This window comes from Haemaphysalis longicornis, unplaced genomic scaffold, assembly GCF_048455015.1.
Source record: "Haemaphysalis longicornis isolate Haplotype H1 unplaced genomic scaffold, Haemaphysalis longicornis Haplotype H1 scaffold_1, whole genome shotgun sequence".
Lineage (NCBI taxonomy): Eukaryota > Metazoa > Arthropoda > Arachnida > Ixodida > Ixodidae > Haemaphysalis > Haemaphysalis longicornis.
In genome coordinates this window covers 184,884,797-185,461,512 of record NW_027526203.1, presented here as the reverse complement: position 1 = coordinate 185,461,512, position 576,716 = coordinate 184,884,797, and the positions used below count along the sequence as shown (strand labels likewise).

The 576,716-nt window shown below is 48.6% G+C and overlaps 1 protein-coding gene and 1 long non-coding RNA gene across 2 annotated transcripts in view; both read left to right on the top strand.

Moving 5' to 3' along the window:
* The first annotated feature begins 128,449 nt into the window (after nt 1-128,449).
* On the top strand, nt 128,450-460,868 carry LOC144140048 (uncharacterized). The gene is made up of 4 exons (XM_077672255.1): nt 128,450-128,582; nt 433,671-433,751; nt 449,135-449,317; nt 458,900-460,868. The coding sequence occupies exons 2-4, from the start codon at nt 433,703-433,705 to the stop codon at nt 459,148-459,150; spliced, it is 483 nt and encodes a 160-aa protein (XP_077528381.1). The 5' UTR covers nt 128,450-128,582; nt 433,671-433,702; the 3' UTR covers nt 459,151-460,868.
* A 113,182-nt stretch (nt 460,869-574,050) lies between these two features.
* Nucleotides 574,051-576,716, top strand: part of LOC144140041 (uncharacterized) — a 4,408-nt gene continuing 1,742 nt past the window's right edge. The window contains exons 1-3 of the long non-coding RNA XR_013316312.1: nt 574,051-574,212; nt 575,827-575,894; nt 576,512-576,716. The exon at nt 576,512-576,716 is cut by the window's right edge and continues 1,742 nt beyond it. This is a non-coding gene — a long non-coding RNA (uncharacterized LOC144140041). The remainder of the gene's footprint in view (nt 574,213-575,826; nt 575,895-576,511) is intronic.

Sequence of the window (576,716 nt, the reverse complement as noted above, 5' to 3'; positions counted from 1 at the left end):
GACGGCAGCAGCATATCCCCACTGTCAACCCGGAATACGTCAGGCACAAGTAAATTCTATTGTCGCCTCGTTTAGACCTGATGCTGGCACAGTGAGATGTTGGTTTCGTTTTGCAGCGCGGGCAATGAATGCGGCTTTGTTTCAAATATATACGTCGTAGAAAAATATGTTTCGGGGATGTGATTACCCAATCCCTGACAATACGGGAAGTGATTACTCAATACCTGAGAAGCCACCCGAAAATTTTAGGTATATTCCAAGGCTCTGCGTCGTGAAAGATGTGCCCAGTCATTGCAAGAACCAAGAAAGGTTAATGAAACCACGGAAAAACAAATAGTCTGCAAGTCCAAAAGAAACAGAATAGCTCGTACGGGAATGAAAAAAAAAAAAACAGTGCAGCTTCGAAAATTCTAAAGACAGTCGTCTAAACTTCAGCCAGGTAGGTTTGATTGATTGTACGGTTTAAAGCGCCGGCGCAACGCAGGCGATGAGGTGCGCCGTAGTTGCTCCGGATTAATTTTGACCACCTGGTGATCTTTAATTGGGCCGAAATCTCGTACACAAGGGCGTTTTTGCTTTCCGCCTCCATCACAAAGGCGGCCGTCGCGGCCGGGAAAAGCCAGGTAGGACTCACAAGATCAACTATAGATGCGAAGTGCACTGCTATTTCGTGAGACATGGGGAGGGGGACACTTAAATATGGTTGTGAACGAATGCGGAGAGAAATCAAAGAATGCACGTTTTAGTAATCACACACACAATTTACGCGTTGAAAATTGCTTTTAGACTGGAACGAACAGCTGATCACTCGGCGAAAGCATTTTTTGACGTATACAGGGTAGAAATTTTACAACTGATAAAAGGTGCCGTTGGAAGAGTGGGGTATCTGATGAGGCCCTCTGATTTCAGTTTGTGTGGATTCTGCACGTTCCCTATGTCATATGACGATGGTTTGAAGAAACTTTAGTCGCGGAGGCGGATTCTCTAGAAGCCCGTCTGCGCGCTGCTCGCGGAGGATATATGCTGCAGATGAATGTTTGCAGGCGCTCGCCTCACGACAAGACGACCCAGCATTAAATTTTTTGTCGTGTATGGATCCCGGAGTATAATTTTGGATTATCCATCGTACTTTGTTCGTAGAATGTTCGTGAAATTTATGCCCCACCAGCTTGTCAAGGGTAGGGACCAATATCTGCGGTATGGTACTGGCAAGCGCAGCTGGCGTGCTGCCAGGTACGAGTGTTCCACTGAAAATGTAAGCGCACAAAACTCATTCACATCGTAGTGTGTAGCCGTAGCATGACCATCTGAGGATACGCTGCTTACGGAGGCACTATAAGAAATTTCAGGGCGGTGGAACTACAGTCAGCTCATTGGATATGCCGTTTTCACGACGCCGGCCTGTGAAACACACCTGGTGCATATGCAGACCGAATGTACCACACTAAGGTGGCGTGAGAAACCTTTACACACTCGTAAACAGGCCACGCTTGCGAACAGAGTGACGTCTCCACATTAATATGTATTTACAATGCCTACAAATGGTAAATCTCAGTCGTGAAGGAGGCGCCACCAGGGGGCTACGCTGAACGGGTGAGCTCCGTATGGGCTGTGCCTTTTCACACTTTCTGTGGCGTAAATTCAACGATTATCCTGCAAATAACCACCGTATCGGGCGTCCAAAGGCCCTAGCTGCCGACGGACATCGTTTCCTTGGATTACTGGACCACCGCCTAGCTCATATCAGCCGGTTTGTTCAGCGAAGCGGGGCCACCCTGCTAACCCTACTTTGGAACCACGGTGCACCGGGGAGGAGCGGCGACGGCGGCCTGAGCCCAGCCGCCTCGCCCCCGCTCGGCACCCACCCAGTCTACCGGCACCTCAACCCCCGAGAGCCGGAGAAGCACAATGGAGAGAATCGAAGTGGACGGTGAGTCCATCTCGCCTGATGAAATCACCGAGGAAGCCGGGTGGCTCACGAGCCATCGCCGACGTGGAGCTCGTGCTCTCGCGCAGCTCGGCATAACCCCGGCACACTCCCCCGGGCAAAAAGGCGATGGCTGCACGCCAACCAGCGGACACTCACGTGCCAAGAAAGCAGCAAGCCGGCAACCACGCCTTCCGCGTCAGCCGGCCTTGCCGAAAGAAGACATCAAAGTCGTGCTGCGTCCGCGTGAGGGGCTCGACATCACGAAAGTTAGCCAGGCCTGTTTGCGCGATGGCGTGCTCCGTGCGACCGGCCTCAGCTGCAACGAGGCGGCGGAAGATCTCCTCAGGATCAACCCCGCAAAAAACATCATCGTGGCCAGCACCCCCAGCATGGAGCGTGCAAGTAAATACACCGCTGTCAAGGAGCTCCACTTCGGAAAAAATTCCTACAAGGTCACCGCTTACGCGGCGCCTCCCGAAGACACCGTCAAGGGGATCATACACAATATACCAGAGTACGACAGTGCTGACGACATCACAAGAAGTCTTGTCTACAAGAACAATCCAACGATTCTGCAGGCCCGGAGAATGGGCCGTACTAATTCTGCCATTATCATCTTTGAAGGCACAACGGTGCCGCATTATATATACTACCGCGGCGCCGAATATCGCTGCTTCATCCACAAGAAGCGACACGAACTGTGTGACGGGTGCGGCAGGCTCTGTCATCGCGCGGACGTCTGCCCAGCACCCGACAAAAAGATCTGCAAGATCTGCGGCACCGACTCACCGCTTGAGAAACATCAATGCGAACCCAAGTGTACTCTCTGCGGACGGGATCATCCAACCGGCGACAAGAAGTGACAAAATAACAACCGTCGACGACAACAAAACGGCGGGCGCAACGGAACTTCGACGTCGTCCATACTCCATAAGGACGGGCCGAGCGAAGCGACAACCGGCCAGCGTGGTAGATCGGGGTCCTTTCCACGGCTTCCGCAGCATGAACGACCTAGCAGACGGGACGTGAGTCGCGGGCCAGGCACCAGGGACAACTCGGCAAGCAGTCAACACCTGCGACACCGGAGCCCCAGTATCGCTGGCCGCCAGAATCACAGACGCAAGTCGAGATCCCTGTCTCGAAACGGAAGACAGCCGAGCGGAGGCAACCAAACAAACAAGGTGAGCTGGGCAAACACGGTCTCTCACGGCAAAGCCTCCCAAAAGCGCAGCGCCCCTACCGCAGGCGTTCCTGGTTCTGAACATTCAGATCAACAGTCCGAGATTACAAAAATTAAGCAGATGTTAGAGCTCGTCATCTCGGAAAATTCAGCCCTCAAGGCGGAAATAGCTCTACTCAAGGGAACCAGTGCGGAATCAACGACATCCTATTCCCCACGCAACCTAGGCCAGGCGGGTACTAATTCAGGACAACCCAACCAGGTCATTACGTCAGCTAAGCAGTCGCCTGAAATTATTTCAGAACACAGCTCTGCAGACGCGATGGACGACTCACCAACGGGCTCTCCACCGCCGAAACGCAAGGCCAAAGAATCGACCCCCACTAGTTCTAGCCAGCCCGCACACTCGGACTCTAAAACATACGTCGATGAGGACATGCTCGGCCAATTTGGAGAAGACCTCAGTAAGGCCATAACCGAGAATATCAGCATAAAATTCAAGGCCATGCTGGCGGAATTGGCCGAAAATATCGGCTCCCTAATTTCTCCACTTAGAGCTAGGGTTAGAGCCTTAGAAAGCACCACCACGTGGATGGGCAGGGATGGAGGAACGGGCCCCATGAAATCAACAAAACCCTACTCCCGTCCAACCTCAGCGGAAAGCTCCAAAAATCCTCAGGACCATGTCTAATCGCTCACAGAAGAAAACCCGAAAGCCAAGTACGCTTGTCGTATGGCAAGGGAACTGTCGAGGATTTAGGAGGAAACGCGCTCACCTTGAACAATTTATTAGGACCAAGGATTCAAGCGAAATGCCTGACGTCGTTTGTCTTCAAGAGACCGGTGTTTTTGCAAAGCTTAGCAATTACAAATCTTTCGCAGACGTAGAAGAAGACGCCGCTGGTGTTAACTCGAAGCAAAAACCCATGGTAGCCACTCTCGTGAGGCGAAACATTCCGGCGATTCGTCACGATGCCGGGGTGGGTGCGTCGTCTGCGGCTCACATCCTTGTTGAATTAATTCCAGACAGCAAACACAGAACACAGACCATATTTATACTTAACATATACAGCTCTCCTCGAAACGCCCACAAATTCGGTCAACTTTTTCGTAAAACCCTCGAACTGGCCAGGGGAAACACCCTAATAGTCGTCGGAGATTTCAACGCTCACCACACCGAGTGGAGATATAAACGGGACACGATTAAGGGGCGAAACCTCTGGCTCGATGCGCATAGAGAGGGTCTCACCTTAATCACTGACCCCACACGGCCCACCCGCATAGGAAACAGCGTGAGTGGCGATACTACTCCCGACCTCGCCTTCACGAAAAACACACGCAAAGATGCCACTTGGTTCAACAGTCAAGAAAACCTTGGCAGTGACCACTACATCGTCGTGATTGGGGTCGAATCTATGGTCACTAAATACCCGTACGGTAAGAAACTCCACCTTATTGATTGGGACGCCTTCCGCAAAATACGGGCCGCCGAACGTACCTCATCTGACGTTGCGGGCAGCCCTGCCATCGAGGAGATATCTGACATTCGGGAATGGACAGAACAACTCTGCAGGGATGCCAAACAGGCTACTAAAGAAATACCGGCAGATGCAGGTCTTTATCAAGCCGATGCAAAGCTCCTTCACATGTGGGAGGCCCAGCGCAGTTTGCACCAGAGACTTCGGAAACAAAAGCTAAATCGCAACCTGAGGCGGCGCCTCGCTACTCTCAATCGCGACATTGAAGATTACACAAGTCAACTAACACGTCAAAATTGGCACAGCACGTGTGATCGAATGGAATATGAAATTGGACTCTCAAAGACCTGGAATATTCTACGCTGTCTCATCGACCCTGACAATAGTAAAACCACACAGAAAAAGAACCTCAACATACTTCTACACAACTTTAAGGGTTCCGACACCGAGCTGATCAAGACAATTAAGGATAGATACTTCGGAGACTCCGCACGTGAGGTCCTCCCTCGCTACACGGGACAGGAAAATGACCTCCTTGATCGACCCATCACTGTCAGCGAAGTACGAGGGGCCATCGTAACCCTGCGAACCCGCTCGTCGCCAGGTCCAGATGGCATCACAAATAAAATGCTCCGAAATCTGGACGATGAATCAATTGAAGCCCTCACCCGCTATATGAACGTGTGCTGGGAGCGGGGCCAAATACCCGACATGTGGAAAACGGCAAGGGTGATTATGATTCCGAAACCAGGCAAGAAACTCCAGCTCGAAAACCTCAGACCGATTTCGCTCACATCTTGTGTAGGGAAATTAATGGAGCACGTCATACTCAACAGGCTCAACAGCTACATGGAGGACAACGGTCTTTTTCCGCACACGATGATCGGCTTTCGACCAAAACTCTCTGCGCAAGACGTGATGCTTCGCCTCAAATACGACGTCATAGACGGGGTGCGCTGCTCACCACTTGACACTAGAGCAATTTTGGGTCTTGACCTCACAAAGGCCTTTGACAACGTTAAACACTCGGCTATCCTCACGAACCTGAGCAAACTCGGTGTCGGGACAAGAGTCTACGAGTACATCAGCAACTTTCTTTCAGACCGCACAGCTACCCTCGCTGTAGGGAGAATGGAATCCGATGCGATAAAGCTAGGGAACAGGGGGACGCCCCAAGGCTCTGTCCTGTCCCCTTTTCTCTTCAACGTCGCCATGATTGGTCTTCCTGAAATTTTAAACCGAATTTACAGCCTTCAACATAGCCTTTACGCAGACGATGTTACGCTCTGGGTCTCCGGAGGCAGCGACGGCCACATTCAGGACACGCTACAACAGGCAATTGAAGCAGTCGAAGATTACGTCGGCCCTCGCGGTCTCAGCTGCTCTCCGCAAAAATCGGAGCTTTTACTATATCGACCAACCAGTCGAGGGCGGCGCACAGATAAGACCCCTCCGGAAGTCCATCTGTTCGCTGGTGGTGGAACCCAACGCATCCCCATAGTCACAAGCATACGGGTTCTTGGCCTTCGCATACAGGCGAACGGACACAATTCCGAAACCATCCTCGCTCTCAAAAAGAAGGTCTCTCAAATCACCCGACTCATCTCCCGTATTGCAAACCGCCATCACGGCATGAAGGAACTCAATCTAGTAAGATTAGTTGAAACTTTTGTTGTAAGCAGGATAACGTATGTCACTCCGTTCTTAGACCTTAAAAAGGACGACGAACACAAAATCGGCGCTCTCATTAGGCGAGCTTACAAGCAAGCTATCGGGATACCGCTTACCGCATCGACCGAACGCTTCGAGGCACTTGGGCTACACAATACGCTAAGCGAACTCATCGAAGCTCAACGCTTAGCGCAACGAGAACGACTTACGTACAGCGCGACTGGACGGCACATCCTCGACTCTATTGGCATCACTTACCCGAGTACTGCCCCAACCAAGGTCCCACTTCAACCAGCCATAAGAGAAGGCATATCCATACCACCCATTCCAAAAAACATGGATCCCGTGCACAATCTGGAACGAAGACACGCGCGGGCCAAAGCCCTCCACAAACAGTACGAAAAATCAGAGAACGTGGCATACGTGGACGCAGCCAATTACGAAGGCCGCGACGCCATGGCATTAGTGGTAGTCGATCGGCAGGGAAATTCCATAGCTTCCGGCTCGATTCGCGCGAAGGAACCGGAAGTGGGAGAAGAGGCGGCCATAGCACTGGCAATGACGGCCTCCGCAAATATCAAATATGTCATCAGTGATTCTAAATCTGCCATTATAAATTTTTCGAGAGGGCGGATCTCCCCAGAAGCGTCTGCAATTCTCACATCTGGCTTCCGTCGCGATGCGCGGACCGGCAAAATCTACCTGATATGGGCACCTGCCCACTCCGGCCTGACCGGGAACGAGTGCGCGCACGATGCTGCTCGAGGATTCACCGACCGAGCTGACATCGACCCTAACACCCCATTCGCCCATTCGCTCCGATGGTCGGGTAGGGATCGGCTCGTGTCCTACAGGGACATTAAAAATCACTATCGTCTGGAACAGGCCCGTTTCCCCCCCCGCTCACCCGTCACTCAACAAGAGGCAATCCGTCGTATGGCGGCTACTTCAAACAAACTCATATCCAAACCCGGTTATGTATAGCTACTGCTATCCAGGGCAACATTCGGATAAATGCCATAAATGTAAAGAAAGGGCAGATCTAGCACATATGCTATGGGCCTGCCCGCAGGCGGCTATACCCGCGCGCAGAATCACTCGGGCGGAGCAATGGGAGACCGTGTTGCTCAGCCACGACCCAGCGGATCAAGTCTGGGCCGTCCAGCTGGCCGAAGGCGCTGCTAGAGCCCAAGGGCTCTTGGCCGACGTCTAGGATCACCAGCCTCTCCCAATAAAGTTATTTCTCTCTCTCTCTCTCTCTCTCTCTCAGTCGTGAAGGTGCGCAAAAGCAGCGGCGACAGTGGGCAGAGGGCCGGAGCCCCCCGCGGCTGCTGTCGAAACGGGCAGGTAGGGGGATTTCAGTGGCGCCCCAACAGGCAGCCTTCGAGGTGTATAATAAATCTTGTTCATTGCCTCATCGTTTCGTGTGGTGTTGGTTCCCACAGTACAATACAAGTTTACCTTTTAGATGCGAAGCAGCTTACGGTGGCGCTTGTTACGGTGCCGTTGTGCGGCGTCCGGACCCCCACTGCGCATACCTGGCCAGGCACCGCTGATGATGACTGTGGCAGGATGCCCCTAGGGATTGGCTAACCAAAGAATCCATCACGAGATAGCTTCCCGTTCAACCACCGTCGTCATCTTCCCGTAGGGCAACCTCCTCCCGCGACGCCACAATGAGTGCCACGGGCAACGCCGCCGGTAACGCCACCTGCAACGCAAGCGTCAACGCCAGTGTCAGCGCCCCGGAGAAGAGGGCTCAAGCCGCTGCCACGAAACGGCAGCAGCGACACGCCGGTCCCGAACTTCGGTCTCGCGATCGGAAACGTCAACGCCGCCAAGAAACTGCTACTGATGCAACGAGGGCTCGCGCAGCTGAAGCCGCTCGTCAACGCCGGCAAGCAGATCCTGAGCTCCGGGCTCGGGAAGCTGAAGGGCGCCGTAAACACCGCCAAGAAGCTCGGGCTCGCGAAGCCGAAAGGAAACGTCAACGCCGCCAATAAGCTGCTACACCCCTCCCCCCCCCCCCCCCCCCTGCAATAAAATTTCACCATCTTCCCGTAGGGGAACCCTGATTAGTATGCGAAGCAGCCATGGGGTAAACGCAATTTCCCATTTCGTAGTTCTGGTAAGTGAAAAGTTTGGTAGTTACCATGGAAACCAAACGGCAAATATAGCGGTAGCTACGAACCTTAACTTAACGGAAACGATGAACTGAAAACTAATGGGAACTTGACTCGACCCCATGGAAGATGATGAAATTGGAAGATATGGTGAAATTTTTTTTAACTGTGGCGGTAGAAGATTCAACAAGCAGCCTCTAAAAGGTCGCGAAATGAGCTGCAGGCGGGCATATGTGCAGTGCTGTTTTTGTCGGATCAGCCTTGATGCCGAGTTGGCCTCCGCCGAGCAGCCGTTATTTCTTGCCTTTTATTTTTCTTAGTGGGGCCAGGTTTCAGTCTCGTCCACCTTGAGCTAGAACAGCCAACAAGAAAAGCTCAAAGGTGCTTGAAGGCACTCATTCGTAGGAATTTAAGTCAAGAAAGACGCTGCATGGGGAACGAGGAGCATTGTATTGTCCTGTGGCCGGCGGCAATAACGTACGATACAAGAGGCAGTGTAAATGCTTTGTCATCAAGTAATTTTTAGGATTTTTAGTAGGCGTCATTGGTGTCAAAATGGTGTCGAAGACCCGACCGAATAAAAAAGAATGAAAAATAGGTTGCCCGCGTTTGTGGTATCCTCAAGTGATGTATTCCGTCCTGCTGTACAAGGGCACTTGCGGGGAAGTTGTACTTTCTTTTCAATTTCTTAAAGTATGTTTTTGTAATGAATATTTGTGTTCACTCACTAAAACACAATTGTGTAAGGATCTACTTGGCAATGGGCTGGACGTCCTTGAAAGGGTGAAAAAAAAACGGCTATAAAAGCAGTGATGAAAACTTTTTTCTTTAAGCTGCGTTGCAACACTCTACCAATTGCAAACTAGTTGGAGGAGGATGACATGTTTGTGCCATGGACCACGAACTGTAGGCTATGTAAAGTACCTGAAACCATTGATCATGTACTCATAGATTGCTGGGATCCTATGTTTCATTGGGATATCCTGCAGTGAACACTTAAAAAGTAATTACCAGTCAAGCCCCATGGAATTCGGTTTCTGCCAGTGCAGAATGATGGGGGCCGCTGTACATTTTTTTTGGTGAGGTGATTGTACAGTGGCGTTGCGACTAAGGCCACTGTGCAACGCCACCCCGTTGCAAAGGGGAAGCCGCTAAGCATCATCATCATCATCATCATGGTTCTAGGTCTCCATAGTATATGGAAAACAAGGATTGCTGTGAATCATGCTGATGGAAATGCGCGACTTACCCGCGAGAACTTCATTGAAAGTGCTGTGTATCTACGGGATGTGTATCGCACTCAGGCGGACCGTCTGAGTGGTTGCTAGTTCTCGATGACTTAGTTGCTTCGAAAAAAAATTGATATATACGCGTCGGTGGCAAACTCACTGACGCCTTATCGTAGTGTTTATGCTGAGTACGTGCTTTGTGACTAAGCAGGCAATAAAGAAAAAAATTGGGCCCATCTCCCCGCGAGGGGGACTCGAGTAAATGCGTCACATAGGGGGTGGGTGTATTGCGTTAACGTTTAGTGTTAGGGGAGTTGGTGGTAGTGAATGCGTTGTATCAGCAGCTTCTTGACGTAGTTTGAATGAGTCAAGGATATAAGGCGCGTTCGTAGCCTCCCATTCTGTGTCGGCTTTGTGGCGCAGTGGGTAGAACACCATGTACATTGCGTTCCGCCCGCAGGGTCGAGGGATCGAAACCATGCGCTGGATAGTATTTTTTTTATATAGTGTAGGGGGAGAGGTGCGGACTACGACTACGGACGTCAACGCGGGTGACATCGTGAGTTACTGAAATGCTCTGCATTTAAAAACGTTTGTGGCCCAATGGGATTGACACCCGCGGCGTCGTAACGCGAGGGACGCAGGTTCGATCCCGACCAGGGGAAGCGGTTTTCTTTACGAAGCGTCTGTTTGGGTGCGGGACGCCGCACAAGCTACGACGACAAGCCGAGCGCTAAAGTGCTTCACACTTAATTTCACATAGGGTCCAAACTGCCGTAATGTTAGCCCTCGGTGCCTTTGAAACATTTTCGACGAGCGTCCGCCCGATCAATAGGGAACAATGGCACGCACAGAAACCAAAGGATATCATTAAAGCGAAGAAGCGAAGCTTTCTTTCCTTGTCCTTCTAGTCTTCAGGGGTTGCTGCTGCTGCAATATACTGCTGCTGCTTTCGGGCAATGCGCAGCGCTGAGTTTTACCTTCCACCAGATGGTGGAACGTAGAATGGTGCGGTACGCGGCCTCCGTGTGACGCGCCCGCGGGCCGGAGAAAGGACGTTGGGCTAGGAGCGAAGGGGGCGCACGGGCCAGCTAAACCAGATAACACTGCCCTCCAGGAAGCCACTGGCAGCGGTGGAGATGCGTGTATGACGTTGGTGGCATCTAAACAGCGTGCTGGTCAGCAGGAGGGCGTTCGCAGTGCATACTGGGAATGTAAACGTGATGGTCGGGGTGGACCAACTGGTTACGACCCTTCCACGCGACGCTTTTGACAACAAGGAAATTTTCATCCACCGTACAAATATGCAGGTATGATGTCAGTGTGAAAGTACAAGTTTAAAGCTTCGCTTTATGTCGATTGCCACCTATGGATGTGGTCCGGCAATTTTTAAAGACGGTAGTCTTTCTTGGGCTACTTAAAGCCAGAAATTTTTCTCTGTCTGTCTGTCTGTCTGTCTGTCTGTCTGTCCGTCCGTCCGTCCATCCGCCTGTCTGTCTGTCTGTCTGTCTGTCTGTCTGTCTGTCTGTCTGTCTGTCTGTCTGTCTGTCTGTCTGTCTGTCTGTCTGTCTGTCTGTATGTCTGTCTGTCTGTGACTCGATTCAGCCACCCGGCCAAAGTAAAACAAGGCTTGCGCAATAGTCTTATTTAGTCACAGCTAAATCTACCCGTCTGTGTCCGGTGTAATGTTCATACTTGTCAACATTGTTGAAGAACAACATATTACGTAAATATAAGACAACAAATTAATACAGAAGTGATATTTGCAGTGTCTGTTTATAAAAAGTCATACATGCTTGATTTTTGCGAAATTCAACACTTCAACTGAAGAAAAAGAAATTCACTCTGCCGTCGCCTGCTGTCGCCCGCGCCACTATAGCTTCTGGCGCCACTTTAAGAAATCAACCGGCAACAGTTACGAAAGGTTTCACGAGATAGGTTCCACGTTCTGCTTGGAACGCACGTGGAGTAGGGCAACGTGGTTCTATAAACGCTGAAGTAGGGCGCCTTGATTCACGCCCGTCTCGGCCGTACGGCAGCGTTGGCATCGAGACACCCGGCCTGGAGCAGCGGAACGCGGTAAATTCAAAATGGGTTAAGCAAACCTTTGGCGTCTTTACCTTGGGAGGAGCGCGACGCAACAGGAACAACATGAGAGTGAGAGCGGGAAAGCGAATTAAGGGAGGCATGCACTTGGCAAAAGTCGATAGAGACTATCGTCTTTTGTCGACATTTGCAACGGAAGGAGCAGATACGCGGCCAATTTTTTTTTATAAAGAATTTGGATTTGCTGAACTATTAGATTGAAAATCCAGCGTCGTCGGTGTCGTAACTAAGAGATGGCAGACAAAAGCTTGAGAACACCTAAGCGCTTCTTAAAGGGGCCCTAAATAAGGTGCCGATGACTCCCATTCTTGTCGCTGCAATCCCTGTAGTACTGTCCAAGGAACCTTCTACTGCTGAAGTTGTTCGAACGCGTCAAGTATTAGCCGAGTTATCGTTCACTAAACTGGGGCAATTACAAGGCCCGGGGCTTTGGCTCTTCCTTGCCTTTCAGAACACTCCGGATGCTAGAGACGTATCAGATCGGATCAAGACTACCTGAACACATGTGTGACGGGCCTTGTTGCTCTAAGATACTTGGCGGTATATGTCCTACTTTTTTCGCAGTCTACGCGCATGTTAAGCGTGAATCTGAGTTGCCGTTCATATTCTTTCTCGTGTCCACACTGCCTGCGGTCTTAGGTTCAAAACAGTGGAACCAGAAATTGGGGGCACGATAGGGTGGCCAACACAACATGCTCGCGGGCCACCAGTTTTAAAGCGAAGCTTTAGTGTTCTTACCTAATCACAGTGATACATACGAGACAGGAGAATAAGCACAGGACGAGCGCGGTTATTCTCCTGTCTGTCTCGTCTGTCGCTCTGTAATTAGATATGAACACGTACCAACTCGCCCAACTTGCAACTATTCTTTAGTGTCCTCGCTGATGCCGTTGTACGCCAATATGCCTTGCAGGAAGGCCAACTTTCTGTGACGATGATGTTGAATGATCGTTGGTGAAGTGAAAGCAAAAAGAAACGCTTCCCGTAGACGGAATAGAACCTGGGTCCTCCGCGTCATAACGCTTACGTCTATCCGATTGCTCCATTTTGGCACGGTCGAAGCGAACGCCAAGCAGCAGGTATTGGTTCGCTCCGTACACCCCTAATCCAAACGTTATGCCTACGGAGTGCACAGCCGAGAGTTGCTGTGGGTATTCTAGAAACGTTGTGCGTACCTCGCAGCACATACTCGCACTGTGGGATTGGCCAACCAAAGAATCCATCACAAGAAAGCTTCGCGTTCAACTGTCGTCGTCGTTAGACGTAGGAGGAGGAGGAAGTAACTTTATTGTGTCCAGAGGAAAGGCCTAGTTATGGCCGGTGTGCTTCAGACGACGGCCAGGATGCCTTGGCTCCTAGCGGCGTCTTCGGCTTTCTGGACGGCCCAACGCTGGATGACAGGGTCCTCGCTAAGCACCACGGTCTCCCACTGCTCTTTGGTGTGGATAATAAATGTTCCCTCTGTATTGCTGAAGTCTTTTCTTTGTATAGCAGGGCATTCCCAAAGCATGTGTGCCAAACTTGCAAGCTGATGGAAGTGCTTACATTTACCGTCACGAATTTCTGGGTGGAAGTGCCTGTAGAGGCCTGGGTTGGGATATGTATTGGTCTGAAGACGCCTCCATGCAACTTCTTGTTTTTTGGTCAGCGAGGGGTTGGCTGCAGGGTACTTCCGTATTTCGCCTCTATATTGGTCGAGCACGTCCCGGTAGGTGCACAGGCGATCCTTGGTGTTGTCGGCAGGGTGTAGGGCGGATTGCAGGGGCTCTCGGTAGGTGAATGCTCGAGCAGCCTCGTTGGCCCGTTCGTTGCCCTCCAGGCCCGCGTGTGCGGGCGTCCATATTAAAGTGGTTCGGGTGTCTACGTTCTTGTCCTGCTGGGCAAGGACTCGCAGTGCCGCACTGGAGATTCGCCCCTTTGTGAAGTTGCGGATTGCAGGTTGAGAGTCGCTGACAATTTTCCTCGCTCGGGTTGTGGCTAGGGCTAACGCTATGGCTAGTTCTTCACCTTCTTCGGGGTGTCGTGTTCGGATGGAGCAGGCGGTGAGAACCTTTCCTTCCTGGTCGGTGACAACTGAGACCATAGCCCTTCGCTGTTCGTAAGAGGCAGTGTCCGTGTAGACGACTTGAGGTTCTCCTTGAAGCTGTCTCCCTAGCGCTAGGGCTCGCATATCTCTTCGCTTTTCGTTGTAGACTGGATGCATGTTCTTGGGGAGGAGAGGAATGTAGATGCCTTTGCGTAGTCCGGCTGGAACAGTGTGTTTTTCTCCGAAAGATCTCTCGTACGGGATGCGTAGGCGGTCGAGGATTTGCCTGCCGGTGGCCGTCTTGGTCAGACGCTCGAGGTGTGCAATGCGATGCGCCTCGATGAGCTCTCCGAGGGTGTTGTGTACACCAGTGCCTCAAATTTTTCATTAGAGGCACATATCGGGATTTCCAGAGCCTGCTTATGCACCCTCTTGATCAGACTGTTGGTTTTATTGCGCTCTGCCTGTTTGGACGGAGGGGTGCATGATTTTTTGTAGAAGGTTTTTAACAACGACTTGCGACGGCTTGATTTTTCTGCATGCGGTGCTGTTGCGGCGAACCGTTCCCAAAGTAGGACATCACGTAGAAAACTTTATAGCACTGCAGCAGTTACGTCGTCGCAGCTTTATTTATCAGCGCGGATTATGATCTTTAGCGCAATTTTTCATGACACTATCATCCCCTTTCACGTATGCACAACTTCGTTTTCTCCGTGAGGTCTGTTCTAACGAGCGGCGACAAGCTGTAACTGCCTTCGGTACGTCTGTTCGTGAGCTCACGTCACGCACCGTTCCTGAGCGGGAAGCCTTTGGCCTATACTGAAAGCGCTTCGTGCATTTCGGCGTTACCTATTCCTTGTAAACGTCCCTCTGAATAAACAAATGCAGCTAAGCCCAGTCGAAGTGGGGGAAATCGGCATTGGTCCGCACAAATATTCGCCGCGCCAGAGACTCACCCGCATGGATGGCGAGGCTACCACATCGCCTCAACTACACGCCGGACTGGCTGGTTGGCTGCAAATTTCGATGGGACGCATCAAGATCGGCACCGTGGTTCCCCAGCGGCTGCTGTGCAACAGCTAGTGCAGCGTCGCAGCCACTGAGTTGCGTCACAAGCGCTGTTGAAAGGAAGGGTGGGGTCGGGGGTAAACGAGGAAAGAGCAAAATATACTTGGTACTTGTTTAAAAGGCCCATGCCTAGCGCTGCAGTAATAGTTGGGAGACTGTCGTAAACGCGTACTCCGGCGATTACGCGCGTTAAATCCAGACCTATCGAATCCTGTTTTAGGTCCCCTTTGTATGCGAAAGCAGGAATGTCCAGTTAAACGCATGAGATGGCTTGATTCCGCATCGCGTTGTCTTAGGGCTTTGTAAATTTGGGGCTTGAAACGCTTTTCTTCGCGATCCTCCTTAGTGTTTTCGAATGGATTTCATATTTCTCCTACGCGTTGCGCTGCCGCTCGTTCCTGTGGCCATGCAAAGGGAGAGTGGCCGACTGATGAATTTCGCTGCTTGTCCGCCCATTTGGCTTCGTTCTTTAGCTTCCTTCGTCTACGGTGTACTGACGTGGACTGTATGGATCTCTCGCTACTGCCCAGTTTCAGCTGGCGTTATGGCATGCCTCGGCTGTGGAACGCTTCCCAAGCATCCGTTTTGCTGTCCCAGACGCCGACGCCGGCTTTTTCGCTCAATGTGCCATTTAAAGGCCAAACCACATGCACGCGTAAAACCGGCGTACTCGCGCAACGACGTACGCCTGCGGCGACATCTTTGCGCCGACCGACGACGTCGGAGAGGGCGAGTAACCACATATCGGCGCAACGCGCGCGTAAACCAATGCGCCGCGCAGTGTGGCTCGACTACTCCGGACTCAGCTTTGTGGCGACCAGTTCAACAACATATTAACTCAAATAAAACAAATAATGCCTATTCTCACAAAAATACGTATGTTTAATACAGAAGCAACTAAAACAGTTCTTGGGACATTAAAAAACGTTAAGGATTAGTATGCATACTTGGCAGGCACAAAACCCTCCGCTATATATGGCGTAAACTGCCTTGCTCCCATAGTTGCTCGTTGCTTCGCGTTTTTTTATCCGGTTGTTTGGTCCCCGTATTTTACAAATTACTTCGTTTTATCGCATAATTAATAGTGAAGTTAGCTTATTTATCAATTCCCTGTCTTGTTATGCGACCTGACCGCCGATAACATCACCGCCAGAGGTGTACGTCAACACCGTGCGCCCGAAAGTTTGCGTCGATATCTGGCGGGGTCTGACTTCGGCGTAACAAGCGCGTACCAATGCATTCGGCGTACGCCGGAGTACGCCGGTTCCTTACGCGCTTACGCCGGTTTACGTCGTTGCGCGAATACGCCGGTTTTACGCGTGCATGTGGTTGGGCCTTAATGGTTTCGCATTACAACGGCAGACGGCGCAAATGAAATCTGAACAACGTAAATGAGTTTGCAAAGAATTGGATTAATTTTCTTCGCAGTAGAAATCGAATGCATGAGCTCCGAAGTGCGAAACGCGGTAGCACCCCCTACGCCATTGCTGCTCCATAGCTCGGAGTGACTGAAGGAGGACCTTTTTCGACTTTGAAACGTGTGTTAGAAAGATGTACTTAAGCCTGTATACATATTTAGAGCTTCCTAATTAAAGAGGTAGCAACTAGGCGAGCAGAAAAGTGGGTTCCTGCTATGTGTCCTCCTTGCATGGCGATGCCAACCCGACTATGTGTCAGCCTGACGTCAGTCCTAATGTCACCCTTTCAGGTCTCAAATCTTCGACCGGAGCCCGCTGATTTACGTACAATGAGTTCGACGTTATTCTCAGCACGTCGCTGGCGCAACGCTAAGGTTAGCGAGCGCTATAGGCCTGCGTTTAGTGGTAACAAGGGTGATCGGTTAAGGCTCGAGGTCATAATGCCAAAGCGAAGAAGAGAATACAAAGAAAAAATGATGGCTGCGATTATTAGAGGACGTGTCATTTCAGGGATAGATTGCGCAAGGCTGTCAGTAATAATAAAGGAGAAAACAAAATAATACTGAAAAATAAAAGGATCATGACAAGTGTGGGTTGTTGAATTACGAAAATTGCGCTAAATGGACAAACAGAGGAAGGAAGATAAACAATGCGCATCTGTCTTCCATTGTCTGCGCATTGTCTGTCTTCCTTCCGCTGCTTTGTCCATTTAGCGCAATTTTCGTAAATTATAATGCACGAACTAGCCCAACAGCACATTTTACTGTGGGTTGTGGGGTGGGGATTTCAGCCATAGCGAAAATAAGCCAAGAAGGAACCAATCTCAGACAATGTAGATAGACGCTAGTAGCCGCTCATCCTGCGCAATTTCTGTCCTTCGTTCCTCCTGCGCTTATTTCCCCCAGAATCACTGAGTCCGTGAGAGGAAACGTTCTTTCATCGCGCACCTCGCTGTGGTTCGCACTGATGCCGCTACTTCACCGATCAGGGTAGCTGTCACCCGATCTCCCTACACGTTCGTGTCCACTACATCATTAACAAGTGCTTAGGTGCCATCTCTATTTATTCTTTGCGGAATTGATCTAGGCTAGGAGATGCGGATAATAGTTCACACTAACCAAAGAGTGCTTTTAAGAATAAAGTTTATTTGCTTCGTTCTTGCCCTTCTTGCAAAGCTGCCGTGTTTTTTTTTCTTTCAGTGTATTAAGATTCCTCCCTACTCTGTCATACAAGATTATTATCAGCTTGTCTCCGACCTTAAAGGGACACTGAAGTGATATGTAAACATTGCGGGATTACTTGCGCAAATTGTAGTCCGGAGTCCCCAGGCCATGTTACGACCACTCTGGGCGCGTTTACGCGATTTTATTTAGTAGAAAAATTAATTCGAAAATGCTGTCCTCCTCTCTTTACGCTCGCCCATTTTCTGCGGCGTTTTCGTGTGACGTCGAGAGGAGCCGAGCTCGCAATTGGCTGCGCTACTGCACGGCTCCCCGGCCTTAAGACAGAGTCAGTCGGCCCAGCGTTTCGTCCGCCGGCCGCCGACGGGTCGTCGCAATTCGTTCGCTCAGTTGAAACGAAGCCAGGACACGTTTGTGAATGGAAGAATGGGCCTTTCTTTACTTGGTTAGTTTGTACACTGCATCTAGCTCCAAGTCAAGGTCGCTTCACACAAGCGCTGCACAAGCGCACATGCGACGCTTCGCTGACTGGTACGTCAGTAGGAAAATATAGGGCCTCTTGAAGGCGGGAGAAGAGCCTGAGCGAAGTCAATATAGGTACTAAGGAAATAAAATCAACTGATATTTTTACCGTACAGCGTAAAACTAGGGTGCGGGAAGCACTTTTTTGCGCTGGGCGAACAAGCACAGCGGTCAGCAGCACGACTACGCATCTGCGAACGCTTTTCCGTCTACGAAATGCAATTGCTAGACGTGAGCTATTGTGAAACTCGGGGGACGGTTACTGCACGAGCGCAATACAACAAATAGTCACCTAAGTTGCTTGAAACGCGAAAACTAAATAAAAGTGTAAACTTGTTGTACAATATATACCTTATATTAGCAAGGTCGGAGGATCCGGTCCCGTGGTCGAGTGGCCTGGGGCGCTAGGTATGTCCCCGCAAGTGTTTTGCAAGTCATGAGTTTGAGTCCCCGTGGGTACGTGCTTTTTTTTTTTGTAAGTTAACTTTTTTGTTTTCTGCCGATGTTTTCTACATTGAGTTCACCTTTTTTTGGGCCGCAACGTTCATGGCTCCACGAACTAGTTCACAGAACGCGCGCAGGATGGCACTGGCGCGCTAGCGAGTTCTCGTTGGCGTGCTGTTGCCATAAGCACCGACTGCTTGCGGGCAGTGGGCACAGGCCAGAATGAACAGACCCTTGGCCTGGTGCGAACACGCTTTTTACGGTAGAGGCATGAGTGAGGCAAGCTCCAAATATGGGAGAAAAGCGCATGACATTTGGGCGTCTGCGGGTACGCGGAGCGGCGGAGGGCGTCCATGCACTGCGTAGGCCTCGGCTAGTGAATGCTACGATTCCAAGCCGTCCTGGGAGGCTTATCTTTATGCATTTTTACAGCTGACAACATGGCAGAAGCGCGGTACGATGATTACTGAGTTATTGAGAATGCCCATCCAACAACGCCATTGGTTGTGTTTTACAGAACCGAAACCGAAACCGAAACTTGTTTGGTTGCTCACCTTGGGCATCGTCCAATCACGCTGCCCGCTCCTCCCAACGTCACAGCTTTAGTTGGTGCGGCCGCCGCAAACTGCGCATGGTAGTTTTTCTTCTTTCGCGCTTTGTAAAATAATTACCGATTTGTCAACCGGATAAACGATGAACAGTGTGCTAATTTGAGCCAGTCTACGCAGTGCAAGCAAAAACGGGAGCTTGACAAATTCACTTCAGTGTCCCTTTAATAAAAGCTTGGAAATGTACCCACGCCTCTTGTCGTACTCCGGCGAGCAACCCAGAAAATCGTACAGGACGTGCACCAACGCATGTATTATCCGCTCGCAGGCCGCTGGTAAATCGTGGATCAGCTTATTCTATTGGTATGACCCTGGCGTGCGGCCGTCCTAGACGAGTCTCGTGACCAGGGGTTGCTGTAGATGTAACGTGAATGTAGCCGTGCTTCCCTAGCTTCCCCGTACTTTGTAGAGCGGCGGTTTACGTGTTCGATTGCCAATTTGAATTTGACTGGGGAAAAAAATCATAGCATATTTTAGAGTGCCGTCTGCCCCTGTGCATCATCTAGACATAATCCCGATAATTACACCTTGCTTATTTTCGCTGAAGCCGAGAGATAGTAAGTTCTGCAGCAGGGTCATGTGGGAGCGTCTTCTAGTGAGTAAGGGTCTGTACAAACACGTCCACAAGTGGCCGTGTGACTTCCTATAATCCAAACTGACTAGCAGAGGACACCGAATTAGGGGGAAGCTGCTTTTCGCTTAATAGACTTGCCATAACGAAATGATTGCTGAATTCCTTTCCTGTGCTCTAAGATTATTTTCAGCTGCCCAAACGCATTGGCTACGCCAGGATTTGATACTATAATAGCATTCATTTCAGCACTGGATTCATTGGTTCCGCGCTGGGTACATTGGAGCCGGGGGAAGACTACATGCGTTGACGCGATGTCCATCCATTGTAAAGCGACATCCTTGTAACAGCGGAGCTGATAAAGTTTGAGCTCTGTCCGTGCGGATCATTAACAGAAAACTATCATTATTGGCGAAGTTGAGAGGAGAAAAATGCTAGGCCAGGAAAAGTGAATGGCGAGGAGGCAAGGAGCCGACGAGCAGATGTTGGGAGTGCGCGCCTCAAGAAAAAAAATCTGGTTAGGGAGGTCCCGCGAATCGCACACGGGACCCTTTTACGCTGTGAAACCGGAAACCTAACCACTGGGTCACCCCGAAGGACTGAGGGGTACGAGCTTAGCAGCGGCGGGGAACAATAACATGTGCAGCCAATTGGAAAGAACAAAAGGTTAAGCAGCAGAGAAAAGCTTAACTCCTGCTACATGCTCTGATTAAGCATTATTAAGGACCCTCGTTAAAAGCTAGAGTTCCATGGAATCAGCGAAGAACCAGACCTACCGGGCGGCAGGTTTTTCAGTGCGAAGGGGATCTCAAGGCTCTCAGGACCAGCAGCTCTCGCATCGGGACAAATGCCGTTATCGTTCATTTATTCATTTTTCCTCCGGCCACGGGGCTCATTATTCGGGATCTCAATATCAGGCCCATACAATTCTTTCGCACAAGGGTAGCTGGTGAGGAGGCGCTGAACAGGGCTCCTATTCTCGTCATGGCATGGCATAACACTGCAGGAAAAAATTGATTTAGCTCATTTCACAAGTTTCCGGCATACTCACCACCTTATCGACCTGTATTACTGTCTCATTTGATGGTTACTCGCTTCCGCATGTTCACAGTTCCCTAACTCCTGCGACGTGTCCTAATGCACTGCACGTCTTTTTGATGTAGGCAAGCAGGTTTCCCATGAAAAGTCAACGACCACTGAATTCTAAAACCGTGTGTTGTTTGGGGTGCTTTACAAGCGAAAAGTTCATTTATTTGCACACACTTCTAGGAGCGGAAGGGCAATTGAGAAAGAGTTAAAAAATATAACATCTTGCCTGGGCCTGTGCCCGGTGATTCAATTTGTAGAACAATCATTTTAACAGCCATGAGGTCCTCAATGCTTATGGCAACAGCCAAAGGAGCACGCCAGTGTAACAGAGTCTAAACTAAAAATCTCGGCAGTATGAAATACACGTGGCGTTCGGTAAAGTGAGGGGGAATTTTCCGTAGTGTACAGCATAGATTAAATCCCAAAATTGGGTCTCTCCCTTCTTACTTAACACAACCGCCCAGTTCAGTGCATAAACAAGAGGTTCGAAATTGAAATTTCAATTTCAATTTCAATTTAAAATCTGTGCAGTTCGAAGCTGCTCGGAATGACAATAACGTAGACGTCGTTACATGACCAAATCAATCAAAACGTTTCATTAGCAGTTTTTATACAGGGGCAGAACAAGCCACATTTGCGGCAAAACAATCGTTCGCTGTAGCGTAGCTTTTTACTTTCGGGATAAGTTGATATTGCTGCATGTCCGACCCGGCCTGAAAATCCTCTGTTTACTATGACGACGAGACGCAATTTGCTAGACGTTGATGTTGACGATGTTCGTGCAAGCGCTCTTATAGATACAGTTGCCAAATCTCGGTCATGAGCTCAAATCTTTGCCGCCGGCTGCACAAGGTTCTGACGCCTGCCCCGTCCCCTCTCGTAAGAGTCGGCGGCGGTCGTACCCCCACTGTGGAAGGAATGTGCACCGCACGGGTTGGTGTGTGGGAACATTAATTGCTTGTAGTGTTCGTGTTCACAGTCTTGGACGCACGCTCCGATGAGATTATTCTTGGATTTGACTTTCTCACTGACAATGCTGCCCCCATTGATTGTGCCACCGGTGTCCTTCGTATTGACTTGCCGACCGCACCTGTTGCCGACCCCAAGCCCCCAAACCGACTCTGCTCCACCGAATGTGTTCGCTTGCTCCCTAAAATAATGGGACTGCGCCGCTTTGTCACCATGCCCATCAGTTCCGGACGGAGACTACATCGTATCACCTATTACTGACGTCCTCCTACGGCACCACATGGCTCTTCCTTCCACTGTTGTCACGCTCGCCAACAACCAAATAACCCTGCGCTTCCTCAACTTTGTTTCTTCGTCCCAAGCGCTCCTCGAGCGAATGTCGCTGGCCACACTTTTCCCCATGACGGATGCCAGTTTTCTGCCGTGTCCACTGACGCCTGCACGGATGCACACCAACTTCACCGAGCGTCGTCGCCTTCTTCATTCAGCATATTGGCCGCCTCAGCACAGAAGCGCGTGCCCGTAGAGAGGTGTTGGCCACAGGTTCGATCCATAGTCAAAGTAGCCCGGGAGCCAAGAGGAACAGCCCGGGCCAATATGTATCGTTTTTTTTCGGCGATTGCCCCAACTCTTCGCTAGAAGAAATGACAACACCGTGAGGTCGTTGACATTCTGAAAATCGCTGAGGCCAGCACACGCGTAGTACTTGGAGCTTTCGCTGGGTCGTGTGACGGGAGCAATGGTTGCTTATTTTTGCGAGATAGCACAGGTACGGAACTTAACGCGCTTCGCGCAAAAAAAACGAGAAGAGACAGATGCTGCTGTCCTCTTACCCATCGCTGCAAATCTGGAGCTCTCCTAAAACGAAGCCCTGTGACCCGGACGTGTCGCACGTGTGTATGGAGCTGATAGGGCCCGTTGCTCACACAACGTGGTGCGTTGGTTAAGCGAAGCTTATATGGCCAGGGTTCAATGTATGCATTTTATGTCCGCAAGCGAACACTCCCGAGGCTACACGGGCCTTTGAAGCGTGAGGGGGTCTATCGTGCGAGATGAAGACGAACACCCCGGTGTGTGCGCCATTAGCACGCGGTCACCACCGAAGTCGCACGTCGTTGTAAGCATGAGTTGCACCTCAAGCGTATTCACCTCTGCACTAGGATGGGCATCTTGAGCAGATTAGTTAAAAAAAGCCACAATATTTAATACCTAACACGACTTAGACCTCAAGCCGATACGTCTAATCACTTAGATATGCATTTTGAGTGCATTAGTTATCAATATGCGCCATTTTACAAATCACTAAAAAAAAGGCGCATGTGTCTTTATTAGGGATGACCGCCGTCAACGTTCAACAGGAATAAACTTTTCTTGTACTTTGCGCCTAAATTCTGTGTTACTTCTATGTCGTGATCTAAATAACTTCACTGGTAATCCACCTTCACACGGTGGAATGGCCCATACCCATACGTAATGTAACTTGAGGGCAGAGGAACTTTATTAACCTTTTGGCACATGCCAACCGTTAAGCTCTCGAGCACGGCTACTAGGTGGAGCGTATTACCTGAAGACATTGTAAATATTCAGCTATTATGGGCCAGTCATTGCGCTTTTTCTGACGACGCATGCGATCTGCGAGAAGGCAACTCATCCTATACATGAAGCAAGTTTAGGAAAACAAGAATTAACACGCAATATGCCGATGACTTTACAGCAAGTATCAATGAATCATTTTGTTTCGTTGTCTCTAACACTGCGGCGCTAACACGCCGTAAATGACTGCTGTTCTCTCAGGCACCAAGTGCATTTTACTTTGTCTTATTTTCTGCTACATGTGCACCACAGGTACACAAAGAAATGGTTCAGTTTGACGAAATTGACCAAAAAACCATTTGTGCTTCGAAATGCAAAAAATTAGCTTCAAATCTGGTTCATTTCTTACCAATCGTTTCATTCAACTAGTGTTTAACGTTTTATAATAAACGTCTGTACGGTCCCTGCAGTGCGCACTCAAGGCAAGGATTAAGGCTCCCGAGCCGTGGTTCGGTGCGCGCGCATCGAGAGAGGAAAATACTGCCCACGCGTTGCGTCATCCGGGTGCTAGGTCACCTTTCCCTTCTCCAGACAAAACCGTTTACACGGCTCGTCCGAATGTCATGACCAATTAAGAATGGTCGGCTTGTTAGCGAGGAAGTTGTGTTGTGTGATGCACTAACAAATATGGCATGAAAATCTTTTTGGCTGATAATAGGTCGGCTACTCAGTTTGTCTTTGCGGGATAACTGCCGTTACCTCACGCCCATTCCGCGCCGAGAAGCCCAGAGCCGGTTTGTCTTGAGACAAACCGGCTCTTTTCAACAACAGCGGCAGAGGACTCCGTCTGTGAGTACAAGCCTACGCACGGATGTTCTTGCATTTATGGCTGCAAACCCTCAAGCTAGCGTGCGAGACGGGGCCGCCCAGGCACCAATTTCCAAGTCGACAGTCTGGAGGATTCTGAAGGACTCGGACTTTCACCCGTACCACGTTAGCCTGCACCAATGCTCGGAAGACAGGGACTTTCAGAATCCTCTGGATTTTTCAAATTGGATCCTCACAAAATCTGAAGAGTCACCAGACTTTCTTAGCAACGTAATGTGGACAGATGAAGCCAATTTTCGCAGAAACGGTCAGATAAATCTGCAAAATTCACACTATTGGAGCGACTCCAATCCACACTGGGTAAAGCGCACTCGGCACCAGTACCAGTGGGCATTTAATGTGTGGTGCGGAATTTACGCCGGTACTATAATAGGCCCAACCTTCTTCGACCAGACGTTGACTGGACAGCGGCACGTGAACGAAATCCTGGAAGGAATGGTTGATCGCTGCCTCAGCGAAGTCCCGCTGTCAGGTCTTCCACTGATGTGGTATCAGCAAGACGGGGCCAGCACACAGCAGCAGTCCAGCACGAAACTGGCTTGATGCGACTTTCCAAGCACAATGGATTGGACGGCACGGGCCTGTAAATTGGCCGGCTAGGTCACCCGATCTTTCTCCACTGGATTTCTTTCTTTGGTGCTATGTGAAAGATCGTGTTTACACGAACGAGGCGAAGACATCTAATGAGCTCAAGGCCAAGATAACGGATGTCTGCAGCACAATTCCTCCGTCCATCACCAAGAAAGCCACTGAAGATGTGATTAAGCGGGCTCAGTACTGCGTAGCTGCAGAAGGAGACCTGTTCGAACACGCCCTCTAGGAGGTAGCGAACGACAACCAGTGCAAACGAATGCACCAGTTATTAAGAAACACTAAAATCTGATGTATTGCTTTGTTTTGTGCAGGCTTCCCTATGGCCAAATCGGTACGTTTTTAAGTGGTATGCATTAAATTTATTCAACACAGTGTTTTCGCCTTTTCTCTAGAGTGTGCGTGGGTGGATTCCCTGTCTGTTTATTTTGTTTTATTTTTGTCGTAAAAGTGTTTTACAGCACGCATACCCGAAAAATAAGGCCCTCATTGTAATTTGGCTTTGGGATGAAGCATGTTACTGCCACGAAATATTAGCGCGCGTGCACTCTTTGTATGTGGTGGGAGCAGAGCCTGGATAAATATTGTATGTCTATTTCATTGCTTTTCGCGTTTCCACTTTGGTTACAGCAGCGCGTCGACTGCTTTAGCGAGGGCCTTTTAAATGGAGAGCATTTCTTAGCCTCGCCTCTTCCTGCGTCGGACGGCGTCCACAGCTCCGCGTCCGCAGCAGGTGCGCCTCTCCTCCTTCCCTCCTCTCTCTCAACAGCAGCTGGCGCGCGCATGCGTCGTAGTCAGCCCGTTCGCTCCGTCGCGGTCTTGGCGTAACAGGTGCGTGATAGCAGTGCGGTGGGACGTGGAAGGGCGCGCGCTGCTTGCGCATGCGCGCTCTCCCCCCGTACTGCTCTCCCTCTACTGCGCGCGCTGAAAATATAAAGTGGCTAGCGGTCGCTCGTGCTTCAGTCACTGCGTTGCTCCTTCCTTCCTTGGTTGACGCTAGCTCCCACGTTTACTCGTGTCTGCTACTCCAGCATCACGGAAGAAGCGATGGAAGCAACACTGCCTTCAACCAGTACTGAGGCCCCAATGCTCTTCATTTATTCGTGTTCCCCTCGCGGGAAGGCGCGGGAATTTTTTTTTATCAAGAGAATCTCGGCCGTAAGAAAGAGAAGAGCAGTGCATAATTGATAGGAATGAACCGATCCTAAGCCGCCAAAACTTGGTCTTGCCACACCTTCCATGCCCCTATCAAGGGGATGCGCTGTCCTTTCGTGTATGTGACAGGCAAAGCAGTTGCTTTCAATTAGCTAGTTCGAGGGCGCTACTTTACGATGCAGGTGGGAGCGCCGTCACGTGGTATTTTTCATATTTCGCGGGGTTTCTTTATCAGTCAGAATAAATGAGTACGCAATTAGTTCGTCGCTGAAAATAACGCAGTTAGATTCCCCTCGTCCGTACCCACAAGTGCCTCATTGACACCTTCATGATTAGAACAGTATTTGTCGAGTTAGATAATTAATAAAATTAATTATCTAAATCTCATTAACGAACAAATTACTGCCCACTAGTACACTGCGCTAAAAACATTATGCACTAGGTTTCCTTCGAGTAAGGCAATTGCTCTTTTTTTAAATCTTCGTGCATGATAGCTGGGACACCCTGTATATATATACATATATGGCGAATCAGAATAGGAAATGAAGGGGTCGTTGTAATAAGACAGAAAATAAGGGTTGGCAGTCAAGAAAACCTCGGAAAGCAAAGGGGAGGATGTGGTAGGTCATTGAAACAGATAAAAAATTTGGAAAGAAAGAAGAGAAAAAATGCCCCCCCAGGTGGGAACCGAACCCACGACCTCCAGAATACCGGTCTGGTGCGATAACCACTACGCTACCGGCGGGGCGATTTTACCCTCCAGTTTCTGGGGTATTTATATCAATGTAATTTTTTCCTGTGCTTGGGGGTGGTAGCCAGCGCCACTCCTACTTCTCGGGGTGAAGGGGACCTTCTTTTTAACCCCTGGGTCGTGACTCCAGTGTCTACGACATGTCGAGAGTGGTCGACTAGCGTTGAACCCTCTTAAGCTCCATATCGCAACAAGACTGCCATAACAGAGGCCCTCGCTATGCATGTAGCGAATCAGAGTAGGAAATGAGGGGCTTGTTGTAATAAGACAGAAAATAAGGGTTGGCAGTCAAGAAAACCTCGGAAAGCAAAGGGGAGGATGTGGTAGGTAATTGAAACAGATAAAGAATTTGGAAAGAAAGAAAGTGGAGAAAAAATGCCCGCCAGGTGGGAACCGAACCCACGACCTCCAGAATACCGGTCTGGTGCGATAACCACTACGCTACTCTGATTCGCTACATGCATAGCGAGGGCCTCTGTTATGGCAGTCTTGGTGCCATAGGGAGCTTAAGAGGGTTCAACGCTGGTCGACCACTCTCGACATGTTGTAGACACTCGAGTCACGGCCGGGGGGTTAAAAAGAAGGTCCCCTTCACCCCGAGAAGTCGGAGTGGCGCTGGCTACCACCCCCAAGCACAGGAAAAAATTACATTGACATAAATACCCCACAAACTGGAGGGGAAAATCGCCCCGCCGGTACCATAGTGGTTATCGCACGAGACCGGTATTCTCGAGGTCGTGCGTTCGGTTCCCACCTGACGGGCATTTTTTCTCAACTTTTTGCTACAACCGTCGGGGCACAAACGCGTTCCAGCGCTCCAGGCTCGCAGCGCCCTGCTGTTGCTGCGGGGAACCACAGTCCTGCGCATTGGCAACCGGAAGCAGTAAGCCTACGGTCAACACGCCCTCATCCTTGCAGTATACCACAATGCAACACCTAGCTTCCACGGGCGTCCATGGACGGCGCTGCATGTATTGGCGGCCGCGCGCTCGCAATGTCGCATTTCAATAATTGAGCACTGTACTTATTTTTTAGGTTGAAAGAACTGAAGGTGCCTTTCTTGCGCCTACAAAAAAGAAATTCTGTCATGTCCTTTCAGAGCGAGTATTTCAGGGCGTTATACCGCATATTTACGGCTTGTTTACTACTTGAACTTTCATTTTTTACAGGGCCAGGTGTTTGACATGGAGGATGTACGTTGTGAGCTACCAGAAGAATTGGCTGCCTCCTCTTTCTATCTATCCTGCACGACCTGTAAGTGGAGTTCATTACGGCTGTGAAATGCATGAGAGAGAGAGAACAACATCTTTATTGGCCGGCCAAAAATCTCATTTTTGGAAGGCTGAGAGAACATGAAAACATAGAAAACCATTGTGGCATCCTTGTGGTACCTTAGTGATATTAAGACATAAGAACATTGCAGAGATGGGACAAAAAATAAGGAACCGATGAGGGTGAGAAACTTCCTGATGCCTTTCTTTTTTTTTGTCGCATCAGGGCTGCGTCCTTGCTCCATGAATTAATTAATAACGACTTTGTCACCCTTCTTCACTGTGGTAGTTTCGTGGTGGCCACAGACAGTGTGTGGGGATTTTTCTTCTACCACCTATTACAGATGAACTAGATCTTTAGACTTCTCAAAAGTCATATTATGGATTACATTACATGAGCGAAACAATTCCATGCACACAGAAATAGAATTTAGGTGAATTCCCTTCAATGCCCTAGATGAAACTTGTGCCTAGCAGTGAAAAGGGTGTATTGCGTGCCTCTTTGCCACTTTGTTTCTTGTAGTGTAATGAGTCTCACTGGCCATCGTACCCCCCTCCCCCCCCCCCCCCCGAGCAGCTATTTACCCTAGCAAATATATAATGGTGGCACGCGTGCAATTATGGGTGCAAGTGTGCCATCCACCACGGTTTTCTAGGGTTGTTTTTTTATTTCTGTTCCTGTGTCTGCTACGGCGCGTTAGGTTACCCCAGCACACACCTCATGTCAGCAACAACCTTGTGTTTCAGCAGCACATGAGGTTGTTGTATTAAGGTTGTATACCTTTTTATCTCTATCTGCCATCATGATTTCAGAAGGCACCATTTCTGTGCGTTGTGGGGCTGCTGAAAGTGCTCCCTCTATGCGTGCCGTTACTTTTGGATGGCTGAACATGCGGGGCCTTCGACTGCGGATAGGAGCGATGGTTCTTCGATTCCAATTCGAATATGAGCTGAGCTCGAATTTGCACTCTGAGAGTTTCTCATCTGAAGAAGGGGTGAGAGTTCAACAGCATCATTCTGATGTCAAAATGATGGGTCATCCTCCCGGAAGTGTGCACGGCAAACTGAAAATATCTGGAAAGGCGATTTCTCACCCACGCTCTTTCCTTTCGACGCGTTACGTTCCAGACGCTATCATAGTCAGATAAATCACTATATTAGTTTCTTCATATTCCGGAAACCAATCCGACACTAGGGGTGCGTCATGGCCAGAAACCCCCAACAGTGAAAGGGTTAATACCGCTGACATAATTATGGAAGAGCCCCCCACACCCCAGTCACAGATCTCTGGATGAATTGTGCATGTGCACCTTCTTAACGCCCAAAGGATGAATTTATATCTGTATCTAGCAATAATTATGGAATTCACAGGGAGGGGGTGTACACTTCCTTCTGCTTTATTTACCCATGTCCTGGTCGACCCATCGACACAAGGAAATGATGATGGTTTTAAGTTTAATGGCGCAAGGCCGACATGGGCAAAGAGCGCCAAATACAAAGTTATTTGATAAGGAGGGAAATCGGATAAAGTCAGTTAAATACTATTAGCACGTCTGGTGTAAAGGGCCAGGGTGAAGAACGTGAGTGGTTAAAAGATAAATACGGTGGCTGGTGTATAGGACCAGGGGTAAAACTATGGGTGATAAGAGATGAGTTGTAAGAAATGAACTTCAGATAGGAACCTTAAGGTTCGCTGAACAGAGAACATGGCATCATCTCCTAAGAAGTATGACGGGTGTGGTGTAATATGTCGTGTGTGTAGTTGTGGGAAGTGTTTTCGTCGTGTAATGTCGAGTGCCTTACATTGTATGAGGATGTGGATCACGGATAGGGCCTCTCCGCACCTGCTGCACAGAGGTCTTGGAGACCCCGTGAGAAGGTGCGAGTGCGTTGCATGAGTGTGCCCTATCCGTAATCTAGCCAAGGCGACTTCAGTGTATCTATTACGTGTGTCGGTGGTGTATGGTCCCAAGTGTGGTTTTATTACGTGTAACTTGTTGTCTGTTTGTTCACTCCAGTGTGTTTGCCATGTTTTGCGAAGTTGTTGTCTGATGTGTGGTTTCACGTCGGTGTAGGGTAATGTGGTTATGTCTACTGTATTCGTGAGTGTAGCAGCAGCAGCCATTCGGTCCGCTGCTTCATTCCCGGCTATACCACAGTGGCCAGGGACCCAGCAAAGAACCAGTTCAAATTTGCGTACATACACCGACATAATACCATAATACCCTTGACTATTAGATTTACAACGTGATTTTTTGAAGACTTTGATGACGACAACGCCCGCACGACACTGAGGGAGTCTGTATATATAATGGATTGTGGGATGTGACTTTGAAGGATATGATTAACAACAAGAAGTACACCATAAGCCTCTGCCGTAAAGATACTGGTATTACTGTTAAGAGTTCTAGTGACATTAAGGCCGGGCCCATGCGCCGCGCAGGACACAGAGGTGGCAGTTTTAGAGGCGTCCGTATAAAATTCAGAAAATTGATACTTCTGCTGCAAATACAAGAAGTGCTGCAGAATTGCACATGTTGGAGCTCGGTTTTTATCTACATGTGTGAAGGATGTGTCGCATGATACAGGGCGGAGATGCCATGGTGCTATAAAATCTGTTTGAGAACTTTGTATGGTGTCTAAAAAGGAGACAGAAAGCTCTGACGCTTCCTCTCTAACTCTGTAAGAGAAGGGCGCAGAGAACGATGGTCGGTTTAGGAGTAGTGCAGTCTGAGACGTACCATAAAAAGCCGATTTAAAAGGATGGTGTGGCATAGATGAAATTTTAAAAGCAAAAAGAAGATCTGTGTATGCTCGCTGACGTTGTAGGTTCCACTTATTACACTCCACATAGAGGCTTTCGACCGGGCTAGTCCGGAAGGCGCCACATGCCAACCGGAGCCCCAGATGAAGCACTGGGTCCAGCATTTTGAGGGATGTCTTACTTGCTGACCCATAAACAACGCTTCCATAGTCTAATCGTGAACCTATCAGGCTGGTGAAAACACGTAAAAGAAGTTGTTTGTCAGCCCCATATGAAGAGTGGTAGAGAACCTTGAGTATATTCATGGCCTTTAAGCATTTATGTTTAAGTTGTTTTATGTGTGGAATGAACGAGAGCTTTTCGTCAAGGACTACACCTAAAAACTTGTGTTCATTTCTGACTGGAATTGAGACATCATTGAGTTTGATGTCTGGATCCGGCCGAATGCCGCGCCTTTTCGAAAACAAAACACAAGTACACTTCACTGGATTAAATTTAAAACCGTTGCTATCTGCCCAGCCAGCTAGCTTGTTAACACCAAGCTGGACTTGGCGCTCGCAGATAGACAGGTTACAAGACTTAAAGGATAATTGCACGTCGTCTACATAAATTGAGCAGGAAATGGTTGGTGGCAGAGCCTTCCGAAGAGAGTTCATTTTTACAATAAACAACGTGCAACTCAAAACTCCACCTTGCGGAACACCGTTTTCCTGCACATGAACTCTAGAGAGTGCAGTTCCAACTCGCACGCGAAACGTTCTTTCAGAGAGGTAACTGGCAAGCGTGTTCCACATGTTACCCAAAATACCAAAGGACTTCAAATCGCTGAGGATGCCGTACCGCCAAGCAGTGTCGTACGCCTTTTCAAGATCAAAGAATACTGTCATACAGTACTGCTTATGGAGGTAAGCATCTTTAATATATGCCTCTAACGCAACGAGTTGATCGTTCGTAGATCGCCCCGCCCTAAAGCCTGCCTGACAGCTCGAGAAGACCGTTGTACTCTAAGAAGTACACGAGTCTCCTGTTTATCATCTTCTCGAGGAGCTTACACAGGCAGCTTGTCAGGGAAATGGGGCGATAACTGGCGGGAGAGGAAGGGTCCTTCCCTTCCTTTAGGAAAGCCACTACTATGACCTCCCTCCAAGAGCGTGGGAAGTGCCCCGAAAGAAATATTTTATTGTAGAGGTGAAGAAGTGTTTCAAGTGTGTCTGCATGTAAGTGTTGTATCATTGTGTATGAAATCCTGCCTGCACCTGGAGCTGAAGGTTTACAAGTACCGAGTGCGACCTTCAGCTCATGAAGTGAAAAGGGGGTGTTATAGGATGAGTTCGACTTATTACTGTCTCGCAAGGACTTCTTCTCACATGATGCTTTGTGTTTAATGAAAGTGTTGGTGTAGTGTGCTGAACTGGACACGTGTTCGAAGTGTTGTGCAAGTGTGTTAGCCTGGTCTTCCAGTGTGTCCTCTGTTGTACTAACCAGGGGCAGGCTGTGTGTCTGTTGTCCTTTTAGTTTTCGTATTCGTGTCCAGCCTTTGTGTGTGTCAGTGTATGAGTTGATGGAAGTGAGGAAGGTGCGCCAACTCTCCCTTTTCGCCTCACGACGCACTCGCTTCCCAAAAGCCTTTGCCCGTTTAAAAGAAATGAGGTTATGTGACGTGGGGTACCGGCGAAGGACACCCCACGCCTTGTTCTGGGCCTCTCGCGCCCGCCTGCAGTCCTCGTTCCACCAGGGCCTCCTTGGGGTGCGGGACCCACTGGAGGCCTGGGGAATGGACTTTTCGGCAGCGTCGAGGATGTGCGCCGTGACGAGTTGGGCGGCTTTCTCCACGTGTAGGTGTTTTATGGATGTGTGGTGTAGTTGAGATGTTTGTGTGAATGTGCTCCAGTTTGCTTTTGATTCATTAAACCTTTTATGGGAAGATGGACTGCTCGGGCCTATACCTATATACGTTAATGAAGTGGGGAAATGGTCACTACCATATGGGTCCGTGCCCACACCCCACTCAAGACATGGAAAGAGAACTGCGGAACCAATACCCAAGTCAAGATGCGAGTATGTATTGTGTCCTAAGTTATGGTATGTAGGCTGTTTTTTGTCGAAAAGGCATGCTCCGGAGGATGTAAGAAACTTCTCTATCAGGCGACCTCAGGCATCCGTTCTAGAGGAGCCCCAAAGAGAGTTGTGCGCTTTAAGGTCGCCTGTTATGATGTATGGTTCGGGCAGCTGGTCGACCAGCGCCTCGAAGTCAGAGCTCAGAAGTGCAAAATCAGGAGAGATGTAAATGGAGCATACCGTTATTAACCTATTAAATATTATCGCACGGATTGCTGCAGCCTCAAGGACAGTGTTCAGAGTGACAGGGTGGCAGGCTAAGGATTTCCGGGCGACAATTGCCACACCTCCTGAAGAGTGTGTGCAGCCAACCCTGTCCTTTCTGAATACCATGTACCTATTTAAGAAATTTGTTTGTTTAGAATTGAGGTGGGTTTCCTGGAGACACATGATACTTGGCTGACTGGCATGCAGAATCTCATACACATCGTCAAGATTTTTAAGGAGGCCTCTGCAGTTCCATTGGATGATGTTTTCTGTTCCCATTATTTAAGTTTAAGAATAACTGGAGTGTGTGTGTGTGTGTGTGTTTGTTCATGTGTCGTCTTTCGGGGCTGTTATTCTAGGATTTTTAGGCTTTTCTGTCTGCTTGGACATTGGAGGCCGCTCCTTGCGCTGCGTAGCAGGCAGGAACGGCGTGACATCCATCTCCTCGTCGGATGCCAGAAGGGTGCCCGGCGGACCAGGCCCCCCGGACTTGGCCCCCTTTCGCGAGCCCTTCGTTTGAGCCGCCACCGCCGAGGGCGTTTGGGGCACCAGAGGTGGCACGGGAGGGGCGGTGGCGGCGGGAGCCGATGCGGGGGCCCCGGTGTCCATCCGGTCGGCAACCTCCAACGCACTGGAGGACGGGGAGGCAGAGGCGGGAGCGGCACCGGTCCCCACAGAAGAGGTTGTCACCACAACCGCCGCTGCCTCAGCAAGCGGCGTGGCAACGGATTGGGCTGCCTGAGGCACCCCAGGGGGGGGCGGAGGAGGGACCAGGTCAGACTCGCTGAACTGGGTCCCTGTGGACACCAGACGCCGCTCCGCCCCCTGGCGAGCCGCGTCGGCATACCTCCCCAGGGGGAAAGAGGCGAACCTCTTTCGCGCCTCTGGGAAGGTGATGTTTTCAGTGACCTTGATGTTAATGATTTACTTTTCTAATTGGAACTTTTCACATTTTCTGGAGTAGGCCGCATGTTGGCCGTGGCAGTTTACGCAAAGAAGTTGTTGAACGTTACAGTTGTCGGACGGGTGGTCGTGCTGGGCGCATTTTGCGCAGGTCAGTCGGCCGCGACAGGAGTTTGTGCCGTGCCTGAACCGTTGGCACTTGAAACAGCGCCGCGGGTTCGGGATGTACGGCCGGACTGAACATCGGATGTAACCTGCGTTGATGAATTCTGGAAGGATGGACTTGTCAAAGGTTAGGATGAGGTGCTTTGTCGGTATTTGTTTATCATCTCTGCGGATGGTTATGCGCCTGACAATTTACGCCCTGACTACGAAGGCCCTCCAGCAGGTCAGCTTCAGATTCATTTAGTAGGTCATACTCGGAAATCACGCCCTGGGAGCTGTTTAGGCTGCGGTGGGGCGTGACTCGGATTGGCAGATCGGCGATGCTGGTTTGAGCAAGAAGTTTATTGGCCTGATCCTGGCTACTGACCTCGACAAGAATTTCACCGGTTCGATGTTTTTTGGCCTTATACGACCCTCCAACAATACCGTCAAGAAACTTTGAAATGAGAAATACAGACTGTGAAGCAAGAGGTTTTGATTGGTCTACAGATTCCATCACGATGAAGCGAGGATAGTTGTTTGGTTTCGGAGGACTCAAGTTAGCAAGTGGTGGAAAAGAAACTTCGGTGCGGCCCCTTTTCGGGGGCCGATCACGTCTGGGGGGGGGGGGGGGGGTTTGATTTATCCATATGGCATAGGAAAAAGCAGGGAGACGGGGGTACTTTCTTCTTTGACCTTACCCTGGTAGCCAAAGAGGTCCCGGAGCTCCCTGCCTGGTGAACAGACAGGGAGCCCATCCGCCGGAGCTTGACCTGGGCTCCGACGGCCACCGTTCGTGGTTTCTAACCCTCCACCTATAAACACATCGCCACGGTTGGATCCAGCTTATGTTTGGGGGCTCGGGGTCCGCGGTATCGCCAGTACCGTCACCAAGATTGCTCAAGGTGCCCCGTGCGGGGGACACAAGGAAATATAAAAAGTGAGGAGCCAACCTAGAGGTTGGTCAGGTCATGTTGATGTACATTTTGCTTTTTGACAGCACGCACAGACAAACAAACTAGACAATGGAAGTGCTGTCTCGTAAACGAAATGCACAATAAAACTGCTGCCTTTATAGGTTCCAAAGAACGCGTAGACACAAGGAACTACTCATGATGACGACTGATCAATACATGTCTTGGCATGTTCATGCAATTTTATGTTGCCTTCTCGGCCTCCACCCCATATTGCTTTGTTCCTACAGTGCCGCTGCAATAATCTCATCTCTCAAATATTCTTGCGCGGCTGTATGAATGCCCGTCATGAGGAGGCCATGAATATCAACAGTACTTAGTTGTGGGTTGTGTTGCCTATGTAACAGTATGTCATATTTGATGTTCGTAAGCTCATGAGTTAATTTATTTGGTCTAAATTTTGGGGCTAATTTTGCAACCTAGAAGTTGTGACTTCTCTTTCAGGATACTTGGTTCAGTTTTGTATGGGAACACTCATTCATATTTATAAGCATAACCAGCAAATGTTCGAGAGACGTGTTTGTTTACACCCCTTCATATACGATCAATGCGTATGTCATTTCAGGTTCAACTGTAGCAGTGGCTATCCCGTCCTGTGAGGGGTAAAGATGAGGAGACACCTGGTGTGGCAGGCGGCAGTAGCACGTATGGATCCAACCTGAATAAAATAGTCAGGTTTGGAAGAGTCATATGTGATTCATGGGATTTTCGTCAGCTTGCTCTTACAGAAACAACTGCAGCATGAAACAGTGACTGTGGAGCTGGCTGACATTTTCCACACGCAGCTGGCTGTTGGGCGCTGTTATTTGACAGCATGCAAAGGGCACTCAAAAGGTGGAAGCTTGTGGGACACGTAGAGGTCGGAAACATAAAGGATTCTGGGAGGACGCAGAAAGTCGGTGGCGAAATTTCAATACAGGGGACACACAAGGGACGAATGCGGTCTGTTGCTTTCGAGACATACAGGGGGCACAAAAAGGCCGTATGGTGTCTGTTGCCTTTGGGAGATAGACTGGACGCATGGAGGACGGAAAAATACAGGACACTTGGAGGACGCAGAAAGTCGGTGGCGAAATTCCAACACAGAGGAAACACACAGGACGCACACAGTCTGTTTCCTTCGGGACGTATCTTTTGACTGGACATAGAAATTTTCATAAGGGTACCTCACACCCACAACGAATCGCCCCGGCAATGCTCCAAACTATGCCCAGCCACCCCCTCAACATGGCTAGCAAGTCGAGACCACCAAAACCGCACACGCGTCATACGCCCGAACGCCTGCGCTTTTGGCAATGGAATTGTAGAGGCTATCGCCGCAAGAAAGGGGCACTTTTGCAATATATAGCCACGCACTCGAATTCGCCGGACGTAATTGCTCTTCAAGAAGTCAGATGCGATCCCACCCTACCAAGCTACTCTCCGTACTCCAACTCCAAAAATTACGACTAGGCGCCTCTAGTGACGACATTTGTAGACAAAAGGATCGCAGTCATTGATCATTCTCCAAGCAGTCCCCATCACATCCCGCACGTATTACTAGAAATCATGCCGAATACCTCCAAGCAAACAAGTGTATACGTCCTCAACATATACAGTACGCCCCAGGCCAGACGAGACACATTTGACCACCTCTTAGACAGCACCCTCTCTTTAGTAAAACGGACCAACAGCCCCGTACTTATAGTGGGCAACTTCAACGCGGCACACCCTACTTGGGGCTACATGATAGAAACTCACAAGGGACGAAAACTAGCCCTGACAATAGCCAGGTGCCATCTTATGGTTCTTACAGAACCTGGCCAGCGCACTTGCCTGGGTAACAGCGTTACACGGGATACCTGTCCGGACCTCACTCTAACCCATGGCCTCAGCAACCACAGGTGGTCAAACTTTGGAGAGACACTCGGCAGTGATCACTGCATCCTCTTCACTGAGATAGCGGACTTCGGCGCCAACGCTTCCAACCGATCGGTCACAACCACCGACTGGGTCGCCTTCCGCAAGCGTCGTGCCCTGTGGAGTGGCGATAGCTCACCCGACACTGACCCTACGTCAACTACTGGAGACCCGGAGCAATCACCTCTTCCTTCCCTCCCAGAATGGATTAAACAAATTCAAAGCGATCTGGCAGACACTACTAGAACCGTACAAACAACAGCTCACATGCCAGACGTGGACAACCACCTTCTTCATATCTAGGATGCCCGCCGTAGCCTCAGCAAACGATGGCGAGGGCAAAGGCACAATCGGAAACTTCGTAAACGGATCGCCTTGCTCACGGCCGAAGCCGAACGCTACGCAGCAGAGTTGACACGGGATAACTGGCAAAATTTTTGCAACCAGCTACAAGGAACACTTGGAACAGCAAAGACATGGTCGCTGCTACGCAGTCTCCTCGACCCCAAGCAGACCAAAACAGAAACCACGAAAGCCACCCGTACATTACTCCACAGGGAAAACCTTGACAAAGATACCCTTCTCGCTACACTGAAACAGCGCTATACCAGCGTCGGTCCCCGCGCCCAGTATCGGCCTTACCCAGACACCTCTGACCGGAATGTCCTGCTCGATGCTGACATCACAGAGGCGGAAGTGAGAGCGGCCCTTCAACACCTCACAAAAAGCACTGCACCGGGAGCGGACGGCATCCAATATAAGTTACTTCGCAACCTAGACGACCGCGCCATAACCCAGTTGACGGCTTACTACAACGATGCGTGGCGCAAGGGCACTCTACCACAGGAATGGAAGCACGCGGACATCATCCTGATACCAAAACCGGGCAAACCTCTTTCATTTGGCAACCTCCGCCCTATCTCACTTACTTCGTGTCTGGGCAAGCTTCTCGAACATATAATTATTGCTAGGCTGCAACCACATCTCGAAGCCAACCACTTTTTTCACGACACAATGTTCGGTTTTCGTTCCCACCTGGCCACACAGGATGTGCTCCTCCAACTCAAGCACGACATCCTGGATCATCCCAACAGAGCTCAAACACGCGCCGTCCTGACACTCGACCTAAAAGGTGCGTTTGATAACGTCGCACACGACCTCATTCTTGACAATCGGGCATCATCAAATTGTAGAGAACGCACATAAAATTACGTCAGAGCCTTTCTGGCTGATAGGACAGCCACCATAGGGTTAAGTGAGCACCGCTCACCACCCTTTCAACTGGCTGGAAGAGGAACGCCCCAGGGCTCAGTTCTATCCCCGATACTCTTCAATGTGTCCATGGCTAAGCTGCCTCCTCTACTCAACGCAATTCCGGAGCTTCGCAACGCGCTGTACGCAGACGATGTGACAATATGGGCAACACGCGGATCGAACGGCCATATACAAGACGCCCTGCAAGAGGCAGCAGATGTAGTTCTGAGCTATGCCTCTCTGGGGGGCCTGTGTTGCGCAGCGGAGAAGTCCGGGCTTGTCTTGCCTCCCCGCATGCGACCAGTAACCAAGCCAGAAATCTCCGTTTACCTTTATCAGTAATTTGATCCCGCACGTCACCCGAGTCCGAGCCCTAGGCCTCCATCTACAATCTAACGGCCGCGCTACGCACACAGTTCCCCTCCTCAAAACCAAAATCACGCAAATCACGCACATGATCCGTCGCATCTCCAACAGACGTGCCGCCCTCAAGGAAGCAGACACCCTCCGCATAGTTGAGTCCCTACTCATCAGCCGCCTTGCCTACCACGTCCCCTTCCACAATTTGCTGCGCTCCGAACTTCAGCGCCTCAACACTGCCTTACGGACGGGAAGCACAGCTGTCCTGGAACTTCCCCCCTACATTTCTACACAACGTCTCCTTCAATTGGGTGTCCACAACAAGATAAAGGAAATTATTGAGGCACAACGAGCTGGTCAGCTTATCCGCCTTAGCACCAACCACACAGGTTGTCACGTGCTCGCCCGCCTGGGATACCCCGAGCCGTCGTCACCTCTCTCACCAAACCGTATGGCTCTTGCCCCTGTCCTTCGTGCACGTTTACAAGTTGCCCCACTCCCCAAGAACATGCAGGCGGAAAACAACCAGGGCCGACGTCGCGCCCGAGCCGAAGCGCTAGCCCGCCAGTACGGCCATGACCCACATGTGATTTCTACCGACGCAGCCAGTTACCCAGCCAATCCCAACGCTTAAGTGGCAGTGGCCTGTGCAGTTTCTGGCAATGCGCAAACAACTTGCTCTGTACGCACCGATTCCATCGGGGTGGCCGAGGAAACAGCCATAGCATTGGCTGTGTCCCACATCACCACCGCCCGACCCGCAGAAGCTGATGACGACGATAACTGGGCAATTATAACATACTCGCAAGCCGCCTGCCGGGCATATTCTTCTGAAACCCTCTCCATCCAAGCAAACAACATTCTTCGACACTCCGATCCATCCAAGCTTCCCTTCATTCGTATCGTCTGGACCCCTGGCCATGCCTCCCTTCCTAAATGAGCACGCACACGCGCTCGCCCTAGAAATGACCCACCGGGCGTCAGATGAAGCGGATAGACAAATCCAGGGTGGCTCCAAGACATCAGCTTCTATCATCCCATCCCACGAACTTCTCAACTATACACTCACACTCGCCTACTACCGCACACAAACAAAAACACTACCTCCACCCCACCACTCCCTATCCCGCGCCGGCGCCACGTCATGGCGGCCACTCCAGACACACACGTTCCCAAACTTACACCTCAAACACCTCTTCTTCCCCACCCAATACGCTAGCAACTGCCCGGCTTGCCAGAGCCCCACTCCCACCCTCTACCATTCTGTATGGGAGTGTCCGCGTCCACCCCTATGCGCATCCCCACCCTCTCCTCTTGGGAGGCTGCTCTGTTCAGCACTGCCCCGCAAGACCAGCAACGGCTGATCGAGCGGGCCCGCCGGATAGCATCCGCCATTGGAGTCCTGGACTGAGGACCCCACTCATAGAGGCTGCTCTTCGGCTAACAAATGTTCAACAAATGTTTTCACCACCTTACGGACTCGGAACAATTTGGCGCCTTTCCCTACTGCTGCTCTGAGGTCAACACGCTCATTTCGCTCAATAAATACCGAAAGGCGCTGAAAGCTGAGAAAATTATATATTTTAAAAATTTATAAATCAAAGTGTACGAGGAACGACAACTACTGTATTTATATTGATTGTGACGCTTAACGTGCCGAAGCTAAACAGGCGATGAGGCGCGCTGTAGTGTAGGGCTCCTGTTTAATTTTCACCCCCTGGGGATCCTCAACGTGCGCCGAGAACTCGAACACAGGTGTTTTCGCGTTTCGCCTCCATCAGAAAAGCGTCCTTCGCGGCCGGGAATGGAACCCGCGTCCTTGGGCTCAGCAGCACAACGCCACAGCCACTGGGGCACCGCGGCGGATTAAGTTCTTTAACTACGGTATTTCATTTGCGTGTGTGTTGGGGGAGGGGGGGGGGGGAGTGTAGCTGTATATGTGAGAAAATGAGATTCTATGTGGAAATTTTATACTTTATTGGCTTTGCCAAGAATGTACGCACTCTCGTGGCCGCCCTCTTTATTGTCATGGCGATTGATTCGCGGGTCTTTTTGGTGGGACACGTCCGTCCGAGCCCTGGTTTTTGTCTTTCATATCTTCAATTTCAACGTCGAGCCAAGCAAGCATCTCATCGTCACGTGAAAGAAAACACAGTACCTCGTTTTCCACACCGCTCTGGTTTTCCACAACAGTCGGGAAAGTCGTGCAACCAGATAACCTTTCTTTTTTTTTTTAAATATGATAGTTGAGACTTAATATTTGGAATTTCTGAGCCATGTTAACTTTAACAGCGAGTCAGCTTTAGCCCCTAGGCAACTCAAACTACGTTGGTCAAGCTTAAAATACGTCTGTTTTTAAACTGCCCTGAAGGATAGCTTCAAATCATTTAGCGTAATGAACGCCAGCAGTCATAGTTTCATTTCAGAGCCACGGCCGCTCGATGGAAACAAGGACCTTGTTTCCATCGAGCGGCCGTGTCAGAGCATACACCTAAAAGAATTGTTAAATCGAATTCTCATTGCACCAGGCTGTACAACCGTTTTCCCAAATACCGTGCGGCCGCTGAACAGCTGTTTAAGCGGTGGCGTCATCGCAGCCGTCTTAAACCACGATTACTATTTACTGGCGGCATCCCACGAGATCACGTTTTTAGAGATTGCAGAGCCATCTTTCAGGTCACTGGTAATAGTATTACTTTCCATATACGCGAGACAGAACGTTGGTTGAAGCCGCTTTCATGCGGGATGATCCCAGCAACTCCGAAGGCGCTCCAAAGCGGGAGCCGGGTGAGCCGTCACCTTAGCCGTCACCGATGTGGGGCGCCCCCGCCGAAAGTAGCGGCCGCAACTGGAAACTCCGTGGTCACGCGCTCGCCTGATAGCCATTCAGCGAGCGGTTCAATGGCTAGAAACGCAAGAACGTTTCAAAGAACCGGTGATTCTTACAGACGCGATCAACGTCCTACGACGTCTAAAACGACCAGATGAAACCTCCGAGGTCATCTTAAACATACGGCAACGAGCCAGCACGCTGCGGACCGGCGGACGTCTTGTGACCTTTTTCTGGATACCGGCTCACACGTGAATCTCAGGCAATGGCAAGGCCCACGCACGTGCGCAACAAGCCGCAAGGGACACATCAACTCGGAAAAGCTGCATCACCCGGGCTTACCCCTTCTCTTCAAAGCATGGACATTCTCCTGAGCTTCGTTCGGTCATAGTGCCATCATCTGCATCTCAGGATGAGCAGCCGGATGAGAACTGTGAAAACACAGCGGAGGAACCTTCCCCTACTTCGAGCTCGCAAGGTGGAAAGGAAGTTGCAACTGCGAGCGGCTCTAGTAGTGCAGCGTCCAGTCATACCTCAGCATTGGCCCAAGATATGGCACACGATCGTTCACAGAATTAGAACTGGATCGCCAAGGACCCCACACTTTCGCGCCACAAGATACGGCAGCCTAGATGATCCCGAGTGTTCGCGGTGCTCAGCCAATAATGACATTGCACACACCCTGTGGGAATGCCCTCGCTTTGCCGACTGTCGACGACAAGCCTTCAAAACCGTAAGACTGGCGATCCCACCGAGCCTTAATGATTGGCTTTATCCAAGCCGTTCCAATAAGAGAGAAGAATGGCGCCTGCTCGCCGCTCTGCGAAACTTCGTCGAGAACTCTGGCCTTCACCATTTCCTTCAATTTCATACCCAAATAGGGTGTACCATTGGATGTATCATACTTTTCCCCCACCTCCCATTACCTAATCCCTCTCCCCTAGGCACCAAAATTCGCTAAAGCATAACATGGCGTCTTTGTAACCCTTGCACATAAAATAAATGCGTGTTACCACCACCACCATTGCCGATGCGCGATTCGGCAGGCCGGACCTTGTTTCCGTCGAGCAGCCGTGAATAGGCCAAGCCTTTCAGTCACTGTAACAGGAATGGTGCAAAGGGAAAATGATGACATGGATGACCATTAAATTACACAGTACCACCACTGGAGGCCTACATAAGTAATTTGAGCATGCTAATTGAAAAAGTAGCGTAGCACCTGCGCCCTAATTGCGTATGTCTATTGTTTAAAGGGCGATTGGCCAAGCCTCTCAGCCATTGTAACACAGAGAAGAAATCGACGCAGTCGGAAAAATATAGGGACGGGGGTAACGAAACAAAAATCGCACGTACACTGGACACGTTTCTGCATGCCTTTCCTGCCTCTACTGCGATTGATTCTATAGTGTCTGCCTCAGCGGGAGGTGAGAAGCGCGGTCACCTACAGAAGTGCGCCTCAAAAGAAGATGCAAGGTAACACAAAGATGCCGCACTGCGATCAAAGAGGAAGGCACTCGTTGCAGCTGAAACCATCACCATACGACGACCCCGGAACCGTTACGATGCGAAGATTTAACGCCAGATATATCTCCCTTTTGTGACCCAGAAATTGCCGCAGCTGCAGACGACATAATCATACCAGACCTACCTTTAGACAGAATCATTTTATTATCGGGTTTAACGCACCGACGCTGCACAGGCGATGAGGCATGCCGTAGTGGAGGGCTCCGGATTAATTTCGACCACCTGGGGATCTATAACGTGCGCCGAAATCTCGAACGCACGGGCGTTTTCGCTTTTCGTCTCCACCAGCAAAGCGGCCGCCGCGGCCGGGAATCGAACCCGCGTCCTTGGGCAGTGTAAGGGTTGCAGGCGCCAGCGACGCTGCCAAGTCGAACGCGTGGGAAGCGGCGGTTCCATGAAGGGCGCATGAAGGGCTTTACGGCAGCCAGCCTGTCAACAGCAGGCGGCCTTTGGATCATGCCGCCTGCGTGGAGACGAATTGTCTTGAGCCTCGGCTGGGCTGTCACGTTGTTTTTAACGGCGAGTTGCAAAGCACAGTACGAGCGTGGGAAAGCGTGGGTCGGATGCTCGATGCGCTTTCCGTGGACGTGGCGGCGGTTGCTTGGGGGGCCGCCTGCGCGCGCGTTTAGCCAGAGGGACGGTTGTAAAACCAAGTGGCCGACGCGCTTCTGATAACGCGGTAGCAAGGGGCCGTCAACTGTGCTTGAAGGGCGGCCGATTTGAGGCGGTGGTTCGGTGTCTTTGTTGGCCCGCGCGCACAGTAAGGAAGTGCGAAGATGTTTCGTTGGAAATGCGACGCCGCGGGGTCCGCGCGTCCCATATGGTTTCTGCTGAGGATCGCCTGTCAATGGCGGGGAGCCTCGAGGGCGCGCTGCGTTCGTTAAGAGGAACGGATACGGGTCACTCCGGGTTTGTGGTGGCGGTCCTACTTTGGACAGGTCGTTGTTCGCGTAAAGTGCGGGCGTGGGAACGGGCAACGCAGGCCGTGTGCGTAAAAGCTTTCCCCGGGCGCTTGCACGTGTTTCCTCGGGTGTTTGAGTGTTTGTTGTATTTGACTGGTTTGCTTTGATCTCTTCCTTTTTTTCTGGTGGGAGAGAGTGACCAGCCTTTCAGGGTTACGGGGGGCGTTGCCCACCGCGGTTTAGGCCCGGATTTGCTGATACATCCAATCAGGTCGCCAGGAGATACTGATTGACCTGGGTAACTGGGGTGGAGCCTGAGTAACCCATTAAAAGCACGAGATACGAGGTCTCGGGGTCGAATCCTCAACGTTTAATGTGCTATGCACGGCCGGCGTATTGCCGGGCTAGCCAGGTTCGGTTAGGGAGGATCTCACCACTTGGGTAGTCTTAGGTCAGGGTCCGTCGCTGACGGGTGTGCCGCGTGCACAAAGGTGTAGCTGACTAAGACCCTCACTTTATTTCCTACTTCATTAACTCTGTCTTCAGTCTGTAAATATTCTGTATATGTCTTTCGCTTAAATATACTCGAAAACCCTCATCAACTATCGTCGTCGTGTCATCAGTGCCGCATTCATCAGGCACCAACGCAGATCATCATTAAAAAACAACGAACAAACATTTACTGGCGCGGTCGGCGAGGATCTGCGAGGCGCGACTACAAGGAGGGCGACGACTGAAGAGCAACAAGTAAGAGGCGCATCTGCAACTGGGGGAAGACATCGTCTACCGGAAGCCCGTGCAGACAGCGGGACGACGAGTTGTCGGCTTGCCGGAGGCCAGGAGGAGCAACGAATGCGTCGACGAAACGTCGGCGTCGGAGCGACTACTGGAGAAGCAATGCATTAGGTGTGTGATTGCGGACACTGGCTGAACGCCATGATCGTGCGGTGAGGAGCAGCAGCGAAGAGAGGCCACCGGAAAGACGGCGGCGTCTGACGCAGCGCGTCGTGGGGTGAGTCCCTTTTGCCTTCACCCGTGCGCGTCATCTCGTTGTGGTCAGTTTATTCAGACCGCGAAAAGGCTAGAGAGACCGCACGCGATTGCCTGGTCTCACGCCGGTGCGGGATTCCGATCCCGTTAGCGGAGCCTTCAGGGCAGCTCATCATTAACAACAACGAACCAACATTTACTGGCAGCACAATCCATTAGACAGAGCGTCGCACAAATTTAAATAAAACGTGCTTTCGCATCGCACACGTAAGATGTCTGAAGTGTTTCCCGAAATTTTTAAAGACAGTAGTCTTTCTTGGGCTACTTAAACGCGAAAATTTTAGATGCAAAGCATCTCTTGCTCTCGGCTCCGTCGTCCGTCGTCCGTCGTCCATCCATCCGCCGGCCCAGGAAGACACCGGCAACACTGCCGCTCCAGGAGCCCTTTAAGGGGAAGCGTGCTCGTCTCGTGCCGGCCTAGGAAGAAACTGGCAAAACTGTCGCTCCAGCACCTCATGGTCGGGGCTATGTCCCTCCCTTGTTGTGGCGCCGTCCACACCCCCACTGCGCATGCTCGGCTCATCTCGGGCCGGCCCAGGAAGACACCGGTTACACTGTCACTCCAGGAGCCATTAAAGGGTAAGACACCACCGGGCGTTCAGCAAGCCGAGCATGCGCAGTGGGGGTGTGGACGGCGCAACAACTACAAGGGAGGGACATAGCCCCGTCGCATCGAATAAAATTACACCATCTTCCCGTAGGGGAACCCTGAGTAGTATGCGAAACAGCCATGGGCTCAACGCAATTTCCCATTTCGTAGTTCCGGTATGTGAAAAGTGTGGTAGTTACCATGGAAACCAAACTGTAAATATAACGGTAGCTACGTACCTCAACCTAACTGAAACGACGAACTGAAAAGTAATGGGCACTTGAATCGACCACATGGCTGCTTTGCATACTACTCAGGGTTCCCCTGCGGGAAGATGGTGTAATTTTTTGGTCTGTCTGTCTGTCTGTCTGTCTGTCTGTCTGTCTGTCTGTCTGTCTGTCTGTCTGTCTGTCCATCGATTCAGCCACCTGGCCCAAAGTTAAAAAATTTTGAATGAGACGTTTATATAGGCAAAGCGTTTCCCAACTACTACATCTGATAGCAATGTCCATAGTTGCCCACATAGTTGAGCGAAACAAAACATTAGGCATATTTGAGGGAAGACATCAGTACATACGTGATATTTCCGTTGCTAGTTTAACTAAAAATGATGGCTGCTTGATTTTTGCGATAGCAAAAAAAAAAAAAAAAATACGGCTTGAAAAAATATTTTGGTCCAGAAATACAAAAAGCACTCACGGCGCCTACCCATGGCAGTGTTCAAACTTCAAAAGTTACAAAAAGTTCCAGTAGATAGCGCGAGCAGTGGAACTCAGCACAATTAAATTGACTTGAGCAAACCTTCACTGTGTTTCTGGTGGTACGAGCGAAACGGGGCGGGAAGAGCATTAGAGGTGAGCGGGAAAGAGGAGAGAGGCAGGGGCGGCAGAACACTATCGTCTTTCGACGACATTTGCAGCGAAGTGAGCAGATACGCGGCCACTTTTTTTGTTATTTTTTACAGCAGACGTCTCGCGACGTCTCTTTTCTCATTACGCGCAAAGACAATGGCTCGGTATAATCCATAGGATTCAAACTGGCCGGAAAACTGCACACTTCCGTCCAACACTGCACGGTAGTATAGCGATACCTATAGTGCCCACTTTGTTCGATCAATAATGATGACGCCGCACATATATTATGAAACTGCACTCTACTTCCATAACACCCATAAAGAGACTTCGAAAACGCTCGTATTGTGAATTTAACAAGCCTATAGCTGATTGGTTTTATAGTATCCCAGCGAATACAAGACTTGTACGGCGTGTGTTTTCATCACTATAGACGAAACTCCCTTGGGACGTCTGGCTGCCACGAGTTTTTTTAGGGGCGTAGCCCTTAGATGCTCGGGCTGTCAGCGTCATATGTTGTCGTCGTAATCGTCGTTTCATGTAGTCATAACACCGGGACACTCGTTTACGCCTCGCGCTGGAACGTAATGTGTACTATAAAAACACCGGGGCACTCGTTTACGCCTCGTTATAGAATGCTACTTAACGCGCAATAAAAAACACCGGGACACTCGTTTACGCCTCGCGCTGGAACTCTTCGTACCGCGTACTAAAAAAAATTGCACCATCTTGCCGTAGGGGAACCCTGAGTACTATGCGAAGCAAGCATTGGGGTCGATTAAAGTGCCTATTAATTTTCAGTTCGTCGTTTCCGTGAGGTTGAAGTACGTAGCTACCGTTATATTTACTGTTTGGTTTCGATGGTAACTACCACACTTTTCACTTACCGTAACTACGAAATAAAAAAATTGCGTTGACCCCATAGCTGTTTCGCATACTACTCAGGGTTCCCATACGGGAAGATGGTGTAATTTTATTGGGGGGGGGGGGGGGTGGGGGGGTGTTAGAGTGGAGAGGCATTAAAGAAAGAGAGAGAGAGGGAGAGAGAGAGAGACGTTGTACGTGGTATGAGTTTGCCTTTATTTAAGCATTATCATCATCATGTTCAACGTAGGTGACATCGAGCTGTGGTTGGCGTTCCGCTTTGATTATGACCGCCTTATGGTCTGTGAAATGTAAAGTCAAGGGCTGTTGTTGTGGATGAACCCTAAAGTTGCTGAAGATGAGGTCGATGCACGTTCCCCGGATGGTTGTGGGCTGCTTGTAATCACGGCCCGCCGAGACTCACCGACGCACGCCGCTGCCGACGACGATGAAACGTCGAAGGCGCGTGAAGCGTGCTCGTCTCCTGCCGGCCCAGGCAGACACCGGCAACACTGTCGCTCCAGGAGCCATAGAAGGGACCGGGCGTTCAGCAAGCCGAGCATGCGCAGTGGGTGTGTGGACGGCGCAACAAGAACGACAACGACAAGGAAGGGATATAGCCCCGACCATGAGATGCTTCGCATCTAAAACACGGGGACACTCGTTTACCCCTCGCTCTGGAACGCTTCTACCGCGTACTAGAAAAAAACACCGGGACACTCGTTTACGCCTCGCGATTGAAGCTTCGTGCTTCAAAGACAGGAGAGAAGAGAATTTATTATAAAACCACATATCAACACGCAGCGACTAGTGGTAACAGCGCTGCCCGAAAAACAGAAAAAACTTCCCTCGCACTTCCCCGAGGGGGAGAGTGTGTAAGTGCAAATGCACGGTTGTTGATTGCGCGATTACGGTGGATACCGTGATCTTGCAGTGGAGAGGAGGCGCACAACACCCGCAGTCACTGAGCGGAGAGAGGAGGAGGAGAGTAGCGCCCGCCGTTACGGCGAGGGCTACACGAGCACCCTCACGCGTCGGAATGCGGAGCGCCCGCTACGCGAGCGAGAGCTCTCCCGCCCGAAGTGGAGAGGAGGCGCCCAACACCGGCAGTCACTGAGCGGAGAGAGGAGGAGGAGAGTAGCGCGCGCCCATCTCCCCCCGTTGCTAGGGAAGACGAGGAGGAAGACGAGGAGCGCGCGCACCCGCAGCTGTTGCTATGCGGACTACGGCGGCGGACGATTCAGGCTCGCTTAAGAAGTGCATTCGCTCTTAAAACAAAATCCAATCAGTTTCCAAATACTCCGGGCAGTGAACACTTTACATGTCAAATGTCTATGGTGGTAAAACAAGCTACTCCGAAATCAATCCATAAAAAGTTCACATGCGTTCACAGAAAGAGTTCATAAACTCGTTGAAAGTCAATACGGCACAAAAGTGATGCTCAGGATGTTGTTCCTGGCCACTATGAAACGCGTGGACCAGCGTAACAGGAAGGCTTCTTCGGCTAGAACTGCCAACTCATTTTCCAAGTGACTCATAAGGATTGACCGCACACGCCACAACAATGGAAACATCGCCCGTTGCGGTCGGGCGCGAAGACACGCGGCACCACGATTTCGCCACAATACAAAAGCTCCAGCACACATCAGAAAGTTCACCAACGTGTCATTTGAACGTGTGCTCATTCTAAGTGTAACACCAAACAACCTGCTTAGCACAGTCCAAAACGTTACCGCTACACGACACTGAAACAAGGCATGTTCCAATGTTTCAGTGTGCCCGCAGTGCGGGCACCGTGAGGAACACACGATGCCGAATCTCGCCAGACGTTCACACGTTGGAAGAACTTGCCATCCACGCAACCATCCGAAATCCCTAACATCAGAAGGAAGCTCCGTCGAAGTCAGCTGATGCCAACGGACACCGTGTGATCTTGCTATCTGCTGATTATCTAATTGGTTTATTGCCAATTTTTCGCACAATTCGCTTGCTGTACTTTCTCTGAAATTTAGGCTTGGCAAGGTAGACTGGACGTTTCTCAGTGTTTTGACAACATAGGCATAAAATGGCGGTGACTGTTCAGCAGATAGACCGGCAATGCGTTCGTCATAAAACATTGAGCGGTAAGTTCCCAGAAAGTACTGCAGAAGCGCCCTCCCTGGGTACTCAGTTGAGTCCACAAGGTCGAACACTGCGCGTACGGCCAGCACGCTACACATGGTTTGCAAGCAAGGCAGACTGAAACCACCCATTGACTTGGGCAGTCTCAACAGCGCACGCGACACTGTTTCTGTCTTGCCCGCCCAAAAGAACGACCCGAACTTCGTGGCGAGCTGACGGGTGAAATGGCGCGGCGGTTTCGCTACGTGTGCTACATAAAAAAGCGCCGCGGAGACGGACGACTTAATTATGTAGCTGCGCTCTGCGAGGGAAAGTCTGAACTTTGACGCAACCTCAAGACGCTGCTCCGCTGTCTCGAGGAGGCGCTTCCACGTACTACGCACCACTTCACCCGAGGAATGAAAAACCACACCAAGTACTCGAACACCCGTAACCCATTCTACGTCGCCCGCTAGGCTAGATGCAAATGTGCCGAAGCGCACCGCCATACTTTTGCCCCTGTTCAGTCGAGCTCCAGACAGCTCACCGTACTCATAAAATAGCCGCATAAACGCTTGGTAGCTGTCCTCGCCCCGAATGAACAGGGACATATCGTCCGCATACGCAGAGACCTTGACTTGGCCTATGCCAGGCAACGGGAAGCCGCGGATGGCAGTGTTTGCATCGATACGGCGGATCAGCGGGTCTAGACAAATGACAAAGAGCAGAGGCGACAAGGGGCATCCCTGCCTTATCCCACGGGTGACGGAGAACGGACTACTTAATAGTCCGTTGACAAGGAGTCTAACCCTCACGTTCGAGTACAGCAGCTCAAGCATCGTTACAAAGTCGGCCGGAAAGCCGTATCGACGCAAAACGCTTGCTAGGTATCGAGGTTCCACTCTGTCGAAGGCTTTCGCTTGATCTAGGGAGATGAAGCAGCCAGAGGTGCTAACCTTCGTCGCATAGCTGAATAAATCACGCGTCAATGCCAGGGACGAGAAAATCGTGCGACCTGGCACGCTGCACGTTTGTGCTTGGATGATAATATCTGGTAAAACGGCACTGGTGCGTCTAGCCAAAATGGAGTGTGATCGGTCGATACGCCTGGGGCTGCGTGGGGTCCCCGCCTGGCTTCGCGATCAAGATTACGCGACCCTCACGGAACGATTCTGGCCTTACTCCATGGAGAAAAAAGCCGTTCACCATGTCCAGGAGCGCACCCTGAATGGCCGGGAAGAACCTTTTGTAAAACCCAGCAGGAATCCCGTCAGAGACTTTTACAGCAAATCTGTATGCGTCTACCCTCCAACGGTTTCATCTCCGTGGGCCAAAACGCCAAGGCGACAAGAACACACTTATACAGGGTGGTGCGACGATAATTGGAACACTTTAAAAAAATGTCCTGAGCGAACCGCCGCTCTGTTGGCGTTCAAACTTCACACGAAGGTCGCATTTTGTGGTCTATTTTGTTTGACACCGAGAACAATGACGGTACTTACCTGTTTGTTCTGAAAATAAATAAAAACGATTTTCGCCTATAGGAAAATGGCGGCTTATTTGGACGTGCGAGGTAGTGCAAGTTGATCTTGGAACGACGGCGCTACCTGCGGTAGGCAGAGCGAAACGCATGTTTCGGATTGATGGTAGGAAGGAGCCAAATGGTGCAGCAGACGGTCGGAAAATGCACCTAGGAAGGATCCAAATAAGCTAGCAGACCATCAGAAAACCCGCTTTCACGTTTTCTGATCGTCTGCTGCACCATTTGGCTCCTTCCTACCGTGAATTCCAAACGTGCGTTTCGTTCTGCATACCGAAGGTGGCGCCGTCGTTCCAAGATCAACTTGCGCTGGCTCGCACGTCCAAATCAGCCGCCATTTTCCTATAGGCGAAAATCGTTTTTATTTATTTTCAGAATAAACAGGTAAGTACCGTCGTTGTTCCCGGCGTCAAACAAAATAGACCACAAAATGCGACCTTTGTGTGAAGTTTGAAAGCGAACAGAGCGGCGGTTCGCCCAGGAAAATTTTTTAAGTGTTCCAATTATTGTCACACAACCCTGTACACTGCATGCTTCGTCCTCCCCAGGTTTCACATTAGTGGAGATGGCCCGGGAGGTTTATTACAACTTTGTAACCTTCGTCTTTTTCCTAGCCCCTTTACCTATTTCTCACATTCCTGTACACCTAACTTCCCCACCGCTTAAGATTGCGTTTTTGTACTGTTTTCTCCACATATCGATATGCATGTTACCACCACGGTAACGGAAAGTACCTTCCAGGCACTAAATAGCATTGCAGGCGGCACTCTCTACGCTTTCCAAAATTTTGCGGTTAGAACCGAAACTCAATCACTTCATGCGAGTGTCTGGTCACCTGTGATACACCTTAGCGCAAAAGGACGTTTTTAAGGCTGCGACAGATTTCGTGGATTGGAGGCAGGCGCGCGAAAAAGGCAGTAATCAGCACCTAAATCTTTACTGCACAACCTTTCTGATCCCAATAACTCATGACGAACCAAGAAAGCGCATGTCGTTTCCATCAAAATGGCCGATGCTGAATGGAAGTGCTTTCCCGAGCTGCTGGCTGGCAGGAGTTTTGGGAGGGCTAGTTCAAATTAATGATTTGTGCTTTAGCGAATGACCCACCACCTGGCACAAGCGCCTGACCAACCGGTATACAACATCAATATTTTTATCATCAACACAAAAACCGAATAATGCGCTATAATTTTATCTCTGTTCTAGAAAAAAAACACGGCTAATTCTGTCTCAGAACGTACAGCAGCAACATTCTGTCTTGGGGATTCAGCAGGATAATTGCGGTGCGGCGCGCGTGTTACCAGTGAGTCGAGCAGACTACATTCGTTCTCTTCTGAAGCTGCGTAGTGAGTATTCAGTCAGTTGCAGCATTTCTAGCCAATTGAGAGTTTGGCAGTTACGTTTTCAGCTGCTTTTTGTTTCTCGTGGTAATCAGCGCAACATCTGAACACTTCCCGTTTTAGGTCGCGGCTTACATATCCGTTCATCGTTCCGTTCATTGTCTAGGCCCCCATTTCCCATATTAGGATCATTATGGTCGGCGACCCTCATCGTTTCTCCGTTTACAACTTTCGTCTTCATCGAAAGCCACTCGCGCAGGGTCATCTGAGACAACACCCGGCGCAGTAAAGCACTCTACAGGCAGCATTGTAGAGGCACTAAGTGCTTGTTTGCATGCGAAAGTATTTTTGCGTTCCCTGGCAGGCGGGTCGGCGTCGCTTTTATTGGCATCACTTCCCTGGTGTTATAGAACGACAATCTATCTCATCAAGGACTTCGATGATGAACTTTACTTCTGACTTATCTTATGGTATACATGACTGAAGAAGACATGCTTCCAAAACTTCTGACAGATAGCTTTCCCAGGGGAATGCGATCACTATATATAATTTTCCAGCCAACCTGCCAGTTCTGCTCGTCTCCATGAACCCTAAATCACATGGTTTGGAGGGCAAGCTTTCACACTCAAACTTTTCCTCCCCTACCATCATAATGCTTACAAACAAAAGAATCTAACGGCCCTACCGAATATCCAATAAACCGGTAGCAGTGCGAATGTTCCCACAGGCAAACTTCCCCCAAAAGAAAAATGGAGCGAGGCAAATCTTATTGCACAACGCAGAGGAGCAGACATATATAAATTTAATAGGCACATTTAATTAATTTTATCGAAAGTGCACATGGGAAGGTATTCTTGCAGCAACGGGTTTTCCGGAAGTTGTTGCGGAAACGGTTTTTTAGAATAGCCGTAACTTTCGTTCTAATGCAGCTACTTCAAAACGTCTTACATCACGGCTTTCGGCCATAAATATCTCGTAAGCATGCAGAACTCCATTTTACTATATTCCGTAAATGACAGTTGCAAAATGATATTTGGTGTCGTGCTGAACGCCGACTCACTTACACACAGGAACGGTGAACTTGAGGTTCACGGGTTGAGGCTTCTGCTGGTCATTCCACTCGGCTTACTTGATTAACCTCGTTAATGCAACTCCCGTTCATTCGAAAATTCGTATAATGGGGCGTTACTACGCCCTCCTTTCAAATATTTACATTGCCCGGAGTCCCGGTAGGGTGTTTTCACCACTCTGCTCCAGAATGGACAATCGAAGGGGCTTAGTATGCAAATTCGACGAATAACGTGACCGAGCATTCAATTTAAACAAAAGAGGGCATTGCGCAGTGACATTGCGCAATGCAAAACACCATTCAGGCCGGCTGTCCCTGTGAACATGCACTTTTTTACAGTAAGATGTATACCTCTACTCCAAAACGGTTTCATCTCTGCGGGCAAAAACGATCTCCGTGGGCAAAAACGCCAAGCCGCCAAGGCGTAAGCCGCCAAGCGCATGCGTCAGGCTAATCAGGCATACAGCATAGGGTTCAGACTTCGTTTAAACAAACCACAAAACAAGCATCGAAACCTGATTATGGATGATAAGGCACCTGTGAACAATGGGACCCTCCCTCCCCCACCATGTGCTCCTGGTAAAGATTATGTTTGCCAGATTGGCAGTGGCTATTTTGCCGGGAGCTGGCAGATTAGCCTGGGAAAAAAGTTGCCGGCAGTTCCTTCCCATTGGTTGGCCCAGACCACGTGATTATTATGCCGGCACATTTCCGCGGGGGCTATATTGCCGGCTGCCGGCACATTTTCACAGTTGCTATTTTGCCGGCAGCCGGCACATTAGCCCGGGAGAAAAGTTGCCGGCAATTCCCCGGACTAGTGTATTTAGGACTAGTGTCACTAAATAGAGACGTTCTTGCCCAAGACGCCGAGCGCAAGCGTCAGGCTAGGCAGGGCCCAGCATTTGCCACCTCTTTGGACACACTTTTGCTGCTGAAATGCTGTTACACGCGTTATCTTTGATTCGCATTCGGAACAACATCAGTCGCGCGTAGCCGCAGAGCAGGGAGGACAGGCTAAGCCTACCGGAGTTGACCGACTAAAACGCATAAACAACAAAATGACGGCGCCCATGATCCGTCACAGTGTAAACAAATGACACGTGATGCGAACTGACAAATGATCATGGCGGCGGCACCGTGCCGATACTCTGAAGCGCAAGCGACAAACCCGCCGCGACAACGAGAAACACTTCATACCTTCCTCCCCCACGTGAGCCCCAACGCGCCGTCCTTCGCTCACCCACTCTCTCCCCTTGCGATGAGGAGAGAGAGAGAGAGAGAGAGAGAGAGAGAGAGAGAGAGAGAGAGAGAGAGAGAGAAATAACATTTTATTAAAGAGCTACCCCTTATGGGGCGGTGGCGGCTGCCCACGGGGCCGCAGCGACCTGGAGGCCTCCGGAGGTGACTAGAACCTGGTCCGAAACCTCTGAGCTCCGCAAGGCCTGCTCCCAGGCCTGGGTGGTGGGGAGGGGTGGGTAAAGATTCTTGGGGCACTGGCAGAGGAAATGAAAGTGCGTGTCCAGTGCACCACAGTGCGGGCAGCGGGGTGAGGGAAACGGGGAATGGGGGGGGGGGGGTGGGGGGGTGGGAGTGCCGTATACATATAGGATCGTGCGGTGAGGGAAGGTGTGTGCTTGGATGATGCGCCACATGCGGGCCTCCTCTGGTGATAGGGAGCTGTGGGGGGTGGGGGGTCCGGCGGTTTAGTCTGTGGTGGAGTGTGGGGTGGGGATGCTGTGGTTAGGAACAAAAGAAGCAGGAGCCCGGGTAACGAGTTCTCGAGCATGTGAATGTGCTGCCTTATTGCCTCCTAAGCCAGTGTGGGCCGGAGTCCACAGTAGCTCCACAGGATCCTGGGGAGGGTGTCGGAGGATGATACGGAGAGCTTGTGGAGAGATACTTCCCTTAAGGTAGTTCGATAGTGCATGCTGGGAGTCGGAGAGGATAGTGATGGGTTGGGGCTGTAGAACTATGGCGAGGGCAATGTCAACTTCCTCTCCACCGTAGGAGAGGGGGTGAGGACAGACATGGTTGTGGGGTGGGGAGGACCATACATAGAAGTGGCATAAGCCTGACTGTTCGGGTATTGAGCCGCGTCCACGTATATGGTAGTGGGGGAGGGTGGGTGGGAGATGGTGTGGCGCTTGGCACATGCCATGCGGCGGCCTGCATGGTGGAGAGGGTCCATGTTGCAAGGAAGGGGTTTGATGCGGTGTAGGTGTCGTATGTGGGGGTGTATAGGCAGTGGGGGGAGGGTGATATTGAGGGAGGCTAGGATCGAGTGGAGGAGCGGGAGAGACGGATGATTTGGGAGGAGCGCTGCGCTTCGATGAGTTCCTGTGTAGTGTTGTGGAGTCCCATAGCTGTAAGGCACGCGGTAGAGGCATGGGGAGGTAAAAGCAATGCGTGGCGGTAGTGTATAAGGCCGTTGCGTATAAGGCCGTTGAGTTGCGCGTGCTGGGTTTGTGTGAGGGGGGTGAAAGGAAGGCAGTAGGTTAACCCGCTGATTAGAAAGCTTTCGAGGAGACGTATGTGGTCGGTCTCTCCCATAAGGTGAGAGGTTTGGGCTACGTATTGTTTGATGTGAGTAAGTGCTATGTGAGGGGAGCGAGTGGAGGTGATGTGGAGCTCTAGAATATGGAGATGGGTGGTTTGGGGGATAGGTGTGTTGTGTGCAAATAAGCAGATTTTAGGTGGGAGGGCAGTTTTGTGTGGTGGAAGGACGAGTAGGGCTGACTTGGTGGGGGAGCAGTTGAGCGTTAGGGGTTGAATGCATTGCAGGGTGGTAGTGAGACCTGCATGTAAGGTTTCCTCAATGTGTGCGTCGCTGCCTGAAGGAACCCAGAGAGTTATGTCGTCTGCACAGAGAGTGCTGCGGAGGTGTGGGATATTGTGGAGGGCTGTAGCTAGGGGGATAAGAGCTATATTAAAAAAGAAGAGCTGATAGGACAGCCCCTTGGGGTGTGCCGCGGGCTGGCATAGGGAAAGGGGGGGACTGCAGGGTGCCCAGGCGTATCGTTGCCGTACGGGGGGAGAGAAAGTTCCGGATATAGGCGTAGGTGTTGGGGCCGAGGCCGATAGTGAGTTGAAGCAATATGGCGGTGTGGGAAATGTTATCAAATGCCTTGTGCAGATCTAAAGAGAGAATGGCCACCTTATCACGTGTAGGGCGGTGGTGTATAATGTCGTGGTGGACCTGTATAACAGCGTCCTGGGTTGAAAGATGCGGTCTAAATCCTAGCATATTTGGGGGAAAATGTTGTTGTATTCAATGTAGTGGGTGATTCGGGCGTGTATGACATGCTGCAATAATTTGCCGAGACAAGAGGTCAGAGAGATTGGACGGAGGTGCAGGATGCCCAGAGGTTTATAAGGTTTGGAGATAAGTGTTATATCGGAGTGGGTCCAGCTACTGGGGAGAGTATGGTTGTGCCAGTGTGTGTTGAGTACGGTAGTGAGGTGGTCAATGATGAGGTCGTCGAGATGGCGGAGTGTATTTGGGATCCCATCCGCTCCGGGAGCAGTATGGCGACGGAGTGTGAGCAACACGGCTTTCACTTCAAAAGTGATGGAGGCATCGAGTTCGTCATTGGTTGGGCCAGTGTATTCAGGCTGCTCAGGTACGTCTGTTTAAAGAGTTGTTTAAGTGTGCTAAGAAGTGCATCGGAGCCCTGATTGAGGGAGTGCATCAGTTGTTGTACCCGACCGTTGGTGTGGTGTTTTGAGTTTTCCACATTAAGGAGGTGACGTAGAATGGCCCAAGTGCGTTTAGCAGAAAGCATTCCGTTGACGGAGTTACACATCTGATTCCAGTTGGTGCGGGCGAGAGTTTGCACGTGTTGCTGCATGTCCAGTTGGAGACGAGCCAGTTTACGTCTGAGGGTACGATTGTGCTTCTGCTGCCTCCAGCGTTTTTCTATGCCGCAGTAAGCTTCCCATAGGTGTTGCATGCGGGAGTCAACATAAGGTGATGGGGTAGCGGGGTCTACAGCGTGTTCATGTTTGGTGCGGGTGGTAAGTAGTGCTCCAAGCCATTCTTCCAGGGCGTCGGGATCTGCGGAAGAAGGGGCTGGGATTTTGCGGCTGTCCTGGCGGAACGCATCCCAGTTCGTAATTTAGGGTTGTTAAGATTTAGGGGGCCGGTAGGTTAGAGAGGGAAGGGCGAGTTCAATAATGTAGTGGTCGCTGCCTAGTATATGTGGTAGTATTTTGCACTCTCCTGAGTGCATGTTATATGAAAAGGTGAGGTCTGGGTGGGTGTCTTTTTGTATGGTATTCCCTATGCGGGTAGGGGTAGAAGGGTCAGAGTATGTCGTGAGTTGTATTTGTTGCGCGAGTTCCCAGAGAAGCCGGCCTTTGCGACTGGTTATGAGGTAGCCCCAAGCAAGGGGGGGGGGGCGTTAAAATCTCATTACAATGGTGTCCTTCCCAGCAAACGTTAGTGCCTGTTTGAAAAGAGAAGCAAAGCTAGTGTGCGGGTCGTAAGGGGGGCTGTATATGTTAAGGATGTGCATTTTGGCCTGGGATGGTTTTGGCGGTAGGATAGTGACGAGGAGATGCGGGATTGGTGAGGTAAGGGTATGAGGGGTTGCTACGAGGTTGCGGTGGGTAAAGACGGTGACAGAGGGGTGCAATGGGGATTTTTGGGCACTGTAATTGAGCAGTTTAGGGAGGGTACTTACTTCTTGCAGTGCAATAAGTGATAGAGGGGAGGTGAGGGATCAAAGAAGTGCCTGTAAATTCATGCGCTTCTGTTTGAAGCCGCGGCAGTTCCACTGCCATATTACATGCTGTTTTTTTAAAGATCTGCGTCATGGTCGATATTGGCTGCTAAGGGCATGCTTTCTGGTGAGACAGGTGGGGATGTTGGAGTGAGGGTCATTAAATGCCTGGCCCATTTCAGGAGGTCCCTGTGTAAGTCCTGTACTGTCTTTTTTAAAGCGACTATTTCTTCATGTGTTTGTTGTTTGAGTGTAGTGAAAGCATTTTCAAAATCTGTGCGGAGGGACTGAATTTCGGGCGCGGGTGGGGTATTAGTAGTTTGGATAAGGACCTTGCGTTTAAGAGGCGGCTCCGCTTGTGGTGCATCAGGGAGGGAGGTTGGGGTGGTGGCTTCGGCTTTCAGAAGGGCATTTTTTTCTCGGGCGAGTCGCTCATTCTGATGTTTGGTTTGGAGTAGTTCGGAACGGAGGTTTTGTATCTCTTTAAGCATGCATTGCATTTGCATGTGCCATGAAGGAGGTATTATGAGGAAGTGTTGGTGGAGGAGGAGTAAGGAGCAGGCCTGCGGAGCTCACCTGTCCTCTGACGGCTTGACTGTAGGTGCCGGGTCCCCTTAGTGGTCGATGGGGGTCTTGGTGGGTGGCATTCCGCGGATCTTGGCCGTTGGAGACCAGTTGGGCATAAGTGGTCGACCACTTGCAAGGCTGGAATCGTCGGGGGCAGTCCGCAGAGCCCGTTGCGTGTGGGCCTTCACACACGATGCACAGGGGTTGCACGGATGGTCATCAGGGGGATTCAAAGTTCCGCAGCGGGAGCACCTTGGAGACGGTTGTGAACTGGGACAGACATCTTTTCGATGCCTAGTTTTCCAGCAAAGGGCGCACGCTTCGGTCTTGCGCCGTAGGAGTTTGCATCTATACGTGGTGGATCGGTAACGAATCCAGAAGGGGACCTTTGTACCATCAAATAGGATTTGCGCCATATTGGATGTGTTTAGGCGTTTCGCCTCTAGGATGCGAAGTTCTGGATCGAAGTTGCAGATGCTGTCCCGCACTTGCTCTGGCGTGTCTTCTTCCGGGATGTTAAAAATCACCCCGGCAATGGTGTTGTCGGGTGCCGACACATGCGCAGCCACTTCGTAGCACTGCCCCCGAATCGTGAGGGAGCTTACTGCCGCATACTTCTCCGCGCGTTCCTCGGATGGGGTACTGATGAGCATGTAGTTGGCAGTCTGTTGAATGCGGACTTGATCGACGGGGTTTAAGGGGATGCCCGCTTGGTGCATGACGGCATCCGCGAGAGAAGCGTGTGCCACTGACCTCAGGTCCAGTCCACCGCGCGGGTGCAGAACGATTTTAATGTCCGTGGCCGGTAGTGGCGAAGTGGGAGGTTGACGGGGTGGCGGTCGAGAGCCGGGTCTTTTTTGAGGCGAGGCAGGGGCCGAGTGAGGGGGTGTTCTTGGTGAGGGATTTGCAGCGTCGTGGAAGGCTCGCTGTTTGCGACGAATTTCCGCCCATCCAGGTTGTCTGAGTTCCGTGGGGTCAATTTCTTCTCCGGCCACAGTAACCTCCATGGTCAAAGGGGGTTCAAACGGCGCGCCGCGGCTTGCACGTGCACCAGCGTTCCTACGCCGGCGACGGGGCCCGGCCTGGTGTGCTAGGCCTGAGTAGGCATAGCTCGCTGTGCGGCGTGGCTGAAACTTCAAAAGGCTGGAACTGACCATTGAATGACCCGATTTTCCTGACGTTGGTGTTTGCGCGATCCGTAGAGCTTTACGGACCCTGCGGTGCAGGGCTGGCGAGCAGTGGGGCACTTTAAGCGATGAAACTGGCGTTCAAATGCAGAGCCAACGTCAAGGCGTGTTCATCGCTCGACCCCGTGGCGGGTTTTTTTTTTAATGAGGAGGATGCGAGCGTACATCGCGGCCAGCAAATGGCCGGCGTCGATAAATATTGCTACAATATTGTGGTGTACATTAGGTAAAACGCTTGTCTTCAAGAGAGCTTTCGTACTTTTAGCCATATCCTGCCTCGCCCGAGCGGGATTTGAAGAAAACTACTGCGACGTTCTCAAGTCTAAGCCGACCACTTTTGTATCCAACATGTTTGTAAAGAGTAATGGTTCGGTAGTTTTCATATGTAACTTGTTGAAGTGGAAATCACTGTTATGGACAGGCGTTTTACCCTCTGTACGTGTGGGCGAATACGCCGGCAGGACTTGTGACACACTGTCTCAAACATAACTGATCTGTTCGACAAGAAACATGTGAAAGCCCGGAGCGTATACAGTGCCAGAACGGGAGGGCGACGTTTGGACATTCGTCGATCTGCTCCACTCCGAAGTACAGATTGCTGACTACGGTGCCATTGATGGTGGTGTTGTCGCCGGCCAGTTAAGCGATGATGAGATCATCAACGTTGCCCTCGGTGTATCGGATAAGGCGTCCGATGAAGAGGACCCGTGCGATGTCGTACTCCCGGCGGGTCGTGCTACAAAATGAGCTGGGGATGCTCTCGCTTGTCTGAAAGTATTATGTTGTGGTGCTGCATGCAAGGCACTTTCTCTACACGGATTCTCCATGGATAGCCTACACGGATAGCCTAGCTGCGGCCGCCGCACCTTCCTGTGGATTTCTGCACCCCCAACCGTTGCACCTCAACCGGGTATCGTGCGGTAGACTGAAGAGTGGGGCTTATATGTTATCGGATAATAAGCTTGCACGAACAGAACAGCCTAAAGGGGGCCCATTCTGAATGCTTTTGCAACGCGTTTCAAAACTGTTTTTGAGGTGTGATGTGTCGGCTGCATATCAAGGGAATCTGATATCTTTCTTCTTTTTTTCGACGACCGGAGCGCTGCCTCGTGGAGCGAGTACTCTGCCTGTTTTAAAGCGAAACTTTAGGGTCTTTACTGGTGGTGTTTGCAACGAAAAAATGCAGCGTGAAGTGAGAGAAAAAATTCAAGCCGTTCCACTCAATGTGAAAGCCGTCGGAAGTGGAGAGCAGTGATTCGCCATAATGGGCTGTAGCGCCGTTATCCGATCGCTGCTATCACCTGGCCATGGAAATCAAATTTCCCGCCTCTGCAGTGCTTGCGCGCCCCCTGCCTGAAACTGCGCCGGCGGGAATTCTGTTCTTTTTGTGCTTGATTTCCCTCCCGCACGTGCCTGCGTTGCACTGCCACTTTTTTCGCTTACGTAAAAACCAACCCAAGGAGCGTTCCAAAGTAGATAAACGGGGGCGCTGCCGGTTAATTACGTATATTTTTCCTCAAATGTACCTACAATTTTCTTTGCGCTATACAACGGGGAGATGTATGACAAGCGCCAGCGGTTCACGAGTTTCGAACTCTTATATGACTATGTAAACCGCTTGGTTTTCGAAGCCTCTGGGTTACACCATGACGACGGAACGCCGTGTGGCTTTGCTTGGTGAAATCGACAGTTGGGCTTGTTGGTGTTGATACATCGTTAGGTAGCGCTTGAAACAGGACGAAAGCAAGAAGGCACGCACGACGGCGGTAACTCGCAACTGATTTTATTACGCATAAACACAAATATATACCCAGAATGAACATGTGCCCAGGTCAACCCCTCGAAGTGCGGTTTGATAAACACAAGATTACAATGATTACAGGATTATGCTTCGAAAAAATTCCCCCGCATTTCCCCGAGGGGGAGAATGTGAAAGTGCGAATGCACGGTTGTCGGCCCGCTTGCGGCGCTTGCGCTCGGCCCCCGCAGCCCACCGCCTCGCCGCCTTCTCTTCCATCTCTTCCATCGGGTTTGTAGTATCACGTGTACACCACGCAGTTATCAAGCCGCTATAACGCCGCTGAGTCGCCAACGCACGCCGCTGACGACGTAGTTTGAATGCGTTAAAGATATAAGGCGCGTCACTAACGCTGATATCACGACGCATCATCTTTTTGCCCAGACTTAGGGATGAAACAAAAGAACTGTTAGAACTCCCAATTTCAATAGAGGAGGTTACGAATGCAATTAAAGATCTGAACCCTGGAAAGTCACCTGGGCCTGACGGCCTCAGTGCAGCCTTTTACAAGGCCTTAAGAAATGAATTAGCGCCAATTTTGACCGATGTGTATAATGAGGCTTACGATATTAATGTTGTGCCAACGTCTTTTACCGTTTCACACACAGTTCTTATTCCTAAAACCGAGGACCCCGCAATGCTGCGTCAGTCCACATCATATAGGCCAATCAGTTTAACCAATGTTGACTATAAAATATTCATGAAGATACTAGCTAAAAGGCTCCAAACAGTAATGACAGAACTTGTGGGACCACACCAAACGTGTGGTATTAGGGGACGCACAATCTCCACGAATATCCACACAGCCCGTTGTGTGTTGGAATGCTGCGATGCAACAGGAACCAACGTAGCGATGCTTCAACTAGACTTAGAAAAAGCATTCGACAGAGTTCCCCATGAAATATTGCTGTGCATTTTAGACTATGTGAATGTTGGCTCTGTTATTCGGGAAGGTGTGGCCATGACGTACAGGTGTTGCAAGACGCGGTTAATAGTAAATAAGGTTGTGGGAGAAAGCATAGAAGTACAGCGCTCTGTGCGCCAGGGATGCCCACTTAGCCCGTTACTTTTTTGTTTATACATAGAATCACTTTGTTTAAGTATTATACGCAGCGACAGCGTACACGGATTTCGGCTGCATGGGGCAGAAGTTAAACTCTTAGCCTATGCGGACGATATTGCTGTTTTTTGTTCAGATGTCGAAAGCATCAATGCGGTAGTGGAAATTGTCAAACGATCATGTGAGGCGAATGGGAGTGCCGTAAACTGGAAAAAATGCCTGGGCTTTTGGCATGGAAATTGGCCATCAACCCCAAGCATCTTCGCTAACATGAATTGGGTCAGCACACCGGCAAAGTACTTAGGTGTGCCTTTGGAGTTTTATAAAGACAGCGATCCGTATTGGAGGAAGGAAGCCGAAGCAATGAAAGAAAGGGCAGAAAAGTGGAAAGGGTGGAGCTTATCAATATTTTCAAGAACGACTGTGTGCAACTTATTTTTTGTAAGCAGACTGTGGTATGTCCTTCAGGTTCTTCACTGTTCCCGAGCAAATGTTCAAAGACTGCATCGTGTATTCGCTGTGTTTATATGGGGGTCAAACTGGGAACGGACAAGCCGGACAAACCTGTTTCGTAGGGTCAGGGACGGAGGTTTGGGACTAGCACACTTGTTTGTACGTCAAATTGTAAACCGTTTCTTGTTTCTCCGCGATGTTAAGGACCCAACGTTAAGAACTATCTGTCAATTGCGCTTGGGTAGAGCGTTACCGGATATTATAGTCACGTCCAATGTTATACCTGGCGGCCTGCATGGTTTTATGAGAGAAGTTGTACTGTCATGCCGTTTCTTGGCTGTTCGATTTTCTTGGGAATACTTGTGTCAAGTAAATAGGAAAAAGTTGTATAAAGACGTGTGTGATGTAGTCCTCCCTGAGCCAATGTACCGGTTGATTTATAGAGTAGGTAGGGGTAAAGATGTGCTTACAAGAGTTAAGCGGATGCAGGTACCCCCTAGCGTAAAGACTTTTTTCTTCAAACTGCATACTGGAACCCTCTCTGTTAAGACGTGGATGGCAGAAAAAGACTTGTTCGTTCCATGGGGAATTGACTGTATCATATGCAAAAAAGCTGAAACTACTGAGCATGTATTCATCGATTGTTGGGATGCTGTGTTCCTGTGGGATGTGCTCCAACGAACTCTGAAAAAGGATCTGCCTGTGGATGCCCAAGGCATACGGTACTTGCCTGTTGAAAACGAGGATGGTATGCCTTACGACTTGATCATGCTTGTTGGATTGAGCTCTATTTGGAAAGCAAGAATGGCCGCAAGGTACTCTGACATCGATGCGCGAAGCGCGAGACAGTATTTTAGAGAGGCAATGAGTGAATACGTGGAAAATCAAAAATATGTGTCGAATCCGCCCGAATGTCTTGCAGACATGGAATCGTTGGTACACCTAAGGGACTTTTAAACACATGACGTCAACCAAAGTCAGGTTGACGGCTGTCTGTGAATGAATGTCTGTGTTCTGTATGTGCCAAAGCAGGCAATAAAGAAGAAAAAAAAAAAAAGCGTCCGTGGCTTGGTCGGTAGAGCGTCGCGCTGCGGCCGCAAAGTCCGCGGATCGAAACCTGGCGCCGGATGCTGTTTCTTTATAGAGGAGCACTGCGGACGCCGACGCCGCCGCCGCCGACGCCGGCGGTGGATGGTTTGGGGTCGCTTATAAAGTGCATTCGCACTTAAAACACAAGATTACAGTGTTCACGTACAAGCCCCATCCGGCCCGCGAGTGTGTCCAGTTTGCTGTGATTAACCGGTTGCACGTAATGACCTCGGATAAAGAAGGTTGCTTTGTCATCGTTCCAGACAGTGTTTTCCTTTAAAGCGTTTGAGGGAGTTCGTAAGAATTTTCGGCCTATAGCTGTAAAAGCCTCAAAAGTAAAGGAACGCGCGATTTCCCTACTAAACGCGCACAACCTGAAGCGTCTTGCAGGCAATGTAAAGGAGGAGAAAGGTCTAACTCTGGAATTGCTCTTTTCTGCCTCAGTGCATAAGCCCGATGTACCGTTTCGAGCTATTGTGTCTGAGCGGAGCTCCTGGCAGAGGATTGTGTCGGGGTATTTGCAAAAACACCTGGACTGCCTACGGTTTCATGATCCGTTTTTGATCCACAACTCCGATAGCGAGTAGAATTTTAGATGCGGAGCATCTCATGCTCGGGGCTGTGTCCCTCCCTCCCTTATCGTCTGCCGTCCGCACTCTACTGCGCATGCGCGTCTCTTCAGCCCCGTGAGCGTTTGGGCTGACGTCAGCGCAGTCCACTATAAAAAGAAATAGTTAGGCGGCGCCAGGTTTCTATCCCACGACTCTCTGGCAGCAACGGGAGGTACGTGGCGCTCTTCCCACTGCGCTACAAACCGAGACGGGAGCATGTGCTACGAACGCGCCTTATGTCCTTCACTCATTCAAACTACGTCAAGGAGCTACTGATACAACGAAGCCACGCGAAGCAGAACGTCAACGCAAACGACGAACTGAAAACTAATAGGAGCTTCAGTCGACCCCATGGCTGCTTCGCATACTACTCAGGGTTCTCCTACGGGAAGATGGTGTAAGTTTTTTTAGTAAGAACAACCCCGGCACGTGCAAAATGTTCACCATCGATGTTGAAGATATATATTACTCTATTACTCATGATGGACTGATGAACAGAGTGAAGAGGTGCATTACCAAGAAAATGATGAAATGAAGTTTGCTAATATAATTGCGGGGTTCGGGTAAGTGGATTTCTCGAAATTCTGTCTTTTTCCTTAAAGTCTACCTTTGTAGAGTTGGATGGTGGCTTACATTTGCAGAAAACGGGGATATTTATTGGTTCCAGAGTGGCTCTTGTCCTTTGCAATATTTTTCTCAGTGCAATTGACAGACATATACAGCATAATCTGTATCGATTAGCTATCAAAATTTTCAGATATGTTGATTTTCTTGTCTTTGTGGAGAACTGCATTGTACCACGCCGAGTGGTTGATGTGTTGAATTAGTTTAAAGAATATGGTGTTGGGCTTAAATTCACGTGTGAGCTTCCGACAAAGGACTGCCTACAATTCCTTGATTTGCGCGTATATTTGGAACCGGGACATGTCTGCTGGGAATATTGCCCTAGATCAGCGAAACCACTTTTAAATTTCAATTCAGGGCACTTTAAACTGGTAAAAAGTGGAATCGCCTTTTCTGTGGTAAAGGCCAGCGGTTGTTAAGTCCTGTTTCCATAACACTGGGAACAGTTTCCAGGCGCACATTACCAGGCTTAACGCCGCCGGTTTCCCGGGGCACATACCTAATGCGCAGGACTGCCCAGAAGTTGATAAAGGTGGTGGGTGCGACAGCAGAATTCTGGAAAGATGGTCTTACGGCAGAAAGAATAAAAACCGCAGTGATCCCGTACATGCACCGTTTATAACATGGCTTGAAGAAGGTCGCCGGTCGTTACGGAGTTAAAGTGCTTTTCTCTGCCCCTAATAAGCTTGACAAGCTTTGTAAATTGGTAGAAAAGAAGTTGTCAGGACAGAAGTCTGACGGGTTTTTCAATGTTAAGCATGCTTCGCCATTTGTCCCGGGCAACACGGGAATTGTGTGCTCATTGCCATTATCATGTGATAACATTTACATTGGCCAGTCAGGCTGGTGTAATAATGTTCGACTCATGGGGCACCGGAGGTTCCAACAGAACAACCCTCATGCACACATCACTCGGCATTGCGCGACCCAGACAGATAAAAACCAAGTGCAATGTTGTCCACTGTTTGAGACCACAAGTGTGTTGTGGTGGCACAATCACCGATTGACACGAGAGTTAATTGAAGCTTTCTATATAAGAAAGAACGATGAAAAGTGTGTCGGCCACGCGTCGGTGGCATTACATAAAAAAATTAACGCATCTCCACGAAGTGAATCATGACGAGTGGGCGAAGCACTGGGAGTCGTTGTTACCGTAAATCACCTGTGGCATTGCCCACTCGCGCATGTAAATGAGTGACGATGCGTGTGTACAGTATATACAATTCCAATGCAATCCAATCCGGTACAATTGAATGTAATCCAATCCAGTCCAATCCAACACATTTCAGTCCAATCCTATCCAATCCAATCCACGGCTCTCCAGGAGCCACGCGAAACTGCTAAACCTCTCTCTCTCTCTTTCTCTCTCTCTCTCTCTCTCTCTCTCTCTCTCTCTAACCTTTTTTGAACCTTTCATTTTGTTCTTGTTAACCGTTCGTGAACCTTTTGTTCACAGATGTTTCGATTTACACGGTGTTGCGCGTCTCTCTCTCTCTCTCTCTCTCTCTCTCTCTCTCTCGCTCCCTCCCTCTCTCTCTCTCTCTCTCTCTCTCTCTATCACTCTCTCTCTCTCACTATAACCTTTTTTTCCACGTATTAGCGTTGATAGTTATGGTTTTTGCTTTTTTGCCGCGTTCAGCAACCTTTTAGGCGGTTTGACGTACACATATTCGGTTTATACTGATGTGCGCACGGACGCCAACGGACGGACATTGCGAGGTCCTAAGGTGCTTTGCACCTAAAATAATTTCTTTTCTTATCGAGTGCATTAACTTAGACGTTTTGTGGGTTGTTTGTTGTATCTGAACATAGTAATCTGGTGTTTTTCGGAGCATAATCCTGTAGCCATTGTAATATTGTGTTTATGAAACCGCACGTCGAGGCGTTGACCTGGGCACGTGTTCATTCTGAGTATAAATTTGTGTTTATACGTAATAAAATCAGTTGCGAGTTAGCGCCTTCGTGTGTGTCTTCTTGCTTTCGTCCTGTTTCAAGCGCTACTTAATGATGGCTCCACTTGGGTCTAGCGTGCGAGCTACGACGACAAGGCGAGCCCCTAAAGTGCTCTGCCCTTAAATAAAGCCGGTCCACTCAATGTGAAAGGTGTTGGAAGTGCAAAGCAGTGATTCGCCATAATGGGCTGTAGCGCTGTTATCCGCTAGAGAGAGAGAACTGACACCACCCAATGCAATTCAAATTTCCCGCCTTCGCACTGCTCGCGCGCCGCCTGCCTGAAACTGCGCCAGCCGGAGTTCTGCTCTTTTTGTGCTTGCTTTTCCTGCCACACGTTCCGGCGTTGCACTGCCACTTTTTGTAGCGTGAGCTACACTGGCTGAGGTTGAGCAATTTCGCGTGGCTCCTGGAGAGCCGTGCTGCGCATGCGCGAGGAGCAGTGACGTCACACGGCGCACAGAACGTTGCTCGCTGCTCGGCGTCTTTCACATACCCCACGCTCCCAGCGTCTTCGCCGACCTCAGTTCCGCACGTGGCGGCCCGGTCCAATTGATGATCATGCGAGGGGTGGCCGGGTGTGGAACCGATGGCTCGTGCGTCGCAGCAACACCGGCGTGCGTCTGTGGAACCAGCTTAGCTCTGGGGCGATTGGTGACGCTGCGCCGGAGCCGCTTGATAAATATACATGTGTCACATAATGCGTATATCGTATGTGTGTCATTGAAGCAGCAGTAAGCATGATAATCAAGCTATCCTAGACAACCAGGAAAGCTGAGAATACCCAGCTGAACCTTAGCTCAGGCTCCGTACAGAGCCGTCCACTTTAGTTGCGAATACGGTGCAGAGTGGCCTCGTTCCGCGCAGCGCCAGAGCACAGGCACGGCCGCTGGATGAGAGCGTGCGCCTTTCATCCAGCGGCCGTGGCACAGGTCGCGGCCGCGCATCGAAGCTGGCGCAGGCGCATAGGGGCTTGGAGGCGGAGCTTCATGTCGTCTGCTAGCGCGGGAGCGCAACGTTCTTGCTTTGGTGGGAAGCACGCTTAAAGGAGCCATGAAGCCAAAATACAAGTTGGGTTTATTAGAAAGACTACTTAGTCCCGATAACAATGATACCAATATCATCGCAATCTTCGAACAAATAACGGAGATATTAAAGAAAACGCGTGAAGCAGTCGCGACGGGCCCCCTAGCCAATTTCCCGCAACTTTTCTATGACGTCACGGAACTTTGTTTGCGCGATTGGCGGCCGCCTAACTGACCTGTCGCGACGACACATGACTGGACGTCTGTAATGGGGCCTCTAGTTCCATTCGACCGCATCACTTGAACGCTAACGTGCAGTTAACGCACTGAACATTATGTTTTATTGTTGGCCCGTATGACGTCATTCTTGCTCATAACATGTCAGTGGCGCAAAACTTGAAAATTTTTAAGTACTTCTTGCTTTTCTTTCGTTAAAAAACATATTTTGTAGGTGTAATAGAGCTGAGTGAGAAACTGAATCCAAGTTCTTTAAAATTAAACGATGTTGTATTTATCTCTTCATGGCTCCTTTAACTCTCGGCATGCTTGTAGCGTCTTAGCGCACCGTGACCGTGATGCGGGAAAGCGCGCTTCTGTCACTGCGCCGCGTTGTGTAGTTTCTGCGTACGACAACTGAGCGCTTCCTCTTTTAAGGTCCGCAATTCCAGTTAAATGCATGTGTTGTTGCAAACATTTCAGAACTGGCTGGTTTAATGCGATAAGCTGTAGAGGAGGGCTACATATAATTTCGGCCACCAGGATTTATTTAATATGCACTGGTATTAGCCGCACATTGGTATCTGTGCATTTTGCCTCCGAGAAATTTTGGTCACAGCGACTGGGTTTTGATCTCGTGACTTTCGTATCGATGTGTGTTGGCTGTCCCAGCTATTATGCACCAAGATTTAAAAAAAGAGCAATGGCGTTACTAAAAAAAACCGAGTGCATAATGTTTGCAGTACTGTGTAGAAGCGGGAAACATTTTTTTCGTTAATGAGACTTAACTAATTAATTGTAATTAATTATCTAACTCAAGAATTACTGTCTTAATCACTGAAGTGTCAAAGAGGCACTTGTAGGTACCCACGAGGGGCATCTAACTGCACTATTTTCAGCGAAGAACTAATTGCGTACTCATTTATTCTGACTGATAATGAAAACCCGCGAAATATAAAAATACCACGTGACGGCGTCTCCGCGCGCATTGTAAAGCAGCGTCCCCAAATAAACTGATTAAAAGCAACTGTTTCGCCTGTCACCCGCCCGAAGAGACAGCGCATCACTTTGATAATGGCATGCATGGAAGGAGCACCAACAGCAAGATTCGTAGGGTGCGTGTGCAGATAAGGCACAAACCCGGTCGCGATTTCTTCTTTCTTTCGTTTGTTGATTTCATTCTGGCTAACTCAGAGTCAGCCTGTTTGAGGGCATTGCTTTACGATGCGCGCGGATGCGCCGTCACGTGGCATTTTTTTATATTTCGCGGGTTTTCTTTATTAGCTAGAATAAATATTTACGCAATTATTTCGTCGCTGAAAATACCGCAGTTAGATGCCCCTCGTGGGTGCCTACAAGCGCCTCATTGACACTTTAGGGATTAGGACAGTACTTCTTGAGTTAGATAATTAATTACAATTAATTATTTAAGTCTCATTAATGAAAAAAATGCTGCCCTTATCTACACAGTAGTGCAAACATTATGCACTAGGTTTTCTTCGAGTTACGCCATTACTCATTTTTTAAATCCTGGTGCATGATAGCAGGGACACCCTGTAAATGAATATCGCGCATCGTCGAGATGGTTCAAGCAGTCTCGCAGCCAGCGGGTCACGCATCCGGCACAATCGTTCTACTCTCCGGTTGAGTCCTGCACTGGTTCCACTCTTGTCTGCTACATTATAATGGATATGCCATTGCCTGCGCTGCCAACCTGGCTGGTTATTGGGAGACAGCGGGTGCTCCCTTTGTTGCCACCTGCTACGTATTCTCCTTTCTGGTACGACACGCACTTCCTCGCAATGGGCCTACATGAGTAATGAAGCTGGGGTCAGCAGTTCCATGCTACACAATTGTGGAACAGCTTCTCCGTTCTTGAGGTCCAAAACTTCTGCATTCTTTTCTTTGCCATCCTCACACACACTGCCTGTAGCCAAACGCCACGAACTGAAAAATCACGAATATGCTCAATAAGCTTTCAACGTGCTTAATATTGCAAACAATGCCTCGCATATAAACATGCACTTGCATTGTTGACCGAATGGATCTTTTCCTATTTGCGATATTGGTTGTCGATTTCCATGAGTTCCATGATCACATTCGAAGTCGCATCAAGCAATCTACGAGCGTCTTCGAACCATACTTAGCATGGCACTCCTATCAAAAATAATTTAGGGAAGACTTGAATGGCGAAACTGTTGCAGGTGAGCATTGCCGGATACCGGTTTAAATATCATTCATTATTTGCATAGTTCCGACGCCAGTAATCGATGTCAAATGCATCAAAGAGGTCGTCGTCTTCTTCGCGGCGAGTGGTGGATGGAAAGTCATCCTCAGCATTGTATCCTTCCACCAGCTCTTCGTCATCGACTCTAGGCAGTGGTGGCGGGACCTGCAAGTCGTCGCGGGAAGGATTCGCACACTCGTAGCCACGTCTGCAATTATCCATAATGGCTTCCAGAGAATGTGGCCGTCGCGGTGACCTCTCCCAAGCAGGGTGTCTTTTATCTTTTAGCGTTGGAGTTTTTCTTAGATGCGTGGTAGCGGTTGACGACAGCGCTGGAGCTTTTTTTTTTATTTTGCTAAAGCCGCTGCACAATCCGGGGACTAGGCAGTCTCAGCAATGCACGTGCTCACGAGCGTTCGGCACTTTTTTGCTATTCGTGGTTTTTTACAGTTTTTCTTATTTTTTTTCTGAATCCACTGCGCGTGACGGGGACGCTCGGCGGTCCCCTTGGAACGCTCGGAATTCCTTGGTATTTTTTCTGCAACGCCGAACTTACGGCCAGTAACAACAGCTCCGCTGTTAAAACAGCGGACCGGACGGCATATCAGGTCATATGGCCATCCGCTTTAGAGAGCACACGCAGAAAATAAAGCTTTGTTCCTTGACCTTCTGTACTTTTAGGGGGCGGAAAGTCCTGAGAAACCCGCCAGGAATTGGCCTAGCCCGCCAAGGTGGCTGAGTGGTTAGGGTGTTTGGATATACTGAGTCGGGAGACCAATTTTCGATCCCAGTAGAAGGCGCCGCTTTTAGAAAGAGGCGGAATGGATGAACGCGCGTTTGCTGCACGGTATCAGTGCATGGTAAACAGCCTCAGGTGGTTATCCGGAGCCCTTCTCTACAGCGTCTTCGTAGCAAGAGTCGTTTTGCGGCAACTCTCTAACCCCAGACAAACCATTCCTCAAATGCCTTCAACAACACATGCATTTAACTGGGACCGCGTACCTGAAAAGAGGAAACGCTTAATTGTCGTACGCAAAAACTACAAAGTGCGCTTTCCCGCAACGCGGTCGCGGCGCGCGAAGACACTCCAAGCATGCCGAGCAAGACTCTACAAGCATGCTTGCTTCCCAGCAAAGCAAGAACGGCGCGCTCCCGTGCTAGCAGACGACACGAAGCTCCGCCTCCAAGCCCCTATGCGCCTGCGCCGCTTAGCTTCGATGCGCGGCCGCGGCCTGTGCTCTGGCGTTCCGCTGAGCGAGGCCACACTGCACCGTGTTCGCACCTAAAGTGGACAGCCCACATCCTGGTATAGCCGAGCTAAGCCACTGCTTATTTTTTAGATGCGGAGCATCTTATGGTCTTGGCATGTCCCGCGTCGGCGTCCGCACTCACACTGCGCATGCGCAACTCTCCCCTTTACACCCAAAGCTGCGCGATACTACACTATATAAAAAAAGAAATTACACCCACAGCTGCGTGATACTACACTATATAAAAAAGAAATTACACCCACAGCTGCGCGATACTACACTATATAAAAAAAGAAATAGTCAGCGGCGCCCGGTTTCGATCCCACGACTCTCTGGCCGCAACGGGAGGTACGCGGTGCTCTTCCCACTACGTTACAAATCCGGGACAGGAACAAGTGCTACGAACGCGCCTTATGTCCTTGACTCATGCAAACTACGTCAAGAAGCTACTGATACAACGAAGGCACGCGAAGCTGAACGTCAACGGAAACGACGAACTGAAAACTTTAGAGGGGGATGCTGAATTTCCCGTGGGAAAGCTGTGGCCGGAAGCGCCACGCGCCTTGCAGCTCAACCAGCCCCGTCCGCAGCGCCTCTGATGCTGATTGTAGAAGGATACCCCTAGGGATTGGCCAACCAAAGAATCCATCACGAGATAGGTTCGCGTTCAACCACCGTCGTCATCTTCCCGTAGGGGATCCCGCCGAAGAAGAAGAAGAACGAGAAGACAAAGCTGCGAACAGGAGGGCGTGTACATTGCTCTCAGCCGGTGCACCAATGTCAACAACCTTTACCTCACCAAAGCTGACGGAGACTACCGATTCTACCACAGAGACAACATCAACAAGAACATGATGGACGAGTTTCGGCGCCTCGAGAACCACCGCCTACTCACCGTAACACAACAGTACTTGCGTGCCTTTGCCACCGGTGTGGACCCGGACGCGGAATTCCCTCTGGCGCTAGTAAATAGCGGTAACGGATTCACGACGAAGCGGTTCGACCACCCTTTGTTGATAATGTGCTGTCAATATTATTCGGGAATTTTCCATTTCACAAAGGTCAAATTTGTAACCTCTCACGCACTTTTCTCCTTAAGAGCAATAACAACACCATCAACGGTCTATACCTGGGCGCAACGGGGTGGAAGATGTGCTCAAAAGATTATGGCTGCCGACAGGGACGTTTAGGACGCGTTTGAGCTTTTAATCGAGGCAGGAACAGAAATTACGCGGGCAGCCGGTGCACAACATACGGTAAATTAAAACATCCCCCTCGCGAGGGGCACGATCAAATGCAGAGCATTTCCGCGGGGGGCGCGCCTGCAAGTCGTATGGATTACGTATTGGTTGTTGTTGTAATTGTTGTCTTCCAGCGTAGACATTGTCGATGAAGTCGCTGGTGAAACGTGAAACGTGCCGTGAACCCCCTGCCGCGGCTATGACGCAACGTGGAGCGGCTATGACGCAACGTGGCGCGGCTATGACGCAACACAATCCAACACAATCCACTTTAATCCAATCCAATCCAAATCCAAACCAATCCAATCCAAGCCAAGCCAAGCCAAGCCAATGCAAGCCAATCCAATCGAATCCAATCCAATGCCCCTCTCGAGAGAGTGTTATAGCGCCAAAATCGCGCCACCACACGAACGCGTGATGTTGACGTCACGATCACGCCACAGATGTTAGCAACCGGAGCACGCGCGAACGACATATGTGGTTTAAGCGTGAACCGACCGCGGCGAGAGAGCGCGATGCGAGCGCCCCCACCTGTTCTTGCGCGCGAACCGACTGTTGATCAGCGTGAACCCAACGCGGCGAGAGAGGGTGTTGCGCACGTCCCCACCTGTTGTGCGCCCGAACCGAACGCGGCGAGAGAGGGCGTTGCGAGCGGAGAGAAGGCGAGGAGGACGCGGGGGAGAGGGCGCACCTGTGGCCGACGGTTGAATGAGTCAAGGATATAAGGCGTGTTCGTAACCTTCTATTCTGTGCCGGCTTTGTGGTGCAGTGGGTAGAGTACCATGTAACTTGCGTTCCACCCGCAGAGTCGTCGGTTCGTAACCTGGCGCCAGTAAGTATTAGTTTTTTTATATAGTGTAGGGGGAGCGATGCGGACTACGGACGCCAACGCGGGTGACATCGTGAGTTGATGATGATGATGGTTGGAGTTTTTTTTTGGCGCAAGGCCAGCTGGGGCAAAGAGCGCCAAACAAAAGTATTTAGAAGAAAATAGTGGCTACTAAAGCCAGAATAACACTAAAATCAATTAACGACAATGGTGATGGCTGGTGTATAGGGCCAGTTTTGATTACGTATGATAGGAAATGAGGTTTAAAAAGTTTACAGCAGACAAATATTTAAAAACGCGTTGCACAGAGACCATGGCATTATCCCCCAAAAACAACGAAGGGTGTAGCGGAATGTGTTGTCTGTATAGTTCCTTGAAGTGTCTGTGTCTTGTTGTGTCGAGTGCCTTGCATGTGATTAGGATGTGGACTACGGATAGGCCCTCCCCACACCTGCTACACCCAGGTCTTGGAGAGCTAGTGAGCAGGTGTGAGTGTGTTATCCGCAACCTAGCTAAGGTAACTTCAATGTGTCTGTTATGTGAGTCAGTAGCGTATGGTCCCAAGTGAGGTTTTATTACATGTAACTTGTTATCTGTCTGTTCACTCCAGTGTGTTTGCCACGTGTTGTGAAGTTGGTGTCTGATGTGTGGCTTCATATCTGTGTACGGAAGTGTTGCTATGCCCACTGAATTCAAGAGTGTAGCAGCAGTGGCCATTTCATCTGCAGTTTCATTCCCGGCTATTCCACAATGGCCAGGAACCCAACATATTGTTATTTCGAGACTTGATGCGTATGCCACCATAAGGCCCTTAAAAACAAGATTGATTACATAATTTTTTGAGCGTTTTCTAGACAAAAGTGCACGTACAACACTAAGAGAATCTGTAAAAACTATGGACTTTGGAATTTGATGCTGGACAATGTGGTCTAAAATAAGTAAAATGCCGTGTGCTTCAGCTGTGAAAATGCTGTTGTGGGAGTTCATTCTTTTTGCCATGTTAAAGTTCGGTCCATGCGCAGCACAAGACACAGCATCAGCTGTCTTTGATGCGTCGGAGTAAAACTCTGCACACTGGTACTTATCCTGTAGGAAGAGGAAATGCTGCATAATAACTGCCCTTGGTGCCCCGTTTTTGTCGAACTGCACAAAGGACAGGTCACAAGAAACATCCCTGGCTTGCCATGGTGCAGTAAAATCAATGATCGCTGTCTTGTGGATATATGAAAATGACACTGCTAGCTCAGAAGCTTCTGCTCTCACTCTGAGAGGGAACGGCATGGGAATAGATGGGCGGTTTAAAAAGAGCTGCTGTGAGGATGCATCATGAATGGTCGAGTTAAGAGGATGATTTGTGAGAGACATGATTTTAGAGGCATACAACAAGTCAGTGTATATCCTCTGGTGATACAGGGACCATTTGTGGCACTCTGCATAGAGGCTTTCCACAGGGCTGGTGCGAAAGGCGCCACAAGCAAGGCGAAGCCCCAGATGCAGAACTGGGTCAAGCATTTTAAGTGCCGTTTTCGTTGCAGACCCATATACGACGCTGCCGTAGTCCAAGCGAGATCCAACCAGTGCAGTATACAGACGCAGGAGTAGCTGCTTGTCTGCACCGTACGATTGGTGCGAGAGAACTTTAAGGATATTCATAGTTTTTAGGCATTTTTGCTTAAGCATTTTCAGATGAGGAAGAAATGTTAATTTGTTGTCGAATATTAGGCCTAAAAACTTGTGCTCCTTTTTTACAGGAATCGACACGCCGTTTAGAGTAATGTCAGGGTCCACATGGATCCCGCGAACACGGGTGAACACAACGCAAGTACTTTTTACGGGGTTCAGCTTAAAGCCGTTTGTGTCCGCCCAGCCAGCAAGTTTGTTCACGCCGAGCTGGACTTGCCGTTCACAGATTGACATATTACATGATTTAAAAGATATTTGCACATCATCTACATAAACTGAGCAAGAAATGGTTGGTGGCAATGCCTTACGGAGGGAGTTCATCTTCACTATGAAGAGTGTGCAGCTCAAAACACCTCCTTGAGGCATGCCATTTTCCTGAACATGTACATTAGAAAGTGCACTACCAATTCTTACACGGAAAGTTCGTTCAGACATGTAGCTAGAAAGAGTGCTAAGCATGTTGCCCGAAACACCGAATGACTTAAAGTCACTCAAGATGCCATATCGCCATGCCGTGTCGTAGGCCTTTTCCATATCAAAAAAGACTGTAATGCAGAACTGTTTGTGAATGAGGGCATCTTTTATGTAAGATTCCAAGGCAACAAGCTGATCATTGGTGGAGCGCCCCGCCCTGAAGCCTGCCTGGCAGCCCTCGAGAAGACCGTTGTACTCGAGGAAGTACACGAGCCTGCGATTGATCATCTTTTCGAAGAGCTTGCACAGGCAGCTCGTCAGGGCTATTGGGCGGTAACTTGAGGGGGACGACGGGTCCTTTCCCTCCTTCAAGAAAGCCACTACAACGGCCTCTCTCCAAGAGTGTGGAATGTGCCCCGAAAGCCATATTTTATTATATAGATGTAGAAGTGCTTCAAGTGTGTCTGCGTGTAGGTGTTGTATCATTGTGTATGTAATGTTGTCTGGGCCTGGAGCTGAGGGTTTACACGTGCTTAGAGCAGCCCTCAGCTCATGTAGTGAAAACAGGGAGTTGTAAGAAGTCTGTGATTTGTTGTTGTCGCGTAGGGACTTCTTTTCACAACAGGCTTTATGTTTCAGGAAAGTGTTCGTGTAGTGTGCTGAACTGGACACGTGTTGGAAGTGTTGTGCGAGTGTGTCAGCCTGGTCTTCGAGTGTGTCCCCTGTAGTGCTGACCAGAGGCAGGCTGTGAGTTTGTTGTCCTTTGAGTTTACGTATTCTCGTCCATACTTTCCGTGTGTCTGTGTAGGAGTTGATGGATGTTATGAATGTACGCCAACTCTCTCGTTTTGCCTCACGGCGCACACGTTTTCCTAACGCCTTGGCCCGTTTGAACAAGAGGAGGTTTCCCGACGTGGGGTACCGACGGAGGATACCCCACGCCTTGTTCTGGGCCTCTCGCGCCCGCCTACAGTCCTCATTCCACCACGGCCTCCGCTGGTTGCGCGGGGCACCAGAGGCGTGGGGAATGGACTTTTCGGCGGCGTCGAGGATGTGCGCCGTGAGCAGTTGGGTAGCTTCTTCAACGTGTAGGTGTCCTATGGATGTGTGGTGTAGTTTGGATGTCTCTGTAAATGTATTCCAGTTAGCTCGCGCTTCATTGAACCTATCATGGGAAGATGAACTGCTCGGGCCTTTACCTATATACGTTAATGAAGTGGGGAAATGGTCACTGCCATATGGGTCAGGTCCCACACCCCACTCGAGAAGAGGAAAGAGAATTGCCGAACCAATAGCCAAGTCAAGACATGAGTATGTGTTGTGTCCTATGTTATGATATGTAGGCTGTTTATTGTTGAAAATGCATGCTCCAGAGGATGTAAGAAACCTCTCTATCAGGCGACCCCGGGCATCCGTACGAGAAGAGCCCCAAAGAGAATTGTGAGCATTAAGGTCGCCTGTTAGAATGTACGGTTCGGGCAGCTGGTCAACCAGCGCCTCGAAGTCAGAGCTCAAAAGTGTAACATCAGGAGGAATGTAGATGGAGCATACCGTTATCAACCTATTAAATATTATTGAGCGTATTGCTACAGCCTCAAGGACGGTATTCAAGGTGACAGGGTGGCATGCTAAGGATTTTCGGGCGATTATGGCCACACCGCCAGAAGAGTGTGTGCAGCCATCCCTGTCTTTCCTTTATACCAGGTAACTATTCAAGAAATTTGTGTGTTTGGAATTCAGATGTGTTTCCTGGACACACATTAAACTTGGCTGGTTGGCATGCAGAATCTCATGCACGTCGTCAAGATTATTCAGAAGGCCTCTGCAGTTCCATTCAACTATGTTTTCTCTTCCCATTATGATGTGATAGAGCTACTGGAGAGTGATTATGTAGGGTCTTTCGGGGCTTGCACTCTTGGGAGGGGCTTTCTGGCCTTCTCTACTGACCTGGACGTCGCAGCCCGTTCCTTCCGCTGCGATGAAAGCCGGAAGGGCTCGACATCCATGTCATCATCTGATGGCAAGGGGGTGCCCAGCGGACTGGGCCCCCTTGACGTGGTACCCTTTCGGGCGTTCTTTGCCTGCGCTGCCAGTGCCGAAGGCGTGGGGAGCACGACAGATGGCACAGGCAGTGAGGCAGGGGAGGGGGTCGCTGCGACTGCCTCCGTCTCCATTTCGTCCGGGCCCTTGCGTGTGCTTCGGGCCGGTGGAGAGGAGGAAACGGTGGGTGCAGCAGCATCCCCACCGGACGTGGATGCCACCACAGCCGCTGCTGGCTCAGCGAGCGGTGCGGAGGCGGGTTGGGCTGCAAGAGGCAACCCAGGGGGGGGCGGGGGCGGGACCAAGTCCGACTCTCGGTACTGGGTCCCCGCCGAAACAAGACGCCGCTCCGCCCCCCGGCGAGCTGCGTCGGCGTACCTCCCCAGGGGAAAAGAGGCGAACCTCTTCCGCGCCTCTGGGAAGGTGATGTTTTCAGTGATTTTGAGATTTATTATTTTCTTTTCCATCTGGAACCTTTCACACGTGCGGGAGTACGCAGCATGAGGTCCATGACAGTTGCTGCACATTAATTGTTGAGCCTGGCAGTTATCTGTATCATGATCTTGGGATGAACATTTTGCACACGTTGTTTTGCCGCGACAGGAGGTGGTGCCATGCCCGAACCGTTGGCACTTGAAACAGCGCCGCGGGTTCGGGATGTAAGGCCGGACAGAACAGTGAATGAAACCTGCTTTGATGGATTCGGGGAGAGTGGAACGGTCAAATGTCAAGATTATATGCTTTGTCATGATTTGCTTATCATCTCGCCGCATGGTGATGCGCCTCACTGCCGTCACGCCCTCGCCTTTCAGACCTTCGAGCAGATCGGCTTCCGTCTCAGTTATCAGATCTGGCTCAGAAATCACACCCTGAGAGCTATTGAGGCTACGGTGGGGTGTGACTCTGATGTCCAGATCTGCCATGCGATTCTGGGTAAGGAGGCTTGTGGCTTGCTGGTGAGTGTTCACCTCGACCAGAACTTCGCCGGTTCTCAGTTTCTTAGCTTGGAAAGACTTGCCAAGGATGCCTTCAAGGAATTTGGTGATAAGGAACACTGACTGGGAGGAGATGGGATTTGACTTGTCAAGAGATTCAACAATCAAGAAGCGCGGATAGTTATCTGGCTTTTGGGATGCAATTGTTGGCAAGGGTGGGAATGAAGCTTCGGTGCGGCCCCTTTTCGGGGGCCGATCACGTTTGGGGGGGGGGGGGGGGGGTTTGGAAAATGCCATATGATACATTGGGAAGCAGGGAGACGGGGGTACTTTCTTCTTTGACCTTACCCTGGTAGCCAAAGAGGTCCCGGAGCTCCCTGCCTGGTAAACAGACAGGGAGCCCATCCGCCGGAGCTTGACCTGGGCTCCGACGGCCACCGTTCATGGTTTCTAACCCTTCACCTATAAACACATTGCCACGGTTGGATCCAGCGTATGTTTGGGGGCTCGGGGTCCGCGGTATCGCCAGTACCGTCACCAAGATTGCTCAAGGTGCCCCGTGCGGGGGACATCGTGAGTTACTGAAATGCTCTGCATTTAAAACCAAATCACTCAACATAACGGCAACACAATGGAACCACACGGAACCGCCACGATGCTTTGCATCCTCATCAGGGTTCCCCACGGGAAGATGGTGTAATATTTTTTCTCTTGCTATCGTAAAAATTCCCTCGCACTTCCCCGAGGGGGAGAGTGTGTAAGTGCGAATGCACGGTTGTTGATTGCGCGATTACGGTGGATATCGTGATCTTGGAGTGGAGAGGAGGCGCCCAACACCCGCAGTCACTGAGCGGAGAGAGGAGGAGGAGAGTAGCGCCCGCCGTTACGGCGAGGGCTACACGAGCGCCCTCACGCGTCGGAATGCGGAGCGCCCGCTACGCGAGCGAGAGCTCTCCCGCCCGAAGTGGAGAGGAGGCGCCCAACACCCGCAGTCACTGAGTGGAGAGAGGAGGAGGAGAGTAGCGCGCGCCCATCTCCCCCCGTTGCTAGGGAAGACGAGGAGGAAGACGAGGAGCGCGCGCACCCGCAGCTGTTGCTATGCGGACTACGGCGGCGGACGATTCAGGCTCGCTTAAGAAGTGCATTCGCACTTAAAAACCAACCCAATGAGCATTCCTGACTGAATGAACGCGGGCGCTGCCGGTTAATTACGTATAATTTACCTCAAATGTACCTACAGTTTTCTGTGCGCTAAATAACGGGGAGATGTATGACAAGCGCCAGCGGTTCACGAGTTTCGAGCGCTTATGACTACATAAATCGCTTGGCTTTCCAAGCCTCTGGGTTACACCGCTACGACGGAACGCCATGTGGCTCTACTGGGGTCCAGCGAGCGAGCTATAACGACAAGGCGAGCCCCTAAATTGCTCTGCATATATAAAAAAAAACAGCAGTGGACAGTGCTCTTATTTTGGGTTGGAAGTTGCGGCGACCGTACGTGGTTGTGTACGATCGCCCGTAGGCGTCATCGTGCCTGCCCGTGCGGCACCGTTGGCGGCGGTTGGCGCCGCCAGCAGCCACTACTCCCCTCCGTGTCTTCATCATGTTTTCTAAGACGAGGTGGCTAATTTAGGGCAGCCATATTTAGCCGGTGACACGATGCCAAGATGCTAAAATTGGGCTCCACTGCCCGGTACGACTACAGTGATACAAGGGAAAAGAAAGCTATTAACGCCCACACAGCAATTTGTTAACGCGTACATTTTAATGGGCGTTTGGAATACGTAAATTGTATAGAAAAAACACAGGGGGAGTAAAACGCGAACGCAGCAGTGGATCGTCGTTCTCTTCGCGACGAACAAGGATGCAGGCGAGACGCGACGACGATGAGGATGGAACGGGCTCGTGAAAGGAACAGTTTCAGCACTACGCCGAAGAATGTCCAGACTGGGAAATTCAGAGCACACAAATATCGCTACATTGCGATCGCTTGACAGTTACTCTTACTGGTAATTTGCGCTCGTGTAATCATCAACTGTACAGATATTTTCTCATCTGCGTCTCCAGCCCGTCGAAAACACCGCCATATGTTTATCTCCTACGACATCCTTTTTTCGGAACTGCTTTCCTGCAGTGATTATGCTTCTTTTTTTTTACACGATTAAACATGTGCAACGGCAAACATTTATCGTCACTATTAATATGCCCGTTACGATGTAACTAAGGAAGCCTTGTCGCGCTAAAAACTATTCGTGATAACGCTTCCAGGATGACGAATACATTTGAATCATATTAATGTGAAGGAATAGCAGTTTTTGTTCGTATGTTTAAGGACCAAAGTTTATTACTGATGCGAGTTCCCTTTCACCGTTCGTAGCTCTCGACTTGGTTGGCACTTCGCAGAGAGAGCGCAGTACCTCGAGGCAGCAGAGGCACCCATAAATTGTCCGAAGCCGTTTTTTGTGAAATTTGATCCTTTGATATGTCCTCTAACAGCCCTGTGTAAGTCCCCTCTATCCCCTGGTATCTGCACGGTTTCAGTACTGCCGTGTGCCTCACGAGTCAAACGGTTTTTCCTATTAGGGGCTGGGGATGTTGGCGTCTCGTGTTATCGTCATCGTAATCGCCGTCTCATGTAGTGACGGTATTGAAACACCGGGACACCCGTTTACGCCTCGCGCTGAAACGCTTCCTAAGCGCACTAAAAAACCCCGAAGCACTAGTTTACGCCTCGCGCTAGAACGCTTCGTGTTTCAAAGACACGAGACTTGTGCAGCAACGCTATAAAGCTCTATCCCCAACGGTTTCATCTCAGTAGCGAAAACACCTATAGACTGCATGCTTCGCCCATCCCCAGGTTTCACGTTAGTGGAGATGGCCCGGGATTTTTTTGACAATTGTCATCCATGTTGTGGATTTTTCTGTGACCTGATTCACGACATTGATGCGATAACTGCTTGAGCAGCCTATCCTATACCCAGCCTGGTAGTAGGTTGTTGCAAATCTAGGCTGCCAATTATGCGGTTGAGTATTGTTTTTGTGAATGGAACACCGGCTCTACTTGGGCCAAGCGAGGGAGCGACGACGACAAGGCGCGGCCCTAAAGTGCTCTGCACTTAAAAAAAAACGCTTCCCGTGGCCGGAACGAAACCTGGGTCCCGCGCGTTATGAAGCCGGCGTCTATCCGATTGCTCCATTTTGACATGGTCGAAACTCAGTCCGAACTCATACGAAAACCAACCAAAGAATCCGTCACGAAAAAGTTCCGCGTTCAACCATCGTCGTCGTGAGACGGAGGGGTGCATGCTTTTTGGTCTATTTGCGCCGCCGGGAGACAGTGGCGCCCGCACGAGTTCATATTGAGGGAGGAAAGAAAAGCGAAAGGTTGAAAGGAGGAAAAGGTAAAAAAACAGCAACAAAACAAAAATATCAACAGCCCAAGCAAAAAAATTCTTGAAATAACTATTATCCGCACGATGTGCTCTGCATAAGGTACGGATTGCTTTGTTCATTTTTTTCCCAGTTAAAAAACAAAAGGGTTTAAAGTCACGAGTAGGTTGCACGTAGCAACCTCGTATAGTCGGTGCGTAGGTTGCGACACAAAACGAATTATAGGTAGTCATCATTTCATGATAGTCAGTTAGTAGCCCTGTCTGCCAGTCCCGCCCCCACCCCTCGTGGATCGAAAAGAATTTCCACCCCTTCCGAAAGAAAGCTGTGAGAAGCGCGAAAGCTATGAGTTCGTCCAACCTTCGCTGAAAGCTCCGTCTAATCGATCGTCAAACTATCAAAAACCAAATCGCAAACGAGGAACAAAGCCATGCCACGATTTTTGCGCACCAAGCAGACGAATCTACGAACGATCTAAATCTATACCGATACGTGGTTTATGAGATTAAGGTTTACTATGGAACTCCTTCTTCGTGGTCGATGTGTGTATTGTCTTACATAGTAGTAGTAGTAGTAGTACATGTTGTTAAATGAGGCGGGCACAGCCTTCCATAACTGCCGGGAACTGCTCCGCCTAATCGTCCCCAATATTATCAGAGACAAGCAATGTCAGCGCGCAACACTTAGTCCTATTACATCAGAGACACGCAACGTCACCACACCTCATCTAGTCCCGTGGACTGCGAAAATCACAGCAGGAGACGAGACACATCTTTTTGCACAATCCAGTGGTTCCTAAGAAAAATAATGTCCTCCGAAGTAGCACGGAAAACTCCTAGCTTCTGGTGATCATGGAAAAAGTTCGCCCACTCAAGGTTTATTTTGGAGCAGTTCATAATGTAGTGATCAATGTCTCCGGTCACACTACACAAGGGGCACAAAGGGGATGAAACAATGTTGATTTTATGTATCCAAGGTGGTGTACGGTCTGAGTCTGCTCTTACTCGGTGAAACAGACAGGCTTCGGCTCTCATCAGGCCTTTCGTCACGACCGGTTGACGTACTGGTCACCGCAACTGCCTAAAGTGTTCGCAAACGGTCTTTTTCTGTAGCAGTTCGAAATCGCATCGCCCTTGCACCATCCTTATAGATGATACGGTGTCCTTGGCTAGGCTGTCAGCATATTCGTTTCCCACTACACCGACATACGACGGGATCCACTGGAATTGCACTGTGAAGCTTTCATGCTTGAGCCGCTTTGGTAGAAATATGGATCGCTGACAGGTTTTTTCCACAGGCATACCCCGCTGCAACAGGCGAAGAGCTGACTTCGAATTGCTGAATATTGCGACTTTTTGCCCTTCAAATGATGACAGTCAGCGCAACGCAGCTTCTATGGCAACACACTCACTCCCTGTAGATGAAATCAAAGGCATCGCCCTGGCAGCCCCCGAAATATTCAAACAGGGTATAAAAAAAAAAGCCGCCGCGCACACCGCTCTTTTTGTGTCAACCGATCCATGAGTGCATGTGCAAAGATTCACCACACTCCCGTTCCAAACGTTCCAGCTCCAGTGATCGTGCTTCAGCAAGAGGTATACAACGCTTCGAGCTCATATGAGGAAGGGTCAATGCACAATCCACACACTCTCGTGGGACCAAGGCGGGCCCGAAATAGCCCTTTTCTCTGGCCATCTGGGGCACGGCGCTGAAAAAGTATTAGGGTTGCATGGGCACGAGGCTCTACCCTTAATCGTAGATGCGGCTGTAATTCTAATCCAGCACTGGTGTCTCCGAGGCGCAATACTTGCATATGCAAACGTTGAGACGCCTGAAGACGGAGAGGTGTTGACTGTGCCTCATGGAGGATCTTGTTGTTTTCATCTGCCTGAGGAATGCCAAGAGACAGGCTAAGCCCTCTCCTGTGTAAGAATTCCAATGCAGTAATTCTAATCCAGCACTGGTGTCTCCGAAGCGCAATACTTGCATATGCAAACGTTGAGACGTCTGAAGACAGAGAGATGTTGACTGTGCCTCATGGAGGATCTTGTTGTTTCCATCTGCCTGAGGAACGCCAAGAAACAGGCTAAGCCCTCTCCTGTGTAAGAATTCCAACCACTCGTATTGTGTCTCTAAAAGCGATATGAGAGGCAGCTGATATAGCATGCGGTTCAAAATCAAGGCTTCGTGCGTCTTGGTCATAGATGCTGGGTGATTTCCGCACGTCACACCGGCAATTCTCCGCGGTTCATTAAGTCTTGGCGCCACAGAGGAAAGCCCAGAATCGACGGACTTTCGCCAATGCCACCTGTGGTCGAGAACGATTCCTAGATATCGTGCATGAGTAGCTTGGCGGATGGGAATGCCATTCAGATCTACCCTGAACGTCTGACCGTTCAGGATAAACCTATCTTGAACGTCTGAACTTTCAGGATCGGTCTGAAGGTCTGAATGTTCAGACCTGCGCCTGACATCAGGAAATAGAACAAAGCACGACTTCTCCGCTGATAGCGTCAGCCCTGCTGTTGAAAGGAATGCTTGAACGCACGAAAGAGCATGTTGTGGTGCTATACGCAAGCGATTTGTCTGGCATTTGGTGAGCCAGATGCAAATGTCGTCCGCATATATTGACATACGATTCTTTGACCGATGATTATTCAGCGTAGCATCCATTACCTTTGAGACAAAATAACTAAGTGATACCGGCCTGCATGATGAGAGATCTGCTGTATCCTTGTTAGGTTTAAGGACTGGTACCACCCAGGCCAGCTTCCGCGGCGACCAAATGTCGCCTGTTTAATGGTTAAAAAACCATTTGAAAAATCTGGTTAAAAACCTCAGGAGACTGGGCTGGGACTCCAATGGTCAGTTAGGCTGCGTTTGGTTCGTGATGCCGTCAGGGTGAACTGCACACCGTTTCCGTAGGCTAGCGACGGCTGTTTGAAGCTCCCTCAGCGTGAATGGTGCAGCCATTGCTGAAACTGAGGAGTAAGCGCAAGCCATTGATGCACAGCTGCGTAATTGCGGTGGCACGCCTGTTACGCATGATGATGTCGAAGATGCGCACACATCCGCGAACCCCTCAGCCAGAGATGGTAAAGTCTTTCCTTTGGTTAAGGCCATTGTCAGAAAAGGCTTGACAGGGGGAGTTTTGCCAAGGAGGGAGTTCACCACTCCCCAGATACGTGGCGATGGTTACTTGAAAATCGCGAAAGAGAAGTGTCTTATCTACAACTTTGCGCCTGAGGCGTCTTTTTGGAAAGTGAACCCGAACGTGGTGGCTAGAGAAGTCGTCGCAGTTGCTAAGGAACAAGTTTTAAGTCATCGCATCAACCGAGATGGCAGCCTCTCTCTCAGTGTTCCCTCTCTGGCTGCTGCTCAGCGGCTATTGGAAACTTCCAAGATAGCTTCACTCGACGTCAAAGCTGAAATTCCCCGCTCTTACTGCCTCAACTTCGGCCGTATAACTGACGTGCCCATAGAGTACACAGAACACTGCCTACTTGAGTACCTCAAGGAAGTAGGAGTTGTATCTGCAGATTCCGACAAAAGTCTTTTGTTCCCGGAGAAGATGGCTCAGTGGAAGAGCGTCCCCTTCGAAGTGTTGTGTTACAGTTTCGACCAGACCGCCAAATGCCCACGCGTGTTTTCCTGGGCTTTACCAGCCACCCTGTCGCAGAGTACTTTGGAACAGCGATACAGTGCTACAAATGCCAGCGCCATGGACACATTGCCAAGTTTCGTCGCGGACCCTTACGTTGCAAGGTGTGCTCTGGTGCCCACAGTCACAAGGTTTGCCCATCAAGGAGAGAGCCAAGGTGTGCCAACTGCGGCGGATCGCATGCCGCAACTTTCGCAGGATGCCCCCGCAAGAAAGCTGCCACAGCAGCAAAAAGGCATATCATATTACACGGAAAATCGCCCACACCGAGGCGCAGTAAGCCGAACACAAGTAACGCTAAGGGCAATGCCTCCTTTCAACAGCAGCTGTCCATATCGCGAGGAACATATGCCGAAGTCACCGCTGACTTGTCACAACAGACACCCCGGCCTGCACCTCGTTCAAAGAATTCGGTACCGAACTCGACTACGGTGACCTCAGGCTTGGCCGCTATAGAGAATCCATCACATCAGCGACCCTTGGATACACATACCCGGTGGTCACAAGGCGTATCGGCACGACGGGAGAGGCCAACAGTTCCACAGTCTGATGAAGAAATATCTGACAAGGCCCTTATACGGATCCTCATTTTAGCACTTCATTCGATCACCCGTCTCCTTCCACAAGCTAACTCCCTACCAGAAATCCAAGCTCTGCTGTCACTACCACAGGCCCGCCCTTTCATTGCCGATCCGTGTCTCGGGTATGTCTAACACTTACCAACGGACAGCTATTTTTCAATGGAATACTAATGGACCCGCCAACAAGACAAGTGCATTTCGTCAATTTGTGTACTATTATAACTTTCCTGTTCTAGCTTTGTGTGAAACACGAGTAACTGACCAGTTTCGCTTGGCTAACTATGTGCAGTATCGTGCTAAGAGACCAAATGGACTCAGCCGTGTTATGCTTTGTGTGCGCAAAGACTTACCCTCTTCCCTCGTGTCCTCATCGGCCTCTTCATCACCGGAGTACGTTGCAGTGAAAGTGCGGTGTGCATCCTTCATTTTCACTGTCGTTAGTGTCTACCTAGAGCCACAAACCACTGTGAGTTCATCTGTGCTTAATACTTTATTTAGAAACCTGTCAGCTCCATTTGTTGTATGCCGTGATTTCAACGCCCATAGTCCATCATGGGGATCCCAGCGGATATGCAGTCGGGGCCGATTACTCTAGGAAATTATTGAGCGTAACAACTTATGTGTTTTGAATGACGGCACACCAACGTACCTTAGAGGAGTAGGTTACAGTAGTGTGCTTGATTTGACGTTATGCTCTTCAGACATTGCATCAGAGGCGTCATGGTGAGTGTCATGCTGACACTCACGGCAGCGATCATCTTCCTGTCTTAATTCAACACCAACGAATTTGCCTGGCGCAGAGGCCAAGAATGGCATGCATTACAAACTGGGGTGCTTTCCGCTTTCATAACGATTTTTCCGAAGATGCCGCGGGCAATATTGACACCTTCGTACAAGTGGTGAAATCCACTATGGCAAAGGTTCCTGTTCCAAACGCCAGTGCTGGTGTAAACGGAGAATACGCACGGCTGCGCGCAATTAGACGTCGTGCTGAGCGGCGTTTTCGCCGCTCAGGAAAGCTAGAAGATTACCGTACCGCACAGAGAACGTTAATCAAAATGCGTAAGGAACTGTAGTCTTTAGGCCAACGTAGGTGCAGGTCATTCTGTGCCAATTTATGTCCGATGACGTCAACAAGCAAAGTGTGGGATACGATTCGCGCTCTTCGATCACCTGTGGCAGCAAGAATGCCTTTTCAAGGATTAGCGCTATACAGAGGATTTTCCGAAACAGCTTTTGCAGATGAATTTTGTGCATGGATTACGAGGCCTTCAGAGGCAATGGCCTGTGATGAGTTTATCACATCTCGCAATGCCGCTAGGTCATTATTCCAGAAGTACAGGACATCATGTCACGCAGAGCTTGATGTCGCGTTCTCGCTGACTGAGCTCGAAGAACCACTGCGAATGAGTCGCCGCAATGCCGCCGCTGGACCAGACAATGTCGCCTACGCTCTCCTTTGCAATCTTGGTACCCGCATGACCATCCATCTGCTACATTTATTCAATGAATTATGGAATTCTGAGGAGATCCCCGAGTCTTGTAAGTTATCGAAGATTGTACTTCTCCTTAAGCCAGGAAAATCCCCACGAGCGATCGACTCGTTTCGACCTGTCAGCTTGGCCAGTTGCGTAGCCAAGCTATATGAGAGGCTAATCTTTATAGATTAAATTGGTTTTTAGAAACATCTGGGTCTTTTCCATCATGTATGTCAGGATTCCGGCCACGTCGGTGCACTATGGACAGTGTCCTAGACCTGGTGACGTCCATTGAACAAGAGCGCTCTCAAGGAAACATGACAATTGGTGCTTTTCTGGATATTAGTCGAGCATTCGACACCGCAAGTCATTACCACATTCTTGAAGGCCTTGTCGAAGTGGGAATTCGTGGCAAAATACTTCGTTGGATTGAGAACTTCTTGAAGAACAGAAGAGTGTACATGTGCACCAGTCAAGGAGATAGCCAACAGCATGCAGTGGAACAAGGGGTTCCTCAGGGAAGCGTGCTAAGTCCGCTGTTGTTTAATGTTGTAATGGCGAAGTTGCCAGCGTTGCTTTCCCCGCAGCTGCACGTAAGCATCTACGCTGATGACATTTGCATTTGGTGCAGCGGTGCTTGTTACTTGTCGATTCAAGCTGACCTCCAAGCTGGCATTGACAGCATTGAGAAGTTTCTACGTGCGCGAGGAATGGATGTCTCTGCAACGAAATCCGGCGTGCTTGCTTTCACGCGAAAGAAGTTGCGTGGATTACGGCTCACCATGGGTGGTCAGGAAATACCTCGAGAAAAATGTCACAAGTTTCTTGGGATATACATTGACACATCGCTCACATGGTGCCGACATATGGATTATCTGCAGGAAAGGGCATCACGTGTAGTCCACGTTTTGCGTTACCTCACAGGCACCCGATGGGGTTGTTCGTCCGATTCTATGCTTCGACTGCATGCTGCACTTGTCCGTCAGGTCGTTGCCTATCGTCAAGAGCAGCGACTGCAAGCATTGGTAACCAGAGGCCTCTGTCTCTGCCTCGGAGTGCCCAGGCCAACGTCGGGAACCATGGTTCTCGCGGAAGCAAGAGAGCCACCCGTAAATGCTTTGCGCGTGCAGGAGGTGCGCCGCCATTACCTGCGCCTGACTACGCAGCATGGCTCGCTCCCTTTGGTTTCCCGTCTTCAACAGCGTTCAGCGTCAAAGGTTCATCAGGCCATCTTTGGTGATGTCATGGCCCTGCCCGCTGTATCTCAATGGCAACACAGCACTGGGTTGCCTCCATGGACTGTTCCCTGCATTGACACCAATGCTGATATCCCCGGGATGCCCAAAAAACAATCTATATCTACAGTGGCAGCACGGCAGATGACGCTCAATTATATACATGAACGTTATGCTGATTATGTGCATATATATACCGATGGATCGTCGACAACCACCTCGTCGTCGTCAGCTTTCACAATACCGAGTCTTCACATCGATCAGGGGGTCAAGCTCTCGCACCCTGCATCGTCGACGGCTGCAGAGCTTTACGCAATATATCTTGCAGTCAAATTTATCGCTAAAATGACTTCACCGACTAAATGGGCACTTCTCACAGATTCAAAAGCGGCTCTCCAAGCCCTTAATCCAATTGCGGCTTACAGTCATCACAATATCTTGGCAAGACACATCTGTGATGTGATGGCAATTAAATTGGAAAAACTCAGAAAATAACATTTCAGTGGATTCCCGGGCACATTTGAATAAGAGGAAATTCACCAGTTGACCGACTAGCAGCAACCGCTCATTCAAATTCCACGTGTAGCGCCGTGCCTTTTACCAGAGGTGATGTTAAAAATTATTTGAAAAAAACTAAGGACACACATTACCTTGGAAACCAGGTTGACCGATAAATATCGTTCATCGCTGTTATACCAAGTGGACCCGTACATTACATACCCGTGTGCGTCTCATCTGGGTCGTTCGGTCGACACGTTAATACATCGCCTTCGCCTTGACGTGGCCTACACCAAGAAATTTCTTTACCGTATTCGATTCGCTGATGACACCTGCTGGGCTCGTGGACACCAAATTGAAGATGTACATCATGTCCTGCTTGAGTGCCCTCTATATGCGACCGAGCGGAAAAAATTAAGTGATAAGCTTAACCTGCTATCTCGGACACCCCTATCCTTGCCGAAACTGTTGGGTCCGTTGGACAATGTACGCGACCAAACGAAAGCCTTCCTTGCCTTAAGGGAATTTTTTCAAATGACGAAGATGTGTGAACACTATTAAATGCGTGCACTTTCCTCTGAAACGCTCTGAAATGGGTGTGGAAACACACAAGGGTGTTATGTATATTGGCGAAACTATCTGTGTCGCGTCGTGGTTGTCGTCTGTATATAGATGTGTATAGTTCGCTTGATTTTTTTAACTATATTCCACTGTTGTAAGAAATCATGTATATATATATATATATATATATATATATATATATATATATATATATATATATATATATATATATATATATATATATATATATATATATATATATATATATATATATATGGGTGTGCTTGTGTACTACACAGAGCAAGTAGTTACTGAGTGCGCATCTTTCAGCCGCTGCTGTCTCAATGTACTTAATCTAACCCCTTGTGGTTCCTTAGGGCAAGTATTGTACCTTTTGTATACTCCAATGCCTGGAGTAGCCAGCTCCTGTTTGGGTTGGCGTTAAACTCTCCAATGAATAATTATTTCTCTCTCTCTCTCTAGAACGTTTCCTTTTTTGCGATTTTCAGGTAACCGTCTTGGCACAATGGAAGCTCGGTTTCAATGCCGCGCCCTGTTTGCAGAGATTTTATCACAGCTTTTCGGTCGACCAAACCGGTTTATGAGGAAATGCATTAGTGTTTTGACAGAACGCCATCGGTCCAACTAAGAAAGTTTTCGCTTTAGAATTCGAAGGGTGGGGGTGGGAAGTGGGCCCTGGCCTCTTCGGACGCCTTTCTCCCCCTCCTTTGCGTAAGCCAGCAATGCCCGGAGGTGACAACTGGAGGCTGCATCCACTTAGTAAGTTCTCTTAGTGGGAATTTTTTTTTCAAGTTTGCTCTGTAGCAACACGGACGTGTGAGCGGCGCATCTCGCGGCGAATATATATAGGTACAATGCTGAGTGCGGGCACTGCAAGCATCTGTTTCGCCTTGATCTCACTGCATAATAAATGTCCAAGCACCGCCAATAAATTTATTGCATTTACAAGGAAGCGTTACACTTGAACGTATTTCTTCTGTTCCTTATACGATAACTAGTCGGTCGATCTGGCGGTGAGCGGCTATCGCGGATCTCTGGTTGGAACATTTATTGCGTCTAGCCGTGCAGGTTAGACATTGGCGTCTTTATAATACTGCATTCTATTTATTCAAAGCATGAAAATATTTGGCAGCATGAAAATCCCCCCCCCCCCCGGCACTATTTGTGTTGAACTTGTAATACCACCCTATTTCAGCGTGCAACATTTGTACTGTGCTTGATGGATAAACTACACCGCTTGATGGCATCATATCGGCGGAGATGGTCAATGTGTGCATGCCTGCGTTACAAGAAACAGCAGTAGTTGGAAAATGGAAAATGTTGATATGAGCAAGAGCAGGCTGTGGCTGCCATTTGGCTGCCAGTCGTTTCAGTGCTTTGCGCGCGTTCACAATATCCTCCGAATTTCACTTTTGCGGGAAGTGAAAGAGTCTGATGCCTGAACCTTTCCTCGCATGATTTTCGCAGCCGAGGACACAGCTGCCCACCGGCATTGGAAAGTCAACATACGAAAAAAAAAAAAAAAAAAAACCCGGCCATCTCCACTATAACTTGAAACATGGGGAGGGGCGAAGCATGCAGTGTATAAGTGTATACAAATATTGCAAGTCTCTCTCTTGCCACACGGCGTGCGCTGATTGGGTGCCGGAGAAGCGGCAGTGAGAGGAGCAATTGCGTGCTTGCTGAGGCGGTGACGCCCTCTCTTGCGTTGAACCGGATTTAGGCAATTAAATAAGAGACAGACTGGCCGTAAGTTGTCTTAACACGCCGAAGCATGCGAAGAAGTATGTTTTACAGGAGAGAACCAAGCTTTTGAAACCAATTTCGAGACGCAGGGTATGAAATGTTTCTCGCCTTCTCGGCGTGCTTGTCGCTTGCGCTCGGCTAGTGTCACTAGATCCTGCCTAGCCTTCAAAGATAATCTGCAAACATAATCTTTACAAGGAACACATGGTGGGGGAGTCCTATTGTTCATAGGCGCCTTATCATCCATAATGCGGTTTCGATGTTGAGCGGTCGGCGTCTTAGGCCTTGGCGCCTTGGCGTTTTTGCCCACGGCGATGGAACCCTTGGGGGTAGAGGGATACAGTTTTGCAGTAAAAGTCTGGTGTCTTCGAAGCACGACGCGTTCTAGCGCGAGGCGTCGGAAAACGAGTGCCCCGGTGTGTTCTTTTAGTATGCGTTGTGTCTAGCACGAGGCGTTGGAAAACGAGTGTCCCGGTGTATTAGTACCGTGACTACATGAGACGACAGGAGTCGCCGACAGCTGGAGCCCCTAAGGTGCTTCCCCCCCAAAAGTCCCCTTCTGCGCGCGTCCAAAGCAGCCTCACTGCATACGCGCCGCGCGCCAGTCCAAATGTTTTGCCAACTGTACTCGGTGACAACTTAAGAACGGCACCGGAAGTTGCCGCTGTGCCTTATCACCGTAGCCGGATGTTTTCCCGCGCGGCGCAAGTACGGCGTTACTGGGAATATTTTGAACATGGCGTGAGCCGTTCCCGTGATTTTTTGGACCTAATATGCTTATAAACGACTCCAGTGACGACAAACAAACTGCGTGAGACAAGGCAGACGATATCACGCATTCATAGCAAACCCCTTTCAAAACGCGCGCGCACTGAGGTCGCGGGTCCGGCGCTTTGGCGGAGTGATATACTACATGAGGTGGTGCCGTTCTTGAGTTGTAACCGAGTATACCCGCGCGGCCGCAGCGAGCACTTGCGCTCGCCGTGACGTCACGACCGCCGTATAACGCACCCCGGGAGATGTCCATTAACTGTGAGGCAGTATTAATTGATTGATTATGAGGTTTAACGCACAGACGCTACACAGGCGATGAGGCGCGCCGTAGTAGAGGGCTCCGGATTAATTTGGACCACTTGGGGATGTTTAACGTGCGCCGAAATCTCGAACAGTCGGGCGTTTTCACTTTTTGCCTCCATCAGAAAAGCGTCCGCCACGGTCGGGAATCGAACCCGTGACCCTGGGCCGAGCAGCACAACGTCTTAGCCATTATGCCGCGGAGGTGGGTTGTCAGGAAGTATATAGACAAACAATTGGCGCTGGAATGTAAATGATGCTGGAAATAACCTGGAAATGCCGTAACATTGAAGGGAACCTGCAGCCCATTTTTTTAGCGTTTTTTCTTCAAATCCTCAATGCTTTCAAAACGTTGTCAACAAACACACCAGTACTTAGATTAGGGGGTCACAGAGTACCTCAGCCAAAAATTACTGCTCTATGCCAATCAGATAACTTGGAAACCCGCTCAAAATATTTTTCTCTCTTTCCGGAGTCTTGGCGTTCTGTGAGCGCTCGAATTACGTCATTACATCGGTGTAGCGGCTATTGGCCGGTTTTCCTTCAGTTGCAGTAACGAACGCTTTTTGAGAGCAACTTAAAAAAAAGCCACAAAAACAAAGCAGAAATGGGAGGCGGCTAGTTCTGCTTCGACGAGAAACTCACGCAGTGCCGCTATGGGCTGTTGATAACCATAGCTTTGACAATGCTTCCATATGCGAAGAAAGCGGGAAAGCGTTTATCGGAAGTGTTGCAGCGTCACTTCAAAACTGGTTGGACCGAGGATGTTGCACATCATCGTGACGTGCTTAGGGTAAAGCGTAATGCTGGCTCAAAGGGGCTGTATTTGCTCACATCTTAATTTTTACTGCGAGGCAGTATAGGTGTAACACCCTCCAGTTTTCCTTCCGGTGAAGCCGCTCTAGTCGGCGCTGCACCGGCGTTCCTTTTCGCCGCGGCCGACCCCTCTTTGACAACTGCAATTTGCCGGTTTTTTTCACGATTAAGCACGTGCACATAAGCCGTTGCCGGTTTATGCGCGCACGTGCGGGGAGTGGGAGGAGGAAGGGTGGGCGAGCACGCGGAGCTATAGGTTTCATTCCCTCACTGACGACATGTCCGTTGTGCTGGCGGGAGTCTTACACGTGGACGTCAAACAGCCGAATGCGACCTGTAAGGTGTCAATTCACTGGTCGAGCGGATTGGGTTGTGTGTTACACAGGCCGAAAGATGGCCTACGATGCGGGATGGAAACGGACAGCTCCATGTTTATCTGCTGGGATGAACATCTAGTCCTTAATTCAGTCCAGATTCAGCTAAATGGCTAGGAAGTATGCTCAATCTCAAATTACAAATAAACGTGGTTTGTTTCGTGCACTCCGTCGACGGCATCGAGCTTCGCAGGTCATCCATGTTCACAGACTGGAAGTGCATTATTTTTTTACTATGAATCAAGGCTGTTACTCATACTCATACTTTATGGTAAAATCAAGGATTTTTGCGACTAAAACTACCTAATACAGCGGCAATTTAAATGGGAGATATTTGACGGGCCATTCATGTGATAAAGCACTTAAACGGGTGAACCCAGAGTTACACTTCGGCGTTCCTGTACCTTATAGCAAACAGTATGGAACAACCATTTCCTGTGCGACCCGAGAAAACGACTCCACGCCATTGCAATGGTCTTAGCCTTTTCTTGGATAATAACCATTTTCCTTATGTTTATTTTTTCTGAATTTCTGAATTGTGTTTTTTTTTTGTCATTTCATTTTAGGCCGCTTCCACGAGATTTCTGATGTGAGCGATTACGTCCTTGCTTCATTGCAGTTGTGCATCAGATGGACTTCCCTCTTGCACCCGCAGAACGAGCCCAACAGGGCACAGGGAGAAAGCTCGTCTTGCTCACTGGCATGCAGCGCGAGTCGGCGGTGCCGCGTATTGTGCTCTCCGGCGTAGAATACCGTAAGCGCAGAGGGGAGGCGGAATGAAGGCGCGCAGTTCAGCTGACGGAGCGAATTCTGGCCCCGGGGCTCTGTTTTTAGAAGGCTTCAGAATAAACAACGGCCTGTGGGTGTACGCGGTGGCGATCGCCGAGCGGCGCTCCTTCAAAAGACCGTGTCGCTGCACGCGCCGCTGTTTGGATCTGAATCCGCCGAGTATACGTTCCATCTGTCTGAGGGAACGAGGCGTCGCACGCGGCCGCACCGGCGTTCCTTTAAACAATACTAAGGTCTGGGGCGAGTAAGTGGATGAATGTTTATAAGGAATATGCTGTACAGACCTTGCTGTAACTTAAAGGGACCCTGCAACACTTTCGATTAGCGCTTTCACTCTTTCCTTCGCGTTTGGAACCACTTCGAAAGCTATAGTTATCGCCAGCACGAAGCGGCACTGCGTGATTTGGTCGTCGCACCACACACGCCTTCCGTTTCTGTTTTGTTTTTGTGGCTTTTTTTAAAAACTTGCTATCGAAAAGCGTTCATTGCTGCAACTGGAGGAAAACCGGCCAACAGCCGCTAGATTGGTCTTAGTAAAGTAATTCGAGCCGTTGAAAAACGTCACGACCGGGAAAGACAGAAGAATCTTTTGAGCGAGTTCACAAGTTATCTGATGGGCATAGAGCCGTAATTTTTGGCTGAGGCACTTTGCGAACCCCTAATCTAAGTACTGGATGTGTTGGGTGACTACGTTCTGCAAGCATTTAAGATTTGAAAAAAAAGTTGAAAAAAGTGTTGTGGGGTCCCTTTAAAAGCGCAATCTCGCTCTGTCCCTCCCGCGTACACATCGACAGACGAACACACACACTCACGCACACAAACACAATATCTGTATAGTATAGCTGGGTTTTCATCATTTATTTCAGCCCTATTCTAAGGCCTTGATAGATAAAACTGGTGAATTGGTGTAGAGCAATATTATTTAAAAAGTAAAAAAGTATTTCCCGTTTCCAGGCGCCGGGTGCCACCCCTGCAGAATGCGCGCCCCCACTTTTTTCCAAATACATTTCAGAATTTGCGGCAATTTCATTTCTTTCAACACTCCGAATGCCCACAACTGAGCCAATTCCCACTCCTGGAATGACCGAGAAGTTCATTCTCATTCCTCTAGTAATTAGATGGAAAAAACTAGATATTGATAGTGGCATCGAGACAAACGATACACAAAAATGACGTCATCAGACGTGCAACAAAGCGCAAAAATATGCAAAACACGTCGCAAAGTCGATGGTTGATGACACCACGTGCTCAGTGGCCCATCTCGTGAAGAAGTATATGGCGCAATCAAACTTTAAAGCCTCGCAACCGACACCAAAAATACAACCGCCTCTTTGATTAACAAAGGAGCAGTATTTCTTCTACTTACAGTATTATGCGGTCAGCATTTTTGTTTCGATGACTTCGACCGGCACTGCGCTAGGAGAACCCGTGTTGCGGTCTGCTTGCTTATATTCCTTTGCACAGGTGGGAGCGTATTATCCTGCATCGCGAAAATTCCCACCAGCGTCATTAGTTTGCTGGCGCGAAATCGGCGGCATGCCCCCACGCACCGTCCTCCCATCCCCATGCATTGCTGCGCGAACACGAAATCATTAACATTAGGCACAAATGACGTCGTACCAACGCAATAGTGTTAAGGCAGCGTCACAATACAGCGTTAACAAGTAATTTCGCTTTCTCTGCACGCGAATGGAGATTTGTTGCTTATTGGGCTCATCGCGTTTGTTGGTTTTTCGGGCATTACCTGAACATTATCGTACTACACATGACATCGTTTATCAACCAGGATCATTATTCGGACAAAAGCTAGTACACTCATCTGCGTGTGTTTACGAGGCAAACACAATGCTAATCAAAATGCAGCCGCGAGAGTTTTCGGCACAGAATGCAGTGCCTAGCTTTTCTCTCCACTTAGCGCAAACAAACTGGATAAAAGAAGCCAACTGGGATTTACGAATTTGAAGTGCGGGGCTGCTATTTTTGGAAGACGACAAAGAGATTGATTCAGCTTGTTTCGGGTTGTTCCATCGTCATAACGCACAGAGTGGCTAAACCGTGTCTTGGCACAGCTGCTGCACAAATAAATGTGCCTACGCAGTTTACACATAAGAGCACGGCCGAAAGGTATGCATAAACATCCGATTGAATATTTGCAAGGATTAAGGCTTTCCGGCCTGAATAAGCGTGTTAGCCCAACTTAAATGCGACGGTGGAGCACCGCTTTCAGTAATCCGTAACGTTTATCAGCTGGTTCAAAAGTCAAGTACACAGAAAGCGGCACACGAAATCACAGATAAGTTGGCCACAAGTGGTGGACAATGCCACACACGCAAATGAAAGCAAAGCTCGGCGTTGCACTTCTGAGAGCTGTCAAAGTTCAAGCCTTTCAAACCTGTTCTTGTGCCCAAAGGCGCTTGATGGAGGAGCCGGAACTGTTACTAAAAACCTTGTTGTCGTGCCCCATTCGCAGGATCTGTTCTGCCTTTCACTGCTTACACGTAACGTAATCATATTCAAACCGACCAGTACACTAGTAGAGCACGGAGTTCGAAAATTAGGCATCACAGACGCAGCTAGCAACGTGGGTGTCTCTAGCGCGCGCGAGCATTCACAAATTTTTTTTAGCTGCGCTAGCAGTACTAGTGTCATTCTGCATCCTGTTAGGCTCGGAGGCATTGTCAGTGACACTGTACATGAGCAGAGGTGGTGTATGGAGGTGACGGGAGAGGAGATGGAGGAGTAGAGGAAGGGAATTCAGTTCGTCAACGCAAATCTGCCAGACCACACCAACGCATATCGGCCACAACGGAAAACCGCAAAGCGTCGCATTTCCTTCTGAGCTCCGAGACAACTCGCAGGAATGCAAGTCGGTGCGTTGCTAGGGGCTCGCAGCAAGCAGCTACGCACCATTGCTCAATACGGTGCCCTTTTCGCTGTAAGAAAGGTACCACTAAAAACGTGGGCCTGGAAACACAAAATTAAATGCACCGGTCTTTCACTGGCATGCATGGGAAGAATATTTTCGGTTGGATCAAACTTTCTGCCGATTAACTCCACCGCAAAATCTTCAAACGTAGCTCTTGCTTTCGCGCTCAGACTGCACTCGTAGGGATGGCCGTCGGCCCCCGGCACGCGGCATTCAAAATATCGGCTACTGTTTCCTTCCTTTCTAGGAAAGTCCATCGAATACGTGGGTCTGTGAAGGCAAATCGAATCCACCAGTCTTTTACTTACGTGTGTCGGAAGGAATGTGGTGGTTTCAGTGGGGTGAAAATTTCCGCTGATTAATTCTCCCCAAAGTCTCCGCCCATCGCCCCTCCTTCTCCGCTCGGAGACGGCCTGTATATAAGTGGCAGCCAGTCCCTCGCACGTGGCGTGCAATTAGCAGTGCCCACTGTGGTGGCCGTCCAGCTGCAGGAAAGACGTAACATCCATTGATCGTTCACTTGTGAACATAGCAAGTAATGCGAGAGTTTCGGGAGGACTGAAATTTCGGGCGATTACCTCGACCGAGAATCCGCCAAGCGTCGTTCTTTGTTCTGGGCCGTTTTATTTTTGTTCATGATTAACGGCTGCAGATTATTGTTTTTTTGCTTGCGTGCGAAATATATTGTGCGCGGTCGTTCACTTCTGTGCAAATGTCTAAAAACAAGTGTTTTTCCGCCCACGCCAGGTAAATACCTCAGTTCTCTCTATCTCTCTCGCCCCCCCCCCCCCCCCCCCCGCAACCCTCTCGCGCTCTTCCCGCTCTTCCCTCCCGCCTCCGTACCGCTCCTCCCACGATAGACACGTTGGAGGTTTGCTCAAGCCAATTCAATTTTACCACTTCTCACTGCCTGCGCGCCATTGACCTTTCGTCGTTACTGTTGGACTTCTTGATGTGCCGCCACGACGCCTACGGTCGGGCGCGAGCGCTTTCTGTATTTGTGGGCCGAACATTTTTCCAACGCCTATTATTTAATTTGTAGTCGAAAAAATCGAAATGCTGCGCATTTTTATTTGAAAGAACTCTGCAAATACCGCTCATGTATTGATGTTTTTCCTCAACTATGCCTGATGTTTCCTTTTTGCTGAACAATGTTGACAAGTATGCAGTGCGCTTCAGATTTAGCGGTTCGGAAAAGTTTTGCCTATATAAACTCCTCGTTAAAGATTTCATTTTAATTTTTTGGCTGAGCGGTTGAATCGAGGGACAGACAGACAGACAGACAGACAGACAGACAGACAGACAGACAGACAGACAGACAGACAGACGTCGGACGGACGGACGGAGAGACAGACCGACATACAGACAGATAGACAGATGGACAGACAGACAGACAGAGAGACATACACACGGAGAGACAGACAGACGGACGGACGGACGGACGGGCAGACAGACAGACAGATGGGCAGACAGACAGACGGACGGATAGACAGACACACGGACGGACGCACACGCAGACAGTCAGACATACGGACAGACAGACAGACGGACAGATAGACAGACAGACGGACGGACGGACGGACAGACACACGGACAGACAGACAGACAGACAGACAGACAGACAGACAGACGGGCGGACAGACAGACACATGGATGCAGGGACAGACAGACACATGGATGCAGGGACAGACAGACAGACAGACGGGCAGACAGACAGACAGATGGACGGACAGACAGACAGACAGACGGGCGGACAGACAGACGGACAGACGGACAGACACACGGACAGACGGACAGACAGACACACGGACGGACGGACGGACGGACAGACAGACAGACAGACACACGGAAGGATGGACGGACAGATAGACAGACAGACAGGCAGACGGACAGACAGACAGTCAGACAGACGGACGGACAGACAGACAGACGGACAGACAGACAGACAGACGGACGGACGGACGGACGGATAGACGGACAGACAGACAGACAGACAGACAGACTGACAGACAGACAGACCGACAGACAGACAGACAGGCAGACAGACAGACAGACGGACGGACAGACAGACAGACAGACAGATAGACAGACAGACAGGCGGACGGACAGACAGACAGACAGACAGATGGACGGACGGATGGACAGACAGACAGACAGATAGACATACACACGGATGGACGGACGGACAGACCGACACACACACGGACGGAGAGACAGACGGACAGACGCACGGACAGACAGACAGACAGACAGACAGACAGACAGACAGACAGACAGACAGACAGACAGACAGATGGACAGACGGACGGACAGACAGACAGACATACAGGCAGACAGACGGACAGACCCCCGCACGGGGCACCTTGAGTAATCTTGGTGACGGTGAGTGGCGACACCGCGTACCCCGAGCCCCCCATACTTAAGCTGTCACCTACCATGGCTAAAAGTTGAAAGGTGAAGGGTTAGAAGCCGTGAACGGTGGCCGTCGAAGCCTTGGTCAAGCTCCGGTCGATGGGCTCCCTGCCTGTCTACCAGGCAGGGAGCTCCGGGACCTCTTTGACTACCAGGGTAAGGTCAAAGGAGAAAGTACCCCCGTCTCCCTGCTTTCCAATGTATCATATGGCATTTTCCAAACCCCCCCCCCCCCCCCAAACGTGATCGGCCCCCGAAAAGGGGCCGCACCGAAGTTTCCTTTCCACCACTTCCTAACTTGAGTATTCCGAAACCGAACAACTACTCTCGCTTCTTAGTGATAGAATCAGTTGACCAGTTGAACCCTCTTGCTTCGAAGTCAGTATTTCTCGTCTCCAAATTTCTTGAAGGTGTCATCGGCGAATCATATAAAGCCAAAAAACAAAGATCTGGTGAAATCCTTGTTGAAGTCAGTAGCCAGGATCAGGCTGATAAACTTCTTGCGCAAACCAGCATCGCCGATCTGGCCATCCGAGTCACGCCCCACCGCAGCCTAAACAGCTCTCAGGGCGTGGTCTCCGACTATGATCTACTAAATGAAACTGAAGCCGACTTGCTGGAGGGCCTTAGTGGCCAGGGCGTAACAGCGGTCAGGCGAATAACTATACGAAGAGATGACAAACACATACCAACAAAGCACCTCATCCTAACCTTTGACAGGTCGAGCCTTCCGGAATCCATCAATGCAGGTTTCGTGCGATGTCCAGTCCGGCCTTACATCCCGAACCCGCGGCGCTGTTTCAAGTGCCAACGGTTCGGGCACGGCACAAACTCCTGTCGCGGCCGACTTACCTCCGCGAAATGCGCCCAGCACGACCACACGTCCGAAAATTGTAACGTGCAACAGTCTCTTTCCATAAACTGCCAGGGTCCACACGCGGCCTACTCCAGGAAATGTGAAAAATTTCAACTTGAAAAGAAAATCATAAACATCAAGGTCACTGAAAACATCACCTTCTCAGAGGCGCGGAAGAGGTTCGCCTCCTTCCCTCTGGGCAGGTACGCCGACGCAGCTCGCCGGGGGGCGGAGCGGCGTCTTGTTTCGGCGGGGACCCAGTACCGAGAGTCGGACTTGGTCCCGCCCCCCCCCCCCCCCTGGGTTGTTCTTGCAGCCCAACCCGCCTCCGCACCGCTCGCTGGGCCAGCAGCGGCTGTGGTGGCATCCACGTCCGGTGGGAGTGATGCTGCATCCTCCACTTCCTCTCCACCGTCCCAAACCACATGCGAGGGCACAGAGATGGAAATGGGGGCGCCAGCGGCAGCTCCCACCCCCACCGCACCGCCTGCGCCATCAGAGGCGTTTTTGAAACCCTTGTCGGTTGCGGGCAAAGAAAAGCGCGCCCCAAAGGGTCCGCGGTCCAAGGAGCCTGATCCCTCAGGTGCTCCGAGGACATCCGAGGATGAAATGGACGTCGAACCATTCTTGTCTGCGGTGAACCGCAAGGAACGCGTCCCGACGCCAAAGCCTCCTGACAAGCCAAAAAAGGCGAGAGTCACAGCCCCGAAAGACGACACATAAACAAACATACACACTCCAGTAGCTCTCACACTAAATAATGGGAAGAGGAAACATAATTCAATGGAACTGCAGAGGCCTTCTTAAAAATCTTGACGATGTATACGAAATACTGCATGCTAATCAGCCAAGTGTAATGTGTGTTCAGGAAACACATTTGAATTCCAAGCACACAAATTTCTTGAATAGTTACATGGTCTTCAGAAAGGACAGGGATGGCTGCACACACTCTTCTGGCGGTGCGGCCATAATTGCCCGGAATTCCTTAGCCTGCCACCCTGTCACTCTGAACACTGTCCTTGAGGCTGTAGCAATTCGAACAATATTATTTAATAGGTTGATAACGGTATGCTCCATATATATTCCTCCTAATCTTGCACTTTCGAGCTCTGACGTCGAGGCGTTGGTTGACCAGCTGCCCGAACCATACATCTTAACAGGCGACCTTAATGCTCAAAACTCTCTATGGGGCTCTTCTCGTACGGATGCCCGGAGTCGCCTGGTAGAGAGGTTTCTTACATCCTCTGGAGCATGCCTTTTCAACAATAAACAGCCTACATACCATAACATAGGACACAACACATACTCATATCTTGACTTGGCTATTGGCTCTGCAGTTCTCTTTCCTCTTCTCGAGTGGGGTGTGGGCACTGACCCATATGGCAGTGACCACTTCCCCACCTCACTAACATGCATAGGTAAAGGCCCATGCAGTCCATCTTCCCATAATAGGTTCAATGAAGCACGAGCTAACTGGAATACATTTACAGAGACATCCAAACTACACCATACATCCATAGGACACCTACACGTTGAAGAAGCTACCCAACTCCTCACGGCGCACATCCTCGACGCCGCCGAAAGGTCCATTCCCAACGCCTCTGTGCCCCGCGCAACCAGAGGAGGCCGTGGTTGAATGAGGACTGTAGGCGGACGCGAGAGGCCCAGAACAAAGGCGTGGGGTATCCTTCGTCGGTACCCCACGCCGAGTAACCTCCTCTTGTTCAAACGGGCAAAGGCGGTTGGAAAACGTGTGCGCCGTGAAGCAAAACGAGAAAGTTGGCGCTCATTCGTAACATCCATAAACTCGTACACTGACACTCGCAAAGTCTGGACACAAATACGCAAACTAAAAGAACAACAGACACACGGCCTGCCCCTGGTTAGTACGACAGGGGACACACTGGAAGATCAGGCTAACACACTTGCACAACACTTCGAACACGTGTCCAGTTCAGCACACTACACAAACACTTTCATGAAACACAAAACATCTGCGGAGAAGAAGTCACTGCGTGATAGCAACAAGTCGCACACTTCTTACAATTGTCCTTTTTCAATTCATGAGATGAAGGCAGCCCTGACAACATGTAAGTCTTCAGCTCCAGGTGCAGACAAAATCACATACACCATGATACAACACCTACACTCAGACACCCTTGAAATACTTCTACATCTATACAATAACATATGGCTTTCGGGGCACATTCGTCGCTCTTGGAGGGAGGCCATAGTAGTGGCTTTCCTGAAGGAAGGGAAGGACCCTTCCTCTCCCGCTAGCTATCGGCCCATCGCCCTTACAAGCTGCCTGTGCAAGCTCCTCGAGAAGATTATAAACAGGAGACTTGTGTGCTTTCTTGAGTACAACGGTCTTCTCGAGGGCTGCCAGGCAGGCTTCAGGGCGGGGCGATCTACAAATGACCAACTTGTCGCCCTTGAATCATACATAAAGGACGCTTTCATTCACAAATAGTTTTGCGCAACGGTGTTGTTTTGACCTTGAGAAGGCCTATGACACCGCTTGGCGTTACGGGATCCTCAGGGACCTAAAGTCTTTCGGTGTTTCGGGTCGTATGCTCAACACCCTTGCTAGTTATTTGTCCGAAAGAACGTTTCGCATGAGTGTAGGTAGCGCACTCTCAAGAGTTCATGTGCAAGAAAACGGCGTTCCGCAAGGTGGAGTTCTAAGCTGCACTCTGTTCATAGTTAAGATGAACTCCCCTGGGAAGGCATTGCCACCTACAATTTCTTATTCAATGTATGTAGACGACATCCAGGTATCTTTTAAATCATGCAATATGTCCATCTGTGAGCGTCAAGTCCAGCTCGGTGTCAAAAAACTTGCCAGCTGGGCAGACAAGAACGGTTTTAAACTTAACCCAGAAAAAAGCACCTGTGTTGTCTTCTCCAGGAAGCGTGGGATCCACCCGGACCCAGACATTATCCTTAATCGCGTATCGATTCCTGTGAGGAAGGAACACAAGTTTTTAGTTGTGGTGTTGGATGAAAGGCTTACGTTCATCCCTCACATTAAACAATTGAAACATAAATGTCTAAAGGCTCTCAACATTCTTAAAATCTTGTTCCACCAGTCCTATGGAACGGACAAGCAACTCCTGTTACGTATTTTCACAAGCCTAGTGGGGTCTAGATTGGACTATGGGAGTGTTGTGTATGGGTCAGCCACTAAAACAGCACTTAAATGCTCGACCTAGTGCTTCACTTGGGGCTTCGCCTCTCTTGTGGCGCATTCCGTACGAGCCCTGTACAGAGTCTTTAAGCAGAGTGTGACAAATGGTGCTCATCACACCAGCGAACTTATGTTGACTTGTTATATGCCTCTAAAATTTCATCAATGGACAACCATCCTTTTAAACCGGTTTTTAATGATACATCCACATCAAAGCTCTTTTTAAATCGCCCATCCATTCCTGTTCCCTTCTCGTTCAGAGTGAGGGACGAGGTCACTATTCATGAGGTCTCCTTTGTAGACACATTCAAGTCATCTATCACTGATCTTGTAGCACCATGGCATCTTCGTCCTGTTGCATGTGACTTGTCTTTCTTAAAATACAATAAGAACAGGACACCAAAAAGTGGTATTTTGCAGCATTTCAGGTATGTGCAGGATAAATACAAGGCTGCAGAGTTTTTCAGCGATGCATCGAAAACGTTCACTGCAGTGTCTTGTGCTGCGCATGGGCCCAATTTTGAAGCATATAGAACAATGAATGTAAAGACAAGTATTTTTACGGCAGAAGCATATGGCAATTTAAATGCAGAGCATTTCAGTAACTCACGATGTCACCCACGTTGACGTCCGTAGTCGTAGTCCGCACCCCTCCCCTTACACTATATAAAAAAAATACTATCCGGCGCCTGGTTTCGATGCCTCGACCCTGCGGGCGGCACGCAATGTACATGGTGCTCTACCCACTGCGCCACAAAGCCGACACAGAATGGGAGGCTACGAACGCGCCTTATATCCTTGACTCATTCAAACTACGTCAAGAAGCTGCTGATACAACGCATTCACTACCATCAACTCCCCAAACACTAAACGTTAACGCAATACACCCACCCCCTATGCGACGCATTTACTCGAGTCCCCCTCGCGGGGAGATGGGCCCAATTTTTTCTTGCTGTAAGTCACATAGTTGAACATCATATTCCTAAATCCATCATCTTTACAGATTCGCTGAGTGTCGTCCGTACATTGTCATCCGGAGAGTCCTCGAAAAACCATGTAGTTAACCTTGTCTTGAAATCAATTGTGCTGGCATATTCTTCAAACCTTGAGGTGACTGTGTGTTGGGTGCCAGGCCACTCTGGCATCGGCGGAAATGAACTGGCGGATGAAATGGCCGCCAAAGCTGCACTCCGAAACACAGTAGACATAACAACACTACCTTACACAGACCTCAAGCCACACATAAGACAACACTTGCGCAGAACATGGCAAACACACTGGAATGAACAGACAGACAACAAAGTACATGTAATAAAGCCACACTTGGGACGGTACACATGTGACTCACATAACAGACACATGGAAGTCGCCTTAGGTAGGCTGCGGATAGGGCACACCCATGCAACGCACTCGTATCTGCTGACGGGATCTTCTAGACCCCAGTGCAGCAGGTGCGGAGAGGCCCTATCCGTAGTGCATATACTAATCACATGCAAGGCACTTCACACAACATGACGCAAACACTTCAGAGAACTCTACAGACAACATATTCCCCTTCATCCATCGCTGTTTCTAGGTGACGATGCCATGGTTTCCGTGAAACGTGTGTTTGAGTATTTGTCAGACGTCAAGGTTTTAAACGTCATTTCCTATCACACATAATAAAATCTGGCCCTATACACCAGCCATCACCATTATCTTTGATTTTACTATGTTCGGTTTACACGTTGTTATACCTACCCTTGTGTGGTAATCACTTCTCTTTATTAAATAACCTCTTCTTTGGCGCTCTTTGCCCTCGTTGGCCTTGCACCATTAAACACTAACCATCATCATCATCATCAGACGGACAGACAGACAGACGGACGGACAGACAGACAGACAGACAGACAGACAGACAGGCGGACGGACGGATGGACAGACAGACAGACAGACAGACAGACGGACAGGCAGACGGAAGGACGGGCAGACAGACAGGCAGACAGACAGACGGACGGGCGGACGGACAGACAGACAGACAGACAGAGAGGCGGACGGGCAGACAGACAGACAGACAAATAGACAGACGGACGGACGGACGGACGGACAGGCGGACAGACAGACAGACAGACAGACAGACAGACGGATGGACGGACAGACAGACAGACAGACAGACAGACAGACGGACGGACGAACGGACGGAGGGACGGACGGACAGACAGTCAGACGGACAGACAGACAGACAGACAGGCGGACGGATGGACGGACAGATAGACAGACAGACAGACAGACAGAACAGACAGACAGACAGAACAGACAGACAGACAGACAGACAGACAGACAGACAGACAAACAGACGGACGGACGGACGGACGGACAGACAGACATACAGTCAGACTGACAGACAGACAGACGGACGGACGGACGGACGGACGGACAGACAGACAGACAGACAGACAGACAGACAGACAGACCGAAATGTTTGCATTTAGGTAGCCCAAGAAAGACTATCGTCTTTAAAATTCAAGTATATGTGAGTGCGCGCCTGTGGGTTTACTCGTCCTTTCGTCGAAGTAATTCAGCGGCGAAATTACATGCATAGTTCGGAACGTTTGTACTGGCATATCTGCATAGAAATTTGTGTAACTGGCACCATTAAAGGAGCCACGAAGACAAAATGCAAATTGGGTTTATTAGAAAGACTGCTTAGTCCCGATAACAATGATACCAATATCATCGCCATCTTCGAACAAATAATGGAGATATTAAAGAAAACGTGGGAAGCCGTGGGGACTCCCTAGCCAATTCCCGCAACTTTTCTATGACGTCACGGAACCTTGTTTGTGCGATTGGCGGCCGCCTAACTGACCGGTCGCGAAGAAACATGACTGGACCACTGTAATGGGGCATCTAGTTCCATTTGAAAGCATCACTTGTCTGCTAACATGCAGTTAACGCACTGAAAATTATATTTTTAGTGCTGGCCCGTATGACGTCACTCGTCTCCATAAGGCGTCAATGTGGCGCAAAATTTGAAAGTTTTTCAATACTTGCATTTTTTTTTGTTGAAAAACATCTTTTGCGGCTGGAATGGAGCTGAGTGAGATACTGAATCCTAGTTCTTTCAAATTAAACGAAGTTGCATTTTCTCTTCATGGCTCCTTTAAGTGAAAGAGGCGATGGACGACAGAGCACCCTCTGAGTTAAGTAGCTTAATAAAACTTGGGAGGACTAGTTTTATCCTAACCAACAAACGTGAGGGTGTCCCCTTCACGGTGGCTCTATGATGCTACTGGAAGGGCTTAGGAAGTTGCGTCTTTACGTTATTTGCATTAGAATGCGGCTGATATATGTCCGTGCTATCTGTAGCGATAAAACTCCCCTCGGCTTGGTAGTTGTTTGGGTAGTCAAACGTCATATCGTTTGTTTTGAGATGATTTCGTCAAAGCACGAGTTACAGCCATTTCCTGTTACAGGAAACGGCTGTAAGTAAAATGTTTCGCGTATTAGATGTAGAGCATCTCATTCACTCGCCTTGTCCCTCCGGCGTCGTCGTCGTTGTCGTCGTCGGCGTTGTGCACTCCTCCCCAATTCTCCTCGCCGCGCCAGCTGCGCTCTCCGCCGCTCACCCCCTCTCCTCTCCGATAGCGATTACTCTCTCGCGAGGGGCATTGGATTGGATTCGATTGGATTGGATTGGATTGGCTTGGCTGGGCTTGGCTTGGATTGGATTGGATTAAAGTGGATTGTGTTGGATTGTGTTGCGTCATAGCCGCGGCACGTTGCGTCATAGCCGCGGCAGACGCGCTGGGGCCGGCGCATGTGCAGTACTCTCTTTTCCGCGCTTTCCTCTCCTTCGGGCGCGCTGCGCATATAACCGGTGTGCCGTTCTCCGGCGAAGGATCATCCACGCTTGGCTCAAGCACCTAGAGTCCACGCCGCTTAACAAGTACGCCAACGTCGTCATCGACTGGGACCGGCTTACGCAGTCCCCTCAACGTTATGCGCGCTATAAAACGCGGTCCCTTCGCCGCTCCGCCTATGCGTCGCATCTACACAGGAGTTCCCGCGAGGGGAGGTGGGAGTTTTTTTATAAACTAACCCCTTGCCTGCATTCCGCCTTACGCGTGGCTTGTGCAATGGCGGCGTCACTTGGGGGGCCCCGGCTACAATGGCCCCGACTGCAGGCCCCGAATACAGCCCCCGACTAAGGTCAGGGGCTGCAATCGTCTCTTGCGTTGTAAAGAAGCCTCTATAGAGGATTAAGCGATGCGTGGCCGGCGTACATCGCCACCTTATTTGTATGCAGGAGGAGGGGGGAGGGGGGTTGCTGAATGAGGAGGCCGCGCGCTCATTTTACTGCTCTCACCATTGTGGACGGCCGACACCAAACCGTTTTTGCGGCAGAACCGGCTATCCAGTAATTCGATTCAGCGATTATTCGAATTTGAAAGCCGGATAACCGGATAAGCGGAGTGATGGGTCAGCGTACCTTGTTAACAGGTCGTTGTATCCGGGTATTCGGATATCCGGATTTATGTGTTATATACGAAAGATATCTTTGCGAATTTGAGCTAGCAAGAGTTTTAACGTCGATTTTATGGCATCACTATTTGGCCGTCGCTTTTTTGAAGCCTATTTATTTTCGTTGCTGCTCCATTGCAGAACCAAGCACAAACAGCGCGGATTACATGAAGGCGGGGTGTTTTTTTTTAACTACCATCTCTCGTGGCATGGTTCTACATGTAAACAATTGATACAAGTCATACTAGCATGCTATTACTTCGGTATTTTTTTCATCATGACTAAGCTTTCGCCGTGCTATGACACCATGAGTATCAAAAAAAATTAGCAGTGCTATGCCAGGATATACGTAGCGGGAGCTAAGGTTCACACTAAACTTTTTTACACCCTTTTGGGCCGAAAAGGGTGTAAAAATCTTGTCCCATGGCGAACACCCTTAAAAGGTGTTTTGGCAAAAAAAGGGTGTATGGATGAAAAAAGGGTGATGAGCTCAACACCTTTAAAAAAGGGTGTTGAGGATGCTCAACACCCTAAAAATAGGGTGTGGAGTCTCACACGCTTTTTTTGAGGTGATGGCATGCGCAGAGGCAATGTCAAACGGCGGAGCGCGCAGCATTCAACACAAACAGCCAATACGTACAAGTTACAGTTGGAACACGGGATGCAAGCGGTACAGGGAGTGCATACTTACTTAGCAATACATGTGCTGTTCTTGCTTTTATACCCAGCAGAGGAAAGCCCCCAGATGGAGTCGGTGGGCTTGTCGCAAAAAACTGATATTTTAGCGCTAATTTTGGAAGTATGGATTTTACTACGAGAATATACAAATCAACACGTGGATTTGCAAAAACTTTTTAATTACGCGGTAGTTTTTCTGATCCGTAACTTAAAGAATTTTATTAAATATCATACAAATCTTCCCTGCCACCTCAACACCCTTCAAAAAGGGTGTTCATTATTTCAACACCCTTTTTCCCAGAAGGGTGTAAAGCTACAAATTAGGGTGTTCGAAACTAAGAAACAGGGCGTAAAGAAAAAAAGGGTGTGAGAAAAGACCGCCAACGAAGAAAAAAGGTGGAGAGACCTCCAATTTTGGAGGCATTTTGTACCTGTTTACACGGGTGGACTGAACATTCTCTACAAGCGGGCGGGGGGGGGGGGGGGGTTGTGCCTCACGATGTTTACAGCAATATGAATTGGCATAATTTATTACCAGTGAAGCTCTTTAAGCTTCAGGAGGTAGTTTCGGCAACATTAGCAAAAACATACAAAGAAAAAACTGGGGCGCCTGTAAAGGGTGCACCAACGCAGATAGGGTATTATGACAGTGAAGTCGGGTTTCGAGCTTGTTAGAGTGTGAGCACAAGGGGCGTATGCGTATCCGCACCTCTTACTGTACCATTTCAAAGGTACTAGTCTTTTTTGGATTCTAAAAGGTAAAAAAATTCGGGCAGCTTGCAATAGTGGTGCAAGACTGGAGAAACAGCAACGCTGGGGGCCGACCTACCTTGTTTCCCTCTTGGATCTCCTGGAAATGGGGAGGGGGGGGGAGGCGGGCACACTGGAACAGCCTTGTAAAATCTGGTTAAATTTGGCCTCATCCCTGAGCGGTCATCCTGGCTTAGCAAGAACATTGTAAACCTTAGCAAACATAACAAAACCTAGCAACACCGGAAGAAACTAGGTCGACCCCCGGCTCCGCTGTTCTTTTTTTGCAACTGAACACCTATTTCACACCGTTTCAACAACCTACAGAAAGCCAAGCGTGTTGCAGTTCGTAAACATCCTTTTCGCCACACGACTACAGTCTTCTTAATTTTGAAGGTTCAAATTGGTGTTTCACGTGCCAAAGCTAAACTTGGGGCATGAGGTGCACCCAATAAGGAAACGAGCGATCATTGCATAAGAGCAATTATTTTTTTGTTGCGTTTGGAAATTTCTTGCGAGTAGAGGAGTATATGAGGGGATGTCTTCTTCTTTACAGTGCTATTATGCATCCGAACATGGCCTTATTCAATGAACAGCTGAACACCTTTTCCACACCCTTTCAACACCCTAAGAAAAACCAAGGGTGTTGAAGTTGATCAACACCCTTATTTTCAAACAAAAAAGGCGTAGAGCTAGAAAAAGGGTGTTGAGACTCAAGAAAAAGGGTGTAAAGGCCTCCCAACACCCTTTTTCCACCTATGCTACGCCCTTTTTGGCTAAAAGGGTGTAAAAAAGTTTAGTGTGAGCTGGTTATTCTTAGGTTTCCTGGTTGTCTAGGATTAACTGATTATAATGCTTACTGCTGCGAAAACGATTTCCAATCCAATCCAATCCAATCCAATCAAATCCAATTCAATTCAATCCAATCCAATCCAGTCGCGGTGGTGGTGGCTCCGGCGCGCCAGCTCTGCGCCGTGACACAGCACAGCTCTTCGCGCATGCGCTGCACGGCTCTCCATGAGCCACGCGAAACTGCTCAACCTCGGCCAGTGTAGCTCACGCTGCAAAACCATTTTAGCATTTTTACATAAATAGGGGTGTCCCGCCCCCTCCCGCAGCACTTAAACAAGCAATTTAAGCGCGTCTTCACGGCGCAGGACTCCGTCACTTGGTTCATTCCTGGACGGCGGTGAAAGGTCATGGAAAGTCGAATTACATTTTTCGGAAGGCATTTAATATTAGTTCTCTGCAGGTTCATCAATTTACCAACAGTACTGCCATTGTTTGACATCGATGTTGCCCTGGTTTGCAAGTTTTTTTTTCCCGGCTCGAGAGATGGAGTTTTTGCATTGTGCATTTGTATGACAAGCCCCATTTTAACCACGATGAGAAAAATCTATTTAAACGCTTATGCCTTATCCCCATGATGCGAAAAGAATGCGGACGGCTCATTCATGAGGTAAAAGTCATGGCAAATCACATGACCACACATTAGAATAAGTAAATTAGTTCGGTGTGGCGTTTGCGTCGACAAAACTACCCACATAACTCAGTTTCTTGCTAATAATATAGCCCTAGCTGGGGAAGCCACAGGAGTCATGGCAACATTTTGAAAAATCCTATTTTTTTTAATAACTTGTGAGGTGCCACCAGGAAAAGGAATTTGAATTTGTTTATGGGGTCCCATGCCGCCGTAATTCGGGGAATGTTAGTTGACTATCAAAGGTCCCGAAGAGTCGCGTAGCCATTTTGTGGACTCACGTAATAAATTCGGTCTTCTTTTACGTTCTTCAAATGACTCACCAGTTGCCCAGCTGCTTGACAATAACGGCATGATGGTTAGCAATTTGTTACGTGTACGAGTGACGGAGTTGCAAAGACTGAACGTTTTATCATGACAAAGGCAGGAAAGAACCTGTTCAGTTGAGTTTATTTGATACCCATGGTGGTGTAATTACGTGAGAAACTGTAGGGTCTGAGATGTTTCGCCAAAAACGGGACAAAAGAGTGCCCGGGAAAAGTCCAGTCGTGGCCCCGTTGTAGTGGTGACGCAGCGGTTACCCCCAGACGGGCGACGTGACACGGTGCTCATCGCGCCGGCACAACAAAGCGGATTCCGCTGGGAATTTCGCTTTGTTGGCGGTTCTGTGAAATTCCATCTGTCATACAGCTTTGAATTGCAGATGTTTCTTTAATCATTTTCAAAACTGTTGTAGAGGCCGCCTCATATACTAATGACGATGGGAGTGGCAGAAAACCTGCTCTAAGTAGGAGTTGAAATGCTCTGCATTCAATAATGAAAGGAGCCGCCGCAGGCAATTCGCATCGTACAATCTGCGCCGATGGGTCGATGGCGGAGCTGTGTATGGCATGTTAAAAGATCTTCAGATGTCATTAGGTCGAAATGTGGCATGTGTAATGCGTTTATTTTAACATGTAACGTCTTATATATAGCGTTACACTTTGTGAGTGAGCACGGCCTTCAGAAGACGCCAGCAAGAACCTACTCGTAAGTAAAACATACCGCTTCCCGTCGCAATCTATTGTTTTATGTAATAACGTTGCTGTTACTGCCGGTGCGCACATATGAAGTAAATGCTGATTTCTTAATCCCGCATTTACATTGAAATCCAATCCTACATTGAACAAGTTGCTCGTAGCTGGGAATATAGTAGCCTTGCGGACTAAACCATTTCGCTAGACATCCATACACAGTTTTTGAAATTATATTTTGCTCACTGTGCCTCACAAAATATCAAATCACAGGAACGTTTCGATACGACTGCCTCCAAGTCTTCTCCAAGGAATACGAAGCGTTTGTACTAGATGTTTTGTAGTAAAGCTGGTACTTTTTGCTTTGGGGCAATTTGTTCGAAACGACTAATGGGTGCCTCCGCAGGAGTTGAACCTACACAAAGAATATTTCTCCAAAATCAGAATAACCACTTTTTGAACTTCAAGCTTAGGCTGTTCCTCCACAGTTGGTGCAGCTGAAGATTGTACTTGTGCAAACAGCCCGTGCGTGTAGCCTTAGCGTTGTATTCGCGGCACACACTCATATTTCCTGCCTGGATGACAGCCCGAGCAGTAAGAACTGCTTTCAAGGCTCCACTACGCTGCCGCCTTAGTAATAGAAAGAAGATTGCAATGTTTTGTGATTTGTTTGGATCCCTTGTTCAATTTTAGGCGGGAGAGGGGGGTAGCCACAGGTAGGACAGAAAACTTTACTTGCACTATCTGGTTGATTTTGATTGTAGGGTTTACGCGCCGACGCAACGCAGGCGATGAGGCGCGCCGTAGTGGAGGGCTCCGGATTAATTTTGACCACCTGGGGATCTTTAACGTGCGCCGAAATCTCGTACACACGGGAGTTTTTGCTTTTCGCCTCCATCAGAAAAGCGGCCGCCGCGGCCGGGAATCGAACCCGTGACCTCGTGCTCAGCAGCGCAACGCCTTAGCGACTGAGCCACCGCGGCGGGTTACTTGCACTATCAATCGTGGTTCACTGCTTAACCTACCAACTGTGAAGCAAGGGGAGAAGTACGAACACAACTTCAGGGTTTCACACCCGGTCTAACAGGTGCAGCTTTCCGGCTCATGGAAGTCCTTTCAACAGTGATTACTCTGTAGTTATTTAGCGGAATTAAAAATATTTCCGCGCAGCTAATATCAGGGGCGAAATTTTAATTTGTGCACAGTTTCAAATTTAGCACGTTGCGCGACCAAGCTCCAAAGCCATGGAAGCAATCCCATAGAAATACATAAGGAGTGCGTTTGGACAGTGAATTACACAAAAATATTCAGAAACCTGGAAAGTTATTTTAGAATTTTCATATCCAAGTCGACGACTTGCTTTATGCCAAATACCACTTTCGTGAAGTGGTTTGACTGAGTTCCTGAGAGGTCGGAATTTTGAGCGAGAAAGCTGGGGATGAACAGGTTTTTGAAGGAATAAATGAGTACCGTTTTTTTTCTTCTACCGAGCTCTAGATATCGGCTCCAATCTGGAAGCGTTTAACTTCTTCGAGATTACTTTTGTCTTATAACGCGACCAGATCGCCTGATCCAGATTATCGGATTAAGACCGCGGGTTCTGGCCTACGTTGTGCCCGACACAAAGTAGGATCATAATGAAATTAACATTTGGTGTATAAGTAAAGTATAAAGCATAGTAGTTACGTAATATTACGAGCCATCGCCCATCCCCTAGTCACCCCCCCCCCCCCCCCGAATTAGGAAAAATATTCGTTCTGTCTCAATTCATCATAGTCCACCTTAATCCAACCTCACTACTTCTTACTAAAAAATAAGTAATCAATAATTATTTATTATTAATTCGTTCTAATACACCCAATGCATCTTCATTCATCTTTATCTTACCGAACTTTTGGAGTACGGTGGGATAAAGATGGACAGACGGACAGAGCAACTAAGGTCACCGAGCGGCTGCAGCTCCTGGCGACCCGTCTAAAGATGAGAGCGGTTGAAAAAAAAAGCATAGGGAAAATTTTTTTATCGTTTTTTAATTAGGGTAATATGAAAAAAAAAAAACAAGCAATGCTTCTGCGGTGAAATTTGTTGTGATGCGACCAATCTAAAGTGATGGAATCGCTTTATGAAATGAATGCCTTGACCTGAAATCGTGCTCAGATATTGGGAGCGGAAGCTCTGTTGGGACTTTTGCGATGCAGCATGTAACAACTATATTATTTTCAGTGTTAACAGAAAAATGTATCAGGCACTAAAGTCTCTTAGGGGATTTGAAGGCGAAAGGCAGCGATTATTGAATACTTCTTCACTGCTCCATAGTGTTTGCGGGGCCGTCACGTCCACCAGTCGTGCTGCACGCATCCTGATAATTCTTGTTCCATCCTGCACGGTACGGGGTTAGGACTGTAGTTGCCACACTTGGCTGTGGCTCTTGAAGACCCGGTTTCACATCCCATTCGAGCCAAAATAAGTTTCTGTGTATATTTTTTACTTATTTTCATTTGACAGCAGTAACAATTTGGTTTCCTTCGTGTAGCCGTCACCAACTCGGACCCCTTTTCGCGTTTAAATAAGATATCTAAGAATTTCGCCTTAAGAAGTATGTCAACCTTTTTATAGATCTGTGCGGAACTGTCTTCTTACATTTTTTTATACTTTTCTGGAAAAGGAAACATGAAGAGAACCTGTCTTTTTCTCGCCCTTCAAAATTTCATGCAACCTTACATCTTTACACCCGTCACTCCTAACAGGGCCCTAATGAGTAAGGTTTTTTTTTTTCTCTCTCTCTCTCTCTCTCTCTCTCTCTCTCTCTCTCTGTCTGTCTGTCTGTCTGTCTGTCTGTCTCTCTCTCTCTCTCTCTGCTGCTTCATCAACCTTTGTGCAAGTGAGTTTTAAGCTCGAAATGTGGGAGGCTTCACAAATGTGGAGGTTTTGTGCAAAATGTCGGAAGGTTAAGGAATGAGTCTTCATGAATGAGGCTTCACAAAACAGGCCTCACGAAACCGGCTTCACAAATATCCTGTGAAACCAGCAGATGTAGGCTGGTAGTTCTTTCGCACTAACAAGTTGTACAGAACCGGTGTCATGCGCTCTTTAATACACACCTTTGACTTCCGGACAACACAGTTCGCACGTAGACAAATTCATGGAGTAAGACTCGCCGCACTGTACAATATAGCGCTTTCCTGCGGGCGGACTTGCGTCGGAAAGACCGGCAGGCGCTTGAATATCGGATTAAGTAATCACGCGACATTTCTGAAGAACAGAGCCTGCCCGCATCTAGGCGAGCGGTGCCGTGCCGCTCGTATTAGTGTTAATCCTACGCTCAAAGCAGCGAGGTGTTTGTTTGACCACAAATATTCGCGATGCGGGAGATAATGCAAGCATTCCGCATTTTTTCAAGGGGTCACTCGAGCATAAATCAGTCCCGCATTGCTTCGCCGGCATTCGAAATTATGCAGTTATCCGGCGGTCACGTTTTTGGGCTCGCAGCTCTGATTCGCGCACTCGTTCGCAGTTTTACGCTGTCGCAGTCTTGAGAACGCTCTAAGGACACGTTTTCTTCGGTTCCTTCCTCCAAGCTTAGGGGTTTGTCGTCGTTTTCTTGCCTAAAGAGTCCCGTCATTACACGTAACAGCGGCGCCTGCACACACACGAGCAAATGTAAAAAGCGAAACAGTTGTTCCTATATGCGCATATAGTAAACAGCAGAAACTACACGCGGAAATATCTCTTCGTGGATTGGCGGTCCTATCCTCGCCTACTGCGAACACGCGGCTGCCGATAAAACACACTTACGTAGATAAACAGAAGACTCCCAGGGCTCCTAAGCCTGTCTAATGTGTTTTTGACGCGAAAGCATCACTGTCCGATTGAGGGCCGCTGGGAGCTTTTTAGACAGGGTATGTCGCAGCCGCAGTCAGTTAAAGTTGACAAATCGGACGTCCGCTTCTGACGGTAGCGGTCATCTTCACTGGTATATCCATCTGAATGGGTATGTTGCTGCGCCTAAATTCAGCGTTAACCTATCCTAATGTTGAGCCTAATGACGCGCCAAACAAAGTAAAATCCGTTGTACGTTGATCTGCGTGTGGCGGTTATCGAAATTTTTTAAGGGGGCTATGAATACAAGATACCACTTTGTTCAATTTGAAAGAACTATCTTTTGATGACTCCTTCAGGCCCACTCCACCGACGAAAGGCGTTTGTAGCCGAAAAAACGCGACATATATTAAAAACCGTGTAAATCTCACGGTGAAGTGAAGTAATATGGGCAGGGGTGACACAATAGAGGCCAGCACTAAAAGCATAGTTATCAGAGCGTGTTCACTACGTGTTAGCAGTCAAGTGATACCATCAAGTGTAACTAGAGCCCCAATACAATCACCCGGTCATGTTTCTTGGCGGCGGCTTTGGTCGGTTGCCGGCAGTCGCACAAAAAAGATCCTGTGGTGCCATATAAACGTCTCCGGAATATGGCTGGGCAGTCGTCACTGCTTCATCTGTTCTGCTTTATTCTCCATTATTTGTTTGAGTTTTGCGATAAAATTGGCACCGTCGTTATTGAGACAAATCTGCTTTAATAATGAAACATGCAATCAGCCTAGCTGCATAGCCAATGCTTTCAGGGCTTACTTTTCTTTACCTCACAAACATCAACACGGTAAAACAGATTTGCCTCGTTCGTCATATTCATTTTTTTTTTCTTTTTCCTGTAACGCCTGGAGAAGTATTTCGAACAATCGGCAATTTAAAATCACTAGTTTGGAATTGGACAATATATGCGCACGGCATAAAAATTGCGGCAGATTTGATCTGGGAAGCTATCAATAATATAATTATTCTAATTTTCAAAACTGGCATTTTCCTCCTGGATTAAAACGCTCTAAGGTTATTCCGGTGTATGGAAAATGCGGCAAAAATTCAATTTCCGATTATCGGCCGATTTCAATTCTTTCTTCCTTCAGTAAGATTATCGAAAAATTGTTTCTTAAGAATTTAACTGAGTATCTTGGTACATTTAACCTAGTAAAACAATGTCAATTTTGGTTTCGTTCTGGAAGCAAACCTAGTTTAGCCTTGCTTTCGTTAGCTGATCACATTAAACATTCTATTGATAATGGCTACATAGTTGGCTCAGTACTGTTGGACTTCACCAAAGTTTGTGAAACCTTTCTTAACGTCTTATTTACAAAGCTTCAAAGCTACGGGGTAACTGCCCCCACCCCACGGAGCAAGAATAAAATAGGAGGAGAAACTGAGCTTCCTGGAGCAGCCTGATAACGTTGCAAGCACTTGGCGATCGTCAATTTTCCGGCATCTGGCGGCAGGCGAAGAAAGTGCGCGGTCATCGCCACGGCCGGCGCGCGTTCTGTTCGAGCTCGCCCAGTACAACCCGGCCGCGGCATCGCGTCGGCATCGCGTCGGCATTTCGCCGGGCCGCCGAAACATTCCATGTCCCAAGCGTTCGCTCTTCTGCGCTTGCGCTGGCTGAAGAGCCCGCCTTCGAGATTAATTTTCGGTCAAATTTAAACCGGCCTGTACGAAAGAATAAAAGGGGCATTTTTTTTAAAGCAAAGCTTGGTTCTTTCGCGACCGTTGGTGTCACCAGAAAACTCCCGCGAACAAATAAAAGAATTTACTGCCACCGACAGGAATCGAACCTGGACCTAGTATGCGCCTGTACTAGGAGTTACAAAAATTAAAGGAAGCTCACACCAACGCGCATGGCATCTAACTTCTAATACGCCAATGAGCTAAAGCCTGTGGCGTACAGTGTTCACGTAAAAAATCACAGCTCCTTGTCGTCCGCCCTAACGCCAAACGACACATCAAGGAACACATTCAAATACTCCTTGAAGGCCAGGTCATCACTCCAAGACCCAGCTTCAAGAACCTGGGCCTACATCTCTAGGCCAACACCAAGAGTGACGTATCCTTGCAGCGCCTCAAACACAGAATCAATCAAATCATACACATGGTAAGGCGAGTTGCAACCAAGAAGCGAGGCCTCAAGGAATCCGATACCTTTCCATTAATTCAAACTTTTGTCCTCTCGAGAATCACTTGGGCGAGTTGCAACCAAGAAGCGAGGCCTCAAGGAATCCGATACCTTTCGATTAATTCAAACTTTTGTCCTCTTGAGAATCACTTACGTCAACTCCCTGTCTTCTTCTCGGCAAGGAGAACATAACGATGCTTTATATAGTGATTAGAAAGGCGGTTGAGCAGGCCATTGGTCTTCCCATGAGTGCGTCCACAGACAGAGTGCTTAGCACGGGGCTTAACAACACAATGGAATAGCTGATAGAGGGCCATCTTTCTAACCAGAAGCTCCGAACGAGCAGAACTGCGGTGGGTCGCCGCATCCTTCACCAGATTGGCTGGGCAGCACAGAATGTTACCCGCTTGATGTACTCCCGGACTCATGGCGACAAGAACTAAATATGCTCCCTTTGTTCACAAATTTGAACCGCTCACACGACAAGCGTCGCCGATAAGCACGGGCTCAAGCGCTCAACAACACCCTCGGTGGGGACCATGCAGTTATCTCCACAGACGCCTCCCAACATCGAGGGCAGCAGTACGCCATCATCGTGGCAACCTCCAGAACCAACCTCCTTACTCAAGACCCAAGATATGACGGCAGCACAAGAGGCAGCCATCGCCTTGGCTCTTACTCAACCAGGGGTTCGGAAGGTAGTCACCGATTCCCAACAAGCGTACCGAAACTAGTAGTCGGGTCGGGTGTCCCGACCTGCACTGCGCGTGCTAAAAAACCACTCCCCAAACGGTTCCATTCAGCTCATCTGGACACCCGCTTACGCTTCCATGGAGGGCAACGAATACGCCCACCAACAAGCCTGCGCTTTTACCCCCCGTGCTATGGAGCTGCACGAGGACAGTCACCTGCTTGTCTCGTTCAGGGACATAACCCAGCATTATCGCCTTCAGAGACAGACCCTACCTTCACCTTACCCTGACCTTTTCAGAGAACAACAAACTACCCTGCGGCTCATACAATGCGGCTCCTTCCCAAACCCGACGCGTCTTCACTTAATGCGCCCGAATAGCTAGACACTGAATGTAAATTTTTCTCACAAGTAGGAACACTCTGCCACATAATCGGAGTGTGCGACTTTAGTCCTGAACACCTTCCTCTCTTTCCGTTAGCTACCCAACAAAAGATATGGGAGATGATGCTGTCTAGCCCCTCTCTGCCTACCCAGCTTCCGCTGGTGTGGACAGAGCCCAGGCGGCGCGTACTGCATATGGTCTCCAGTGAAGAAGGAACCACTATCCTGGGCCGCACTCTGGGCAGTTCAGAAATCTGAGTAAAAATATTTCCTCTTGTCTTCCTGCTCCCCCCCCCCTCCTCCTCCGTCTCTGCCACGAATCTCGTCGCCTCCGTCCGCAGCGGCAGAGACGGAGATTAGCGATCGTCTAACACCGGGATGGAGCTTCCTTTAATTTTATATAAAAAAAAAATCTCCAACCAATACAATGCAACTCCACCAATCAGCATTCATGATTTAACCTTACCAAGAATATCTCTGAAATAATAAAGGGTGTGGTTAAGTGTATTTCACTTCTCTCTGGTTTTACTATTTGTAGAGCGACGTGAGTGAATTTAAGTGACGTCGCACGGGTAATCGTTGTGGTGCCGTTTACAACTTTGCTTTCAACCACATTCACAGGGTGGATTGGCCCGAATTTTTTTTGGTGGCGTATCATTGCCTTAATACGCCACCAAACAGCCACTTCTCACGCCATTCTCATAGAGATAGTCCCAACGAAAAGAGGGAAGAAAAGCACTTTTGTGCTGAACATTTACAGCCCCCCGCGAAAAAGTGATGATAGATTCGAGGATCTATTCCAGGAAGCTATCAAGAAATCGAAGGGCAATCAGGTCATCGTACTAGGTGACTTCAATGCTCCCCATAGAGAATGGGGCTACAAACGTAACTCGAAAAAGGGAGACAATATTATTACCGCAGCGGAGATCTGCAACCTAACTCTCGTCAGTGACCCTAATCAACCAACCAGAACTGGCGGAGAAAATGCAAGGGATACATGCCTCGATTTAACTTTCGTAAAGGAGGAAGAAGACGTCGTGTGGACAAATTTTGGAGAGAATTTGGGCAGCGATCACTCGATAATTAGTATCTCAATCCGGACTGACCAATTTCGGAGGCGTCTCGGGACAGTTAGGATTACCGATTGGAAAAAGTTCAGGGAATACTTGAGTGGTGACAGCAATCCGGAGGAAGTAACTTCCATCAGGGAATGGTGTGCCAACCTGAAAGAAAAGTACAAACGTTCCACAGCATTTTTACAAACTTCAACGCAGACTCCAAATATCGACTCCCATCTGGCGCACCTATGGGAAGCAAGAAATAGCCTGACGAGAAGGTGGAAGAGGCAAAAGAGAAACCGAACGCTAAAAAGAAGGATTGCAGAAATCACTAAGAAAGCGAGAGAATATGCCGATGTCTTAGCAAGACAAAATTGGAACCATTTTTGTGAATCACTGCAAGGAACGTTGAGCACCTCAAAAACATGGGCGATCCTTAGAAGCATGCTAGACCCCCTTGCAACGAGGATGGAAAGCAACCACATGCTCAAAAGGATAGCCCATACATTTGAAGGTAGCAACGAGGACCTCATTGAAGCCTTAAAGAAAAAACTCAAGGGCAAACAGGTCCCAGAGCCCTACAATGAAGTGTACAGGGGAAAACCAAACCAACTTCTGGACCAAGACATCACCAAGGAGGAGGTTTACAGCGCCATTATGGCTGCCAAAAAGAACAGCGCCCCAGGATCCGATGGTATAACAAATGCGATGATCAGGAACCTCGGTGACAGACAAGTAGAAGAACTTACAGAATATATTAACAATAATCTGTGGATCAAGGGCGAAGTCCCTCCCGATTGGAAGCACTCAGATGTCATAACAATAGCGAAACGAGGAAAAAAGCCAGGAATCGACGCACTGAGACCTATATCTTTGACATCATGTGGGGGAAAAATATTCGAAAGAGTCGTTATGAACAGACTGTCAAACTTCATCGAGGACAACAACCTTGTACCACACACCATGTTGGGCTTCAGAAAGGGCATCTCCACGCAGGATGCATTTCTAATCCTCAAAGAAGAAGTGCTACAGAACATCCCAAGAGGAGGCGAACACCTTATCTTGGCTTTAGATTTGAAGGGAGCCTTTGATCATGTGTCCCACAGGGCCATTCTACAAGCACTTAACGAATTACATTGCGGAGTGAGGACATACAACTACGTCAAAGCCTTCTTATCAGACCGCACAGCATCCATTGGGATTGGAGACGTTCGCTCCGACGCCTTCAAAATGCCAAATAAAGGAACACCACAAGGATCTATTATCTCCCCCTTGCTTTTTAATGTTACAATGATTAACATAGCAAAGAAACTCCAAGACATCCCCGACATAGGTTCCATATTGTACGCGGACGACATAACCATCTGGGCCACTAAAGGCTCCCTGGCTCAAAAGGAACAGGCACTGCAAGAAGCCACGAACTGGGTGGAAAAATTGGCAAGGGATAACGGCCTAGAGTGCGCACCAGAAAAATCCGAAGTTATCAGAGTCCACGACGCCAGATATAGGAGCCCAGGGGAGATAAAAATCAAGCTTGGGGACCACGAAGTAGCAGAGACAGATAAATTAAGAATCCTTGGGATGATTGTTCAAAGCAATGGCAGAGCAAACTTTACAATTGCAAAAATTAAAAAATCAACGCTGCAAATTGCCAAGATAGTTAGGAGGATAACCAAAAAGAGAGCAGGGGTGAACGAAGAAGAAACCTTGCGTATCCTGCAGGCCTTCGTAGTAAGCAGAGTTGCTTACAGTCTGCCTTTTCACTCTCTAAACAGGCAGGAAAAGGAACAGGCCAACGTTATATTGCGTACTGCATACAAAGTGGCTCTCGGTCTTCCCAACTACACGGCAAATGAAAAACTCATGAATCTCGGCGTCTCTAACACTTCTGAAGAAATTTGTGAAGCTACCCTTGTTTCACAAAAGGAAAGGCTGCAAAAGACAAGAACTGGCAGGGCCATTCTGCAAAGAGTAGGCTCCAGGTTAGATATACAATCAATTATCGACAAAGAAGACCTAAGCAACGCCGCCAGAGAGAAATTGAAAGCGCTCCCCATTCCAAGAACATGGACCCCCACTTACATGAAGACAGAAGGAAAGCCAGGGTCAATTTCCTACGCAGAAAGTTGGAAAAAAACCCAAACGTTGTATATACAGACGCTGGTTTTTACGACAAGACCAATGCTTCCCTAGTCATCGTCGACCAAGAAGGAGTAATCAGGGACTGCCTCACATTAACGAACACCAGCACAGAGGAGGCCGAAACTGGCGCCCTTCTATTGGCCGTAAGGTATGGAGAATTCCAAGGAAAAAGCCTCCAAATAATTACGGACTCTAAGAAAGCCGTACAAAACATTATAAATGGCCGAATCCACAAAAGGCTCACAAAAATTTTACCTGTAAACATCACAAAGTTCCAAAATATCATTTGGACACCGGGGCATGAGGAGCTTGAGGGTAATGAGAGAGCAGACCAAGCTGCGCGAGAACTTACTAACCGCTCAGCCAGTAGTCTTAGCTTACTCACCCCTGTCCCAAATACCTTCGGTGAGCGACTCAACATTCAAAGGAAAGCCAGAGCTCTCTTTCCTCCACCAGATAAAAGCTTAACAGCTGCAGAGCATCAGTCTCTTAGACAAATACAGACGAACACCTATCGCAACATCCTCAGGCTATCGAAGATGTTCCCCGAGAAATTCACAAACGCATGTAATAAGTGCGGTGAAATATCCACCCTATTTCATGCATTCTGGGGTTGTCGTACTATATGGCCCTCGGTAAACACCAACACCAAGTTATATGAGCTATGGGAGGCAGCTCTGGCCAGCTCTGACCCTGGGGTTCAGAAGTATCTGATCTTTAGGGCCAAGACTGGGGCAGAGGAAACAGGGGCCCTGGAAGGAGGGAACCTACCCTAGATCAATCAAGACCTTTCAGTTCAAATAAACGTTTCATCTCTCAAACGTTTCATTGCCTTAATGTTGAAAATCGCTCGGAGGAAGAACAAGAGGCTTATTTAGGGGGCTGTCTGTAGCTTATAATGGCATCAGAACACTGTGAAGAGACTGTTTTAACCGCTTAGCCGTCCCCTTTACAGCGCAAAAGCCACATGGTTTAAGTCAACGTGCGAACCACTTCGAGAAATTTCGCGTCGAAGTAAAAGTATACGGCAGGCCTTAGTGTGCATCTAGGCAATATGGCGGTGCATTGGTGAAATGATTACAAATTTAAAAAAGTTAGAATTTAGTTTTAGGAGCCGAAGCTACACTTTTGCTATGAGGCGGGCCGTAGCGGAAACCAAAGGACCAATTCATCTCACCTAAAGATCTCTAATGGTATCAGCATAGTTGAAAACATTTGAGTTTATTTGAACCGCTGAAGTGAGAGTCCAGGAATACATGAGATGAGCAGACAGCCTTCTTCCTGGATGCCAGGAGTTGCTGGACGTCCACATATCTGCTGTTCAACAGGTTCTCCTACAGCTCAGGGGTGGGAAAGGAAAACCGGAGAGGAGGAAGGTTGGCGTTGTGCTCGCGCTGAGTGATATTACGAGGTATAGAGTACCGAGTTGTGAAGAGAGCTAGGATACGGCAGAGTATTAAGTAGGAAACATTATAATTATAGGCCGCTAATTATAGACCGATTTCTATTCTTTCTTCTCTTAGCAAAATAATCGAAATTTTGTTTGTCAATAGATTAAACAGCTAAATTTAAACAAATTCGGCTCATTGAAACCTTGTCAATACGCATTTCGCGGAGGAGGCTCTACTAACTTGGCACTGATTTCTTTATTAGACTATAACAAACAATCAATAAATAATTCTAAGCTCGTTGGTTCAGTTTTCTTAGGTTTTACGAAAGCCTTTGATACAATTAATCACAACATCTTATGCATTAAGCTCGAAGCGTACGGCATAACTGGTCCGTCCCTAACAATCTTGAAAAATCTGACAGCGGCACCTGGTTGAATGTATTAAAAGCAACACTGTTGTTTGCAGCATTCCCCACAAGGTGCGAATCGCTATGCGCTCGAGCTGCTGCGCCACACGGGGACGGAACGCGCGTTTATCTCGGACGTAGCGCGCGCGCGCGCGTGCGCGCGTCATAAATTGGCCGGTGCACTCAACTCGCTTCGAGCGCATCGCACGCGAGATAAGGCCATGCGTTTACAGGTTTTACATTTTTTTGCGTTTACAGGTTTGTATTTCGGGCTTGATGCTCGCGCAAGATTGCTACGCATTAAAAAAATCGCGCCAATCCACCCTGTGAATGTGGTTGAAAGCAAAGTTGTAAACGGCACCACAACGATTACCCGTGCGACGTCACTTAAATTCACTAAGGTCGCTCTACAAATAGTAAAACCAGAGATAAGTGAAATACACTTAACCACACCCTTTATTATTTTAGAGATATTCTTGGTAAGGTTAAATCATGAATTGTGATTGGTGGAGTTGCATTGTATTGGTTGGAGACTTTTTTTTTTATATAAAATTAAAGGAAGCTCCATCCCGGTGTTAGACGATCGCTCTTCTCCGTCTCTGCCGCTGCGGACGGAGGCGACGAGATTCGTGGCAGAGACGGAGGAGGAGGGGGGGGGGAGCAGGAGGACAAGAGGAAATATTTTTACTCAGATTTCTGAACTGCCCAGAGTGCGGCCCAGGATAGTGGTTCCTTCTTCACTGGAGACCATATGCAGTCCGCGCCGCCTGTGCTCTGTCCACACCAGCGGAAGCAGGGTAGGCAGAGAGGGGCTAGACAGCATCATCTCCCATATCTTTTGTTGGGTAGCTAACGGAAAGAGAGGAACGTGTTCAGGACTAAAGTCGCACACTCCGATTATGTGGCAGAGTGTTCCTACTTGTGAGAAAAATTTACATTCAGTGTCTAGCTATTCGGGCGCATTAAGTGAAGACGCGTCGGATGTGGGATGTAGCCGTATTGTATGAGCCGCAGGGTAGTTTGTTGTTCTCTGGAAAGGTCAGGGTAAGGTGAAGGTAGGGTCTGTCTCTGAAGGCGATAATGCTGGGTTATGTCCCTGAACGAGACAAGCAGGTGACTGTCCTCGTGCAGCTCCATAGCACGGGGGGTAAAAGAGCAGGCTTGTTGGTGGGCGTATTCGTTGCCCTCCATGGAAGCGTAAGCGGGTGTCCAGATGAGCTGAATGGAACCGTTTGGGGAGTGGTTTTTTAGCACGCGCAGTGCAGGTCGGGAGACCCGACCCGACTACTAATTTCGGTACGCTTGTTGGGAATCGGTGACTACCTTCCGAACCCCTGGTTGAGTAAGAGCCAAGGCGATGGCTGCCTCTTGTGCTGCCGTGATATCTTGGGTCTTGAGTGAGGCACACGCAAGGAGGTTGGTTCTGGGGGTTGCCACGATGATGGCGTACTGCTGCCCTCGATGTTGGGAGGCGTCTGTGGAGATAACTGCATGATCCCCACCGAGGGTGTTGTTGAGCGCTTGAGCCCGTGCTTATCGGCGACGCTTGTCGTGTGAGCGGTTCATATTTCTGAACAAAGGGAGCATATTTAGTTCTTGTCGCCATGAGTCCGGGAGTACATCAAGCGGGTGACATTCTGTGCTGCCCAGCCAATCTGGTGAAGAATGCGGCGACCCACCGCAGTTCTGCTCGTTCGGAGCTTCTGGTTAGAAAGATGGCCCTCTATCAGCTATTCCACTGTGTTGTGAAGCCCCGTGCTAAGCACTCTGTCTGTGGACGCACTCATGGGAAGACCAATGGCCTGCTCAACCGCCTTTCTAATCACTATATAAAGCATCGTTATGTTCTCCTTGCCGAGAAGAAGACAGGGAGTTGACGTAAGTGATTCTCAAGAGGACAAAAGTTTGAATTAATCGAAAGGTATCGGATTCCTTGAGGCCTCGCTTCTTGGTTGCAACTCGCCCAAGTGATTCTCGAGAGGACAAAAGTTTGAATTAATCGAAAGGTATCGGATTCCTTGAGGCCTCGCTTCTTGGTTGCAACTCGCCTTACCATGTGTATGATTTGATTTATGCTGTGTTTGAGGCGCTGCAAGGATACGTCACTCTTGGTGTTGGCCTAGAGATGTAGGCCCAGGTTCTTGAAGCTGGACCTTGGAGTGATGACCTGGCCATCAAGGAGTATTTGAATGTGTTCCTTGATGCGTCGTTTGGCGTTAGGGCGGACGACAAGGAGCTGTGATTTTTTACGTGAACACTGTAGGCCACAGGCTTTAGCACATTGGCGTATTAGAAGTTATACGCCATGCGCGTTGGTGTGAGCTTCCTTAAATTTTTGTAACTCCTAGCACAGGCGCAAGGCGCGCACAGGGCCGCTAGACGTGCCGCGGACCGAGCGCATAGTGCTTGGTGTGCTTGGTGCTTGGTGAGTCCACGCCCTGTCTTGCCCGTCTCCGCGTGGGCTCGTAGCTAATTCGGTAAGACAGCGGGCTCTCGCTTTGTTACTATACTAGGTCCAGGTTCGATTCGTGGTGGTGCCAGTAAATTCTTTTATTTGTTCGCGGGAGTTTTCTGGTGACACCAACGGTCGCGAAAGAACCATTGGGGGGGGGGGGGGGGGTAGAGGTAAAAAGCTTCCCTTTAAAACGGTACCATAGCGCCTGCGATGTTTACATAAGCTATCCTAGCGATCTACATATTATGCAAAGGTGAGTAGCGTAAAAATAATGCATCAATCAAGACACGCCGCAGTGTGCGGTGCACATATTTCTCCCTGTTTTACCCTAGCGTCACTAAACACAGCGCTATCGCTGTTGCATAGAACATAAGGCGAAATCAGCGATTTGACGAGCGCCGAATGAACAATGCGCAACGGAAGCCGGGAAGCGAGAGCAGCGCGGAGTCTCCGAACGTGCGGCGTTCCCCACCCTAATTTTCGCCCTCGCGAAACGTGCTCAAACGAATGGGAAGAGAAGGTACCGATTCTGCGGGAGGCATCAGGCGCCACAACACGTAAGCAGATACAACTCTTAATGCGAGGGCGCGAGGTTCATGAACCCCGAAACCGAAGTCCTAGCGGGACCCGGCTCGGTTGAGGGACCAAGCAGCAGCCCATAGTACAGATTAGAGCTGTGGCAATGCCTGCATTCCCTTCGGTGGTGTTGCTTGCTCGCGCTGTGGGGAAGTGAATAGACGGGAAGGAGAAAGGGGGAAAAGAAGGGAGCGCCCTCTGGCGTGGCGCTTGGCAAGTTCCACGGGCGACCCCCACAGGCGGCGGCGCCTACGCTCTCCGGCGCCCGTGAGCGTTTTTTTTTTTTTTTTTTCTCTCTTGGGGAGTAGGACGGGCGCGTCGGGCGGCGCGCGCTGCCGAAGTTTTCGCCGCCGCAGGACGGTCAGTTGGTCGCCGGTGCCAGCGGCGCGGCCGGCGAACTTGGTTCGGCGTCCAGGAGTTCGGGCCCGCTTTGCCACCGAGCCCGGTGAGTTGGTCGACGGAGTGCGCGCCGTCCCTAAACAGCTTCTCAACTCTTCGCGTGCTGCTGACTCGTTCGCGCGTGCATATCGTGCGATGAACGGCAGGACGGGAAAAATTATCTGTAAACAGCGAAAGCGTAATAGTGGCCGAAGAGATTAGAAATAATCTATTGTGCTCATTTATTTCGGGTGTTTTTGTTTCCTGTCACCTGCTAAGTAGTTTCACGTAGCAAAAACGACCCCCCCCCCCCCCCCCCCACACACACACGCACCCACACACGCACGCGTGCCTGCACACACACACATGTTCTATGTCCCTAATTTCCGACATCTACGTTATGTCAGCTGCAACGAAGTGATAACTTTTTCTTGATGCCATTATTCCAGGTGTCTGGGGCGGGGAATGACTAGCCAAAATTTAGTTCGCCGCCATAACTTTCCCCCCAGCCGATTTCAGAAATGGCCGTCCATTTGTTAAACAATCTCCCAGGTACGAACGCACTGATTCACTCGTAGCTTATTAACTGTGAGCGCCATGCCACGGAGGTGACTGCCATACAATACCTAAGCGACCCCCCCCCCCCCCCCCCCCCCTTTGGGCGTAACAAAAGGAAGGAAAAGAATATCGCGTGCAAGCACCACGGCAGAAAATTGCAAAACCCGCAAGCCAGTCGCGGAGGCGGAAAGACAGCCCCAAGCCATGCTTTTGCGTGCTTAAGTTCATGCCCGGTTGCTTTGTCTGCGTTCGAGCAAGCTCTGCGCCAATTGACAAATGGATTGGGTCGAAGCAAGTCTAACATGCGGGTTCCCCCGCTTCCCCCGCACGCGCACCAGGAACCACGTGCGCTCCTTTTTTCCCCCGTTTACATTCTGCGGTAGTACAGCACAGCCCACGGCCCTGCGTGTTGTCGCTTTTAACGCCTATAGCGCGGTAGAGTGCTGGCACTTGTCATATGCACCTGGGTAGAGCTAACCACGTACCGCTGCTGCAAAGTATTAACAGGCGTCGTTCAAGCTTGCCATTAACCAAACGGCCGCAAAAGCGGAAACAGGTAAAACTGGCCACAACTACGTAATTTACCTTCAGTCATTGGTATATACACTAGACGTGGCATTCACACGCTGATGTCCCGTTTTCGTGAAAGTCTCATGTTTGTGTACTGTTTTACTTTGCGTGCATTACAAGTGACTCATAATATATAATATATAACTAAAAAACGTTCTGTTCGTTCATGTCCTTTGAAGCCATATTTAGTGAGAAACGTGTCTTCTGCCTCGGTGTATTTTGCTGTCGATTTTTTTTGTTTTATTTTGCTTTTTTTTTGTCGTCGACATTGTCCGCCGGTAAAAAACATCCCTAATGGAAACGCTTCATGGATCCCTTATTCCTCGTCTTCTGTAGTATGTTTTTGTCTTTATTTTTTTAATGACCATGCTTCTGCGTGTGCGCAGTCAGGGAAAGACGAAAAGAACAGGAAACTATCAACCACGACGCACAAATAGCGCAATTCTTCCTATGTAGGCCAAATTGTAGCACAGTTTCTTCCCAATAACAAAGTTTTGTAATGTGATTTTTAAAGTAGGGCACACGCACGCTATTATTCGATTATCATAAGCCACATCCTTCGGTTTCCTGTGTTCAGGCTCGTAAATTCGTTTTCGTGTTTCATTTGTCTGTGATTGTAGACTGTGCGCAGCATATGGCGAACGGTCTGTCGCAGCGTCTTTGTTTCCGCTGAAACCACTGTAACGAAAGCGCATGGGTGTTAGTTATGTATATTTGTATATTGAAATTATTAGCGACTGTTGACAGCAACTATAAATTTAATGCACACTTTTTACTATACTGGGGTCACAAATATTCGCCCACAATAGCAAAAAACAGCACATGTAACCCTAGCATATAAAATTTACTTTTGCCAGACTTTGTTATTCGTTTAACACTTGACCCACATATGTATCTTGTGTAGATGACGCTCACAACTTTGCCTTCACATTACCCAGTGCATTTTCTCATTCTTTTCTTTCACACACCTCTGATTAGTGGAAGGACTTTGCGTATGCAGTTGTTGCACTTACCAATACCAATTAAAAATTTCTTCACTTAAGATGCCTATTGCTAGGTGACCGCGATACATATGTAGAGTTAAAACCCCATCTAACGAAGTCACCGGGAACTCGAAATATTTCGTTAAATAGAGAACTTCGTAAACTCAGGACTGCCCTTTTAGAAGCAGTTGATGCCATAAATTCGATGTTTAAAGGGACGTGCGTTCCAGCAGCTACCATGGCATCGTAATTGCGGTGGCCGCGGCGCTCGCCAGACGATAATTTAGCAATGCGCTAAACGTCTGCGGTGAAGATAATAAGCCAGCCTGGGCTTGACCAAAAGTCGTCGCGCCGCAGAAGACGCGTAAAACACAGCGCGTTTTGTTGTACCATTTCCCCCTGAGCGGAATGTTCTTGGCTATCACATCCTTGAACAACGTTAACATGTCTTCCTCCAACTTCTCGTGCGGCGTGGTCTTGGGGTTCTTTTTCTTCAACGCAATTTCAGGCGCCGTGGCACGGATGAGAGCGTGTTCTTCCTTCAAGATTGTGGAAAGTGTGCTGGCTGGTGTGCCGTGGTCTGCGGCTACAGGACTGCTGAGTTTATCTCGTAGAGCTTCGTAAGAACGAAACTAGACGCCTCTTTTTATTTCTGACGCGGCGAAATATTCTTCGTGGCGTTCTGACGAAACACATTCAAAATTTCCCCCGTTTTAATTGTGTATAGTTCTCGAAATACTTCGTTAAATCGGGAATGGCGGTGAATCTGTCTCGTTAGTTCGCGTTCATCAAAGCATTGAGGCACCTGCGGGGGAATCTGAATTTTTTCGTTAGATAGGGAAGTTCGATAGATCGGATTTCCTTGGATCGAGTTTGTCTGTATTTAACGCTAGGAGTACGCACGTTCATATAAATGGGCCAAAGGCCAATGTGATGAGAATTGCGGGTAAGATGTTGACGCCGCAGCCAAATGGGGATTGGTAAATCGGCCTTGAGCTTCTGACGGCAGCTGCCATCATCCCTGGCCAATCCACATGAGTGGGCACGTGAGAAGGGTAGGATGAGCTTACGTCGCCACCAGTGTCATGAGAATTGTGCTTGTTTGGGTGGGTGGGTTTGCGCTTCAGCCAATGGTAACACCGTAGGCACTCCAACAACCGTGGCGTTGCCGGCACAGGGATGTAGGGCTGCCGCCTTAATATTAGTGTATTCATCCTGAGTAGTGCAAATTTGTGACATTATTGTTGCAAATACCAGTTTTGCGTGCTGAGCTGCGTTGTATAGTATCTACAGCCGTTTTACATTTCGCACGGATTTTCGTCTTGAGCGCAACGAACGTAAAGAAAAAAATTAAGCGTAAACAAATAAATATAACGTTAAATGTTTAGTTAACCCAATATTAAGTGTGTAAAACATGCCCAGGTCTGTGAACATGTTGTACACACGCGACTTGAACGACCCAACAGGTCCTTTGAACCACGGAATCGAGGCTTTAAAACCCCCAAGTTGCATTTTGCACAAGGAAAAGGAAATCTTTCCATGCACTCTAAGAAATCGGTGCAGGTGGGCTCCACACCAACGCTCCAGAACGACCATTCAGCGTGCTTAAAGGAGCCATGAAGAGAAAGTACAAGTTGGGTTCATTAGAAAGACTGCTTAGTCCCGATAACAATGATGCCAATATCATGGCAATCTTCGAACAAATAACGGAGATATTAAAGAAAACGTGTGAAGCAGTCGCAACCCCCTAGCCAAATTCCCGCAACTTTTCTATGACGTCACGTAACCTTGTTTGTGCGATTGGCGGCCGCCTAACTGACCTGTCGCGACGACACATTACATGACGTCTGTAATGGTTGGTTGATTGATTGTAGGGTTTAACGCGCCGACGCAACACAGGCGATGAGGCGCGCCGTAGTGGAGGACTCCGGATTAATTTTGACCACCTGGGGATTTTTAACGTGCGCCGAAATCTCGTACACACGGGCGTTTTTGCTTTTCGCCTCCACCAGAAAAGCGGCCGCCGCGGCCGGGAATCGAACCCGCGACCTCGTGCTCAGCAGCGCAACGCCTTAGCCACTGAGCAACCGCTGCGGGTCGCGTCTGTAATGGGGCCGCTAGTTTCATTTGACCGCATCCTTTGAATGCTAACGTGCAGTTAACGCACTCAAAATTATGTTTTATTGTTGGCCCGCATGACGTCATCCTTGCTCATAACACGTCACTGTGGCGCAAAATTTGAAAATTTTAAATACTTCTGGATTTTTTTTCCCTTAAAAACATCTTTTGGGCTGTAATGGAGCTGAGAGAGACACTGAATCCTAGTTCAATCAAATTACACGAAGTTGTATTTTCTCTTCATGGCTCCTTTAAATGTGCGAATTTGGCGAATGACGACGCCCAGAATGCGATTAAAGTAAAAATTAGGATCTGCGCTGGGACAACAGCGCACACACACGCCTTGCGCAGTTGTCCCAGCGCATATCCTAGTTTTTAGTTTAATCGCATGCTGGGCGTCGTCATTCGCCAAAGTCGCACATTTAAGAACGCTGAATCGTCGTTCTGGGGTGTTGTCGTGAAGCCTACCTGATTGATTAAACGCGCCGACGCAACGCAGGCGATGAGGCGCGCCGTAGTGGAGGGCTCCGGATTAATTTTGACCACCTGGGGATCTTTAACGTGCGCCGAAATCTCGTACACACGGGCGTTTTTTGCTTTTCGCCTCCATCAGAAAAGCGACCGCCGCGGCCAGGAATCGAACCCGCGACCTCGTGCTCAGCAGCGCAACGCCTTAGCCACTGAGCCACCGCGGCTGGTGTGAAGCCTACCTGCACCGATTTCTTAGAGTGCAACCCTTCAGCCCCGCTTGCGAGTTCTTTTAATAAAAAATGGCAGCATCTCCATTCCGTGGATGATGGCGAAGGTGCGGAGTACGGAGACTCGAAATGACATCCAAGTTGCGCCTCGAGTGACATACGATTAGAGCCCCGATCATCATTCGACTTGAGCCGTGAGTTGCACATTGATTATTCCCTCAATGAAATTGCAAATCACGGTTCAAATCGAATTTCGCTTGATTCTCGCTTGATGGTGCTCACGGATGGATGCCAACGGACATTGGGAGGTCCTAAGGTACTCCGCACCATTACAGGCGAGGGAGTAAGCCGTTTGGCTCTCAGGTACTGACTCACGGTCGTAGCCCAATGGGAAAGACCACTGACACTAACTCTGTCTAGTCTACCACACACAGGCGCGAATCCTGCTGGTGCCTGTGTGATTTTTTTTGCGATTGTAACTGCTATTCGCACGGACGCGGATGGTCATTGTGCGGTCCTAAGGTGCTGCGCACATAATAGAGCCGCCGTTGGTGAAACTACAAAGACCTTCCTTCTTTTGAGGACCAGCTGTCTTTTACCTTTCAAAACCACCGATTATATTGCGGATTTACATTCCTGATTCAATTATTTGCAATATGTATTTGTGCCAATGTTTCAATTTGAGCACTCGAAGCTTTAAAAAAGGAGCACAAAGACTGTCTACGCAGTGTGTTTTTCCATTCCTGGCATCGAAGCTTTAAAACCCTGGAATTGAGTTCTCCTTAATGCTAAAAATTTTATCTACAAGTTTTTAGGCAACTCTTGCGAATTGTTTTATATAAAAAAGCCGTTTTTGGCAATAATACTGAGAACTTTCTTTCTGCGGGGCCCAGCTTTCTTTTAGCTTTCAACAAAATCGATTTCAGTGCGGATTTAAATACCTCATAAATGATGCGCAATTTGGGTTGTACCCTGTTTGAAATTGAAAACTCCAAGCGTTCGAAGGGAGTAAAATTGTGAAAACAGTTCGTTTTTCTATTCACGCGATGCATTTACCTCCGCAAATTTGTTTAGCGTGCCGCAGGATGTTTACTTAATGTTTCCCCACGTAAAAGGGGGAGCGAACTTGATCCCTGAGTATCGCTGCAATAACGAACCTCGTACCAAAACACGGTTTGCGTCTCTCGGGGCCGTGTTTACGATGCTGTTGTAATTTTTTAACAATTATTTTGGTTGCACAGGAACGGCGGATTGCAGAGAACGGCGATGCAAAGGTTCAAATCCGCTCTAGGTGATTGGGACAGAGGAAGGAGCACATGCATGTATTTCTAGGAAGAGGAGCGGCTCGTTGATGTTTTCCAGGCAGACAAAACTAATGAAAATATTGAATTAGGAGGCGCACCTTGCCGATGTGCTCGTGAACAATTGACTTCATGTCTCAATGGGTACCAACCACGCTCGTGACGGAGTGTCAGTTACAACCAATATGACCGGTGAAAACCGGGCTTGCCTGTTTTAAAATAATACAGAGCCGAAGCTAATTTCGGGACAATCATTTTTCAGCAGCAAATCCGTACCCTGGATGACACACATAAACTCAAAGAGACCTGTTTTCGTGGTGGCTGTATTTAGTTCACTGCACAAAAGCCTTGATTCACGGCTTTACTCAAGTCTCAGGACATTGCTTTTCGTTGAACACTGCAAAAGAAAGAAACCTTCGCGGCTGCCTCGGTAACTTCCACCGTGACATCAAATTAGTTTGCAATGTGGAGTTACGTTACCACAGTCTGCAAATCTCTAATGCTCTCCTAATTCTGTATTAAATATTGAGCTAAGGTTGGCGTAGCTCCTTTAGGACACGCAGACTTGGAATTCGCTAAATGCTGCTCATAGGGCTTTCTCGCTGCATGGTCATAGTAGACATCATCAGGTTACCGAGAAGAGTATATGGTGGAAGGAAAGCGATATGCCGTAGCACCCTCTAACTCAAAAAAAAAAAAAAACGCAATGCGAGTAGAAGGACCTCAGACTCTCAGCTCACGACGGCATCTTCCAAAGTCTCAACTTTGTAAATGGTTAAATGTTGTTTACACCGGTTTCGGCGTGCATTTAGAGTTGTAAATTTGCTAAGCACACTGTTTCAAAAAAAAAGGAAAGAAAGCTGGAAGCGTTCGTAGTGTGGGTGGCAGGTTTGCAAATTTAGGAGGCATAATTATTGGTGAGTGGTGATGACATCTCTAATGACGGCGCGAATAACAGAACACAGAGGAAGAGAAGTACAGAGTATGAGTGCTAGGCCCGTGTACTTCTCTTCTTTTGAAGTTTTACCCCGAGTAATAATGCATAGTTTAACTATATCCACGCATATGATTGTAGCACTGAGTGAAAACTTTTGGTGCTACTCCGGGCCCGTTTCGTTTGAAACCTTGTTTCATTACGGGCACAGTCGTTGTTTCATCGATAAAAAAGTTTGCCTTGCTTTTACGCGCATAATTTTGAGAATAGGTCATCGTACTTTTTTCTGCTCTTTTTTGACCTCATCGCTATTCTGAAATGATCGCCATGTGTCTATGTCTTTGCTCCTCTCTAACCATAGTGCCTCAAAATATTTTATGGTTTATAGAAACCAAGAAGTGACCTGTGATGGTGCAGAGCTATACAGCCGAGCGGCCGGCGGGGGAACGCGTGAAGCTTAATTTTCATACTTCTGAAAAAAAAAGAAAGATTAGACTGCATTTTCTGACGCAACTATGGGACCGGGAAGGTGTTCCAATCAATTATATTTCTTAGTAAAAGCCATGACCAAATTTGTTAGTAAGAGAGAAAACGGGAGTAGGTCTGTCAGAATAGGGGGGTTGTCTTTGTCTAGTGATTGACGGCGGACTGTAGGTAAAGGGACCTTGCTGAAAAGTATGGTGTCACCAATGAAATATAAATTTTTGCTTTGTAAGCTGCCTGCGAGATTCTAAACAGCTAATATTGAGTATTCATTTGATGAATACTTCCAGACGGATCCAACTGAACTTTACTTAAAAAACCGGGGTGCGATATCTCACCACCACTCAACGCGAATATTTAGAACAACTTGTCGGGCTTTAAAAATGGTACTATTTTAGTGAAAATGTACTTTGGCGACCCCTCAAATCTCAGACTAAAATTGCTTCACCCTTTATCAAAGAGTAGTCAGTGAAAGTACTGACCAAACATGTTCGTGTATATTAACAGTAAACTGCGTTTTAGCAGGCAGTACATTTGCATCTTGTTCAACGACTACTATCATGTTATATCATGACTACTATCATGACTATCGTGTACTATCATGACTACTATCATGTACTCTCATGACTACTAAAATGTTAGCATTTTACATGGCGGCTTGACGCAAGATGAAAGTGTGACAATAGCTTTTTTTACGTATCGTCTTTACGTATGGTCAGAATGTTGCAGTGGCTGCAGTTTGCGACAACGTAAAGGGTGCAAAATCAGAAATTGATTGATTTGATCGATAATGAGGTTTACAGGTTATGAGGAACGCGGTAGTGGAAGGCTCCGGATTAATTTTGAACACTTGGATCTTTGATGCGCGCCCAAATCTCGAACACATGGGGTGTTTGCGCTTTTTGCCTCCATGGGAAAAGCGGCCGCTGCTGCCGGTAATCGAACCCGCTTCCGGGGGCTCAGAAGCTCAACGCCTTAGCCAATGAGCCACCACGACGGGTAAAATAAAAAAACAAAGCTGCAGTTGCAAAAATGGTTTCCCGGGAGACCTAAATATCATGCTGGAAGGACAAAAAATTAACGAAGTCCCATTAATCAGGATACTAGGACTCTGGATACAGAGCAACCTAAAGGGCAACTACACTATACAGAGGCACAAGAAGACCACAAAGCAAACAACAAGAATGATAAAAAGAATAACAAGGAACAAAACAGGAATGAGAGAAGAAGATACTCTCCGTATGGTTCAACTATTGGTGATCAGCAAAGTGGCATACAGCCTACCATATCACCCGCTAAACAAACAATAGGATGATCAAGTGAACACAATATTAAGGGGAGCTTATAAAACTGCAACCGGACTCCTCTAGTGGACAGCAGTGATGCCAATTTAGCGCATTTTCCGCTAAATCTGGCGAATTTCACTTTGTTCTGACGGGGAAAAAATTAGTCTAGCGGCTAGTGGATTTTTTGGCGGGCCATTTTCATACATAGCGGATTTCTGGCGGTTACCTCACGCAGCGCACCGATTCAAAATCGCCCTGCAAGAAAGACCTTATGACTTTGCTTTCAAGCTTGGTTAAAAAAGTCGTAATTCCGACAGAGCAGATTGACGTTCTGACGTGCAGACTTGAGGACCACTTGAACCCCAAGCCATATCTGGGCTACGTGTTTGAGACGTACGTTAACAACGTGAAAGCTCAGAAGACCGACGGGTTCTCTCTCGCAGATGAAGCTGTGATACGAGAAAGCTGCATAAGGTTTATTACCACGCTAGTTGATCAAATCAGATAGCGACTTCCCTACAAAATCACAGTTCTCCAGGAAACATCACTCTTATCGATCGAAAACGCTTTGTGCGTCGTGAAGGAGCCATTGATTCCTCTGCTGGAAGCAATGGCAGTGCCCCCTGAGGCAATAGAAAAAATTTTAAACCAGTGGAGCAAAATTACCCTCCTGAATGGAGGCAAATATCATCCACGCAGTCGTTCTGGTGTGAAGTTCACTCCTGTAAGGACACCTGCGGCGAAAACCTGTTCGCCGAGCTGGCCAGATTTGCCATGTCGATGCTCGTGCTGCCGTATTCAAATGCCGAAGTAGAGAGGACGTTTAGTCAGCTTAAAATACTAAAATCCAAGCTGCGGAACAAGATGAAGCCTGAAACTAGAAACGCCATCTTCGTCGTAAGAGCGGGGCTGAAGCGACACCAGAAACGTTGTTTTGATTACGAACTTCCCGCGGCAGTTCTTAGTGCCATCGGAACATCTGCAACGTATGTGCAACCAAGTCTCCTTTCTGGTCCCTGAACAAGTACCTGAACAAGTTCCCGTAGAGATGATATCAGACGACGACAGCGGTGACGAAGACCTCAATGTGTTTTTTGTTGACCTGTGAGTTCTTTTTTTCATCAGTGTGAACATTTATAACTTTTAGCCTAATCTGTGATGAGGTTGACAAATGACGACCACCGCCGCACTGAAGCTTCAAGTGTTCTAGTTAGACTCCTTGGAAGACTCTTTTATATGTTATTTCAGCTCTCGCAGTTTTGGGGAGATTCTAAGAATGATAAAGGTATTTATCATACGAAATTGAACGGTTTTTCTAATAAAATAGGCCCTAGCGGAAAATTTAGCGGATATGTTTTAGAATCTAGCGGAATCTGGCGGATTTCTTATGGCTTTTTAGTGTATATCTGACGCCCATCAGTGGCAACACTGGTGGACAGCCACGAGAAAACTACAAAAACTGGCATAACAAACACCTTCCAGGACATTAAAGAGGTCACGCTGATCGCTCAAAAACAAAGGCTGCAGTACACTACAACGGGCCGAGCCATACTCAAAAGAGTAAGGACGCGCGCTGATAAAACCAACATTGCAAGTAAATGTGAGAGATACGCTGAAAATTAATTATATCACCAATACGAAGACACATGAACAAGACAGCCCACCAACGATGGAGAAACCCGCCGCGGTGGTTCAGTGGCTAAGGCGTTGCGCTGCTGAGCACGAGGACGCGGTTCGATTCCCGGCCGCGGCGGCCGCTTTTCTGATGGAGGCGAAAAGCAAAAACGCCCGTGTGTACGAGATTTCAGCGCACGTTAAAGATCCCCAGGTGGTCAAAATTGATCCGGAGCCCTCCACTACAGCGTGCCTCATCGCCTGCGTTGCGTCGGCGCGTTAAACCCTACAATCAATCAATCAACGATGGAGAAAAGCAATAATAGCATATCTCGAAAGAAAACTTCACGGAGACCGTAACACAGTCTACACCGACGCAGCAATGTACCAAAACAACCGCGATGCGGTAGCAACTATCATAGATTCTGACCACAATCTAATAGACTGCTTCACTATCAAGAACATGAATCCCGAGGAAGCGGAGGCCGGAGAAATAGCCCTTGCTTTCGCCCACGGGGAGAGACAGCAGAAAAGCCTGCACATAATTACGCACTCCCAGCGAACATGCTACGACTTCGTTAAAGAAAGAATACCACGAGTGGCAGCAAACATGGTGAAAAAGATCAAGGGAAGACCTCATGGAACGCACAGATTGACTCCCGGCCACGAGGGAATGGTGCATAACGAAGCGGCTAACAGCACTGCCCGTGAATTGACGAACCGGGCGGGTGACAGCACGCCGCTTGTCACCGCGCTTCTTAACGGCTATGGGGAAAGACTGGAAGCACTCAGGGTAGCCAGAACACTCTACCCGCCCCCTAACAAAAAGCTAAACGCAATGGAAGCCACCTCCTGGAGACAAATTGAAACGAATACTTATCCAAACCTCCACAGGTATAGCCTCATTTACCCAGGAAAATACCGACCACACTGTCCAACCTGGAGCAGCACTCCCACACTATACCACATCACCTGGGAGTGCAACCGCAATTGGCGTGCAGACACAACACCAGAGAAAAAACTTGAGCTATGGGCGGCAGCCCTGGCCAGCTCGAGCCTGAAAGACCAGGTCCATCTGGTCAATCTGTCTCGAGAGAACTCCAGGCTCAGGGGAGTCCTAGACCCCACCCATCAGCTACACCAAAATTCCTGTTTTCAATAAAAGTTTGTTCCTCGTTCCCGTTGGTCATTTCGAATAATGGTCATTTCGAACAGCCAGCCTGAACCCCAACAACAGTTCAAATAAACCGCTTTTCCACGCGGTCACACCCTAACTTTGGCTCGCATTTCCTTTTATGAAAGTGATTTCCCAGGGTTTCCACGGAAACCAGCATATGCCTCAAAGCTTAAGGGTAAATTTCATTGACACCAGCAATTGAAAAATTGGCCATTTTTTAAGGGTCGCATCGGCTCGACCATTTCGAGCTTCCTCTAGATGTCCAGCAGGCATGCAGGTATTTGTATGCCGTTACAGCTTAAATCTGGGCGATTTTGTTCGAAGCGTGGTCTTCTTTGGTTATTTGCATTGGCTCAATAGAATTTAAAAAGGCTCACTTAATAGCACTTTGGCAACATACATCAGTGCGACACTGCCGTACTCAGGTAACATGGTAGTCTCCAGATTACCAGCTTGCGAAATCAAACCGAGGTTGGCAGCAAGTTTTACACTAACCGCGGTTCGACGGGTAACGCTTGTTGGACCTGCCATGGAGCTGCATCAAATGAGGTAATTTTCAGCCGCGGTAACTTTAACAGCGGTCAAAGCTGCTTGTGGGACAAGTGTCTGAGTTACACAAGATGAAACCATGGCTAGGTAGATGACCCACAGAAGGACTACAGAGCTGAACTGAAGTGGTCCTTCACAGGTTACGAACAAACCGCCAATACGCTATGAATTCCGTTCGCCACGTCTTGACTGAAGGCCCACATATGACAAAAACCGAGCCTCTGGGAAAATTCGTGTAAATTCCGAAACATCCGCATTTTAGGACGTGACCTGTTATTGTGTACATTGATTTTATAGGCTCTCGTGGGGCGAAGTGTTTTAAAATTATACTTTTTCATTGCATAACCACTTACCATTTCCTTTCCTCCTTACCAATTCCTAGCATTTACATACCAAAGAGGCAGCCAGTGTTTCCTACAAATGGTCGTGTAAAACCCGTAATAACCACTATCGACAAACAGGTTGCCCCACTCTCATCACAATTACATGTACACAACAACGAATCACGCACAATATGCACGCACAACGAAGCACGCACATCGCGAACACGACACTTAATATTCATGACCTTGTTTAGCCAATAAAACACGCCATCAACAAAGAATATTGGCGCAGCTTGCACTAGTCGAGCAAGGCTGGAGAAACGGCGGAACTGGAGGTCGACCTAGCTTCTCCGGATTTCGCTAAGTTTTGCTAGGTTCTGCTAGGCTTTGCTAAGTTATGTAAGATTTTGCGATGTTCTTGCTATGGTAAGTGTTGAGGGTTGAGGCCAAGTTTGGCTGGATTTTACAAGGCCCTTCCGGTCGGTCCCCCACACTGATAGCGGATCCCAGGGGGGAAGAAGCTAAGTCGACCCCCAGCTCCGCTGTTCCTCCAGCCTTGCGCCAGTAGTGCAAGCTGCGACAATCGTTTTTTTGCGTTTTATTAGCCCAAGAAAAAACTATCACCTTTAAAATAGTATTGTAAGGGGTGCGCATACGCATATGCCTCTTTTGCTCACACTCGAGCAGGCACGAAACCCGGCTTCATTGATATAATATTTTATCTGCGGTGGTGCACCCTTTCAGGTGGTGCAGTTTTCTCTTGGTATTTTCTTTGCTAACGCTACCGGGCCAAGCTCAAGCTTATACAGCTCGGCTGCTAATAATTTTGGTTCAGGTCCTATGCACACACAATGAGTTCGTTTCTCTTGACTTCATTGCCGAAACTGATCGACGACAAAAATAGGAAAGATTTAGGTGAATGTAACCAATAGGTTTAAATATACAACGATCCAAGTCCGCGCTAAACGATAGCCTGACTGAAAACCGAAAATAGAATTTAGTCGCTGAATAATTTTTGTAAATATGCACGGCTCGATTGCGATAATTCACTGAAATGCAGTTATAATGACCATGTAAGATCAATATATTCGCTGTGTTGTGCTTGAGAGGAGAAGGGGAGGGCACCCATTACAGCAGCCCTTTTCTTCAAGAACAGCGAGACATCACTACATATGCAACCACTTCTTGCTGCCTGACTACGTAATCCCGTATCGCCAACTCATTCCACTGATCATGTCAACTATAACAACTACGTGACTGCGGTTGTTATAACTCTGGTAACCGTGCATTACAGGCGGCAATCAGGAGGGAATGGTGTGCAGGCCACCGACACACAGTCATGCAGACGAGATCGACTTTGCAAAAGAAAGAAAATACCCACGGGTTCTTCCGGGGTCTTCCGCTCTGTATAAACAAAAGGAGGCCAGCCTGAGCACACCGACATAAACTGCGAATCACAGAACGAGTTGATTAATGTTAGTATGCGCGGACAGTCTTTAATTGTGTGGCGTAGTCAGCCGCGGTAGTGCCGTTGGCCTCGTCACCGGACGACAGCGGCACGGCTCCTTTTGGCGGCGCAAGGCAACCTCCGGGTTTACCCTTTAGGGGCTCGGGCTGTCGGCGTCTCCTGTCGTCGTTATTGTCGCTTCATGTAGTCATGGTACAAAAACACCGGGACGCTCGTTTTCCAACGCCTCGCGCTAGAACGCTTCGTGCTTCAAAGTCACGAGAATTTTATACAGCAAAGCTGTAGACCTCTACCCCCAACGGTTTCATCTCCGTGGGCCAAAACTCCAAGGCGACAAGAATACACTAATACATTGCATGCTTCGCCCCTACCCAGGTTTCACGTTAGTGGAGATGGCCCGGTTTTTTTTTTTTCTACTTTTAGGCCACGCGCCGATCCCCTAATGCCACGCGAGAACCTTCTTTTTGTGTCTGCACTAACCAAGATGCGGAACTTTAGTTTGCATTCGCCACAGCCAATCAATTCGTCGATGTAAGAGATTGGCTGTTGATAAAAATAACCATTTCCAGAGTTGTCGTCTTCGTCTGCGCATGGGTTTAGCCGGGAGGCAGAAGTGTAAATCATCGTAACGGTCGCTACCGTCAAGGGATAGTCAGCGGCAACATACGTCCACTGGTGCAAACGATGATGTATCGAATGTGTCCCCGTGTGTTTCCCCGTAAACATAGAGCTGCTTCCCCGTTAAGTGGTCCCATAAAGCCCCCTAGATAAAAGGCCTGCCACGTCAAGGCCACCGAAAGGACGCCGCTAAAAGGTCACTAGTCTGAAAAGTGTTCGTCTTGGGCCTTTTTCACTGTTCTCTTTGTAAACATGAACCAACTTGCCCAAGCGTCAACCTTAGCTGATACAAGTCTTTTGCTGCAGATGCCACATTATAATTGCAGTGAACGTATAGTTATACTTTCTCTAACTGTATAATTTTCACCCCGTGATGTTCTTTTTTCCCCACCTGCCACTTCCTTGGAGAAATTGCGTCGGTGGTGAAAGTTTTGCGGATTTATTTCTATGGTTTTTCCACCAAAGAAAATCACACGTTTCCACAATTTGTACCCTTTTGCACAACATTGGGAGTTGGAACCAATCAGCACGAAAGGTCATCTGTTTCCCCCTGACACTGGCCCGAAGGACATGTTCTAGGCCACCGGAACCCCAGCCCGCGCCTTTGATTTCCAATCACGGTTCGGAAAACAGTCTCTTCCGAAGAATACCGCAGGGATTCTCCTTTGTTCCATCCAGGCACTGTCACTCCACATTATGCACCTTCGTTTCTTTTTCGCACACAAGCAAGCGGTAGAAATACGCAACGTGCGCATAAACAAAAACGGAAGAGAGTTCCCATGGTGTCGTTTTTTCTGCTTTGGAAGCATTTTCTTGTGTCACTCCTATGCATTTCACGCGCAGTGGGTGTGATGCGTTTCAGGCCTCGTGGGACATTCCCATGGCCTACTTGGAGGACTAAGATTTCTCTACATATTCAGTCCACCAATAGCTATTTTGCTTCGATACCCGGTTGCGCACAGCGAACCCTCGAGCCGAACCCCCCCAACGTGTTTCCTAAACCGGGTGCACGTAGTCTTCGTCGGAGCGGTTATCCTCCACCGTCTCATGGACTCCTGTGAAAAGGGATCCTACAAGAACACTATACTATCTCTCTCGTCGAAACCGCCGTACTGCTAATCCTCGGTAAGTTGACTTGTTCACCTACGAACTAGCCTCATGTGAGGTTAGCGGGTACCGCTGTTGCCCCACGTCCAGGATCGTCGCTTTCACGGTCACTGTTTAATGTTTGTGGTCGCAGGCTCTCAAGCAGCAGACCAAGATACAATTTCGCCAGGTTCATTGAGCCTGACACCCTCCTTCCAAGTCCGATGCATAGAACGCACGCATGAATGCATCACAACACCTTAACGAGAGCTCAACTCATTGAGCCCCCTCCCTCTCCCCGGAGAAGTGGGAATGCGGGCTACAGCTGACCCGGGTTCGGTTCACCGATCAGCTGAGCCTGCCCTCCCGGGCTAGAATAGCAGCGATACGGCCAGCAGCTTTCGGGTGTAGGAACATGCTGCCCACCTTTCTTTTCATTTCGTTTCTTTCGGTCTTAACAAAACTTATTCAAGAACAAGACTGTCCACCAAGCAATGGACACACTCAAGATGCAACCGTTGCAGGAATAAGTTTTGATCTAGCTCCGGCGTTTGCCTTTTTTGTGTTCTATGCTGACGTTGAACCTATGGAGGGCCAGCGCCCACCAAATGTGTTTATTGTGGCACGTGTGGGTCAGAGGCCCGCACATAACGGCGCCGTAATCGGTGATCACGCGAACCCTTTCGCCATATAGCCTGGCCTCGAACTTTCCCAGCGCCAAGATCGTGTACGCATCCATTTCGATTGGGGTCGCATGGGACATTTGTCGCCCAAATCACTGCGGTGCACGAGCAATCCCCAATAGACGGATCTGCCGGTCAGCCGTATGTACTTATACAGTGAATGCGGCTGGTTTTACTGTATGCGGCTGACAGCTCACAGTGAAAGACCGATTTTCTGGCACTGCTTCTCCGTGGAGTCCGCTGCGGCGCTCGCCAATTAGGTTATTGGGTGATAGCACGGACTTGGAGTACTCGGGTGCATATTGCTAAATTGATAGGGAAGTGCAAGAAACAAATGACATTGTTGGCTTTCACGTTCGTAGCGAAGTGTGGGAGGAGATGCGCAGAGAAATAGTTGCGACCAGAACTTTGGCGCCAATTCGCTATCGAGCGTTTACGGTCACCATGAGGAAATGCTACGGTTTCTACCTTAGTTTATCTAGCAGTAACAATCAAAACCAGTTTCCGCGTAAAACTCGCGCACACTAGTACACATGAACGCGGAAATAAGCACACACGCGCGCACACGCACATACGCGGCGTTCACTGCGCCAACGAGAAGCAGCTTTCCCGGTGGACTCACTTGGGTGTGAAAGCGACTCAGTAATATTACTCACCTTGCATTGTGGTGTGGACGTGGGCCCTATACACTGTGTACCTACGACACAGGAACGTAGGGAAGAAAGGGCGCGCTAAAAGGGCACGCCCACGTTAGAAAACCGGGTACGAACACGAGACACGCGCGTTCTGGTCTTGCGCCCTGAACTCTGCAAATCAAGCCATGGCCAGGAAGGAAAGTTGGGACGATGACAGGTTTATTGTCTGTGACAGGGTTTCAAAAATTCGTGTAGAGGGGATTTTAATAGCCTAGTTACAAAAAAATGTAGGCAAATGAGAGTGAGTAAAGACCCTGGTGGCTCGTTGGTTGCAGGGCACCACGATGGCCAATACAATTGTTAATACACGCCAAAATTTCGACGTCGTTGATTTCCATAAAACAGCTTGCTTTTTGAATCAGAACTCTTATTAAATTTCAGAAATTCTTATATAGTTCCGCTTTCTTTTTGTTGGACAACGGGCACTAAGCGCACCAAAAAGCCTGACAGCTTCTATAGGATTGATTTGATTGATTCTAGGGCGATGAGGCGCGCCGAAATCTCGTACACACGGGCGTTTTTGCTTTTCGCCTCTATCAGAAAAGCGGCCGCCGCGGCCGGGAATCGAACCCGCGACCTCGTGCTCAGCCAGCGCAACGCCTTCGTCTCTGAGCCATCGCGGCGGGTTCCTATAGAAGGAAGGACGGATCGTTAACCAGGTTACCGTCCGGTTGGATACCCTACGCATTGGAAGTGGGAAACTAGGGATTTAAAGAGAAAGGTGGGGTATTCGAAAAACGGGAAACAGAGCTTGAGGAGTAAGAAAAGAAAAATTTAAGGTAACAAAGCAAAACCATGTCCGATAATAAAGCCTAGACTGAACAGATAATGTAACCAAATGACGAATGAACAATGGTGTCACTACAATCGTTCAGACAAGCCTGTGTCCTTTAAAAAACAAAGTAATGCTTTTGTGGCCTTTTGGAACTGTGATGGACAACGCCTGTGGCACAAAATTGTCTGCGCAGTTAATGGCTGGTTGTCGAGTTTCCGGAGTGCGGTTGACAGGTGCAGTCTCTGAGTTGCAAACCGGGCACAGTGACACAAAAGGTGTTCTATTGTCCCGTCCGTGGCACACACGTCACAATCAGCCAAGAAAAGCCTGTAGGGTTGAGTTTCATCGTACAGCGTAGCTGTACGGGACTTGGTCCCAAGCATTGTTTTGTGTTCGTTAGCAAAATGAGCTTTGCGGCAAAGCCAACTTTCTCGCGAATGCTCTAGAGGTCTCAATACAATGTATATATCTAGAGAAAAATACCACAGTGCAGTTTGCAACTCGGACGACTCTATCACTGCGCCGAGTTTCAGTTATCATAATTAGTTATCTCACCGCGGATATGTGAACGCTGCGGAAGGCCTGCGTGACACCATTGTAAGGGCTCCTACGGGAGGAGTATTGTTACAGAAAACAGCAGGAATTTGGGTTTATCGAAATTACTTCGAAGCCAAATATATGACGTTTGACTACTGAGACGACCGCATAACCTTGGGGAGTTCAGAGCCGGTATCAGATTTGATTATCAATGGCCATTTTTATGGAAATAAACTCAAGCCGGCCGCTTCTCCTAATGCAGTCCAGCAGCATCACAAAGCCATCGTGAAACTAACCGGCCCACGTTTCTCTGCTAGGAGAAAACTGAAGTTCTTCCAAGTTCCATTACGCTATATAGTTACTTCAAAAGTATGCTATCTCGAAAACGACAAACAATCGTGTTTCCTTCCTGCACTACTCGTTTGGACTGCTAGCCAGTCAATCGTGTTTCGCGTCTTTAACTCGTGTGGCTTATTCGCTGCCCAACCACATTCACGCCGTGAATAAGGAGTAATTTTAAATGCAGAGCATTTCAGTAACTCACGATGTCACCCGCGTTGGCGTCCGTAGTCCGCATCGCTCCCCCTACACTATATATAAAAAAAATACTTACTAGCGCCAGGTTACGAACCAACGACTCTGCGGGTGGAACGCAAGGTACAGGTCCGCGCAGAAGTAAACGGAGCACGGGAGCGGTGGCCGAACTGCATCGCTGCGCCGCGTATGGGGGCCGACGGGAACCATGGAGCGCCGGTCAAAGAGTGTGTTCGCACCGCCCCCGCCGCCCTATCTGATATCTTTAATCGCCGCTCTGCTGGCGTGTCATGCTCGGCGAGACGTTCTTCAAAAGGCAGCGCTGGGCTATAAAGGGGCGTTGGTTGCATTGCCGCTCGCAGGCATCAGCGGCGACCTAATCCGCTGCTCATGAGCTGGACCAAGCTGCGCGCGCCCGGAAACGTGCCTTGTTGCGTACTGTAAAGGGCGGCATAAAAGTGTAGGCCGCTGCGGTTTGTCATAGCACGTCATTGCGATATAATTAATTGTAAGCCGGCAATAAAATTGTCATGTACAATATAGAAAGCACATTCACAGTTATTTTCATTGTTCGTGAAAAAAATCTCGCTTACGAGATTTCTTTTTAATTTTGGGTTTCTCCCAAGTTATTGCTGCCGGTCAGTCCAGTTCTGCACTGAAGAAAGGGAAATACAAAAAAGTCCATGCGGTGGAAATTCTGTATTAGAGAACACCGTAAAGAATGGGTACAACCATTGCCTGCTATTACAGCGGGCCTCATAGGGCGCATATTTTGTTGTTTCATTAACCCTTTCGCTCCGGTTGACGAGGATAGCCGCCGTAAGATTTTGTACCAAATTAACCGATTAAAAGTATGGCCGCCATCGGTTATGACGACTATACTCGTCATCGGTCATTTTTGGGCCTTGACGGCGCTTTTCTGCAAGACTTTCAAGTCATGCGGTGAAGCCATCTTTCAATTCAATACGGAGTTTAATTTAAATCTGCAACACTTTCTTAACTAATATAAGGTGCTCGTTAAAAATAAGAACGTCGGTTTTAATGCCACCACAAAATATGCGCCCTATGAGGCCCACTGTAATAGCAGGAAACGATTGTACTTTTTCTTTACGGTGTTCTGTAATACGGAATTTCCACCGCATGGACATTTGTTTATTTCCCTTTCTTCAGAGCAGACCTGGACTGACCGGCAGCAATAACTTGGGACAAACCCAAAATTAAAGAAGAAATCTCGTAAGCGAGATTTTTTTCCCTAACAACGAAAATGTCTGTGACTGTGCTTTCTATATTGTACATGGAAATTTTGTTGCCGGCTTACAATTAATTATATCGCAATGACAAGCTATGCCAAACCGCAGCGGCCTACACTTTTATGGCGCCCTTTACAGCGCGCAACAAGGCACGTTTCCGGGCGCGTGCAGCTTCGTCCAGCTCATGAGCAGCGGATTCGGTCACCGCTGATGCCTGCGAGCGGCAATGCAACCAGCGCCCCTGTATAGCCCAGCGCTGCCTCTTGAAGACCGTCTCGCCAGGCATGACACGCCAGCAGAGCGGCGATTAAACATATCAGACAGGGCGGCGGGGGCGGTGCGAACACACTCTTTGACCGGCGCTCCATGGTACCCGTCGGCGCCCATACGCGGCGCAGCGATGCAGTTCGGCCACCGCTCCCGTGCTCCGTTTACTTCTGCGCGGACCTGTACATGGCACTTTACCCACTGCACCACAAAGCCGACACAGAATGGAAGGTTACGAACACGCCTTATATCCTTGACTCATTCAAACGTCGGCCACACGTGCGCCCTCTCCCCCGCGTCTTCCTCGCCTTCTCTCCGCTCGCAACGCCCTCTCTCGCCGCGTTCGGTTCGGGCGCACAACAGGTGGGGACGTGCGCAACACCCTCTCTCGCCGCGTTGGGTCTAGGTGGTGTTGGTTGGGTTCGCGCTGATCAACAGTCGGTTCTCGCGCAAGAACAGGTGGGGGCGCTCGCATCGCGCTCTCTCGCCGCGGTCGGTTCGCGCTTAAACCACATATGTCGTTCGCGCGTGCTCCGGTCGCTAACATCTGTGGCGTGATCGTGACGTCAACATCACGCGTTCGTGTGGTGGCGCGATTTTGGCGCTATAACACTCTCTCGCGAGGGGCATTGGATTGGATTCGATTGGATTGGCTTGGCTTGGATTGGATTGGATTGGTTTGGATTTGGATTGGATTGGATTAAAGTGGATTGTGTTGGATTGTGTTGCGTCATAGCCGCGCCACGTTGCGTCATAGCCGCGGCAGGGGGTTCACGGCACGTTTCACGTTTCACCAGCGACTTCATCGACAATGTCTACGCTGGAAGACAACAATTACAACAACAACCAATACGTAATCCATACGACTTGCAGGCGCGCCCCCCGCGGAAATGCTCTGCATTTGATCGTGCCCCTCGCGAGGGGGATGTTTTAATTAACCGTATGTTGTGCACCGGCTGCCCGCGTAATTTCTGTTCCTGCCTCGATTAAAAGCTCAAACGCGTCCTAAACGTCCCTGTCGGCAGCCATAATCTTTTGAGCACATCTTCCACCCCGTTGCGCCCAGGTTTAGACCGTTGATGGTGTTGTTATTGCTCTTAAGGAGAAAAGTGCGTGAGAGGTTACAAGTTTGAACTTTGTGAAATGGAAAATTCCCGAATAATATTGACAGCACATTATCAACAAAGGGTGGTCGCACCGCTTCGTCGTGAATCCGTAACCGCTTTTTATATAGTGTAGTATCGCGCAGCTGTGGGTGTAATTTCTTTTTTTTTATATAGTGTAGGGGGAGCGATGCGGACTACGGACGCCAACGCGGGTGACATCGTGAGTTACTGAAATGCTCTGCATTTAAAATGAGCGTTTTTGTTTTAGGCTCATTCGGCAGTTTAATGCAGTCACCAAGATGAGAAATTACTCCTATTAGTCCCTACGCTCTAAGGCATGCAGTCCATGATTCAGCTTAACCGCACTACATTCAGGTGACAAATCCACGAAGCGAACAAAGCAAATTCGGCGAATGACAGCAACGTGCGTGCCATTAGATCCAAAAATGTCATCTGCGATGTGGAACTGCGCAATGCAGGACGTCATGCTTGCATTGCGTGATGACACAGCGCAGAGCGAACCTTCGGGTCAAATCGTATGTTCGACATCGTCATTCGCCGAAACTTTCTGTTGGCTCCATGGATGGGTCAGTCGAGTGCATCGTGGAGAAGCTGAACCATAAAACTGCCTACGAGAGTATGACGATTAAAGGGACTCTGCAACACTTTCGGTAAGCGCTTTCACTCTTTCCTTCGTGTCTGGAAGCACTGCGAAAGCTACAGTTATCGCCAGCACGGAGCGGCACTGCGTGACTTGCTCGTCGCACCAGATGCGCCTTCCGTTTCTGCTTTGTTTTTGTGGGTTTTTTGTGAGTTGCTATCGAAAAGCGCTCATTGCTGCAACTGAAGGAAAACCGGCCAACAGCCGCTACATGGCCTTAGTACCGTAATTCGAGCCGTCGAAGAACGTCAAGACCGGGAAAGAGAGAAAAATCTTTTCAGCGAGTGTACAAGTTACCTGATGGGCATAGAGCTGTCATTTTTGGCTGACGTACTTTGCGACCCCCCAATCTAAGTACTGGGTGTGTTGAGTGACTGCATTCTGCAAGCATTTAAGATTTCAAAAAAAGTTGAAAAAAGTGTTGCAGTGACCCTTCAATACAAAACCACGTGCGTGCATGGTCTTTTGCTTTTTTTTCGCCATGGATATACATTTCTTTGGTATCCACACGTCTCAGTTGCGTGAACTATGAAATGCAAGAAGTAGGCACATTGGGGTCAATCACGCCCTCGACGATGCTCACTGCAGCAGTCATTTTGTTTTGTGGCGCCAGGACTAGTCGGAGCGACAAGTATGCTTGGGAAGGGCGAGACCGATGTTTCATATTGCCCGGCGGTGGCAGTAACTTGTGATATTTCTCTTTCGCTACCTTGCACCCTGCGCGCATGACAACCGCAACATTTATACGCTTCGTATACTGATTCTCATCGCTTTCCATATTTTATGACCCAATACACAGCATTTACATTCTTGTTATTGATTGTAAGAGGGCAAATGCGTAATTGCTTACAAGGCTGATGGTACGGGAAAGAGAAGAGACCCTTGTGACATCGACCGCTCGGTGTCAAGAGCGCATGATCCACCCGTTTCGTTGTGAACCGGTAGCCGTTATTTGTTTTTCTGGTCCGGTGCCGGTTTGTGTTCAGCGTACTAAAGAATAACGATTGGCATTCGGGTTCAGTACCGGCAAGGATGCCTTTCCGGTTCCGATTTTTGGTTAACGTTCGGTTCAGATTAGACACTCCGGTTAAAAAGGGACAATGACACTTTGTTTTAATTGAAAGACCAGACCTTTCAAAGCTCTTACGGCTTTTCTGTAGCGAAAAAGATTATTTATTTGTTTTAGCAAAGGTTTAAAGATCCACCCGTGGATCTGTCAGAATGCGGGAACACCTCGTCCCACTCCTTCGCGAACTTGAGGGTCGGTCCGATGCTCCGGCTTCGGAAGTCCGCAACGCGGTGTTTCTCGCACGTCCTTCGTGCACATCGCGCTCTATCCGTCCCAATGGTCACATTTGCTCGCTTTAGCTGCGGCATTGGATGTTTTTCGCATCCTTTTCTTGCCTACCAGTACCGGCATTTCGTCACCATCCTTCCCATTCCTTGCTCGCTAGCCGCCCGCCCTGGCTGAAGACTCGATTCTACAACGCGTACATCCAATGACAGGAATCACTGAACCCGTCAAGACGGCGATGGACAAAACCGGCGCGTCGGAAAAGCAGGTATTGAGCCGCGCTTCGACTTGACGTCTTCCTGGCAATGTCCACGCGCTCTTTCCTCTCTCTCGTTCTGTGCTTTTCTGTCGCTCCTTTTGTTATCGGATCGACGTGAATATTTGCCGACATGCCCCATGTATTGCTCACACATATAAATAATTAAAGCCGCCATTGATCTCTTAATTGTTTACCTTACAGGCTGCATTGGCGCTATAAAGTATGTCAAACAGTGAAGAGGGCCCTCCTTCGAAGACATTCAAGCTATTTCCAGCAAAGGAAGTGCTCCCACATAGAAAAAAATTACGCCCATCTTCCCGCGAGGGAACCCTGACGTGATGCGACGCATCGGGGGGGGGGGGGGGGGGGGGTTCAATTGGCGTTTCCATTGGGTTGATTCTCTAAATCGCGTGAAACGTGTTGTGAACGCGTATGATGCATTCCATCACAAGCGGGTGTTCTCATACGCGGGAAGATGGGGCAAAGTCAAGCGCAGTCGAGCGAACGCACTTGACTGAACCGGCGCAGCGCGCTCACCGCTTTATATTCAGCACTTGAAGGAGGGGAGACGAACGGAGGAGAGGTGCGCATGCGCAGCGAGAGCAAATGCGAGAGAGAAGCGTCAGCGAAGCGCGCGCAGCTGTTATGATAATGAGACAGAGAGAGCGCGTTGCACACAGCTGTTGGCGAGAAGAATGGAGGAGAGTTTCCGCATGCGCAGGTGGTGTGCGGACGCCGCGACAACGACGATGACGCAGGAGGGACAAGCCCGAGAGCAAGAGATGCGTCGCATCTAATAAAAAGTAGAGGCTACTCACGGAATTCCCCGCCGTGGTGGCTGACGACCGGACAGGTCGCAAAGCCGATTGCACCAGTAATCTCAGAGTTTTGCCTCTGGTTATAGTACACAAATGGACACAGACGGTGAAAAGTCGCACTAGCGCTCGCGTTCACTGGCATGAGCCATCTGGCTGTACTTGTACGACAATGCAGAAGATTTGGCCGTAATCTGAACTGAAATCAATCTTAGCACAATAGAACCTGCTTCATAATGCTTAAGATTGTAAGTTCGCGCCTTCGTGAAATACACATGTGCTCAGCAGGAGCTTCGACGTACATTTATTTTACTTCTCAAAGTGTTTTCCTATATCTTTGTTTCAGAAGAGCGCATAGAGAAGCTCGACCAACCCAGTTTCACCATTAACAATTTCTGATGCCACACGTCGTAGTTCGGAAAAGTGTATGGGGCGGCGATACCCGTTTTTGCGCCTTTCCACTTTTGGTATGAATCAGCAACTTCTGTAGCCGCAAGGGGTATATTCGTATACAAGGCACTGTAATCTTCCAATAGAGGCCAACGTAATTGTTTCTACATTTAAGTGCCCCTTTAATAGAGAACCAGGGCCTTCATTGCCATTCATATTTTCTCAAATGCCCAACTGCTACACCCTGTCTCACAGAAAATTGCATCAGCATCGATGCACGCACATATGCATTGCTTGTGCGGAGCCAGTACTTCATTAATCATAATCTGAAACGCGGAACTCGTTCTTCTGGGACCGAAAGGATTGACTCTGGCACTTACAAAAGCAGCGAGGCTGGGCACGCATGTCCGAGCGGAAACGGCCGGTACCCTCGCTACTTGCCCATCAAGGTAAGACAGGCCTTCTCAACTCCAAGCCAGTTATCGCGGCCCGCTCGCTGAAAAGATATTTCATTCGGATATGCTGTCAAGTGTGTGGAAGTCGCACCACCCCCAGCAACGCCCCGCCCCGTCTTCTTTGCTCACGCAATACCACTGGGCGAGCTCCCGCCCACGCTCTCTCATAGCTTGTGAGAAGATAGGCTTGAAGGCACCGCTCCAGCGATCGACCAGCCCATTTCTCTGTGGCTGTTGCGATGTGGAAAAAACATAGGGTGCACGCTCTTCTTGAGGGGCTCTTCTGTGATCTTTCCCGTACGGTTTGTGCCCTTGTCGGAGATTCCGGGGAACCAATACGCGCAAAATACCGCAGCCAAGCGTCTCACGTAACGCTAGCTGCTAGCGCTTCCCAGACAGACTACCTCACGCAACCTTGTATTCGCGGTACCAGTGATGGCGCCTAACGGTGGTGGCGGTATGCACTCATAAACAGCCCGAGTTGACGGCTCCGAAGACAATGTCTGATCTATCAAATGACTTTTCGTTTCGCAGTGCCTGGTCTAGCAAGAAATACACACCCCATGCACAAGCTCAAATGAGCGATAGTTCCCGGGTGGTCTTTCGCTGATTTGCCAGCCTTCCGCTGTCGGTGTTTAATGCAGCACGTGCGGTGGGTGGCACAATACAATGGCCGAATTGAAACTCCACTGTTTCTAGATTCTTTCAGTCCACCAATAGCCATTTCGCCTCGATCCACGAAGGGGCCGGGTAGTTTGTTGCGCCTGCCGAACTGGCGAGCGAAACGCACGCGCGGCGTTTTCCCAGTCGGGAGCGCCCAGCCTTGGTCTGGGTGGTGCCAACCAACGTTACTAGAATAAACTAGTAACGTTGGTGCCAACGACATCCTCTTCCTCCGCGATCGCCTCGGGCGTGACCCCTCCCGTCGCCGTCGAAACGTTCGCACAGCTGATCCTGGCTTCGCTGACTCGGCGGCCGGTGCAAGGCGTGCGCGCTAGGCGAACGGCCTGCATCTGTTCCTTTCTGCCACCGCGTTCCCGATCGTCACTTTCGCAGCCAGTGTCGGTACAACAATATTTGCCTATTGTTGGCGCTCTCCGACTCCTCATCAGTACGCCTGGTAGCGTTTCAATGCCCCCCCCCCCCCCGGGTTCACCAAGGCTGACATACGACGTCATCAATAATGCCTAGATCGGAAGGGATGTCGCTTCCGGATATGACGTGCCATCAGCTACCGGACCGTCAACAACCGTCAGCAACGCCAGCAACTTCAGTGGAAGCACAGTGTAGTGACGCACTAATAAGACACCAGACTAGCGTATCCGGCGGCTAAAAATCGACGGAACCTCGTAACACTCGTTACGAAGTTAGTTTGAAGGAGCACTCTGAAACGCCTTGGGTATAGGCTCTTACGTGTCTATGAAACACCACAACCAGCTCTGCTCACCAACTATGTCTGGTGGTTCGAAGCTACACAGCGGTGTTTTCTTCCTTCGTGTTTGTGCATCTTTTCCTGTAAAAGGAAATTGTATGCCCCAGGCACCCTGGCGTTTAAAATTCCAGAAGTATTAACGACGGCTTTTTGCCTTAATTAACGAACAGCATGAGCAGACCGCGTCGCGATGTCACCCTGCATGATCGAAGTCACCCCGTAGATTTCGTATCTTACCGGACATCGTCCCAATGTCCGGTAAGATACGTGGCTTCTATACTAGAAGAAGTTAGAGAGAGTTTGGGCTCCAAAAATGAAGGGACGAAATAGCAGACGGAAAAGAAACAGCCACAGTCGACGTATCTACTGTCGCGGCGCTTGCTTAGCGCTAGTATAAGGACCGGGCAGGTGGACGGGTGGCGCCACCACTCGGCGCTCCCCTCGTCAGTGGAATGAGCCGGTGCATTAGACAGCACAGCCTCCCGTTGTTTTGTTTTTGTCGTGTTTGCTTCGGTGTTTTGAATGTTTTGGTGGTGTTGTGAGCGTATAAGTGCGGTGAAACAAAGTCTAGACAGATGTGTTGGGTTCTTAGATGCAGTAATGACTATGTAAACTTGTCGGACGCTTCTAAAGTTGGGTATCGGCTGCAATGGCATGAGCGCTTTTTGCAGCGATCTGCGCTTGGCTACACCCGTCCTGAGTACGAATAAAACTACTATTAGTAGTATTATTTTCTTCTTAAATGCACTAACGGCTACGCAAACTTATTGGATGATTGTAAGGTTGGGAATGGGCTACATTGACACGAGCACTTTTTGCAGCGCTCTGCGCCTGGCTCCGCGCGATCTGAGCAGGAATAAAATTATTAGCAATATTATTATTCATTTCTACCGCTTTAAATTATCTTCACTGGTTTCAGTGACTACGGTTTCCACGCCAGCCTTAGCGCTGGGATACCTCGATACGTGTGGTTTAAATAGAAAGGCACCTGCATACGAAATGGATTACCGTATGTAGCCGTAGAAATGTTGCGCTAGTTTAAACTTTCTGTAACCGTGAGCTTTGTGCCTTCGGTTTTGGTGAGCGACAGTGTGACAGCATGGGAGCCTGAAATCCGATGTGGAAATTCCACATTTGTGGTGGTAATTTTATCAAGAGCCAAAGTTATTCACCAACTCAACAGCCCAAGCTACAAACCACCCACCATCCCTCCTCCCCTTCCCGTTTTACCACCTGCGTAGAATAAAGGCTGGTACCGATAGTAAAAAAAATGTGGCAGCGTTAACGTCAGCCGGTGTTTTTTAATGCTGAAGTGTTCTTTACAGAGAACCTAAAAAAATCGTGTAATGCCTGGTGAAGACACCATATATGGGTGCATCAGCCCGAGTCCTCCAGCACAGACACATTTCCGACACGCTGGACAAAGTTTGGATTTGGAGAGGGGGGCACGGAAGTTCAAAATTAAACAGCAAAATCGTCTATCCCTCCGTGTAATGATTATGATGGTTGAACGCAAAGCTTTCTTCCCGCGAAATCGAATGGGAAATGGTCAAAGTCAAAGACGCTGAGATCAAAAGACCAAACTTCGTGCTGGTCAAATTCGACGCTCAACTAGTCAAAGTTTAAATCCAGAAGGCAACCAAGGAAACCCATACGATACAGATTTGCGATAAACCCTCATCGTCGTTAGACGAAGGTGTGCATGATTTTTGAAGCGTACGTGGCAGCTTGTAAACCGACCGCAGCATTCAGTTGTGAAGCTGAGTACAGGTTTCGGGCACCCTCCTGTCTTGCGTCCTTCAGCCACGCAGGAATTGTTTTTGAAAAACCATTTACTAACTAGCCAGCAACCATTGCAATTCTTGTAAAGCAATGCTTCTCCCCGACAAGCAATAATGTCCTACTATCATACGGTATTTATTCTATCAACGATTGCCGATGACTGTAGTAAGAGCATTTCTGTGAAATTAAACACGTTTTAGCCGTAGGTAATGAAGTTACGGAAGCGTCGTCCATCACAATTTCTGTTTTGAGGTAAATCTTAGAAGACACCCCCCAACTTTGTCTTTCGCTTGTGCACGACGTCGACGCTGTTTCGTCATCAACTGCCCAAGGCCAGCGCCGCAGCATTCCTAGATCGGTTGCACACACCGGCTTTGTGGGAGCATTTCCTCGATACGCCAAACTGCATGCAGGCATCAAAAATTGCATGAAGCAACGAACTTTCACTTCCAGCTTGACTTCCAACTTGGCGCATTGAGCGTCGTCTGCTATTTGTAAATACTGTGTATGGGCGTAAATCACACTTATGGCATGCCTCGTAAACGTCACATCCACGCTCAAGATTCACCGATCTGAAAAATGCACCTGGGGTTACGTACGCTTTGCAAGCCGCACCGCAGAAAAACGACAGAAAGCCATACACAGTTACGCTGCGCTGACCGCCACCGGCATTGCACTGACGAGCGGTTCGCCACGGATGGCGCTGTTTTGCTGAAGCGACGGTGGTGCCATACAACGGCCGCCCGGTCCCTATAGCAAATGCGTTTCTAGGAGGCACGCAATCAGATCGAGAACATTGTCGGGAAACCCAGAATAATCCAAGTGCGGGCGGCGCCAACGTCGCCCGAATAATGGTAAGACCTGAGAGCAGCCTTCTCTCGAAGAGATGAAAGGGATCTAGTAAACAGTTTCCGCTCTCACCGTCGGTGCTTATTCTGGTAGCTGCTATTATCTGATATGGCAAACAACGGCGACGCGCAATCTGACGACTACTGTGACGTCAAGATTCTGTGTGCAGGCCTTTCTATCGAGTCAATGTTGAACGGGCCTGCCACCCTCTTTTCATATCAAAGGAGACGGCTAGACGTGACCTGAAGCCTGCAACAACAGGCGACCGCTATTCTTCAGTACAGAGTACGATGGCCGTACGCCGCTAAGCACTGGCAGCAAGGCACAAACAGACCAGTAAAAGAACGGGCTTAGCACAGATATGTTAGCGCTGCTCAGACAGAGTAATAGGTTCGTAGGCAACGAAAGCTCTAAGGACGGTGCACCCCGCATCTCTTTCCGAGAAATCCTGTATATAACTCCTTTAAAAGAGCAGAGTTGCGCGACCATACGTCATCTTTATTTGTAAATGTGCGCGGAAAAGCCACCCGTCATGCAAGTGGGGGCCGCGCCCGTTCGCTTTACTGAGCACAGCGGGCAATACACGCAGTTTCCTGCTCTTGAACCGCTCCCGCAAAAAAAAAAAAGAAGGAAAAGAGCTCTGTATAAAGACTTCACTACTTTGTGTTCTGACTTCAGACTGCCTTCGAAAGCTACAGTGGATAACTTCCAAGTTTCTCGATAGTGTTTGCTTACTTCGTTCACAACGATACGTTTTGTTCCATTTGAAATTTCCTCCACATGTTAGAAAGCATTGCCACTGCGGCAGGTTTGCTTTCTGGTGAATGCGTATTTAGCTCCGTCAAAATGACTACGCCAGTACTGCGGTCAGACTGAAGAACGTGCGCGTATTCTCATGTGATTGCTGTAGCTTTGCGATGCTTTTGAGCGGGGCGAGCTAGAATTTCGGGCAAAAGAAATAATTCAGGCTATCATGGCAGCAATGCCACATGGTATATTCGATTACCTACACGTTATAACAAACAGAAGAGTTCTATATATCAAGTTTATGCGCTTTGCTTATCGCCAACGAAACACGGTGTTCCGCATACTGGTGTATTCGGTGTGGTTCCGTGTGGGCCAAATTACCTATTTTGTTAATTTTGCGCACCATGCGCATTTATTTTTCTTACAGCCCACTGCTTTACGCAAGTGGCGGAAGCCTTCTCCTTCGCGATATTTTCAGGCTCGGGGTGGAAGAGGCGGGATAACGATGAAGCTCCATTAACAAGCCCTGTATGAGTAAATGACGACCACGGAAAAATACTTTCCGTCGCAAGCGAGGCACAACGCTTGCGCGGCTTCACCGCCCGCTCTTACCACGGCGATCAGCCATTTTTTTCAAAGCCCTTAAAGAAAATAAATGCAGAAAGAACACAACCAGAAGGTTGCGTAGAAGATGCCCACTACGTCCAGAAACTTTTCATGCAAAATGATTAGTTCAGACAGTATGTCGAGACGCCGGCGTCGTCGTCGGCGTGACCGAGAAATATCTCACAAAGTGGCCGACGGTGCAAATACCATAAAATTAAATTGAGGGGAAAATAAAATTGCGTAAATTGTCATCAGGGATTCGAGCTCCAGGAGTACGGAATGCAAGTCGATCCAGCATCCCCGACACGACGGCCGATCCTTGGCTCTTGTTATTGAAATTAGAACTGCTCAATGCGTTGTATCCTCCGACTTAGTACGAGGCGTGTACAGAAGTAATGTGAGCATGCTAACCACAGAGGCAGCGGAGCACGTTTACGCTGTATGCTAAGCGCGCATGAGTAGGGCCGATTGGCCGAGTTTTTCAATCGTAGTAAGAGGCAGAAGAAGAAAACGACGCAAGGAAAAAGGATGATGATCGTGATTGTAGAGAACACAGTCGCACCACTGTTACATGTGCTGTTCCATGTGGTAAGGAGGAGGTATAGCGCCAAGACCGGCACCGCGTCATGACTTCCCACAAAATGAACTCTATACTTCCTCCTCGCCACACTTGTTCCTTAACTTTAATCGGTGCAGTGTGTACGGCGATGGACAGTGAGCCGTGTACCGCAATAGTAGCAGTGACGAAGAATGGAAGCGGCCGAACTCGGAGAAAATAGCCAATGCACTATATCTGTTCGGCAATTGAACAGTAATTCTTTCGCATATATACACTTCATCACTAGGTGTGCTTAGGTACCCTACACTCTACAAAACTGCCGCATCTGGGCTTCTCCACCCCACCACTCCAGAACGACCAGTCGTCGTGACCAAATGTGCAAATTTAGCGAATTACGGGGCCCAGCATGCGACTATAGCAAATTCAGTATCTGCGCTGTGACAACAGCGCAAGGCGTGCTCTTGCAAGGCGTGCTGTTTTATTCCTTATGTACATTAATGATATCAGTACCAACCCACATTCACAAGGTACATTGTTTGGGGAAGACAGCGTTCTCTACCGGCAAATTATTACCTCTGTAGGTACCGCCATTTTACAGACAGAGCTAAACAGAATTTCCCTCTGGTGCGAGCAATGGCGGATGGAAATGTACCCAAAACTAAAACGATGACATTTGCCAGAGCTAGTACAGTTAGGCCTGGATGCAATGAACCTTTGTGCAACGAATTCCTGGATCTCACAGTTGTGCAATTCCCCATTGAAACCAATGTTTTTGCGACCTCTGTAACGAAAGCGTTGTGACAGTTACCCGAAACGAATTTGCTACGCTGGTGAGCCATTTTTTTGTACTTTTCCTGAAAAATCGCCTGTAGAAACGAAATAATTTAGCGAATTTTGCCTGCACCGCAAACTACTGTGCGCAGTCGCGCGTCTTAACTGCTTTCTGTGGTGTCGGTTCATCGGTGATTTCTGCTGCCAGAAAACGAAAGACAAGCTGGCAATTTTAAATGCTGTCTCCGCCGGCGAGAAAAGATAACGTCGCCGCCCGGTACAGCATCCCAGCTAGCACCCTCTCACCAATTTTGAGTGCACGCGGAAACGCGCATCAAGTTCGCCAAAAGGCACCCTTTCAGCATTATTTTGGTCCTTTTAACGTCTTAAAACACCGAAAAGTGTCAAAAGGCAAAAGTGATACTTAAGTTACGTTCGTGAATACGGGGGTAAGTGACCGTGCTTCTTTGGAGGGCCGTGTAGTGACTAAGCTCGTGGGAAAGCAGCAGGCGGAAATCACGCAGTTTTTCACTGTGAAATAAATCCTTGAAGGGTGAGTTCATCGCAAGGGATGTCGAGCAGTTTTGTTTCATTTCTACTTATTCACGAGAGCCTTAACTCAAAACCTGCATGTAACAAAAAGCTTCATGTAGCGAAAAATTTAGAATTTTTGTCAGCTTCGTTGTACAGTTAAACCTGGATGTAACGAACCTCTATGTAGCGAATTCCTGGATTTAACGAAGTTTTTGATTTCCCCATTTTCCCCTTCATTGAAGCGCATGTGTTTGCGACCTCTATGTAACGAATGAGTGGCGACCGTTAACCTTGATGCGACAAATTCGCTACGCTGTAGATGTTTTTCGCCCTTTGTCTGAAAAATCGCTGGCGAAACGCACCAGTTTAGCGAATTTCGCCCGCACCGCAATCTCCCTTACGTTTTCACGCGTGAGTGGGGTGTCGGTTAGGTGCTTGGCCTGCTTGTCGGCGTGTAGTCGCGCGTCTCCAATGATATCTGTGGTGTCGGCTTGTCGGTGATGAGTTCTGCTGTGAGAAAAGGAAAAGTTTCGTATTGTCAAGACAAGCTCGATATTCTAAAGGCCCTCTCCGTCGGCGAGAAAGAAGAACATCGCCTCCCGGACCCGGGTACAGTCTCCCAGCTAGCGTCCCCTGAACAATTTTGAGCGCGGAAAAGAGCATCAAGTTCGCGAAAAGGTGCTCTTTCAGCTCAAGATTGGTTCTTGGAATGCGATAAGGCACCGAAAAGTACAAAAAAGCAAAAGTGATACTTATGTTACGTTTGTGAATACGGGGTCCGTGTAGTAGTAGCAAGCGCAAATCACACAGTTTTTCAGTGCGAAATATATCCTTGTACAAGGGAAACTCAGCATCACTGATGTCTAGAATATGGGTTCCTTTTCTGCTCCAATCACGCGAGATTTAACTCTAAACCTGCATGTAACGAAAACCTGGATGTAACGAAAAAATGCAAAATTTTGTCAACTTCGTTATATCCAGGTTTAAACTGTATCCAGGTTTAACTGTAACGTTCATTTCAGTTCGTAATATAAGAACAAGATGTGCGCTCAAAAATGTGCCTACATTAAAATATCTGGGGGTTCACTTATCTTCTAACCTTACATGGAATGATCCCATTGATGAAGTAATTTCGAAAGTCAGTAGAAGTCTTGGCTTCATTCGACGACATTTGTATTTAGCAAATCAGTCAACCAAACTTTTAGCTTAAACAGCCTTAGTTCGTTCGAAGATGGAATGCGCCTCTTTAATATGGAATCCAGATGAGACATACCTAATAAACAAATTGGAACGTTTACATAATAAAGCAGCATGTTTTAGCACTAAAACTACTCCACAACATCCAGCATCGCGGCTATCAAAGCATCCCTCCAGTTACCCTCTCCAGAGAGAGAGAGAGAGAGAGAGAGAGAGAGAGAGAGAGAGAGACAAACAGTTAATGTAGTAATGAGCTGGAGGATGTTCCTAGGGCCTCCACCCAGTGAGAGGCATCCTTATTCCAAGGTGCCTTGAAGCTGGCTGACCGTCCAGGCCCGTTCCACCAGTCGGCGCTGGTCCGAGAGCTCGGAGCTGCTTAGCTGGTCCACCCACTGCTCATAAGTAGGATTGGGTTTTTGGGGTTAGAGTTGGGGTCTCGAGCTAGGAATTACCAAGAGGAAAAAGCGCGTTGCCGCTCTAGAAATTACACAGAGGAAAAAACGCAAGAAACCCTCTCCAGAAAAAACGGCGACGGATAGCACTGCTCTCTCACTTCCTCAGACTGTATCACGCCCCATCGTCCTTCACGGCATCCCATATCAAACCCGCGCACTATTTTTCCCCCCACTCAATCATCCGTTCAAAGTCCACCCCATGTTTGCACGCACGAATCTTTTCGACAATGTCCGCTTTTCATGCCATTTATCAGTGGAATAATCTGCCACCACAAATTGCATCTATTAAAGATCATGATTCATTTGTCAATCATTTGAAGGGCAGTTTAAAGGTGCTTGTTTTAAGAAAGTGGGATTTTTCTGCTTTTGACAATACGACGTGCCGTTACATGCTGTGTATTGACTAGTTTTTTTATTTTATTCCTTTTTTTCGTGTTTTGCAACCCCTTTCCCATGTTCAAAAGTACGTTTTCTGTGTATTCTGAGTAAGTGCGTTGGAATTTTCTAACTATTTTTGTAACATCCGCCCCCCCCCCCCTCCCCCCTCCCTATCTAATGCCTGCAAGGGCGGTTAAGATATCTCAATTTTAAAAATTTGCGCTGTTGTCTCAGCGCAGATACTATATTTAGTCTAATGACATGCTGGGCCTTGTCATTGCGAAATTTGCACATTTAGTCACGATGAATGGTCGTTCTGGAGTGCTGTGGTGAAGTCCACCTGTGGCGATTTTTAAAACTGTACAATTTGTGGGTTTTATTTTTATTTTATTTTTCTTGTTTTTACGTTCATCTCATTTAGTTTAGCTCTGTTTTTTTCCCGTGAATCTAGTTTACCGCTTTCTTACCGCGTAATGAAATCCCCCATACGGAACATTTCCTCCCTTTCCGCCTTTCCTACCAGCGTAAAATGTTTGACTCATAGCTCCTAACAACACCAGTGATCATTCCATGTCATGGTGATCCCGTTGTTTTGCAAGGCGAGAGAGCTGGGAGAGTTGGCAACTGTTCGTAATAAAAACATACCTTCTGCATTGAATTGCACATTCTTTAAGGTTCTTCCGTCGACTCTGTGTCGTGCATAGCCGCCATCCGACTCTACAGACGGCTACAGTTTGTGAAATAAGTAGAAATATAAATAAGCAAAAGTGTGACAACACAAGAGTGCCCCGATTCGCCCTTCATATATATTGATCTGAACACTGCTATCCGCATAAAAACCAAATCACTACTCAAATTTTTGTTCGTAACCGATCCCACTTATGCTTGTTTTGAAAGTGTTTGAAAAGAAAATTCACTGTCGATTGCGAAACATTCACTATCGGTTGCGGAAACACAATTTATGCGTTTCTCAAAATAACACCCAATGACATCCAAGAATAAAATAAATTATTAACAAATATGTATAATGATAAACAAATAGAAAATATAAATTATAAACAAATAAGAATAAATTATTTATCTCACGTTATACAATTTTAGTGCAGTCGCGCCAGGGTGAACACATTATGTGCTATTAAGTTAGTGATGAGGGAAAGTTAGACTGAAGGAGCCTTCATTGTATGCTACTATTCAAGGTGACTTAATCTCTGGTATTTTCAGTGTTTGTTATTTTTGGGTGTTTGTTGGTTTTGTGATAGTGCATATGTGTATGCATGCATTCGGTATAGAAACGGTGAGTTTATACATTCGCGTGCGCATATACACGCATCCTGTGTAAACATGCGAATACATGTGTGTATGGGATGCGCGCGTATACATTAAGCCATCAGTAATATTTCTGATACTGAATTTATCAGACAAGATGCATGTCTCAGCACTGCATGTTTCAATTTAAGCGCAGTGTAAACAAAAAGCGCACTTTTTCTGCATCAGTATATAAGCAATCGACTTTTAAAGCAAAATGAAAATGAGGCGGGCAAATACCTGAAAACATTTTAAAGATCGCGATTAGTATGCTACAAAGCTTCGTGTGCCGTAACAACGCCGCCTGTATAAACATTGCCTAACGCGTCGCCCGCTTTCCAATGGGGGCGGTATGGCTGCTTAGTTCAGGCACTCCTGCGGTATGTGGCGCGCGCCGGCGGACGTCCCGCCTTACGTCACTGCTCGCGAGTCGCGAACACTGCTTTGTCGGTCGGCTTGCCTCGAAGGCGTCGGAGCGCCGACTGAAAACGCCAGACAAACTGTCAACATTTTTGCATAGTTTCCGAGAAGCGGCGCTGACTGGCGGACATGAAAGCACGTAGGAAGGCTACGGAGCGGGAAAGGGTAGGAGAGAGCAGCCGGAGAGTGGCTGTTTGGCCATTTTTCGCTCACGCGTTAGGCAAGATTATATAGGCGGCGTTGGCCGTAATATGCGTAATTAACAGCATCCGGTTTGTCTCTCTCTCTCTCCGGTCCCCACAACAAAAAAGGGAGCGGGAACTCGAAAAAATGAACCCTTTCACGTATTTATTCTACCCTCAGGTATGTATACGTTATGGAGGGAAAGGGCGAAAACACTGTACATATCTGCAAGTGCAGTGGGAATTAGCTGAACCGTAAGCATACACATTTTACAATGAATACAGTTGAAATTCTCAGGACACGTGAACCCACCCAATGAGCCGTGTATGTGAAAGCAATAAGGTGCACCTAAACGCCGCAAGGCGCCCTGCGCCGCGTAAAGCTCGGCGCGCCCGCTTCCGAAACCAGACCATTTTCCAGAGGCACTCTTTGTTTTTCACCTGGGTCTGCGCATGCCCACACGGTTCCTCTCTTTGTGTTTATTCCATTGCGCGCGCTATGGAATACGCCTCATGTTTGTGCTTGTTTTTGTCTCTCGCGGTGGTACGCATCTCACTCAATACTATAGCTTAGAAGCCGGCCTCCGATACCGACGCCGGATTTGAAGCGAAGCTTTTTTAAGTGCAATGCACTTCTTAAGCGACCCTGAACCTGCGTCCACCGGCGATGTCCGCGCACGTGGAGATGGGCGCGCGCAGCCTGGCCGCTGACATGGCACATACCCACGTGGGGGATTGGCCAGGAATCTCCTCGTCTTCCTTGGCAACGGGGGGAGATGGGCGCGCGCTGCCTGGCCGCTGACATGGCACATACCCACGTGGGGGATTGGCCAAGAATCGGGCGTGAGAAGGGCTAATGCACCTGCTTAAAGGAGTACTGACACGAAATTTCAAAGCTGAGATCCGCTCTAGCAATCAAGTACAACGACAACACAAATAGGTGTCTGTGAATAAATGCATCTTTCTTTCTTTGTAGTTGTGTGTGTGTGTGTGATCTCTCTTTCGCGAACATTACCGAACCGCGCAAATTCAACTCGTGCATTCGCACTTTCACATTCTTCCCCTCGGGGAAATGCGGGGAATTTTTTGGCTCTCCTCTCGGTTTCTCGGGGGCTGCTGCTGCTGCTTTCTGGCAGGGCGGGCCTTTGGGTTTAATCTTACACCAGATGACGCAGGCCTACGCGTACCGCGCCCGCGCGGGTTTTGGAGGGGAAGCCCAGTTCATGAGTGAACACCGATCTTTGCGCTTGGAGCTGGTGGTGCTTATTTACTAAGTGCTGACAATCGGGAGCGTCTTCGCTGGGCAAACTGCGAAAGTAAACGCGACGGTCCAGGCGGACCATATGACTACGACCCTTCTTCGCAGCATTTCCAATGACGAGGAAATCTACGTCCACCACACAAGCATGCAGGTGATGATGTCAGTGTACAGGCATAGGTGTAAAACTTTGCTTTACGTCGATTGCCACCTCTCTGTGAGATCCGTCGATTTTTTTTGTATTTTTTTTCCCTCTATGAGCCAGTAATGCTTTCGCATTATTACAGTTCAGGCATACAGTGGTGAGGTAATTCTGCGTTATTCAACGCATGCGTAAAGCGAAAGAGTCTCTCTTGCTTGTTTATTAGCTCGGCAGGTGCTTGCAGTCCTCACACTTTTTTTTTTTGGGGGGGGGGGGGGGGGGGCTAATTGTTTGGAACGCATCGCCGTGTTTGAATGAGGTGCATCCAATTCACATTATTTGCGTGATTTCGTCGGGCTGAGGTGTAATGTGGAGAACGAATACATGAATTATGTAACGTAGAGTATGGTAATACGTTTCGTGAAAAATGGTAATCCGCGACTTCTTGCAGAGAGTAGCGTGTGTAAATGCCTAAGATCGTTTTCAATTCAATTACATGGCTGCTCTATGGTAATACGAAAAATAAAAGTCGGTGCACGATTTTTACCATCTCGACCGAGTACATTATTGTCGTCTGAACAGGCTCCCAAAAAGATGAACTATATTATAACTTGGAGACGTAATATAGAAAAATAATCTTAATGACGATGGTGAAAAAGAAACACGTCTGCGGAGGTATAGCCTACAGTGCGGATGGCCTTCGCTGTTACGTTTTCGATATGAAAATACAATGAAAGGCTACACTAAGATAAGAATGCACTCCCGAAACTTCGAATTCAAGTCTCTACGTCCGGCTAGCAGTTTCAGCTGGTCGCCGGTGATCCAGTTAGTCAGTCACTACGTCACTGAGTCGGTCGGTCGGTCAGTCGGTCACTTCTCTTCTCAGGCATTGATATCTGTCCTGATGAAACAGCTAATAAGTCACCGTATTACGTGGAAGCCACCACTAACCCCGATTTTCTAAACGAGATGTGCCATTTGATGTCTTCATCATTGTGGGGACGATCTTTTCCATTCCCAGTACAACGCCGTGCAGTTTATGCATTTCAGGGTTAACGTCAAAAGTCCGTGTAAGGTTTCAGATATTGTGCTGCCAGGTTGCTTAGAGGGATGCCTCCCATTTTGTTTTGTTTTTTTGTTTTTTACTCTCCTTCTCCTTTCGCGTGAATGTCATGCAGTTGATGGGCTTCTTCGCATCAAAAAAATACCGTCTCGAAGGACAGCCGCCCTGCAGGGAAGAAAAAATGAAGGCTTGTGGCTTGTGCGCTAGTGTAGCCTTACACTCGTCGCTCAGAGAAGCCTTACTAAATCTGCGTTCTTTCCAAGATGTAAATGCCTTTCATCCTTAATTTGTGTGTGATCACGCACTCCTCTCGGCACAGAGGCTGTTCGCCATGCACCCTCTGAGACCCACTGGGGGTTCAAGTAGAGAATGAGCAAATTTCAATGTGGGTTTCAAGATGAACTCGTATTTGTGCAAGTGGTGTTTTTGCTGGTCTCATTGTCCATCTCAACACACACCACCATGCTCCGCTGCATCCCTTTCATTTAAAGCACAATTATGATAAGGGAAAATGAACCAAACGCTTTTCTGTGAGGGTGACAGAGCGCATCCAACCTATATTTTCACACACATACTGGGTGCGCTGCTCGGAATGCTCGGCGATGGGCTCTTGTTTACCAATACACGTACTCGCTCGCATTTGAGCGGACGAAAAAACGCGGCGAATAACATAGGCTTCGCAGTTGCTGCTGAAGTTTTTTGTTGTCATCTCACACGCAAACTTGACCAGCGAAACGCAATTTCCTCAAATGCAATAGTCGCCTTGCTCCTTCTATTTGAAAGCAGGCACGAATCCAGCTTGCAAGGTCAATTCAGACATTATGACGTTGATCCTCACCTTGGTACTTCTGCTTCTTCCTATTGTTATTTTTACTATAATAATGTTATAATAGTACTATAAACATATATTAAAGGGAACATGAGGACTAATACAACCTTGGTTCATTAAAAAGACTCATTCGCCTCGATAGCAATGATACTCGTTTTATCTCCAACGTCCAACAAAAAATCAAGAAGTTAAAGAAAGCATATTGAACAGTGACGCTTCCCCAGCCACTGTACGGCGATTTTTTTGTGACGTTCTATAATCTTCTTTGCGTGATTCTTGGTCGCCGAGCTAATCCACGTCCTATAAACATGACTGGGTGATTGTAGTAGAGCCCCTAGTTCCGTTTGATCGTTTCGTTTGAATGGTAACGTGCAGTTAACACACTGATAAAAAGTTTTTAGTGCTGGTCTAATCACGTTATCCTGCCCCTAATACATCATTGCAACGCGAAGTTTGAAAGTGTTAAAATATTTTTAGCTTTTTCTCTCTTCAAAAAAACGTCTGCAATGGCTTGAATGGAGCTTATTAAGCTACCAAAGGCTAGTTCTTTCAGACTGAATAAATATGTATTTGTCTTCATGATCCACTTAATATAACTACAATTGTACATTATACTTATAATATTAAAACAATGTCTTTGCCCCTTGCCGGCCAGACGACACCTTGATTTTAAATTTTTTTGAAACTTCACTCAATGATTTTAAGCATGACTCTGAGAATGAACCAGTTTATTTTTTGTAGCAAAAATAACAACAACAATGAACAGTTGAATAGACAAATTCGTTCACAATCGAATGAAATTGCGAGAAGACAATCCCTAGATTAGTGATGATTTTACTTACACAGAGCACAGAATGAAGATAATACCTAAAAAAGGGAGGCTGCTAAGAGCAGATTTTACATTAAAAGGAGTAACTATGACTCTTGTACCTTGGCTGAGAGCAGTAACGCGCCCCTTTAATCCAGCGTGAAAGGAGTACCCAGTGCGAGATTTATTACACTAATCTATGACTCTCTGGTTGGACTTCCTTTTTGCGGGGGGAATGTCGTGTTCCCCTGTAATCCAGCGACAAGGGAGGCCAGGATTTTCCGTGGGAAGACCCAAAGGCCGGGGCTTGTAACGGGGCCCTGTAATACAACGCGGAAGGAGGCCAGGGTGTTAGTGATGTGTAGCAAATGACACTCTTGAGGGTTGCCTTTGCTAATGTTGAAGAACCGAGGCGAGGACCGCGGGGAGTGGGTGATTCCTTTTAATGGCGGATGGAACTCTACAATGATGGTGATATTAGGTGGCACCTGGCAATGGCCACCTCTTCTTTCTCTATATTTTTAACATCCTCCCGGGCGCGCGATTAGCACAGGAAGATTCTGAAATGAAGCAGTTTTCAGCGGTCGTTCCACGTTATTGCCTTTGTCGCACCCAACAAGCGGAAGTTCAAGTTCGTTAAGCAGTCCATGATACCAAGCGATGTCCTGCCCGTTGTAGCCGCCCTGTGCTAGTCGTACTTTTGCTTCCATCGATGCTTGGTGCGTCGGTGATACCTGCGCTTTTTGGAGTAGGGCCAGGGCAAGTGGCTTGTCTTGACCCCCGTCTGTACTAGATGACTTGCCAGCGCTCGTGCAGGCGTCTCGTGACATGTGCGCCGGATCGCTTTTCTTTCCTTGGAAGATATCTGGTATCGGTTGGCTCTTGTTGTGCGGGCAGCGATCCTTTTACAAGGTGCTTTTCCTTTTTTCCTCATTTTCACGATCAGTCGGCAATTTTTCACACACCTCCATGAAGCCGTCTTTCTGGTACTTATACCTGATTTTTGTGGGTCCACCTTGATTCGCTTTTTACGTTTTGACACCGGGGTCTTAAGATCGCCACGTTGTGCCTTGGCCAACCCAATCCAGGTGGAAGTTGTGCTGCTGTGATGACAACATCTATCAGGTGTTTCCATCGGTGAGCCTAGGTTTTTTTTAGGTTGTCGATATTTATGATGTGCTACTTTGTTAGCCTGTAGTTTTTGTGGGCCTTCATTAGGTCGTTCCTGGCGCGCTGATCTCCCCGCCTCGGAAAGAACGCACGAACGAGACGACTGGTGAGGTGCCCCCACTGCGGTGCCCCAACTCTTATGTCTAGTTCGGTAAACTTCATCGTTGGGAGCGAAATTGTCTGAGCAGTCAACAGAAGTGGCTGCCTCTGCATCGTCAGTTGGTGCGATAATTCCTTGTAAGAGAGCAGCTGGTTGGGTGACTCTTGGTTCCTGATGAGCTTCTTTCAAAGGCATCGTCAAATCACTGTTTCTGTTTAGAAGGTGACCGTTCTGCAAAGCCGATTCGTTGATGTTTACGGTACCGTCCTCTTCCTCCGGGGCTATTTTTACAGTGTCATCGGTAGAGTGCTTTTGTAATTCCGGAAACAATCGCTCCATTCTAAATTTCGTCAACAGGATAAGATCTTCGAATTCATAGGCGGCTTCATATTCTTTTTCTAAGTCATCCAGTTCGACCAGCTCTTCAATTTCACTGTCCAGTTTCTTTAGTATTTCATATTTTTCCATCAGGCTCTTCTTGAGGCAAATTAGCTTACCGATTGATGGCGCCTCGGTGTTCATCCGTGATTTTATATCGTTGATCAGTGTGGTGGCGTCGTTCCGGATTAGGTTTCTTCGTTCGGACAGGGCCTCCATGTCGATGCTCGGCGTCGTTAATATCTGTAGGTCGTCGAGAAGAGTCATGGTAGGCAAGAAACCGAAGCCGTTGATTCCGTTGGTCCCCGCAGGCGTCCGTTCGGTAGCGTTGGTGAGGGCGCCTGGTCGTTAGTTGCTTGGTGAGCCCTCAATTGATCCGTGGGTAGTCACGTCCGCCTGCGGCCTGTGGTCAGCGGTCACCGTTCAGTCCCATCGCAGCCGTGTCACTCGCGTCATCGTTGATGGCGGTCCGCACACTCCGTTCTCCAACTGTGTAGATCTTCCCATCCTGGTCACGGCACCATTTTGTTGAAGAACCGGGGCGAGGACCGCGGGGCGTGGGTGATTCCTTTTAATGGCGGATGGAACTCTACAATGATGGTGATATTAGGTGGCACCTGGCAATGGCCACCTCTTCTTACTCTAATATTTTTAACAGCTAATGTCATGACTGCGCAGGGGTGCCCGTCCGCTGGGGAAGCTGGCGACTGCTTCAATTAGAGCCACTACGAAGTGCACCTGTCAATTCGCGGATGAGCGGACCTCGACGTCGTCCCGCCACGGAAACGCTGGTTCATATATACCAGGTCTGTTCTGATGCGCCAGTGGGTAACTTGGACAACCGTTTTCCTGTGCTCCAAGACAACAATGTGGGGGGCGGTTGCAGATGGTCCAAAAAGCGGCCCTGATTGCGTCTGTGCACCAGCTAATTCAGCAAGTGCGTCCCAACCCGCACTGCCTGGACGGCTCAGACAACTTGGCCAATCGTAACATTCTACTCAACTGATTGATCAACAGGAAGATCATAAGGTCTGTGGATCGGCGAGTGGGCAGGGGGTCGCCTTCGACGCTGCCGATGCCTCGAGGGTTCATTGCGTGACAAGTGCGGTCCCGCTCGCGAAGCGGGCGGGACCACACTTATCTATCATCGCAGACCCCAGTAGACTGGTCACCCTGGTGGGGGAGTGCCCTGGGGGAGGCTTGCTTCCTCCCCAGAAAAATAGGGCCAGGAAGGTCGATTGATGAAACCTTTGGGCGAGATCTACCTCGTAATACCATGTGGCTGGACAGTACAGAAGCCGTTTACGACGTGCCAGGTAATAACGTCCCTGCAAACAAGGTTATCCACACCTTGCCTTGGTGGCGGAACCCGTGACATCTGGGGCGGCGGTACTAGAGAGTTTTAGCATAGCGGGTACCGTCCGCTAACGCTACGGCGGCGGGTAGCGGTGCCCGACAGGGCAGGTGCAAATTCGTACCGGTAGGTTGGATTAGTTCCGCGGGCCGGCCTTCACCATGCCCGCGCCATTGCTCTGCTGAGGCACAACCTTCTCGCCCTCCCCCCGTGCGCTTGTGCTGTCGGGTACAGGTAACTCGCCGCCGTAGCGTTAGCCTCCGGTAGCCGCTTTGCTGAAACTCTCTACTGGTGATAAACTCCTGTTGTCAAGGCCGAAAGGTTACGGTGGTCTGAGCCTGAAAATAAAACTTGCGCCATATCTGGAGACTCAGTTTTAAGTGCGAATGCACTTTATAAGCGACCCCAAACCATCCACCGCCGGCGGCGGCGGCGGCGGCGTCCGCAGTGCTCCTCTATATTTAAAAAAAGAAACAGCATCCGGCGCCTGGTTTCGATCCGAGGACTTTGCGGCCGCAGCGCGACGCTCTACCGACCAAGCCACGGACGCGACGGCGATATCAGGGTTAGTGACGCGCCTTATATCTTTAACGCATTCAAACTACGTCGTCAGCGGCGTGCGTTGGCGACTCAGCGGCGTTATAGCGGCTTGATAACTGCGTGGTGTACACGTGATACTACAAACCCCTTATATCTTTAACGCATTCAAACTACGTCGTCAGCGGCGTGCGTTGGCGACTCAGCGGCGTTATAGCGGCTTGATAACTGCGTGGTGTACACGTGATACTACAAACCCGATGGAAGAGATGGAAGAGAAGGCGGCGAGGCGGTGGGCTGCGGGGGCCGAGCGCAAGCGCCGCAAGCGGGCCGACAACTGTGCATTCGCACTTTCACATTCTCCCCCTCGGAGAAATGCGGGGGAATTTTTTCGAGCGCTGCTCGAGATGACAGGGACAGGTAAGTTCACAGCCCTCCATCGTTCAAGTAGTGATTAACATAGCCACTACAATGACATCAATGCAAGCCATGTATTACAGTTGTGGACACTTAAATAGTTAGGAGTCTGTATTACAAAAGGCTTAAAATTGCGCTTTAACGTACGGAAGGTTTGCTGTGCCTTTTACAATTTATTAGAACGCCCTGGCAACGCCAAGCGCAATGCTACTTGGAATCATCTGCACTCAAGCTGAACCCCTTGTTCACCGGTCCACCAGGCAACATCAATATAAAATGCAATGAATTTATGCATGTGGGACAGGTTTTGCAACCTCAGGCATGTTCTTTCGCTCTATAAACATGTTTATTTATAGCGGTACGGTTGTGAAATATGTCACGGAAGAAAGTAATGTGCGCGAGGTATGAGAGTGCAGGACGTAAAGATAAGCCATACCGGTTTAATTAAAGGGATCCTAATTTCCGTGATGCCATACTTCGAGGTGTGTATGTTTGGCAGGGAAAGCGGGCTGCGCGATTGTGCAAGCCTTTTATCCGCGTTAATGAATCCCCGTGTGGTATGACTTATTTAGTAGCCGCCCTCTGCTACGTCCGTTATATGGCATCTCTTAACAAAAACACGGCGCATACAACTCACCTGAGATTCAACATTCTCTTTGCTTAGCGCTTTTTGGCCTAGTGGCCTTTGTGCCATTAAATACCATCACCATCAAACGAAATAGGGTCGATATGTGCCTGCCTAACCAGACGATTGATTTAAACGACGGCCACCCCTTCGACAGCATAGTGGAATTGTTGGCGCGGTTCCTTATAGATTGCAGCAATTTCCGCACGATGCTCCCCTGCCCAGTCACACGTGCGCACTGAGACGCGTGCGATTCGCGCTTCACCGGCGTTGATCAATAACGCGGAGCACGTGTCTATCTGCGTGCGCGGTGTGTGCATGCTCCCTCACGTGTCCTGGTCTACGCGTATGCATACTGCAAAGGGAATCGAAGAAGCGGCTGCTCATTGTGCAATCGTTTTAACGTTGCGAACCACGGGCAGCACACTCAAATCTCTGCTACAACGCTGTCGAAACTTCACCCCTGCAGGCACTATTCACTATAGTGTGTATCAAAAGGCCATGGTGAATCCGACACCTTTTGGTCTTAGAGGGAGCTTGGTCGGAATAGAAGAATTCGCCTTTATTTTGTCATCCATCACCTTCCAAATTGATATGTCTGCTATTAGCAATTGGGGTGAACCTTGCGCCATTGACTTTTCTTTTTTATCTCTTTTTTATCTGGCAACTTGGCTTTCTTATTTCTGAGCATCATGTTCCTCCGTAAATGATCTTTGTATGATTGGATACCTGAGGCTGCTTCGTTTTGTTTTTTATGCGAGGGGGCTTTGCACGGCTCATCAGGCATGATTTTCTGTATGTACAAGCGACTGGCGTAATCTGCGCCAACACATGCTCCTTTTCGGACGCCCCTCTCGAATTACTGCACTGCGGGCAAATGGGAGCATGATCACTACCTTTTTCGCGAAATCATCACTTCATTTTCGCGCAAAAAAATAAACAAAAGTGAAATCGCAGCGTTTCGGTAGTTGTGTTCAAAGTTGAAAATCCTTCGGACAGGCGTGTTCTAGGCTTTAGAGGCTCGGTGATGGAATTTCCGGAGAGGCACACAATTTTCGACAGTTGAAAAATGTGGCACGTCAATCTTCCGCTGCCCTGCGGTAATGGGAGCTTAATAAGATGACACGTTAGGAGTTTCACAGTACCCCACGGAATGGCGCACCTATAGAAGCGCACAGCGGTAGCCTTGGAATAACTTGAAATAACTTGGTAGCCTTGGAGTAGCTCATATTAGTCATATCGGTGTCGTGTTTCTCCTCGTGACTTTGGATCCGCACAGGGCCGCGCCAATTTGGGCCTTTCGTCCAGGCGATGCTCACGACACCTCGCGGAATCTAGGCCTGATGTAGTTGGAAAATAGAAAGCGAATAGCTGCAGTGCATCCCCTCGTATCATTTCGAATGCACGCTGAGAAGAGCCATACTTTCAAACGGTAGCCACGGAACCGCCAATCGCCAGCTTAGGCCAGGAAGGGCACGCGCGCCGCTGCCCTCTCAGCTGCTGCTCCTGCAGTGGGGCCTTAAGTTACTGGCCCTTGAAACCTGCGGGATTATGGCATCGGAAATACCGACCTCTGCCGCGGGTATCCCCCGACAACTCCGTTATACGCTGGGAAGAGTTCTACCGGCTTCACGCGGAGGCACGGTGTTTTTAAGGACCGCCAAAGTATCCCTGTGCAAATGCCTGCAATCGGCAAAGTATGCTTCTGCCATGGAGAAGAAAAAAGCGAAGGAAAGGCGTGACCACCCGCTCAGTGAAGCCAAAATACCACCTCAAAGGGACCATGAAGACAAAATACCAGCTTGGTTTATAAAAAGGCTGCTTTGTTTCAAAACAATTACGTAACGTTTAACGCAAACCTGAAACAACCTAAGTTGGATGACGAGGAGAAGGGGTGAAGCAGTGGGAGCTCGCCAGCTTCTCTTCCGCCCACACCGTACGTTGACACAGAGAAGTTCGAGCAATTTGCGGCCGCCGACATCAGCCACGAGCGAGAACCAAGACAGTGCAATTGAAGTAGTGCCTCCGTTCCGTTTGATCGTAATATTTGATCCCCTTCCATTTTAGCACCGGCGTGGAATAAAGGCTGGCACCGATAGTTAAAAAAACGTTGCAGTGTTAACGTCAGCCTGTTTTTCAATGCTTAAGGATCCTTTACCGAGTACCTGAAAAATCGTGTAATGCCTTGTGAAGAAACCAAAGACGCGCGACTAGTTGCCTCAAATAAGGGTGCATCAGCCCGAGTCCTCCTGCACAGACGCATTTCCGACACAATAGAAGCAGTTAGGATTTGGAGAAAGGTGCATGGAAGTGCGAACTTAAACATCAAAATCATCCATCCCTCCATTCACGACGGCGATGGTTGCACGCGAAGCTTTCTTCGTGCGAAATCAAATGGGAAATGGTCAAAGACAAAGACGCTACGACCAAAAGACCAAACTGCATGCTCGTAAAATTCAGAGCTCCACTAATCAAAGTTTAAATCCAGAAGGCAACCAAGAAAACCCACACGAGAAAGCTTTTTGATAAACCATCATCGTCGTTAGACGAAGGAGCGCACGATTTTTCAAGCGTCGGTGGCAGCTTGTAAAACTACCGCAGCATTCAGTTGTGAAACTGAGTACAGGTTTTCGGCACCCTCCGGTCTCTCGTCCTTCCGCCACGCAGAAATTGTTTTTCGAAAAACCATTAACCAACTAGCCAGCAACCATTGCAATTCTTGTAAACCAATGCTTTTCCACGACAAGCTATAACGTTCTACTATCATGCGGTATTTATTCTGTAAACGATTGCCGATAGTTGTAGTCAGCGTACATCTGTGAAATTAAACACTATTCTACCGTAGTTAATGAAGTTATGGAAGCGTCGTCCTTGACAATTTCTGTTTTGAGGTAAATCTTAGAATGCACCCCCCAGCTTTGTCTTTCGCTTGTGCACGACGCCATTTCGTCATTAACTGCCAAAGGCCATCGCCGCAGCATTCCTGTATCGGCTGCACACACTGGCTTTTCAGGAGCATGTGGCTGCGATTTATTCCTCGATACGCCCAAGTGCATGCAGGCATGAAAAATCTTCACGAAGCGGACGGACTCGCACTTCCAGCTTGGCGCATTGAGCGTCATCTGCTATTTGTAATTAATGAGTGGGCTAAATCACATAAATGGCATGTCTCGTAAAGGTCACCTCCACGTTCAAGATTTACTGATCTGAAAAAAAAGTCCTTGTGGTTATCTACGCTTTGCAAGCCGCACCGCAGCACAGTGACAGAAAACCATGCACTACAAAGCTGCGCTGATCGCCACCGGCATTCCATTGACGAGCGGTTCGCCACGGGGGGCGCTGTTCGCTGAAGCGACGGTGGTGTCATACAACGGCGCCCCGTTGCCTATAGGCTAGCATTCCGTGATTTTGACGTTCCCACCGCCCACACCCGGAACTGACGCATCACGCCAAAGCATAAACGATGACCACAGCAGCGACTCTCCCGTATGCGCCGGACGTTAGGCCTAACCTTACGCTTTTTAAGGCCAACTGCACTCAAATTTCACCTCGACCAAATTTACTTTGAACGTATGGTAGGTACCACCAAACCAACTGGGACATGACTGGCAGCCCCGTGAAATGCGTTGTTAATTAGTTCAAAACGTTTAAATAGCTCCGTCGCAGTCGGCGCTGCACCTGCCGGAGAATCGCGCGAACAGTCATGAAACGGAAGTGACAACGACGGCCGGCCATGCGCTTTTTCCTACGGGCAGCCAGGCAAACCGGTCGAGCTCCGCGGGGCGCGCTTCCCCTGAAGGTCAATCTCTCCTCCGGCGACTTCCAATCAACTTCCATTTCGCTACAGAATCCTCTTTTGCCGTTCCTAGCACTATCCATGACCTATTCATTGTTCGGCCCGTTCCCCGTAACATGCACCCGACGCACAATCGAGCCCGCAGGGAGAAGCGTACGCGGGCCCTTACGAAGCGATACCCAGTGCATCCGGCAACTGTTTATGTTGACGCGGCTAGCTACAGTCACCACGACGCCTACGCGGTCGCAATCATCAACGGTCCCAACGCTCTTACTACCCTCACCCTTCGCACTTCCCATGCGACTGCGGAAGAGGCGGCTATTGCTCTTGCATTAACACTACGGCCTTCCCCTGCGATCATAATCTCCGATTCGAAGACGGCCATTCGAAATTTCGCCCGGGGCCGCATTTCTACCTTGGCACTCAAAATCCTTCTTCAAAATCCCCTTGACTCCCCCCACGAGCTGGTATGGACCCCAGCCCACACGGGTGTGGGAGGGAACGAGGCAGCACACAGAGCCGCTCGATAGCTCACCTTCCGAGCGGGTCTTAGCCTTGAACCCTTCCATGGAGCCCTGTCAGCTCCAGATCGGCTCCTTTCCTTTCATGAGATTACGTCTCATTACCGCCTCTCCTGCCGTCTACTGCCCCTTGCACACCCGGCGCTCTCTCACACCGAAGAATGCCTATGGCGCTTTGTGCAAGCGTACACCTTTCCTTGCCTCTCCCGCCTGCACCGCATGCACCCCCCTTTGTACTCCTCATCCCACTGCCCCGCTTGTGGGGGGGTCCAAACCATGGATCACCTCCTCTGGCAATGCCCCCACAACCCATTCCCCCCATATCTAGACGGTGAGCACTGGGCGAGGGCGTTGGGCAGCTCGGATTCGGCGGTGCAAGATGCCATCGTCGCCCGGGCTGCCAAAGTCACCGGGGACCTTCCTCTCTCGGTCACCACCCCTCCCCCGAATTAGCCCTTGCGGCAATAAAAGTTTTGTCTCTCTCTCTCTCTCTCTCTCTCTCCCCTGGTGCTGCTGCGAGCTCGAGTGGTTGTGCACAGGATTGTTCCGGCCTGCCGGCCGCTCGCTCGCAGGCTGCAATATCACTTCAGCCTGGCACGTAAAGGCCGCTCTCTCCTCAATTTCGGTTTCAAAATCGGCGATTTTTGGTGGTTGTTTGCGCCGCGCATACGCGTATTGTATCTGAGCTGTCATATTTTGTAATCTTGCAGTCTTTTGAGGCAAACTTTACGAAAATAGGATGTTCAAAAGGTCGAAATTTTGAGTGAAGTTGCCCTCTACCTTCTTACGTCGTCAACCTTTATCCGCAGCTTGACGCACAGTGAGTTTAATGAAGTGACGCTTAATGAAGTGACGCACTTCATTAAGCTGAGAGTTAAGGCTACCAAGCAACAAGCAGAAACATAGGCCTGACAAGCGCAATTAGCCGAGGCTCTTAGTCGTAGCAACGGGGGAAAGGGAAAAAAATTAAAAGAAGCGTTATAATATCGCCTTTGCGCCAGCATATTTAGCCACACAGGGTATATGTCCTATGAAATGTGTTTGCCTACTTCCCCTATTACGTCACTTCTGATGCGGTGTAGGTCGAAATTTCTGTTTTTTAGTACTTGGTAACTTTTTTTTAAGAAAATAACTTCATTCGGGGTCAGAATGAAGTCTAGAGTGAGTTAGCAAAGGTCAGATCTCTCGAGTTAGACAAGCCTCTGCATTGTGTTGATGCTCCCTTTAAGAGGACTCCCCTGTATGTTTTGCGCACACTCGCCTTTAGCACGGCCTTTCACCGCCACTGCTACGACGATGCTGCGATCGGTCTCCGGTGGCGGTCAACGTGGATTCCGCCAAACTTCTCGGTATGCGCGCAGGTTGGCTATAGACCTTTCCTGAGCTTTTCTTTCCTGTATACGACTACGCTACTAATAGAGTATTCGAATGGAACCGAACGGAACCGAACGGAACCGAACGGAACCGAACGGAACCGAACGGAACTGAACGGATAGCAATTTATTTTAAACATAAAATTCACTACTATTTTGATTCACCGGGTGCGGCGAGAAAGGAGCGCGCCCGAGAAACTCAACGTGCTAGCGCGTGGTGACCGACCCAAAGTTGGACGTATCTGCCGAAGGCGGCGCTCGGTGTCGCTGGCTCAATTTCGCCCTATGGGCAGTGACCGGTCTCTTACCGTCAAGCGCGTTGAGGTTACACTGGTCAACTCGAATAAGCGGCATTGTCTTCTGCGACTCTGTTTTTCGCGTATACTCAATGTTTCACGAAACGGGTACTATAAACCGCAGTAAACATTATCCAGGCACAACTCCGGTCAAAAGCAAAGCGAGGTTGGACAGCGGTGTCGGGCCGTATGGTGGCGCCATCCAGGAGGACTGACAGCAAACAACGCGTTGCGCCGTTCGGTGCAGCCCTAGCCCGCATACTTACGTTCGCTTCAGTACTTGCTCTGGATACGTCATCACAGACGTCACGAGGCAGACGTCACGAGGCAGGAATATCAATGAAAGACGATAGACTTTTGCCGCTCCTGCCGCGAAACTCCCCCTCCTCCCAGACCTTCCACTCCTCCCGCTCTTCTCTTTCCCCTCGTTCATCCCATGGTGAATGCAACGGAGGTTTGTTCAATTCAATTCATGTTGCCCGCGTTGGCAGTTCTCCTGCAGCATTTTTTGAAACAAGGAGCTTTTGTTTCTGAATCTATTGCTTTTTGTTCAGCTCAGAACAGCACCAGCCAACATATTTTTCTTTAGTGTTGACTTGTAGCTGGCCTCTCTTCGACACCATTGCTAATCCTTTTTTAGGCGAATCTTTCTATGGTTCACTACTCGCACTCGATGTCTCTACATAACGCGCCTCAGGAAAGCCAATGGTTTCACAAAAAGTGGTGATGATAAGCGAAGGCACATCAATTGCCCGAAGGAATGCTTTCCCAACGCTTCCCGTGATCGGAATCGAAGCTAGGTCCTTCTTGTTATGAAGCCGATGTCTATCCGATTGCGCCATTTCGACACCGCCGGAGCAGTTTAGATTTTGGACGTTTACTTTGACTCAGGTTGCAATCGAAGCTAGGTCCTTCTTGTTATGAAGCCGATGTCTATCCGATTGCGCCATTTCGACACCGCCGGAGCGGTTTAGATTTTGGACGTTTACTTTGACTCAGGTTGCATAAGAGAAAGCATCGCATTTCAACCACTTTTCTCTCTAGACGAAAGGGGCTTTGGATCTTTTTCATTAGCTGCCCTAAAAAAACAATCAAACGTGCATTCCTATTTACAAGAAAGATGGTACACTCCGTTATGACCTTGCAGTTCGCCTCAAGTATATCTGAGGTTTCCTTTGCGTTGACATATGCGGACTTGTATAAGCCATGCCAGAAGTTAATTAGCAGCGAAGCAGACAGACAGACAGACAGACAGACAGACAGACAGACAGAGAGACAGACAGACAGACAGACAGACAGACCAAGATTTTCATGCCCCAAGAAAGGTTATCGCCATTAAAAGAACTCGGTCAACAGGATGGGGCTTCCCTCACCTGATCCTCAAAGACTGTCTGCTGCGGCCATACCCCTCTTCGTTCGTTTCTTGAGGTGGCGCCGTTCTCTCGTCATCAATGAAGGTCGATCATTTTTGCGCCTCTTCACTCGAAGCAATGACTTAATGTGTTCACTCCATCTTAAAATTCCCCAATACCATTATTTTTCTCCGTGCGTAAAATTGCACTGCTTATTTCGGGTGCCTTCATCGCCCGTTTTCTTTTGAGTAAGAAATTAGTAAAGATGCATCGCACTTTAAAAATATGTTTACTGAAACCTCCCAAATGGGGAGTTTATGCCCAGGGGGCCGGGCACAAAAAGGATAGGGCAGTAGTGTACTTCGTGTGTTTCGTACTTGAATGTGGAGTTCAGCTAGGAGCTTATACTGTCTGTTGGAGTTCCCTCTCATTAAAACTTAATAAATCGGAAGATGTTACCTCCAGCGTCGACAACCATTTTGACATAATTTCTGTTTTCGTTTAGCAAGCGATAAAAAAAAGCTGCGGCGAGGGAGGGGGCGTTGCTTAAACGATAAAGAGTGGACGCTCAATGGCGGAAGAAGACGGTAAAGTTTACGACAAATGCACCCTAACCCGAGGATACCAACCAACCAACGTAAAAGTGAAAATCTACTACCAGGGGCCGTGAAAGAGGAAGTGCAAGAAACAGAAATGGCTAGGTCGTGAGAAAAGGATAGAAACTAAAAATCCAAAGGAGTATAATTTACAATAGGAATCAAGGAAGAAAAATTTTACAATAGCTCATAAGAACAGCGAGTTTAATTTTGAAACCCGAGCTCGCTTCTTGAACTCAAGTACGCATAAACCCAATAAGTACTCGCAACAAGACGACGTCTGTGTAGACTTTTACATAGTTATCGAAACAATGGAGGGAGCGTTCACCTTCCTGAATCACTGGATCTTCTTCATTAAAACGTGATGAAAAAAAAATTAACAGTTGATGCAACTAAAACTGGTCTGTGGTTGAGATTATAACAAAAAGCTATCCTGTCTTGGTTGAAAAAAGCATTGAATGGTGGTTACAGGGCGGTACAATTATAAGTTTCAACGCTTAATTAAAAACGAAATATGAGCCTGAGTTCAAAACAGGTAAAGAGCATTAACCAAATTACTTAACAGGTAAGGTGCCATATACTATCACCCCGTTTATTCAAAGATGAAGGATGTGACTATCATCATCATCATCAGAATTAAAGATTGAAAGGTAGGACCAAAAACACGATCAGGATACAAAAACGCGCTCCCTTTGTGGTAGGATGAGAGAGAAAAGAGAAAGTGTACGTTTGCATCTTAGTGTTGTACTTACACAGGCGGGCCTCACATTGCTAAGTCGTGGCGCAGTTACTACGCATTAGCAGCCCCTCTCCAAAGACAAGAATGCCACGTGCGGTGTCTTTCTTTCTCTGCACAGACATCGGTTTCTAATATATTGATGCACTGACGTGCGCTGTTGCAAAACAGTGCATATGGCGGGTGCCGCTTCTCCGTGATGGCATGTGTCATGGGCATCCCTGGCCATTTTCGCTTCCCGCCATTCTTTTTCGCTTTTTATAGGTGGTCGTATAGAGGTAAAGGGGGATGATTGGTGGGACTCAGGGTTGTTTTAGAATGCATGCACTAGCATGATGAGTGACGGTTAATACACATTGTTTTATTTGGCTGGGTGAAAGAGAAACCCCTCCCTGTTGAGCATCTTCAATGGTGCGGGGGGCGTTCAACCACTGGGAACACTCAGCTCGTCATTTGGCACTGAGTGGTACTATAGATGGTCGCACTGAGCGGTGCTGGCAAGCTTATCCAGCCCATTCTGCAGCCGACAACATGAAAAAAGCGCGCCATACTAATTCCTGAGGTATCGAGAATTCGACTAGGGATAACGTTGAGCGCCAAGCATGTAGTTGCAGGGAACAGAAACCGAAACTGAAGTGGACAAATCTCTAAAAAAACCCCACAAGGACCAAATTCGCTACATATGCTTTTTTAAATAAAATGATAGTTGTTCCTTAAAGAAAAAAATAACATCGATAGAACCGCAGGTGCCTTTGCGCGAACGTTAAGACATCGTTCAATCACACTAGCGGCGCAGTTCAGCCGCGCCGAGACGACGACGAAGGTGCAAGCCCGAAGTGCACGCTCACGTGCGCTCGCGCTGGAGTTGTTGTTGTTGTTGTAGTCCTTTATTAGGCGAGGGAAGGCCATGCGGCCAAAATAGGGGTAGGGGAAGGAGGGGAAGGGAGGAGTAGCCCAGTTAAAAAGATCATGCGTCCATGAAGACGACACAGGGGTTCCCTTCAGACCGCGGAGGTCAGGCTAAGGTGTAGATCTACCATTAGGAGATTTTCACGACCGGAGTAGGCCCGATTCTACACTAATCTTGAGAGACCACTCTCTACGCCGAACAGCCCAAGGGCTCTGATAAAATTCGGATCTTCAAATGGAGGATCATCTTCTGAGGCATCGGGAGGCATAGCATTGGTGAGGATAGGCCGGTACAGCAAAAACGCGGAGCAGCGCCCGATTAGGTGGTCAAGGGTGGCGAATACGGTCATTCGGCAGTGGGGACAGTAAGGAGGTGGAGACCCCGTTGGGTAAATCCATTTTCTTGTGATGTGGGGTGTGAGAGCTGCGTTGGCTCTAGCTTTGTTGACGAATACTTCCGCAGAGCGAGGCATCGGAGGAGCCAGAGCCAGGTAGCCAGGAGGGGTAACGGAAAAAGACGGCACTTCCGTGCCTGGCGTGCGTGATCAAGTTGAAGGCGAGGGCAGGGGGAGGAGGGCGACGCGTTGTCAACCAGGGGACGTGTACTATCAAGGCGCTCCCGTGCTGCATCATGTGCAGCCTGGTTGCCCCCATCCGGATCTGTGTGACCCGGAACCCATGCCAAACGGGTAGTGATCCCATTACGCGACAGAATGGCGGTCATATGTCGGATTCGGTGCACTGTTGGATGATCGGTGAAGGGTTTGCGCAGCTCTTGGAGGGCTTGGTGAGAGTCTGTGAGAATGCGGATGCGTGGAGGTGGCGGGTTTGCAATGGTGAAGGTCAAATGATCCAGTGCGCTAAGCATGCTCTGGAGTTCCGCTTCCAGGGGGGACGAGTTACAAGCGTGACGTGTGAGGGAGCCGTCCAGGTCCAGTCGAGCTGGGCAGCGCCAGGCCAGACCCATATGGGAAGAGGAGAGGCTAGCATCCGTGAAAATATCGACCTCGTCCGGCAATTTCGCTGCGAGGACGCGCTGAAGGGCCCTTTCACGAGCGGTACGACGGAAGCGCGGAATTCCGGTTCGTTGGTGGGCAACTGTAACAGGCGGGCTTACCCAAGGGGGAGGGGGTGGTGAGGCCGATGGAAGTACTGGAGGTACACGTTCGTCCCACGCACAGAGTGCAGTCCCCTGTTGTGTTAGTGTCCGCCGAAACCGATGTTGTTGCACGGCTTCCGCAAGGAGCTCTTCCATTGGAGGGACAGGGGCAGCTCGTTCAAGAGCGTCAAGGCGAGTATACCTCGGAAGTCCGGTGATAGTACGAAGCATGGCCCAGTAAAGCACCGCTAAGTGCTTCTTGTGCGCCGAAGAGAGGTCATAAGCCGGGGCGCCATAAGTCAGACGACCGACGGCTACTGCCCTTGAGAGTGTGAGACACGCCGATTGGTTGGCGCCACCAAATTTGTTGGAAAAGCGAGAGATTAGGCGCAGCATCGGTTTCCAATTTTTGCGCAGCTGCGTTATCCATTGCCGAGCACTGTTGTGGCTAGCGAGGGGAACACCTAGTAGACGGATATGGCCACAGTGTGAGGCAATGGGTGTGTCGCCGATGTAGATAGTATGATGCGTGTTGGCGGGCGGTCGGTGCTGACCGTGGACTAGGAGAAATTCTGTCTTCTCTGGTGCCAGCTCAAGGCCGAGGGTTGGGAGAGTGGTTGAGAGGCTGTTTACCGCCGCCTGCAATTCTGACCCCATGTCTTCAGTGCATTTGTAGTCGGCGGCTTCAACCCACACTGTTAGATCGTCAGCGTAGATAGCAAAACGAGCCGCAGTGTCCCGTTACAGGTTTCGGGCGACGCGTGCCATAGCCAAATTAAAAAGAACGGGTCCAAGGACAGAACCCTGGGGAACACCCCTGTCTAGATAAAATGTTCTTGGGTTCCATCCTGGATGCGTGCTGTTGAGCCGAATTGGACGATTTTCAAGAAAATTTCGTATCCAGTTTTGGGCCCTTTGGCTGGGGAAGGCCATAGCGAGCTCTTCGAGGATCGCCGATTGGCTAACGTTGTCAAATGCTTTTCGCACGTCAAAAGTGAGGACGTAATCCGGATTGCCAGCCCGTGATGTGCGATTGAGAACACGTCGGAGCAGCCAAAGGCAGTCGTGCGTACTTAGGTGAGGACGGAATCCAGTTTGAGACGGGTGAAACCACGGACGCACGTATTCCAAATAATACTGAAGGCGGTTATTGATTAGGCGCTCAATAAGTTTGCAAATCGTGGGCGTGAGTGAAATTGGCCGAAGGTTAGTCAGGACAGAGGAGTCTTTGTTTGGCTTGGGTATCGGATGAACTAGCGTCAGTTTGAGGTCATTGGGAACGTCACCCGAGGCCCAGTAAGTATTAATTATATCAAGCAGTATTAAGTGCGCCGACTCATCCAAGTTACGCAGGTGCTGCCATGTCACACCATCATGACCAGGTGCAGAATGTGGTTTGCCCTGGTGAAGAGCCGCTTTAAGCTCCCCCATGGTGAATGGGGCGTCCAGATCTCTATCCACGTCTGGAACCATTATGGTCGGCAGCGGGGGGTGGGGACTGAGAGAGGCGTGAGGGAAAAACGCCGTAATAAGGCGACGCTCAACGTCCTCTGGCGTGTCTCGGAGAGTGAGCGAAGCAAACAACGTGGGTTTTTGCTTGAACTTGCCCGACAAGCTCCGAAATGTGCTCCATAGTTTAGAAAGCCCGCGTTCTTTACCACGCTTCTCACAAAGGCTAATCCAATGCTCGTTGGAAAGGGATCGTTGGTATTCCCTGATGATTTGATATTGGCGACGAATCCGGATCAGGTCTTGCTGACGTTTTCCATTGGTGAGATAACGAGTGGTGAGAGATTGCACGCGCTTCCAGAGGTTAGTGAGATGTGCGTCCAGGGCAGATGTCGAAGAGTCACAGATGATTTTCTCTTTAGCCTGCGATTTCGCACACTGTATAGCCGCAGTGAATTGCGACAGGGTAGCATTTTCAGGGATATCAACGTTGCTTCGAAAGGCTGTCCAGTTGATGTGCGAAAGGCATTGACGAGCGCGGAAGCGCTTTCCTCGAAGAGTAAGGAGGATCGGGTAATGATCGCTTCCCCAAGTGGTGGTATAGGTGCTCCACTCACGAATCACCCCAGTAGTAGAAATGGTGAGGTCAGGTGAACTGTTATTTTGCTTGGGATGAATACCCACCCTCGTGGGTAATGTAGGGTCATTGAGAAGCGAGAGGCCACAGTCGTCAATGGCCGCCTCAAGGCAGGAGCCTCGGCTGTCGGTAGAGGCATATCCCCATGTGGTACTTTTCGCATTAAAGTCGCCGCCGATGATAATGGGAGTGCGGGGGTACTGCGAAATGAGGTGGTGTAGCCAATTATAGTTGATGGATTTTTGCGAGCCGGTGACTGGACGGTAGTACACGGATGCTGCAATTATTGGTTTCCCGTCAGGTAGGCGAACCTGCACGATAACCACCTCGTGATCCTTCGAACATTGACCTGGGACGGACAGCTTGCAGCAACCTAGGTCCGATCGTACCAAAACAGCTGCTTGTTCTACCACTAGAGGCTGGGAGAGTGATGTGGTCTTGCCACGATGAGTTATTGATGGTTCTGAATAACTGGTGTATCCTCTAAGTTTGGGCATGGATCTGGTTTCTTGAAGGAGAATAAGAACTGGAAGAATTTGTGATACTCGACTGGACAGAATAGAAGCCGATTGATTGAAACTACGGCAGTTCCACTGTAAAACGCAAAGGGACCGCTTCATTGTCCAAGGGTAGCACAGAGGGTTATCTTTCTAGGCGGTTCATCGCCTTCATTTGGCGGACCGGGTAGGGTTTGGAGGTAATTCATCATGGCCGTAGTTTGTTCAGCATATTTTTCTGTGAAAGTGCGAAGCTTGTCCATGTCAGCCATTCGAGCGCGCCGTTCTTGCTGGATGTCAGCGCGAATAAATTTTAGAATCTCCATAATATCGTACGTGTTGGTCGCTTTTTGCGAGGTGGGGGTACGCTTGACACTAGTACTGCGACTTTTTCGTTGCTTGGGCGTGGAGGGAAGGGGATTGCGGAGGGCCGACTTTGCAGGTGCAATAATGGAAGTAGAGGGGGAATCAGCCTTTTTTGGGGGCGTGATTGAGGTCGAGGAAGCTGCATGGGTGGGCGTGGTATGAGACCCCAGCTTGGATGCTGCAAGTTCAGCCTTGAGCTGCGCGTTTTCCTCACGAAGCTGGTGAAGTTCAGTTCGGAGGCTGGCAAGTTCGGACAATACTGTCTGCAGAATGGGGCCGCTTGTCTCAGGATGTGGAGGTGGAGTGTCAACTGTAGCTGCAGCAGGTGACGACACTGCGCCGACGGCATTGGTACTTGGGTTGCCATGAGTACGAACACGATCAGCCCAGGACACGCCGTCTTGCACTTTTGAATTGGTGCGAGGGGAGAAGGCAGAGCGGGCCGGACACGTGGGGTCCACTGCCAGATGCCCATCCTTTTTACATGCCACGCAATAAAGTGTGCGCTCGCAAGGTTCAGCTTCGGCATGTACGCGCCCACATTTACGACACACAGGTTGATGCGGGCAGTACTTCGCCATGTGCCCGATGTTGTGGCATGCGAAGCAAACCATTCGCTTGGGCTTATAAGGAGATACTTTAACTATAGCCATATAGTATTTGACGACGTTCGGAATCGTTGGAGAGGCAAAGGTTAGAACAGCTCGATTCGTCTTGCCTATCCGTTGCGCCGCCAAGACCTCAGCTTGCTCACAGCGAATCCAATTCAAAATTGTTTCATTTGAATCTCCAGGTTCCACTGTGATGACTCCACGTGAAGTATTCGCACGGCTGGGGGAGTGTTTAACCTCGATAGGAAGAGTGACCACACGGTTGTCGTGCTGAAAGCAGAGACTTGTAGTTGCAAGGAGGCGGTTAGCGTGCTCCTGGTCATATAAGGTAACCTGTATGCAGTTTCCGGTGACGTCGTAGCGGTGCGTTGCGAGTTCGGCCATTTCGGGAGTAGGCGCAAGAGCGCCTAACAGATGTGCGAGGGCATTTTTGGGTATAGCGCGCACACTGATTTTTGTGAGTGGTCTCATCAAGAAGAGTGCTCGGGGCCTACTTACCCGATCTAGGCGAGTGATTGCAGTCTTCCGATTGGGCTTGACTCGAGTCCAGATCTTCCAGGGGCCGTCGTTGTCCCGGTTGCTGCCGTCTTGATCCATAACTTGACCATCCGGGTCATCAGGGGACTGAGTTGCAGGGGTGGAGGCTGTAGCTTGTGAGAGCGACATCGGCGGAGAAGCCTGGACCAGTTGAGCGGGGGCCAGCAGGGAACCACTGGGAGCATGAAGCGCCGACCTTGGAAGTTGTGGGAGCGTTGAAGAAGACGATGTTGCCGCCGACATTGTGCGCGAGCATGCAGGCAGGAGGAGGGAGCACGAGGTGTCCGAGCACGTGCGAGGGAGTGCCACCGCAGCCGGCCGCCTCACTGCCGGGCAAGAGGCTTAGCTGGCGGGCACAGTTCAAGTCGCCAGTAATGCGTCGCCGCGCGGTCAGATCTGCTGGAGACGAGCACGAACGGGAAGCTGGCCACTTCGCGAAGCTGTAGAGTGCACACTCAAGGCAATCTTACAGGAATCCTGAACGACCACTTGGCAAGATTAACTGGTTACGTAATTGTGCAACTGATGCATCGCAACATGAAGAGAGGTCAGGTATAGACATTTTTAGTCCACAGCTGAACTGGGCAGTCTCGCTGCGGTTAGCAGACTTCACTCCAATATTTCAAGCTGAATTCTTAGCGGTAGTACTGGCTTTAAAAGAAGTTCGTCCGAAGAACTCAGATACAGTTATAATTACTGACTCTCTATCCGTCTGTTACGCTTTGGCTTCGTCTGAAAATTCCCCCCTACCCGCCGCGGTGGCTCAGTGGCTAAGGCGTTGCGCTGCTGAGCACGAGGTCGCGGGTTCGATTCCCGGCCGCGGCGGCCGCTTTTCTGATGGAGGCGAAAAGCAAAAACGCCCGTGTGTACGAGATTTCGGCGCACGATAAAGATCCCCAGGTGGTCAAAATTAATCCGGAGCCCTCCACTACGGCGCGCCTCATCGCCTGCGTTGCGTCGGCGCGTTAAACCCCACAATCAATCAATCAAACTCCCCCCTGATCCGTCCATTCAACTACCTGGTGCCTTCCCATTTGCGGGACATCTGCCTCATTTGGGTTCCCTCGCACAAAGGTTTATGTTTAATGGAGAGGCTGATCCCTTCGTGCGATCGTCTTTGGATGGCCCTTCGGTTGATCTTTGCCCTGTTCCGGCTAGTGTAGCAGGAGCAAGGTTCCGAAGATATCAGCGCCTAGTGAGTACGCAGGAAGGGGTCATCAATAATTTTGAAGAGTATTCCCATTTAAAACATAATTGGAATCCCCATTTGTGTGAATCTCGTCAATGCGAGGTCCCGTTAACCAACTTCAGATGTAGGGTCCCCCAGCTGGACTTCTATATGCACAGGTCTGCTCTCGCCTCCTCCGCCCTATGTGCTATTTGCGGTGAACATGAGACACTAGATCACTTCTTATTACATTGCCGCGGTTTCTCAATGATCAGACAACGTCACCTTATCAGGCCATTACAACGAATTGTACTTCCTATCTCCATGCCCGTACTTCTGTCGCTAGGGCCAACATCACTGGGATATTGTCACAGAGGGGTGGCTGCAGTGGCGTAACTAGATAGTGTGGCGCCCATGGCAAATATATTTTCGCGCACCTCATGATTAGGGAGATAGTGATTATTATTATTATTATTATTATTATTATTATTATTATTATTATTATTATTATTATTATTATTATTATTATTATTATTATTATCGCAGCCATCTGGCTGTTTTAGGAAAGCGAATGGATGATTTTTTATTGATTGTTCCTAACGGTGGACTATAGCAGTCTTAGCATATGTATGCATCGTACCACACGCCAGGAGGCCACAAGGTTCGAAAGAAAAGTGGAAGAAGAAATGGACCTTGTCGGTCATCTGTTTTTGTCTCGCTTGACACGAAATAGGACCATGAAATATGTTGCCCAAAATTATTTTTTGCAAACTTCATATCTGCATACTATGCCCACATTTTTATGTTAATGCCAATGATCCATACGTTAAAAAACTCATCCCGGCAATCTCCAGCTGTTGTCTGCTGGTCGCATATCACTGCCGCTTGTGACACGAGTGCTGATGCTCATCGTCAGCAAGTTGCCAAGAAAAACGCGTTCTGTAAGTTTGAAACGCTTTATTTACATCATTTTTTATTAATAACACCAATATGAGAATACTATACACTAGGCACTCCGTAAAGTCTGTAGCAGCGCTTCCCGTGCTTTGGATAAAGCAGACTGTTCTATAATGTCAACAAAGTTCGTTTTTTTAGTTTCTACTCTTCGAACGCTCGGAAGAGAGAGTTCAGAAAGTCTGAACTGTCGCATTGTGGCCCTCAAATAGGAAAGTATCAATTTCAGCTTGCTGAAGGACCTCTCGCAGCCAGTGAGAGAAAGTGCAATGCTATATCTGAATGAAGACGCGGCGGTTGGGAAACAGAATTCATACTGTACGATAAATTGCACAAGTTCTTGAGATCTTGACACTTTCTGTGGAAACCCGCCGGAAAGCAGCAGTCGGCAATGGAAAACTTTTTTTAGAGGTTGTGCGCGTGAATGTCGGTACAGTAAAACTCGCCAAAGGTGTAGCTACTTATTTTTAGTTCATTATGTTAGGACAGCAACACAATTCATTTAGGAATTTGGTTGCTGGTAACTTCAACTTACCTCCCAAAAATAACGTAAATGGAGAACGACGACTGCACTTCATCAGTACCAAAATCTGGAACAGTTTGTCCCAGGACATAAAATCTGCTGTTAACTTTTCCCTTAAGATAAAGGAACATTTCCTTGCCCTCCTTAATGAATCTCTGACTTACAGTCAGTCCCGAAATATTAACAAAATCGTTAAACACTTCTCTGCCAATATCACTACGTTCAGCGAAAGTTTACAGCCTATTAACAATATATTGCCTTTTTTATCTGTGTATAAAAATTGCATATTTGTCTTATCCTACCCAAGTTTGAGTGTGTGACCATATGTTTTTACAATGCCCTATCTTCTTGTAGATATTCGCAATGTTTTCTCATCTTGTATTCTGTGTCCGGTTATAATGCCTTGTATCGAAACATTGGATAGCATTCGGCTTTGGGCCCAAGCTGTTTTCTCGAACTGTAATGTTGGAATTAGAAATAAAGTGAAATGAAATGAATTCTTGTCGTCGCCGTAGCCCGGCTTGCTCATGTCCAGGAGAAAGCCAAACTTGGCATCGGTGTCTTGCAGGCGACTAAACTTCTCGTCGATTGCAGAATGAAGACAGTCGAGAGTGGACTTCGTGACCCTCTCTATTCCGTGCTTAGCCGTTAACATTCCTCCTTTCGGCTTTTCACGAGCCATCTGACTTTTTTTTTTTGAACGCCTTTTAACATCGACACCCCACGCGTCACAGAGACCATGCCATTCATCAGGTGCCTCACTCACTACCGTTTCCCTTTCGTCATGAAAGTGATCTCTGAGAACTTTTATGTTTAAGGCAGCCTCATGAAAGAAGCATTTTTGAATCTTGCAGCCTTTTCTGAACAAGATTTATGCGAACCAGTATCTTCTTCCAAAAGCCGAGCAAAAAAAATCATAACTTTACATCCGCTTGTGGAATAGTACGTTTGGCTTCACTTGTCGTTTCGCTTGTTTCTTCGCCGCTATTTGCCGTTACTTGGGAAATTTCAAGTGTCTCCTTCACCCATCTGCTCCATTACCTGGAGACGACCGGCCTCACGCAGCCGCTGTAGCCCGGAGTGCAGTGCCCGAACTGATGTGCCCGGACTGACAGCTCTCTTTATCCCTTTCTTCTTCTCTCTCTCTCCCTCTGTCACTCCCCCTTTACTCCCCTTCCCCTGCACAATTGGTTGTATGCAGGTGCGCTCCCTGCCGAGCTCAAAATATCCACAGTGCTTTTCCTTTCCTTTTTCTCCCCCGCAAACCACAACCACCGCCACCGGATTCATCGCTTCGACCCTTGCACGCCGTCTGGTCGGTCTGCCACTCTGACTTGACAACAACAGGCACAGCATCTTTTAGTTTCTCCCAACTGTGCGCTGAGCTAGAAGAAAAAAACACGTAAAGCGATTCGGTGGTTCCAAAAAAGTTCATCATCATGGTGCCTTGCTTTGAAGAATGTACTCCAACCAGGCTGAGCGAGTGATTGCCGCAGTTTACGAAGATTGCCAATTTTTTTTTCGCCATTCTTGGACTGACACCACTTTTTTGTCCAGCCATTACGACAGCGTTGTCGTAGCACTGTGACCGACAGTCCTGTAGGTCCATTTTGTCTGCTTCTTGCTTGCGTAACATCACCTCAACAAAGCTCTCAGCATGTTTCTTCCTTACCTAGATAAAACCGAAGAAGGACTCCGCAACATTACCTTTTTATAAACTTCCAGATATCGCAAATAAACTTCCAGATATCGCACAGCCTGTGATGTGTGTCCACGGTGCTCCTGGTAGAGAGTCGGGTTCAACATAATGCCATAATACTTGTATTTGCTGATTCTTTGGAACAAGGACTCGCGAACTCCGGCAGCCATCATGTGGATGAATTCATTTTGGGCAAGACGTGATGGATACGATGTGTACCCGGGATGACATTCAACGTATCCGAAGTGTTGCTTCACGACGGGGTCAAAAACAGCAACTTCAAAAGACCAAAAAAATTTGCGACGCTGCTCTCGTGGCTGTTTGAAGACTCTCGATGCCCTCGCAATGCTAAGTTGTGAGTAGCAAGGAATTTTATCCAGTCGAGGACTCTGGTCAAAATTTCACGCCACTTGTGCTCTTCTTTTTCTGTCTGTGATTGAAGGACAACACCAGTTATTCCTGCGGTACCGATTAAATTTATTTACACTACGTGAAACACATTCGGTGAGTTTTTGCATTTTCGTGAAGTGTAATGCTCTTGGGTGCCTTCTACTTGTTAAATTGCTTTTCTTCCTCCAAAGGAGATACGGTAGTTGATCTGAGCGGGAAAAAAAAAACTAGGCAACAAATGCAAAATGCTGCCTGATTGGAAGAAGATAGCTTAGCCACGAGCGGCTCCCGACCATCGCCTAACTTCTTAAATCGGTGGTTTTGCATTGACCGGTTGTTTATTGGGTGTTTCAGTGTTTCAACCTAATCAGAAAAATAATCGCTATGGCTGCTATTAGGAGGCAACCGCGCAACCTCAGGAGCGCGCCTTCCACTGAGCATTCGCGGTGGGTAGAATTGTTGATGGAACACGCCCATAACGCTTTGGTGTGAAAATAAAAGAGGCTCCCTACAATCTACTGCACGTAGTTCACCTCGCCTTGTAAGAATACCTGCAACGGGTTGATCGAATTGTGAGGGTGCAAATTTTAAGAGCGCCCCCCACCCCAGCGCCCGCTTCTGGAATACAAAACGAAAACGGATGAAAGCCCATGCATACATGCAGAACGCACGCACACTGGATATTCTCACATAGGTGGCGCCACTTCGTGACAAGGAAAATACTGACTGCTTGAACAGCGACATTGTAGCAAAAGAATAGTGCTGAGGAAGACAAGGTCGGACACAGGGGGATATATACGGGGCGCTATGCCGGGCGGTGCGCGGGGCGCTCACGCCCAGTGCGTGTCCCCCGACATTGAGCCCCATGTGTGACCCCTCTTGTAGTCCTTGCTCAGCGCTCTTCTTTGGCTACAATGATGTGCCAACAATCCCAAACTGGTGCACTTTTCAACAGCGACTTTTGCGGCAGTGCCGCCCCGCTGTGGTGACGTACGGTAACCCGCGGCCCCTTTTTCCCCTCGGGCACATGTTGGGAAGACTCGGTTCGGCGCCCCCTTTCAAGTGGCGCCCGGGGCCCTTGTACCCCCCCCCCCGCCCCCCCCCCCCCCCTTTGTTACGCCACTGGGTGGCTGCAGCCATTCATGCATATGTGTCTGACACCAGGCGTCTGCCCTGTTAGCCTTTATTATTACGGATATGTTTTCTGAAATTCCGCCGCCACTTTCAATTTTTAGCCAATTCTCCCCTCTAATCTCGCGCTGTTACTGGATGTTAACGGATGGGTATCCACTTTCAAGTTGTGAGCGGGCGAATTAGCCCCGTTCTTGCTCGATTCCTGGCCAATCCCCCGTGTGCGTATGCGCCATAAGACGTGAAACAAGAACAACAATAAAAATCATTTCAAGCCCAACCGCTGTCGCGGCTGGTTGGCTCTGCGCAGGCGCGACATGAATTGGTAACGTGGACCGAACTCGCCTCTTCTGACTGCGCCATGTCGGACCCTTCGGCCTCGCCAGATTCTGCGGTCCAACTACAGCCCGGCGGTGACCATGAAGCTGCTCCGCCCGCCCACGAAGCAGCTCCGCCTGCTTACGCTGCAGCCGCGGCTGTGCACGGCACTACTTTACCCCCGTTTTGGACTCGGAATCCCCGGACATGGTTCACGCAAGTCGAAGCGCGCTTTCGTCTGCATTGCATCACTAGCCAGAAGACGAAAATAACAGCGTCGTGACCTCCTTACCAGGCAGCATCGCGGACGAGCTGGCCGACAACCTCGATGCCCCACATCCTGTAGCGCCGTACGACCACCTAAATGCAGCGATCATCAGACACAAGTCGGAGTCGCAGCGCAGCAGGCTGCAGCAGCTTCTGAACACCGAGGAGCTCGGCGACAGACGACCGTCGCAGCTGCTACATCGCATGCGGCAGCTTTTGGGCGATCATGGCCAGGACCTCAACAATCCACTTCTTCGGAGCTCTTCCTTCAACGCCTCTCACAGAACTTCGTATTGGTACTTCGGCAGCCGCGGACATGCCACTTTGCCAACTCGCGGAACTGGCTGACAGCATCGCGGACTATTCCCGGTCCCCAAGCATCACCACAGTCACCAATACACCCTCCACCTCAAGGAACGACTCCAGTCTTGGTCGACTTGAGAGCCGCATGGATGAAATCAGCGATCAGCTGTCATACCTCGCACCCCTCTTGCACCGACGCCGACGTGCATCCCGCGACCGACGGTACTCCCCCTCCCCGTCCCGTTCTCAACGTCGCTCCTCCGTAACACGCGGTGAGCCTAGCCCTTCGGGCGGTTGTTCGTATCACCGCACCTTCGGCGCTTCTGCCCGCAAGTGCAGCCAGCCTTGCTCATGGACGGGAAACTGGGAGACCGGACACTGGCGGCGGCCAGCGAACCCGGTCACGCAGTCAGCCGCCTCTTCTACGTCACCGACAAGGTTGCCGGCCACCGCTTCTTGGTCGATAAGGGAGCAGAGGCCAACGTCATACCAGCCTCTTCGCTAGACTGACGGCGCCGATAATGACCTCCCCGTTAATCGCCGTCAACAACTCGCCGATCAACACCTACGGCCAGCGGTCGCTCACAATCAATTTTGGCCTACGTCGCACCTTGCGGTGGCTTTTCACAATTGTCGACATCAAGCAGCCCATTCTCGGTTCTGATTTCCTGGCTTTCTACAAGCTGGCCGTGGAGGTGCAATATCGACGCCTCGTGGACATGACGACGAGCCTTTCGGTTCATGGTGTTCTCTCCTCTGCCACGGCGATCGGACTTTGTGCCATCTTCCGTCTACGAGAAGATAATTGCAGATTTTCCCGCCATCACAAGACCCCACACGAGAGAGTCCCCGGTGAAGCACACCATCACTCACCACATCGTCACGAAGGGATCCCCTGTCTAGCTCGAGCGCGTCGTCTCGCCGAATCGCGCTTCGCCATTGCTCGTCGAGAGTTCGAGCACATGCTGGAACTGGAAATTGTCCGTCCATCCTTAAGCAACTACGCGCCAGCCCTGCATATGGTACCCAAAAAGGACCCCGGTGACTGGAGGCCCTGCTGTGACTACCGTGCCCTTAGTGCGATCACCGTGCCAGGCCGGTACCCGCTCCCGCATTTGCAGGACTTCACCGCGAATCTGGCAGGCTGCAAGATGTTCAGCAAGGTGGACTTGGTCAAAGCCTATTACTAGATACCTGTGGAGCCAGCAGACATTCCAAATATTGCCATCCCCCATTCGCTCTCCTCGAATATGTCCGCATGCCCTTCGGCTTGCCTTTCAACGTGCCATCCACGAGGTTACCCGTGGTTCAGATTTTGTCGTCGCCTACTTTGACGACATCTTGGTCGAGAGCTCATCACCATCCGAGCGCGAAGTGCACTTGCGAGCGCTTTTCACTCGGCTTGACGAATATGCGTTTGTCATAAACCCCAAAAAGTGCGTCTTCGGCGTGCAGACCATAGAGTTCCTGGGTCACTTGGTCACTCCACAGGGCATCAGACATCTCGACACGAAGGTGAGGGCCATCCAGGACTTTTCACAGTCCACCTCAATTGAGAAGCTGAGAGAATTCTTGGGCCTGCTAAATTTCTATCGACGGTTCATTCTCGAATTTGCCGCACTAGTCCAACTCCTCACTGATCTACTGGCCACCAAGAAAGGCCCTTCGGAGCACTTCGAGTGGAGCGAGCAGGCAGCGTCCGCCTTTTCTGCTGCGAAAAAGGCCCTCTCCGACGCTGCCATGCTTATACACCCCGTTACTGACGCTCAACTTCGCCTTGTCACCGACGCCTCCAGCGTGGCTGTCGGTGCTGTGGTTGAGCAGTTGGTCTCCGGTTGTCAGCCACTTGGTTTTTACTCCCAGAGGCTGAAACCTGCCGAGACAAGGTACAGCACCTTCGGTTGCCAGGTACTGCCGGTCTACCTTGCCATCAAACATATCCGGCATTTCTTGAAAGGCAGGGACTTCTACATCCTAACAGATAACAAGCCCCTGACGTTCGCCTTCCAGCGCAACCACAGCTCGTACTCGTCGCGTGAGATCTGACACCTCTCCTTCGTCTCGGAGTTTACTGTCGATCTCCGCCATGTCAGCGGCCCGATCAACACTGGTGCTGACGCGCTGTCTCGCGTGGGAGCCCTTTCGCCTTCACCCTAGCCGATTTCCATGGAAGAGTTTGCTTCTGCACAGCAACAAGACACTGAGCTCCAGCAACGCCGCTCTGACACCTCCACGCTGACTTTCACAGATGTGCCGTTGTAATTTACCGAAGGCACAATCACATGCGAGACATCCACCGGCGTCTCCCGGCCTTATGTTCCACCGGCGTTTCGTCGAGCCGTTTCGACGCCTTGCACGGCAAGAGCCACCACGGCATCCGAGCAACTCAACACCTCGTTACAGCTCGGTGGTTCTGACCCTCCATGAATGCCGATGTCCGCTGGTGGGCACTCACCTGCCTCCAGTGCCAACGTGTCAAGGTAACAAGGCGCACAGTCACTCCTGCCTCGCCATTCCATCCACCGGACAGCCGTTTCGCGCACGTGCACATATTGACCTGGTCGGCCCCCTGCCACCGTCGCGATGCGCCACCTACTTGTTGACGTGCGTGGACCGCTTCACGCGCTGGCCATAGGCAATCCCAATCCCTGATATCAGGGCGGAAACAGTCGCCAAAGCATTTGTTCGTGGTTGGGTGTCCCGTTTCGGCTGCCCTGCTGTTGTCACCACTGATCGCGGGCGTCAATTCCAATCCGTCCTGTTCAACGCTCTCACTGCCATATTGGGAGTACGCCACAGACACACCACCTCCTACCATCCGCCTGCCAACGGGATGGTGGAACGTTTGCACCGCCTTTTCAAGGCAGCTCTTACCATCTACGAGCCAAGGGAACATTGGGCCGACCACCTTCCCCTCGTATTGCTCGGACTACGCTCGGCTTTTAAGACTGACCTGCGTCGCACATCAGCCGAGCTGGTCAATGGCTACCCTCTTCGTCTCCCGGGCGACTTCCTCATACCTCCGCCTGCCGATGGACCTTCGGACCCCAACGGTTACGTGGCAGACCTCCGTCGCTTTTTCGAGAAAATCCGGTCCGTGCTTCCTCGACAGCGCAGCGACCACTCCATCTTCGTGAGCCAGGACCTTTCTTCCTGCACTCACGTATTCGTGCGCCGCGACGGTGCCCGTCGACCCCTCCCTCGCTCTTCCGATGGCCCATACCGCGTCATCGAGCGGCACCCGAAGACTTTCACCCTCGACATCAACGGCCGCCAAGACGCAGTGTTGTACGGAACGGAGTTCCTGGAGCTAGTTCCTTTTTGGAGGAACGGAGGAACGCCACCGTTTCCTTAAGGGTGGGTGGAACTGTAACGGTAACTCGTTAGAAGGGTCATTGGCTATCAATAGAGCTGGGCGCACATCAGTGTCTCGCGATGTTGTCCTGCTCGAAGTTGTCCAGACTACGCGCGCAGTTCGCACGGCGCGGTCTGTCGCAGATCTGGCGGGAGTGGGTCAACGGGAGCACCAGGTCCTTTTGTATTGCACACAACTTGCTTGGAAAGGACAGGAATGATTGCAAAATAGAGCGCGACTTGGACAACGACACAAATGAAGAACGACGCTCGCTTGCAACTAACATTTATTGAAACATCGTGTCGTATTTATACAGGTATTTATACATGTATGCATGTATACTAGATTTATACATGTATGCCAGATTCGAATTTCGGCAGAAGTGATAGTACAGTAGCGAGGGAGTTCTTGAAAGCGTTCTATATTAAGAAAAAAGGGGACAAGTGCGTTAGCGACACATGTGTGCTTTTGCGTGCCACAGAGTTTAAATTTCGGGAAACGTCACTTCAATTGTGTCCATCATCTGCTTGGTGCTTTCCATTTAGTGTATTCCAGTGGGCATGCTCCTTGTGACACATGTATGAATACGAGAGGATGTTTGAATAAATGTTAGTTGCAAGTGAGCGCTTGTCTCGTCGTTCTTCATTTGTGTCGTTGTCCAAGTAGCGCTATATTTTTAAATCGTAATGCAGCAACTAGCCCACCAGTTGTGTTTAATAAAGGACAAGAATTTCTTCATTTTTGGACTGAATTTCGTCGCGTGCCGTATGGACAATACCTGAAAGAGGCCGTCCGAAGGCCGGCGGCCAGCGTTCAGAGTTGCTTTAGTTAATCGGTTTCAACTTGTGTTATACTTTTACTTTGATGAGTACCTGTGAGTTTGAGTGAGAGTTAAAGGGTGAATCACGTGATTATTTGTGTACAAATATTCGGGTTTCGTGGTGTAATGTAACGTTATTGTAACGACACGTTCCAATCTTCGAGGTGGAACTGGAACGCGTTCCTTTCGCAATAAAGGAACTTGTAACGGGAACTCGTTTCAAAATTTGGGAGGAACGGGGAACGAGCTTTCGTTCCTGTTTTACAGGAACGTGTACAACACTGCCAAGACGTCGTCGCCGCTGACCGGGAAAAGCCCACATACGTCGCCTCTCTCCGACCCAGCCAGACCTTCCCCGTCTCAACAAACATGCCCAAGAATTCGCACCTTCAACCGTCGAAAACTGTCACGTGGGCTTAAACAACGGCATCCGGCTATAGGGGGGGAAGCCCTGTAGCGGCACAGGTCGGCCGCGCCGAGACGACGACAACGACGAAGGCGGAAGCACGAGGCATACGCTTCCGTGCGCTCGCGCTGTGGTAGTAAAAATCAGTTCGATCCCAAATGCTGTCACGGCTGGTTGACTCTGCGCCGGTCGCGACAACACTATACAAGAAAACTGGGCGTCATTCTACGTCGCACAAGGAAACTGCGCGTCATTGTACGTTACTGTAGTCGCGATTGCTGCAGACGTCGCTTGGTATTTTTATGTTTTCCGCCCTTCGAACAAAAGTTTGACAAATTCACCTCAGTGTCCCTCTTAGCACTTCATACCTCCTATTTCTCAGCATAAGTTTATTTGCAGGCTTTGCAGACCCAGGTCTATATCTTAGGCAGGTGCATGGCAACACTGACGTCTGTCTGTCTGTCTGTCTGTCTGTCTGTCTGTCTGTCTGTCTGTCTGTCTGTCTGTCTGTCCGTCCGTCCGTCCGTCAGTCCGTCGGTTGGTCGGTCGGTGGGTCGTAAATAAATCAGTGGTGCGATATTGCTGCGGTCGTCATGCGCAGGAGGGGAGAGCAACACCTGTTCGGCCACAGTCGCGCGTTAGGAGCAAGGCAAGGCAGTTGGCGACAAGCTGAAACGGCAAATCAGCCGAAGCGAAGGGGTGAAGGCGGTAAAGTATTCTCCGTAGCGGCGGGAAATACCAGGCAAATGTTATGAACGCGAGCGTCGTTCCATTGGAGGAAACGCAGGACAGGTAACGCATGCTAACGAGAAATTCTGAATAGAGACTTCCTTTGTCTCTTCTTCGGGGTGTGGCATTCATCGTCGTTGAGTCTGCCATTAGGTCACGGGATCAGCCCTAACAGCCCCGCCTACGGGTTCATGAGAGCAGACATGAAACGAAGTGAACAGCTGAGCCTACACGTGGGAGCACCTTTTCGCGGGTTAGCGGTACTACCCTCGCCAACAATGGCGACGGGACCACCTAGAAAACAGCAGTAGCTGGGTAACGTAGGAAGGAGAGGAAGAGAACATCAGAGTGCTTTTGTAAACACCGTGAAGCGGTCCTTGAGGTATTTTGAAGAAGAGCTCAACTCTGTGATAGACCAGCATGCAATCACTACGCGCATTGGTGGAATTTTTGAAATACGCATATAAAGAAAAAATTAGCGCCCTTCCATTCTGGGAAGAAGGATGACCTGCGAAGCTAGACGCAGCCCCCGGAGTGCACGAAAGAAAGCACGTTTGTTGGTAATTTGTGATTAAGCATACTTCCTAGCCAATTAGCTCAATTAAACTTGGACGGACCCGAGCTTCAGTCGCGCGGACAAACATGTGCCAGTCTGTTTTACTCCCGCGTCGTTGGCATCTTAGTGTTTGTATCACACAGCAACCCAATCCGCTCGACCACTGAGAGGACACCGGACAAGTCGCATTGGGCAGCTTGACGTCTACGTTTAAAACTACCGCCAGCACAACGGACATGTCATCTGTAAGGACATGAAACCTATAGCATCGCGAGAACGCCCTCCGCCTCCCCCACCCCCCACTCCTCTTTACGCGTGCACGTCGGCAACCGGTTATCTGCACTGGCTTAGAAGCGAAAGAAACCGTCGGAAGTGTCGCTCTAAAGCCCATTAGGATGAACAATATTGCCCCACGTCGGCGTTCCAAGCGGGCAAGTTGCCGTTCATCCGGGAGGGATTCGAAGCTACTCGACGAGCTGGAACTACCAGACTCAATGGCGGCGGCAGCGACTGTCTATTGTTTTCGCGCTTATTCACGCTTCGGTTAGGGCCGACGCTTCTTCAATTACTACTCTTCCTCCAAGCGAAAGACATGCGTCCGTCCCAGATCGAGTTAAAGCTTGAAGGTCTCGAGCTTTATTCTAGCGGACAAACATGTGGCTGTCCGTTTCCCTCCCACCGTCGTAGGCATCTTATTGTCTGCGTAACACACGTGCGCAGACCGAAACCACTCGGTTACGGAGGACAGCTGACAGGACGCCTTGAGCCATAAGACTTCTACGTTTAAATCTCTAACAGCACAACGGGCATTATCGATAGCGGCATGGAGCCCAGCTGTACGTGCACGACCCACGTCTCCTCACTTCCTCCCCCCCCCCCACCCCAACCCTGGCACGCATAAACGGGCAACCGGTGATGGGCGCACACTTAAGTGTGAAACACCGGCGGAAAATGTGGCTAGGAAAGCCTTTCACGTTGAAGAATTATGGGCTCACGCCGGCGTTCCAACTTGGAAAATAACTCTTCAGTTCACACCTACTCGGTGAGGTGTGTTTGAGGTGGCAACAGCGACGGCGGCGGCGGCTTTTGTCATTTTTACGCCGAATCGCGCTTCTGTGTGTCCTCCACAATCATCTGATAACGGTTCTACCGCCGTTGTCAGCCCACATTGAAACTTGGTAAAGAGGCGTGGGTGGTGGCGAGGGGCATAACATTTGTGAAAGAGGGCTCGGCGGTTGCGAGGGGGAGCCCCAGAGCGGCGCCGAGTAAAGGGGATTTACCAGAATGAAAACTGGGGAAGGGGGAGGGGGGGTTAGACATATACTGCTTCGCAGTAATAATTGTTAACCGGTACGTGCAGGCGCAGAGCGCGTTTGCATGCGCCTGCAGAATTCAAGGGAAACAGCACGCTATCGTCTGTTAGTGTGGCGTTCGCGAGCAGTTGTCGCTACCTTAGTTTAAACCCGTTGCTTTGTCAGCCGCCCCTCGCGCCGGCATGCACACTCAGCCGAGGTCACGGTGCAAGATGTTCTCTTTCACGTGGGCGCTTTCAGAGCAGCAAAATAATCTGCTGCAACTATAACTCCTTTTATAATTTTGAATTACTGGAGTAACAAGGACGCTTCGAATAAAAAATTGACGTAGGAAACAAAATTCAATCGAATGATGCTCACTACTCTGGATCTAGATGCGAAACTGCCATAAAAACATGTCGTTTTTCACGATTGTCACTGGCGCGTAATGCTGTACACGAGCGGTTTTAATATTAACTTAATAATCTCTTTTGCCAGGGATTTGCTAATGGGCTTCGCGCCACCCGTGAAGCCCGTCCTAGCAGCAGCAGTCCCGCCAGAAACAGCCGCGCCACTGCGTGGTGACGGTCGCGGGGCTGCTGTTGCAAAATTGTAATTACCAAAATCAGAAATCTTAACTCACCGCCCCGAAAGGGGACCAATTACATTGCGGCGTACCACGCTCGATGCCGCGTTAAGCTCACAGCGCCCCCCCCCCCACCGGGAAGTGGTGTAGAGAAAAGTGGGGTTTCCGAAAGAATGCCTGCCCCGCTTAGGAGCAAGTTACAGCGTAACAAGCTAGCGTGCGCTATTTCTTACAGTCTCTTGCACTCAGCATTCCCAATACGCAATGCTGGTTTAGCTCATAGCGAGCGTGTGAACGCGGCTAGGGGGCCGAACGGAGCAGGCCGTACTCACCATGGCTCCGTAGTTTTAAGTGCGAATGCACTTCCTAAGCAAGCCTGAATCGTCCGCCGCCGTAGTCCGCATAGCAACAGCTGCGGGTGGGCGCGCTCCTCGTCTTCCTCCTCGTCTTCCCTAGCAACAGGGGGAGATGGGCGCGCGCTACTCTCCTCCTCCTCTCTCCGCTCAGTGACTGCGGGTGTTGGGCGCCTCCTCATGGCACATACCCACGTGAGGGATTGACCAGGAATCGGGCGTGAGAAGGGCTAATGCACCCGCTTAAAGGAGAACTGACACAAAATTTTAAAGCTGAGATAACTATGTAAAACGCTTCCTTTTTATCAGGAGATATCTCTCAGCAAGGTGTCAGCGCAGACACCTATTTGTGTCTGCGCGCGTTCCAAACCCTCGGATCCCGTCGTCTTGGTCGGCGACTTAAACGTCGACGTCCGCAAGGACGGAGAGTGGTTGGTCGACTACATGCACGCCACGCACTCCATGTCGTGCGTACCCCTCGACTCGCCCACCACCATCAACGGCGGTTTCATCGACCTGGCCTTTGCGAGAAACTGCCAAGTCCGCACCGTCCTCCAAGACCCTTTGACGGTCCATTTCACGGACAACGAAGCGATATTTCTAGCAATCAAGTACAACGACAACACAAATAGGTGTCTATGAATAAATGCATCTTTCTTTTAAGTGCGAATGCAACCGTGCATTCGCACTTACACACTCTCCCCCTCGGGGAAGAGCGAGGGAATTTTTTTTAAATGCAGAGCATTTCAGTAACTCACGATGTCACCCGCGTTGGCGTCCGTAGTCCGCATCGCTCCTCCTACACTATATAAAAAAATAATACTTACCGGCGCCAGGTTTCGAACCAACGACTCTGCGGGCGGAACGCAAGGTACATGGTACTCTACCCACTGCAGCACAAAGCCGACACACAATGGAAGGTTACGAACACGCCTTATATCCTTGACTCATTCAGCCGTCGGCCACAGGTGCGCCCTCTCCCCCGCGTCCTCCTCGCCTTCTCTCCGCTCGCAACGCCCTCTCTCGCCGCGTTCGGTTCGGGCGCACAACAGGTGGGGACGTGCGCAACACCCTCTCTCGCCGCGTTGGGTTCGCGCTGATCAACAGTCGGTTCGCGCGCAAGAACAGGTGGGGGCGCTCGCATCGCGCTCTCTCGCCGCGGTCGGTTCGCGCTTAAACCACTTACACCACATATGTCGTTCGCGCGTGCTCCGGTTGCTAACATCTGTGGCGTGATCGTGACGTCAACATCACGCGTTCGTGTGGTGGAGCGATTTTGGCGCTATAACACTCTCTCGCGGGGGGCATTGGATTGGCTTGGCTTGGATTGGCTTGGCTTGGCTTGGCTTAGATTGGATTGGTTTGGATTTGGATTGGATTGGATTAAAGTGGATTGTGTTGGATTGTGTTGCGTCATAGCCGCGCCACGTTGCGTCATAGCCGCTCCACGTTGCGTCATAGCTGCGGCAGGGGGCTCACGGCACGTTTCACGTTTCACCAGCGACTTCATCGACAATGTCTACGCTGGAAGACAACAATTACAACAACAACCCATACGTAATCCATACGACTTGCAGGGGCGCCCCCCGCGGAAATGCTCTGCATTTGATCGTGCCCCTCACGAGGGGGATGTTTTAAATGCATAGCATTTTAGTAACTCACAATGTCACGCGGCGTTGGCGTGCGCTGTCGTAGTCCGCATGCGCGTCTTGTAGTCCGCATGCGCGCCCTGTCGTAGTCCGCAGGCGCGCCTTGTCGTAGTCCGCAGCCAGGAAGAAATAACAGTTTCCGGCGGCCGGTTTCGAACCCATGACGCCGCGGGCGGAACGCAAGGTGCCCGGCGCACAACCGACCGAGCCACGAAACCGACACAGATTTCGATGCACCGAACGCGCCTTATATCCTTCACTCCTTTCTCGTTTGTTTCGAAAGCGCCACAAGTTGTCCCGCGCTTCCAAAAGATGGCGACACGGGTCCCGCGATCAAGAGATACGACTTGCCGGCGCACCCCCTCGGAAATGCTATGCATTTGATCGTGCCCCTCGCGAGGGGGATGTCTTTTTTGTAACTTCAATCCACCAAGCGGTTAGGATAGACACAGAAAAATATTTCGCAAGTTCAGATGGGACCTGTAGCTGGGCTAAAATGTCCTCAGAGTCCCCATTCCCAAAATATAGTTCTTATATATAGTGGTACCTCACATTACCTGTCACAGTTAGTATTAAGGTTACCTTAGTAGTGCCAGTGCTGACAATAAATTATATCCACTCCGCTCTCTTCCTGTCCCTTAATGTTACACCCATCTCCTAGCGTTCTTTGTAAAGACGGAAGCAACAAATACCCAAGAGCCCAACGTAAGAGAGGTGTCTTTGGGCACGACAGAGCAGCGCAAACAGAAAGGGAGTCTGTAAGCACAATATCGTGTTGAGTAGCAGAATCTACCTTTCTAAGCGACAGGACAATCGCTCAATATTCAGTATTAAAAGAGGTAGTAAGGTCAGGCAATCGGAGGGAAAAGGCCCAATATAAAAGGGAAAACAGCGCAAACTCAGACAAGACACAAGAAGAAGGAGGTGACAAACACGAGCGCTGACTTACAACTGAGGTTTATTCCTAGGCTTATTCACATATATATGCTAATAGTCAAAAGCACAAGAAAAACCGAAAATTTCACGATAGAAGGAGATACAAAAAGCCGCTCGTCACGCTTCAACGACGCCATGCGCCACAAACACTTGCTGTACTATTGAGGGACAGATAATTAATCTCTTTCTGCGAGAGGGACAAGGAAGGAACGCTGACACATTTATCTTTTCTGCGCAATATTTCTGCGGCTTCAATTATTTCTCTTGTTGTTTTATCTTTGTGTCGTGAGATGACCTCGCCCATCTCGCCCAAGCCCTAACCCTTGCAAGCTTCATTTCTAGTACAATGGGCTCTTTTAATTGTTTCCTAGTGGACCCCTGCCTTCTAGTCACTCTCTTCGCCATCGCTGTGTGCCGCGCACGTACCATTTCCTTCCACTTAAGGACGAAGCGGCTGCCTCCTGAGGTCTTGCTGCTTTTTGGTGGCTTTTGCCCATCACAAGGCCACGGTGCAAGAATTTGCAAAATTCTTCAGTCTGAGTGGAATAGGCAAGCGCGGTTCTACCGAGAGTGCCTGTATCTGCGTCTTCACGGACCGTCTGCACATCCCCGGCCTAGCAGGAAGTGGCGGGAATTCAGCGTTCTGGCGGACTCAACGGCTGAGTGTTTGTGGTTGCAGACTCTTTCGGAACTGCGTGCTTCTGCGCGCACGGCTCCAACAGCCAGGAAGGACAACGTCAGAACCTTGGGCGACGTGACTCTTCCGGACCGCATCAACCGTGTTTTGGCTAGGGGACCTAAATTCGCCGTGGAACCGGACAGGACAGCGCCCGAGCTGCTCAGCTTGGTGCGGCGAGTGTCTGGTCTGGCTCCCGATGCTGAGGCCGACAGGTGCGTGTCTGAAGGTGTGGACGTTCTCCTCAAGTGCAGAAAGAAGAAGTGTGATGTACCAGTCAGGCAGACGGAGTCGTTTTTGAGGACCAACGCGCTATCCTTGCTACCCTCAGACAAAGAAGGGGGCTTTATTGTGTTGAAGGAAAGCCTGTTTAAGGAAAAAGCTGAACAAGCTATTTTATCAGCTTTCACTTTCAAAAATAATATTTCCCTGAAAAAAGTAAGAGCAGAGGCCAAAAAAGTGTGTAAAAGGTTAAAGCTCGACGGCCTAGAAAAATCTATTGGAAAAAGCAGTCGTATGAGCCTGGACATTTTTTTCAGTGCAAAAACACATAAAGTAGATATCCCTCTAAGGGTAATTGTATCCGAGAACGGTACTTGGCAAAAGTGCATTGCGTTGTTTTTGCAGAAACATTTGAACCTCTTAAGAGTCGAAGACCCGTTCCTTGTGCGGAATTCGGACGAAGTCATTGAGTCTTTAAAGAAATGTAATGACAAAAGCTATATGGCATGCTCTTTCGATGTAAAAGATTTATATTACTCTTTGCCACATCGTGAACTGTTGCTTTGTGTTGAGGAATGCATTGACAAGTACGGTTCCGTCGCGTTTCAAAATAGTACAGGTGTGTCAGTACAAGGATTTTTAGAGTTGCTGACGGTGTACCTAAACTCAACTTTCGCAACTTGGGACGATAAGCTTTATATTCAGTCTAACGGAATCTGTATCGGATCCTGCATCGCACCAATTTTAAGTGACCTCTTTTTAGCGTACCTCGACCGCAATTTGCATGACCAATTGAAGATTCCACAAGTAAGCAAAATCTTTCGTTACGTCGACGACTTTTTAGTAGTTTTTAACACCGACGAAGCAGGTCTTGAATCGTTGATGTTCCAGGTGTTAGATCATTTCCGTCATTGTTTTAAACCTTTGGTTTTAACTTTTGAAATTCCCGTTGACAGAACTATCCGGTTTTTAGATCTTAAGCTTCATTTTTCGCACAATCACATCTGCTGGGCGTACGAACCACGAGCCAGCAAACCACTTCTACCTTTCGACTCATCCCATTCGAAACTCGTGAAAAGGTCTATCGTAACAATGTGTTTTAAAAATGCCCTTAACAAGTCCTGTTTCCACTCGATACAAGATAGCTTTAGCAAGCAGGTTGATCGGCTTCTGACAGCGAGGTACCCACAGCAGCTATTGGCCTCGATAGCTGAAACAATGATGCAGAGGTTAAAAATAGAGGGTCGAGACAGTGAAGCAGATGTAGAAACTAACAAACGTGACAAACTTACTGTTATTCCTTACATGCACGGGATAGCGCACAATTTGAAAAAGATAGGAAAAAGAGCTAGCGTAAATGTTGTGTTTTCCGCTCCCAACAAGCTTTCTTCCATGTGTTCTAGAGTAAACAAAACCAAAAGAACAGTGCAGTCTTGCTCCGTAAAGCACGACAACCGGTTTGTTGAATGTGTCAAAGGCGTCGTCTATTCCGTTCCGCTGTCTTGTGGGAAAACGTACGTAGGCCAAACTGGACGATGCTTAAATGAAAGGTTAAGGGAACACAACTATAACGTACATACGGCGATTAGTGGCCACTTAGGTGTCCACTGTCGGGATTGCTACGACTGCGCCCCAATATTTCAAAAAACGCAGGTCATCTCACGACACAAAGATAAAACAACAAGAGAAATAATTGAAGCCGCAGAAATATTGCGCAGAAAAGATAAATGTGTCAGCGTTCCTTCCTTGTCCCTCTCGCAGAAAGAGATTAATTATCTGTCCCTCAATAGTACAGCAAGTGTTTGTGGCGCATGGCGTCGTTGAAGCGTGACGAGCGGCTTTTTGTATCTCCTTCTATCGTGAAATTTTCGGTTTTTCTTGTGCTTTTGACTATTAGCATATATATGTGAATAAGCCTAGGAATAAACCTCAGTTGTAAGTCAGCGCTCGTGTTTGTCACCTCCTTCTTCTTGTGTCTTGTCTGAGTTTGCGCTGTTTTCCCTTTTATAATCATGAACCAACTCGCCCAAGCCCTAACCCTTGCAAGCCCAATATAAACGGGGAGAAAAAATATCCACTCCAGCCTTCTCATTTCGCACAGAGGCGTCGGTTGCAATGACTACATGGAAGGGGAAACCGGCAAGGTGATCCCGCAGAAGGCCTGATAAGAGACTCTGTGGGACTGATTCAGCATTTTTGAGAGAAATGTCTTCGAGGGCTACCTTTAAAGATGAGACTGAATGATTACAAACAGGAACAGACAAAAGGACCACATGTAGAGATTCTGATCTGATCTGATTGTGGGGTTTAACGCGCCGACGCAACGCAGGCGATGAGGCGCGCCGTAGTGGAGGGCTCTGGATTAATTTTGACCACCTGGGGATCTTTAACGTGCGCCGAAATCTCGTACACACGGGCGTTTTAAATGCAGAGCATTTCAGTAACTCACGATGTCACCCGCGTTGGCGTCCGTAGTCCGCATCGCTCCTCCTACACTATATAAAAAAATAATACTTACCGGCGCCAGGTTTCGAACCAACGACTCTGCGGGCGGAACGCAAGGTACATGGTACTCTACCCACTGCACCACAAAGCCGACACACAATGGAAGGTTACGAACACGCCTTATATCCTTGACTCATTCAGCCGTCGGCCACAGGTGCGCCCTCTCCCCCGCGTCCTCCTCGCCTTCTCTCCGCTCGCAACGCCCTCTCTCGCCGCGTTCGGTTCGGGCGCACAACAGGTGGGGACGTGCGCAACACCCTCTCTCGCCGCGTTGGGTTCGCGCTGATCAACAGTCGGTTCGCGCGCAAGAACAGGTGGGGGCGCTCGCATCGCGCTCTCTCGCCGCGGTCGGTTCGCGCTTAAACCACTTAAACCACATATGTCGTTCGCGCGTGCTCCGGTTGCTAACATCTGTGGCGTGATCGTGACGTCAACATCACGCGTTCGTGTGGTGGCGTGATTTTGGCGCTATAACACTCTCTCGCGGGGGGCATTGGATTGGATTCGATTGGATTGGCTTGGCTTGGCTTGGCTTGGATTGGATTGATTTGGATTGTATTGGATTAAAGTGGATTGTGTTGCGTCATAGCCGCGCCACGTTGCGTCATAGCCGCTCCACGTTGCGTCATAGCTGCGGCAGGGGGTTCACGGCACGTTTCACGTTTCACCAGCGACTTCATCGACAATGTCTACGCTGGAAGACAACAATTACAACAACAACCAATACGTAATCCATACGACTTGCAGGCGCGCCCCCCGCGGAAATGCTCTGCATTTGATCGTGCCCCTCACGAGGGGGATGTTTTTGTAACTTCAATCCACCAAGCGGTTAGGATAGACACAGAAAAATATTTGCTTTTCGCCTCCATCAGAAAAGTGGCCACCGCGGCCGGGGATCGAACCCGCGACCTCGTGCTCAGCAGCGCAACGCCTTAGCCACTGAGCCACCGCGGCGGGTATGTAAAGATTCTAATAAGGACTGTACAAATACAACGTGCGGTCGTTTAAACCGGGCCCATGGGCTGCTGAAAAACAACTAAGGCCATGTTAAGAAGGGAGTTTGCGGTCTGGATATGGGCGACACCATTACTCTAATTAATGCGTCAACAGTGAGGGAATGCATGCGGGAGACTAGTGGGAAAGTTCTGGCTTTCATGTGCAAAATGTTGATCGGCACATATCGGCGAAGACCCAGGCGTAGTCTTAGGGCTTGCTGTTCCAGCATTACAAGCGGCCGAAGTTTGTACTCAGGGTTTCCTGAAAAGGGCACACATCCATAGTCTGGGATTGGCCGGACGTAGATTCGGTAGTTCATTATTAACGGCCGTTTTATTTGCCAATGAAACTTGTTCTCTACTCGTTCGTGCTGTGAACGTGTTTTGCACATTTTGGGAGCAACCTGTGGACCTTGCGCCCATCGAACTTCGAGATATCGCCTTGTTTTAGTGAACACCACGGAGCCGCCTCGCTAAGCCTGGAGTGGTGCAGCCGTCTCGCTGCACCACCCCAAGGTACAGCATCCTCATCGCCTTCCGCCGTGCCTCCCATCTACGCAACAAGTTCCGCGACTTCGCCACCTTAAAGAAGTGTGCCGAAGTATCGACCGTCCCCACCTCCCTAGGACGACATAAAAATCGTTGCCCGCGCTCGGACTGGCTCCTTCCCAAGGCTCCCAAGTGACTCCTCTGTGCCTGACAGCAAGCCGGCCACCCCACCGACTGTGCAGCGGCGTTGATCCTGGTCGAAGTCGAAGCGCCGTGGTTCCCAGCCACCCCCTCCAGCTAAGAATGCACCCAGTGACCAGCGACCATCGTCTCAGGTGAGCTGGGCAGCAGTAGCCTCCCCTAACCATGAGCAGCCTTCCCGTCCCCCTTCTTTGCCCGTCCGTCAGACATTGTCCAACCCACCCTCTCCACCACCCCCTCCAAGCTCGGAACTTGCCTACCTTCGCACTTTGCTTGAGAGTGTGGTCGCCACTCAGCGTCAGCCTCAGGCCGACGTGAAACAGCAGCAGGCCATCCGTACTCCTACACCCCCCACCCAGGGCTCCCCGTGTAATGAGTACTTCTCAGCCTACCCTCCAGCCTCCCCATAAACGTCGATCTGGTGACACCACCACTGAAAACTACTCAACGGTGGCCGATCTTCGGGCTCTCGAGGAAAAATTCGACGCTGCAAATGCTTCCCGTTGTAAGGAGCTTACTGCTCTCGACAATCAATTTGCGGATATTAAAGCATCTGTTGCCGCCACCCAAAATATGGTTGCCACCCTGAATATGCACTTAGCTAAAGTCCTCCCCAAAGACGCACCTGTCCGTAGCAAAACCGCAGCCCCAGGCCCCACGGGTCACACTCCGTACACCCGCATTCCGGTCACCTCCTTAGTCATTGTTTCCGTTGAAAATGGCGATCCCTCTTCGGCAGTTCATCCTCCCCGGCTAACCCGTCACCCTCCATGCCAATGTAGGGTCTGACAGTGCAATTGTCGCGGTTTTTGGTCGAAGTGCGGCAATCTTCAACAGCCTCTTAATCATCTACGCCATCGATCCCTCCCAAACCCCGACGTAATTGCCCTACAAGAGACGGATGTCCCTGCAAAGTTACCTGGGTATCAAGCTCTTCACTGTCAAGTCGCAGAAACAAATACCCCTGCATGGAGAGGGGTGACTACCCTGGTGCGACGTAACATCCCGGCATGCCAAGAAAACCTCATCGCGTTGGGCACAGAGTGTCTTTTTATCAAAATCTTACCTGCCCCTAAGAAGAAGCAACAGTGCCTCCACATACTTAATATTTATAATACCGTCAAACAATCGAAAAATATCACGTTATTTCTGCAGAAGGCCTGGTCCTACACCCAGGGCCAGCCACTGCTGCTTATTGTAGGCGATTTCAGTGCCCCGCACCCTGATTGAGGGTATCTTATTGTGTCACGCAAAGGCTGTGGGGTGCGCTCTACGATCCTATCACATCAGATGCGCCGCATCACAGACCCGGCACACCCTGCGTGGCAAGGCAACAGTGTCCAGAGAGACACCACTCCTGAACTGACCATCACACACAACATTGCCAACTCAGTCTGGCACAACACTGGTAATGATTTGGGAAGTTACCACTATGTTGTTGAAACCCTCGTTCAGGACGGACCCCCTCTGCCGAGCACCCGTTCCCACAAGCTGGTTGACTGGGACGTCATCCAATCCCTTTGTGATGCAAAGTTACCTCGCCACTTTGAAAATTTGGATGACTGGACTGCCAAACTCCTCAAACAGCGCGATGGTGCCACCAAAACAATCCCTGAACAAGCTCACCTTGATGTGGTTGATTCTCGTCTTCTCCACTTATTGGGTGCAAAGGAGGGCCCTGCGCGCCGACTCCAGAGGCAGAAGCACAACCGCCCTCTCCGTCACCGCCTGGCTAAGCTCAACCAGGACATTAGCAAGCATGCGACCAAGTTCACCACCCAGCATTGGAATGCCCTTTGCAACCGCATGGATGGCCACAGGAATGTTCCAGACCCGGAATATTCTCCGCGGCCTGCTAAACCCAGAGAAAAAAAGAGAGCACACCAAGAATGAGATGGTCACCCTCCTCCACAAGTCATCGGGTTCCGAGCAGGAGCTTCTTCGACAGCTTCAGGAGCTCTATATTCCGTCCGCTGCCTCCATTCCTCCCCTGGATTACACCGGTGGCCCCAACGAGACCTTAGATCGCCCCATCACGGTTGCCCAAATGAGGGCTGCTCTCACTCGTGTCAATGTTCGGTCAGCCTTAGGTCCTGATGGCATCAACGACAAGCTTCTTCAGAACCTTACTGGAGCCGCAGAGCAGGCGCTTACAGACTACATAAACACAGTGTGGACGTCGGGCTGTCCGCCCGCCTCCTGGAAAACGGCAAAGATCTCACTTATTCCCAAACTGGGCAAGAAATTGGCTATAGCCCATCTCAGACCCACTTCCCTAACCTCTTGTCTGGGCACGTTACTCGAACACGTCATCCTGGCCAGTCTGCAAGCCTATATGGATGATCAGGGTCTGTTCCCTCACACCGTGCTGGGCTTTCGTCCTAAACTCTCTGCCCAGGACGTTATGCTGCAGCTTCAGCATCAAATTTTGGATAACCCACTTATCTCCCGGCAAGACACTAAATTCATCATTAACATCGATTTGATGAAGGCATTTAATGATGTCACTCAACAAGAATACTTACCGAGTGTAAGGTCCACTTATGAGATTAGCGGCCAGGCACCCGGGCTGCGCGTGAGAACCCGCCGCTCTGTCTGGTGGCCCAGCACTGTAGACTCTACGCTGCAGCCGTCGCCAATTCGTCACGGCGCGCACGGGAGACGGATTGTTTGGCCCACCGCATACCACAGGCATAATCCCCCATTGAGAAAGCAGACGGCGCCGCCGGATTCCGGGAACCGTCCGCGCGACTCGCGGAGGTGGTGGGATTACCGGCGTCGAAGCGCGCGCCGCGCAAGCCACCATTGTTAACGCGCCGCGGCCGGCACAGTGCACTGTCGCCGTCTTTCGCTGTCACCCCGCGGGGTCGCACGCACCTGCTCGTCTGCGAGCGTGCCGTTGACCCAAAGTTGGCGGCGCCTCATTGAATATTCCGTGGCGTGCTGAGTGACAGCTGTCTACGTGAATTTGGGCACTCCCTTACGCGTGTACGAAAGCTACAGAGCGTTCCCGAGAGAGGGTGATCTCGAGGTTTTATAAGGCCGAACTTAGCCGTTGGAAATTGTTCTTGCCTGAGCGCTGAGCTGGGCAGTTCCCGGCGGGACAAGGAGTCTCGTCCGTTAAAGCTAGGTTGGGATTTGTGAGCCCCCCTAGTCGAGGTTAAGATCGCGCCGGAGGTTTAGGGTGCAGCGCCGTACCGGGCAACTAGACGGATCTTGCGGCGAGACAGAGTCTCGGTCGTCGTTTCTCGAGCGGTTTCTGTACGCTCCGAGAATAGGAGAGTTAGACGAAGTTGAGGAGCTCGAGTGATTTGTGCGCACTCGGAGCTAGCGTCTAGCTGAAGTTCGAAGTTTTTCTTTTCATTACTCATGTACCCAGTTTTCCTACTGTAAATAGCTGTATATAAATTCTTCGTTTAACTTAATCAACCCCAACGCCTCTAGTTCATCAATTCGACCGCCGTCTCCAAGAACTTCAACACCATCGCCCTGTCAGCCTCCTGCCAAATCAACCGGAGCCCGGGCGATTGTGCTCCTGATCGACACCCGACTTCGGGGAAACGAACTACATCTTTATTCCGTCTTTACCATCTTTACTCCGCGCTTAACCAACTTCGCGTGGGACCCCGCACCTACCAGTACATTGCCAACTTTCTTACTGGTCGCACAGCACCCCTCTCGGTCCAAGGCCTTGAATCGGATCCCATGCCCTTCGGCAGTAAAGGCACACCTCAGGGGTCAGTCATTTCCCATTTTCTGTTCAGCGCGGCTATGCTCCAGCTCCCTTCCTCTTGGAACGCATCCCGGGCCTGCACCGCAGCATCTACGCGGATGACATAACCGTTTTGACAGCTGGGGGCAGCGATGGTGACATTCAAGACGCCCTTCAACAAGTTGCCGACATCATCGCCACTTACGCCTACTAACGGGGACTCAGCTGCTCATCACAAAAGTCTGAGCTCTTCCTCTATCACTCGAAGCTTCGCCATCGTAATGCCTGTGCCCCTGTCACCCCTGATATTCAGGTCACGCTACAAGGCACCCTCATTCCGCACGTGCCCTCCATTCGCATTCTAAGAATCTGAATTTAAGGAAAGGGGGCTAATGCTGGAACTATCCGCACCCTTGAAAATGCAGCCGACCAGACTGGTAGACTTATCGCCCGCATAGTCAACCGCAACCATGCCCTCAAAGAAACTAACCTCCTTCGCTTCATTACCAGTCGCATCACATACGCCACCCTCTTTCTGAAGTTTACCCAGACTGAAATTGGACGCCTCCAATGCATAATCCGCAAGGCGGTAAAGCTGGCCATGGGTCTCCCCCGTCACACCTCTACTGACAAGATTCTTCACCCCGGGACATACAATACCTTCGAGGAGCTGCTTGAAGCCCAGCGTGTTGGCCAACTCCACCGCCTGGACTCTACACCGACGGGTCGCTCCATCATAACAAAACTGCGCGTCTCCTTTTCTACGCAGCACGGAGATAACGTCAGTTTGAGCGGCTCTCTCCGATCCCGATAGAGTGTATCCCCCATCCCACGGAAAATGAATCCTGCCTGCCATCAAGAACGCCGCATTGCCCGGGCCAACGCCTTACACAAGGCCCATGCTTCGCAAACCACTATCCTGTACGTCGACGCAGCGGAATATCCTCGTGCAGCCTGCGTCGCCGTAGTCGTCAACTCCCGAGGCGACTCTGTTGCTTCGTGCTCGGTCTCCACGACTCACCCTGAAGTTGGTGAAGAAGTCGCCATTGCCATGGGCCTTACAGCTACCCCGGCCACCGCAATAATCTCCAACTCGCAGACGCTTCTTCCGAACCTTGTGACGGGTCGTGTATCCCCCATCACCGCACGCACCCTGCAGACAGCACCGAATCCGCCTGCACATTGCTTACGCCTGATATGGACACCAACCCTTTCGTTCCTTCCGGGTAACGAGCTGGCTAACGAGGTAGCCCGAGATTTCTGCTGCCGGGATGCCTCGGACGCTGCTTCTCCACATCGGGCGGGAGGGAGGGATCGCCTGTTTAGGTATCGGGACATCACGCAGCACTACCGCCTTAGTCCGACGCACTTCCCCCGCCCCGCTCCCACCTTAAAGTGCAGGCAGTATGTTCAGCGGCGTCGGCTGCAAACTAACACCTTCCCGCATCCCGCATTGTGCCACCGCCACTTCCCCACGCGATACTGCCACGAGTGCACATGGTGCGGCGCGCCTTTCGCTTCCCTCCACCACATAGTGGGCGCCTGCCCCTCCAAACCCCCCCCCTCCAGGCTACTCTGTCGCTGCCCCTTACCACTCTAGAGCAATGGGAGGCTACGCTGCTCAGCTCCGACCCACAAGTGCAAGAGTGTGTAATCCAGCTGGCCCAACTCGCCGCTAGGGCACACGGGCTCCTGGCCGTCGACTAGGGGACTGTAGTGGGCCGATGCTCCCAGCCGGTGCCTCTTCCTTAACAGCTCTGGATAAATAAAGTTTTTACCACGACCACCACAACCACCCGTCATCTTTGAGGACATCTGTTATTTGATAAGGTCGCTACAGGCTAAATCACGGAGAGACAAATTCAACCGCTTATGACGCCGTTTGGGGAACAAAACGAGCCACACGAAACGAGAAATACCAAAAGGCAATTTGCTGCTTTACAGAAGGCATCCCTGCAGAAGTCAAATTCCTAACATTGTCGCCTGGAATTACGCCGCCTAAATGCGTTGGCTGGAAGATATAAGAGAGTTCGTGTATTACCATGCCGGTAGACCAATCTGCTTTTACGGTTTTCTACTCAGAGGAGCAGGTTCCGTGCTTCCCTGTTCTTCGTCCCCACTAGGAAGAGCGTCGGCGTCTCCCTGTGTGACCTGGCGGTGTAATTTTCCCCAACCCATCAGATCGGAGCTGATGGAGTTTTGTACGATACCAATCGATTAAACGGGGAAACGAACTCTTTTATTGACATTTGTTTCGAAAGCAGGGGGTAAAACTTTTATGACGCTACATCGGTAGGAAACGACCGACTACACACTCCATCCAATTCAGTAAGTCCCTAGTTGGGGGACTGTAGGCACCAGACGGCAACACCAATTACCCGCGGAGCACCAGTTCCACTTGTCGACGCCCCTCGCACGCCCACAGCTGCTCGAAGCGCAGAGAACGAGGCGTAGGCAAGCTTCCTCGGTGGGCCCCACTCCGGGTGCGTCGCCAGGTGAGCCCCTCCATCGCCTCAACGGCCGCCCAAGGTTTGCACGGTTATTAAAGACGACAGTCTTTCTTGGGCTACTTAAACCCAGAAATTTTGGTCTGTCTGTCTGTATGTATGTATGTCTGTCTGTCTGTCCGTCTGTCTGTCTGTGACCCGATTCAGCCACCCGGCCAAGGTAAAATTGATGTTGCGCAATAGTCTTATATACTCACAGCCACATGTAAACGTCTAAGCCCGGTTAATATGTTCATATAAGTTCACATATGTTCATATATGTTCATATATGTTCATACAAGACATTACGCAAATATAAGACAGGAAATTAGTACACAAGAGATATTTACAGTGTTATTTTATTAAAAAATTCATGGATGCTTGGTTTTTCGATCGCAAATGATATTCTACATCTACTGCAGAAAACCGCCGCCTCCTGGCGACATAAGAAAAATCACGCGGCAACAGCAAGGAAAGGTTCCACTAGCTAGGTTCCACGTTCTGCTTGAAACGCACGTGGAGCACGGCCACGCGGTCCTAAAAACCTTGAAGTCGGCCGCCTCGATTCACGCGCGTCACCGCCGTACTGCAGCGCTGGCATCGAGGAACCCGGCCTGTAGCAGTAGAACGCGGTAAATTCAAATCGCCTTGAGCAAACCTTTACCGTGTTTACCTTGGAATGAGCGCGACGGTACAGGAACAGCATGAGAGGTGAGCGGAAAAGCAAAGGAGGGCATTTCCTTGGCAAATGTCTACAAAGACTATCGTCTTTTGACGACATTTGCAACGAAAGGAGCAGATACGCGGCCGTTATTTTTAATCCCATAGATGTGGGCCGGCCATGAGTCGCCTTGGCCACGTATTCTGCCGGTCGCAGGATCGGTTATGGGAGGCAGAGGCCGAATTCACAAAACAGTTAGGAGTGGGCCTAGGCAGGATCTTTGCATAAAAAATAAGCCGAGTTTCAGAGAACGGTGGTCAGTTTTTCCCATATTTCACTCGTGATGATGAATTAACTTTATGGCTGTGAGTCGAGCCTGGCGTTAATTACAAATGGCGTTAATTACATACAAGCACTGAACAGTGGGTACATACTTACAGATGGCATATAAGACAGTTCTACGTATCAAGTAGACAATACAGCACCAGTTGCACGCAAACACAAGAGCACCGGAAATAATGCACCACAAAAAACATACACTCTGGTAACGTAGAACCAGTTATTGCAACATGAAAAATAAATTCGCTTACACACATGTGTATGGGAACATTTATACACCAAAAATAACCGCCTGGAAAACGGTAATACGGCTCATCAAAACAGAACAAGATAAGAAACTGGAAAATTATTTACACAACTTGTCCTCGATTTTTGAGGTGAACTCTGACAATGATTGTATGCTGGTAATCGAGGAATCTAAACTATTCTATTCTCTTATTGACAGGGCAAAAATGAATGCTTGAGGCAATCGGTGTTAAAAGTGTATTCGGTAATGGTGTACGCATGCTTGTGTCTTAGTTCTCTGGATTCTGTAGGGAGATGTATTTTGATGCGTCGACGCGGCTGCGGTTATGAAGCAGGTTGTGTATAAATTTTAATCGTGCCAGTTTTGCTCTTGTCGCCAGCGTAGGAAGACCACAAGATTCTAAAAGGTTAGTGGGCGAGTCGGTGCGTTTATAGTTATTGTGGATAAACCTTAAGGCATTCCTTTGTACCCATTCTAACCTTGCGATATGAGTGGCAGATTGAGGAAACCAAACCGTGTTGCCGTACTCTAAAATTGAATGGACGAATGTTGTGTAAGTTAAGAGCCTAGTTTGTGTCGGTGCAAGTGGTAGACGCGTTCTTAAGAAAAACAGCTTACGCAAAGCCGCTGCTGTAAAGTTGTTTATGTGGGCTTCCCATTTCAGATCGGAAGGTAAGGTGACACCGAGATATTTCTGCGCGTAACTCTTTGTAGTGGTGTGTTGTTTAGTGTGTAAGTAAACTCAGATGGTACCTTTTTTCTGGTAACCATCATGCAGACTGTTTTTGTTAAGTTTATCGACATTTGCCATTCTTCACACCAGTGAGCAATCTTTTCCAATAAAATATTTAGTGCCTTGTGGTCATCGCTGTCTCTAATCTCCCTGTAAATAATGCAGTCGTCCGCGAAAATCTTAAGTTTGCAGTCTATATCGGCTGTGATGTCAGTCATATAAATAATAAATAAGAAATAATAATGGCCCAAGGACGGAGCCTTGGGCCATACACACACACACATGTATATATATATATATATATATATATATATATATATATATATATATATATATATATATATATATATATATATATATAAATAGGGAGTAGTAGAACTTTGAAGATGGTAGAAAACACAAGAGAAGAAAAACTTCGAACAAGGTAAAAGCACGATTGTGGCCTACGTTTCAGCAAAGAGAACTTGCTTTCCTCAGGGCTGAAACGTAGGCCACAATCGTGCTTTTACCTTGTTCGAAGTTTTTCTTCTCTTGTATATATATATATATATATATATATATATATATATATATATATATATATATATATATATATATATATATATATATATATATATCTGAAACATATATATGATTTTTAGAAGAAAGCGGAAAAAAAATGCCCGCCGGGTGGGATCCCAACCCACGGCCTCCAGAATACGCGTCTGGTGCGATGACCACTGCGCTACTGGCGGGGCTGTCTTTCCCCTCCACTTTCTCGGATATTTATGTTCAGGGATTTGTTGTCTGCGCTTAAAGGTGGCAGCCAGCGCCCCTCGGACTACTCGGGGTGAAGGGGACATTCCTTTTTATCCCCGGGCCGTGACTCGAGCGTCTACGACATGTGGAGAGTGGTCGACCTGGGTTGAACCCTCTTAAGCTACCTATGGCACCAAGCCTGCAGAACAGAGACCCTCGCTATGCATGAAGCGAATCAGAATGTGAAATGAGGGGTTTCTTTGGCGTCAAGAATGCCAAGGAAAGCAAAGGGGAGTATGCGATATATATATATATAGAGAGAGAAAGAGAGATAACATACACTCACAAATGGGTTTTCTCCAATCGGACGCCGATTCCAACTAAACAGGCGTCTTCTTTGTACGCTCATGTGCGAGTCAGGAGCGCATACAATGGAGAGAGAGAGAGAGAGAAAACTTTAATGAATACTGAAGAGGTTAGCCCCACAAACGGCGGGGCTTGCTACTTCAGATGGGGGTGAACATAGCGAGGTGAAAAAAAAAGAAGAGGGGAAGAAGTGCGCACCAACAACGAATAAGAGGGAGAAGAAAATAAAATCTTCGGAACGTAGAAAAAAAAATTACAGCACTAGGAGAAAAAATCTGAGGATCTCAAGTTTAAAGAACATCGGTTAGTCCCGTGTCAGACAAAAAAGTTAAGAGAGCCTTTGTCCCTCGCGCCGCGTCAGCGTGATTTTTCCACGGACCAAGAAAGTGACGCAGCTCTGAAGAGTGTCCTCGTAGCAGTCGCACTAGAGTTCTTTTAGCTGTTTCGCGTTGAGTTGTATGCTTCGGGCAGTAACACAAGACATGCTGTTTGTCGTCTCTCACAGAGCACACAGAGCACAACGGCGAGTCGGCCCAGCCTATCTTAAAAAGAAAACTACCAGTGAAGGCAACGTTCAGGCGTAGTCGGTGAAGGACACCCTCAGTTTTCTTTTGAGACCTCGCGGAAACTGGAAATTGCACTGAGGGTCAATGGCGTGCAGAGGCAAGGGTATCTTAAAAGGGTCCTGCCAAGCTGATAACTGCAGTTTCCATCCAAGCGCATTCACGGCCGTACTTCCGTCTTGTCTGGAATACGGGATTCCAATAGACACAAGCAGATTGTGCGCCTCTTTCGCTGCTGCGTCAGAGATGACGTTCCCCTTGATCCCATTGAAGCCATTGAAGCTAGATGCCGTGCCCGTCTCGTAGCCCTAGTGTGTGAAATGCGTTTAGCTCACGCACAAGTTGGCCGCAGCGGTGGGATGGCTTCATCAGTGCTTGCAAGGCAGGCCGCGAGTCGGTAAAAATCACCCATTGTCGATCGGGACTATTGGTGATGTGAAGGAGTGCCGCCCTAATAGCAGTTAACTCAGTGAAGGTGGACGACGTCTTGTGACTGAGTTTCTCTTTCACAGTTAGTCCCACCGACGGAATCCAAACTCCAATGGCTGACGAGTTACACTTCACGGATCCGTCTGTATATACCTGAATGTGGCCAAGATAACGCGAACTTATATGCTCCAGCGTGTAGTATCGCAAGGCTGGCTCAGGCAGAGATGATTTCTTGCCTATACCTGGTATGGTGAGGCCTATATCCCATGGTGCAGCTTTCCATGGCGGAAAGGCAGGCTTGCTTGGGCGTTCGAAGTTGGCCGGTAGGAGGCTCCGTACATGCGGGGAAGACACCTGGGCTAGAGGATGGTCAGCACACCGGGTTACGTGACGGAGGCTGGTGCGAAGGAACTCTTGGGCTTGGAGTGTCTGGGCGGACATACACCTTGCTTCGCAGAGAGTTCCATTCGTGGATGTGCACCTTGGAAGGCCCAGGCAGATGCGCAGAACTTGAGCCTGTGCACACTCTATCACTCTGAAGTTTGTCTTAGACAAACCAATCAGCGCTGGGAGGCTGTACCGCAGAAGGCCAAGGAATAGTGCCTTATAAAGTCGTAGTAGCGAAGGCACTGAGCAGCCCCATGTTTTTCCTGTCAGCATCCGGAAAATGGGCACAAATGAGTGCAGGCGTTCTCTAAGGGGGCCCAAGATAGTGAGCGATCTGATGTTACTCCGAGAAATTTATGGTCGTGAACGTATGGTATTTCTGTTTCATTTATGACCAGAGGATAGCGGGATAAATCCCGCCTCGTAAAGGCGACCGCGGCACACTTTTCGGGTGAAATTAGCAAGCCGCAGGTGCTAAGGTACTTTTGAATTGCAAGAAGAGCTTTCTGCAGTTTTGATCGTATACTTCTCCGGTTTTTGCCAGAAGCCCAGATACAGATGTCATCAGCATAGAGAGATATGTTAACACCTAGGGGTAGCACTTTCGTGATCCGGATGAGACAGATGCTAAACAGCACAGGGCTTAGGACTCCGCCTTGAGGGACGCCTTGTGTAATCTCATGCCGCCTTGTGTCGCCTTCCTTGGTGGTCATATAGACGTACCGCTTATGCAAGTAGTTACAGAGCCAAGTGTGCATCCGCCCTCGTAGCCCTACAAACGCCATTGCCCTTCGAACAGCTTCATGAGAAACGCTATCGAAAGCCGCCTTGATGTATAGGAACACAGCTACTGTGATCTTTTTCGCAGCCTTTTGCCGATGAATGTCCCTCACCAAAGCAATGACGTTGTCAACGCTGCTTCTTCCTTCTCTCAACCCTGACATCTCTGGGGGATACACTTTTCTGTCCTCAAGATCCCAGACGAGTCGCTGCAACACCATTTTCTCCATTACCTTCCCTATGCAGCTTAGTAAAGCAATAGGCCGGTAAGAGTTGATGTCGGTTGGCGGTTTTCCTGGTTTAAGGACCGGAACTAGGCGACCAAGTTTCCAGCTTGCTTCCACGCAGCCTGTCTCCCACGACTTGTTGTAGAAGGTAAGCAGTTGCGCCGGAGGGCGTTACCGCCGAGATGTCGTAAAGCTGAGTATGTAACGCCATCGGCGCCTGGCGAAGAACGCAGGTTAACGGACGCTAACGCTGAGATAAGTTCGTGCATTGTGAATAATTCTTCCATGAGCGTAGCATTCGTACTAGAGAGCCAATCGGTCAGGACTTCTGAAATCATTGCAGAGCTCCGGGGAGCTGTAACCTTGGCACAAAATTCGTCAGCTACGTCCAGTTCACTGACGCCACGCTGGAGAGCTATTGATGAGAACGGATGAGCTTGACTCGCTGTTGCTCTCAGGCTGCGGAAAACTTGCCAAATGCGAGTTAGCGGTTTGCGGGGATCAAGCTTGGAACAAAATTCTCTCCAACGTTGTCTTGCAAGCTTATTCAGGTGCTTCTGAATGCGCTTCTGGGCATGTCTTGAAGCTCGAATGTCATCAGGTGACAGCGTTTTTCTCGCACGGCGTTCTGCTTTTCTGCGAATCGCGCGAAGGCGTTCATACTCTCCGTCCACTGGTGCCCATGCCTTTAGCGCCAAGCTCCGCCGTGTTGACTGTGACTGGGCCCTGGCAATAGATTCCGCCAGCTCTTCGCTCGTAGACAATGCAGCAGCATTATCCTCCAGCATGTCTCGGAAAGTCGACCAGTTTACAGTCGACAGTGGCCGCTTGATGGTACCGCCGCGAACTCCATCAATCATGGTGTACGTTGGGATATGGTCGCTGCCGAAGCTTTCAATGTCTGGGTACCAGGATGCGACAGTCAGCAGAGAAATGGACACCATAGTCACATCCAACACGCTTGAAGCCCTGCCCCGAAAAAACGTGGGACAACCACTGTTGAGCAGTGATAGTCCTGCTTGGCTGGCCACATCGAGCAGACGGTTTCCCCTTGTTGTCGTCTTAACACTGCCCCAAGCTGGATGGTGCGCGTTGAAGTCCCCCGTAAGCAAGTGCGGCGGCGGTGTAGTGTCCAAGAGGGCTTGCAGGCGCACATACAATGGAGTTTTCTGTGGTTTATACTTGCGTTACTTTCCACCAAGATCATCCCTATTTTAAGTCAGTACTTTCCCAATCCTGAGTAAAGATTTTTTTTCAATTTTTTCCAACCAGTCCTACATCGGGTAGCCTTTTCTACCGAATGCTCTTATCCAAAGCTTCCAAGTAGTTCTCTGCCTCGCCCTACTTCTGCCCGATTCGTGGGGACACATTATCCCGCAAGTGTGGTCCACCCGTCGTATACGAATTAGCTTTTTACCCAACTTATTTGTAACCTTCTCACCTCATGTTTTAACTCCCGTCACCGTTCTTTCAAAGCCTTTCTGGACGGTTCTCAGTTTCTTCCGTATTATTATGTAAGACCACAAGCATATGCCCCATCGCTTACGAAACAAGCTCTAGCTGTATCCTTTCTTTTTGTATTGTCATGTTGCCACATGGCAGGGATGAAACTACGCTGCTCTCAGCCTGGTAGGACGCAAGGATGCGTTATGCATAGAGTTTCTTAGTAAGTGTACTAGAGAGGAAACTGCGCCTTGTAAGCCATGTCGTCGTGGGGGTTCATGGGAAGGCCCTCTTTTTGCCTTGGCCTTGGCATGACAATTGGATTCTGAAGCGGTTTGGCGGATTTGCTTTCTTCACTATGCATTAACAGGTTTACGAGCTACGAGGAAGCCGAAATCCTCCCTGTTCTGTGGTAGCCGTGTTCGGTGAAACAGCAGGCAGTGCGTGATCGCACCTGGCGTTGCTCATGCCGCAGTCGAAGGACGCATGACTGAGCGGGTAATATGCCGCCGCGAAATTTGTAGCCGACGAAAAGAAGAAACAAAACGTACTTCGACGAAGACAAAATACGACCACGGGGATACGACAGATACGGGCGCTTGTATGCGTCCTATCTTGTCATCGGGCACGACTGTTTAACGCCACGTTTTCTTTTTTCGTTTTAAACTATTTGGCGGTCGGTGCACCGGTTCACCACGAACGCAACGTTTTAATAGGCATGCTCAAAAAACTTTCCAAACACTTCAAGCAATTTATTATTTGCAATAATGGTAAAATTAATAAAAATAATGTCTCTAATAAGATCCCCCCCCCCCCCCAGATATTTACCACGTTTGTAACTACAACCCTGGCCTGCGGAATAGCAGGCACAACCGTTCTGGCAAAAAATACGCTTTACTTCCTTTTTCCTTAGTTTTGAAACAGCCTGTTTTTATTTTATTTTTGCATAATTGCACACTATTCTTCGTGTTTTTGTGGCAAGTTGTTGAAATTTGCGGTCACTAAAACGTTTCAATCCAAGCCAATGATGAAACTAAGGAGAGTGCGATGTATAATGGCGGTCCATGACGACACAGACGGCCTTGATGTGAACCGCATAGACGCTAGCGCCAGTTTCCTCTCTAGTGTATATTGTAAGAAACTCTATGGCGTTATATACATTTAAAACTCAGTGTTGCCACGTTACAATACGAGAAAGGTCAGTCATATTGTTAGCCACCATGTTGAAGGCCTGAGTGGAGCTGAGCCTACTTATCGAAATAGATTTTGACATCGCCGCTGAAGAACATTTTCAATATAGATATTCACATTTTCTAATATGCTATATCAATTCTGCTATATTTTCTGCAGGCGACTGCGTTGTGTACGCTGAAATTCATAGCCATGGCACGACAGTAAGGCCGCCCTGAACAAATCCCTTGACCCTGTCGCACTCTGCGCGCAAGAGCGGCTCATGCCCGGAAACCTGCGCAAGTGCAAATTACTCTCATTTGTCTGCAAGCGTGCCAACATTTACCATTCCTACTGAATTAACTCAGTTTGAATAAATTAGTTAGCAACTCATAAATACCTCAGTGTCCGTATGATACTCTCGTTATTGTGGGTACTGCACTACAACACCATTTGCTCGAAGGCGTCATGGACACTGGACTACGTTTGGCGGAATCTGAAGTGCGCGCCTATCAAAAAAAAAAAAAAAACTCGCCTACCTCAGCTTTGGCCACCCACCGCTCGAATATGCCTATTCAATTTGGCCTCCCTTGCAAGCTTTTTTGACCACTGACTTAGAGAATTTCACCTCTCGCTTTATGACCGGGTCATACACTTATGAAACTATAACACGGCAGATTTAAAACTGTTATTTTCCCCCTCGACACTTCACCTGAATAGCACAGTCAGGTCACCCGATTATTCCTCCATCCGCAACCACCCAGTGGCATGTATGACGGGCCGAACAACAACATTCAATAGCTCGCTATTTCCCCGATGCAATATCCCTTTGGAATTCGGCACCTGGCGATACAGCATATGGCCCAGTCTGCACATCATTTCGTCTAAAGCTCACCCACCGCTTTTCATAACATGCATAGCTTCAGTTTATGTAATGCCTTCGGGCGCGCCTGCATGGAACAAATAAATGAAGTGTACGCCGCAGAACGAGCGACCCTTTTCACCAACGGAATGCACCTCACTAAAAGAGTTGACGAACAAAGTTCAAAATATGGTCTGCGCTATGGCATTACGTAAAGCGGGCATGACATTTTTCAGTGCGCTATACCACAGGGCAGAAGCAAATTTCCAGAGAAGTCATAGGCTCCATTCCGTAATTCGACGAAGTTTATCGGTTAGTCGCGGGAATCGGACATTTAGGTCATCGTGGCTAAACATGTGTGCAGGAGGCCAGTACAATTTGCGCCTTTCAATTATCTATATCTTATTTTAAAAAAATCAGTTTCAGCACACAGCATTTTCATCCCCAATATCTGCGTCCAAGTGAGCAGACTACGAATAATAAGGCCTGCCATACGATTTGCTTAAACAAATTTGTAAGCTTCGGGACAACCAAATTAAAAATGCCACGCTTCCATTCTCTAATCGTACTGCTCAAACAGGGTTTTTTACTTAAAGGGATAGACAACCGATTTTTATCGCGTATGTGTTCTCTAGCTCAATGAGAGCGACCATTTTATATTGCCCGGTAACCACAAGCAATTTTTAAACAAATTGGCGGAAATAATTCTAATTTGGCAGAAAACTTCCTGAAATCGGAAGGGTGACGGTTCGTGGTGTCGAAACTTGACACTACAATATGTGTCCCTGTCACGTGACCTGCAAACCTGGCAGCTACTGCAACTGCTGAAACGTTTATTTACGCATTGAAAAACTTTTAACACAAGTATTTAAACAAGGTTAAATTGTATATGTATTTCTAAATATTATTTTGAAAATTTTAAATACACGCCGCCCGCCGTCGCCGGGTTGCTCTCAGTGTGGCTAACTGAGCCTTCATGCCCAGAATCAACGACAGCGTTCAGTAAACAGACCCAGTGAAGGAGCTTTGACGATTCTTCCTGCATCAGGGGCGTTTGTTCTGCCAAAATATTTGATGTCAGTTTCCAAATACGCCAACGGAAGCTTTAAAAAAAATAAAAACGTCGCGTCCGGGGAGAATCGAATTTCCCACGCCCACAACGTGAAGCCAGATTCTACCTATCGTCTATCCCAACAGATGGCGCATTCGTCTAAAATAGACCGTCGCATTAAAAAAACATATAACGGAACAGAAAAACCTGCGATTCAAACTTTTTTATCTGGGGAGAAGTTTTTAAATATCGTTTTTCATTTCGCATACAGACAAAAGTATGTTGTCGAGCTACTCTATGTCTTGATTGCCAGCATTATTTTTGGGAGGGACACATACGGCTCGTAGATCTAAAAATTTCGATTTAAGAAGTTCTAGCGCGTTATCAGCAAAACCGTTTCTCGTCAAGGTGCTTTAAGTGATGCCCTTTCATTTGGGATAGATAATATGTACTCGACAAAAATCGGTTGTCTGTCCCTTTAACGCGTGCGCTGGGCTTCCTCATTGGCATACTTCTCCCCTTTGACAGCAACTATTGACAACTCAGTTTCGTTGGGTGAGGCAGACGGATAAAAGTTGGTAAAAGTGTTTGCTGAAACACTGTTTCACAGTACCCACCAACCATTAATTGTGGTTTCTTCGTGTTTACTGTAACTATTCCTACCATCATTTTTTCCCTATACAGACTATTATTTCTATTTTGTGAGCCGAGAGCGAGACAGGGAGAGACAAGAGACATCACTGACGGTGACCACAGATGCCACTACCCCTCGGTCGCGAGTCGTAGACTATGCCAGTACTTACACATTCTGTATGATAATGACGTTCATACGCAGCATAAACTGGGATTAATGTATTTCCACTCCACTATGATTCTTGTCATGTCATTTCTGATATTTTCGCTTGCAGAGGGACGTACTTGGGATCCCAGGGATGCTCCTCTCCTATGATTCTGAGCATATCTTTGTACGGCAAAGTTTCTGACCTAATGTTTTTCTATCTTCTATGCTTTACTGCTCTAGGCCAAATTATCCCATTATCACTGTGTGCGTTGTCCTAACTTTGCTTATTGCTTATTCAATATCGCTGACATCGTCTCGCCAGTTTAGCTATTGCCAGTCAATACTATGTATTGAAAGTTAGAAAGGAGGCGATAAGAAGGCAGGAGGATGACGTCGTGTCCGATACGTCGATGGGGACCGAAGAAAGAGCAGCAGACAGCTCTCTCTGACAAGCGTCTGGAGGGCGCTGAAAGCAATATCCACACATTGAAAGAGAACATGGAGAAAGGGCTTTTACCGCCGACTTTTACCGCCGATAAAGAAGAATAGACAAAGCCTTCCTTGCTGTGAATGCTGTGGCGTACATAGAAGCAGCAAAGCAGAAGAAGACCGCACGAAACGATCTCCTGAGAGAGAGAGAGAGAGAGAGAAAGAGAGAGAGATAGAGAGAGACTTCATTGGTCATCTTTGCTGAGCGTAACCACCCAAAAGAGAGGTTCCGTTTGGGTGCTTCGTCTGACGCCGGGGCCAGGAGCCTGTGGGCCTTGGCGGCGTGTCCTCTGTTATCTGGGTGACCGCAACTTGAACTTCGGGGATAGAGCTGAGCAGCGCGGCCTCCCACTGCTCGTAATTACTGATGTGAAATCCGTGGTTGGTGAGCTGTGGTTTGCGATGACAGGTCCAAACTAGATGTGTGAGTGAAGCGGCTGATAGTCCGCACCATTCGAATGTGTCCTGGTATCTTTCTGGGCATACTGTCGAGGGCATAGGGCGGGGTAGGCGGAAAGTGCATGTCCGCAGCCTGCGCCACACTACTGATCATCCTGTTGCAAGCGATCTACGAGCTGCCGGAAGTTTCAGATGAGTAAGCCTATAGTGTCGGGCAATTTCCTATGTCCAGAGCTACCCCCTCCCCACAGCTCAGACGGGACCTCTTCAGACTTGCGGTCAGGCTGGTTGCAGTATCCTAGGGCTGCCTCGTGTGCCACCTCGTTCCCCGGGAGGGACGAGTGTACTGGTGTCCAAAGCAGACGGACCTGTCTTGCTGCTATCTCAGAGCGGGTCGTCGGAGTACATGCGCTGCTGTCGCAGAAACTGTCCCTCGTGCATAGTTGCGAAGGGCGGTCTTCGAATTCGATAAGATGATGCTGGCCCGTGTACCCGTGAAGCGAGTGCGATTGGCACTTCTTCTCCCACATCTAGGCGGGACGTGGATGTCCTGATACTTTATTAAAGCAAAGTTTTGCTGCTTTCGTCCAGCGGTCTTGCGGAGAATGCTGAAGTTAACCTTTTGACCCAAGACACATCCCCGCTGACACACCTCTCGAAGCGGATCGCGTGATTCGCCGGGTCCGCGGTCGGGCTGCGCACAAGGCCCCCTTTACGGGTCGTTCTGCTCACGTAGCTGCGGCGGCCTCGACGGGAGCGGCCGCTAAGCTGATCGACAGCCGACCAAACCCTCAGCCTCCCACGCATGCGCCACTGGGTCGTCTGGGGCTATGTGACTCATCTTGCGGTGCGTTTGCCGAGAGTGAAAGCGACGTCGGGCCAGTGGCGTAACTAGACAGGATGGCGCCCATGGCAAATATATTTTCGCGCCCTTCGTGATAATGATATTGATTTTTATTATATCATCATTATCAATATTATTATTATGGTTATTTATTATTATTATTATTATTATTATTATTATTATTATTATTATCGTCGTCATCTATTTTGAAAAAAAAGCCATCTGGCTGTTTTGGGAAAGAAAATTAGTGCTTTTTGATTGATTGTTTGCTACAGTGGACTATAGCCGTCTTAGCTTATGTATGCATCGTAACATACGCCAGACGTCCACACAGTTCGAAAGAAAAGTGAAAGAAGAAATGGACCTTGTCGGCCACGGGTTCTCGCCTCGCTTGATACGAAGTAGGACCATGAAATGTATTGCTCAAAATTATTTATTGCAAACTTTATATCTGCATACTATGCCCATTTTTATTTTTAAAAATACGCATAGTATGCAGATCTACCAAGTCGAAGTTCTTAGACATGAAGCTGTGTCTAAGAACTTCTACTTGGTAGAGGGCTGCAAGAGGAGAAGGCTTATGGGTCTACGTAGCACAGCGGTAAACATGTGCGAGAACATGGACTTGGAAAGCCTGTCAAACCGGGTCAAGGCAGCAACGGATCTCAGCCTAAAGCTCTTCTTCACTATAAAGACGCATAAGAAAGAGATGCCTTTTAATACAATTGTCGAGGACCGAAGCACCCGGCAAAAAAGAAGTGGCAAGGTATCTCCAAACGCACCTCCAAAGGCTTCAGGTCAGCGACCCGTTCCTCATAAGAAACCCGTGTGACTTGGCGCTCTTCTTGAGCAACTCGGCTGTGACCCCGTGCTTCTCCGTGGACGCAAAGGACCTTTTTATAGCATTCCTCGCGAACGACTGCTGATCGCAGTTGAGGAGGCTGTTGACTCTTACGGACCTGTTAAAATTCAAAATTAGGCAGGCACTGGGAGCAAGAAATTTGTAGACCTAATCAAGTTCTACCTAAAGTCTTTGCTCATCAACTACAACGATGATGTGTACGTTCAGTCTGATGGCATAGGAATAGGTTCATGTATAGCGCGCTGCTTTCTGACATCTTTTTGGTGCAAGGCAACCGCATTTTGGAAAATGTATTACATGGATATGCATGTGCAGAAATGTTCCCTGTATGTGGATGATTTTTTTAGTTCGCTTAAAGCCAAGCACTGACATTGAAAGCAGCACCCCCTATCACTGAAGCATTTGAGACTGCGCACCAGAACCTGAATTTCACATATGAAAAACCTGTTAATCATGCCATCCAATTTCTTGACATTAACGTAAAGACCGGACTGTCCCACACGGGTTGGGGCTATCGCACGAGAGGAGAGAAGGCGCTGCTGTCATACCCTTCGGCACACTCAAAGTTGGTGAACAGAGCTATTGCCACTACTTGCATGTCGCAAGCCATCAAGAAATCTTGCGAACACCGAGTATGTGAAAGTCTGTCGGCCCAAATTGATCGCTTAACAAAAAGTGGGTTCACTAGACACATGCTCGTCTCGGTTGCAGAAAAAGTGTTAAGAACCGTGGCAAAAGGGACTAACAAAGAAAAGGATAGCAAAAAACCAAAGAAGCGGCCAGTAGTTCTGCAGCACACTCACAAATAGGTTAGGTTAGGTTGGGTTAGGTTAAATAGTTAGGCAATACAACCCATGTTCCTGTACGGTCATCGTGGCGGTGTGCTTACTTCACCCATGCTAGAGGCATGCTGGAGGTATGAAACAGGGTTTTGAGTAGGAAAAGAACGACTTCTTGTTGTGTGAGGGACTGTTGGTACTCATACTCCTCACGCAGGATCGAGCCACAGGCTTGTACATAAGTAGCAAGTCTTTATACTTTATACCCGAAGTTTCACACAAATTACGGAAGTTGGCACGAGGCATGAAGTCCCGGTGCTTTTTTAGGCAACGAAGAAACTAAAAATGCTGTGCAAGATGGCTAATCAAAACATAGACGCTAAACAAACAAGATGCGGCGTTAAGAACACGAACAATTTTGTCGCCTGCTGCTCCGGCATTGTTTACAGGATGCCTATGTCTTGCGGGAGAGCTTAGATAGCACTACCTGGGCGATGCGTTAATGAAAGGCTTAAAGAACACAACATGTGCAACCAAGTTTCAGCACCAGGGCACTTGGCTGCCTACTGCGCCAGACGCGATTTCCCCGCGCAATTTTAACGCATTGCGATCCTCTTTAGATTCCCTGACACGCTCACACGCGAGATTTGGGAAGCGTTTGCATTTTGGAAAGAAAAAGACTGTCAGTTACCCATCGATTACATTAACAACAGAAATGGCATTACTTGACACTGCGTAGGCCACGAATGGGCAACGACGAACATTGTACTTATTTTATTCGATAATGATTACCCCCTCCTGTCACGTAATCTGACTATTTGTTTATAATCTGTGTTGTCGGGATTAAAAAATAAGTTGGTAGTGAGCGCTTCACTCGTTTGTGCGATCCTTAATCCTTCGTCCTTCGTCTAGCTTGCACCAGCAATGCTTCGATTCAAAAACCAACTAGCCCCATTCCAAGCTCTGGTTTCCTCTCGTGGCTGTTTGAAGACTTTCGGTTTGAAGACTTTCGGTACTAAGTTCTGGGTAGCAAGGAATTTTATCCAGCGGAGGACTCTCGTCAAAATTTCACGCCGCTTGCGCTTTTCTTTCTTCATCTGTGATTGAAGGTCGGCGCTAATTATTCCTGCTGTACCGATTAAGTTTATTTTCCCTGTGTGAAGCACATTCGGTGATTTTTTGCATTTTCGTGAAGTTTAATGCTCTCGCGTGCCTTAAAATCGTCCTTCTTTCTCCAAAGATGATAGTTGATCTGAGATAGTTGATCTGAAAAGATACAACAAATGCAAAATGCTCCTGTTTGGAAGAAGATAGGCTAGCCACGAGCGGGTCACTTATTCACCACGACTATCGCCTAACTTCTTAAATCGGTCGCTCGTCATTGACCGGTTGTTTATTGGGTGTTTCAGTGCTTCAACTTCATCAGAAAAATAACCGCTACGGCTGAAAATAGAACGCAACCGCACAAGCTCAGGAGCTTAACGCCTTCCACTGAGCCTGCTCGGCGGGTAGTTTTTGATGGAACATGACCATATTGCTTTGGTGTGAAAATAAAATAGGATCCCTAAAATATACTGCACGTGGTTCACCTCGGCTTATAAGAATACCTGCAAAGGGTTAATAGAATTGTAATGGTGAAAATGTTTAAACCCGCTTCTGGAATACAAACGAAAACAGAAAGCGCATGCATACATTCAGCCCGCACACACACTGAATATCATCTTGCGTTGCCTCCTGGACTCCGTACCTAAGTATTCACACATATGTGGCGCCGCTTCATGACAAGGAACGCACGGTAACTGCTTGAACAGCGACATTGTGTGTCTCCCAACATTGCGCCCCATGTGTGACCCCCTCTTGTCGTCCTTGTCTTGCTCAGCACTATTCTTTTGCTGCAATGTCGTGCCAACAAGCCCAAACTGACACTCTTTTAAACAGCGAATTTGCGGCAGTGCTGCCCCGCTGTGGTGACATACTGTAACCTGCTGCCGCCTTTTCCCCTCAGGCACATGTTGGGAGGACTCGGCTCGGCGCCCCCTCCCAACTGGCACCCGGGGAACTTGTACCCCCCTGACACCTCTTAGTTACACCTCTGCGTCGGGCCTCCTCCTGTGAGCGTTGCACGGGACCGAACAGCTTTCAGCCGTGGTCGGCAATACAGCTGCATCAAAGGTTAACCAAGGAAAACCAATACTCAACCACACTAAGCCAGGCATGTCCAAGGTTAGCTGGGCTTAGACACAGCCATTTTTTTGTCTTACAGGAGCAATGTAACGTCTGAGATTTCACCGAAACCTTAATATAGTACTTTTTCGCTAAACTGTTATTTCCCGCTCTATTGGACAAATCATCTATAATTTGATCTTCGTCGCCAGTTTCTGTCTACTGCCCAGCAAGGATGGAAGTAAACTGACCACTATCATGTGTTTTTAAATGCGGAGCATTTCTTAGGCTCGCCTGGTCCTCCGTCGTTGATGGCGGCGCCGTCCACACGGTCACTGCTCATGCGCAACTCTCATCCTTACACCCACAGCTCCGCGATACTACACTATAAAAAAAAAGAAATAGTTAGCTGCGCCCGGTTTCGATCCCACGACTGTCTGGCCGCAACGGGAGGTACGCGGTGCTCTTCCCACTACGCTACAAATCCGGGACAGGAGCAAGTGCTACGAACGCGCCTTATGTCCTTGACTCATCAAACTACGTCAAGAAGCTACTGATACAACGAAGGCACGCGAAGGTGAACGTCAACGGAAACGACGGACTGAAAACTTAAGAGGGGGATGCTGAATTTCCCGTGGGAAAGCTGTGGCGGGAAGCGCCATGCGCCTTGCAGCTCAACCAGCCCCGTCCGCAGCGCCTCTGATGCTGATTGTAGCAGAATGCCCCTAGGGATTGGCCAACCAAAGAATCCATCACGAGATAGGTTCGCGTTCAACCACCGTCGTCATCTTCCCGTAGGGGAACCGCCGAAGAAGAAGAACGAGAAGACAAAGCTGCGAAGAGGAGGGCGTGTACATTGCTCTCAGCCGGTGCACCAATGTCAACAACCTTTACCTCACCAAAGCTGACGGAGACTACCGATTCTACCACAGAGACAACATCGACAAGAACATGATGGACGAGTTTCGGCGCCTCGAGAACCACCGCCTACTCACCGTAACACAACAACACTTGCGTGCCTTTGCCACCGGTGTGGACCCGGACGCGGAATTCCCTCTGGCGCTAGTAAAAACCAGATCACTCAGCATAACGGCAACACAGTGGAACCACACGGAACCGCCACGATAATTTTTTTACCACAAAACTGGCGACAACAGTGATTATTCAGGAAATATCGAACAGAACCATTTCTTTTAAACAACTGATTAAAGTGCTGTAGACCGTAAATTGAGATAAAAATAAGTTGTTCTACGTCAACTAAGCTCTAAATTACGGACGACACCTGCTTCAGATATTTCGCTATTCATTTTCAATCGTAGCCTGGGCCGTCTTAAACGTATATTGTTAGTTACTCGCCGTTCGTTATGAACCTGTATTTGTGCCCAGACCACCATTCCTATCTTCTCTGTCTGGTACGGTTCTTTTTGTACAAGATGTTCGTACCTGATGGGACACTTGTTCTTTAAGACGGCGCCATTAGTACTAGTTTTCGCTGCGCCCTGAATTATGGTTTTAACAAACTTTCTTTTTCTCAGCCACAAGGAACAAAAGCAGCGACGACGACTGTAAAAATCAAGTAGCAAGACAGATAAAGCCTAAGCATGCGATTTTTATCTTAAGATTCTTTGCCCGTCGACGATTTCTAGCTACGTTGAGAGAGTGTGTGTGGGAGAGAGAGAAGGAGAGAGAGAGAGAGAGTGTGTGTGTGTGTGCGTGTGCGTGTGCGTGCGTGCGTGCGTGAGTGTGTGTGTGTGTGTGTGTGTGTGTGTGTGTGAGAGAGAGAGAGAGAGAGAGAGAGAGAGAGAGAGAGAGAGAGAGAGAGAGAGAGAGAGAGAGAGAGAGAGAGAGAGAGAGAGACACTGGGGTAGAAATCGTCGACATGCCTTCGGCTTCCGTCCGGTGCGCCCTCACCGTGTTGTCGCACCCTTACATCCCACAAAATTGCCCCACAAAAATTGAGCCATTCCACTCTGTCAAGGTGGACGACCAATGAAGTTGTTTGGATTCTCCTAGAGGTGACACAGAATTTTGAAGAAAGTCACAAACTTAGTTATTTCGAACTAAATATGACAATTTAATTAAACGTGGTGTAATGATAGAGTAGTATTTGTGCTCAGTCGCCAAATAATGTTTATTGGAAAAATTTTAAGAAAACAAGATTTATACCTGTTTTCTGTAACAATATTTCTCTCTTATGTGCCCTTGTACAGCAGACAATAATTCTATAACTATTACAGCTTGTAGAGCCGTCTCAGCGGGAAATATTGACATAACTCTATTGAAAAACGGTATGATGAAACGAGAGTCACGGCCGTTTTCTGCTGCTCATTCGCGATAATGTTGGCTTTGCCACGAAACGTTTCTGCGCCCACGCATCAAAAGTGCATGGAACACTAAGCATATAACCCGTTGCTTTGAAAACGTTCCAAGTTCGACCATTATGGTAACGAAAGCTAGGGGCGAACATTGCGTTTAATCGGCAATGCTGCCGCAGCTTCGCGCGCTGCTGCGTGAACTATTCCAGCCGCGCGAAGCAGCGCACGAAGGCGCTTTCCCTTCTGCACATAAACAAAAGCGCGGAATACTAGCCATATCACGCTTTCCTTTAAAAACGCTCCAAGTTCGAGCTGTGTGGTCACAAAACCTTCGGACAAACAATGAGTTTAATCGGCATCAGCTCCCGCAGTTCATTCGTGCGCTGCTTCTCGCGGCTTTAGAACGCTGCGCGCGCTGTGGGACATGCTACAGAACGAATCTAAAGGCAAATCGAATTTTCCACTACCCGAAGGTCACCCGGCAGCCTTGATGATGTTGCGCTTTTATGTAACGCGCGACGCCAACGCATCCGCTGGCAGGTAGGCGGAGTTCGCAGAGGTTTCCGTTTGTATCCTGTTACGTTCGCTTTCTTCCGTTTTTTGCCTCTTTTGCGATGCGGTTCTCTTCCACTGTTGTCACCATTGGAGAAAACACTAAACACTACTGGAAAACAATACTAGCTAAAACGATGGTGTAATATCACGAGCGATCATGTTACCCACACGTGGCAAGGTCCGGCGCGCCGTTATAGACTTTGTTGCGGGCATGCCAATAATGCCTTCGGCGACAACCGTATTTGGGAAGCCGTGCCACGTACAACTAAATATGAATATTTACACCAATGCAGAAAGGGATGGCGACAACAGGGCTATCTGCTTAAAGTGACATTAAAGGCTGTGTGAAATTTTATTTTAACTGGAAGGTCACACGTTTCGTAGCTCTCTCGGCTTTTGTTCTACGAGCAACGATGCGTGATTTGTCGAGAAATACAGAAATGAAGCTGACGTGTTTCTCCCCCGTTTCCCTTTCATTTTTTTTGTGACGTAGCCATTGCGTCACAAAATAGAAGTGAAGCCCCGGTTCGGTTGTGGGCCCGGATGAATTTGGGCGGCGGAGTGTGGGCACGGTAGATGCCAGAATGTGCACGCTATACCGTTGGGCACCAGCACGCCGGGGTTCGCGGCTATAAATGGGCCGTATTATCTGGCTAGCAAGCTATAGACCGTTTCATCGGGCGAGGGGGAAACGTACTCTCGTACTCAGCGGTCGTGGCGCGCGGCCGCCTTTCCTCCTCTCTGGAGTGGGCGCAGGATCACGGCGGGCCCGGCGCGGCTGCTCCTTTGCCTTGACTACGCTTCGTAAGCATCGCGCGTGCCGGTTTACCAATAATTTACGCATTCTTCTAATTACATGTTGCTCATAAATGAGCGGTACTATCAGTTGCACACTTTAAAGCACACAAAAGTTTTGGATATTTAGTTCTTCTGAGCTCATACTGTCCTACCTTGGAATAGTGGCACAAAATTCTTCTACGTTCTTTCCAAACTTAAATGGGTCACTGAAACTTGCCTGTGCCGCAGATGGTATTTGTTCCATCCACCGTTGCTCCGGTCACATTTAGGCATACCCGGCTGGAGTTGGCGATTTTCACAGTGACTACAACCTCCCTAGGTTGTCCCTTTCCCCAGCCAATCTGAGCGGAAGGGGGGCTACTGAAGGGGATTCCACCTCCCTTCTTCCCTCATCCCCGACTCGGGCAAAATAAAATTGTTCACTCACTCACTCCAGCCAAGTGTTCAGTGTATTACCCAAATGTGATGTCTCGTTGTCGGCAACAACAAACCTAGGTAAAAGCAACGCAAGAGTGAACGCTTGTCTGGGTGCCCAACGGCGGACGCCTAATAATAAGTTGGCCAACAGCGGACGCTCTCCAGGAGCTGTGCTGTTCATTTTATTTATGTTGTACATTAGTTGCACGGCTAAATTGTGCTGCCGAGCAGCTTGAAATTCTAAAGAGGGGAAGTTTTGTTTATAGTTGGCGGCAGTGTTGACATACCGATAATATATAATATAAACTATGTAATATGCCAAATATTTAATAAGTCCTACCAAAACTACCTGTATTAAACCCTGAAGCGATGTGAGACCAGAAGTCTGTTACACTGACGTCGACACGCGCTTCTGTTTGTTGCCCATGGGCGCCAAGCGTATCACGGTTAGATCGTTTTAATAAACATCAGCCTTTGCAGTAAAGCGGTCAAAATACCCGTTTACGTGATCCTGGGCACACACACGCAAACAAACAAAAAATTGATGAAGTACTGCAAACGTGTTCGACACGGCATCGTTTACCCACCGTGGACCACGCTACCTCGAAGCGAATTTCAGCTCCACCGCCGCCTTAAAGGGGCCCCGAAAGGCGTTTTGAGCACACTAAATGAACTAGCGCAATCGTTAGATTGGGTCGTCAACGTTATCTGTGCCAAGTATTACTCTTTTACGCGCAGCGGAAAGCTCACACTTTTGTTGCAAAGTTCGTCGCTTTTTTGTCACCCTTCCCTTCGTGTTTTTGGACGCCGCCATCTTCACATGTCTACGTCATCGATTCCCAGATGTTCGTCATGAGCTAGACATCCTGCTATTGGGCGGCTTTTTCACGCACTTCCGGCAAAGAAATGAGTCGTCTGCTCAGCGTCGGCTCGCCGGCTGATCTGCCAGCGTAGTGCCGGAGTGCTTGGACATTTTACGACAAACGAAACAAGTGTAAACAAACGCTTAGCCGTTTGTATTTAATGCAACACGGCCATAACACGACATGGATATTCTCTTACCTGAGTACGTTCCATAAAGAAAGCGTTGAAGCCCCGTGGCACTTCTTTCGTGCAATCGCAGAGAACGCCCTGAGCCGAACGCCCGGATTTGACGCACACATTGTTATTCAACTTCAAAACAATCCAGAGATGCGTTTCGAACGAACACAACGTCACAACATGCGTTGCAAGTCTGAAAAGCGATTGAAAGACCATGGGTTGCCTCCACCTGCCCGTCGTAAATTCGGCACTCACCTCGCGCGCGGTTTGCGGGGACGAACAGCAAGTAAACTATGGCGCACAAGCCGAGATGGCTTTTAGCCACGCACACTGCACATACCCCATGCGAGGTTGAGTCGTACGTCGCTCGAGAAAGATAATCCAGACCATGGGAAGCACTATCCACCCGCAGAAGCACAGCGTCGCATTTCATCGCGAAACAAAGGCGTCCGCAACACACACACCATCGCCCCCTGTGATGCCAAACGCATCTCGCACTTCCAAATGGGAATGAATGATACGCCTGCAGTACCCACATGTCGTGAGGTGGGGCCCCGAGCTGAACCGGGATCACGGAACCGTAACTGACTTCTAAGTGGCTTGTGCCTTGTTGCCAAGGCAACCGATGTTTCAGATTGTCAAAGAAATGGCGCTCGCTCCACCGCTAGAAAGCTCAGACCCGCGGCGGAGATTGTTTTGCCAACGTTGACGCTCTCCACCACGTGTCGCCCCAAGATGAACTGATTGAAGCGTTTTGTGCACGGGTTCTGTATAGGTTTCAAATGTCTTTTTCACATGCCGCCGGCAGGAATTAGCACGGTACCGCCGCAAAATAAGACCCGGCACCAGCGGGGCCACATCTGATACGGCGCTTTTTGGATAAACAGTTCGCGGTGCATCAAAGAGAACGAGCACACGATCCTCCCCGTGCGGCTGCGAGTTCGCCGCCGATAAAAAGTCCCGTGCCGCCGATAGCAACTGCACCAACGTACACCGCGAAAGGGCACACATGCGGCCAGATTTTTCGTTCGCTTTTCCAGCCTTGAACAAAGTGCGGGATTCATGGTGTCAACAAAACTTGCCCGTATCAGACGACAGTCTGAGCAGCGCAATAGCGGAAGTACGTCACCTCTGAGGAGCGCAGCATCATGGGAGGGAGGCTCGCGCGTCGTCAACAGCGGAGAGTAAGTTGAAAGGAGGAGGAAACGCGGCGCGACGATAATGCGGGGTTTTTGATTTACGATTTCTCAGCTAATACTCATCGCTTTAACAAAATTCTTGCGGGAGGAGATTGCTAATGCATTGCCTTATTTGGTTACATGTACATCCATGCATCGGCGGAAGGTATTTCAGCACCCCTTTAAAAGCCGCCAATATAAGCCAGATCGCTTAAACTGGTCCTGTGCAACAACTTTCCAATTTAAAGTATATTACGGAAAAGAACGTACAACGCGCTATAACGAAAAAATTCCCCCGCATTTCCCCGAAGGGGAGTATGAGGAAGTGCGAAGCACGGGGTGATGCTATGAGGGGGAGTTTGTTGAAGTTTGGTGGCATTTTGCCCGTTAGTTACATTAACACCCCCTCGTGATCACGTTCGGCTTAACACGCCTCGTTTGTCCCTCTGCGGAAATCTTGGTGAATTAACGTGTATGTTCGAGAGGAGGAGCGCACCGCACCGCAGCGCACCGCAGCTGCGAAGCGCTGACCGAAGTGAAGGGAGAGGAGGCGCAGTCACGTGAGAGAATGCAGAACTAGCGGGTTTGTAGTATCACGTGTACACCACGCAGTTATCAAGCCGCTATAACGCCGCTGAGTCGCCAACGCACGCCGCTGACGACGTAGTTTGAATGCGTTAAAGATATAAGGCGCGTTACTAACATTGATATCAACGTCGCGTCCGTGGCTTAGTCCGTAGAGCGTCGCGCTGCGGCCGCAAAGTCCGCAGATCGAAACCTGGCGCCGGATGCTGTTTTTTTTTTTATATATAGTGTAGTGGCCTGGCTGGCGCGCCGAGAGAGGGTGTTGCGAGCTGGAGAGTAGTAAAGGGGCTTTATGAGAGTAGGCGAGGGGGGAGAGGAGGCGCTATGCGAGCGCCCTCACGCGTCGGAAATCTCCCCCCGTTGCTAAGGAAGACGAGGAGCGCGCGCACCTGCAGCTGTTGCTATGCGGACTACGGCGGCGGACGATTCAGGCTCGCTTAAGAAGTGCATTCGCACTTATTCCTGGCCAATCTCCCACGTGGGTATGTGCCATGTCAGCGGCCAGGCAGCGCGCGCCCATCTCCCCCCGTTGCTAAGGAAGACGAAAAGCGCGCGCACCCGCAGCTGTTGCTATGCGGACGGCGGAAGGTTCGGGATCGCTTATAAAGTGCACTTAAAAAGACATCCCCCTCGCGAGGGGCACGATCAAATGCACAGCATTTCCGAGGGGGTGCGCCGGCAAGTCGTATCTCTCGATCGCCGGACCCGTGTCGCCATCTTTTGGAGGCGCGGGACAACTTGTGGCGCTTTCGAAACAAACGAAAAATGAGTGAAGGATATAAGGCGCGTTCGGTGCATCGAAATCTGTGTCGGTTTCGTGGCTCGGTCGGTAGTGCGCCGGGCACCTTGCGTTCCGCCCGCGGCGTCATGGGTTTGAAACCGGGCGCCGGAAACTGTTATTTCTTTTATAGTGTAGTGGCCTGGCTGCGGACTACGACAAGGCGCGCATGCGGACTACGACAAGGCACGCCAACGCCGCGTGACATTGTGAGTTACTAAAATGCTATGCATTTAAAATTCACCGAGCCGCTGGAGGCGCCCATGCGCCGCGGAGCAAACGCCCAAGCCAGCAAACCGGCCAGCTACGAGAGGGCGCTGCGCATGCAAGATGGCAGCGCCCTCGTTGGCAACGCCCTCGTTGGCATGAAAGATGGCAACGCCGCTAAGAGTTCGTCCGACTCACCAGGAGGTGCCACGGATGCGCTTGGATAAACCACAGCTTTATTGCTCGGTCATTACGTGAAACACGCACTGGACACGCTGTCCTGACCTTGGGCAGGAGGCGGAGTCTCCACGAGATCGGTAAGTCGTCCGTGGCCGCCGACTCGGTTCGTCTCCTGAGGGGAGACTTGCCTAGCCTTAAGCGCGAGACACATGAACGATTGGCGCATGCGACTGATCGTTGCGACTGTCGCCACGACTAGTCGTCCGCGTGAATTTGGGACACATGGTCCGATGCGCACGTGCGATGCGTCGTCAGCGTCGCTCCGCCCACAGTTTTTGCTCCATGGTTGCCTCCCTGTTTAGGCGCACTCCGGCCGATTTAGAGCTGTGCAAGAGAAATCCGAGCAGGAAACGAAAATATTTATCAACTTGAAGTGAAAGTGAATAGTGCTATTACGTTATACATTGCATTTTTATATGTTCAGTACAGCGGTGTGGGAACATTTAGCACCCATGAATCCGTGAATTCATGAAGCATGTGTCTACCAGTCAGTAGTATTAGGGAGTTTTAGAATAGGGGGCCCCAACGCTCTGGGGCCCCCAAGCGTCTTGGGGCGTTGTACTCCGCATGCGGAGAACCCAAGCCGTCCGTGGGGTTTTTGGTTTGCGTCTAGCGCGCACGCTATTTTGCCGAAATAGCGGGCGCCTCAAAGCTGGAGTTTGCGTTCTTGCGTCGCTATCGCAGCCAGCGTGACTGCGCGTGACCATGGCTGAAGCGAAGCCTGCGGCTCGTTCCTCGACTCACCCGATCAACTACGACGATCGCTGAGCTGAATTTGTAGATTCCGCGTGTCGTTCGCAAGAAATAGATAAAGCAGGCAATCGTGAAGCGTTTTCTGCCTTCGGAAACACTCCGCGCACACGCCGGCCGCGCCTGCCAGCTCGGCGCACTCAGCGGTTCGAACCGGCGCAGACCACGGTAGCAACCGCTTGTCGCTGCTCTTCCGAATCAATCTGATCGCTAAAAAGAAGTTCCACGCGCGAGAAAGTATGTGTTAGTGTGGTGAAAAATTGCGCTAGAGATTCCTATCATGGCCTAATTTAAAAGTGGCGATCAGATATCTGCCGCGATGCTAAGCCTACGCTGACCAGCCACTCGACGCCCCGCGACGCCGCGGCGCGCGGTGCGTCGAGTGGCCGAAAGATGGCGCTACCTGCGCGGAAGCATATCGAAACAGGCTACGCAGATGTCTTGGTCACCGATCGCTCAAACGGCAATCATAGTTGAAATAAAGTTCCACATGCGAGAAAGAGGATGATAGTGTACTGAAATTTAAAGTTGTGTTACGGATTGTCATTCGCAGTTGCACAGATAGCGGCGATCAAATATCCGTCACGATGCTAAGCCTAAAGTTCCCATCACCCCAGCCGACCCGAGCAACGCAAGCCGGTTGCGGGCTGTTGGGAACGCCCTCTTCTAAAACTCGTCGCGCGCAAGCGCCTTGCGTTTGGGTTCCCCTAACTTCTTGGGGGCCCCCAACGCCGGCTTCCCCTATTCTAAAATGGCGCACGGGTCGGTGGCGGGGTGGCGCAGAGCTGCTCCCCACAAAATACTCGGAATTACCACTGGCGCCTCCTCGGGGCTCTGAAAGAAACTTTCTCAACGGGATCTCATTGGCTGTATCCTCACGACGATCGCAGCGATGGCACGACAGCATTGACTGCATCTGGCTTGCCAGTCGCACGTCGTGAGCCTCCTCCGACCAGCGAATGACGCCAAAACCGGTCCTAACGATCAATCGTAATGATGAGTCGCATGCGAATCGCGTGCACCAGACGTCAATGTGTCTCGCGCTTTAGGGTCAAAAAAGATCAGCTCCTTTGTCCGACCCGCGCCCTGGTTCCGGACCTTCGCAGAAAAGCCCCAAGCAGAGCAATCCCGCTTTCCGACGTTACCTCGGTTGGGAGCGAAGGGTCTTCAGAGGGGTAGGAGGATGCCGGCGAAGAAGCCGGCTGCGGGGCGACCAAGGAGGTTGTGGGGCGACCGGCCCACCATGCACTGCCAGGGGTGCGTGCGCTCGCGCGCGCTTTGTTGCCGAGGGGTTATCACCATGTCGGCGGCGCGGGGCAGTTAGTACTAATGGCGCTGCGCGGCCGCCATGGGGACCCACGTAGTCCCCACATGGTCTGGAGTGTAAACGCTGGCATCGGTAGCTTTTATGTCTCCGAGCAATTAATGGCCGACTACGGCAACGTTTCTCTGGCCGTGGAGGCTAGCTTGGACTTTTATGCTTTTTCACCGACGGATCGACAAAAGCGTTTAGATGCTCCAGCGGCCGGTGTGTCCGCCTAGACCGGCGTCTCAGACTCCATCGAACCGGCTGCGAGCATGGAGGGCTGCGGCGAAGCCAGTGGCAAAAATCGCCGTTTCGAATATCAAGCGCGGCATTCCGAGCCCCCGGCTGGCACCGTTCAGGAGGGCGCCTTCACTTCCCATCGCCTGGGGATCACAGCCATCTCATGTTATGTTCTGTCGCGTGGCGGGGACCTAGAGTGAAATAAAACCTCTTCACGTTAGCCGGATCACGCTTTACGGATATCAACGGCGGCTCGAGGCGAACAGAAAAGAACAAGTGTGGTTCTGTCAGCTAACCACTGGCACTAAGCTCATTTCATGGTTCGAACCGGGCGCGCTTTACCGGTACCAACATTGTAAATAGATTGTTACTTCTCCTTCGCCGCAGCGCGGAGAGCGGGAGATTAGCTCAGGCGTGTCGCTTAACCACCTGCAGTGCATCTTTTTCCTTTTGCCTCTTCTAATGAAGGGACTTCAGCTTCTTTTGCAGAAGCTCGGGCGATCACTGTCGTAGGTTATTGACTTCGCTAATTGAGCACCAACGGTTTTCGAAAACAAAACTGAAAGCATGATGGCTGGCTGAATATCGAGGGAAGCAGCCTGCCTCGCAGTGTATAAAAGCTGTAGTCTGTGTTTTTTGGGTATTGTGAGTTCACGGAAAGCTTTCATTTATATTTATTTCACGTGCTCGACCACTTAGGAACTGCTTATTTCAGGAAAAGATCTATAGATACTTCTGAAATGAACTCTGGACCGTACACCCGTACACCACTTTTGTGGCGTCACCCACCGTATTAACCAAAAGAGTACGGGGCGTCGTCCTCTGTTTTCACGTTTCTGTCTTTTTCTGCCTTAAAGGGACACTGAAGTGAATTTGTCAAGCTCCCGTTTTTGCTTGCACTGTGTAGACTGGCTCAAATTAGCACATTTTTCGTCGTGTATCCGGCTGACAAATCGGTAATTATTTTACAAAGCGCGAAAGAAGAAAAACTACCATGCGCTGTTTGCGGCGGCCGCACATACTAAGCTGTCACGTTGGGAGGAGGGGGCGCCGTGATTGGACGATGCCCAAGGTTAGCAATCAAACAAGTTTCGGTTTCGGTTTCGGTCTGTAAAACAACATGTTTGACATTCGAAGGCGTCGTTGGATGGGCATTCTCAATATCCCAGTTATCGTAGTACCGCGCTTCTGCCATGTTGTCGGCTGTAAAATGCATAAGATAAGCCTCCCAGGACGGCTCGGAATCGTAGCATTCGCCATCTGAGGCCTACGCAGTGCATGAACGCCCTCCGCGTCCCCGCAGACGCTCAAATGCATGCGCTTTTCCCCCATATTTGGAGCTTGCCTCGCTCATACCTGTATCGTAAAAAGCGTGTTCACACCAGGCCAAGGGTCGGTTGATTCTGGCCTGTGCCCACTGCCCGCAAGCAGTCGGTGCTTATGGCAACAGCACGCCAACGAGAACTCGCTAGCGCGGCAGTGCCAGCCTGCGCGAGTTCTGTGGACTATTTCGTGGAGCAATGAACGTTGCGGTCCAAAAAAAAGGTGAACTTAGTATAGAAAACATCGGCGAAAAACAAAAAAGTTAACTCATAAAAAAAAGCATGTCCCCGCGGCGATTCGAACTTGTGACTGGCAAAACACTTTCGATGACATACCTAGCACCCAAAACGACTAGGCCGCAGGGGGCCGCTGGCGGCAATGGAAAAGATAAGGTATATAATGTATAACCAGTTTACACTTTTATTTAGTTTTAGTATTTCAAGCAGCTTAGGTGACTATTTGTTGTATTGCGCTCGTGCAGTAAGCGTCCCCCGAGTTTCCACAATAGCTCACGTCTAGCGATTGCATTTCGTAGACGGGAAAGCGTTCGCAGATGCGTAGTCGTGCTGTTGACCGCTCTGCTTGTTCGCTCAGCGCAAAAAAGTGCTTCCCGCACTCTAGTTTTCCGCTGTACGGTAAAAATATCAGTTGATTATATTTCCTTAGTACCTATATTGACTTCGCTCACTCCTCTCCCCCTTCAAGAGGCCTTATATTTTCCTACTGGCGTACCAGTCAGCGAAGCGTCGCATGTGCGCGTGTGCAGCGCTTGTGTGAAGCGACCTTGACTTGGAGCTAGATACAGTGTACAAACTAACGAAGTAAAGAAAGGCGCATTCTTCCATTCCCAAACGTGTAGTGGCTTAGTTTCAACTGATCGAACAAATTGCGGCGACCCGTCGGCAGCCGGCGGACTAAACGGTGGGCCGACTGACTCGGTCGCGGAAGGTCGGCGAGCCGTGCAGTAGCGCAGCCAATTGTCAGCTCCTCTCCTGCTGACGTCACACGAAAACGCCACAGAAAATGGGCGAGCGTAAAGAGAGGAGGACAGCATTTTCGATTTGATTTTTCTACTAAATAAATTCGCGTAAACGCGCACAGAGTGGTCTAAACAGGGCCCAGGGACTCCGGACTACAGTTTGCGCTCGTAATCCCGCATTGTTTACAAATCACTTCAGTGTCCCTTTAATAAACCACTGCTAGTCGCGAGAATGATGTATTTAGATTCTCGGCACCATAACCCATCGATGCAGACCAACTTCTTTGTATCCTTTAGTGTCCCTTTATATTTAGGGGTACTCACCTGATGACATTTCTATTAAACTTACTAATTGATGACCCAGGAATTTAAAAAGCGTCGTGTACCATTAAGAAAGGTTTTACACATTCGTAAAAATGTTCTGAACAGGCTAATTTGCTTGTTTGAAGACTATATCACTTCTTTGCTGAGACAACAAATAAACAAGGAACGCATTTTGGTTTAGCAAGTAAGAGTTTCATTTTTACAGGAGAGGCATATCTCTTAAATAGGCAAACTAGGCCATTGTGAACATCGATGCGTATGCGTGAAGCTTTTCGTATTCGTGCACGATGATTCTTAGGTCTGTGGGTAATGACGTAGTAAGTCCCATAGGAATGCTAACAGGTGAGTCCCCCTTAAGCACGTGAACTTTATGCGCAACAAAAAAAAATATTCGTATCGCTGCAGCAGTTTTACAAGGCTTCAAAATTAGTTTGAACCACGATGATTCTTAGGTCTGTGGGTAATGACGTAGTAAGTCCCATAGGAATGCTAACAGGTGAGTCCCCCTTAAGCACGTGAACTTTATGCGCAACAAAAAAAAATATTCGTATCGCTGCAGCAGTTTTACAAGGCTTCAAAATTAGTTTGAACCACGTGAAGGGTTACAACTGGTTTTATTAACGTAGCTGCATTTCTAGGCCAACCTGCCTCACTGCTCGTCTCCGTATCAATGTAGTTTAGTTTAGTTTCTTTGAGGTGCTCCGGACACCTTCTTTATATAATTATATAATTGAATATGAGAAGAAAATATTTCACTCCTCCCCCCGTTTTCTTCTTTGTTGTTTTTGCGGCAGATCTTTCTGACGCGATTTTGTAAGGTCCCTGGTAACGGCTGGCTGACAGGTAACGGCTGGCAGAGTCTCTGGTTTCACTCTTTGAAGAGCCACGTGTGTGAATTCGAGTGACGCCGCAAGGGTAACTGGTTGTGGGTGTCGTTTGCAGCTTCGCCATTCGACCACCTTCACAACGTGGATTGGAGCCAATTTTATGAAGTAGACTAGTTTCCTCTTTCCTAGTTTATATAGTTACTTGACAATAGAGATGTTAGACCTTTGGCATGCACGATGGCTCCCTGAAAGAAAAGGAACACTTTCCCGGTTACCAGCACGGCACCGGAATCTGTAACCTGCATTGTTATGTATCTCCCCTGGGAAGAATTAGGCCACATTAGGAAGGTTACTCCACATTAGTTGGATTTTCACGTGTTTTTGAGTACTAGTTCGTGCACGGAGGAGTTTCAACGAGGCTATCAAGCTCAAGCGTCTCCTCTATCAGCACTTTGAACTGCATGGGCTTCTTCATTGGAGTTGCTGAAAACAACTGTAACTCGCTTTCTGTTACGCTCGAATTCAACCAATTACGCAACTCTGCGGGCCAAAGTCTCTGCAAGGGGAGAGAAGTTTATCTCACTATAAGTATGACGGAAGGCAATAAAAATTGGAGTTTTAAGAACTGCCTATACAAGGCTGCTTCTTCCGCGTCTCTATGGAGTTCGGAAAAAGACGAAACTAAAACGAGCTGTCAGGCGACTTTTCTACAATGTGAGGATGGAAGTGTGTCTGCAGCGAGTTTTGTTACTCCAAATGGTCCAGAACTAGCCTAAACTGCAATTTGAAAACGATGGCAGTTTGGCATCTCCCCACTTGTTTCGTCACCATAAACTTGGCGACGATATACATACAGCAGTCCAAAGTGGTCGAAGCCGCTCACGTCCAGACGCCTCGTCTTCGCCTTCTTTTATACTGTATCATCATCGTACTGTTCCGTTGATAGCCGATAGACACTATACTATAAGGGGACCTCAGACGCTGAGTGCATGTGACATCCGTTTATGTGCATTATATGTTTTGAAATTACCGTTATCTTTAAAAAAATTATACTGAAGCAATCTTGGGCCCTTTGGTGCCGCCTAGCCGCCTTCAGGACACGGCCGCCATACACACACTAAAACGCGGACAAAGTGGCACGCGTTGCAGGACATGCAGCCGCCTAGCTGCGACCTTTTCATGTCACTCGGCAAATACGATGCGCGCAAAACAAGCTCACACGACCACATGTGCCGCCGCCCTCGCCACGGCCGTTTCATAACGCTTGGCACAGTTTCAAAACTCGGCTGAGCGCCATAAAACTCCCGCATCTTCTCCGCCCGTTTTTTGCACCCCTCGAGATGCATTGCTGCACAATATCTTTAGTTTTTGCCTTGTATTCACAGAAAAACACCGATAAAACATTGAAAAACGTTGTTACGTGCCCAGACGACTGTCGGTTACTGACCATTACTGCCAAGCGCATGGCCCTTTTCGATTATGCTCACTCAATGGCTGCAGCCGCAGTTAATGTATGTACCTTCTTTAGCGCTCCATGCTTAAGATCGTGCATGATCTCATTGCGAAGAAAGCGCCTCTACCCTACTTTTCTGTTTTGTCAACATCTTGAAGTATCGCAGACATGACACGGGCACAAGAAGGGAGTAGCAAGACTACATCACTTACTCCCTTCTGTTTGTGTCTGTTTCGAGTTTGCGCTACTTCAATACGTTCAAAAACCACTACCAACTAGCCCAGTTGTCGATCCTTATGCTTTTCTGAAATGTGGGCAGGCGTACCATCCCAGTATCCCCGGTGTGTCTGGTTTCAAGTGTCCATACTACACTGCATCCGGTTTTGTAACTTAGGACGAGAGCGCAAATGCAGGCACTTGTATATGGTTTAGATAAATTGTGATTATGTGTGGCGTCCGTTATCCCGAAGGTATCAATATCGCGGCGGTTATACCTACAATAAGTTTGTTGAGAGTGCTGACCGTGTTGCGTACAGCCTCCCCTTTCGTGTGGGGGGCAAGTCATTGGGCGAACCGGGCGGTGCTTCAATGACTGGTCACGTGACCACAGCAACAGCTGTTCCCTGGCGATTCGTTGTTTAAAATTCGGTTGTAAACCGGCTCTTAATGAGTGCGCTGCTGTGCCCTCTAGTTCTACGCAGCTTAATTGAGAATTGAAGGAATCCGAGGCGATGTTAGTCTGGGTATTCGGTGCGTTAGTTTGTCTTCATCAGCGCTCAGCGACAAATAACTTATTTCCTTTGGCGGCGGCATCATTTGGCTTGTAAAATTTGGTTGATGCATAAGAATGTGCACTGCACACTTCTTGATCACATAGACCAGCACAGGGGAACAGTAAAACTGATTGGAAGCTGGTGCTGTGAGTGTTTATCTCCCTCCTTATTTCTTTCGCCCATCGTGACCAGTGGTCCTCCTTTCATAATAAAGTCTCTCTCTCTCTCTCTCTCTCTCTCTCTCTCTCTCTCTCTCTCTCTCTCTCTCTCTCTCTCTCTCTCTCTCTCTCTCTCTCTCTCTCTCTCTCTCTCTCTCTCTCTTCCCCGCTGGGGCCCTGTTGAGGTGCAACGGGCGCAAACAATGCCCAACTTTGCCAGAATGATACTCTCATCCATCTCCGCATGAGTATATGCCTCTGCGGAATAAAGGTGCATTCTGGAGGTGGATGAGGACGAGGAGAACAAAAACTGTTGCTGGAGCTGATGTTAAAGAAAAGAAACGAAAAAAAGCGGGTAGCCAATTCTTATCTAAGAAAGTTGCGGCCTACCGCTGCTGCTCAGGCGTGGCACCGCAAATTCCTGGTCCCCAAGCCGCCAGCTGGTCAACCCCCTCTCCCACTGCTCTGGGGAAGAGAAAAGCACAGGGTGTGGGTGATAGGGGAATTTCCGTGCGAGGTGATATGCAAATCCCGTTACGTCCCCGGCAGGGCAGTTGTAAAAGGCAGTGATTTGAAGTCGTCTCCACATGCGTGCATCTGAGAGCATGAGTGACGGGTTGGGGGAAGGGGGCATACTCTATTCCAGACTGGCGGTAATGGCAAAGGATTTCAGTGTAGCTCACTGGGATGGTTGGGTAGGAGGGGAACGTGGCCGATCCTTCCTCCCCTATGGGAACGCCTGGAGTGTGCAGTCACGTGCAGCGGCGTGAGCCGCATAATTTTCTTCAAGGAAGGAGGGACGTCGGGTCCATATCAGTTTTGTGCAGGCGAGATTCTTATTTTCCTATAGAAGTTTGAGGGCTGTGGGTGAGATGCAACAATTCCGAAAGCTGCGCCATGCTTGCTGTGATTCCGTGAGAATGGTCACGAAGTCTGCGGAGGCTATGGTGGTTGCGATGATGGTGGCCGCTTCTTTGTCGGTGGCGGTCTGGAACAGTCTCGTATTCTGGAACCGTTTTTATAGCAAAGCTGTATATGGCTAGGATGCCGCAGGTTGTCTCCGGCGACAGACCGAGTGTAGAACAATTTTCAGATTATCAAAAAATTCATGAAAATAAAAAATTGTCTTAGGGCCTCCATATTTTGATATAAGGTGGCTCATGTTAGCCCTGTAAATATTTACTCCCAGCATTTCATTTGTGTTTAGAGGTGAAGCCGACTTCCGGCGAATTATTGTAAACTTTGTAAGCTGGCTTTTCCAGAGTATGTGCTGCACAGTGAAGCATGGTCGTCAATGAAGGGAGTATGGTTACTGCCCCACAGTATACTTATCTCCACCGTCATTGCCTATTTCCCTAGCCAGTTGTGTTTACTCCTCGCCACGCACAGCATCTCTCTCCTGACAGCGCAATGACGGCTGCCCTTCGGCGGCCGCCTGTGCGACCCACTAGAACCTCCGCCGTGATTGGAGTAGCATGCTATAATAAAAAGTCATTGCCTCTGCCCACCAATCGTGTGTGCTCTTAGTCTCTGACGTCGAGATCGCGCCACTGTCCTTATAACTCAACGTTGCAAATCTCCAATATAGCTAAACCCAACATAGAAAATCCTACCACAGCGCCAGCTTCTCTGAAGTTCCCTCTTCACGGGGTGGAAGGGCTCTGATCTTTTCAGAGATTGCTCCCCAGAATTTATGTTGGAAATGCCTATTTTTATGCCGCTGTTATGTTCATGCGTGCGGCGGTGGCGGTCCGGACTAGCCTGTAACCTGGAACAGTATTTTCACCGGATTCCTCTCCAGAATTATGTTGCAAATCACTGTTCTTGTGTTGCTGCCGCCACTTCCCGTTGACCATTCAGGCAATAAGACATGGCGAATGAATCCCCCTTGAGTATGACAACACCTTATAAAACTTGTACATAGGACCCCACAGCTGTACTTGAACTTTCGTTTCAGCAAATAGCTATGGCAGAGTAGTTATGCTACTCTGCCATACTCTCCCCCCCCCCTTCCCCCGAGCCTGAAGGATTTCAAAGATATTGAAAGAGTCATAAGCTCCCAAATTGAATCTCTGGACTCGCTAGGTATTCTAACTTGTCATATTATTTTGACTCGCTGTGGACTTTTTGACTTGTTTGATCTCCGGACTCGGATCTTTATACCAATATTTGACGTTTTGATGCGGCTAAGGCCAGTCAGAAGATCCACGAGCCAAGACGTCCGAAATTGGATCTTCTGACTCGTAGGAGTTTTTAACTCGTTGGATACCTTGACTTGCTATTTCAACTCTTGACTCGTTTGATCTTGGGACTCATTGATCTTTTGACCCCCATTGGGACTTTTGAAGCGGCTAAGGGGATTTAAAAGATCCAACGTATAAGAGATACAAATGTGCATCTCTTCCCTTGTTGGGTCTTCTAAGTCGATGGATATCTTGACTCACTGTTAACCTTCTGACTCGTAGTTTTTGACCCAAAGGGGACGTTTTGATGCAGGTAAGGTGCGTCAAAAGATTCAAAGAGTCAAGAGATACAAATCTGAACCTCTTCACTCATTGGCACTTTTGACTCGTCGGATATCTTGACTCGCTGTTGAACTTTTGACTAGTTATATCTTTTCTCATATGGGACCTTTTGATGAGGCTAAGGGGAGTCACAAAGTTCCACCAGTCAAAGGTCCAATATTAGACTTTCTGACTTGGATCTCTTGACGGGGCTAAGGCGATTCAAGAGATCAAACAAGTTTCTGAGGGTGTCATATCGTTGAACTTTTGTTTGCTAAGGGTCGAGTCTGCAATTCAGTTACCTGTTTCCTTTCTCTTTAAGAAGTGCATTCATTCTAGGAACCATTTTTTAGCCATGTGTTAGTTTGTCAATCAAATATATGTTGCTTCTAAAGAAAAGTACATTTGTGTCATGGACGTATAAAACTACCTCAGTGATTAGGTGCACATTAACAACGTCGTTTACGTAAAGTAGAAATCAAAGCAAACGTAAAATGACACTTACTGGAATATCGTAGTGCATGTGACCATTGTTTGATTTCATGAGGTTGGTAGCTGTCAAATGAAAGGTACTGATAAGTTGTTTTTTTTTATCTGTTGGAGAGAAACTTTCCCTCAATATATATATACCCCGTTTGAACGGAAAGGTGCAGGGGATTGGGCCACACCGGAAATTAAGTAAGGTCACCACCAACAACAAACTTGGATTTAAATGCACTCGTGCAGTAATCGGCTAACTATCGTCTGCCCAATGTTGCGCTGTGTTGATCAAAACGATTGTAATTGATTGATTGTAGGGTTTAAGGCGGCGACGCAACGCAGGTGATGAGGCGCGCCGTAGTGGAGGGCTCCGGGTGAAATTTGACCACCTGGGGATCTTTAACGTGAGCCGAAAGTGCACACGGGCGTTTTTGCTTTTCGCCTTCATCAGAAAAGTGGCCGCCGCGGCCGGGAATCGAACCCACGACCTGTTGCTCAGCAGCGCAACGCCTTAGCAACTTAGCCCTTAGCCACCGCGGTGGGTGTATTGATCGAAACGGCGCCGTGCCTAACTCCGCGAACTACGGCGTCCAACTGCGGCGCCAACGAAAGATATACGCTGTGTCTTCACACGAAAGGAAGGAATAACTATTAAGCGCAAATGATATTCACTGTGAGGATACAGCCGTCTTACCCAGCAATTTTTATGTAATTGTATTTGGGAAGGTTTTCGTAAAGCAAGAGTTACAACCATTTTCTGCTTAGCTGATGATGATGATGATGATTGCTATTGGTCTCCCATTTGCAGCGGGGTGATGACATGTCATCTTACCAAAAAGGACTAATATAATCATGTTTTACACTTTTGGTTTAATACTAGCGCTGCTTAGGGCAGGCACTGAAGCTTATTAGGCCCGTAATACTTTTTTCCCTGTTACAGGTGGTAACTGTCCTAGGCAATATTCCCCTCTCTGCTTTTCGTCCACCAGCATTCTAATCTTCTTTTCGTCCCCTCGTCAGCCTCAAAGTTAACTTCCTCTGTGACACCCTTAAATCCTAGGGCTTCTGAAAGCCCAATATTCCCTTCATGTAGATTTGGATGGATACCCTCACATTCTAGCACTATGTGCCGCATAGTTTCTGTTTCTTTTCCGCAGACCACGCATACTCCATCATTTTGTGAATACGTCCCCACAAAACTCTTAGTTCGCAGGCAACCTGCTCTAGCCTCAAAAAGCAAAGCACTGCCCTGGGAATTATCGTAGAAATTTTCCTTTCTGATGTTCAATTTCTCAGCACTGTACATCTCTAACGACGTTTTACCTTCCATTTTTTCTCTCCATTTATTCGTTTCAATCTGCCTTGCCTCTTTTTTTGGTTACCTTGGCTGTTTTGGATTCTCCACTGTTCTTTCCGTACTCTTTCTTAACCACTGCGTGTCCACGCTTTTCAAGTATAGGTACCTAAAAAGTATAGGTACCTAAAAACCATAGCATTCGCGGTAAAGTTGGTTTTGCGACTAGGTGTGTGTGCTCGCGCTGAACAAAAATGCACGGAACACGCCCGTCCCGAACTCAGACTACTTCATCATGGTTGGTAAGTAGCACCAATGAACGAATTGCTGTCTCCACGCGTTAGAGGCATGTGCCGCGCTCGAGCCCAAGTTCCCAGATCTTTCCGGGAGGAAAACAATCATCCCAGTGTGGGCTCTAACCAGGGGATCAACATCGAAATCATAAGCCCTTTTAAACATGATGAGTACCTCCGAAGCTCTTAAGAGTCACGAAGAATTAGGACAGCCGATAGCTGAAACCTTTGTCAAAGATCGGGCCAACTGTTTAACGCCCTGAAGTCGCGCAAAAACGAGTAATTAGCGGAGTTCACACATTTAGTCATTAGGATATCTTAGATGGAGGCGACTGGTTGAACGGAATTTTTAAAACCAAAAAACAGAAAAACATACACATTAAAATTGATAAAGACGAACTAACGGGGTCAAAACTTTGCATCTATAAACGGCCCCCCCAGAAAAAAGGCAAAAATAAAAAAAGTACAGCGAACTAAAGGAAACGCGAACAAAAAATCGTAAGGATGGACCAACCGTGTAACGCCCTGCATTTGCACAAATATGCATAAATGGTGGAGTTAACACCCTTACTCATTATAAAAGCGGAAAGAGGGATAGTTCGTCGAATGGAAATAAAAACAACAAAAAATACAAAATATAAATAATCGAAATATAAACGGAAGTAACAGAATAAAAATATCTATCTTATACACCGCTCCCACGGAACGATGACAAAGTTATTCATATCCCGTCCCAAAAAAAACGACAGGAACTCAAATAAAAAATCCTGAAGAGAGACCACCCATGTCTTGCATTTTCACAAAAATGTATAACTGGAAGAATAAACACAATTAATCGTATAATTCCGTAAATAGGTATAATTGTTCGAAGGTATTTTCAAAAATTAGATGACACAAAATAGAAAAAATAGGATTTATAGTAAACGAAATAACAAAATAAACAATACCCATCTTATCCACCGGCTGAAAAAATGAAGACATGAAAACAAAGTCCCAAAAAGAACGGCCGAAACTCCAATAAAATAATAGGGAAGCGGACCAACCGTGTAACGCTTCGTAGTCAGGCGAACTGCATAATTGGTGGAGTTACCACATACAATCACTATACATATAATCGCTATAACAACCTTAAAAGCTTTGCATCTGCACAAAAATACACAACTGGCGAAGTTAAGGCACTTAATCGCAATAATAGCGTAAATGTAAACTGGAGGAAAGAAATAAAGCAAAACTATACAACAATAAAATAACCTACTGTATTCGGCTACTCATATCTAAATATGGCTATTAAGAACTCGCAATGACGACATACGGCGTAAGAAAAGTGGGAAGTTCTCTGAATTTCTGTAATTTTGTTGACGGGCCAAAAAAAAAATACGCAGAATCCTAACCATATGCAGTTCCTCTGTAAAAAAAGTTTGATCAAAGGCTCCCTTTATGCCGTCCATATCTAGCCAGGGTTCAGTTTGCTGTACCTCTGAACTTAGAAATTAAAAATTATGATATGGGAGCCAAAAACTCTCATAATACGAAGGAATGACGTAGTTTATAACTCGCATATCTAGGCACGGCTTCAAAAGTTCCCACAGTTCGTTGGACCTTGCGGCTTCTTGGATCCTTTGACTCGTTGGACCTTCCGAAATAGTTTATTATGCCTAATTCCAAAATTAGCGCTAAAATGGGCAATTTTTGAGACAAGCCCACCGACTCTCGAAAATGATTTCCTCTGCTGGCTATAGAAGCAAGGAGAGCAGACGTAAATGTGAGGTAACGTACTAAGTATACACTGGCTCTCCCATGTCTTGTGTTTATCTTATTTAGTTCATTTGCGGTCCAAGAGTAACTACTGTGTGTGTGCAATGTATTACATATCGTGCAGTACGTTCAGCCGATCCCCATTGCAACACGCAGCTGCGCTGCACACAGCCTTATTTTAAGGTTTTCAAACACCCACCCCTTTTAAATGCAGAGCATTTCTTAGCCTCGCCTCTTCCTGCGTCGGACGGCGTCCACAGCTCCGCGTCCGCAGCAGGTGCGCCTCTTCTCCTTCCCTCCTCTCTCTCAACAGCAGCTGGCGCGCGCATGCGTCGTAGTCAGCCCGTTTGCTACGTCGCGGTCTCGGCGTAACAGGTGCGTGATAGCAGCGTGGTGGGGCGTGGAAGGGCGCGCGCTGCTTGTGCATGCGCGCTCTCCCCCCCGTAATGCTCTCCCTCTACTGCGTGCGCTGCTAATATAAAGCGGCTAGCGGTCGCTCGTGCTTCAGTCACTGCGTTGCTCCTTCCTTCCTTGGTTGACGCCCGCTCCCACGTTTACTCGTGTCTGCTACTCCAGCATCACGGAAGAAGCGATGGAAGCAACACTGCCTTCAACCAGTACTGAGGCCCCAATGCTCTGCATTTACTCGTGTTCCCCTCGCGGGAAGGCGCGGGAATTTTTTTTTTCACCCCCGCACCCTTTTTTAGTAAGAACACCTTTTAATGGTGTCTGCCATTGGAGAAGATTTTTAAACCCTTTTTGGCAAATAAGGGCGTACAAAAGTTTAGTCTGTACATCGATGCGCGAGTGCATCGTTATTACGCGTTCATGTTGTTGGGCCTGGAGTCGGCTGAACTTGCCTAATGACCATGCAATGGCTTCATGTAGCAGCCTGACAGGGGCAAGCTTTCTCCCCATACTGGCATCACATGATTGATTGATTGATTGCTTGCTTGCTTGCTTGCTTGCTTGCTTGCTTGATTGATTGATTGATTGATTGATTGATTGATTGATTGATTGATTGATTGATTGATTGAATTTGCAAGTGTCATGCAGATCACATCGTCATGTGCGGCCTCTTCACATAGTGCTGCATTGATATCTCGACTATTGAAAGACGCATGGCTCTGTGGTCCAGCGTGATGGCACTGAAGGCTGACATTAGCGAAAGGCGGGGATGCAATATAAGCTGGCTGTTCGTGGCGAGGTGCATTACTCTGTGGCTGTATCTGTTCACTGGTGCACAACAATGTTCCACGCTCAAACGATCAGTCTGACAGCAAGAAAATTATGCGCAGTCTTAATAGGCTAGAGAGAAAATGCCCATTCGTGTTAACAGCTTATGTTTGAAAAACCAACGGGCAGTCTTTTTTACTAGTGGCCGTTGCCGTTTGTGTGTTTGACTGGGAAAATTCTTCTCCGCCGTTAAGGGTCTTAAAATGTGAACCCGTCGGTCTTTTGCCCAGCTTTAGTCCCGGCGGCACGATCAAACGCAGCTTTTCTTTTCTGGCACCAAACGAGGGATCTAGGAGAACGTGAAATAGAATACACTGATTTTACAATCTGCTTTCAGTGCGCATGTATATACACACACACACACACACACACACACACACACACACACACACACACACACACACACACACACATATATATATATATATATATATATATATATATATATATATATATATATATATATATATATATATATATATATATATATATATATATATATATATATATATATATATAGAAATAAGGGTTGGCAGTCGAGGAAACCTCGGAAAGCAAAGGGGAGGATGTGGTAGATCATTGAAACAGATTAAGAATTTAGAAAGAAAGAAAGAAAGTGAAGAAAAAATGCCCGCCAGGTGGGATCCGAATCCCTCGTGGGTTCGGATCCCACCTGGCGGGCATTTTTTCTTCACTTTCTTTCTTTCTTTCCAAATTCTTAATCTGTTTCAATGATCTACCACATCCTCCCCTTTGCTTTCCGAGGTTTCCTCGACTGCCAACCCTTATTTCTGTGTTATTTTCAACGAGCCCCTCATTTCCTATTCTGATTCGCTATATATATATATATATATATATATATATATATATATATATATATATATATATATATATATATATATTGAGAGAAAGAGCTCCGAGATGCTGAAGGACCACTTTTAATTAGGCTCCCGAGGACAGGCCACCGAGAGACGGAACTGTCCCGGGGATGATGATGGTTATACACAGATGACAGTGGCGATGGGTGTCGATGGGTAAAAGGAACAGAGGGATTGACCCACCGCCGTGTCCCACACTGGATATAACAATGGTCATGTCGCTTCCACGCATAAATATCACAACAGTACACCCCCAATGCCCACAATATATATATATATATATATATATATATATATATATATATATATATATATATATATATATATATATATATATATATATATATACATATCAAGGTTGCAGTCGTCATTGCCAGTGCTATTCGGCTTTTTTTCGAAATATTTAATAGGGCCGAATGACGTGTGCTTGTCACGTTTCTTTGATTCATTGATAAATAAGCGAAAATATATGTCGAGAAAAAATCCGCCGTTTTCCGGGAGCGGGACTCGAACCCACATCTCCGCATAACCGGTGCGGTGCGTTCGCCATTACGCTATCCCCACAGCGGCTTCTCCCTCGACTTTAAAGCGGGGTTTATATTTACAAGAGCGCTGAGGCCGGTCAACTAGCGCCGAGAGAGAAGCCGCTGTGGGGATAGCGTAATGGCGAACGCACCGCACCAGTTATGCGGAGATGTGGGTTCGAGTCCCGCTCCCGGAAAACGGCGGATTTTTTCTCGACTTATATTTTCGCTTATTTATCAATGAATCAAAGAAACGTGACAAGCACACGTCATTCGGCCCTATTAAATATTTCGAAAAAAAAAGCCGAATAGCACTGGCAATGACGACTGCAACCTTGATATGTATCTTTACCGAGTCCCTCGTCCCGTATCTCTCTGTTCTGCTACATGCATTACGAGGCACTGGCTCCAGCAGTTCGGATATGACAATTGCTAACCCCGACCTCCGACCACGTTCTACGTGGCGGCCGCTGGGAAAGAAGACGTTCTACGTCTCCCGCGGTAGTCGAGGGGCGGCGCTAGTTCACCGGCCTCAGAGCTCTTGTAAATATAAACCCCCGCTTTAAAGTCGAGAGAGAAGCCGCTGTGGGGATAGCGTAATGGCGAACGCACCGCACCGGTTATGCGGAGATGTGGGTTCGAGTCCCGCTCCCGGAAAACGGCGGATTTTTTCCCGACTTATATTTTCGCTTATTTATCAATGAATCAAAGAAACGTGACAAGCACACGTCATTCGGCCCTATTAAATATTTCGAAAAAAAAGCCGAATAGCACTGGCAATGACGACTGCAACCTTGATATGTATCTTTACCGAGTCTCTCGTCCCGTATCTCTCTGTTCTGCTATATGTATATATATGTATATATATATATATATGTATATATATATATAGATATATATATATATATATATATATATATATATATATATATATATATATATATATATATATATATATATATATATATATACCGAATCGGAAATGGTAAATGAGGGGCTCGGTGAAATGAGAAAGAAAATAAGGGTTGGCAGTCAAGAAAACCCCGGAAAGCAAAGGGGAGGTTGTAGTGGGTCAAAGAAACAGATGAAGAATTTTTCTTGTCATAAAGAAAGTGGTGAAAAAATGCCCGCCGGGTGGGATCCGAACCCACGACCTCCAGAAGACCGGTCTGGTGCGATAACCACTACGCTACCAGCTGGGCTGTTTCCCCACCACTTTCTCGGGTATTTATTTTAAAGTATTTTTGTTTCCTGCACTTGGGGGTGGTGGCCAGCGCCACTCGGACTACTCGGGGTGAAGAGGACCTTCTTTTTAAACCCCGGGCCGTGACACGAGTGTCTACGACATGTCGAGAGGGGTCGACCAGCGTTGTACCCTCTTGAGCTACCTTTGGCACCAAGACTGCCGGAACAGAGGCCCTCGCTAAGCATGTAGCGAATCTGAAATGGTAAATGGCTCGGTGAAATAAGACAGAAAATAAGGGTTGGCAGTCAAAAAAACCTCGGAAAGCAAAGGGGAGGTTGTAGTGGGTCAAAGAAACAGTGGGTGCCACCCGGCGGGCATTTTTTCACCCCTTTCTTTGTGGCTAGAAAAATTCTTCATCTGTTTCTTTGACCCACTACAACCTCTACAACATATATATATATATATACATAACACAGAAATAAGGGTTGGCAGTCGAGAAAACCTCGGAAAGCAAAGGGGAGGATGTGGTAGATCATTGAAACAGATTAAGAATTTGGAAAGAAAGAAAGAAAGTGAAGAAAAAATGCCCGCCAGGTGGGATCCGAACCCACGACCTCCAGAATACCGGTCTGGTGCGATAACCACTACGCTACCGGCGGGGCGATTTTCCCATTCACTTTCTGGGGTATTTATGTTAGATATGTTTGTTTCCTGTGCTTGGGGGTGGGAGCCAGCGCCATTCGGACTAATCGGGGTGAAGGGGACCTTCTTTTTAACCCCCGGGTCGCGACTCGAGTGTCTACGACATGTCCAGAGTGGTCGACCAGCTTTGAACCCTCTTAAGCTCCCTTTGGCAACAAGACTGCCAGAACAGAGGCCCTCGCTATGCATGTAGCGAATCAGAATAGGAAATGAGGGGCTCGTTGAAAATAACACAGAAATAAGGCTTGGCAGTCGAGAAAACCTCGGAAAGCAAAGGGGAGGATGTGGTAGATCATTGAAACAGATTAAGAATTTGGAAAGAAAGAAAGAAAGTGAAGAAAAATGCCCGCCAGGTGGGATCCGAACCCACGACCTCCAGAATACCGGTCTGGTGCGATAACCACTACGCTACCGGCGGGGCGATTTTCCCATTCACTTTCTGGGGTATTTATGTTAGATATGTTTGTTTCCTGTGCTTGGGGGTGGGAGCCAGCGCCATTCGGACTAATCGGGGTGAAGGGGACCTTCTTTTTAACCCCCGGGTCGTGACTCGAGTGTCTACGACATGTCCAGAGTGGTCGACCAGCTTTGAACCCTCTTAAGCTCCCTTTGGCAACAAGACTGCCAGAACAGAGGCCCTCGCTATGCATGTAGCGAATCAGAATAGGAAATGAGGGGCTCGTTGCAAATAACACAGAAATAAGGGTTGGCAGTCGAGAAAACCTCGGAAAGCAAAGGGGAGGATGTGGTAGATCATTGAAACAGATTAAGAATTTGGAAAGAAAGAAAGAAAGTGAAGAAAAAATGCCCGCCAGGTGGGATTCAGGATATATATATTCAGGATATATACTATTCAGGATATATATATATATATATATATATATATGTGTGTGTGTGTGTGTGTGTGTGTGTGTGAGTGTGTGGCGGGTGAAATTGAAATTGGAAAAATGGATTATCCTAGTTGACAGTCGACGTAATTCCTCCCGTGTGCGACCTTTAATCTTTTATCTTACTATTCTTATTCTCTGCAGAGTGTACATGCTCGCCAAGCATTGTCTTTATTCCAGAAGGACTATACAAGTTTATGGGACCCCCCGCGCGGCGCAATCCACTTATTGAAGTAGCCCATTGCCTTACATTTATATGAATGTTAGCTTTAGTGGGATTGTCAATAATATCGACCTAGCAGTTAGACAATCGAACATTACGCTTGTCAGAGTGGGGTCTATCAAGTAATCATTGAATCAATCAATCGATTGGTTCCTTTAATGGGTGTCAAAAACTAATGTAAATATTGTGAAGCATATGCTGTGGGTTTTTTACGAGAGTTTAAAGGACCGATACCGATCAGAGTCATGGCATCCAAGTAATCAATTGCCTTGCATACATTTTGCCTGCACGTGTTTGAATAAAAAAGTAAATGAAATGGGGGGGGGGGGGGGGGAGGGGTGCAAAACGCGTCGAAGCTACATATGGGCTATAAGGCGGGCCGCAGTGGAGGGCTTTGGGTTAATTAGACCACCGGGGAGTGTTTAGCGAGCCCAGAAATCTGTCAGAAAAGCCACCACTGTCGCCGGGATTTAACCCGCGTTCTTAGGATCAGCAGCACAGTGGATTAGCCACTGAGCCACCGCGGCGGGTTCAATAGTCCGAATTAATAAATCAATCAAATTAGAACTAAGAATTTACGTTTTCTTATATGGCAGAACAGCTTTTGCTTATTGGAAAGCCAGATCCTTTGACTAGAAAACAAAATCAGAACAAAATGTTTTACATGTGTTTGTTCCCATCTGGGAGGCGATAAGGGAACGAAAATATAGACGTCAAGTCAGTGTGTGACGCCAGCATCTGACGTCACACACTGACTTGACACTGACTTGACACACTGACTTGACACTGACTTGACGTCAGTGTGTGTACACACTGACGTCACACACCACGCAATCAGAGGGGGTGCGGCCCGGGGGCGTTGCGGCGCTCGGTTGTGCGACCTAAATTCTTCTTAACTCCAAGCCACGACCTGGATCCAGACTATCCCTGGTATTCCGAATCCTTCCTCCACTCGAGCCTCCATAGGAGGAGATCCGGGAAATCGATTTCCCCATGCATGAGCATTGCGGAATCGTCCCCTCAGCCGAGTGGAGGGGGCAAATGGAGCGGAGGAGGGACTCAAAATACGGCCCTACGTTTCGCAAAACGGACTGCTTTGGCAATGAACACGCGCAAATGGCACTAACCGAGATGTTTGTTTTGCGTTGAAACCGCGGCCGAGCATTCAGAACGCGCACATGCGCGAGCTCATGCGACCTCTTAGCCCATCAGCTTCGAGAGTGGCCCCCCAACGCACTTTTGAGCTAATAACGAAATTCAGGACGAGTCGGTTAAGAATATTTGCGTTGAGCAAATGCATGGAAAAGTGCTATGCGATTGTGTTGGGTACACAAAGCGTAGACATCGCGTACTTCCCATGGATCACCCCGTATTCGTCGTGTTCTGTGGTGCAATGGCGAGAGGTGTCTGGCTTACTAGCGATTATTGCATCACCGCTCGGTCATCAGTATACCTACCGGTGTGTAACCAACGACCCACTGCTGGCCGCTGGTTACCCATGGTAAACAGTGGTAAACAGTGGTTCAAGAGCAGGACCAAGGACGTGGTTCTGCTGAGAAGACCGTTTAATGACCCTTCTTTCTCTCTTACCTGATGATGGGGATAGCTCGGTTCCTCCGCTCGTCTTCTTTCTTTTTTTGTAGCATCCTGTTGCTTACCACAGCGCAATGCTTGTGCAGACACTCCTAAATACGTGTAAATGAAACACGCTGGAAAAGTAAAACAACAGTAAGTTAGTTGCCTGGTTCCGATCCGTTAAGCATTTCAGTCACTGGTCGTTAGCAGCTTCATTTTCCACCGGTGCTTTGTATTCCGGATGCTGCTTCCTAATTACGGTCTTCTTTACGATCAATGAAACACAACTCTGTTTCAATGCAGGAAAGTAATCGCGGGCTTTCTTGTGTGCATTTCGTGTTTCTCGTCGGCATTATCGAGAAGGCTCGTGCCACCGCCGTACCCTCCGTGTCAGAGCTCGCCATCAAAGTGAAATACCGAATTGGGTTCGGCCGGAATGGCTGGCTTCGTCTTCTTGTGAAAACCGTAGTGGCCCTTCACACGGTGACGTAGCGTCGTTCGATGTGGTCGATTATGTCACCCAATTCGTGGTCGGAAGCCATTTCGGTCTCTGTCACGCTGCCGAATAACGCGTAGTCTTCCTCAGAAACCGAAGGTGATTTTTTTCATCCATGGTTTTAAACGAAGCTTTCTGTGCCTCACTTGCGCCGTAGATTGTAACACCAAAACCCATCGCACGAAAGCCAACTTTGTATAATGGCTTTTCGTAAAGAGCACATGATGACGGTGGTGATGATGAGGATGAAACGCAAAGCGTCTCAAGAAAGAAAATGCTTCCCGTGCTCGTAATCGAGCCTGGTTCCTTCGCGCTTTGAAGCCGACTCCTATCCGCTTGTGCCATTCCGACACGGTTGAATCAGTTTGCATTTCGTACTTCTACTTTAATTCATGTTGCATAAGAGAAAGCTTCGCGTTTTAGCCATGTTTTATCTCAGAAAGGGGGCCTTAAATTTTTTTTTACGTCCAAGCTGAAATATCTAGCCAAGTGTCCAACATTTCCAGTAGGAATTGCAGATGATGGTCACGTCAAATTCCTGCTCCAACGCCCGAGACGGTCAGAGGGTGCTTCGAATCGCCGAGCCAACTCAGCGCATGATGTTTTTTGCCACGTTAAATGATCTTCTGTGGTCGTATTGGCTGAATTTACAAATCGCCCGAAAAACGCAAGGCAATCTTTTTTTCGGAGGACTAATAGCTTTTTCCTTCTTTTTACAGAACGCGGCTGGCGTGGACGATTACTTTCTCTCAGCGTTTACCATTTGGACTAAAGCGACGGACACGCCTTTCTCACTTGAGCATGTGTACATCTCTGTCTAGGCATATTCCTCTAAATCTGGAAGAACAGGCGCGAACTGTAGACAATTTTGAGGGTCGCAGAATGATTTCTGATGCGCTTCTTTCTAGCAGAAAGGAACGATGTCCTTCGTCAAGCACGCGAAGGGTTCGGCTATGCGTGAGAAGTTTTCGACGAAGCAGCGGTAGTGCGCGCACAGTTCGAGGTATATTCGCACGTCCTTGTTGTCCTCGGGCCTCGGGCCGTAGCTTATTTTTTGCTTGGTCATACAGGAATCCTTCCGCGTTGACGGCGTGGTACAGAATATTCAGTTCGTTGTGCGCGAACCCACACAATTCAGGCTCCAACGTTAACCTCGACTTCCGAACTTCCATAATTGCCGGCTTTAGACTTGCAAAAGGCTCGTCCAAGCTCAGGGTGATAACGACAACGTCGTCGATCACAACGTCGTCAATCGCGTTCACACCTTAGAAGTGCGCTGACTATCAAGCGTCGCCGGACTCAGGTTGAAAGCTTGCCGCTGCGCTTACATCACTGGCTTTCTTAATTTCTTCTAGGCACGCTATGGATGCGCCCTTGTTAAGACCTTGATATTCTGCAGCAAAATTCATCCCCCAAACTTGCGAATTTCTTTGTGTCACGAGCACAACGCCTGTTGCAACAGATACACTGTGGTAGACAAGCACAATCTCATCGCTGACTCCGATGGCTCCACCTCCGGAACACCATCATAACAGTAGACGGCGATCACCATGATTGCACGGGGAGGCAGGGTGACGTGGTGATGAGCAATCTTTAGAGGAGTTCGTTGTTAGTGGCATTGTTCAAGTCCAGAATGCTGATGACTTGACCTGCCAACACGTTTTGCGCCGTCGTGAACCAGAAGGTTTTTTCCTAAAATTATGGAGCGAGAACACTAGGGGAGTACAAAAAATGCAGCAGGGTACGTGGTGCCGTTTGAGGTGACGCCCGACGTCAGCGTTCCACATGACACGAAGAGATGATCTCCTGCTATGCGTATCAACGGGCTGCCCCACTCGTAACCTTTTTTCAGCTTCGAAGCGAAAAATCTTCCCTTCCCTGAGCCGTGGGTACTCGTGTGTTTCAGCACCATTTAGTCATGACCATAGATGGACCGTAGATGGACCTACATTGAGCTGTATGTAGGATAGCTGTATGTGCAGTGTGAAAAATTTCTGCAAATTTACAGAGTTTTTACATACAATCTGTTGCTGTACAGAACGTTCCTGTGATGGTTAGTAAACAGACACATGTTACAGAAAAAAACACAAATTTTCTGTTATTTCCTCGTCTTCACCAACAACAGGCGTGAAATCGGGGAAATATTCGACTATTTATTTGAATAAAATCGCATAATATATGAATATTTTTTTAAAGTTTCACAGGAATTTATTGAACCGTCAAAACAGCGCTCGGCCGACTTCATTTTGTTGCGGTCCTGTAATTTTGAAATGCGGCCGTTGCAAATGGCCACCAGCACAACGATTCAGCGGCTGGCTTTTTTCTTCAATTTTTCATCTTCCAAAGGTGAGTACTAAATTTTAACTTTGTCGTGTGGAGGCTGCGCCTTGTTCATATTTATGCCTCTGTATTTCGTGCCTGCACTGTTGTTTGTTCGCTTGTTGAATGGAAAAAGATAGTTCTGAAGCGCTCGTGCAGTAGCGCAACGATACGTCGCCTCGCGCGACGCGAGCTTTATGCCGTGCCTCGATTGTGACGCTCACCTCAACATTACGTCTTTTTTGTTGTTGTTTTGATGAAGAATGTTATACTAACGTCGCGGCCGCAGTGCTCGTCTTTTCCTCTCTATTTACCCGCTGTACTGCGATGCGATGGTGACCGCGGATCAACACCGCCTCGCGCGTTGTCTGTTTCTAGCGTGGGTTGCTAAAAGTTCCGCCCAGACGAAATAAAATTCGGCAGATCAGATACCATTCCCCGCAGTGGAGTTTAGTGTAGATATTACGTCTCTGCGTACAGAAGTCATAATCACGGGTTCGACTCTCCCCAAGCTTTCCTCTTTTTCTTTTTTGTGGCCGTGGCCGACTTTTTGTAATAGCTGTAGCTATACTTCACGCCCCGCTGTACAGTGGACCTTTTTCCAGTAGCGATCTCCGCTTGCGCGGGCTGCCGCTCCGCCATTCTTGGCAGTAGCCTCGGGCGAAATTAACAGCGCTCCACCTGAAGCGGCGATTGTAGATTGAATAGAGGGCACAGCGGGTGAAGTGGACTCTAGCCGACTGCGCTCGCCCAAGCGCGCGGCCTCGCACAGGCCGCGCTTTTTCGCTTTTCGCCCAATTTTCATGTTAACGGAACGCCAAAGTGACAACAGGGTAGAAAACAACATGTCAGAATGAATTAAAAGGGACTTTTAGAGGCTTTGCGGGGGAAACGTGCCACCCCCCCCCCCCCTTTTTTTTTCTTCAGCGAAGTGCTTACAACGCGGAAAAAGGAACGACAGACGAACGGAGGTGACAGGGACAAGCGTTGGAGTAACAGCTTCCACTATTTTTTTTCCCGTGTTCCCGCTGAACTCGCCCGGCGTTAAATGCAATGAATAGAAAAAAACAACGGCAGTGCTGCGTTAACTCTGCCTGCGCCTGTTTAATGATACCGGACAATTTCATGCGGCGTCATGAAGCCAATCGAGGAATCTGGCTATATTTTTATTTTACACTAAATTTCTATCATGTTCTCTACGAAATAATGATTTTTCAAATATTGCGGTCGTAACCCTTTGACCGGAGCTATATTGCTGAAGTGTGTATGCTATTTATTCAGAAGTGCCGCATGTGCCACTTTCTATTACACATATTCACAGTTGCGGCCTTCGATTTGACTATACGCCCGTGCGCGTTGCATACTCCCCGAAACTTTAGTGAGATATTTATATTCTATTTGACCATGCATACTCTTCCCAGAACATCGCGACTAGACGCGGTATATTACAGATGTACTGAGAATATGCCATACATACCAGTCCTGATATCTAATTAGAGCAATTGAGGTTTTAATTCGAGCGTTGAATAAATATAAAGCTTCTGTCTAGCGTACGTAATTATAGTTGGGAGTGCAGACACAACTAATGATTGGGAAGACTGCTTCGACGGAAATAAATATCGAAAGCACGAGATTGCTAGCAAAAGTATCAGTCCAGATTTGAAAAACAAGCCCGTTGCCGAAACATTGGCACTGGACCGAGGCTACAAACTTTTTGATCATTAACAGCAGCATCCCGCGATACAGAAGAACCGCCTCGTCAGCAGAACAAGCTGTAGCTGGTCAACATCTTTGTTCATGGCAATTAAATGCTATGCCAGTCGGAAGCTAATGTGATGAGTCGTGACTCCTGCAAGTGGCGCATTTAAGCGTGATTTCCGCGCTCAAACACTTCTACGTCGGGCGTCATGCAGGACCCACCACCGGCGAATCGCCTCTTTACCATCGATAACGTGCGTGCAGTCACGCAGTATGTAGCGGCGGAAACGACTGCGGGAACTCCGATCTGTGGCCGCCCCATGGGCCGCCCTATGCCGGCGCTTGGAGTTCTCACCGGCACAACCCAATCCACTGCGACCGCAGCACTGCCACACCAGCTTGCCACAAACCGCTTCGCGACGAAGCAGGCGCGGAGCCGGAGGCTCGTCCCACTCAAATCTTCTAGTAAACTCTATCGGTTCTAAAAAAAAAAAAGGTCCATTCACGTGGTGAGACCAGTCAGTCTTGATTTTTATTCTAGCGGCCGAACCGCTGCCGCTTTCTGAAGCCAAGGCTGATGCAGCCATTGATAGAGTTACGCAGGATAATGTGCAAATATTAATAGTGATTAATAACTATCAGTGACTGGCTCGTCAGTGAGCGGAACCAGTTTGGCCGTTTGGGAAAAAAACCAAGGTTGACTTCTCCCGCTGCGTATTGGGAAACGGGCACTGAAGAAATGCAGTGGACTATGTTTATTCACCACCTTGCAATGTTGAAAGTCTGCTGTATATATTTCTTGTCTGTGTTTACGTGGTACGTCTGGGTCGCCTCAGTAGCACAAGAAATGGAATGTAGTTATCAAGCACCTGAGTCTAGCTTAACACTTGATTTCAAACAACTGGCAGCTGTTATTACAGAATGATAACACACATTAAACCCTGCAAACGATGTTGGTTTGTTCGTGCACATGTATTTCATATGCGGAACGTATGCTATTCTTGTTGCAGGGTTATTGCAGCCAACAAACTGGACATGGGAGCAAAGGGGAAGAAGTCAAAGCAAAAGCAGTATTTCCTGTTTCCAAAGGTCGCATCTCTGATCAGTGTTGAAAGACCACGAAATCTACTAGAAACCCGATGATGATGATTTCTATTGGTTTCCTCTTTGTATCGGGGTGATGACATGTCATCTGACCAAAAGAACTGACCAAAAGACCCCCCCCCCCCCCCCACCCCCCCCCCTCTAGTTTCCCTGAGCAGCAATGAAGATGTCTCTGACGGAAGCACCTTGCACCAAACGTGCCGCACCCTTGGTTACTCTGCTATTACATGAATTGAATTTAAATGTTCTTTGCTTTATTGTGATTTCATTAAGATGTAAAAGATGTCTTGTTCCTAGTTTCACAACACTTCCGCCCTCGTTTTTAACTACCGCGTTACTTGCGTTAAGTTGCCTCTTTCTGTTCCCAGAAAGCAGGAAATATGTCGGTTTTTATTTTATCGTTCTCTTTTTTTTTTTGAACTACAAAAAATGTATTCGTAGTCGTATCGGAGTTCTCATCGTAGTAGTACGGTAATGTAGTAGTGTAAAATATAAACATTTTGTTGCTTAATGTCATTCTAGGAAAGGTATCCTCAGTTTAACGTCACTGATTGCGTTCGGTAAATAGTTTGTTTTGCCTCAATGGCGTATTTGTGTGCATTTCTGAAAATTAAAAAAAATGTGATATTTCTAGTCTAACAACACTTCTGTCACTAAAATCTTCTTTTGTTCCTTATGCCACAATATGATGAAATGTGATCCTGTTTTCATACTCATAGATACTCATATTGGATTGATATTGTTGATACCTTGTTTGAAACGGAGTTAATTCGTGGTAGCAATAGCCTTAAGTTTGGCAGAAAATTAAATGATGTCATTGATACTTTCACCCTGCTTTCTTGTGTACCTGAGTTGTCACTTTATGTTATATATGTAGTGCACACCAGTAATTGTGTTGGCAGTTTATGTTTTATGTTTATGGGTTATGTTTTATTTTCAAGGTGTTATTATTCTCGCCCATGAAGCATAAAGCCGCGAAGTCAAGTGCAGTACTTCTAAAATGTGAAAAAGAAACAGAAAATATATTGTATGAAGGACAATAACCGAAATTGTCAAGTTGCTGAATACTTTTGCTTTGACTTATTTTGACAGAGATTGATGTCAAAATAATTCAAAGCAACGCAATTTTACCGGAAACGTGAAATAATACATCATTATAATGTCGGTAAGAATAAACCATGTAGGCACAACACAAATAGTCAATAAAAACACTGACAGTGAAAAACAGAAGGTTCACAGATTTTCTGTGGAGGAAAACATAACCTTAAATAACAGAACAACTTTGTAAAAAAGCAGAACACTAAAAACCGAAAACAGGGAATTCACATAAATTTTCTGTAGTGAAAAACGGAAATGCTGGTAAAATAGCAGAAACATGAAAAACATAACATAACTTTACAGAAAATTTCTGGCAGGACAGCTGCCAGAAAATTTATTTTTTGGAGGAATAATGTTTTACAGTGATGTAGCCGTTGCGTGGCTGCTCGGCGATCAGTATGTGTTTAGCTATCACTGGAGTCATCAGCGCACGTGTTTGCAGCTGCCTAAACACCACTGCTTCGCGTCGCGTCAGCTTAGGGTGGGGTGGGTGTAGCGCCCGGCGGTTAGTCCGGTACCACTCCAGGAGGTGTACCCCAGTGATGTGTGTGTGATGTGCAAGAAGGACAGGGCCACGGCGGCCCACATCCTGTGGGACTGCAGAAGACACCCGAACGAGGCCAGTGCAGCAGAGACGTTCCCGCCGCACCTTGTCAGTGCGGCGGCGGGCAAAGACTACGTCATACAACACATGGCCGTCCAGCAAGTGTCGGACGCCCTCGAGCTTCAACGCCCGAAAGTGTCACCCCCACCCGGGGGTAGGCATGAGTAGGTGACGGAAGCCGAGTGGCCAGCTGACACGACGTGAGGCCGCGTCGCGTTTGCAGGACAAATAAAGATGTTTCTCTCTCTCTCTCTCTCTCTCTCTCTCTCTCTCTCTCTCTCTCTCTCTCTCTCTCTCTCTCTCTCTCTCTCTCTCTCTCTCTCTCTCTCGGCGATCAGTACGAATGAAGCCACGGGAACGGTTTGAACGCCTTGGTCTTCCACTGGTCTTGTACAAGTACTCGTCAGTCTCGTTTGGGCGCTGTCAGGGCAACGGGAATAGTGTGTCAGAGGGAAGCCTCGCACACCGAGTCGCATGTGAGGGCAGAGACACTACGTGTTGCCGGCGTCTTCGCTGGTAGCACAGCAAACCACTACCGAGAGTTCAGCACGCGGTGGTCTTCTAGGGGTGGGGTGTCGCAGCGTAGGTGGTCGTGCTGGCGGCGGTTAACGGTGGTTTGACGGGACGACAAACGGCAGTGTCGTAAGCCATGGCTCATCGATCGCAGATTGGCTACGACTAATTAGAAGTCTCCAGCGCTTCTGGCACTTCTCGCATCACGTCGATTACAGAAGCGACCAGGGGTTGCTGTGTCATTGGGAAAAGTTTCCTTAATTATTCACAAACCCTACCCCGGCTAGTTTTGCGTTAAATGTTTGGCCAGAACCCAATGATGGAGGGGGGTTCGCCATAATCAAGCAGTTTGGCGGTTATATTGATATGAAGGCATGTCGTGGGACTTGAACATCGAGTCCTCACAGGTGAATTCAGCAACAGTCATTGGTGGGTTACGGACGGGGGCAGCGAATGGTTCTTGTTCCACACCTCGCATCAAAAACCTGGGTTTCTTCTTTTCGACCATGTTAGCTACGGAACGCCGGAACAACAGCTTTATCTCCTCAACAATTCCAACAATCGCTTGATTAGGGCGGTGCGTGCGCAACTGCAGTAGTAGCTCAGCGCACTTCTTTCACCGGACCGAAGTGAATGTTTTCATGAACTCAGTCTTGAAAAAAATCCAGAACGATTTTACAACCAAGCAAGCACTGAATCTTCATGTGGAACCCTTTTCATAGTGTTAACTCGTCGTCCTGGTGGGTTAACATGCTGGCCTGCTCGACTTACTCGAACCAGGACTCTTCAAAGGTCACCCATGAGGTGATGGCAGCTCCCGAACGCTCTCTGAAACTGCGGGAGAGCTGGCAGTACTGGTCATGTATGACAAAAATCAGGAAATCACACTCCGACGAGTGAAAACGGAATGAAAACGGGAACATTCGTGTACCCAGTCCGAATCTATTTTTCCCCGCACAGTACACTGCTGCATATACACCAATTTTCTCCACAGCTAGGTACCCTTCAACATATAATTATGGAATATTCTCACAACCCAACCCTACCATTCCTCGCCTACCCATTCCTTTCCTGAGCTGTGGGAGACACTGTGGACCAGCTGTCGGCTGTAGGATTAGACCTTTCTGTTGACCCGTATAAGATGGCTAGGGCAACACGTAGATTCCCGGACTAGAGTTCCACTCCCGCTATCGTGCTCATTAAAAGGTCTCTCTCTCTCTCTCTCTCTCTCTCTCTCTCTCTCTCTCTCTCTCTCTCTCTCTCTCTCTCTCTCTCTCTCTTATGTGTGGCTGCAGCATCGTTGATGGTGTCGGCCATGACATCCTTTCTCAGTTTCTCTAGCAGGGTACCAAACTCGTGTGGTAGATCTTGATGTCGGCTGCCGGCACAGCTTGGTATTGCTTGGCGACATAATGAAGGTGTAAGGTACATTACCGAGCACCTAAAAGACGTCATGTAGGCAATGTAGGCAATAGCGACGCAACGTAATTGCAGTAATTAAAACCTATTGAAGTAAAAGGTCAGCTCCGCAATAAACTATAAGAATAGCCCAAACTTTGAGAGAGAGAGAGAGAGAGAGAGAGAGAGAGAGAGAGAGAGAGAGAGAGAGAGAGAGAGAGAAAACTTTTTTTTGAGCCACTGGGTTTAGGGAAGCGTGGTGGCCGCCGGTTAGAGGTCGGCGGTGACGATGGCAGCTCGTTCCACCATGACGATCTGAACGCCCGCGTCGGGGCTACCCTGCGCACCCTGCCATTGCTCGTCACGGGTGATTAAATGGAAGGGGTTGGATGGACAGGCCCACATAGAGTGGCGAAGTGTGGCGCGGTCGCCACATGCGGAGCAATGAGGTGAGGGGTAGAGGGAAGGGTTAAGGAATTGAAGAAGCAGTAAAAGGACGTGCACAACCGGGCATCGACAAATCGAATCCCGCGGCGTTTTCTCTGCATGCACTGATCTGGCACCGCAGTACTTTCCAGAAACATTCGACGTGATCGCGGACCTTTGCGATCAAACGCGAACAGTCTAGTGGAAGGACGAGCAAGCTGCACTCTTTATTTACCAAGGCAGCCGGGCGCGACCTAACACCGGGAGGAAAAAACGGGTGCCTTTACGCACGTGATATGCCAACCCTGCGGGGCCAGGTGCTACCAACAAAACATACACCAAACGATTTATAAAACATTTTGCTCGCCTCTGTCTGTCTGTCTGTCTGTCTGTCTGTCTGTCTGTCTGTCTGTCTGTCTGTACGGTAATATAAACTGATCCTTCGGACTTGTGGTTTTGTTAGTATTACAAGGGAAACTGCCACCAGGTTCACTCTTGGTGCAGAGATTACCAATTGCTTTTGCCGAATATTCTGCACTGGTAGCTGCGGGCCTAGTCTACCTTGCACTGGAGCAACGGGTTTGACTTACAGCCTCTTATTTCACGCCGATATAGACGAAAATAAAAAAAAATTATCATTATTATCAATGATGGTCTCACTATTGTAAGTAGGTTGTATCATAGAATTAAACAATTGGAAGAACAGAAAAAACACTTAAAGAGTTGAATAGCTAGTATATTCTGTGCTACCGACGTCGTCGAGCAAAGAGGTAGCTTGGGGTTGGATTCTTGATCTACACAGAGAGAGCAAGGACTGTGGAGGAATTTTTTTTAGATGGTCACAGACGATGTAATCAAACTAAACAAGAGGTACAGGTTAAAATTAGCGCAATAATATGCATCAACGTATATGTACGCGATGGTGAGGCTGTTAACAGTTTCTACGAGGGTGCACGAGAGTGGCTGGAGACCTTAAAACATAATTTGGAGAGAATAAAGCACACGAACGCGCATTCGAATGAAGCATACGAATGCGGAATCGGTATTTGGATTGACCAAAGTAGTGCACTGGTTAAATTTATCTAGAGAAATAGCCTAAAGATAAGGAATATGCTCTTCCGCGAACGATGGAATAGGAAATGGGCATAAAAAAGCTCCAACCGTAAACCAAAAATAAAGTAACGTTTTTCCAAATGCAAATCGACGTATTTCTCAGAATGTTGAGGTGCTAAGTAAGTTGAAGAAAGGATGGTGAGCATTATAATTAAGCTAGATGTGTGTGGGAATGGACAAAGACCTTTGTGCAGAGAAGGGCGACCGCGTAGATTACAAGCTTTAAATGAACGGACCACCGATTTTCATCGCCTAAGTTCTTTAGCTCATATGAAAGCCAGAGTTTTATATAGCCCGGTAACCACAAGCAATTGATGAGCAAAATGTCGGAAATAATTTTCATTTGGCACCAAACTTTCCGAAATCGGAAGGGTGGCGGTTCGTAGTGTAGAAACTTGACAATATGTGTCCCGATCACGTGACCAGCAGACCTAGCAGCTACTGTAACTGCTGAAACGTTTATTCACTTATCGAAAACATTTTAACCAAGGTATTCGTATAACTTTAAAGCGTATGTGTATTCTTAAACATTATTTTGAAAATTTTTAAGACACGCCGCCCACCGCCGCTGGGTTGCTCTCAGTGTGGCTGAGACTCCATGCCCAGAATCAACGGCAGCGTTCAGTAAACAGACCCAGTGAAGGAGCGCGGACGATTCTGCCTGAGTCAGGGGTGTTTCTTCTGCTGAAAATATGCCAACAGCAGCTTGAATAAAAAGTAAAAAAAAAAAAAGAACGCGCCCGGGCAGAATCGAACTGCCGATCTCCACAACGTGAAGTCAGATTCTACCTATCGTCCATCCCAACAGATGGAGCGTTCGTGCGAAATAGTCTAATGAAAACATAAAGTAATAAGAAATCCTGCCATTCACATTTTTTTAGCTGGGGACAAGTTTTTAAATATCGCTTTTCATCTTGCATACAGACAAAAGTATGTTGCCACGCTGTTGTATGTCATGGTGGCCAGCATTATTTTTGGTAGGACACATACGACTCCTAGATCTAAAAATTTTGATTTAAAAAGTTCTAGGGCATTATCAGCAAAACCATTTCTCGTTAAGGTGCTTTAAGAGATGCCCTTTCAATTGGGATACAGAACATATACTCGAAAAAAATTGGTTGTGTGCCCCTTTAATGGCGACTAAAAAGGGAAGGATGAAGCAACTAGAGCAAGCCGCAGATTGATGACGGGCACAGAGGATGATTATGTCACCTATGCAGCGGCGATGGCAATACGAAAGTTTCTACAATGTGAAAAGGTACTGAAACAAACTGACAAAGACAAGGAAACCTCACTTGCTGTCAGTAGGACACAGGAGGCAGGAGCTCAGAATAACGCTTCCGGACAAATTTGCAGTCTTAACCGCAGAGGGTGAAGATGCCGAATAAATACTGATGTCAACCTGACATCGGTAATTACCGAATCAACAGCAGGTGTAGGAGGAAGAGAACATAGACAAATTAATTGGTAAACCATCTCAGACAACGAAGGAGCTTCTCGCGAAGCTGATGGACGTGAAAGTTCCAAGAACCAAGGAGGAGATAGAATTGGCGGAGCTACCGAAACGGATGAGCTGAAGCACGTTTAGTGACATCTGTACCTAGAACATGGCAAAGATTTGAAGAAGCATTTAAAAGCCGCACGTTTAAGAGCAAGGAAGAATTAGCTTACGTTGGCCAAATGCATACTATATGCCCTGAAAGAAGGAAGAGCTAACAGTCACAACATGGGTAACATAACGAAATTACCTGAACTGTTCTGTGCTTAGCTAACGCTAGCAGTGTTTGTCAGGTAACAGTACTTAACGTACTAACGTCTCAAAAATAAAGATAGACGCCACATGGTAACTGAAAAGTTCGCAAAATTTTTCTCAGAATGCCTTAACCTGGCCAAGAAAAAACCAGCATAATTGGGGTTCACGAAGAGGCTGATGCTAAAAATCCCAAGAATCACCGGCCCATCAGCCTACTCTCTGTTCTATATAAGCTGTTATCAAAGTTGTTACTAAGGTAATAGCTAACCGTATAGGCAACGCCCTAGATTTCTCTCAGCATGCTACACACAGTTTAGGAAATGCTACTCATCAATTGATCATGTTCACATCCTCAATGAGCTAATAGAGAAGTCATTAGTGTGTGAGAAAACCATTTATGCGACATTTCACTGGTACTAAAAAGAATTTGGCAGAGTAGACACCTTGACAGTGCTTCAAGCTTTGGAAGACCAAGGAAAGGACAGCATTGCAAAAGACGTTTGGAGGACATACATAAGGTATGCACTAACACAATAGGCCTTCGTAAGGACAGGTAGATTTCTTTATGAGGAAGGCCACGAGGCAAGGAAATAGTATCTCTACAAAATTGTTAATGGCCTTTGTAGAGAGCGTACTTACGAAGCTTGAATGGAAGAAGTCAGGGATACGAGTAAATGGAATTATTTGACACACTTAAGGCTTGCGGACGGCATTGTCTTTTTATGTTTGTGCGGAATACACATGAGAGAAATGCTACAGAAAATGCACTCGAAAAGCTTCGTCCTAAGACTCAAATGTATACGATGAAACAGAAAGCAATGTTAAGCAGACGTGCCCAAATCCTCAAATCCTGCAAGTTTTTTTGTTTCAATATAATAACGAGACAAACCACTTCAACTTCATTCAACCCCAGATCTTAATCGAAGTGCGCCGAGATATATATTCCAAAGCCTCCCTTGCCATCGTGTTGCCATGGGCCGCCGTGCAGAGCAGCATACAAAATAGATGCATGCGCTGCAGACGAAACCAGAATGTCAAAGCTACAGGATGTCGCAAGCAATTAAAAGACAATGAGTGCAGTGTGCATAAAAATTACAGGAAAGTACTCAACGAAGAAGTACAGGGGTGAGAGAATTATTAGAAATCGGGACTCTGCCGCAGGGAACGCCCGGCGACACAATGACTCATGTGCGTTCGCAAAATGAATTGGCGGCGGGAGGAAAACCCGTAAAGCTTGCAAACCGAGAGGTCTCCCCAGTAAACAATGCCCAAAGGCGGTCCGCATTCGGTGTTGATGCGTGTGCGAGTTGTTCGAGTGAGCGAAACTTTTCAGACCGTGTTGCACTACAGCAGCCAGCGTGGCCATGACGTCGCAGCTTCCGGAGCTGGCTGACACTGCGATGCCAGCGTGGACTTCTGTATTGACCTCAAAACAGAAGTTTTCGGAAGAAGCAGAGAAAATAGGAAGATGACAAATCCAGGCAACGCCTGGACGTGTAAGTCTGAGCGCGCGGATACCGGAGGCCACGGGTGACGAGGGCTGCTTCATGAGGTGGAAACGTCGAAGCCTCTGTTTGTTGAGCCATGCTTGGGAAAACATGACCTGCTGGCCCCACACGAAGGAGTATAAGACAAATCTCATTAAGATTTCGCTGTTACCTTCAGCTCGCTCTTGTATATGATCTGCGGAGAAGTAGACAAATCGAAGGTTCCTGATTGTTCAGTGCTGGCACGTGGATCGAATAATGAGCCTACCGTGTTTCGGCCGCTTCCCTCCGGCGGGAGATCCTTGCGCGCTGTCGTTAAAACACGGTGTTTCCATTAGCCGACACTCTCAGTGTGCGCACCGCGAAATCTTCAAACTCGAATATTACGTGCCGAAGCAGGGGACAGGCCGATTATGCGTGCCGCCGTGCAGCGATCTGCATCATCGAAACCACCTGAAATTTTTCCAACTGCACGTACCGAGACGTGCCGCCCGGAAACCTAACGTGAGCCCTCGTACACACCAGTGGAATCCCTCAGACACTTCACGTCATTGTGTGTACACTTGTATTCAGCCGGAAATGTCCCCTTAGGTCCCACTAACGAAATCCATCAACTATTCTTGCTTATATTTATTTATTTGCGCACCAATAATCCACGCAGCGCGTGCCATGCACGTTCATGACCTCTAACAAGACCCAATATTATACTCACTTTACTTTATTCCCTATTGCATGGGCAGCGCGGAAGAAAACACGCTGCGTGCGCCACTTCACCGTACCCCGGGTCTTATAGTGCAATACAATCCCAGTGGGCCTCACCAGTGCCGACATGAATGACACCACGCTACATATACGTTTGTATCAAGCACAAGCCAGATACCAGTCTTTATTAGCTCGAATAGCCAGTTCACGATTCAAAGCACACAAGTGTGGCGATTGGTGACTGCCTGCCGGGCAGAAAACAAGTCGAAAGAACGAAGAACACAAAACGAGAGATACAGCAAGACCTGTTTTTGAAATTAAAAAAGTCTATGATTGATAAATGTTCATGCACGTCAATTTACCACATTCCCGGAAGAAGTACTTAATGCGAAGTTGTTTATGTTGTACAAATTTAATACGGTAGGAGAAAAACGGTACGCTAGTTGAATGAAAATGCCAAACAGCATAGACCTACTTCGTCAGAGCGGTTGACGGAACGATTCAATGGAGATGATAACGCTAAACCGTGTAGAGAAAAACAATCCGAGGGGCCTGCTGTTCTCGGCCTGCGGCAGTGATGCACGCAACGAGCCATGTGGGAAAATGGCTTCACAGCGTGTAGGGCGGATGTTACGCTAGTTGAAAGAGGCTTTCCAGAAATGAAAGGACAACGGGATTCCCACGATCATTTTGCTTTATGCCGTAGCAAATTTGCTTGACATCAGTCCGTTTATAAAGAGGTCATCGCTGCTCAGGCATGAACTGCTCTTCGCAAATTCCACGTAGCGGCTTGTCCATAGGTGAGCGTCACTAATACCAGCCCGGGCAAACAAAACTTTTTGCGCACACATTTCGCCACGCTACTGTTTCGTTTCGTTTACTGTCGTCTTAAAATTACCTATTCGAGGGGGCCGGAGGGGGGGGGGGGTAGGGACAATAGTGTAAGCGGAATAGGTGTGCGTGTGGTTACGGGTGCTTTGTCAGTTAAGAGAGCGCGGTTATCTTGCCTAATCTATTCGCAACGAGCGCACATTTGCGGCCGCTTGCGGTCCGTTGAGCGCGATCGGCATCAGTGATAATACTTCGCCAATATTTCTCATGACGCCGTCCGTGTTTGGGGGAGCTGGCGGGTCGCCGCCGAGCCGCAGTCGACGGAGAGGGAAGTTTGGGCTCTGTTGTGCCATCGCGAGGTGCACACCGCCCCGTCTCCCTGGAAACCGAAACCGACAACAATGGCAGCACATGAGGAGAGCGGTGCGTGCGAGACACGCCATGATTATTTCAGGGGTGGGCGACCGGCGAAGAGCGCGCTCCGGATGCCTCCGGGTCAGCCAGCCCTCCCTCGCACTGCCGCTGCGTATACCCGCGGCGTAGCGCAAAATGCGATGCTAGCAGCGTCTTCATTTCTCCTCGAACAGGACTGAAACGCGAAAGAAAGCGCACCGCAAAGAGTTCAGAGCGGATTCTTAACGCACCAAGTGTTCAGTTTTCATTTTTCACGCCAGTCGCACCATAGGCGAGAATTATACTTTATCCGTACGCCTCATTTTTATTCGCTATGCGTTTTTCTAGAGAGGAGGCATGGGGGAATGAACGCGCAGAGTTCTCTCGTTATTTTTCTTCTATTTAAGCGGGAAAGTACGTGGCAAGGGCAACTTCATTTAGCGCTCACCGACCCGACCGTCTGCCCACCGAGCATAAAACTTATGACCAGCTTTTCTCGTTTCATTTTTTTGTGGGTAGAGGGGGGAGGGGCGCCCACAAATGTATGGGCTGAATGTGCATCCCTTTTCACGTTCATGAGTTTGCCACTCTTCGTGGAATAGGACATCATTTAGCAGTAAAGAAGACGGTGGCCGAGACGTCTTCGTGTGGAATCGGTTCTTTGATAGCTTACCCATATTACGCGTCGCCCATACACGACTTTACTTCACTCCACAGAAAAACTTAGAAATAGAAAGGAAAAATTCTTAGACAGATTATTCCGCACCGAGAAGTTCGCGTCATAAATTTTTCGATCTGCTCAACGGGGATCGGGGATGTCATGCGTGATCTGAATATAGTATTGCTAAAGGGAATCAGAGTTCTTTTTTAATTTTTTGGATACCCCTTAACCTTGCACTCAACTGCTTGAATACCTGGTTTAGACTTACCATGTGGCAAAAATTCAGTGCCTTCCGCTCTGTGAAGGAGGATAGCCAGAGAAGCTGGGTACAGTCTAAGGGTGTGCACGTCACAAAACACGTTTCATTGCAATTTGAGATTGAGCATAGCTACCAGCTAATTAGTTGAATAAATCTTAGAACAACTAGTTTTATTCTATAGGGGACAAACATGGGGCTGTCCGTTTCCCTCCCGCGTCGTATAGGCATCTTACAGTTTGTGCAACAGCCAAACAACTCGATCATGGAGTGTTGTTATTGTTGTTTATTAATTCAACAGGAAAGTATACCTCTGTGTGTGTGTGTGTGTGTGTGCGTGCGTGTGAGTGTGTGTGTGTGTGTGTGCGTGCGTGTGAGTGTGTGTGTGTGTGTTTGTGTGAGTGTGAGTGAGTGAGTGAGTGAGTGAGAGAGAGAGAGAGAGAGAGAGAGAGAGAGAGAGAGAGAGAGAGAGAGAGAGAGAAATTATCTTATTGAGGCCACGAGACTAGTTGTCCTGGGGAGGGGTAAAAAGGCAGGCAGCATGAAGGTAAGAGAAAGAGCAGTCGAGCAGATGTTCACTGCTCACACAAAGTTCTCTGTTCAGGCAAATGCACGCTGTTCATATAGAGTTCTCAGTTCACTCAATGTTTCCCTAGTCGCACAGAATTAACTCGGGCGGATGGGGCGTGCATGGTGCACTCTAGGGAGTCGGACAGACTGTAGCTGCTACACCATTTTGAAGAGACCACTGCATAGGGTGCATTGGGTAATCATTTCGAGGGTTGGTGTAGGTGAGGTAGAACGTCTGCAGCCACGCCGTAGCAGGAAACTTGCAGCCGGGAAAGCGTAGCTCATGCGCCAAAGAAAAGCGTACCCGATCCGCAAATCGCATGAAGCCTGGGTGCGCGTGCATGCCCCCCCTTCCCCCCTCGCCCCCTGGACGCATAATCGGGAAAGTACGGGCAACCGGTGATGTGCTCGTGCTCAGATGTGAAAGACATGCACCGGCGAAAATGTCGCCGCGGAAGCCCTTCAAGCTGGAAAGGAAAACCACTGGCCTAAATGTCACAGCAGTAGCTCTTCTACAAGGTAACACAAAACACCAGCTCTTGTTTGCACTTCTGCTTATTAGCTTTATACATATCCGGGCATACATGGTTAACACCCACGGACACATTTTTTCCCCCGTAACCTACCCATAACCAGCTTCGCTCTAAAAACTGAGAGTACTGATTGTGACGCCGTATTCTTCCGCAGTACGTCTATATTTATGCCGTTACGCGAGAGACCCGGACAAAGGCAATTTAGACCCAGGAGATGCAAATCGACCAATGTTTGTACTGATTGAAGTATTCGGGGACACCGTCACTAATTTCTGCCTGGGCCGACAGTGATTTACATTTACTCACCCCGTACGCTCTTCTCAGTTCCTCTAGATAGGTCATTATAGCAAGGACGATGGGATTAGCCCATCGAACATGTCGGCGAACTTCTTGTTTTTCGTCTGCGTTGTCTATGAACGGCTGAAATCCGTATTGAGTGCTTATATGCTTTTTATTTAACCTTAATCGAGGGTGGCATAAAACTGCGCAACTCACATGCTCTCAACGGGAGGAGCGAAAACGGCGCTACATTCATCGCAGTGCACTCTGTGTAAGGCGTCATTTTTTTCCTGCTGGCGACATCATCACCTAGGCTTGTTGGCGGCTCTGCAGCTCTGCTTTCATACATATGGAAGTGCTAACAAACACATACGCGCGTGTTCACGCACGCACGCGGATCCGTGAATATGCATCATGTAAGTCGACATAAACGTTGAATGAACGTGCGAAGGAGACACCAGCCAAGAATGTCCACAAAGTTAGAAAAATCAGTCCGCCCCAAAATTCTGAAATATCAATTGTTAAAAGCAAGAAAATCAGAAAACTCTGTGCTGCGGGTAGGATCCATACCCACAACCTTAGGATAACGTTTCCGATGCGTCACAAATTCCGCTATTGCGGTGGCTGCAGTTTCCCCATTTGCTGGTGCCTTTATGTGTACGTAATGTACTCTATGCTTAGGTGTGGCCTCGAGCCCCACTCTGTTCAATAGGGGTGAAGGGGGCCTCCCTTTTGCTCCTGGGCCGCTACTTGATCGGCAACGACCTGTGAGGAGCAGTTGACTATGTATGCTACCTGTGGCACGTAGATTGCCAGAACTGAGGCCCTCGCTATACATGTTGCTTATGATAATTGTTGATGAGATGCTCGTGGAATGAATACCAAAAGGAAAGCCATTAGCCAAGAACACCAAGTAGGAAATCGGGTATGCCAGCTAGCCTCTTTCTTAAGAGAAAACAGGAATTTGATATGTTAAAAAAGAAATAGAGCGGTTAGAACATGCGGCCCTGGTTGAATCTCAACCTAGATCTTTCGGGGGCTGAGCGGGTCCGAAATGCGGGCTTGCATGTTTTTAATGGCATATAAGTCAGTGTTATTGTTTCGTTAAAGTGCGCCCAACGAACAGCGAGAGTCAGAACAGCAATCCCGACATCTGGATCCCCTGTTCGGTATTGTGCCACCTGAGTTAACAGGGCAGCGGTCAACATTCTTTAGGAGAATGCAATGCATGCTGAGCTTCAAGACTAACCTCATCTATGCGTAGGTATCACATGACGCACCGCCATCGTCATCATCACTGTTGTACCCATGAACAGGAACAAGGACGGGGGCGGCAATCCTCCTGCTCGCAATGGACACTAGTGGGCCATCCCGCTCCTGGCATTAGCGACGTGCGAAACGAGGCACTTCATTGCTATCCATCTCTTCATGAGAGAAAGTGGCGCTGGAGTAGACAAGAGAGTAGAATGACAGACCGGTGTTCCCATCAGGACGGTTATCACTGTTCGCTGTGACCGGTGAAAAATACCCCATGACCGGATATCTTATTCGGTTCCCGAATATTTCATTTTTCCTCTGTATTCTTTCGTCCGCAATTCCTTACCATTCCTTCAAAAATTGGACGAATCTACATTTTTAGATGGATTTATTTTGACCCAATGGGACGCAGCTAGTGTTGCTCCGACAACGAGTTTAACGAGGGAGTGTTGTTTTCAAATTTTGCATTGTTACTCGCAAAAGCTACATCTGGGTTATAAGGTTCGCCGTAGCAGAGAACTCCAGATTTCTTTTCACCTCCTAAGGACCTATAGTGCTCACCGAAATCTCCACACACGGTTGTTTTCGCTGGGAGTGTTATTTCAGTCCGCTACGAACTTCATGAGCTGTGAACTTGTCAGGCGTCAGTGATTTGATTCTGTCCCCATTATTAGATTAAAGCACTGGCTGCTTTGTTCGTCGAAACTTACCTGATCAAAGCTATCAAAGCGGCCGACTAGACAACCACTTTGATAGTTTTTATTACGTGAGTTGCGAAGAACGATTCCAGCCAGTGTTAATGCAATAAACTTGCCATGACACCTCAGATCATCCGCAGGATCACATCAGTGAATGGAGTGGATGAACGAGAGTTCTTAGAGAACTAGCCCATAAGTGTCTACCAAAGCACGACTCGCCCTCCTATGAGAATCATTCCTATATGGATAGCGAACCCTCTTGCATCTCTGAGACCATTATAGTTCTAGAAATTCAGGCTGCGCCCTTCAAAAGGAAGGAAAAAAATTCACCATCTTTCCATAGGGGAACCCTGAGTAGTATGCGAAGCAGCCATGGGGTCGACTCAAGTTCGCATTAGTTTTCAGTTCGATCGCGGCGTTGCGGGAGGAGAATGAGGGGAGCGGAGCGGGCGCGCGCGTCATTTATACAGCGGAGCTACAGTGGCGCCCTCAGCGGAGTATGCAGCTGCTACCGTCGCGTCTCTAACCCTACGCTGCTTCGCAATTTCGCGCGCGGAGCCGCAGGTGTTGCCATTCGTTGCTCAATCCCGGAGAGGAGAGGAGCTTCGGAAAGGAGAAGAGAAATACCGGAAAGGAGAGGAGGAATGCCTCGCATACTACTCAGGGTTCCCTTACGGGAAGATAACGACGGTGGTTGAACGCGAAGCTATCTCGTGATGGATTTGTAGGCGGCCGACGAGGTGGTGAGGCCGAGCCCACGTTTATTGAGGTTGCGCTAGCCGTGCCATGGTCAGGACGAGGCGAGTAGAAACGGGGTGCCGTTCCACATGGAGAAAGAAAAAAGTTAGGAGACGGCGCCACCGGGGAAACGTGAAGCCTGCACATAAAAAGTAAAATCGAAGTCGGCCCAGGCGTCGCTGCACCCCGTGACCCCACAGCGCCGCCACCGTATGGGCCGCCGCGCGCTCTTCAATTTCGTCTGCTCGAAACTGCTCTGCGGCCCGTTGTCGCGAAGCCTGCTACATGTTGGTTTTTTTCCCACGGCAGTTGTCTTTCGCACATACGCGGCACTACTGCCGCCCGCACGCGGGCATGAGATTGCCGAGCAGATAATGCAGGAAGGACGGGGAAAAGCTGCGCCGGAGTCGGAGACCGCCGCCGCCGCCGGCCCAGCCGACCATGGAGGTCACGTGCTGGGCCGACTGCGGCGGCTTGAGAAAGGGGAACGGCGGAGGGAGCGGCGTCAAAGGAGCTGGGCTTGCGAAGACTAGCTGCGTGAGGTCATGCCGTCTCCTATCTTTTTCTTCTTCCATGCCGTTCCAGACCGGGTGCCGAGTGCTGCGTGTCCTCCGTGCCAGCTGGCCAATCTGCTGATGATGATTGTGGGCGCTTGATGTCGATGACGAAGTGGCTGCTACAGGGCTCGCCCCCTACCCCGGAGCGCGGTGATAAAACAGGAACATGAGTAGCTAACTAGCGAGGAAAACTATGTACATGGTGACGCGGACATGATGAAGGCTACATAACTATATGTACAAAGTGTGTCCACGGTCAGGGGTCCTTACAGGAGTCCCGAGTCAAAAGGTATCCAGATGTTAAGGTTGGTTCAGGTCAGTTCCGTAATGACGTCCGGTGACAGTCCAAGTCGTCGTCATGAGGGCTTCCGGTGCGCTTTAAAACCTCCGGTGGCCTAGGCTGGGAGTGGAGTAGCGGACGAACTTCAGCACAAATCGGCTGGTCCGCTGTCAGGCCCCCGCGAATGTCCACATTAATGCAGATGATGGGACGGGTCTGGAAGGGCGGGCGCAGTGAGTGTAGCGTTCCCCGACGTGAGTGTGCCCGTCTATTAGCAGCGCGCCTGAGCTGTTCAAGTTAAGTTCAGGGGATAGAGCTGGGCACAGGATCGATGCGTGTGCATGACTCGGAATCTGAAGGTGACGCCGAGGATTTCCTCTGCATGCGTGTGTTGGGGATGTCACCAGAAGTAGGCGACGACTCGGGCAGGACCCATATATGACGGCTCCATCGCAGGCGCCATGGGCGTCGGCGTAGCCAGAGCAAACGGTTAACTTGGCATTTCGCCCTCGGAGGAGGCGGTCGTCGTGGTCGGTGCTTGCGACGTCGGCGGCGACGTTTCAGCTTGACGGCGCTCTTGACTGCTTGTTGACGACCCTTCAACGGCGGAGAGGGTTTGTTGTTTTCAGGTTGACCATGTGGCTGGTCCGATGGAAGTAGAGGACTTGTGTCTCGTGAACTTTGCGTCCGCTCAGCCATGCTGGTCCCGTAAGAGCTACACCTCAGCGTCACGTGGCCGGGGTGTGTTGTGTGGGCCAGAGGGTGTTTGGTAACGAGTACCACAGTGTGCTTCTCGAGCGTACTATGCAACGACTGCAGTGGAGCTGGAGTAGACTCGTCCGCCACCTCACAGACGGTCGACATGCGTCGTGAAGCGGCGTCTTCGACTGATGCATCCAGCTGTGTCGGCGAAAATGGTGCAGTGGTTGCCGAAATTGCATTTGGGTCGACGGGAGCCGCTTTCACGAAAGGTGGTAAATGCGGTTGCCTCAAACGCCACCCTGGTGGTTCAGCACGGTGTGGAGGCAGAGCAGCTGCGGTGGTGGACAGACTGCTGCAGGGGTGGGGTTGTGCAGCAGACGCAACAACGTGTGGGACTGCGCTATGGTGGTGCGTCGAGTTGACTGACTGAAACGCCAACTCGGAAGTGCCCCAAGTCGTAGTCGGGGCTCGTGGTTGTTAGTCAGGCGAGGGTGGACTTGCCGGCGACGTGGAATCCGCGGATGCCATTGGAAGGCGTGGTGGCGTAGATAAAGGCGTTCCTATACCGTAGTGGTTTAAGACAGCGGCCTTAAGATCGTCGTGGGAACTTGGGCCTGTGGCCGGCAGCTGGATGCGCGCGGTGAGGTCAGCAGGTAACTTCTCTAAAGTGACGAGGTACCTGGTTTCCGGGGACTGGATGTCGTTGACATAGAAATGACTCTCCAGGATGACGAACCATGCAGCATGGTTTGTGATGGTGTCAAACGGAATCAGCAAGGGAAGGTCTGGGAGGGCGGAGAACGTTCTCTGCGTGCCGTCATCCGCGTTGTGGCAGGGGAAGCAGCGTTGTGAAGCCATGGCGAAGCCGCTTGTCCGGGTCACCAAATTGTAGGCGGCCGACGAGGTGGTGAGGCCGAGCCCACGTTTATTGAGGTTGCACTAGCTGTGCCATGGTTAGGACGAGGCGAATATAAACGGGGTGCCGTTCTAGACCGGGTGCCGAGTGCTGCGTGTCCTCCGTGCCAGCTGGCCAATATGCTGATAATGATTGTGGGCGCTTGATGTCGAATGCGAAGTGGCCGCTACAGATTCTTTGGCTGTCCAATCCCTAGGGGCATCCTGCCATAATCATCATCAGCGGTGACTGGCCAGGCATGCGCAGTGGAGGTGTGGTACTCAGGGTTCCCCTGCGGGAAGTTGACGACGGTGGTTGAACCCGAAGCTATCTCGTGATGGAAAAAAGGCCGCTAGGGGGCCCGAGCATGCACACGCATTCCACAACGGCTCCCAGTACTTTTGGCCATAAAACTGGATTATCAATATCCACGACATCGTGGGTTGCACCCGGCAAACCAGCAAGGCTTCCGGTTCATCTGGGTACCAGCTACAAGGCCGTCGGAGCACCCAGCAGCCAAATAACAACGGCTGAAGACTCTGCCACGTCCGCCCAGTAGCTAGGCCTAACCAGGCCTGGCGCGCCACCGACGCACTCGCCACAGCACGCCGGCGGGCCAGCTGCGGATCGCCACAGCTTCTGCGCCAGTACTATGGAAAATATCGTCGACGGTGAAGACATCGACCCGGCGGACCTAACCCAGCCTGGCTTGATAGCAGTACGCCGGAAACAACAAGCCCACCAGACTGCTGAGCAGAGTGTCATGCAGGCAAGTGCACAGCAAGGCCCATCGCGCTCTCTGCGAAACGGCAAGAAACGCCAGGCTCGGCGCCAGCCTCCGGCGGAACCTCTTCCCGCTACTGACATCAATATAATCCTGCGTCCGCGTGGCGGCCTGGCACTTACATCGGTCGCTCTAGCTACGCTAGCGGACATAATTCAAACACAGGCAGGACTGGGCCCTAACAATGAAGACCAAGTCCGCATACAGCAGGTATCCAACTTTATAATCATAAGCACTCCAACCGAATAACGTGCTATGAAATACGCAAGCATAACTTCTCTCACGCTGAAGGGGAAGCAGTACGAGATTGCTGCGCACGTTGCCGCAACAGCGAACACAGTGATGGGAGTAATATTCAATATACCGGATGACGACACCCCGGAGCAGGTCCTCAACGGGGTCTGCCAGTACAACCCCGGCCTGAAGATACTGGACGCTCGGCGTCTCAATAACTCCAACATCGCTCAGATACTATTCGACGGTACCAAAGTCCCCTACTGGCTGCGCTACCGTGCAGCGACCTATCGCTGCAAGCCGTTCCGCAGAAAGTCTGAGGCGTGCGCAGCGTGCTGGCAGCCAGGACACCGTCGCGATGTGTGCCCCAACGCACAAGCGTCTCCTTGCTGCCCTGTATGTGGGACTGTAAACGCGACCGAAAATCATTCGTGTGTGCCGAAGTGCATCGTGTGCGCCGGACCGCACCCAACAGGGGCAGTGGACTGCCCTAAGCGATATCAACCGCGCCGTAAGCCAGTCACCTACGCCCAAGCTGCGTCCCAAGCTCAAGATCCCAACAAGGACCCCTTCCCAGCCCTTCCAAACGCCGCACACCGTGACCCCAAGGGGCATTCCGCAGGCAAACGAAACCATTCGAAAGAGTCCCAGCAGCAAGGGCCTCCTCAAGACAGCCGGAAAACACAGGTGCGCTGCCCACGCGCACCTCCCAGCAGCTCGCTACAATGTTCCTCTCTTTCCCCCCCATTCGCAACCCCCCAAACAGGCATCCTAAAAGAGTTGCAATCGATTCGCGCCGAGATCAACTTATTGCGGCAAGAAAATGCTGCACTTAAACGTGAGAACCTCCTACTAAAACAGGCAACCTCCCCTCAGGTAGATGTATCTGAGAACTCCACGCCACCGCCGCCAAAACGGAGGGCAACATCTGACGCTCCTGTCGCCCCAAAGGAATCTTCGAACATGGAGGAACGCCTAGCCTCCTTCGAAAATACGTGTAGACAGGCTCTCTCCGAGCGAAAAGAGGAGTACATTAACCTCCATCAAACCCTAATGAGCAATCACGTTGCCATGCAGGCTACAATCGAAGCTATGCGAACCGCAATGCAAAATTACTTTCAGGGAATGACAACCACTTTCAACGCCCCTGCAGCTACTCAAGTAATCCCGCAACCAATGTATGATCAGGCGAATGGCCAAGCACAGTGAAACCTTCAAAGTCTGGCAGTGGAATTGCCGCGGTTTCGGCAGGAAACGTTCCAACCTACAAATGCTGCTAACGACAGAAGCGGAAGCTCCCTCGGTAATTGCACTACAGGAGGCAGGCCCTAACGTTAAACTTCTCGGATATCAATCGTTCCAAACTTCAAATAACCCATACACGGCTACCCTGGTCCAAAGAAACATCCCGGCAGACAGGTTTCAGTTCGACAGCGTTGACATACCACATGATCTGGTGGTTCTTTACCCCCCAAAGCGCACTGCCTCTCGACTATACGTCCTCAATGTTTATAGCGGGCCCCGGGCTCACACCCACACCTTTAAGAATCTCTTTAGCTGGGCCGTACAAACAGCTCAACAGTAGGTGATTTTAATGCGCCCCACAATGCATGGGGCTATAACAGGAACACCAGAAAAGGACGTCTTCTCTGGGAACATGTGCAGTCCCTCCGGTTAACAGTTGAATCAGACCCCTCCATACCCACTCGAATTGGTAACAGCGTGCAGAAAGATACTGCACCAGACCTCACTCTCACTAGCAGGGTAGGAAAGGCACAGTGGAGCTGCACGGACTACTCATTAGGAAGCGACCACTACATCATTCAACTCAGTATCTCTCTTTCCTCAAACCTCAAACCGCGCTTGAGACAGCAGCATCTAACAAACTGGGATGAATTTAGGCAAACCCGCACTCAACGAGACCCTCCGGACATTAACGCGAATACACTACACAGCTGGGTGGACCAATTAATAGAGGATAAACGTAAGCACGACCAACCACTAGAACCCGAGATACCCGCAGAAATAGTAGACACCCGCCTGCACCATATGTGGGCTGCATACAAGAGTATACAGCGCAGATGGAAATGCAATAAACCTAACCGCCGCCTCAGACGAAAACTAGTGGAACTTGAACAAGCAATCGAAACACACGCCGCAGAGCTTGCTCAAGCCCAATGGGGACAACTCTGTGATCAAATGAAAGGGAACCTAAGTATGCGCCGAACATGGTCCTTACTAAGACACTTGCTGGACCCTGTAAAATCCAAAACTGTGCAAAAAAATCGTCTCACACAAATAGTTCAGAGCTACCCGGGAACGAACCAACAGCTCCTAGAGCGAACCAAAACGCTTTACATAGCGAATGGTACCAGAGTCACTCTACCTCCTTATCAGGGAAAAGAAAACACAGAATTAGACAAAGATGTAACAGAAGCGGAGGTTCGAGCTGCACTTCTTCACCTGCGCCCGGGGTCGGCACCCGGCATGGATGGCATAACTAACAAAATGCTTCGCAATTTAGATGACCTATCAATTTACATCCTCACTCAGTATTTCAACTATTATTGGACCAACGGTACCTTACCCGCATCGTGGAAGCACGCGAAAATTTCTCTTATTCCGAAACCAAGCAAGCCTCTTTCTCTCGACCATCTCCGTCCAATTTCCCTTCCCTCGTGTATGGGCAAAGTAATGGAGCATGTCATCCATGCACGATTGGTCAAGTACCTTGCCCAGACGGACGCCCTCCCCCATACCATGATAGGCTTCCGGGCGTGATTGTCTACTCAAGATGTGCACCTGCAGTTATTTCATGATGTTATTACGCCACCCTCAAAGGTGGACGCGGCAGCCATTCTCACACTAGACCTTACCAAGGCATTCGATAGAGTGTCCCATACGGCCATACTGAATGGCTTGGAATCCATAGCTCCCGGCCAACGTACATATAACTACGTCAGAAGTTTCTTAACATCCCGTACGGCCATACTCCAAATCGGTGACATCACGTCAGACGTAATTGAATTACCTTCAATAGGCACACCCCAGGGAGCAGTCCTCTCCCCGCTGCTATTTAATCTCGCTATGCTTAATATCCCACGCAAACTGGATCAGGTCCCAAATCTTCGATATAGCCTGTACGCCGATGACATAACCCTTTGGACGTCGAGAGGCAGTGACGCTCAAATAGAAAGTACCCTGCAGAGAGGAGCCCAAATTGTCATTGATGAGGCAAGAATGGCAGGTTTACAATGCTCCCCAGTTAAATCAGAAGTTCTCGTGCTCCCAGCCAAGCGAGTCTCCCAGCCACCCTCAAACATAACAATCCGTATTGGCGAAACGGATGTACCGAATGTACCCAGCATAACGATATTGGGGTTAATTATTCAGAGCAATCGTGCCAACACTCGCTTCATGGCGCAACTCACGACTCAAGTGAACCAAACAATTGGACTATTACGGCGTGTAGCAGCCCGGAATAAAGGACTCAAAGAAGCTGAAAGAATCCGACTAATCCAAACATTTGTAATCAGCCGTATTACCTACTCGCTACCATACCTTAACCCATCCCCGATCGAACTGAACAAGGTAAATTGCCTCATTCGTAAAGTCTATAAGACAGCCTTACAAATACCCCACAGCACTTCCACTGCCAGGTTGGAACAGTTGGGCGTCTACAATACAGCCGAGGAACTAATAGAGGCCCACAGGCTCAATCAGCTATCGCGACTGTCGGCATCCCCTACCGGCCAACAAATCATGCACAGACTGAATCTGCGAGCCCCGCTAACTGCCGATACCGGAGTCCCCATCCCCCATGAAATTCACGCACAACTTCTCATTCGCCCTCTCCCGCGAAACATGCACCCGATACACAATCAAAAGCGCAGGGAACAACGAGTCCGAACTCTAAGCGAGAAATACCCAATACACCCAAGCACGGTATACGTGGACGCGGCCGAATACAGACATCACGACGCTTATGCTGTGACGGCTCTGTATGACCCCAACACCCCACCCATCAATTCCCTTACAGTATGCACCCGAAATCCTGCAACGGCAGAAGAGGCGGCTATTGCGCTGGCACTAGCTCACCGGCCGACCCCTGCAATCATAATTTCAGATTCGAAAACGGCCATCAAAAACTTAGCCAAAGGGACTATTTCCCCTCAGGCACTCAAAATTCTAACACCGAAGTGGAATTGATCTGGACTCCTGCCCATACAGGGTTGGGGGGTAACGAGGCGGTCAACCAAGCAGCTCGAGAGCTCACGACCCGAGCAGGACCAAGCCTCGTCCCCTTACATGGAGCCCGATCAGCCCGAGACAGTTTACTAAGCTATCAAGAAATCACCGCACATTACCGCCTCTCCCGCCGAATGTATCCGCCCGCACATCGGGATCTTACTAATGCCGAAGAACGTCTGTGGCGCCTACTACAGACGAACACGCTGCCATTTCGCTCCATACTGCATCATATTCATCCGAATTTATATCTGTCACCTAATTGCCCTGCCTGTGGTGCGAAGGACACAGTCGCCCATCTCATATGGGTATGCTCTGAAGACCCCTTTCCCTTGATCCCCTCAGAAGAGCTCTGGGAGAAGGCGCTGGGCAGCTCGGACTTGCAGACCCAGAAGAGTCTCGCGGAAAGAGCTGCCGTGGTCACTGGCAGGCTGCGGCTGTCGGTCACCGAATGCACTTAACCGGGCTTTTGAATAAAGTGTTTTCTCTCTCTCTCGTGATGGATTCTTGGGCTGTCCATTTTCTAGGGGCATCCTGTCACAATCATCATCAGCTGTGCTTTGCCAGGCATGCGCCGTAGGGGTTTTGTTGCTCAGGGTTCCCCTACGGCAAGATGACGACGGTGGTTGAACGCGAAGCTATCTCGTGGATTTTTTGGGTTGGCCAAATCCTAGGGGCATATTGCCACAATCATCATCAGCGGTGCCTGGCCAGGCATGCGCAGTGGCGGTGTGGTACTCAGGGTTCCCCTACGGGAAGATGACGACGGTGGTTGAACGCGAATCTATATCGTGATGGATTCTTTGGTTGGCCAATCCCTAGGAGTATCCTGCCACAATCATCATCAGCGGTGCCTGGCCAGGCATGCGCAGTGGGGGTGTGGACGCCACACAACGGCGCCCACACAACGGCGGAGGGAACAGGCTCGACCATAAGCTGCTTCGCATCTAAAAGAGCGCACCCGGAGACGCCGGAATCACGTATAGGCTCCACTGCGGTAAACTTCAGTTTTTCTGCTGAGTAGTCTGCACTATAGAACTGACTGAGTGCGTTGACTGCTGAATGACTTGAATTAGAGTATACTCTAATTCAGCAGTCAGTCATCACGAAACAGGCATCCCAACCGACAAAGAAGTGAAAAAAAGACTGATTCTGAGAGAACTCTCCAACCAAAGTATTTGGCCTGACGATTCAAAGCAAGGAAAATGGTCCAGTCCTATTACCCTAGCTAACTACGCAGGCAGTTCACCAAACTTAGACGCACAGTTTTAGGTGTCACTAACAGAAAGCGATGTCGCAAGCTTCGGTTGTTTGAAAGGGCCGTCGCAGCTGGTACCACGATTCCGGTGCTGAAATGAGGACACCACTACACAATTTTTTTGCTAATAAATAAGTTTATTCTCTCTCTCTCTCTCTCTCTCTCTCTCTCTCTCTCTCTCTCTCTCTCTCTCTCTCTCTCGTTGTCCACAAGGTTACGTTCTCCAGAAGCAGAATCACTCATCACCTCGAGAGCTGTTTGCCATCTGACCCTCCTTAGCTTGACAAAAACGCTGACCGAAAAAATAGAGACGCTCATCAGGACATCAGTTAAACAAGCCCTCGACCCCCTCCCCTTTAGGTACCAAGCGCGCTGGTGGAGGCCACTGGAACCAACAACAACATCAAGTAGCGCATTGCCCGTCGCAACTTACTTGGTCAAAGCTATCAAAGCGGCCGACTCGGCAACCGCTTTGATAGCTTTGGTCAGGCGAGTTGCGAAGAACGATGTCAGCCGGTGTTAATCAAATTCAGCAACTCAAAGATATTGCTCAAGGTCGATGCATCCTCACTGACCAAATGTACCAAATCCGTGATGGGTACTCCTTTCACAACGAGGCCACCAGCATTCCACCCACATGACACAATCGTACCCACGTGGCACCGATTCTCATAAACATGAGTTAAGAGCGCGAAGTCGGAATTCGTCGGCTCCGTGCAAGCGCACTGCAAAAAGCGGCAACCGCAGCGCCACCATAGCAATGAATATAAGTATGCGGACACCCGCATCAACATTAAGCAAAACACGGGAACCGTTTCCAACCGGAATAGGCAACTTCAACTAGTAGCCCACTCACTACACTGAAGTAAACCCACCAGCGATCGCCGGTGTATAGAGGCCCATTTCATCGCAGCGGCCACGTACTCGGTGTGACCTATATACATAACCGCCATGGTCACGCCCAAGGCATTATGCGACCCACTCTGCACATGGCCGCATATGGCTTCGTATAAGCCTGTAATGGCAGCATCATCATAACTTAGCGGTCACCGATTGTAGAACGCATCCCAGGCAAGAAAAAGACAGAAGTTAACGTCTTGCTGCAACGGGTGCTTGATTTTATTCTGTTCGCGTGGCTCTGCCTCCTCCGAGACCGGCATGATGGCCTCCGCTCCACCACCTTCACTATCTAACGCGCGGGTTTTCCGGCTGGAGCTTTTACCCTGGAAATCCCACCAGTTTCCGGGAAATGAAAACTGATGATGATGATGATACCCCTTTCAGTGGATGTTGTCTATGAGAATAGGCTTCGTGGTAGTTCTGTTTGAGTTTCTCGCAGAATTGATTAACTACCATCAAAAACATTTGTGAAGTACATTTATAGCCTTACGATATTATAAGAGTTTATACGTACTGCATCACTATCTTCAGTGTAGCCGAGAAGTTTTCAGGACTGGAATATCGACATTCAACCCTCAGTGAGCTACCGATAGCATGGCAAGTACCATCGAAAGTCTTGCGTAACTGTTACATGCTTATTTTTTGTACGCGTGAGATGCCTTTAGTTGAAGCCACCTTTGAATGTACCACGTGCGTCCTTGTGGGCTTAAATTAATGCGTGCGTCCAGTTTAAATACCCGTGCGTGCAATGACCATGCATGCGTGCTCTACCGACTTTGCTATCTGCGCACGTTACCAGCGTCGGACAAAAGTTGTGATCGTTGTCGTTGTTCTTTTGTTCGTGGGAGTATCCAGTAAATCTCGAGTTTTAAGGGGTATTGTTCTCGCTTCACAAAATTCACAAAACTATGGATTGCAAAAGCAAAATCTGTACAATAGTGTGTGCCGCGTTACACCTGAAGGTGCAAGTGAGTATAACAGCTGCACACCAGCCACGCAGAAATCTGATTATACGGAAGCTGTGGCGTGTGTCAGTCTGCTTGCAAACCTAATTCCTGCGCAAAACGAACAAACAAAAGTAAAGAAAGAGTCGCATAAACAGTGTAGAAAACAATCCTGTTGAAGAAACTTGCGAAAAAAGACAAAGAAACGACAGCGAAGAAAGAGATGCAGATATGATGTAGTAGTACACATGTTATTAATGCGTATCGCCAGGCTTTCGCTTTCAAAGCACGTAAGCAGATATAAGTGCCCAGGGAAGTTTGCAAGTTTCGGCACCGTGTTGTGAGTTACGTGTTCCTCTCGTCCCTGTTTTAGCGCCGATTAATTTTTAGCTTTGTTACTCGAACTTAGCATTATGATTCACGCAAAATTTTACCATGCATTCTTCCACATTTGAAATAAGACGGGGTTGATTTTGACCTCATTTGGTACAATAAATACACAAAAAACCATGGTATTTATGATGTCTTGCCACCACTCTCGCATCCGATAAGGCAAATTGAATGTTAAGGAGGTTTCTTGAGAAATTAGTGCCAATACGAATATTAAGAACTTGCTGTATACAGGTAACACAATACACCTGGCTATTTTCATGGCACTGAGTATGCTAAAACGTAATTTCAAGAGAATCGCATCCTATCGTGCGCATGTTTGATCCCGATTACGGCAGCTACATTCTCATTGTAGCTGTGGCCCTCATTTCTGGAAATACGCCTTCTCTCGTTAGGTCCCAGACACAACACCTTCCCTACTTCCTTCGCAATAAAGACGTCCTGTTACAATGAGGGGGATCAATTCGTCCGTTTCCTGATATTTAAAAATGAATTGATGCATTATATGGCTGTGTTGCGGTAGGTCAGACGAATTTCATTCATCCTCTAAGCTGCTCTGAACCACTTTTTTTCCTAATACGAGTAATGCGATTCATGCGCTAGGCCTTCACATAAGCACGCTCTGGTGTATTACAAAAGCATAACATATACACTTCTGCTTAGCCGGAACAACGCCGCGAAATAATTTTGTCCGAGCACGCAGTGGCGTAGCCAAGGGGGAAGGGGGGGGGGGGGGTGACCAGGCTTCAGCCCCCGCCCCCCCTTCCGAAATTTTTCCGGATGGGCGCCGTGCTGCCTGTTTTGCCTGGTCTGTCGCCTGTGAACAAAGGCGCCTATTCTTCGGATTTGCCACTATTGAAAACATTCACGACTCAATGCTTGTCATAACGCATTGGTGCCTACACAAAACAAAGCGCCCGGGTCAGGGTAATTCGTTGGAGGGGTGCAGCTCCAAAAGCGATGTTAGCCCTCTAGAACGCTCAGCGCACGGGACGCCACAGGCGTGCGTCGTGTCCCTTTGTGTGTGGCATTTCACCACAGAGAGAATAATTGGCCGGCTGCGTCGTCCTCGGCAGAGGAGATTGACTCGTCACGGTATGGCCGGGGAAGTAAGGAGTGGTCCGCACTAACTGGCGGCGTAACAAAAGAGAGACCGCCGGACATTGATGGGTGAATACAGGTACGATGAAGGGCCGAAAGGGAAAAGACGATCTTTGTATGTGTAAGCACAACTACGTGCAAGCGACGGTGGCAGACAGTCAATACTCCTGCAAGTTAACTGAAGAAATCGATGGGTCTGCGTATTGAGCGAAACGTGTGCTTAGCTGGATGAATGTCGTGGGTGGGTAGAAGGCCTTTGTGGGTGAGGCGCACAGCAAAGTATGCCCCACTTCCGCACGTCACCCCTTCATTCTTCCTTTTTCACTTTTCTGTGAAGCCCGGGCGGGTGTTTGCGTGGGATAATTGTGTGGTCTCAGCTTGCGCGCACTGCGTGTCCCCTTCTGAAAGCGGTGTTGCAGACAGCCATTTTCTCCTCTGCGATTAGGCAGATTCATTCGGCGGTATTTTTCGCTAACCTAGAAAACTGGGGAACAGCGAGTTGACAAAAAGGGCACGCTGCGGCTCGCCGAGCGAGTCCCAGACTTTATCCTAAACGTGAAGGCACGACGTTCACCAGCCCTGCCATAGGCAGATGGTGGTCGCGATAGTAACACATACCCGATGGCCATCTTCGACCTCGGTCACAACTAAAGCCCCTCCATTGCGTCCACGGCCGCCTTTTCCCTGGGAGGCGGCTGCCCAGAGCATTTATATCCAGGGGCCTGAGTCACAACAACGGCGACAGGACAGAACGGCAAAAGGACAGAAGCGCTCTGGCTTTGGGAAGCTCACGCTCGAAGTGCCAACACACAAAAGAGGCCTCAATTGTAAGTCATTTTCGTCCTCTGACCACTGATCTATCCTTGCGTGATTCCTGATGTCTTTTAATATTTAAATAACAGCTCCCTAATATTTACACGATTTCACAGTACCTTTATGTCTGCGAGCCAAAAAAAATTATATCTCGTTTTATTTCTTATGCAATATTTGCGTTGGAATTGGTTGTTAAAAGGAGCGCCCATTATGAAGCAGATACGCAACTTTGAATGAGGGAAGACGTAAATTCAACTCATATAAGCACCTAAATATTCTATGATGCACAAAGTTGGCGAGGGTCCGCTGTTAAAGTGCATGAAGAGTTAAAAATATATTTGTTCTCGCTGCAGTTTTAGTAGTTTGCTTTATTTAAAGGCACGCAATTTCTTGTGAGGTAGCCGCAAAACCCCTGTCCGGCTGCTACGTAACTTCAAAGGCCACGCTCTCTCTCAATTTCGGTTTCAAAATCGCCGATTTTTTGCGGATCGATTGCCGCGTCCACGACCGCATTTCAGCTGCTCTACTTTGCAGTTTGCTTTCTTTGTCGGCAGACTGTACGGAAATAGTGTTTTCAAGAGGGCGAACTTTTGAGTGCAGTTGGCCTTTAACTGTACCATTACTACCCGTTTCATGGTAAAACACGGTAGTCTGTAGCATTTATGTACGTGGGGCCATGCCATTACGCATGTTTTCTTGGTGCACTTCGAGCAACAAAATTCTGAAGCAATGGAAGTGTTTTGGCTCGTTGGTTCATACTTCATATAAAAACAGCGCACAAGACGAGACACAAAGAAAGAGGCAACACACTCTTAGCGGTGTGTTGCCTCTTTCTTTGTGTCCCGTCTTGAGCGCTGTTTTTGTATGAAAATCAAAATACGTGACTCGTTTCGAGCATCGAACCAAGCCCGAAGGTCCTGTGCGACTTCCCTGTACAACTTCTCAGTGCTCCCTGTTTTATGGTGGACCAAGAAGCTTCCCAACATGATTTCCATTTCCCGAGTCGCCAACGAAACTACAAAATTCCTAGGCGTCCTATGCAGTCCCGCCCATGCTGTTTTATCGTTTAGTTTTAAAACCGGCAGTGTGTACTCGGCTGAGCAATGGCAGCGCACGCGTCTGCTAAAAAAGTATGTCTTTTCATTAATGTTTGAAAACAGAATGGTAGGACCTCATTATAATTCTTTCCTCAGATCTCACCACAAAATTCCAAACGCAGGAAGATTTTCCTCAACTTGCACAGAACATGCCTAACCGCAAGAGTATGATCAGACAACTCCGTCTTTGGGTTATTCTTTCTTGCTAAATTTAAAGTTACCGTATTTACCCGATTCTAACGCGCACTTCTTTTCCGAAAAAATAGGCTGAAAAATTGCATGCGCGTTAGAATCGGATACGAAACCGAAACTGCCGAAACAGCGGTAATTTCGTTCCACCTATCGCCATCGCCATCTCAAGTTGGCGCCAAAGCTTATACGCCTCGAGCGCGGCCTGTAGGGGCACCACTGAAATCCCCCTAGCGGCCCGTTTCGAAAGCAGGCGCGGGAGTCCGCATCCCGCTCCCCAGTGCCGCCGCTGCTTTTGCGGCACGTTCACGACTGACATTTACCGTTTGCGGGCGTTGGAAATCCATGTTTATGTGGAGCAGTCACTCTGTTCGCAAACGGGGTGTGTTTACGAGAGCGCAAATGTTTTTGACGCGATCTTAGTTTGGTTTATTCGGTTTGTATAAGCGCTAGGTGTGTGTCACAAGGCCAGCGTCGCGGAACCGGCGTATGATGGAGCCGATTGCAGTTAAAATGACCTGAATTTACTAGCAGTCTCTCCGTAACCACCGGTTCCTCAGATGCTCATGCTACTGCTATACACTACGATTTAGATCGGTTTTGTGCGCTTACATAATCAGCGGAGCACTCATACCTGACAGCACGCCAGTTACGTTTGCCTCAGATATTGATCACCACCATTTACAAGCCAGTCTGTGTTAATTTCGGGAATATTCAACAAAAGTACGATGGAACCGCATAATTATACTCGGGGATCAGCACACGACAGAGTCGTCTTTTCGTGAGGTGAGCGCCCGCAAACATAGCTGCTACACATATACTTTGCGAGCAGCGCGGCGACGGGCTTAGAATATAATCCGCGTCCGCGACTAATACTTCGAAATATCGTCATATGGCACAGGGAGCCAGCAGAATAAAGCCGAAACTGAAATTAGAGGGCCTTATCACATATACCACACTCTTCCAACGACACCTTTCACCGCTTGTTGAACAGCCTGTCCTCTATATACTTCCAAAAATGCGTCCGCCGTACGATTAGCTGTTCGTTGAAGTAGAAAAACAAAAGGGAAGTGAACGCGAGATTTGTGTGTGTGATTACTAAAACGTTCATTGCTTGATTCCGCGCCGCATTTGTACACAGCGTCCCCCTCCCCTACCCCCCCCCCCCCCCCCGATGTCTCGCGAAATAGAAGTGCATTTCGCGTGGTCTAGTGAACCCTACCTGGCTTAAGTTTGGACGAACATCTTAAGCATGTCAGAAGTAGCACTGCATTTTTTTTTTCATTTCCGTTAGAGGTATTATGTTTCTTTTCCGCACTTGCACAGCAGTTATTTTTCCGTGGTTTCATTAACTTGCTTTGGTTCTTGGCGTGTATGGGCACATATTTAACGACGCACAAGCTTGGAATATACTTAACATTTTCGCATTGTTTATATTCTTATAAAAGGCATAAGTTATTGTCCGGGATTGAGTAATCGCATCCCCGAAACATATTTTTCTGCGACGTACATATTCGAAACGAAGCCGCATACTTTGTCCACGCTGCAAAAAAAAAAAAAAAGCCAACCTTTCATTTTGCCAGTATCAGGTCTAAACGAGGCGACAGCAGAATTCACTTGTGCCTGATGTTTTGGAGGTGACAGGGGTGGTATACTGCGGCCGTCTCCGACGTCCGTAACAGCGGCGACGAAGCGCGCAGAACCGCGTCCCCGGGTAGCTCTTGAAGGCAATCGCGTACTCTACGAAAACGCAGCTGCTTTTTAAGGGACCTAAACGTACTCTTTGCCTACAGACGTCACCATAACAAGTTTTTTTAGGGCGCGAAAGGGCGAAACGAAGCGAAACAGAACCAAAACACTGAACGCGCCCCTATCAGCCACGCAGCGCAAATCCCGTCAACGCCGCGGAGAAGCGGCGGCAGGCGGCGCAGCGATCGCGAAGCTCGAGGCGTATAGCAACAATTTTTCGGACGCAGGAAGCCTAGGCGCCTAGGGTTTTTTATCGGCGTTCACACAAATCGTCAAATCGTTTCACTTGCGCGCTTGATAACAGCAATGGCAGCAGCGGCTCCCACGCGTTCAAAACGAGCGGTCGGATGAAGCGTGCACCTCTGGAGAAGCTCTCGGGATGGCCGTGCGAGGCACGGGCCACGATCCCATCGACCATGGTTGAACGTTCGTTCACAGGTGTGGCATCGCGAACGCACTTGACGGCACCGAGGACGAGATGTTGTGGACAGCGGAGAGCGACGCGGAGTGAGATGAGTGAGATTACTTCGGGAAACAAATCACCCGTTTTTCTCGCATTCGTTTGTCTGGGTCACAAAGTCCCGTGCGCGTTACAATCCGAGGTGCAAGTTTCTTCGTTTTTTTTGCCAGGAAAATCGGGTGCGCGTTAGAATGGGGGGCGCGTTAGAATCGGGTAAATACGGTACTTTGCAGTGACATGCTCTACCTTATCCAGGAGTGGTACCTACACCTAGAAGGGATGGACGCCCCAGAAAACTTACTGGTTAGTGCTGTTGTGCCAGAGCGGCCGGCTCAAATGCGTTGCACGGGACGATGTGCCGACAGCGCGGCAGATTCACGCCTCGTCCAAACCAGACCAAACCGCCCGCGGTGGACAAGCTGAAACACGCACCGCCGCAGAGGCGCCTTTCCTCTTACGTCGCGGTGGCTCGGCCAAATCCTGCATCCTGTGAACGACCCACAACGGGCTTAATAAACGTGGCTTAATAAACGCTGCATTTAAGGAAGAAGTCTCGCAATCACACATGGCCACTCTCTTTCCTCTTGGTTCCACACGTTGTCTGGTTTCGGCAACCATGCATCACATTACATTTCCGGTCAACCCTAGCTATTGGTGGTAGCCGCGGGGTGTGTTAAAAATAAAGAGGGAAGATATTCCAAGGGAGGGGTTGCTAGAGCGGTCTGTGGAAGACGCTGATATGCTGCGCCCACAGCCTTCCTCAATCGTACCTTCTTGGCCAATCTCCCCGCACGGGTGCGCTCCATTTTCTGTTGCCCACCCCCATAGCTACCTCGATGGTAGCACGCGTTCGTCTATCATGTCTCTTAGACGTTCCACCTCTGTCTACAATCCCCTACACGAGGCAGAACTGCTTCCCCAGCCGAAATGAATCTATCTATTCAATCATATACCTACAAGTGTACCCTGGACAGTGGTCAATCCCTCAATTATACGTTTGACAATTTGAAAGTGGTTAGTGATAATAGTGGGAAGGTACAGACGGTTAAAAGACAAAAAAGAGCGCTGGTTGTCGCGCCGTAAAACAGAAAGACGATAGCACAAAATAGCGGACGAAAGGCAAGACACAAAGAAAAGTGCCGAAAAATGGCCCATCTTCTGGCCAATCTTCTTCGTTGGATGTTTCCATGGTCAAAGAGAAAATTACACCATACAAGCCATCCTACTCAGTGTCGAACAAAAACCGGCCGCATCGAAGTGACATCAGTCCCTTTTCTTGACGTCTTCACCCGCCCGCTTTCTGCACAAGCACTGGTATAAGGTCTCCGGCTATTCTGTTGCCGCAGTTTCTTCTCACGCAAGCGAAAAGTCCCCACATTGAAGCATGAACTGTTGGAACGAATTCTTTCTTAGTGATCTGTACTATAGGAAGCTGGGCAGTCGACCATACCAGATCTAGGTTCAGCCCTGCACGAAAAAAAATGTGTTAAATTGAATGCTGGCTGTGGGAATTAACAATACAGAGCACGCCTGCAATAAAAATTGCTCAGATATGTTGGGTAGAGTCTCGCGCTAAACCATCAGTACCCGACACCTGTGAAGAGGGGAAAGCAAGGAACAGGTCAGCGAGGAGAAGGTCCGAATGCCCAGCGAAAATGTTTGGTGGGAAGGATGTACAAGGCGCATTTGACAACGTCTCTGGACTTTTCTCTTGGGTCATCACAGCCAGTCCCACGGGTTAGGGATGTCCGGGTAAACGCAACCAGCAGCACCGGTGCACGCAAGGCTCAAGTCCGTGGAGGGGAACCATTGACGGGTCTGTATATCGTATCGCTCGACCAGCGACACCGTCGTACCGCCGTCAAACCCTCCGGCCACGTAGATGCTTCCCTCCAGGACCACGGCCACGAAGTTGCTTCTCGGGAAGTTCATGCTGGGCAGCTCGGACCAATGGCCCTTGCGCACGTCCATCCTCTCGGCCGTGTCCAGCGTGAATTCACCGTCGAAGCCACCCAGCACGAATATCCCATCCTCGTGTACTACCGCTTTCAGGCCGCTGCGAGGACTGGACATGCTCATCACGTATGACCACGCATTAACCGACGGGTCGTAACATTCGACGCTGTTGAGCACTTCGCGGCCCATGTAGCCACCCATGATGTAGATGCGTCCGCTGGCCGCCGCGGCACAGGCGTCGCTCCGGGCTGTGAGCATGGACGCCACAAAATCCCAATTGTTTCGCTTGGCGTCATACCGCTCGACGGACGATGTGCTCTCCTCACCGTCGAAGCCACCCATGGCGTATATGTAGCCCTGGAGGACTGCTAAGCTGACGTAGCAACGGCACACTTGCATGTTCGATCTGTCGGCCCACTCGCCCAGCGACACATCCAGGGTTGCCACCGTGTGGTAACATTTGTGGCCGTCGAAGCCGCCCACAAAGTATATGAGGCCATCAAGTATGGCCACGCCGTGGTAAGCCCTCGGATGCGTGTTCTGGTGAGGCTGGGAAAGCCAGCGACTGGAACGGTTGTTGTACGTGACGAGGTGGTTGGTCACGCCACTGGTCCATCCGCCGAACATAAAGAGTACGTCCTTGGGAACGCGCGGCTTGAGCCAGCGCTGCTCGCATAGGTCTGGTCTGCCACTCCAACAAACGTTGCCCCCAGGCTCCTGGCTCAGCGTCCGTTTAACAGCAATTAGCACTTCGAGCGCCTGCTCGTCCGCACGCACCAGGGGATCGCTCTCGACTTTCTCTATGTCTGTGCTGCTGCAGAAGGCGAACCTTATCAGCGGCAGGAGTCGCGGCAAGTAGCATCGCCTTCCGTCGACGTTCCCAGCGATCCACTTTAGAATAGCCTTAAAGACGCACTCTACCTCGTTCGGGGAATATAGCTCGTCATTGTACAGCATGCTACTCAGCTCATCGGGCGTCAGTGATGGGAACTCAGGGCTAGTGTTCCACACTTTGTCGAAGTTTTTAATCATGTAGTGGAAGGCATTGCTGGACAGAATCCCGTAGCCTTTGCACAAAGCCAATTGGTAAGTTCCGATGCAGTTTTCCGGTTTTAAGCTCTTCTCCAGCAGCTGAATGCAGTGGTCCCGTACTTTAGCGATGTTCAGTGCCTCGGCAACGTCAAGGACCTCACGGACGTTGTGCAGGCCCACACGCTCATGAATCGGGACGTGGTAGGCAATGTCGATAAAGAGCTCTAGCATTTCCGAGCTAAGCCCGCTTACCACGATGTTCCGGACGGGAGGCCGCACGATGCCCCGCTGCACGGGCATCGACTCGACAACAAAGCGTAGTCTCCCATAGCAGCCGGAGAAGAACTGATCGCAGCCTGCATACCGGGTGGCGAGAACGAAGCTATGAGCCCAGAACTTGGCGCCTCCAATGGTACGTAGTGTGACATCGCAGTACTTGTGGGCCCTCCTCAGTGTTCTTAGCATGGGCATGGAGCGGGCCACGACTCCAGGTGCGAAGTCCTGCTTGCGGCCGCCATCGCTGAAAAGCTGCCGGGCACTAGTCGTTTCCGTGCCGTGGTCCTCGCAGCCGCTCCGGTCGCCAGTGCCTTCTTCGGCGGCTCTCATCCGGGGCGGGAAGGAAAGAGGGAGGGTCAGCTCCAGGGAGCGAGGCTCAGACGCGCGCCTCCGTCGCTGATCGGGCAGCAGCGCTGGAGCGCAGCGGTTTTTTAGCTGGTCTGCTCAACGACTGAATAGAATGATCTCGTGCCGCACCACTGCCACGCTGCGCGAGCGTATGATGCCGATGGCACTGATGCCCCAAAACCAATGGCGTAGCCAGGGAAAGTGGGACGGGGGCTTAAAGGGACACTGAAGTGAATTTGTAAAGCTCTTGCTTTTGCTTTCACTGCGTAGACTGGCTCAAATTAACACACTTTTCATCGTTTATCTGGTTGATAAGTCGGTAATTATTTTATAAAGCTCGAAAGAAGAAAAAATTGGCCGCGTATCTGCTCCTTTCGTTGCAAATGTCGTCAAAAGGCAATAGTCTTTGTAGACATTTGCCAAGAAAATGCCCTCCTTCGCTTTTCCGCTCACCTCTCATGCTGTTCCTGTTCCGTCGCGCTCATCCCAAGGTAAACACACTAAAGGTTTGCTCAAGGCGATTTGAATTTACCGCGTTCCACTGCTACAGGCGGGGTTCCTCGATGCCAGCGCTGCAGTACGGCAAAGACGCGCGTGAATCGAGGCGGCCGACTTCAACGTTTATAGAACCGCGATGTAGTGCTCCACGTGCGTTCCAAGCAGAACATGAAACCTAGCTAGTGGAACCTTTCTTTGCTGTTGCCGCGTGATTTCTCATATGCCGCCCGTAGGTGGTGTGGGCAACAGCAGGCGGTACGTGTTGTTCTGCAGTAGATGTAGAATATCATTTGCTATCGAAAAACCAAGTATACAATAATTTTTAAATAAAGGAACACTGTAAACATCCCTTGTGTACTAACTTGCTCTCACATTTGCGTAATGTCTTGTCCTTGTTCAACAAAGTTTACAAGTATGAACATATAAACCGGGCTTAGACGTTTACATTTGGCTGTGAGTATATGAGACTATTGCGCAGTAAGCATTTTACTTTGACCGGGTGGCTGAATTGAGTTACAGACCGACAGACGGCCAGACAGACAGACATACAGTATGACAGACCAAAATTTCTCGGTTTAAGTAGCCCGAGAAAGACTATCGTCTTTAAAACTACCATGCGCGGTCTGCGGCGGCCGCACCAACTAAACGCTGTGACGACGGGAGGAGGTGCACGGTGATTTGACGATGCCCCCGATTAGCATTCTAACAAGTTTCGGTTTCCGTTCTGTAAAACAACATGCTTGACATCCGACGTTATCTGATGGGCATTCTCGATATCTCAGTAATCGTCATACCGCGCTTCTGCCGTGTTGTCGGCTGTAAAATGCCTAAGATAAGTCTCGCAGGACAGCATGGAATCGTAGCAATCACTAGCCGAGAACTACACAGTGTATGAACGCCCTCCGCGTACCCGCAGACGCTCAAATGCCATGCGCTTTCCCCCGTATTTGGAGCTTGCCTCACTCATGCCTGCATCGTAAAAAGCGTGTTGGCACCAGGCCAAGGGTCTGCTGATTCTGGCCTGTGCCCACTGCCCGCAAGCAGTTGGGGCTTATGGCAACAGCAGGCCAACGAGAGCTCGCTAACGCGTCAGTGTCAGTCTGCGGGCGTTCTGCGAACTCGTTCGTGGTGCAGTGAATGTTACGGCCCAAAAATGCTGAACTCAGTATAGAAAACATCGGACGAAAACAAAAAAATTAACTTACAAAAAAAGAATGTACCCTGGGCGCCCCACCTGGCGCCCCAGACCATTCGGCTGGTAGGCCCACACCATACTTGTGGTGTTAAAGGGTGAACAATAAATTCCAACCTGCACTGGATGAGGACCGCTTGTGAGGTGGAAGAGCTGGGGTTAGCACCACTGGCTGTGCTACAGCTGGACCTTAGGAAGGCATTCGACAGGATACAACGGTCTTTCCTGTTCACACTCCTCAGGCACTGCGGAGTAGGAGACACCATGATGGAGTGGATCCAGATATGCTACACTCAAATCACGACGAGCATAATCGTTAATGGTCAAGTAGGAACCCCCATCATGGTACAAAACTCTGTCCGCCAAGGCTGTTCCATGTCTCCACTACTTTTTGCTTTTTACCTGTAGCCACTGTATCGCATGGTTGCTGCGTCCAGCAAAATCGAAGGACTCGTTATGGGCGGACGGGAACTCTGAGTATTGGCATATGCGGACGATGTTGCCCTTGTCTGCACAACAACTGCCCAAGCCGGAGAAGCACTCCGACTGTCACATCAGTTCTGCCGTTTCTACCGTGCAGATCTGAACCTTGAAAAATTCGAGGGAGCCTGGTTGGGGTGCTGGGAAAGAAAACCGCGCAAATGCTTCAACATGCGGTGGTCGGACCGCGTTGAGACATATCTAGGGGTAAAGGTCGGTGTGGGCCAGGCGGTGGCGACTCGGCGGAAACCAGAAGTTGACGCGGCCGAATAGAAGCTTCACCCCTGGAGGAACCGTAACGAGGACAGATGCTCCACCTCGTTCGCCGCATCTCTCAGAAGTCTGGCGGGGCCTGCTAGATGATTGCCCGTCTCCTCGAAACAGAAGCAGACTCGACTCGAAGCAGCCTGCAGAAGACGAGAAGATCGCAGCAGCCCGAACACCCACGGAACCAACGGATCCCCGAACGTAAGCGGAATATCTACTTCGGAAAAGAAAATGAGCAAAGAAGTCGCGAAGAAGAGAAGGGCGTTGCGAACGCAAGTGACGCAGCTAATTAATGTGGCGGAGGCTCAAATGCAGCAACGAGCCGATAGAGAGCATGAGAGCATCTGATTGCCACGGAAGCCCACATAAAGGCTATGGCATCAAGCCTAACGAAGTGCAACGAGCAGATGGAAGGTTATTTAACGGATGAAGTGGAGGAAAGTGAATTCCAGAGAGTGATAGAATACGACTTGAAACTTGCAGGCATCTCTTCAAAGATCGAGAACTATTTAAAGGTAGCTACGGAAGGCATGGTGTGAGCTCAAGCGCAAGCACAGAGAATGGGATCGGCGAGTCATGCAACGCACGGGGCGCAAGACTCCACGGAGATGGTGAAGCTGCCGAAATTAGAAATGATTAGGTTCCGTGGAAATGTTCTTGAGTTGACTATATTTTGGACGCAATATGAATCAGCAGTTCACTTGAGGCCTAATATGAGCAATGGACAGAAGTTCAGCTACCTCATGTCGACACTAACCAGCAAAGCAACCTCAGCGATTGAAGGACTTCAATTCTCGTCCGAAAGCAACTATGAACAAGCTATTAAGAGTCTAAAAGAGACATTTGGGAGACCCGAGCAGTTCGTGGACCTGCACATGAAAGAGCTGTTACGACTCGACAAGGTACCATCAGTCTATCATAGGGAAGCCCTGCGAAAGCTTTTTCAAAAGGTGCAGATACACACACTGGCACTACAGGCTCTCGGAGTGAACACAGAGTGCTACGCCCCAATGCTGATGCCAGGACTAAAGAGGGCTATGCCAGCAGACCTTTTGATCCAGTACAAGACAAAGGAGGCATCTGAAAACAGGTCGACGGCTAACACCGAAGAAACGTCACCAATGGGAAAGATAAGTGCCGATGCGCTGCAACGAATGATAGAATTTCTACGGGAACAAGTGTACTTACGCGAGGCAGCTTAGCGGGAGCAGGAGACAGCAGGTACGGGACCTAAACAGGATAACAAAAAACCGTACAGCACGACCGCTAGTTTCTACAGCTCTGCACACAAGGCCTGCTGGTTCTGCAAGCAAACTAACCACCTGACGGAAGACTGCACGCGAAGCCTACCTATGGAAGAGAAAAAGAAGCTGCTAACCGAAAACAGATCATGCTTCAGATGTACTCGACCAAATCATACGGCGAGGATTTGCAAAGCAAGTGTGTTTTGCAAGAGATGCAAAGGCCGCCATGCAACATCAGTATGCAAGAGAAAAGACAACAAAAACAGACAGGAATCAACCACAGTACAGCAAACAGCAACGTCCCTTATGCAATCAGTGGGGAACCCGACTAGAAACTGCGTGTTGCTGCTGACAGCAATAGCTTGGGTACAAGGAGAAGCATCAGAAGCCATCTGTCGAGTACTGCTTGACAGTGGTAGTTAAAGGACATTCATTACATCTCTTGCGAAAAAGATCGGAGCAAGAAGTCTAAGGCAAGAAAAGCTAAGAATCGGATCCTTTGGAGGGAACGAAAAATTTCAATGCATGGACGTAGTGAAGGTGATGGTAAAGAGTCGAGAAAAGGAGTCAGTTATAGCTGTCGAAGCACTTAAAATAGGGAGCATCTCACACAGCCATCTCCCAGCACCCGACAGAAACATCAGAGACAAGATGCGGGAAATCAAACTAAAATTGGCCGAAGACGAATTTGAAACTAAGGACGTTGGGACAACCGGACTTCTCATCGGTTCAGATCACTACTGGGAGTTCGTCACGGGAAAATACGACATATCGAGAACCAACTGGTCGCAGCCGAGACCACACTTGGCTGGATAGTGCATGGACCAGTCAGCGACAATAGGATCAGACTGAAAGAGGCACAGGCGGTGATGGTACTCGAGGTTGAGGCAAGTAACGTCGAGTTGAAGACGGAACTGGAAAGATTTTGGAACTTAGAAGCCATCGGAATCGAAGCAAGGACTAGCCAGATGGACAAAGGTAGCATAGTTGCCCAAAAGTTCAAAGAGCAGGTGTGTAAAGAAAATGGGCGCTATAAGGTGAACTTGTCATGGAAGGAAAACATCGACATGCAAACCAACAAGGACACTGCAATGAAACGAGTTATTCAGCTGACAAGAAGGTTAAACAAGAAGGAAAAGCTCATCGAAAGGTATGACAAAGCTATCTCAGAATACTTAAGTTCAGGAGTTTCCGAGAAAGTGAGCGAAAATTCAGGATGCGAGTCCAATTTATATTATTACATGCCGCACCAGGCAGTAATACGGGAGGACAGGGAAACGACAAAAGTTCGAGTCGTTTTTGATGCATCATCGAGCTCAATCAAGGGAAAATCACTGAATGACAAATTGGAAGCCGGTCCTAATTTTAACGGAGATATGCTTTCGCCAATTCTCAACTTTCGGAAAGAAAAGGTAGCTCTAATGGGCGACGTTGAGAAAGCATTTCTTCAAATAGCAATTCACGAAGATGACCGCGACGCATTATGATTTTTTTGGTGGAAACACGACGATGAAGGCGGGCTGACCAATGAAGTCGAAACGTGGAGAATGTCCAGAGTCACATTTGGAACAACTCCAAGCACGTTCCTCCTAGCGGCGACAATTAAACATCACTTGGAGCAAATGAAGGATGAATTCCCAGTTACCACGGCGAAGCTGATGAAGGGAATTTACGTCGACGACGTGATTTTTGCAGCAGATACAGTTGAGGAAGCTGTGAAGCTGTACAAGGAGACCAAAGAGATTTTTCAAAGAGCATCAATGAACCTCCGAAAATGAATGTATCCAATAAGCTACGTGTGCTGGAGTCTGACAAGGAGGGTTCCTTCGTTGTTATGCTGGAAATTACACACTCGCTTGGCTCACGTGCGTGTGTGTAACTTGGCCAAGCGAGTGTGTAACTTCACTCAAAAGATTTTGCTTATCTGCTGGGGTCGTTATTGGGCTTTTCTCGAGCATATCAGTGTGCCACTCCTATGCGCAGTGTTTTTGTTTTTCTTGCTTTTTCCTTTCATTTGTGTGTGTTATATATATATATATATATATATATATATATATATATATATATATATATATTTATATATATAGGAAATGAGGGGCTCGTTGAAAATAACACAGAAATAAGGGTTGGCAGTCGAGAAAACCTCGGAAAGCAAAGGGGAGGATGTGGTAGATCATTGAAACAGATTAAGAATTTGGAAAGAAAGAAAGAAAGTGAAGAAAAAATGCCCGCCAGGTGGGATCCGAACCCACGACCTCCAGAATACCGGTCTGGTGCGATAACCACTACGCTACCGGCGGGGCGATTTTCCCATTCACTTTCTGGGGTATTTATGTTAGGTATGTTTGTTTCCTGTGCTTGGGGGTGGTAGCCAGCGCCATTCGGACTAATCGGGAAGAAGGTCCCCTTCTCCTCGATTAGTCCGAATGGCGCTGGCTACCACCCCCAAGCACAGGAAACAAACATACCTAACATAAATACCCCAGAAAGTGAATGGGAAAATCGCCCCGCCGGTAGCGTAGTGGTTATCGCACCAGACCGGTATTCTGGAGGTCGTGGGTTCGGATCCCACCTGGCGGGCATTTTTTCTTCACTTTCTTTCTTTCTTTCCAAATTCTTAATCTGTTTCAATGATCTACCACATCCTCCCCTTTGCTTTCCGAGGTTTTCTCGACTGCCAACCCTTATTTCTGTATATATATATATATATATATATATATATATATATATATATATATATATATATATATATATATATATATATATATATATATATATATATATATATATTCCCATTCTACCTAATAAAACTAAGTTCTTAGACCAGCGGCTATCCTGTGTGTTTCTTCTCTCCATCTCCGTGCCTTCTATGCTGGTTCCGTTCAAGACTCTAGATCCTGTTTATTCTGCAAATAAATAATATCTATTTTCGACTATGGCAAAATGGTGGCCATTTATTGATGGATTGTAGGGTTTAACGCGCCGACGCAACGCAGGCGATGAGGCGCGCCGTAATGGAGGGCTCCGGATTAATTTACACCACTTGGGGATCTTTAACGTGCGCCGAAATCTCGTACACACGGGCGTTTTTGCTTTTCGCCTCCATCAGAAAAGCGGCCGCCGCGGCCGGGAATCGAACCCGCGACCTCGTGCTCAGCAGCACAACGCCTTAGCCACTGAGCAAAATGGCGACCATTATGGACGGGCAAGCTGATCTTGGATCGGCGGTGCCAGCTGTCATATGCAGAAGGAAACGAGCGTTGACGATTTACGGTAGGTAGGAGCCCAATGAGGTAGCAGACGATCAGAAAACCTCTTTCGTCGATAGCTTAGGATGGTCAAAAATAATTACACAGGAGCTAGTACAAATCATAATACTGTATTACTGCGGTTCATTGTTGTCGATACCAGTCATCTGGTTTAAGATCAGCTGTCGTCGGCTGTGCCAGGTTACCCCGCATTCCGAAATAAGTCTTAAGATTGTTTGTTCACGTTTGTTGCTTTGGTCTAGTTTTACTTCTAATATTATTCTGTGCGTGCGTGTCTGTGTCTGTGACATGGCGCCGTGAGATCATTCACAGCATACGAAAAGGCATATCCTGTTCACCTGCAGTGAATGATATCATGTCGTCATGTCACAAGCACAGAATGTTCGCCGTTCGGCTGGTTTGAGAGACAGGTAAGGTGTGCCGTGCATAACGGGGCTCATGAAAAAAGCTTAAGCCGGATGACGTTTGGTTCCTTAACTCCGGCCAGTCTGTGCTTCATGCGGTGAATGAATTTGGTTAGCTGAGTCATGGAGCGTTGGAGTTGTAGTACTGCATGGAAGCGTGATCCGTCCTGTGGGATGGTGAGTCCGAGTAGGCTCAAAGGCCAATTGCACTCCAAATTTCAACCTCCTGAAAACGTTCTTTCCGCATAGTCGGGCTAAAAAGACTCCAGGCATGCTTAGGCGTAAAAGGACTAAAATTTCGTCTTCTGGGGGACTACTTGACTTTGCCCCAATCATTACACCCTTTAGGGACTAAAAGTGAGCGGACGAATGGTTAGTCTGCCACCCGGTTGGTCAGTTCCGATACTCCCCAAAGGACGAACTCGGAAAAAGAAGTCGCAAAATAAAAAAAAAAGAAATGAACCTAGCACCAGCAGGGATCGGAACTCCGACTACCGCTACAGTAGCCAACGAGTAGAATACGCAACCACGCCGCGACGGAATTGTCAGTAGAAAATGTGTATTGAAGTGCATGCAGTGCAGTACTGTGCACAACGCGACAGATTCATTGCAAGCCGGTCATTCGTGGTTCTCTAGTTAAAAGAGCAAGGAACAAGTTCTCCTTATTAAAAGCTTTTTTCAGTTCTGCTGAACAGCAGTTGCGTAGTGGCAATGTGTTATATTGAACCGCTACTGCTGAAACTTGGTGGGACATATCTCCATATACAAAGAAAGCCTTTCACATAGTTATCTCAGCATTGAAATATCGTGTCAGTACTCATGTTTTGCACGTAACACAAATAGCCCTGGTTTGCAGTTTTTTTCTCGTTATTATAAAAAGAATGTCACGTACAAAAATGTAATAATGCCCCAAGACTCATCTCACCAGAGTATTTATAAACTGGAACCTTAAACTTCCGACCGTGCGGACGCGGAACATTTTGGATGTGTTGTTAGAGTTCCGGAGGCTTTGAGGGCGCGTCAGAAAAGCAGTTCATTGCTTCCTGGATGGCTTACTCGGTCTACTAGCTGTTCTTATTGGCAGCCACAATATGGTAAGTATATAACAATAGGTAAACAAATGATAGTTTGCCAACAAGCAATACAAGGAGGTCGAACTGCGAGACAGACCTAGAGGCGTCATTCTTCAGCGAGCTCAATGAAGCATGATATAAATCAGACAAGAGCAAAACCGAAAACAGAGATAGCTGCCATTTAGGTTTATCTTGTGGATGTGCTGCGCTTCTTTGAATTCTTTCTTGTTGACTTCCTCAGAATTGATGTTTCTGGCGATTGGTTCAAACGCCAACATTCATAACTTCTGCGTGATTCTGAGTTCTAGTAAAACTTGGCACAATTTTTTTCTCACATTATGGGGTGTGCAACAGAACTCAACAAGTAAAATCGCGCCACAAGTTTTGATATGGCTCCCTTTCTCACCAAGGCGCACTCATGGTGTCTCAGTAATGTGTCCCATTAATTTTGGTTCATTGCACGTGTTAAGGCCTACCCTATTTCACTACCAACCAGTTTTATTGAGTCAACCTAAAATAGAGTGTTCGCATGAGAGCAACTTTTAAAGCAATATTTAAACAAAAGATATAAAATACATAAGCTGCGCTTTCCAAGGTTCCCATGGGCCTAGAAATGCTTTATGGTGTACAGCAACAACTTGCGTTTATCTTTCCAAAAGTTTTGCACTATTGCTTAACCTAATACATTTAACTGAAAACTGCGATGGCCAGCGTTAGCCCTAAAATACACGCTAGAAAAAAGAAACAAAACGGACAGCTACAACAGATATTATCCATTTAGTCTCGAATTTGTTCCCACTTTAGACTTCTTGCCACGCAGGAAGCTGAAAAGGCAAATATTTTGACCATATAGGCTCGGAGCTTCTTCAACCTTCGGTAAAAGTATATTTGGTGCTCTTGATTGTGCATAATGCACGTGTTGCACTAATGCCGGTAAATACTTTTTGCAGCAATTCTATCAATTTACTCTTCTGCGTAATCGAGAGGTATGAGCTTTAGAACATAGAAAGAATCGTCCTTAAAGCTTACTCGCCAAATTTAGCACTTACGCATCGGAAAGCGTAATTTTCAAAAGGCACATACGTTTAGCTTGTGTTCAGTCGACGAGCGTAACAAAGAAATTAGTAGTAAATTGTGCGCGAAGTCGAAACACTAAGAGGAGATAGCAACTTGTGCGCACACATACTCAGAATTTCGGTGAAACCCCTGCTGCCACGTCTTCATAATTATCTTTCATTTTAAATGCAGAGCATTTCTTTAACTCACATGTAGCGTCCGCCGTCCGTCCGCAACAGCTCAGCGCGCAGGTGCGCCCTCTCCCCCACTCCTCCTCTCCCGCATCACGCTACCCTCCTCGTTCTCAACAACAGGTCCGCACCCCTCCCCCCTACACAATATAAAAAAATAATACTTACTGGCGCCTGGTTTCGATCCCACGGCCCTGCGGGCGGAACGCAAGGTACACGGTGCTCTACCCACTGCGCCACAAAACCGACACAGAATCGAAGGCTACGAACGCGCCTTATATCCTTGACTCATTCAAACTACGTCAAGAAGCTGCTGATACAACGCATTCACTACCTGTGGGCGGAACGCGAGGTACATGGTGCTCTTCCCACTGCGCCACAAAACCGACACAGAATGAAAGGCTACGAACGGGCCTTATATCCTTGACTCATTCAAACTACGCCAAGAAGCTGCTGATACAACGCATTCACTACCACCAACTCCCCAAACACTAAACGTTAACGCAATACACCCACCCCCTATGCGACGCTTTTACTCGAGTCCCTCTCGCGGGGAGATGGGCCCTTTTTTCTTTGTTCAAATCTTTATCTGTCTCTTTTTTAAAGGGGTTAAGAAGGCCAAATGCAACAGTATAATTCGATGGAGCCAGCCTTTGGGCACCCATTCAACTGCATACCAGCCCTTAAAGACGTTTTTTCAACCGAAGAACAATACGAACAATTGAAAAACATTTAAATTTTACGTTACACGACGACAGCAGTGCGTAATAGAGAAATACCCGGTCTCTTCTGTTCAAGCGCACCACATTGCTTAATTGCGCACATTCCCACATCACGTTTAATTTACTAAGCCCATCTTCCTCTATGTTTAATTTACTGCAGCGCACCGGCAGCCCAGTGTGCAAGGTACTGACTGCGCTACTGAGCACACACTTGCGGTTTGTGACTACGCATTGCAACGTAGGAGACGCAAAAGCATCAGTGTGTCCACATTTGCGCGCACGTTATAGATCATTAGGCGTCATCAATTAATCAGTAGCCGTCCCCCATGCATGACTGTCCGCAAAATACTGGCTGTATATTTTGTTCCGAGATCCCTGTTTTTAAACATGTTTAATATTTTCGAAATGGATATCGGTATAACGGATACCGCTGTCGGATATCGCTCTCAGATCGCTCTCGGATGGAGTAACATACAAAGGGATGGACAACTATACTTGAAACGAAGGAGCGAACAAGAGAGGGTGCGCCAGCTGCTGATGCTGCTTGAATGCAATTCTTTATTCTCGAAACGGTTCAGACAATTTTGTGTGCACGTTTATTCTAGTCAACCGTTAAGGAGTGCTCCAGCTAACTCGAGAAGATAGCCCATACGTTGCTAAAAAATCATGTGAGCAGAAGTTTGTTTTTCTAGCTTAAGAGTAATTGGCGAAATTTTGTGATTTCCGGGCCAGTCTCACACGCAGTTAATCATACGATGGTTGGTGCCGCGAACAAACAGATTAGTCTTATAGGTTTCCATACTCAAAATCACACTTTTTTGTTTGTTTTGTGGTGGAACTATTTTGAGGAGGTTGACGAAAGCCATCCGGTTCGACACGCTCATTTGCAACGCTTTATATTGACGCAAAAGCGAAGCCTGCACACGACTACCTGCACTGTCACAACGCTCATTTTATTAACGTAATGTAACGTTTGGCAGAACACATTTGAACCTATCATTATTGACTTAATCTTAAAAAAAATGCGTGTCTTGAATGAAGCAGTGGGGCCTTAGTATTATTGCACCCTTCGTTTCAGTGCACCTTTCATCTCGTTGGACATTTAGGCTCGAATGGACCTTCAGACGTGGTGGATCTTTCGTCTCATTGGACATTCAGGCTCGATTGGACCTTTCGTCTGGTTGGGTCTTTCGTCTCGTTGGACGTTCAGGCACGATTGGACCTTCAGACTCGGTGGATCTTTCGTCTCGTTGGACATTCAGGCTCGATTGGACCTTTCGTCTCGTTGGACATTCAGGCTTGCTGATCACGTGATGAATTGGACCTTTCGACTCGTTGGATCTTAAGTCTCGTTGGACATTCAGGCCACAAGCGGTCCAGATTCTAGGTACCTGAGCCAAGGCACTGAGAATGAAAGATCAAGCACTCAAACCTACAACACAAGGCTCCACACGTGCGTTAGCGTGTGTGTGTGCGCGTGTGTGTGTCTGTGCCCGCGCGTGCGTGCGTGCGTGCGTGTGTGTGTGGGGGGTGTAGGTAGGTGCATAAGTGTTTGCGTGTGCGTGCGTGTGTGCGTGTGTGTCTGGGTGGGTGGATGGGTGTGTGGTGTGTGCGTGTGTGTGTGTTTGAGTGTGTATGTGCGTGTGTGTCTGTTTGAGTGTGTGTGTGCGTGCGTGCGTGTGCGTGTGTGTGCGTGGGTGCGCGCGCGCGTGCACGTGTGTGTGCGCGTGTGCGCGCGTGTGTGCGTGCGTGCGTGCGTGTGCGCGTGTGCGTGTGAGTGTGCGTGTGCATGTGCGCGTGTGCGTGCGTGCGTGTGCGTGTGCGTGTGCGTATGCGTGCGAGTGTGTGCGTGCGTGTGTGTTTGAGTGTGTGTGTGCGTGTGTGCCTGCGTGTGTGTGCGTGTGTGTGAGTGTGCGTGTGTGTGTGTGGGTATGCGTGTGCGTGTGCGTGTGTGTGCGCGCGGTGTGCGCGTGTGTGTGCGTGTGCGTGTGTGCGTGTGCGTGCGGGCGTGTGTGGGCGTGTGCCTGTGCGTGTGCGTGTGTGTGTGTGCGTGCGTGCGTGTGCGTGTGTTTGCGCGTGTGCGTGTGCGTGTGTCTGGGTGCGTCTGCGTTCGTGTGTGTGTGCATGCGTGTGCGTGCGTGTGTGTGTGCGCGCGCGCGTGTGTGGGGGGTATGGGTGGGTGGGTGCGTGAGACACAGAGGGAGAAAGATTCGACCTTGAGACATTATTCATTCTCGTACTTTATTAAGTTTATTTGTAGAACTTGTGCTCGCAATAGAATGTCAGAAGAACAAACGTCGAAGTCCATTCCACAACTACTGGGTCAGGCGCAATGGTGCCATGTCGCCCGACTCGGAGGGGCTGGCGACGGGGGTCGTTTGAGCCATGTCCTCCAAGAGCTTCATCTGCCCGGGATCGCTTCATCTCGCTCAACTCTCTCGGAGAGCTTTACCCACAGCCGCAAAACGTGTCCTGGCGCAGGTAAAGGTGAAACAAAAAGTAAACGGAGCACGGCTTTGTGAACTTAGAATTATTTCTGTTTCACGCGGCTGCCAGCATAGAGTATGTGCGGCCGGATTTTAATTTAGGAATGACTTTCTTGAAAAGTCACTTCGAGTTGATGGCTAGTCACATGGCGCAGAAATCCTCACAAAATCTCCAACGCGCGCTGCGTTTACTTTTTGTTTCACCTGTAGGTTTGGATCAAAAGTAACAGTGCTGGGGCTGTTGCCTGCAAGCATTCTTCCAGTCGGCAAGGCATCGCTAGAAATGGTGGTTGCCTGTGAATGGTGCTTTGTCGCCTCCGCACCCCCGGAATGTGTCTTCCTCACCTGAGTAAAAAATATTGCATCAGTAACGCTCTTGTCACTACAGTAATACATACACATGTTTATTGTACTCACGTGTAAGATCAGCATCACCTATGCACTAATCGAGTCACATAGATATGCAATTTATTAGTGGGATATCCCTTACTGGCACTGCTATAACATGGGCATTGCCGTCTCGGGCATCACCTCAAGAATGGCAGCTATTACGCTCAAATTACTTCCCTCCCAAGACGCCACGTAGCTCACTTCCTAGTGGAACAGGCAGTATAAAAGCGTAGGTATTCAGGCGCGGGCTTAATCGTGTGCATCTTTCGAAAATGGAAATGGCCGTCGCATGCTGCTCCCGTCCCACCTATTGCTTCACTCGGTGGACTGGCTTCAGCGCCCGACATGCTCTGGTTCTGGAGGGCGTTCAGCGTAGTCTGAAACGCTATCCACGAGCCGCATCAGCGCGTATGTCGTCGCCAGCCACGTTCCAGATGTGGCGGTGCAGATAGATTCGGGGCATTGCTTTCCATGGTGCGCGGCGCTAGCTCAGTGTGTCTGCCCGAGGGAGCCCTGGTAGCGCACACTACAGGGGACTCGGCAATAGATAACAACATATTATACCTTTGCGTGCACGTGCGTCTCTAAAAACTAATTATGTTGCACGTTTTCAGTAGTGTTGTTTGCATACAGATTTGCTGACTGGTATAATATTTTTGAGATTGTGCTGGTTCCTTTTTCTCTACTTGATTGTTTCTACTTTCTATTCATTCGCTCCTCTTTATTGATCATATCTGATTTCATTATCAGTTGCCAGCATTGAAGTTGCTATGGTGCCATCCTCAGGTTTTATGCAGGCTTATTTTTCGTGTGTGCGCAGTGCACGTGTCGTGTGTGTGTGTGTGGCTGTCTTTGTCAGTGTGCTTGTGTTTGTGTACCCCTGTTTAACACGGAAACACGTGGCAGTCAGCCGATTTCCTTCAATCTCACAGCCTTCTCCGGAGAACTGTCACCGCTGATTGCGTCTCCCCGGTTTTGGCCTTGCACACTCTAAGAAATCGGTGCAGGTGGGCTTCACAACAACGCCCCAGAACGACCATTCAGCGTGCTTAAATGTGCGAATTTGGCGAATGACGAGGCCCAGCATGCGATTAAACTAAAAACTAGAATCTGCACTGGGACAACTGCGCAAGGCGTGCGTGTGCGCTGTTGTCCCAGCGCAGATCCTAGTTTTTACTTTAATCGCATGCTGGGCCTCGTCATTCGCCAAATTCGCACATTTAAGCACGCTGAATGGTCGTTCTGGGGCGTTGTCGTGAAGCCCACCTGCACCGATTTCTTAGAGTGTAGAATAAACCACAATTAGCCATACAAATAAAAACGTTACAGTTGAGATGTATTCCTGCGTTGAACGATAATAACGGGGGCGACGATACTGAGTAGGGTAACTGGGCTTAACGTGTCACGTGGCCTGTAATGCGGAATCAGTAATGCTAGCTGCCTTCTTTCCCGGAATCATATGGGCAAGGTGGTTTGGCATGGAGCAGCATTTGTGAGCGCGCATTTTGGTCCTGATGACATTCCGCAATAAATCATTCTTCTTTAACAACCATACAACAGAAAGGTTAGGACAAGCGAACACTTCAGATAATACTACTACCTACCAGCTTGAAGGGAAAGACACTGACAAAGGAGAAACGAATGTGCGAACAACTCAATTTTTCTTTCAAAACCCACGTATGTACACGCTAATTTCCCGCGTATACTACAGACCAGTCCAGACCCCGATAACCATTTAACGTGTGATATCTGCATTCCTTGCAACAGTAACCCAACCTGTTATGGTTTAGCTTAGTAAACAAGACGCTACACTGGTCATCCACTAACCATCCCACATTCCCCACTTGTGACGCCGCTCTGGCTGTACCATCAGTTTATCGGTAACAGCAAGGCCCACATGACTTCATATTCGAACATACCAAGGTCGAGGCACCTCAAATTACGAGGGATGGCGCCTGCTATTGTACAGATATCCCACGGTCATTGCTTATTCAAAAATTTCATAAATTTCGCTGACAAAAGAAGAACTTTGCCGCACTACCCTTGCTCTTAACCCACCATGCGGAACAGACCGACCTGATATGCTCTCTCGCTAGAAGGAGATTTTGCTGCGGAGACTTCGAATATGACTAGTCCTCTCTCATGCCGTCACCCGGGCATGGCCGGTACGCTGCTATGCCCGTTCTCCGACAGCTGCGCCTTTTTGTATGGCTTCCAATGAAGAAGGCGACACCAGCCATCTCTTGTGGACTTGGCTGTCACCGCATTCACTCAAAAACTGACACCGTCGAGGCAGGCGCTTCCATCTTTGGAGGCCTCCCGACTTCGAGCGACGGCTCAGAGGTCCCCACCACCGCTCCCTCCTTGGATTACTTTCGAGAAATGCGGGCAAACCTGTAACTGCAACTCTTGTTTATCGAACTACGCTTATTTATGCCAAAGGAAAATGTTTTCCCATCAAAGAAAAGTTTAAAGGTATTTCGTGAATTTAACTATTATTTCGCGTGAGGCTACGTCCTCTCCCTTCTGCCTTCATTTCTTATCTAATTATTCTATAATTTTTTACCTTACTATTTGTCTAAATATTTGGCTTATTTTATCCCGCGTCAGAGCAGAACAATTGCGGGCATTATGCCACCATAACAGCTGCGCCGCTGACCTCAGTCTTGTCGCTGCCTTATCGCAGAGCTTCACTCACACGCATCTTCAAGATTAGGCCATATACGCTGACGCGTATAATTTGTACTATTTGTACTAACGTGAGTATGAGTGGTAGCGCTTGGGGGGAAGGGAGGCGGGTAGAGCTGCTTGATTGTGCCCGTAGTAGACGGCGACGCGGTGGGAACGCTTTTTCCTGCAGCGGCCCACATACCGGCTATTCTGGGTGTGGAGTTTTTTTTTTTTTTTTTCTGCTCGCCCAGCATTCTTTTCTTGCATGACCTTGACTTATAGGCTTCGCACTCCCATGAAACAACCTTGCCTAGCAATTCTTCTTTTTGGGTTTTATCGTTAACCTTCGTACAGCCGCTCTTCAAGGTGAATCTTCAATGTGGCGGCATATACACTGACGCGTAAAATTATGCATCGCCGCGTTCATCGGCATTACAAAAGCCCAGCATTAACAGGACTTTTCAAGTGGAGTGGCAGGATACAGCCATTTTTTAATTTCAATTTAAAACCTTTGTAAAAGGTCATGAAGACTCAAAGCCCTATTATCTTGAGATTAGCTGCGCAGGACTTACGAAGACTTCACATATCTTCCTTTGGTGCTATAGCTCCATTAAAATGCACATATTACAAAATTAGCTGCGCAGCGTCCTAACTAAACGGAACAGCTGATGTATAGCCAAACTGTTGCAGGACGAAGGGGGGCCCGTTGTTCACTTCTCCAGATGTTCACGGTAACAGGCTACACTAGAATGCGGAGCAAGTAGTTTAGTACTCCTTCGAAAGTGAATCCGATAACACAGTCAAATGTCTCTCGCTACACTTCGGCCAAAATCCATGTGAAACATTGGGACCTTCACCAGAGCGCATAGAGTATCACTAATGGAGACATGTTGAAGTTTTATGGTGAATAAGCCTGCTCGGTACAATGAGCTTTAATAAAAGAGGATGCCTATTTTGATGTCTTCCCAAAAAAACATCGTGGGTGCCATTATCATCAAAGAGCGCATCCGATGAAGCGCAACACGCGCCATGTCAAGAAAGAAGGGAGTTACACAACAAACACGAAAAATCAGGTCGAGCTAAACAAAATAAATTTAAATTACCTCACACACCAATTCTCACCGGCAAGTCATAAGAAGACGTCGGTTGAAGGGCATGTCTTATTCTAGAGAGAGCGAGAGAAAGCTTTAATGGACACTGAAGGGGTTAGCCCCACAAGCGGTGGGGATTGCTACTTCAGATTGGGGTGAACATAGTGCGGCAAAAAAAGAAAAAAAAAACAAAAGGGGAAGAAGTACGCAGCAAGATTGAATAATAGGGAGAAGAAAGTAAGATCAGTTCGGAACGTAGAAAAATTTACAGCACTAGGAGAAAAAATCTGAGGATCCCGATAATAAACACCCTCGATTAATCCCGAGTCAGACAAAAAAGTTAACAGAGCCTTTGTACCTCACGCCGCGTCAGCGTCGTTTTGCCACGGACCAAGACAGTGATGCAGCTCTAAAGAGTTTCCACGTAGGAGCCGCGCAAGAGTTCTTTTCGCTGTTTCGCGAAGAGTTGTATGCTGCGGGCAGTAACACAAGACGTGCCGTACATCTTCCAAGACCTAGATCTAAACAAACCCACATCCCTTGTGCCAACATCGCTGCAAATGATGCCATAAAGTAACTACAATCTTCGCAACTAACACGTCAAATCTACCGTGCAATTAGGGCGGGTAGCAGTTCTTCGTCAGACAGAAACGAAGGTGATTACATATTTCAATGAAGATGATCATTCCTGAATCACACTAGATGTGTACAACGAGCTACTTCCGCGCTAGAAAATACAAATTCAGCTATGAAATTATAAGCCCAAGTTGCAGCCCATAAAGTGAACCAAAACTAGTGACTGGTAAAAATAGTTTACGGCCCCTGGAACGGTACAAAATCGCTTTGTTTATCCCGTCCCTGCTTCTGCCCTGACCTTGTCTAAGAAGCAATGCTGTCGGCGTAGGCCAGCACACGAATTTTCTCTGAGCCTAAGAAATAGTCACGCACATCAGTTAGCTTGAACACGCTCACCCATACAAATATATAATGCCAAGAATGAAGTGAAAACAAGAACCAAGAGCATATGACCGTGCCGTACTGAGGTTTTCAGATATATATGAGGCATCATCACATCAAACCAGTTTTTTTCTGCATCACGTAGACCAACGTACGGGTGGTTCGATGGGATTACACTTATTGTGACAAGTGCACGCAACCGTACGAGTGAGCGTGAGTTCATTTTAAAGCGAAGCTTTATTTTCCTCACTGATGGCGTCTGTAAAGTGAAAGCGCTCTCCAGGAAAGCAAACTTTCTCTGACGACGATGATTGTGAATGATCGTGGGTGAAGCGAAAGAGAAAAATGATTCAGTGGCCGGAATGTAACCTGGATTCTTCGCGTTATGAAGACGGCGTCTGATTGCTTCATTTCGACATGGTCGGAACTTAGTCCAAACTCAGACGACAACCAAAGAATCCGTCACGAGAATGCTTCGCGTTCAACCATCGTCGTCGTTAGAAGGAGTGGTGCATGATTTCTTTCTTGAGGGTGTGGTGTGGTTGGACGCCATTAACAACATGTTTTGGTGGAATATGGGATCTGTCCGTGGTAGATTAAAGAACAGTAATCCAGATCCTAACAGCTGAAGGACGTCGACGAGTCGAGATTCATCCCAGAATGCAGACCGTACATTGCCACACTAATTCCGCCACGTTGTTGGCGTAGTGAAGGGGAATTACAAAACTGCTGACACGTTGCGGCCTCCCGCAAGCGGCTCTAACGGTCTGACAAGCGAACAGCTCGGCCTGCTTATGTGTGTGGGCTGCACTTCCTTTTTCCCCCTCCTGGCTGTTAGAGGCGCCATCTGTCTAATAAGTACGCTTCCATCTGGAACCACCTTTCTGTCATGACAATTTGGTGGATATCCTGCATAACAGGCTATACTCTTAATACCTGGAGACGTCTTCGTTGCTGCTCGGATATTGTTGGTGCAATAGCCGCCCTCAAGACGAGAAACCGCCATGTGCGATGCCATTGAGTGAATTGCCAGGAGGCAGCGCCATGGGCCAAGCTTCGCTGGTGATTTACTAAATGGCGCAAGCTCGCCTAGGCGTGTACTATTCGCTTGAGGTGTAGAAACGCTGCGACAGCAATAGGCCAAACGCCTACATCATTGCCTGTATGCACAGCCTCTACTGGGTAGGCGAAAAACACTGTCTTCGTTCGGAAAAGTGCTCTCCGCGCTCGGAAATGCGGTGTACTTGCGAAACGAAGCGCTGCAAAGTCTTGCAATGACACGAATTTGAGTAGAAATTCTACGTATAAAAACAAGCTTTAGGGTACAAGACATGGCCGGTTTGGCTTCGTGCGTTTTTTGCGTCATCATTCACTAGGTAGCACAAACTTTGCGACGCGAAACTCAGGGACGCCAACCCCAGCGACATAGCTCTGTGATAGACCTCAGCGAGAAATGATACTCACTTTTCGTAACCCTTTATATTGGTGCCCCTGTAATTTTTGATCGCTGTTTCAATAGAAGCCGACAGGCATGGCGCAAAACACTAGAGCGAGCCCGAGAGCCCGAGTATGGCCACACATCTGGCCAGAAAAAATCCCTGCAGTATTCACAAAAAGGAGGGCGCGGAGAAGTCTTCGCTGCTTCACAGAAGCTCGCTATTCTTATGCTGTGAGGGTGTTTACTCCTCCTCAATTGTGGTTGGGTCCTGACTGATTCACGGGTCGTGGCTACGGTCCAATCTGAGCCAGCGCATTTCCTGGGAAGCTTTCTTTCGGCCCTTTCTTCTTGTTTTGTGGAAGGCAGGCGAGGCGGGTAGGGAAACTGGGATTGCGACTCCCGCTTCTCCTCCTTTGGCCATCTCCGGCTTCCCGAGCACTCCTAACGTCTCCCTCATTGCATAGACATCCAATTAGCGTAATCGAATTTGGCGCAGTCGACGGGAGAAGCCGAGAAATCGGCAGTACGCCTCAGGGAGCGTGAACGGCGGCACAGCCCTCGCCTTATTCGTCGCAGCTGCTGGCCAGTAGCACTGACGCAGCACCAGCCTCGAGAAGATGTTACACACGATCTGCAACGGCTCATTGTCCTTGCCATAATCCTCGTGAAAGGACCATTCATTGGCCCAGAAAGGGCGGAATATTCGACGGCCATGCGATTAATAGTATCCTCCTCCTCCAAAGAAGGTCAGTGCATAACTGGCATGTTTTCTCTTACCCAACAACTTGTTGCACTACCGTGCCTTCATAGTTACAAGACATGCACATTGCATTGACGTCAGCACGTGCAAGTTGGCAGCGTCAGATATAGAAGTGGTGCAATATATCTTGATTGGCTGACGTTCATAGTTAGGGGCACTTAAGTGCCAGTCAGGAGTACAGAAATTTCCGGCTATGGGTGTTCCGTATACTATAACCACTACTCCAAGGTGTGATTTTCAGAATATGGTATATGTTTTAGTAAACTGTTTCTACGCCCGCGGTGGCTCAGTGACTAAGGCGTTGTGCTACTGGGCATGAGGAGGCGTGTTCGATTCCCGGCCGCGGCGGCCGCTTTTCTGATGGAGGCGAAAAGCACAAACGCCCGTGTTTACGAAATTACGGCGCACGTTAAAGACCCTCAGGTGGTCAAAATTCATCCGGAGCCCTCCACTTCGGCGCGCCTCATCGCCTACGTTGCGTTGGCGTGTTAAAACCTACAATCAATCAATCAAATCAGTAAACTGTTTCTTTTTCATAGATTTGTAGTTCACTCTATTTACTTGATTTTAAGCCATGAAAGCCGCGTCGAATTTTCCCAGTTCGAAGAACATTAGTCATGAGGGCGTATGACCAACGGGGGAGTGCTGAACCGTCCGCTTCCACTGTCCCCAAGGAAAAAATATAGCATATCCGCACTAAACCAGACACTGTAAATGATGCATTCACATGCTTCGCCACCCAGATCAAGTGCTTCTTTTGCTCATTCTTAAAAATTTGATGAGCTGAAGCCATCATCGCAACAAAGGTAGGAAAGAACAGCCGCGAGAAGTTGCTCAGTCCTTTGGTTCCCAAAACTTTAATTTTTGCGTAAGATCGCGAAAACGTTTTTATGATCAAAAATTGCTACAGGCATCACAGATACGAAGTAAGAAAAAAATTTGATTTATTAAGACTGACACAATGAGGTGTTGCTCCTGAACAAAACTAGGCACTTGCTGCTCCATATATCAGTTGAACAAGAGGGCTACCTTGATCAGCATCTACACGCTCATTTTATGCGCCAAGTTGAGACCATGAACCTAAGGTTTGTATTTGTAATAACAAAGAAATTGCGCAATTTCGCGTACTTTTCGCCAGCCCATCGAGCCGCCGGACTCGATGCGAGTCGACCCGCAAAAACTAGTCTTGTTTTTTAGCGCGTGAAAGTGCATGCTCTCCTCTCTTTCTCAATATCCAGTTCAACGCGCCTCGGCTGGACCACTTCGAACCGGATTTTAGCTTCGGCAACAGCGGTGACTCACAGACCCCGGGCTGCCGCGCGGCAGCCAGACTTCGACTTGTCGATACATGTCAAAGCTCGGAATGCGCTGGCTTCACCGCCACACGGGGTACTTCCTTGCAATGCATGAAGCGTGAGACGGCGTACTACGCGCGCATAGGGCAACGGCGAAGCACTTCTCACTGAATCGTAACAGCGCCTACAAAACTAAGAATTTCCGCAGTATTTTTTTTTTCTCCGTGTTTCTGTGGAACGAACACCGTCAAAACAGAGCTATCAAAACATAGAGAGCCTAATGGGCTACAGCTGTAGTCGAGGGTTTATGCCAGGAGCCCTACTACTTTTATTTTCTTTTTTTTATGGCGAAAAAGCTTAAACATTATCCAGAGGAGGTGAATAATGGCGCAAACAAGGTGGCAGATGGAGTTGTTTAATCTAGACGAGCAACCCAAAATACGACGAACGAAGAAAACAAATTAGCGCCCTTCTACTCTGTGAAGAAGGATGACCTGCAAAGCTGGACGTAGTCCACGGAGTGCACGAAACAAAACACGTTTGGTGTAATTTGCGATGGAGCATACTTCCTAGCCAATTAGCTGAATGAACCTCTGAAGGATCCAAGCTTTGTTCTTGCAAGCAAACATGGGGCTGTCTGTGTCCCTCCCCCGTCGTGAGCATCTTACTATTTGTGTAACACACAAACCCAATCCGCCTACCACTAAGAACTCTGGACAGGTCCGATAGGGCCGTTAAACGTCCGCGTTCAAACCCCGCACCAGCACAACGGACGTACCATCCATCATTACGGGCATGAAACGTATAGCTGCTCGTGCACGCCCCTCCCTTTCCCCCTCCACTATTCTCCACTACAAACCAGCGAACGCAAAAATCGCCAACCGGTCATGTGCGCGTGCTTAGAAGTGGCAGACACGGTCGAAAGTATCCCCTGAACGTCCCTTGAAGAAGTGATATTGACTCAGGCTGGCGTTCCAAGCGAGCAAGCTGCTGTTCACCTGGGAGAGATCCGCCGCTACTCGACGAGCTGAAATTGAGGCGGAAACGGTGGCGCCAGCAGCTTTCCATTGTTTTGTTTTTGCACCCGCTCCCGCTTGTGTTCGGGCCAACGCTTCAATTCTTGCTATTCTTCCTCCAAACGAACGGCACGCATTTGTTCCATAACGATTTAAAACCTGGAAGCCCTTGAGCTTTATTCTTGCGTGCAAACCAGTGGCTGTCTGTTTCCCTTCCCCCTCGTAGGCGTCTTACTCTCTGTGTAACACATCAACCCACACCCGAACCACTCCATTAAGCAGGACATCCGACTAAGCGCATTGAGCCATGTAATTTCGACATTTCGACATCTAAATCTCCCGCCAGCACAACCGGCATTTCATCGGTAGCGGCAAGAAGCCTAGCTGTGCGTGCACGCCCCCCTTTTTGCACTCGCAAACCGTGCAGCGTAAACGGGTAATCGGTGATGGCGCATATTTCGCCGTGAAAGACACCGGCGAAAGTGTCGCTTGGAAGGCCTTCCTAGCTGAAAAAGAACTATGGGCTCCCACCGTCGTTCCAACTGGGCACGTTTCTCTTAAACCGGAAGGGATTCGCAGCTACTCGGCGATGTGGAATTTCAGACTGGAGGGATGAGCTACTTGGTGAACATCCATGCGTGAAACTTAAGCGCAAACTGACACAGGAACGAGAAAGGGCTGGTGTCGTTTCCCTTTCTCGTCCCTGAGTCAGTTTGCGCTTAAGTTTCAATCATGCAATTTCGGCGCAAACAGCGACGGCGGATTCCGGTCGTTTTAGAAGGGAGTTTTAGTATAGCGTTTTAGCTGTAGCGTTAACGTTTTGCGGGCCGCAATCGCGAACGGATAGCGCCTCGTTATGCTACGGTTAGCGTGCCCGCTAACGCTATGGGCGCGCTAAAGTGGTGCTTTCCGCTATACTAAAACTCTCTAGAGGCAGCCCTTTGGAAGCCGTTGCCTGGGCTTCGCGGGAGCGGCGTCGGTTTATGTACGCGTAACCGAGTAAGCGAACGCAGCAGCGACGAAAGAAAGAAAACAGAGAGGAGCGTCTAGCGAATGGTGAGGTAGAATACAACACGTGCGGCTACGGCGTCATCTCTCTCACTGCCTTTCCCTCACACAAGTCTCACGCGTCGCCACCAAGGAGCGCCCTCCCACTGACACTTTCCCCAGACGCTGTTCCGTTCTCCGCTAATTCAAACCGCGTGACATTTACGCGGGAGGATCAAACACGATTTGCAACAACGTGCTCGCTACTCCCTTGCGCGGGGCTAATCAGAACCACGTGACATTTGCGCGGGAGGTTCAGACGCGATTTGCAACATGCTAGCCGGCGGTGGCGGCCAGCTGCGAGGTGGCAGCAGAGTAGCCTACGCCGCTGGGCGTTCGCTGATCACGCGAAGACTTCCTGAGAGGCAGCAGAAATGCGCCGTGACCGATAAAACTGCAGCTCGCGCTGCGCACAAATTCCATATTAGGAAGTACAGTAATCGTCAGGGCATTTTTACGCACATCTGTGCTTCCGTTTATTTTTCGCAATCATCCGATAGCCGCATACCGCCGTTAGCTGCCGACTGCGCAACTTGCCAAAGCGGCATCGGTGGAGGCGAGGGGGAAAATAGTCGTGAAACAGGTGTCAGCGGTGGCGAGGAGGAGCCCCGGAGCGGCGCCAAGTAAATCAATGACCTCGGAATGAAAACTGGGGGGAAGGGGGCAAATACTGCTTTGCAGTAAAATGAAGTACGTAGGAGTGGTGTTGTTAGCATTACGCACCACCACCGGGAAACTATTTTCGAATGCGCGAGGATAACTGGCTCTAGAATGGCGACACAGCCACAAAGCCGGGCCTGTGCAAAACCCAAGACCGGCTATACACCCGCACCTAACTGCCCTACGCGGCCCGGGCTTTCAGGCACGCCTGAGTTCGTGCCGTGTTTATGGTCCATCTCCACGCTGAAGTATCCCACTGGTCTGCTTGGTTTCCCGGCAATATGTCTCCAAGTATATTTGTTTTCCATCACTCTCAGGGTTGCCTTCTTAAGAATACCAACTGCTGTATCTCGCATCACCAGATGACTCCCCGCCCCTGTGAGACCACAGCGCCTGACTATGCCGCCTGCGTCTTCCAAATACCCGACTTGCTCCAAATTGGTGGAGAGCGACACGCAGACCTCTCGCTCCGTTTCATCATCCAACGTCTGAGCTCTCCCTCATCGCACCCGTCTCTGTGCATTTGTGCCCCTCATAATTGCGTTACACCACCACAACTTTCGTTCCAAAGGTCCTAAGCTCATCTCAGGTGTTGTTAGACACCTTCGTGCTGTACCAACCATATATCGTGCCCACAGCATTGCTTATCTCGCTTACACGAACAGTGCAACGTCTCTTCTTCCGGCCCGGCTTGTACCGTATACGCGCCGCTATACGTTCCCTTGCGTGTGACCGGCTCCAGCGCTCCAGAAAGCCGCCTACGTTACTACCTAGATGTATTTCCCAACTCTACGTTTTCCACAAATTATTCTTTCCGGATGGTTCGGATTTGTTTGATACTACCCCTTTATGTTCTTCTGGAATAACGTGAGCCACCGTTACAACAGATTACACAGTGTGGTACACGATCGCTTGCTTCCTTGCAGTCAGCTCCCCCGTGACTTAGCCGACTTTCTTCTGTGCAATGTCCATCTGCGCCACTGCGCTCGTCACTAGCTTCGCACAGACCACGGCCGAAACTTTCTGTCGAAAGTTAATTGACAACCTCTCTCGCTCCTGCTCCACGAACCATAAGCCTCCCTATCGCCGACGAACTAATGGTCTCACAGAGCGCCTGAACTGGCTGTTGGCAGAGATGCTGCACTTATACGGGTCTCCTGACTAGCCAAGAGACATGAGGTACCTCGCGTCCCCTTACGTCACTTTCGCTTACACCTGCTGCCACAATACATTGGGCTTCCCTACAACTTATACAGTGTTTTGCGCTCAGCCGGCTTTATCTTTGAACTCACTACTTCCTGTTCGCTTTCAGATTTGTTTTTGATGTTTGATTATGTAGTCGATTGTATATCTAAAACTGTGAGTTATAACTGACTACATTAAAGAGACTTTATTTTCGTGTTTCAGACTCTTTTCGGCCACTTAAGATACTGACTCCGAGCGCGTTCCACTGCATTGCACTACACTGATTTCACTGCGGACGACCTATCGGAAGCGAATCGCGCGTCATAACCGTAAGTGGCAGCATTTGTGGCAAGGTATTACAGGTTTTTTCCTCTCCTGTGATCACGTCGCATCTGCCGCTAAATATTTGCATCAGCCTAATTTCATTTATTTAAATAATTATTTATTTAAATGTACCCTCAGGGCCGAAACATTATAGAGGGGAGTCGTAAGTAGAAACATAAAAAACTGTAAGCAGCAAAACATACATCTACATTTCAAGTAGGCTCCAGAACAATAACATGCAACATCGATTAGGATATAAACAGTGCACGTCCAAAACATACAACAGGGGTAATCGACAACAAAAGGCTATACAGGGCTAGGGGCTTCAATTTCACTGGTGATAGCAGACCTGAATTTATTAACGTTATCTATAGCAGCTGTGGTGGTGGGAAGGCGGTTCCAGTCACTTGAACTCCGTGCGAGAAATGAAGCAGCGTAAGAACGACAGGGACATGAGGGGACAGCAATTTTGCGCGCCTGGTGAAGTCGTTCAGACACGTAAGCGGGGGCATGAATGAATTCTTTTTTCAAGAGCGGGGGATGGTAAATTTTGTGAAAGAGACACAGGCGAGAAAGTGTTCTACCGAGCGCTAAGGTTTGTAAATTAAGTGTTGATTTCATAGAGCTCTGGTGTAGTTGCAGAGAGTGAAACCGGTAGAATTGTTCTGAACCATTTCGAGTTTATGAATTAAAAAAATCGGGTCAGGATCCCAGATTGAAGTGGCTTACTCAAGCTGTGATCTTATAAGTGTTTTGTACAGAAGAAGTTTTGTGGATTATGGGACTTGGGAGAAGTTGCGTCTTACAAAGCCCAAGGTACGGTTAGCGTTAGTTGTTAATATCATGTAAAATTGAGGTTTTTCGTCGATTTATTTCATTGTGGCAATTAGTGGGTCGTAAACATATCGCTTTTTGTTTATTTGCAACTTTTTGTATTTGAGCTGGAAAGCGTGATAACCAGCCTGTGATTTAGAAAATTCTGATAGGTTTTTGCAGGCCAATCTTGTTCCAGCTGAAAAGTCGGCAGATATGGTTATTTCTTGGTCTTTCAGTTGAGTGCGCAGAGAAAAAACATTTTTTCTTGTCTTGTAGTGATTAAATTTAACGATCACAGGACGGCATCGAGATTGAGAGTATGACCCAAACTGGTGCGCACGTTCAATGCTGTTTGTGTGAAAACGTTCATCTGTGCAGCTGGACAAGATTGCCACAACCTTGCTTTCGGTTTCCGCCTATGTTTCTTTACAGTCGTGAATATTACGAAGAATCACATTATTCCTGCGGGAACGGTCTACAAGGTCGTTTGTGGCGTAGGCCAGAGAATCGTACTGCGTAGCTAGGTTCGAAATCTCAGTTCGTGCCTCAGACACTTCAGCGGAAAGATTCAATTTCCAACGACTTTTTTTCAACGTTGGTGACTATTTCATTGATGTCATGTAATTTTAGCCTAATATCGTTCTGGCAGTCTTTTATGTCGCGAACATGTTGAACTGGTACATCATGCCTTGCCGACTGATAAAGCGACCGAGCCTGAATATCTCTCAGCAGCCCTATGATTTCGCGGTATACCAAGGAACTTGCGGCATTTTCTGTTACTTCAGCGGTATCGTCGGTCGTGACTACTTCTGTTCGAGAGACTGCCTCGGAAGCTGTAGTAGTGTGAGTTTTAGGGGGGCCGAAATTTGACTCTACATCTCCCGAATGTAACAGAAGAAAACCAATATTAATACCATCGCATACCTAGTCAAAGAGCGCTTGTGGGCATGGGAGCAACATTAAACTAACATTGTTGCTCTTTTTAGCGTACAAGGAATGCCTTTCACTAATCTACAAGATGCGAAATTGCAGAACGTGAGCCATGCTGAACGCACGGTAGCTCCCGTGCCCACTGAAGCGCGGCTGAGAGTTCCATGGCTTTATATCCGCAGCTTGCGATAATGGCTGCGTCGATGAAGTGGCTGGGGTGAACACTCAAGGGATCCAAGAGGGTGTGAAGGTGACGTTTTGCGTTGGCGGTTCAGGACCACATGCGCTGATATCAACCAGTGACGGAGAGGAGGGGACGTTGGTTGAACAGGCGTGGGCTGGTAGCGCACAAAAAAGCAGACACGTGGAAATGACCAGCAAGACGTGAAATTTCAGAACGTGAGCCATACTGAACGCACGGTAGCTCCCGTGCCCACTTGCGCATATAGGGCGATTTTAGTGACTTGGAAACTCTCTCGCTGTGGCCTGTGGCGAACTTTTAGTTTGGGCTACTTCGTGGGGTGGCGTATGGACACGTAAACGTAGGGTACATCGTTGCTGTCGCTATTGGCATTTCTCTTAAATTAGCTCTCCGTCATAAAGTTGGATGTCCCAGAAAACGAGATATATACCTGCCACAGCAGGAAACTGTGGGTGATCCCCACCGGAATGCATACAGTTTGCGGACGCCGCTATTCAAAGTGTCGTATGGTATCGCGTCGCTGCAGCGTGCATTACTGTTTTAAACTTATCTGTTCTTTATTGTGCCAGATTTGTTTTTTGGGGCGCTTGTTTTTTTTTCTTTCCAAGGGCTTTTTTGTTATGCCAACACCAGTGGCTACCAAAGACACGGCCGCCGCATTTTCCTGGTCCCGAGTGGTGAAGCAAGTCTACAAAGTAGGCTTAGCCGCAGTAAAGTTTTGTTGACGCAGACATGACCGATTTTTGTCAACGTTCCGAAGCAGCTTCGCAGTAACAAATTCGCAATGGAAGCGTCAGTGCGCAGTTTTAATTGTCGGCAACAGCTCTAGAAGGTACCTGAATGCTATAGGTCAAACTGTTATTTCTTGCTGTGTTGTGCAGTTTAGCTAACGACATCTTTATTTTCCTATCATGCTGAAGTCTAGACCTCCAGTTGCTTTTAACAGCAGAGCTATTTAAGCTTAAACTTAGTCCTGCAGTATTAGCAAAAGAAATACCAAGAAAAGAGACTGCGCCACCTGTAAAGGGTGCACCACCGCAGGTGGGGTATTATATCAGTGAAGCCGGCTTTCGCGCCTGCTCGAAATAATGCACAAGAGGAATGTGCGTATTCACACCCCGTACTATACCATTTTAAAGGTGATAGTTTTTTTCTTGGGCTCCTAAAACGCAAAAACAAGTGGCACAGCTTGCACTAGTGGTGCAAGGCTGGAGAAACAGCGGAGCTGGGGGTAGACTTAGCTTCTTCCCCCCTGGGATCCGCTATCAGTGTGGGGGACCGACCCGAACGGCCGTGTAAAATCCGGCTAAACTTAGCCTCACCCCTAGACTAGCAAGAATATCGCAAAACCTAACAACACTTAGCAAAGCCTAGCAAAACCTAGCATAAACTTCAGAAATCTTGAAGAACCTTGGTCGACCCCTAGCTTCTCTCTTTCTCTAGCCTTGCACTACTTGTGCAAGCTGCATCAATTCCTTTGAAAGCGAAGCTTTTTATGTCTCAGTGATGGCAACCGCCCATTTACCAGAATGCACTGCAGAAAAGCCAACTTTACGCAGTGGGTTTCACAAAACGGTGAGAACGATAACCGTAGGTACACCAACCGCCTCAATAACCTGTGTCCATCGCGTTATGATGCCGATGTCCATCCGAGTGCGCCATTCCGACACGGTCGAAGCAGTTTGCATTTTAGACTTTGATTTTGACTGAAACTGGGTGGAGGGAGGATGCTTGGCGTTTTAACCATCTTTCTCTTGAGAAAGGGGCTTTAATTTTTTTTTTTTTTTTTTTCAAAATGGCTCAGAAGAAGAGAGAACACTATGCATGCATTATTCGCGGCCGCCTTACAAACCACCGCAATGAGATAACACAGGGTGCTGAAAGACGCCGAGATTTACTAGTCCTCAGAATTTATAGTGTCCACTTTCTGATAGTTCAAAACGGGCTTTTGTCTTTTCCCACCCCGTCAGTGCAATCTCAGAGTGCTCGCAATCTTCCTAATTACGCCCTGCGGACTTGCCAGTGTCTCGTCCCAACCTCTCCAAATCGCTGAAGGTGAAATGGAGGGGAACCGCACTTTTGAGCGCACTTCTTTCTTGAAACAAAAGTGCGCAAATAGGACGAAAACAAAATTAAGAATACGCCTACTCATTCTAAATTTCGTCAATGTGGTTACGTAAGTTTACAACGTTTGAAACTCGATTTGGTGCTCCTAGCTTCAAAGCCGCTGAAACATTTTTTTTTTCTTTTTAGCTCTCAAGTATTTAATGGCTATTGAGCAGGAAACCCGGCGGCGGTGTTCGTAGCGCCGAAATGGTCCAAGGAAGGCGGCACTTTAACAATGGCGTCACCGCTGATGAGGTGCCAGATAAACGCCTGGTGGCGCACCGGGAGGAGCCACCAAGGTATGCGCCGACATAAAGTTACGCATTGAGGTGTAACGTCGTCAACGGGCACCTGCAACTTGACGTACAATGAGTTTGACGTTGCTTGACACGTCGCAGGTCTTAACGTTTGGGCTACCTACTGTTAAGCGTAAATATAGGCCTAACAAGGGGGTGTTGCTACGGCTTTTAGTCATAGTAACGGATGAAAGAAAAAGCGCATATGAAAAAAACTAACACGTCATTCCGGCCCTGCGCAGTGAATGGTATACACACAATATACACGTGGCACACAATTTAAATGAAAGGTACGAGGAAATTTCATTTCTTTTGAGTGTTGATGGGGGTCAGCGCACACTTTTATTTTGACTCTACTGGTCTTGAAAATGGTACCTATTAATGATAACCAGCCCGCTGCAAATGAATATCCAAGTGATGACACGTATAAGCTTGAGATCCAAATCGTGTTATGAACAGCATGCGGTTTTGTGGTGACCACTTTCTAATAGCACACATACCACACCGGGAAGTTCATTCTCCAACACCGCGCTTGGTCCACTTATCGGCGAGCACTACATGACAAACTAGGTCTATTCACAGCATGATTCACAGAGTCACACAGCTCCTACGCAAGCGGTGATACGCATTTGCTTTTTGTTAAGTTTGGTTATTGTAAGCCAACTTTCCCCCATTGCGTTGTCCCTCGCGCGCACCGACGCAATAAGATCCGGGAACCTATCCACGGAAAATTCACCTAAAACAGGCCAACAATTACACTTTTGTGCCATGTGTATTTTGAGCTCAGCTGTCGATATATATTTATTTTATTATATAGTGGAGTAGAGAACTTGAGACACGGACATGTATAATCATAAACCTCTGTTGGCGTGTGCTTCGGCGACCCGCACCACTGAGTCCTGGCGCCAGCGTCGCTAATTTATCTACTCTGGTATTGCTTTCATCAGTAACGGCACACTAAACACTTGTACCGTTCAGCCCACAGTGTTGTGCTGCGCGTTTCACTGCAGCCGCCGCAGACCCCTACTCAAGGCCTGTGCAGAGATGCCCCCCCCCCCCCCCCGAAATTACGGGGGATGCTTAAGAATGCAAAGGCGAAAGCCTGGTTGGACCTTCCGTTGATCTGCTGTTGAACTTTCCGCTGAACTTTGCGGCCGCGCCCGACATTACTTCACCAGTGTCCTTGAAGGGAGAATGTTCGCCATCGCCAGGAGCCACCTAGCTATTCGCCCCCGCCGGTGCCTGTACTTCTCGAGGCGGTTCGTATTGTACGTGCGGCAGTGGCCTGCCCTTCTGCGGCGCAGCTGATTCGCTTTCCCGGCGTGCGCTGCGTCGCCCTTTCTCAGAGTCCTCCTTCGACCCTCCTCCTACACGGCTATTTCCACTTCTCGGCGCGGGATCCCCAGCTCACCCCTCGCGCTCCCGTTTTCTCTATAATTCTGTGTACCTCACGATTGTTAGAGCTAAAGCTTTACTGCGCCATTCCCCGCCAGGTCACTCCTCGTTTCGGAATGACCTTGAGCTGCCGGACCGCAGGTGTGGCAGGTGGGACGTCATGCCACGTGATCCACAGCAGAGAGGCGTCTCAACTGCGCTCGCTCGGAGCCCCCTCTCCGCTGTGGTATCACGTGACTAAGCGAGGGTCTTGCGGCTGCTTCGCCGTCGCTTGGTCGCTCAGTCTCGCCATGGATAGCACGCCGGCTAGGCCATCTGTGGGTGCGTTTTACCTTTCTGTCGTCATAACTAGGTTTACAAGTGTTAAAACTGACCCAATTTGCACCTCGTTTGTTTCATGAAATATGGTGATTATAAGGCTTTCGCCTGGCGGAATAGAAATACCAGATACACGTGCTGGAAGCGGAAAATGCCGATACTGGGATTCAGTTTCCTTTGGATTAACTGGATGGCTTAGAAATACTTCGTTAAATCGGTGTGTCGAATATATAAAAAAAAAAAAAACCTTCCGGACCGGACTCGGGCGAATTCATTTTGTTCCGGTTTAGTTCCGGTTCGACTGAACCCCCCATCAAAGCAGTGTCCCGGTTTTGAATCGGTTTTGTTAGTTAAATCTACAACCAAGTGCAATCACATAATGTTTTTGGTTATTCGGTCCCAATTAGCCGGAACGCAGCACAGGATTAGCGCCCACCACAGAGTGCGGCGCCTTCAGTTTTGAGCGTCCATTCACACACACTACGGGAACTGCATTCTGCCTTTCTGTTACGCTAATACTTAATAAAAAGGCGTAGGCATCAAGAAGACACGCACACAGGCACGGACGCACGCACCCGCAACAGAGCGTTCGCACCATTTGCGAAGGGCAGCTTTGCCGGTTATAGCCCAATTCGCGTATCAGCGATCCAGGAATTCATCATATTGCAGTGGGATATGGATGCGGTCACTATATACACACCGTGTTCTCTCGACATGAAGCAGCGCCAAACTAGATAAAAGAGCGAGAATGTAGAAGGGATACGGCACCCAAAAAGTGGGTCATTATGCGATAAGCCGGTTATACAAAAGGTGATTTATTCGCGCGCACTATGTTTGGGCACCAAATAAGCCTGGAAACTAAGAATTAGACATTCTTACGCCGTGTTTTGTTCCATATTAGAGGGTTTGAAAACCCATGTAAATCGATTATAGTTCGGTAAAGACGTGAAAACAGTATAGTCAAATAAATCTGGGTCTATTTATACAGCATGTCGGCCCCATGGTTCGATTACAGCGCCATCCTTGGCCACTGAAACAACAATTGCGAAGCCAATATAGACCAGGTTTTCTCGCATAAAACGGCTTGATTTCTTGAAGGAGAACGCGAAGGATTGAGAGACCAGTGCTGAGTTTCTTTCATATTTTTAATTTAATAACGCCCCCCAAGCGTGTCAAAACCCTCGTTAGCTTCTACAGCCCCGGAAGCCCTCTGACTAGTTGGTTTTGTTTTTTTCTGCGACTCCGCAGTAATCTTGAAGCAATTACCTGCAGTGATTTTCACTATGCTTCGAATTCCCTTCGAAGTTCTGTTGACACAGGCGCAAGTACTATAACTAGTTTTTCGTCGAGCTAGAGTCTCTTTTCCTTTTTTTCTCTTTTGTGATCGCAATCCTCCTATATAATCACTCATCACGCTCGGCACAAAGCCATGACAGGTAAGCCTGCGTACCAGCGCGCCACCTCCGTAGATTAGAACATGTTTAATACAGCAGTAGACTATATTACTCAGTTGTAGCGTAAGAAAAAGGCCTACATTAGCAGCATAACTCCTACCTATCAATTCGATTGTTTGGTCAACTAGTATGAGTTATTCGCAGTAACTGGCTGCAAGTTGTAAGCCAATAGGCATGTTGAAAGTAAGCTTTACTTGCCGCTCAGTCACATTATTTCTCTGATCGCTAGCATGAATTTTAAGATGGCTCTTTGTCATGTGTGCGGGTATAATTACGTCCCTTTTCCCCCTGACACCTGCCATCGCGTTTTTCGATAAAATGCGCAATCCAACGATGCCTTCTCGATTCGCAAACTGAATGTGGTAAACTCGCGATAAAAGAAGGAAGCGAACGTTCTTTCGAAGAAAGCGCTCTTTATTTCGCGGACAATAGCCTGCTCCATCTGAAAACGAGAGTGAGTGGCACCAAAACTGCGATATGGGGCAACCGGTAAATGTTCATTTCCTTCAGAAACCGGCGCCGAAACACGAAATAGCGAAAATATGAGAGGTGGTGAGCGCTGGGCAAACCAAACAGTGCCCGTCCCCTAAGCCTTGCTGTAGGAGTTATATACTTTAGTGCTGCCTTTCTCGCTCTCAAAGACGAAATATGTCGAGAGATCACGTTTCCCGCAAAAAAAAAAAAGTGCGCGCCATTGGCTAAAAGTTATCTGGTTATATGCATTATAATTATTTGGATTCATTAAACAAAGAGAACATATCCGCTATACTTATTAATTTATATTCATACACACACGCGCGCGCGCGTATGTGTGTCGATCCTCAAAAGCCCCGATTATGCCGCACGCTCGCCGGATCTCGCTGCCTTCGCAATCATAAGACACATCTGTCTCTCTGACAGATCAGGAAAAGGGAGGGGATGTCTACAGCAAAAGCAAACCTCTAAGTTTTCGTTTTGTGCTTTCTCAATAGCAAGGAACAGTGAAGGAGGGCGGAAATTATTGGTGTTCTTTAATCGTGTGGATTAATTTTAAACCCCGTGCATGCCCGTTCTTGCATGCATGCCCGTGCATGCCCGTTAGCAGGAAAAAAAAAACACCTCGCAAGCATTTACACTTTCCTTGAGTGAGACCTTTTTATAACTTATAACTTATAACCTTTTTACAACTTCTACAACCTCAAAGATGGTCAGGTTGTCATCATCATCATCATCGTCATCATCATCACCAGCCTATCTACGCGCCCACTGCAGGGCAGAGGCCTCTCCCATTAATCTCCAATTACCCCGGTCCTGCGCTAACTGCGACCAATTTATCCCTGCAAACTTCTTGATCTCTTCTGCCCATCTAACTTTCTCTTCTTGATCTCTTCTGCCCATCCCCTGCCACGCTTGCCTTCTCTAGGTCAGGTTGTAGACCTTCACTTATTAGCAGTGCAGCAAGTTTTTCGTTAGATTGCTCCTGCCCACTCACAGCAAGACCTATGCCTTCGGAATGCTATTTCATATCGCCTGCAGGCTGCGGAGAGTATGATATTTTTCTGTCGTACCATTGTACACCGCGCGCAGGACTACCGGTGACTCTTACTGGCATCCCTTTTCCGGCGTTGTCAATTAGGCAGTTTATATGCCTATGATTGATCGGGAGTGGAAATATCTGCAAACGATTGCGAGGTCAACGCTACGCGAAAAGAAAGACCCCTTATGACATTGACCGCGTGCCACGAAACAGCCATTGTCGAACGGTTTCGTCGTGAACCGGTAACCGTTACTGCCTGCTTTCGGCTGAGATCGGGTAAGCATTCGCCGTGCTAAAGAAACAGCGGCTAGAGTTCAGGTTCAGTTCATGGCAGAAATAGGCGTTATGCTCCAGTTTCCGGTTTGGGTTCGGTTCCGGTTCCACACCCTGTTAATTACCATAGAATGCAGATTAGAGAAAGGGAATACTGAAATGGTTCTAGCTTTTTATATACATGTATTCAGGGCGAGGCGACCTTCTGGAAAGATTATTTTTGTAGTGTAAGCGATCGGCTACCCATTACAGGATAAAAGTATGGCTCTAAAGAACAAACGTGATTTCTCAATGAATATACGCAGCATTGTTGTGTAAGGAAGAGTTGATACTGAAGGGCTCTAGGCACGTTAATTTGAGTTCAGTAACATCACCTTGCTAAGACAGTCGTTCTATCCATACAGCGTTAGCTCGTTCTAGGCTTGAATCACAAGGATCGCGAACAAGAGGCGCCTTTCTACCGCTGTGAAGCAGTTTAAACTCTTGTAACATTATAGACACCTGTTTCACGTTTCGAAGCTCCGTGACATGCATAACAAAAACTTCGGAAAGTAATCAAGACTGAGAAAACTACACAGACCATTTCCGGCAATAATGCTTACGAGATACTCGTGTCTGGCGGGGTGTCTCGATAGAGTCGATACGCCGTGAAGATATTAATTACTACTGAGATCGAAACACCTTCGTCCAATCCATATACAGAAATACGGATAAAGGTATCTCTAAAATACTATCGCAATACTCTTGAATTGCGGCGCTGTATGCCCATGCTCTCGCCCTACCCCCAACTTGAGCTGCTCGTCCGCTTTTCTTCTCCCTCGTCCGCTCTTTCCTCTTTGTTCGCTTTACTCGTCCCGCTCTCTTCCCTATAGTATCACTTTCATCCTAAGCTGCGCTGTTCGCTCGCTCGTACGGGTTGGCTGTGCCAACGCAACGCCAGTAACGGGCACATCGAAAAATGTATCTGTACGAGCAACCAAATCACGGAGTTTCGTTCCTTACCGGTGATTGCTTCCGCAGTACTTTGTCACACAAAAGAAACAGATAAAGCGTTTATGAGCTTTTATGCAAGGCCTCTTTATGTTTACAAACAACTTGATTCTTTTAATGCATCGGTTATGGAATGATCTTCTGGATAATTTAGCATCTGACACCGACGTTGATTCCTTCCGCCAACCCGCCGCGGTGGCTCAGTGGCTAAGGCGTTGCGCTGCTGAGCACGAGGTCGCGGGATCGATTCCCGGCCGCGGCGGCCGCTTTTCTGATGGAGGCGAAAAGCAAAAACGCCCGTGTGTACGAGATTTCGGCGCACGTTAAAGATCCCCAGGTGGTCAAAATTAATCCGGAGCCATCCACTACGGCGCGCCTCATCGCCTGCGTTGCGTCGGCGCGTTAAACCCCCACAATCAATCAATCGATTCCTTCCGCCACAAATTAGTCGTGTTTTTCACGCGATGATTGCAGTCTCGATAATTATGCCCTACCGACGTCATACTGTTTCGCAATGCAGCTTCAAAATTTGGGTGTTCACGTAATCCTTGGTGAATGCTGATTCGTCGTTTGTTCAGCACAGTTCGTGCAGGTGAAACGGACCCACAATTTGTTGATTTCATAAGAATCACCGCGGGGTATTCCCAGTGCACACAGCATATCGGCGGCGAGCACAAAGTGGCGAGAAGGTCGGGGCACCTCTAAATGTAAGTTTCTTGTGAGAAATATGGGTAAATATTCCGCGCAAACTCAAAACATGACACGCAGATGCTCTAACCTAATGGAGTAATAAGATAAGGTAAGCTTTATTATCACTATCTTCAGCGTTCCCCCTAAAAGAGGCCTTGAAGACTAAATAAAAGGATAATTCAAAAGCGTGCTTTGTTCTAATAATGATGATGCTAATTTTAACGAAAACTTCAACGAAGCAACAGAGATATTAAGGAAAACGTGTAGCAGCGTCGAATCACAGCCGCTTAGTTCTCACTGAGCCTATATGACGTCACAGGGATTCTTCGTGTGTTTGACGGGCGCCCACCAAAGTCGCAGCCAAGAAACCTGACGGCCCAATTGTAGTAGGGCCTGTAGTTCCTTTTGATCGTACCACATTGATGCTAACGAGTAGATAACACACGGATAAATGGATATTTGATATTTCCCGTTATTTCATGGCTGACCTGTGTACGGCGAAGCTCTAAAGTTTTTCAATATTTCTCGTGCCTGTTTATGCTGAAAAAAAAGGTTTTTCATAGCTGGAATGTCATTGAGTGAGTTAACAAAAGCTACTTATTTCAAATTAAACAAGAATAATTTTGTCATTCGGCCCTTTGATTACTGTTTGTTCTGCGGCAATACATTGCGCTACACGGCAACAATGTGTACATCAGAGGCAGCCACCTATATATTTACTCTCTTGAAAGGCTATCAACAACAGTTATGAATACCCCTAAAGCTGGTGTTGCTTTTGCGACATTTCCGGCAAGTAAGGCGGCGGAGAAGGTGGAGCTGCTAACAGCGGCTGTCTGACAGGGGAGACAGAAAGACACTGCTTCTCTGAGCGGTTGGTTTTAGAAATGTGAGGATTTTGAAAATAATATCGACGTGCGTGTTAACCTTAACATAGAAAAAGAGGGCTGCAGGTACACACTTACAACTCTAATGTGGCAACATCTCGCGTCACCGATCTGGTGCTTGCCCAGTGGACTTAAAAGTTAAAACCCAATGTCATCTTCGCTGCTACTTCGTTGCGCATTCAATTTTGTTAGTGTGTGCCCTAGGTGTTTGTCTGAGTGGGCAGTTTCATCAACCTGTGTTCGACATCTCTTCCCAAAATGTCTTCCTTTTTCTTTCTTCCGTCCGTATTGGTGGTGCCTTCATCGCGGCTATGCTCTGCGACGTTTATTGGTGTTACGTTCGTCTTTGTCCCTTCCACACCGGTGGGCGCCGCTAAGTCGTCGAAAGTGCGGCACCGGAGCATAACAAGCCCGCGAACTCATCAAGTGCATTTGCCGGCCAGTCAATCCCTGTTCAGCTTCTACCGGCGCGGACGCCACATCGCTTCCTTCTGCATCCCATTACAGCGGCGTAGAGGGAGGAACTCACAGGCTTTCGCTTTTTCGATCGGATCCAGCGGCCCAGACGTCCCGCGAAGGACAGCCTGCGACTTCCACCGTCCTACGCAAAAGGACGCTGGACCGTAATCCTGTCGGATTACGTCCGGGACCTCGCGGGCATTATAATAGGAGCAGCTCTGCACGGAAGCCCAACTCTGTACGCGCGTACTCGTCCCAAAATGGCGAGTGGGCAGTGGCGGGGAGATATTTTTCGATTCGAACGCACGTGTCTGCTGCTCCGTGATCGGCACTGCGCCGTCTCCCCTCGTCCTGCTTATACGCAAGCGAGAAGAAACACAAAAAGAAAAATAAAAAACGAGCGTCGAGCAGAAAACACAGAAAGGTCGCTCGGCAGAACATCTTGGTATGGATGAAAAATACGCGCATCTATCAAGATGACAGCACAAAAGGGAATTGACGTTGCCGAAGCATGCTGCACCGTCAGCATCGGCTGCTTCGCCACGCTGATGTATAAGGGCGCTCTTGAAAAAACGGAAGCAGCTAATGGAGCGATGGATATTCGCACCGTGTGATTAGCTCAACTGATAAGTGACATGGCTACTCACTTCTTTTTATTCCGTTTGGGATGACCTTTTAATGGCTCACGAGCCACATATGACAATATATACGGCACTGAAATCATAAAAATGAAAAGGGACCGCAGAAGTCACATAGCAAGATGCCTATGAGTAAATTGCTATGAGAGTATGTATATATATATCCACGTGGTCGTAGCGCTCCACACGAGCCTTTATATACCCTGTATTCGACCCTTGTACTTCACTTGAAAAACGCTAGACCCAGCTGAAACGTCGTAATAAATGTTGTTTCTCGTGGCGATTCTATACTATATATATATATATATATATATATATATATATATATATATATATATATATATATATATATATATATATATATATATATATATATATATATATATATATATATATATATATAGTCTGGAATCAAAAACTCACAAAGAGCGCGAAAAAATAAGGTTAGTAGAGACAGAGACACACGAGCAGGACATTGAAAATGAAAATAAAAGTTTACTGACGTTTCAGAGAGAGGACTCCCTTTCATCAGTACCTGAAGAAAGGGAGTCCTCTCCCTGAAACGTACGTAAACTTTTATTTTTATTTTCAATGTCCTTCTCGTGTGTCTCCGTCTCTACTAACCTATAAATATGTATATATATATATATATATATATATATATATACAGAAAGATAGGTCAGCAGTCTGTAGACTGCTGACCTATCTTTTTGTATTTCCTCAACGAGCCCCTCATTTCCTTACTATATATATATATATATATATACATATAGCGAATCAGAAAATGGCAAATGAGGGGCTCCGTGAAATAAGACAGAAAATAAGGGCTGGCAGTCAAGAAAACCTCGGAAAGCAAAGGGGAGGTTGTGGCGGGTCATAGAAAGAGATGAAGAATTTTTTGAGTCGGAAAGAAAGTGGTGAAAAAATGCCCGCCGGGTGGGATCCGAACCCACGACCTCCAGTCCGGATCCCACCCGGCGGGCATTTTTTCACCACTTTCTTTCCGACTCAAAAAATTCTTCATCTCTTTCTATGACCCGCCACAACCTCCCCTTTGCTTTCCGAGGTTTTCTTGACTGCCAACCCTTATTTTCTGTCTATATATACATATATATATATATATATATATATATATATATATATATATATATATATATTGTAGCGTAATGTTGAGGTTCGCTACGCGTAATAAATTAGTTTAATGCCATAATAAGGCTTAAATCACAGCGGTAGTGGCGATGCCGGTACCGGCGGGTGACACACACGAGTTTCCTCTTCTTCCACTTCCATGCGCCAGAACACGCCCAGCTGGTTTCGTGCTGGGGTGGTTGGATTGACGGCATGAACAGTAATCTCTGTAGAGCTCCGTTGTGAGCTGTCACTGAATAGATGGGACGTGGCAATATATATGCATATATATATATATATATATATATATATATATATATATATATATATATATATATATATATATATATATATATATATATATATATATATATAATTTTCTGTCAAGGTAGGCCGATTATACCTGCCAGTACCGTGCGTATGCTAACCCGCCGCGGTGGCTCAGTTAAGGCGTATACGCTGCGGAGCACGAGGCCGCTGGTTCTATTTCCGGCCGCGGCGGCCGCTTTTCTGATAAAGGAGAAAAGCAAGAACGCCCGTGTGTACGAGATTTCGGCTCACGTTAAAGATACCCAGATGGTAAAAATTATCCCGGAGCCCGCGCCAATACGGCGCGCCTCATCGCGTTCGTTGCGTCGGCGCGTTAAATCCTACAATCAATCAACCGTGCGTATGCTAGCAAGAGCGCATGCGTGGGGACTTTCAGGAGAAGATGCGTCATGGTGGGACGCAGAATTGCCCTAATCTTTTAGCGCATGAAAGCCACAGAAAAAATAGAAAGGACGGTGCTTAAGCTCAACGAACACTGTCGAAAACAAACTTCCGTGGTATACTGTGGAAATAGCGCGCAAAGTATATAGTTGCTCTCCTCAAGACGGTCTTTATTGTAAATTATCGAGTTCGCTTACGGCAGTGTCTTGAACAAAATGTACGTCCATGGTGCGCATCTTCTCAACGTCACGAAGCGCTTTTTTTTTCGAGCTGATTGTTGCTGGACAAGAACACTCCTGTGAGTAGATATTACGACCATTAAGCAGTAGCATATCGTCTGGCGTCTTATACCCATGCTGCACGGAAACTTTCAATTCACAGATCACTACTCACTCACAAGTGAGCAGTGTACACAGAGAATGCACCGCTTGATAGACAGTGGGTACGAAGGCCTTCAGAAGTCCTTCGAAACGGCTGTGTAGCATAGGCATTACCACGGCCTGGCTAGAGAGGCGGCGTGCGCGCCGCGCGTCGGTGCGGCCTTCGTAAGGGGCCTAGTTCCTGCCTGCGGCCGCTGCGAGGGGCTGGCGCTGCGAGCCCACTCTGCTGATGCGCGCGTCTCCCACTCCGCGGGACAGCTATGCGCCGCTGCAGCTCTTGCTTTCTTTTACTTTTTTGCTGCAACCCTGGCTACGGGCCTACGCAAAAGAAGGGGAAGGGGGAGGGGTAGGAAGCAACCGGCGAAGACAACAATTCCATGCTCATCAACAAATAATGGCTTCCGATAATTATTTTTGTGACGCACGCTACGCACCAGCCATACGCGGCTTCAATGTATGTTTGCAATTTATCTAAAGAAATTAATGCTATAATTGGAAAATGAGAAAGAGCACGGAATCACCCATATAAATTGTTACCTTTGGCTCTTTCTGTTGTCTTGTTTTATTTTAATTGGCCATGTTTAGGGGAACACCCCAAGGCGGAGTAAGTTTCTGGGAAGAAAAATTTGACATCCACCTCAACGCAGCAATCAAATTTTCCTTCGCTTGTTTTGTTTCATTTACTTTTTTGGTCCTTCAGGTCCCACCCTCCACCCCCCTCAAAAAAAAAAAACTGAAACCCTCAGTAGGCTACTCAGCGGTTGTGGGCCCCCGCCACTGAGTGCAACAGTTTCATCGCAGCAAAATTTTACTAATCTTGCTCTCAACTAGTAACTGATTCGTCTTTACTTGTTTCAATGTTTCGGTTTCGGATGCAGGTTGGGAGTACATTGCTTAAAGAATATATAAGCTGTAGTTGTCATATGTGACTTATTAAAAGTAGCACAGCGGCTGTTAAGATACTTTGCAGGAGAAAAAGTATCGTGGATTACAACCTGCGAACTGAAGGGCACGAGGAAGACTGGAAACGAGTTTATTCGTACAGTTTATTTCGGGTGTAAGAGTCAAAACCCAAGCCAGCTATCAGCTTCGCGATTTAACCCCGAATGTAAGGCAAGTATGAGCAGCACAAATAGGAGGGTGCGTCGTCATCCTTTGGCGTGGAGGCATTCTGGTACCACGCAGCGCCGACTTAAGCTATGCTCCGTCAAGTGTGCTAATTATGGCCACCAATTCAGGTTCCGCGACTGGCAGCAACACGTGAAAATGACATCAATTTGGTAGGTTGTCTGAAACTCTGATCGTTTGGTACGATAGCCGTTTGGTTATTCTTCTGTCTAATTTGTTGTATACGTGCTTTAGTGAATTGCGCGTAACTTATGTAATTTTGCCCTGCTCGGTTGACGGACAGAAGTAGTGGCTACGCGCGTTCAGTCTTCGTTTTCGTAGACATGTCCCCGAATTCTGCTACTGCGCACTTTTGTGCATTATAAGTAGTAGTAAAGGCTTTTTTGTTACTAGAGATGGGCGATTGGTCGATTAACCTTCCGATTAATCGATTAATGTTCTAGCTATTATTTTTTAAAATCAGTTAATTGGTTGAATTCTAGGTGAGCCAAGCGCCAACGATGGTCTGGATCCCTTGGAAGGGTGCCATGCGCATAAATCCCTCCTTTCTGGAACTCTCACCCATTGTAAAAAAATTTCTGCTTTGCTTCCCGATTACCTCAACGCCATTTTAATACCATTTACTTCCTGTCCTCAACGCGAGTGAGTGTTGAACACGCACTCGCGTGCTGTGCGGATCAGCACAGCCGGGATGACTGTCAACAAGAAAAGAAACTCCCTGTTGTCGGATCGAATTGTCAACGCATTTTTCGGCCTCCGCAACTGATGGACGAGTAACCATTGATCGCATAAGATAACCTGTATTCAGTAGCGTCGACAATCAAATAGAAACAACCGTTAAAAATGAACCCTTTCTAAGCCATTTTTTCAATAAACACGTCCGACTAATTGGTTAATAAATAGATTGTTCCACCAATCGAATTAAAATTTCTAATCGACGCCCAGCCCTATTTATTACATTATAATAATACAATAATGTGCACAATAGTTATACTAATAGTAAAATTAACCATCTTTCAGCGGTGGCCAGAAAGGCCCGTTGGCAATCCCAGGAAGCGTATGAAAACACGATAGAAAAATAAAACATGGTTATTAATATTAATATTAGTAGTATCCTATAGTGGAATATCATCGCAATCCCTACAAAAACCTCCCACCTCTCCAGGGGGTACTCACAAATCCGCCCCTGATGGCGAAAAGTGGTCAATATCATTCGTTGTCCGGCGTTGTCTGGCCATGACAAAAATTTCATCGAAGTCCGGCGTCCAGCATGCAGTTTTCACCGCAATAATATAACAGAGCTACGAAATTCTGCTCGGATATTATCTCTCATAAATCGCGTAAGCACGAACGCTGAGAAAACAGCCCGCGTGCGCGTAAAACGGCCTTCAAATGCAAGCGCGCAAGGACCAGGCAAGAATAGGCTCCCGCAGCCCCCACGCGCAGAGCGGCGGAACTTCACGTCGAAACTGGGCTGCATTGTTCTCGCCGCCGCTGCGAAGGCCGTACCAACACAGCGTGCGCCACCGCTCCAGCCCGGCCATGGTATTACATGTCAACGGGTACGATGGTTATATTCCTGAAAGCGAGACAATTCCAAGCTTCTTGGCCGCAGCAGCGAGGGCAGGGTTTCTTACTGGACATTCGCTGGACGCGCGAATGAAATCAAACGCGCCCCTTTAACGAAACACCAAGGCCTGTCGGCCTTTTAAAACGGCAGGAAACCCCTTCTCCCTCCACTCGTCCTTCCAAGCTACATGTTCCACGGGCAGCTGGGGCGGCGGGGAAGGCAAGATAGGGACGAATGAAGAGGAAGGGAAGCTCTGGACAACGGGGCGGAAACGACCAACTCGAAGGAACCTAGGGAACATAGCGAAGATAGCGCCTGATATGGTCTAGTCAAAGACAATGGGCGGAAGGAGTTATGTTGCAGTTTTCTGTTGTCCGTGGTAAAGTCGGGAAATATGCCCCTTCTCCCGTTACCAAATGGCTCGGTTACCGTGGGTGTCTTTATGGGCCGTGGCAGCAGGTATACAAGTAGCGCACATTGTCCGACTAGACTGGCGATTTGCTAAATTCAGTAAGGCTTGATGTCGGGCTACTTCGTGTAACATGCGTTTGAAGGTAAGATGCGCTTGTTGTGATAATAGAGACGGACACAGGAACAAAAAGCAGACAAGAAAGCGGCGCTTTCTTGTCAAAGTGCTGCTTTTTGTTCCTGTGTCCGTCTTTGTTATCATAACAAGCGCGACTTATTTTCAAGATTTGCGAAAGAAAAACAAAACCCTGGGATTCTGTGGTAGGGGCGGAAGCAGTTGAGGGGTGAAATGATGGCCGCTGAGATCTGCTGACATCACTAGAGAGTGAAGCTGTTGAAACCGTCATGACTCTTGTATTACAAAATACACGAGGAATGGGCTTTGACTGACAATTTGAATATTTAAGAGCGTATTGACCCGGGTGCAGTTCCAGCGAGTTCAAGAAACAAAACAATTGTTTCTAATTAGCGGTTAACCGTACGTATCAGTTAATTAGCTTGACGGAACTTAGAAGGACGACAGTTTTATCCTAACGGGCAATGGAGCTGTCCGTTCCACGGTGGCTTTGCGATGCGACCGGAATGGCTTCGGAGCGGCGGTTCAATGTTTTTCTATTCAAGCTGCGGCTGATCGCTATCCGCGATTCTGGCTGAGACAAAAACTACCCACTTGTATGTAATAGTCTGAGCAGACAAGCGGCGTTTAATTTAAATCGCGGTATTCTGACAAAGCACGAGTTCTAGCCATTTCCAGTAGCCATACTTCTCCGTCAGGAGGCCACGTATCGACAGCACGCTTTAATTCGGAATTGTTTACAAGTCCATGCTGCGCTGACTACTTATGAGGAGTAAATAAAACTCTGCGGCGTAATACAGCCGCCTTAGCGGCCAATTGCACTGACATTTTTTTCAAGATACGCAGGTTAGATTGGCCGGCAAAGAGCAGCGAAAGTTGGCTCCGCAGCAAAGCTGCTTCCACTGACGGAGTGCGACGCGCAGAAATCCCGAGGAGTGAGCGATTTACGGGCTTCGCGACGTAACGGTGGAGGGAAGCAGCGGCTGCACAGAAGCGAGACGGCCGAAGCGTGCGGGCGGCGGCAGGAGGCAATCAAAACAATAAGCCAACGAGCACGGCGCCAAAGGTCGCTTCGTTGTGAGCACGATATTGACTCGGAAGAAGGGAGAGAAATTTTAACAAAAGCGAATGTAGCGTGACAGCGCGGGGAGAGGGCGAGAGCGACGGAGCGAGTCAGCAGCGTTAAAGAACACGTGTTCTCCTTCCTTACTGCCCAGCTTGTAAGCGCGCCCGGCGGCGGCTTCCGCGCAGACATTTAATGGCGCCGTTTTCGCGGCTGTAATACGTCGGCGGCGGCGGCGGCAGTTGCCTGCCCCTGGGTGTAATTGTGTTGCCCGCCCAAGGTGTCCTCGATAAGAGCGGCGGGGGATGCACTAAAAAGAACACAGGTCGGTGCGCCTTGTCTTGCGCGAACTATTTCTTTTGAAGCGCCCGCTAGTGCATAACGCGGTATACGCTCGTTACAGCTCGCTACGACACGCTAGCACTTCGTTAAATGTGCACCGGGGGTGTGTGCGCGAGTTACCTTTATTGCGCATGTCCTCCGGCGTTAAGCCCTGAAAGCATCACGCCGAAGCTGCTGAACCCGTGTTCATTTGAGACAACGCTGGCATAGCGGCGAACGCGACGTGCATACGGCAATTTCCGAACAAACGCTGCGACGAAAGCGGACACAAAAGCGCAGGTTTGTTGTAGCGCATATCGTCACAAGGTCGTTATTATTTTACAAATAGTGCTCTGGAGGCGAAGCTTTTTGTCTTTCCTCCTGCCTAAATGGTTACAATAGCCACGCTAGGTGCTCTGTATACGTAAGATGACACGCGAGCAATACGTGACGGGCGTGCGAGGGCGGTGGGCGCAGACCCGGGCGCTGCCGCCGCTCGGCTCTTGTGGTCACCGCGCGCAGTCGGCCGGGGAAAATAATCGGGACAGCGCTGGGGGAGGAACGCCCGCGGCACGATGTGCCGGGACAGGCTCCAAAGGCCAAGGCCTTGTATGGCATTAGGGAGTCATAAATACGCTCAGACAAAATGAACGCAATGTGCCGTCGCATGATACAAGCCTCTCGGTTGCAATGAAGCGGCTGAGGTTTCTATGGAATACAGTGCTCAGACCCCATTCCAAAATAAGCAATTATGAGGGACCCCAGTGTGCTGCATTCACTGTTTAATCCGCTCGTCGCTTTCCCATAGTTGTCCCTTATAAATTAAATAATAATAATAATAATAATAATAATAATAATAATAATAATAATAATAATAATAATAATAATAATATGAAATAATAATAATATAATTGCCAAAGCTCTCATTTATTATATAACTAAGGTTTTTCGCGCCCTAGCCCACGTGCTGCATTCTAATGCATGTTGGTGTTTCTCGCTTTTATCCGCCGCGGCGGCTCAGTGGCTATGGTGTTGTGCAGCGTGAGCCCAATGACGCGGTTTCGATTCCCGGCCGCGGCTGCCGCTTTTATGGCGGAGGCGGGAAGCAAAAACTCCCGTGTGTGCGAGATTTCCGCGCACGTTAAAGATCCCCAGGTGGTCAAAATTAGTCCGGAGCCCTCCACTACGGCGCGCCTCACCGCCTGGGCAGCGTCGGTGCGCTGAGCCCCTCAATCAATCAATCAATCAATCAATCAATCAATCAATCAATCAATCAATCAATCAATCAATCAATCAATCAATCAATCAATCAATCAATCAATCAATCAATCAATCAATCAATCAATCAATCAATCAGTCTTTCTCGATTTTGCGCCCGTCTGTTTCCTTCAGAAGGAAAACGAACGGGTTTCCCCGGATTAGAAGTGGTTCTTGTTTTGGTCTCACGAGGCACTGGATCATAAAGGTACAGGGCCATTCTCTCTGCACTTGCTTAACACCAGCTCGAGGATGAATTCGTACCACATCTTGTCAGTAATTATTTACTCTTGACCTGTGATCATCAATAAATTTGTTTTAAGGGATTGGATCGCACTTCTTAGTTGCGTTTGCAACAGGAAAAAAGAAACTCTAGGCAATGCTGTGGCCGGAACCGTGTGTTGTAAAAACACGGAGTGTCTGGGATGGAAGCGGTTATCTAAAAAGGGGAAAACAAAAACGACGTGATTTCGCACCACATGAAAGCACGCGGCGAGATTGAGAAGGTGGGGGGCTCGGAGGAAAGCTATTTCATAAATAAAATAACACATTAGTACATTGTGTCATCTACTCGTATTTTACGCTTGCATTCATTAGATACAATAGGCACATGATAGATCAATGGTAGTAGCTGGATGCGTATGCATGCAACAAAAGAACGTAATAATTCTCGGGGAATTTCTTAAAACGGTAAAATTGACAAAGTCACAGACGGCTTTGCTCGCGCTGTTTCTCCCGTATATGTTCCGGGTACACTTCCTTGTGGTCGAAGAATTATTTCGTTATTCGACACCGACTATACGCCGCTCTTCAACCTTTTTAAAAACAGAGCGTGCATATTGTAGGCGTACGAAATCACATTTTTTTTCCGCGCTCCAATTATGGGGTTTAATATCAACGTTCAAAAATGTTGGTACAGATTGGCAAACCGCAGGCAGCCATAAAAATTCATTATTTCTCTTTATGTTTGCCGTGGCGCTGTTTTTTTTTTTTTTTCAGACCTTTAAACGCGTGCCTGAAAGGGCGCATTATTCGCGCTACGTATCCTGCGGTTAACGAGGTCCCCTTTTAAAAAGATCAGCCACTGATGCATGCGCTACAGCGCTGGACTAAATTTGGACCGCTATGTCGCGTGGCAGCATTTTTCGCAAAAGAAGTGCTTCAGAGCGTGTAGGCAGGAAATCGGGCGGAGCGTGGTGTTCTCATTATTGCGAACTAACATGCAGAGGGCCGTTGAGTCGGCATACACGTTATGAATTCGCGTAAGGCATGCTGAGAAGTGCAAGCGAAGTTGGCAACTGCAGTGCAGGTTCAGTAGGAGACGTATACGGTATAAAGCCAGCAATGAATTAAATGAAGCGCTGGCGCGTTTTTCACGCATACGTTGAGCTCACGCGTACAGGTCGCGGTCGTTCTACCTTGTGAAGTATTGATCCGACAAGATGAGCTAGCATGAGTAAGCTTATGAGTTTCCCCCGGGGTCATGCAGCGGAATTGATATGGGCGGTGGGTCGTCCTTTAAATGCAGGTGTCACAGGCGCGGCCGAATGTTTCAAATGGGTACGTTGCGTGAAGGAGCGACTGCAGCACACATGACCACAGAAATTAGAAGGAAACGAATTTGGTTAAAAAGTAGAGTCGACAGCCCCGCTCGCCAGTCTGAACTTTCGTACCTTATTACAATGGCTTACACTGGGGTAGCGAAGTGCAGTCTCGCATCATAGTAGTTTTCCTACAGTGGTGGTAACCGGTGTAGTTAGTAAACTAACCCGGCAACCGTCTCCTACACTGTAAGGCAGTCGCGTTGTTCGGCTTCACCACAATTCACCAGAGTGACTGATTCATGCCTCCAGCAAAACAGATCGGTCGATTTACAGGAACGTACTGCATTTGACTGAGAGTTGTTATCTGCGTTGTACCACTGCGTAATGCAGAACGCTCCCCACGCGTGATGCCACAGCGCAGAGCGAAGTTAACGCCAAATTGTATGCTGGGCGTCGTAATTCGACGAAACTCCGTTGTCGGCGGCCTGGACTGTCAACGGACTGCACTGCGGTGAAGCATAAGCATGGGGTTGCCTTAGAGTGTGCACGCATAAAAACACCCGTGGGTCTGCTGCACTTCAAGGCACCTGAATGGCCCATCGTGGCCATCAGAGTGGGCCAATGTCATGGAGCATTTGAAGGGCACGTGTGATTTTACCGGAAAAGTGCAATCGCATTATGCGCCGACCTTCCTTTAGGTTCCGTCACAGCGCATATCGCAGTTTTCGGATCAAATTGTGCATTATTTAAAAAAAAAACTTGCTGTTGAGCTAGTCGGTTTACGATTGTAGTATAAAAAAGTATAGGGCGCTAAGCGGACGAGGACGAAGATAGAAACAAATGCCATGAATGGCGCCTGTACATGTCGTTTGTTTATACCTTCCTCCTCATCTGCTTAGCGCCCTATTCTTACGTGCGTCACTTGTCGTTATTCGTCGTATTTGCGTCGTTTAACGAAAAGATTGGTCTTAGGGTTTATTGTGTTGACGAAGACCCGCATTAAAAAAAAAAAAAAACATGCGGGTATGCTTTGCCACATTGCACCTGAATTACTAATCGCTGTTTCCAAGAGGAAAACTTTGACCGAAAACGAGGCGCAATTTATGAGCTGGCTCAAAAATTCGACCTGGGTGAGACATTACGCTATGCAAAACGTCACTCTGGCATTATGTAGTACCACAACGCAGACCACATTTTAAGTGTCATATCATAAGGCACGACTTCTTTCTGGCTAACCGGCCTAATAAATCGCAATGATTAACTATTCAGGTACGTCGTGGAGAAGCGACCTCGCTGGCCTTGCGTTGCGTAGCCGTGAGAACACATTTTCTGGAATTAAATGCTACAGCATCGGTGACAATTCAGTGTAGGCAACGCCACGTTTGTGTTTGTTTCTGCAACAGAAACAATCTCTTCAACGCAATAAAATATCTGCAACGTACTAGAAAGCAGAGGCCACATCGGCAGCGAACGAAAGCGAGCCAACATCACTTTAATTACGGAAAGTAGAACAGTTTATACGGATTGCGCGTGTTCACTTTAAAGAGGCCGGCACTCGACTGCGGCGGTGCGCAGGTAAGACTATAGTTCTCTGATAGGCGCGTAATGTCATTACTATAAACGCCAGGCTGACCCGACAAGAGTCACGGCCGAGTGTCGCGCAGCGAGCCCGCGGGCACGGCGGCAGGCTCTCGGAATCGACCTGGCAAAAACGAGCCGCCGGCGGACTTTTGCTGCCCGCTTTTTGTCCCCATTGCCGAACCCCGTGGCCGCGGGAGCCCGTCATTCCCGCCCTGTTTGCCAGAAATCGACGCGCGCGGGAGGGGAATCCCGGCGCTCTTCCCGCAATGAACCGCGCCCGCTTGTCGGTCGCTTTACCGGCGCATTAATTAGAGCTCACCGGCGGACTCTAATTTGTGAGATTAGAGATGTAGAAAAGAACCGCCGCCCCGTTGCTGTGGCAGGTGGCCTTGCGGCATCCGTAACGATATACCTCGAATGCTGCCGCCTGCGTAAGGTATCCTTCGAGCGTGCTCGCGAATGTTCTTTTTGGCATCTGCAGAAAGCATTGCTTTTACTTCTAGCGAAGATTTATGGTCATCCTAGGCGTCTCGCACAAAAAGTGGGATCCCGACGGATCTTCCCGCCCACGCGAAAAGCGGGATAGAACATCGCACTCCTTCCCACCAGAAGACCATCACTCCTACCGCATGAAACAACCTAGTGTGGTGACTCCAGCGTAGCGTTGCCATACGGGCCATAAGGCCGGCCTTCTTTTTCTCCACTCGTTTGCGTAATTGACAGCGGCTTTATACTTGTAGAATCCCAAAGCAACCGTGGTAGCAGTAATGTGCGTTTTCAGGAGAGTGTATACACGTTAGTTAACACCGGGCCACAGCATCAAAGACTCGGCGCTTTTTTACGTGCCCGTATACATGCGAAAATGGTAAACAAATTTCGTCTACGCCATATTATTGGCAGTGAATAAGTGTACCCAGTTATGCTTAAAATCTTCCTAGTCGAGTAGTAATGCCATAAAATGCGCGAACATGACAAATTGAGGGACAGTGGCAATGGCAACGGTGGCCTCTTGGAAACGACCCCATTGTTCAAAAGCGGGAGGCCCAACCAAGTTGCCGTTACCTGCACGGCAAGCTACACACATGTACAACGCCTGGAAGACATGGCTGCGCAGTGTTTCATAAATATTCACTAGTTCGAGTTCAATGGTCTCCTTAGGATACTCCTCACTACTGTGCTATCGCTAGCCAACACTACCCGCACTGTACACTGTATCTGACACGTATATTGCGACGCTTAAAACCTAAGCTGCAAGCCTGGAATCGTCGTTTCAATGCAAATTTCTCCTCTTTCGCGAACAGATTCTGGGATCTTGAAGGTTTGCACGCCTACGACGGCTCGAATTTAATCCGCACCGGCCAATCCCATTGAAAGCAAGGAAAACTCGGGCGGGTCGACAGAAAAAAAAAGCCGGGATTCATTTAAGCCAGCTTAACTTATAATGAAAAATATATCAGGGAGCACAGATGCAGCTCAGATATTTTTCGAAGATGCGTCGAAGAAGCGACGTCATTGCTGATCGACTACACATATGTCGAGTAAATATGTTGTATGTGTTCGGCAGCACCGGATAATAAAAGCCTAGTTGTAAGCGTGTATCTCTACAAGGCATGACGTCAAAAGGCGGGATTTTACTTAATGATTCTGTTCAGTGACGATTTTGACTTTCGAAGGAATTAGTCAGAAAGGGGAAGGTTATGAGAGACGTATTTATAAAACCGTAAACACACATGCGCACGCACGTACAAAGTGCGTTGCGTACCGACAACTTTCATTTGAGAGTCCTCTTCAGTTAGGGCGTAAGCGCAGCCATCCTCGTAAATGTCGGTACGCTGATTAAACACAACTCCAAAGGTGTTTTAAGCTTTATTTTTCTCAGTATGTCGAACTATGGTGCCTAAATTATCAAAGCTCCGCGGTCGGTCCTTGACCAATTGCGGCAATAGACTATAGGGTGTGGTAATAGGGCGCACCTATGGCTCTGGTTTCAAAGCATTTAGAGCAGGCGATGTGTCTTTGGATTAGTTGCCTGAAGAGGTTTGTGCCTACCGTATCGATGGGTATCTGGTTATCGCTTTCACTAGCGGCGCGGATGGCGACTTTCACTGCGATTGGTGCCATATTACCGCATCATTTCCCACGCGTGAAACTTTGTTTCCAACGAGATTGCATCTCTAGCGAGCGGTGCCACCTGCAGCTATGGCTAGCTCGATCAGTTCGAGATCGCAGCCAGCGTCATATCACCGCTCGCCTGCTTCTGGTCGCTATAGTGACGTGAAGCAAATTCTTGCCAGGCTCAAATTCTTGCCAGGCGTTGGAGACACTCTATAGAGTGTCTCCAACGCCTGGCAAGAATTTGAGACGTCACTTTATCCGCCAAGCCGTGCGAGTGAAGTGACGTCACAAATTACTGCAGTACGTCGGTGACACTGGAGTGACGTCACATTGACCCCCTTCAAACGGAGGGCGCCACGCTGATGTCCATTTGCAGCGTGCCGCTTCCTGAGCTGTTCCCTCGGCGCGATTAAAAAAAGATGTTTCAGGTGGCGCAGGTCGTTCATACTTAAGCTTGGGCATTCTGGTGACCAAGGGAAGTGAACGGTATAAAAATATTAACTCTGTGTCGGCCCCCTAATAACGCCAGCGCCCCCAATAGAATGAGTATTGCTTTCGATGCCCAAATATTGGCTGCCTCGGCCTCTGACCAAAAAAAAAAACGCTAGTTTTATATATTGAGTACATATTTTATACTAAAATTTTAGAACTTCCTTCTCACTGTCCAGTTAACGCTTGCGAATGTCAAAGGAATAAAGACGTCAATACATACAAAGGCGTTGACTGATTGCACGTACTTTGGTGGCTGGAATATCTGCTGCAAGGCGATTACTTTACCTGCGCTAGGAGAATAAGTAGGCACATTTGGATTCGGTGGCTACCTTAGCTTCTGTTTTCCAGGCTTATGTACAGAACTGGTTCATGCCAAAGCACACCTTGCTGGAGCTTCACAGCAATGTGCCCTATTTGGGTGCTGCACCCTTTACAGGGACACTAGAGCGACAATGGACATTATCAGTAAAAAAGCCATGGTTTAACGCAGTTAAAACAACTTTTTCAGCGATAGCTTGGTTTTGGCGCCGAACGGACGCTGTGAACGCGCACACACACGTGACAGCGCCGACGTCGCCTCGGCATTTTAGGTGTGAGAGCGCAGTTAACTTGTATACAGGCATACGGCATACTGTGTCCTTGTATGATTTTCTGATAGCACGGAAGGATCGCCGCCAGGGGGCCGACACTGGTGCTTGTGCCCCGCTTCGACTCCAGTTTTTGTCGCTCCAATCACGATCTTTCCGCCTGACTGACCAAGTTGATGCCCCTATCGTCTCTGTGAGTACCTCTGGCGTCTCTGGACATCATCGTTTGCCATCTACGATCGTCGGGCCCCCTTCAGAACCATCGAACCCACCTATTACGCCGGGGCCGCCGCTAGGCCTACATTACAGGCCTAGTACGAGCGGCGGCCTCCCTGAGCTGCCACAGCCGCACGCGCACGTACACCTGCCATCTAACATGCCCCTTCGCCATCCCGCAGCTGCGCTACGGCGCGTGACAACACATCGTCACCGACACAAGACCAAGACAACACATCGTCACCGGTGCAAGACCTTGTCAACGGAAGCAGCGCAGACGGCCACTTAGATTTCGACGTCTCGAAAGGTAGAACTGCTCCGACACCTAACCCATGGCGTCAAATCATTAACTCCCGCAGGAACAAGTCCGTTACTGACAACCAGGTCCTCCCCACAAACGCTACAACGCCTGCCGTACCCGCACGGAAAACACCGCCTCCTCGCTTTCCGCCAAACCACTTTAAACTGTCATCCGACCGCATGACTGCCTCCGCGTCGGAGACTGGCCTGCTCGTGACCTTCTATGCAGCCTCGTCGCGGCAAGCGAGATCCCCGGCCCCCTCTTCCGTGCGACTGTCACACTGCAAGTACAGCCAGCCTGAAACCTCCTCGTAGCTGCCACCCCTGACCCAGATATCGCTCATCGACTCTTCCAACTCGCAGCGTTAACCCTCCGGAGCACTACCGATAGACCTTATGCAAAAACTGGTGCCCTCTTGCGGGAACCGCGTGCGCTTCCGCCATGTTGGGGGATTCCCGGATCTCCGGATACTGCTGTATACATGATAGCCAGGGGTTAGCGACGCGCACGTCGGCATTTATCGTTGTCCAAGATGCCCAAATACTTCCGTGTAACTTGCTGTGCTCAAAGATGATACGAGGATGATCGCGGAAATAGCGTGCACATCTTTTTTTTATTATTATTATTTCTCAACGGAAGCGTGACTCAAGCCCTGCGTGAAGTCGCTTGCGGGTGTCGACTTCCCTTCGCGCAGCAATATTATAGCTAGATCGCATGCATAGCCAGGAAACGAATAATATGTGCAGGACTAAAAAGGTCCCAAAGTGAGCTGTTTTCCAGCCCTGTATTTGCCGTGGAGCACTCCTCCCTGCTGGTAGTTAAGGCGCACAGCATCGGTCAGCTCGTACTTTATCGTGCGGGTAGAGTTTTGAGTCTGCCGTTCGTGCTTTGCGCGCCCGCATTTTCCTTTTTATTCTGAACGTTCGGTAGGCTTTTATGGAGGTACTACGCATTCATTTGTTTGCCAAACGTTACCGGAAATAAGGGATCCGCGAGAGTTGCAACCTGCACGTAGCGCCATGAGTAGCGCAAGTAACAAACCCGTGTATCGGTCATTTACCGCTCGCCGCCTGCTGTTCGACTGTAGCCTATTTTCCTAAGATCAAAATTTTCAAGCGGAATTTTCTAATCGGTAGTGTGCACCCAGTTTTGTTGTCCACGGCGCAAGCAAAGGACGCTCAGCGGTCGCCGCGAGGCACGCGCTCACGAGCGCTCGGCATTTTCTCGCTCTTTGAGAATTTCGCAGCCTTTTTTTTTTTTTTTTTTTTAGCTAAAGCCTTTGCGTGTGCTGGGGACACTCGGCGGTCGCCGCCAGGCACGCGCTCACCAGCGCTCGGCAATTTATCGGTAATTTAATTATTCATTGGCAATTTATTGGTAATTTATTTGCAATGTTTAACGCGTTACACGCCACACACGTTATGCGCTACACATTACGGCCAGCTACAACAGCTCCGCTGTTAAAAAATGACAGGTATTTAATTTATTTTTTAAGTGTTTTTTTTTTCGTTTCCTGGTTTCCTCTGCGTCCTCAGCGTATAGTTATATCGCGAGTGCCCCCCCCCCCCCCCCCCCCCCCCAATTTCAACCCCAGGACGGCCCGCAAGTTTCGAAGCGTTTCAGGAATGACCTCCTGAGAAACCCGCCGGATGCGAACCGACACGGACGTAGTACTTTCAAAGCCCCCCCCCCCCCCCCCCCCCCCTAAAAAAATAATAATAAAATAAAAAAAGAGAAGAAATGCGACAGCCTCCAACAGCTTCCCTGCCGGTGCCTCCCTGATTGCTTTTCGGAGCATAATGCGTAATGGGCAACAGAGAAAGGTCCACAGATCACTCGTCGCTCATTTTGCTGCGCTTAAATTTGAATATAAAAGGATCGCCAAGCCGAGAAAGCTCCTCACACGCTCCGTGCCAAGCAATCCCGCGACCGCCATCCCCCAACATGGCGTCGAGTGCACGTTTCGTTTTTCTTCCGGTAAATGGCGGCACTTTTGCATAAGGTCTATACAGTATTTGCCTGTATAAAGCCCCCTCCGAGCACTGCTAGTGGAGTGATTCACGACAATCCCCCCCCCCCCCTCCCCCGCAAAACCCCAAGCACCAATCCACCCTTCCTACTCCGCTGCTATTGCTGAGCTTAAACAGCAACGGCAAGGTTTCCAGGCACAACTCGCCTCTCTAACTGCCAAAATTGACACCCTATTAGCCTCCCCTCCCAGCCCCGCCGCCCCCACCAGCACCCCTTCCTGAACAGATTCATGCACTAATTGACACGAAAATAATGGAAGCCATAAAAGAACTGATAGAATCACAAATCGAGAACCTGGCCCCCATACGTAGTGATATCCAGGCAATAACTTAACGGCAAAACAAATTAGAGCAGACCATCCAAGGCATACAGAACTCCCTGGCTTCGAGTAACCAACCCAAGGAACTTAAACACCACCCTTATCATGACTAATCCCCCGGGTACCGACCTCGTCGTACTCTAGTAGAACTGCCGTTCCCTCAACAACAAGCGACACCAGCTAGACTTCTTCACCAAACAAGATTCTCCGGATGTCATTGCCCTGCAAGACACCAATACTCCTACCCTCCGCCTATCGCTTTATACCGCCTTCAAGCAAGACCCCAGCATCGCACCGCCACTTTTGTGCGTAACTCCCATCCGGCACAACCACATCGCCTTAATCAAACCATACCTCATTCCTTCCTAGAGCTCATCTCCACAACGCCGACTGGCCCCAGAATCTTCATTCTCAATATCTAGTCCCCCATCTGATAACCTCCACAACATTGAGGCACTGATTTACGAAGCCGCATCCCTGTTCAAGGACGTCCCTTTACTTCTTCTCGGAGATTTCAACGCCCAACATCCTGCATAGGGATATCACTTTACCTCCAAAAAAGGCACGGCCCTCCTATGCGCCACCCAGAACCACCAGTTCATCCTCCAAAACGACCTCACTCTCCCTACCCGCACCGGCAACAGTGTCACCAAAGACACCACACCTGATTTATCATTCACTAAAAACATCTCCAGGATCCAATTGTCTCGTCTCGAGGAAGAATTCGGCAGTGTCCCTAATCTCCTCCCTCTACGCTTCCCAACCAAAAAGAAAACAACCCGGATGGGCACCGCATGCCTGACTAACTGGTCCGCCTTCCGTGAAGATCCAACCCCTCTCCCTGCAATAAGCGAAAATTGAACTGACTGCACCAAGGCCTTCGAACACCGGGGTAAAAAGCACAACCAAGAAATGGCACTTACTGACAGCACTCCGGCAGTCGACCCCCACCTATGCACATTTGGGACTCGCGTCCTAGTCTTACTAAACGCTGGAAACGGCAGAAGCATAATGGTAAACTTAAGCCCTCGTAACCCAGCAGGCGCAAGCATATGCCGCCGATCTCCAGCGACAAAATTGCAATAAGCTCCAAGGCACTCTCCACGCAAAGAAAGCGTGGCATCTCCTCCGTTCCCTTCTCTACAACACCAATACTAAGAGATACACAAACTATAGAATACATCAACTAATCCGCAATAGCGCTCTCCCCTCTCACGAACTCCTCAAGTCGATCCATGGCATACTTTTTGGCGACCCTACTACCTACCCACCCATTCCCAACACATGCTACACGGGCTTAGCTAACAAAGCACTAGACGCCCCATTTACCTTCAGTGAACTTCAGGCTGTCCTGGTCCGCCTCACCCGCAACACCACCCCAGGGAAGGGCCATATTACCTACCACACTCCCCGCAATCTCGACGAGGACACACTCCAAGACCTCCTCGAACTTTACAGTTATCACTGGCAGGGGGAACTCTACCTGAGCAGTTGCGACACTCGGGCATTATACTGATCCCAAAACCCAACAAGCCACTGACGCCGACTACTCTTCGATCAATCTCCCTGACCTCATGCAACGGTTAACTCTTCGAACACCTAGTACATCAGCGCCTCACCGCATACCTCGAAGACCACAACCTCTACCCTTTCACAATGTTGGTTTTCAGCAACACCTATCTACTCAAGCCGTCCTCCTGCAGCTCAAGGAACAGGTGGTCGACCACCTGAGCGGCACCTCCCCCAAAACAATCTTAACACTCGACGTCAAGGGCGCATTCGACAACGTCACCCACGAAGCCATACTGGAAAACCTCAGTACCACGAACTGTGGCGTAAATACCTTTCACTTTGTAAAAAAGCATTCCTTGAGAAAAGAACAGCTGCACTCCGACTCGGCCCTCTACTCTTGCCTACTTTCCACACCCCGGCAAAGGGCACACCACAAGGATCGGTTATCTCGCCTCTTCTCTTTTTTGTAGCTCTGCTTCCCCTCCCTGACAAACTTCTGGCCATTCCGGCCTCCGCCACGCATTCTGCGCTGACGATCTGACTCTCTGGACCACCCAAGGCTCTAGCGGTGAACAACAGGACATCCTTCAACAAGCAGTCGAACCAATACTGCTTACCTTCAGCCCATAGGACTGACCTGCAAGCCATCTAAGTCCGCCCTACTGGTCCTCCGCGTCCGCACAAGACGTTCGGCTGCTGCCACCCCTGACCCACAGATCATCATAAGTGGCTCTTTTCTCCCCCAAGTTACCACGCTCAGAATATTAGGCGTTCCCTTCCATTGGGATGGTTCAGTCTGTGCCCTACTCCTCCAACTGCACCGAACAGTCTCCCAGCTCATCCACCTCATACGCCAAATGCGGGGATCTGCATACGGTCTAAAAGAGCCAGACACTTGCCGTCTAGTCCAAGCCCTCATGGTCGGCCGTCTCACCTACGGAACCCCGTTCGTGAATCTCAGGCCCCAAGAAACCAGCAAGCTGGATGCCCTATTCTGCAAAACTTACGAAGCTGCCTTGGGCCTCCCTACATTCACCTCCAATGACCGTCTGCTTCAACTTGGGCTGCATAATACCCTCAGCAAAATCATTGAAGCCCAACAAACCTCACTGCTACAACGGTTGGCCTTTACTCCCCCTGGCAGGAATGTGCTTCGCACCATCGGCCGGTCCACCTCGCCTGCAACTTACGAACTTCAACGCATCCCTCTTCACATTCGCCAGCGGCTTAGGGTAGCCCCAATCCTAAAACATATGCATCCAACGTCCAATAGGGGAAGGCGAGAAGCTCTTGTCAGAACGCTCACAAGGCGATATGGAACCGACGCCCAAACGCGCTACACAGATATCGCCCGTGCTCCCAACGGTTCACACTCCACCCTTGTCATCTTGGACTCTACCGGCCATCTCGCCACTGCACCCACCTACAAGCTGCTACCAGTTCCCACGGCAGAGGCACTCGCCGTCGCTCAGGCGACCACCACCCACCAAAAACAGCCCCACCTGACCATCATAACCGATTCTCAGCAAACATGCCGGTGGTATCAAGCTGGCCTGGCACCCCCTCAAGCTCTTCCCATTTTTCACTGTCTTCCCGAAGAAATGGAGATAACAATAGTTAGGACCCCTGGCCACTCTGGTCTTGCTGGGAATGAAGCGGCCCATGCTGCAGCCCGCGCTCTCCACAACCGGGCACTTCCCTCTGCAGGCTAGACACCACAGGACGTCCAGATTCCGTAAGCACCACCTTACAACCGCTCAACTCTACCTATAGCTCCATCCTTTCCCACTACACAAGCAACAAAAGAAGGTACCCTCCTCCCCACCCATCCCTTACCCCACATGAAGCCTATGTCTATCGCCGCCTTCAGACAAATCTTTCTATAATCACACGATTCTCTCACACATCTCCCCATCCCTCTTCCCCCATAACTGCCAAGCGTGTGACCTTCCTCTCAGCACCTATCACCTAGTGTTCTCCGGCCCGCATCACACAACCCCCCTTCACTCCCCCACCCTTGAACAGTGGGAGTCCGCTCTGACCAGCTCGGCACCGGAGCAGCAACTCGACGTGGTGAAACGAGCTCTGGAATCGGCGCGGGCTCTCGGCCTTCCGGACATGGGAGGCTAACCACTACCCCTTCCCTTTCCCGTCAAGCTCAAATAAATGTTCTTACCACCACCACCACTGATAGCACGTGCCGTTACCCTTGCCCCCCTCTGCGCAACCCTCCCATTGAAACCAACGGGCGATTAGATGCTTTCATTGCGCAACAGCACGAGTCACTTCTTTGACCTTGGCTCAGCTTGAAAGTCAGATTGAAGCTATCAGTCGTTTTCTGGGCTTGTATCGAGAGTGTCTGAGCTGTCGATCTCAATTAAAACGCCGCTTTCCGTATTCAGTAAATGTAGAGATTTTATCGTTAATTTACTTCCTTTCATTCATATCTTCCCCGTCCTCTTTCTCGCTTTACATATAACGCTCTAGCGGACGGTCATTGTTTTGGTTCTGCAAATGCTTCCGCGGCCATGGTTCGATTAGGACGAACATAAAGGGTGTTACATCGATAAATGAAACACTTGAAAAAAATTTCCTGAGCGAATCCCTGCTCCGTTCGCGCTCAACTTCACACAAAGGTCGCATTTTGAGGGGTATTTTGTTTGATACCGGGAACAGTGGCGGTACTTACCTGTTTATTCAGAAAATAAATAAAAAAGATTTTCGCCAATGGGAAAATGGAGGACAATTGGACGTGCAAGCTGATTTTGAAACGGCAGCGCCACCTCGGATATGCAAAACGAAGCGCGCAATGGCTCTACACAGTGGGAAGGAGCCAACAGGTAGCACACGACCAGAAAATCCCTTTAGTGGATAGTTTATGGTGGATACAATTAGTTACATAAGAGCTCATACAATTCATAGGAAAGTAATCTCGCGGTTCATCGTTGTCAATACCAGTCATCTGGTTTCAGATCGTCTGCCATCTGCTATGCCAGGTTACCCCGCTTTCCGTAATAAGGCTTACAACACTTTGTTGACGTTGGTTGTCTTGTTCTCGTTTTACTTTTATTATTCTGTGCGTGCGTGTCTGTCCTTGGGACATGGCGATGAAAAGGCTGCCTTTTCGTCTGCTGGGAGTAATCTAATGACGTCCAGAATTACTTATGACGCCATGTCACAAGCACAGACACGCACGCACATAATAAAAGTAAAACGAGAACAAAAAAAAAAAAAAAACACAGACGTGAACAAAGTTTCGGGAGCCTTATTTCGGAAAACGGGGTAACATGGCACAGCCCACGACAGATGATATGACATCTGAATACTGGAATTTACAGCTATGAACTGCGGGAATACTTTACAATGGTTCGTTTGAGCTCTTATGCAACTATTTATGGCCATCATAAGAATTTTTGAAGTCGCTTAGGTCTCAAAAGAATGTATACGTCACTCAATTGCTAATATATGGGAACAGTGTAGGGTGACGAGCGCGCTAAGAACGTCGCCAAAAATCAAAATCAAAATATTCGAAACATACAGGGTGTTTGTTACATGGATAAATGGAACACTTCAAAACATTTCCTGAGCGAACCGCTGCTCCGTTCGCGCTCAAACTTCACACGAAGGTCGCATTTTGCGGTCTATTTTGTTTGACACCAAGAACAGCGACGGTACGTTTTCTGATCGGTATTTTCTGATCGTGATTGTCGGGATCGGGAAAGAAATTTCCTGATCGTCTGCTCTCTGATTTGGCTCTTTCCTACCATGGATACCATCGCGTGTTTCGTTTTGCATATCCCAGGTGGCACCGCTGTTCCAAGATGAGCTCCCATGTCGGAATTGGCGCATTATCCCATAGGCGAAGATCGTTTTTATTTATTTTCAAAATAAAAAGGTACGTGACATCGTTGTTTTCGGTGTCAAACAAAATAGACCACAAAATTCAACCTTCGCGCGAAGTTTGGGCGTGAACGGAGGAGCGATTCGCTCAGGAATTGTTTTTAAAGTGCTCCATTTTTCGATGTAACACCTTGTATATCGGACGCCAAGTTAACGCACACTACCTCTCCCCCCTCCATCATAAACCTGACGTACTGTGCCAACCAATGTAACCATAACGTAGAAGAAGGCGGCTTCAGGCCTCCGCTGGCGTTACCCGGGATTGTGCCACGTAGGCACTTTTTTCATTCCATATAAGCAGAGCTCAATCGCGTCCTTTCTGGACTCCTGAACTTTTCTTTACAAATCATCCGCATGCGCAGAATATTTGTGAGGCCACTGTCTTCACACTTTCTTCATAGCACGCGTGAAAGTGTCGGCAAAGGCGGCGTCCAAGTGGGTTTAATGTCAAAACTCTGTAGATTATATGCACTGAAAAGTTTAGCTGTCAATTTCTTCGCTTGGCAACACTAGAAACGGCACGCGAACATGGCCGTAGCGCCACGGACATGGCGCGGCTTGTGCCACTGCGCCCGCACGCCGCAGAAAACAAAAAAGAAAAAACACCCGCGTGCGCGTCTGCTTCGTTTCAAACCGATTCTCAACGATGGTGTCAGCAGAGATGTTATTAATCGCACTCACACTGGGGTCGAGGCATTACTTCGCGTTCGGTAGGGTAGAGTTGGAACGTCCGACACACGCCATGTGCTTAGCACGGACAAGTACCGCCATCCCGCGGAGCCGTACGTAACCAGTGATGGCGCACTCGCATGTTTTGCGTGCCCCGCCAGTGATACAACCTATAGTGCCGCTTGACACTAGATGCTCAGAGGCAGTGGCGGCCAGGTGAAAACGTGCATGTATCACACACAGCTGCTCTTGTTTTGAAAGCTTTGCTTTGCGATCGGCCCCCACAATCAGGTGGACGTTCTAGTGCACTGGTGCGAAATCGGGTAACAAATTAAAAGTAAATTTTAATTCTTGAATTGTCTGCGAAATACGAAATGACAACAGGACTAAAAGAAAAGATTGGCTGGCGATTACGGTACTCCCTAATGCGATATTTGGGCGAGGCAGCAGTGCGCTGAGGGAGCACTCACTCGTGGGTTCTCTCGAGGGCAGCGGTGATGAGCCTCTGCGTCGGCGGCGCAAAGTGCGTCTCAGGAAGGGAGCGCAAACTTCGTCTTAAGCGAGCGCACGTCATAGACACGCACACGCCCCCCTCACGTTTTCGCCCCCTCACTTTTTCGCGCAGCATACTGCCCCCTTTCTCCCCCACCACACACTTTCAGAGAGCGCTGGCTCTCGCTGCCATGGCGAACCGCCCTCCCCACCCAATTTCGTGACACTCTCCTCCTTTGCTTTCTGTCATCGTTCGCTTTTTCTTTCACTTGTCGCCAAAGGGTTGCGCCCTAAAAGAGGCGTATCTTTCACTAGAGGTGCAAGGCTGGAGAAACAGCTCAGCTGGCGGCCGTCTCCCTTTGTCAGAGGACCGGCTCTTGCACCTCACATGAATTTTCGAACTTGCCTCTGAGAGTTGTTCGCAGCCGCAGCAACCGGCTTCGCGACCTCGGCGTCTGTAGCGCAAACTCGGCGTCTCTGCTGCCTACTTCAGGCGCGAATGCACTCGAACTGGCGAGGATAACAGCACGCGATGGATCACGCCACTAACTCAGGGCAGAGTGTTCCCAAAGGTCGATCTGGCCGACGCTGGACGCTCCTCACGAGTCGCACGCTCACGTACGCTCGGTGTGTTTTCACGGTATTTTCGCCAGCTCCACACATGGCGCAAGCCTGGCCGACGCCTGGTGCTCCTCACGAGGCGCACGTTCACGTGCGCTCGGTTGGTATTTTTGTGGTAACGCTCCACGGTGAAACTGAAGGGATAAACAGCTCTGGTGTTAAAAATAGGCTAAGTACCTGACGGATCCGGGAACACAATTTTCGTTTGACGACATTTCTCGCGACTCAAGCAGATAGATGGCGAATATCTTTACCCTGTTTTTTTTCTTTCCTTTGTCTTCCTCGTATGAATGGGAAAACAAAATTATTCGTTACCCATTCATCTACAAAACGAGACGATTTGCCCTTCTACCTTTACAAGGGTTTTGTCCTTCGTGTGTCGTGGGAGGATTGCTCGTAAGCAGTGACTTGCGCTGCTATACATAAGGAAAACGAATGCTGGGTTGACGTCGCGGGCAAATAGAAATCGATCCGACGCGGATTGGTAATTCAAGACGTATCTGGTAAACGATGTCGCCATGTGTGGAGACAGTGACCTTTATGGCATCCATTCACAGGCGCGTCACATTAGCGGAGGGTGTGTTTCTTGCTAGCCGTGATTGCGACGTTCGTCCGATCCCGCTTCTGTACATCTTACCACGCAGCTAACGACCACAGAGAAGATGCAATTTGCTTCGTTACACCTGTTTCTACGAATTCGCGATTGTTGGAGCTTTGAATGCAAATTTGGGAACGTCTTCGAGCATAATTTAACTCCAAGTTCTTGTTCCTAATATTAAAATTCCTAACATTTCGAAAGTTCTGATATTCGATCATCGAAGCAGTTCGGCACTTCTCTCAACCCGCCCTAACCCGCGACGCAGGGCTGCGATCCCGATCTGCACGTTCTACGTCAAATTGACTGGCACTATAACCGTGTTTGCAAAAACTTCCACGCATTATAAGTTTTTTTAACCTCGCAGGAACACGTGATACCTGACGACCTTCCCTTTACGTCGGCCAATGCGACCTCGGGACAGGTATTTACTTTCAACCAAATGTGCCGCCATCTTTCCAGCCATGCCGCCGCGTATAGAAACGAGATGGCGGGCTATTATACTAGAAATACACAGTGGCGCCAAGCTGTTACCTCCCGCGACTTTTGCGCCAAACGATAATCATAATGCATCAGATAAAATATCAGCTAACAGATATCGGATTACAAGCCGGCTTCCGCAACCGGAGGAGAATTGAGGAGCCAACGCGATGGCTGCCTTCGTCTCGCGCGTGGAAAAATAATTGCCTTCGGTGATTTTGTTTCTTTATTCGCAGAGAAAGGGGGGGGGGGGGGGGGGGGAGAGAGAGCTGTGTTGAGAGGCGCGGGTGATTTCGGGAAGGGAGGTTGGTGGAGCGAAAACAACACGGACCTGGGGATTAGCAAATATATGTTCGTACAACCGTCCACCGTCTTGGGGCCACTAGCTCTTAACGCACTCATCGCCCTCTTCTGCCTTTGCTTACTTGGTCACAGCAGCTGCATTTCTAGCTTAAGGCGGTTATTAAGCCCCCCACATTCATTTGAATGCTTTTTAAAGCAAAGCTTTCTACCTCTATCAGCCAACGGCGCTTTCGTGGCGTGCGGGACAAGAAATTCCCAACGCGGCTGCGGAGGGAAGGGCGGTTTTCGCACATGGAGCCAGTGTAGATGACGCGGTGAATTTACAAAGCGTTCCTCGCGCGCTCACGCCGGCGGGCGCATCGGCGCGACCCGGCTGCGTATCTCCAAACGTTTCGCTGCACAGAGCACCCACGTGGCATGTCTGTTCGCGCGATGGAGAACAGTAATTTAACGTTGTTATTGGCTGCGCCCCAAACCTAAAGCGACCTAAAACTTACCAAATCACCACTATTAACAAAAACAACTCGTAGATTTGAGTTTGGAAAAAAAATTAGAAAAAAAATTGAGCAATGACAACAAAAAAACCATACCTGCTGGGGCTCGAACCCAAGTCGTCAGCGCCAGTACTCAGTACTCTACATCGAGGCCACAGAGCCCGAATGGCGGGCTCGTATTAGCAGGTGCTCGAAAGGATAGCGCGAGTAGTGACATCACGCATGTCATGTGGGTGCTCTGTGCAGCTAAGCATTTGAAACCACGCGACCCGCGTTTGTCGTCTGCTTTAGGTGCAGCATCGCGTCCATTGCGTGCTTCCTTCGCGCGGCTTGATTAAATTGTTCGACAGCACCTCCTGGATAACCCGGACACGACGGAATTAAGTGGTCGTACGGCAAAGATACGTTAAGGATTGGTTTGCAAGGCACGAAAACAAATTATGTTGAGACCACATACAGACATCTGGCCGCTAAACGAACACTACCTTTCCGCACTGCTTGCCGCGAACGGGACTCCGTTTTCTAAATTGAATACCAATTTGGTTGTGCATTAACAGTTATTAAAAAAAGCGAAAGGAGCAACTGGTTCTGATAAATAGTGATTATAAGAGTTCCCTCAGCTTTCTCGCAATTCTCAAACTTACTAAACTAACTAGTTTAAATCGGTATAAATGGGAACCACTAAGCTCACTTTCCGCATTGTTTCGGTGTCTGCGCTTGTGTCGCGGCGTGGTATAACTCCCAAGCTAAAACATCAGGATGGCTAGGTTCCGCTGTCTCCCTTTGAATGACGCTCCTCACCGTTTTGTTTCTGCCGACCCCGACAGTGGCCAACGCTTCTGCGTTCGGGAGGCCGCCACCGTGAATCCCAGGTAACGGCGGTCAGAACACTCTTTGTAGAGCCACGAGTGTGAATACGTCGCATGGGCAATTGTTGTGGGTGTCGTTTACAGTTTTGCTTGCCTACCACATTCACAGCGTGCATTGGAGAGAATTATTTTTTTTTGTCAGAATTTTCTAGATATGCCACGCTAGATATGCCACGCTGTCAAATGCGCTGCCCTAGCTAAGCGTGTGGACATCTGTGCATTGCATCCCAAACTGCAGTGTCTGCCGCCACAAAATGAGGTTTATTTGAATACCTATTAGAGAATACCTACTGTAAGAAAATATATAATACCTATAATACTGAATACCTATACCTATTACAGAATAGCGAATACGTGTAGAGAATTTATAAAAATACCTCCTATCGGCCAAACGGCCGCAGCATACTTCAGCTCATACGAACGATTAAAGAAAAGTGCAGCTTATGCGCTGGTATGTATGTATACTGTAGCTTCAAACATTGGCGTCGGCAGGGGGCAGCACCAGCACGTGCCCCCCTTCCCCACACTTGCTCAGCCCCCTGCTCCATTCGTGCTTGCTTGTTTTTCCGCTGAAATTGGTGATCAGAGACTTCGCAGTATGTTTATTGAGACCCCAACGTCAGAAAAAGACAAGGGGGGGGGTGGGAGGGTGCGCTTTTGTTGGTGCTGCTTTAGCGGGAACGCAAATAGACACCACAAACAAATACCTAAGCCAGCCAGACGCCTATGCCTTGGGAGTTGTGCCACTAACACTTTTTTCTCAAAAAACCGACGTTTTCACCTTGGACGAATTCGAATTCGTGACCTACTTTGTCCACCTCTGGATTAGCTATGCCTCGTTAACGACGCCCTTTCTCCCTCCCCCTCCCCCCTCCCCCCGCCTAACAGCAGGTGCTGAGCCACTCAAGACGCGTTTTAAATGTGTGCGAATGAATGGCTTCTGTGCGTTTTCTCCTGCGAAACATGCTGGTCGGAAGCTGCTGCTTCCAGTCGGAATGTACAGGTACGCGCAGAAGTAAACGGAGCACGGGAGCAGTGTCCGAATTGCATCGCGGCGCCGCGTATGGGCGCCGACGGGAACCATGGAGCGCCGGTCAAAGAGTGTGTTCGCACTGCCCCCGCCCATAGAGTTTCTTAGTAAGTATACTAGAGAGGAAACTGCGCCTAGTAAGCCATGTCGTCATGGGGGTTCATGGGAGAACATCCTTTTTGGCTTGGGCTTGGCATGACAACTGGATTCTTAAGCGGTTTTTTGGGATTTGCTTTCTTCACTATGCATTCACGCGTTTACGAGCTACAATGAAGCCGAAATCCTCCCGTTTCTGTGGCAGCCGTGTTCAGTGAAACAGCAGGCAATGCGTGATCGCACCTGACGTTGCTCATGCCGCAGTCGAAGGACGTAAGACTGAGCGGGTAATATGCCACCGCGAAATTTCTAGCCGACGAAAAGAAGAAACAAAACGTACTTCGCCGAAGTCAAGATACGGCAGATACGGGCGCTTGTATGCATCCTATCTTGTCATTGTCCACGACTGTTTAACGCCACTTTTTCATTTTTCGTTATACTAGCTGATGGTAGCGGTGCACCGGTTCACCACGAAGGCAACGTTTTCATAAACACGCTCAAAAAACTTTCCAAACTCTTCAAACAACTTATTATTTGAAATAATGGTAAAATTAATAAAATCACATTCTCTAATGAGTTACCCCCCAAATAATAACATTGTTCGAAACTACAACCTTGGCCTGCGGAATAGCAGGCAGAACCGTTCCGGCAAAAATAAGCTTTACTTCTTTTTTTCTTAGTTTTAAAACAACCTGTTTTTATTTTTCACTTACATAATTGACACTATTCTTCGCGTTTTTGTGGCACTTTGTTTAAATTTGCGGTCACTAAAACGTTTCAATCCAAGCCAATGATGAAACTAAGGCGAGCGCGATGTATAATGGCGGCCCATGACGACACAGACGACCTTGATGTGAGCCGCATATACGCCTCGAGATTCGCGATCGCTGCGCCGCCTGCCGCCGCTTCTCTGCGGCGTTTGCGGGATTAGCACTGCGTGGCTGATAGGTGGTCATGCAGTGTTTTGGTTCTCTTTCGCTTCTCTTTGCCTCTCCGCGCTCTAAACAACTCGTTATGGTGACGTCTGTAAGCTAACTGCACGTTTAGGGCACTTAAAAAAACAGCTGCGTCTTGGTAGACCGCTCTAACGCCAACAAGAGCTACCCGGGGAGGCGGTTCTGGGCGCTTCTTGGCCGCTCTTGCAGGCGTCGGCGACGGGAGCAGCATATCACCGCTGTCACCTTCGAACACGTCAGCACAAGTTAATTCTATTTATTGTCGCCTCGTTTAGACCTGATATTGGCACTGTAAGAGGTTGGTTCGTTTTGCAGCGCAGACAACAAATGCGGCTTTGCTTCGATATGTACGTCGTAGAAAAATATATTTCGGGGATGTGATAACAGAATAGCTGAGAAAAACTTGTGCCTTTTATGGGAACAAAAGGCCCGAAAATGTTAAGTACACTCAAAGGCTGTGCATTGCCAGGTATGTGCCCACTCATGCCTTATAGTAAGAACCAAGGTATATGTTAATGAAACCACGGGAAAATGAATGGTCTGCAAGTCAAAAATAAATAGAATAGTCGTACGGGAATGAAAAAAAAAAACCGAGTGCAGCTTCTGAAATGCTAAAGACGTTTGTTTGAGCAAGGTAGTATTCACCAGACCAACTAGATGCGAAATTCATTGATATTTCGCTAGACATGGGGAGGGGGGGGGGTTGAGGAGGAGGACGCTCAACTATCGTTGTTTACAAATGCGGAGCGAAATCAACGAATGAACGTTTTAGTAATCACACAAAAGCTGCGTGTTCACTTTTAGTTTGTTTTTCGCCTTCAACGAACGGCTGATCACTCGGCGGACGCATTTTTTTTGAAGAATACAGGGTAGGCAGTTCACAAGCGATACGAGGTGCCGTTGGAAGAGTTGATTGATTGGTTGCAGGGTTTAACTCGCCGACGCAACGGAGGCGATAAGGCACGCCGTAGTGGAGGGCTCCGGATTAATTTTGACCACCTGGAGATCCTTAACGTGCGCAGAAATCTCGTACACACGGGCTCGTTGGAAGAGTGTCGTATCTGATAAGGGTCTCTGATTTCGGTTTATGCTAGATTCTGCAGTCTCCCTGTGTCATATGACGATGTTTCGATGAAGAGTTTGGTCACGGACGCGGATCACTCCATAAGCCCATCTTCGCGCTTTTCGTGGAGGATAAATGTAACAGATGAATCTTTGCGAGCGCTCACCTCGGGGCAAGACGACCCAGCATTAAATTTGTCGTCGTGTGCTGACTCCGGAGTGTAATTTTGCATTATCCATCGTACTTCTTCGGTACAATGTTTGTGAAATTTATGCCGCATTGGCTTGTTCATGGTACTGATCGATATCTGATATGTGATATTGGCAGGCGTAACTTGCGTGCTGTCCGGTATGAGTGCTCCGCTGGATTTTGTAAGTGCACAAAGTCGATTTACATCATTGTGTGTATGGCCGCAACATGACCATCGGAGGAAACACTGCTTACGGAGACACTACCACTAAATTTCAGGGCAGCGGAATTGCAATCAGCTGCATGCAAATGATGGCTTCGGGACGCCGGCCCATGACACACGACAGGCGCTCATATAGATCTCACTATGATCGCGTCATAAACGTTTATACTCTCGTGAACACACCACGCTTGCAAACAGAGTGCCTGCTCCACGTTATTCGGTATTTCGAACGCGGACAAACGGTGGATCGCTGTTTTGAACGAGCCCCAAAAGCAACGGCGACAGGGGGAGCGGGCCGGGGACTCCCGCGCCTGCTTTCGAAACGGGCCGCTAGGGGGATTTAAGTGGCGCCCCTACAGGCCGCGCTCGAGGCGTATACGCTTGCGCCAGATTCCTCTCTAGTGCTGTAAGAAACTCTATGCCCCCGCCGCCCTATCTGGTATGTTTAATCGCCGCTCTGCTGGCGTGTCATGCTCGGCGAGATGGTCTTCAAAAGGCAGCGCTAGGCTATAGAGGGGCGCTGGTTGCATTGGCGCTCGAATCCGCTGCTCATGAGCTGGACGAAGCTGCGCGCGCCCGCAAACGTGCCTTGTGCGCTGTAAAGGGCGGTATAAAATTGTAGGCCGCTGCGGTGTGGCATAGCATGTCATTGCGATATAATTGTAAGCCGGCAACAAAATTGCCACGAACAATATAGAACGCACATTCACAGACATTTCCGTTCGAAAAAAAAAAAAATCTGGCTTCCGAGACTTCCTCTTTAATGTTGGGTTTGTCCCAAGTTATTGCTGCCAGTCAGTCTAGGTCTGTTCTGAAGAAAGGGGAATAAAAAATGTCCATGCGGTGGAAATTCTGTATTAGAGAAGACAGTAAAGAATAGGTACAATCGTTGCCTGCTATTACAGCGTGCCTCATGGGGCGCATATTTTGTTGTCGCATTAACACTTTCTCTCCCGTTGACGAGGATAGCCGTCATAAGATTTTGTACCAAATTAACTAATTAAGAGTATGGTCGCCATCGGTCATGACGACTATTCGCCGCGAGCTCGCATGTAGGTGGCGACAGCGTCGTGCTGCTAGTGTGGATGCTCCGCTGAGCGGCCCGTAAGAATGCACACTGTGGGCGCGCTTCGTGCCTTTTTCCCGCCGTATGTGCGCACGAAAGGTGCAAACAAGAGTGGTATGCTGTAGTTCGGTTCCTCAACGTTCAATGTATACGCCTCGAGCGCGGCCTGTAGGGGCGCCACTTAAATCCCCCTAGCGGCCCGTTTCGAAAGCAGGCGCGGGAGTCCCCGGCCCGCTCCCCCTGTCGCCGTTGCTTTTGGGGCTCGTTCAAAACAGCGATCCACCGTTTGTCCGCGTTCGAAATACCGAATAACGTGGAGCAGGCACTCTGTTTGCAAGCGTGGTGTGTTCACGAGAGTATAAACGTTTATGACGCGATCATAGTGAGATCTATATGAGCGCCTGTCGTGTGTCATGGGCCGGCGTCCCGAAGCCATCATTTGCATGCAGCTGATTGAAATTCCGCTGCCCTGAAATTTAGTGGTAGTGTCTCCGTAAGCAGTGTTTCCTCCGATGGTCATGTTGCGGCCATACACACAATGATGTAAATCGACTTTGTGCACTTACAAAATCCAGCGGAGCACTCATACCGGACAGCACGCAAGTTACGCCTGCCAATATCACATATCAGATATCGATCAGTACCATGAACAAGCCAATGCGGCATAAATTTCACAAACATTGTACCGAAGAAGTACGATGGATAATGCAAAATTACACTCCGGAGTCAGCACACGACGACAAATTTAATGCTGGGTCGTCTTGCCCCGAGGTGAGCGCTCGCAAAGATTCACCTGTTACATTTATCCTCCACGAAAAGCGCGAAGATGGGCTTATAGAGTGATCCGCGTCCGTGACCAAACTCTTCATCGAAACATCGTCATATGACACAGGGAGACTGCAGAATCTAGCATAAACCGAAATCAGAGACCCTTATCAGATACGACACTCTTCCAACGAGCCTGTGTGTACGAGATTTCTGCGCACGTTAAGGATCTCCAGGTGGTCAAAATTAATCCGGAGCCCTCCACTACGGCGTGCCTTATCGTCTCCGTTGCGTCGGCGAGTGAAACCCTGCAACCAATCAATCAACTCTTCCAACGGCACCTCGTATCGCTTGTGAACTGCCTACCCTGTATTCTTCAAAAAAATGCGTCCGCCGAGTGATCAGCCGTTCGTTGAAGGCGAAAAACAAACTAAAAGTGAACACGCAGCTTTTGTGTGATTACTAAAACGTTCATTCGTTGATTTCGCTCCGCATTTGTAAACAACGATAGTTGAGCGTCCTCCTCCTCAACCCCCCCCCCCCCCCATGTCTAGCGAAATATCAATGAATTTCGCATCTAGTTGGTCTGGTGAATACTACCTTGCTCAAACAAACGTCTTTAGCATTTCAGAAGCTGCACTCGGTTTTTTTTTTCATTCCCGTACGACTATTCTATTTATTTTTGACTTGCAGACCATTCATTTTCCCGTGGTTTCATTAACATATACCTTGGTTCTTACTATAAGGCATGAGTGGGCACATACCTGGCAATGCACAGCCTTTGAGTGTAATTAACATTTTCGGGCCTTTTGTTCCCATAAAAGGCACAAGTTTTTCTCAGCTATTCTGTTATCACATCCCCGAAATATATTTTTCTACGACGTACATATCGAAGCAAAGCCGCATTTGTTGTCTGCGCTGCAAAACGAACCAACCTCTTACAGTGCCAATATCAGGTCTAAACGAGGCGACAATAAATAGAATTAACTTGTGCTGACGTGTTCGAAGGTGACAGCGGTGATATGCTGCTCCCGTCGCCGACGCCTGCAAGAGCGGCCAAGAAGCGCCCAGAACCGCCTCCCCGGGTAGCTCTTGTTGGCGTTAGAGCGGTCTACCAAGACGCAGCTGTTTTTTTAAGTGCCCTAAACGTGCAGTTAGCTTAAAGACGTCACCATAACGAGTTGTTTAGAGCGCGGAGAGGCAAAGAGAAGCGAAAGAGAACCAAAACACTGCATGACCACCTATCAGCCACGCAGTGCTAATCCCGCAAACGCCGCAGAGAAGCGGCGGCAGGCGGCGCAGCGATCGCGAATCTCGAGGCGTATAGCATGGAAGCGGCAGTCAGTTTTCATTACTACGCCAAAAAAAAAAAAAAAAAAACGACGGCTCATCGGGAATCTCAAAATAGCCGTAATTGTGACAATGAACTTGTACGCTGTGGCTCGTAGCAAGCTTGATCTTTCCAGACTACGGCTTTGAGCCTTCAATAAAATAATAAATAGAAACAAATCAGGAAGCATCGATCTCTGAAATTCAGTTTGCAACGGCAATCTCAATCGCTTTTACTGGTAGCATGACGCATTCTTGCATTTGTGGGATGCCCTGAAATGGTAACACTACTTAACTGCCCCGAAATTCTTTTTAAGAGCTTACGATATTTTTTGTGTGTTCAAAAGGCAACATAAAATTACTGAATATTGATCAGCGCAGAAATTATAAATGTAACCGCTCTAACGGGTGTTTTAAATGAAATTTTAACGACTCTGAAGGAAGGTTTGATGAATAACGGTTTCGGATCACTTATTTACGGTTTTCGTCGCAAGTGAACTTGCGAATTGAATTGTCAACGCACGCAGTACAATCAACATCTCATGTTTAGCTAGTTTTCGCAAAGTGACAAGCAGGTTTACAGTGTGCAAACCAAGCTTCTGGGACCTCACAGTGAGCACAAATGTTCTGTTACGGCGCCTCTGTTGACCATTTGCGTTCCTTTTAAAATCTAACAGGTGCCTGCAACAGCGAGATGTGTTTGCATTCTTGCGTATAAGGTCGCTTACGAACCCTAAAGATGGCAATAAATGAAGTTGTGCTGTTGCAGATGTAGTAAAACATTTCCTTTTCATTTCTCGTTGCGAATCAGCGCAATGGGTTCCCGGTAACTACTTTGTTTTGTAAACTGAATATCGCCTTTGTCTTGGCATTCAATTCTTGAGGATTGGTTAAAAAATTAAATTCTGTGCATTTAGTTTTGTTTTCGGGTAGAGGGGGGGGGGGGGGGGGGGGGGTTCCTGCCAACGTCGCAAGAGCAGGGAGAAGAGAACGCCTGTAACGCGAAAAGCCAAACTATGGTTATCAGTATTAGTTACAATCGAAACTACACTAGGCGTCGTGTTCTGTAGCGTTGAGAAAGCAGTACGTATTTTTAAAACTGATTAACCCCCCTTTGGTCCGGGATTGTCCAGGAATTGTGGCTCACCTTTTTCAAAATTGTATTGAAAGCAAGCATTGTGGGAAAAAAATTATAAAAAAAGAGCGACTCATGGCACACACCCCTCACACATGTGGGCAACAACGTGCATTATATTACGCGTTTTCTCCTCTTTCTTTAAACTTAGGTCCACCTTAAGAGGTTAAGACGTGACCATATTAGGCATTTGGTTATGCTGAATGAGACACGTTTCTGGACAAGGTGATTCATGTCGGATTTGAAAAAGGTATATATTAACATGACACACGAAATGCCACATGACAGACGCAAACTCACAACTGCTTAATTTTACCGAAAAATCCCCCTAAATACTCTTGCGCATCCATATTAACGTATTTTAAATAATACGTAAAATTAGCAACTCGATACAGTTGAATAAATGTTTATTCCTCCTATAAACAACGACTGTCCAAAAATTGTATTTATTTTAGAAAAGGTATGGGAAGGACACGATCACACAGGCGCTTGCGGGTGCAAAATACGTCTCCGGTAATGTATGGGCGATAGCGCACGGGTCGTGTGCAGTGTAATTGTTTTTGTTTGTTTCTTCTTTCTATAAGGACACAGCGCAATTTTACAAGGGTATGGAATTTGCCAGCGTATGCACAGGTCTTGTCGCTTCTTACCCGTTTCGCGTACTAAACTTTTATCCTTTAAATAATCACCACGCCACCTTCAAAAAGCACCCTTCGACGTTCCCGAAACGGCAGACGACTGCACTCAACAATAAGAAAAGTGCAATGTGTGGAAGCAATGTTTATAACACGTTTCACACTCAAGCGGTGACCAGGGCGAAGATGTTTCGTGGAATTAAACCAGTGTTGTACACGTTCCTCTAAAATAGGAACGAAAGCTCGTTCCTCGTTCCTTCTTAATTTTGAAACGAGTTCCCGTTACAAGTTCCTTTATTGCGAAAGGAACGCGTTCCAGTTCCACTTCGAAAATTGGAACGTGTCGTTACATTAACGTTACAATTAGGTTTTTAAATTAAAATATAGTGTCGGATAATCCTGGGCGAAATTAAGTGAGAAATTTAAAACTCACATCGAAGTACGTATATTATATGAATATTAACACCGCCGGCAGCAGATTATCTGGAGATAAAAATAAAAGAAAATCTCCTAGGCGAATTTTTTTAGGGAGCACCGGACAAACTCCAGACGGCTGTAGGACATTTCGGTGCAGGATGTTTCGCTGCCGAAATTTCGGTGTACGGACATAACGGTGTACGGGCGTTTCGGTGCATGGACACTTCGGTGCGCGAAGTTTTCGGCGACCAAATCATCCGGTGCTTGCCTGTTCGCGACAGCCGTTATATTTTTATTTTCGCTTAACGTGGGTAATGGACAACAATATGAGGCAGTGAATTTATTTTTTTATTTTTTAAGTTCTACATTTGTATATTTTTGTTAAATACCTATTCCAGGAGACACCTGTTATGCAGCCGATTGAATTATTGAGCACACGTTTTTTTTCGTTTAAGACAGGTTGTTAATTTATTTTCGCTCTTTTTTACCTCACACAATTAACCGGTGTTTGCAATGGTCCGACGCCTTTTTGTATTTGTTTAATACACAACCTCAAATTACATAAATTACATGCACACTCTCAATATCCAAAACATAACAAACATTAGCTAGCCCCCTAGAATGCAGAAAACTTTGTGAAGGCTATTACGTAGGCTGGGCTGCCTTGCTAAAATGAATTTACGTACACTGGTCTAGGATATTGTCGTGGAGGAAGAACGGGCCTTTTTGAAAACAGCCACAGCTTCTAATGTCCTAAATGTTGATTTAGCGCGTACGGGTTGTGTATACAAATTGCCAGCATTCTGTTCGGGAAAACCAACCTAGGTTTTATGTTTACATGCCTACATTCACCACATTTTAATTCTTTGTCCTAGCGCCCCCTCCTCCCCCACCCCCCTCCAGGCCTGCACTCTCGAATCTTGGCCAGAGTTCTGTTTCAGTCATATTATTTTAGGTTTCGACTGAAAATCTTACAAGAGTTCACGGTCCCCGAAACCTCACCACAGTGATACAGGAAAAAGCTTTACATTCACCAGGAGCCCACGAAACGTCTATAATGTGCAACAAAAAGCCACCCAAAAAGCCGCTGAGAACACAATGGCCACTATCGTTTGCTGGCTACGCCCTTCCGCGCGTCGCGGTTATACGGATGGCGCCCCCTCTCCAGGAATCGCTCTTTCTTCGCCTTCAGTCTCCCCATTGAGAAATAACTCTTCAAGTCGCGCATATCAAGGACACCCCAGGCATACATTGCTTTCAAGGAACAAAAAAATTGAATAGGCTAGTGTGACGAGAGCGGCAACAGTCGTCTTCAAGTTTTCGAAGTCCAGTTGACGCAATGGTGAACCACAAGTGACACCCCTCTCTCTCTATCAAGGGGGTTGGTAGTCGGCGGGGCTCAGCTTTCCCTTCCCCTAAGTAACACCACCGTAATTGTGATCGTTGGTTGGTTAGTTTTAGGTAGAACCGACACCGAATGCAACGAATACGGGATTGATTGAGAACATAATTAAAACGGTATGCACACGCGCTTAATCTACCTGGTTTTTCTGTTTATATTTTTTCGCGGATGTTTTGCTGAGGGGGGGGGGGGGGGGGGGGGGGGGGAATGTGAAATAAAAGCAGCAGCGTCTTGTACCGTTGGGTGAAGTGAAAGCAAAGCGCTTTGGTAACACTTAAAGTAGTGGAGTTGTTCACATGATTGTTAAAATAAAAAAAAAAGGTTGAACGGATGCAAATTAACAACGTTAGTTTTTACCATCTACTACACAAATTGGGTTTTACGAGGCAATGCTCCGCCAGGGTTTAGCGTTCGTTTTCACACATGGTGGCGCAAGCACAAGTCTCGAACGTAAAATCATATCAAGTCACGAAATTACAATATTAAAGATAAAATGTTCAAAGAATGCCTGGGACATCCCGAGACTCAAAATGTCTGGGCCAAGACGTCGTGCACCAAAATGAACGTACACAGAAATGTCCGCACTGAAACGTCCTGCACGTAAATGTCTGCCACCGAAATCTCCGGATCCCGTACTAGACAATCTTTCCCGGCCGGAAACCAATTCTATCGGCCAGACGCGCGTCCCGGCCTCCGCAAGCAAACGATAAAAGGTAAAAAGCATTCTCGCGGCTACGCTCTTCACCCGTCGAACGCCGTGCAAGTTCAACCAGCATGAAAGCAAGCAGAAACTGCGGCCTGCTGCGTGGTTATTCTTCTGCCTTTGACCTTCGAGGAAGCACTTACGGCTGAAGGGCGGGCAAATTGACCAGCTTATAGTAAGAGAAACGCAGCAGCGAGTTGTAGATTTTTGTACTCGAGCCTAGCGGTGTAACGGCAGGAACGCCGTTCCTGTCGTTCCTTCAAAAACGTAACGAGTTACCGTTACAGTTCCACCGCCCCATAATGGAACGGTGGCGTTCCTCCGTTCCTCCAAAAAGGAACTAGTTCGAGGAACGCCGTTCCTTGTAACGCCGTTCCGTTCAACACTGAATTAAACCAGCGCATTAACCCGCAACGGCCGCTGATTATTGCGTTTCTAGAGGAAATGCGCAAGCAGAGGTAACTATGTCATTGCTTACTGCAAAACGAGCACACATATTGGTTGTTTTGTCGTGTGCAGCACGCGTCTTGCGCCGCACGCAACGTGAAAAAGCAGACGATGCGAGAGCGCCATCCACACTAGGAGCGGTTCGTCCCGCCGCCGCCAGGGGCCGACTGTATTCGCGCTCAGGGCGAATACGCGTCATCGGTCATTTTAAGGCCTTGACAGCGCTTTTTTGCAGAACATGAAGGTTATGCAGTGAAGCCATCTTTCAATTCAGTGCGGAGTTTAATTTAAATCTGCAACACTTTCTTAACTAATAAAACGTGCTCGTTAAAAATAATAACATCGGTTTTAATTCGACAACAAAATATGCGCCCTATGAGATCCGCTGTAATAGCAGACAACAATTGTACCTATTCTTTATGGTTTTCTCTAATACAGAATTTCCACCGCATGGACATTTTTTATTTCCCTTTCTTCAGAACAGACCTGGACTGACCGGCAGCAATAACTTGGGACAACCCCAACATTAAAGAAGAAATCTCGTAAGAGATTTCTTTTCGAACAACGAAAATGTCTGTGATTGTGCATTCTATATTCTACGTGGCAATTTTGTTGCCGGCTTACAATTAATTATATCGCAATGGCACGCTATGCCAAACCGCAGCAGCCTACAATTTTATGCCGCCCCTTACAGCGCGCAACAAGGCCCGTTTGCGGGCGCGCGCAGCTTCGTCCAGCCCATGAGCAGCGGATTCGGTCGCCGCTGATGCCTGCGAGCGCCAATGCAACCAGCGCCACTCTATAGCCCAGCGCTGCCTTTTGAAGACCGTCTCGCCGAGCACGACACGCGAGCAGAGCGGCGATTAAACATATCAGATAGGGCGGCGGGGGCAGTGCGAACACTTTCTTTGACCGGCGCTCAATGGTTCCCATCGGCGCCCATACGCGGCGCAGCGATGCAGTTCGGCCACCGCTCCCGTGCTCCGTTTACTTCTGCGCGGACCTGTACCTTTGTTTTTTCCGCACAGCTCTGCTATAGCTTCATGGCATGACTAAAAGGAATGAGGTTCCCGTGAAATTGATAATCCGTCTCGACCCCTCTGGTCCGTGGCGTGTTTAACACAAAATGACAGAGAGACCTCTCAGCATGAACACAATAAATGCATCCGGGTGCTGAGATGCACGCTCTTCGCTTTAAAAGTCGGGCAAGATCGTCTAAGTTCATTCCACCAACCACGGGCAGCACTGTGGCCGATACATTGTTGTCAACTGTCATCTCACTGAGAGGGCCTAACTCACCATGACGGACACGGAGCACAATTCGGTATCAGTTCAACAAGTAGAAATACCATGTGTAAAGGAGTATAAAAATTTTCACCATCTTGCCGTAGGGGAACCCTGAGTACTATGCGAAGCAGCCATGGGGTCGACTCAAGTTCCCATTAGTTTTCAGTTCGATGGCGGCGTTGTGGGAGGAGAATGAGGGGAGCGGAGCGCGCGCGCGCGTTATTTATATACCGCGGAGCTACAGTGGCGCCCCCAGCGGAGTATGCAGCGGCTACCGTCGCGTCTCTAACCCTAAGCTGCTTCGCATTATCGCGCTGGGAGCCGCACGTGTTGCCATTCGTTGCGCAATCCCGGAGAGGAGAGGGAGGAGAGGAGGAATGCCGGAGAGGAGAGGGAGGAGAGGAGGAATGCCGGAGAGGAGAGGGAGGAATGCCTCGAATTCTACTCAGGGTTCCCCTACAGGAAGATGACGACGGTGGTTGAACGCGAAGCTATCTCGTTATGGATCCCCAGGGGCATCCTGCCACAATCATCTTCAGCGGTGCCTGGCCAGCCATGCGCAGTGGGGGTGTGGACGCCGCACAACGGCACCCACACAACGGCGGAGGGAACAGGCTCGACCATAAGCAGCTTCGCATTTAATATTTAGGAGTATGGCTCAATGACGGCGCAGATTACACGCATGCGCATGAGGCCCATCTTAAAACAAAAGAAAGAAGGAACACGGCTATAATGAAACATAGAACACTGTGGGGCTACAACGAATACGAGGTGGTAAGGGAAGTCCGGAAGGGGGTCATGGTACCAGGATTGACTTTCGGAAATGCGGTTATATGCATGAAGTCAGAGACCCAAACGGGCTTGGAGGTAAATCAGAGTAGGGTAGGCAGGCTGGTCGCAGGGGCCCGTAACAAAACCACGAATGAAGACGTACTGGATGATGGGGGCTGGTCGTTTTATGAGGCAAGGAAGGCGCAGAGCAAGGTAAAATTTGAAGAGAGACTGCGTGACATGGAGGAGGAAAAATGGGCCGCGAGTGTGTTAAGGTACCTGTATATGAGGAGCATGGACACGCGGTGGCGGCGGAGTACCAGACACCCGACCAAGTGGTACAGAAATTCGGTAGGACAAGGTGGGGTATACAGAACTGTTAAAAAGCAGGTAAAAACAGCAGGGGCGACGAATTGGGTGCAGAGAATGGAAGGGAAAAAAACCCTGGAGAACTATAGAACAGAGAAACTAGAAATCAGGAACGAAGGTTTCTATATGGCAACACGCAAGGCAGTGCATTGATTTTTGAAGCACGGGCGGGGTCTCAGAACACGGGCATACACGGCTAACTACAGGCAATAGGACGAAACTTGTGTATGCTGCGGCAGGGATCGGGAAACCGTACGGCATATTGCCATACACTGCACAGAGATACGACGGCGGCGGGACAATGGGGGAACTACGTTGACGGAGGCTTTGGGATTTGCTGTGAGGGGCAGCCTCAACTTCATTGCCATAGAGGTGACGAAGAGGCGGCTGGAGTGGTGGTGGTGGACCAAAAGTAGGGAAGAGAGTGGGACGTAGGACGAGTAATATAGCAAATGAGAATTTAGAACAGAAAGTGGGGGGGAAACAAGTGTGCAAGGGCAGGAAGGAGGGGGGGGGCGATGGGAGTTTAAAACAAAATGTGGGGTAGGGGTAGAGAATTGGGGGGGGGGGGGGGGGGGGCAAACCCTCTAGGTTAGTTAAGGGTTGTACAAATAAGTGGAATAACACATGTAAGCCGCAACCGCCGTCCCGATACAAAGGAAGGGCCTCTAATCATCATCAGCAAGCGACAAAAGGCGCCGGGTTCTTATGGTTCCACCTGCAAAAAGGGAGAGAAGTAAATGTCCTTTCAAAACCCCATTCCCGGTGAGTTAAGCGTGCTCAGTGGGCGGACTGCTGACAACAATCTAGCCTCCACAGTGCGGCACGTAGCTTCTGGAATGAACTATAGGTGCGTGCTCAAATGCATTTTATGAATGCCATTCAGATGAATTCTTTCGGCTCCGCTTGCTACAGCTCGCTACGATTTTTCCTCCGTAACTAAAATGGACAGTTCGTACTTGTGGCTCCCGTTCGAATGATGAAGAATTCATGCCCATCCCCCCCTTTTCTTTTGTTGCTCTGTTGCTAGGTGGCAGAGACATGGACAATGGGCATCACCATGTGTTCAGTCGTTCAGCTGACGTTGCGTCGAGAGCTCAATCCTTTTTACCTAAGTCAGCCTTGGCCAGAACGTGTACGTCGTAGATCATACAGAACGGAGAAAAGTCCGGCTAGGGCACCTCGAGGCCTCCTACGCGTAAGTGAGCTCGCGTTCGACAGCCACGCGGAGACGTTTCAGACAACGGCGAGGCTTCGCGTAGCGGTTTTAGACCAGCGCGAAGCTCGTCCCTCTTAGCTTTTCGCAAACCTAAATGAACTTTAGATGTTTTTTTTTAAAGAGAAACCCAATGATAATTTTAATGGAGAGCTTGGCTTGATAAAGAAGAGAAAACTTTCCCAGTTTGTTGACGATCACACCGCCAAAGATATTTCTACCACTTTTACCGCACCTGAGCAGCCTCCGCCATTGCAGGGCCGTCTCCACGTCGATTCGCCCTCAAATCATCTTTCGCACGTAAACTTCATCACACCCAATTGTCTGGCCTCAGTATTTCGCGTTCCAAAATTTTGGGTGCACCAACTTTTTGGGCAAATAACTAATGAAAGCTGATTCATTAATAATGATTACTTGTCTTTTTTTCTCAATATTATTTGAGGACCTGTGTCATTTTCCTGCGTAACCTTGGGTTTAACATGGCCCGCTAGCGTGTCAATCGGATAACTTTAGTAAGTGAGAAATCATATGCAGATTAGCTTCATCGAAAGCTGCATTTTAAGTGCAGAGCACGTTGTATTCATCAATTGGCATTACTCGTCCCTCTCAAATAAGAAAAAAAAAAAAACATGGCCCAAGGCGAGGCTTCAAGCTCCGGCCGCACCGTGTCGCCGACTCGCCGACCGCTCTTCAATGTTTACATCCGGATTTCACAGTCCAGTCGTCCAGTCATGCCGGTAGGGAAAATTGAGTCGCTGCACTCGGGTGCGTTTGCGCGCTGGCACGAGAATTTAAATCGTCTATATGTGCGCAAGTAAGCAGGGCAGATGAACATTGCAATTATTGCAACGGCGAGCTCTGTCTCTCTGTTAGCAGCAGAATTTGGCAACAGCTATCACCCAAATAAACAGATTGAAACGCACGGCCGCGCTATCTGCCTGTGATCGCGCTGGCTGAAGTATCTACCCGGGTATACGTACGGTATCGGTTTTGTAGATGCATGCAACCGTCGCGTCCTGCTCACTCATTCTGATTAGCATTAAGTCACCGTTGAAGTGCTGATACGCGGAAAGAACGCAAGACTAACATGGCGCCCGTCCGCTTCACAAGATTACCACACCTGGGGAGCTTTTGGTTGGCTTGGGAGCAAACCCAGCCCTGGAGCGCCATTAAGAAAAAATGAGGTAATTAAGTTCTTAATTCACTTTTATACTCCTCATATTGGCTACTGGAATAAAAATGCGGTGAATCTACATTTTTACGCCATACCTAGGAAGTTGTTTTTTTTTTTTTCTGCAGGGAGTTTCTAGAGCACATCGCGTGTTAAAAACTCAATTTCCGGCTAGTTTTCGTTTGCAGTGTTGCAGCCTCCCCATCTCGACCTTTGTAGCGGTATATGGCGTTCAGCTGGTCTATATGCATTAGGATGCTCCCCAATTTCATTAACATTGCGCGAAGAGATTCTGCCTAATTGTGTACTAACCATCCGGATATACAATGCGTTACCGGCATATAACGTTGGTATCTGCTGCTGCTGCGGCAGAAAACTTGGATACAGGCGATAGGACCAACCAAGTCGTGAGTCCCGACAGGACAAATTTCTGCTGGACGCCTTCTGCTGGGGTACAGCTTCTCGCTACAGTAACGAGAACTAAAATTTCCTTTCTACCAAGTGATCATGTGCGAAACGTCTTCGTTAGAAGACCAATGAAGCGCCGAAAATTTCCGGCAAGCCGCGTAATCGGTTTCTCCCTCATAATTCGCGAGTTGAGCTCTTTCACTGCTGTATTTCTAATGAACTGCGTTATTAGTAGGTGTATTTTTTTGCTTGTTTACAAAGTGTATTTTTAATAACAAAATGGCAATTCAAATTCTTCCTATCTGTAATGTATTCGCGTTTTTTTCTCTTTGAACATGTTATGCATTTTGTGACAGCCAGGCTGAAGAATTTTGATAGGGCAGTAATATCATTTGAAGTCCTCGCAATCACGTTGAGTTGAATTTACGCAAGGAAACGTGTTACCTTTTAAGCTACAATGCACACCTTTTCTGTCATTCACTGTAGGTGCTACACAATTCGCGCCATAATACGCTACGACGTATCCACGGCCACACAAACTAAACCACAGTACGGCATTGCTTGCCTCCTCGAACATTTTGTTCCGTATCGCGATCAATGTTGCGGGGGGTGAAAGAAGCACGGCATTCCGGTGCTGCATCCTGGGTGCGCACGAGAGAAGGTACCGCATAGAGCTGGCGGAGCCATCCGTCGTAGTGCCGGCTTACGGCGTAGCGGCCTCGAGCAGCGGCGGATACACGAGCTTGTACGCGGCATTTTCTTGCGGCGCAAAAAGTTACCTCCTCAAAACCCAGGTTTCAGAAGTATGCATACCCATGTAGTGTAGCGCTTGGAGTTGTTTCCCTCCTCTGTAAAAGAGTTTCTAAGTTTATCCCCGAAATGGCCCAGTCTTCTGCGCTCCGAAATACAAAGAACGAGCCGGCACCCAACTATCGCCGCATGCATGGCAGGTGCACTGCCCCGATACGCGCACTTCGCGACGGCGCCGCGGCACCTGCGTCCCATATATCGCTCGAGGCGGAATCACGTGGGCCGCCACTAGAGGTATTGATCGTACAGTGAGGGGCACCCGGATCGAGACAGGATGGGACGAGCCGGGCTTCGAGTGCTGCTCGATGAAGGAATTTCTCCCGTGATGCCGCATTCACGAGGCCTGGATCTATTTATTTTTCGTTGTTTGGTGGGAACGCTCCAGAGTGCTCATGGACACTTTCACTAGGAGTAAGATTATCCTATACTGGCAGGTGGCGTGGGTCTTGAGTTGGTCTCTATAGCTACCAGCAAAAAAAAAGCGCCGTATTAGGGGCACCGACGATAGACTGGAACGTCTGTCATCGGTTTGAGAACCCACTACGCCCATTTCGCCGGTGGCTATATATCGCTGGTAGTAGTACCTGTTCGGTCTCCTAACTCTTGTGACTGTACGCGCTGTAGGACGCAGATATATTATCATCTAGGGGAATCGCGTAATATTAGATCGATATGTCGATAATACGCTCTGTTTTATTTCATGGCGTTCGTGGTTGGAATGCACCGCAGTGGCTCTTTTCCAAAACTGCGGCAAAGGTGCATGAATTGGGTGAAAACAAGGTGATGAAAACAGGAGGACGGAAGATCTGAGCCGCATGTTCGAGGTGTTTAGGTTTGTGGTGAAAATACAAGAAGGGAATAAAATAAACACCACTGTCTTATCTCTCTCGTATAGAACTCGATAGGCTGGGGGTAGCAATGACTAACGATATATATATATATATATATATATATATATATATATATATATATATATATATATATATATATATATATATATATATATATATATATATATATATATATATATATATATATATATATATATATATATATATATATATATATATATATATATATATATATATATATCGAAAAACACGCGCCCAAAGTGGGGACCGAACCCACGCCTTTCGATCGAAAGGCGTGGGTTCGGTCCCCACTCTGGGCGCGTGTTTTTCCTTGTTTCTTTCTCATGTAATTAATAACAATAATAATCATAAAAAATGTAACGTCACTAACGGTAAAAAATAGTATAACCATTCCCCTATGACTTCTTTGGCGTTGTACACTGCCGGCATTTATTTCTGTATTTCTTAACGAGCCCCTCATTTCCAAACCATATTATCGTGCGAAAGCTTAGCGAGGGTGTCGCGAACGAAGCGCCAGACAGTCTTGTGTATACGGCCCCTGGAGTTCCCGCGCAAGACATCGAAAGCGGCCCCCATATCGGGGCCTCCCGACCAGCTGAAAACGTGGCCCGTCGCCTAAACACAACGTCTCGCGCACAGCCCCCAAATCGGGCCTCATGACCCAGACAGAGAGGGAGAGCCCGCCGCCCGGCGGCGATCGGACTCTGAGCCCTGGCCGAGAACGAGGGAAGTGTAGGACGGACGGGCAGAGGCAAAAAGGAACGCGACGGAAGAAGATGTGAATTTGTATGCGCAGCGTTTAGTCCAATTAAAGCAGTTGTTTTATTTGCTTACTGGAAGTTCCGATGCTTGTCATTCAACGTCAAGGGCAAAAACTTTGGTGCCGAAACCCGGGAGTCGTCCAATTATTGGCTTCAATAGACTGCGTGTCTCCACAACGACTTGGACGCTCCGCCAACGAACGACATCGAACCTTCTGGTAAACTCAACGCCATGGAACGCTGCCTCAAAAAACGTGCCGCTCTCCGCTCTCAAGTCACCCGGATATTGAACGAGTGCCAAGATGCTATGCAGAGGGACCTCCTAAGAAGCGAAGCTGCAGTTCTGCACACTCGGCTGAAAAAAGTGACGAAGAACCTGGAGACCCTCGACAACAAAATCGAGACGCTCGTGCCAGATGAAGACTTTGAGGACGAGTGCGCGCAGGTGCTGGACTACAACGACCGCATCTTATCGTGCCTCACAAGACTCCAGCAACGCATAGACGGCGACTCAGTGCCGAGTGCTGCCCCATCAACGGTCATCAACGAGGTGGTCAGCACAGAGCAAACGCAACGGTCTAAGATCAAGTTGCCAAAACTGGAGCTGATCAAGTTCAGCGGGCGAAGCAACGAGTGGCAGCACTTTTGGGAGCTCTTCGAGGAAGTTGTCGACAAAAATGAAGACCTTTCATCTATCGACAAGTACAACTTCCTCAGGGCGTCCGTCACTGGAGATGCTGCCACCGCCATCGCTGGACTTCCACCGACAGCTCGTTGCTACAACGATGCCGTGCAACTACTAAAAAAACGATTCGGAAACGAGGAACTCCTCATACAAGAGCACTTGAAAAAGCTGATTGATTTGAAGCCTGTTCGTTCGTCGGAAGATGTGCGCGGACTGCGTCGACTGCACGACACCCTGGCAGCCCACATCAGAGGCCTGGAGACACTCGGGCGCAAGCTGGAGACCTTCAGTTCTATGTTGCTACCCATCGCACAGAGGGCGTTTCCAGGGGAACTACTGCTCGATTGTAGTCGGAAACGCGTCCTCGATACATCGAACGACGGCCACTACAGCCGACAAACGCCTCACACTGAGGGTGTGCCCGAGACTACCACTGACTCGCAAAAAGGTACCGTGACGTCCTTTTGTCGGCTTCTGGACTTTTTGAGAGTAGAAGTGGAAAGTCGGGAGAACCTGGCTGCTCTCCGTCGCATGGACGTAAGGCAGGAAGTGAAGCATGAGCAAAAAGATCGCCAGCAACAACCTGAACAGCGACCTCAGAGGCATGCATCCTCCATTTCAACGTTGACCCAGAGTGCACGTCAAGAATGCTGCTTTTTCTGCGACGACAACGCACATTCCACCCAGAACTGCAGCTCTGGAAAGTCTATCGGGGAAAAGAAAAGGATGTTGCTTTCTGCCGGACGATGCTTTCGTTGCACGACGGGGAAGCACCAAGCACGCGCGTGCCGTGTGAACGTAAAATGCATGAAATGCAACAAGAAGCATGCCACCACCATGTGCGATCCAACGTATACAGCGAGAAAGTCGCTCGAACAACTGTCAACAACTCGCACGTGAGCCTAGGAACCGTAACCCATGATGGGGTGCCTGCAGCTAAGACAGTCGTCTTGCTTCCAACGGCGAAGGTTATGTGCAGCGGAGAAACTTACAACGCTGAAATTCGCACGCTCTTTGATGGGGGAAGCCAACGCTCGTTTATAACGTCTGCCACATAGAAGAGGCTCGGATGTAAAGTCGTTGGAAACGAAAGATTGACAGTTGGCGTGTTCGGTGGTCGTCAAGAAGAAAAGATGTTCCAGCGAATAACGGTGACGCTGAACACAAAACAGGGACGCCGGTTCAAGTTGCGACCATAAAATACCGGCTCCGACACAGTCAGTCGCGCATCAGCTTGGACACCTTGACTGCGACATCGCCGACCTCGCCAACGGCGACGTTCCTGAGGACATTGGTTTACTCATCGGCTCCGAGAACATCTGGGGCCTCACAACTGGCCGAACGAGAAAACTCGGCGAAAGTCTGAGGGCTGTTGAGGCGGTGTTCGGTTGGAGCGTGCAGGGTCCAATAGAAGGGACATTCAGCAAAACCAGTGTACTGAGACTGTTACTTTGCGGACATCGGTCGTTGAAGACAAGACGGCAGATGTCCTTAGCAAATTTTGGACCTTGGAATCCATCGGAATCACTGACAAGTAAGAATGCAAGCCAGGCGAATGCGCTGTGATGGAGGTCTTCGAACAGACATTAACGAAGGTCGACGGCCGGTACGAAGTGGCACTGCCTTGGAAAAAGGAGATATCTCTTGACGACAACAAGGAAATCGCTACGAAAAGGCTGCAGTAGTTAACAAACAGGCTCTTGAAGTCGCCAGAGCTGCTTGAAGAATATGATGCGGTCATCAGACAATACATTGCTCAAGGCATTGTAGAACGCGTCGAAGGAGAGGTGGACGATGGGCAGAACGTCTACTACATGCCACACTAGGCAGTGATTCGTGAGTCCAGAAAACTCCGAATAGTATTTGATACCTCATCACACCACAAGAACTCGAAGTCCCTCAACGAAAACCTAGAGACTGGGACGAACTTGACGGCGGACCTTGTCGGACTGCTACTCAACTTCCGCAGACATCGAATAGCTCTCGTCGCGGATATTGAACAAGCTTTCCTGCAAATAGGCGTCAGGAAAGACGACAGAAATGCCCTCTGATTTATGTGGTTCCGTGAGACACCCCAGCCTGGCAACACGATGCCTCCGATTGACACTTGGAGAATGACACGTGTTCCATTTGGGACGACGGCAAGCCCATTTCTCTTGTCGGCCACTTTACAGCACAACCTGAGTGGCTGCGAGGAGCAGTTTCCCCTCACTGCACATCAATTGAGACGCAGCCTCTATGTGGCTGACCTCCTAACGGCAGCCAACGACGAGGAAGCGGCCTTGAAACTCTACAACGAGGCTAACGAGATGTTCGCTGACGCCTCCATGAAGCTCCACAAATGGTCATCCAACAACGAAAGGCTTCGTTCGCAGTTTGAAGAAGATTCTCGTGGATCTAAGCCGCTCGGGTATCTGTCCGGTGTGCTGAAGGTCCTGGGACTGACGTGGGATCCAATAACGAACGTACTTGCATTTTCGCCTTGCTTGGACAACGCCATATCTGGGTGCAGTACTAAGCGTTCAATGCTGCAAACAACGGCACGGATATTCGACCCGCTTGGCTGGTTGTCACCCTTCATCGTACGTGCCAAGATACTCTTCCAGCAGCTGTGGCGCCAGTGTATCCAGTGGGACGACCCTTTGCCGAGTGCCATTGCTGACGCTTGGGACGTGTGGATCCAAGAACTACGACACCTCCCTGAAATCCAGGTGCCGCGGTTTTACGGAGCCGACATCTCAGAACAACAAACATCGGTATCATTACATGTCTTCTTAGATGCCAGCCCAGCCGCCTACGGAGCAGTGGCTTACATCATAGTCACTAACGACGAAGGTACCATGTCAACCATCGTGATGAGCAAATCACGTGTTGCCCCAGTGAAACAGTTGACCCTGGCGCGACTGGAACTGATGGTGTGTCTTCTCGCAGCCAGGTTGTGCCGCTACATCCTTAACATTCTAGACGAGCGACCGGCAACGGCCTACCTGTGGACAGACTCCACCATTGCCTTACACTGGATTTTCGGGAACCCGGACCGCTGGCAGCACTTTGTGCGCAACCGAGTCGTCGAGATCCAAAGACTGACCGGCGATCTATCATGGAGGCACTGCCCTGGAAAGGACAACCCAGCGGATCTCCTGACTGGCGGGCTGCCGGTGGCCCACTTGACAACGACAAAACTGTGGTGGGCAGGGCCGTCCTGGATATGCCTAGGGGAGAGCGAGTGGCCTCATGATGTTCTAGACTTTGTGTTCAGTGACTCAGAGCTTGAGCAGAAAAGGCAAGCGAATGTATTACCGATGGCGTCATCACCACCGACTACAGATGCCATTATTGACGCGCGGAACTACAGTTCGTTAACGAGGATACTGAGAATCACTGCATGGGTGCTTCGTTTTGTTGGCAAAGCCAAGAGAGAAAATAACGAACCTGGACCACTGACAGCACAAGAGTTGGACCGGGCTGAACAGTACTGGGTCCTTTAAGAACAAAGAAAAGGATTCCCAAGAGAAATCGATTTCTCAAAAACCAAAGAAAAATGCCTACAGACTCACCCTTAAAGAACGTGTCACTTATGATGGATGACAATGGCCTTCTCAGAGTCGATGGAAGACTACAACGAAGTCAACTCGACTACAACGCAAAACACCCTATTATACTGCCTAAACAGAGCTGCCTCGCAAAACAGATGGTCGTCCAGTGCCACCGTCAAGTGCTTCACGGAGGCATCCGTGATACGTTGGCGCAGCTCAGAGAAAGGTACTGGGTGGTTGGAGCGAGGCCACTCGTTAAGAAGACACTGAGGGAATGCATAACATGCCAGCGCTTTAGCTCACGGCCGGCCACTCAGGTTACCGCGCCGCTTCCAGCCGATCGCATCTCTGAGGCAGCTCCCTTCGAGGTGACAGGTGTTGATTTCGCAGGGCCACTGCTGGTCAAGGGTGCCACTACGACAAAGTGCTACATTGCGCTGTTCACCTGCGGTGTCACGCGAGCAGTACATCTTGAGTTGGTCAGCGATATGTCAGCGGTCTCCTTTCTTCTCGCCTTCAGACGATTCATTGCCCGCCGCGGTGTACCAAATACCGTTTATATTGACAACGTCCTCACCTTCTAGAAAACCAGCAAGGACCTAGCCATGCTATGGAGGGTCATACGAAACGATGATGTGAAGAGCTTTATCGCAAACGCCCGTGTTGAATGGAAATTCATCGTGGAGCGTGCACCGTGGTGGGGTGGATTCTACAAGCGCCTGGTTGGCCTGACTAAACAAGCCCTAAAGAAGACGTTGGGTACTAGTTCCCTCACCTTTGAGCAACTCACGACAACACTGAGGGAAGTGGAAGCCGTGCTCAATTCCCGCCCATTGACCCACGTCTACACCGAACCATCTGAGCCTGGTGCCCTCTGTCCGGCTTTCTTCTTGACCGGAAAACGGCTAACATCTTTACCAGGACTACAGCGCAAGGAGATCGCCGAAGTTTCTTGCGGCAACCTACAACAAATGCTGACCAGTCGAAGCAAACTGCTAAGCGACTTCTGGAAGAGGTGGGCATCAGAATACCTGAACGAACTGCAGGGATCTAAAATTCCCCGAGGAACACCGAGGGACCTGAAGAGTGGGGACTTGGTGCTACTGAAAGAGTCCCTGCAGCCCAGACAACTTTGGAAAATGGGACGGGTTGAGCACACCTTCCCTGGCCGCGACGGAAAAGTGCGATCCTGTACGGTGCGGGTATCCGGGGGATCGACAGTCAGGCGCCCCATCCAAGTGCTCTACCCTCTCGAGATGAGAGACTGAGAGGAATGACATCGTCATTTCGGGGGGGGGGGGGGGGAATGTGTCGCGAACGAAGCGCCAGACAGTCTTGAGTATACGGCCCCTGGAGTTTCTGCGCAAGACATCGAAAGCGGCCCTCATATCGGGGCCTCCCGACCAGCTGAAAACGTGGCCCGTCGCCTAAACACAACGTCTCGCGCACAGCCCCCAAATCGGGCCTCATGACCCAGACAGATAGGGAGAGCCCGCCGCCCAGCGGCGATCGGACTCTGAGCCCTGGCCGAGAACGAGGGAAGTGTAGGACGGACGGGCAGAAACAAAAAGGAACGCGACTGAAGAAGATGTGAATTTGTATGCGCAGCGTTTAGCCCAATTAAAGCAGTTGTTTTATTTGCTTACTGGAAGTTCCGATGCTTGTCATTCAACGTCAAGGACAGAGGGCCTCAGTTCTGGCAGTCTTGATGCCAAGGTAGCATAAGATGGCTTCCCGCCAGTTACCCGCTTATGACAGGCCGTAGACGTTCGCGTCACGCCCCGGGGGTTGAAAAGAAGGTCCCCTCCTCCCCGTGCAGTCTGAGTGGCGCTGGCTACCACCCTCAAGCGTCAGATACAGTTGTATTAACATATAAATACCCCAGAAAGTGATGGAGAACACAGTCGCCCAGATAGCCGAATTGGTAAGGCATTCGAGATCTAATCGAAAGGCGTGGGTTCGGTCCCCACTCTGGACGCGTGTTTTGCTTTCTTTCTTTCTAACGTTAATTAATAAAAAAATGTAACCTCACTACCGGTAAAAAAATAGTCTAACCATTCCCTCATGCCTGCTTTGATGTTGTAGACTGCCGGCATTTCTTTCTGTATTTCCTAACGAGCCCCCTCATTTCCAAACCATATTATCGTGCGAAAGCTTCGTGAGGGCCTCAGTTCTGGCAGCCTTGATGCCAAGGTAGCATAAGAGGGTTTCCCGCCAATTACCCGCTTATGACAGGCTGTAGACGTTCGAGTCACGCCCCGGGGGTTGAAAAGAAGGTCCCCTTCTCCCCGTGTAGTCTGAGTGGCGCTGGTTACCACCCTCAAGCGTCAGATACAGTTGTAGTAAATATAAATACCCCAGAAAGTGAAGGAGAACACAGTCGCCCAGGTAGCTGAATTGGTAAGGCATTCGAGATCTAATCGAATGGCGTAGGTTCGGTCCCCACTCTGGGCGCGTGTTTTTCTTTCTTTCTTTCTCATGTAATTAATAATGATAATAATAATAAAAAATGTAACGTCACTAATGGTAAAACATAGTCTAACCATACCCCTATGCCTTTGGCGTTGTATATATATATATATATATATATATATATATATATATATATATATATATATATATATATATATATATATATATATACAGGGTGTCCCAGCTATCATGCACCAAGATTTAAAAAAAGAGAAGTCGCGTAACTCGAAGAAAACCTACTGCATAATGTTTGCAGTACTGTGAAGAAGCGTAGAGTAATTTTTTCGTTAATGAGACTTAATTAATTAATTGTAATTAAATATCTAACTCGAAAAATACTGTCCTAATCACTAAAGTGTCAATGAGGCACTTGTAGGTAACCATGAGGGGCATCTAACTGCGCTATTTTCAGCGACGAACTAATTGCGTACTCATTTATTCTGACTGATAAAGGAAACCCGCGAAATATGAAAAATACCACGTGACGACGCTTACGCCCGCATTGTGAAGCAGCGTCCCCAAACAAAGCTGATTGAAAGCAACTGCTTTGCGTGTTACCCGCCCGAAGAGACAGCGCATCACCTTGATAATAGCATGCATGGAAGGAGCAGCAGCAGCAAGATTCGCGGGACGCGTGTGCAGATAAGGAACAAACTCGGTCGCGATTTCTTCTTTCTTTCTTTTGTCTATTTCATTCTGGCTAACTCAGAGGCAGCCTGTTTGAGGGCGTTGCTTTACGGTGCGCGCGGAGGCGCCGTCACGTGGTATTTTTCATATTTCGCGGGTTTTCTTTATCAGTCAGAATAAATGTGTACGCAATTAGTTCATCGCTGAAAATATCGCAGTTAGATGCCCCTCGTGGTTACCTACAAGTGCCTCATTGACACTTTAGTGATTAGGACAGTATTTCTCGAGTTAGATAATTAATTATAATTAGTTAATTAAGTCTCGTTAACGAAAAAATTACTCTCCGCTTCTTCACAGTACTGCGAACATTATGCAATAGGTTTTCTTCGAGTTACGCCTTTACTCTTTTTTTAAATCTTGGTGCATGATAGCTGGGACACCCTGTATAGGACTCTGAAGAAAGGGAGTCCTCTCCCTGAAACGTCAGTAAACTTTTATTTTCAATGTCCTTCTCGTGTGTCTCTGTCTCTACTAACCTTATTTTTTCGCGCTCTGTGTGAGTTTTTGATTCCAGACTATATATATATATATATATATATATATATATATATATCTATATATATATATATATATATATACATATATATATATATATATATATATATATATATATATATATATATATATATATATATATATATATATATATATATATATGTATGTATATATGTATATATATATATATATATATATATATATATATATATATATATATATATATATATATATATATATATATATATATATATATATATATATATATATATATATATATATATCTCAGGGTGTCGAACCGGAACTGAATCGAAAAAGAAATAACGGTTACCAGTTCATGCCGAAATGGTTCGACCCTCCGTGGTTGATATTGCACACAACTTCGTACTCGTTCGCGCGCTTTACCCTCCAGACTATTGAACACTATCACGCTCTGTGTAACAACAGGGAAAATGAATGAGCATCAATGTAGCAATGGTCTGTTGCTGCTGGAAGCGCGAGAATAGTGCAAGCTGACCAAACGAAATGTCATTCTCGGCAGCGTGCAGGGGATATAAAACGACTTTGCCTTTCCTTAGCTGCGTCTTTATTGGAGCAATCAGGCTGCAGTAGTCCTCCACTGCGCAACAGCGAAAGCCCACACCCAATGTGGGCAAACTTTTTGCATTTAATAATTTTTTTAAAAGGTCCGGCACCTGCAAATTGTTAATACTTGACAAGTGCGACCGCAGGAGCTGCTCAGTGGCTAAGCCGCTGGCTGCTGACCACAAGTGGCCTCGATCTCCCTTCCCCACGACCGTTTTTCTGAAGTAGATGGAAATCGAGAACGTCCGTGTATCGAGATTTTGATCCACGATTATTGATTTGATTGTAGGGTTTAACGCGCCGTCGCAACGCAGGCGATGAGGCGCGCCGTAGTGGAGGTCTCCGGAATAATTTTGACCACCTGGGGATCTTTATCGTGCGCCGAAATCTCGTACACACGGACGTTTTTGCTTTTCGCCTCCATCATAAAAGACCCGCCGCGGTGGCTCAGTGGCTAAGGCGTTGCGCTGCTGAGCACGAGGTCGCGGGTTCGATTCCCGGCCGCGGCGGCCGCTTTTCTGATGGAGGCGAAAAGCAAAAACGCCCGTGTGTACGAGATTTCGGCGCACGATAAAGATCCCCAGGTGGTCAAAATTAATCCGGAGCCCTCCACTACGGCGCGCCTCATCGCCTGCGTTGCGTCGGCGCGTTAAACCCTTCAATCAATCAATCAATCCATCATAAAAGCGGCCGCCGCGGCCGGGAATCGAACCCGCGACCTTGTGCTGAGCAGCGCAACTTGATCCACGATTAATATCACCAGCTGGTTAAAATAAGTCTGCCGGCCTGCAACATAAGCTGTGCCGCGGAGCAGAGATATAACACGGGGCATCAAATGCGCCAGTTTTCTTTTAAAAATGTGTTTACACGGAAAACAACAAAAAGAAAAGGCGAACCACGTTATTTTAAAATATTAGGCACCAAGTAAGTAAAACCGAATCAGTACAAAAAAGCACCAAAACGTGGATAATGCCTATACTTTTCTTTGCCCTGCCTTTCACAAGCAAACGTGATATCAATTCGAAGGAGGTGAGTTCAGTGGTCAGGTTTTTAGGACACTACAGTGGACAAGTTCCGTTTTTTACAGATACAAATAACAACACATATGTCAGGGAAAACTATTAAGGTGCGCACTTAATCCCTTGGCAAAAAACTGCATGCGGGCCTCGACCTTGTCTTGGATGCAGAAACAGTAATAAAGCAGATGGCACGTGCAGAAAGGCGGGCGGGTACCTCACACTGTGCCATTCGCCCAGCGATAATCTTTTCTGCTTGTTCTGCAGTTTTTTCTCTTTCATATCTGCTTTTTTGGAACGTGCACTTGTACTGACTGCCCAACTCGCTAGATTACTTCTACTGCTACTCCTTGCGGAGGAAAGTAGTGCTGTGGACGAAGTAAAGAGCGCCTACCCTAAAACGCCCCATCTCATGCTCCGCGCTTAAAATTTCCTTTTCATTTTTTAACAGAATCCGTTATATGATTCCGCAATGTAGCACACGGAACGATTGGGGAGGCGAGGTCAGGCGGTCTGATGACATACTGATTGTAATGCACACATCCGGTATAGCTATCGCAAAAGGAATTGCAGTGCTCAGAGCAATAATGCACTGACTGAGCGTTAAATAAAGCTTACTTTTAACAAAAGTGTGGCTAGCATATTTGGTAAGGTGACAGCTAACAAATTAATCAGGGTGACCAAATAATCTAATTTATTGGTAGTACGTATTTATGTGCCTGTTGTAGGATTTTTCTGTTGTTACAAATATAAAAATGTGTGCCATTGGTATTAAGCGCTGGTATTTGAACGCGCCAGTACGGAGGATTAAATTTAAGGATCCAAGGTTAGCTTGATGGGCGATTCCATTGCGACGCTGGCGATTTCAACAAAAAAGGAAAGGGCAGAAAATGTATCCCACCGTCATATCTCTTGGCGGTGGGTTTATGAATAGTCGCTAGGACAACATAAAGTCTGGGTGAGAAAGTAGGTGGTAAATCGTCGTCACTTCATCTGTTTTTCTAACATCTCGTAATTGTTTAAAGTTTGCTTTGCAATTGCGCCACTGTCGTTTGGGAAGAGCAGAATTTTGAATTTTTGTTTGTATTTTAATTTGACGGTCGTTTTAAAGCAATATATGTTTTTTTTTCTAATTTCAGTGATAATTCAAATCATCGAACGGGTTCGCGAACCGGTTCGGTACGTGATTTTGTCGAACCTGAACTTAACCGGAACGAAATGTTTTCGTTCCGGTTCCCACACACACACACACACACACATATATATATATATATATATATATATATATATATGTATATATATATATATATATATATATATATATATATTTATATATTTATATATATATATATATATATATATATATATATATATATATATATATATATATATATATATATATATATATATATAGGTCAAAACTTGGGTGCACACACTTGGAAAACACTGAACAAGGGTTTTATTGTTCTCAACAGTTGCGAAAAGAGAACTTTTCTTCTTCAGGGGTTTTTTTGTCTATTCTAAAATAACCCCTGAAGAAGAAAGGTTATCCTTTCGCAACTGTTGGGAACAATAAAACCCTTGTTCAGTGTTTTCCAAGTGTGTGCACCCAAGGTTTGACCGATTTCTACGGTAGTCCGGAACTTCTTACCTGCTATATATATATATATATATATATATATATATATATATATATATATATATATATATATATATATATATATATATATATATATATATATATATATGTGTTTTCACCACTTCTAGCAGACGACGCCGATCATCATCATTTTCATCATGCTCTTCACGAGCTGCCGCATGCTCTCGTAGCTGCGTCGGCTCGCTCCACTTCTTCTTCTGATTCCATAAAAGCCTCATCGTATCACGACGTGTCGCTCCCCTTCCTGAGCATCGCACCGCAGCTGGAGGCCCCAGAGGTCCAACACATGGTGCCGAGAACCCGGGACTTCTAGCCGACGCCAAGAACATCGACGCACGGAGCCGCGAATGCAGAGGAAACGACGCGGCGCCTGCGATCTTGGCGAGAGTTCCCAGCTGCGGGCGACCAAATGGAACAACAACTTCGACGACGCCTCAGACTACGGGCGCAACTGGATGGCCTTCTAGCGCAAGTGGAAGGCCACATCAGAGGAAATCGAGAGGCGACACCATCTGCAGTAAGTGTGCTTCTCGAGCGAATCGGCGCATTGTACGCACAGATTGAGACAGTGGATGACGCCATTTTTGAGGAGACTTCAGACGACTTGCTAGAGAGTGAAACGTTAGACGCCGGACAGTATTGCGACAAGGTTGTCACCTTGACGGCTAGTCAACGTTTTAAGATTCAGAAATGCCGGTCTTCGACGCCACTCCCGGCGACCGTTCTTTCAATACCAACAGGCAAGAGCACATCCAAGCAAGCAGGCTCTATCATGCTTCGGCAGACTCCGGAAAACTGCAACCCACCGACAGCGCGACTGCCACCAGGCTCTATATGTGTGGACGATCCCCTCATTGGATTCGAGTTCCTTCCTGAAGAAGCAATGGAGATGCACCAGAATCAGATCTTCCGGGAAGCTTTAACTAGCACTGGTATATTGGCTAGCAACGAAGCTGTTGTATTTGCCGCCTCGGAAGAATGGCTTCAGCGGAAAAATCCTTTTGCTCTCTTTCTGGAACCTCAAAAGAGCTACGACTTCAATGCAAAAAGCAGTCGGGCATCTTTTCGCTCAAGTCCAAAATCATCCTGCACTCCAGCGAGGAGGCGTCAAAGGATACAGGAAATCTTCGCGAGTGGAGTTCTACAAAACTGACCGAGTCAAAAGGAGAATGCAAAAAGAAAGCACGTTCCAGGAAACATCATGCCTTGCACAAAGTGAGGCGTCAAGGGAAAAGGGACGCGCTGCATACACGGAACACAGCGGTAGTGACGACGCGAAGACTACCAGGGCGGAAAACACAAAGAAGAGGCAGCAAAATCACGCCCTCACAGAAGGTCCGACAAGTGCAAGAAAAGTTTTCCGTCTACAGCAAATTTATCTGCTTTAGAAAGCGTTCCTTCTCCTATACTCACAAATCGGCTCTGCCTAGCAAACCACCCTGGACAAATTGCAAGAAGCAGCAGGTTAGGCGGTATAAACACCGATGGCGGAGAAAGCGCTGTGGAACGAGGAACAAAGCTCGTAAATTTCACCTGGAACGTATCCCAAAAAATGCGGACTCATTGAAGGATAGAATGCTACTCGCAAAAACTCGTCCAAGACATCTGTAGACCTTGGCATGAACTGAAGAGTTGAGATCGGCGGACGGGACAGAGTCTTCAGGTCCAACAATCTACGTTTTCCATGCGGCACTCCACTCAAGCGCCCCGAATCCCGACTTTACCGTTCCGAATCCACCTAGCGTCATCTGTCGGCGGGGGAGACTGTTGTGACTTCCTCGTCTTCACCGCTTCTAGCAGACGACGCCGACCATCATCATTTTCATCATGCTCTTCACGAGCTGCCGCATGCTCTCGTAGCTGCGTCGGCTCACTCCACTTCTTCTTCTGATTCCATAAAAACCTCATCGTATCACGACGTGTCGCTCCCCTTCCTGAGCATCGCGCCGCAGCTGGAGGACCCAGAGGTCCAACAATATATCTATATATATATATATATATATATATATATATATATATATTAGTCTGGAATAAAAACTCACACAGAGCGCGAAAAAATAAGGTTAGTAGAGACAGAGACACACGAGAAAGACATTGAAAATAAAAATAAAAGTTTACTGACGTTTCAGGGAGAGGACTCTGAAGAAAGGGAGTCCTCTCCCTGAAACGTCAGTAAACTTTTATTTTTATTTTCAATGTCTTTCTCGTGTGTCTCTGTCTCTACTAACCTTATATATATATATATATATATATATATATATATATATATATATATATATATATATATATATATATATATATTGTTGTGACTTCCTCGCTCCTAGCAGAAGACACTTATCATCATCATTTCATGCTGCTTTTCACGAGCTGCCGCATGCTCTCGTGGCTGCGTCGGCTCGCTCCTCTTCTTCTAGGTTCCATTAAAGCCTCATCGGATCACGACGTGTCGCTCTCCTTCCTGAGAATCGCGCCGCAGCTGCAGGACCCAGAGGTCCAACACATGGTGCCGAGAACCCGGGACTTCTAGACGACGCCAAGCACATCGACGTACGGAGCCGCGAAAGCAAAGGAAACGACGCGGCGCCTGCGATCTTGGCGAGGGTTCCCATCTGCGTGCGACCGAATGGAGCGGCAACTTCGACGACGCCTCAGACTACGGGCGCAACTGGATGGCCTTCTAGCGGAAGCGGAAGGCCATATAAAAGTACATCGAGAGGAGACACCATCGGCAGTAAGTGTACTGCTCGACCGAATCGGCGCATTTTATGCACAGATTGAGAACGTGGATGATGCGGTTTTCGAGGAAACACCAGACGACTTACGAGAGAGTGAAACGTTAGACGCCGGACATTACCGCGACAAGGTTGTCACCTTGACGGCTAGTCTACGTTTCAAGATGCAGAAATGCCGGTCTTTGACGCCACGCCCGGCCAGCGTTCTTTCAATACCAACCGGCAAGCACACATCCCCACTAGCAGAACATCCACAGCAGGACTTAGACGCACGAAAAATCACTCGGGTGCCCTTTGGAGCTAATTCGAGTCCTGGAATTTTACCGCCTACTTTAAACCACCAGATTCAATCTGTGCTAAACTGGCACCCAACGACAGCCCAACTACCGCAAGACTCCATATATATGGACGATTCCCCCATTGAAGCAGAGCCCACTAACCAATCGATCAGGATGCAGAAGAATGAAATCTCACGCGAAGCTTCCATGAACATTTGCAAACCAGCGAGCAAAGCCACTGCGGTCATTCCCACATTCGAGCATAGAGTGACTTAACAGAAAAAATCCCACTACTCGCCTCGTGGAACCTTAAAATCGCTGAGCCGTCTTGGGAACCAGCGCCTCAACACACTTTCGTTCAAGCTCCAGAACATCCTGCACTACATCGAGGACGCAAAGGGAACTACAAATCTTCGTGAGCCAACGTCTGAAATGCGAAACGAGTGGAAGAGACGCAAGCGCCAAAAAGAACGACCCAGAAGACGTCATGCCGAGCCCAAAGTGAGGCATCAAGGGAAAACTGTCGCGCTGCACACACGGAACACAGCGGAAGTGAAGACGCGAAGATTTCCAGCTAGCACAAAGAAGAGGCAGCAAAAGCTTACCCTCACAGAAGGTCCGACACGTGCAAGAAAAGTTTTCCGTCTACAGCACATTTTTCTCCTTTAGAAAGCGTTCCTTCTCCTATCCTTACAAATCCCCTCTGGCTAGCAAAACACCCTGGACAAATTGTAAGCAGCAGCAGATTAGGCGGTATAAACACCGATGGCGGAGAAAGCGCTCTGGAACGAGGAACGAAGAGGAACGAAGCTCGGAATGTTCACCTAGAACGTCCTCCAAAAATGCGGACTTATTGAAGGATAGCACACTACTCGGAAAAGCTCTTCCAAGACATGTGTAGACCTTGACATGAACGGAAGAATCGAGATCGGCGAGCAAGGACAGAGTCTTCAGGTCCAACAACCTATGTTTTTTCTTGCGGCACTCCACCCACTCAAGCGTCCCGAACCCCGACTTTACCGTTGTAAAGCCACCTAGCGTCATCTGTCGGCGGGGGAGACTGTTGTGACTTCCTCGCTCCTAGCAGAAGACACTTATCATCATCATTTCATGCTGCTTTTCACGAGCTGCCGCATGCTCTCGTGGCTGCGTCGGCTCGCTCCACTTCTTCTTCTAGGTTCCATTAAAGCCTCATCGGATCACGACGTGTCGCTCTCCTTCCTGAGAATCGCGCCGCAGCTGGAGGACCCAGAGGTCCAACACATATATGTATATATTCGCTACATGCATAGCGAGGGCCTCTGTTCTGGCAGTCTTGGTGCCATAGGGAGCTTAAGAGGGTTCAACGCTGATCGACCACTCTTGACATGTCGCAGACACTCGAGTCACGTAAAAAGGTCCCCTTCACCCCGAGTAGTCCGAGTGGCGCTGGCTACCACCCCCAAGCACAGAAACAAAAATACCTTAAAATAAATACCCCAGAAAGTGGAGGGTAAATAGCCCCGCTGGTAGCGTAGTGGTCATCGCACCAGACGCGTATTCTGGATGTAGTCGGTTCGGATCCCACCCGGCGGGCATTTTTTCTCCACTTTCTATCTTTCCAAATTCTTTATGTGTTTCAATGACGTACCACATTCTCCCCTTGGCTTTCCAATGTTTTCTTGACTCCCAATGCTTATTTTCTGTCTTAATTCAACGAGCACCTCATTTCCCATTATGTACATATATACACACACACATATGTATATACATATATATATATATATATATATATATATATATATATATATATATATATATATATATATATATATATATATATATATATATATATATATATATATATATATATATATATATATATATATATATATATATATATATATATATATATATATATATATATATATATATATAGATATATATATATATAGACATTTCAGTTGTCGGGTTATTGCTTTTTCTTTATTTCTTTTGTGTGTGGGTTTGTGTGGATTCCATCCCTGTTTTTTGTTTTGTCTTTGTTTTTTCCTCTTTTTTATTTTTTTTCTTTTTCCTTGACCTAGATGTTCCCCCCCTTCTCTACCTTCTCTTTTGATCTGAGGCTTCCAGATAGTTTCTGATAAGGACCCCACTCTCACCGTCAGTTCTGGTTCCGGTGGTTCTGAGAACCTTTTGAGAACATTTGGTTCTGAGAACATTTCGCGGTGTAGGTGGTGAGTCGCTGCGACCTCTTGGCGTATGCTCGGTGAATCTTTGCTTCGGAGGTCAGTACTTCACGGCGGAGTTCACAGTGCTCCCACGCTCAACCCACGACGTGATACTTGGTATTGATTTTTTGAAGCAGTGTGGTGCCAAAGTTGACTGTAAAAATGGAGAAATTTTCATTGATGGGGCTGCTCTATCTGCCCTTGTTGACGACACTGCTTGCCATCAGAGCGCACTTAGCGTTTTAGAGGACACAATGATTCCCGCGCGGTGTGCCCTATTTGTGAGAGTTGCATGGCCGGGCTCCCCAGTCCATGATTTCGACGCTGTAGTAGAGCCTACAACCCAGAATTGTGCCAAGAAGAACGCCCTAGTTCCCCGTGCCGCTGTTTCAGTTGTCCAGGGTCAGTCCCAGTTGTGGACAGTCAACTATTCCAGCGAACCAGTAATGCTACCTCGTGGTCTCAATGTTGCCCACGGAACTAAGTGTACATTCACTTCGATAGCCGTTTTAACTGAAGAGTCGGGCCCATCCGTTCACACTCACCCAATGGGCCCCTCCAACCTTCTCGACATGATTAATAAGTCACTTGAACCGGATGAACGCCGCGCCCTAGTCGATGTTCTCTCCAAGCACGCGGGTGTTTTCGATTTTTCTCAGCTGGAACGGTGCCTTGTAATTCCTGCTACTCGGACTCACCACTCAATACATACTGGAGGAGCACGCCCAATTCGCCAAAAACCTTACCGCGTTTCCCTGCCCGAGCGACGAGTAATCAACGAGCAAGTCCAGGAAATGCTGAGAAATGGCGTCGTTCAAGAATTATGCAGTACCTGGGCAGCACCTGTCATTCTTGTGAAAAAAAGGACGGTTCATGGCGATTTTGCGTAGATTATCGACGTCTCAACGCTATAACCAAGAAGGATGTTTACCCGCTGCCCTGCATAGACGACGCCATAGACTGCCTCCATTCAGCATCTTACTTTTCCTCCGTTGACTTGAGATGAGGCTATTGGCAAATTCCCATGGACGCTAAGGATAAAGAAAAAACTGCTTTTGTGACGCCCGATGGACTATTTGTATTTAACGTAATGCCCTTTGGGCTCTGCAATGCCCCGGCCACCTTTGAACGCTTCATGGATACGATTCTGGGCGGGCTGAAGTGGGAAATATGCATGTGCTACTTAGACGATGTCGTTATTTTTGAACGAATCTTCAGGGAGCACAACAGTCGCTTAGCCACCATTCTTGACTGTTTGGAAAAAGCTGGCGTAGTCCTAAATTCTAAGAAGTGCCGATTCGGAGACCGCCAAACGCTTGTGCTGGGCCTTTTGGTCGATAAAGACGGCGTCAGGCCTGATCCACGGAAAATCCAAGCAGTAAGCGATTTTCACAAGCCACGTTCTGTCAAGGAGCTTCGAAGTTTTCTAGGCCTTTGTTCTTATTTTCGCCGTTTTATACCTGGATTCGCTGACACAGCCAACCCTTTGACTTCGCTACTTCAGAAAAACGTTCCCTTTACGCGGACGTCTGAATGTGACGCCGCTTTCCGTCAGCTGAAGCTTCTTTTGACGTCAGAACCTATACTTCGGCACTTTGACCCCTCGGCTCCTACCGAAGTTCATACCGACGCCAGCGGTGTTGGAATAGGGGCCGTACTGGTTCAACGCCATGATCACAGTGAACACGTTATCGCTTACGCTAGTCGAGCACTAAGCAAATCAGAAAAGAATTACACAGTGACCGAACAGGAGTGCCTCGCTGTCGTGTTCGCCACACAAAGATTTAGATCCTACCTCTATGGCCACCCATTTACTATCGTGACAGACCACCACTCGCTATGCTGGCTCATCAACCTTCGCCATCCTTGCGGCCGACTTGCACGTTGGGCCCTGCGTTTGCAAGAGTATAATTTCACCGTGTCATACAAGAGCGGCCGTAAGCATGCTCATGCCGATTGCCTTTCTCGACTGCCGCTGGTAACCACTCCCTGCGACGATGACCATTTTGACGACTATCTTGCTTCGCTCTCAACCCCATTCCCTGACGTCGGAACCTTCAAGATTGAACAGCGCCGAGACAAGAGTCTACAGTTCTTATTCTAGTCTGCTCGTAATGAAAGGCGAGCTAGCCGTTTTTGCGTGCGCGACGGCCTACTGTACGCAAGGAATTACTCTGGCGTTGGTTGCCGCCTTCTGCTCGTGGTACAGCAGAGCCTTCGAAACAGTGTTCTCAATTTCACACACGACGACCCCACATCTGGCCACATGGGACTGGCGCGAACACTGCATCGCACCAAACAACGTTTTTATTGGCCGAATATGCATAAAACAACACAACATTATGTGGCGACTTGCACACAATGTCAGCGGCACAAGCTTCCCACAACCATCCCGGCAGGAAACCTCCAGCCGCTGCATCCGCCAACTTCTCCCTTCGAAAAGATTGGCATCGATTTGCTAGGCCCGTTCCCGCGCTCATGGAAAGGAAACCGCTGGATTGTTGTGTGCGTGGACTATCTCTCGCGCTACTCCGAGACAGCCGCACTATCATCTGCTACCGCGGCGGAAATCTCCAAACTCCTGCTTAGACGTATTCTACTTCGCCATGGACCCCCTCGCGTCATCATAAGTGACCGTGGCCGTCAGTTCACCGCCGACATCGTTGAAGAGATCCTTCGCCTCTGTCAAGTGCAGTTTCGTCATTCTAGCCCATACCATCCTCAAACGAACGGCCTCACCGAAAGGACCAACCGCACACTGACAAATATGCTCGCCATGTACGTTGCCTCCGACCACAAAAATTGGGACGACCTCTTGCCCTTTCTTACGTACGCTTATAACACTGCAAAGCACGGAATTACCGGCTACAGCCCTTTGTTCCTTCTCTATGCCCGCAACCCTCGCAGCTGCCTCGACACCATCTTCCCTTTCAAAGAACACGACGAGCCTTCAGTGGCTAAGACAGTTTGTCTTGCAGAAGAAGCACGCCGCCTTGCGCGTTTACGAACATTGGCTGCTCAAGAACGCTCAAAGCAGCGGTATGACGGCCGCCACACTGATCTTGCTTACGCCCCTGGTGACTTCGTGTGGCTCTGGACCCCCCAGCGTAAACGTGGACTGTGCAAAAAACTCCTTCCCCATTACGTTGGCCCCTTCATTGTCCTGAAACGCGTGAGTGAAGTTACTTACCTGGTATCACGTGTAGCCACAAGTGGACGACCATGCAAGAAAACACAGGTTGTGCACATGGCACGCTTGAAACGCTATAACTCCCGTACTGCACAGTGACTCGCCCAGAGGGCTTTGTCTGCGACCGGGGGAGTTCACACATGTGGAATGTAGCTAAAGAAGAAGAACAGGGACGTTCGAGGAAGAGAAGAAAGAAGCTGGTGGGACCTCTCGACGGTTTGGACAATCGGCGCACCAGTTTCCCCTCCGCCTCAAGAGCCAACGTTCTGCAAATAAACCATTGAGAGAGTGAGGGACGAGGCCTCGGAGTCGGAGACGACGACGTTTATTGTCCTCCTCGGAGCGAACGAACCGGGAAGCGCGAGACCGACGATGATGCTGATGATTGTTTACAGATGGTAATGGCGATGGGGCGTCAGTTCAAGAGATTGGGAAGCGTATCCCTCAGTGCTCACACTGGCCATGACAGTGGCGGCATCGCTTGCACTGCGTATCCCATTAATGTAACGCCGCGAATGCTCGCACATTTTCCCCCCTCGGCTGAAGGCGGCCGCCTGGCCGCCGGCGGTTATGGTTGGCGACGGTTGAAACGCTTCAAGCGGGAGATATGCACAATTTCTGTTTCACGGCAGCGACGGTCCGTTGGAATATCCACTGGAGAAACGCGATAATTGACGGGAGAAACTTGTTTGACGACGACGTAGGGACCGAGGTACCTGTGAAGAAACTTTTCACAGAGGCCTGATGCGTGAATCGGAGTCCAAAGTAGCACCTCATCCCCTTTGCAGAACTCAACAGAACGATGTGATGCGTCGTATCTTGCCTTCCGTTCTTGCCGACTCGAATCCGTGTGAAGTCGTGCCATCCGTCGACAGTGAACGATCCGCGTGGCGAACTGTTCATGAAATGGTGAAGTGGCAGAGACCGGAGCAGAGAAAAGGGCGGTGTCCAGTGCAAAAGAGGGTTGGCGGCCATAAACAAGGAAGAAGGGGGAGTAACCCGTCGTGCGTTGAACCGCTGAATTGTAAGCAAACGTAACAAAGGGTAGGATGATATACCAGTTTCTGTGGTCGGGGCTGATGTACATCGACAGCATATCGGATAAAGTGCGGTGAAAACGTTCGGTAAGGCCATTTGTTTGGGGATGATAACTAGAGCAAGTTTTGTGAATGGTGTTGGCAGCACGAAGGACTTCGGCAAGGACCTGAGAAAGAAATGTTTTGCCGCGGTCATTCAGCAGGACCCGAGGGGCTCCATGTCACAAGATGATATTGCGTAAGGTGAAGTCGGCAACTTCGTGAGCACAGGCAGACGGGAGGGGAGCAGTCTCCGCGTATCGAGTCAAGTGTTCCACCGCAGTTACGATCCAGCGGCAGCCATTAGATGTAGGAGGTAAGGGCCCATACAGGTCTATGCCCACGGTTTCATAAGGAACAGATGGGCAGGGAACCGGGTGCAACAATCCAGCGGGAGGGGACATAGATCGCTTGCGGGGTTGGCATGGGGCGCACGATGCGACATACTTTGCAACACTTGTGGATAAGCCTGGCCAAAAAACCGACTCCGGACGCGGTCGTATGTCTTTTCAAAGAAAAGATGTCCAGCGGTCGCATCATCATGAAGTGCTTTAAGCACGACTAGACGAAGCTCACGAGGAATTACTGGCACCCATTTGTAGCCTGTAGCATGGCGATTCATGTGGCAAAGTACTCCATCAATCAGCCGGAAGTTGTTAAGTTGGCGTCGCAGCCGGCTATTCGGTGGTCGGGCAGATCCATTCAGGCGGTCAATGAGAGTCCGACAATACGTATCTGCCCGCTGAATCGATGGCAGGTCAGTTAACGCATCCACCGAAGTATGGTTGATAGGCGCCAGAGGTAAACGTGGTTGGCGTGGCTCGGTGAAGGTAGCAGACGATGAAGTAGATAGTGGGCATCGCGACAGGGAGTCAGCATCTAAATGCTTTTTACCGGACTTGAACACGACCGTAAAGTCGAACTGCTGTAAACGTAAGACCCAACGGCCTAGGCGCCCAGATAAATTTTTCATAGTTGAGAGCCAACAGAGGGCATGATGATCTGTGACGATGGTGAAATGACGGCCGTATAAGTATGGGCAAAACTTCTGAATGGACCAGACAACAGCCAGGCATTCTTTTTCAGTGATAGTGTAGTTTTGCTCAGCGGGTGTCAGTGAGCGACTAGCATATAATACCACCCTTTCTCTGGATTGAGTGTCACGCTGAAGAAGAACGGAGCCAATGCCGCACCCGCTGGCATCAGTATGCAGGATGGTAGGCGCTGTATCGTCAAAATGACACAGGACGGGATCATCTGTAAGGGCGTCCTTAAGGGCTTGAAAAGCTTTCTGGCAATCGTTTGACCAGATGAAGGGCACGTTCGCACGTAACAGTTGGTTCAAAGGGGAAGCGAGAGTCGCAAAGTTGCGAATAAAACGGCGAAAGTATGACGCCAGGCCAAGGAAGCTCCGCAGATCTTTCAGTTGGAGGGGCCGAGGAAAGTTTACAACCGCGGCTGTCTTGTCTGGGTCCGGACGTATTCCCTCTTTGGAAACGACATGCCCCAAAACTTTAATGCTCTTGCTTGCAAAACGGCACTTTTTCGTATTCAGTTGCAGTCCGGCGTTAGACAGGCAGGTCAGGACTTCGTCAAGGCGCTGCAGATGCTGCGAAAATGTGGTCGAAAATATCACAACATCGTCCAAATAACACAGGCACGTCTGCCATTTGAGGCCACGAAGGGCCGTGTCCATGAGTCGTTCGAAGGTAGCCGGAGCGTTGCACAGGCCAAACGGCATGACGTTAAATTCATACAAGCCGTCTGGGGTGGCAAATGCCGTCTTCTCCTTGTCGGCTTCGTGCATGGGTATCTGCCAGTACCCGGAGCGCAGGTCGAGGCTTGAGAAGTATTCGGCCCCTTGCAAGCAGTCTAAGGCATCGTCTATGCGGGGCATAGGATAGACGTCCTTTCGAGTGATTTTATTGAGCGCCCGGTAATCTACGCAGAACCGTACAGATCCATCCTTTTTCTCAACCAAAACAACGGGAGAAGACCATGAGCTCGTCGATGGTCGAATAACTTTCCTTTTGAGCATATCGGCAACATTATCTTGAATTATCTCGCGCTCAGACGAGGAGACGCGGTATGGTCTGCGTCGAATCACGGCTGACCCGTCCGTTTCAATTCGGTGCTCTGTTGCAGTAGTCTGTGTGAGACCAGGTGAATGAACGTGAAATGAATCGCGGTGCTTGGCCAAAACATCGAGTAGTAGCTTGGCCTGAGTAGGTGTAAGGTCGGGACTGAGCGTGGCGGTAAGAGCTGACATATCCGCTGGCACAGCCATCAGTGTGCAAATTGAAGGGCACGTGCCACTGGAAACCACTGAAGCAGGACTACTGTCAGCCACCGAAGCTATGGTAGTTCCTTCAGACAACAGAATGGGTTCATTTGTGGTGTTGAAAGCAGCCAGGACTGCAGACCCACTCACAAACCGAAGGAGGCATGGTGCGATGGCAATTCCTTGTAGCAGAAATCGAGTGGACGGTACCACCAAAACATCACAGTCGGCAAATGCGTCCGAAGAAACGGATAGAATGCCTTCACAACCTGCTTCCAAAACGTTATCAGAATTCAACTTCAGGGTGGGGTATGGCACGTCTGGACAACTGAGATATTGTGTGTCAGCAATACGGATGGCCGGGCGACGACAGGAGATAACGGCAGAGGCAGAGGCAAGAAAGTCTCATCCGAGAATGAGGTCATGGGCACACGGGGAAATAACTGCACACTGGATACAATGGCGAATTCCTCCTATCGCGACACGCACGGTACAATAAGAACTGGGCTGGATGTCATTGTCATTGGCACCACGTAAACAAGGACCGGAATAAGGAGTCTTAACTACCCGCCGCGGTGGCTCAGTGGCTAAGGCGTTGCGCTGCTGAGCACGAGGTCGCGGGCTCGATTCCCGGCAGCGGCGGCCGCTTTTCTGATGGAGGCGAAAAGCAAAAACGGCCGTGTGTACGCGATTTCGGCGCACGTTAAAGATCCCCAGGTGGTTAAAATTAATCCGGAGCCCTCCACTACGGCGCGCCTCATCGCCTGCGTTGCGTCGGCGCGTTAAACCCCACAATCAATCAAGGAGTCTTGACTTTTCTGAGACGCGAACACAGATTAGCACAAATCACAGAAATTGTAGCCCCAGTGTCAACTAATGCTTCCACTTGAATACCTTTTACAACAACAGACAGCATATTAGCCGGTAGTTCAGGAGGAATTGGGGTCGGTCCAAGTAATGCAGTTTTCCCTCCAAAAACTGCAGCACCTAGTTTTCCTGTTGTAGGTTGGGGGCATTGGTAACAGGTCGAAGTGGTGACAAGGCCCGACGGAATGGCGAAGGGGAACGACGTCGAACGGGGCGAGAATCGCGGGGATAGTCCATGGCGTCAGGAGAGGGAGACGAGCGGGCTGGAGGGGGCGAGTACCCACGCTGACGGGGGGGCGTAGCTGAAGCGGTTGTCTCGTTCGAAGGGGGCATAGCATCGTCGCTCATCTAGCTGGCGTCTGCGGCAAAAACGGGAAATGTGTCCTCTGATGTCGCAGTAGAAGCACACAGGCCGGTCGCCTGGAGCACGCATCGGTCGCCACGTTGACGAGTAAGGTGCCGGTATCGGTGGCGCAGAGAGGGCGGTCAAGTGGGCGGACGCAGTCGGGTGCACGATGTGCTCCACGGGAATGGGTGGTCGGGACGCAGCTTCTGAGTACGTGGGAATGTGGGAATGTGTAGTGGCGCAGTCTGACATGGTTGCGGAATGTTGGTCATACACGCCAGCTCTTTCTTGATCACGTCCCGCAGTCCATGTGCGCAGACAGGAGCATTCTGGGGGCAGGGAGCGTCACGCTGCTGCAGCTCCTCGTATGATAGCGCGTATTAAAGCACGGAGCTCCACGTTCCCAGAGGGGATGGTAGGCCAAGAATTCTGCTGGAGGCGAATAGCTTGCAGATTGTCAAGGCGCTGGCATATCGCCCGCCCTTCTGCAATGGTGGTGGGATTTTGTATCGCCAGGGCATTGAAAGCGAAAGAGGAGATTCCTTTCATGATGTGTCGTACCTTATCCGCCTCTGGCATGTCTTTGTCAACTCCACGACACAGTCCGAGGACGTCTTCTATGTACGAAGCGTAGGTTTCCTCCGGGAGCTGTATGCGGGCGTCCAGTTTCTTTTTGGCTCCAGCCGCGCTAGCTGAGGACGTGCTGAAAATCTGACGCAGTTGCTGAGAAAAGCTACTCCAATCAGAGAAGCCTCCCGCATTATTGTGGTACCAGGTCTCAGCCACCTTCTGCAAGGAGAAACCAACGTTCTGTAGCTTGAACGTGTCGTCCCAGCGGTTGAAGGAGCTTACCCTGTTGAACTGATCGAACCATTTTTCCACGTCTTCACCACGGAGGCCATAGAAAAACGAAGGATCGCGCTGGTGAGTGATGATAGTAATGGCGGGCTGGACAGGAGCTGCTGCGCTGGTAGCACTACGGCTGCTCTCGTGCTGCATGGTGCTGGTTGCTAGCGCCAAACGCCGACCCGATCGTAGCTCCAGCGGTGCGACCAAGAGAGGTAGACGTCGGGATCAAGCGCACACTCCACCACTTGAGAGAGTGAGGGACGAGGTCTCGGAGACGACGTTTATTGTCCTCCTCGGAGCGAACGAACCGGAAAGCCCGAGACCGACGATGATGCTGATGATTATTTACAGATCGTAGTGGCGACGGGGCGTCAGTTCAAGAGATTGGGAAGCGTATCCCTCCGTGCTCAAACTGGCCATAATAGTGGCCAGTGTGAGCACTGTATATATATATATATATATATATATATATATATATATATATATATATATATATATATATATATATATATATATATATATATATATATATAAATAGACAAAATAAGGGTTGGCCGTCAAGAAAACCTCGGCAAGCAAAGGGGGGAATGCGATAGGTCATAGCAACAGATGAAGAATTTTTTGAGTAAGTATGCGCATAGTTTGCGCATACGTACTGCGGCAGCTTTCTGGTAGTGCTATTACTAAACTTAAACATCGATCATCTTTCCAGTCGACTAGCTTAAACGCCATCGTCCTTCTAGTCGACGTTAACGCATCATATTTGTGCACTGCTTAAGTGGAAATGCTTTGGGTCGCCTGTATGCACTGACCTGCATGCACGCGCAGCTATTTGGCTAGCAAAATATCGACGGTTGGCCTATATTTTTACTGTCTATATTGCGTTTAACTTCATGTACGATAGTTTCCAAGCCAATTACCCTTTTCAGCGTAATTTTTACAACTACTGCGCCGTCTTACCTCGACCAAAAATGACCCAACGAGTTTGTGAAAGCAGTGCCTTTATAAGTGCCTTTATGTCCACGCGGCGGTACGACAGTTTTTCTAAATCTCGTCGGTGCGAGGGCCCATTCACGAGCTTCCGATGTAGAGTTCCTATTGTCGCGAAGACAAGGACGATGCAGTTGTCTTGAATGAGAAACACGTTTATTGGAGCGAACTTGTGCTCCCCTAACAACTCAAAAGAATACAGAGGCGGCGAAGCAGCGGTCAACAAAGTGACTTGCGTCGGCGAGTGTCGTCGAATCGAATGCTCCGGCGTCTGCTCTGCAGGCTTTTTATCTGTCGGCGCGCGTGGTTCTGGAACCGTCGATTCGCATCGAGAACATTGTAGATGCAAGAAGATTATTCCGGGATGTTCACGTTAGATCGGAATGCTCTCCCTATCAGAACAGATAACTCATGCGGCACAGAAAGAAAGAATGGAACACGCGCTTCCCTTGGCGCAGAGATAACACAGACCGGCGCAGCCGGGCGGTAAAAGCAAAACACAAATAAACAAACCCAATGTATGGTTCGCGGCATTACCCCCCCTCTAAGGGTGCATCGACCCGATGCTAACATAAGCCACAGTCCAAAAATAAAAAAATAAAATTCGTTATCGACTGTAGAAAGGTTTTAAGCGAACCACGTGGACGACTTCGGGCCGCGTGCGTCGTCGTGATGTTCCGGAATCACCATCGGGGATCACCTCGTAGGTAAGTTGGCCGACACGTCGTAGAATCTGGTAGGGTCCGAAATACCGTCGCAGGTGCTTCTCACTGAGTCCGCGTCCTCGGATGGGAGTCCAAACCCACACACGATCCCCTGGTTGGTACTCGGCGTCTCGGCGTCGGAGGTTGTAGCGGCCCGCATCCACCAGCTGCTGGTCCGTTATACGAACTCGAGCGAGCTGGCGGGCCTCCTCCGCACGTTGAAGATATCCGTGGACGTCGGCGTTGAGGTCGTCGTCTTCTACATGCGGAAGCATGGCGTCGAGCATCGTAGTCGGCCTTCTACCGTAGACAAGCTCGAACGGCGTCAGCTGCGTCGTCTCCTGGATAGCCGTGTTGTACGCAAACGTGACATGCGGGAGCACTTCGTCCCAAGTCTTATGTTCAACGTCAGCGTACATTGACAGCATATCTGCGATTGTCTTGTTCAGACGTTCTGTTAGTCCGTTCGTTTGGGGGTGGTACGCCGTCGTTCTTCGGTGATCCGTGTTGCTGTAGCGTAATACTCCTTGCATCAGCTCCGCAGTAAATGCCGTTCCGCGGTCGGTGATTAGGACTTCCGGGGCTCCATGTCACAGCACAACTTGGCTTATAAAGAACTTTGCCACTTCTTGTGCAGTCCCCCTCGGAAGAGCGGTGGTCTCTGCGTAGCGCGTCATGTAGTCTGTCGCTACGACAATCCACTTGTTCTGTGATCGTGACGTAGGGAACGGGCCTAAAAGGTCCATTCCAATCTGTTGAAATGGTCTCGAAGGGACGGCGATCGGTTGCAGAAGTCCGGTGGGTCTTGTCGGCGGCGTTTTTCGTCGCTGGCAGTCACGGCAGCTCCGGACGTAGTGGGTGACGTCAGAGGTAAGGCCGGGCCAGTAGTACCTCGCCTTGATTTTTCCAATAGTGCGGGCTGTGCCAAGATATCCAGAAGACGGGTCGTCGTGGCACGCTTCCAAAATTTCGTCACGAAGGTCCGCGGGGATGACGAGAAGGTAATTCGCTCTTGTTCCGGGGCTGAAATTCTTCTTCACGGGGACGGAGTTTCTGAGGCTGAATGCTGGTAAGCTGCGTTTGAAGGTCCTAGGAACGGCAACGTTGCATCCCTCGAGGTACTCGATTATGACGCGTAAGTCGGGTTCGGCACGCTGCTGGGCGGCTAGGTCACTCTCCGTCACGATCCCGAAGAACGCGCTGTCTTCATCAGCGTCTTGTGGTGGTGGGTCGACGGGGGCGCGGGACAGGCAGTCGGCGTCGGAGTGTTTCCTGCCGGATTTATAAACGACTGTAACGTCGAACTCCTGCAGGCGCAAGCTCCACCGCCCAAGACGGCCGGAGGGGTCCTTCAAATTGGCGAGCCAACACAGCGCATGGTGGTCTGTTACAACCATGAATGGCCTTCCATACACGTATGGGCGAAATTTTGAAATCGCCCATATAATAGCCAGGCACTCTTTCTCAGAGGCAGAATAGTTTTTCTCCTCCTTCGACAGACCACGGCTGGCATAGGCGATTACCCTTTCGCAGCCGCTTTGCCTTTGGACAAGGACGGCACCCAAGCCTATATCACTGGCGTCCGTGTGCATTTCCGTTTCGGCATTTTCGTCGAAATGAGCGAGCACGGGCGGGCTTTGCAGGCGTTTTTGCAGCTCGCAGAATGCTTTTTCTTGTTCGTTTTCCCAGCTGAAAGGGGTACTATCTTTCGTCAAGCGCGTGAGTGGCTCTGCAATGCGTGCGAAGTTTGCGACGAAGCGCCGGTAGTATGCGCACAGCCCGAGAAATCTTCGCACGCCCTTCTTGTCTTTCGGCCTTGGGAAGTTCACAATGGCTGAAGTTTTTGCCGGGTCAGGTAGTACTCCCGCGGCGTTGACGACGTGGCCCAAGAACTTGAGTTCCCCGTATGCGAAACGGCACTTTTCAGGCTTCAGCGTCAACCCCGACGTACGAATGCCCTCGAGTACAGACTCCAACCTTGCAAGGTGTTCGTCGAAAGTCCGGGCGAATACCACTACGTCGTCGAGGTATACGAGGCAGGTGTGCCACTTAAGGCCAGCTAGCACAGTGTCCATGACTCTTTGAAACGTCGCTGGTGCTGTGCACAGCCCAAACGGCATCACCTTGAACTCGTATAGGCCGTCTGGGGTGATAAATGCTGTCTTCTCTCGGTCCCTCGTCCACTTCAATTTGCCAGTAGCCGGTCTTCAGGTCCATCGATGAGAAGTACTTCGCGTGGCAGAGGTGGTCGAGGGCGTCGTCGATTCGGGGGAGGGGGTACACGTCCTTTTTCGTGATTTTGTTCAGTCGCCGGTAGTCAACACAAAACCTTAATGTGCCGTCTTTTTTCTTTACGAGTACGACGGGCGCAGCCCAGGGGCTTTTCGATGGCTGTATAATGTCGTCGCTGAGCATGTCGTCGACTTGAGTCCGGATGGCTTCCCGTTCGTGTGAAGAGACGCGGTACGGTGACTGTCGGGTAGGTCGGGCTCCATCTTCGGTTATTATTCGGTGCTTCGCTAGAGGGGTCTGACGTAGTTTTGCGCTCGACGAAAAACATTCGCTGTAGCGACGCAGCAAAGCCAATAATTTGTTCCGTTGTTCTTGCGGTAGCGCCGGATTCACGTCGGAGGGCTGCGGGAGCTTGAAGGTTTCTACGGGTGTGCGTTCAAAGTCGGCGACCGCGATCACGTCACTTGCTTCTTGCGCTTCTTCGAGGAATGCAATTGCCGCGCCCTTGTTTAAATGCTGGTACTCCTCGGTGAAATTAGTAACCAGAATGTGGGATTGGTGTTCCTTGAAGCGCGCAATGCCTCTTGCGACCGACACACCACGGTCGAGAAGCACCCTTTGATCGGTGTCTACGATAGCGTCGACGTCAGGAGCAGCATCTTCACAGTAGACTGCGACCATCAAGCTTGCGCGGGGTGGCAGGGTGACATGATCATCGGCAATCCTTACAGCAGCCCGTCGTTCGGGGTTCGGTTCCGGCGTCATGGGGTGATTGGGGGAAAAAGTTATTGACTTGGTCTGCAGATCGATTATTGCACCGTTGTAGATCAAAAAGTCCATTCCAAGAATTACGTCGCGGGAGCAGTTAGGCAGACTGACGAACACCGCAGGGTACGTTGTGCTGTCTATGGTGACGCGCGATGTGCACGTTCCACTTGGCGACACGAAGTGGCCTCCTGCTGTGCGTATGTGCGGACCGTCCCATCTGGTCATAACTTTCTTCAGTTTAGACGCAAATGGTCCGCTCATTACCGAATAGTCAGCTCCCGTGTCTACGAGGGCGACTACGTCAAAGCCGTCGATGGACACCTTGACGTCAGATGCAGTCTTCCTCGAGTTCCGGGTTCGTCGGGGCGTCGTATCTCTGCTTGTACGTGTTGACGGTCGGGCAGTGTGCATCGTCGTTGTCGTCGTCTTCTCAACGGACGTCTTGGTCAGGTGGGGTACGCGTCGCACCGTGTAGCTGTCGTCGTGTTCAGGAGTCTCGTTAGGGATAGGTCGGGTCGTCGGGATGAGGGCATGTCGTGAATGATGGTCTTCAGCGAGTCGCTGCGTCGTTGGAGGGTTTTCATTTTTCCGCCGTTGTGCAACTTTACCTCCCGAAGTTGCTGCTTTTAGTTTCCCCCGCGTGGGCTGGGGGACCTTCCACGTGAGAAGTCAGCAGTGCTGCGGCGGTTCGGTGACTGAGACGGGTAGGGCGACGGTGAACGGTTGAAGCGGGCTGGTCCTCGGTTGGTGTTGGAGAGGTATTCTTCGATCTCAGCAGGGCGCTGGCCGTATCGGGGGCGTGGGGCGTCGACGGAGAACCCTCGCAAACCGAGCCTCTTGTAGGGACAGCGACGGTAGATGTGGTCGGCCTCTCCGCAGTGGTAGCACAGCGGGCGATTATAGGGCGTTCGCCACACGTCGGTCTTCCTTGGCGTCTGGTATTGGTCTACAGGGCGTCGGGCGGGCGGCGTTGGACGGCGGTATGGCTCGGCCTCTTGACGACGGGTTGGAGCAGGGCGGGGTTGACGAACAGCCGAGGAGTAGGTCATGGCTTGTGGTTCGCGGGGTGCTCCCGACGGCGTAGAAGTTCCCAGTGCGTTTTAGACTTCTTCTCGGATTACGTCGGTCAGGGAAGCCACTTGAGGTTGCGGCGTCGTTGGAAAAAGCTTCCGAAGCTCCTCCCTGACCACTGCTCGGATGGTCTCTCGCAATGTATCGGAGCTTCCATTTGCAGCACCGATGGTCTCCGAGAACAGCGCGTTGACAGGGCGGTCGTACTGCCTCGTTCGAATTTCTAGCGTCTTCTCCATCGCGGCTGCCTCAGACGCGAATTCGGCCACTGTCTTCGGAGGGTTACGGACTAGACAAGCAAAAAGCTCTTGCTTCACTCCTCGCATTAGGAACCTGAGCTTCTTTTCCTCGGTCATTTCAGGGTCCGCACGACGAAAAAGTCGCTTCATCTCCTCAACGAAAATCACGACTCCTTCGTTGGTGTGCTGCGTTCGAGTTTCAAGCAAAAGCGCAGCTTGCTCTTTTCTCACCACGGTAGTGAAGGTCTTAAGGAACTCCCTCTTGAATTGAGTCCAGTCGGTCAAAGAGCTCTCATGGTTCTCGAACCAAGTTCGAGCAGCATCTTCTAAGTAAAAGAAGACATGCCGGAAAGTTTCTTCGTCGTCCCACCTGTTGAAGATGCGGACGCGCTCCAACTTCTCCAACCATTCTTCAGTGTCTTCAGCGGGGGCTCCCCGGAACGATGGCGGTTCTCGGGGCTGCTGCAGGATGATTGGCGACGTTGTTTCTTGCACCATGGTGTTGGTTGCAGCGTTCCTTCTCTTGGGCCCTTCTGGCAGAAGACCGAACTCGGGTAGCAATCCTTGCAGTCGGGGGCTTTCTCTGGTTGGACTGGCTTGGCGGCTTCGAGATGTCGTAGAGGGCATAAAGGCTTAGTACCCAGCACCTACACCAGATGTCGCGAAGACAAGGACGATGCAGTTGTCTTGAATGAGAAACACGTTTATTGGAGCGAACTTGTGCACCCCTAACAACTCAAAAGAATACAGAGGCGGCGAAGCAGCGGTCAACAAAGTGACTTGCGTCGGCGAGTGTCGTCGAATCGAATGCCCCGGCGTCTGCTCTGCAGGCTTTTTATCTGTCGGCGCGCGTGGTTCTGGAACCGTCGATTCGCATCGAGAACATTGTAGATGCAAGAAGATTATTCCGGGATGTTCACGTTAGATCGGAATGCTCTCCCTATCAGAACAGATAACACATGCGGCACAGAAAGAAAGAATGGAACACGCGCTTCCCTTGGCGCAGAGATAACACAGACCGGCGCAGCCGGGCGGTAAAAGCAAAACACAAATAAACAAACCCAATGTATGGTTCGCGGCACTATGCTAAACTTTCATATCCACCGGGCTGGTCCCACCTCATCTCGCATTTGTGGACTCTGTGGTGCATAGGATCATTATATCACCAAAGATGAAAGTTCGCTTCACAGTTCTGACACTCAATTCATCTGTGACAAACGCACTCAAATTTTGTGAGTTCACATTAAAGTTGCATCCGCAATTTAAAGGTGCTCATGGTACGCCTGACTTCATCAGGATCTTTGACCGCCATTTTGATGCCTTGAACTCAAGAAAGCCGTTCAGCTGGTCATGCAAGACACTTCTCCGAAAGGAGAATCAGGCTTCAATGAAGACTTTTTTTGAAAAGGCTGAATTGTACATAACATGACGCAAGGATGCACAAAAAAAATCAGTGTTTGAGGGCATCAAGAACAGTGTATTTGCAGGACTCTTTATATGTATGCACGGTGTCAGCACCTTTTGATGGGTTTGTGGCGACGGGAAGCTGCCGAAATCGCTCACGCTCAATATGTCTCAATACCACATCGAAACAATTTTTGGTTGCATAAAAAGGAAAGGGTGGCTAAAAGAACAGCCCTATTGCGTGTGAATTTACAGCTGCCCACAAGCTTCTTTTTATTAGAACAGAAGTTGCATAATCAGATACTGGAAACTCCTCTCGCGATATTGTGACTGATCTCTGTCCATCAGCTGACGTAAGCCTCGTTGAGTCGCCAACAGCTTTCGCCTCGTTAATAAGATCATCGCTCTTGCAGTTACTTAATGATGATCACTATAACACCCAGCGGGTCGACTTTTACAAAAGCCTTTCGCTTGTTCTCAGTGCAGTAGTGCCATATATAGCAGTATTTGGGGCGCAGAAAATATATGGAGGCACAATCCGCAAATAATTAATACTGCACTACACTGATGTACACTGAGCTGCCAGAAGTCGTTGCTGCGAAAACAATACGGTGGTCTCGTGGCATTATCGAAATACTTCTTGAAATTGAACCACGTCGTGGAAAAGGGGTTTCGCGTTCTACAGGTTTATTGCAAGGGTTAATGTTCTACATGTTTAATGCAGCCGTTATATGCAAATACTGAGGGCCTATAGTGGAGAAGTTCACAGTATTGTCTGAACAAATATTACTTCCTGAGTTGGAGCCTCATCTGTTGAACTGCAATGCATTCGACAATAACATTTAAGTTTTGTCGAAGAAGATTGCCAACGTGTATTCAAGAGTCAGGTTCAACCCATTCCGACTGAAATCAACGGAAAAACTTGCACGCACAACGGTGTATAAACACAGCAGACAAAGACTACTATTTCGTAAAATCTGCAAACGACAAATCAGAACCAGCATTGAAAGAAGCTGGCTAGATAGTATGTCTTCGTATTTTTAGCTGATTTTAAGTGCGTGCGTTTTGTATAAGTTGCCTCAGCCTACGTTGTGATAAATCAGGCAAGTTTTTTTTAATTGGTTACTCTTTCATCGTGTGTCACTTTTCGTTTCAAATTTTGTAAACCCTGTGGTGAATAAAAATTCGTGTACTGTTTGCTGCTTCTTCCTTGCGCCTGTCTTCTGGAACGTTTCAAGCGAATATGCCTTACACCGTGAACGGCAGAATACGTAATTGCTCATATGTAATCGCGTCCCGCTCATATGTAATTCTGTAAACCGCTGCATTGTGCAGTTCCTTTGGGAGGCATTAATCTGTTGTTTTAGCCGCCGTTTCCTTTTTGCGCAACCAAAAAATGTTTTGATGTGGTACTGAGACATCTTGAGCGTGAGCGAATTTGGCAGCTCCCTGTCGCCATAAACCCATCAAAAGGTGCTGACACCGTGCATACATATAAGGATTCCTGCAAATACAGTGTTCTTGATGCCCTCAAACACTGATATTTTTGTGCATCCTTGCGTCACGTTATGTACAATTCAGCCTTTTCAAAAAACGTCTTCATTGAAGCCTGATTCGCCTTTCGGAGAGGTGCCTTGTATGACCAGCTGAACGGATTTCTTGAGTTGAAGACATCAAAATGGCGGTCAAAGATCCTGATGAATTCAGGCGTACCATGAGCGCCTTTAAATTGCGGATCCAACTTTAATGTGAACTCACAAAATTTGGGTGCGTTTGTCACAGATGAACTGAGTGTCAGAACTGTGAAGCGAACTTTCTTCTTTGGTGATCTAATGTTCGTATGCACCACAGAAAGCACAAAGGCGAGATGAGGTGGGACCAGCCCGGTGGATATAAAAGTTTAGCATAGGAACTCTACATCGGAAGCTGGTTAACGGGACCTGGTTAACAGTGCCAATGCCAGACATTGGCACTGTTACCGAAAACCTCTCGCGCTATGTGGATAATCTCATTTGCGACATTCCGCCCAGCTTTCCCTCCTTCATTAAGGATACCAATGACTTTCTCTCAGACATCTCAAAAATTAAAATTCCTGATAACTGCCTTGTAGTCACCCTTGATGTTGCGTCACTGTATACTAACATCCCCCATGAAGATGGCATCGCCGCTGTATCCCTTGCGCATGAGCAGTCATCGTGCTACAAACCTATCGATTCTTCTTCCCTCTAAACATTCCTTAGGCTTATTCTTGAACTTAACAATTTTGAGTTCGACGGAGTTCATTACGTGCAAGTCAGCGGAACGTCAATGGGAACTCCAATCGGACCTAACTACGCTAATATCTTTATGGCTCACCTCGAATCAAACTTTCTTGACACCCAAAATTTAAAGCCAATGTACTATAAAAGGTATATTGATGATATATTCATGATCTGGCAACACGGTGAGGCGGAGCTCCTCACCTTCATTGAGGCATTTAACCTAGCCCATCCTAGTATTTCCCTTGCTCATTCCTATTCGGAACACAGTGTAAACTTTCTGGACGTCACCGTTTCTACCTTCCAAGGTCGGCTTCAAACTAAACTGTATGAAAAACCGACAGACACGCGGCAGTATTTGCACTTCCGAAGTAGCCATGTCAGACACTGCAAGACAGCAATACCTTACAGCCAAGCCCACCGATTTAGGAGAATTTGCTCAAACCAAGCCGACTTTGACTCAAACTGTCGAGAACTGCAAGACCGCCCTCCTGAATAAAAAATACCCGGAAAAAGTTATCGACGACGCTATTGTGCGAGCCAACCAATTAGACCGTAACGAAATCTGTAAGAGAAAAGCTCCGAACGGGAACCCGCAAACTAACTTAGTTTTAACCCACTCATCCTCCGCTCCAAGAGTGTCAACCGTGCTAACAAAACATCACAATATCCTAATGCAAAGTGACCGCTTAAAAAGCATATTCCCCGAACCACCACGCGTTGTCTACCGGCATAATAAGAATTTAGGTGACTTTCTTACTAACTCTTACTAACTAATCAACCGACCGGCAACTACTGGCTGCATGCCCTGCAATAAACCCCGATGTAAAGTATGCTCACACATGACCACTACACAGCGCGCCACCAGCACGGCTTCAGACTACTACGTAAATATGAAAGGTAACTTTAACTGTGACTCCGCTAATGTCGTATATCTTCTAGAGTGCACTGTTTGTAGGCAACAATATATCGGCCAAACTGAAACGCCCTTCCGAATACGGTTCAATAATCACCGCTCTCATGCAAAAAGCTGCCCTTATTTGCCCCTGTCAAAACATGTGAACAGTCCCGGGCATGCATTTGAAAATCTTAAAGCAACGATTTTAGAATCCGGCTTCAAAACGCACCACGACCGCGAGGATCGGGAATCTTATCTCATTTATAAGTTTGGGTCAGCCACACTTGGAATTAATGAAAGTTACGGAAAACTAACGTGCTTATCCTTCGATTAAAATTAGCGGCTTCATAATTTTTATAAGTATGTTCATTATTCCTACCCTCGAGTTTCCCATCAGAATTCGCAGAAACTCTCCTAATACAGCAGCTTTATTAGCCTAATGCGGCTGAACAATGTCATTTGTCCTGGGAAGGAGGTCTCGTTCCCACCACCACTTAAGAATGTTTAACCCTTTGTGATCTATTCATGTTTAACCTTTTGTGACCCTACCTATTTCCTGTTCAGTTGCTAGCTTCTGTGAAATGCTCTTTTGTGCCCCCTATCTATTCTCTTCATCCGCGGGGGGCACACCCATCTTCGCTTCCGCCCCAACCAGTCTCCCCAGACACTCAATACCTTACTGTATACTCTTCCCTTTCTTTTCAAACCGCGGTTGTCCAGTTTTCCCATTGTCTGAACTTGCAGCCCGCGCGGCATACGTTGACCCGTCATGGTGCCACCTTGAACGCTGCATTGTTAATACGACCCCTTTTTCTCTCTCTTTTGCTCCCCCCCCCCTTTTTTTTGCCTTATTGTTGTTGTAACATAGGCGTAACCTGACTGTATGCACACTCTCCATTTCCGAAACATTTTCCGCTCCTTCTCACAGTTTTAGGCAAACCTATATAAGAAATGTGTTCGAAATGTTTGCGACAGCAAAATCATGTAACTTTACCCTGACGAAGGCAAATCCCGTTGCCGCTACGTAAGTAAACATTGTTTGTTATTGTTCTTGCTGTGTATCTGACTCTTTACTTATACTATTTCTGCGCGCTTGGTGAGTTTATCTTCCTCTAGATTATATATATATATATATATATATATATATATATATATATATATATATATATATATATATATATATATATATATATATATATATATATATATATATTTATATATATATATATATATATATCAGGGTGTCGAACCGGAACCGAACCGAACCGAAAGCCGGAACCGAACCGGTATTTTTTCCGGAACTGAACCCGAACCCGAACCGTTATTTTTTGAGCACGCTGAACCCGAACCGGAACTGAACCGGAAAAAGAAATAACGGTTACCGGTTCATGCCGAAACGGTTCGACCCTCTGTTGTTGATATTGCACAGTCAATGCAATTCAGGCCTTTTTTTCTTTCCCGTACCATCAACTTCGTACTTGCTCGCACACTTTCCCCTCCAGACAATTGAACACTCACGCTTTATGTAACAACAGGGGAAATGAATGAGCACCAATGTAGCATTGGTCTGTTGCTGCTGGAGGCGCGAGCGTAGTGCAAGCTGACCAAACGAAATGTCATTCTCGGCAGCTTGCAGGTGATATAAAACGACTTTGCCCTTCCCTAGCTGCGACTTCATTGGAGAAATCAGGCTGCAGGAGTGCTCCACTGCGCAACAGCGAAAGCTCACACCCGATGTGTGCAAACTTTTTGCATTTCATAATTTGTTGAAAAGGTCCGACACCTGCAAATTATTAATACTTGACAAGTGTGACCGCAGGAGCTGCTCAGTGGCTAAGCTGTTTGCTAAGCCGTTTGCCCAACTCGCTACATTGCTTCTACTGCTACTCGTTCCGGAGGGGAGTACTGCTGTGGACGAATTAAAGAGCGCCTACCCAAAAAGTCCCATCTCATGCTGCACGTGTCAAATTTCCCTTTCATTTTGTAACCGCATTATCTGTTATAAGATTCCGCAATGTAGCACACGGAACGATGGTAGGGGTTCAGGCGGTACGATGACATACTGATTGTAATGCACACTTTCGGTATCGCAAAAGGAATTGCAGTGGTCAGAGCAATAATGCAGTGACTGAGCGTAACTAAAGCTTACTTTTAACAAAAGTGTGGCTAACACATTCGATAAGGTGACAGCTAACAAATTATTCAGGGTTACCAAATAATCTAATTCATTGGTAGTATTTATGTGCCTGTTGTAGAATTTTTCTGTTGTGTTACAAATATAAAAAATGTGCGCCATTGTTATTAAGCGCTGGTATTTGAACACGCCCGTACGCAGGATTAAATTTAAGGCCTCAAGGTTAGCGTGATGGGCGATTGCATAGCGACAATTGCGATTTCAACAAAAAAGGAAAGGACAGAAAATATATCCCACCATCATATCTCTTGGCGTTGGCTTTATGAATAGTTGCTAGGACAACAGAAAGTCTGAGCGATAAAGAAGGTGGTAAATCGTCGCCACTTCATGTGTTTTTCTAATATCTCCTAATTGTTTAAAGTTTCCTTTGCAATTGCGCCACTGCCCTTGGGGAGCAGCACCATTTTGAATGTCAGTTTGTGTTTTGATTTGACGGTCGTTTTAAACTAGTAAATGTTTTTTTTTATAATTTTAGTGATAATTCAACTAATCGAACCGGTTCGCGAACCGGTTCAAGCTCCCGAACCGGTTCGCGAACCGGTTCGGTACGTGATTTTGTCGAACCGGAACTGAACCGGAACGAAATTATTTCACCCGAACCCGAACCGTAACCGAACCGGTATTTTTTTCGGTTCGACACCCTGATATATATATATATATAGAGAGAGAGAGAGAGAGAGAGAGAGAAAATATAGAAAATAAGGGTTGGCAGTAAAGAAAACCTTGGAAAGTAAAGGGGAGGTTGTGGTGGGTCATAAAAAGAGATGGAGAATTTTTTGAGTCGAAAAGAAAGTGGTGAAAAAATGCCCGCCGGGTGGGATCCGAACCCGCGACCTACCGGTATTCTGGAGGTCGCGGGTTCGTATCCCACCCGGCGAGCATTTTTTCACCACTTTCTTTTCGACAAAAAAAGGTTCTTCATCCCTTTCTATGACCAACCACAACCTCCCCTTTGCTTTCCGAAGTTTTCTTGACTGCCAACCCTTATTTTCTGTCTGTCTCTCTCTCTCTCTCTCTCTCTCTCTCTATATATATATATATATATATATATATATATATATATATATATATATATATATATATATATCGCATGTGCACGCGCGCGTGCGTGTGCGTGCGTGTGCGGGTGTGCGCGTGTGTGTGTACGTGCGCGTGTCTGTGCGTGTGTGCGCGCGTGTGTGCGCGCGTGTGTGCATGTGCGTGTGTGTGTGTGTGTGCGTGTGTGTGTGCCGTGCACGTGTGTTTGTGTGTGTGCGTCGGCGTGTGTGTGCGTGTGTGAGTGAGTGAGTGAGTGAGTGAGTGAGTGAGTGAGTGAGTGAGTGAGTGAGTGAGTGAGTGAGTGAGTGAGTGAGTGAGTGAGTGAGTGAGTGAGAACATGTCATTCAGGAGTCCTATCAGAATGGGGAATGAGGGGTTGGTTTAATGACGACTGAAAGGAAACCTCCCGTGGAAAATTTGAATATTCCGAATATTTTAAGCGCACCGCGTGGGACCCCAACTCACAACCTCCGGATTACGCGTCCGCCCCAGTAGCCGCATTTTCATGTCATCGGACGGGCATACCCGACCGGTGTGCTCATATCACTTGACAGAGGTAAATAATGGAGTAAGATATGGTTGAAAATGTGCAAAATGATTCCTGGATATATTTTCGGAGCAGGTGATCGATGAAGCTCTTGCACGAGCCGACCAATTGAGCCAAGTCGACAGTTTCATTGAAAAACGTTGAATCCTACTAATCCACAAACACGCATCGTTCTTACCCATGCATTCAGCCCCTCTTCGAAACGTTTTAGCAATACTAAGAAAACATTACCATATTCTGACTCAAAGCGAACGCATAAAAAGCTTAATTGGTGAAGCATCAAGGGTCATTTACCCCATTTCTTATTATTAAGTCAAGACTCAGTCGACCGCAAAAAACTGTGTGCAAGTCTTGAAATAAATCACGTTGCGGTGCAGACCCACAAATGACCACTACCCATCTCTCCGGGAGTACAGCTTCAGGTAACTATGTGATCGTGAAAATAAATTTAGCTGTGACACACCATATGCTGTATACCTTTCGAGAGGCACCAACAGCTTCCAATAATATGTCGGCGAAACTGAAATTCTCTTTGGGATGCGGTTCCATAACAACCTATAAAAGATTTCGCCTTTTTTATTTCTGTCAATGGACGTGAACCCGTCCTGTCAGTCGTTTGGACATATTAGGGCCACAATTTCGGAAGCTGGTTTTAAAGCCCATCACGACCGCGAAATTCAGCAGTATATATATGATTACAGGCCTCCGTTGGGGTAGTGGGAGCGTGAACTCTATTCCCAGTGAACTCGCTTTTAGAAACATCTGTTGATGCGGAGCAGCCTAAAGCGCCCGTGGAGACAAAATACGAGTTTGGTCCATTAGAAAGACTGCTTTGTCTCGATAATGATGACACCAATTTGATCGCAAACTTCAAAAAAGTAATGGAGATCTTAAACAAAAAACACGTGAAGCAGTGACGACTCCCTAGCCGCTTTCCTGCAACTTTTCTGCGACGTCACAGAAACTTGTTTGTGCGATCGGCGGCGGCCAACCTAGAGGATCATCAAGACACATGACTGTGATTGTAGTGAGGCCTGTAGCTCCGTTTTGTCGCATCACATGAATGGTAACATGCAGCTAACAGATTGAAAATTATACTTTAGTGCTGACCGTATGACGTCACTTCTGCCCATAACACGTCACTGAGGCGCGAAATTGTGAAAGTTTTTCTATAGAAAAGAATTTCCACTGTGCACTAGGCGCCGCCATTTTTTAACGACCGGTACGCCATCTGGCTGGCATTTCTTGGGGACTGCGTCGCGAGCAGACGACGCCGCAGTCACACTCTGCTGTTCCGTGCCGTACGTGCATATCAGACGTCCCAGCGGCATCAAAAATCGGTAAGTATCATTTATTCGGTATGTCAGCAGTGCGAAGCTTAACAGTGTTTTATGGAGAACGTTCAAAGCGTCCGAGAGCCGTCAGGTTGGCCCATAAATTCCGTTCTCAACCCGCTAAGGCGGCGTGCCACCCTACGCACGATTTTTCCTCACGGCGGTTCTCTGTAAATCTACGTTTCGCCGCGCCAGCAGGACGCCCTACTTTTTATCACCAATTGATGTTTGTTTTCTTAATTCTAGGAAGGTTGCCGTCATTGCCTTTACTTTCGATGTAAAGAATCTACTCGCCCGGGCGTCACTACGCCGTTGTTGGCTGCAACAACAATCAGCGTAAGCGCAAAGTGCTCATGCAAGAAACGTGCGAAGTGCACCACGACAAAAGAAGTGTCTGCATGTGCGGAGTCTATTCGCTGCACAAATTTCCTGCGTCCCTTGAGTGCCGCCGCGAATGAGTACGCTGAATCGGAAAGATTTCGAACCTAGCAAATTTGCGAGGGCAATTACGGCCGTCCGCTGATTTTGGAAGCGCTGTTTATTCACCCTCATGCTCAATCCTTATCGCACATTTCTGTGCTCTGGAGGCATTCTCTGTTCATTTTATTGACGGGAAGCCAAGAAAAATCAACCCGACACATGTATGACCGCGCGAACAGAGGCATTCGCTGAATGTACGTACCAAAACACTGACTTGTGAGCGTGCGTAGCAGGCATTCGCAGGAGACATATTTGCCGCTGCATAACACAGGTGAAACGTATTGGGTACACCAAGATTTCACGGCCGTTTGCTTGCTCAAAAGAACTTTTGGGTTTAAGCGGCGGGCGGGAACCGCCTACAGCAATTTAATTACAGACACGACCGGGCGTGCTCCGCCACCGCGACGCTACTATTTCGCTTTCGCCTCGCCTTTTTCGCGTCCCCGTGCTGCTGCATATACGTGTCGGGTTGATTTTTGTTGGCTTCCTGTTAATAAAATGAACAGAGAATGCCTCCAGAGCACATAAATGTGCGATAAGGATTGAGCATGAGGGTGAATAAACAGCGCTTCCAAAATCAGCGTACGGCCGTACTTGCCCTCGCAAATTTGCTAGGTTTGAAATCTTTCCGATTCAGCGTACTCATTCGCGGCGGCACTCAAGGGACGCAGGAAATTTGTGCAGCGAATAGACTCCGCACATGCAGACACTTCTTTTGTCGTGGTGCACTTCGCACGTTTCTTGCATGAGCACTTTGCGCTTACGCTGATTGTTGTTGCAGCCAACAACGGCGTAGTGACGCCCGGGCGAGTAGATTCTTTACATCGAAAGTAAAGGCAATGACGGCAACCTGCCCAGAATTAGGAAAACAAACATCAATTGGTGATAAAAAGTAGGGCGCCTTGCTGGCGCGGCGAAACGTAGATTTACAGAGAACCGCCGTGAGGAAAAATCGTGCGTAGGGTGGCACGCCACCTTAGCGGGTTGAGAACGGAATTTATGGGCCAACCTGATGGCTCTCGGACGCTTTGAACGTTCTTCATAAAGCACTGTTAAACTTCGCGCTGCTGACATACCGAATAAGTGACACTTACCGATTTTTGATGCCGCGCGACGTCTGATATGCACGCACGGCACGGAACAGAAGAGTGTGACTGCGGCGTCGTCTGCTCTCGACGCAGTCCCCAAGAAATGCCCTCCAGATGGCGCACCGGTTGCCGCAAAATGGCCGACTCGGCAAAATTCTGGTCTATAGGTTTTTTTGTTTTCGGTTAAAAAACGTCTTTCACAGTTGAAATTGATCTGAGTGAGGGACGGAAGAAGACTTGTTTCGAATTAAACAAACTTGATTTTATTTTCGTGACCCCTCTGAGTACTTCGGTGTTACCTACTCCGCACTTGTAGCATGGAGACTTTATCAACATAGTCTGGCCAGAAAGTCGTAGAACGTACTGTTTGGAGCAGAAGTCTGTATTTCCATTGTACAATTGTAACTTTTCACTCTGTACGTGCCTTCTGTATGGGCGTATGTGTGTGGGTTTTGTTCTCTTTCTTCCTGTATTTTTCGTCCTGATCTGTTTATTCCCAACCACCTTCCTAGACGCCTTCCGCGTCGTAAAAATGTTCCTTCATATGTGTATTTTTTGTTCACTTCTATTCACCACTTGCTGCTGATCGTATTGTATCGGTCCAAAGTAGTGGTTCGAAATTGAGGCCCTTGACACGGGTATGTCATAGCTCGCTTTTTGTGTGGTCTTTCTATTTCTTTCATTTTCTCCGCATGAATGCATGGATATACGTGCAGATTCACTTACATCTCCCCCTCTTTCGCTTCCTGGATGTATTAACTACTTCCCCACACAATCGCTACCCGGATGGCAGGTCTCTCAGCACCTCTCTCTCTCTCTCTCTCTCTCTCTCTCTCTCTCTCTCTCTCTCTCTCTCTCTCTCTCTCTCTCTCTCTCTCTCTCTCTGGCTCTCTGTCGCGTCAAGCAGTGTGCTGTCGGATTGTACCTCAGTTTCCTGAAATCAAGTTGACTGGTCGACCCGAAAGTAAATCTCTTCGTGGTTGGCCAGCTCAGACCTCTGAACCCACCGCATGCTGAGAGAGGGCACGAGCAGCCTGCAAGGCCAGGAGGGCAAGCGGACGCCCCCCGCAGGGCCGGTTCTCTCACCTTCCTACGCCATCGAGCTCGCAATTAAAGATGTTTATCTCTCTCTCTCTCTCTCTCTCTCTCTCTCTCTCTCTCTCTCTCTCTCTCTCTCTCTCTCTCCCTCTCTCTCTCGTGGTTCTTTCCACTAGTGTCCGGCTATTTGCCGTCATAATTTTACGTGCTCTTTGCGAGGTTGCTGTGTGTCTAGGCATTCAGCGATATCAACACGTGGCAGTACCCGCAGGTGTGGAGGAGACCTCCGGGAAACAAAGGGTAGGTTAGAGAGCGGGCTTAACCCAATCTGCAATAACGAAGTGTGAAGTGGGAGGTGGGTGGCGCACCATCTGATGGGTGGAGAAGAAGTTATTGAAAAAAAATTATATTTACCGGACGAAGTAAATAGTAGACTTGTAGGAAACCATCTAGTTCAGCTAGATCGTTTCAGTGTGGAGAAATGCACCGAATGAATTTTATTCCGAGGCTTTCACCTAACCAAACTAACTTCCACTTTTGTTCCCAAGCTGAATGGGGAAAGAAGCTTACATTAAGTTTAAGATTACAGACAACCGTTGGTGTCGACAGCTCAACGAACGAAAAAAAAACAGAATAAAACACGTCATAATCGCTGAAACTACTTTAATACTTCGGACGTGAGATGTCACACAACTAAAATACCGCTTATCAGGTAAAATAATCTTTTGGTGTCTAATCAATCTTTGAACATTGTTTCTCGCAGCAGTTCAGCGCAGTGACCTCGGAGACGGAGAGATGTTTCCCGTCCTTTCCTTCATCCTCTTCTACGCCCTCGCCACGAACAGTGAGTTGCTCCAAAACTTGAACGATGTACAAAATATTGAGAGCGCTTCGATGCGCGTTCTGAACGCCGCACAGAGAGTATTCGTACTCTATGTAAAAAAAAAAAAGCCTAAACAAGGAGGTTAACAAGTCAACAAGGTAAAGCGGTAGTTAACATAGAAAGAGCGGGCAATGAAAAGAGTGAAGAAAGTAAATCCAAGCCAGCTATAACCCGCAGCATACAGAATTCATTCAGTCGCTAAATAGTGAACAGGAACACTTCAAGTCCGGAGTTTAGGACAGGGTTCTTCGCATATGATTTGTACTTCCCGCGCTCGTTGGCGGAGCTCCCCGCTTTTCCTCTACATTTTTATAGACCTCACTAAAAAACGTGCTTTAAAAGCTGGTCTCCCGTCTGACCCAGGTACTTTTGCAATGGGACCTGCTCTACGAGGGAGCGAAGCCATCGAGCTTAAAAAGGCTCCTCCGTCCAATGGAATAAATCTTTTTGTTCGCGCTGCGCCTGCCTAAATTTTCTTCCTTTCTCGTTCCCTATCCATCCTCTGCCGATCCGGGCGGCGCAGGCGCAGTTTAAGTTGCACCTGCTTCGGTGCCGACCGACGTACTTTTTTAAAATCGTTACATTTTTTTCTGCCTTTCGTCCTCTCTAAAAGCCCTTTTGTGTACTTTTCGTGCTGGCCAAAATATTCATGAGCCTCTCGATCGAACCCTGGCGCATTCACCGACACGTACTGCTGAGCCAAAGTAGGCACTGCTGTATACGGCCGCACCTTCATCTTATTTTAGTTAATTCGGCTGAGTGCTGCGCCGACAAAGCTTCCCACGCGCTGCATTCGAGTGAACCGCGTGACAGGTTCGTTTCCTAAAGCTGCCTCGTCCGAGGGCCACCGCACAAGAGCGCTGCAATTGGATACCGCCGTCGCTCCCCGCTGAGGGCGAGAGGCCACGGGAGACGTCCTCAAACGGGGTTCGAGAATGGCGTGCCGAGCGCTCGCACTTAAGCGACCAAAATAATTTTCTGGGATATTCTGATAACAGTAATGGTACCGACTTCTTTATACCGAGTTTCAAAGAGCCTAGTGGTCTGTCGTCGAAAAGGAAGAAGTGTGAATGCGGTTGCCTTGGCGTTCGGTGGCGACGACCGTGCTCCCGCAGAACCGCGATGTTGAGAATGGCGGAAATTGACCGATGGCATGTCGTCGGGGATGAATGAAAGATGTTGGCTCTCAGAAGTTGCTTCTGGGAAGGCAGAATAACGCACGCATTTCGCCAGAATCCCCGGCGGTGTAACGGGATCGAGCGTATGTCAGCAACTATATGATCCCATGGCCCCGTTACTATAGGGTGCATAACACTCTCTCTTGGCACCGTATAACGCACTCACGTACAACGTGGTGTTAACGTAACGAACTGACCCTCCCGGGGACGACTAAAACGTACACGCGCTGCTGCGCAAGGTACTACCAATATTAACTAGGTGTCCGTCTTCCATCATGCACGTGTGCAGAACCGGCTGCTTAGGAATCTCTTTGGCTGTTTCCTTTCTGAGCTGGCTGCTTCAGACAGAAACGAAAAAAAAAACAGAATCTCTTTTCTTTGCTGTGTTTCCGTTTACGCTATTTTGTCTGCATTTCCACATCTCCCAGGGTTATTTCTTCCCGGAATGACGCCATTGCTCCCCTGAGAGCTGTCCCGGTGTACGACGGTATCGGAGTCATAGTATAACCCGCCGATACTGCTTTGTGTGGGGCCCTTTCAAGCAATCACAATATTTTCAGTGCTGTAAATGGTATATGGCCAGGGCCTAGATAAATTTTGCCGCGCTACCGCTGTCACTCCACAAGCAAATGGCGGCCCCAAGATCGTTGCATTACGTGCTCAACCAATGCGTACTGCTTTTTATTTCCCAGCGCTCTATCATAATACCCGGCTGCCAGCACCGACAAGCATACTGGGTCTGTTAATTCATTTGGTTAGAAATGGTTGCAATAGCGCGCGAAATAACGACTAGTTTAGAACTCTTGATATATGTTCATGCAGTCCTGGTTACTGCACGCTTGTCTTGTGGGCAAGGAATCGGAGAACTTGCTTTACGAGCGTTGTTATCTACAGGCACAAACAGCATTACCACTTGCAGCGCATTGAAAATAGTACACGAGAAATCAAATCATCAACTGAAGGCCATGACGCTGCCAATAATAATGCAGGATGCTTTGTATGTAAGGGCCTTCCAAGGAGACAGTTATGGCACTGGAAATTTTGAAGCATGTTAATATGCAAACGGATATTTTCGGACCTGCCAGAATTCTAACCCAGGTAGATATGGTGGCAAACAATTGCGTCACGGAATGCTGCCTAGTCGATGTGCGGTGGGGTGACCAATCGTAGCGTGTGACGAATTGTTCAATTCAAATATTCAAATCTCATTTTTCGCGCCCAAGTTCCTGTGCTGCGAGTCGCGCTGTAGTAAAGGGCTACGGAATACGCAAAAACGACCTCGGGAACTTTAGCGTCCGCCACGTACATACTGGAGTTCTGATTATCACCTCAATATGGAAAAAAAAGCTCCTCAGCTGTAAAACGAACCCGCGACCTCGCTCCCAGCAGTGCAATGCCTTCGCCGCTTAGCCCACGCACAACAAATTTCTGGCATTTCTAAAAAAGTTTGAGGAAAAATGTAAATGAACTGCCATTCTTGTCCGATGGAATGGCAGGCTCAGTGAACTTACAGTAAAGTCACCTTCAGCTCTCTTATCTATAAACGTTCTTATTGACATTTCACATGTGCACTTTTGTTCAGCGATTTCTGCCCTGTGCAGCCATACTCAGTAGTTATCTAAACAACCAAGCGATAAGTGACTGACTATTTTTTTGTGTGGTATTTGTGTTGCTCAGCCCAGTCGGGCTGACACCCCGCCCCGCTCCCCGAGGAGCGCCGGTTTACAGCTTCCCGATAAGTATACAGGGTTATTTGTTCCGCACTTAGCTGAAAACAATGGGGAAGGGGACGTGGACTGGGCATGGCTGAAAGTTGCGGCCATGCGTTACTCGTCTCTTCCCCATCCGAAAGGCCGAGAACGCTGCCCTCGACTTTTACACAAAGGCAACGAGACACCTGCTTTGCTTTTGCTCATAAAGAAAACGTCTGACGGCGTGGGTAACGAAGCACAAGGAATGGCCCCAAGAAAGCCAGACAATCGACTGCTGCCTCAGAAGTACGCCTAGAAGGTCACTGACCGGACCGTCGTCCCTAGTGAAAGGCCGCAACAACGAGAGCCGCCTTCGTTCACTGACCTGCGCGTATATAGGGCATACTCAGCTTTAAGGCTCGGAACAACCACGCGGCGGTGTTTATTTCGCGCATCTGTGCGCACACTTCTTGCCCTCCTTTGTGCATGTGTTCGTCTTTATTCTTTAGAGGACTTTATATACGGTAATTCAAGCTTGTGACATCGCCCTCAAGCGCGCCAAATGCACTGAACATGATAGGTGACGGATTTCGCACGCCACCACTGGCCGCATATATGCCAGCTGTTCGTAAGCTTCCTCATTTCTGCAACCAATCATTAGTCATTATCTACGTAACATGCCTTCATTTATTACCTTTTGAAAGCATGGCACTTTGTACGAAGCGATGCCGGGTTGAAAACGGCGCCTTCGGGTGTAAGTTAGAACGCAGGAACTATAGGCCTTCCTTGCATCTCAGTCGAGTTCGCTGATGCGCGGGTTTAGACGGTAGGGGTACGTGCTGACGCCTAATGTAAGCTTGTGACGCATGGAGCAGCACACTCGCAATCGTAAGGGTTTCGCTATGTGTCGCACGAATGTTTGCATCATTGGGTACCAAGATATGTTTGGTATCCGAGTTTCAATACGCTGAGGTCTTCGTAATTTAGGCATTTCAAAACTGCCCAGGCGGAAACGTGGGCCAGGAAAGGATAAAGGATACGTACATGCTAGTTATTGATGATGTTCTCGCTGTTCGCTTTTCATTTCAGGAAAAATTGCTGGTTACTGTGGGTGAAGCTCACAACGGTACAATAATTTGCTTTTCTTCTTTGGACATAAAATAAAAAAAATGGAGAAAATAATAATAAACGAAAATGTCTAAAAAATAATAATCAATCAAACAATCAATCAATTTATTTATTTTCAGTGCCCAGGAACGGCGGTAATGTCTTAGTGCTGGTGCACTAACAAACATAAAAACAAACAAAATGACATAATACATACAACACGTATCACTAAAAGTGCGCTACACTAGTAGAAGCACAACGAACGGTAATAACAGTGATATCACACTCTATGGACGGAAGAGTTAGCCACAAATAATGTACTAGTTAAGTGAACATACAGCCAATTAGAAGATAGTGAGGTAAGAATAAAAGCTATACAAACGAGAAGTTGAATAAAATGCAGTAACGAGCAAACAAAGGAAGGTGGCATAGCAAGATTATGTGAACGGAGTAAGACATATACTGTTAGCTACAAACAGCACTACTCAGCCCTGCACGAAACTGGGCCAGGGAGACATTAAAAACATCCAATTTGTCCCCAAGAAAGTTGTACAGGCTTTGCAGTCGGTGGATAGGCGAGTGACGACTACGAGTTGCACCAGTATGGAATCGATAGCGCGATCGCGTGCACTTCTGGGGAAGTCGGAGCATAAGCTGGGACAGAAGTTCTGGGCAGGAAATGACTCCGTGTAGTAGCTTGTGCAGAAAAAGAAGATCAGCTCGATCACGCCTAGAACTCAAGGGAATAAGCTTAGGTAGCCGATGTTCACTAGAGGACGAAACAGAACTGCGTCCTAGCCGGTGTTTATATATTGACAGGAATTTTTTCTTCTCTCGTTCAAGATACTGGTGGTTGGACTGGCAGGTTCCATTCCAAACGACAGATGAGTATTTTAATTGGGGGAGGCAAACTGATGAGTAAAGCTATAAAAAAGGAACAGGAGAAGTGAAATCTCTTGTAAACCTGCACACAGCACCCAGAGAGCGCAGGGCCCGCTCGACCATCTGTCGTATATGGGGAGTGAAACTGAGGGGACTGTCGAACAGCACTCCAAGTTCTCTAACCTCGGAAAATTTTGACAGACGAGCGTTATTAAGCGTGTAAAAGAATGGGAGAGGATGTGTTTTCCTGCTGTAGGTGATAACTTTGGTTTTATTAGAGTTAAGAATTAATCCCTGCTCAGCACACCAGCGCGCGAAAGATGAGATGTCATTTTGAAGGGCGAGGCAGTCCTCTGGGCAATTAATTATTTGGTAAACCTTTATATCACCAGCATACAAAAGAAAAAACGAGCTCTTAATAGAGGTAGATACGTCGTTAATGAAAAGAGAGAACAAAAGAGGGTCCAACACGGACCCCTGAGGCATGCCGCTGGTAGGAATGTAGTCGACAGATCTTTGGCCATTTACACTGACATAACAGCGTCTGTTAAGAAGATAGCTGCCTAGTAATTAAGGCAACTAGCGGAGCATTGACGCCACAGAGCAACAGTTTATTGAGCAACAGTGGATGAGTAACAAGATCAAAAGCCTTACTTTGATCACAGTGGACTGCGTCAATCTGGCCTCGGTCTGTGACTGCTTTCGGTGCATGCGTCATAAAGCAGGTAAGGTTAGTTGTCGTTGACCGCCCAGTTATAAAGCCATGCTGATCGGGTAACAACGCATTTTTTACGCACGAAGACGAAACTGTGTGTAACGAGGACTCAAATAGTTTGGACGCGGCCCAGAGGATTGAAACCGCCCGGTAATCATGCAATCAATCAATCAACCAATCAACCTTTACTTTCGGTGCCCAGGAACAACCCTAGGGTCTTGGTACTGGTACATCATATACAAACATTCATAAAAACAAACTAAAATCAAGACAACACAACAGCAGAAAACCATATGTATAACAGAAACAATAGAGTAAAAGTAGTTACAGAGATCCCAGAAAGCAAAACAGCAAAAAAAGGAAGCATAGTTTTAGAAGCGATGATAGAATAATAATAATGATAATAATAATAATAATAATAATAATAATAATAATAATAATAATAATAATAATAATAATAATAATAATAATAATACTAATAATACTAATAATACTTTTATTTCCATTCAAATAAATACATTTTATAATGCCGAGCCTGCCGAAGCCTCACAAGGGCTTGTATGGCAACACTCGGCAGCTGGGGCGAAAATCAGTGCCAGCACTGAATCAAATAATGCGTAACATACTGTCTTACAGTACATTCTCTGTACAAGACCACCCTAGGCAACAGTCAAAAATACAACCACCAGAAGAAAAACATCAGTACCTCATTGCAGGAATGCAAAAAAAGGGGGTTTCAAACAAAACAAACTCTTCAAATAGTCTGACACGCAGCATAGAAATTTTCAAATAAAACTGATCTATAAAAACAACGACATACAGCAGACGATTGATATTCTATACAGCATCAGGACATAATCCTTAAAACAAGAAGGGCAATACACTGCAAGAGAGGCAGTACAAAATTTCTTCGGTCATGCATTTTTAATTGGTTACAGTCATTTGACTCAAATTATGACAGTTTAGCTTTGAAGATTCATAAGCGCTCGTTTAATGCCACGCAGTGTTTCTTCATCGAAAACTGACTGTGGAAGTTGATTGAAAATTTTAGGCACATAATACGCTCTACAACTTTCACCATACCGTGTTCGTACCCTTGGAAGAAAAAAACGGGGAGGATTACGCAAAGGAATTTGCTTAGAATGTGGAATAAGAAAATTCTTGTTCCAAAAGTGTCGAGGGACGATCGTGCAAAGAAATAAAGTGTCAAAGGTAGGAAGACCGAGCGCCCTGAACAAACTGATATCAGAAGGCATGTCAATCCTATAGGCAATGCTGTGAAGGATATTTTTCAACAAACCGTCTATTTTTGATTTCCAGAAATTGGAGCAATTAAAGTAGTTGCGTATTCCATATCGTAAATGGGAGTAAGCGAGCGCGTGTGTAATCATTTTTTTTACCGTTAAGGGTACAAGTGCTCTAATACGATAAATCAAACATGCCACACTTCGCAGTCGCGCACACAGCGAAGCCATGTGAGAGTTCCAGGTCATGTCAGTGTCATAAAAAATCCCGAGGTATTTCACACAGTCAGAGTAAGAAACTGGAATACATTTACACGGGAAACATTTATCTGTATGAAGAAGAATGGGCAAGGTGGTGTGCACTATTTTCAAAGGATTTCTAAAACATACCAGTTGTGTTTTTGTCAGGTTAACTCTTATTTTATTGACTTCGAACCACTTCATTGCTTGCATGGTATCCTGTTGGAGAAGGGCCGTGGCGGTGTCATAGTTTACGTGCCTCGAAATTATTAACGTATCATCCGCATATTGAAATATATTACATTTATTTATAACTGAACTGAAGTCATTAACATATAAATTAAATAAAAGGGGGGACAGGACGGATCCTTGTGGAACTCCTGAATTTAAGCTTCGTAATGAGCTTTTTGCTGTATTTAAACACACCAGTTGCGACCGATCGGACAAGTAATTCTTTAAAAAGTCGTAAAAATGGCCTCGAAATCCGTAATTGTAAAGTTTATTGCATAGTATTTCGTGGCTAACAGAATCAAAAGCTTTGGATAAGTCTAGAAAAAGTGCACAGGCGACCTGGTTTTTTTCTAGGGTATCATGCAAAAAATCCGACAATTCTTCGAACAGTTGTTGCGTACCACTTTCTGGAATAAAGCCGTATTGAGAAGAAGACAGAATCGAGTGTTTTTGCACAAAGCCTGTCATTACTTCAAGGACATGCCTCTCTAACACTTGAGCTAAGAAGGACAGAACCGAAATCGGGCGGTAATTTTCCGGTTTTGATGCATCACCCTTCTTGAACAGCGGAATAACCTTGGCTCTTTTCATTGCGTTGGGAATGACGCCCGATTCGATAATGCCGTTAAAGATAAATAAGAGCAACTCTGATAAAACTTGCAAATTGCGCCATACGTCATCCGCACAAATGCCGTCCAACCCTGCCGAGCGCTTTTTCTTCGAGCAACGGATTAACCGGTGTAGGTCCTCTAGTTCCAAGGAAGGCAAATATGCAGAGTCAGATACAGCACATTGAGGCAATATTGCACACATCTCATCAGAGTTATTAGAATTTAGCGATATAGAGGCAAAGTAATCATTTAGAATATTTGCCACGTTTTCAGTAGGATCACCAAACCCCTTTAAAATGGGATTTAGGTAGTTTCGTGTCTGAATTCCGCGAAGCTGATTTATCAGCGACCAAACTTTGGTGGGATTGCCACGTGATAAAGAAAACTGGGTGTTATAGTGCCGCCTTTTTGAGGAACGAATTAACGCCGTGACTTTGTTTCGTGCAGTTCGGTATAAATTCTTTAAGAAGTCGTTTCTCGGAGATTGTCGAGAGCGCTTCCAAAGCTCATCCTTCTCTCTTATTGCTTGTAAAACACTGTCATTTAGCCAGCATAAATACGGTTTTCTTTTTTTAACCTTAACTTTTTTCTTGCTCGCTTCTTTAAATTCCGAGAACACCTGTGTAAAACGCTCATAAGCTTTGATAGGGCAGGACAGCATCAGCACAGAATTCCAGTTGAATTCTGACACTAATCGATCAAATCGGGTTCTGTCAAATATTTCTATAAAGGTCGATGTTTCAGTTGGTTTTAAAACTTCAGGAGAGGATATCTGGCAACCAACGAAGTAATGATCGGCTATTTTTTCGGTTATTAGAACCGAATTGACATCTTCATAATCAATGGCGCGAATCAACACATGGTCTAAACAAGATGCAGTGCATTTACCCAGCATCATCTCTTCCCTAGTAGCCTTATTTACAACAGATTCGATACCATGTTCCGCTAATAGGTTTAAATAGTTTGAAACTATGGGCTTGCTCGACTTTAAAAGATCAATATTAAAGTCCCCGATAAGGCATACGTTACTGCAAGATTGCAGTTGAGCTAAGTTATCTCGCAGTTCACCAAGAAAAGATTGCGGGTTTTCAGACGGCGGTCTGTAGATTGCAAGTAATGATACCGAAGAGCCAGCAGAGTCAAGACGAAGTGCAAGAAATTCAGCTGCTGTAAAGTTTATCTGGATGGCCGTAGCTGCCCAGTGAGATTTGAAAAATATAGCAATGCCTCCTCCTCTTCTACCCACTCGGGTAAAAAAGCGCGCCTGATAACCCGGAAGGTGAAACTGATCAGTCATGCAATCATCTATATTTATTTCTGTAAGCACGAATGTATCAACCAAATCTGCAATACCAGTTATACTAGCTTGAAAATAGTCCCAGTACTTTTTCAAGCTGCGAATGTTCAGGTGAATGACGGAAAACGAGCGTTCATTTGCCTTCAGAAAAATTGTCCGAAGATCGGTTAAATTACTGGCAGAGTGAAAGTGCACAGACATATATTTAGATTAACTGCTCGAGGTCTGCAGTTGATTCTAGCTTGATTCGTGGGCTTCCCTCTTCTTTTCTAGCGAAAATTTTTCCGTTCCTAGTCCAGACGAACTTGTAGTCCGCTTCCTTTCCCCTCGACCGCGCCTTCCAGTACAAATCTTTGTTTGCCTGCGTCAAATTTTCGTTCAAGTACAGGGGAGGGGAGAGAGTGTCTTCAGAAAGGGGTCGTAGTTTCTTACGAGCCGCCCACCAAGTGTCACGTATGTATGTTGAAGCAAAACGAATGAGAACGGTAGGCGTTTTGTTCTGCCTGGCTGGAAGCCGGTGAACAGCCACAACGTCCTTATCGTCAAACTCGGTTACTTCAAGTTTTTGCGCAAGGTCGGACAAGACAGCGCGCAAGTTTTCACCTGGAGTGAAAGGGAGGCCGTTTAGTTCCAAGTTTGACAGCCTACTGTACTGCTCTGAATCGTTCAGCTCGGCGCGAAGCTGACTTATTGCTTTCGATTGCAGAGATAGCGTAGCCGTCAGCTCAGTCACTTGCTCTTCGAGATTTTTGGATAATTGCTCGGATGCCGTAACCCGTGCTGTCAAATTTTGAACAGAGTTGTCAAGCACAGTGACAATAATAATAATAATAATAATAATAATAATAATAATAATAATAATCAATCCTGTTTATTTCCTTGCCCAGGAACAGCTAGAGGCTTGAGTGCTGGCGCACGGATAGTTACATGAAAACAAAATACAAGAAACATATAGCAAGAAACAAACAAGCGACAAGACACGCACTAATTGAAGTAGTGAAAATGACAGAAATAAAGCACAGCCGGAGCCTGGGTACAGGTAAAAAATAAAAAAAAGAAGATGCCTATGTTGCTCTGCCTGTCGTAAAGACCACACGACAGGCAGAGTAACAATGTTTGACAGTAATACAACAAAAACAACGGCAAGAGTGTAGAGACAAATGATAAGACGAACAAATGACAGTAAACAGTTCCAAAAATAGGGAACTATGAGTTCGATAGACACAACCGCAGAGAAACCAAATTCCAGAAAAAAAAAGAACGACAGACACATCATAGATGTTTAACATACTGTATTCAACAGCGCTGTACAGTAAATTGTAAAGGATTTCTGAAGGATGTCAAGGCGTTCAAAGAATCGGTTGTAACAATTCTGTATTCTGCGCACAGGAGAATGATTGGAGTTGCGCGCAGCGGTCAAGAACGGGCGATGCGACCTGGTGGGCCTTTGTGGTACACTAAACTCTAAACAGTTAAGCAGGTCTGCGCAAGAAAGGTCACCATGAACAATTTTGTGAAGAAATGTAAGGTCTGCACGCATACGTCTGCAGTTCACGGAAGGGATGAAAGGGACCATGGGTAAGTCAGAATCAGGATGAAAACTGTGATTGTGATGACGGTGCTTAAATATGGATAAAGACTTCTTCTGCACACGTTCTATTAATTCACTACTATATTTGGAGATGCCGTTCCAGGCAACAGAAGCATATTCGAACTGTGGTATACATATTGCATTGTAGCATTAGAAATGGATCTGGAGAAGAGAATTCCTTTGTAATCCGACACACATTTCCAAGACTTCGAAGCGCTCGCTGGGTGATGAGCCTAATATGAGGAGAAAAAGAGAGGGTACTGTCGAAAAGCACCCCTAGGCCCCTAATCTCCTCAACCCTTTGCAGAGGAGCTCCCTCAATACTGTAGGAAAACAGCAGACGGTGGGTTTTCCGGCTGTAGGTGACAACCTTTGTTTTAGCGGGGTTTAAAATTAGGCAGTTTTTTCCTGCACCAGACCGATAATTCCGACACATCCCTCTTCAAGGCACAGCAGTCCTGAACACCGCTAATGTGCCTAAATAGTTTGACATCATCAGCATAGAGAAGAAAAGAAGAGTTTGTTAACACTGTTGACACAACATTGATAAAGATAGAAAACAATAATGGACCCAGCCCGGAACCCTGAGGTACACCACTTGTTGCAGGGTAAACACTAGACTTTTCGTAGTTAACATCTACATAAAAGGACCGGTCAAGGAGATAGTTGGACAACAAGGCAACAAGGCTTGCGTCTACTCCGGACTTAGCAAGCTTGTTAATTAATAACTGAAGGTTCACCGCATCAAACACCTTACTGAGGTCAAAATAAATAACGTCCAACTGGCCGTTTTCACAAACTGCAGCCGAAGCCTGTGTCATAAAGCTTGCAAGATTTGTGACCGTCGATCGACCCGAGAAAAAGCCGTGCTGATGTGGTATCACAACGTTCTTGACGCAGGCAGGAAGAACTTTGTGCAGAGCTGACTCAAAGAGTTTTGAGGCGACACAAAGGAGTGAGATCGGGCGATAGTTAGAAACGGCTGACTTATCACCAGACTTAAATATTGGAAAAATTCGAGCGATCTTCCATGCACGAGAAAATTTACCTAAGAGTAAGCAGTTATTATAAATGGAAGTTAAGACAGGCACAAAAATGTTGTCGTAAGCCTTCATGAGGGCTGCTGGAATTCCATCTGCACCACAGGAAAATGATGGTTTCATCCGATGAAGGCTATTATTGACAATTTTTTCATCGAACATAAGTGTGTTAAAATTAGAGTTATTAAACGATAGGTGTTCGTCGTTGCCATCTGGCAGTTGAAAGACAGAATGAAAGTACTAAGCAAAACTGGTGGCAACATCCTCAACCTCTTCACCATCGGAATTAAGCAGGCTAACGTGTTCTTTAGACGCCTTAGAACGGCCGCGTACATACCTCCAGAATTCAGCCGGTTTCTCAAACGCAGCAGCCTCTAACTATTCTATATAGAGCTGGTGGTCACGCCGGTAGAGGATTTTACAAAGTGAGCGATACCGACTAAACTCCGCTTTCCACTTGTCAAGCCCAGAACTCTTGGCCTTTTTGTGGGCGCTGTCCTTAAATTTAAGCGAACTTCGAAGTTCTTTAGAAAACCAGTGGGGAAATTCGGAAGGAACAGGCTTATAACAAGGGATGTACTTTTCCATGCCACTTCTGACGATTTCGGTAAAACGTCGAACCTGTTCGTCAACATCATTGACATCAAAAACACTAGACCATTCAGCAGATGAATAAAAGTGATACAGCCCAGCATAATCTCCACTCCTGAAAGCATATCGCGGGACTGCACAATTGTCAACACCGCCAGAGCGATGCTGCGTCGCGACCGAGACAGAGACAATAAGAGAGGGGGTGAAACTTGTCGGGGTGCACAAGGGATATTTCGGAGGCACACACTTGTACGTTTTTTAAGTTTGAGAAGCACACATCTAGAACATTACCACAAGAGTTTTCTATGCGGCAAAACTGCTGCATGGAGGTGAACGATTGAAAATCTAATAGCATGCTGCATTTCTGCGCTGCATAATGGTTTTTGTGCTCAAAGGAAAGACTGTTCCAGCGAATACTTGGGGTGTTGAAGTCCCCAAGTATAATGAGCTTATGATTGGAGTGTGCATTTGAGACATTTTCTATGGATGTGAGTGTTCGACAAAATTCAGAAGGTAATACATCCGGGGATATATAGAATGCACCGATGAGTAGCTTCTCGCCCCTCGTGAGGCCTACCTCAAGCCAGACTGATTCGTCTAGGGACTCGAGGTCAGCACGCCGCATGCACTGCACTGAATGATGAACGGCAATGAGAACCCCGCCACCTTTTTGTTTAGGTCCAGTTAATTTTCTGTCGCTTCTAAAGATTTGATAGTTAGAAGGGAAATAGTCGGAAGACGAGATATCATCGGAAAGCCAGGTTTCACTAATCACAAAAGCAGAAAATTTATAGCATACAATATTTCTAATAAATTCAGAGGACTTAGTTCGTAGACCTCGAGTGTTTTGATAGTAATATGTCGATACTCTCGTACTTACTGATCATTTTCAGTTATTCCGCAGCTGTGCAGCATACCAGGGTGAACCTTGCCTTGGAACGGCTTGAAAAGGCAGCCTTTTGGCCACATAGACGGGTCGCTCAGGCGCCTAAAACAGTCCTCGTTAACAGTTACGCAAAAGAAGAATAGGAGTCGTACTTGGTCCTAAGGCGTTTGCACGACAATGGCGTAACTTGCACAGCTGACAAGTGGGCCAACAGTTGAGCAGATGTGGTGTTAGCCGACAGTTTTGAAACAAAGATGGCCCTGCAGCTCGGTGGTCGGTAATAATAATAATAATAATAATAATAATAATAATAATAATAATAATAATAATAATAATAATAATAATAATAATAATAATAATAATAATAATAATAATAAAATTAACAACATAATAACAAAAACAAGCACACCAGAAACAAAAAAATGGCTCCTGGTTGATCCAGCCGTGAAAATCTTCCCCCGACCCAAAACATTGGGGGGGGGGGGGGGGGGGAGCCGCAGCCCTCTCACCTCCCCCCCCCCCCCCCCCCCCATTCCCGCACATGCCAGTGGAAACAGTTGCTACATCAAACAGCCAACTTTTTATCATGATCGCGTTACTAGGCTCATTCAGCGATATTCCGTGGGCGCTGGGAGTCCGCAGCTGCCATGATCCTCAGTTGTGCTTTACAGGCGTTCGCGGAAGCGGCGAAATCATTGCCAACAGGAAAAGACGGCCATTGCAGTGAGTAGTGAGCCCCCGCCTGCAGCCGGAATAGGGTGGAGTGACGACTGGTGTGTCGAAAGGAGCAGGCATGCCGGTAGTTGGTAGATAATAATAGTACGGTAGCGAAGAAACAGGGTATACTTGATTTGAGCAGGCTCTGAACCAGCGTAGTGGGGTCTCTTCTACCGCGATCGCCGCAAATAAGTCGTTGTTTTCGTGGGCCGCGCCGTATAAAACCGTTGCTTCTAGTCTCGCTCTCTTAGCTGCTCTTCAGCGGTTGCAGAGCATGGAGGGGGGAAGAAGAAGATATGTTCTAACTGCTCACATCTACGACCTAACGTGGATTCCCTCTGCAAGTTTTTTTTTTTTCCATCCCGAAGCGCGATATATGCGTTGCGCGCCGCAGTTCTTCAGCGGCTGAGATGTATTCCTGCTGAGCTTGAGGACGCACTTCGATTCCTACCCGCAGCGTCTGTTTTTCCTACGCAGGCGAAATACCGAAACGTCCGTGCCTATAGATTTTTCAGCACACGTTAACCATCCCCATGCGGTATATATTATTTTACAACCCTTTACTGCGGCGAGCCTGATATATATAGCCCCGTTGAAACCCCGGTGCACCGTACTCATACTTGAATTCACTTAATTAACGCGGAGTAACGTCCCATAGATTTGTACTTTTTGTTATATCAGTGGAGCCAAGAAAAACATACAGGGAAAAATCCTTTTGCACACTTAGGGTAGTCATACATTCACTCCAGAGAGTAGTGATTTTGACTCAAAGAGCTTCAAATCGGCACCGCTGCCGCAGAATTCACAAAAAAAAACATGTAGGAAAGCCATCCCTTCTTTTCGCGTCCCTCGTGGCCAAAAAAAATGAAACCGCCGCGACGGTTCAGTGGCTAAGGCGTTGTGCGGCTCAGTAGTATGTGCGGGTTCGGTACCGACAGCGGGGGAAACTTGTCTGATGGAGGCGAAAAACTGATGCACCTTGTATCCATATTTCAGTGCACCTTACAGATTCCCAGGTGGTCGAAATCAATCCCTATTGCCCTCCACTACGGCGCGAACATAGCCCCGGTAGCTTCGGCGCGTAAAACCCCAATTTGAGCTATTTATTTTAACTTTATAAGAAACATTTGTCAGAGTAACATGTAAACGCCTTGTATTTTTTCTCAAATTTTTTATAGTCACGCAAGCGTGTCTGATTTTGTGTCAGAGACGCGACTCATGCATTCCCTCAAATGCGCACCGGTAGCAGCGTGCGTAGGCGAGCTCGGAATAACCTCGTCACACCAACTGCAGCTGACGTAACGATGCGATGCTTCTGTGCAGGGGCAGCCCGCGGCCTGGACTGCTTCAAGTGCGTGTCACTGGACCACGAGAACCCGGCTTGCGAGGACCCTTTTCACAACAACTACACGGCCGACCTACTCGAGTCACCCTGCATGTCGTCGCGGAAGAATCGCAACGGCCTCTTCCCGGCCACCGCCTGCATCAAGCTCAACGGCGTCTTCGGTAAGGAGAATCTTTATCTTTATCTTAAGTCTGGTTATGTGCACTGCAGGACGAAGGCCTCTCCCAAAGACCTTCACCCACGCCGATCGAGGGCCTGAAGGCCGATAGTGCGATTGTATATCATTGGGAGGTTTTTAACAAATGTACTCAAACAGGGTTGCTAAATCCTTGTGTGGTGAGGAAATGCTGTTTGTGTCCGAGGGAGCCTTATCTGGCATGGTTAAACCTATCTAGTACAGCCTCCTGTGGAACCTATCTACTACAGAATACCCCATACAAAACACCAAAGCTAGAACCTAACGTCTTCGTACCTTCGGCAGGCCGCTCCGGGTCAGTAGCACCTGCGCTTGAAATGTGAGGGTATAGCCACACTGAGGAGATGCGGTATACGTATGTATGTAAGGAGTAGCTGCAAAGGTTAAGCCCGAGATATACCATTAGGCATTCTGTGAGAAGTTGGCCCCTGCTGCCTGCAGCCTAAATTTCCGATCGCTGCCCCGTTCGAAGTTACCCCTAATAGCGTTTCCAATCAATCTGAACCTGTTCTCCCGACCTTCCATTGCACGTAAGCTGGCCAGCCTTGCAACCACATGAACTGGTTGGTAAGCAACTTATTATTGCGTTAGCAATTCCAGTTGGGCTTCCCTGGAGTGCAAGTGGTGCATTTCCTTCGGATGTTTGTCGGTATACGCGTTTATCTCTGGCGCGAGCTTTTTATACGATGGGGGCCTGGTAGAGTTTTCCTCCCAAGGATACTCGCTAACTGGCCGACTCCCAAATTCTGGCATCATCCGTGGCAGTGGGGACGATACAAAAAAAAAAGAGAAGAAAGCGCGCGCGGGCTGCCTTTGAATGAAGTTCTTGACAGAGCAAAACACGAAGGAAACGCTAAGAAATTTATTTCAACAACAATTATCTTGTTGCCGATGATGCCTCCTACATTTACTCGTACACGTTTGCCTCTTTGCCATGCAACCGGGTTTGCAACGGCAAAAGAAACAACGATTTTGTGATCCAACGCTGAGCCCCTTCAGGCATTTCCCGCGTGGCTGAATAGCGTATACTTGTGGCAAATACACACCACTTCCCAGACTTTAGGCTTAGTTTTAATAGCTTGCATCTTAGACTATGCGCATGCAGATGAAAGTATCGAATTGTACTTTGTGTACGTGAAGGGCTTCAGTTCTTTTTTTTTTCACAACTTGCACTTTGAAAAGTACCAATGAAACTGTACTTTAAAGGGACCCTGCAATATTTTTTCAACTTTTTTTCTGAAATCTTTAATGCTTGCAGAACGTCACTCAACACACCCATTACTTAGATTAGGGGGTCGCAAAGTACCTCAGCCAAAAATTACTGCTCTATGCCCATCAGATAACTTGCAAACTCGCTCAAAAGATTTTTCTCTCTTTCCCGGTCTTGACGTTCTTCGATGGCTTGAATTACGTCACTACGGCCATGTAGCGGCTGTTGGCCGGTTTTCCTTCAGTTGCAGTAATGAATGCTTTTCGACAACAACTAAAAAAAAAGCCACAAAAACAAAGCAGCAATAGAAGGCGTATCTGGTGCGACGAGCAAATTAAGCAGCGCACGCCGCTCTATGCTGGCGATAACTATAGTTTTCGCAGTGGTTCCAGTCGCTAAGGAAAGAGTGACATCGCTTATCGAAAGTGTTGCAGGATCCCTTTAAGTATTTAGGTTTTTTTGGAAGCGCTTTCGGACTGTAGCTTCATTTTCCGGAATTTATTTCGTATCTTTTTTTTTCGCTTGTGTATTGTGCGATCTTAACGGGGTTCGGTACCATGTTTCGCTTTTTAGCTGGCTCAGCTGGAATAGCCGGCTCCGAGCCAGCCGATGTCTATATTTACATTGTTTTCAGGTAATAAACAAAAACAAAAACATATTGTACTAGGTTTCTATGTGTTATTGTTATCCAGGATGCATTCCATTCAATTTCTTTCACGTTTGTCATTTCCCGCATCACGGTGTCTCCAAAGTGAGCTGTGGAAAGAACCAGAGAAAAAACAGGAGCCGTATGGGCACAAAAAAATGTTACTCCCCAGTCATGCTGTAATCGTAGGGTGGCCCTAAAGATATTGCGTTACCTTTTTGAGAATCGTGGGTTTCAGCTTGTTAGTACGGCGAAATCTGGCGCTGCCGAAAAAGATTTTTGCTATATTCGTGCCCTTCGTGTTTTTTAAGGGTGGAACTAATGACCTCCAACTTCGGTTCTTCTGTTTCAGTTTTAATTAGATTAGATAGATCATGGTCAGAGGTCAGTTTGATTTGTACGCTTTCAATGCGCACAAGATGGGTTTAACGCGCATAAGCGCATAATCTAAGTAAACAAAATGCGGGACTTTTCAACTTTTTGATCAATACGGCTACGCACACATCTGGACGCATAACAATTATTTTTTTTTATAAATTACGTGCTTTGGCATGGAGACAGTCGACAGTGACGTTCTGTCACCACTCAAATGGAAGCAGAATAAGGAGTGTTGCAACGATACCGCACCTTATGTTCCGTCGTTCTGTATTTCTCAGTGAGGAGTGGCCTGAAAAATAAATTGCGATCACCATCCAGCTGCTACGGCACAGACAGCGACGCCACGCCACAAATCTTCGACAGTCATCCCAATGTTCCTTCCCGCAGTAAAACGCCGCATGCTGAGTAAACGTGCGGTGTTGTGAAATACGCTAAGGGGCCTGCCCCAGCCTCAGTGTCCCTTCTAAATAATACGAAAGTTCGGGATAGGTATCCGCAGTTTCATTTATTATGGGATGACATCATTTGGTGAGCGACGTAAAGTTGCCAGTAGGCCACCAGGGCTTGGTGCACGTGCGACGATCTCTAATTTAAGCTTTGACTAGAGCCTTGGCTCTGATAATGCGAGTAACAGCGAGGTGGGGGCCGTAGATGGAGACGCAAGGAGGTTCACGCCTCGCAAGCTGCCGAGGCTTCCGCGAAATTTACTTTTAAAGACGATAGTCTTCCTTAGGCTGCTAAAACCCGATAATGTCTGTCTGTCTGTCTGTCTGTCTGTCTGTCTGTCTGTCTGTCTGTTAATTCAGCCACCTGGCCAAAAGTTAACAGAATTCTTGAACGAGAAGTTTGTACGGGCAAAACTTTTCCTAACCACTAAATATTGCAGCACTTTTGTCAACATTGCTCAGCAAAAAGAAAATATTACGCATATTTGAGGCAAACCATCAATGCGTAAATGGTGTTTACATTGTTATTTTTTACTAAAAATACGTGGCTGATTGATTTTTGCGACAGCAAATAAAAAATATGTGTTCAAAGCAATGTTTTGACCCAAAAATTCAAAAAGCGCTCGCGCCCGAGCCTAGACCCCATGTCGGGATTCCGAGAAGTCAAACAGGGAATAAAGGTTCCAGTAGATGGCGCGCGAGGAGTGGAACGCGGGAAAATTGAATTGATTTGAGCAAACCTCCGCTGCGTGTCGTGGGTGAGCGAGACGGGAGGGGAAGAGTCGAGAGGTGGGCAGAAAGAAGAGAGACATTTACATGGCAGAGGCGGCAGGAGGCTATAACGTGTTGCGACGACATTCGCAGCGAAGTGAGCAGATACGCGGCCAATCTTATAACAGGCACAGGAACGCCGATAAATCGTAGGCGGTTCACTTCAAGCCATGGTCCAATTGCTTGATGTCAATAAACCTCTTTCTGACAATTCCACAATGCTCTTTGTACCGTTCTTCTTTCCTGGCTAGACGCACTTTGAATTAACCCGGTTTCAATGGCCAAAGAATTACAGTCCAAGCGTATTTTGTCGCCGCTTTTACGCTTGACAGCTGTTAACCTATTTTTTTTGTACCCTTATTAAGCGCATTCTAAATGCTGTATAACTTGCCACTTTAGCGCAAAGATCGGAACTTCAATAGCACTTTGTTTCACGACATACGATGCTTCACTCGTTTGAAAAAAATGCCAGGGCAACCCGTAAGGTGAGCCACAGCGACACCTGAGTTTTGACGTCGGTACACAAAGCCATGAACGGGGCTCCACTGCAGCCAGCGTAAGAAGGGAGCGTGCTTTCGTACGTCACTTTTGTACGGGTAGTCACACATGCTACACTAAAGGTGTCGAATAAACAGGAACAAACACACAGACAACATGAGGTGCACTCTCAAATGAAGGTTTATTGATAAAAACGCACACTATTACGGCCACCTTTCTGGAGCTATTTGCTTAAAAAATCAGACCTGTTTTTTTTTTTTTTTTTTTTCAGTGCAATGGCGGGTCACTAATGCACTTGCTTTCTCCTTGTTTTCTGATACAGAAGGCACCGTAAAAATTCCAAGGCAGTTTTATCTGCGTAACTCTTGAGAATTGCTGTTTGTGCTAATTCTGTGTCACGTGGACACCTTCCCCGGAGCACCGCCAGGTTGCCACATGCGGACTGTTCTACCAACCAATAATGTTCTCTTGGTCTATCATTCATGCAGCTTCCCGATTGCCCAACATACGCTTTCCCGGGGATTACCGGTATGTTAGGCACAGCTTACATTGCAAAGCCCCAGTACTGCTTTGCATGCCTGTTTTTTTTTTTTTTTTTGTTGTTTTTTTTTGTCCTTGAGAGGCCCGTGGAATATTTTGGCGGAGTTCCAAGAATGGCACGCGTCGGTATGGGAGCGTGTTCGACGGCGCGAAGCCGAGAAGTGTCCCGCTATACTCGGTGACAACTTAAGAACGGCACCTGAAGTTGTTGCTGTGCCTTATCACCGTAGCCGGATGTTTCTCCGCGCGGCGCAAGTAGGGCGTTACTGGGAATATTTTGAACATGGCGTGAGCCATTCCCGTGATTTTTTAGACTTAATATGCTTATAAACGACTTCAGTGGCGACAAACAAACTGCGTGAGACAAGGCAGACGATATCACGCATTCATAGCAAACCCCTTTCAAAACGCGCGCGCACTGACGTCACGGGTCCTGCGCTTTGGCGGAGTGATACACCACATGAGGTGGTGCCGTTCTTGAGTTGTAGCCGAGTATACTGGCGCAGTGCCTATTCTGTGGACCAGTCCACAGGATAGTGTTCAGCTTTATTCTGTGGACCAGTCCACAGGATAGTGTTCAGCTTTATTCTGTGGACCAGACCACAGAATAATGTTCAGCTTTATCCTGTGGACCATTTGAGGCGGCGCTTGGCGGTGCTGTTCGGCGCGGTCGTGTCGTGCAACATTTTTTTTTTTTTTAGATACTTATTTCAGTTTCGTAACTGCGCCTTCCAGGGCGGGCGCTCCGGTCGCGTGTTGCGCGGTGTCGGCGGCAGCGTTGACGGTCTGCGCCGGTCCGCTGAGCTCTAAGTTGCGGTGTGTAGTGCATGCGTGTCTGCTCTACAAGTTTTTTCTTTTCGCGTGCGAGAACCTTGCTTCTTCAGCGCGCGGTTGTGCGGCCAACTTAACTTAGCGTTTTCTGCGTGGTTTGTCCACAGGTTTGTGATCTGGTTTACAAAAAACCTAGGCTATGAACCTAGTAACACATATTTTAGATGCCGATTTTGAACGTACTGCAACATTTTTTTAGCAAGCCTGCCCCGAAGTCAACTGAAGCCACGCCAAGCGTGTTGTTCTATAATAAACATTGCGACTACATATTACAAAGTTCGCGTGCGACAAATACGGCACAAACTGAGCGTCCTGTAGCGTTAAAACGGTCGGCATCATGTCATCGGGAGTTGAAGACGTTTCTTTGCCCGCCTAATTTTTGTGAACGTGAACTCGGCCGCATTTCGCCGCATCGTGGTCGTCGTGGTGTGGAACGTAGGGCTCGCCGCTTCGGAAGTCTTTGTTGATTTCGTGTGTTCTGTTATGCTGTGTACTGAATGCCTGACGACGGCGTAACGCTACCTGCATCGCTTGCTGTGCGTAAAGGGGAATGCTGTTCTGATTAACGGAGTTGAAACCGTCGGGGAGGGGGGGGGGGGAGGCGATAGAGGTATACAGCTTTGCTGTAAAAGTCTCTTGTCTTCGAAGCACGAAGCGTTCTAGCTCGAGGCGTAAAGGAGAGTCTCTGTGTTTTTCTTTTTTTTACTATGCTTTTTTTTTCTTTATTGCATATAGAACAAACAGGCACGTGAATGACTACGACGCTGGTTTAAAACACATCAGTGTCGGTTTAAAACCCGCTCACCGAACTTTGGTGGTCAAAAACTATCATACACATCGAAAGAAGACAATTCTTCTAAAATTGGTAACCACGTAAGCTCCGGGCACTGCATATTAATTACGCGTTACGAAGCGCTCTAGCGCGAGGCGTAAACGAGTGTCCGGGTGTTGTAGCACCGTGACATGAGAGGACGATTACGACGACGGGAGATGCCAGCCCCAGCCCCTAAGCGGCTCGGCCCCTAAAAAGAAGTAGGTGCCGACAGAAGTAACTGGAGCATGGGAGCTGTGGCCGAACCGCATAGGAGCACCGTGTAGTTGCACCGGCGGTAAACGAAAGGGGCAGAACACACATGCGCGCCTGCCGACGGTGATAGCATTAAGAATTTTTCGGTTTTTCTTCATTAGGCTGTTTGGTTTTATTAAAAGCTTTTTAGCAAGAGATTTCCTCCTCGTTCATTTTGCAAAAGACATAAGCATGTGCCCCATGCACAATGCATGTGCTGAGCCATCTCACAAGCGTCAGCTGCTTAAGTGGGCTGGGAAATTATATGTACTGTTCCTGTAAATAAAGATTCCTATTATTATTATCCGCTCGTACAGCCGGCTGTGAGGTAGGTCGGGGCGCCAAGACAGCACATGAAAGAAAACAGCGTGTTTACGGAGTCACGAAACGTTTTCGTCCGCGGTCGTACAACCGAATGCACTGAAGAGGCAAAGTTCTCGCACAAGGGTAAAGACAACGCAAGCGAAAAGAAGAAACTTGTAGAGCAGACACGCAACTACACACCGCAACTTAGAGCTCAGCGGACCGGCGCACGCCGTCAACGCAGCCGCCTAAAGTCCCTCCAACTCGCGACCAGAGCGCCCACCCGGGAAGGCACAGTCGGCGCAGTTACGAAACTGAAATAAGTATCTAAAAAAAAAAAAATGTTGCACGACACGACCGCGCCGAACAGCACCGCCAAGCACCGCCTCAAATGCTCCACAGGATAAAGCTGAACATTATTCTGTGGTCTGGTCCACAGAATAAAGCTGAACACTATCCTGTGGACTGGTCCACAGAATAAAGCTGAACACTATCCTGTGGACTGGTCCACAGAATAGGCACTGCGTATAACTGGCGTCACCATGATAAATTATTACAGTTGACATTTCTATCCCACCTTTCCCTCCAATTTCTTTCTTGGCGCAGAAGAGACCGTAACGCTGGTTGGGTTTTTATCGCGGACAGCACTATAGACATCTTAGAAAGCAGTCTGACTAGACGTCTAAAGCAACAAGTTCTGGAAAGGCGCCGCGGCGCCACCGCCAACAAAAACATCGCAGTAGACATTCTAGCAGCGGCAAGCCGCAATACAACATTATCTAAACAGTTCGCAGTTACAGACGAAAAACAAAAGTAGGCACACAAACCGTAACTTACAGGAAATATTTTACTTTAAGAACAGGTGTGCTGCGATATTCGTATGCATAAAAGAGGCGCTGGCATCGTTTTAAAGTAAATTGCATTGTTGTTGAATTCAAAACTTTCTTTGCGAAGCAGTCTTCGTTGCCGTCTTCGCTAGAATAGGAACAGGGCTTAACGTGGTGCTCGATCCGCTATGACGGTAAAGGCAACGGAGCCGTCTCAGATAAAAAAATTCCCGCGCCTTCCCGCGAGGGGAACACGAGTAAATGCAGAGTATTGGGGCCTCAGTACTGGTTGAAGGCAGTGTTGCTTCCATCGCTTCTTCCGTGATGCTGGAGTAGCAGACACGAGTAAACGTGGGAGCGAGCGTCAACCAAGGAAGGAAGGAGCAACGCAGTGACTGAAGCACGAGCGTCCGCTAGCCGCTTTATATTTGCAGCGCGCGCAGTAGAGGGAGAGCCGTACGGGGGGAGAGCGCGCATGTGCAAGCAGCGCGCGCCCTTCCACGCGCCACCGCGCTGCTATCACGCACCTGTTACGCAGAGACCGCGACGGAGCGAACGGGCTGACTACGACGCATGCGCGCACCTGCTGCGGACGCGGAGCTGTGGACGCCGTCCGACGCAGGAACAGGCGAGGCTAAGAAATGCTCTGCATTTAAAAATAGGAACGCTGCAAGTGTGCCGGCCATCGCGGAACACCCGCAGAACGTGCGCGAAGACAGGGGGGCTTGTGTGCTGCTGCTATCTGGGAGTATGTCTTGAAAATACACGCGCAGTTGGCCAGATTTCGAGTCGGTAACGCTGACGGTAGGCTTCAACGCATAGTGGATTGCGTAAAGAGAAAGTTTCGTGTCGCTCCATTGGAATAGCCCCGCAAATATGGTTCCAAGTCCTTGTCAATTATCCGGTTGGCTTGAACAGCATCACACAGTCCGTATACACGGGCATATGATGTCACCCTGTAGCTGCGTTTTTGTTGAGTGGGAATTGTCTCCAGGAGTCCTATACCCATCTCCATGGAGGGAAAAAAATGTTAATAAAAGCCTCTACCTATTTGTGTGAATTCCAAGTGCTGCTGAAGGCGAGTGGCTTTTGATGTACAGCGGAAGGACAGGAAGGCAGAGTCCTTGCAACAGCGTTGGAGGGTTAGCCTACTGCAGCCCACCAGCTACGCCCTAGTCCAGCTTATATCCAATGGTTGGTAGGAGCAGGATAATATAAAATGCGACCGAAGGCAGAAAAGGTGCCCAGGAAGACCAAAATGGAGAAGAAAGGAGGCCCTCTTATGATAGCGCACCCTGCATCACACAACAAGCCGTCATGGCCCTCTTCAGCTCACCTTTCCGTCATGCCCCGAGCGATGGGAGATCTTGATGTCCAGCCCCGACTTGTCGACGCAGCAAGAGCTCGCGTCCAGGGGCCAGGAGCTATTGGACTCTTATGGGATTCGTGAATAGGGTTCCACCCCGTCTGACGCCTGCGAGCGTCACTTGAAATGGGCTCAGTAAAAGTTGTTCCTCTCTCTCTCTCTCTTCCTCCGTCATGCCTATATATGCGATTTTTCTAAATATTTTGCTTAATTAGGTGCGTTTAGGTAAAACCAGGCATATTTATTATTCCGCCATGGCAATACTTTGATTAAAGCGAAGCTGTAGGTGGTGTTATTTTAAGTTAAAGCAGACATATTTCTTATTCCGCCATGCCAATTATATGTTTTAAGCAAAGCTGTAAGTTGTCCGGGTGGTCCGCTCAAAATTTCTAACCATCAGGCTCACTGTGGCATGTTCTCTGCGGCTCGCTTTTGCTGCAGTGTTGTTGCAATTCCTAACCTCTATGGAACAAAAACCGGCTGTAAACACAGGACACAGAAGAAAACGACGGGACAAGTGCTTGACTAGTGCCAGCTTGTCCCGTCGTTTTCTTCTGTGTCCTGAGTTTACCGCTGGTTTTTATTTGATTCAAACATGTACCAACTAGCCAAGTCCAACGCCTTGCTAACCTGGGTGGGACGCTCTCTTTGGTTCCCGATCGCAGAGGCGACTGGACAGTCAATGGTGGTGCGCAGCTGCGCGCTGGACAGCGGAACGTTGACCGTTGACACGGAGATAGTGCGCATGAGCCACTGCGGCGGCTTCTACTTCGAGGACCGCTATGTTCGGGGCTGCCTGCAGAGCTGCTTCGAGGACGCCTGCAATGCCGCTGCCGGACCGTCACTCCCGCCGGCCACTTTGGTCGCGCTGGCACCTTCCCTCGTGCTCGTCGCCCATCTTGTGTTCGCTCGATGAGAGCGCTAAACTGAAGATGGAATGGCCGCTGCGGCGAAACAACACTACAACCGCCGAATTGTAGCTTCTGACTTATTCTCGCACTTCGTGCCGCGAGGAAGGCAACGAGTTTGGGCAGCCAAGCCCGCTGCAAAACTGTGTGAAAGATGGGCTCGGGAAAGGGGATGGCCGGAGGGTTGTCACGATCGTCCGCTTTCGGGGAAGGTCGTGGCCGCAACGAGTGTGCATAAAAACTGATTCGTGTCGGCGCATTTTTGCTTCATGTCACTTCCTTTATGGTGATGCTGTTAGTGGTACCCCTACCTAAATCTCTCACTTCCGTCGTCAGTGCAGACAAAAAGGTAATCCCCGATCCGCAGCACAAAAATTAACTCCTCCTGTATTTGCTTCCCATGTGATTGAGATGAGGGGCCAGCATTATGTCTCTTGAGCGGTGGAGTAAGGATTCATCTCCTCAAGACCTACCTAGAATTACTGCAATAAGGAGCGGAATCACCGCCACTGCTTCTTTTGATTTACCCGTAAGACTTCTGCGATTGCATGACCAAATGGTGGTCATCATCTATGAACCATCATTGGATCATGGATCAACATGCTGTATTTCTTGGTCATTTCCTCCTCGCAAATGTTTCGTAGACGTCAGGCTATTCTACATCGAATTCATGAAACGTCTGCCACCAGACATGGCGTCACAGAACATTAGGAGCAGCTTGTGGCACTTATAACTAGAGACCGGATTTTAGGCCAATGCCGTTTTTGTTTCTTGCAGTTCTGTCTCCCCAATTTGGTATATAAGCACGAATTAGAGGCCAATAAAGGCTTTTCAGGTGTGTTTATGGCGCCTACAAAACCATATTTTGGCGTTTGTGCCCAAATCCCTATAAAGGCTTACAAATGCCTATTTTTAAAATCGGTACCTATGACGACTATTTACCCTCAGCTTTCGCTTTCGAGCGCAGTTTGAGATCATTATCATGTTACCGGGAGCTAGCATTTACTTTTCAAAACTCTATGGGGTTCTTACCTTACTCCAACCAACTCTCTGGAAGTAACTGCTAACAGTAGTGGAATGGGGCACTCATTCTCAGTGACAAGAGGCACAATTTTCAATACAAAATCTGGAGATGGTGGTAGTTTGCTATTGTTTCCATATTTTTCACACTGATTCTTAGGCTACATTCCGCGTGCACTCCAAACAGCTTTCTTCGGACATGTGCAGTCGCATCCTTGTTTCTAGAAGCATACTCAAATCTAACTATAATTTCAACGCAACGGTTGAGCATCGAACACGCCTTTGTCACCAGATCATTCCTATAATAAAAAGCCAATGGCAAAATACCACTGCCCCGCCGCATTTCATTACGCCTTAAAATTTGCACTGCCGCCGGGCTCTACACCACGCTTTTCCATCAAAAATCTGTTAGGCTCCTAAAAACCTTTCGAAAAATGTTCTTCAGGAGCATGGAAGTGCATTTGGTAGTGCTGGAATGTCTTTTCTGTAGTATGCAGGTAATATCATTGCATATGAGAAAAAAGTAGGAGTCGTACCTAACAGTCATTATGTAAGAGCATGTTAATTTCTTCATAAATCGTCGTCTATCGAGTTAATTATTTGTGTCTGTTTTTGCTGTGTCGTAATTAAATTGCGTCAGTCAGACATAAACTAGCACTTTTTTTCATCAGTATTCCAAGCTCTCAATTATTCTTTTTCGTGCCTGTTTCATTAATGCGATGGTCGAGCCAGAGCGGTGGCCATTGGACATGAATGTGAGCAGTGCGCTTGTCGAAATAAGCCAGTGGATCGCCATTAGTCCAGCAGTTTTATGGGGCAATTAACGGCTATGTTGAACTGTTGGCGCATTTGGGCCATCATAAACAATAACGTTTTTGTTTTTCCAGTCGTATATACAAATCTCACACGTTTTCGTATGAAATTTGTTTGCAGCTTTGTACAAATTTACGGTGCCTTTAATTATGACGTTGGAGGCCTAAAACGTTGTTTTGCCTGATTATTTCTAAAACTATCCTTTTTAATGCCTAAAAATCCAGCCTCTACTTATAACCGCGCTAGAGCAAGTTTTAACACACTGGGTTTTCGGTTCTTCTGCACCTTATGTGGAATGTAACGAAATGTATTTTCGAGGTAGGCAGCTGCGAGTAATTTGTGCTTTGAAAAAATGGCCGCGATCCCGCCCTGCGAAAGTGGATGTTCAGCGAAGCTATTGTAAACCACTCCACATACTGATGTGGGAAGGGTAGGAGATGTACCCCGTCGACTCAGCGGGCTTGCCACTTGCGCTCTGCTTCTCTGGCGGCACAGCCTGACGCAGACGCTCACCCTCGAATGACGTCAACCCCCCTTTTCGCGAGCAGCTGCAAACCTAGTCTTTACCAGGAACACATAAGGGAGTCCTATTGTTCACATGCGTTTTATCTTTTATCGTGCGGTTTCAATGCTTGTCACGAAGTTTTTTTAAGAGTACTCAACTCTATGTTGTATGCCTGATTGCAAAGAAAGATTGCGCTGGGCTTCTCTGGCGGCAAATTCTGGGTATTGCCTAACCTGACGCATGCGTTCGGCGTCTTGGGCGAGAACTGCTAGATCCTGCCTCGGTTTTTTGTTTACGGCACGCAATTTTCCGACCAACGTGGGCCTAACAGCTTCGCTGTAAAAAAAACTGGACGAGTTCAAGTGGCATAGACGACTCTCGTCCGCTGTGCGAACTTCGACTGCCATGGTCAGCGCTTCAGCCGGGCATAATAACGGCTTTCTCTGTAGCGCTTATAACTGGTTAGGATCATTTCTTGTTAAAGAAGGTTTAGGAGCGTTTTAAGTAACATGAGATAGCTTAGGCTGGTCATTTTGTTTGACTTTTCATCTTAGATGAGTCTTCTGGCGTTACAGGAATGAAAACTGTTTTCCCATTATAGCGGCCAGGTTAAAACTTCAATGAATAAGTTCCCTGTGTGTTTTGGTCGCGGACACATGTTGAACACTAATTAGGGGAAGCTTTACGCGACTCGCAGTTCACCATCAAACAATTTCTATACGACTGTGGGCAAACCTAAGGAAAATCCTCATCCAGATGCGCATAAGATTCCAGCGCTGCTGCATGACTAACTGAAAAATGTCGCGTGCCCGGACCGTGCGATAGCTAACTGACAGAAGTTTGACTGTGTGTGAGCAGCAACTCGAATGATGATTGGTGAGCATGGACGACCTTCCATGCTCATAAGTCATCATCCGAGCGAAGGCTGATATTATCAACGTTACTAGAACTGCTGTAGACGGTATTCTTTGAAAAGTTTAGCTGTCAATTTCTTCGCTTGGCAACACTGGAAACAGCCACAGACATGGCCGATGCGCCACGGACATGGCGCGGCTTGGGCCACTGCGCCCGCACGCCGAAGAAAAAAGACACCAGCGTGCGTCGTCTGCTCCGTTTCAACCCGATTCTCAACGGTGGTGTCAACAGAGATGTTTTTAATCGCACTCACATTGGACTCGAGGAAATAATTTGCTTTCAGTGAGGTAGAGTTTGTAACTTGCAACAGAGTCATGTGCTTAGCACGGACAAGTACCGCCATCCCGCGGAGCCCGACGTAATCAGTGATGGCGCACTCACACGGTTGCCTGCATGAGCACCTCGCCAGTGAAAACAAGAAGCAATATCTTCATTCTGAATCCGTGAAACTTGCCGCCGCTGTATGTTATATTCAATGAAATTACGCTGAATCCCGCCATGTCCTCCATTTTTATGCACGAAATGGAGGACATGGCAACATGCATGACGGGTGCTCTATACGAAGGTGCCCGCTTAGCCGATCAGTTGCTCTGGCTGCACTGGAGTTTGTTCGCCTTTTTATACGTGTACTTAATCCTACAGCCTACAACCATTCGCGCTGTCGCCTTACCAACATCAAGCGACTGCAATGAACCGTTGTCTGCATCAAATTGTTTCACCAAAGTTGCGAGCAGAACCTCCCACTCGGCACATGCCCGCATCATTCTGACATAATGGGCTCAACTAATCAGGGTTTGCCAATTTCAAGCTGATCACACCAAGGTACTGCTCCAATTTGACATGGCTGCGCTTTCGAAGCCGACCAGAACAAAAACCCCCTCCTGTTTCCTCCCCGTCCTCACGAAAAAAAGAGCGTGCAGCTGACTATAAGCCAGAGATAGAAAAGTGTCTGACACCACGGATACTGAAATGAATAAGCGAGAGTTCGCGCCAGCCTCAAGAAAAGGCATGCCGCCGGTGTTCTCGTCATCTGTGAACCAGCATAATGTTGTTTAGTAGAGGGCCACCCCAACGCATTGGTGTTGTATTTGCGACTGAAGAAAACATTATAACACAATCCCTTATAACACAATCATTATAACACAATCGTGTAGTAGCTCGGCGGAGTTGGTCAGCTTGTTCATACTTCCACCCTTGCTGGTACGACGGTCCAGGCCCACTCATTACGGTCATACGTGGAGGCGTACTTGAGTACACGATGAGCCACTTAAACTACCTGAGCAACCAACATGAAATATCTGCCCGTCGGCAAGTCAACTAGTCCTGTCACGAAAACCAGGTCGTCTCTGAGCTTGTCGACACCCTGTCCTTCTGCAGTTTAAGCCGAATTCTCTGCAGGGTCACATTTTTCTTGTCTTTTGTAGCTTCCCCACCACTGAGTACATTGGGTCCGACACACAATGCTTCAAGTTCCAAAGACATGGCCACATCGTAAAAATTGGGGAGGAAAATTGCCCCAGAGTACGATCTTGTGACCACTCCCAAAAGGACTACACTTCACGAAACCAATCCGGATGGGCGAATTTTTGCGACCCGCATCCGTCGTCGTACGGAGCTTGCGCGAATAAAGCGGCAGCTATCATTGCACGTTGTGTCGAGCAAAAAGAAGTGGAAGCACCTACTCGACTCGACCCATTTTCGAAACCAGAAGTTCTATTTTCAATGGGGATCGCCCCTTCAAAGGTCCTTCGCTTAGACAGGAAGAAATACCAAACAAGTGCTATTCAGAAGCCGTACAGCACCATTGAACCACCAAAACAACGTATGTCACACCTAATGTGCGTCCTCAGGACGCAGCCTGTTTGTCGCCGCGATGTTCGCTCAGAGAACAGACGGCAAGTCAACCTGTGCAGTGAGATACTACTACTATTAGGATCCGTATGATCCCTGCAGCTACCAGGACTGTGCAGATTGCCGATTCTTCCATGGCGGTATCCCTAAGGTAAAAGCCGTCTTGTCCCTAGAATCTCTCATGACCTCCTCGTTTCCGGCTTCGCTATCTTTTTCCAATGTACATGAAAGTTGTCCAAACTGGAAACCCTATCTAGGACACCAATTTTCAGCGCCCATTCCAAGACCTGTACAATCTTCCAATAGAACGCGCGTGGCTTACGCTCAAAACTAACACACCTTTATCAACTCGTGCGTCCATATCGGTTTCTCTTTACTATGATCCCTGAGCTTCGTGTTGAAATACGTTTGAGTTTAATAATTATTCTCTGTTACATTCACGAAGCTCGAAATTAATAATACGAACTAAAAATACGGCTTTTTATTTCGTACCTCAGTTATGTACCCGCCGCGTCTGTTCAGCGGTGAAAAATACACTTGTGCTGCGAACTATACCTGACACTCAGCACTACTCTACTGTTGGATAAAGAGAGCCAGGCGATGCCTTTGACGCTTCAAGACAAATCGCGGCAACGTCAACGTGCACCATGAGATATGGGGCAATGTCCTTACAAGTGCCTGCCGCACGGTTCTAGCCCAGCCTAGGATAATATACTTAATAAAGCCTCTACGGCAGCATTACATGCATAAAAAACACGGAAGTGAACACCTGTCTCGATGTTTCCGTTGTCGCAAACCGCTACACTCTAAAATTTTCTTGGTTGCCAGACAAAGAAACAAGAAGAGCGATCATTAACCTATCTTCCTTTCTTACCTTGAAAAAGATGCACTCTCACGTGAAATGAAGGTGAAGTGCATTAACTGGGACGCCTGCAAAGTCGGCGTAAGACCTGAGGATAATTGCAGCGACTAGGAATGACGACACGTATTCCAATCATGGTTCACTGCCTTCGGGACTCACCTTAAAACACAAAAGGACACTCAAATAGCTCGATTGGTAAAAGTACGAATGGTTACGAGTGATTTGTAGGCGCGCTCCGCATAAGGCCACTCGCCCCAAATTTCACAAGTCTGAACATGCTCGCAGGACGAGCAGACATAGGAGGCGCCTCCTAAAAAGTTGAACAGGCGACGATGGCAAAGAATTGACAAAGTATATTCACGACCCCTTATCGCACATTGGACAAAATTCCACTCCATGCGCCACAATATACAGCAGTTACACAAACTCAAATTCCTATCGTTCTACGGAAACATTTTTCAGAACGAAGCAGCCCATCGGTACTTCAAGCTCCAGTCTGTAAGCTTCAGTCTGCAAGCTCGTATACACAGACTGCCAACTCAGGAAACATTTCGTACAAACCCTTTGAACGTCTAGATCTAAGTATAGTTCCTCAGCGCAGGAATTTCCGACATGAATAAATCTTTTTGTCTTAATTCTGTCGAAATCCCTTGCACGGCTATTTCGCATCTATTCAAATACTCTCGCCCGCGTCCTCTGGAGGGCTACAATGAGGACTACCACCTCTTCTGATAGGAACATAGCGGCAATCGCCTCCGTCTTGAAGCCTGCAAAACCACCGATACGTTGTCTCATTGCAATCGATAACATCCCTGGTTTTTACGGCAAAATCATTATAAAAATGATTTTCAAAAGGACCACCGGATATATCGAAACCAAAGAGCTTTATCTGCCTGAAGGGAAGGGCTGTCGACACAACCGATCAGCTGCCTTGGAACATGTTTCGCTTTCACGACTACAGCGAAGAAAATACGGACACAAGACCAGGAAATGGGATATGGGAGAGACATATTTGCTCTGGCATCATTCTTAGAAGAAAAATTAAATTCATGATGCATACCAATTGGGCATCAAGCCCGCATTTGATTCTGTTTTTCACCAGGCAATCTTAGCATTTGTTGTTGCACTCAGTTTAGTGCTAGAAGAGGTTGTTCTCCTAGCTCGTACTTGATTTTCAACCTACCTTGAAGTAGAACTTTTTAAGTCCACAGCAGAAGGGCCAGCACAATTTATGAAGTAAGAAGAGAATTACCTCAAATATCTGCCTTATATTCGTTACTGTTTATTCTCGTGCTCATTTGCCTGAAGGGAATTCTCTCCTAGACGTCAAACCACACCGTACGCGTACCATATCTGCGTTTGGAGGGCATCGGGGTCACGTTGCAAGACACAGCTGAAGCTACAGAAGACGCTTGCAAAAATACCTGCACCCCTAGACTAAAAAATCATCGCCATGGCATTCGCCTGGAAGAACATGGTTAGCAAGCATTTAATACTCGGTGGGGCCTCTCATTACGCGCTGGACAAAAATATCTTGCATCATTAATTAATGACAGTAACATTTCCCGGGCTCTGAAAGTAAAGACGCGTGTCCCCACAGAATCCCAAAATATTGGATACCACGCTTGCGCCCTATCTGGCGGTGATTGTCGCTCCATGGGGCTGCTCTTAAAGGCGTATGTCGATGGCTTGTTGGGCTACAGTCTCCCCGTGCTGCAGCAACCGTCGCCTACAAGCAAGGAACAGTTGGAGGCGGCGACGAACAACTGCCTCAGGAAGTGTCTCGGCCTCCCTACTTGCTCGTCATGTTGTGGGACTATGGCGGAAGCCAATTTTTCTTCCCTTGCTCGTAATAGGGCTTGAAGCAACGCTGTGCATTTATTTTAGGCACAGGTTGTATGAAAGCCATTACAACACATTCCCTGGCCTTATTACAGGCCGAATCGACGGTTACAGCTTTCGAAAAGCAATAAGGACTAGTAGCGCCTCACTTCCAGCTCAAGAACCACATACAATGCCGTCGAGCTTCTCGCCCTGGGTTCTGTCATGCATGCGTATAAAACGAGTCCTACCTGGATTTGCTTCAAAAAGCATCTGCCTCACACCTGTTTGTTTCAGGTGATACTCGTACACAATTATATATTTTAGTCTCGAGTGGCATATTTTTTTGCTGACAGATTGGAAATATCTCTGCTTTCGGGAATTTTATTCCTTCAGCTAGCGAAGCACTGTCATACTGAATTGAGCCAGCGACATCGTGCACGTCGGCTGAACTTCACAGAATAAACAAGACCACCTGATTCATTCTTTTCTAACACTGTGAACGTGAACCATTTTCTCCGATTCAAAAGAAGTTGTCGAGAGCCTGCGCTACGCTAGCTTCTTGAGTATTCGCGAACATGTCCATCACGACGTGAATTGTCTGCGCCATCCGGCATACCTCACTAGCCATCGTGCAGCAACCCGCCGGCTCAGAGGCCACATTGGTATCTTTCTTGGCCCTAACGCCGATGTGGCTTCTCACTGGGACTTACAAATGAAAAACACAACACTTTCTTCACAAACAATGATGTCTCAGATATGACCGAAACAAGAGCTTTAACTGCAAGGAACTGCTTGAGGTGTCTGTCAGAACATCATCCGGCTTTTCTCCACAGCATAGCCCGTGCACGAGAATGAGGGTGCCAGGACGAATACCCCGTCGACTAGCGGCTTTATACCACGAGCAATGACTTAACATAGAGTTCGAAAACTTCTGCTTATATTGTATAGCCTAACTTAATGCCCGTATTGTGATAATTTCGGATAAGCAGAAACCGTTGCACATCTATTGCTAGAGTGGTCTGTTGGCACTGAACTAAGATACCGTTTCCAGCAAAAGTTGGAATGCCTCCACCCAGACCAGTTATACTAAGCTTGGTACTTGGCCCCGTACCGTGACCCTGTTCCACCAGTCAGCGAAACCCACTACCCGCATTACTGGACTACCTTTGAGGACATTAGCGTCACTTTCACTCAAACACTTTACTTATAAACTAATAGCCTCAAACAGGACACTTTTAATTTTAATACATGGGCATCACGCTCTAGTAGGATCACTTACAAAAATAGGCGGCGAGAGGTCCGTCCCCGAACTGCGTACGCCGGAACCCCGGGCGAAATATCTGTCCCAAATGACCGGCTCACGCACTCGCCGTCCTCGACTCCCATGGATCATTACAGGCGTGCCCGCCACCCCACTCATACCACTGTGACCAATCAACGCAAAAGAAACCGCAATAGCGTTCACAGCCACCACAGCCCGGGCGAGTACATCATGGTTTAATATGAGACCTCCCGCAAGCATACCGCAACTAGATCACATGCCTCACATTCTCTCCGGCAATCAAGCTTTTTAAAACAGTTGAAGCCCTCCCTTTCGTAAACATCGCATGGACTCTGGGACATGCCTTCGTTTCAGGGAGCAAGGCTTCGCACTCCGCTGCCCGCGACATTTTTCGGGCATTACCGCCAAAGGTTGTCGATTCGGCTGGACTGCCTCCCGGACAGCCCGCTCCCCCTCGCTACACCGAAATCATCTACCATTACATACGCACCACCTACACTATACTCCACCTCAGTCGTCCCTTAACTCTTCACGAAGTAAGTTTCGTTTTGAGGCGCAAACTACAAACCCAAGCTTATCTAAGCACCCCCTCTATGCCACATCTCTCCCACCCAACCACCATAAAAACTGACCCTCTTGTCAGAACCCTGCCCCTCATACCACCTCGTGGAGGAATGCACTTAGGACCCAATGCCCCTCTCCCTTCCCCCTTTTTTGAGTTGGAGGGCAAACTGACCAGCTCTCAGCCTGAAGGTTTAGAGCGGCTGATCTCACAGCCTCAGGCATCGGCAAAATCTTTCGCCTGTTTCGCCCGAGCACGGGCCACCCACCTTTCCTTTTTTCCTTTTCTTCGGCTCCAGTGCACGTTTTACTCATTCTCTCCCTTCTTCCTTTTTTTCTATTTTTCTTCACTAATTTAAAACTACGGCCTGTACGTTTTTTCTCTTCCGTCAGTCCTGCAAAGTAGCATGCCGGTGAACACATGTCGGTAAACTTCCCTGCGCTTTCCTTTATAATAAAGAACCTCTGTCTCTTTCTTTCTCTCTCTGTCGTGGGTGTTGTATGCTGGGCTCACCGTGTTCTCTTTGTCAGGTTCTCGCATGGAACACTTTTTTTTAATATTGTGAACATAGATGTATTTTGTACAATGATGTGCTAACCGGCCTGACAAATGGTGTTACAGTTCCAATTCGTACAACATTTTCTACGAGGCGCCCAGACCGAGAGAAGTTGTTTCTACAAACAGAAATCTTGGCGGTTGTTAACTGTCTGCAGTACTTTCAGCTCCCTACAGTGTTCACCATTATACCACTGGCCAACACGCGAGCTTTACACAGTCTCAACAGGGTTGAAAAACGGGTCAGTTGGTGTACATTCATGATGATAGGACAGTGCCGTCCCGTCAAGTTTACGCTATCCTATTGTTACGACCTTACAGAGTCAGTTCCTACACTAGCTGCATGTATGTAATTCAGACAACCGCCACTCAGAATATCTGCGATATCTCTAATCCACCAGAAAGCAAAGCCTTTGTTCTGAATTGTTTTATAGTAGTGAAAAGAGTCATGTGGCCCTTGCAGCCTTCTATGTACTATACTTACGCAAGGCTGGGAACATCGCATGACGTTTTGATAGGGAATAAATAATGTGTATGGTTGTGAAACAGGTATTTTTCTAACATATACTTCACTAACGCGAGGAGGATAGAACGAGACGTGCTGTTGGATGAGATGGTTCATATTACAGAAACAAGATTTAGCGCAGCGAAAGACACAGACGGTGAGAAGGACGGTTGAGCGCCCGTCCCATCCTTTTCACCGCCTGTGTCTTCCGCTGCGCTAAATCTTATTTCTGTAATAGGATAGAACGAGGAAGGGATCTCGCTCCTCCTGGACGCACACGAAGGCACAACAAAGCATCGACGAACCGCCCAGCAATCCTTCGACAAGAAAAGGAATCAGAGCTCGGACCCAGTTCCAGTCGCCGACCGCCATGTGAGGCATATCTGCTCGTGCAACACACTGATGTATACAAGTCAAAAGTGTTAAGAATTCACGGTTGCCTGCCTACGCACAGAGCAGCAGCTTACCACATATACCGCCGCATCTTTGGCGGCATGTGATCGGCGATCTCCAGGCTGACCACCTGCACTCGGCTGCTTAAGCGCATGCTCATAGCCCGCTGTCTAGCCCGGGCGCTGTCACCAACTGACGCTGTGTGCATAACTTGGCCTAATGTCACGAAATAAGGTCTGCGCTATGCTAACCCGGCTTTCTTTTTCTGTTATCGTTAAAGGAACCCTGAAACACTGTTTTAAACACTTTAGCTGTGTCCTTCGTGCCTGGGAGCACTGCAAAACTATAGTTATCGCCAGCACAGAGAGGATCTACGTGATTTCCTCATCGCAGCGGAACGCTTTCCAGTTTGTGCTTTGCTTTTGTTGCGATTTTCCTTAAAGTGCGATTTTCCTTAATAATGCGCTTGTTGCTGCAACACAAAGAAAGTGACCAATAGCCGTGATACGGCTTGAGTGGTGTCATTCAAGCATGTAAACAACGCCAAAACCGGGTAAGAAAAATTCGTTTTACTCAATGTGAAAGCTGTCGGAAGTGCAGAGCAGTGATTCGCCATAATCGGCTGTACCGCCGTTATCCGCTTACTGCTACCACCAAATGCAATTCAAATTTCCCGCTTCGCAATTCTCGCGCGCCCCCTCCCTGAAACTGCGCCAGCGGTAGTTCTGTTCTCTTTGTGCTTTTCTCCCCGCACGGGCCGGCGTTGCACTGCCACATTTTGCGTTTACCATCGTAAAAACCAAACCAACAGGCGTCCTTAACTAAATGAACGCGGGCGCCGCTTAATTACGTACATTTTTCCTCAAATGTACCTTAGTTTTCTTTGCGCTAAACAACGGGACGATGTATGACAAGCGCCAGCGTTTCACGAGTTTCGAACGCTTATGACTATACAAACAGCTTGGCTTTCGAAGCCTGCGGGGTACTCCGCGAACAACAGCGTTACCCCGCGACGCCGCCTTGGTGCTCTATATGGGTCGAGCGAGCCAGCTAGGACGACAAGGCGAGCGCCTAAAGTGCTCTGCACTTAAAAAAGGCAACCATCTCCGTGACCTCGTCTGGCCCTGTTTCCAGCTGTTCTTCGTGGCCATCAACTGCCCAGAGTCCACCTCCGCTACTCTAACGGACACTCAAATTGCCGTCATTGTTGAAAATGTCCAGCTAAAAAGGAATCTCCACGAGTTTCGCTACACGCAGCAGAATTAGCGAATATAACTCTGCTGCGTGCACAAAGCAATACCCCGTGGGCAGTCGGCCTGGCAGCCTCTCCTTAAAGGAGTACTGACACGAAATTTCAAAGCAGAGATAACTATTTAAACGGCTTCTTTTTATATGGAGATATCGCCCAGCGAGTTTGAACAGCCACAGTTCAGACAACATATCATAAATGCAATGTAATCTTTGGACGCGCGAGAAAGCTCAGAAAGGATACCCATCTACATCGGCACCAGCATGACGCCATCTTCTCCTGGCTCCATACAGGCGACGTCAGGGCGCCCGTGATGTGGCCAACGCGCTGGCAGTGGTTGGAGCGCGCTGCTCTGCCGTGTGCAACGCGTCACGGTTTTGTTACTGACGCCATGCTGCCCGGGCGCGAGGAGACGGCGGAGACTTTTGCGGAGACCACCGCCGGTCTCCCTCGGGGGTGCGTGCAGACCGGCAGTGGTGTGACAAGAATGGTGACGTCACGAGCGCCTTCCTGTCATAGCGGCCGCCTCGGTGCTCGTCGTGTTGAAAACGAAACTAACATGAATAAACGTGGCTGTAAATAAATATTTACGCTGCGATCGACCGTCTGATGTGCCATTCTATGATTAGTGGCTGGTAGGCACCCACAGCAGCGAAAAAAAAACATAACACGAACATTTCGTGTAAGCACTCCTTTAAAGGGGACAGGGAGACGAAATACAAGTTTGTTTTATTAGAAAGATTTCGTGTTTTACAGTGCCCCCAGCGCTTGTGCGGCAGCAAGCAAGGCTTCATTCGCTGAGAAATTAAACAATTTCATCCAAAATTTTGATCGTCCCGCTGAAACGTGAGTATCGTGACGTCTGCGAGAACGTACCCAGGGTAGAGTGTACACTCTACCCAGGGCAGGTACTGAAGTGATCGTAGGTGTACTGACTAGGCCGGCTACCATGGCTGCAACGAAGAGAGAAACGCCTTTTTTGCCGTCGGTCCTCCCAGATGGGGCCACGATACTGCTCAGGACCGCTGTCCGCCCTCGCTTTGTTTTTGACCGGATTTGTCCCTGGCTCATTTTGGTAATGGTTGAAGTTATCGTATCGTGAAAGATTGGGTATGCTCGACAAGCAGTCACAGAAGACAATGTCGCTTATGCCAGTTGGCCAGTGTAAGCTCAACGCGCCGGACTGCTCTGCAGCTATGTCCGGCGGGGTGCGCGCAGTAAGCCCTTGTGCTTCAATGTTTGCTTGTTCGTTCATAACTTCCATTGTTTAACCCCACCCTTCTTGCTGCTATAAAAAGAATGTGCACTAAATTTGAGCGCGAATAGCTCGTCTCGCAAGCTTATAAGCCCTGCCTAACTTGCGTTTGCTTTTGCCGCACTCAGCCAATCGCACAGCTGTCCATAGTACGGCATAGATTAGGAAAAGAGCTGGTGGGTCGCATGACATTTTACAGCTTGTATTAGTGAGGTTTCATTGAATGAAGTGTGAGTATTATGCTAACGAGGCAGTGTTTCGGATGAACCAAACTTACATTTTATCTTGATGGCCCCTTTAAAGCGCCTCTACAGCGTAGCCGATCGCGTTCTTCCTGCAAAAATTCTGACGCTTCCATCTCCTCATCAAGGGGATGCGCAAATGTGAAAGTTCAAAAGAATAACAAATGACCTTCAGCGTCTTTATTGGTACTGCTGAAAGGCAATTTAGTCTGCTCGAGGAAGAAATTCAACTAGTGGCATAAATGCAACAGTTTCTTCAGATGGTTAGCCCTGAAGAAACTAAAGAAAAAAACCAAACAGATGGCCTTTTCCGCATTCGGTATCCCCAGTGCTATACTCGGTTACAACTTAAGAACGGCACCACCTCATGTAGTGTATCACTCCGCCAAAGCGCCGGACCCGTGATGTCACTGCGCGCGCGTTTTGAAAGGGGTTTGCTATGAATGCGTTATATCGTCTGCCTTGTCTCACGCAGTTTGTTTGTCGTCACTGGAGTCGTTTATAAGCATATTAAGTCCAAAAAATCATGGGAACGGCTCACGCCATGTTTAAAATACTCCCAGTAACGCCATACTTTCGCCGCGCGGAGAAACATCCGGCTACGGTGATAAGGCACAGCGGCAATTTCCGGTGCCATTCTTAAGTTGCCACCGAGTATAGTCTCATCGTTTAATGGAATTGTAGCGGCTTCGTTCCAACTGGCGCGTTCCTTAATAGCGCTGGGCGTCGGTTAAAAATCTAACCCTATTAATCGGCAGGGTTTATTCGGTTAATTCATCCATTATTGGTGTGCGTTGGTTATGGAAAAAAAACGCAAAATATTTCACGTTTGACGGGTGTTTTTACTGCCACGTGGCCGACACGTTCAAGCTGGAGTAATTCCAGGCATTCATAGCGAGTTCGCTGCGCCCCTGGCAGAGAAGTTTGTTAAGATTTCCAGGCATCAGTATGCTTCTAGGCCTGTTCACAGACGTTTCAGGTGAGGTAAGCTGTTCATCATCATGGCGATGAAGCGGCCAGGACGGTTATTACCTTGTCATTCACACTATTTCTGGATTCAGGACCATCGCAACTCATCCATATCCTCTCCTTAACTGGAGTAGTAGTAGTAGTAGTAGTAGACTTTATTGGAGCCCGAAAAGACGGCGGCACCTTTAAGTGCCGGACGGGGCAGTTCCCTGTTCACGGGACCCGTATGTGGCCAGCAGCTCCTGGCCCCTGGCCGCTAGCACAAGTTGAGTCTGCAGGGCGGGGCTGGCCAGCAAGGTCTCCCATCGCTCGTGGAGGGGGGGGGGGGGGGGGGTTGGGGAGGGGGGGGGGGGGGTTGGGGAGGGGGGGGTAGGGGTGCCTGGGGTTTAGTGCACTCTGCGATTATGTGTGCAAGAGTGCCAGTGCTCTTGTTGCAGAATGGACACGTGTCCTCTTCTTTCTCGGGATACATTCTATGTAACAGACGGGGTGCGTGAGCGACCCTGCCGGTAGTCTCCTGAGTATTGTTTGCTGGTCCCTCGTCAGGGTGCGGTGTGGCTCAGGGAGGGTGCACCGCTCTTCTCGATATGATCTCGTTATATCTCTGTACGTGAGCACTGGGGTTGGGGTGTCTGCGTCGTGCCCTGCCCGGAGGGTCATTGCTCGGGCGTGGTAGTCGGCGATGGTGTTGCCGGCTACCTTTGAGTGGGCGGGCACCCACGTGAGCTCTATGGCTCTCCCCGGTGCTCGTTTCTTGGAGATGATTGCAGCCGCCACTGAGGAGATCGTCCCCCTCCGGTAGTTGCCGTACGCTCTTTTGGAGTCTGTGACCACTACCTCTGCCCCCGGTTGAACGAGTGCTAGGCCTATGGCCACTTCCTCCACCGTCGTTGGGTCTTTGGTCTTAATTGCGGCGCTGGTAACAAGCCGCTCCCTGTCAGTCACGACTGCTGCCGCGCGGTCGCTGCCTTTCTGTAGTGAGGCGTCGGTGTAGAGGACTCCTGGGTGTCCGTCTAGTTGCTTGGAAACGGTTAGTGATCTTGCTTCCCTCCTGCCATCGTCCTTCCCAGGGGTTATGTTACGGGGAAGGGGCTTTGTGTGTATGACCTCTTTCCATTTCTCGGTCAGGGGCGTTGTTGTAGGCATTGGCTCTATGCGCCATCCTATTTTGGTGAGTATTACGCGTCCGTGGGCCGTTTGGCTTAGTCGGACGCGCTGGCTAGAGAGATGGGCCTCTGTCAACTCATCGACCGTGTTATGTAAGCCTATGGCTTGCAACCGATTGGTTGACGAATAAATAGGTATGCCTAGGGCCTGTTTCGTTGCCTTGCGGATAATTGTGTCTATAGTATTCTTCTGCGTTTTGGTGAGACTGAGGTAGAGGACCGAATATGTAATTCTCGAGATTATGAAGGCTTGTACCAGTCGGATGGCGTCGTCCTCCTTCAGGCCTCTGTTCCTGTTAGCCACCCGACAGAGCATGGATAGAATTTTGTCTGCGCTTTTCTTAATTTTGCCTACTGCAGCATGCGCCTTGCCGTTGTTTTGCAGGAGGAGACCGAGGATCCGGCATTGCTCTGTTGGTTTGATCACCGTACCATCTATTGTGACTGAAATGGTTGGTGGCGGGGTCTTTTGGGGTTTTCCTGGCAGGACCACCAGGAGCTCAGACTTCTGTAATGCACAGCTCAGACCGCATGACTTGGCATAGTCGTGGACTGTGGACGCTGCCAGCTGGAGGGTTTCTTCAATCCACCCATCCGATCCGGCTCGCTCAGTCCATATCGTGATGTCGTCTGCATAGAAGGCATGTCCTATGCCTTCTATCTGCTCGAGCATGCGGGGCAACGGTAGGAGCGCCAAATTAAAGAGCAGGGGTGATAGAACTGCCCCCTGCGGGGTGCCCCGCTCCCCAAGCTTAATAGGGTCCGACCTTCCGCTGCCAACCGCGATGCTAGCCGTTCTTGCGGCGAGAAAGTTCTTGACATAACCGTAGGCCCGTTGTCCGCACCTCGTCTTGTTCAGGTTTGTAAGTATGCTGGCGTGGGTGACGTTGTCGAATGCCCCTTTCAGGTCGAGGGCTAGGATTGCCCTTGGGCTGTTTCGGGTAGCCTTCTTGATGACCAATTCCTGTAGTTGGAGCATGACATCTTGCGTGGAAAAGTGCTTCCGAAAGCCGAACATGGTTCCAGGCATTTGTCCCGTTTCCTCCAAGTGGGCTTGTAGTCTGCGCAGGACCATCCTCTCCATCACTTTTCCAACGCAAGAGGTAAGCGAGATTGGGCGCACGTTTTCTATGGAAGGGGCCTTGCCGGGCATGGGGATAAAGCGGACTTCCGCCTCCTTCCATTCCGGCGGTAGCTGCGAGCTCTCCCATGCGTTGTTAATATGCTCTAGGAGAGTCTGCGCCGTCTTACCGCTCATGTTGGTCAGGAGTTTATATGTTATAGCGTCCTTTCCTGGGGCGCTCTTCTTATTGCTCTCGTCGATAGCTAGCCAGAGCTCCGAGATGGTGAATGGCCTGTCCAGGTCTTCATTTTCGGGTCCTTCATATCCCTCCGGGGTTGGGTACTGTACTTTTTCCGTTTGGAGATATTTGTCTGCTAAAGCCTTGAGTTAGTCTGCTGCCATCACCATCGTACGTGTTTAGCACCTTCGTCAACGTACGGTTGGTTGCTGTTTTACTTCCTGTAGGGTCGATGAGGTATCTTAACAGCCTCCATGTCTTCCCCACTGAGAGTTGGCCTTGAAGACTGTCGCATAGTTTCAGCCAATTTTCTTTGCTAAGCTTTGCTGCATATTCAGATATTTGCGTGTTTAGTAGGGCTATGCGGCGGGCTAGCTTTCTGTTGCGCTTCTGCCGCTTCCACCTTTTGGTTAACGAGTGTCGGGCTGCCCACATGCGAATGAGTCTGGTGTCGACAAAAGGTGTCTGCGTTGTCGTCGTGATTGTTTGCGTGAACTTCTCAAGTGCCTGCTTCTGTTTGTCGGCCCACTCCTTGTATGACTGTCCTTCTGCTATTCCGTCGTCGGGTTCCTCCTCGACATCCTCTTGCTGGGTGTATTTTCGCATCTTGTCCCAATCAGTGATTCGTACTTTTCCTAACTTGGCCTGGAAGTTGGGTCCCCGTATCGTGATGGTGATGATGCTGTGGTCTGATCCCAGGTCTTCGTCCTCGCACTTCCATGTGACGTCGAGCGACCCACTCAGCCACGACAGGTCGGGTGTAGTGTCTCTTGCTACGCTGTTCCCTCTTCGCGTTGGAATCCCTGGTTCGTTCAATAGGGCAAAATCTTGGTCCTTCATTGTTTTGACGAGAGCTTTGCCTCTCTTTGATTGAAATTTATACCCCCATAGCGTGTGCGGGGCGTTGAAGTCGCCGAGGATAAGGAGCGGCCTGGTCCCCGCCAACCTTTTCGCCTCTTGCACAACGCGGTCGAAATCATATTGCTTCTGATACGGTCTGCAGTAAACGCTCATTATGAATACGTTACTCTTGCTTCCAATTTCTCTTGCATGTACTTCGATGAGTGTGTGCTCACATCCTGCTTGAGCCGTGACGTGTTGGGTTGCCGCCACGTGATTCTCTACGAGGATTGCAGTGCCCATTCCTGTGGGGTCGGTGTATGTAACATACCCCGGGATTTTCGGTCTTCCGTTTGTTTCCTGTAGTGCTACGATGGCAGGTTGATTTTCTAGTGTGTTCATATATAACATAAGCTCTCTCTCACACCTTTTCTATTCCACCGCTAGCCTCCTCCCAAGTCTTTTATCCCCTCTTCCCTTCCCCACCAGGTGAGCAGGTGAGCTCCCTACTGAGCTCAATTATATCCCCAGTGCACTTTCCTTTCCTTTCTTCCATTCAATCACTTCTCACTTCTCTCTATGTTTGTTTCGGATGCCCCTGCAATTCCATTGAAATATCGCTGTGGGCTCCCTGGTTCCCCCTCGCTTACTGTTCCTGTTTATTTTCTGCTTCATCCTTGTTGATCATATCGAGCCGGCCACGTCGTTTTGCTATGGCCTCTTTAATCCTTTCCGTCCGGTTGCGTTTCAGCGATGCGGATTTCATCCTAACTTCAATCGCGGCAACTAGCGATACCTGTCTTTCGTGTTTCGCTTCTAGTGTGTTAAGGTGGTCTTCTATCCGTCCTAACGCCGTCAGGATCGCAGACTCCCCTTGGGTAAGTTGCATTTGTTCCGCGGCTTTTGGCGGTTGTGCAATTTGCTTGTTGGCTGGGGCTTCTTCGGCCTCCATTGCCTCCTGCTTCTGGTCTGGCTGCTCTGGCGTCTTGTCGTTAGTCGGAGGGGGTGACCTCCTGCGCGGTATTTTGCGTGGTCCTTCAGCTACAGCTGCTGTCCCTTCCTGACCATTTGTAGTAGCCTGCCCTGACTTGGCGACCAGCTGCTCTATCTTGTTCATAATATTTCTGATTTGAGCGTTCTGCTCTTGTATTTGGGCATTTTGGCGAGTAATAATTTGCTTTAGTTCTACGATTTCTGCATTTTCCTTGGGGGTTGTCTGGGTGGGGGTGGTAGGGGAAGTGAGGGGGGGAAACTCATTATCGAACGTGCGAGTTTTGGGAGACCCGCTAGCCCGGCCCACCTTCGTGTCGGCTGGTCCGCGTTGGTCTCCGAGTCCTCCTCGGGATCTAGACCGCTCCGTCCTGCTCGGCACCTCCTCGTTCCCGGGCCCGTTCCGCCGTCTCGAGACGCTCAGCGTGATTGTTTCCGCTCGTTCCGCCGTCTCCCATCGGCGGGTGCTGCCCTTCGTTGACTTCGACCGGGAGCGTGGCCACCTGCGCCGCCCCGCAGCCGATACTTTGACCGGGAGCGGCTGCGCTGGCGACCGTCAGCGCTCCTAGCGGGGGTCTTGGATCTTGATCTGCCGCTGCGTTGGGGTCCGCCTGCAGGACCTCTACAGTCCCGGCTGCGTCCTCGTTGTTGCTGGTCCTGATGTCTTCGTTGCCATCTTCTCTGGCGGACGATGTAAGGAGTCTTGTATTTAGCTTTACACACTCGGTCGGCTGTGAGATGGTTTCCGCCGCACAGTCCGCACTTGGGTTCGCAGGTGTGGTCTTCCGCCGGCCTGGCTACTCCACATCCCCTACAGATCTTGTTTTTGGGGTCGGGGCACACATCCATACGGTGCCCCAGTCTGCCGCACGCATGGCAGGCCTCGATTTGTTTGCGGTATAATGTGCACTCCATCAGAAGGTTGCCATATCGTATGTATCTTGGCACCTTTCGCCCCGCAAAAGCGATAACCACAGACCGAGACCTACCGATGCGGTTGGCCTGGAGTGCCGTCGGGTTGTAGTCTTGAACGACCTGTTCTTGGATATCCTGGGCGGTATCTTCTAGTGGAATGTCCCGAATGACCCCCTTCACCGTGCCGTGGGGGGCCGCCTCGTAGGCGCAGACTTCGTGCGTAGTTCCGCGGACGTCAATTCTTCGTTCCACCGATGTGTAGCGGTCCGCATTCTCCCGTCTTGGTGTGCTGATTACAAGGATGTTCTGGTGGCTGTTCGGACACACCACGTCTTCTCTTGAATCTTCTGCTGCGATCTGCGCCGCCGCCGTCAGAGCCCTGCACAGCTCTACTCGAGTCACGTCGCCGACCCGGAGTCCTCCACGCGGCCGCACGATTATCTTCATATCGCCGCGCGGGAGCTCCGGCATCCGTGCTCTCTTCAACAGCTTGCCTTTGTTAATGGGCGGGCGGCAAGGCGTGGCCTTGGCGCGCTCGCTCGCTGTTGTGGCCTTGGCGCGCTCGCTGTCGCGTGGCCTTGGCGCGCTCGCCTACCGCGTCGCCGCCCGTCTTCTTGATTCTTTCTCCTGCCGTCCTCCATCCATTCGATCTTGTGCATGTTTGTGGATCAATCTCCACGCCGTCTACTTCCACACGCATGGCCGTGGCCATCTTTCTGAGTGGGCGTTGCCCTAGCGCCGCTCCGATAAGGGGACCCGCCGATGTCGGGCCGCGCCCGGCCCCGCTCCGGCGTGGCCGAAAGCGAGATTAGGGTTAGCGTGGCGGCTCCCGTCGATGTTCGAAAAAGCTTCACGAAATCTCTAAAAATGGTCGCCCACCTGTGATTTTTAGTTCCACATGGTCGGGTGACCTTCCCGGATCTTGTGATCATGAGTTCTTGTCACGTTGGGTCAAAATATCGCCGAATTTGGAGTCCAAAGGCGGAGCGACGTGTACATGCGTCGGCACTCCTCATCCCTGGCGGCGACCTCCTCCTTAACTGGAGGGGGCGCTGATCAATCGTAGTTTTCTTACTTCAGTCAGTCTGACCAACGCCAATGCGGTGGCAGTGCCCGTTCGCCCAATTTTGTGCATTGTATAGATCCTTGTATTTGTATTATATCGACATTTTCCCATTTGCCTTGGCTATCATCTTGCGGTTTTTATCACTGTCATCTGTGAGTGAGCATGCTCGCCTCATGTCTTGTGACGTAAGGCCGATTGTGTAACTACGAGTGTGATCGCCGACATGCTTGATCAGAATTTCAGCATGGTACTCTTGGTTCATGTTGCTCACATGATGTCAACCGATTAAGCGGTTAAAAAAGTAATCGCGAATAAAGAATTAATCGAATAATTGGTAGGTTAATCAACAGACTTCTCTCCTGCATCAGATTTCTCTCCTCATCAGATTTCTCTCCTGCGGCCTTTTCCTGTCCTTCAGGTTACTCGCGGCCCTTGCAAAGTTCCAGACTACCGCCTTTACTATCCCCAAAATTTTTCCACGCATCGTAGATTCAATCGTGACTCTTTTTTTTTTGTCGACATCTTGCCAAGCTGTCCACCATAAATGGGACAGGCCCAGCAACCCCTATCGTAAGGCCGTTGTGGTCCGTATACAGCCCCCAAGGCGAACCTATGCCCATTGTGTGTATCTACTAGAGACCGTAGTCAAACCCAAAAACTCGCGGGAATTATGATTGGCTCGCACATATTGTATCCCGTAATTTTTGCGTCCTATCATAATTGAGCGGGATTTTAACGCTCAAAGTACTCTGTAGGGCTACTCCACGTCAAACACCCCCCCCCCCCCCCCCCCCCCCGCGAAGGGACTTCTGAAACAAGCTGTTGAATTTAGTCACCTACAACCTTGTAACAAGCCTTTGTACCCACGCGTGTGGGATATCATCGCTCTCAGCAGGACACCACGGTGAATCTAACCTTCTTCATACCCGGTACCGTAAGGATCTGTCGAATTGCGAATCGCACTTGTTGTATGTGAATAAAAAGAAACTTCGCTCTCAAGCGAATTACACAGCTATGAATTTGAATATGTGGGGTACCCGCTTTCAATAAGATGACTTTTTTGATGTTACAGAATTCGCTACTTCGCTCATTGCTGCTCGCCGTGCTGCTGACCTAACTCATTGGCAGCACGGTTGAAGTTTCACAACGGGATGCTCACATGCGCCGTACGTATTTTGTCGTTCTGAAGAGAGTCTGACAGCGACATAACGAACACTATAAAAACTACATTCAGGCCTTCGGAAGTGGAAGTAGCATAAAGGAATGTAAAAAATCTTCAGAACAAAAATTGGCACAATTCCTGCCATCGGTTCGGGCCTTGCACAACCATGCATAATCTCTGCCCATATCGGCAGCAGCATGTGCCTCCATCGTGTGAGCAGGTGTCCTAACCATGCGAACTTGAAAAGGTTCACATATCAGGTATCATGCAAGCGGGAGGATAGTGGTGGCAGTCTTGTTAGGAGAAAACACTGGTATACGTATCTTATGATGTAGTGATTTCAAAAGCCTTAATTGTGGAGCGGATATGCCGGTATTGCGTGCGCCGCCATGGTTTACGCCGAATGTTAGTGTACAAAGTTGAGAGCCCGATACCCACGAACGTTTGGTGGTGTTCAGTAGTGCTTCATGTCCTTGCTTAGGGAGATTTTGAAGATCTTGCAAGGTAATGGTAAAGTTACCGGGGATCAGATTTAGGTTTGGACTGGCTGAGGGATGCTGAAGTTCCCCGATATTGAAGGGGAGATCCAAGAGAAATGGTAGACACTGTCGTCCAGCTCCATTTTTGCCGACCAGCTCCTGCTGGTTGTAGCCAAGACAACACATATATACCCGTGAAGAGGGCAACGCTCCCGGGAGAACATCATTGCTCCCAATAAAGAAGTTCTCTCTCGCTCTCGCTCTCTCCCTCTCTCTCTCTGAGGTATTTACAGGTACAGGACTATCGACAACAGTATAAGGTTCAGCCCAGGGGTTTTTAAAATTTCGCTATTAAGAACACCAAGCCTGACCCGTGAAATCATACTAACGGAACTAATTCCAACACTTGAGGACGCACGCGTCAGCATAGCTTCCATAAAAAGCTGAAATTTCTGCGCTTGCGCAGATGAGAGCCTCTGGTTTGATGGCATGTAAATATTTGTGTTTCATTCACAATAAAATCATTTGAAAGCTCAGCGCAGTCCTTGTCGTTTCGTCTCTGGGCGTAACTTTTTAAAAAACGGTAGCCTTCCCTGGGCTACTTAACATGAAAAATTTTGGTCCGTCTGTCTGTATATCTGTCTGCCTGCCTACCAGCCTGCCTGCCAGCCTGCCTGTCCCTCGATTCGGCCACCCCGCTAAAAGTTACAAGAATTCTTGAACGAGACAATATAAACAAAATATTGCCAACCTACTAAATATAGTGGCAATGTTCATACTTGTCAACATCGCCAAGCAAAAAGAGAACATTAGGCAGATTTGAAATAAGACATCAATACATAAGGGATATTTGCAGTCTTTTTTATTGAAAGCATGGCTGCTTGACTTTTTCCGATAGCCAATAAACAAATGCGCATCGAAACAAAAATCTTTGACCCAAAAATACAAAAATTCCTCGCGCGTGACACTGTCCCTCCTGGCGGCCTTGCAAGAAGTCCAACAGTAACGAGAGGTTTAAATAAATAGCGCGCAAGCAGAGGAACGCAATAAAATTGTATTGACTTGAGCACACCACCACCGTGTTCATCGTGTGAGGAACGAGACGGGAAGAGAAGAGCGTAAGAGGTGAACGGGAAAGAGGGAAGAGGCATTTACGTGGCATGTGCGGCAGACGACTATCGTCTTTCGACAACATCTCCAGCGAAATGAGCAGGTACGCGGCCGTTTTTTTTTTTTTTTTTTTTTTTTTGCCGCTGCCATTTGTGAATCACGTACCAACTCGACAAAAATACAGGGTGTCGGAACGAAACGTTTCTCGTTCCGGTTTCTGTTTCGTACGTTAAACAGAAGTTCTGTTCCGGTTCAGCTCCGAAACGAAAAAAAAAAAAGATGGTTCGTAACGATACACAACGGTTCGTGGTAGCCCGGCCCGCAAGAAAAACTGAAAGCGCGTTTGGATGTGACACTAGCGTATCGCATTTCATTTTTTCCCATTAACGTACCGCATCCCATCGCTTGTAAGCAGAACAATTCGCTTGGGAGACGCATCGCATCCGATGCGCTAAACCAGGGTAGATCGAGAACGCAAATGCGACTTCCCGGACGCATGTAGGAGCAGTCGCATCGCATTTCTCGGGTTGGCTCGGGTAGCTCGAGTGTTGGGAGGCTTAGCATCGTGGCGGATATTTGATCGGCGCTGTCTGTACAACTGCGGATGACAATCCTTAAACACAACTTTTCATCACACGATCATCCCCCTTCTCGTAGGTGGAACTTTATTTCCGCGATAATTACCGTTTTAGCGATCGGTGACCAAGACATCTGCCGTGGCCTGTATTCTTCCGTGCAGGTAGCGCCATCCTTTGACTGCTCACCGCACCGCACGCCGCGGTGCCGGGCCATACCGGCGAACCTCCACGGACGATCAGTATAGGCTATAAGCATCGCGGCTGATATCTCATCGCCGCTTTTAAAATCAGCGCTGATAACTATCCCTAGTACAATTTGTCATCACACTAACATCTATCTACTTTCTCGCATGTGGAACTTCCTTTTCGCGATCAGATTAATTTGGAAAAGTGGCGACAAGCTGTTGCTACCATGGTTTGCGCCGGTTCGAGCCGCTTCGTGGGCCGTGCGGGCAAGTGCGGCCGCCCTGGGCAGTAAACGCTTCACGATTTCCTGCGGTATACATTTTTTTGCGAACGACGCGCGGAATGTACATATTCCGTTCAGCGATCTCCGTAGTTGACCGTTCGGGGAACGAGCCGCAGTCTATGCTTCAGCCGCGATAGACGCTAAAACAAACACAAGCAATTTGTTGGCTACCGGAAACCGTTAACGCCGCAAATGCGACCCCACAACTCCCAGATATGACACAGGGCGGCGCTAGTCTCCAATGAACATGCATGTAAATGCAAACGCGTCGCATTTGCCCAATTCGACGAACCAATGCGATACGCTGCTGTCGCATTCATGTAAACGCGCAAAGAGAATTGCGCTTCCGCTGCGCTGTGGCAGCACTGGCGTGCAAGCGCAGCATGACTTGTAGCTGCTTTCATTGAGTGTGCCGCCGTAATCTGCTGATTTCGCTGCTTTCGCTGGAATCTGTGTATGCTGCTGTATTCATAGCAAACACTGCAGTTTCTTTTTTTTTATTATTAGGTCACACTTCTGAGTTTTTGTGTTTATTCGTGTAAGTATAGCCTCACAACAATGTGTTATAATAATATAGGATGTATTAATAAATAAATGAATAATTAAATGAATAAAGGAATAACTAAATGAAGAAATAAATATTTTAATAAATTCAACAATATAAAAAAAATAAAACTATATAAAATAAAAAGAAATAAAAATAAACGAAAACGAAAACAATATAAAAGAAATAAAAATAAACAAGTAAATAAATTCGTGAATGAATGAATAAATATTTGCATAAATTGAACAAAAAGAAAGCGCTGTAGTGACGCCTGCTTCGCAGCCAACTGCGGGCGGAGATAATGCGGAGAGCTGTGCACTGACCATCGAGACAGACGTATAGTGTTCTAGACAGTTCTAGAACATGGTAACAGACGGAGAGAGTATGGAAGCACGCAGCAAGCCCGCCACAGGAGAGATGGCCCAGTGAAACGAAAGGCGAATTTATATGCCAGAAAACCGGCGCCACTGTCCCACCTCGCTGCACTGACTTTGGAGTGAATGGTGAAATATCTGTACTTTCCACTCGAACTGAAAACTGAAACAAAATGTTTTCGGTTTAGCTTCTGAAAAAAATAATAACGTTTCGGTTACCTTTTCGTTCCGCCCCAAAATATCGTTTTTTTTTTTTTTTTTTTTTCGTGTTGGGTTCCGGTTTTCGCTTCGTTTCAACACCCCGCAAAGGTGGTATGTAAAGAGCGCGAATATCTTGTCCCATGGAAAACGCCATTAGAAAATGTACGAACACCTGTTTGGAAAATTTGAAGGGGCACAGACACACACGCTGACGTATGGGTATGTGGTGCTTACATTCGAACGACTGACATATTCAACATGCGCAAGACTTAAAACACCTTGACCACATTTGTAGCAAGCAAGAAAATCAACATCACTCATGCTGCGGCGAGTACACATACGCTACTCTCGCACACGTATGCTTTATTTGCTTTTATAGCCCGCGAAGGTTGCAATCATTTGCTTGAGTAAGTGACAGTGTCAGAAAAATTAAACATTTTAGCGCTTATGTTGAAACTAGGCATATAACTTTATCATATGCAAGTCTGCAGTCTGGATACCGATTTGCAACAAAACATTTCAGGGATAAAGCGGGAATAAAAATCGCTGTAATTGTCATCTTTAGTAAGCCCAGGCATTACTTTTACCTACTAAACACCTATTGCATACCCTTCCAACGCCCTTAAACCGGAAAGTGTTAAATATGTTACCACCCTTTTTTCGACCCAGAGAATGTTTATAAAAGAATGTTCGGTCAACCAAATAGGATGTAATCACACTGCGACACTTTCCACGCAGAATGTTTAAAGGGGCCACGCAGACAAAACACAAGTTGGTTCATTCGAAAGATTGCGCCGTTATAATCATACTGACACCACTGTTAACGCACACTTTGCTCAAATAAGCTATATCATTAGGAAAAAATGCAATGGCCATGCGACCCACTAGCTCATTTCCCACAACATGCCCAGCTGTGCGATTTTCTGAGGCCGGCAAAAGCAAACGCAAATTAATCAGGGCTCATAAGCTTGCCGAAGGAGCTATTTGCGCTTAAATGTAATGCATATTCATCTTACAGCAGTAATAATGTTGGGGTAAACAATGAAAGTTACAAAAATACACGTAAACATAGAAGTACCGAGGTGCACTGCTGTAGGCAGTGGGCGCACAGCGCCTGTTTTAGCTGCGCAGCAGTCCGCCGCTTTGCAGTTGTCTTACACGACACTGGCCGATTGGCGTAAGCGACGTTGTCTTACTTGACCTTGTTTGTCGAGCATACCCAATGTTTCACGAAACGATCACTTTCTACCGTAACAAAAAAAAATCACGCCATATCCACGGAATGAATGATGATAAGTGGGGCGAAGCTCGAGAGGGGGAGATCATCGGTAACCGTAACTCTCCCGCGAAAATTCGCCCATTACATCATTAAGAAAGACGTAAGACTGTGTGCGTACATTGTACAAATCAACTTTTATTTTCGGAGTCAATGCTCCCAGGCCCAGACCTGGTGAAAGACCCCGCGCCATCGAGGACTACCCCGCACCTCCACCACAATTTGTCACGTAGGATGGGACACAACGGTAAAGAAAGAACTTTTATTTAGGGCGAACTTGTGCCCGAACAAGACGAGAGGAAACGAGCAAAGGTCCTTGCGTCTCGTTCAATCTCCGAGAACGACTGCCTGCGTTCGTGGCGTGATCTCTTGCGTGATCTCCCCCTCGCAGTGCACGTGCGCTCGCGCCTCCGTTGGCGAACACAGACAAGCTCGCGCTCCCGGTGCCGAGTTTGCGCTGCCGGTTGCAGCCGGTTCTTGCGCGTGCAACGCGGCCCACTTTGCGACATCTCCGAAAGCATGCGGCGGTCACGTACCACGAGACACAAGGGATGGACAGACCCATGGCTTTAGGAGCTTCGCCCCTAAAATCGCTCTTTCTTGGTCGCCCGCTACCCTGCCGCGCGCTTAAAGGGACAGACAACCAATTTTTGTCGAGTATATATTCTCTATCCCTAATGAAAGGGCATCAGTTTGCTGCCAAAATAAATTTATTTCCACCAATTTGTTTAGAAATTGCTTGTGGTTACCGGGCTATATAAAACGCAGGTTTTCATATGAGCTAGGGAACATATACGCGACACCCGCCGCGGTGGCTCAGTGGCTAAGGCGTTGCGCTGCTGAGCACGAGGTCGCGGGTTCGATTCCCGGCCGCGGCGGCCGCTTTTCTGATGGAGGCGAAAAGCAAAAACGCCCGTGTGTACGAGATTTCGGCGCACGATAAAGATCCCCAGGTGGTCAAAATTAATCCGGAGCCCTCCACTACGGCGCGCCTCATCGCCTGCGTTGCGTCGGCGCGTTAAACCCTACAATCAATCAATCAACATATACGCGACAAAAATCGGTTGGCCGTCCCTTTAACGATTTATGCTTCTTCGGCACACAGACAACGTTTACGTCCGCAGTCTACATAGGCGTGGGGCAATGGTGCATACAGTAACACACACGGCTGCGCCTTGCCATGAATATGGAAAGGCGCTGTTCGGGTCATTACGCGAGCAAAGAATTTCGAACGCTATCTTTGCCTCAACCCGCGTCGTAACTTACGGCCCGATGTTCACTGTCACTGTGCGGTCGTGTAATCTTGTCGATGCCGCCAGCGGATACCGCCAGATGCATTGCTGAGCAACGTGTTCTGGTGACCTGGTTTGTGAAAATAAAGTTCTTCTAGAATAAAGAGCGAAGCCGGATAATGTACTTGCGTCATGAGAAGTGCTTGCGTGTTTTATAAAATTACATTTAATTTAAAATATATTAAATTATATTTGTCACATGTCTTGCAATCTCCACCTGTCTTATTATCTTATCTTATTAATGGCGGCATCGACGGCCTTGCATGCCGTATCTACGTGTTGCAATTAACAGCTGCACAACCAGTTGAGGGGTCGCAGGTACGAAGAAATTAGAGAGGGAGGGGGAGAAGGCAAGTGATGTGTCAAAAAAGCATGGAAGATATTGGTACTAAGTGGAGTTGTGATACGGAAACATTTCTCGAAGCGTCCCCCGCGTGCCCCTGGCGTAGTTATTTTGGCACTACTCATAACTTGCCTGAACTGATGAAAGAAGCCGCTGTTCATGCAGTTTAAATCGTTAAGTTGATTTGAAACTCAGTGTTTTCTTCAAAAGCACCTAGCCCCAATCATCATTTCTCAAGCAACACTCCGCGTTTTACATGCGCTCTGCATCAAGGAGCAAGCTGCTTTCGACTGTTCGGATGTAGTTCTCTGGAGTGCCGTGCGCTATACAGTAGCGTGGTATGCAGTGCTAGCAGTACGCATAATGCAATGCGTGCTGGTCATCCTTCTTTACAGAGTGGAAGGGCACTAATTTTTACTGCAAAGCAGTAAACCCGCGTCTCACCCCTCGCAGTTTTCATTCCGGTGTCATCGATTTACTCAGTGCCGCTCCGGGGCTCTTCCTCACCACCACTTACACCTCTTTCAAAACTATTTTCTCCCTCGCCTCCGCCGATGCCCCTTTGGCGAGTTGCGCAGTCGGCAGCTAACGGCAGTAGTGCAGTTATCAGATGATTGTAAAACATAAACAGAAGCACGGATGGGCGTAAAAAATGCACCGACGATTACTACACTCCCTAATATGAAATTTGAGCGCAGCGCGCGCCGCAGTCTTCTCGGTCACGGCGCATATTTGTGCTGCGTCTCAGGAAGTGTTCGCGTGATCAGCGAACGTACGGCGCGTGCGCTACTCTGCTGCTACCTCGCAGTGCGCCGCCGCCGCCGGCCGACATGTTAAAATCGTGTTTGAACCTCCCGCACAAATGTCACGTGGTTCGGATAAGCCCCGAACAAGGGAGCAGCGGGCATGCTGTTGCATATCTTGTTTGAACAGCCCGAGCAAACATCTCGTGGCTTCGATAAGCGGCGAATGGAACAGAAGCTGGTTGCCAGCTTGTTCGTGCGCAGGTTTGTAGTGGAAAATAGTGGGAGGGAGGAGGGCAAGTGCACGCGCACCTATAGGTTTCATGCCCTTGCTGATGAATGGCACGTCCGGTGTGCTGGTGCGAGGTTTAAACGCGGACTTCAACAGCCCAAAGGGACCTGTCCCGATTTTCTTAGTGGCAGAGCGGATGGAGTAGACTACCGACGTAACAGCCGCATCGTGGGCTATGGACGTAAAAAAAATGGCGTTTCACGCAGTTCGGTTGGCTGAGACGTCAAATGACGTCATTACTTAAAGATATTACGACAGTTACGACAACAGCGTGAACCTAGCCTTACACAAACACTAAGATGCCTACAACGCGGTAGGGACACAGGCACTTACATGCTTATCTGCAAGAACAAAGCTTGGATCCTTCAAGGGTTCTTTCAGCTAATTGGCTAGGAAGTATGCTCAATCGCAAATTACGATAAACGTGCTTTGTCTCGTGCTCTCCGTGGACTGCGTCCAGCTTTGCAAGTCATCCTTCTTCACAGAGTGGAAAGGCGCTAATTTTTTTTATTTTTAGTTCGCACGCCGCGTGCCAACAAAAAATAAAAATTGTTCGCACGCCTTCGAGTCTTCGCCCGCTTCGCCTGCTTCGCAACCAGCGCGGCTTGCGCTGTCCCTTTCGAATCTTTCTGCTCTCTGCTGCCATACCCCAAGCTTAGCATTGTCAAGCTGCCAGCATAGCTGTTGGCTAATCTGTGGTAGTAAGTAGCTCAATAGTTCGTTAGCTGCAGCGATGCTAGCCAACATGTGTTGGATCCGCGGGGCCATACGGCCATACGTCAAGTTGTTGTTGGTTGAACGCTTGAATTGTGTTTCGGGAAGTTCAGTGTTAAAGCTGACTTATCTCCCCCGTTTACTTTTTCTCTTTTGTAATTCCGGTAGGCATTCTGATGTTGCTCCACCGGGTTTTAAAAGCTCTACCCATGTAGTTTTTCTGCGCTCTATCATATGTGTGTGACCGATGAGCAGTTCTCGGAGAACCATCATGTTCAGTGGTTAAGAGCTGCTCATTGAAATATGCATAGAAGTAGATCGCTTGATACTTTATCAGTACAGCAGGCGCGTGCGAGATACTGTGGAGAGTAAAAACAGTGATACGTATTGATTTTACATTCTATGGGTGTTGTTTGTTTGCCATATATCTTTTAGAGAGACGAAATGCGTGCCGGAAATTGCTGCAGAGCGTCATGAACTTCTCAACATTTTAAAGCCACAGTTAGGTAAGATTAAATAGATGAAACTCTGGAATGTGAAAGATGGATCAAACTTTTGTGGTTTTGGTGTCCCTCCACATATGTATTGTGTTTATAGGAAATACTTTTAGCAATAGAGGTTAGAATTTGGCAGGTTGTTTTCGCCAAGGAAGCACCGCTGTCACCTCATTGCGTTCAATATGGTAGAACCAACTGGAGCTAATGTATTTATGCACAGGACCATTAGATTTCTGGATATCTACAGAGGGATAGGGTAAGTTGTAAACCAGCAAGGGGGAGTGGACCTGCACACATTTGTGTAACCATTATTAACTACACGGACAATAAATGGTATATTGTCTTTAGCAGCAGAGAGCAAACAGGTTTGCGACGTGCATTTTATTTTTCTATCTTTGTTGAAATGTTTGAAATTGAGAGGGGCAGGCACACAGTTAAGTTTGGTTTCTCTAGTGTTCTTATCTAATTTGCATGTATTGCAAGTGCCTGGCGCAGAATTTTGGTGCAATACTGACGACAGTGCATCTTTGTGTTTCTTGTGCTACGTGCACATTTGTGATGAGATGGTGAGGCAGGAAGTGTTGCAACAAATCCAGTGTAGTTACGTTAGGCCCCGGCCACCTAATGCTGCCAGTCACGAAACCTTCCATGTGTTTTCTATGCAACACCATGGAAGGGCAGTGGCATAGGGTACAAGCAGCCAAATCTCATTGCGGTAACCTACAAAACATCACACGTCATTAGCTGTTGACCCAGCTACCACGTGCCTGTCAAACCAGTCAAGATTTGGCCCTTGATTCATGATTCTTCCTTGACAACGTTGACCAGCTGTACTGAACATGATTCTTCCTTGACAACGTTGACCAGCTGTACTGCACTGCCCCTAACAGCTGCATCGCCCGAACACTTCCAAGCCTTCTGTCTGGAACGTTCGGGTGGAACGTTCTGGAACGTTCGGGTGGCTGTGGTCCGTCGTCTCGACACGGCACCGAAACCCCTTGCACCCACGTGGCTCACCGTTGAACGTTGAAACCTGCAACTTCGGCACGACAACTTCCGAGGTTGATGGGTGTGAGCCGCAGTGAGGAGGATGGTCTGCATGGGTGGCTGGGCGAACACCATTGTACACGACGTTCAAGGGTCGAGGGTAATTTGGCTTGCCTGCAGTGCCGTTGGTAGGGTCTCTCCTGCCGGGCGCCTTCCGAGAGTTCAAGGCCGAGCGCAGGTGGTTTAGGACACTACATATGCTTCCTCGATACGCCAACGCGTCCACATAATCTCGCTCAGCTTCATCGTGGTCCAGAAGCTCGATTATTTCCTTTTCTGTCTCGTACAGTGCCGCGTCATTGCTCTCGAGCAGATTAATGGCCGCTTGAAGTTCATGCGGATGCGGCGAGGTGGCTTCCACAAGATCTGTCGCTGCCTTGAGCAGTCGGGTACCAGCGCCGCGAAGGATACGCTGCTGCCGGCGCAGCTTATTAATCGCACGCATTCGGTCGGTCGTCACTAGGCGGTCAGGGCGAGCCATGCTGATTTCTGGCTGAAAGGGGCTGAGCAGCGTAAACAGCAGTCAAACGAGAGGGGTTCTGCGAACCTCAAGCCGGATGGGACGTCGGTGGTCTCCTTCGTCGCGTGCGGTCGTCTTCCCGGGTCTCAAGGCACCAAAATGTTAACGGAAGAATGACGCAAGGCAGACCTGGGCCATGGCTGCCCTTAGCAGGGATGATCACTTTACTCGCACGGTCTACACGATGATGGTGATTGAGTGGCGCATACCCATCGGGAGATTCAACTCTTACAATTTTGGTGCCTTGAGACCCGGGAAAGCGACCACACGCGACGAAGAAGACCACCGACGTCCCCTCCGGCTTGAGGTTTGCAGAACCCCGCTCTTTTGACTGTTGTTTACGCTTCTCACCCCACCCTCAACCGGAGGTCTGCATGGTTGGCCCTGACCGCCTAGTGACGACCGACCGAATGTGGGAACTGGATAAGCTGCGCCGGCAGCAACCTGTCCTTCACGGTGCAAGTAGCAGACTGCTCAAGGCATTAACAGATCTTCTGGAAGCAGCCTCAGCAACTCCGCACAAGCTTCAAGAAGCGATGGACCTTCTCGAAAGTAAGGACACACAACTTTACGAAGTAGAAAAGAAAATAATCGGGTTTCTGGACCATCGTGATGTTGAGCGAGATTACTTTGATGTATTGGCTTACTGAGGAACCATACATCGTGCCATCAACCGCCTGCGCTTGGCCTTGAACTCTTGGAAGGTGCCCGGCACGAGAGTCACTAGCGATGGCATTGCAGGCAAGCCAAATTACCCTCGACCATTGACCATCGTGTACAACGGTGTTCGCCCAGCAACCAATCGAGACGACCCCCCTGACTGCGGCTCACGCCCATAAACCTCGGCAGTTGTCTTGTCGATGGTGCAGGTTTCAACGTTCAATGGTGAGCTACGTTGGTGCAAGGGGTTTCGGTGCCTTGTCGAGACGACGGACCAGAGCCACCCAAACGTTCCAGATATTGACAACGTGGGAGCCAGCTGCGAAGTAACGTCACGTGTGCCAACGAAAGACAAGCTTGAAGTGCACGAGGCTACGTCTGCGGTAGGGAAGGACGACTCAGCGGTTCCTGTCCAAGTAGACGACGCAACACGTGAAATGAAGGACGTGAAAGAAGAATAGAGCTTATGCACTATGGTTTTGAGTACATCTTCGTTTCAGACGTCATGAAGGGCGAGTCCTTACCGGAACTTCTTAAGGAGGGACGGGGCAACTAAAATGACTTTTTTATTTATGGTCCAAATTAAATCAAATTAGGAGCATTTATGTACCTATCCATTCTAACGACAAAAATGAAATCACAATACTTTTTGAGTTAGAAGACTAATTACCTTAAACTTGCAATCAGCATAACTAACTGATTATGCAAGAAGTCAACAAGATTTTTACGTCAGTGTGATCAGAAATGTGTATTCTTTGCAAGGAAGCTATTTGATTATTGAATTATATCCGTTAGGCATAAAAAAAGAACAAGAAAAGTATCACCTTCCTTTCGAAATCAGAAATAGTTTCACGTCAAAATGAAAGTGAAACTTGTCTCTTACTTTTTGGATAACTAGAGGAAATAAAGCAATAATCAAATAGCTTCCTTGCACAGAATAGACCGTCCTGGTCATGCTGAGATAAAAATGTTGTTGAGTTCCTGTCTAATTAGTTAGTTAACCTTGGAGCAGCTTTGTGAAGGTAATTAGTCTGGTAACTCAAAAAGTATAGAAGATATCTCTAACCTGATTTAAGTTCTGTAATTAGGTCAGTTAACTACATAAAATTTTCTAATTTGAATAAATTGGGCCCGTAAATAATAAGAATAGTTTTACTTGCCACGTCCCCCCTTAAAGGAGCCATGAAGACAGAATATACAAGTTTGTTTTATTCGAAAGATTTCGTGTTTTATAGTGCCCCCAGCGCTTGTCCGGATATAAACGATGCTTTATTCATGGAGAAATTATTCAATTTAAGTTGAAATTTTGATTTTACTGCTAAATCGTGTGTTTTCGTGGTCTGCAATGACATCACAGGAACCGATCGCTCTGCAGCCTAGGGTGCCTTGAATCACGCACCCGTCGTACAGTGTGGGGACACATATACGCTGGCGGCGCCATTTTGTGTCGCTCGAGCGCCGCCGAAGCAAGTCATCGCATCAAAACCGCGCTAAAATTATCGCTGCAACGCAGTTTACTGCCGAAGTTTGAATCATCTTATGTGTTCCGCGTTGCTGGTTCTCGTGGAGAACAACACGTTCAGCACGTTGACCCAACTGCAGCGGCACGGGACCTTTCAAAGGGTGTCCTACCCTGTAACGGCGGTATTGGGTCGAGGTAATCTACTCCAACCTAGATGGCGCCCCCATACCGTGCCAAGCCGTTTTCTGCCTTCGGTTTATTTTTTACCGCATTTAAACCTGGCTTGTTTTTGTTCTGGCGGAAAATAATCATTTCGTGAAATAGTTCTCGCTCTTCAAACATGTTCACGTAAGACACCGTTGCTTGCGTCAATCGGCCAGTGTCGTCCGAGACAACCCCAGAGCCCCGCATTGCTATGCAGCTAAACCAAGCATAGGGCGCGCAGTACAAACAGCAGTACGCGTCATATGTTTACATGTGCTTTCGTAACTTCCACTGTTTGTCCCACCATTCTTATTGTTTAAAAAGAATGTGCCCTAAATTTAAGCACAAATAGCTCATTCTGCAAGCTTATAGGCTCAGCCTAATTTGTATTTGCTTTTGCCGGTTTCCGCCAATCGCAGAGCAAGCTCGAATGACATCATAGGTTCAGTTGCGGGAAATGAGCGAGTGGGTCGCATGGCCATTCCATTTTTTCCTAATTATATAGCTTATTTTAGCGAAGTTGACGTTAAAACTGGTGTCAGTATGATTCTAACGAGGCCGTCTTTTGAATGAAACAAACTTGTGTTTTGTCTTCATGGATCCTTTAAGACCCAACAAGCTCAAACTGTCGAAGTAGTTCAGGAGTTTGCAGTCATGCGCAAATAGCAGTCATTCTGTCGAACTGAAATCGGAAAAGCAGAAGAAATCTTGCTGTTCACTTTTGCTCAGTGCCGAGAAACAGCGAGATGTGCTCAAGAAGCAACAGAGCCGTATATGAGCCGGCACCTACAAGAAAATGCGCTCACCAGGAATGGGAATTGCAGAAGAGAAAACCCCAGGGAAGGACAAAACCGATCTAAGAATTTAGCTCGTCGCCAAGACATCCCGGGTTGTTCGCCATCATCTTCAGAAAAATCGCAGCAACTGAGAACCTGAAGTCTTTCGGAAAGCAGGGCGGAGATTTAGGTCGTCATCCGCATCACCTTGTCGGCGCTTGGCGGTCCTGAAAGCGGCAAGGCGGCGCAAGCACCACTGTAAATGGAAGAGGGGACAGAGTTCGCCAACAGCCTTCCCTGTACTGACCTGGATCGACCTCACGAAATTCAGCGACCTTTGGAGCCACTGATAGTCATAGCCTCGCATTCGTGCGCACCGACATATGAAGTGTTCGTTGTTCCCAGCTGCTGAGCCGGCACAGACGAAAGCACCATTATACACAGCGAGGGTATGACAAGCTGCGAGGTACGCTGAAGGTCGAGCTGCCTGTCACATACTCCGCCACCGTTTCGCCATACGAGGCAGCAGAGGCGTCGCGCCGCAGCGATAACCTTGCAGTGTTGTGAAGCGACAAAGAATAAAAGCTCTCCCAACTTGAAGACGGCGTGTACCGGATCCGCACGTTTAACTCGTGCCGGAGCGCAGAGGTGTCCCAGACGCGTCAAAGCGGCACCTCCCTGCATACTGCTACGAGAAGCCCATTTGCCGCTCAAGATTTTGGATGGACTGCGGGACTCACTGCGAGAGAACCATCCTGAGGAAAACACACTCGAGCAGCGGTACGTGAGAAACTGGATCGTCAGAACGTATTGGAGAAACAGTGCCGAAGCTGTTGAACAGCTATAAAGTTCGATGTGCGGTACAGCGCTTATGCTTAAGGCCAAATACGAACGTTGCGGGCGCGGAAGTGTGTTGAATCTCCCGATGTATGCGCCATTCAACCACCATCATCGTGTAGACCGTACATTAAAGTGATCATCCTCGTTTTGGGCAGCCACGGCTCCGGTCTCGCTTTTGTCGTTCTTCCGTTACAGTAGCTGATGCCATGCTGAAAGTTTGTGTGCATGTTCGTGCCTTCTGCGCTTTTTGTGCCCTAGGGCCTCATTAGTACTTGCCACATGCCTTGCGTTGGTTCTGCTTTGTGCGGGCAACGTCGAAAGTAACCCTGGACCTAAGACTGAAGGTGTACTCACACTCCTCAAGCAACAACAACTTGAAACTACTTCCGTACTCGACGAATTCAATGTAGCAAACGTAAATGCCAAAATTAGTTCAATTGAGCAGACAATCAGCACTTTCCCCCAGTTCACAGATCATTTTGGTGCTGTTAATGATTCGGTTCGACAAACCAAACTGAGCATCCAAAAAACTAGTGAAGAACTCGTGAACACCGTTGACGATGTAAACAACAGAATGCGAAGAAACAACCTCATTGTGAAAGGCCTCCCTGAGGTCGAGAAGGAGGACTATAACGAATCTGAAAAAATTCTACGGAATTTCTTCACCACCCACCTTAAGCTTAACACTGGCGAGATTGAACGTGCCACCGTGTAGGCCAACCACGACCAAATTTCCAACGACCTATTATTGTCAAGTTCCTAAATTTCAAATACAAAAGTGAAGAATGAGCAATGCCAACAAGCTTAAAGACATCGATTCACGAAAAAATTGCTGGAGGAGGATTTTTCGCTAAGAATCCAGTTCGCGCGGAAAAAACTGCGGGAGTTTGCTAAGACTAACCGCCAGGAAAATGAGCGCTTACAAGCGCGTTTCAACCGCCTCCACTTTCGAGGCAGTATTTTTCGTTACGACGCGGCGACTGACAGTGGCCTCCAGGTTTCTACAAGAAAGGAACAGCCAAGTCAAATGACAACACGTAAGGGTTGCACGTAAACCGGTTACTTCCAATGACTATCTATTCTTGTGGCCAACTTTCGAAACTTGCTTCCGAAAATCGACGCACTAAAAGCGTGTATTCACACCTGCTCAGCTGACATAGTCATTGGCACCGAAACGTGGCTTTCGGATAACATTGATGACAGTGAACTTGCTCTTCCAAGAAAATTTGTAATCTTCCGCAAAGACAGGGTTAACTCCCGAGGTGGAGGTGTCATGATTGCATTAAAAGAAAATTATAAGCCAAAAATAATTACGGTAGATTCTTTTCTTGAGCTTGTCTGGGTGTCTGCCTGCTTCAATGGGATAAAATACATCTTTGGTGCCTGCTACCGCCCTTCTGACAGTCGATCCGAGTTCATCGATCACCTAACCACCTCGCTCAAGGAAGTTACAGCAAAATTTCCGAATTCCATAATTATCTTGGCTGGAGACTTTAATTACCCTGCCATAGACTGGCCGACATTGTCTATTAATGTTCAGAATAACCGCGTCGAATGTGTTCAGTTTCTTCATTTGATGCAGCTTTTTCAGTAACTAAGCTTGTACTTGAGCCAACACGCCGTGACCATACATTAGATCTAGTTCTAACAGACAATCCTGATAATGCCTCCGTTCATATACTAGAAGAAATCAGCGACCACAACATCATTCATTGCACGCTGCCACTACCGCGTCCCGATAAAAGAACATTCCAGAAGTGTATACTTGATTACGCACGCGCTGACGACGAAAAGATGAATGAAATGCTAGCGGCTTTCGGGCCAAACTTTCAGCAAAATTTTAACACCCCAACAACTAATGAAAATTGGACTCTCTTTCGCGATAAGTTCAAGGAAATAGAACGTGCATGCGTGCCAAAACTAATCATCAGAGCACAAGCTAGCGACCCCTGGTTTATGCATGAAGTTACGGCAGTTTTAAACAAAAAGAAAAGGTGTTATAGAAACGCAACACGGTCTGGGAAGCCGGAGGATTGGGCGCAGTACAAAGAAGTGACAGGCTTACTAGAAGCCAAAATTACGGAAGCCAAAAACAAGTATTTTAATTTTACTTTTTCCAGCATGTTCAAAACTAACCCCAAAAAGTTCTGGCGCACCATAAACCCTAAATGCACAGCGAGAATTCCCTTTTTAGAAAGAGATATAGGTACCCCTCTAACAGATGTTGAATGTGCTGAACGTTTTAAGACCCGCCGCGGTGGCTCAGTGGCTAAGGCGTTGCGCTGCTGAGCACGAGGTCGCGGGTTCGATTCCCGGCCGCGGCGGCCGCTTTTCTGATGGAGGCGAAAAGCAAAAACGCCCGTGTGTAGGAGATTTCGGCGCACGTTAAAGATCCCCAGGTGGTCGAAATTAATCCGGAGCCCTCCACTACGGCGCGCCTCATCGCCTGCGCTGCGTCGGCGCGTTAAACCCAACAATAAATCAATCTGAACGTTTTAAGTTATATTTTAGTGGAGTATTTACCACTGAACAGCCATTAGGCAATTCTATAATCCCTGAGCAAATTCTGATAGCCTTCCCAGATGTTCCCGTCGTTGTCACTGAAAATGGTGTAGCTCGGGCGATTGACCGCCTGCCTCACAGCACGAGCCCGGGTCCTGATGACATCAGTTCTAAATTGCTAAAATTTGCGCGTCATCTTTCAGCCTCTCTAATAACTCTAATTTTCCAGCAGCCAATCGACACACGATGCATACCGGAGGACTTGGAAAACGGCCATGTAGTCCCGATTTTTAAATCTGGTGATAGCACCCAACCCAGTAATTACCGTCCTATTTCACTAACATCGATCTGCTGCAAGCTACTCGAGCACATTGTTTATCACCATTTCATGGCTCACCTGAACAAAAATAACCTTTTGTTTGAAAACGAGCATCGTTTTAGGCGCGAGCGATCATGCCAAACACAGATTTTAGAGCTTGTGAATGACCTTCACCACTCATTGCATTCTTAACGTTGCGTCGATGCTATATTCATTGATTATTCGAAGGCTTTCGACCGTGTGCCCCATAAGCGACTACTGCTGAAGCTCTCCGGTCTTCAAATTGACAGCCGCACAACAGAGTGGATCGAAGGATTTTTAACTAACCGTTTTTAGTCAGTCAAACTCGGTAATCATGTATCTAATCGCATGCCTGTAAAATTCGGTGTACCACAAGGATCACTTCTAGGCCCTCTACTCTTCTTAATTAATATATGTAAATGACATTGTTCATAATCTCGCCTCAAACATCCGCGTTGTTGTAGATGATTGCGTTATTTATAGAGAAATAACCCATCCGGCTGATATAACTACGCTCCAAGCAGATTTAACAGGTTTATCAGAGTGGTGTTGCACCTGGTAAATGGAGATTAACACAGATAAAACTAAGCATGTAACGTTTACTTCCTCTAACAATTTCACCCCAAATCACTACACCATTTCGAATACCCGTATAGAGTCAGTGCTGTCATTTAAGTATCTAGGTAGTTTTCTTAGTTCACACTTAACCTGGAACACTCTTATAGAATACATAACGGGTAAAGCTTTTAAGAAACTGGGCCTTCTAAAACCACGTTTACACCTTGCAAACACTGAAACTAAACTGCACGTGTACTGTGCTTTAATTCGTCCTTCGTTAGAGTACGCTTCTATTATATGGCACCCGCACCAGGAATATCTAACAGCCTTACTCGAGTCAGTACAGAACAAAGCTGCTCGGTTTATTCTTTCGTCATATTCCCGCTATACGAGTGTTTCGGCAATAAAAGCGTCCCTCAAACTTCCTCCTCTCGCAATTCGAAGAAAATACTGTCGCTTAAAAATTGAGTCCAAAACGCCTTGTCTGGCGTTTTGGACTCAACAAATCCTGTCCATTGCGCCCCGTCACTTTCAAGTCCCTCAGATATCTGCGCAGGATATCCTCTTCAGGGCCACCAGGCTCATCTAAACAGGCTGCTCTACTCATTTCACATACATGTGCGTATTGTTGCAGTCCACTCGCGAAAATGCTCCTGCGACCGCTTTGTGGCGTACGGGCAACAGCGCAGTCCCCACGCTTCGTGCCCAACAGTAGTAGTAGAAGAAACTTTTATTTTGCCCGTGATGGGATTAAAAAGGAAAGGGACGAATGAGAAGGTGGTGCCTTCCACTCGTCTTCCTCCCCTCTTCCTTAGTCGTCAGCCAGAAGCCCTTGGACTCTGGCGGCGGCCTCAACATTTTTTTTTTTTGGGGGGGGGGGGGCGGTGGAGAGACTGCTAGGGCGCGCAAGGCGTGCCTCTCTGACACCTGATACCAGAGATGGCAAAATTTTAAAATGTGATTAAATTAGGGTATTTAATTTACATTTTATTAAATTACATTAGATATTATAGGTGGCCGAAAGTAATGACATTACATTACTGTTACATTCTGAAATTACTTTGAAATTACTTTACCAATTAAAAATTCATCACTCGTGCACTTACAACTCATATACACTTTCTCATTCAGAGCTCTCGCAGAAGCGTTCTTTCCTTCGCGTTCGTAGAGTTCCAGCGCCCACAGAATCTCCGGGCATTGGAACTCTACTTGGCCAACTTTTTTAATCAAACTTTTATGCCGTAAGATGAGCGGACGGGCTTTATAGACGTCAAAAGTACTTAGGAAAGCAATGAGTAATTTTCAAGAAATTACTCATCTGAAGAAATTATCACATTACTAAATTACCTACACTCAAAAGTAGTTCATTACATTACTCATTACAGCAAAAATAATTTAATTACTGTAATTTTATCACTGCCAAGTTTGCATGCTACCTTCCCATGTTTCTTGTTTTTAAAGCAAAGCTGTTTACCTCTACCCCCCAAGGGTTCTTTCGCGACCGTTGGTGTCAACAGAAAACTCCCGCAAAGAAATAAAAGAATTTACTGCAACGCCAGGAATCGAACCTGGAACTGATAGAGTAACAAAGCAACAGCTCGTAGTCTTATCGATTTAGCTACGAGCCCACGCGGAGACGGGGAAGACAAGTGATGAACTGACCAAGCACATCTACGGGTTTAACCCCTGCATTGTCGCTAAATGCCACGCGATAGCGATTAAACGAAGCTCACAGGCATCTCACTTTTAGTACGCCAATGGGCCTGTGGCTTCCAGTGTTCGCGTAAAAAAATATCAGTTCCTTGTCGTCCACCCTCACGCCAGACGATACCTCAAGAAACACATTCAAATACTCCTTGATGGCTAGGCCATCACTCCAAGCCCCAGCATCAAAATGCTGGGCCTACATCTTTAGGCCAACACCAAGCGTAACGAATCCTTGCAGTGCGTCGAACACAACATCAATAAATCATACACATGATCCGGCGAGTTGCCACCAATAAGCGAGGCCTCAAGGAATCCGATACCTTTCGATTAGCTTTCGTCCTCTCCAGAATCACTTACGTCAACCCCCTGTCTTCTTCTCGGCAAGGAGGACATAAAGATGCCTTATATAATGATTAGAAAGCTGCTTGAGCAAGCCATTTGTCTTCCCATGAGTGCGCCCTGAGAGGCTGCTTAGCACGGGGCTTCTAAAAAGCTGAGAGAGGGTCATCTTTCTATCCAGAAGCTCCGAATGAGCCGAACTGCAGCGGGTTGCCGAATCTTTCACCAGATTGTCTGGCCAGCACAGAATATCACTCCGCTTGATGTACTCCTGGGCTTTCGGCGACAAGAAATAAATACGCTCCCTTTGCTTAGAAATATGAACCCCCCAGACGACGAGGGCCGCCGACAAGCACGGGCTCAAGCGCTCAACACCACCCTCGGTGGGGATCATGCAGTTATCTACACAGACGCCTCCAAACATAGAGGGCAGCAGTAGGCCATCATCGTGGCTATCTCAAGAACCAACCACCTTGCTTGTGCCTCACTCAAGACCGAAGACATGATGGCAGCAGAAGAGGCAGCCATCGTCTTGGCTCTCAACCAGGGGTTCTTAAAGTAGTCACCAATTCCCAACAAGCCTACCGGAACTACGTGTCGGGTTTGGTGTCCCGACCTTCACAGCGTGTGCTAAAAAACCACTCCCCAAATGGTTCCATTCAGCTCATCTGGACACCTTCTCACGCTTTCATGGAGGGCAACGAATACGCCCACCAAGCCCGCACTCTCACCCCCGGTGCTATGGAGCTGCACGAGGACAGTCACCCGCTTGTCTCGTTCAGGGACATTACCCAGAATTATCGCCTTCTGAGGCAGACTCTACCTTCGCCTTACCCTGACCTTTCCATAGAACAACAAACTATCCTACGGCTCACACAATCCGACTCCTTCCCACACCGGACGCGTGTTCACTTAATGCACCCGATCGCTACGACGCTGCATGTAAATTTTGCTCATAAGTAGGAACAATCTGCCACATAATCGGGGTGCTACTTTAGCCCTGAGCACCGTCCTCTCCTTCTGTCAACTACCTAACAAGAACAATGGGAGATGCTGCTGCCCAGCCCCTCACTACCTACCCAGCTTCAGTTGGTGGACAGGGCACAGGCGGCGTGGACTGAATATGGACTACAGTGAAGAAGGAACCACTCCCCTGGACCGCACTCTGGGCCTTTCAGAAATCTTAATAGAAGTGTTTCCTGAGTCCTCCTGGTCATCCTTCTCATCTTCCTCCTCTGTCTCTGCCACCGATGTCATCGCCTCCGTCCGCGACGGCAGAGACGGAGAAGTGAGATCGTCTGACACAGGGTTTGAGCTTTTATTTTATAAAAGAGTTTCCACTCATCTGCTACACCAATACAACTCAACCAACCACTGTTCATGCCTCATGCAATAATTTAACCTGAGGAAGAATATCTCTTTGAATTAATAGAGGGTGTGATTAAGTACATTACACTTCTCTCTGGTTTCATGATTTGTAGAGCGACGTGACTGAATTTATGTGATGTCGCATGGGTAATCGTTGTGGGTGCCGTTTACAGCATTGCTTTCCAACCATATTCACCGAGTGGATTGGCGCCAAGTTTTTTCCTCCCTCCCGAAAGACTCGATACAGGCCTGTGTAAATTAATTTGGGAGTTGAGCAAACCACGATCCATCCGTACTCGTTTCGAGGCAAAACTATGTTGCAGTTGTTCCAGCCCTTTATTTGAAGTTTTGGTGCATGAATGTGTGCTTCAAACCATACAGAGACGTCCCATCCGTGCATAGCTTTCGATTCCTAGGAACGGCGTGACAGCACTCGCTTGGAGGGCGTGTCGGGTTACGGCGCGGTCGTAGCAGACGAAGCTACCAAAGCACGTACACACCAAAACCAAATAGTTGGTCAGGTGACAAAAACACTAGCAGCAAATTTTTTCAGTTGCTTTAAAACTAATTTGATTTGAAAGTTTGGTTGGCATTTCTTGGCAGCAACGTTTATTTCACACATGTGACCCGAAATTTACTCGCGGGTCACACATGTGACCGAATATTTTTATTCTCTTTGCGTCGTCGTCCATATCGTCGACCAGGTCTGCCATGTTTGAATCTGCGTATTGAATAGGTGATGCTTTGCTTGCCTTCGCTTATAATAAACGTTTCATCTCTCTCTCTCTCTCTCTCTCTCTCTCTCTCTCTCTCTCTTCGCAAATCAGGAATGCATAACGTAATACTAGCTCCAGTAACAGATCGCGTTTCCAGGGACCGCACTCTTTCTACAGATAGATTATAGCTTAACTATTTCGCTTCGTGATTCTGAGCGAGAAAAAGATAAAATTAGTGACCTTCCACTCTGTCAAGAAGGATGACCTGCGAAGCTAGATGCCGTCTACGGAGAGCACGAAACCAAGGACGTTTGTTTCTAACTTGCGATTGAGAATACTTCCTAGCCTGTTAGCTGAAGGACACATCGAAAGACCCGAGCTTATTCTAGCAGAATAACTAGGAGATGCCTGTTTCACTCTCGCGTCGTACGCATCTTACTGTGTAACCTACCAACCCAAGGCGCTCGACCACTGAGGACACCGGACAGGTCACATTGGGCCGTTTGTCGTCCACGTTTAAACCTCCTGCCAGCACAACGAACATGCCATCAGTGCAAGCCCCCCACCCCTTCCTTCACTTCCAACCCAGGCAGCAACCGGGAACGCATAAACCGGCAACCGGTTATGTGCGCCTGCTTAGAAGGGAAAAAAACATCGACAATGTCCCTCTGAAAGCCCTTTAAGCTGAATAAGTAAAATTGACTTACGTCGGCGTTCTAAGTGGGTAAGGTTGTCTTCATCCTGAAAGGATTCGCAGCTACTCGACGAGCTGAAACTTGCGGCGGTAACGGTCGTGGCAGCGACTTTCCATTGTTTTCGCGCGCTCGCGCTTCTGCTCGGGCCGACGCTACTTTCATTCCTGCTCTTCTTCCTTCAAGCGAACGACATGCGTCCGTCCAATAAAGAGTTAAAATTTGGAAGGCCTCCAACTTTATTCTACCAGACAAACATGTCTGTCCATTTCCCTCCCCCGTCGTAGGGATCTTACTCTCTGTCTAACACACCAACCCAGACCTAAACCGCTTGATTACGGAGGACAGGTGCCAGGGCGCCTTGAGCCGTGACACTTACACGTTTAAATCTCCAACCAGCACAACGGGCATGTAATCGGCAGCGGCATGAAGCCTAGCTGGGCGTGAACGCGCCTTCCATCCACTCCCAACCCGTGCACGCATAAACCGACAACCGGTGATGGGCGCGAATTTAGGCGTGAAATACACCAGCGAAAATATATCCGGAAAGCCTTTAGATCTGAAGAATATTAATTATAGGCTCACGCCGGCGTTCCAACCGGGCCTTTAACAGGAAGGGATATGCGCCTGCAGCTACTCGGCAGAGGTGGAATTTGAGGGGGCAAAGGCAGCGCCTACATGTTCGGTGGTTTTTACGCCCATTCGCGCTTCTATTGGTTTTTGTAATCATCTGATAACGGCGATACCGCCGTTGTCAGCCGATTGCGCAAATTGTGAAAGACGCATCGGTGATGGCGAGAAGGAGTCCCGGAGCGGAGGTGAGTGAATCGGCTTCACCGGAATGAAAAATGAAGGAAGCGCAAGACTTCAAGGTAGCGAAGCTGTAAGCAACCTTCACGACCATCCCGAAAGTTTACATGCACGATTTCAGCCGATTTGCTTTTTCGCTACAGCAACGACCTAAACTCCAACATTGTTGCTGTAAGTGTGAGCTGTTTTCATTTTTTAGGAGTGATAATCATTGGACATCACCTTGGAGGGACGCACGTTATGACGTCTCTCTCGTTCCGAGCAAGTGTTGTCACGATTACGGCGAACGCTGGAGTTCCTTTTTTTTTTTTTTTGCTAATCTTGGCCATTCTCTCTAAGTGTGTATGCTTGGGTTGGCAAACGTGCACCGGGACGCTGGGCCGTCGCCGCGAGACACACACACACGAGCGCTCGGCATTTTTTTTTTTTTAGGGCGCAGCCCTTTAGCGTCCGTCTCTGGGCTGATCCGCGTCGCTGTCGTTGTTACCGAGAGAACGATGGCAAGAGCGAAGAGAGAAAGCAAAGGAGGAGGCTGTCGCGAATCTGGGAGGGGAAGCCGATTCACCATAGCGGCTCGAGACGCTTCTTCGAAAGTGTGCGGGGGAGGGAGGGGGCAGAATCCTGTGCCCGCACGACGCGCTCTACTGCGCGACGCTTGGCGAAAACGTCAGGGGAGGGGGGTGCGCGGGACGATGATGTGCATTACCCACCTAAGACGCGGGTCGCGGTCCCTTCCTGAAACGCACTTCGCGCCGCCGACGCATATGCTCACCATAGCTGCCGTCGAGAGAACCCACAAGTGAGTGCTACCTCAGCGCACTGCAGCCATCAAGAGTGAGAGCTGAACTTCGAGTGACGCAACCGGTCGTGCGCTTCGTCAGCCGCTGCAGCTAAACGAGCTACCAGGGCGGAAGATCAGCATCGCCTCCGCCAGAACCCCGAGTGAGGGCTGAACAATGAGCAGCTGCATCCAAATACCGCATCAGGGAGTTTCGCCTTATTGCGTTTACGGTATAGTGGCAGCCATATAGTTCAGCCAAAGTAGTCGGAAAGTGCACCGTGAGCGTGACCACGGGCGGCGCTGCGAAGCGCGCCTCCGTGACATCGGCTTAAGCCCGTTCTACACGTGGCGAATTTCGCCTGCGAATTCGCAGTTGCGGCGCCGTCCGTGCGGCAAAACAATTTATTTTCTTATTTTCACTGTTCCGACATATTGCCAAATGCTAAGCGGTGTTCACAAGAGAAGTTCGACTCTTCCAAACATTTCGAAATTCGCCACAGCAACGAGAATAGATCGTTTTGGTTCACGAGTGGTGCCGCAGCTGCGAATTCGCAAGCGAAATTCGCCCCATGTAGAACGGGCTTTAGGGACTCTCGCATTTGTCGTCTTCTTCACCAGCGCTCGCTCTCCCTACTGTTTCTTTGCGCACGGTTGACTTTTGATGCTTGCCGCATTAGATTTTGCGTATTCGCAATTTTTTATTATACACTAGCTGAAAGCGTGATATAAAGTATAGCTCTTGATACCGCCCCGGAAGAAACATTGCCGGCGTCGCCCCATTCCTGCGAAGCTGGTCTTGTGCGGAACGCAAAGCGTCCGAGCTAGGCGTCAGCTTCTGTATTCACCAACCTTTCGAACAAAGGGATCAGCCAGCTGCTAATAACCGACAACAGCAAAAATGCAAGACCAAAACAAATTCCAGGCGTTCGTGGCTGTCGGCCTTGGCAGAAGGCATGACGATTCCCTGTAATCGTATGCAAGGTAAAACAGTTTTTGAAACCTTCCCGAACGCTCGAAAGTATTGCCAATGACATCACTTTATGTTGTCATAGCATGAAAGTATGCCGACATGCAGTATAGGGCGCAAAAAATGTAGGTGGAGTTCTCAATAACCCCCTGTGTGTACAGGCGCGTGCTGGTTTTATACCAAGATTTTAAAACCAGTATGGAGGTTTTTTGAGCAAAACGAGGCACGTCTATGGTAAAAATACAGCAACAATATGCTTTTCAGACCTGGAGGGACCAAATAATAAGATATGCGTTTAGTAAAACTACACTCAAGAGGAGGAGTAGGCGAAGGAGGAGAAAACTTTAAAAGGACATGAACTGGTTTGTGGGCGGGCTGCTCAGTGCAGGGCAAGAGAGTAAGAATAATTTTCTTCAGTTCATCGAATGTCATCCCGAGTAGGCCAGAATTGGTTCTTTACGCCTGAAGGGGTTAAAAAAATAAAGAGCTGTTAGGGCTTATTGATCGGTTTCGATTCTTGTTATACCTAAAACCTGCGCGTATAAGATCTATTGCGTTCGTTACCGAGTATATCAAGCCTTCAACATCGTAATCATGCCATAACTGTTCGGTTCGAGATTGAGTTTGTTACGATAACGATGGTTACAATACAATAGAAAATCGGGGCACAAAAGTTACCTTCGACTACTCGACAACGTTGGCTCCGCCGTTTCGCGGTGGCGTAGCAGAAACCTTCTCATTGCATTTTTATGCGAATAAACAACGCACGCTGCGGACATGCCCCTTTAATTCTCGTACGCGGCCATAATTTCTGAAGGGAGCGTATGCCTTACAGCTCGAATAAAATATCCACGCGAACTTCGTGAGCTCACCAAACATCCCCAAACCTCCTAAGACGTTTGTGACGGTGCAGAAAAGTCAATGCGTTAGGCACAGAAAAACAATTATCTAATACGAGTCAACGACGACGAAATAAATGGAAAATAGCTGTTTTTATGTCCTGCTGTTCGATTCGCGTGTGTGACCCGATGCTTCGAGCGTAGCAGTATACTGTTGAGTCTTCATAAGAGCATCTCAAAAATACTTCAGGGAAGACTACGTATTTTGAATACTTACCGAGGAGCTCTGACCACTCATCCTCCCAAGTATTTCACGTCCGACCGCTTCGGAGGTCGGCGCCCAAAAGACAATGGGCACAATGGGACCGCTATTCGCGGGAAAGCAGAGCCGAGCTGAAAAGGCGAGAAACGCGCGCACGCGATTGGCTGGCGACCACCGCCGGTGGCGCCGCGGTCGAAAGCGCGCAGAGCGCCACCCAGTGTACGGAAAGAAAGAAAGAAAATAATAATAATGAAATGACGGCTCAACGCAGATTGAGAAGAATTTTTGTTAAGCACGATCTTCTGAGCGATGCTCTAGGAAAGTTGTTCTGTCTGCCCTCATGTGTTGCAAACTTGTGCGGGATACAGCTTGAAATTTTTCAGAAGTGTCAGAAGCTGGCAAAATAACTGAATTACTAGAAATATGCTTTTTAAAAAATGCACTGAAACATCAAAGCGGGCGATTTCCAGCACAGGCACTGCTGCCCCTCACAAGAGGACGACAGCTCCGGGAGGGTAGCAGTGGCGCCACTGTAACAGACGACAGCGGCGAGAGTCCCCAAGCCGACATCAGAGGCAGAGGGCGCCACTCAAACATCTCACCGCCTCAGAAATGCTCAATTCTCAGAATGCTCAGAAATGCTGAGAAATTCATTGGCATGCTCAATAAGCATGCCAATGAACGTGACTTCAAGGGAACAGCGATACATATGTGCTGATCCCAATTATGAAACGGAAGTAACCTGCAAAATAGGCGTGGGGTGGGCTGCTTTTGGTAGGGATTCTGATATCCTGAGTTGTAAGCTTCCTCTGTCACTCAAAAAGCTGGGGTGAGAGAGAGAGAGAGAATGAACATTTATTGAGCATAAGTGCTGATGGCAGGGCACAAGCCCGGTGGAGGGCATCCTTATTCCGGGATACCCAGGCTGCGACTTGCCGTCCAGGCCCTCTTGACCAGTTCTTGCTGGTGTCCAAGGTCCGGATCGACCAGACGAGCCATCCACTGCTCAAAAGTTGGGTGGGGGATTTGGGGTAGGTTTGGAGTTTTTTGGCACTCCCATACCTGGTGGTACAGGGTGCCCGGCGTTGGACAGAAATTGCAAAGGGAGGGATACTAAGTCGGGTAGATGGAATGGATGAGGGTGCTGTGGGGATAAGAATTCGTCTGCAATCGCCGAACAGTGGTGGCTTCTTCTCTGCTTAATTGAGGATGAGGTGGTGGGAATACTCTTCTGCCGAGCCTATAATGTCCCAGGACGTCTGAGTACCGGAGAAGTGGGTCCGTTTTGATGTCAGCGGAGAACATTCCGTCTCGGGTAATGGCCCGGTGTGTGTACGCGCGGGCAGCGGTGTGAGCCGCCTCATTACCGTCGATGGATTCATGCCCAGGAACCCATTCTTCCTGTAATGACGTACAGGGAAGAACTGTATCACCCTATAGATCTCTTTTGTCATTTTGGAGTGCTCAGAACTGCTACAGAGCAGCTCCGTACTTTTTGCAGTAGTGCTGTTATACGCTAGCTTCCATGAGACCGACGGGCGCCTAGACCACCCAAGCAACCACGGACGTCCGTGGAACGTCCGAAAAAAAAAGCCGAACATCCAATGCCAAGTTTAGACGGCCACTGTACGTCCGTGCTTGGATATACATCTGCGGGCGTGCTGTGGACATACAGCAACGAATGTACAAATGACACACATATTCGTATGTCCGAAGGACATCCACCCGTCTACGTACTAAGTTACCACATGGCATTAAATAATGACGTAAATTGAATATAAAAGCAAAAAAACTGGTTGATTCCTCTGTCATGGGAATCAGTAAAACACGAAAGTGAAATATGCAGCGAACAATGCAGCTGAGCATGATTTGCGGGACGGCGGCTGCCTCGTGGGTGTGCTTGGCGAGCGACGTCCTGCTGGCGGGTCGCTTCGGCAAAGGTGTACTGGCGTCATTTCCATGACGGATATGACGTCAGTGATGTCTTAGGGGTATCGCGGCATAAAACACTTTCATGTTAAAACATAAAACACGAAAAATAACAACCCTAAGTGTAACAAACTGATGATTGATGATGATTTCTATTGGTTTCCCTTTTGTATCGGGGTGATGACATGTCATCTTACCACAAAGGACTAATATACCTATGTTTTACACTTTTGGTTCAATACTAGCGCTGCTTAGGGCAGGCACAAAAAGCTTATTAGGCACAAAATACTTTTTTTTCCGTTACAGGTGGTAACTGTCCTAGGCAATATTCCCCTCTCTGCTTTTCGTCCACCAGCATTCTAATCTTCTTTTCGTCCCCTCGACAGCCTTGAAGTTAACTTCCTCTGTGATACCCTTAAATCCTAGGGCTTCTGAAAGCCCAATATTCCCTTCATGTAGATTTGGATGGATACTCTCACATTTTAACACGATGTGCCGCATAGTTTCTGTTTCTTTTCCGCAGACCACGCATACCCCATCATTTTGTGAATACTTCCCCACAAAACTCTTAGTTCGCAGGCAACCTGCTCTAGCCTCAAAAACAAAGCACTGCCCTGGGAATTGTCGTAGAAATTTTCCTTTCTGATGTTCATCTTCTCAGCCCTGTACATCTCTAACGACGTTTTAGCTTCCATTTTTTCCCTCCATTTATTCGTTTTAATCTGCCTTGCCGCTTTTTTGGTTACTTTGGCTGTTTTGGATTCCCCACTGTTCTTTCCGTATTTCATCGTTAGACTTCTAGTCTTTCTTAACCACTGCGTGTCCACGCTTTTCAAGTATAGGTACCTAAAAACCTTAGCTGCCCACCTTCGTTGATCCATTAAAGGCTGCTTCCTCGCAAGAAGACCCTGTGTGCAGGGGTGCACCCTTTACAGGCCGCTTTCTTTGTTGTACTGGCGCCACTTGCGTGACGGATATGACGTCAGCGATATCTTCGTGTATCTGAGAATAAAACACTTTCCTGTTAAAAAGGAAAACCTATTCTGCTTTTCAGTTACAACGATTTTTTACACGAGTATCCTGACTTGTATACTGCAAGTTGCATCTGCGTGTTACTAAAATCAAGTCTAATTTTTAAACTTTTTTGAACCACCACACCCACTCCAACGATGATCTCTTTGGGGAAGGAGATATAAGAATTGAGAACCGCGAACATAACGGGTGAAGCAAGTTTACCATGTTTGTGTATATTTATCTGCCCAGTAGTGCGTTGGTGTTGTGCGGTGTAGTATTCGTTGCAGGTACAAATGCCTCTCGTTAATACGTTTGTGATTCTGTAAATTTTACTAAATGTCCGTAATACATCCTATTTTGGACGCCCGAATGGATGTGCGGAAGTGTTAAATCCATACGTCCCACACGCGAACATAGTATGTCCATCGGCTCTGAAACGGACTTCCAACGGATGTCCGTTGGTTTTTGGCCAGAAAACCTCGTAGTGATCGATACAGCTAAAGGTAGCTGTGGCGCACACGTGTAGGCCCCACCTGTGCGTCGTCGGGGCTCGCTTCACAGCTGCGACGCACTCTTTTCGCTTATCGAAAACAGTGCGCCCCCGTGTTGTCCGCAGACGGCGTTATTGCCAAGTATTCGAACAAAGGGGGCATCCTCGACTTCATCACCATGCGAAACACCACCACTATAAGCAGCGGAGACCGGAGACCGCTTGGAAAAACGAAACAGCTGCGGCCTTAAAGCAGCCATGAAGACAAAATACAAGTAGGGTTTATTTGAAATACTGCTTAGTCCCGATAACAATGATACCAATATCATCGCAATCTTCGAACAAATAACGGAGATATTAAAGGAAACGTGTGAAGCAGTCGCGACCCGTCACGGAACCTTCTTTGTGCGATTGGCGGCCGACTAACTGACCTGTCGCGACGACAGGTGACTGGACGTCTGTAATGGGGCCTCTAGTTCCATTTGACCGCATTACTTGAATGCTAACGTGCAGTTAACGCACTGAAAATTATATTTCATTGTTGGCCCGTATGACGTCATTCTTGCTCATAACACGTCACTGTGGCTGCAAAATTTGAAAGTTTTTAAATACTTCTTGCTTTTTTTTCGTTAAAAAACATCTTTTGGGACTGTAATGGAGCTGAGTGAGATACTGAATCCTAGTTTTTTTCAAATTAAACAAAGTTATATTTTCTCTTCATGGCTCCTTTGAAGGGGTACTGACACAAAATTTTGAAGGCGAGATAACTTCGGAGATAGATTGCTGTGAACACATATACATCATCTGCAAAATATCAGCGGCGAGTACAGTCTAAAACATATTTAAAATCACTTTTAAATTGCGCGAAACCCAAACTAGCAGCCAGCAGAGGACCACGCGCAATCGTCATCCCGTGGATATTGTGTAAATAAACAACATCCAAACACGTCACGAGTTTGTGTTTGCCGCCTGCGCAGCACGGTTTGTGTTTGAGTTTGTGTTTGCTGTCTGCGCAGACGCAGCGCCTGCTTCACGTCCACAGTCGCTTTTTAATTAAGCGGAGATCAGTACGTGGGGGCATTCGCAGAAACTGCCGGCGATGCGGATTCGACAGTGCTATGGCAACTCTGTGATATCCCTCCGACGGTCACGTCTTCAGCTTTGTTCACACAAAATCCATCGTTTCGCGGCACCCGCTGAAACCGAAACTGGGACTGCCCACATTGAAAATACCTCTAATTGAAGAACCGTCGCACGCTGAAGCAAATGAGATTTCTGCAGGTTATAAGTAGGTCACTAGCTACTTATCACAACAAAAACAAGATCGGACACGGACTGGACACCAGCGGCAAACTGACTAGACACCACTACCCCTTGTGGGCCGGGAAGATGTTGGAACTTTCGACGACGATGAGGACGACGCAAGCAGCTTCAGGTTAACTTACCCTAGCAAAATATGCTCGGGAGACCCCACGATAATTGAGGTGGGAGTGAGGGGCAGTTTCTGTGTTAGTGAAAGCGTTCTGCTGAGTGCTTTGTGAACATTACTATAAAAAAAACTAAGAAATGGGGTTCGGTCGGCACCAAAATCCCGGGACGCTCGCCGCCGAGTCTGTACACAAAGCAGCCGCGTCGGCGGATTGCCTCGAAAGCGCGTCATCCCTATTTCATATTTGCCGCGCTTTCGAGGCGCTTTTTTTTTTCAAAGAAAGTGCTACGAGTTGTGCCGTGCCTCCGCCAGATGACGCCACGGGTCCCGCGACTGAGAGAAGATGCATTGAAACATCCCCCTCGCGAGGGGCACGATCAAATGCAGAGCATTTCCGGGGGCGCACGACGTTAAGTAGTTTGCGTTACGTTAACGTTGTTGCACTTGTGGCAACTGCTGACGAGAGAGCGCTCGTCAGCAGTAATTTGAATGAGTCAACGATATTAGGCGCGTTCGTAGAGTCCCATTCTGTGTCGGCCTTGTGGCGCAGTGGGTAGAGCACCATGTACATTGCGTTCTGCCCGCAGGGTCGAGGGATCGAAACCTGGCGCCGGATAGTATTTTCTTTTTTATATAGTAGGGAGGGGTGCAGTGCGGACTACGGACGTCAACGCTGGTGACATCGTGAGTTACTGAAATGCTCTGCATTAAAAAAAAAAAAACAAGATGCAAAATTTTTGTGTCGGTGCCCCTTTAACATTTACGATTCGCAAGAGGCGGCGCGAATGCTCGCGGCAAGAAGAATACTGCCTGCCCTTCCGATTGATTGATTGATTGTTGGGTTTAACGCGCCGACGCAACGCCGGCGATGAGGCGCGCCGTAGTGGAGGGCTCCGGATTAATTTTGACCACCTGGGGATCTTTATCGTGCCCCGAGATCTCGTACACACGGGCGTTTTTGCTTTTCGCCTCCATCAGAAAAGCGGCCGCCGCGGCCGGGAATCGAACCCGCGACCTCGTGCTCAGCAGCGCAACGCCTTAGCCACTGAGCCACCGCGGCGGGTGCCTGCCCTTCCGGAATCCGTCGAGAAAGTCCACGACATTACATGGACCCCGGAAACGAGGGACTGCCGGGAACGAACCTGCGAGCATGCGACTTCACTCCCTACCCCCCTGCGACCGGCGTCCTACGTTACCCTGCACCACCACGTACTGTGAATACCTTCAAAACGCCAGAAAAGAGCAGGCTACATATCTAATCCCACATTGTGAACTAACGGGCAACTGAAGCCCACATCGTCTGAAGATACAAACAAACAATTTCATTCATAAACCTCGCTGGGCGATGATTTTCCAACGACTTTATCCATACTACACACGCTATGTGGAGAGATTGCTACCCTTTCACGCCCCGTGGGCCTCCCCACACTTCTGAGCATGGGAGCCAAAATGAGAAGGACACGCCCCTAACTTCACGCGAATCATGGGCCTTCGCCAGCCCTAACTTACAGATCAAAAATTTCCCCAACACAAAGGGTTCCACCTGCGATTCTCTCATCTTTCTGTACACCCTCCCTCATCCCGCATCTTTACTTCAATGAAGGTAATTCAGTCAGTTAGTACAAACGAAATAATAAACTACATATAAAAAAGGCAGTGTCTATTCTACCGGCGCCGGCAGTATAATTTCCGCAAAATTCTACCGACAGTAGCCTGTGATTGGTTAACCTGGAGCATCCATGGGAGAAAAAGTGTGCATCGTCCCCCCCCCCCCTCCCTTTCCCCTTTTTGGCTTCTCCAGTGGCGGTGTGGTATCGTTACTATCGTACCTGCTTTGAAACAGAAGACAACGGTTGGAATATTTTTTGTTTCCAGAATTTGACCTGCTTTCGTTCACCTGGCTTTTGTTTCATATCAAATAATGCTGCAGTCGGGTTGTTCCCACAATTATCACGAGATCCACGCGCAGGACTTCTGTGTTCGGTGAGGTTTAATTGGGTTATGTTCGCTTACGTTGGGTTGTGTTAGTTTAGGTTATCTTACATTAGGTTAGATTAGATGAGGCTGGTTTGTTCAGGCTACAGTCCCTAGAATATACTCAGCGACCACAGTTAGACTACTTTTAGGTCTGCTGCCCGAAATTCTACTAGCGGCACAATTTTTTAAAATTATTCAGCCTGCTACTTCAAAATACCAACTTCCTCATTTTACCGGCACGTGTCACTTTGGCGCTTCACTTATCTTGTGTGTTTTCTTCTAGAGTCCGAGTTTTTTCTTGCGCTTTAAAACCTTTGACTTCGGGCAACCAATGGGCGGTGATAGCCGGTAGAATTTCGGGGAAATTATTCTGCCGGCGTCGTCCAGATGGCTGCGGCTTAGCTCAGCTAACCCTGGATATGCAGAACGAAAGCTTGGCTCAGCCTGGTTAAGTCTTGGTTTCATTTGGTAAAATTTGATTTACCTGTAATTATTATACTATTCGTCCAAAGCCTGCCTTTGTCTGCGGTTGTGGTCCCGCTGCTGGCTGTTGCGTACGGGAAGGCCGACCCGAGCCGAGCTCCGTCGCCTCCGACATGCGTGTGGTAGCGTGGTTTGAAGCGAGCGGCCAGGCCAGTGTTGCAGCCTTGAAGAAGTCCAGAAGCCGTAACCAAAACGTAAATGTTTACTTCACCGCGAGAGATGAGCCGAAGTCAAAGAACAATGCCCCAACGGGCGAGGTTACAGTACAGGATTCGAGCAGAGTGACAGTATTGATTCACTGCTCGAACAGGAATGAACTACAATGCTTGGAGGGGTCTTATTTATACCCAAAGTGCTAACGGTCGAAACAACCATTCCCTTTAGATTGTGCACCCGATTCTAACGGCACGGGCATACACAACACTCTTTCCAGAGTTCGTGAGCGGTATGTAGTAGCGGCGCACGCTGAGTACGAGAGAGGGGAGAGAGGAGGTCCCCGCAGCGGTCGCGGGGTCTCTGTGTCCTTGGGACAGGTCTCTACGTGTTGCGTCGGCACGCCATCGAAGGTTCATCGCGCCGATAGATAGGCGCCAGAGATCCAGGCTTGTCACAGCTTGCTTGAATTGTCGGCGGCAAGTGTGAGTCGCTGACAGGTAGGGCCTGCTTGAAAGGCGCACGTAGTGGAGGCTTCGCCGCACAGCCGAGGAGTGTTGAAGCAAAGCTCAGCGGCGGGCTGAGTCGTAACATGCAGCTTTCGCAACAGCCATACAAGCGATGCTATACGCTTCGCCAGTACCATGTCATCACATAAACTCAACAAAAATGTTTTCTCTCTGACGGCCAGTACCACTGCTCTCTTAAAATTCATTTTTAAAAGTCTGAGCGCACATGCTGATGTTTGTGTTGTACTGAAGATGTATGTGATAAAAAGGTGATGAAAAAGGATGTGATGAAAAACGTGATGAAAAAACAAAAATCCCCATTAAAAAAAAACAGCCAGCTGTTCACGCTTTGTCACAAATTTACAAATGTTAAATGCTCTCTACAAAGTTCAAAAGCCCCCCTCCCCCCCCCCCCAAAAAAAAAAAAGCCGATGTCTGTGCGCCCTCACGACAGCCATTGCCGCAGGCTGCCGTGGCTCTTGGCAAGCTGTACCATGGCGGCTATGTCGCGTTTCATGAGCGTGACCCTCTCCAAGTGTTGGGCCAGTGAGCTTGCCCCCCCCCCCCCCCCCCCCCAATAGGACGGCCACTACAACCTCTTCAGCCGCCTCATGTAACACCTCAAGGGCGAGGACCTGCATCCAGTACCGCTCCCCGGTGATCTGCCTGAGTATTTCTCGCACGAGCCGTGCGAACGGCCGCCACGGGATGAGCCGTTAGGTGGAGGGCTGCAGTCATGCAATCTCCCGAAGAGCTCCGTAGCCTGCACGCCGCCTGTTCACCAAAGCTGCACCCTGCGAGAAAAGAAAAAGAGAGGAGGGGGGGTTGAACTATGATGTGGATAGTGTCCCTAACCCTTTCACTGTCCGGGGTTTCTGGCCGTGACGTACCCATCAGTGTCAGCTTGGTTTCTGGACTACCAGTGAAGCAGCATGGTGATTTTTTCGACTATGATAGCGTCCGGAACGTAGTGCGTCAAAAGAAGAGTGCGTGGGTGAGAACTCGCCTGTCTTACAGATATTTTAAGTTTTCTGTGCAGGAGAACCTTCGCTCCTGTCCGCAGTGGAAGGTCCCGCGCAGTCAGCCATCCGAAAGTAACCGCGCGCATGGAGGGAGCGCTTTCAGCAGCCAGCACAACGCACAGAAATGACGCGTTGCGAAATCATGATGGCAGATCGAGATAAAAAGGGGATACAACATTGACACAACAACCTCGTGTGCTGCTGACACCAGCAAGTGAGAGCGCAGCGAGCGAGCAAAAGCCGCGATTGAGTCATGTTTCAGTCTATTGTAGAGTCAACGGTGCGCTCGGCTAACCTGGTGCGCCGTAGCAGATGAGGAAACAGAATAATAATAAAAAGAAATCCTCGAAACCCGTTGCGGATGGCACAACCCTTGCACCCCGCATGCGGGCCGCATGGTCACCCATTTCGACAGATACAGCGCACGGAGTGACCGTGCCCCGCCAGCAACGAAAGGTGGGCGCCGTCGCTCCGTGCTTTTCAATATACATCGAGAAAGCTATCGAGTGGAATTACAAGCTACTAGAAAGATTCGATACGTCGATCGATACCAGTCCGTCAGTGACACTGCGGTTGGGAAATGCGAAAACGTACCGATACGTATAGTTACAGCGAAAGGGTCAAGTTCACGCCTTGGGGACTGCCGGCAACATCTGTGCCTGCGTATTCATACAACGAAGCCGTGTGCAGGGCTGAGACAGCTGAATCAGATTTAGGAGCAGTTTTTGGAGCAGCAAAATCTCAATTTTGGAAAAGAAGAACATTTATTATGTTATCTTAGGAGCCTAAAAAATCCAATTTTTGACAACTCGGCGGGAAAAGAGCACTTTTTGAACGGTTTTGAACGTACATAACACTGGAATAGTCTTTCAATAAAATTTTTTCTACCAAATTATCATAACGTACCAACTCCACTTCCATTTTACAAACCATTTTTAAATTCTTAGGCTCTATGTATAGATAGCGTGGAGTGCCGTTCAAAATATCGAATTGAAAAACTAAGCAATCGTAAGGCATTTTTATTATCATGTGAATGCTGAAATTGTTATTTTTGTAATGCCAGACTCGGCTTTACGCACAAGTGTAGAGCAACGGCAAAAGTTGCTCTAAGCGAGGTGACAGTCGTCGCATCCCACCAGCCCTCCCATTTCAATCCCCAAGATGCACGTTCACTACAATCGTAATTTGAGTAACGTTGGTATGTTTAACCGCCTCCCTCTTGGCATTAAATTTCACTTCATATAAATGAACCATTATTTCTAGCGTGACATAATAGCCCGTCCCGCTACCGGACACTGCTTGAACATTTTGCGGCGATGCAGCCTGCGCCGCTGCTTCTGCAGCGTCGATCGTCCCATTGCCACCGCTCGCAAGCTCGCTGTCAAAGGCAGCAATAACTCAGTTTTATAACACCGCAATGAGTCCGAAATTTCGCTTCAAGCAAGCACCGGCCTCACGCTCAAGGCCGAAACATGGCGAATTCGCGGGCGCCATGGTGTTTTTGATGAACTCCCGCCCTTCGAGTTCCGCAACAGATCAAATGACTAAATGTAAACCCAGCCACCCCCATAACTAAAACCAAGGTAGAAATAGGCGAATAGCACTCTGCCTGAACCACAAGCAACTGCTTCGCCATGCAGCCACGTTTTCACATCTTCACCGCACCAAGATGGTGGTGCCCAGTAATGTCGTTCCGGCGATACGGCGCTCCGGAAATTGCCGTTTTTTCATCAACCTGCACAAGTAGTCTGACGCTTCAGTACACGTAAGTATTTTTTCTACAGGACTTTGCAATGGTTTTCGGTCGCAAAAACTTTAAAAGTGCACAGAATATAACATGTGCAACCCGACGTTGTGACTTTCGAAAAAACTGATTGATTGATTGTGGGGTTTAACGCGCCGACGCAACGCAGGCGATGAGGCGCGCCGTAGTGGAGGGCTCCGGATTAATTTTGACCACCTGGGGATCTTTAACGTGCGCCGAAATCTCGTACACACGGGCGTTTTTGCTTTTCGCCTCCATCAGAAAAGCGGCCGCCGCGGCCGGGAATCGAACCCGCGACCTCGTGCTCAGCAGCGCAACGCCTTAGCCACTGAGCCACCGCGGCGGGTACTTTCGAAAAAACTATCTCAGGGACAATTTTATGCAGGCTTCTTATTGAATGATCAATCAATTACACATTTACAAACAACATCACCTTGGGGGGGGGGGGGGGGGGGGGGCTGGAAAATTATGCCGTCAGTAAGCTTTTTTTCCCCTGAAACTGACGCAGCGTTAAAATCCTTGGCTCTGAGACGAGACTGCTTTGGAGCAGTTTGGCGCAATTTTTACAATTTTCAAGCTTTTGGAGCAGCCTGGCGCAGGAAAACAAATGTATATTAAATATGCGCAATATGCGCAGCTGCTCCCCCCTGGATGTGTTGTGTCAAACGTGTGGCGGCAGGTTGCTGCGCGAACAAAACTTGCGGCTGAGTGCGGCCTTCACTCATGTAGCTTTGAGTTACCAAGGAAAAGTGCACAAGCTTGTTCACGTACAATTTTCTCAAACAACGAGTTGTGTACAAGGTTATTCGTTGCTGACAGTTAGAAGGTGAAAATGCATGCCGTAAAAACGCCTGCATCGATATGAGAAGGCAGGAATAGCAGCTGCAAATTTTGATCCACGCCATGCAGGCAATAGGGTCTAGTAGAGCCACAAGACCAGGTTTCAGAGTATCGACACTCTTTTCTGTCATCGTTTTATGCCGCTGAAAGTGGCCATTGGTCTAATTGTGCCGCGTAACATTTGTTGACCCCGGGAAGACACATGGGCGCTGACATTTTGGTGCCTGTGTGTTGCCGCGCGTCAGCTCTTTGATAAGTCAGGATTTTCGGACCGCAGTGCGGCTGTATGACACGTTCAGAGTGAGTTTTCAATCCCCCGGACAGAGTAGCGATGCCATGCTGCTCTCTACTGGGCTGTTTCAACCGGCGGGAAGGTGAAAAACGCCTGCATCGCTTCCCGCTGGGAAAGAACGACAGTGGCCTAGCGTAACCTATAGCCACTAAATAAGCAACACTAGCGTAAGCGAGCCTGAGCCTATCGCACCGGCGGGCTGTCTCTAAATCTTCAAAAAGTAAAAACAGCTGTCATGGTTGCCAAGCAACACCCGGACCAATTCCGCCCGCCAATGTCAGCCGCAATAGGGCGCACAAAACTGGCCACCCTGGCGTCAGGTACCAAAATGGCTGCCGCCGTGCGTCAGTGTCGTTACTCTTAAAGGAGCCATGAAGAGAAAACACAAGTTTGGTTCATTCGAAAGATTGCCTCTATAGAACCATAACGACACCACTTATAACGCAAACTTCGCTCAAATAAGCTACATAATTAGGAAAAACGGGAATGGTCATGCGACCCACCAGCTCATTTCCCGCAACAGAACCTATGCCGTCACATGGGCTAAGCTCTGCGATTGGCGGAGGCCGGCAAAAGCAAACGCATGTTAGGCAGGGCTTACAGCTTGCATAGCGAGCTAAATGCCCGTGAAACATACTGCACATTCTTTTTATGACAAAGAACGGTGGAGTAAACGGTTGAAGGTCCGAACGAACTCGCAAGCGTGTGCGCCAATGCGTACGAAACTAGCGCGCCGGCCGAGCTCGACATCTCGCCGTCGCGCAGACGAATTTTCGGGTTCGAGGCTCTTCGGGGCCAACGAACCGTTCCAGCACGCACAGCCGCGACCTTGCTTCGTATCGTAATCCCTTCACAGGAGGTTGGCCGTCATACCGCCAACCAGCAAAGGTAAAAATAGAAACGAGGGGAGTAAGGAACAGCAAGAAGCGACGAGATAGTGCCAGTCGTCGCGTAAGTTTCGAATGGTGTTGGTTTGCTGCTGTCGTTACGAGCTCGTTTCCAGTTTACAACCACTGAAAACTTCAGTTTGTTCAGTTACGGCAGGGACCCTTACGTTAGCTCACTCCTGGAACATGCTGGCGCTCGTTGCCGACTTCGTCAAATCGCTCTGACCTTGGGGCAAAAAATGCCGTAAACACCGCGCATTGACGCTCGTATCTTTCTGGTCGAAGCAGAGAGCTCGCGCGAACGGCTTTCCATACACGACACCGGCCAACTGGCATAAGTGATACTGCTACTGAAATTGAACTATTATTAACCGTAATCAAAATACGGCACATACGTACCAGTCTATATTCGTCCGTCGCGACGGGGCTGACGAGGCAGCGGTGCCGACGGCTGGGCGTTCGTCTGTTGTGGCTATCTCGGAATGGTCGCTTTCCCGTCCACCGCGTATCCCACAACTCTTGCCGCTCGTGCACTTAGAAGCATTGAGCGTTATTGTGGTGTGAGGTTGTTAAATGCAAGCCCGAGCTCCTCGACGATAGTTTTGTTCTCCGGATCAGGCGATTCCATGACTAGGGCTGCGGGTGCACTAGGTTTTACTAGTATTTTTAAAATGGCCGCCGTCTCGATCGACTCCCGCGTGTGGGTGCTATATGGAGTCGACATACTAAGTATCTGTTTCATGGACCGGCTCTATGACGCCATTGTACACGTCACGGAATGTTCAATTTTAGCGGGAGATTTAAAATTTTGGCTTAAATTGCCTTATTTATCAGTGAATAAAGCATCATTTGCTTCCGGGAAAGCGCTTGGGGTACTATGAAACACCTAATCTTTCGAATAAAACAAACTTTTGTTTTCTCTTCATTGCTCCTTTAAGCGTAGCTTATTTAGTGGCTCCAGGGTCTAGTCGTGAGCTGCTGCCATTTCGGATTTTTTTTATTTGCAGCAACGCTTTTTATGCCTCACTGATGGAGACATTGCCCCAGAATGCACTGCAGAAAAGTCAACTTTCTCTGACGATGATGATGATGATGGTAGTTGGTGAAGTGAAAAATGGTTGAAACGTGAAGCTTTCTCTGGTCAAAAGTATAAATAAAGTCAAATTTCAAAATCCAAATTTACGCCCAAAACGCATGGCAAGAAATCCAACTTACACAATACGTTTCCACAAAGGCACATCAAGCGCCTCAAGAGAGAAAAAAAAAAAAACCTCCCGTGGTTGGAATCAAACCTGGGTCCCACAAGTTACGAAGCCCATGTCTATCCGACTGCGCCATTCCAACACAGCTTAAGCAGTTTGGATTTTGGAGTGACTGACTCGAGTTGCCTGGGAGAACGCTTCGCATTCTAACCATCTTTCTCTTAGTAAGGGGCTTTGATTTTTGTCATTATTGGACAACTGCTGCCGAGAGTCACATATCTGCAATCTTGGCACTGCACTCTGCCAATACAGGCCAATTTGCTCTGTTTAGTGTCTTAAAGAAATAAACACCGCAACAACTACGAAACACACGAAAGAGGAAACAAGCAGACACACCGCTATGTTTGTTCATTATCTCTTTTTCATGTTTCGTCCTTTTTTGCGCTGTATATTTTTTTTAAGTATACCAACTTCCCCACTGTTCTGTTTAAAGCATCTGCTTAAAGTAAAGCAACACAAAACTGCACACACCTCCTTCGAATGGCGCTTACTGGACCGCTTCCCAGAATGCCTGCTACCGGACACCGCTGGTGACCGGCCAGTGGACGTGCGTGGCGAGGGCACCGGTTCAGTCTGTGGAGCACCCGGGACCTCGCTCCCAGTGCGCCGTCTTGGTGTTGGAACAGGCGACACCGGCTGGGCCGCCCGGCCGGACGGTCGCTCCCGAGGCGGCGACGGAACCGCAAAAGATGAACCGGGCGGTCCTTGTGCCGAAGGCGACTGCGCGGGCGTTGTGGCTGAACGCCGTAGTGGCCGTGGCACAGACTTCGGGGTTGCTGCTGCCTTGCGACGTTTCTTCTGGGGCGGCGTTTCTGGAGGCTGGGATGCAGCCGGAGCCCGCTTCCTGGCCGGCCTGGTAACGGACTTGGGATCCGTGTGGCTCCAGGCCTCCGGTTCCTGGGCAGGACTGCATGTCTGCATTGAACTTAGTGCAGCGTCCTCCACAACAAAAATAAAAAACAAGCTCTCATTTCTACACAACAGCAGATTCACTATAAACGAACTAAAAATTGCTGGTTACTACGAAAATGTTATGTAAAATTGAGCGCTATTGGAAGGCTGACCAAGCGCTGACCAAGAACATCAGCAGCCCCACCGTTTTCACGGCATAATGCAACATCACGCTCCGCCCCGTGTTGCACAAGCACCACTATTTAGCGGTGTCAGCACTCCTACTGTCAGAGTCTCAAACGACAAGCCGCCGATAGCAGCGTTATTGCTTACAAAGGCGGCAGCCGCCATTTCTGGCAACAAACATGCAGCACCAGGATGCCCCTTCACGATACGTTTGCCGCAAGCAACCAAAACGCATCCGCTATTGACAAGGTAGCCCAATAAAATCCAAATGAAAAATTGATCACCTGGTGGCCGATGGCTGAACTAGGCGTGGCCTCCGCGATCGGCTGCGCGCCGCCGGCAGCAAATCGCGGAGGTCACGGAGCCGGAAACCTGGGGATGTTTGACTTTAACCTAAAGCCATGCTGAATGCGGGGAAACATGCGCCTCTTCCTGTAGCTTCAGTTCTTTAAACCCTACCATCAATCAATCAATCAGCGTGCCCCCTTTCATGCAGTCTATCCAAGTCCAAGGGTATGCTCAGGAGAAAACAACTCAAACGTTGCATATTCTACTTCTATCGAGATATAGGAGGCAGCTTTGCCAAGCGCGCCACGCCAGGGTCGAGTCCCCTTCGAGTCCCCCTATACTCAAACCCCACTATTACTTACTAAGCAAAGGTATTCTCTTTTTATGTCTCTCTGTGTTTCTCGCACTCTGTTTCATAATCTCGAGATTCGCCGGCCGACCCGACCTTGCACGCCCCGGCTTGGCTCTGGCATCTTGCATCGCCACCAGCGAACCAGCAGTGCCTGCTGCCGAGTTTCTACACCAATCGTTCCAGCATGATGTAAGGACTCTTCTGACACCGCTTTCGTCAAGATCGACCCAACAGGCGAGTCACACTGTCCACTCAAAAGCTAACCCTAACGCCACAGCGAAGAACAGCATCGACCACGCCTCACGCCGAAGCTGTGCGCGGTCGCCGGCTGCATTTCACGGCACGTGAAGTCAGCCTTTACTCCGCTGCACGAGCGCACCGGCCGTGGTCAGTGTCTCGGCAACAGCATGGCGGAGGTTACCGTCGAAGGAGATGACATCGCCCCGGAGGACTTCGCCCACCCCCCTTGGGTGATGATTCGTCGCCGCCAACAATCCCTTCGTGAACAATCCCTCCAGGCCAACTCTGCCATCGCATCTTCTTCTCATAACGCCTCTTCCAGCCGACACCGCCGTCGACCGGCGCGCACGATTCCGCCGGTGTTCCCCTTGCCGGAGGACGACATCAAAGTGATCCTTCGACCGAGAGGTGGTCTAGTCCTCACCGAAGTCCCTCTGGCTACTCTAGCTGACACCGTGCACAAGCAAGCGGGACTACGTCCCCATGAAGGAGATCAAATCCACATTCACGCGAGGGCGAATTTCATCATCGCTAGCACCCCGGACGAAAGCCGAGAGCAGAAGTATGCGAAGCTCGAGGCGTTAACTTTGAATGGCACAGAATACCCGTTGTCCACGCACGTACCCGCCCCATCTAATACAGCGACTGGCGTCATTTGCAATATCCCAGCCGAAGAAACCTTAGAACAAATCCTCCATAGCATCTTGCACTTCAACCTTAGACTCGGAGTGCTCGACGCCAGGCGGCTGAATGACTCTAACATAGTCCAAATTATCTTCGATGGGACTACCATCTCTTACTGGGTTCGGTATCACGCTGCAACATACCGCTGCAAACCTTTTCGCAAGAAATCAGAAGCCTGCACTTTATGCTGGTGGCCAGGACATCGAGGCGATGTCTGCCCAACTGGACTAGCCCTCTCTCGGTGCTCAACCTGCGGAATAGTCAATGCCCCCGAAAATAATCCATGTGCTTGGAAATGCATCGTTTGTGAGGGCCCTCATGCTTGGAACGGCGGCGTGTCCCAAGCGCTACCAACCGCGCCGACCTGCCATGTCGCTAAGGCTGCAGCTTCTTCAGGGACTCTTTGTGCCACGGACTTTCCACGCTGCAACCTGCGAAGACCTTAGAGTTTCCTGCGTGTGACCAGACCTTCCGTGCCGCTCCTGCGCCACACAGCTCCCTCCATCGGGCATCGACAAGACAAAGGTGAGCTGTCAGCGCTCACCTCTCATTGCTCCATCGTCATCATCATTACCCTCGTACGTTACCTCCTCTGATACGCAAACTTAAATTCTTAAAGAATTACAAGCTATCAGGGCAGAAATAACCCTAAAGCAAGACGATGCAGCATTGAGACGCGAAAACAGCCTCCTAAAACAACAACTGCACACCCGTCCCGCTATCCCCTCCGTGCAATCAGAGCAGCAATCAACTCCGGCCTCCCATAAGGTTTCCACTCCACCACCAATTAAGCGGAAAGCCACGGCAAACCCTACTACCTCGACACTACACCCACCCTAACAGATGATCGTTTCGCAGGGATCGAGGCTGCATGCAAGACAGCTCTCGCGCAGCAAAAAGAAAAATATTTACAGCTCCACCAAATTCTCTTAGCCAACCAGGCAGCCATGCAGGCAACCATTGAATAACTTCGTGCCGATATCCATAACTGCATGCGGGGAATCGGCGCCACTACCAGCGACCGCACGTTTCCGCAAAATAACCCCCCTTCCGCCTAGTGAGTTTTACGGTGAATAAGCGGGACGCCGAGTGTTCTGTTTGGCAGTGGAATTGCAGAGGCTTTACCCGCAAACACCCCAACCTGGAGTTACTTCTCTCCACTGAACAAAAAGCCCCTGTTGCAATAGCACTACAAGAATCTGCAGACCTAACGTCAAGTTGTTGGGCCATCAGGCCTTCCAACCTCTAGGTAACCAATACACTGCAGTATTGGTTCAACGTAATATTCCCGGTTAACGCTCCCAATTTGACAGCATTTATATTCCACATGATTTGGTTGTCCTCTACCCCCCCCCCCCCCCTTCCCGAAGCGCACAGCCTCCCGATTGTATATTCTCAACGTGTACAGTAGCCCCCGTGCGCACTCACACAAATTCAAGCAACTTTTTCACCTTGCTATTAAGGCTTCGCAACCTCACCCTATCCTCGTATTAGGCGATTTCAATGCCCCCCACACGGCCTGGGGTTACACACACACTACCCGCAAGGGCCGTCTCTTATGGAATCTCACCCAGAGTCAGCGCTTTGCAATCGAGTCCGACCCCTCCACCCCCACAAGAATCGGCAATAGCGTGCAAAAAGATACTTCCCCGGACCTTACTTTCTCACGCGGGATCCCAGAAGTTAAATGGCTCTGCACACCACATACGCACGGCAGTGACCACTTCATTATACGACTCGATCTACGGCTCCGATCTGACATCGTGCGCCGACTCCGACAGCAATACCTTACAGATTGGGATGCCTTTAGAAAAACCTGTGCAGTGTCACAGTCCCCTGAAATTTCCTCTGACACGTATCATACCAGGGTCAGTCAAATTCTCGATAATAAACACACTCACAACAATCCCGTAGACCCCGAAATACCGGCGGATTTAGTATACCTGCCTGTATCATCTGTGGGACGCTTATCGCAGCATATAGCGTAGATGGCGTAAGTAGAAACACAATAAGCGCCTTAAAGTTAGGTTAGCCTCCCTCGCTACAATAGACTTATACCTCTGAACTTGCTCGTGCTCAATGGGGCCAGGTATGTGAACACATGAAAGGTAATCTCAGCATGAGGCGTCCTCGGACCCTCCTTAAACACATGTTGGATCTCAGTCACTTGCGAACAGGTACTAATAATCGGCTCATGAAAATTATTCAACAATTCCCCGGTGAAGATACACAACTCCTAGACCGACGTCGTACTCTTTACATAGCCGAAGGGAATACCATAGAGCCCCCGTCATACGCGGGCGACAATTATCCGGGCTTAGACAGAGAAATCTCATAAACGGAGGTCAGAGCGGCACTCATGAAGATTAGGCCTGGATCAGGACTTGGGCAAGATGGTGTAACCAATAAACTCCTCCGAAATCTAGACGACAACTCCAGCTACATCCTCACACAGTACTATATTCTCTATTGGACCACAGGAACTTTGCCTCATTCATGGAAGCACGCTAAAACTAATCTAATACCTAAACCGGGAAGACTATTGAAATTGGAGTACCTTCGCCCCATATCCCTCACTTCATGCGTAGGGAAAGTTTTTGAGCACATCATCTATTCCCACTTAGTTCAACATCCTACCAAAATCAATGCACTTCCCCGCACCATGCTAGGCTTCAGGCAGGGTCTTTCGACACAGGATCTCCTTTTGCAACTTCAACATAAGATCATTATCCCGGCCTTCGAAGTAGATACAACTGCTGTTCTAGCACTAGATCTCAACAAAGCCTTCGACAGAGTTTCTCGCCCAGCTATACTCCAAAATCTGGCAATGACTAACACCGCACAACGGGTTTACACTTATATTAAAGAATTTCTTACTAATCGTAGTGCCGTGATTCACGTCGGTGACTTAGTATCGGACACCATTCACATGCCCTCCTTTGGTACACCCCGAGGTTCAGTCATTTCTCCTCTCCTTTTTAATATGGCTCTCCTTAATCTCCCCTAAGCGTTTAGCTCAAATTCCACATCTTAGACAGTGTCTCTATGCGGACGACATTACTCTGTGGTGCGCCGGAGGTATTGATGCACAAATTGAGGAGGCGCTTCAGTCAGGCACAGACATCGTCGTATCAGAAGCGGCACTGGCCGGTCTTGAATGCTCCCCAAGGAAGTCGGAGATCTTGACCCTCCCTTCCCCCCGCCGGTCACGCTCCACTCCAGACGTTACATTAAAAATACAGAATAATACCATACCTTGTGTCCCTATTCCTAAAGTCCTCTGTTTGATCGTACAGCGCGCTTCAACTTCACATATCTCAACTAACTTCCCATGTTAACCAAACTATTGGCCTCATCCGTTGCATAACAGCTCGAAACAAAGGAATGACGGAATTTGAGCGCCTCCGGCTCAATCAAGCATTCGTGCCCAGTCGCCTGACGTACGCCCTCCCGTACCTTAACCCAAGTAAAACGGATCTATCTAAAATCAACTACCTCATATGAAAAATATACAAAACGGCGCTTTTAATCCCTCCATGTACTTCCACTGCCAAACTGGAACGCTTAGGCATTTACAACACAGCTGAAGAGCTCATAGAAGCCAATTCTGTCAGTCAACATTTCCGCCTTTCTACCTCTTCTACTGGCAGATACATCCTAGAGTCACTCGGGCTTCATGCACCGATTGTTACTGACCCCCAGTTTATACATTCCTCCCGACTTCCACAATCTTCTGCTTGTGCGGCCGATTCCCCGCAATATGCACCCGGAGCACAATATTAAATGCCGTGAGCTTCGCGCTCGCGTCCTAGCCCGCAAATACCCCATGGGCCAGTCCACCGCCTATGTGGACGTCGCTAGTTATACCCATCACAACGCCTACGCATTCACCGCCATCTTTGGTCCAAAAGCAACCTCTTACCACTCACTCACTATCCGAACGTGCTCCCCTGCCACTGCGGAAGAGGTGGCTATTGCGCTAGCGCTCACTCATCGGCCTACCCCAACAATTGTTATTTCCGATTCGAAAACGACCGCTCGAAATTTCGTCCAAGGGATGATTTTCCCGCAGGCTCTCAAAATTCTCCTTCAAAATCTTCCAACTTCCCACGCGGATTTGGACTCCTGCCCATGCGACGCTGGAAGGAAACAAAGCGGCTAACCTTGCAGCTCGTGAGATAACCCACCGAGCTGGGCCAGGTCGCACCCCTTCCCATGGAGCCCAATCAACCCGCGACAGCTTTCTGATTTTCCACGAAATCACTTGTCACAACCGCCTCTCTCGCCGACGCTACTCTCCACCCCATTGGCCACTCTCTATCGCCGAGGAACGGTACTGGCGCCTTCTCCAAACCAACACCCTCCCCTGTCGCGCCAGACTGCACGCAATTTATCCATCTGTATATATGTCCGGACTGTGGAGCCCACGAAATATGTGCTCGTAACATTTGGCAAAGCCCTCGAAACTCATTCCCTCTCATCTCTTGTGTAGGGCACTGGGAGGCGGTGTTAGGCAGCTCGGATTAGGTTCCCTGAAGGGACCTTAGCTCGGATCCGTGGGTCCAGCAAGGAGACGATGAACGAGCAGCCCAGGTCACCGGCGCTCTCCAAGCGCTGGTCACCTCTCGTCGTTGGCCCCATAGTTCCAGAATAAAGTTCTTTCTCTTTCTCTCTCTCTTACTCTATTGGGAAAAACTAAGACGTTCAGACCGGCCACAACATTACGGAATAAGAACTTTGAAACATTGGCACTGACCAGCAACAAGAAGATCAGCCACGTCTTTCTGTGCCACGGCGATTCGAAACCGTTGAGGCTAGTCTTACTCTCTTCGTTGACATTCAGTGCTCGCAAAACGTAAATCGCAAATGCAGCTACTCCATTCCAAAACTCTCCCTCGGTGTCGAAGTAACGCTATCGCACCGTACATCTTAGTACCTAAGAGTACATATCATCTGCCACATTTGTTTCATCCGCCAGCATATCAGCGACAGCCTGGAACTCTTTTGGGTTCAAATTAGTTCCTCCGACTGCCTATATTCCTGAATTTTCCGAGGTTACACTACCAACGCGTAAAGAAAGCCATTTGTGATTGCTTACATTATTAGAAACTTTGTGATCGCATTTATGTAGTTGTGGCTTTTATGTGGTTGCAGAAAATATAGTTGTTCTGACGCCATAAACGTCCCAAGATTAGGTTTTGCTTGTAGCTTTGTCCCTTAATTGTTGAGCTGGCCATAAGTTGAAGAATGAACGACTTTATTTAAAAGGCCTGAGACCCTGGGGGTTATTGGGAGGTGAGGGAAGGTGAGCCGAAAGCCTCAATGAAAGAGTTATGTGCCCTATTACACACAACGTGTTGTCCATTTGCAGGCCCTACTAAATCTGTCAGACCACTCTACACTGCTTTGTAAAGACAACTGGTAAGTGAATAAACTCCTACGCGTTCTCGAAGAGTAGCATCGAAGCCAGGGGCTTCGGAACAGGGGGAGCAGGGGGAGCGACGGCTCCGCCTAATGTACAAATGGCGGAGCATGGCTACCCCAGTCAAAGGGCACCTGTAGACTTCCGCTGAGCCCTAGACGGCTCCTGGAAAGTCGGGTTATTCCCAGAAGTTCTTAAGGATCAGAAAAAAATAGCTTCAAACCGTGTCCGTCGCGCCTTCCACCTCGTTTAAAGGGCCCCTGAGATGGGGGTTTTTGGGGGGTCGATGGTATCGGAACGCAACGGCTATTTCTTGAACTAATCGTGACGTGTTTGTGCGCTCTTGATTTAATCAATTTTTTACGAGCGTAAAAACATCAGAAAGCTACAAAAAACATCTTTTGTGTGTGGGTGCTTTTACACAGTCACACATATTTGTTTTATACCGGAGTGTAAAGCACTTACACACCGGGCCAAACCGGGCTTGACGCTCCTCCGTTCTCGGCGGAAGGATACAGTGAGCGCAGGAGCAACGACGCTTGCAGCCAGCGTGATCGCTCAGCGCTTCGTGTCTGGTGTTAGAGTATCATCAGTTTTCTTTGCATTTGCTTTCTTGGACGCTGTACCCGAAAGGATTCTTTGCACCATCTGTGTTTCGAGCGTAGCCTCGACGTTCTTGCAGAAGTGGTAACGACCGGCGCGCCAAGGGAGCGCCGCGCCGACGACGAAGGAGGAGCTCCGCACGCAGCGCTTGGACGACGCCGGGCACTGCTCGTGATCACGAGGCGCACGCTCAAGTGCGCTCACGCGGGCTGAATAAATCAGTTCAAGCCCAAATGCTGTCGCAGCTGATTCTCTGCGGCGGTCGCGACAAGGGCAAGAGCATGCTCATCCCGTAACGACAACTGCCAGAGTTTCATTTCATTGCTTCCCATCAAGTCATGATCGCAGGAAAAGTGTGGTTTGCTGCACCGGCCTTCTGAATGAACATGTTGCCTAGTGTCCTTAGCGCGCTTTACCGTTTACCAAATGAAGCAAGAGTAGCCGTTTGCCGCTGAAAACGAAAGGATTGCACACTGCGGTTTCTGCATTCCGGCTTACCGGCTCTGCCGAGTAGCGACATCTGGCGAATTTGTCGCAAAGCAAATGACACAAACGTTTGTTGCCCAGAACTGTTCGCTTTCGCTTGAAATGGCTTGAATCTTCGACGTCTTAGATTGAACTCTCACAATACAATAATTTTTTTTAAAGGATCCATGAAGAGAAAATACAACTTCATTTAATTTGAAAGAACTAGGATTCAGTATCTCACTCAGCTCCATTAGAGCCACAAAAGATGTTTTTTTTTAACGGAAAAAAAAGCAAGAAGTATTTAAAAACTTTCAAATTTTGCGCCACAGTGACGTGTTATGAGCAAGAATGACGTCATACAGACCAACAATAAAACATAATTTTCAGTGCGTTAACTGCACGTTAGCATTCAAGTGATGCGGTCAAATGGACCTAGAGGCCCCATTACAGACGTCCAGTCATGTGTCGTCGCGACAGGTCAGTTAGGCGGCCGCCAATCGCACAAACAAGGTTCCGTGACGTCATTGAAAAGTTGCGGGAAATTGGCTAGGGGGTCGCCTTGGCTTCACACGTTTTCTTTAATATCTCCGTTATTTGTTCAAAGATTGCGATGATATTGGCATCATTGTTATCGGGCCTAAGCAGTCTTTCTAATAAACCCAACTTGTATTTTGTCTTCATGGCTCCTTTAAAGAGCCGTATACTTCTACTGTAGAGCTTAAAAAATCGAAAACATGACGTTGACGCCGCCATCTAGTGGGAACAATTACGACCAAGTATTGCATTAACATGGCATTAACCAGAATTCACGCCACCGCTAAACATTTCGATATAAAATGAGTAAGATATATTGTAATGATTCCGCAGTTACCTATATTACCTTGCCCAAGACGATTTTGAAAGCATAAAAGAGCTATGCTAGTTCATAAAGGCATCTGAACCATTGGAAGCGTGGGAAGCTGGAGTAGGGGCGGAAATTTTGCTCGCTCATTCTAAAAAAAATTGTCATTTATCGTGCTCCTGATCATCATTTAGCAAGAATGTAGTAAACAACATCAACTAAGATTGCTTGCATGAAGCGCAGAGCACAGCGCATTTGCTGTGCCGTAAAGTTCCGGAAGAACGCCCACCCAAATTTAAGTACAGTGATATCAAGTGAAAAATACGAGATGGGCGAAATTTCGGGTCAAGCGCGGAAAGGACGAATAAGTGACCGCATCTACACATGAAGAGATGATTCGGGTTTGTTTTGTTCACTCATCGGCGCTAAAGCCATGGATTTTACGGGGTGGGCGCACGTCTTTCAGTAAATTGAATATTTCACCCATAAAAGGGGGTGGGCGATGTTTCGGTGGAGGGCGTTCACTCGGAACTTTCCGGTAATCTAATCAAAACGCGAGCGTACATTTCGCGGGCGCAGGGGGCTCGCTACTACAGTCGGTAGAAATTCTAGCCTCTGTATCGCTATGTAGCGACGGTAAAAATAAGTTACCGTTCACGAAAACTCTCGCGCATGCAAGGTCGACTTCCGCGATCACCAGTATCTCCTGCGCAAAGTCCGGAAAGACTGAAAACGTAGCTTAAAAAAAAAAAAGGACGTCGTCGTCTCATGCGCGACCCACTCGCTGAAGTAACCATGGTAACGAAGACGCTCTAAACCAAACCGCCGCCGTCAAAAATCGCGGACATTCCGGCGGCCAACCATGAAATGAGTGCTTCGCCTCGGACGAGGTCGGACTATGTCGTCATCGCAAATTAAGCCGCCGAGCCAACAAATAGTTCTGTCTCGTCGGGGTAATAACTTTTGTTAGCGTGAGCGAATATGCTTACTATTTTTGGACTTGTTTCTACAAGAACTATAGAGCAGATTTCTGACACAAACAAAAACACTTTAAAATCCATCTCAGGCCCCCTTTAACACCCGGTAGCCACGCGCCTGCCACGGGTCAGCCAGAAAACATTTTGGAGACGGCGCCCCAAGGGCTGCATCTGGTCGAGCGAATCACGAAACGGCCGCCCATGATAACGCGGCCCAGTGACGGGAGATACCGAAGCTCTCCACGCTCAAGCTGAAGGGAAACCGAGCCACACCCTTTCGTCGGAGTGGTGAGCCGGCAGTTAGCCGAGGAGTGCGCGCGACGAGCGTTTCACACGTGGTCGAGTCGAAAGGTGTATCGGAAGCGGATCCGGCAGTTTGCAGTACTCCTGTTAGTTTCCTCATACTTTTTCATATATTTCGAGACCCGTCAGTGCTTTTCTGTACATTAAATGTGCAGGTGACATCTAACATGTAATACGCGATAGCGTTACTTCGACTCCCAGCGAGCGTTTTCGAGCGCAGTTTCCGTATTGGCGATACGTGCTTCACTATCACTGAAGGCCAGCGAAGAGATAAACACTAGCAGCCAGGGTTTTTAATCGCCGTGGCCCGGGATAGACAAGGGATTGATAGTGGGGTTTAACGCGCCGACGCAACGCAGGCGATGAGGCGCGCCGTAGTGGAGGGTTCCGGATTCATTTTGACCACCTGGGGGTCTTTAACGTGCGCCGAAATCTCGTACACACGGGCGTTTTTGCTTTTCGCCTCCATCCGAAAAGCGGCCGCCGCGGCCGGGAATCGAACCCGCCACCTCGTGCTCAGCAGCCCAACGCCTTAGCCACTGAGCCACCGCGGGGGGTGGGATAGACAAGGGACCTCTGCACTTCTGTGGCTTGAGATTTGAGGGTCGAAGGTTGCGGCTGCTGGGTGTTGGTCAGTTTGAGCGAGAAGGTGTCAATGTCAGTGTCTCAAGGTGTTTATGATCTGACGTGTATGCCGGACTCAACCTTTTCGCTTTTCGTGAAGAGAGGGAGAGAGAGAGAAAGAATATCTCTGCTACACATGAAATAGTTGGAGTTTAGGAAAAGGGGGTAAAGCGACGGTAGGGAGCTTAAAGGGACACTGAAGTGAATTTGTCAAGCTCCCGTTTTTGCTTGCACTGCGTAGACTGGCTCAAATTAGCACACTTTTCAACGTTTATCCGGTTGACAAATCGGTAATTATTTTACAAAGCGCGAAAGAAGAAAAACTACCATGCGCGGTTTGCGGCGGCCGCACCAACTAAAGCTGTGACGTTGGGAGGAGCGGGCACCGTGATTGGACGATGCCCAAGGTGAGCAACCAAACAAGTTTCGGTTTCGGTTTCGGTTCTGTAAAATACAACCGGTGGTGTTGTTGGATGGGCATTCTCAATAACTCAGTAATCATCGTACCGCGCTTCTGCCATGTTGTCAGCTGTAAAAATGCATAAAGGTAAGCCTCCCAGGACGGCTTGGAATCGTAGCATTCACTAGCCGCGACCTACGCAGTGCATGAACGCCCTCCGCGTACCCGCAGACGCCCAAATGTCATGCGCTTTTCCCTCATGCCTGTACCGTAAAAAGCGTGTTCGCACCAGGCCAAGGGTCTGTTCATTCTGGCCTGTGCCCACTGCCTGCAAGCAGTCGGTGCTTATGGCAACAGCACGCCAACGAGAACTCGCTAGCGCACCAGTGCACGCCTGCGCGCGTTTTGTGAACTAGTTCGTGGAGCCATGAACGTTGCGGCCCAAAAAAAGGTGAACTCAAAATAGAAAACATCGGCGGAAAACAAAAAAGTGAACTTACAAAAAAATAAAGCACGTACCCGCGGGATTCGAACTCGTGACTTGCAAAACACTTGCGGTGACATAGCTAGCGCACCAGACCACTCAGCCACGGAGCAGGCTCTGCTGGCCTTGCTAATATAGGGTATATATTGTACAACCAGTTTACACTTTTATTTAGTTTTGACATTTCAAGCAGCTTAGGTGACTATTTGTTGTATTGCGCTCGTGCGGTAAGCGTCGCCCGAGTTTCCACAATAGCTCACGTCTAGCAATTGCATTTCGTAGACGGAAAAGCGTTCGCAGATGCGTAGTCGTGCTGCTGACCGCTGTGCTTGTTCGCCCAGCACAAAAATTGCTTCCCGCGCCCTAGTTTTACGCTGTACGGTAAAAATATCAGTTGATTTTATTTCCCTAGTACCTATATTGACTTCGCTGACTCTTCTCCCGCCTTCAAGAGGCCTTATATTTTCCTACTGGCGTACCAGTCAGCGAAGTGTCGCATGTGCGCTTGTGCAGCGCTTGTGTGAAGCGACCTTGACTTGGAGCTAGATACAGTGTACAAACCAACCAAGTAAAGAAAGGCAGATTCTTCCATTCACAAACGTGTCCTGGCTTCGTTTCAAGTGAGCGAACGAATTGCGACGACTCGTCGGCGGCCGGCGGACGAAACGCTGGGCCGACTGACTCTGTCTGAAGGCCGGGGAGCCGTGCAGTAGCGAAGCCATTTGCGAGCTCGGCTCCTCGCGACGTCACACGAAAACGCCGCAGAAAATGGGCGAGCGTAAAGAGAGGAGGACAGCATTTTCGAATTAATTTTTCTACTAAATCAAATCACGTAAACGCGCCCAGGGTGGTCGAAACATGGCCTGGGGACACCGGACTACAATTTGCGCAAGTAATCCCGCAATCTTTACATATCACTTCAGTGTCCCTTTAAGGGTGGAACCTGAAGTCTAGGGCACCGTATTCAGCAGCTCCTTCCCTTGCCCTCTCATCAGTTCGCGCTGATTTTGAGGTAACGAGCTGGTCAGCGGTGCCTCCCACGTCTCGATAGAAGTCGTATATGTAATGTTTGAATTATTTTCCCTTGAGTATCCTCGGTATTCAATGGCGTGGAATGCATGCAGGCAACCAAGTGTGCGCCGCCATATCTGTGGCCAAGCGTTTGTTGCTAGGCGACGGTGTGCGCACGGCCCGCAGATCAGGCACCCCTCTTCTCCATGCAACCGTGTGAGTGCGCCCGTGGCCTCCGCGATCGGCTACCGGCTACCTTTATTTAGTGGCTCTAGGAGGCCACGGCGCGCCGTCACTCGTTACGTCTGGCTCCGCGGGATGGCGGCACTTGTCCGTGCTAAGCACGACTGTGAAACACATGACTGTGTTTCACGTTACGAACACTTTGCCAAACACAAAGTATTGGTCGAGTTCACTGTGAGTGCGATTAATAACATCTCTGTTGGCGCCACAGTTTAGAATCGGATTGGAACGGAGCAAATGACGCACTCCGGTGTCTTTTTTTTTCTTCGGCGTGCGGCCGCAGAGGCCCAGGCTGCGCCGTGTCCGTGGCGCATCGGCCATGTCTGTGGCCGTTTCCAGTGTAGCCAAGCGAAGAAATTGACCGCTAAACTTTTCAACGAATACCGTCTATACCCTTGCACATGGCACGGTTGCGTGGAAATGGGGTGGATGTTCTCCGATTTTAGCAGCGTTTTAAGTTAAATGCGCGATGTTCCCACCGAACATCTTATCCCGCAGGTTTGTAGTTGCTTGTGTTGGTTTATCATTCACAGAGTTTGCAATTCTTCGGCATTGAGAACCCCCTTGATCAAGGGGGAAAATCGTGTTCCTATGGGTAGGATGAGATGTTCTTGGCATTTTTCTTGGAGGGGAGTGTGGTAGTCGTGGTCGCAAGAAGCACGGAATGTGGGCTCGCGTGCCTCGTGGTCGGTGCGTCGTTCTCTTCCAGGCCCTTGTGTCCGGGTGTCCAGGAGACGTTAATTTTCTGAATTGCGGAAGGGAGTATTTTAGCGAAGCGTTTAGGTATATTCTGCATGCAGAAAACAATCCAATGCCCTTTGTGAGTCTGTAATCAGGTTTAAGCTTCTATTCGATACTTCATCTTGTCGGATTACCAAGAAGATATCTGAAGTTCTGTTTCTTTGTTCCTGTGCACAGAAGGGCAGTATGGCTATGTACGTAGAAGGCCTAAGTAGTTAACTACGACAACTGCTGCCTCGTAGTATTTCGTAGATGCCGGAGTCGGTGTATATTCTGGTCTCATAATTTTTGAACTTTCCAAAAATGAACTTGATCTTGCTATATCGCCTTTTCTTGTGTAGGTTTTAATCCGTGTTTTTCTTAGAGGAGAGTTATTATTCGGAGTCGCCGGATCCGCGGCACATTTCTATCATGGCGCGCAGTCGTTTCGCTTCAGAGGTGTAGCCTGTCTTCCATACGATGACCCGTGGCGATTTTGCTTTCCCAGCCCCTCTCTTGGTGTTAGGAGGGTGGTTTCTCTGATTTTTTCAAAAGCGTTCTGAAGTCAAAATTTTAGGGCTTATTAATCGTCATCATCAACATCCTTTTTAGGTCGACTGCACCTTCACCGATTTTGTCCTGCGCTGCCCGAGTCCAATCTTTGCCGCAGAATGTTGTTATTTCATCCTTCCATCGAGTTAGTGGGCTTGCCCTCTATCTAGATCCGTCCCTGGTTGTCCATTTTGCTCCCCTCGGGGTCCGCCTATATTCAGTTCGTCTAACGGTCAAAATTGCGAAGTTGAGGATTGCCTCATATGATATCCTGATGGTGGTGTTTCTGATTTTCTTCTGTGCGGGTAAATTTGTGGTACGGTAGGCTCTGCAATATCCGGCGCATGATCAGTGGCTGAATGAGTCCTACCGTTTCTTCTTCTTTCTTTTCTGCTCTTCTCTTGGTTAGGGGTTTTATAATGTGGCCAATAGGGTAAATGCTTTCTCTTTTTTTACGATTGTGAGTTCGGCTCTACCGCTTGACTCTAGAGCCACGCCGAGCATTCATATGTCACTGTTCTCAGAGAGGACATCCTTACCTGTTTTAGGAGGCTTTTTAACTTTGCGGCGTGGAGGCCTCCGTCGTTTGCCAAACGGAGCTTGCAGGGCAGACGCAACCACGGGAATATTCCAAAGGAGTTTGAAAATTTATATGATTAGACCGTATATATTGGGTTTTCGTAGCTTATCTCTTCAAGGAGTCCTTGGCTGACCCCTATTGCATTTACAGTTTATTGTTTGGGGGAGAGGGGCGAAAGGGGGAGGGGAAACGAGGGAAATTTTGGGGAAAGGGCCGACTTCACTCCATAAACGTGGCTGGAGATCTTTGGGAGAGGCCTTCATCGCAAGGAGGTTGTATAAAACTTCTGGAGTGGAGACGGCGCTCGAAAACCGACGCCGATGGCCTCCATCTTGCCGTGGGCAGAAAACTCGTTCCGTCGTAGCAGACGCATTGCACCCATCGCATCATGTACTTGTTTTTTGCGGCGGGATACGTTATATTTTTGCTTCCGTTCTTTTTTCTTTGTTTGTTTGTTTGTTTTGTTTTGTTTTGCAAGTTCATTCTCTCATGCGGCTAGCGTCAAGCGCACCGAGCTTTTCTTGCGCCCTTTCATTTCGACGCATGTGGTTTCGGTTGTGCTTCCTTCTTCGTGTTTCTAGTTAAGCGCTACGCACGGCTCTTGTGCGTGGGCCGGTGGGCGCACACATCTGCTAATTATTTACATTCTCGGGCGAAAACAACTAACACAAACAGAAGACACAATGACATTTTTTTCTGGCCCGTGTGTCGTTCTTCCGAGTTCTGTCCTGCCAAAGAGCAGAAATCGTGTTCGTTCGATCGTTGTCCGCGGATGGATGCTCCAAAGAGGCAGAAACAGTCTGCTGCGTCGCGTTCGGCTGCGCTAATAGCGCGAGTGCGCGACGAAGACGTCGGGGATCACCTTTCATCTGTAAGTACTGAGGGTCCCTGTTTGTTTTGGGTCTCGAGGGCATTACTAGTATTATAAAGTTATAAGTGCATACTTGCCCACCGTTTGTGCGTGATGTAAAGGGAAAATTTCGCCGTAGCACCTAACGTCCGCTTACTGAGCATACCGTACGCGCTTGTTTACGCAGATATGCGAATGTTTTTGCTCGTACTTGTGGTTGTCCTGTAGACACTTGACTGCGCGAAATCACATGTTTGTAAATATGTTGGGCGCAAATTGTTTTTCCGCTCTAATTTAAATGCAGAGTATTGCTCAGACAGTTACCGTCAAAAATCAAAGCACTCTTGTTTAATATATTTCATTTGCATCCGGCCCCACGTGAATACTTCGACGTTTCTCCTTAGCGTTGTTTCGTAGAAGTCTTTGATGCACCGCAATGCTCTCCCGCGTTCTTCGTCCGCGTGATTTTCTTATCAATAGCACGCTACTATCGTGCGAACATGCCCGGTCAACGAGGTTGTGAATGGGATTGAGTAACCTCCTGCGCGTAGTTTTCTTATAAATAGCACGCTGCTATCGTGCGAACGTGCGCGGTTAACGTAGTCGTGCATCCAATTAAGTAACCTTCTGGATTTGAAAAATAAAGAAAGTCAATGCGAGTGAGACATGTACGTATGATGACCATGCTTTCTGTAAAGTGCACGCGGAAAAAAAAAACATGCTTTATTAGCTTCAGTGTGTGCCTAATTCATTTTTCAAAATACGATTGAGATGCTGGAAATAGACCCGCCGCGGTGGCTCAGTGGCTAAGGCATTGTGCTGCTCGTTCCTAGAACGCGAGTTCGATTCCCGGCCGTGGCGGCCGCTTTTCTGATGAAGGCAAGAGGCTAAAACGCCTGTGTGTTAGAGATTTCGGCGCACGTTAAGATCCCCAGGTGGTCAAAATTTATCCGGAGCCCTCCGCTACGGCGCGCCTCATCGCCTTCGTTGCGTCGGTGCTTTAAACCCCCCAATCAATCAATCAATCAATCAATCAATCAATCAATCAATCAATCAATCAATCAATCAATCAATCAATCAATCAATCAATCACTCAATCAATCAATCAAATCAATCAATCAATCAGTCAGTAAATCAATCAATCAATCAATCAATCCATCAAATCAATCAATCAGTCAGTAAATCAATCAAAAGCTCATGCTTAATTTGGTTTTCTTCGTAAAGGACAAAAATGGGCATGTTGTTGGAACCAGAAAACGTGCATGTGCAGTACATATGAAGATTGCAATATCCTGGTGCATATGATTCCTTGCAGTACTGCCTAAAAACCATTCGAACCGCTAAAATGTAATATACAGAGCTTGCAGCTTGCTCGGGTGTCAGTGCTGCGTTGTTATTCATCAATCATTAATGAATAAGCATTCATTAATCCCAGCAATGCCGCTAAAAGAAACAAGCGTCAAATAATCGCGCTGTCGTGTGTCCCGCACTTTCAGCGTGAAGCCACGACCAATAGTAACCTTATAATGCGGCATCTCTTACCATCGCTTTGTCTTACCATCGCTTACAAGCGCTTTGTCCCGTGTACTCACTTGTCCTTGTTACTGTAGCGCTTTTCCCACCATGAACATGTACCAACACGCCCAGCTCGCAGTTCTTCTGAATCTCTTACCATGACGTGCAACATGAGTTAATTTCAATGTTAAGGAGGGCGGCCTATAGGCTTAGATATTTACAGAATAAACATTTATTGAAATAAAAGCAGGGGTGGTGTCTTTAGCCAAGCGCTACGCGTTTTCCTGCGGCGACAGCTCTGTTCACCACCGTAAGATATACACACGCGAACTCGCTGCTTGAACCATATCTTACGTCAATACCTTTGGCGTAAGGCAATATTCAGGCTGCCCTCAAATATCGTAATCGATAAACAAGCTTACCCGTCATTTTCTCCCTTGTAAAGCCAAAAAAACACGACCGCACATCAGCGTCCCTGCCGGCTCAGCGCCTTTTCTGCCCACGGCAATATGGCCGCCGACCGGTTCACCCGGCTTTACCTCCCCGCGTTGCCCGCTATGGGCGGCCTCCACTCCAGAAGTTTCATACAACCTCCTTGCTTCATCCTGCAGTGGGCACAACTAGGCTGATAATGATGATGACGACTGGGTTTTAGTTTACTTCGTTTCTGCTCGTAATCAATGCCTTCCTTAATTTCTGAGGGACTGTCGTTAATCCTTTGCCCCTGTTTTAGTGGGGTGACCCAATGTTGGTGCCGGCATCCCAACGGTGGCAAGTACGGCGGGTTGGCTCAGTGGTTGAGGCATTGCGCTACTGAGCCCAAGGATGCGGGTTCGATTCCCGACCACGGCAGCCGTTTTCATGATGGACGCAGAAAAGTGAAATTCCCGTGTTTCGAGATTTTGCCGCACGGTAAAAAACTCCAGGTGGTCGAAATTATTCCGCAGTCTTCCACTGCGCCAGCCTAGTAGCCCAGGTGTAGCTTCGGCACGTGAATTACCGGAAATTTGCGTTTTTTTTTTATTTTAACGCGCTCGCGTTATTAGGCTCATTTTTTTTTTATTTTGCCGTGCCTCCTAGCCGTCCGCTATCAGCCGTGCTCATCAAGCGTCCACGAAAGTACTTCATCTGTGCTAACAACTGAGGCTTCCAGATATAACGACGGGCCGGTATCAGAAATGTCGAGCAGCGTCAATTAGATTGTGGAAAAGAAATTAACGATACTACGGACGAGGCAAAAGTAAAGGTATACGATTTGAGTAGGTGCCGCGCCTGCCTGGCACAACCTGAGATTCGTCTCAGTGTTCCGGGAATTCGAAAAAAAGCCCACTTGTCATCATTGGCCCTTCAACAGCTTACGCTGCTGTTACTGCATGAACGGTACAACGACCGGAAACATGTGTACACAGATGGCTCCGTAACGTCATCCAGTTCGGCAGGTGCAGTGTTTGTGCCAGCAGATTTTGCAACAATTCGATTCCGTATTGGCCATACCACGAGCTCGACAGCTACAGAACTTGCAGCCATTCGTGAGGCTCTTGACCATATCATCGGAGCTACTCCTCAAAATTGGGCGATCTTTTCAGATTCCAAGGCTGCCTTACAGAGCTTACGCGCAGCCCTGCGCTACGGCCCCCTACACCAACTGGTGACAGAGATAAGAGAAAAATTTCATCAAGCCATCACAGCCGGCCATGACGTAATTTTCCAGTGGCTTCCAGGTCACTGCGGAGTCATCGGTAACGTGCTGGCGGATGAAGCTGCCCGTACAGGCCATAAGAGCGACCGCACCATTCTACTTCCGCTTTCAAGAACCGATGCCGCCAGGACGCTTCGCTCCCTTGCACGCAAGATTACCAGGCAGCAATGGAATACACCGGACTTTTCGAATCCCCGACTGTATATTCAGGATCCCCTTCTTCGGCGCCGTATTCCGTATGGGCTGTCTCGACCCCAGTCAACTTTACTTTGTAGACTGTGGTTGGGAGTGACCTTCACGAAAGCCTACTCCTTCCTCATCGGGATGGCCAGCAGCGCACACTGTGACGCCTGCGGGGCGGAAGAGACTATAGAACATGTGCTGTGTCGCTGCCCCGAATACTCGTCGGAGAGGAGCGTGCTTGCCACCGCGCTGAGCCGATTGGACAATCGACCATTTACGGTGGAAACTATTTTAAGTCATCGGTCTTCACCATCGACCTCGCAGAAGGCGACGAAAGCCCTTTTACGTTTCCTGAGTGAAACGAACTTGCTTGAAAGACTATAGTGCCTGAAACGGGACTAGAGTGCGCGCTTTCCCACTCCTATCTCTTCCTCTTCTCCCCCCCTTTTTATTCCCTGAACCCCATTCCCCCAGTGCAGGGTAGCAAACCGGGCTCTACACCTGGTTGACCTCCCGGCCTTTCCGTTCTTTTTTCTTCTCTTCTTCGTTGTACATGCTGAGTGCAGTCGAATGCTGAGCAGACACATTCGCGAGCCATCCCCGCAACTTACCCCACCCCCAAAGCGCTTCTCCGATGAACTAAATTGATGCTGGCGCGAACATTCTGTGACCTTGCAGAAACCGTTGGCACAAGAAGACACCAGGCTCTCGAAAACCAAGTAAAGCCTGCATTGTAACCAAAAACGAACTAAAATGTGCCCCAATAATTAAATAAAACCAGTGAATGGCGCCGGATTGCAAGTCTTGAAATAGCTTAAAGAATTTTCCGGTCGTGTCACCGTCGCAAGCTCTTGCATGGCAAACGATGAATGGCGCTACGCGGTAAATTAAAAAAAAATACACCATCTTCTCGTAGGGGAACCCTGAGTAGTATGCAAAGCAGCCATGATGTCGATTCAAGTGCCCATTAGTTTTCAGTTCGTCGTTTCCGTTAGGTTGAGGTACGTAGCTACCGTTATATTTACAGTTTGGTTTCCATGGTAACTACCACACTTTTCACTTACCGGAACTACGAAATGGGAAATTCCGTTGAGCCTATGGCTGTTTCGCATACTACTCAGGGTTCCCCCAGGGGAGTGAAACTTCCTATACCTTGCATGGGACGCGATATTCGCTCGCAGCGCCGGACAAACCCCTGGTGTTTGGGGGCGGTACTAAAAACATGGCGGCGAGTTGCAGACATGCATTGGGAGACGTCACCTTGATGAGGACTGACAAACCAAGCGCGGGAAGAGGGGCGAAGGGCGATTTAGCTCCAATTCAAAAGACATTCAGATGACCAGCGCACGACCTTGTTCCTGTTGCGCAACCCGCCACATTATCAAAAGGGCAATTGTTTCGTTCTGATTGATGAAGTTTTGCGCGTCCACTTCTTTTGCACCACTTATTATAAGTAGGACGTTGTTTTGGTTTATTAGTACACACAATCTAGACAAGAACAAATAGCGCCGTCTTTTTTATGTTTATTGCCTAAATGTACCATTCATACAGCAAAAACACAACTTGGATTTTTTACGCTTTTAGTCGAATACAAAAGTGTATGGCACATCGCCGCATGCTAATAACTAGGTATCCAGCCAGTGCATATCTTTCGAGTGCCTTGTCTGTGCAAGTTCGGCGTAGTCTCTGCTGGTGAAATGGGCAGGACACAGCCGGTAGCTGCTGTAGATCTGACGAGGTGGTAAAAGAGCCAGGTCCTGCCTTCTCGCACACTGGAGCCAAATGCGAGATCTGGAACATCTACAAGAACGTGTGCATATTTGTTTTAGAGTGAATACTAGCTTTAATGCTGCTTTCAAGCGCACATACTATAGTTTTGAGTGAAAAGTGGCATCTGTATTCGAAATTACCGTTATCTGATATATTAGGAATCTTTCTTAAATTGATTTTGTCTACAAAGGCGACTTGGTTGTGACAACACCAATCGCACAGGCCAATTTTAAATTAAAATCAGCCTTTATTATTAAGACACGCGGGTACGTTTTTCTAACTGTGCGATTACAATGTCCGGTGGCAACGACCCACCTTTCCTCCTAATCCAGAACACATTTCTGCAGGCAGAAGCAGCCATCCCCCACCAGGATTTCTAAACTATTAATAAGGCATATATACTTTCGCGAGCTATGTATTCCTCAGGTATTTCTTGGGCCCTGCAGAAAACCTTATTTAAAAACCTGTAATAAATTACTAGGACAAGTTAAGCCTGCATTGTTTAGTTATTTATCGGCTTATAGCTGTAACTGCGTTCTTGTGAATATATCGTTCCTGTACTGAAAGCTGAAACTCGCAGCACGGAACTGAAGCGTAAATTATAAATTATAAGTGGTGGAGTTACAGTTATGATTGTATTATAAACATATACAGTAATTGCTTAGTTTGTATATTGATTGCTACAAATTCATTCTGCTATATGCCATGGATTCACGTGAAGACAAAATGCAGAACACACAATCGAAACGCAATAAAATAATTAATGTTGTCACTACTTAGTTAACGTTGTGCTAACAACACGATATGAACCTATGGACCCACCCTTTAAGCCAAAAGTGTATGGGAGATGCCTTCCTCCAGCTGTGGACATAAATAGGCTGATAACAATAACGACAACAATAATCACAATAATATTAATAATAACAACAACAACAACGCATGCTACGAAAGCAAACTAAACGCAGGCAATTAAAATATAATAAAAAGAGAGCAGATAAGCTTACACTGTTTTATTAGTTATTGTATATGTTGCCTCATATACATTTTGCTGCATACTGTGCATTCACTTGCGCTAAAATGCAAAACACACGATCGAAACGCATTAAATCAATAACTCACATATAAACAAACGTGCGTAGCTAATGTAGTCGTATGATTAATTGCCAGAAGCTCTGCCACGCATTTCATGCGTAATTCAAGAGGAAAAAAAGACAATCAGAATGTAATAAACAAATAGTGCGCGTGTATGCTCACTTAAATTAAAAAGCTACTGCTGCAACCGCATCCTGCTATGTCGAGCAAGCGTAAAAAAGCAAAACGAGCAGCATGCAGATCGTACCTTTCGTCCGCCGGGATCCAAAAGAATTTTATGCCGGCCTGGGGTGAATAATTTTGACACCACTCAGTATAGCACGATCTGTGATGACGGCGCGAATCCATTCATGCGTCAGTTTCGATGAAACAAACTTTACGGTGGTAAAAACCACAGCCTTCTATAGAAGGCTCTGGTAAAAACGGCCCTCGAAACACCGTGGATCGTATCATACCTATGAGAGCGACAAGAAATGCCCCTTTACAGCGGTGCGAAGCAGAAAGGCGCGGTTCCGGTTTTCCACTCGGGGTGGCGCTCGTATTTTCGCAGTCTCGAAGCGCAACTTTTATGTTCACTTGCATATTAAAAAATCCGTAATTAATATGCACCCTGCCAACAAATATAAAATGCAACGACAACGTTCATTTATGCTCGTATGTAGTACAGCCCCAAAACGTTAGGATCGTTGCAGTCACGGGACAGAAAAACGGCGGAGTTTCATCCCCCTGGTTCCTCTACGGGAAGATGGTGAAATTTTATTAGCTGCGACGAGGCTATGTCCCTCCCTTCCTTGTCGTTGCTGCGCCGTCCACACCCCCACTGCGCATGCTCGGCTTGCTGAACGCCCGGTGGTGTCTTACGCTTTAATGGCTCCTGAAGCGACAGTGTTACCGGTGTCTTCCTGGGCCGGCCCGAGATGAGCCGAGCATGCGCAGTGGGGGTGTGGACAGAGCCACAACAAGGGAGGGACATAGCCCCGACCATGAGATATTGGAGCGACAGTGTTGCCGGTGTCTTCCTGGGCCGGCACGAGACCAGCACGTTTCCCCTTAAAGGGCTCCTGGCGCGGCAGTGTTGCCGGTGTCTTCCTGGTCCGGTGAATGGACGGACGACGGACGACGGACGATGGAGCCGAGAGCAAGAGATGCTTTGCATCTAAAAAACCCTAACAATCACCCAGCATGTGATCCCCCGAAAAAAAGTCACGTAATAATCCCTGGCTTGGCCCTACAGGGAAGCGACAGAGCGAATCTGACAATCGACAAAATGTGGGAAATCTTTGACAAGCCCGCATTGTAAAACGCCTCTACAGGAAAAGTGCACGAATTACAGAAAAAATGGCCAAGCTTGTGCAGGCACTGATCATGAGCCCGTTATCATACAGACTGTAGTACGGTGTACGAGTCAGTACTCACCCTTACTAGAGTGAACTAGAATACCAAGTATTCTAGTTCACTCTACCCTTACTGAACAAGGGCAAATAAACGTCATCGTCAGGAAAACAAAGAGGGTAGCCCTTAACCTCCGAATTTTCACAATCAACGCAAAGGTCTTTAAATTGTGTCTTAAAATATAATTGAATAACTCCAATAGGCCACTTTCCTAGCACAAAAGGAGCATCGTCGGAAAACAAAATACGGACCGGTCATCCTATAAAATGTAGTCACACCTCCAGGAAAAAAGAGTGGATGCCATGATGGATATGTCACCGATCCAGCGACTTTCCATAAAAGCCCTCCCCTACAGAAAAACCGATCCAAACATACGCGAGGACACGCGATATGACAGCATCACATTCCTTTGAGGAAAGTTACAAAACCATGAAAAAAACATTACACGCATATGCCGGGACGTTCGAAGGTACGAAGGCAACAACTATCGTAAAGGAGAACCGTAGCAATCCCTGTAACTCCATTACCTTCACCCGGCGCGGTGGCTCAGTGGCCAAGGCGTTGTGCTGCTGAGCGCGAGGTTGCGGGTTCGATTCCCGGCCACGGCGGCTGCTTTTCTGATGAAGCTTAGGCGAAAAGCAAAAACGCCCGTGTGTTCGAGAGTTCGAGATCCCCAGATGGTCAAAATTAATCCGGAGCCCTCCACTACGGCGCGCCTCATCGTCTGCGTTGCGTCGGTGCGTTAAACCCTACAATCAATCAATCAAACTTCATTACCTTCATACAGACAAGTACTGAATCCTCTTTTAGCCTCCCCCCCCCCCTTAGCGGAACTGTCGAATAGATGCTTAAACATCATTACACACGCTCAATCGGCCTATAGTCTCTTGGCTACAGGCAGAGTACCTAAACGCTTGATAAAGATTCCCCACAATTATACAAGTTCACATTACATTAACACACAGGCAAGGGTCTGGAAGGAACTGACGCAGCCGATCAAGGTCCACTCCAACTCGCATACCATGCTCCCTTTCGAACATAACTACCACAGTCCCCTCCACTAATTATACGGGAAACGCCTCCTTATCCTGCGCCTAGGAACGCCATCCTTCCCCGTGCCACACGGGGATCTCATTGCATAGGGACCGCAAAATCCGCTCAGGTTGCAAGCCAACAGGTTGCAAGCTCAGGTTGCAAGCCAGGTTGCAAGTCCAAAAAAAAGACTGACCTCACCGGGAATTGAACCCGCAACGTTCAGCGAGTGGACGCGACGCTAGATCGAGACCACTTTGCCACCGCACAAATACGTTTTTTTTTCTTTACTGCCGGTAGGGGCGCAGCCAAGTAGCCCTATGGAGCCCCATCCTTCGTATCATACTATCATATGATAATACAAAATGGTACAAACAAGAGTGTGATCACGCGAATTTTGCTTGCGTCCATGCTAAGAACAGGCGCAAATTGTTTAGCTTAATTAACGACGTATCTGCTTTGAAAGCAATTTTTATTGTCAGTAAACAAAACTATTTTTCTACAGTATATACAAGGAAAGCAAATTTTAAGTAAAGAAAAGTGTGCGCAGGGTGCTTTTCTTTCAACAAAAATAGACATTTGTACTATTTACTGCGTTCCATTGGTACACTTTTACTTATTTCGAACTTCTATATGAGCAGTTTGGTATCTCATTGCGGGTGACGTCCTGAGTGTCTTCCTTCAACTGTTATCACACCATCAACTTTTGAAGATGGATTTCCTATATTATACGTTGTATCAAGAAGTGTAAATGATAATTGAGAAATTGTACCTGAAGCTCTGCGTGGGCGACGTGTGATACCGTCGGCTGTGGCAAATTTTTGGAAGGCCCCCCGGGGCCTCGTATCCGAATCGAAAGTAAGATTCATCACACAAGTGTCTACTGGGGTTGCAGTAGGTTCACGAAAGGTACGCTTGTGGACCTCGATCCTTTGGAGGGACAATGGATGGTTTAGTAAACATTGCGGGATTAATCCCGCGATGTTAATACGAAAACATTTATTCGCTAGTAATTACTAGAGCAAATTGCAGTCGAGTCGCTGCGTTTACGCGCCTTAATGTGGTGGTTATTAAGAAAGGAGAAAAGAAAAAATTCCCCCGCATTTCCCCGAGGGGGAGAATGTGAAAGTGCGAATGCACGGTTGTCGGCCCGCTTGCGCTCGGCCCCCGCAGCCCACCGCCTCGCCGCCTTCTCTTCCATCTCTTCCATCGGGTTTGTAGTATCACGTGTACACCACGCAGTTATCAAGCCGCTATAACGCCGCTGAGTCGCCAACGCACGCCGCTGACGACGTAGTTTGAATGCGTTAAAGATATAAGGCGCGTTACTAACACTGATATCAGCGTCGCGTCCGTGGCTTAGTCGGTAGAGCGTCGCGCTGCGGCCGCAAAGTCCTCGGATCCAAACCTGGCGCCGGATGCTGCTTTTTTTTTATATAGAGAGAGGAGGACTGCGGACGCCGCCGCCGCCGACGCCGCCGCCGCCGGCGGTGGAAGGTTTGGGGTCGCTTATACACCATTTTCCTTGCTAGAGATGGGCGCCGCCATTTGCTTTTTCTGACCGGACGCTAGCGCCGTCTATGAAGCGACCGCCGAAACTTCCGCGCTGGGCTGTTAAGTGCTCCGTTCTTTCCGTGCGTCTGCTCGGTACCCGTGCATTACCAAGTGAACCGTAGTTGTTTGGCGTTAAGTTAGCGGTTGCAGTGCTTGTGTGTGTGTGTTCTGTTTTGTTTTCATCACCTGCGGACGGATTTTAGGTCTTCATTTGCTGCCAGAGCGGAAAATGCCGATCCCGGCTGTTGCGAGCAGCAGTAGCAGTGTGGTGGTGGCGCCGGTGGTGCTCCGCAGTTCCGCGATGCAAACGTACCGGTATGGCACCGACTGACATAGAAATCGATATCGGGGAGTAAATACGTGTTTTCAATGCCACCGTGCTTGTTATGTTCACCGATTAGTCATGTTTACGGAAGCGCGGACGTCGAATGCGAAGCGCGCACAGCAAATGTGGGTCACGGTGATCCGTGCTCGCGATGGACTTTCGACGAGGCGATTGCTACCCTGTTGACATTGCAATGTAATATAATCTTTCTTAACTAGACTTATGATGGTTACTGACGAAACGAAATTACCTGGGCGGAAAAATAACGCGACCGCACAACCAGTCAAATTACTATTCGAAGGTTGAGCAGAAGGGTCGACGTTCGGCGAGTTAATTCTGGTTGATCATGATCGTGATTATGATTGACCTAACTCTGCGCAGCGCATGTGGCCTGTCGCTCGAAGCCCACCTTTGTGAAACCGCTGCTTGCACCCCAAATGCTTCACGCGACAGCAGTAACTGTTTTGTAATTGTAGTACTTTAGATTTCATGACAACGCAAAAGGATTAGAAGCTTTTCCTTTGAACGCGTTGTGAACAGGTTGAGCTATTTTCAAAATGCAGCGTTCACGCGTATCTTGAGCCTCGTTTCCACATTGGGCTGCCTGCTTATCCTGCTATCGACCAGCAGTGTGCGAAGGAGAAAGTTATCCTTTCATATCGTTTGGCAGTGTAATGCGTTGGCCTGAAAAAAAGTAAACAAAACGCCGTGATTTTAAAGGTTAGATTAGATGAAAAGGGTATTGTTTAATGCCAATCGACTGTAATGACCAAACAATATATGGTATTTTAAATTGACTACAAGGAACCAGAAGTTATTGTAATTATGTATTGTATCGGCGCTCGTGAAAGATCCCCAGGTGGTCAAAATTAACCCGGAGCCCTCCACTACGGCGCGCCTCATCACCCAGAAGCGTCGGGGCGTTAAACACCATAATGAATCAATTAATCAATCAACCAATCAATCAATGCTGTATGGTAAAGGATAAAGTTGCTTCTAACATTTCAGGGGGTTCCGTTCCCTGTCGCAGCTTTGCGTGCGATAAATGGATTTTGCTCCGTCTGCTTGCCGTCCAAGTGCACCCAACAAACCCTGGAGTTGGTCGTTGGTACAAAGTCGTTGCGATTTATCAGCGGCATCCACCAATATCTCAACTCGGTGTGTGTTGGGAAGCGATGCAGCAAAAACACGCCGCAACCGCACAGCATTTTCTCCAGGCAGTGTCGTGCACATGCGTGCTGTCAGCGACTGTTTCTCGCTTTCTCTGGTTGTTCAATAACCCACCACCGCGCAGTGCTGACCAAGTGACGTTTGCGCCTTGAACGGCATCGCAGCATTGGCTAAAACAGTTGAAAGTTCCGCAAAAACTAAGCACGCGGTGCGAAATACCCCCTGTATACGCAGCGGAGCATACCGCGCCGAGCGATGTTAACAGCCCAGCACGCACAGGCAACACTGGTCGGCCGCCGAGAGAACTGGTTTGAGAGTATTTTCCTCCTTTCCCGGCTGCTTATGGAAAATGGTGTATAAAGTGCAGGAGAAGCACGTGCACGCTGCTGTGGCTTATACCACGTCACCCGAGGATTCAGTGAAAGGAGTCATCCATAACGTACCAAGCTACGACTCGGCAGAAGACATAGCGAGAAGCCTAATCTACTCGAGGACCCCACAGCGTTGCACGCCAGAATAATGGGGAAGACGAACTCAGTGATTATAGCATTTGCGGGCACAAAAGTGCCCTACTTTGTCTACTACCGCGGAGCAGAATACCGGTGTTTCCTGCACAAAAAATTGGCAATCTGGCTGGAGCAACAATCCTAGATAATGTGAGAGAAGAGACTTGGGAAATGCCGAAATCTCGTGCACACGGGCGTTTTTGCTTTTCGCCTCCATCAAAACAGATGTTAGCGACCGGAGCGCGCGCGAACGACAAATTGGGCCCATCTCCCCGCGAGCGGGACTCGAGTAAATCCGTCGCGTAGGGGGTGGGTGTATTGCGTTAACGTTTAGTGTTTGGGGAGTTGGTGGTAGTGAATGCGTTGTATCAGCAGCTTCTTGACGTAGTTTGAATGAGTCAAGGAAATTTCGTCATTCTTGCGTGTTTCGCTTTGTTTACAAAGCAAGAAACGCAAATGCTTGCGGAGTTGTAAACTAACTAACTAACTGACTGACTGACTGACTGCAACGGCTTACTTGCACGAATGCTTTGCTCTGTGGACAGCCAATGCACTCGCCATTTGTACAAGTGCGGCACGCACACGCACAGCTGGCTGGCGCCGCATCTTTTCAAAGTGCTACGAGTTGTGCCGCGCCTCCGCCAGATGGCGCCACGGGTCCCGCGATCAAGAGAAGACGCACTGAAACATCCCCCTCGCGAGGGGCACGATCAAATGCAGAGCATTTCCGGGGGTGCACGACGTTAAGTAGTTTGCGTTACGTTAATGTTGTTGCACTTGTGGCAACTGCTGACGAGAGAGCCCTCGTCAGCAGTAATTTGAATGAGTCAACGATATAAGGCGCGTTCGTAGCGTCCCATTCTGTGTCGGCTTCGTGGCGCAGTGGGTAGAGTACCATGTACGTTGCGTTCCGCCCGCAGGGTCGAGGGATCGAAACCGGGCGCCGGATAGTATTTTTTTATATAGTAGGGACAACGACGGTGCGCACTACGGATGTCAACGCGGGTGACATCGTGAGTTACTGAAACGCTTTGCATTTAAATCTGGACTGGCGAAGATGCTTGGTAGGAAATGTCCGACATCATCTTAAAGACGGTGAAACACCCACTCTCTTCAGTGAAACCTGGTCATATCCTAGGATGTGCTCAGGGGTGAGCAGCTCAAACATCACATATCCAACCTATATCGATACCTGGCATGCTTTTCTCACCAGCTTGTCACCAGAAAATCAGCGTGAGCTGATTCTAGGGCCCTGGAATTCTGCTTTACCTTATAGGGTCTAGCATCTCTTTATCAAGTTTTCTTCAACGTTCAATAAATCTTCCTCAACAAATATGTTTCACTCCCTCCCTCTCTCCCGTCTATCACCACCGCCGCCGGGAGAGAGGGAGGGAAGACGGGGGTCACGGTGAACGCCGCGAGCATCGTCACGAGAGGCGCGCAGCGAGCGGAAGAGCTGGCCATCGCCCTGGACATCGCGGACCCAGAGACGACGACGGTGCTTAGCGACCCAAAGAGTGCAGTGCGCAATTTCGCCAAGGGTTGGCTGTGCTGTGAAGCGGTACGGGTGCTTGAGCGGGTGAACATCGATGGACGCAAGGTGATAATCGAGTGGTTCCCCGCCCACGCGGGGAACGAGGTATCGGAACTCGCCACCAACCACAACGAGATGGCGAACGCAGTCGCGCGAGGAAGATGCTGGCCGCGAGGCAGCTGTGGAACCGTCTGCAGAGTGGTGGACCGAGACGAAGGACAGGTACGATACCTTTCAGTGTATCACCAAATATTATAGAAACAGCAGGAGGGTGCTGGCACCGCCGCACCCCGAGATAACCAGGGAGGAAGCGTCCACGTTAAAACAGCTGCAGACGAATTCACTGATGACCCCGGTCGTCATGAAACGCATACAGCCAGAACTCTAAACTGACGACACGTGCGTGTTGTGTGACAATGCTAGGGCCTCGACCGCCCACTTGCTGTGGGACTGTGTAGTGCGACCTAACGAGGCGGCAACCAGGACAGACCTACCGCCGTGTATCTAAAAATCAGTGCGCAGTTATGGCAAGAACACCCAACTATCAGCCGTCCAGCAGGTCCTGGCGGCCCTCGAAAAGCAGCACGGGAGCGAAAGCTGCGGGGCGACGCCCTCCCTTAAGGAGCCATGAAGAGAAAACAAAAGTTTGTTTTATTCGAAAGATTAGGTGTTTCATAGTACCCCAAGCGCTTTCCCGGAAGCAAATGATGCTTTATTCACTGAGAAATAAGGCAATTTAAGCCAAAATTTTAAATCTCCCGCTAAAATTGCACATTTGGTGACGTGAGCAATGGTGTCACACGGGCCGGTCCATGAAACATATACTTAGTATGTCGACTCCATATAGCACCCACACGCGGGAGTCGACCGAGACGGCGGCCATTTTAAAAATGCTAGTAAAACCTAGTGCACCCGCAGCCCTAGTCATGGAATCGCCTGATCCGGAGAACAAAACTCTCGCCGAGGAGCTCGGGCTTGCATTTAACAACCTCACACCACTTGAACGCTCAACGCTTCTAAGTGCACGAGCGGCAAGAGTTGTGGGATGCGCGGTGGACGGGAAAGCGACCATTCCGCGATAGCCACAACAGACGAACGCCCTGCCGTCGGCACCGCTGCCTCGTCAGCGCCGTCGCCACGGACGAATACAGACTGGTACGTATGTGCCGTATTTTTGTTACGGTTAATAATAGTTCAACTTCAGTAGCAGTATCGCTTATGCCAGTTGGCCGGTGTCGTGTATGGAAAGCCGTTCGCGCGAGCTCTCTGCTTCGACCAGAAAGATACGAGCGTCAATGCGCGGTGTTTACGGCATTTTTCCTCCAAGGTCAGAGCGCCTCGAACCCGAAAATTCGTCTGCGCGACGGCGAGATGTCGAGCTCGGCCAGGCGGTTGTTTCGTACGCATTGGCGCACACGCTTGCGTGTTCGTTCGGAACTTCAACCGTTTACTCCACCGTTCTTTGTCATAAAAAGAATGTGCAGTATGTTTCACGGGCATTTAGCTCGCTATGCAAACTGTAAGCCCTGCGTAACATGCGTTTGCTTTTGCCGGCCTCCGCCAATCGCAGAGCTTAGCCCATGTGACGGCATAGGTTCTGTTGCGGGAAATGAGCTGGTGGGTCGCATGACCATTCCCGTTTTTCCTAATTATGTAGCTTATTTGAGCGAAGTTTGCGTTATAAGTGGTGTCGTTATGGTTCTAACGAGGCAATCTTTCGAATGAACCAAACTTGTGTTTTCTCTTCATGGCTCCTTTAAGCATGTTCTACATGGGGCGAATTTTGCCTGTGAATTAGCAGTTGCGGCGCCGCCCGTGCGGCAAAACGATTTATTTTCCTATTTTCACTGCTGCGACATATTGCCAAATGCTAAGCGGCGTTCACAAGAAAAGTTCGACTCTTCCAAACATTTGGAAATTGGCCACAGCAAAGAGAATAGATCTTTTTGGTTAACGAGCGGCGCCGCAGCTACGAATTCGCAAGCGAAATTCGCCCCATGTAGAACGGGCTTTACGGGGCAGCGGCGTCCAACCCCGTAGGGAGTAGCGAAGGGGTGCACGTAGCGGTGACTTCGGGATCGACGAGGGGCTACGTCCGGGTGCGGTGTACACACTCTGTCTGTTGCAGGCATACAACAGAGTCTTTCTTCCTTCGTTCCCTCTCTACCTCCCACCCACACACCCTCCCTCCCTTCCTCCTTCCCTCCCTCCTACTGTCTGTATTATAAAAACCGAAAACGTTCTGTCAGGCCGCACGGTAAACACTTTTAAACTTTGACGCTGTCTTTTTCTCTCGAACTGACCAAAACACTGCAGCCGCAACTTTTCCCGTCCATTTCTTTAGCCAACGCCGCCTGTATAAACATTGCCTAACGCGTGAGCGAAAAATGGCCAAACAGCCACTCTCCTGTTGCTCTCTCCTACCCTTCCCCGCTCCGTAGCCTTCCAGCGTGCTTTCGTGTCTAGGGTGCCTCGATGCGCGCCCGCTCCGAGCGGGCGCGCATCGAGGCACCCTATTCGTGTCCGCCAGCCAGCGCCGCTTCTCGGAAACTATGCAAAATAGTGGAAAGTTTGTTTAGCGTTCCCGAGGCGGCGCTCCTACGCCTTCTTGTTTTTCGGGACGCTCTCTCCGGCCATCAACACATCGAGGTCGTGACGACACAGCCAAACGTCACGTGATAAAGACATATTCGTCACTTCCTGGGCCGTGGACCTTTTTTTTTTGTTGTTGTTTTTACTTTTATCACGAAGGCACTGCGCATCAACGTTACTGCGCACAGCACCGAGAAGCTATGCACTGCGGTGAGTGCGGTAAGGTGTTTTTTATCACTATTGCGCAAGTGCGCCCTTCTGCAGCGGTGGGTTCGCTTTGGCGTTTTGTTTGATGCCCGAGTTCCTGTCAACGTAGCCGCTGTGGACAGTGCTTACACCTGTTCTGTGGCTTACACGATTGTCAAGTGTTGCGTCGAGCTGTTGGTTGATGAACGCGTCGCGTATCTGCTGTAAGCGTGTTGCTCATAACAATAACAATACTATATTTCAACCCAGGAGGGCCCATAAAAAGTTTGGATGACCGATATCGTACTGCACCAAAACAAAACATAAAAAAGTGTCGCGGCAGGGCGGTGAACTCGAGCATTCGTGTGTAATAGATTCATCAGACCTTGGGTACAGTCTTTGCCAGTAACGTTGCGAGAGGGGGGTTGTGGGTTCGAACCTCCTCCGAAAGTTTTCCGGGCAGCGCTTAAGCGAGAATTCGTGTTCCCTTGGGCAAAACTCCTGCCTTCCGATAGCCCATAACCCCTTCTGAAAAAAAATTATGGCTACGGCCCTGGTCTTTGCTGATGCTTGCTTGCAACTGCGTGCTTTAATTTTTATTGGTCTAAACGAACAGGCACATGCGGAAGCGAGCCAATCTTTGCTTTCCACAGCACGAAGTCCTAGCTAGGCTAGGTGCAATGAGGTGCCAAAGACATTGTGGACACTGCGGACGAACGAAAAATGTTTTAATGTTGAGTTCATGCTTTTCAGTACTTGGTTGGGGATTATAAGTGCTTCATTTTAAATCACTCTCTTCCGTGAAGATTGCTGTACTAGCATTCATGCCTAGCACTTGAACTGAATGTCTGCATTGGCGAGAAGGAGCGGGCATGAGCAAGCAATTTACCACACACGCGAGTGCTGAGTGGGTCACGTCTTACATATCTGTCATTGCAGCTATGTAGTTTTTTTCTGTTGTGTCCAACCAATGCACCCAGCCAGTACATGGATTGTGTTTGGCGTCTGCATCCTACAAAACATTCCTCCATTCATGCATCGTATGTCATAAAATTCTTCCGTTAAATGCACACTCTACGGTGGCGGAGCTGCTTAAAAGCAGAGCAAACCGTTATAAAGTTCACCTGGTGCCTTCCGAATTTCATCTGATTGATCGATTGTAGGGTTTAACGCGCCGACGCAACGCAGGCGATGAGGCGCGCTGTAGTGGAGGGCTCCGGATTATATTGACCACCTAGGGATCTGTAACGTGGGCCGAAATCTCGTACCCAGGGACGTTTATGCTTTTCACCTCCATCAGAAAAGCGGCCGCCGCGGTTGGGAATCGAACCTGCGACCTCGTGCTGAGCAGCGTAACTCCTTAGCCACTGAGCCACCGCGGCGGGTGCGAATTCATCTATGCCACTTGTGCGCATACTCATTCCTGAAAAGGGGGAATTATATCATAGCCATCAAGTTCTTTCCAAAGAGGATGTAGCTGCGAATCGCACCAGAACTTGCACTTTTCTTGAGCATGGTGTGGCATTGGACGAAGCTTATGCCTGAGGCCGTTCTCGCCTTTCGCAAAGATTGAAATTGCTTTACGAATGTTCAAACCTCTTAAGAGGAGGTTTGAACAAACAGGAGGAAGGAGCTGTAAAAATATGAGCTCTACAAGAACAACCGACGGGAAAGGTGTATTTGTCGTCCGTTCTTTTCGTGTAGCGCTCATATTTTTTATTTATTTTGTCAATATCGTAGACCAACTCAACCAAAAACGCGTTTTGAAGAGAATAGGGCTTTAGGAGGGCACTTTAACTTGAAAATATTTGTTTCTATTAAAAGCTATTCCAATAAAACAGATTCAAAAGCAGAATTTCATATTCTCGCACCGCTGGTGTGGCTGGTCTCTACAAAAACTCCTATAAGAAATAAAACTAGGAGGGTTGCAGGCTTTTAGTTCAGGCATTTTGTTCCTACTTAAGACCGCATTTGTTTAGTGGTAGCAAATATGATTTCATTTCATACCGAGTGCCTATAGCATGGCAGAAAAAAAAGGAAGCAGCAGCAGCAACTCGGACAAGCTGTTTTGATACCACAGAAGTGGCAGGCTTCATCCATCTTGCACAAGAACTGAACCGATGGCTGTTTAATAAGTGGATGCCCTCCCCTGGTTTACTTGGCTTCCTTTGCATTCCATTCTGGCTGCCTGTTTGTGGAATTTATCTATGCGTATTCTAATTCCTGTGTGGTGGTAGTGTTGTTCCTCACACAACAATATTGTAGTAATGATGTGCACTGTCTGACCTTTTGAATAAAGCCAAGGTGTAGGTTGCATACATAGTAGGGCTGGGCTTTGGTTAAAAGTTTTAATCCGATTAACTGGCTAGCTTTAATCTTAATTAATCAATTAATTGGTAGCATTGGTTTTAAAAGAAAAATGACCAAAAATAATATTTTAATGATATCTATACAATAATAATAATAATAATAAGAAAATGCTTCTCCGCCCTATCAGTTTTAATCGCTGTCATCTCTGAGCATACTTGCATTGTTTTCTGTTGTAACGTCAGGTGGGTTATTTAAACACAAATATGGTCCTCAACATGCACACAATTTCAATGCGGCACCCCTGTTTCGGTTTGCTCACATGACTTCAACCGATTAAAAAATTAATCGCAACTAAAGCATATATCGGAAAGTTGGTCGATCAATCGCCCACCCTTAATACGCAGTCCATTCAAAAGCACCACATAACATTCAACGAGCTGCAATTTGTGCCTTTCGTAATTTGCACTGGGAACAAAAATTAAAATTTGCCACAATATGCTGCAAACACCTGAAACACAGGAATGTAAAAGGGATCACCAGCACTTTCCTTTCAGTGGGTGTGTTGATAATAACTGAATTGTTTTTGAACCACCTTCACCAGTTATAAGGGGACAGTGCATTCCCATTAGGTGAAGCAAAAGTCACTGAATGAAGATATTTACTTGCTTTAAGGGCACTGCGTGCAGTTTTTGTTTCTCTTCCAATAAAGCCTTTGCACTTTATTGAGTATAGAAGCCACACCTCTATGCATGATAGTTTTGATATAGATACAGCGCTGTTACCTAACTCTGTGCTTGTGATGTCGGCTCAGAAAAAACTTCACTGAAACAAACATTAAAGCCAATGTGTTCCGAGGCCCTGTTGCACCCAACACTGACTCTTTTTTTTTTCAGAATATTAGATTGCAATAAAATGTTGTGCCCAAACAGCCTCGTATCTTTTCCAATTTCTTTTGTGCATTATACTACTCACTTTTTCTCCATAGATGTTAACTCTGGATGGCTAGTTGGTATCACTTGAAGCTTACAGCCTAATTATTAGGTGAAGCCATGCAGACTTTTAGTGCGTGGTGTTCTGGATCTCTCATGTAACTGACCGATGTGAACTTTTGGGCAACTTCACACGTGTAAAGTGCAAAATTTGGATGAGAGTCAAAGAAGGATGACATGAACAAGTGCTATTTCCAACTAGAATTTATTGGTAAGATACATTCACATATATACAGTAGAGCACTGCACGGGCCGGGTTCAGGCTTGATGCCACGGGCCAGGCTCGGGCTTGAATTCATAGGCCCGGCCGTTAATAGTTCCGACATGAAGTGTAGAAAAGAGCATAAAATTGAATATTCTGAATATACTTTTACGCGCTTCTTGATGTTAGTTGTACACATTGTTTTAAAAACGTGTTTTGCTAGGGCTGATAGTCACTATACTCTAGCTTTAATGACATTTCATGTACTGCATCAAGATTTTATATTTTGGTGTATAGCATATCAAAGATACGGTTACAAGGAATGCCCTAGCGGGGAAGGAATTAATTAAGCCACCCTGTAGCTGTGCACCTATGTCTATGTACGTGTGTTTTAGATGTCGAACCAATCTAAATGCGGCTGCCGTGGCTGGAAATCAAACTCGCGTGCAAGAGAAGCGCCACCGCTTAACAACCACTCCAAGGAAAATGATTCAAATGGAGAGCAAGAAATTTTATTAACACCAACTTGTGACTGAAACAACCACATGAAGTTGCCAAGAGTCTGGCCATCAAAGGTGATGGTGTCTCTCGTGTAAGAATACGAGCTATTATTACACCCATGTGGCGTGAACTGCAGACGGTGTGAGCTAAACTACGTGTACTTTTAAAATCTTATTTTTTGCGTTACAATTCAGGGCGTGCTTGTACAGACTAGATGCTCTGTCTGATTTCCCACTACGCAGACACTCGACCAAATATAATAAACAGATTTTCTTCAACGTCTAAGACCAGGCCTGGTCACACACACGCGGGCCCTCCCTAGGCACACACACACACACACACACAAAAAAAAAAAAGACCGTGCCCGGGCTGGGCAAGGGCTTGAGATGACGGGGCCAGGCCTGGGATTGAGACGACGGGCCCGGGCCGGGCCTGGGCTTGAAACGGGGCCCGGGCTAGCCTCACTTATGAATGCCCGGACCCGGGCTCGGCGTTACGGTCCCGGGCTTCACAAAGCGGGCTCGGGTCGGGCTCGGGCCTTAAAATCAGGCCCGTGCAGTGCTCTAATATACAGGCAAAATTTTGACACGAGGCAGAGGAGGATGACAGGAACAAGTGCAACAAAGTATTACTGCTAAAGTACAATCCTGTACATAGAAAAACCATGTGCACATCAGTAAAAAAAGCAAATTCCAGCACACAAAACATGTCATGCACAGGCACATAACATTTGTGACACAGCTCATGCCCTGATATACAAAAGATAACTAGAGATCGAAACGTTAGGCAAAATGCCCATTTTTTTTCCTGGGTCCCTGTAAAGTTTATTCAACAAATAAGCACAAACTACAGGAATTGAAATTTAATCAACTGTTGATTGTGCCTATAAGGGCTTATTTTTAGATTCGTGCCTATATTGCCCTTTTGTAATATTGCCTTGAATAAACTTGAACTTAAAAATGCCTTTTTAGGCTTGCCGAGTCCATTTTACGTAACGTGTTGCCCCAAAGCATACCACCAGAGTCCACTCTTTAGAACCTATACCTGCTATCAATGTGCAAAGACATTATGAAAATTTATGACTTAGTGACTCATGTATGTGGATTTCAGTGGACAGAGTATTACATGTGTCCAGATCGAAAAAGTGTGAGGGCCACTCCAACTAGATGCCTTTGGAGAGAAACTTCCTCTCGGAAACAGTGCAAAGAAGGGAGCAGATGCATCGGCAACTTTGGGGGCAGAAATTTTTGAGTCCTAAGAAAGCAGAAGGACCTGAAGGCAGTAATTTGGCAAAGAGTCTGGTATGGCGAGGGGAAAATGTGGTTGGCAAAGTGGTTAGAAACATTCAGGCTGTGTCCTTGCAATCGCCGGATGGAAATATTGAATAGTGACCATGAATATGTTGGAAGACTCGAAGCATCTTCCTGTCCAGTGCTTTACTGCGCTGATTGAGCTAGTGTGCACGTGTTCCTACGTTGAGCATTTGCAGTTTTGACAGCACAATGCACAGTTGAGAGTTCAAAGGCAATTGGAGTGACAATAGCATGAGTGCAGGTGACTATTGACATCTCGATGGGGAAGGCTCGCATAAATGACTCGTCCTTCTCTCAGTGGAATGGCTGCTTCTATGGGCAACCCAAAGTGGGTCTCAGAAATAGTATTCATGGGTGTAAAACGCCATGGGAAAAGGTGTTTTGGTCAGGGAAGGCTTGCCATAAAAATAAGAGTACAGCGCTATGACCACTCACAGCTGGATGAACTTCGCTTTGCTCTCATTTATAAAGTTTGTCATGATGCTGAGCTGGGTGTGTTCCTGCACTAAGGAAACAGAGAGACAATAAAATACCATGACACAACGCAAGGTACTAACCGCTATACGATCACGGCAGTCCTGGAGGACTTGAAGCCACTGGCCACAACACCTCGCAGCTGCCAGACATTGCCAACACATCAGAACCATGGACCACCCTATCATTAACGGATCCTAAACCCGATCCCCAACCACAAAACAGGCAGAAATCTGCAAAACAATACCAGAAACGGTCTTGCCACCCTAATACACTCAGCATCTACACTGACGCATCTAAAACAGAATCCAGCACAACTTCGGCGTGGCATATACCGGCATTTAACTTCAATAGCGTTCATTCCTTGCCACCAGATACCACCATTAAAGGGGCAGAACTAGAAAGTATCATCTTCTCACTTCGTCACATTGTTCATAAAATATCATCTTTTTCCATGTACAAACTCATACACATTCACATAGATAGTCGGGAAGCTTTCCTGGAATGTCGCCATCAACTATCATACAGCCTACGAGTTTAGAAGATCCAAGAACTCAAGAGCATCCTTCATCAACAGAACATCGACGTCACCATCACGTGGGTGCCCGGCCATGCCGGAATCCCCGGAAATGAGGCGGCCCATTTGGCGGCACGTGCATCATTCACAACTGTGCCCCAAGCCAGCTGGACGCCTTCGGACTGCGATTATGACCCTGATGAGCACCGGACCGCCATCAAACAACAACGGAAAGACTTTCTCACCTCCCTGGTCAACCACACTCTCATTCCCAAGTCGTATTCTCGCTCTCAACAAGTCCGCCTCAGACAGCTAATGACAGTTACCAACCTTTCCCCTGCAAGACGACAACCGTTTTAAATGCAGAGCATTTCAGTAACTCACGATGTCACCCGCGTTGGCGTCCGTAGTCCGCACGCTCACTGCGCATGCGCGTGGAGTCGAGGCGAAAGCGAACACATCTCTCGCGAGGGGCATTGGATTGGATTCGAACACTCTCTCGCGAGGGGCATTGGATTGGATTCGATTGGATTGGCTTGGATTGGCTTGGATTGGATTTGGATTGGATTGGATTAAAGTGGATTGTGTTGGATTGTGTTGCGTCATAGCCGCGGCACGTTGCGTCATAGCCGCGGCCGGCAGACGCGCTTGGGCCGGCGCATGTGCAGTACTCTCTCTTCCGCGGTTTCCTCTCCTTCGGGCGCGCTGCGCATATAACCGGTGTGCCGTTCTCCGGCCAAGCAACATCCGCGGTTGGCTCATACACCTAGAGTCCACGCCGCTTTACAAGTACGCCAACGTCGTCGACTGGGACCGGCTTACGCAGTCCCCTCAACGTATATAAGCGGCGGAGCACGCGTTCAGAATTCAGTCAAGGGCGTCTTTGCATGGCTTACGCTTGACGTGACGCTTTGCTTGACTCGAGTAGATGCGACGCATTTACTCGAGTTCCCCCCGTGGGAAGATGCGGGCGGCTTTTTTCATTCGTCACCTAATCAAGGCATGTGTATCCCCTGTGAAATTCCGGACACCACTGAACACATTATTCGGACATGCCCTCAATTTCAAACTGAAAGACAGGTTCTCCTAGACACCCTTCCCACTAACTTACGACCGAATTCGTTAAATGATCCCCTGCGTCCATCCTACCTACCTAATTAAGCGAAGGCAGTGTGGGACACTCTCCTGCATATTATATCCCAACCCACTATTTTTTCCCTTGCTATTTACCACCCATACCCGCCGTGAACCTTAACTTATCGCTACCTCTAAGGGGGTCTGATGCACTAGCAAGAGACCCCTGGGTGTTTTTTCTACATTTCAATAAACGTTGAAAAAAAAATACCACGACACTGCAAATGGCTTATCTGTTAATATTCTCGTCCTGTACCGTCATTAGGTGCAATTAGGCCAGGTAGGGCAGTTACAGCTGCAGGAGGTGCATATAAGAAAGGCTGATCACCACTGGCTTCCTGCGAGGTACAGTGGGGTCCACTGTTAAAGGGAAACGGCGAGCGCGTGGCCACTGCGCTCCGCGAAGCGCCCGCGCCGAGAAGTGGCGAGAATCGGAGACAGCCGGCACATGCGCACTGGCCGCATGAGGCGGGAGAAGCCGCTGTGTCGTCTGCTACGGCGCTTCGCCCGGCCGTTCACATCCTTCGAGTGCAAAATCCCTCAGCTTGAGCGACGCAGCGGAGCGCCGTAGCAGACGACAGAGCGGCGTCTGCCGCCTCGCGCGGCCAGTGCGCATGTGCCGGCTGTCTCCGATTCTCGCCACTTCTCGGCGCCGGCGCTTCGCGGAGCGCAGTGGCCACGCGCTCGCCGTTTCCCTTTAACAGTGGACCCCACTGTACAGTTATCAAACTTTACATGCCTTCAGCTTCCCACTGATTTACGATTTAAAGTTTGCTCTTTTCACCAGTTAGGCAATGTAAAATAGTATGTGAGGCACTTGTATTTGGAAGCCCGCATCATACAGCTGCCTGCAAAAATTGCTGCCCGTGCAAGCATCGCACTCAGCCACCAAGAGCGCAGACATCAAGGGCGATAGCAAGCTAAGTGTAATGGCTTGGCTAATCCCGCCTTTACCATAAAACAAATTGTCCGTTAGTGGGACTGGCCTCTTCAGCTTCAGCTTTCATAAAGGTTTTCTCTCTCTCTGTCACCGTGAAATTCGTAGATATACCAGAACACAGTGAACTCGACCACGTCTCATTTGCGCATTTACCTGTCGCCGAAATAAGCCGAATGTGGTACTTTCAGCTTGGCACCCCAATGCACACAATCATTTCCACATCACTGAATTCGCTGCATCACAGCACGGCATATCCTCGCTTGGTGAACTCTTCTGCTGCGTGTTGTTGCTGACGGCAACGTGACTTGTTTTCTTGTAGGAATGGGGGCGCACAATTAGTGGTGTCACACTTCGTCCTCGATTCTTAGGGAAAAGATCGGTGTCGTCGTGTTGTCGCCGTTTCACCGGCGAGGGCTCAAGGTGCGGCTTCATTCGTGAACTGGCTCAGAGAAACAGACAACGCGATGTCGAGGGACAGTTCGACGATACCGGCCATGACAACATATCACGCGGGTATCATCTACGTGGAAAGAAACCAACTCGGGCAGAGAACAAATTCCCAGGGGCAAAATGACGCAATAACAATAAAAAAAAGCGGCGAAGCGACCGTAGCTCACGCACAGTGCTTGGCAATCGCCTCCACATGCTTTGGCTGAAGCCTTGGGCTTGGGTGAAACTTCTGACCGCGGTGCATAGCTTCTTGATGCTATGCGCATGCCTTTGTGATAAAAGTAAAAACAAAACAAAAAAAAGCCCACGGCCCAGGAAGTGACGAAAACGCCTTTGCCACGTGACTTTAAACTGTGACGTCACGACCTCGATCTGTTGTTGGCCGGACAGAGCGTCCCTTGTTTTTCACCATGCCTGTCTGTCTTGGGGTCTATTCGATTCAGCCTGCACCTCTTGAACCAGTTCACAGCGGTGCAAAGTGGGTTCCGCCATCGGCGGAACCAGCCCTGCACTTTTTTCGTCTGCTTCTGCACCTCCTCGGCAGGGAGTGCAGGCAAAGCCGTGAACCCGTCCTGCACCCGTCGGCACCACCGGTGAATCGAACGGCGCGGTTCAGGTGCCGCGAGCTGCACCGCTGAAACGAACGGCGAAGTGCGGCACCGCCTGAACTGGTTCACGCGGTGCAGGTGAAACGAATAGACCCTTGGTCTGTCACTGATAAAACTTCCTTTGTCACGAAGCAAAATCCCTTGCGCTGCCGCAGGCTGATGCCGGGTTAGCGCGCTTATCTACTCGGATCACAGGCCCTGAAATTTTCTGAGTTGGGCATCCCACCTCTATCCCCTCCGCATTTAGGTATTGTTTTGACCCCGCTGTTAGAAGCCCCCGGACAGCGTGGCGGGATCCCAGCTGCTTATCCTTTTGTTTCCTATAATTTTCTGAAGTTTACAAGCACGTGATATTATTGGAAAGTAATCGTAGAAGTGAGCGCCTGAACAAAAAACGTGCAGGCAAGTCTTTCTTCCCTAAATACTCCAGAAAGAAAAATATCAGCAAAATAATGGCTGCCCCAACAGAAAATATCGTTTTTCTGTTAGCTATATGTCTACCCGACAATCAGTATGTTCTTACACTATTTCAGTCCGCCTCCGTCTTTATCTTTGGAAAAATGCAGCTAGTATGAAGCGAGCGACACGTTGAACGAGATCCCCAGTGCGCCACAGAACTAGCGCCCCGTCGCGGCTAAGATGTAAGCGAAACGGCCCTTGAAGCCCAACAGGCAAGCTGACAGACACACGTCGTAGAAGTGGGTGCAGCGTTCGCGACTCGCAAGCAGTGACGTAAGGCGAGATGTCCGCCGGCACGCGCCACATAGCGGATCAGTGCCTGAACTAAGCGTCCCTACCCTTCCCATTGAAAAGCGCGCGACGCGTCAGGCAATGTTAATACAGGCGGCGTTGCTTTAGCTAAGCATGCGCAGATGTTTTCCGAGTTTCCTGTGCCGCAGTGATTAAAACCATTGCAGCTAGCCTAGCTCTCATCATTGAACTTGGAAATCGTAAAATGATAAATGCAGCAACTCCGTTCCAAAATGATCCCTCTACACTGCAGTGACGCTAGCACGTCATACATCTTAAGACCGAAACGTAGATGTTATCTGCAACTTTTTTTGGTGAAAGACACTTTGGTGTGATGGCGTCAGTTACGGGCACCGCTAGAGAACGTCTCGGTCGAGTATGCTTTCACTGGCATGGGCGGTGGACGAAGTTCACTGCGCAGGCGCGGCACCAGCTGAAAATGCGTGTCATTTCTTTCTTCTCCGCCGTAGTATCATTGTCCTCCTTTGCACACTTCAGTTGCCCCTGCACCTTATTCCATATTCAGGCCAGCCGTCGAATCTTGCTGCCTCAGTCGAAGCTTCAGGGTGGCAGCGGTGACGTATTTCCGTGGACGCTTGATGAGCGCGGCTGATAACGGACGGCCAGCAGCCACCGAGAAATCGAAAAATTAGCCCAGTAACGCTGTCGTGTTATAAGTAAAATATATAGAATTGTGCGGGCTACCGCTGCCTTGTAGGGTGTGCAAAGCTTCCATCAAAGCACAAACAGGCATTTTTTCTGGCAAGCATTTGTAATGGCGGATAAAAGTTTGATAGGATTTTATGTGGTTTTATGTCGGTGATTGGGCTTATGTATTTATGTCATACTGAATACTGCGCATGTATGAGTCCACAAGAAACATAAGTTATGATGATGATGATTATGGTGATGATGATGTCTATGGTAGGATTTTTTTCGCTCCCCCGGTCGAGAAATAGTTCAAACGCCTCTGATCGGAGCGCAGGCGCTCCAGGTGCTCCGTATTCGTAAGTGGTGGTGGGCAATAGGCTACCCGCTGTTCTCGGCAACTTTTGAATGCCGCGGACATGACCATATTAGGTAATAGAAGTTCCGGAAGTTGAAATAAAAAAAATATTGTGTTGTACTTGAAACAGTGTTGCCCATATAGTATGAGATAAATTTCTACGTGGATTATTATATGGTAAAATTTTTAGTCATCTCTCTATACACGTATGTTTCACGGATGGCACATCACGTAAATTACATTTTCTGGAGCTATGGAACGTAGCACTTTACGTCTCCAAAGTTTTATTTCCTCAAAAATTCTTTATGACAATACTAAGCTAATTAGCTGTCTTTCAAACTTGCTTTTTCACGCACAATATCCAATCATCCTGTTACTATGAGAGCAAGATAACGGCCTTTAACAATGTCGTAAATTAAGAAATGCCACAATGACGCACGTTTTCCTCGGTAATATCGTGAACAATTGTGCACCTGAATCATTCCGATTGCCATCACGACAGCGCGTTTCTTCGGCAAGGTTTTGTTTATTAGGGATGTTTTTTAACATGCGTTGTTTATCTGGGACAATGTTTACACGACCTGAGTATGACGATTTGCCGAGAACAAATCCCCTGGTGGTTACCGAAACTTCGCCGTTGCCACTTCATTCCAGATATCAGCGAAAGCCGTCGTCACTGTGGGTTTTGTGACTCCGCGCTGGTAGTATACGGATGGCCGGCAGGCTCAACCGTCTTTTGCTTTCCGCTGGTCTTTTGCGCTAACAGTAGTATGCCAGAAGCAGTGGACACTATTTTCGTTGCGCGTCCGTATACATTGAAGAGCGCCTTGATCTTTCTTTTACCGCCCCCCCCCGTTCTTAAACGGTCCATGAAGACAAAATACAAGTTTAGTTTATTAAAAACAATTGCTGTGTCACGATAACAATAATACCAGTTTTACCGAAAACTTGAAACAAATAATGTAGACATTAAAAAAAAATTGGGCCCATCTCCCCGCGAGCGGGACTCGAGTAAATCCGTCGCGTAGGGGGTGGGTGTATTGCGTTAACGTTTAGTGTTTGGGGAGTTAGTGGTAGTGAATGCGTTGTATCAGCAGCTTCTTGACGTAGTTTGAACGAGTCAAGGATATAAGGCGCGTTCGTAGCCTTTCATTCTGTGTCGGTTTTGTGGCGCAGTGGGAAGAGCACCATGTACCTCGCGTTCCGCCCACAGGTAGTGAATGCGTTATATCAGCAGCTTCTTGACGTAGTTTGAATGAGTCAAGGATATAAGGCGCGTTCGTAGCCTTTCATTCTGTGTCGGCTTTGTGGCGCCGGTGGCAGTCAAAGCTGGCAGCCGCGGGTAGGAAGTTGGAGCCCTGGCGAGCGCGACACATCGCCTCTTTCTCAAGGGCACATGTTTGCAATGCCGTACGTATTATACCCGGCCGTCTTGTACGTGGCCAGAGTATCGACCATCCACGCAGGCTCAGTGGCCAAGCTACACCGGCTGTTCGCAGTATTCCTCTGGCGATCCACCTACGAACCTATGCGTCGCACTAACATTTTATGGAGTCCGGAAGCGGGTGGCCTCAGGCTTGTTAACGTGGAGCTCAAGCTGACAGTGCAACGCTTTTTGTTCTTCCGGGATCGTCGCGACGGTTTCCTTCGGGCTGCTCTGCAAAACGTAGGCTCCTCCCATTTGGCCCCTTGGCTGCCAACAACAGCGGAGTTTACACATATATAGTAACCGGGCAACGGGCTTTTACAAAGAAGTGGCGGCAGCGGTGGCCCTCTTGCAGGGACTGTTCTCTTGGGAGTACCTGTGCGCAGTGGCCCCAAAGAAGCTGTACTGGGACTTGATGGAACAGATCCTTCCACCCCCCATGTACCGCTCACCACTCCTAGGGCGCATGAAAAGTGACGTCCTCCGGCGAGTGCGGAACAAGGAGGTTGTATTGCGGAAGCTCCCCATTCCTTCTGGCTCGAAGGATTTCTTCTTCCGCTTTCACACAGGGGTTCTACCCACTAAGGCAAGACAGGAGGAGAGGGGCTTCTTTCTTCCTGGAGGAACCAACTGCTTGTTGTGTGGAAGGAGGGAGACGGCAGAGCACGTCTTTGTGGAGTGCAACACGGCGTCGTATTTCTGGGACGAGCTGCAGTGCTCTTTCGACACGTACTGGCAGCTCACCTGGATGAACTTGAGGTTCTTGGAGGTGGCCTCGTAGCACCCGCTCCTCCGCGACTGCGTCCACGTCATAGGTCTCCACTCGTTATGGAGGGCGAGAGTCGACGTGGTTGAATGTGCCGAAAGCCCGCGGCCGTCGTGGAGGCACTTTGTACAGAAGGCGCAGTGGGCAGTGGCCGCCCTTGACGGGCCCGATTCAGACACTGAGCTTCGCGACTGACTGGCGCGGGGCTCGCGAGCCCTCATGGAGTTTAAGGTAGAGCAGCAAAGGAGATGGGACTTGATCTGAGGGCCCGAAGCGGGACAGCACCATGGGCCACTTCTGCCCATTAACGACTTTTCTCCATAACTTCTACGCCCAACCCCTCGCCCCTACTTCATTACCGTATACAAATGACACCATCGCCCATTTGTAAGTGTTTCTAACAGGAACCACGCCACCACTACGTGGCTTTGCTGGCACTGCCTTCGAATGGTTTCCACTTCCCTGGCGAAACACGCTGAATCTTGTCTTGGCTTGTACAGTTCCCGAACGCGACTATTTGTCTGTGTGAGCAAAGCATGTTACACTGTTCTCTGAAACCTCAGTAACCACTTCATCTGGCCCTGTATGTATATTTGTAAATAAAGTTACTGTTACAAAAAAAAAATCGGCTTTGTGGCGCAGTGGGTAGAGTACCATGTACCTTGCGTTCCGCCCGCAGGGTCGTGGGATCGAAACCAGGCGCCGATAAGTATTATTTTTTTATATTCGCCCCGAGCGCGAACACAGTCGGCTCCTGGCGGCGGCGGGACGAACCGCTCCTAGTGTGGATGGCGCTCTCGCGTCGTCTGCTTTTTCACGTTGCGTGCGGCGCAAGACGCGGGCGTGCTGCACACAACAAAACAACCAATATGTGTGCTAGTTTGGCAGTAAGCAATGACATAGTTACCTCTGCTTGCGCATTTCCTCTAGAATCGCAATAATCAGCGGCCGTTGCGGGTTAATGCGCTGGTTTAATTCCACGAAACATCTTCGCCATGGTCACCGCTTGAGTGTGAAACGTGTTATAAACATTGCTGCCACACATTGCACTTTTCTTATTGTTGAGTGCAGTCGTCTCCCGTTTCGGGAACGTCGAAGGGTGCTTTTTGAAGGTGGCGTGGTGATTATTTAAAGGATAAAAGTTTAGTACGCGAAACGGGTAAGAAGCGACAAGACCTGTGCATACGCGTGCAAATTCCACACCCTTGTAAAATTGCGCTGTGTCCTTATAGAAAGAAGAAACAAACAAAAACATTTACACTGCACACGACCCGTGCACTATCGCCCATACATTACCGGACACGTATTTTACACCCGCAAGCGCCTGTGTGATCGTGTCCTTCCCGTGCCTTTTCTAAAATAAATACCGTTTTTGGACAGTCGTTGTTTATACTAAGGAGGAGGAATAAACATTTATTCAACTGTATCGAGTTGCTAATTTTACGTATTATTTAAAATACGTTTCTATGGATGCGGAAGAGTATTTAGGGGGGATTTTTCGGTAAAATAAGCAGTTGTGAGTTTGCGTCTGCCATGTGGCATTCCGTGTGTCATTTTCATATACCGACATGAATCACCTTGTCCAAAAACGTGTCTCACTCAGCATAACCAAATGCCTAATATGGTCACGTCTTAACCTCTTAAGGTGGACCTAAGTTTAAAGAAAGAGGAGAAAACGCGTAATATAATGCACGTTGTTGCCCACATGTGTGAGGGGTGTGTGCCATGACTCACTGTTTTTTTTTTTTAACTTTTTCCCACAATGCTTGCTTTCAATACAGTTTTGAAAAAGGCGAGCCACAATTCCTGGACAATCTCGGACCAAAGGGGGGTAAATCAGTTTTGAAAATATGTGTTAAAATACTGCTTTTTCACCGCTACAGAACACGACGCCTAGTGTAGTTTCGATTGTAAGTAATAGTGATAACCATAGTTTGGCTTTTCGCGTTACATGCATTCTCTTCTCGCTGCTCCCCATGAAACACAAGTTGTCTTGAAGACGTCTTGAAACAGCCTGAAACAGCTACAATCGTCTACCTCTACGTGAAGACATCTTACAAACGTTTACCGCTGGCAGTTTCGAGAAGTTTATTTGTAAACGTGTAAAAGATGTCTTGCTGAGAACAACACAAGCATATGCTACACAGAGGTTTTAAAAACGTCGCTTGAGAGAGGTTTATCCGGAGACATGGTAAAGAAGTGTTACCCGAGCCTATTTGTTTGTTACGCGTCTTGACACTTTGAAAACCACTCATGATAAATTCACTAGAAATGCTTTTTTTGACATTTGCGCTTAAAAACACGCCCCATCTCAAAACAAATTTAAGCACACAGATGCTCTACACTTCTATAGTAAAAAAATCCCGACATCCATTCAGCAAGAAATCACCTACATTTTTTATCTCTCTACTATGCTTTTTTAAAAACATCCAAGCCAGATTCTTTTTGTGATCCATTTTACCCGCCGTGGATCTTCAAATCTGCCGATTCAATGAAATCACTGCGGCTATTTTTTAGGTTTAGGCCTCGATTGTTGTAAATATTGTGCTGCTAAAACCATATTACTTTTATTTGCGCTATCTCTGGTCCTCCTCGCAATTCATAAATTGCACCCTATGCGGTACTGCGAGGGCTGGGCGTGGAGGCTGGGGCATTCAGGTGGCATGGCGAGGCGAATGGGAGTTATTTAAAGGAACGCATTTATTTGAACATTATACAACACGATTGACCACACCGGAGGCGGGCACAAATGAAGCACAAACAAGCAAGCATGTCCCAGATCTCGAATGGGCCTGGAGCTGCGTGGCGTGATGGCACTGAAGGTGACGCTAGTGATCCCCCAATGACTACAGCACATGTGGCTGGCTGCTCGCACCCCGCCCCACCAGTTTGGTTGACCACATCCGCACATTGTCCACAACAGGCACAACACTCATACACGCGGGGGAAACACTGCCGCACGCTTCACTCGTGCACCAAGTCATCTAGGTGACTAGACAGCCAATAAGCGCATTGTACCGTTTTAGCTGTGGCTGCACTGACTACAGAGGTGAGTCTACACTGTCCTGCTTCCTTGCACTGGCAGTTTCATGCACACTGAAGCATGGTAAGGGCCTTAGCCTTGGCTTCGAGGTTCGTGAAAGGCGTGCCAGTTGTCCTTGGACAGAAGGTTGCCGACACCCTCTCAACCAGTCTCATGGAGCTGCATGTGGCACACAGTATGCCACAATTGCTACGCAGGAAGTCCTTGCTCGTCTTGTAGCCAAATGCTGAATGGTCGGTGCTGCTGCAAAAACTTTCAGGCATGGGCTTTTGTCCAGCTGAAGTACATCGATGCCACTCACGAAGTGGTCAGCCAGGTGCGGCACAAGTTGTCCTTAATCTCTTATGGTACCACAGATGGCTCGAGTTGGGCGTTGGCTGCTGCACAGCTCGCGCCTGGTTGGCGCTGTTGACGGGCTTGGAACCTGTAGGTGGCTGGCTCACGAGCGTTCTTCCCTTTTTCTGTCCATGGCCAAAGTTTTCGGCATGCTGGGCTTGCTGTTGACTGGGCTGAAAGTAGTTGGCAGGTGGTTCACCGACGGTATGACCTCTTTCTGGCTGTTGAAGGAATTCTGTATGTGCTTGACTTCCTTTGTGAGAACTGGCCTGACAGAACTTGGTTTCGCCACCCACCCGTGTCGAGCATGCAGCATCCGGGAGGCTCAGAAGGAAGCGGAGGGGCCACAGACGCCGTACTGTTTGAATGGAAGCTCCTGGCCTTTACTCGTTTTGAATTCGCACAGAAGCTGTAGAGTTAGCGGCTGCTTGGCTGCGATGAGCAAGGCACGGATGATGGCTTTGATTGTAGCTCATTACATTCCCCTTTAAAGCCATGGTTCATTAGGGTCCCTGAGTTTTCAGGAACTGCTTGCCTTCTCCATCGTACCGGTATGAGCGCCGACTGTAGGGCAACACGCTAGCAGGTAAACACGGAGCTTCATATCAATGATATGGTCAAGATCATCGCTGTGGCAAGCAAAAACAGCTCTGTGTTCGGCCAATGTACCTTTTATAACTGCGTGCTGGCTGCGAAGCGGGACGATGGAATATTGGGATGATGGCGCGCGAACACCGCGTCGGATGCGACGGTGTCATGCGACAGGGGCACTTCGTGAGGGTAATGTTTGGGCTACTAACACTTGCCATGGCGGCTGCTCTGGCAAAGGCAACGGATCATGTTGCAGGCAGTCTTTGGCACTGTGTCTGGCAAGGTTAAGTACCGTGGCTGGGTCTAGCGTCAAAGGCACCGCGGCGGACGAGGCAGAAGCCTTCGGTTCAACCGGGGGAAGTGGGGGGGGGGGGCACTAGCTTCATGCTGCTGCCGAATGTCGGCTTCCAGTCGCCGAAGTATCTCTTCTTTGAAACCGGCAGTGTCCAGCTGTCGCCGTGCCAATTCTTTCCGTATGAGGTCGATGAATAGGCGCGACATTGTCACTGAGACGAGCCGCTCCCACACAATGCCCGGCATGATATGCCGCCGAGCCGGATACACGCAGGCGGTCACACACAAAACACAATCTTGCTGGAGCGTCGGCCAGCAAGCAAGCGCAGACGCGCACAAGAAGGCAAGCGAGTGAACGGCGCAAAACGCTTGGGCGAGGAAGACAAAATGGCGCACTGGTCCAACGGCGAAGGCCGGCTTAGTTACAGCGTTGGCGTACTTGCGTGCCTGCGTGGTTGCACATAGGCTCGGGCATCGACTGCGCAAGATGTGAGGGCTGGCGTAAAGGCTGGAGCATTGAAGAGGCATGGCGAGGCGAATCGGACTGAAATGTTTTGTGGTACTGTGGAGTTGAACCTGGTTGAACCAGTTGAAGTTGAACCACGCGCACGCACTAACGAGCGCGTCCCAGACCTCGCTTGGACTGGAGCTGCGCTGCGTCGGCGTACTAGCACTAAAGGTGGCGCTAGTGATTAGCTAGTTATTATGGCCTAGGCTCGCGTTCACAATGCACACATCAAGCAGCATCTTCCGGAGCTAAAAAATGAACAGCTATGCACCCAACTGGGAACATTTGGGATAGCGAAAGTTATTTTCCACCAAAAAGGCTCGCTAGCGTTCAGCGAAGCAGACGACCCTATTCCACCTTTCTGGAAAATAACTCGTTGCTTCCTCGCTCCACACGGTGCCGAAGATAGGCAGAGTGCCCGATAACGCATGGGAAAAGTACCGAAGACTTAAAGAAGCATTTTGAAAGGCGCAACTCCAATTGATTCAATCCAAAATTGTAGAACCGAACCGCTGCAAACTTCAAAAAGCGCGCGCTGAGTGCTCAGTAAAAAAAAAAAGATAAAAAGCCGTTAAACATTGCAATAAAGGAGTAATTTGTTGCATTTAAAAAAAACTTGGCTTATAAAACGTTTTTTGCTTTTTATTAATCGAAAATATTTTACTTTTTAGTTTATGCATTTGTGGTAGTAGTTTTCAGCACCACCAGGGGTTCCTCTGTCGCTTCAATTCAAACACAACCGTTGGTAGCGTTTGTCGTTCCGACGCCGCCACTACGCAAAATCCTCCCTGTTCTGTGACTACGCTTTTTCTGGCACTACAGGCAAAGCTAGACCTTTGCTTCTCTAAAATCCTCCCTGTTCTGTGTCGTTCCAAAGAGTTGCTCTTGCGTTTGTAAGGTTGTTTGCGCAAAAAAGAATGCTTTTGAGAGAGTAAACAGGTAAATTGCGTTTTAAATGCATCTCCAAAATACCTTGCTCAAGCCTTTGTATGCGTGAAGACTGCCACGGTTCCCCAAGCGTCCGGAAACGACTCGGCACGAACAAAGGTGAGTAGCTACTAGCGTGATAAGTAGTAGCAGAGTTTCTTGCGGTCATCGTTAATGAGCTATCACTGCACAGTACCGTAGTTTGGCGAATTCTGTGCGCAGCACACGCCGGTGCCCAGCACCACAATTTGTGAAGAAGTACACGCTTGGGCTTGCAAACTTTTGGCATTACCTTTCTCGTTAAAGAAAACTGTTGAAATGGTACAAGCAGTACAACGAATGCACAGGCTATCAGCCGAGCTCGCGCTGAGCCTTTATGGACTAGTGATGCACAAAACTTTAATAAATTTCGGTGGTGTCACAGCACAACGATGGGGGGGAGCAACTGTACTTTTTTTTTTATAGTTGGCGCCTTTCATGCTGTAACCCCGTTTTTCTTGTTTTTCGCTCACATTCTCAGATTATATATGACGCACTGTCCGAGAAGAAATAATAGTAAAAGAAAGCGTCTGAGAACACGTTGACCAGACAGAGTTGTAGTTTCTTCCAGGCTCGACTCATTGTCTGTTGTCACTGCTACCAAGATGACACTAACAAAAAAAAAAAACGCAAGAAGTTTGTAGTAAGTCCGCATGTACGCAATGTTTCTCACAGATTCCGGAAAATAGCCAGTAGATAACGCATGTCACTACAGAGACTGAATCAGAAATCGTTTGTAAGGTCCCTTTGATGTGATAAAATCCTACATAGGTCAGTGCGTTTAAGAGCACAGTTTAGCGTATGGACATTACAAATACTAGACAGTTGTTGCGCATTATGGTGCGTCCACAAACTAAAACTCAACAATACAATAATCCTACTCATAACTCCAAAGAAAACAATGGAAATGACGGAGGAATTGTCGTTGTTCTGAACACAAATTGTTGGAGTTAATACACCATCTGTTTCCAAAAACCCGTAAGAAATGCATGTCGTGCGATTTTGTAATCTGGACCAAAAATAAAGCTGGAGTGGGGCCAATTTAAGACAATTTGCATTGCCACTGACCGTTACCATATCTCCATGCTGCATTTATTGTTGATGTGATCAGTTGTCTTGAGATATTCATGATGGGCATATTTGGTAAATTTCTGTCTGAGCTAAAAATGAAGCTAATAGACTGCACATTTGCCTTACTGCTTGTTCCATTTTAGTTGTCTCCTGTCACATAAAACAGTATGACAAAAGGAGAATGGCATATTATCTAGCTGGAAACGTGTGTTTATGGAGAAAGTTTGCAATGGTATTGCTAGTGTCTGACATATTTTAGTTTTCTTCTGCTAACTCACATTTGAGTTATGAATAGTACCAGACCTTCCCAAAATATTGTGTGCATGTTCAAGGCACTGCCCTAGAGTTTTATTCATTCCAAGCCTTTCACTGTAGCAGGTTTGAGATTTTTGAATAAGATAAGCTCATTCACAGGCAAAGGCCGGTGAATGAGCTTTTGACTTCTTTTTTGTCCTTGTGCAGTAGGATATTTTCATGTTAGAGTAGTAAAACCCCTCTGCATCCTTGTTTACCTCGAGATAAGTTTTGCTTACCTTAAGTTTCAAACTGCTTTAATTCTCAGTGCTTTAGTTGTGTACACTGTATTATCTCGCATTTTTGCCGGCATCTGGTCGGTGCGTTCAGGGCGCCTTTTCAAGCCCTGGATGTCAACAAAGCTGCCAAGGAGGTGTCGCTGATCAACCTGTCCATGTGTGAGTAGGCCAAGCCGCGCTTGCACAGGGTCAATTAGGACGTTTCTTATTTACAGAAGGTAACCACTTTTTGTGTATAGCTGATGTTGCAGTTGGAATTTTCCTTGCAGACCCATGATGTGTTTACAGTGCAATTAACTGGTTATGCTGGGTGCATCAGGTTTTGGCAGGATGTGGTATGCAATTTGTGTGCACTAAATGAGAGAGAAGCTGTGCAATTTGTGCTCACTGCCCTTCATGTTACCGCTTTGCATAGAGCTGCCCTTGTGTCTGGTTTTCTTGTCTTCAGGTTTCACCTAGGAATATTTATAACTACGTTCATTGGGTTGTCCTAGGTTGTTATATGTACTCTAGAGTGGCTTAAAGTGGCGTCAAAATGATGTTAGGGCAGGAGATGACAAAGGCTTCAATTTCAGCGTCGTACCTGGGAGATGAAGTGGTTGCTGTTTAGCCAGCTGCAGGGCAATTCGACGGGCTTGCAAACCTCAGAGCTTTGTCACTTGTGGCTTAGCAATGTTTATCACACCGTTATATCCTATTTCCTAAGGTAAATGCGTGTTTTCCCCTTCCGAACTGCTATTTGCACCTATTGGTCCAGTAATCATAAAATGTCCCAGGTGGTGGCCTCTGGATGGGAGGGCCCTGGTTGGTCTCCTGCTCTGGTGGCCGAGGTGCAACTGGAAATCCTGGGCAAGCGCAGCAAACAACAGACGGCCCCACTGTGGGCAGCTCAGCTGGCCTGGGCCATCGTCCGAGATGACCTGAAGGGCCACACCCTGGCCTATTCGGGCGGCTCTGTGCGGCAGCGACAGGGCTCGGCCT

Excerpts from the sequence above, each read along its gene's own strand:
- LOC144140048 (XM_077672255.1), top strand. The coding sequence starts at position 433,703 with ATGTTTCCCGTCCTTTCCTTCATCCTCTTCTACGCCCTCGCCACGAAC. Across the intron at positions 433,752-449,134 it reads CTACGCCCTCGCCACGAACA|GGGCAGCCCGCGGCCTGGAC; the intron begins GTGAGTTGCTCC and ends GCTTCTGTGCAG. Across the intron at positions 449,318-458,899 it reads CAAGCTCAACGGCGTCTTCG|AGGCGACTGGACAGTCAATG; the intron begins GTAAGGAGAATC and ends TCCCGATCGCAG.